The 556,371-nt window shown below is 50.6% G+C and overlaps 21 protein-coding genes and 1 long non-coding RNA gene across 47 annotated transcripts; 11 read left to right on the top strand and 11 right to left on the bottom strand.

Annotated features, from left to right (window-relative positions):
* The first annotated feature begins 4,261 nt into the window (after positions 1-4,261).
* LOC132330959 (cAMP-specific 3',5'-cyclic phosphodiesterase 4B-like) lies at positions 4,262-25,263 on the top strand. Its single transcript, XM_059853848.1, has 3 exons — positions 4,262-4,378; positions 23,956-24,064; positions 25,003-25,263. Exons 2-3 carry the CDS (start codon positions 24,023-24,025, stop codon positions 25,261-25,263), a joined length of 303 nt encoding a protein of 100 aa, XP_059709831.1. The 5' UTR covers positions 4,262-4,378; positions 23,956-24,022.
* A 98,509-nt stretch (positions 25,264-123,772) lies between these two features.
* Positions 123,773-180,818, top strand: PDE4B (phosphodiesterase 4B). 5 transcript variants are annotated; one of them, XM_059853593.1, is made up of 12 exons: positions 123,773-123,828; positions 126,253-126,302; positions 151,941-152,053; positions 167,781-167,874; positions 171,780-171,958; positions 172,339-172,437; positions 172,568-172,732; positions 172,974-173,073; positions 173,800-173,954; positions 174,047-174,169; positions 175,554-175,736; positions 178,794-180,818. In XM_059853593.1, the coding sequence occupies exons 1-12, from the start codon at positions 123,788-123,790 to the stop codon at positions 179,157-179,159; spliced, it is 1,668 nt and encodes a 555-aa protein (XP_059709576.1). In that variant the 5' UTR covers positions 123,773-123,787; the 3' UTR covers positions 179,160-180,818. The 5 variants fall into 5 exon arrangements, with proteins under 5 accessions (XP_059709576.1, XP_059709574.1, XP_059709575.1 ...); XM_059853591.1 differs by lacking the exon at positions 123,773-123,828 and adding an exon at positions 124,681-124,910; XM_059853592.1 differs by lacking the exons at positions 123,773-123,828; positions 126,253-126,302 and having other exon boundaries at positions 151,802-152,053.
* An 8,209-nt stretch (positions 180,819-189,027) lies between these two features.
* SGIP1 (SH3GL interacting endocytic adaptor 1) lies at positions 189,028-246,466 on the top strand. The gene is made up of 25 exons (XM_059853580.1): positions 189,028-189,430; positions 204,706-204,769; positions 207,815-207,839; positions 209,316-209,393; positions 210,322-210,378; positions 210,820-210,874; positions 211,685-211,860; positions 214,137-214,148; positions 214,633-214,644; positions 215,139-215,163; positions 215,499-215,550; positions 218,519-218,604; positions 220,548-220,640; positions 221,508-221,582; positions 223,344-223,790; positions 226,679-226,800; positions 227,521-227,647; positions 230,788-230,847; positions 236,301-236,412; positions 237,531-237,686; positions 238,562-238,694; positions 239,016-239,218; positions 239,970-240,034; positions 240,538-240,702; positions 241,247-246,466. The coding sequence occupies exons 1-25, from the start codon at positions 189,421-189,423 to the stop codon at positions 241,267-241,269; spliced, it is 2,433 nt and encodes an 810-aa protein (XP_059709563.1). The 5' UTR covers positions 189,028-189,420; the 3' UTR covers positions 241,270-246,466.
* A 992-nt stretch (positions 246,467-247,458) lies between these two features.
* DYNLT5 (dynein light chain Tctex-type family member 5) lies at positions 247,459-249,150 on the top strand. The gene is made up of 3 exons (XM_059853578.1): positions 247,459-247,565; positions 247,641-247,765; positions 248,228-249,150. The coding sequence occupies exons 1-3, from the start codon at positions 247,529-247,531 to the stop codon at positions 248,429-248,431; spliced, it is 366 nt and encodes a 121-aa protein (XP_059709561.1). The 5' UTR covers positions 247,459-247,528; the 3' UTR covers positions 248,432-249,150.
* Positions 249,151-249,168: 18 nt separating this feature from the next.
* Positions 249,169-250,984, bottom strand: INSL5 (insulin like 5). The gene is made up of 2 exons (XM_059853579.1): positions 250,822-250,984; positions 249,169-249,449 (listed from the first exon to the last, which is right to left on the bottom strand). The coding sequence occupies exons 1-2, from the start codon at positions 250,982-250,984 to the stop codon at positions 249,214-249,216; spliced, it is 399 nt and encodes a 132-aa protein (XP_059709562.1). The 3' UTR covers positions 249,169-249,213.
* Positions 250,985-252,557: 1,573 nt separating this feature from the next.
* On the bottom strand, positions 252,558-270,321 carry DNAI4 (dynein axonemal intermediate chain 4). The gene is made up of 18 exons (XM_059853489.1): positions 270,274-270,321; positions 267,714-267,831; positions 265,804-265,880; positions 264,284-264,366; positions 264,204-264,208; positions 264,004-264,134; positions 261,335-261,474; positions 260,451-260,606; positions 259,733-259,897; positions 259,005-259,201; positions 257,918-258,004; positions 256,898-257,049; positions 255,851-256,008; positions 255,585-255,706; positions 254,411-254,509; positions 253,808-254,034; positions 253,008-253,161; positions 252,558-252,701 (listed from the first exon to the last, which is right to left on the bottom strand). The coding sequence occupies exons 1-18, from the start codon at positions 270,294-270,296 to the stop codon at positions 252,657-252,659; spliced, it is 2,139 nt and encodes a 712-aa protein (XP_059709472.1). The 5' UTR covers positions 270,297-270,321; the 3' UTR covers positions 252,558-252,656.
* A 171-nt stretch (positions 270,322-270,492) lies between these two features.
* Positions 270,493-308,533, top strand: MIER1 (MIER1 transcriptional regulator). 2 transcript variants are annotated; one of them, XM_059853563.1, is made up of 14 exons: positions 270,493-270,790; positions 270,916-271,008; positions 284,416-284,440; positions 285,219-285,364; positions 289,989-290,156; positions 294,730-294,862; positions 296,423-296,487; positions 296,807-296,879; positions 298,497-298,648; positions 299,326-299,407; positions 301,048-301,142; positions 302,342-302,469; positions 304,424-304,560; positions 305,572-308,533. In XM_059853563.1, exons 4-14 carry the CDS (start codon positions 285,266-285,268, stop codon positions 305,895-305,897), a joined length of 1,458 nt encoding a protein of 485 aa, XP_059709546.1. In that variant the 5' UTR covers positions 270,493-270,790; positions 270,916-271,008; positions 284,416-284,440; positions 285,219-285,265; the 3' UTR covers positions 305,898-308,533. The 2 variants fall into 2 exon arrangements, with proteins under 2 accessions (XP_059709546.1, XP_059709545.1); XM_059853562.1 differs by lacking the exons at positions 270,493-270,790; positions 270,916-271,008 and adding an exon at positions 271,683-271,823.
* A 328-nt stretch (positions 308,534-308,861) lies between these two features.
* On the bottom strand, positions 308,862-319,171 carry SLC35D1 (solute carrier family 35 member D1). 2 transcript variants are annotated; one of them, XM_059853565.1, is made up of 12 exons: positions 318,328-319,161; positions 317,793-317,826; positions 317,635-317,721; positions 317,301-317,368; positions 316,162-316,233; positions 315,501-315,569; positions 315,125-315,227; positions 314,667-314,759; positions 312,566-312,633; positions 311,893-311,971; positions 311,654-311,736; positions 308,862-310,990 (listed from the first exon to the last, which is right to left on the bottom strand). In XM_059853565.1, exons 1-12 carry the CDS (start codon positions 318,918-318,920, stop codon positions 310,882-310,884), a joined length of 1,458 nt encoding a protein of 485 aa, XP_059709548.1. In that variant the 5' UTR covers positions 318,921-319,161; the 3' UTR covers positions 308,862-310,881. The 2 variants fall into 2 exon arrangements, with proteins under 2 accessions (XP_059709548.1, XP_059709549.1); XM_059853566.1 differs by lacking the exons at positions 308,862-310,990; positions 311,654-311,736; positions 311,893-311,971; positions 312,566-312,633 and adding an exon at positions 314,248-314,357 and having other exon boundaries at positions 318,328-319,171.
* A 191-nt stretch (positions 319,172-319,362) lies between these two features.
* Positions 319,363-338,726, top strand: IL23R (interleukin 23 receptor). Of its 6 annotated transcripts, XM_059853554.1 has the most exons (18): positions 319,363-322,162; positions 322,414-322,955; positions 323,060-323,258; positions 323,396-323,609; positions 324,602-324,679; positions 325,564-325,851; positions 325,941-326,064; positions 326,761-326,939; positions 327,414-327,559; positions 328,131-328,290; positions 328,837-328,919; positions 329,153-329,366; positions 331,111-331,308; positions 331,721-331,795; positions 333,371-333,421; positions 334,567-334,663; positions 335,126-335,216; positions 335,764-338,726. In XM_059853554.1, exons 5-18 carry the CDS (start codon positions 324,622-324,624, stop codon positions 336,352-336,354), a joined length of 2,355 nt encoding a protein of 784 aa, XP_059709537.1. In that variant the 5' UTR covers positions 319,363-322,162; positions 322,414-322,955; positions 323,060-323,258; positions 323,396-323,609; positions 324,602-324,621; the 3' UTR covers positions 336,355-338,726. The 6 variants fall into 6 exon arrangements, with proteins under 6 accessions (XP_059709537.1, XP_059709538.1, XP_059709536.1 ...); XM_059853555.1 differs by having other exon boundaries at positions 319,363-322,955; positions 323,141-323,258; XM_059853553.1 differs by having other exon boundaries at positions 319,363-322,955.
* IL12RB2 (interleukin 12 receptor subunit beta 2) lies at positions 336,866-358,594 on the top strand. Of its 3 annotated transcripts, XM_059853546.1 has the most exons (19): positions 336,866-337,005; positions 341,783-342,112; positions 342,320-342,354; positions 343,845-343,925; positions 345,052-345,117; positions 346,035-346,355; positions 346,734-346,848; positions 347,577-347,752; positions 347,960-348,099; positions 348,727-348,871; positions 350,455-350,534; positions 353,197-353,413; positions 353,937-354,137; positions 354,770-354,871; positions 354,949-355,104; positions 355,868-356,005; positions 356,310-356,397; positions 357,013-357,112; positions 357,374-358,594. In XM_059853546.1, the coding sequence occupies exons 5-19, from the start codon at positions 345,060-345,062 to the stop codon at positions 357,782-357,784; spliced, it is 2,448 nt and encodes an 815-aa protein (XP_059709529.1). In that variant the 5' UTR covers positions 336,866-337,005; positions 341,783-342,112; positions 342,320-342,354; positions 343,845-343,925; positions 345,052-345,059; the 3' UTR covers positions 357,785-358,594. The 3 variants fall into 3 exon arrangements, with proteins under 3 accessions (XP_059709529.1, XP_059709528.1, XP_059709530.1); XM_059853545.1 differs by lacking the exon at positions 342,320-342,354; XM_059853547.1 differs by lacking the exons at positions 342,320-342,354; positions 343,845-343,925 and having other exon boundaries at positions 336,867-337,005; positions 341,785-342,112.
* Positions 358,595-362,002: 3,408 nt separating this feature from the next.
* On the bottom strand, positions 362,003-377,630 carry SERBP1 (SERPINE1 mRNA binding protein 1). 4 transcript variants are annotated; one of them, XM_059853572.1, is made up of 10 exons: positions 377,149-377,630; positions 373,931-374,093; positions 372,690-372,827; positions 372,476-372,571; positions 371,829-371,903; positions 369,930-370,107; positions 366,775-366,822; positions 364,204-364,377; positions 363,239-363,277; positions 362,003-362,430 (listed from the first exon to the last, which is right to left on the bottom strand). In XM_059853572.1, the coding sequence occupies exons 1-10, from the start codon at positions 377,507-377,509 to the stop codon at positions 362,374-362,376; spliced, it is 1,329 nt and encodes a 442-aa protein (XP_059709555.1). In that variant the 5' UTR covers positions 377,510-377,630; the 3' UTR covers positions 362,003-362,373. The 4 variants fall into 4 exon arrangements, with proteins under 4 accessions (XP_059709555.1, XP_059709556.1, XP_059709558.1 ...); XM_059853573.1 differs by having other exon boundaries at positions 372,476-372,547; XM_059853575.1 differs by lacking the exon at positions 366,775-366,822 and having other exon boundaries at positions 377,149-377,628.
* Positions 377,631-392,361: 14,731 nt separating this feature from the next.
* GADD45A (growth arrest and DNA damage inducible alpha) lies at positions 392,362-394,265 on the top strand. Its single transcript, XM_059853544.1, has 4 exons — positions 392,362-392,521; positions 392,605-392,706; positions 392,793-393,006; positions 393,557-394,265. Exons 1-4 carry the CDS (start codon positions 392,478-392,480, stop codon positions 393,668-393,670), a joined length of 474 nt encoding a protein of 157 aa, XP_059709527.1. The 5' UTR covers positions 392,362-392,477; the 3' UTR covers positions 393,671-394,265.
* Positions 394,266-396,076: 1,811 nt separating this feature from the next.
* GNG12 (G protein subunit gamma 12) lies at positions 396,077-414,648 on the bottom strand. Of its 3 annotated transcripts, none has more exons than XM_059853541.1 (4): positions 414,534-414,648; positions 407,019-407,076; positions 398,261-398,460; positions 396,077-397,112 (listed from the first exon to the last, which is right to left on the bottom strand). In XM_059853541.1, the coding sequence occupies exons 1-4, from the start codon at positions 414,630-414,632 to the stop codon at positions 396,987-396,989; spliced, it is 483 nt and encodes a 160-aa protein (XP_059709524.1). In that variant the 5' UTR covers positions 414,633-414,648; the 3' UTR covers positions 396,077-396,986. The 3 variants fall into 3 exon arrangements, with proteins under 3 accessions (XP_059709524.1, XP_059709525.1, XP_059709526.1); XM_059853542.1 differs by having other exon boundaries at positions 398,261-398,377; positions 414,534-414,615; XM_059853543.1 differs by having other exon boundaries at positions 398,261-398,380; positions 414,534-414,606.
* Positions 414,649-423,777: 9,129 nt separating this feature from the next.
* Positions 423,778-424,969, bottom strand: DIRAS3 (DIRAS family GTPase 3). The gene is made up of 2 exons (XM_059853488.1): positions 424,823-424,969; positions 423,778-424,669 (listed from the first exon to the last, which is right to left on the bottom strand). Exon 2 carries the CDS (start codon positions 424,582-424,584, stop codon positions 423,988-423,990), a length of 597 nt encoding a protein of 198 aa, XP_059709471.1. The 5' UTR covers positions 424,585-424,669; positions 424,823-424,969; the 3' UTR covers positions 423,778-423,987.
* Positions 424,970-429,153: 4,184 nt separating this feature from the next.
* WLS (Wnt ligand secretion mediator) lies at positions 429,154-454,970 on the bottom strand. Its single transcript, XM_059853540.1, has 12 exons — positions 454,789-454,970; positions 443,391-443,663; positions 438,122-438,246; positions 437,515-437,676; positions 436,627-436,763; positions 436,114-436,282; positions 435,858-435,955; positions 435,291-435,354; positions 434,903-435,046; positions 433,534-433,617; positions 431,898-432,051; positions 429,154-431,281 (listed from the first exon to the last, which is right to left on the bottom strand). The coding sequence occupies exons 1-12, from the start codon at positions 454,892-454,894 to the stop codon at positions 431,172-431,174; spliced, it is 1,626 nt and encodes a 541-aa protein (XP_059709523.1). The 5' UTR covers positions 454,895-454,970; the 3' UTR covers positions 429,154-431,171.
* Positions 454,971-475,157: 20,187 nt separating this feature from the next.
* Positions 475,158-486,206, top strand: LOC132330836 (biotin-dependent 3-methylcrotonyl-coenzyme A carboxylase beta1 subunit-like). Its single transcript, XM_059853558.1, has 13 exons — positions 475,158-475,228; positions 476,211-476,817; positions 478,724-478,920; positions 479,799-479,977; positions 480,757-480,837; positions 481,012-481,190; positions 481,918-482,110; positions 483,137-483,228; positions 483,413-483,569; positions 484,067-484,189; positions 484,553-484,695; positions 485,031-485,112; positions 486,014-486,206. The coding sequence occupies exons 2-13, from the start codon at positions 476,222-476,224 to the stop codon at positions 486,095-486,097; spliced, it is 2,106 nt and encodes a 701-aa protein (XP_059709541.1). The 5' UTR covers positions 475,158-475,228; positions 476,211-476,221; the 3' UTR covers positions 486,098-486,206.
* A 7-nt stretch (positions 486,207-486,213) lies between these two features.
* RPE65 (retinoid isomerohydrolase RPE65) lies at positions 486,214-493,672 on the bottom strand. Its single transcript, XM_059853561.1, has 14 exons — positions 493,639-493,672; positions 492,753-492,835; positions 492,300-492,450; positions 491,927-492,034; positions 491,694-491,835; positions 490,956-491,103; positions 490,609-490,690; positions 490,280-490,412; positions 489,996-490,135; positions 488,993-489,122; positions 488,027-488,141; positions 487,828-487,922; positions 487,633-487,744; positions 486,214-487,131 (listed from the first exon to the last, which is right to left on the bottom strand). Exons 1-14 carry the CDS (start codon positions 493,647-493,649, stop codon positions 486,980-486,982), a joined length of 1,602 nt encoding a protein of 533 aa, XP_059709544.1. The 5' UTR covers positions 493,650-493,672; the 3' UTR covers positions 486,214-486,979.
* A 1,991-nt stretch (positions 493,673-495,663) lies between these two features.
* Positions 495,664-505,577, bottom strand: DEPDC1 (DEP domain containing 1). 4 transcript variants are annotated; one of them, XM_059853549.1, is made up of 12 exons: positions 505,509-505,577; positions 504,639-504,904; positions 503,939-504,083; positions 503,125-503,243; positions 502,589-502,719; positions 502,090-502,137; positions 501,274-501,414; positions 500,018-500,830; positions 499,321-499,493; positions 498,538-498,714; positions 498,150-498,335; positions 495,664-496,364 (listed from the first exon to the last, which is right to left on the bottom strand). In XM_059853549.1, exons 1-12 carry the CDS (start codon positions 505,566-505,568, stop codon positions 496,224-496,226), a joined length of 2,400 nt encoding a protein of 799 aa, XP_059709532.1. In that variant the 5' UTR covers positions 505,569-505,577; the 3' UTR covers positions 495,664-496,223. The 4 variants fall into 4 exon arrangements, with proteins under 4 accessions (XP_059709532.1, XP_059709534.1, XP_059709531.1 ...); XM_059853551.1 differs by lacking the exon at positions 500,018-500,830; XM_059853548.1 differs by lacking the exon at positions 505,509-505,577 and having other exon boundaries at positions 504,639-505,146.
* Positions 498,267-501,650, top strand: LOC132330847 (uncharacterized). Its single transcript, XR_009487449.1, has 2 exons — positions 498,267-498,385; positions 498,492-501,650. It is a non-coding gene; the product is annotated as an uncharacterized LOC132330847 (long non-coding RNA).
* A 630-nt stretch (positions 505,578-506,207) lies between the features above and the next one.
* Positions 506,208-515,317, bottom strand: LOC132330846 (cystathionine gamma-lyase-like). Its single transcript, XM_059853577.1, has 12 exons — positions 515,091-515,317; positions 513,412-513,493; positions 512,808-512,903; positions 511,813-511,922; positions 511,127-511,258; positions 510,104-510,161; positions 509,789-509,866; positions 509,025-509,177; positions 508,764-508,885; positions 508,211-508,263; positions 507,037-507,175; positions 506,208-506,784 (listed from the first exon to the last, which is right to left on the bottom strand). Exons 1-12 carry the CDS (start codon positions 515,250-515,252, stop codon positions 506,776-506,778), a joined length of 1,194 nt encoding a protein of 397 aa, XP_059709560.1. The 5' UTR covers positions 515,253-515,317; the 3' UTR covers positions 506,208-506,775.
* A 4,274-nt stretch (positions 515,318-519,591) lies between these two features.
* On the top strand, positions 519,592-538,559 carry ANKRD13C (ankyrin repeat domain 13C). The gene is made up of 13 exons (XM_059853564.1): positions 519,592-520,016; positions 524,059-524,100; positions 525,547-525,651; positions 526,599-526,684; positions 527,702-527,747; positions 528,442-528,508; positions 529,764-529,908; positions 530,613-530,744; positions 531,490-531,651; positions 532,331-532,410; positions 533,024-533,122; positions 533,703-533,803; positions 534,598-538,559. The coding sequence occupies exons 1-13, from the start codon at positions 519,710-519,712 to the stop codon at positions 534,726-534,728; spliced, it is 1,503 nt and encodes a 500-aa protein (XP_059709547.1). The 5' UTR covers positions 519,592-519,709; the 3' UTR covers positions 534,729-538,559.
* An 871-nt stretch (positions 538,560-539,430) lies between these two features.
* On the bottom strand, positions 539,431-555,463 carry SRSF11 (serine and arginine rich splicing factor 11). 5 transcript variants are annotated; one of them, XM_059853567.1, is made up of 13 exons: positions 555,399-555,463; positions 555,110-555,262; positions 550,753-550,886; positions 546,792-546,901; positions 545,520-545,612; positions 544,227-544,276; positions 543,807-543,934; positions 542,796-542,877; positions 542,405-542,536; positions 542,082-542,171; positions 541,452-541,547; positions 540,739-540,877; positions 539,431-540,638 (listed from the first exon to the last, which is right to left on the bottom strand). In XM_059853567.1, exons 2-13 carry the CDS (start codon positions 555,235-555,237, stop codon positions 540,441-540,443), a joined length of 1,380 nt encoding a protein of 459 aa, XP_059709550.1. In that variant the 5' UTR covers positions 555,238-555,262; positions 555,399-555,463; the 3' UTR covers positions 539,431-540,440. The 5 variants fall into 5 exon arrangements, with proteins under 5 accessions (XP_059709550.1, XP_059709551.1, XP_059709554.1 ...); XM_059853568.1 differs by having other exon boundaries at positions 539,431-540,635; XM_059853571.1 differs by lacking the exons at positions 555,110-555,262; positions 555,399-555,463 and having other exon boundaries at positions 547,198-550,886.
* Between the last annotated feature and the right edge of the window lie 908 nt (positions 555,464-556,371).

The following is a 556,371-nucleotide window of genomic DNA, read 5'->3' as shown; positions in this document are numbered from 1 at the left end:
TCTGCCCAGCTAATTAATTAATTCAAAGATCTCTTACAGTATCTGGGCTGTTTGTTTCCCTCCCCTGTTTCCATCCTGGCCTGTTCATCTCCCAACAATCCACAACCTCCCTCAGTTTTCCCTGAATCCCTTTTCCTGGCACCAAGATCTTTATGGAAGAAGAGAGAAGATGACAAAGACATTTGGGTTTGATGAGCTGAGGGCACAGAGGGGAAAAAATCCTGTGGGGAGTCCCTGGCTGGCTTTGCTTGGTGTGGGCAGTGCCAAGAATCTCCTGATCCTCCCTGAAAAGAGGGATTTTGGAGGAGGGAGGGCACCGAGTCCAGAGTAAACCCAGAAAATTGTGTAAAATACCCCAAAATGCTTTCAGTGGAGGTTCTGAGGCTGCCTTGGGGGTGCTGGAGGGCACAGGAACCAGGACCCCCTTCTGTTCATATCAACCATTCTCATTCCAAACTCATTTCCTGCTGCTCCCTTCCTGTTTTAATGGGAAATGTTTCCTTCGACAGGACCTCACTGAATCCATTTATCCTGCTCTGTTCCAGCTCTCCTGCCACATTTATTACCCAAGGATCTGAGTGCATTCAGCACAACCACAGACATCTGCCAGCTTATTTTTTTTCTCTCTCAGTCTCCTCAGGAGAAAAAATGAAATGAGTGCAACAGTTTTCCTATTTTAGGAAGTTGGACTTTTCCCCCAGCCTCTCTCCCACAAACATTGCTTTAGTTTTTTCTAGTAGAGAAAACAAATCTCCACAGGATCCACATCCTCAGGTTTGATCCTGAGACAGTTTTAGTTTCCAGAAACAAAGCTGGACCATCCCTTCACTGCCCAGCTCTAGGGAAAGGGTCAGAAATATCAGGAATACTCTTCCTCTCACAGGCAGCTTTTTGGCTGGAGGATTGGGAATGTGGGAATCTTGCATCACAATGGGACAGAAACGGTCACAAGTCACAGGGAAATGAGGAAAAGCATCACCTGGACTGGTGAGAGCTCTGTGTCAACAATGAAGCCCAAAAACCTTCCTGAGCTACTGCCCAAACTGGTCCTTATGCATCATCTCCGTGGTGTTGGCATTTAAAAAAACCCCATGGAATGGTTTGGATTGGGAGGGACATTAAACCCTTTTAATTCCAAACTCTGCCATGGCAGGGACATCTCCCACTGTCCCAGGTGCTCCAAGCCCCATCCAACCTGCTCTTGAACACTTCCAGGGATCCAGGTGCAGCCACAGCTGTGGCCATCCTGTGCCAGGGCCTGCCCACCCTCCCAGGGAAGAATTCCTAATTCCCAATATCCCATCCAGCCCTGCCCTCTGGAAGCCATTCCTTGTGTCCTGGCAGTGCAGAACTCTGGAACACTAGAGTTCACCCACAAATGTTCATCCCCTGCCTGGTTCTGGGATCTTGCCAGGGGAGGAACACGGAGAAAGGGATGTTCCCCTTCAGGGAGCAGCCTCAGCCTCGTAGTGCACTATCCTGGGAGCTCCTGTGTGGAAGGCAGCGGGATCCCAGCTAAAATGGGGAAGAGAGAGGAGGTGCCTCCCTCCCGGCTGCTCCTGCGGAGGGAGCTGTCCAGCTCCTGACTGCCCGCAGAATTCCTTCATGCCCCGTGTGCTGTCACAGAGATGCTCCTGGAGGTGCCTTTGGGCAGCTTCCCTGAGGACCCCGCCAGGAACGGGGAGGTTTGGTCCGGAAGAGAAGCTGAGTTAACCAAAAATCTCCAGGATTTCACAGAGTGACAGAAAGGTTTGGGTTGAAAAGGACCTTACAGATGACCTCAAACCGGATCTCGGAGCTGCTGCGTGTCTGAGAGCTCAGGCTGTGGGAAGGACAGAGGCAGTGAGTGCTGGTCACTGGGAAGTGACCTTTTCCCAAGGCTGCCAGGATCTCAGCTGGATTTATGGATCTGAAGTCCTTTGGGATGGTCAGAGCTTCTCAGCAGTGAAAAATTGGTGCCTGTGAGTGGCACTTGGTGACTGCAGCAGGGCAGGGAGTGCTGCAGCTCCCAGGACTCACTTTGGTGTGGATCAGGAGTGCTCAGGGCCGCTGGAATATCTCAGGAATGACTTCTTGGAGCTGGCTTGGCAGGCTCAGCAGAGGCGGATGCGAGGAACACGAGCCCACGGTGCGATGGCAGCAGGAGCTCCGAGGAGTGCCTTCATTTCATCCTCCTGCTCTCAGCACTCCCTCCCAGCAGCCAGGCTTCAGGAGGGTGGCAGGGAAGAGAGGAGGACCCCAGGAGCTGCTGCTGCCAGCTGCAGGCAGGAACAGCCCCGTCCTTCCCAGCTGGGTGAAGCACTGCTGCTGTTCCCAGCCTCTGGAATTGCATCCATGACTCTGAATCGCTGCCTGGATCAGGATTGCTGCTCTCTCCTGTTGCCAGGGAGCTGAAAAGCTTGGATGTGCTGCCTGCAGGCTGGGAATGACCAAGAGCAGGATTTGAATTTCCCTGGCCTTGTAGTCTGGAAGAGCAGAGTTTCTTTCAGCCATTTGGAAATTCTGTATCCTGCCCTAATTTCTGTTGTTCGGTGCTTACAGATAAGAGACAACTCCTAAATATTCCAAAGATTTGCCTGAGCCTAAACCACAGGGTTTGCACCGAGAATCCAAGGGAGGATTGCAGAAGTGACTTGTCTGTGGAGTTTCACAGAGTTGGACAAGTTTAACACCTTTGCACACCAAACTCTGGACCAGATTCCTTGATCTGTGTCCAAGGCAGCAGAGAGGGACAAAAATTCACCTTGGTTCTCCTCACTGCATCCCAAATTTTGTAAAAGGTATTGGCATGTTGTTGAAATTTGATTGATAATTACTTCTGTATTTTAAAAGAAATTCCTGTATGTTATAAAAATCTCTCCATTAATTATTAACTCTTAATTTTACTGAGCGGGACAGACAATCTTTTCTCCTCTGTAAGATTACGTGGCACAAAACTTTCATTCAATATTGTTCTTTTATTGCATAAAGAGTGGTTTATCAAGATCTGCTGTGGTCTGGCCTGTGGGCCTGTGGGATATTGGCCCATGGGATGGGACTTGAGCAGGAATCCCAACACAGCAGCCTTCTGTTCACTTTTCAGAGGCTGCAGTCATGAATCCGTGGAAAAAATCAAGGGGCTGTGTGTGATCCACAAATAACCAGTTTAACTCTTCATTTAAAAGGTTTTGTAATGAATAGATTTTATTTTTCCCTGCTGGACTCTGAGGTTTTGGGGAATTGGGGTGGGTTCTGTAAGCCTTTTAAATGCTGCTCCTCGGCTCTGAAGACCAGAAAATTCCTCTTTTACCACGTGAGCCAAGTCTTCATGTTATTACTTCAGAAACTTGGCCTTTGATGAGGACATCAAACACCCCAAGATCTCATGTTTAGGATCAAACAGAACAACCACAGAGAGAATTACCCTTTATCTGCTGGGTGTCTGGGGTGGTGTGACCAGGCAGCAGCTCCCACAGGTGTGACATGTGACATTGAATCTTCGAGGTGAGCAGCTCCTGTTTGCCAGGGCCTCACCTCCCTCGCAGGGAAGAATTCCTGCCCAAAATCCCAACCCCAGCCCGGCTGTGCCCGGGGTTTGTCCCTGCTGCTTCCCCCGGGTGTGGAGCGCCCTCTGCTCCGGGCAGCATTCCCTAGGGAGACTTCTCGAACCACCACCAGCTGCTTCCTCTCTCCTGCTCTGCCCCTGTGGATGCAATGACATCGATAAATTTGTGTTTGATTCCTCGGAATCCCAGACTGGTTTGGGTTGGGAGGGACCTCAGCGCTCCCCTCATCCCACCCCGCCATGGGCGAGCGATGCCACGCACTAGCCCAGGTCGCTCCCAGCTCCATCCAGGCTGGAATTTGGCCGGATTTGCTGCAGAGCCTCTCCAGGAGCTCGCCTTGGCCCAGACCCCGCCGGGGAGGACCCGGGGCCGGGGCTGCGGCGGGGGAGGGACGGACGGAGCGGGGCGGGACGGACGGAACCGGGAGGGGAGAGCGGAGCGAGCGCTGAGGGAACGGGAAGGAAGGAGCAGAGCGGAGAGGAGCAGGCGGGGAACGAGAGGCAAAGGAAGGGGCGGAAAGGCAAAGGAAGGGAAGGAGAGGCAAAGGAAGGGAAGGAGAGGGAAAGGAAGGCAAGGAGAGGAGCGGGGAGCGAAGAGAAGGCAGGCGAGGAGCCGAGCCGAGCCGCCGGCGCTCCCCGCGGGGCCGGCCCCGCTCGCTCCGCAGCGTTGGGGAAGCGCGGCCGCCGCTCCGCCGCCAGCGCCGGGGCCATGGAGCGCTGAGGGCGGAAACCTGAGGGGAGCGTGAGGGGATCCTGAGGAGAGCGTGAGGAGAAGCGGAGGAGAAGCGGAGGAGAACCTGCGGGGAGCCCCCGGAGCCGCCGCCGCCGCAGGAGGTAAGCGCTGCCCGCCCGTGGGGCCGCGGCCGCCGCCCGGGGCCGGGGCTGAGGCGGCCCCGGGCTGTGAGGGGACCCGGCCCGGCCCTGCCCAGCCCGGCCCTGCCGTGAGGGGGTCCCGGTGGGTCCCGCTCCGTGCCCGATGGAGCCCAGGCACCGAGTCGCCCGTGGGGTGTTTGCGTGGCCCCAGTTAAGTTTTGTCGTGGGGAATCACATGGCCTTAAGAGAAAAAAACCTCAAACAAACGAGGCTTGCGGTTTGCCAGAGAGCGAATGTACGTTTTAATTGGTTTGTTAAATTACTTTATTTCTGCGCCCTCTGCACCTTCTAGATATTCCATGTGTATGTTAATTTCCCTTCTATTTCTCCCTGTATTCTTTCCGCCTCGAATGTCTGTTGGAGTCGCTCATTTTCTGCTGGCCATGGTGCTCCCTAGAGCCGCATTCCCGGGATTTGCGCCTTCCCGGCGCCTTGGGCTGGGGCTGCCCTGCCGGGCTCCCCTTCCCAGCCCAGCCCAGCCCAAAGCCCGGGCAGCGCTCTGCAGCCGGGACCCTCGGCACTCCGGGTGGGATGAGCCCTCCCGATGCTCCTCTGCCGGAGACATTTCCTCTGCATCATTTCCCTGCCATGTGCTTTGAGTCAGTTTGTTTTTCCTGAGCCTCCTTTCCCCAGTTCGGAGCCTGGTGGGAGTTGCGAGTTCAGAGAGGATCTGGGAGTTGTTCCCTTGGTGTGGGTCCACAAAGAGGAGCTTTTTGCCCTCCTCAGGTGGAGGTTGGTGAGTTAAAAATCAATTCTGCTGAGGAACGAGGTATTTGCTGTGATCTCTGGGGCCGGGATGGAGCCACGAGGGCACCGAGTTGTTTTGTCTGATGCTCAGCATCTGTTGCTAAAGAAAACATCCCAAGAGATCCTCCACTGAAGAGAGAATTCCCGGTAGATCTCTCTTGTGTGAGACTCTTTCCAGCAGAATCCACGCAATGCCTTTTGGTTTTTTCCTCTGGACTCCTGGTGTCCATAAGAAGCAGCAGTGAACAAGCTGAATAATTGCATTTGCAGGTCATAAATCCAGTGGAACAGGGAACTTTTTTAGGCCACTATGAGAGAGATGCTCATTTGTGGTGTCCCTCATTATCAGCTCCAGAGAGGGAGCTGATGGTTAAAAAGGTTCTGAACAAATCTGTGATCTATAAATCATCTGGAATAAAAGCTTGTTAGCACAACAAGTGCTTTTCCCGGCATATTATTCATTGGAATTCTCGGTTTCTCTGGTCATCTCATCTATTTTAATGTTTAATGTGCCTGCTCAGGTGCTCCAGGTACACTGTATCCTACTTTATTCTCGTTTTTGGGCATTTTACATTCCAGGAAATAATTTTTAGTGCAATGCTTTAATGTGAAGCTGAAGTAAAGGACGGTATTGAGCCTTTTGGGCTGTTCTTTTCAAAAACATATTCAGGTTTTTTCTCCACCACTTCTGTATTTACTTCCCAGCTCTTCCCACGTCACATGGAAACCTCTCCTTATTCAGCATTCAAATCCTGATTTATCCATCAGGAAGCTTAACCCAGATTAGCTGAGTAATCGTCTCTGGGAACACAGGGCTCCTTTAAAGAGTCATTCCAACCAAATCCCTGGAATTTCCATATTTGAAATGGATAGCCACGGGTAGAGCTGGAAAATCCTGCCTAAAATGGCAGCTTTTAATTGGAGTGGTTTGTTTTGTCCAAAAATCCTTTCCTTGGAATGATCCCCGTGGAGCTGTCCTGGAGAAATGGGGGAAGTTTTAAACATTTGGGAAAAATAGTGACAAAACAGTGCTTGGGAACACCTTTATTCCTTTCAATTAAGTGCCTCTCTTTCCAATTTTCAGTCTTGGTATGGTTCCCTCAGCAAATAAAACTGGATAATTATGGCAGTGGGATAAACACAGCCTTGGCAGATGGAAAAAAAAAAAGACAAAAAAGAAAACATTGGGAAGGTGTAGGACAAATAATGAGGTGAAAAAATTCCCTTAAACTTGATGCCTGTTGCAAACAGGTGAGTGGATCTTTATGTGAAATATTGCTTTGAAGGAAAAGGATTTTAGCCTGATGCTATTACTCACACTGTGGGGTTTTTTTCCCCTTTTCCCTCAGTTTAGAGAATGAAAATAATTTGTCAGTTTCACTTTGGGCTCCTTGCTGCTGCAGTGTTTTGGTTTCAGGCGATGCAGGGGGAGGCTTGAGATGGGGTAGGTGAATTTCAGCTGAATTTCTTTAATTATGAAAACAGCTCTCAGCTTCAAGCTTGTTTTTACAAAAAACCCCAAACTGATACCATCCTGTTGTGCTAAAACATGCAGGGAAAGCCTGGCTGTGAACCCTTCATATCCCAAATAATTCAAGGATATATCCATTATTCAGGTTAAAATCTTAGAAAGAGATTGATGAATGGTACAGAGAAAGTAAATGAAGAATTTTTCTCTTGGTTATGCAGGGAAATTGCAAAATTCAAGCCTTTGAATTTAATTTTTAACTAAATTTTTCATTAGATGTCTAATTGGACCAAGGGTCCGTTTGCCAGAGTGTTCTTGGAGCACAAACCCTGGCAAAATAATTCCTGCCAATCACAGAAGTCTCCAGGAGTCTGAGAAACTTTGCAAAGGAAAAAAGACAATTTTAGAGAACAATAAAGAAAAGGTAAAATGGTTTATCCTTTGTATTTTAAACCAGGCTGAGAGATCAGAGGGAACTTCCTGGGAGAGCAGATTATTCCCTGTCTGCCTGCAGTGGAATTCCTGCACTTGCTGCTGCAGCATCTGGCACTGCTGGCAGTGATGAGAAAATAGATTAGAGGATGAGGCTGGGTTAAATCCGTGCTTATTCAGGTGCTTAAAAAATGTCATTTTGTGCACCCCGAGTTCGGCTTTTCCTCGTGTTTGGCCACTTAAGGATACACTTTGTTCATAAAGAACTCAGGGGAGGAAAATCCAGAAAATTCCCTTTTTTTTGGTCTTTCTTTCTCCCTTTTCTGTCTGTCCTTGTGGGGTTTTGTGTGTGGACTGTGGGATTTTTAACTTTCCTCCATCCATTTCTTTCCTGAATTTCTCTCCTCTCAGGAAGCAAAGAGGGTTGTGGATATTTTTACTGATGGGAATGAAGTGGAACCAAGGCACATCCAGGGCCTGGGAGAAATTAAGGACAATCTCGGTGGTGCTGAAAATACAGGTTGGGAATTGGGACAGTGTGGAGCAAAGATATTCCATAGAGTGAGGTATTTTATAGAGCAAAATTATAAAACTTCAGCCCTGAACACTGCAGATATGCTGAATTATGGTCTTTAAACTGTGGGGGCTGGAGCCAAGTGGGCAAAACCCCTTTGGATTGGAGATGAGCTGGAGTTCAGACCCAGTTTTCCATTAAAAGCTGCTGTGCTTCTGGGATTCCCTGGTGGGATTTTCCCCTCAGCTTTCCCTGTTGTTTACCCAAGGGATATCACAGCATTCCCATTGTCCTGTGGGCTGCAGGAGAAGTGAGGAGGTGCCAGTATTTCAGTGGATAAATGAGGTTAATTTCTGGTGACAGAAAAGCAGCAGAAGCCCCCAGGATCCATCGGGGGCACTGATGTCCCCTCATTTTTCATAGGGTCCTGGAAGGGGATTGATTTGTGGAAAAAACCTCCATAACTGGTAGATTTTTGTGCCCCCATGTCTCAGGGTGGAAAACGTCCCCAGCGGGTCTATGTTCTGTGGGAGAGCTGGGCTCTGCTCCCATGGATGCAGACTGAGAGGCATTTCTGAGGAATATTGGGAATATTCCTTTGCAGCCAGCTGTTGAGAACGTTCCACTGAGCTGGTAGAGAGTTAACTCAGCCTCGTTTGTCTCTAATTAATTTGCTGGGGGATAATACCCCACGTCTGACCTGATTTGGGCAGCAGATTTGGTGGGAGCAGCTGCTGATCCTGGCGCAGGCTTTGCTCCCGTGCAGGAGGTGTTGGTGAGCAGCTCAGGACCAGGGGACACAGTGAACACACAAAACTCTTCTCCAGGTGCTGCTCCCTTCCTCATCCCAGCCCTCCTGGCCTGCAGGATGTAGGACACAGAGTGTTGGCAATAAAAGGATTTTTTTTCACTGTTCAGGGCAGATCTTGTGGAGCGACGGGCAGAGCTCGCTGTGCTGCACGCGAAGGTGTGGGAAGAGAGAAGAGGGCAAAGGGAGGTCAGCTAAAATAAATCCAAGGAAACAATCCAGCCTTGGAGACTCCAGAGAGCCAGGGAAGCACAGCAGGGAGGGGACAGCCAATAAACTGATGCCAGGGGGGTTTATAAGCCAGAGGATTCCCCTGAGCTCTCCTAAATGCAGAGGGAATCTCTGCCTGCTGTAGGGACAACAAGCCCTGGGTGTTTTTGGCACAGGGAAGCTGAGTGGAGCTGCCAGGGGATTTGCTCCTCAGGATTCTTTTGGATGCTGTGCTTTTATGTCAGTGGTTCTGAACCTGGAAAGAAGAAGTTGACCCTTAGCTTGAGTAAATCAAGGTTTTTGATTTTGTTTCTGCCTGGGCTCCTCTGTGAGCTCAGGTGCCTCTGGCACATCCAAGGAATTGTCTTTCTTCTGGGAGCTAAGGCAAATAAAGGCACAGCCTGGAGCTTAGAAGGAATCTGAGACTTGGAGTTTTCTCACTGATGTGCAGGAATCGGCTTTGGTGTCTAAAATCTGAAATGTAAAGAAAAGAGGGGAGAAATTTCCCCTGATGGAGGAGAATCTTCTCTAACCTTGTTGTTGCTAAACAAAGCTCAGCTTCTGAGTCACTCCCATGGATCTGGGTTGAATATTTGCTGCCTGCAGGATGGGCACCAAGGGATAAATCCCTCTTGAGCTTTGAGGAAGGATTAGGACTGTGCTCAGATGGAAAAATAAATTCTTGCCATTGATTTTTGTCCCATTCACGCTTTTGTAATTCAGCAATAGCTCGAGGAAGGCACAGACAGGATCCCACTGGAATAAACAGCACAGAAAATCTGGGATTGCCAGAGCTCCTGGGAAATGTGGGGGATAAATCTGGAGAGGAGCTCCTTGCAGCAGGGACACTTGCAAGGGTGCTTATAAATAGTGGGAGCAGGGACTTGGGGAGGAGAGGAATCTGAAAGGAGGAATCCTCGGGAGTCACCGTTTCTGAAAGCAGCAGCTCAGATGAGAAGCAGAAAATGATCCAGCAGCACAAGAGCTCTTGAGGAGAGAATCAGTGTGAGCCATATGGAAACCTTCAGGGCCAGGCTGCTCTGGTTGATGGGATTCTGCTCCAGGAGCAGCAGATCCTCGGGATGCCCAGCGTGCTCAGGAATACTGATCAGGAACCTGCCAGGGCCTGTGGTGCCAGGGGTAAACCCACTCCTGCCTGGAAGGAAAAACATCCCATTTAATTGGAAAAGTGTCACTGGAACAGCACAGGATTCTCCATGTTCCAGTTGGGAATGGCTGCTGGGGGTTGTGGGGGCTGGAGCCCAGTGGGCAAAACCCCTTTGGATTGGAGATGAGCTGGAGTTCAGACCCAGTTTTCCATTAAAAGCTGCTGTGCTTCTGGGATTCCCTGGTGGGATTTTCCCCTCAGCTTTCCCTGTTGGTTACCCAAGGGATAGCACAGCATTCCCATTGTCCTGTGGGCTGCAGGAGAAGTGAGCTTGGGCAGGAGCAGAGCAGGATGTGGGATGTTCTTTGGAGAGCTTGGATTCCCAGCCCTGCTCCTTCCAGGGGTGCTGCTCTTCTGCTGGAAAACTCTATGTGGATCTCTTGGGATACCAGGAAGAGCAGGAAGTTTGTTCCAGGTGATCCTTGGAGAGAGGCTGCTCCAGGATCTCAGTGATGAGGGGTAGGGCAGGAAAAGCAGAGCAGGATGTGGGATGTTCTTTGGAGAGCTTGGATTCCCAGCACTGCTCCTTCCAGGGGTGCTGCTCTTCCCTCTGGGAAAAGCTCTGTGTGGAACTTTTGGGATCCTCAGAGAAAAACAGAGAGCTTGTCCCAGGTTGTCATCCCCTTTTCCAGGATCTCAGTGATGAGGGACAGGGCAGGAAGAGCAGAGCAGGGTGTGGGATGTTCTTGCAGAGCTTGGAATGTGGGATGTCACCTGGAGAGCTTGGATTCCCAGCACTGCTCCTACCAGAGGTGCTGCTCTTAGCCCTGGGAAATTCTGTGTGGAACTTTTGGGATCCTCAGAGGAAAGCAGGGAGCCTGTCCCAGCTGATCCTTGGAGAGAGGCCTCTCCAGGAGTGGGTTCCAGGGCAGGAGCAGCAGCTCTGGGGCTCCTGCATCCTGCTGATCCCAAGGATTCCATGGCAGGCTCTGGTCTGAGACAATTCCAAAAGAGGCTCCTCATGGCAAAAAACGTTCCCCCTGTGTTTATCTGTGACTTGGTGACTAAAGCAGCGCGGGTTTGCACACTGGAAATAGAATCAAATAATCATTTCCATGAGTTTTTAATGTATAAAGTATCTGCAGAGGGCTTCTTTCCCAGCTGGAATTCCAGGAGAAGTGTCTCCCTCTGCCTTAGCTGTTCCTGTTCATGGAGAATAATTGTTGGGATGGCCTTTCCCACTGGTTCCTCCCAGGCGGGACAAGGCAATATTCCTCAGCTGGCTTTGTGTGGCTTTTTCTTTGCCTTCTTTCTTTCCTCTGCATTCAGTTCTCAATTCTGCATTTCCTTTCTGGAATTCATCCCAAAATTCCAAGTCCAAGCCCCTTTCCCTGCACTTTCCTGAGCAATCCATGAAATCTCTGCCTCTACTTCCATTGTTTGAGGTGTTATTTGTGTGTGTCCAGTTCTGGGGGAGAACTGGGGCTGTGGTTTTCCCATTTTTCTTATTCCTGCAGGAGCCACGGGAACATTGTGGGGTTTTTCCCAGCTTGTGGGTCACTGATGAATCAATTCCATTAAAAATGGAAAGTTTTCCATGCCTTTTTCCCAGAAAAGCAAGAACAAGGCAGTGTTCAAATGAAGTCAGGCAGAAGAACTATAAAAATAAACATTTATTTCACCTCATTCTTCATTCCCTTCTGGAGCTGTATTCCCAGAAATCCAGTTAGTTTTTAAAAAGGGAAAAATAATCCAGTCACAGGCACTGAAAGGAAGTAGAAAAATATGTTTTTGTCATCTTTCCTTGTTTTTTAATCACCTGCTCTCAGCATAAAAATATTTAGTGCAAGACTCCTGTCATGTGAAATAATTGTAATTAATTCCTCAAGTCAGGGCTGTGTAGGAAAATTCAGGAAGAATTTCCTGAGCAAAGGATAAGGGATTTGTTTAGATTTGTGGAAAACCAGAGAAGCTTTATGATTAAAAAATAATGATTTAGCTCTGAGCAGACTCTTCCTGACTTTTAAGAAGCTTCGGTGAGTTTTCCTGGATGAAATATTGGATTTTTTCCATGACCTGAGGTGTTCTTGGTGTGGATTTTGCTGGAGAAATTGAGGCAGCATTTTTGGGGTTGTTTGTTCATAAAACAGGAGCAAGCAGGAGAAATCTCCCTAAATCCTCTTATGGAATGGCAGCCAATCCCCCGAAATTCCCTTTTCCCTTCCCATAATTCACTGTATGATCAAGTTGGAATATTCTTGGCTATTCCTGGCTGTTCCTTTTCCCATTTTACTCATCAGAGTTGTTGAATTATTCCTTTTTTTGGTCCATCCTGTGCTGTCTCATAGATCCAACACCAGTTTGGTGCTGGCCATTTGCTTCCCAGTACAGCAATTCTTCCATTTTTGGTTGGATAGACCAGATTTTCTTTAACTTTGCAGCAAACCAAAGCTATTTTGGTTTTTATTATTAATATTGTGCCCCTGGGAGTGAGCCTGGATTGATGCTGGGAACCCTGCAGCTGCTTTGGTTTGGATTTCAGATCCACACTGCCATTAATTTTTTTTTGGAATTGTGGTTGCACTGATGGGTTTTTAAAGGGTATCTGTAGGTGTGTAACAACTGCCCTTTAATCAGAGGGATGGAATTCATGGAAATTTGTCATTTGAGATGGAAAAAATTGAAGGCAGCACAAAAATATTCCCCCTGTGTTTATCTGTGACTTGGTGACTAAAGCAGCGCGGGTTTGCACACTGGAAATAGAATCAAACCATCATTTCCATGAGTTTTTAAAGCATGAAATATCTGGAGAGGGCTTCTTTCCCTGCTGGAATTCTGTGGGCTCAGATCCTCTCCCCTTCTCCTGCAGAGGAGGGGAAAGGAGTGTTCTCCATCTGGCTGGGGGCTTGAAATGATCCTGTGTTTTGATGGCTCTGCAGATGAGTTCAGTCCTGCATTCCACGCCTGAACCTGCGGGATTCAGTGGGGAGGAGAGCAGGAATGCTTCATTGCTGAGCCTCTCCAGCTGCAGGAAGTGCTGTTCTCACTGCACCCAGTGGTTCCCATGTTTTTGGGCTGGGATTTGAAGTGGCACTTTATTCTTTCAGCGAGCAGGAGACACATCCCTAAAAATAAACGGATCAAGTGATACTGGAATTTTCATTTATAAATTCTCTGGGGATCTGCCAAAACTTCCATCAGAGACCTGCAGTCATTTGGGAGGAGGCACAGGCTGTTCCCAAGCCGAGGGAATTTAGGTGGGAGGGATGTGGTGACAGGGAAGAAATTCCTTGCTGAGGGTAAAGAGGAGGTTTTCCAGAGAATCTTTGCCTCTGGATCCCTGGAAATGTCCCAGGCCAGAGTGGACACGGCTTGGAGCAGCCTGGGACAGTGGAAGGTGTCCCTGCCATGGCAGGGGTGGGATTTAAGGTCCTTCCCAAGCCAAACCAGTCTGGAATTCTGTGATTCTGTGGGGTCAGCCCTGTTGGATCCCTGTGGGAATGGAGCAGGAAAAACTCCCCTTCCCTGCTCCCCTTCCCTGCTCCCCTCCCAGCTCTCCAGGCTGAGGAAACGTTTCCATTTTCCCCATCCCATGAGGGAGGGAAAGAGGAAGGGGAAGGGGAGATCTCTGTTCTCCTGGGTAGAGATGTCCCTTCAGCTCTCCAGCTCCAAAGCTGATCCAGAGGAAAATAAAAGGGGCTCATTGTGCTCACTCCAACACCTTGAGATTGGCCTGGAGTTTGTTGCCTTCTCCTGCCTTTTCCAGCAGCAGAGGTTTCCTGTTCAGCCCTGAGGATGTGAATTCAGCCCCAATAAATCAGATTGCAGCTGCTCCTGTGCTCTGGCTCCCAGCTTGGCTTCCAGAGGGCTCATTCCCTCCGTGCTGGGGTGGATTATATTCCAAGCTGTTCCCTGCTCCACATTTGTTGCAGGAAAACAGCTGAGGGCCCAGATTTTCAGTTTTATTTTGGGCATCTTGTTTGTTTTGAGGAAAAAACCCATTTCCTTCTATTCTGAGTTTTCAAAGAGAAGAATATCAGCATTTCCTTATCTCAGTGGAAGCAGATTCATGAGGAGAGCACCTGAATATGGGAGCGAGCTGGGAATGAAAAACCTTTGGAAGGGAGAAGGGAGAAGGGAGAGGGGAAGCTCTCCTGGAGTGCCTGATCCTGGAGCAGCAGATTAGGGCTGAGTGTAATTAATAATGAGAAGAAATCCATGAAGTTGTTATAGTAACTGGGAAGTGAGGTTGGAATTTATGATCCGAGTGACTCAGCTCTGGGGGAAGGGATCTGGGAGCCCACGGAGGGAGAGCTGGAGCTTCCCTTTCCCTGCTCACCCTTCCCAGGAAACTCTGGAATGGCCATGGACAAGGATCCTCCAAACCCTGAGCAGGAAAACCAGCTCAGCCCATCCCTCTTGTCTCTCTGCATGTCTTGTGATCCTGGAAGAGTTGGGAAAACTCTCCTCAAATAATCCATGTAGCAATTAAATCCACATGGTTTTTTCCTCCAGGAGTACAAGAGTGCCCTTTAGCTTTCCAGCCATCTCGAAAAATGAGAGCTGTAAAACTCCTCTCCTGATGCTGCTTGGGGAATTCAGGGAGCTGGGTGGGAATTTCAGGATTTGGGAGTTGTGCATCCTCTTCATCTGCACTTTTTGTCAGAGGAAAACACATCCTAAGAATAGAATGGGAAAACCTGTGAAGTTGGGTTGTTCCTGTGACTTGGAGAATTTCAGCACTGGTTGCCCAAAAAAGAAAATATTTGGGTGTTGGAACACTGCTCTTTCCAAGTAGCCTCAAGTTTGGGTGGAAAAATCTCCTGGATTACCTTGAAATGGTTCTTTTATGCCTCAAGGCCTCAGCCTCCAAATCCCAGAATTCTGGACTTGTTTGGGTTGGAAGGGAAATTTTAAATCCTGAAACCCCCACTCTCCCAAACTGCTCCAAGCTGGCCTTGGGCACTGCCAGGGATCCAGGGGCAGCCCCAGCTTCTCTGGGAATTCCATCCCAGCCCCTCCCCACACTCCCAGCCAGGAATTCCTTCCCAATATCCCGGGGAATTCCATCCTCTGGCAGCTTCTTCCATTTTCAGTCACAGTCCTGCCCCAGAATTGGGATTTTCCTGGGGAGGCTGGATGGATCCAGGCTGGCATTCCTCTTGGAACACCCTGGCACATTCCTACATCCCAATATTTTGGAATTTCCAGCTTTTTAATTCCCTCTGCAACCTCAGCATGGAATAATTTGTCCAGGAGAGGCAGATTTTTTTATGGTGTCACATAAGGACCCTGACACGGAGCTGGTCCCTGGGAAATGAGAATTTCTTGGAGGAAGTGCTGGGATTTTGGGAGCAGGGGTTACTGAACAGGGTTAATTGCAGCCTTTGAAGTGATGGAATTGGATAAAAACTTCCCCAAATGTTCAGCAAGAGGCAGTGCCAGGATCACTCCTGGTAATTAAAGGGGTTTTTGATAGCTGGGAAAGAAATTACCAGGAGAAGTTGGGAGAAAATGCTGGAATTGCCATTTTCACCTCACTTCAGAGCTCTTCATTTGGGAGAAAATTGCAGAATGAGCTAAATCACTCTTTCATTTAAAAAAAAAAAAAAGCTGATCATTCTGCCTGGCATCAAAAATAATGCAAATATTTGCCCAAGAAGCAAAATATCAGATCCAGAAGGAAAGAAAACAACCACAGTCTAAGGAAACAGGAACATCTGCTTTGGCTCTGAGGAAAAAATCCTGGAGTAGGAAAGCTGAAATGTCCCTCTGAATCAGGCTGGTCCCCTTTCATCTCCTGTTATAAATTAGTGCTGTCCAAGATGCCACTTCAAATATCTGAAATCAAATATGGAAGTGGCTGGTGGAAAACATGGGAGCATTTCCAGAATGCCAAATGCTTTTTCTTGAACCTTAATTTCCTTTTTTTTATTGGATGAGCAGACAGAAATTTCAGTCTGGGAATTGCTAACATGGAAAAAACCCTGGGATAAATCAGATTTGGAGTTGAGCACGGTGCTGTCATGTCCTGTTTCATATTCCCAGTGCCAGGCTTTGCAGTTTTGGATGAACATTGTGGAAAATGCAATTTCTCTGCTCCAGAATCCTTTTCCTGGGAAGGAGAGGACACGGAGTACAGCAGCAGGAATTTCCTGTGGCACAAATCCTCATTTTCCCTTTCTGTTTGGGTTCTGCAGGTGCCTGTGGTGAGAAAAGCTGGATAATTGATTTGTTTGTTCTGATTGGCCATGGAAGGTGTTTTTCCTCAGGCCCTGGGACTGGTTTTAGCTGCTGTTCCATGCTTGTGTTTGGGAATCTGGGATGTGAGAAAAGCAGGATTATTTTGGACAGAAAATCTGGATGCTCCATCCTGGAGAGCCCAGATCCTCACCTCCCGTTTTCTGGGTGGGAATCCTGGAATGATTTGGGTTGGAAGAGACCTTAAAGCTCCTTTTTCCCAACTTACTCCAATCCCTTTCCTTACAAGTCTCAGCTTTCCCTTTTTTTCTCCAGGATTCTCCTAAAAAAAAGTGGATTTAAAAGCCTAAAAAAGTGGGGGTTTGGGGCAATTTTTGGCTCTGTAAAGGTGGAATTTTGGTTGAAGGACTTTGAGGTTTCAGCCTGGAATTCCGTGATGGAATTTTCTTGTTCTTGTGGTGTTCCCACAGGGGGTTGAGCTTGGAAAGCCCATAAAAAGGGGGTTTAAAAGCCTAAAAAAGTGAATTTTAGGTCAATTTTTGGCTCTGTAGATGTGAAATTTTGGGGTTGAGGTGTTTGGAGATTCAGCCAGGAATTCCTTCATGGAATTCTGGTGTTCTTGTGGATTTTCCAAGGGGCTTTGAGCTTGGAAAACCCTGAAAAAGTGGATTTAAAAGCCTAGAAATGAAGTTGCTGCTCTAATGGATTTAATCTTTCCCCACTATTCTTAGTGGTTTTTCCAATAGGAAAAGGGACAAGGTTTGGAATATTGTCTGTTTTCCAAGACTTCTGGAGGATGAGGTGCTCTCTTTGTAGGTTCAGTTCTGACCCCAAGGTTCTTGGGGTCATTGTGTGGCCTTGCTGTTTGGCTCTGAAATAAAATTCAAAAGAAAAAAGGGAAAATTTCCTTCTTTTCAGGCAGTTTAGCTTTTCCCAGAAAAACTCCTGGGGAAGGAGATCTGAGGATTTTAAAACCTTTTCTTTTGGAGAAAAGCTTCTAAAACTCAACCTGTGGGAGAGTTCAGGAAGAGAAGGAGTAAATGAGGGACAGGAGGCAAGGGCTGCTTTATTTCTGCAGTGTTTATCCCATAATAATCCCCATGGATCCACAGCATTCCCATTTTCTGGGAGGCCCAGCAAAGCTTAGGGATGACAATAAAAACACAGGAGGAACATCAAGTGGGATTTAGAAAAAATCAGCCTAAAAATCTGCAGGGTGGAAATCTGCCTGGTTGAATAATAATAATAATAATAATAATAATAATAATAATAATAATAATAATAATAATAATAATAATAATAATAATAATAATATAGTAATCAAAATTATATAATTGTGATAATAATAAAATAAATAAATTATAAAATAAATCATGATAATGATAAAAGTTGTAATAATGGTGATTGTGATAATAGTAATGATAATAATAATAATAATAGTTCTGGTCTCTGAGCTGCCCTGAGGAGTGGGAGGCTCTGCAAATAATTTGCTCAAGGAACAAGAAGGAGAGAAATTGCATCTTTTAATAGTCTGCCTCATTTTCCCCTTAATTAACTGGGAAGTCCTGATGTGGGGAGCACTTGATGTGAATCCTTTGGAGCTGTCAGAGCTGATTGTTAATTTCACTTCATTTTTGCACAATAGGAGATGAGCTTTTTAGAAAGAAAGATAAGATTAAAAATGCCTGACATAATCAGGAAAGTAGAAACTTTTTTCTGCTCAAGCTGTGAATATTTGTCTGGAAGTTTCCTATAAAAATGGGCTAGTGAGAATTCAAGAAAAAGAAATCCATGAAAACTTGGGAAAATGTCACCAAAAAATGGTGAAAATTTGAAAATTGTGTTTCATGGGAATTCCACAGAGCACCTCAGGCCTAAGGACAGCAACATATGGATTTTCTCTTTTAATTGGAACTGAAAGAAATGAAGAGAAATGACAACCTGGTTGTCCCCTCTGCAGGAAATCCAGGAATTCCTGGAATTTCTGGGACAGACTGACTGAGGCATTCCCAGCCTTAATGCTTGGACTGACTCCAGAGGAAGAGGAGTCCTTGCAATTTGCTGATATCCTGGGAAGGAGCCTCCTAATTAAAGCTAATTTATTATTATTATAATAATAAATTATTTAAAGATAAATTTTTGGCCATGCCCAGCTTGGTTGGAATTTTCTCAAGCCCCTACAAAGATCATCCTGCCTTTATAAGTTTTTATAGCAAGAAAATTGGTTGGATTTATTCCTGGAGAGAAATTTGTGAATTTATCCTGATGCCTGGTGGATTAAACCAACAAATTCGGGTTTTAAACTTAGCCTGGTAATTAGGACAAAGCTCAGGGCAGCCTTGGGAGAGGCCAGAGTGGGAAAATCCTTTCTCCAGAGCCTTGGGAGAAGCCAAATGAGAGGAATTCCTTCTCCAGAGCCTTGGAAGAGGCCAGAGTAGAGGAATCCCTTCTCTAGAACCTTGGGAGAGGCCAGAGTGGAGGAATCACTTCTCCAGAACCTTGGGAGAGGCCAGAGTGGAGGAATCACTTCTCCAGAACCTTGGGAGAGGCCAAAGTGGAGGAATCACCTCTCTAGAACCTTGGGAGAGGCCAGAGTGGAGGAATCCCTTCTCTAGAACCTTGGGAGAGGCCAAAGTGGAGGAATCACCTCTCTAGAACCTTGGGAGAGGCCAAAGTAGGAAAATCCCTTCTCCAGCTGGATGGTGCTGGTGGTCTCAGGTAGCAAAGCTGCTGAAGATGAGAATGGCAGTGATAGGAGAGGCTGTGGCAGCTCTAAGGGAAAATCCAGCCCATGGAATCCAGCAGAGGAGGGATGTGGAGCTGTTGGAAGGAATCCAGAGGCTGGGAATCCCAAACCTGCAGGTGAAGATGTGTTTTTGGGATTTCTGTAAATGGTGGGGTTCACACTGGATGAGCTGGCAGCTGTTCTTTAACCACCGGGTAGGAAAATCAGGCTCCATCCCATGCATCCATGGGATTGTATCCTCCATCTCCAGGATGGTGCCAGGGTGGAGCAGCTCTGCTGGGAGGAAAGGCTGGGAGAGCTGGGGTTGCTCACCTGGAGAGGAGAAGCTTTGGGGTGACCTCAGTGTGGCCTTGCAGGGCCTGAAGGAGCTGCAGGTGGAGAGGGACTTTGGACAGGGATGGAGGGACAGGACACAGGGAATGGCTGCCACAGGGTAGGGGCAGGTGGGATGTTGGGAAGGAATTCCTCCCTGGGAGGGTGGGGAGAGGCTGGGATGGAATTCCCAGAGCAGCTGGGGCTGCCCCTGGATCCCTGGCAGTGCCCAAGGCCGGGCTGGACCCTGGGGCTTGAAGCCACCTGGGAGAGAGGAAGGTGTCCCATGGCAGCAGTTAGAACTGAGCTTTAAGGTTCCTCCCAACCCAAACCATTCCTTGATTCCATGAAATCCCTCTTTTCTGAATCACTTTTCCCAAGTTCCAGCCATTAGTGCTAATAGATGCCCTTGCTTATGTTTTGCAGAGCTCTGTGAAATCTTCCCAGCCTTTGCTGGAAATGAGAACAGCTTGGGTTTTCTGAGGAGGAGGGAATTTCTCAGAGCTGCCAGAAGCTCTGCAGAGCACTTGAGCTGTTGCTGCTCACAAGAAATGGGGAAAGGTCACAGAAAAGAACAACATTTTCCTCAGCAAATAAGTAATAAAAAGGGGAAATTCTTAGAGATGTGTCCGAGGAGGGCTCGAGTAGCTAAGGGAGCTGGGAAGGATCTGGAGCCCCAGGAGAGGCTGAGGGAGCTGGGCAGGGGCTCAGCCTGGAGCAAAGGAGGCTCAGGGGGCCCTTGTGGCTCTGCACCCCTGCCAGGAGGGGTTTGGGGTCTGCTCCCAGGGAGCAGGGACAGGAGGAGAGGGAATGGCCCCACAGGAAATTCAGATCAGATACTGGAGAACAAATTTTGCCTGGAAGGGTGGAGAGGCATTGGGATTAATTGCCCAGGGAGGTGTTGGAGTGACTCCATCTGCAAGTGTTCCAGCTTTTCCTTCCTTTCTCATTGCCCAGAGAAGCTGTGGCTGCCCCTGGACCCTGGAAGTGTCCCAGGCCAGGCTGGAGCAGCCTGGGACAGTGGGAGATGTCTCTGCCCGTGATGGGGTGGAATGGGATGAATTTAAATCTCCCTTCCAACCCAAAGCACTCCATGATTTTCTGTGAAGCAGGAGCCCATCTGTTCCTCCTGGGAGAGCCAGAGCTGAGATTGTCACTTTTTTTTGGTGGCTGTCACCCTGTCTGAGTTGGTGCCTCTCCCTGTGAAGTGCTCATGGATTTGAAGGAGAATCCAGTTTGAATCCCAGCTCACGAATGATGTAATTCCCTGTGGGATCAGGTGATCTCCTTCATCCCTTTCCTTAGAAAAGCTTCTGCAGTAATTCACAATTCAGGTGCCTGGGGTTTATCTCTGAGCATTTTCAGGATCAGCATTTTGTTTGGAGGAAAAATCTGCTCTGGTGCTGTGGTGGAAGTGAGGAAGAAGCAGGTGTGGGACTGTGGGATGTGCTGTTGCTGGAATTTCACTGGGATTTGCTTTGGGTTTCACTCTGTGTTTGTGTCCTGCCTCCATGAAGAGTGGGAGGAGCTGGATTTGGAGGCTGAGAGGAGCTGGATAAACAGCTCTGCTTCCCAAAACTGCTGTTCATCCAGGGGGTGGGAAAACGGGATTGGGAGCCAGCCTTGGCTGTGTTTGTGGGACAGGGGGATCCTTTAGGGCTGAGGGGATCCATCTGCTTCTCACATCCCCCTGGAGCTCTAACCCTGCCCATGGAGAAGGCCAAAGGTGTGGGAGAGCACAGGATGGAACGTGGGTCTCATATTCCAAACCCTCCCAAAGTGGCATGTGGGGATGTGTAGTAGGGATTGCTGTAAGGAGTGGATTTCACACTGGATGAGCTGGGCAGCTCTTTTGTAACCAGTGTGTAGGAAAGTCAGGAAGAGCATCCATGGGATTTTATCCTCCCTGTCAGCTCCTTCTTGGGAACCCTTTAACTCATACCCTGGCTGGATCCCTCTGGAATTGCTGGAGTGTTTTCCCACCGGTTTTGAAACACATGGAACACAAAAATCTTCAGGTGGAAGCTTGGTGTAAAAAGAAAATTCATATTCCACGTGGGATATATTCCAGGAAAATGGATCAGACCCAACTGCAGCACCCATTCTTCTGCACAATTTATTAACAAATGCAAAGCTTTGCTGCTGTTCAGCATTCCCTGATCCCAGACCCAACTAATGTTCTAGGATACAGAGTTTTTTTTTGGAGGATTTGGGTACTGGAACTGTAATAAAAGTCTGCATCAATGAGAAAATGTTCATGAGGAAAGAATTCCCAGGAAGCCTCTTTGGAGTGTTTTGCTCTGGTTTATTCTCCCCTTAAATGTTCATCCCAGGTGTCAGATTTTTCTGGGAAGGCACAGGAAAGAATGAGTCAGATTTTAATGGGAATTTAGTCATGACTAGAGGAAGTGTTGGGTTTTCTTCAGGCCTCAGAACTGCAACTCCCACAGAGCAAAAGCTGGATTTTATCATTGCCCATATTCTGCTTAAATTACCTTTGACAAATCAAGAAATATTTATAAAGTTGTGGTCCATCCCTCCACATCCCATTTCCTGCTGTCCAGCCTGGTCCTGGAGTTCAGCAAAATTTGGGAAATATTCCTAAACTCTCTTTGCTTTGGATTTTTTCCCCAAAGAATGTGTGGATTGAGGTTTAGTGGAGAATATGGAGGTGGTGCTGGTTGGAATTGATGGCCCTAAAGGTCTTTTCTGGCCTTGATGATTCCATGATTCTCAGGGTTTGCTCTGCATATTTATTTAGGTGGGTGTTTCTTTATTTTGTCTTTCCTTGTGAAGTTCCACATTTTCAGGAAGCAGCTCCAGTTTGTGCTGGGATCCCAGTTCCTGCAGATCAGGGCAGTGACAAACACCCAAACTGAGCTTTATTAAGCCCAAATTGGAGTTAATTAAACACAGATCTGCTTCTTTCTGCTGCTGCCTTTTGGTTGTTCCGTGAATTTTGTCTACATGCAATGGAATTTGTATTTTTTCTGGCAGTGAGCAGTCATTCCATGTTATCCCTATCTGGGCATGTCATGGCCATATTTAACATTGATATCTGGGGATTTATCATTTAATCCTTTTAATAACAGGGCTTTTAAATTCTCCTCATTGTTGGAGATGGATAAAATCGTTCCACTTAATCTGGAATTGGGTTCTGCTGCTTGAGCACAACTTTTGTGCTGCTCAGAGGACAAAGGCTCTTGGAGGGAATTTTTCACAATGGATAAAAGGGACATTTGCAATAGTTTCCCTGGGAAGCAGAGGGTTCCCAGCATGGAGAGGTTCAGGAGCAGAGGGAGCTGGGTCTCCTGTCCAGCCAGGGCTGCAGCCAGGGAGGGCTGGAGCAGGAGATCCTGGGGGCCCCTTCCAAGCTGACATTCCGTAATTCCCAGAGTTCCCTCACTCCTGGATGTGCTGTGGATGAGGAGCCAGCTGACGTTTGTGGAGATGGGATTTTTCCACATTCTGGGTTTTTAACAATCCTTCCAGTTCTCTGGGGTATAACCCCAACCTGGGCCCTAACCTTGATCTTACCCCTAAACCCCAGTCCTAACCCTAAACCCAGCCTGGGGGTTCTGCAGGTCCTGTCCTTACAGTAACACCACACCTACCCCTAATCCTAACCTTGAACGCACTCTGGGGCTGTGCAGGTCCTGCCCTAACCTTAATCTTAACCCTAACTCTAATCCTAAACCCATCCTGAGGCTCTGCAGATCCTGTCCTAACTGTAATCCTAAACCCACCCTGGGGGCTGTGCAGGTCCCACCTTAACCATGAACACAAACCTACCCCTAATCCTAACCCTAAACCCACCCTGGGGGCTGTGCAGGTCCCACCTTAATCCTAATCCTCACCTCCATCCCAACCCCAGCAGAGAATGGGAACTGGAGTTGAATTCTTAGGGAATGATGATGCTGATGCTTAGGGTAATAATGAAATAAAAAATGCATCACCCTGGCAGGTGCTGAGCTGCTGAAACACTGAGGTATTTCCACATAAAAAGGTGGGATCCAGAGCAAATATTCCATAAATTCCAGCAGCATTCCCTGCTCCCACAACACACTGCCCAAAGACCACCAGAGCAAAAACCCTGGACAGAACTCCTCCAGACCTTTCCAGGGCTTGAGGTTTTTGTTTTTAATGTGCCCAGCAGGGTTTTCAGCAGACTGGAGATGGTTTTCCATGGAAATCAGCAGGGATTGAGGAGATGCAGCCTTGTGCTCAGGAAAAGTGCCCCTGGAGCCGTGCAGAACTTGGGATAAGAGTGGGAAACAGCTGCAGGGAGGCAGTGCTGGTGGGGGGTGGCACCTGGGGACACGGATCATGGGGACACAGTGGGGCTGCCTCAGGGATGCACTTGGTGAGCCTAAAATTCTCCAACCTTAAAAATTCCAGAATTTTGTCCAAATGGGCAGTCAGGAATAAACCAGCAGAATTTAGTGGCTTATTTGTTATCAAATCCAGTTTAGCATTAAAAAATGTGTAAACATTTACATACCAAAATTATATCTCTATTTCTATAATAACCCTAATTAGCATATAATTAATTAATATAATTAATACAGAATGTATAAATATAAGATTTATATATAGTTTTAATATAATTTGTTATATATTTATATACATACTAATAATATATAATTATAAAGTATATAATGTATTTATACACATAACTATATAGTATATTTTATATCTAATTATATTTAAATAACTCATTCTTATATATACATGAATATTTAAATACATAAGCAATGTATCATAGATAATTATATATTTATGTACATAATTATATATATTATATCTAATTATATCTAAATAACTCATACATATTCATAGATATTAATTTTAATATGTAACAGCAATATATTATTATATATAATTACTATATGTATATAATTATGTACATATATTTAAATTTAATTCTATAAATATATAATTAATAATCCCTGTGTTTATAAATTTAAAAATATAAAAATTTTTTTCTTTCAGGTTGCCCCTCTGAAGAAATTCTGTTTACCTGAAGTTTTTTATCCTGGGCTGCCCTTGAAACTTGATAATGAAGAAAAGCAGAAGTGTCATGACAGTGACTGCAGATGAGGTGAGCTCCTGTTGAAGGTTTATTTTTCCTTATTTTCCTTTTCCTTTTCCTTTTTTCCTTTTTTTTTTCCTTTTTTCCTTTTTTCCTTTTCCTTTTTTTTTTACATTGTGAAAATGAGATAAAAAGTTGATTTTGTCTTTTTGGTAAATGTAAACTGATTTGGCTTTGATTGCTGATGGGTAGTCTTGGAGGATTTTTAGATAGGAAGAAGAAAATGAAAGCTGCACATTAAAAATGGAACAACTCAAGCCCTGGAAAGGTTTGGAGTTGTTTTATCCAGGTCTTTTTGCTCTGGTGGTCTTTGGGCAGTGTGGTGTGGGCAGAGAGCAGGGAATGCTGCTGGGATTTATGGAATATTTGCTCTAGATCCCACCTTTTTATGTGTACATACCTCGTGGAAGAAATTCTCTGCAGAATTTAGTTCTGGGCCTGTGGAGTTCTCTTCTCCTGGGGTAGTTCTGGCTGGAGAATTGAGTTTTATCCATGTGGAGGAAATAATTTGTTTGTAGAATTTAGTTCTAGAGTTGTGGAGTTCTCTTCTCCTGGGATAGTTTTGGCTGGAGAATTGTATTTTATCCCTGTGGAGGAAATCCTTTGTAGAATTCACTTCTGGAGTTAGGGATAGTTCTGGCCGGAGAATTGAGTGTGGTTTACCCTCATGGAGGAAATAATTTGTTTGTAGAATTGAGTTCTGGAGTTGTGGGATAGTTCTGGTGGAGAACTGAGTGTGGTTTACCCTCATGGAGGAAATAAGTTCTGGTGGAGAATTGAGTGTGGTTTACCCTCAGGGAGGAAATAATTAGCAGAATTTAGTTCTGGACCTGTGGAGTTCTTTTCTCCTGGGATAGTTCTGGCTGAAGAATCGAATGTGTTTGACCCTTGTGGAGGAAATGCTCTATTTCCAGAGCTGAGGGATTTCAGAGGCCTCTCTGTTGCAGGGCTCCCTGGATTACCTGGAATGTGGGCTCAGCAAGTCCTACAGCACTTCCAGCCACGCCCTGGGCATTGACCTGTGGCGGGGCCGCCGCTGCTGCTCGGGCAACCTGCAGCTGCCCCCGCTGGCCCAGCGGCAGACGGAGCGGGCCAGGACCCCCGACAGGGACATCAGGACCCCCGACAGGGACATGGTGTGCAGGCCCACCACCCTGCCCCTGCTGCCACCTCCCAGCATCGCCATCACCACCTACCACGACTGGTAAGTCTCGTTTCATTCTGCCTTTAGTAATGAATTGATTCGTTTGTTCGTTTTCTGGTTCCAAATTGGCTTTTCCCCTTCTTTTGTATTATAAACACACATCGAATTATCTTGTGTATATTAATCTGATTCATCAGTCTCTATGAGTTGTTGTATCATGGATATAAGTTTATAAAACAAATTATTTTTATGTTTTTTTGAAATTCTACTTGGTTAAAAATCTCTGTTGAAGTTTCTGGTTCTGGTCTCAACCAGCGGATTTGTGTTCCTAACTTTGCACCCACACGAGTTCAGGATGGTGTTAAACTCTCCCACAAAGGGTTGAGGAAAAGGCTCTGACTCTCTGGATGTGTCCCAACCCTGTGTGAGGAAAAAGGCTTGGAAAAAGCCCATTGGGATCTAAAGTTAAGCTGGAGATAAATCCCCAAGAGAGCACCCGAGAGCTGATTACAAGGGGGTTGCTCCAAGGTGAATTCCAAAATTGGAACTGGGGTGAAGTGCCAAAACAAGGGAATCAATCCAGAGAGAGAGGAGAGTTTTCTTGTGCTGGAATTGGATTTTATGGCAAAATAAGGACGTAGAAATATTGAGGTGACATCAGTGTGACCTTCAATTCTGTGCTCTCAACTTCGGGTTTAAAACCAGTTTTAGGTTCTAGTTTATGAATGCTCCACTCTCAGCTCCATTTGCTGGTTCATGTTCCCCAGCTGGAGTCTGGGTTTGTGTTAAGCTCAGCACTCTCTGCATTTGAACAACTGGAGAGGATCCCATATGCTCAAGGTAAGTCCCAAGAAGGCATCAGAGAGCTGATTCCAAGGGGACTGCTCCGAGGTGAGATCCAAAACTGGAACTGGTGTCAAGTGCCAAAACAAGGGAGTTAATCCAGAGGGAGAGGAGGAAGGCAAAGCCTTGGGTGTTCCTGTGCTGGAACTGGATTTTATGGCAAGATAAAGATGTGTGTTGTGTTTTTAATGGGAATACTGAGGTTATATTAATTGCACCTTAAATCCTGTGCTCACACTTGGGTTTGGGGTTGGTTTTAGATTCTAAACTTTCCTCTCTTGGCTCCATTTGCTGGTTCGTGCTCCCATCATTATTCCAAGCTGGAATCTGTGTTTCTGTCAAGCTCAGCACTTTCCATTTGAACAGCTCTAGAGGACATCCCAAATCCATTTGTTAAAGTCCTTTGCAAAGAGTTTTCCTGCTGAAAATGGGATTTCTAAACTGCCCTGGAATAGCTGAGATAGAGGAATTGCAGGAGCTGTTGTCTAGGTTTTGTCATTAATTGCTGGGATAAATGCAACCAAACGAGTTCCCTAATTTCAGATGGGTTGGGAATTTTGGCAGTAAAAGGGTTGGCTCACCTTTGTGGGCACTGTGCGAATGTTCCCCTTTGTGGGGCAGGAATTTGCATTCCTGACAGCGGGTGGGCTCGGAAGGATGGATTCGCTCTGAGCTTGGAATGTGCCTCTGTCCATGGTTTGGGAGGAATTGCCAGGGGTTTGTCGTGGATTTATCGCTTGGAACACAAGAGGGCATCGCTGCTCCTCTCTCCCGGTCCAGCAGGATCCGTGCGTGTGGATTTTCCTGCAGCCCTGGCAGCCCTGCTCGGGTTGCTGCTGTTTCTGTAGTGCTGAAAATTCCCGGGTTTCCACAGGATCTGGGAGTTGCTGGTGTGACTGGGATGCAGCGCTGTCCCAGCTCCTCTTCCTGCGTCCTCCTCACCTCCCTGAGCACTTACATTGGCTGAGCCTATAAAAACTGGGTTTAAAATTCCCATTTTCTATTTCAGTTCTTATCCTCACCTCCCTGAGCACTTACATTGGCTGATCCTGTAAAAACTGTGTTCAGAATTCCCATTTTTTATTTCAGTCCTAATCCTCACCTCCCTATTCAGTTACATTGGCTGATCCTATAAAAACTTGGCTGAACATTCCCAGTTTTTATTGAAGTTTTAGGCATTGAGGGTTTCTGGACCTGGGGCTAGCACTGAGCTCTGCCCTATTCCAGGCAGTTTTTCCCTACAGAATTCCCAGTGACTCAGGGCCTGCCACCCTCTCAGGGTGTTAAGGTTGGAGAAGATCATGGATTTGGGATAGAAATCCAACAGAGCTGCAAGCTTATTAGTGATCCAAAACCCAAATTAATTGAAGATTTGAAGGAAAAAAAACAGTGGATAAAACATGGAAGATGTTTCTGGAGACAGCCAAAAAAATAAGGGAGGCTGATCCCGAAGCAGTAATTCCAAACCAGGTGTGATGTAAACATTTTCTGTTTGAAAGGAAGGGAATATTCCCACAAAGCAGCTTTTATGGATCCTGCAAGGCAGGAGGGACATGGGATAGGGATCTTCAGGGGACAGTCTGAGTGGAGAAATCTTCCAAGCTGCCTCTCCACAATTTTTGTTCCTATTTTCATCCAAGTTGTTCAAATGTTTCCCCAATCCTGCTCCATATTTTCTGACTCCAGCTTTGTGATAGGAAATCCAGGCAGGAGGGAAGAGTGAGGGTGTGAAGAATAAATTTGTAGCTACACTTGGAGCATCCAGAAGAGTTCTTTTCCCAGCTTTTTTGCTCCTTAGCATCTCCTGGGTTGGATTTGGCTGCTCATTCCCACTATTTCTTCACATTTCCCTCAGGTGTGTGGGGGATGTTTGGATATTTTGAAGGGTTTGCAGCAAATTTTGACGTTGAAACAAAAAAGGGATTTATGGTGAATCCCAAAGCATGAGGAAATCAAGGCTTTAAGAATTCCATGAGGAATTGATCTGGTTTAATATGAAATGTTGGAATGCACTTTTTTAGGAGTTGGAGAGGCTGGTAAATATTTAGGATATGGCAGTAAATACTTCATTAAAATATAGAATTGATGCCTTATTATCCCTCATTTATGGCCTTTTTCTTCTGGAATCATTTTGTTGTGGAGCCTGGAGATGAGAATCTGTAAGGAAAATATAAAGGGATTGATCCTGTTCCCCACATCCACCTGGAACGGGGATAAATCTGCTCAGTCTCTACTCCTGTAGTACTCCCGTTGTTCTCCAGATGGTGGTGGTGGGCAGCAAATTAAACACAGCGCTAAGAGCTCAACCAGCCCGAAATTCGGGATAACTTTGGGCACCGAGCGACTCCAAACCTTCCTCGGGAATCCTGCCTCCAGCCAGAGCCCGCCCGTCCTTCCTGGTAGGCTGCTGGGAATGAATGGGGGATTGATAAAGTGGGAATGAATTGAGATATGGATTAAACGGGAATGAATTGGGGATTGGTAAAATGGGAATGAATTGGGAATTGGTAAAGTGGGAATTAATTGAGATATGGATTAAACGGGAATTAATGGGGGATTGGTAAAATGGGAATGAATTGGGGATTGATAAAGTGGGAATGAATTGAGATATTGATTAAACGGGAATGAATTGGGGATTGGTAAAATGGGAATGAATTGGGGATTGGTAAAGTGGGAATGAATTGAGATATGGATTAAACGGGAATTAATGGGGGATTGGTAAAATGGGAATTAATGGGGAATTGATAAAGTGGGAATGAATTGAGATATTGATTAAACGGGAATTAATTGGGGATTGGTAAAATGGGAATGAATTGGGAATTGGTAAAATGGGGATTAACTGGGGATTGGTAAAATGGGAATTAAGTGGGGATTGGTAAAATGGGAATTAATGGGGGATTGACTAAATGGGAATTAACTGGGGATTGATTAAATGGGTATGAATTGAGATATTGATTAAATGGGAATTAATGGGGGATTGATAAAATGAGAATTAACTGGGGATTGATAAATGGGAATTAATTGAGATATGGATTAAATGGGAATTAACTGGGGGATTGATAAAATGGGAATGAAATGAGGGATTGATAAAACGGGAATTAATTGATGGATTGATAAAATGGGAATTAATTGAGATATTGATTAAATGGGAATTAACTGGGGATTGATAAAATGGGAGTTAATTGGGGGATTGATAAAATGAGAATGAATTGAGGGACAGATAAGTGGGGATTAATTGAGGGCTTGATAAGGAAAGTTGGGATGATAAAGGGGATGAGATTTGCATGGAGAGTTAAGGATAACAAAGCTGGAATCAGGCTGGGAAACCAAGCTGATGCTCCTTTCATATCCCATGGATGAAAGGAAATATTTGGGAGCTTTTAGGAACTGTAGGATGAATCCCAGAAATTCAGAAGGAGACAGTGTTTTAGAGAAATGTGGTTTTGAAGTTTTTAAAATTTTCTTTTGTTTTTTCAATGCTGTTTCTGACTTTGTGATAATACCCTGAGAAATTGGAGTTTTGTTTCTTAGATAATTTCAGATTCCAAGAGATGAGAACTGAAGGAATGTGCTGCAAGCTTGGAATAGGGAAAAAAAAATTAAAAAAAAAAAAAAAAAGCTTCCCATGTGGTGTGAAAAATAAAACACCTGAAGGAAAAAATACTTAAAACCAAGGTTTTAATTTTTATACTGATATTAAAATCACAGAATGGACATCACCTGGTTCAAAATGTGGATAATTTCCATAAATCCCATCAGTTTTTGTGCTAATGAGCAGGATCAATTATTCTGATTGAACATCCCTCCTGGATTTCAAAAGCCTGCTCTGCATTTCTGGGGGACGTGGCCTTACCTTGGGAAAGAAGCTCAGTGGTGTTCCTCAGAACATCCCATAATCTGCAGGGAAAGGAGGTTTTCATTATTCCTTGCTGTTCCTGGGAAATGGCTGTGGAAACTCAGAATTCCTGGGGTTTCCCAACAATATCAGAGATGTCTTAGAGAAATCTTGGAACAGCCATGAGGGATTTTCTGCTCTGGGCATGGAAATATTTCTGGGTCTGTTTAGGGCTTTTTCCTGGGAATGACCTTGGGATTTGGTGGGATCTTGGAGAACTGGGATCCCTCAAAACAGTGGGAAAAGCTGGGAATGTTGCTGGGAGATGAGAGGCCCTCATCATCCGCAGGAGGATCTTAAAAATTAGAGCTTAAATCCGTTTGGGATCCCCAAAGTGGGAAGCAGGGCCTTGCTTGGTGTGGGAAGAGGAAATTCCTTGGATTTCAGCCTCGTTGCCACCATCTGAACTCCTCAGAGACCTGGAGGAGGAAATGGCCATGGGGAATTCAGGGAACAACTTCCATAAAATCTGCTGTTCCCTCCTGGTGTGAGGGGCTGCCACAGGGAATATCCCACATCCCTGGTGGGGCTGGGATTATTCCCAAAGTTGTGAGGTGTTCCCATGGGGAATATCCCATCTCCTAGTGGGCTTGGGATGGGCTTATTCCCAATGTTCTGAGGGGTTCCCACAGGGAATATCCCACATTCCTGTTGGGGTTGGGATGGGGTTATTCCCAATATTTTGTAGTGTTCCCACAGGGAATATGTCCTTGGTCAGTCTGGGGTTATTCCCAATGATCTGAGGTGTTCCCACAGGGAATATCTCCTTGGTCTGGGGTAATTCCCAATGTTCTGAGGTGTTCCCACTGGGAATATCTCCTTGGTCAGTGTGGGGTTATTCCCAATGTTCTGAGGTGTTCCCACATGGAATATCTCCTTGGTCTGGGGTTATTCCCAATGTTCTGAGGTGTTCCCACATGGAATATCCCACATTCCTGGTGGGGTTGGCATGGGGTTATTCCCAATGTTCTGAGGCGTTCCCACATGGAATATCTCCTTGGTCTGGGGTTATTCCCAGTGTTCTGAGGTGTTCCCACATGGAATATCTCCTTGGTCAGTCTGGGGTTATTCCCAGTGTTCTGAGGTGTTCCCACATGGAATATCTCCTTGGTCAGTCTGGGGTTATTCCCAGTGTTCTGAGGGGTTCCCACGGAGAATATCTCCTTGGTCTGGGGTTATTCCCAGTGTTCTGAGGTGTTCCCACATGGAATATCTCCTTGCTCAGTCTGGGGTTATTCCCAGTGTTCTGAGGTGTTCCCACATGGAATATCTCCTTGGTCAGTCTGGGGTTATTCCCAGTGTTCTGAGGGGTTCCCACGGAGAATATCTCCTTGGTCTGGGGTTATTCCCAGTGTTCTGAGGTGTCCTCACTGGGAATATCCCACATTCCTGGTGGGGTTGGCATGGGGTTATTCCCATGTGGAATTGAGGCTCAGAGCCACAAACCCGAGCCGTGGCCATGTGTGGCACTCAGGGCTTTGAGGGGTCACATCTGACATCCCACCCCAAATCCTGGAGATCTTCTATCAAAACAAACCCCAAAATCCTTTCTATCAAAAAAAAAAAAAAAAAAAACACGTGGGCAGGCAAATATCCCAAGGTCTCTGCTGCTGTGTCATTGCAAATGCCAACCTATCCCAAAAAAAAACTGGGAAAAAAAGGTGATTTTGCTCTCTCTGACTTGAATCTGCTGTTATTTCTCAGCTAAAAATACCCAGAGAAGTGCTTTGTCTGCCTAAATTTAGATTTTGGCTGGTGCCATCAGTTTCTGGAGCTCTTGCAGCTTCACAAACCTGTATTTTTATGTTTTCTTGGAGGCCTCAATAAAAGAACTCTGATTAATATGAGGTGTAGTTACCCAGAGGAATTCTAAGATGGATTAATCATAGGTCAGGAATTGAAATTATGGTTATTTCAAAATCACTTGTTGTCCACAACTTTTATTTTGTTGTTGACACCTAATCTTTTAATTCCTTATTTATTGAATCCATTGAATTTTATCCCAAATACTCCACATCACATCCCCGTTCTGTGTGAATTGAAGGTGATCCCAATCATTTCATCAAGGATGAGCCTGTAAGTTCAGAGCTGCAGGGTTTTGCCTGGAGATGAAAGTGGTTGAAAACAGAAGCACACAAAAAAAAAGCTTTTAATGATTCAATTTTAATTATACACCTCAATCCTGAGTGCAAAAAGACAGCTTGGGATGTGTGTGGAAGGGGAAGAAATGAGTCACTGTTAATCAGCAGAAGACAACGAAGCTTCTGAAATATTTTCTTCAAACTTCACCCTCGCTAGCAGAGAAAATAAATGAAAATTATGGAAATAGAGTTGATGGAAAAGCTGAATCAGACACGAGGTTGACAGGATTTTCTGACTAATGATAACTCATCTCCAGGGAGGAGCAAACCCCGTTTGTTTTCACCTGCACAACCCGCTGGGGCTCAGCTGCTCCAGGACATCCATCCCTGGAGGGCCCTAGGCTGGGCTTTGGAGTGAGCTGAGCTTTACAGGCCCTCCCACCCCAAACCCTTCCATGGTTCCACCATCAGATTTATTTTCTTCAGGATTTGGTTCCTTCTGTTCCCTTGTTGATTGGTTTTGTTCCGTTTTTTGTTGCTTTTATTCAGAATTTTATTGATTTTGTTTAGGCTTTGATTATTTTTGTTCAGGATTTGATTGTTTTATTCAGTTTTTGATTGGTTTTATTCAGTTTTTGATTGGTTTAGTTCTGCTTTTGGTTGGTTTTGTTCTGTTTTTGTGGTTGGTTTTGTTCTGTTTTTGTGGTTGGTTTTGTTTCATTTTTGTGGTTGGTTTTGTTCCATTTTTTTGGTTGGTTTTGTTCAGAATTTGATTGGTTTTGTTTAGGTTTTGGTTGGTTTTCTTCAGCTTTTTAACTGAAAAAACCCCCTGGTTACTTCAGCTTTTTAACTGAAAATCTGGTGATTTTCATTCAGGTTTTGTTTGGTTTTGTCCAGGTTTTGTTCCGTTTAGTTCAGGTTTTGGTTATTTTCCTTCAGTCTTTGGTTAGTTTAGGTCAGTTTGGGTTATTTTCCTTCAGTCTTTGGTTGGTTTAGCTCAGTTTGGGTTATTTTCCTTCAGTCTTTGGTTGGTTTAGCTCAGTTTGGGTTATTTTCCTTCAGTCTTTGGTTAGTTTAGCTCAGTTTGGGTTATTTTCCTTCAGTCTTTGGTTGGTTTAGGTCAGTTTGTGTTATTTTCCTTCAGTCTTTGGTTGGTTTAGGTCAGTTTGGGTTATTTTCCTTCAGTCTTTGGTTGGTTTAGGTCAGTTTTTAGTTTGTAACACCTGAGGATGAGGTCAGTGGTGGACGTAGAGGTGGTGCTGGCTGAGGGTTGGACTTGCTGATCCTAAAGGTCTTTTCTAACCTTAATGATTCTGTGATTCCATGATTTTGTGGTTTCCCAAGCCAAACTCCCCAAAATCCACCTTTAAATCCCATTTTTAAACACTTGTGGCCCAAGTTGCTCCCTGAGTTTCTCAAATTCCTCTTGGTCCACCTGGCCCTGGGGGGGCTGTGCTGCCTTTGGGCCTTTCCTGATGTGTTTTCAGTACCTCCATCTGAAATATTCCCTGATTTCCCTTTTGTGGCAATTCCCTGCTGGAATATTTGGAGCAGAGGCCTGGAGAACGCTGGGAATGTCCCCGGGAGGAAGCAGAGGATTGGGAATGCAGGATTGTCCTGGGCTGTTGCCTCACCCCAGCTCCAGAGGCTTTTTACCCAGCACTGGAGACTTTCTATCCCTTAAAAAATCATGGAATTTTTGGTTTGCTTGGACAGGCCCCAGCCTCCCCCTCCCTGACCCTGTTTTTGTTGGCAGTGGCTCCGAGCTGCTCTCGAGGAGTTTTGGCTGTGGATTGATTCCTTTAATTAAGCCATAATGGACAAAGCTTCCTGGGAATTCTGACAGCAGAGCAAATCCTGCTCCTTCCCAGCTCCAAAACCCGAGGCACTGGCAAAGCTGGGAGCTGTTGAGCAGGGAATGTTGGGAGTTTTGTCTGGAATTCCTTAGGGAAAAGTAGCTGTAAAAACCTCACCTTATAAACCTGATTCTGGTTAATCCCAGGGAGCCGATGAGGGGGAGATGAGCTGAGACACAAAGAAATAAAATAACTGGAATGAAACTGGGATTATTTCTGTAAATCAGCTGAAAGTCTGGGAAAGCAGGAGGGAAATCCAAAACTTTGGGTTAATTTGGTGGAATTTTCTGTTCCTCAGCCATTGTGGGACCAATGGCAGAGAAATTTGTGGGCTGGTGAAGATGATTTCAGTCCTTATGTGGCAAGGAAGAGGAGGGTGCTCCAAAATTCCTTTTTTGTCCCTTTTTTGGGCAGTTTTCCATGGGAATCCATGGCAGGATGCAAAAATGGCCAGGCAAAGTGGGTGTCTGGATTAGATCCAGGGGATTATTTGGGAGTACCAGAAGTGACAGAGCAATATTTTGGAATTTTTTTTGTATTTGTCGTTGTATTAAAAAATCATGGAATAGTTTAGGTTGGAAAAGCTTCTGAGGTCATCACATCCATCCATGTCCCCAAGTGCCACATCCACACAGCTTTTAAATCCTGCCAGGAATTCCACCCCTGCCCTGGGCTGCAAAAGCCTTTCCAGGAAGGAATTTCCCCTGCTCCATCTCTGTATTAACACAAAGCCTTTTCTCATCAGGATATACAAAATTTTCAGATTTTTTCCATCAGCTTCTCCTTTCTCTGGAGTCACCCTGGAGGTCTCTGCCTGTGAGGAATAAATTGAATTTTTTGTGGTAATATATTACAAATACCTTCTGTAATCTATAGTTGTGAAATGAGGAAATAATCACAATTAATACAGATTGCTCTGACATATGGGATTACTCACTCTGGATATATAGAAGGCATTTCAGTGTTCTCTGGGAATAAATCAGGCACAATCCCAAGTTGCTAAGCAAATTCCCTTCTTACATCACACCCTGGTGGCTTATATAATTTGATAATAAAATCTAAATGATACAAATTTATAATGAATTTATAAATAACAATTTATTCCCAGTTACTAGGAGGGAACAGCAGAAATACCTGTAAGAAAAAAGGGCATCACAGCGTGGTGTGAAGTTGTATTTTTTGGCAGATAAATTGTGTTTTGTGGGGGATTTAATATGGAAAAAACTGATCCAAATCCAGTTTAGGACAAATGGGAAGGGAAAGGCACCAGGTTTGCTTTCTTCCCAAACCCTCCATGCGTGCTCTGAATGCAAATAATTTCCTGTGCCAGGAACACCTTGTAAAGCTCAGCTCAAACAAGGCAGGGCCTGCCTGACGTCGGGGATTGATTCAGGGTGAGCAGATGGGCACCAACCACCCCCAGTCCCAGGGAATATTTCCTAAAGATGGAATTGAGTTTTTGGGACTCATCTGGAAATTATTCTCGGTTTTCTTAGCCTTGTTGAGATTCTGGGTGTTTTAATACTGGAAAACTTATGGTTTAGTTCAGCTTTTGGTTGGTTTTGTTCAGTTTTTGGTTGGTTTCCCAATCAAAAATTCCCTTCCCAAAAATTCCAGGGCTCCCCAAATCTGTGGGACTGGAGATCCGGACTGGATAATTTCAAACTAGGTATAAAACAACCTTATCTCCCAACAGGAATCTAAATAACAGTGGATTGTTATTAATTTTTTTTTGCCTTTCAAACGTGGGGAATTTGTCATTTAAACCTGTAATTAGGGATGGACTCCTGCTTCTCATGCAGCAGGAAACTTTCAGGGAAGGAGAAGGAAAATCCTTAAACATGTAATTTCCAGTTTTCTGTTGTGGAGCCATCTTTTAGCAGCTCAGCCTGTGAGGCAGCAGATGCAAAGGCAGGTGGGTTTTGAGGGATTTTTTTCCTTAAAAATTGACCAGCTGAGCACCATGAAACCTTCTGCTTTTGGGCTGGAAAGATTTTCCTGGGATTTGTTCAGCCTTCTGTTAAAAGGAGATGATTGAGGGAGGGTTGAAGATTTTTTATTCTATAGAATTCCAGACTGGTTTGGCTTGGAAGGGATTTTAAGGATCTTCTCATCTCATGCCATGGGCAGGGACACCTTCCACTGTCCCAGGCTGCTCCAAGCCCTGTCCAGCCTGGCCTTGGGCACTGCCAGGGATCCAGGGACATCCCCTTTGTCTCTGGGAAGCATCAGCACCTCTTCACAGATTAAGGAATGGTGCTCCCCAAAATTTCTTTGCTGCTCCATTTTTGTCCTGTTAAACCCTGGCTTTGGTTTGGGTGTTCTGGAGATGTGGCTGATCCAGTGCAGCTCAGATTCCAGTGGGAAATTCCTGTTTTTCAGGTGAAAGCACCATTTTAATCCCCAGGGTTGGGTGGGATGGTTAAAATGCCAGTGGGGTGTTTAGGTGAAGCCTGGAAGCAGATTTGCTGCTTCTCTGAGGGAGCTAAAGTAAAACTGGGACTAGGATGGAGGGGAATTAACTAGGACTGGTCTAGCTCTGGAATTGTGGCAGTCGCCTGGGGTGGGCACAGGGCATCTCTTGGATGTGATGGAAGGGAAATAAGGGAAAATATGAACTCTATTTTGTATCATTTCCTCCCTTGTCAATCCCTTCCCTGCTCCTCTCCTTTCTTTTCCCTTTTTCTCCACTCCTGTTGTCTCCAGAGCTGCTCCATCCCTGCAGAGGTCCCACAAACAAAGGGGTTTGTACACAAAGGGTTCTTTGTGGGTTCCTTGTGGGTCCCCACCCACAAAGGGTTCTGTACCACAAACACATCCTTCCCTGCAGCTCCCTTGGACTTCCTGGGAATGTTTTCCAGCTTTTCACAGAGCTGCTCCCAGCTCCCCTGTCCCCATCCCTGCCTCCTTCCCCTCTCTTTCCCCACAGCTGCTGCTCTCACTCCAAGCCTCGCCTGTCATTCCTTATCCTGACATTTCAATCCACTTCCAGTTCCCCATTCAAGCCTCATTCCCTGGCTTCTCCTCTCCTGGCTGCTTCCCTCCTCCAGCTCCCAGCTCCTTGATGTTTTCCTTGTCTTGCTCCAGACATTTCTCTCTCTGATCCTTTTTCTTCGTCTCTGCCTGTCTCCATGGCCGGGGTTGCTGTGATTTATTCCTGGTGCTGCCTCATCCTGGCAGCTCCAGCTGCTGCCTCAGGGGCTGAGCTCAGGATCACATCCCTGTCACTCCTGTGACATTTCCACTGCAGATTTATTCCGTGCTCTGCTGCTGGCTCTGTAACCCAGTTATTTTCCAGTACAAATGACAATTCCCGTATTCTCTGCTCTCTCATTCTCTCTTTTTTTTTCTCTCTCCGGTCTCTGTGTAGGTTTGGTCCAAGAAAAAGTTGTTGTTTTATAGGGTTTTCTCTTGCCTTAGCTTGGTTTGCTTTTCCTCAAAATCTCATTCTCCCAGCCTTTCCCAAACCCAGACATTCCTCCTTTCCTTTTATTTCCTACTGGGAATGAGCTTTGGCTGATTTCCCTGCCTCCTCTTCAGGCTCGTGTTCATCTCTCCCAGAGCTAATGGGGCTGGTTGGCTCCTGGAATTTCTCTCCTGGAATTCCATCATGGATCCTTTCCCAACCCATTTGGCAGAAATCCACCCTAAGTGGGGACAGTGCTGTGAAATCCCATCATGTCCTGGCCCAATAATGGACTTTTTTTCCCATCAAATGTGGTCTAATTTTAGTCTAAAAGGGATTTTAAGGGGTTGAATCCTTCCCTTGTGCATCCTCAGCTTTTATAAATGTTTGGAATTGTCCATCTCTCCTGACCTTTCCAATCCTGGGCCTGGTTTAAGCCAAGGAAATGCTGCTGTGTGTGAGGAGCCTTCCAAGTAATTCCAGAACTAATGAAGGAGCAGCCCCTGTTGCTCCAGGAGCACATGGATATTCCATGGATTAAATAAAAATTACTGCACAGCAGTTAAAACACACAGGGGGATCTGTGATTTTTATTTTATAAGGGAAAAAAAATCTTAATTTTCAGATTGTTTGGAAGTTTAATAAAGATTTTATTTTTCCTGTTAAAGGGGGAATTCCATCAGCCAGGATTTCTGGAAAGGAGACTTTGTGCTTGATTAAAATATGTTTTCCCCTGGGTTTCCTTGCTTGGAAAAAAGAAGCCCAAGTAGCACCAGCAAAGCACAGTCCCTTGAAATAATTTCTCTAATTAATTTGCTGTGGGGTGGTGGAATCTTTTTGGGATGCCCTTGGGATGGATGGAACAGGGGCTGGAGTAAGAGAGGGGAATTCCTGACTGTTTTTATCTAGATGTGCTCTGAGGAAGAATTTTCCAATTGCTCTGCCCCTGGCTGAAAGTGCTGTGAGAAGTCACTAAAAGCTTTTCCTTTGCTGCTGGAGCATGTAGGACACTTCAGAATTCCTTTTTCCCTGGTGTTTTACTCCATCCTGGCTATCAGGACTAGGCAACAGGTAAATAATGGTGCTGCTGAGGAAGAAAGATGTGTTCTTGTTGCTTAGCAATTGCTCTCAGCACACTCAAGATCAGCTTTTGATGAGGAGTTGCGGGCTTGGAAATGTTGTTTCTCACCCTATCAGTTATTTTAATCAAATATATTGAAACTTCCAGCACTTCCAGACCCTTCAGCAAGTAGGGAAGCGGGGATGGAATCTCACCCAAATGCACTTAAACTTCTGAAAGTTTCCTTAATTGTCCTTTTTCTTCCAAGTGGTCTCATTTTCCTGCCAGGCACTTTCCTTCAATCATCTTTTCCGCCTCCTCAACAATTCCTTCATATTTCTGCTCCCTTTTCTGATGGCATTGTTATCTTGGGCTGCAGACAGTAATCTGTGGGGATGGACAGATAGTGCAGGGTGTTCCTGGGCTCTTCAGGGAATCTGGGTCAGTCCAGGATGGACAGATGGGAAACAGCCCTGGGAGAAGGGTTGGGAGTGATGGTGGGTGAGACTGGGCTGGATCTGCCCCTCCCAGGTAAGGCCCCACCTGCAGAGCTGCTCCAGCCCTGGGGCCACCATCAGCAGCACCTGGAGCTGCTGGAGAGAGCCCAGAGGAATCCATGGAGCTGCTGCAGGGCTGGAGCCCCTCTGGAGCCAGGCTGGGACACCTGGGGGTGCTCACCTGGAGAGGAGAAGGATCCAGGGAGAGCTCAGAGCCCCTGGCAGGGCCTGAAGGGGCTCCAGGAGAGCTGGAGAGGGACTGGGGACAAGGTCTGGAGGGACAGGACACAGGGAATGGCTGGAAGTGAAAGAAGGCAGATTTAGGTGGGATTTGATATTGGAAATGAATTCCTGGCTGGGATGGAATTCCTAGATTTGCTGTGGCTGCCCTGGATCCCTGGCAGTGTCCAAGGCCAGGCTGGACCCTGGGGTTTAGAGCAACCTGGGACAGTGGGAGGTGTCCCTGCCATGGCAGGGGTGGCACTGGGTGGGATTTAAATTCCCTTCCCACCCAAACCATTCCCAAATTCCATGACCTCCCCAGAAGTTCTGATGCTCTGGGTGCTCTCTATTCCCCGCAAACATGGGGAGTTCCTGCCAGGACTTTCAGATCCCAGCTTTCCTGCCAGTTAACTCCAGTGTCTTCTCACCTCTCCTTGGCTCATCCTGGAGTGAAGCAGCGTGTCTGGCCAGAATTCCAAGCTGTAAATCCCTGGAGAATTCGGAGATGTTGGCTGCAGGGTCCTGTGTGTGTGGAACACCAGGAGCTGGCAGCGTGAGGAGAGGGAGCTGGAACTCCGGGAGAGCTCTGCTGGGAATTTTGTCAGGGAAGTGTGGATCCATTGGCACCAGGAGCTGGAAGGTGCTGGAAACATCTCCTGTGCTCAGGATCAGCCTCCAAAGTGCTCCAGGCAAGGTGAGCTTGGAGAAGCTCTGGCATTCCGATGGGTGGCACTTTGTGTTCCCTCTCCTCCTGCCTCCCCAAGGGAATGGAGCCTTTCTTCCTCCCCCAGGCTCCTCTCCCTCATCAGCTCCATTCTCTGGGATTTCTCTGCCCTTCTCAGCACAGGACATGGGCCAGGCTCTGGGGCTGCTGGTTCATTACTGATTTATGGATGGCCAAATGATGGGAAGCACTTCCTTAATGGACACTTTGGAAAACAGTTTTATTGCTTTTGAAGCGGGATTTCCCTCTGCTCTCCCTGCCCTCTGAAAAGCTTTAGGGAAGGGCATGGAAATTTCTCCAACAGCAGCTGTATCCTCACAAACCCCCTCCAACATCCCATTAGAGTTAGAAAGTTCATTTTTATTTCTGTTTGGAATCCCATTTTTTATTTCTGTTTGGAGTTCCATTTTTTGTTGTTGTTGTTGTTGTTTCTGTTTGGAATTCCAGATTTATTTCTGTTGGGAATTCCAGCTCCAAAGCATCTGTGTGGATTTGATTCCCCCTTCAGCTCCCAGGCTCCCCTTGGTCTCTCCCTGCCTGTCAGTGGAGTAACAGATCCCAGCCTGCCACGTCAGAATTCCTAAATCATCCAATATTCCCCTTGTGCTGCTGCCTGAAGCTCTCAGGATCAAATCCCACTGCAGTTCCAGTGCCCTTAGCGAGGCTTGGGCAGATATTTTGGTTTATTTTGGTTTTAATAACTGGGACTAGGGCACAGGGCAGGCTGGGTGGGGTGTCTGGGAACTCCTCTCTAGGGAAGTTCTCTATGATAAGGCCTTGCTGGAAGATGAGGAAGGCACGCTGGTGTTCCTGGCAAGAGTTTTGGGATATTTGATGGAAAACCCACTGGGCAGGGATTTGCTGTAATTGATGCCTGCAGAGTGCTTTCCTTACGTGCTCTGCCTGAGTCCTCCTCCTTTAAAAACATTTCTTGTATTTGCATTTTTGGTCACCTTATTTTGACCAGTTTAAAAAGTCCCTCAGGGAGTTATTGTGCTCTTACACTCCTTGTCTGTAACTTCTGTACCTGAATGTTGCTTTTTATCCGTGGAAAAGTAGAACTTGCTTCCATGGTGTTTATACCCAGAGATAAAATTCCTGAGTTTTTTCTGTTTTAAATACATAGACTCTAAAAATTACTGGAATTGGCAGGGAGCTGCCAGCTCCCCCATCCTTTGATTTGGCAGAGGTTGGACCCTTTGGCTCTGCATCCCAGGACGATGGAGCCTTTCCGCGGAGCAGGAATTCCCGCCTGCTTTGTTCCTGCAGAACAGAATTCCTTTGTTTTTGTTCTCTTTTAGCCTTTATCGCCACTCTTAGCGCTCTCCCATCCCTCCCGTAGCCGGGGAGCAACATCGGGATGTTGGGCAGGTCCTTAAAATTTCCTGGGGATGCCCCTCGCTCCCCGCAGGGCAGGACAGAGTCCGACTGTCAGAATAACCCCGAGCCAATGAGCGCGGCTTGGGTGGAGCCAGCGCCGTGCGGGCAAAACTAATTCTCAATGAAAGCCCGGCCTGAGAGCGCCGGGCGGAGCGGGCGCGCAGGGTGCGCGGTGCCCGGAGCTGAGCCCTGAAATCCCCCCGCCGTTCGCTCCTGGAGGGCGGGATGCTGGAGCAGTGCGCGATTCCCTGAGCTGAGCCCTGAATTCCCGCCGCTGTTCGCTCCTAGAGGGCGGGATGCTGGAGCTGTGCGCGATTCCCTGAGCTGAGCCCTGAAATCCCGCCGCTGTTCGCTCCTGGAGGGCGGGATGCTGGAGCAGTGCGCGATTCCCTGAGCTGAGCCCTGAATTCCCGCCGCTGTTCGCTCCTGGAGGGCGGGATGCTGGAGCTGTGCGCGATTCCCTGAGCTGAGCCCTGAAATCCCGCCGCTGTTCGCTCCTGGAGGGCGGGATGCTGGAGCTGTGCGCGATTCCCTGAAATCCCGCCGCTATTCCCGCTCGGGGAGGGCGGGATGCTGGAGCAGAGGCTGATGAATTTTTCATGAGCGGCCACAACAACACCGGGAGCGTCTTCCCAGGAAAAGCCGGGGCTTAGTGGCAGCGCCGCCGGATCCTGCTGCCGCGGATGCTGCCCGGTGAGTGAGCGGGGGCAGCTCCGCGTTCCAGCCGGCGCTCGGGGGATGCGCGCCCGTGGCCATCCCTGAGCGCTCGCAGCTCGCCCGGCGCCGCAGCGATGACGGCCAGGGAGCCTTCCCGGGAACTCGCCACTCCCGAGGCCGAGGTTTACATCAGGACTTTCAAGGAGCAGATGCACCTGGAGCTGGAGCTGCCCAAGCTGCCCGGGAACAGACCCACGTCGCCAAAGATTTCTCCTCGCAGCTCGCCCAGGAACTCTCCCTGCTTTTTCAGAAAGTTGCTGGTGAATAAAAGCATCCGCCAGCGCCGTCGCTTCACGGTGGCACACACATGGTAAGCTTTGCCGGGTTTAAACTGGGTTTAAGCTGGGTCTAAAACCAGTGGAGCTGCGGTTTGAAGTGGGGAGAACGAGCGCGGGTTGTTCGTGGGTTCCGCCGGCGGTGAATGGAGCAGAAAAGCAGCCGGGGGATGTTCAGTGCGGGGCCTCGGCCCTTGCTCAGCCGCCGTTCTCCGGGAGGAATCCAACCCTTTATTCCGGGAACAAAGGCAGCAGCCGGCAACTTTGCCAGGCGCCGTGTGCTTGTGTGGGAGAGCCCGGGGCTTCACTGCAGAGCCCAGGAATTCATTTCGTGACCTGTGAATGTATTTCCTAGCCCATGAGTTCATTTCAGAACCGATGGAATTATTTCAGAGCTCATGAATTCATGACAGAGCCCAGAAATTCATCTCAGAGCCCATGAATTCATTTCAGAACCCCAGAATTCATCTCAAAGCCCATGAATTGATTTCAGAGCCCAGGAATTCGTGTCAGAGCCCATCTGTTCGTTTCAGGACCTGAGAATTCGTCTCAGGACCCATGAATTCATTTCAGAGCCCACCAATTCATTTCTGAGCCCATCAGTTCATCTCAGAGCCCACCAATTCATTTCAGGCCCCATGAATTGATTCCAGGACTCATTTCTGAGTCCATGGATTCATCTCAGGACCCATGAATTCGTGTCAGAGCACATTTCAGAGACCAGGAATTCATCTCAGAGCTCAGGAACTCATCTCAGAGCCTTCAGCACACGTTTTTTTCTTCACTCTCTCAGCTCAGGGTGATTGGAGCAGGGCACTCTCGGAGCTAAATCCTGGAAAATGCTTGGAGACAGTTTTTGCTGGCTACAAATCTCCCTCCTTTCCACCTTTTTTCCCATAGGAATCCTGGCTGGGAGGCTTCTTTTCCCTCCCCACGAATCTCTAACCCCAAACAGTCGATTTGGGTGCCATTACAGCTGATTGGGGCTGCCTCTGAGGGTCACTTATCCTGCTTAAACCATAAACAGCCATCAAAAGATGAAATAAAATCCAGGAAAATCCATGAGGATCTCACAGGTTCATTTCCTAAATTTCCTCTTGCAGGATCTGCCTTTTAAATCCCAAAACATGCACCAGTTGACTGTGGGAATTGAACCAGAAAACTTTGAGTAATGTGAATTTTTAAATCCTTCCTCACACAGCCATATATCCATTACTTTCCCACTCCTTTAGAATTCTGGAATCCTGCAGGTTTCCTGCTTTTTTTTTCATTTGTTTGATGGTTTTGGTTTGTTTTTTATTTAAATCCAAGCAGTAATAACAACATCAAGCTGGTTATGGGCTGTAGCAGCTCCAGAGTGTTCTTGGGGATTTTAATTGCTCAGAGTCTCTGGTGTTTGGGGTTATTCACATTAATTCCCTGGAACATCTGTCATGGAGCTCATCTGATCCCAGCAGCCTGTCCAGGGAAATGAGGGAAAGATGCTCCAACTGGGAATTAGGGGAGCAGGATGGGACCAGACTCAGCATCTGTGGTGTTCAGTGAAAAAATAATTCATATATTTCATTTGGAGATGGAACTTGGATCAACTCGTAAAGGAGGTGGGATCCCTCTAAATGGAAAAAAGGGAAGGTTTTCCACTCAATTTTTAGGTGCTTTGGAACTGTTTTAAGCTTGGATAAGAAAGAAATAAATGTAGAAATTAAGAAAATGACTCTGAAAAGGTTCCAAGAATGTTTGAGTGTGAGCACACCCTCAGCACAAGCCACACACCAAACCCAGCCGGAATTTAATTTAAATATTTAAATTAATTTTCAGTATTTCCCTGTGCTCCAGCATTTCCTTGGGGTGTCTGGAGGGTGTTCCATGTGTGCTGTGGGGTCCAGCTGAGCCCCTGGACGTGCTGGGAATTTTGGGATTGGGATGCAGGGCACGGAGCAGCCTCACCTGTGCCCAGGCAAATGCCACTTACGTAAGGTGCCCTCTGTGGGAGCTGGGAAGGAAGGGAAGGAATTGCCTTGGGAATAAGTGGGCAGTGCCAAGCCAGGGAGTCCATCCATGCTGGATTTTATGGAATCTGTAACTTCTCCAGCCTCCTAACCAGAGAACTTCCTCGCTCCGGGGGGGTAAATCAGCATTTTCCCCACGTTGATGCCATTGTTTGGGGAATCTTCTGCTCCTTTTCCTTGTTTCCAGCTTTCTGCCTTCCCTCATTCCTCTTTCCCTTTGGAATAATGGCCTTTTCCAGGCATTTTCCTGCTTTTCTGACAGTACGTGGCAATTCCCTCCTCCTGCTGGTGCTGATGGAGTCTGTGTCACCACAGGCTGCTCCTGTAAACAGACACATCTTACCCAGAAAAAAAAGGAAAGCAAATACTGAGTTTGGTTTGTTTGTTTTTTTTTTAATAAGGCCATGATTCAAGTGTTTCCATGATCCAAATGATTCTTTTCCTCAGGGAAAAGCTGTTCCCACTGGCCACAATCCACATGTCACCACAGTGACCTCCAGACCTGTGTCAGCCTCATCCCTGCCTGCTCCAAACCCTGGATCCCATCTCCAAATGCCTCATTCCCAAAAAAGAACTGCACAAAACCTCTGTAGCTTTGGGGCTTTCCTCCACCAGGATCCACCAGGCTCGTTCCTGACTTGCATCTGGCAGTTCTGCCTCCGAGATCCCAGAATTCCAAATGCTCCTTCTTCCTTTGATAATTCCCATTGGATCCCTTGGTGCATTTTGGGGGATTTTATGGGAAAAAGGCAGGCAGAAGCCATGGAAATTCTGGACATGGTGAGTTTCTTTTGGAGTGACTGGAGAGGGAGCAGCATCTCCTGGAGGTGGTCCTCAGCTCTTTCTCCTGCCAGCCAAATCCCAGCACATTCCCATTCCACAGCCCACAGTCTGCTCTCCCTCTCCCCATCCGTATCTTGAGGAATCCAAAGGAATCATTTTTAAAAATATCTTTGATTTTTACACCTCTTCCATCTTATTTTTGCCAAGCAAGAGCTTCAGATCATCCATTTTACCCCCACAGCAAGGTCTTTGCCAGCAATGGCTTGGAAGATCCCAAAATCCAGTGTATTCCAAGTGCACTCTGCAATTTATAACTTTGTTTTGATTCCTTTGTTTTGGTGGATTTAGCCTCAGAATTATAAATAGTTCCTCAAGGCCAGGTTGGACAGGCTTGGAGCAACCTGGGATAGTGGGAGCTGTCCCTGCCCATGGCAATGGGATGAGGTTTACAATCCCTATGAACCCAAACCATCCTGGAATTCTGTGAATATTTCTCCAACCAAAATAATTTATTCCATTTTGATTTATTCAGGCTCTGCTGAGCTTTTAAAGAAGGGATTTCTACAATATGATGTTGATTGTCTTTTCTTAATGAAGATTTTTGTGGATTTTTCCCAAATTAATTCACATTTAGCTTCATTAATTTAACAATTACCTGTTACCTCATGGATGAAGAAAATAGAGAACAGAAATTGAATCTCAGGAAATTTTGCTCTGCTTTTTCCCTTGGTTATCCCTGAGTGCAGCTAAAACACAGCCAGCAATTTGCTTTTCCAAAATATAATATCAAATAGAAATAATTTTATTTTAAGTCCATCCTTTTTTTTTTAAACATTCTCTGTTTTCATGGCACAACAATCTCCCATGGAGGAATTCAGGGAGTTAAATAAGATGGCACAATCCAGTTGAGATTTTTCCAAGCCTGGTGAGTAACAACGGAGCTCTTGAATTCCTGGAAGCTGCAAAATCCAATGGAGGCGGATGGAAATGATCAAAGATTGTGTTGGCTTTTGGTTTGTGATCATGGAGTGGTGCTTCAGAAAGATGGAATTTTGGAGAGTATTTACTTGGGATTGCTGAGGAGAACAGGAATTGATACGACTCATGAATTTCTCTGGTGGTTTGGTGGTGGTGGAGGAGCTCAGGTGCTCCTGGTGCTGGTGGAATTGGTAAGATCCTTGAATTTCTCCAGGGGTTTGGAGCTGGTGGAATTGATAAGATCCTTGAATTTCTCCAGGGGTTTGGTGCTGGTGGAATTGATAAGATCCATTAATTTCTCTGGAGGTTTGGTGCTGGTAGAGGAGCTCAGGTGTTCTTGCTGGCTCTCTGGAATTGAAAAGATCCATGAATTTCTCCAGGGGTTTGGTGCTGGTGGAATTGATAAGATCCATGAATTTCTCCAGGGGTTTGGTGCTGGTGGAGGAGCTCAGGTGCCCCTGGTGGCTCCCATTCATGGATAAGATCCATGAATTTCTCTGGAGGTTTGATGCTTTTGGAGGAGCTGAGGTGCTCCTGCTGGCTCCCTAGAATTGGTAAGATCCATGAATTTCTCCTGGGGTTTGGTGCTGGTGGAATTTATAAGATCCATGAATTTCTCCTGTGGTTTGGTGCTGGTGGAGGAGCTCAGGTGCCCCTGCTGGCTCCCATTCATGGATAAGATCCGTGAATTTCTCTGGAGGTTTGGTGCTGGTGGAGGAGCTCAGGTGCTCCTGCTGGCTCCCTAGAATTGATAAGATCCATGAATTTCTCCAGGGGTTTGATGCTGGTTAAATTGATCAGATCCATGAATTTCTCCAGGGGTTTGGTGCTGGTGGAGGAGCTCAGGTGCCCCTGCTGGCTCCCTGGAGTTGATCAGATCCATGAATTTCTCCTGTGGTTGGGTGCTGTTGGAGGAGCTCAGGTGCTCCTGGTGGCTCCCAGTGCCACCCCCTGCGTGTCCCACTCTGCTGAGGTGGCCCTGCCCAGCGCTGGCATTCCAGCATCCCAAACCCAAGCTCTCCTGGCCACCTTCTGCCAGGATTTGGCCTGGAGGAGCTGATTCCTGCTTTTGAAGCAGATCCAGTGTCTGTCACTCGTGCTGGGTGATCTCAGAGGTCTTTGCCACCCTCGGGGATTCCGGGATTTTTCGGGATGTGCTGCTGGAGCCGTTTCCACTGCGCTCCATATTTAGCAGGATGCATTCCCATATCCCAGTGTTGGAAACACCCTTGGCTGAGCTTTGATGAGCTGCTCTGCTTGTGTTTCTCACCCTCTGTTGTGATTTCGAGCTTCTTTTCCCGGTTTGGAAAAAAGCAGGATGATTCTCCTGCTTCCAGCAGTTCCTCTTCCAGGCTGGGGCTGGGATTGGATGCGCTGTGTTGCTCAATTCTCCACTGAAAGTTCCAGGAGAAACAAACTGAAGGGAGTAGGGAGAAGGATGGGGGGGAAACCAGAAGGTTCCTCACTTTTTGTCAGCTGAGTGTGTTCTCCCATCTGTCTCCATCTCCAAGGAGAATTCCTCAGCACTTGGAGGAGGGATTGCGAAGGACACGGAGGTGAGGAGGAGACACAAACAGGCCCACACAACAACCACAGAACCAGCTGTGCCATCCCTACATCTGCTCTCTCCAGGGAAATTGGCTCCCAGCCCTGGCTGAATCCATGGGAAACAGAAAGGAGCAACTTCCTTCATCCCCCGGCCACATATGGGGGAAAAGATGGTGTTAAATAGTGCCCAGCTGTTCAAAATTCCAGCAAAACACAACAGATCCTTGGATTAATAATTGGAGTTGGATGGATTCAGCCATGCCCTGGGAAGGGAAGAGAGGAAGGGAACAGATTCCTTATCAGAAAAACTGTTTCTGGAGTTTTAATATCTTTAAACAGGTCTGAATGCCTTTAAGTAAGTTTTTTAGTCTTTGCAGTGTCCAAACCTCTGAGGAATAAGCATTCCCAGAGGATCCCTGGTGGCTGAGGCCTGTCTGAAGAATCCTTGAGCTCAACTGAAGTGACATTTTCTGTGGCAAAAGCGTTTCTCCAGGAGGTTTTCCTGGTGGGTTTGGCTTTGTTGGAAGTGTTGATGTGTGGAACTTCCCTCGTGGCAGCATCCCCACGTTCAGGCTGTGTTTTTGGGATGTTCACTTCCCACGGCTGGGCTGTGGTTTTGGGATGTACACTTGGCTCCTCCCGAGCTCCTCTTGGCTGCCAGGACAGACTGTGGCAGACTCATTCCTGGTTTATCATCATTTAGGCACTGTGGGTTGGCTTCACTGCAGATCTTGAAATTCCTTGATCCTTTTTTGGGGTTTTTATTGGTTGTTTTTTAGCTTTTTTGGTTCTGAATAATCCCAATGCTTTTCTCAGATTGTCTGGCATCACCTCAGGGGTTCCACAGGCGTCAGGGGATCATGGAATCATAAAACCAAGAGGGTTTGGGATGAGAGGGACCTTAAAAATCATCCCATCCACCCCCTGCCATGGGCAGGGACACCTTCCACCACACCTGGGAGATGCTCCAGGGCATCTCCACCACTGCCCTGGGCAGCCTTTTCCCGTGGATCACAGCCCTTTCCATGGAAAATCACCCAGCTATCCCACCTAAACATCAAGTCTCCTCCTGTCCCTGTTCCCTGGAGCAGAGCCCGACCCCCCAGCTGTCCCCTCCTGTCAGGGAGCTGTGCAGAGGCAGAAGATCCCACCGAGCCTCCTTTTCTCACATTGTTTTTTTCCTAGGATTTTCTGTATATTCTTAAAATGTTTTGTACTGCAGCTCTGTTTCCAGAAGCTTTAATGAACCCTGCAGGTAAAAACTGCAGAATGATGGATGACTTCATTAGGTGGAAGTTGCCTTCCCTCCCAATAACAGAAAATTAGCTTTTCTGTGTTATTGGATCTGTTATTCCTGAGCTAACTGCACGAGCTGAGCCTGGAGTATTTCGGAGCCCATTCCACAAAAATGAGGTTTAGGGGAGCTCAGAATGTTCAAAGGCATCCAGTCCTTGTAGCTTCAAAGGTATTTTCAGATTTCTGTCCCTTAAAGCATCATGTAAGTCAAATGATGTGTTATTAATTAGAGTTGGTAATGCAGCAAACCTTGGGAACATGGACAACGCTCCCTGGGATTCCAGACTGGAATTCTGGGCTGTCTGTGCAGGGCCAGGGGTTGGACTGGATGATCCCTGTGGGTTCCTGTGGTGTCCCAGGATTTTATCCTGCTTGCATAAACAGTCCTCTTGCTTATCTAGGGATTCTTTTATTCTGTGGGGTTTTTTCTGAGGAAGGTGGAGAAAGAATGGAAAAGCATCAAATACGAAAAGTGGAATTTTGGGATGGGGTTGACAAGGGAGAAGGGCAAGTAAATCCAGGTCTGGTGCTGTTCATGCATCCTAAACTCTTGGGAAAGTAAGGAAAATTCATGGCACGAGAAACTCATCTTCCTCATCCTTCCTTATCTCCCAAACCTGGGAATTTATCCTGGAATTGCTGGTGGATATTGGAGTGCGGGACAGCATTATAAATTTGAGTTTCTCCTTAGTGTCTGACTGAGGGAGGCAAGTTTTGAAAGCAACTGGTAATTATAGAACTGGGATCACTATAAATTAATGATGGCAAGAGCTGAGTAGCCAGCTGTTTTCCAAAGCTTTCTCTTGTCCTTAGGGAATGTGTCCTTTTAAATCTGGCTTGTCAGACTGGCTCCCTTAACAGGCTGTTCTGTGAAGCTGCTGGAGGTCAGGGCTGGGACAGGAGCACAAATGGCCCTGGTGTCATCTCCCCCATGGACTGGGCTGCTTCCAGCTGCTGCTGGGCTCAGTGTTCCCCTTTTCCAGGAGTTTTCTGTTGGATTGAAGCCCCAGATCCATTTGTAAACAAACTCTTGGAGAGGTCACAGCCTGTTCATAAATTTTGACTTTGGGTTTGGTACCCTTGGATATCGATTTCATCTGGAGCCTCCTTCAGCTCCAGAGGAGGTGGATAAAAGCAGCAAATGGATTTCTGAGGCAGAGCCAGGGACAGCATTTATGGATTTGGTTTTCTTCTCAAAGACAACTGGGAACAAAGGAGGAATTATGTCCTCACCACAAAAAAACCCACAAAACCCTCAGACAAGTCCATTGCGTGTAAGTGATACTTGGCAGGCAAACATCCATGGATTGGGAGAGGAGTCCATGAGGAACAATCCTGCTGGCTCAGGAGATTCTGTTGGGCTGAGATCCAGGTGATCCCGTTGGGATATGGCAAAGAAGGAACAAGAGGGAGGAGGTGGGATGGAGAGGATGCCCATGGAATGAGAGCTGGGCTGATGAGCATCCCCCACTCTGTACAAACCCGATCTGGAAGGGTTTCCCTGGAGTCCAAGGTCTTGGCAAGCTCCAGTCTGGGATCCAGACTCAGCTGCTGCCATTTTTTTCCATCTTTTTCTTCCCTATAAACACAAGGTTCTCTTCTCCCGCCCTGCCCCCAACAACACCACCTTCCCCAATCGCCCAGACTTCAGCCTTTGGTTTTTCTAGCAGAGGCTGATGGAAATCTGTTCTGCTGCACTTCCAGGCTGCCTCCAGAAGGAAGGAGAGAAATCCTGAAGTGCTGAAATGTCAGCCTTTGCTATTTTTACAGCCTTTCCCAGGAAGCAGCTCCGGCTGTGCCGTCTGCATCCCAGTCGGGATCCACCGGAGCCGATTATCCCTGTTTGGCTTGGCCTTGTCAGTTGTTGTTCTGCAGGGAAAAAGCTGTGGTAGCAACTTGGAGATGCCTCAGTTGGTCAGCCCGGGGTGAGCGGAATGGGAATAACCCTCAGCTGTGCTTGGAATGCATCAGGAACTTTGGGGAGTAGCCTCCAACTTTGGGGAGTAGCTTTGCATTGGGATTTCCTGGGTTTGAATTCTGTGCATCACAGAATCCTGGGATGGTTTGGGTTGGGAGGGAGTTTAAGGCTCATTCCATGGGCAGGGACACCCCCCAGTATCCCAGGATGCTCATCCAGCCTATCCTTGAACAATTCCATGGAGAGCCCACACCACTGGGATTCCTTGGCAACAAGAGCCAGGTCTCCAAGGAAGGTTCAGGAAAAAAACATCAGGGCTCTGTGGGATGGAGATCCCTCCTGAGAGGTTGTTTTGTGGGGTTTGTTTCTATTGTTGGGAATTCACTTCTCCCCACTAACAGCCTTTGACAGGGAGCGCTCGGAGTCGCCTCCAGCTGGGCTTGAGGTGGGCTCAGATCAGCTAAAATTCATTCAGAGGACTTCATTCGACGTTAATCACAAAGCAAAACTTGAAAAATATTGTGAATTAAGCTCGTGGATCTATTGTGTAATAACAGATGGAAAGATGAGGAATTCTCCTCGTGGGCTGGGCTGACAATTGGATTTGTCAGAGAATTCCTGTTGATCCTGATCTGGATCACTCATCCCCATCACTTCTGTCACTGGACATCATTCACACTCCAATACCATTCACACTCACATTTCAGACCAGTCTTTATATTAATTTTGCTGTTAATTAACTTATTTTCTCCTGTTATTTAAATCTCAAAAGCTCAATTAAATGGAAAACCAGGATTTGCTTCAGTGCTGGGAGGTGGGAGAGGAACATCAGTGGTGGGACTTGGTCTTAGGGGTCTTTTCCACCATTTCTGGTTCTGGGATTTTAAGGAGCAGGAGATAATCAGGCACAATAATTGGAGTTGCTTCATTAGCAGTGTAAATAATGAGGATGGAAGCAAGCTCAGAAATACCTGGGGCTGATGTTTTAAATGCTCATTTAGAGTTTTGTGCATGGCACTGTGAGGGAAATATCCACAAATCTCAAAGAGGTGGAATTTATGAGTTAAAATTTACAAAACTTGACTGGACAGTCAAAACTGGTGTGAACTGGGGTAACTGGAGAGGTCAAGGTGGAGATTCAAATCTCAGGCATTTTGTTGCCCTTTTGATGGGTTTTGTATTTATTTAGTGCTTCCCACTGTGTTTTATCGTTAAAAATCTAATTTTCGAGTTGTCCAGGATAAATTGCTCTCCTAAACCAGCTCTTGGCTTATTTCTGATTTCTCTTAATGAAGGCAAAGAGAAAGAAACTCGAATTATTTCAATGCTTCAAAGCAAACATTCCCTGTGCTACCAACTCCCCGGGCTGCTTCATCCAGATGTGCCGCGGTGGGAGGCGGCTCCTTGGGGAAGCAGCGATTTGGGGACGAGTGGCAGCAGCCACTGTCACACCATTGTCACATCCCAGTTCCCTCTTTGGGAAGGGACGGGCCGGGGAGCAGTGACACAAACTGGGAATGGCATTGCCCGAGGCACATCAGCCCCTGTCGGCTGGATTTGATTTTGCAAAGATAACAAGCTGAGCGCCAATTTTGCTTTCACTTCCATTCATGGCTCAAGGAAAGGGAAGAGAAGAAACTGAAACAGATTATTAAATGGGCCTTTTAGCCCGGGATCACTGCAGGCAGAAGGCAGGATGCCTTAAGGAATATCTGGGAGAAAAATGCGGTGTTTAGAGAGAAAAATAGAATATTTAATGTGGTTTTGTTCAGTTCAAAACGACTGGGGGCTTGGGGAGAGCATGTGGCTAAATAGCTGATGAATAATTCAGGGTCACTAATTCAGGAACTCTGTCACACAGACTAAAATCCATCGGCTTTGGCTGTAAACAAAGAGAACAAACACCCAGCATTTATCTAAACAGCAAATTCAGGGGTTGAAGCCTGTGGACCTTTGAAGGGCACCAGCTCTTGGCTGAGAGAGGGACAATTTAATTGGCATGGATTTTTGTAGTAGTCAATATTAAAACCTCTCCCCAGAAGCTGTAATTCTAATTCCACAAGATTATATTCCTAAAGCTCCAGGATTCATGGGGAGGAAAGTTTGCATCCGAGCACAGTTGGGATTTCGGGAGCTCCATCTTCATCCCATAATTCCATGGAATGGTTCTGTTGATCCAAATATCTGAGGCATGTTTGATGCTGTCCCTCTGCCAGGCCTGATCTGGAGCTGAAAAACAAAGGGGAGGATGTTCCCTGGTGAGCTGGCAGCCTTAATTAACACGATTAACAAATACAATTACCACAGAGAAAGGTTAAAAAGAGATAGGAGAGATAAAAGCAAATCTCCAAGAGGGACTAGAGTGAATGCAGGGATATCAGTGTTCAATCCTGGGAGCAGCAGCACGGATCCAGATGCTTTTCCCAGCTCCAAGTGCCCCATTTTCATCCTGGGTCTCTTGATCTGCCTTGGCAGGACTTGAAATGCTGCATTTCAAAGGCAGAGGAAGAATTCCTGAGACTTGGAGAACAGAGGAGTGTAACTGTGTCACCTTTCCAGGCAGACACTTCTGAGGCCTGGGGATTTACAGGAATGCAGAAATCTCCAGAAAATGTTCCTTGTCCTCGGAAATAACCCTTTAGTTCCCATTCCAGTGGGATCCCAGGGTAGGGAATTTCCTGATGTTCCCATTTCCTGATGTTCCCATTGAAAAATAACCCTTTAGTTCCCATTCCAGTCTGATCCCACTGTAGGGAGTTATCTCATATTCCCATTTTGGAATCCTGTGGATTGTAAGAATTAAGTGGATGCTCCTGCTCCCAGGGAGAACTGTCCCAAAAATCCCAGTAATTTTACCTGAGACAAAAGAAAAGCAGTGATTACTTAGAATTTCAGAGCTGTCCCTTCAGTGGCCTTTTTTGAGGCAGACATCTCCTTCAAATCCCCTTTTCCTTGATATTTGCTGCTCCAGCGGTGGCTTTGGGGTGTAATTATATTGATTTGTTTATTTAGATGGGTTGGGGTTTTTTCCTGAGGATCTGCTGCTCCATAGGGCTTTCCTGAGGATCTGGGAGCTGGGCTGGGAGGATTTTGTGGTGCAGAATCGATCAGTGCAGCCCCAGGCACTGAATTAAATTGATGTGAGATCTGTGACTGCTTTTGTCACCAATAATTCCTGCCTTGAGCAGGATATTAAAGAGGACAAATGACTTCAAAACAAAGGCACCACCAACCACACATTTTTTATTTCGCTTCCTGAATGTTCAGTTAATTGTTGACAGAGATTTTTTGGGTAGATCGGGTTGGGGCTGTAAATTGAGCTTTTGTGGGTTTGTTTTGCATGCAGGGAAGATCCTGCCCGGTTTTGAAAAGGTCAGCACTGTTAATCATTTCAGGAAGGCAGGAAAATATGCAAGTAATGACTCAACTGAAAGGAATAACCAAGATTAAAAGCTTCTTAGTGCTTAATAAGTGTGATCTCGATTAATTCATGCTTTTGTGACAAAGGTTGGATTATCGAGCTGAAAAATATCTTTGTTTTGGGGGGGTGTTAGTTGGTTTTAGGTCTTATGGCTTGATCCTGCAATTAGAAAATTGGAGATCGATGAGAAGAAGGAATAACAGGTACCTGGTGTAGCCAGTCCTGGTCTGGACCTGTCCCAAATTTCCAGGAGATCGTTTGGGGATGGGAGAATTGTCCCAGGTCTCACAGGAACGAGATCCTGTTTTCATTCTCAGGCTGCTTTATTTGTCAGTGGTTTTAGTCATCCTTTCAGCACCACAAAGTGATTTTTGGAAATGATCCATCACATTTCCATAGAGCTGGGGATTTATGTTAAATAGGATGTATGGATATAATACAAATAGAGAATTGATCATCTTTGAAGGAATTCAGAGTTACTTGTTCTCGGTTTCCTTCCCCTCACCCCAAAATCTGGGATTCCTGGCTAAAGACTGAAGGATTTATCATCATAATATAAATTTATTGTAGTTTTTATTTTCTACCTTGTGTTTAAATGTATTTTTAATACACCATATGATCAGGATATTCATATTTAGTAGATACAGCAATCTAGAATATTGTTTTTAATAATCCACACTTCCATTCTGCATTTCATTCCATTATTCCTGGTAATACTTTACCACTCTAAGATGATTTTTTTCTTTTTTTTTTTTTTTTTTGTATTAATACCTGCAAACAAATGTTGACAACCAGCATAACTATTTTAGCTAAAAGAGGGCTGTCTTCTTATCTTAATCCTTCTACATTCTAATCCCGGGGGGGTTTATGCTGTTTTTTATTTCCTTTCAAACCCATCTCGTTTCTCACACACGTTTCAGGTGTGAGCAGTGAATTTCCGTGCTTGGAGTGTCCCTGTTGTGCTAATTTCTCCTGCTAAACAAGGGAATTTGGGATGCTGCAGACACATGATCCAAAGAATCCAATTTCATCCCAGGGTCCTGCTGCTCTTGCATCTCTCTAATGCATTTTCCTGTAGACAATTTGTTTAGTTGAGGATTTAATCAGCTGGAACATCTATTTTTGATCCTGCTTTTACCAGGCCTGGCCTCATAGGGAGTGGATGAATTTGCGCTCAAGCTGAGGTGAAAAATGTCACATTTCTAATCTTGCCTCTAGTTTTTAGAATTATGAGGTGCATCTTCATATTTTTCAATATTTTTAGGGCCCTGGCTTGAGCTTTTAAAGCATTTTCCCTCGTGTCACTGCTGTAATCCTTGGCTGAACTGGTTTGGATTGGTGGGACACGTGGGGGGCTCCTTGGATTTACGTTCCCTGCACCAGATTAATCTCCAGGTCATCAAGCTGAAGTCTCCTGAGGACAGAGCAGGAGGAATTTTCTGTGTGGATGTTTCTGGATTTCAGAGGCTCCACCAGCATCCCGGTGGTGGCTGCTGTCCCTGTCCCCTTGTCCCTCTGGAGTCCCAGCAGGGTGAGAGTGCCCAGGGGAAGGGGCAGAGCTGTCCCAGTGAGGCTTTAGGAGTTCAGCTTTCCTGTTTTTCTGTATTTGTGATCCTGCAGTTCTTTAGTGCAGAGCTCTGAACTCCTCAGTCAGTGGGAGCTGCTGCTGTCCCATTTGGGGCAGACACAGCAATTCCTCTCCAGGCCTGGCAGTCAGGGACTCCTCACTGCCTCAGGGCCCAGGGATGGAAACAAAAGTGACTTGGGGCAGCAGACTGGGGGTGAATGACTTCGTTACCTGAAGCTGTAATTGGAACATTAATATGAAAATGGGCCAAACTTACAAAAATATAAAAACCTGTGACCCATGGTCCATGTTGGGTGTAGCCCTGGATGGGCTTTGTCTGCCCAAGATGTACCTGAAGGCCCTGAGAAATGGAAACAAAAGTGATCTGGGGGTGCAGACTTGGGGTGAACAACTTCATTAGCTGAAGCTGTAATTGGCACATTGACCCCCAATATGCAAATGAGCCAAACTTATAAAAGTGTGAAAACCCCTGACCCATGGTCCATTTTGGGTGCAGCCCCTGGGGGGCTTTGTCTGCCCAAAAGGTACCCAAAGGCCCCTCAATAAACAGAACTGCTTTTTATTCCCTGAATTTTGGTCTGTGTTTCTAGGTAAGCCCTGCTGAGGCAGCTCCTGGTGTCCCCATGGCCTGGTGGCCCTGCTGTGCCCTGGCAGGGGACAGCAGCAGGGCTGGCAGTGGCTCTTGGCTCCCCTGGGATTTCACCAGAGATCCCTCGGTGCAGGGTTTGGGGTTTGGGGTTTGGGATGATCCAGGGCCTGGGGAGCTGTGGGCACTCTGGGTTGGTGGAAGAGCAGCTCCAGAGGGACAACGGGAGAGGAGACGGAGCAGGAAGGGAGGCTGGGGCAGAGGGAGGGAGCCACACCTTAAATAGGGGTGAACTTTAGGGGAAACGACTTTAAACTGCCAGGGGGCAGGGTTAGATTGGGGATATTGGGAAGAAACTGTCCCCTGGGAGGGTGGGGAGGCCCTGGGATGAATTTCCCTGGGATGAATTTCCCTGGGAAGAATTTCCCAGAGAAGCCATGGCTGGATCCCAGAGTGTCCAAGGCCAGGCTGGAGCACCCTGGGACGGTGGGAGGTGTCCCTGCCATGGCACGGGTGGCACTGGATGGGCTTTGAGGTCCTAACTTATCCCAGGTTGTGTTTGTAGGGTTTTTTTGGGTTTTCTTTTCCTGGCAAACCAATGTTCCAGGGCACCACGCTGTGTTTGAAGCAGGAACAGACACAATGCAGTAATTACACCCAAAAATGTTTAGGTTCATCTGCTGGTTTTAATTGGGTTTTGGTGCCTTAATAAGCCCCCCTGGGGATGATTCTGTGGAAAAGTGCAGTGTGATCACTTTATTTCTACATTCTCAAAATGTCTTTGTATGGAACTTGTGATTCCTGGCAGCGTGTTGGATTTTGGAGAGCTGGATTTTATGAGTTTGGGAAAACAATTTCCATTTTCCTTCAATTAATGCATTAAATTTTAATGGCTTAAAATATCCATAGGGTGTCCTGACAGAGTACAAGGAAAATTGTTCCAGTTTGGTTGTTGAAATAAGAATTGGAAATTTAGCCGCTCCAAATTTTGAGTTGTTTTGTGGTTGAGGGCAGTTGATCTCTGATAAAAACAAGGCTGAAACCCAGGAATTTCCAATATAAATCCCAATTCTTTGTTTTATTTACAGCACAAATTGGCCAAGGGTTCTTTTCTGTGCCTGTGGGTGAGTTCTGAGCTCAGCAGAGCACGAGGGGAACCTGCAGTTTCCAGGAAATGTTTCATTCTTAACTTCCTTTATTATGGATGTTCACAGTCATCCCATTAATTCTTTTAGGATTTCAGTAGTTTTTCCCTAGTGGAATCAATAATATTGCAGGTAGAAATTCTTTGTATCTGTGGGACTTTGGTGAATGGTGTGGTCAGGATTTATGGGCACTGAGTGTGTCTGCTTTGTTGTTTTCCTGTCAAAACCACGGAAAAAAGGGTTTGTGGAAGCTTTCTTTGGCCTAACCCAAATTCCCAGGCTCTGGTGGAAGTTATGATGGGGAAAAAAAGAGGGAAAAGATATGGAATTTGGAGATTTCTGCCTCCTCTTGGCTGCTGATCATACCCAGAGTAGGGAATTTCCTCTTCTTGGAGGAGTGACCGTCCCGTTGCTGGGATTTTGCAGTGCCCATCCCGTTTTCTGTGGGATTTTGGCACTCTGTGCAGACACCTGCCAGGTGGAGCTGCTCTGTGTCAGACCCCAGCTGGCAGCTGTGGGGGATTCTGGAAGCTGGTAGTCAGGAGAGATTGCTTTCCCCATTATTTCAGGCCGTTCATGGCTGATTTTGCCCTTTGAGGAGCATGACTGCTCGATGATTCACGGCTGCGTTCGCGGAGGCATTCCAGCAAGGAATCACAAGCACTCCGCTCCTCTTGCTGCTTGTTTACTGCAGCAAACATCCAGAACACAAATTGGAATTCATTAATCTGCCTGCATCTTCCCAATTAGAATTGTTCAATTAATTTTCGGGGGTTTTGAGCCAATTTCATGGGGATGATCTCCGTGTGCGGGTCGCGCTTCACCACCGGCCTTGTGCTGAGAGCTGAGCTGCTTTAATACTCAAATCTTGATTTTAGGCCAGCAGAGAGGATTGATATTTTTGCCTCCAGCACTAAAAAAGAATTGTTTTGTGCTTTGTAATCTGTTATAACAACAATTTGCTTCTTCTTGCAATACATCTTTTTATTTAGCTGGCTGAGCAATATTTTCATTTGTAACCTCTGTGTCCAGAATGGAAAATGTAGCATCAGAGCAGCCTAAGGAAACACCCTCAGAGCAAATAATTTGCATTTTCACAGGTTAATTTTAGGAGATGCTACAGAATTTTGCTGTGAAAAAAGTGTGGCAGACAGGAAGGAGCAAAGTAAGATTTTCACCAGAAAAGAAAAAGGCAGAAATAGCAAAACATCAGGGGAGATTTAAAAATTGGTGTTATTTACTCTCCAGACAGTTGCTTTCTCTCAGTTCCATGAAAATTGCAGGAGAAGGAAACTTCTTCCCATTTAGGGCCAGGAATAATTCCAAAATAATTCCAAAACTGCTGCAAGGATGTGGGCATTGGAAAAGCTTTGGAGGGAGGATGGAGAGGAGCTGAGCTCTGTTCCCTGGGCAGGCTGTGAGGTCCTGAGCCTCAGTCCTTTCCTGAGTGAGGCTGCAAAGTTTTGGATTAATGAGGAGCAGCTTTGGAGGGTGGGAAGAGATCAGAACATTCTGGAAATGTTCCTCACAGGGAGGAGCACCTCACCTCACAGGGGTGGTTTTCTGCTCCCAGCAGAGGGACTTTGGGAACTCCAGGGAACTTTAGTGGGGAAATGAAGGAATTCCTGGAGCAGGTTGGGTTGAAAAGGATCTCAGGATTGTCCAGTCCCCCCACCATGGCAGGGACACCTCCCACTGTCCCAGGTGCTCCAGCCCCAGTGTCCAGCCTGGCCTTGGGCACTGCCAGGGATCCAGGGGCAGCCCCAGCTGCTCTGGGAATTAATTCCATCCCCTCCCCACCCTCCCAGGACCAATTCCTTTCCAATATCCCATCTCAATCTGTCTTCTTTCACTTCCAGCCATTCCCTGGGTCCTGTCCCTCCATCCCTTGTCCCCAGTCCCCCTCCAGCTCTCCTGGAGCCCCTTCAGGCCCTGGAAAGCCGCCCCATAACAATGTAGTACAAATAGTAAAACAAGAGCTCTGAACATAAAAGACCATTTATCTTAAAAACCATTACTCATTTATCTATTTAAAGACCTTTTTTAAATGCAGGTGAGTACAAATCTCATTGTACTCCATAAATCCAGGGAAAAGGAGCCTCTGGCAGCAGTGCCAGGGTGTTCTGTCAGAACTCCACCTCCCACCTCTGCCTCTCTGGGCTTTGTTGGCCCACACAACTCCAAAGGAATAAAAGCTGCATCTGCTCTAAAAAAGAGCTGGAGAGGGTTCGAGTGCAGTGGGAAGGGAGGGTTGGAGCAGTCACATCCCCGCCTTGCCTGGAGGTTTTTTCTGTAAAAATCCATGGTTTTGGTGAATTTGTTGTGTCACAGATACCCTGCACAGGCTGATTAGTCACTGTAATTAAAGCTTGAACCTCCCAGGGAAGGCAGAAGTCCCCTTATTTCTGTGTGTGTTGTTTGAACTGTGGGTCAGGGAGGGAAGTAATTGCTGCCAAATTGCTGGCTGCAGTTCCCGAGGTCACAGATCCACTTTGCTCCCTCCTGCACTCCCGGGGTGTGAGGTGAAACGTGGCAGGAATGTCACCAAAAACAGCAGCAAAGGGGGATTCTGCCCCTCTGCCCCTCCCAGGTGAGGCCCCACCTGCAGAGCTGCCCCAGCCCCGGGGCCAACATCAGCAGCACCTGGAGCTGCTGGAGAGAGCCCAGAGGAATCCATGGAGCTGCTGCAGGGCTGGAGGCCCTCTGGAGCCAGGCTGGGACACCTGGGGGTGCTCACCTGGAGAGGAGAAGGATCCAGGGAGAGCTCAGAGCCCCTGGCAGGGCCTGAAGGGGCTCCAGGAGAGCTGGAGAGGGACTGGGGACAAGGATGGAGGGACAGGACCCAGGGAATGGCTGGAAGTGAAAGAAGGTAGATTGAGATGGGATATTGGGAAGGAATTGTTCCTGGGAGGGTGGGGAGGGGATGGAATTCCCAGAGCAGCTGTGGCTGCCCCTGGATCCCTGGCAGTGTCCCAGGCCAGGCTGGACACTGGGGCTGGAGCAGCCTGGGACAGTGGGACAGTGGGAGGTGTCCCTGCCATGGCATGAATGGGATTTAAAGTCCCTTCCAACCCAAACCATTCCAGGATTCTCTGGTCCTGCAGCATTCCCATCCTCACTGGGACTGTTCCCAGCAGATCACTGACTTCCATGAAGGCTCAGATCCTCCAGGTCTCTTCAGTGAACTCATTTTATTGATAGAATTTTCCCTGTTTTTTCCTGGAGCAGCAGCTCTGTCTCCCCTGCCTCCCTTCTCCAAGTATTGATGTCTGGATTGTTGGAAAAGCTGGATTCCATTATCCCTCCCTATGAGACCAAAGCCCTCTCTCCAGGTGGTGCTGCCACCTTGACATCCCACCAAAGAGGAAATTTCCCTAAAAGTCTTGTCCCCCTGAGTTATATCCATGTTTTTATGGAACAACAATGGAATTTTTTTAAAAATCCATCAGAGTTGTGTCAGGTCCAGCATTGGAGTGAGACTGGGTTTGCTTTATTCCAATTACTGAAATGAGTGATCTGTGAAATCCGGGAAATTCTTACTGTATTTCAGTTTTTTCCAATTGAATTGAGGAATTGGCAAATGGTGCAGCTCTGCCAGAGGGATTTTCACCTGGTTTCAGTGCTGGGAAATGGTTCCAGTTACTGCCTGTATCCCCTGGTTCTGTGTATCCAACTCTCTGATGCCAAAACCCAGCAGGGTTTTCTGGGCAGGATTTAATTTCGTGTTTCTTCCTTACTAAAGTATAAATCTTTGTGTTGTTAATCCAATTCTTTGGTCTCTGAATAGAATAAAAGCAGCCCTTTATGTTAGGCAGGACCTGGATCCAAGGTTAATTCGAGTTTTATGGATAATCCCTCATTCTGTTCTGGACACAATTGGATAGACCTTCCCAGAATTTGAACATCACATCCTTAATAAGGTTTTATTTTGTTTATAAAGCATTTTAGTGGCAGTGGATGAATGTTCCCACCTCAGGAGTGTACTCCTTGATTGCTTTATTTTTAATTTATTAGGACATCACTTTGTCTTTACTCTTAGGTTAAAAGCTCCTTTGCTTTTTGGGACACTCTGTCCCTTCACCCAGGAGTTCACTCAGTGATGTGAAGCCCTGGAATTCTCACTAAAAAACAGAAATCTGATTTTTATTTCTTCTGTTACGCAAACTACTGCCCATTTTCAGGGATTCAGACAAAGACAATTTCTTTTTGCTCTCAGCTTCCCTTCTTCAATCCCTCCAGATGTCATTTATGTTGTAGGATATTATGGAATCATGGAATGGGTTGGCTTGGGGTGGAGCTGGATGAGCTTTAGGGCCCCTCCCAGTCCAAACCAGTCTGGAATTCCATGGTCGTGATGAGATGACAAAATGAATGTAGGAATGGAATTAATTCCTTTCCTGGGAATTTCTGCGTTGCTCCACAGTGCTGTGCAATTCCCAGCACTGGGAATCCTTCCTGTGGGAATTTGGGAATCCTTCCTGTGGGGATTTGGGAATCCTTCCTGTTGGGATTTGGGAATCCTTTCTGCTGGGATTTGGGAATCCTTTCTGCTGGGATTTGGGAATTCTTTCTGCTGGGATTTGGGAATCCTTCCTGTGGGAATTTGGGAATCCCTCCTGCAGGAACGTGGGAATCCTTCCTGCAGGAATTTGGGAATCCTTCCTGCAGGAATTTGGGAATCCTTCCTGTTGGGATTTGGGAATCCTTCCTGCAGGAATTTGGGAATCCTTCCTGTTGGGATTTGGGAATCCTTCCTGCAGGAATTTGGGAATATTCCTGCTGAATTTGCAGGATGAATATTCCTGCTGGAATTCTGTGTGCTGCTGTGGGTGCAGATCCTTGTTTTTAAACCAATTCCTCCTTCCCAGGTTGGCAGGACCCTGTTGCACGTGGAGCAGAGTTCAGTGCCAACAAATCCAGAGCAAGAGGGAATGATTGGATAATTCCCTGGGTCAGCAGTAGTGGGAGCTGATTCAGGGCACTTTGGGAGATTGAATTAGGGTTTGAAGTGGATCCTTTATTGAGAGCCATTTCTGAGGGTCCCCTTCTCCATGGAGCAGTAATTCATAGGGAAAAATGCTCCTTTCCCCTGAACCCAGACACACCAAGTGGGATTTCTGTGCTGGTTTTAACAGGGAGCACTGGCAGTTTTGACCTTTAAATACACACTATTATTTTTTGTCTTTTTAAATCAAACAGGATTTTTTCTTTCCTGTGTTGGGCGTAACACTCGTTAAAGGAGGTGCCAGCACCCAGGGCCTGTTCAGCTGTAAATAAATAAGAAATAAATACAAATTTGGGGATGAATTACCCCAAAGAGGGTATTGAATGCAGGAAAAATATCCTTATTTTAGGGGAATGGAATAAAGAGCCTAATAAAGGAAATAAATGCCTACCACTAAAAGAATTCCTTTTAAAAAGCATTTCCATGGGTGGAAATTTCCGTCCTGTCCTGCAGTTGGATGTGTTTGAGTTTGACTTTGAGGTGACTTTGTGAAATGCTGGATGTTATTCCAGCCCTGGAAAGAGCAGGAGCTGCTTCTCTTTAATCATCAGGAATGAACAGATTTTACTTCAAGTCTGACAATAATCATTTCTGGCAGGCCTTTTCCATAGGATCCCCTGGTTGAAATTGCTCTCAGAGGTTTCTTCCAATCAAAACAATTCTCCTGGAATCTTAAAACCTCTTCCTGTAGGATTAAATGGAGGAATGTGGATGTTGCAGCAGTGTTGGGATGCTTTTCCAAGGAATTTTCCTTGCTTTTGTTTCACTGGAAGCTTTGCCTCCCCTCATTTCCTGAGAATGGTTCTGTCAGTGTCAGGACTTGGGAATTCAAGGAGATTTTACCAGAAATTGGGAGGTTTTAATTGAATTTAATTTAAGTGTTTAATTTAATCATGCCAAAGACTGAACGTCTTTGACTGCAGACACATCCCAGGCATCCAGCTGATGATTACAACCCAAATAAAAGGTGGAAAGGGCAAAAAAATGGCTGAAAACAGAAAGATTTGGGGTTTGGCCTTTTCAAATTTCTTTTTATTGGTTTGAGCTGTGTGGATGCTGTGGCAGGGAGTGGCCTGGAGTAGGTTCAGTCCCAAATCCTTGGCTGTCACTGCCAGTTCCCTGTGACATTTAATGTCTGTCACTTGCTCATCACTTTAAAAACGGTGGTGGAGGGGGAAAAACTGGGAAATAATGGGAAAGCAACGCTTGTGTCAAGAAAATGCTTGAAATCCTGCACTTTAATTATTGCCTTCTGCCGTGAAAGGCACAGGTGGGAGTCATTAACTCCAAAATAACCCCGAAAAAACAACACACCCCAAAGCAGCCTCTTTGAAAACAGATAATGGGGAAATTACAGGTGAATTCAGCAATGAGAAAAATGAGAAAATTGCATAATAAGGAGAAGATTGACAGCAGTAAAATTTTTCTAGGGAAGGACCAACAGGGAACAGAAAAGGGGGAATGTTTGGAAATTCCAGTGAAGATTTCAAAGTGCACACAAGGCCCAGGATACAAACAAATATTGTGAGGGAAAAGCCACTGGAAGGGCCCAAATGTGGAAATTCCTGCCAGGAAAAGGGTCTCTCATCCACACTCCAGAGCTGCCTTTGGGATATTAATCCAAGAAATATTTGGGAATTCTGATGGAGATTTTGAATTGCACACAAAGCTGGAGGTACAAGATAATATAGTGAGGGAAAAACCAGTGCAAAGGCCAACTGTGGAAATTCCTACCTGGAAAAGAGTCTCATATCTGGACTCCAGAGCTGGTTTTTGGGTCTTGGTCTCAGAAATGTTTTGGCAAAATGGAAAATGGAAAAGAGGGAGAATAGGATGGAGAGCAGGCTGGAATAACACCTGGCAGGAAAAAAGGTTCAAAGACCTCTCCTGGAGTTGCTGACTGTCCCTCCAGTCAGGAACATTGCTGGGATGGGAACTGGGACAAGTAACAGAATAATCAGGAGAGCTTGGAGCCAGCTCAGGAGCCTTTGGAAGGGCTGAGGAACTTCTTAATAATCAAAGCCATTAAAATATAATGAGAAGGTGGGGAGGGGGGAGGGCTCATCCTGGCTCATCCCCTTGTTTGCTGCTGTGTGGGGGAAAATTTCCCTTGGATTCTTCCCAGGATTTTAAAACACTGAGTGCCCCCTCCAAAACCTCCTGGATGTGGGGTGCAGGGAGGGGAAGGGAAATTTCCCTTGGATTCTTCCCAGAATATTAAAACAGTGACTGTCCCCTCCAAAAACTTCCCTGGATGTGAGATCCAGGGTGGGGAAGGGAAAATTCCCTTGGATTCTTCCTGGGATATTAGGGCAGTGACTTCCCTCTCCAAAAACCTCCTGGATGTGGGGTGCAGGGTGGGGAAGGGGGATTTCCCTTGGATTCTTCCCAGGATAATAAAGCACCAAGTGCCCCCTCCAAAACCCCCCTGGATGGGGAAGGGACATTCCCTTGGATCCTTCCCGGGGTGTTAAAGCACCGAGTGCCCCCTCCAATCCCTCTGGATGGGGAAGGGACATTCCCTTGGATCCTTCCCGGGGTGTTAAAGCACTGAGTGCCCCCTCCAATCCCTCTGGATGGGGAAGGGACATTCCCTCAGATCCTTCCCGGGGTGTTAAAGCACCGAGTGCCCCCTCCAATCCCCCTGGATGGGGAAGGGACATTCCCTTGGATCCTCCCGGGGTGTTAAAGCACCGAGTGCCCCCTCCAATCCCCCTGGATGGGGAAGGGACATTCCCTTGGATCCTCCCGGGGTGTTAAAGCACCGAGTGCCCCCTCCAATCCCCCTGGATGGGGAAGGGACATTCCCTTGGATCCTTCCCGGGGTGTTAAAGCACCGAGTGCCCCCTCCAATCCCCCTGGATGGGGAAAGGACAATTCCCTTGGATCCTTCCCGGGGTGTTAAAGCACGGAGTGCCCCCTCCAATTCCCCTGGATGGGGAAGGGACATTCCCTCGGATCCTTCCCGGGGTACTAAAGCACCGAGTGCCCTCTCCAATTCCCCTGGATGGGGAAGGGACATTCCTTTGGATCCTTCCCGGGGTGTTAAAGCACCGAGTGCCCCCTCCAATCCCCATGGATGGGGAAAGGAGAATTCCTTTGGATCCTTCCCGGGGTGTTAAAGCACCGAGTGCCCCCTCCAATCCCCCTGGATGGGGAAAGGAGAATTCCCTCGGATCCTTCCCGGGGTGTTAAAGCACCGAGTGCCCCCTCCAATCCCCCTGGATGGGGAAGGGACATTCCCTTGGATCCTTCCCGCGGTGTTAAAGCACCGAGTGCCCCCTCCAATCCCGCTGGATGTGGGCTGCAGGGATCCGTGCCCGGCTCAGCTGTTCCCGAGCGGGAGAGGCGCGGGATGCTTCCTGCGGCATTGTTGTAACCATGACTCCACGGACGTCATCCCGGGAAAATAGCGCCGGGAACATTTGTGGAACAAAGCTGAGGGTCCTGGCGGAGCGCTGCCATATGCACGCCGCTCATTTGCATATAGATTAACTGGCAGAAATTGAAATCGGAGCTGCTAACTGAGCCGCGGGGATAATTGCAGGATTCAGGAAGGTGATTCCAGGGGGATGTTGGCACGGGGCAGGGTCATCCCAGCGGTGCTTTGGCTCTGCTGATTCGGCAGCTTTGGTCCTGCCCTCTGGAATAATCCTGGTGGGAGCTGGGATGGAAAAGCAGCAGAGCCCTGGGAGTGCTGCTAAAATCGTTGTTATGGCTCTGTTGGACCTCGAGCGACCCTGTCAATAAAAACAGCGGGAAAAGGGAAAACAGAGAGGGATGAAGGAATGCCAGTGGAGAGGGAATGGCATGGAGGGAGGGGAAGGACCAAGGGGATGGAGGCTGGAGGAGGAGAGAGGAGGGATGGATGGATGGATGGATGGATGGATGGATGGATGGATGGATGGATGGATGGGTGGATGGATGGATGGATGGAGGGAGGGATGGATGGAGGGATGGATGGATGGAAGATGGATGGATGGAAGATGGATGGATGGAGGGATGGATGGAGGGATGGATGGAGGGATGGATGGATGGATGGATGGATGGATGGATGGATGGAGGGATGGATGGATGGAAGATGGATGGATGGAAGATGGATGGATGGATGATGGATGGATGGATGGATGGATGGATGGATGGATGGATGGATGGATGGATGGAGGGAGGCAAAGTGGGCCAGGAGTCAGCAGAGCTCGGACACCACAGCCTGACCTCCCTCCTCTTCCCCATCCCACCAAGATTCCATTCTGCTTCCAGCTTTTTGTGTCCAAAAGCTGGAAAGGGGGCAGGAGCACCAGGCTCTGGGCACAGGCACGATCCTCTCTGGATCCACATGGATCCTTTGCTCCTGGAAGTGTGGGGCTTCCCTGGGCCCTGCTGCCCTGCTGGAGGCACATTCCCTCTCCTTCCTGGCCACTGCTGCCATGGTTGGGATATTTCCCACCTGGAAGAGCCTAACAGGGTACAGGGATTGTACCTGAGGGCTTCTGTGTGCTGCTGCCTTAGGGTTTATCAAGCAAACACTTACCATTGAATTTTTGGGGTTTCTTTCTTCATGCCAAGGCCTCCCAGTTCTGCTCCAGTTTTCCCTAGAGCAGAATGAAAAAAAAAAAAAAAAAAAACAACAAAGGGATTATACAGGAATGTTCCCTTAGGAAATGCCCAGAAAGGAAATCCTTCCTCATCTGCAGTGGAGTTGTTTGCCAGGAGGTCAGAGCAGCAGGAAATCATTCCAAGGAAATTCCAAGGTGCCCTTCCATGCTGACAGGGTCTCCCTGGAAATTTGAAACCCACTTCCAAGGAACAGGTTTCCCCCCCCCCCACACCTTGAAAATTGAAATTTTCCCAATAATTCCCAGTTCTTTTTCCATGAAAACTGAAAATTTACTGACAATTAACAAAATAAATCAGCAGGAAGATTCATTATTATTTTGGATGTTTGACCTTTTAAAAAAGAGGTATCCATTTTTGTGGGTAAATATTGTTATCAGAGCTTTTTTGTGTATAAAATAAATGGTCAGGAAATAAACTGATATTAAACATTTTTATCTCTTGATGTAGTGAGAGGGAAATGAAGTTTTGAATAAGTTCCCAGATTTTTTTTGTGCAGCTCAGAGAAGTCCAGGGAAAATTTACTTCCGAGAATAAATTCAGCAGAAATCCTGGAGAAGTTAAGATTTCTTTTCATTCCTGTGGGTTTTTCCAGTCTAAAAACTGTGCATCACTTTCCAGTCAGGAATATTCCTGTGCTCAGGTGACTTTCCTGCTCTCTTTTAAGCCAAAGTGCATTTTTTCCCAGTAGAAAAATTCCAATAAATCCTAAAGTAGTTATCATCCGTTACCACGTTCCATGAGAGTGCTGCTGCTGGGATTCTCCGGGCTGGAAGGAGCATTTGGGAAGTTTTTCCCTTTTATTGAGGGCATCCAGATCATCTCCAATAGATCAAAGTTCCTCTTCTGGAGTGATGGGTCTGACTCATCTTCAGCTGAGTCATCCCAAATATTGAGCCATCCTTCAAAGGAAGGAAATCTTGGAAAACTTTTCACTCCTGGCAACCCCCACAAGAAAGGCTCGAGTCAATAAATCCAGCAGGGAAGAGGTGACATCAAAGGATTCCAAGTTTTCTTTGGCAAAACACATCCCAGTGTGAGAAGGAAGGTAAATCCCTGCCCAGCTCTGCCAAAATCCTGGGATTTTGGGGGCTGTGACCTTGGATCAAAGCTTCCTCTCGCCGTCATTTATCCACACTGGAATCATTGTTGGGTTTTCCAGAATTCCCTGGTGCTCTGCAAACCCCTGTGATGCCTTGTGCAGGCTGCCCTGGAGCAGAGGCTGGGCAGAGCTCCAGAATAAAGCAGGGATTGATTCCAAGGATCTCCTCCATGGATCCACCTTGGGCAGCACCAGAGCCCAGCCAGGGCTGCACCCAAGATGACCCAAAATGGCCCCAAAATGCACGGCCGGGCACGGGGTCTCTCCCTGGGATCAGCTCTGCTCCATTTGCACCTTGCAGTTCATTGTCCCAGCCCAGCTTTAGCCCAGGCACTCCCACCCTGCTTGTTTTTCTCTCTCCAGCCCACGGGGTTTGTGCTCCTGGGCTGGGATTTGGCTCATTTGTCCTTGGTGCCCAGCTGGAGCAGGAATTGTTTTGTCTCCCTGCTCTGTGCAGAGCTCACCATTCCTTGATGTGAACCCAGACCCACACTCTAAAGCAGAGTCTGAAAATAGAAAAGCCAAACCCTGCGGCATCACCTGAAGGTGGAGTTTGGAACAAGCCACAGCCACCCTGGCCTGGGACACTTCCAGAGATCCAGAGGAGTCCATGACTTCTTTGGTTGAAAAATCCCCAAATTCACAAAGAGCCCGTCCTAACTGCCAGCCTGGAAATCATTCCAGGCAGGAAGAGAGGATGGGTGGGATGAGCTCACCCAGAAACTTGGGAGCAAAGGAAGTGGCTGCTGCAGCAATTCCTGCTGGATGCATCCCGGGATTTGTACTGGGTGTCGTTGTCCAGAGAGATTCCTGCCAGCCCTGGGCCAGCCTGGAAGGAGGTGCTGGAGTGAGGAACGTCCTGGGTGCAGCTCAAACGTGGAATCTCGGAATGGGTTGGGTGGAGGGACCTGAAATCCCACCCAGTGCCACCCCTGCCATGGCAGGAACACCTCCCACTGTCCCAGGGTGTCCCAGTGTCCAGCCTGGCCTTGGGCACTGCCAGGGATCCAGGGGCAGCCACAGCTGCTCTGGGAATTCCATCCCAGCCAGGAATTCCTTCCCAATATCCCATCTCAATCTACCTTCTTTCACTTCCAGCCATTCCCTGGGTCCTGTCCTTCCAGGCCTTGTCCCCAGTCCCTCTCCAGCTCTCCTGGAGCCCCTTCAGGCCCTGCCAGGGGCTCTGAGCTCTCCCTGGATCCTTCTCCTCTCCAGGTGAGCACCCCCAGGTGTCCCAGCCTGGCTCCAGAGGGGCTCCAGCCCTGCAGCAGCTCCAGGGCCTCCTCTGGGCTCTCTCCAGCAGCTCCACATCCTCCTGATCCAATATTCCTGGTGTCTGCAGCTTTAAATCGGAGCTGGGTTGACTCAAATCCCTTCCCTGGGATGTGTGGAAGTGGGATTTGTACTACTCCATCTGCTACCTGAGGAGGAGGGCGAGAAACGCGCTCTAACGAGGAGAAACTGGGGAAGACAAACATATGGACTTGGGAATTGGATGGATTCCTTTTTAATGGTTCAGAGCTCTCCAAGTGGGGCTGAAAGCATTGTAATTCCCAGGAAAAAGGCACAGGGAGCAGCTCCTTAATTGGGCCTGAGCAAGACGATGTGAATGGAGAACAGGGAGTACTGAAATAGCTTCCTGGGGCAGGTTCTCTGTCAGGGAAGTGGGGTTTTGCAGTTCTGCCCTCCTAAATCAGCAGTTTAGGATAAAAACCCCGGAATTTATCAGCTGGATTTTTAAGTGGAGCTGGATTGTAGAAATTTGGGGGAAATGGAACAACTGGGGACTTCCAGCATGGTTACAAAACTCACACTGAGCTATTTTTATTCCATATCCAAGTGGAGAGAGGTGGAGTTACAGGGAGGGAGTTTGGAAACAGAACAGATCCATTGGGAATATTGATTTGCCACTTGTCGTTTTTCTCTGGTTTCCACCTTTCCTGGAAAAAATTCCCTTTGGATGGGAGGTCACACCCAGCAAGGTTGCATTCCCACCTCCTGATTCCTCTGCTTCCCACCTCAGATTTTCCAAGTTTTTCCTTCCCTTTTCTGGCTTCAGAAATTTCTGAGCTTCTTTAAAGCCTTTAAAGCAAAATTTCAATTAAATGCAAATAAAGCAGATTTATTTTAATTTAGATTTTCAAAATGCATGGAGTAGCCATTCCAAACCTAGGGAATACTGCAGTGTTGTTGCCACAGAATTCCAGTGGTGCTCTTTATCTGTTCATCCTCTTCCAGACTTCTGTTTTTAAGGATTCTGATCCATAGGCACTAAAAGAGCTAAAATTGGCTGGTTTGTTCTCTTAGGGGATTTAAACAACTTTGGAAAAGAGCTTTGCCATTAATTATTCAAGTAATAAATGTATTTGGGAAGCGTTCAAGGTTGGATGGGACTTGGAGCAACCTGGGATAGTGGGAGGTATCTCTGTCCATGGCAGGAGGTGGAATGGGATGGGATTTAAGCTCCTTTCCATCCCAAACCACTGCACAAAATACAGATTTTATCTTTCCACACTAAATGTGAAATCTGTGCTTTTATTGACTTGATATATTCAGCATTTTCCCCAAATTTCTTACATTTATGGGAAGGTTCCTAATTGCCAGCCATGGGATTGGATGGCTTCCTTGAGCTTCTTCCCAAAGAAGTCTGGGAAAATACAGGATAATAATTAGGTGCTATTTTCTTATATAAAGATATAAAAAAATACAAAGAAATATATAAATATGGATCTAAAATCCTGGAATGACAAACACATGCACAGCCAGGATGCAGCTGTTGGGGAAAAACATCCCTCAATCACGGGAACAATTGGGAAAACAAATCCTGTGCCATTTTTAGGCCATCTCCAGAGAAGGGCTCATCAAATCTGCATGAGTTCCATCCCAGAAGGGCTCCCAGCTCTCCCTGGGCCGTGTTTGCTCTGGAATGTTGTGTTCTGCACATCCAGCAGGGTTCAGGAGGGTCAGGCTCTGATGGATTGCACTTGGCAGCTCCATGGCCTCAGGGCTTCCCAGGGAGCTTCCTTGGAAGGCAGGTGAGCTGCTGGGAAAGAGGAATTAGCCTTTTGTGTCTCTGCTGCAGTTTTCCCCTGCAAGTTTCCCCTTTTTTTTAGCATTTTTATGGATTAGTTGGTGGTTTCAAACATCCATGGAAAAGGCAGAGCAGCTGGAGCCCTGTGGGGTCAGAGGTGTCCTTGGGGATTCCTCTCACATCTGGAGGTGGCCCCAGGGCTCCCATGGCTCATCCAGGTGTAGGACAGGATTTATTCCAATGGGATCCCACCAGAGAGAGCCAGGCTGGGAATTGTCACAGCTGCTGCTCCTGAGGGAATGGGAATGGTGCTGAGAGCTGCTGTCACCATCTCTGCCACCAGAGATTCCACTGGGATCAAAGCTCTGGGCTGGAGAGGAGAAGGCTCCAGGGAGAGCTCAGAGCCCCTTGCAGGGCCTGAAGGGGCTCCAGGAGAGCTGGAGAGGGACAAGGAATGACAGGACAAGGGGAATGGCTTCCCAGTGACAAAGGCTGGATGGGTGATTGGGAAGGAATTCCTATTCAGGAGGGAGGTGAGGCCCTGGCACAGAATTCCCAGATTTGCTGTGGCTGCCCCTGGATCCTGGCAGTGCCCAAGGCCAGGTTGGACACTGGGGCTGGAGCAGCCTGGGACAGTGGGAGGTGTCCCTGCCATGGGGAATGGGATGGGATTTCAGGTCCCACCCAACCCAAGCCATTCCCAGATTCCATGCTGCACAGCTGAAGCAGGGAGTGCCACATTCCCTCTTTTCTGGATTTTTTACCTGAAAACCGAACGTGAGCGTTCACAGCAGCCGAGGATGGATCCTGGAGTTCCAGAGCTGCTGCCTTTTCCTGGCAGGGTTTGTTGGGAGCTGCCACGGGATCAGCACTCCTGGAATGCTTTTTAATCTCCTCTAATCACATCCATCACCAACATAATGAATTCCCATCCTGCTCCTCTCCTGCTTCTCGTGGAAAACCATCAAAACTGCTCAAACACCCCTAATGCAGGATTTTCCTGAAGTAGTCCCGTCATTCTCTTTTGATCCAGCTGTTAATTGCTAATTTTGATGGCATTTGTTTTACCAGGAATTACCTTTTCCCAAAGTGTGGAACAGCTTTGGTGGGGAGTTCTCTTGGCATAAATTTAAACCCAGGGAAGGATTTCCCTGCACATGGAACTTTTCATGGTTGTGTTGGAAGTTTTCCACAATCGACTGGGGCTGGAATTTCATGTGAAGGCTGAACTTTGCATTCTCATTTGATTTCATGATTTTAGTTGAATGCTAATGAGCCTTTAATTATCATTTCTGGAAGTTAATGGCTGAGATGATGGGCTCGGGGCTGTTCCCTGTGGTGCTTCATGGGGGATATCCAGATTCCTGCACATCCTCGGGACGAGCAGGTTGGATGCAGCTCCAGACTGGGAACAAACCCTGCTTTCCCCACCTCTGGCTGTTGGAGGAGGAATGGAGGGGCACGTGCCAAACTTTCCTCTCCCTGACCAGGGACAGGATCCAGGGAATTTCCTGTACTAGGGAAAGTTTAGGTTGGATGTTGGGAAAAGGGAGAGGAGGGGCACTGAACAGATCCCCGGGGAATGGTCCCACTCCCAAGGGTGCCAGAGCTCCAGGAGCATTTGGAAAACAGGCACAGGGTGGGATTGTTGGGGGGACTGGATCAATGATGCCTGTGGGTCCTTCCAGCTCAGCACATTCCATGATTTTCTGGTTGTGACATTCCTTTGTCCCTGATGTTCTGCTCTGGCACCACCTCATTCCTGTCCCTCTCCACCCCTGCGTGGTTCTTCTGAACTGGGAAGCACAGGACTGATCCCAGTGCTGAGCAAACCCAGCTTCCATCCTCATCCTCACATTCCCTATGAAACTTCCCAAAAACGATTGAACTGGGTTAATCAACCCCAAATTCTGAATTCTTCTCCTCAAGACCCCGGAGCTCATTGTGCTGTCGCTGCTGCAGACCCACTCTGCCTTCCCCAAGTTGTTTTCTTGTTGCTTTTCTATGGAAAAAGAGGATTATTCTGGTTGCAATTTCCATGGAAACAATTACCATAAAGTATTGATCGCCCAGGATAGATTGGGAAGCATGAAAGGATAGAGGTTGTCTCCATGGAAACACGGACATTTCTTGCTTTTTATTCCTTAAGGAAAGAATTCTTATGGCTTTCCTTTAAACAAGTTTCTGGTCCAGTTGAAAATGATTGTGTAGTTTTAATTTAAATTCTTGGTGTAACGAGGAATCTGTTTTAATAGCATTCCTATATTGCAAAGAAAAGTCTGGAATAGCATTTTCCTTAAAAAAAATTAAAGGATTTGCATCATTTGTGCAGCATTTTTCACATTGAAAAGTAGCTGAGCCACATGGTTAATTGTCCATGAAAAACAGGTCAAAAATTGGCCTTTTCCTTCTGGGATTTTGGACTTTTTTTGGTAGGATTTTAGTGTTTTCTAGGATTTTAATGGCTTGGTAAAGGAATCACCAAGCTGGGACAGCTCTGGGTGGCATGGGGAGTTCCTCAGGTTGGATTTGGTCCAGGAGGAGCTGAAGTTGGTCTTGAATTCTTTCTGATTTCCTTTATTCCTCATCTGGGAACCTCCAAAGCTTCAGTTGCTGGGGATGTGTTGGACACTTCAGAAATTCCTCCAGAGAAATGATGGGAGAATGGATCCTTTGTTGTTTCAGGAGTGGTTTGGATGCTCAAACCTCAAATCCCAGAATCCCAGACTGGTTTGGGTTGGAGGGACCTTCAAGCCCATTTTGTTCCTCCCTGGATACTTTCTACTATCCTGGGACACTTCCAGGGATCCAGGAGAATCCACAACCTTTTTGGCTGAAAAATCCCCAAATTCCCAGCTGCCAGCCTGGAAATCACTCCAAGCTTTTCCCTGGATGGTTTGGGACCATTGGAGACCCCACAGGAGCCTTGCAATGGGTTTAGAAATCTGATGCAATAAATGGCCCAGGGGAAAACCCCTGGAACATCCAAATCCCTCTGGAGGAGTCTGGGTTTGGAACGGGATGGGCTTGAAGGTCCCTTCCAACATGGAATCCTGGAATCATGGAATGGTTTGGCTGGAAGGGACCTTCAAGCCCATCCAGCCCCACCCCTGCCATGGAATGGATTTTTCTATTTCTAGCTAAATACTCTTACAAGCTGATTTTTGCTTTTATGGCTTTCTGGCCGTTTTTCTACACCAGACTCCAGGGAGTTTTTCATCATTCCCCTTTTCAAACCAAAGGTTCAGAGCTGACCTCGCTTCCAGATCCTGCTCTGCATCATTCCTTATGTTTAGATCTTGATTATTCCCAGCAAATCCAATATTTTTCCTGCTCTGTCCCAAAACCCTTTGCTTTCTGTGCTCTCTCTTCCTGCTCTGGTTCCCTTCATCAGCATGAGAGCTGATAAATATTTAGTGTGATATAAATAAGTACCTCGATGCCACATTAAACATTCCATCAATTAAAATTCCTGCTAATTGAAGGCAAAACTTGTCAGTCTGAAGGAAAATAAGTCCATTAAGGCAGGAGAAATGGCATTTAAGAAGGAATGGGATTGTTTTGGCAGCTACAGAACAATTACAGCCTTTTCAGACTAGATATAATTATTTTCTACTCTTTTTAAGCTTTTTTCCATGCAAATTGAGGGTGAGATCTTGTTGGGGATTTGGGAATTTCAGAAACAGGAATATGCAAACTCCTCCTTTTCAGCAGGAAACAATCAGGCTGTGGAGACAAAAAGATTTTTTTTACTTTTTTTTTTTTTCATTCCAGGATATTTCCCCCATTTTTTAGTGGCACCAGGAATCTCTGTTTTTTGTAACTGGGATTCAGATTGTTTCTATTTGTACTTGGATTTATTGGGTTAATCCCTGGTTGGAATCACAGAACCCTGGAATGTTGTGGGTTGGGAAGGACCTTGAGGATGATCCCATGGGCAGTGACACCTTCCCTCCATCCCAGACTGCTCCAAGCCCCATCCATCCTCAAACAAAACCGGGAATACTCCGTGTGTAGTTTTGGAAATGAGGGGAAAATGGGAATTACTACATAGCAGATCTGCTGGAGCAAGAGGAAGGGGGAAGTGAGAGGATCCAGGAAAAGCTGAGGATGACGGAGCAGAGGAAAAGCAGGAGCTGGAGGATGCACGGGTGTGTGGGCTGGCAGAAAATGTGGATCAGCAGGAGACGGAGCAGTCTGGATGTCAGCAGGGCTGGGGGGATGACAAGGCAGGCATTTAAAGCTGAAACCTTGCTCTGGAAATGGGATTTGCTTCCCAAATTCCCAGTTTAGTCCAGAGTTGGCAGTTGCTGTGTGGCTGGGAGCAGAGTTTGTCCTGGAGATCTGCAGGGAAAATCAGGGTTTGTGGTGGAGAGCTGGAGTGAAGGACTTGGAGAGGCCAGGGAAAATCCTCACGAGACAAACATTCCCCTTTCCTGTCCTTTTGCCTGGAAAAACACAAACAAATGGATTGTGGGCAGGGCACAAAGGGTTTCCTGTGCTGGGATATGAGCTGGGTTTGGGCTGATGAGGTCAGCCTTGGAATTTGGGATGTTCCTGCTGCTCCTTGATGCTGAACCCACCGGCATGAGTTTGCTTCCTTCTGCTCCCAAAACAGGGCAGTGAGAGCTCAGCCTCTGCCCCAGAAAGGGAGGAGCACTGGGAAATCTCCAGCTGGGAATTCGTGCTTTGATGATGGACATTGCTCTGTGGAAGCAAGAGCTGGTCAGGAAGGAGCCTGTTCAAAACCATTCATTTATCCCTGATTTAGGCAGAGTTTTCTGCCCAATGTTTCCCAATTTTTATGTAATTCTTGGTGGCTTGGGAAGTTTTTTTTCTCAGACTCCCCTTTGGCATTTGGTGCAGTTGGAGATTTTTCCATCCTGGAATGGTTTGGATTGGGAAGGACCTTAAAGCTCATCCCATCCATGGGCAGGGACACCTTCTATAGACCAGGGATCCAGCCTGGCCCTGGGCACTGCCAGGGATCCAGGGGCAGCCCCAGCTGCTCTGGGAATTCCATCCCAGCCCCTCCCCACACTCCCAGCCAGGAATTTCATCCCAATCTCCCCTCCAGCCCTGCCCTCTGGCAGTGGGAGCCATTCCCTGTGTCCTGTCCCTCCATCCCTTGTCCCCAGTCCCTCTCCAGCTCTCCCGGAGCCCCATCAGGCTCTGGGAAGCTCCATAAATCTGGAATTCCTGGAGCAGTGCCCGTGGGACCATTGCTCCTGATGGAGGGGGCTCTTTTCCACCTGCTCCTCCCTCGGCATCTGTGGAAGCACAGGAACAAGTGGAGGTTTGGAGCTGCGTTGTCATTCCAGGGATCTCTCTGTGTTCCCAATCTCATTTTGGTGTTATCTGAATCAAATCAGGGACAGCAGCAGTGGCTTTGTCACTGCACCCAGCAAATCCCATTTTTATGAAGTCAAACCTTTGCTGTTTGTTCCGAGAGCTCTGAGGTGAATATTGCAATATCCAGAGGAACAACCCCTTTTCCCTTGGGAAGGGGACTGTGTCCCTTATCAGGCTCTGCAAATTCCAGCACTGGAGATGTCAGGTGGAAAAAACCCTTTTTTTGTTATTATTGAGGCCTTCGGTGACATCTTTAATCTCCAGCTGAAACTCTTCCATCTTTTATGGAAAGAAATGGTTCAATATCCCTGCAAGGTGCACAGTAAACCTCTGCCTTGCTTCCCCATCACTCCATCAGATCAATGAGCTGGAATTCCAGCCCTTTCCCAGCCCTGTGCTGCAGGAAGCCCATCTGGAATTTTGTATTTTAAATTCCACGCAGACTCTTTAATCTCCAGCTGTCCCAGCTGCTGCTTCCCTGGAAGCTGAGGGGTTATTTTTGTGTTAGTTTGGAAGGAATATTTGGAAATTTTTGGGATGCTTTCTGTCTGTGAATTCCAGAATCCCAGGATCACTGAGGCTGGAAAAGCCCTCCAAGACCATCGAGTCCCCTCACGGAATTCCAGAATGGTTTGGGTTGAAAGGGAATTTAATGCCATCCCATTCCACCCCTGCCCCACCTCCCACCATCCCAGGGTGCTCCATACCCTTTCCAGCCTGGCCTTGGGTACCCCAAACTCACAATTAACCCATCCTAGCAGCCAGCCTGGAAAACATCCCAACCACGGGAAGAAGCTGCCATTATTTCAAGGATCTTCCCAAAGGAAGGTTGCCATCCAGGAGACCTTTATTCCTCTGGGAGCTGATCCCCTCTTGGAGAAACACCAGGGAAAAAAAGCTCCTGCACCTCATCCCTGCTGTTATTTTCATTCCTTTGTGTTCTGTTTGCACAGAAGCTTCACAATCCCATTTGCTGCCTCCCACACGGAGCTGGTGCCTCCCAAATGCAGCAGGTTCCTGTGGAACCGGCAGCAAACACGCCCAGAATCCCAAAAAATAGTGAGGGATTTTGGTTTTGTGCTGTTATCTGAGTGACCAGGCAGGGCATCAGGATGTCTGTGGATTTTGGGATGGGATTTGCCTCTGGAAAAGGCTCTAAATTTATTTTAGTGGTTGGTTTTGGAATTGAGTATTTGTGCTTTCCCATAAAATGTAACATTTATTAAAAGTACGGAAGTGTTGTTTAATCCTGGTTTTACCTCCCACTTCCCAGTTCACATCCAATTATTTGGTTCTCAATTCCTTTGGAAAAGAACCTTGTGATGTAAGAGCAGGGTTTGGGTTTTGGGAGTTGTTTAGATGCTTTCCTTGTGTGTGGTTTCCATAATTTTATCTGGAATTTCATGATTTGGAATAATAAAATTAATATAAAATATTCATTTAATGCCGTGAAATTGTCACCAACAAAAAGTAGAAGAGGTTGTGGTTAATTCTTGGGTTTGACTGAAGATTTTTTTTAGATTTAACTGGAAATTCCTGCTCAAAGTGCAGCAACTCATCCCAAACGTTGGGAATTGACAGATTCCATGGGATCCTGGGAGTGGCTGGAGAAGCCAGATTTGTGAATCCCACAAAATGGGGGTGGGAATTGGAGGATCCCACAAACTCGGGGTGGAATCCAGAGGTTTTGGGTGGATGCAAAAACAGAACCTGAGGCAGGTGACCAACATTCCTGGGAAAGGGAAGCTGCAGATGGATGTGGATCAGTTTCTTGGGGTTGAGTTTCCTGGAATTCCATCCATTTTAGGAGCTGTTGCCAGGACTGTTTTGAATATTCATGGCACATTTTATGTGCGAAGAACAGCGTGTTATGGGTGATGTTATGGACATTGTAATTGTAAATTACAGCGTTTAGCTGGGTGAAATTCCTAATTAACTCCCTAACGAGCTGCCTGGGCAATTAGCAAAGCCAGGCCTTCAAAGGATGCAGGGAGAGCTGGATTTTATGGATATGGGGGGGGGAAATTTGGAATGAAATCTGGCAAAGTGGAATTGATGAACCAGTGTTCCATTGCTCCAGTGCTGACTGGGAGACAGGGATCCCATTCTGTGGGATTATTTTTGAGGAAAACAGGAGTTCTCCTAAAAATCCCAGCAGTTGCCTTTGGCCACATCTCCAACCATTCCTGATGGATCAGTCCCTAATTTTTAGTCTTGCTGGGGCAGATTTCCATGGATAGGCTTTAACCTGAAGGGTTAAATGGGATTTTGGGATGGAATTCCAGGCTGGGAGGGTGGGGAGGGGCCGGGATGGAATTCCCAGAGCAGCTGTGGCTGCCCCTGGATCCCTGGCAGTGCCCAAGGAAAGGTTGGAGCAATTTTGGACAGTGGGAAGTGTCCCTGGGGTGGGAATGGAGCTTTAGGGTCCTTCCAAGCCAGCCCCTCCCAAGGTTCCGTGATGTTCCCACAGGATTTAATTGGACTCAAGGGTAATTAGATTAATTAGCTTCCCTCAGATAGAAGGAGTTAAAAATGGGAGCAAATCAGCTGAAAACACAACAAATCCCTCATTTTGGTTTTTCACACAGGGAGGACAAAATTCCTCATGAAAATTGGGACTGAAATCCATTTTAAGGCGGATTTGTCCGACCAACTGAATTATTCATGGCAGCTGCAATGGCAGGGAGGGGCTGCAGGGAGATTAATTAATTAATTACCCCCCTCAGCCTCGTTAGGCCCACTGGAAGCCCCCTGGGTGGAATTCCTGTCGTGTCCAATTAGCAGCTCATTAATGCAGAGGTGACTCTTTCCTTGGGGACGGATCCCATCCCATTTGTTTGGTTCTGATTTTATTAATTGGGATCTGATTTTATTAACTGGAATCTGATTCTGACTTGTTTGATTCTGATTTTAGTGATTTGGTCCCATTTCCAGACAAAACAGTTTCCAGTTGCTCTTCAAATCCCAAAAAATTAAACATTCCCTGGCCTAAAAACTGGCTTTTCCCAGTTTTAGCTAAACACACCAATATTGGGGTTTTCTGGGTGGGCTCCTCATGTGGAAAACTTGGGAAAAAAAGTCAGGCTCAGGCCAAGTGTTTGTTCTCCTAAATTCAAGAATAATTTTGCAGCTGAGTCTGCTCCCCCCTGGGATTTCTCCTTGGAGTGGCAAAGCCTTGGAGGTTTCAGAGCTTCCCACTGGAGATTTTGGGGGAGTTGTTGGAAAAATCTGGATTTTTGTGTGGAATATGTGCGAGAATCATGAGACCATGGAATATCCTGAGCTGAAGGACGTGCAAGGATCATTGATCCAAGTTCTGCCCTACAGGACAATCCCAAAATCCCACCCTGGCATCCCTGAGAATGTTCTCCAATCTCAGGAGGTCTGGGAATGTGCCCATTCCCTGGGGAGCTGTTCCAGCTCCTTTGGGGATGAATTTTTCTGGATATTTCAAAGGGAGTGAACTCCAGTGGCTGATCTGAGCCAAACTGATCCTGGTTTTGTTCTCCCAGGACCCACGTTTCCCTTCCTTGCCTATCCATGGTTTCATCTGACTTCCAGATGAAGTCATCCCTGTCACAGCAGATCCTGTGGGAATTCCTGACATTCCAGCAGCTCAGCACCCCATCCTTCCCATTAAAAAAAAGAGAAAAAATCAGAATTTCAGTAGAGTTTTATATCTTCAAATGGTCATTCCAGGTTTGGCTCCTCTCAGTAGCTGGGATGGTTCCCAGGACACTTCTTTGGTGATGAAGAGATTAAAACTCTGTTTTAACAAGAAATTTAAGCTCATTTTTAACATCAAGCATAAAAATCTTTATCCATAAAAGATGGAAATTCCCTGCCCTGTGCTTCACCTCAGCTGCTTCAACTCAAAATGTCAGGATGCTTCCTTTGATTGAAAATTCCTCTATTTATGGCGGGAAAAAAAACCCTAAAATGCAATGTTTAATCCAAAAACGTGACGGGCAGAGGATAAATCTTCCTCATTTCCAAACATTTCTACAAGGAAAAGGAAATCCATCCAAATCCAAGGGAAGAATCTCCAGAGAACAAATAAAACTTCGGGGCTGTGGAAGAATTTCACTGCCAGGTTCTTTCTTGCTGTGTGGAACATGAGGCTGCGATTTTGTAACTCTTGTTTTTCATCTGGTTTTTAATTTGATAAATTTGTTTTTAATGTTTTATTTCCCCGAGCAGCCCAACAGTCAAATTTAACAGAAATGTTTGATGATCTGCTCAGTGCACAGCAAAAATACCCTGGAATTTAGGAAAGTATCCAAGGATCAAACCCAACAGTGGAGCTGGAGAATGACTCAAAATTACGGATTTAGAGAAGAAAGAATTCCATAATTTTTGGTATTTCTTCTTTGGAGACAACAGCAACTTCACAGTAGAATTTCAGAGTGAATTCTCTTTAATTTCAGGGTGGTTTTTTTTACATTCCAGAGTGATTTATTTTAAAGTTCAGGGTGATTTCTTTTACATTTCAGGGTGGATTCTTCCAAATTGATCTTTTCAGGTGATTTTAAAATAGAATTCCTTTGGCATCTCTTTAATTGCAATGCTACAGAGATTTTTCTCCAGGAAAACCACCAAGGAATCATCAGCACAAAGGATTGGCCAATGTATTTTCAATTAAACTCTCCAATTCCTTGATCTAATTCCATTATCCCAGAATGATTAGGGTTGGAAAAGAGCTCCAGGATCAAGTCCAACCTCCAGGGAATTAATCCATTTTCCTTCCTGATTTTTCAGCTTTGTCACCTGAAGGTTTTCTTGTTCATCCCCTCAAGTTTTTCTTTTGACCCTGGCTCAGAGCATCCCAAAATCCAAATATTCCAAATTATTTTGATTTCCAAAGGCCAAGCAATTCTTTTCCTCAGCACAAGTCCGTGGGTTTATTGTTTGGGTGGATACAAAGATTTCCTCCTCCAATAATCGAGATAAATGTGTTTTCCTTGGGTTCTATTCCTAATAAAACTGTTGGGATTTCACATCTCGGGGCTAAAAATAGCCAGGCCTTGGGTTTAATGACAGAGTTTTCTTTTCCTGAGGATTGTGTGTGCTGGAGGTTGGAAGGGTTTTGTTTCCAAGGAAACAAACGCTCTGCGCTCGCCGTGCATCGAGGGCTCCTGCAGGAAAATGCCACCACCATTCCCTGGAGAGGGCAGGGACAGAGGGGCAGCCCGGGGTGGGAGCCTGTGCCAGCAGTGCCAGTGTGCTCCAAAGGCAGGATACTCAGGGAACCCCTCAGATCCTGTCCCAGCTGAGATGGAGACAATACAAATGCACTCCATTTCCAGGAGGCTTCAAACTGATTTTATTCTGGCATGCATGCTTTTTATACATCCTTCCAAAACTCATCAGTTTCCACTTCACTCATTGGTCCTGAGACAAACAAAGTGCTCATTGCAGTAGTTGCAGGGTTCTCCTATTGATCCTTCTCTCTGTCTGGGTTTCTATGTCAACAACCTTGGCAGGAAATTCTTTCAGGGGTGAACATGGATCCTCTTACCAAACTCCTCTCTGGCTCTCAGGAGTCACAGTAAAACCTCTTCCACAAGGTCCCGTTTGCAGAGCCATCAGCTCCTTCCCCAGTGACCCAGAGCTGTTCCCCAGGGGCACAGTGGGAGCAGCAGCTTCCAGATTAATGTGCTTCATGAGTGGGAGTCTTGCTGTAATTCCCACAGGAGTTACTGGGACATCCTGGAAAAGACAAGTTTTGGTTGTAGGTAAAGGCAGAAGTGGTGTTTGGGGTCATCATCCATCCATCCATCCATCCATCCATCCATCCATCCATCCATCCATCCATCATCCATCCATCCATCCATCCATCATCCATCCATCCATCCATCCATCCATCCATCCATCCATCCATCCATCATCCATCCATCCATCATCCATCCATCCATCCATCATCCATCCATTCATCCATCATCCATCCATCATCCATCCATCCATCCATCCATCCATCCATCCATCCATCCATCCATCCATCATCCATCCATCATCCATCCATCCATCCATCCATCCATCCATCCATCCATCATCCATCCATTCATCCATCATCCATCCATCCATCCATCCATCCATCCATCCATCATCCATCCATTCATCCATCATCCATCCATCATCCATCCATCCATCCATCCATCCATCCATCATCCATCCATCCATCCATCCATCATCCATCCATCCATCCATCATCCATCCATCCATCATCCATCCATCCATCCATCCATCCATCCATCCATCATCCATCCATCCATCATCCATCCATCCATCCATCCATCCCTAGTTTTGGGAAATTGCAATGGAGAGTTAACAGTTTAGCTCAGGCTTTGTGCCCACCGTTGGGATGGGGGCATCACCTCTGGGACAGCACCTGGATTCCCATTTCCCTGGCAGGGTTTGGATGCAGCTGCTGTTGGAATTGCATGGAAGGGCTGCTGGCCCCATCCCAGTCAGCTCTGTGGGGTCACTTTGGGCTCCAGGACCCTTGGAAGATGTGGGGCTGCAGGAGCCACGTTTGCAGTGGGAATGACACCCCTGGGATGAATCCCAGCTCCATTTTCTCGTGGAATATTAAATTGTTGGGATTTGAAATATAGGGAACTCTCGGAGCTTTGGGCCTGGAAGCCAAAGCTTAGAATTAAACCCAGGATTTGATGTGAGACTTTGGGAAAGGCTCCCAAACTGAGGTGCTAGAAGGGAGAATGTGGATTTTTAGTTTAAAGCATGTTAAGTTAAAAAAAGGCAGTTTAGAGTTTTAGAGTTTAAGATATGAAAAAAATAAAAGTAGTTACAAAGGTAAACAAAGAGTTTGGAATGCAGCACTGTGGGTTTGTGTGTCATAACAAGGTTGGCTAAGAAAGCTCACACTGTAGCATGAGTCCATAAAACAAAATGTTTAAAGATTAAGTCAAAAACATAAATATCCTCATTAACAATATTTAATTAGTGAATGACTCCTTAAAAATATTATAACTAAATATTATTACTAAAAATCTTATAACCTCCTAAACCATACTATAAAAATAAAAACCAAACTCACTCTTCCTACCTATATAAAAATAGAAAAATAAACCACATCATCAAAAACAATTCCAAAATCCCATCTCAAATTACTTCAAAAAGTTCACCACAAATAAATTATCACAGTAAATGAGGAAGTCAGGGTGATTTTGCACTCTGGATAGATGGGATTTAGGGGAGGATAGATGGGATTTAGGGAAGAAATTCCTCCCTGAGAGGGTGGGGAGGCCCTGGGATGGAATTCCCAGAGTAGCTGTGGCTGCCCCTGGATCCCTGGAATTGTCCTGGACAGGGCTTGGAGCAGCCTGGGACAGTGGGAGGTGTCCCTGCCATGGCAGGGGTGGAGTGGGATCATCTTTGAGATCCCTCCCAACCCAAACCTTTCCAGGATTCCAGGATTTTGGGAATAGTTTGGGAATAGTTGATTTTATGTGTTGCAGGTGTGGGAAAAGGCAGAGCAGTGCTAAGGGGAAAGGCTTCCCAATGCCATCCCCATCCCCCTGAAATTAGGGAAATGGGAGCAATAAAAACAGTCTGAAAATCAGAGGAATGGGCAAACAACTTGGAAAGAGTCCAGATGGCAGAGTCCAAACTTTTTTGTGTGAAGGGAGAGATTTTTTTGGGAAAACTTTGGGAAGAGCCTCTCTTCTGCCTGTTCTCAGCTAAGGGTATTTAGAGGGTCAGGAATGTAAGTGATGAGGAATTACAGTTCAATATTACAGTTAAATTCAGACATTCCCCATGTGGGGCTGCGTGACGTGGAATGTTCTGGGAGTTGGGATGAAATCCCCCAAAGGACCTGACCCCCCTGAACGCTGCCCTGGGAGCAGCACTTCCTCCTGGTCCAAAGGGACTCCCCAAAGCCATTATGTTGTACTTTGGAAGTTTCCTGTTCAGCCTCCTTGGAGAGCAGGTGCACCCAGGGGGAATTGGAAGGAATATCCACTTTAACTCCCAGCTCAGCAGCTCCAAGGCTCTGTTTTTCCCTGCTGGGCTCTGCATAACAAAGCTCAGCTTAACTGTGTGCACTTAACTCTGGGAAACGTTCTGGCACATCCACCCTTCCCAAATTATTTAAAAATTACTGCTGTTGTCAATGTTCACAGTTTGCAGCGTGCCAAAATCTCCTGGCTTGGCTGAGTGCAGGGAGAAAGGAATATTAATGTGCTGCTGGGGGTTGCAATGGGAGTTGTTTTCCATGGAAAAATAACTGCTGTCTGTTAGAATCCAAAATGCAAAATACTCTCAAAGCTTTAAGCCTGTAAACCAAAGCTTTAAATTAAGCACAAGATTTAATCTGAAACATTGGGATAAACTTCTAAACTTAAGTATTAAAAACAAAAATGGAAATTTATAATTTAAAACAAAACCACATTAAACTAAATTTTTAAAATTTAAAATATAAAAAGTAAAATAGTTACAAAAATAAAAAACTAAAATACAATACTATAAGTTTATATATAATAGCATAATTAACTAAAAAACTTACACTATAACATAAGTCCATAAAACCAAATATTTAAAAATTAAGTCAAAAACATCAATATCTTTATTAACAGTATTTTATTAGTCAATAACTCCTTAAAAATATTATAACTAAAAGTCTAAAAACCTTCTAAACTATACTATAACAATAGGAACCAAACTCACCCTTCCTACCTATATAAAAAGTAAAAAAATAAACTAACATTTTAAAAAATTTTAAAAAAAATTAAAAAAGCAAAAAAAAAAAAAAATCCCATCTTAAATCCCTTCCGAAATTCCCCATAAATAAATGATCCCCCTGTCAAGGGGAGTTAATTTGGAATTGATATGGGAGCTTTAGTTTGTCAAGGCAATGATCCCAGGATTCCAGCCAGGTTTGGATGGGAGGGACCTCACAGTTGACATTCCATGGGCAGGGACACCTCCCACCAGCCCAGGAGGCTCCAACCTCATCCAGCCTCATCCAGCCTCATCCAACCTCATCCAATCTCATCCAGCCTCATCCAACCTCATCCAGCCTCATCCAGCCTCATCCAACCTCATCCAACCTTATCCAACCTCACCCAGCCTCATCCAACTCATCCAACCTCATCCAACCTTATCCAACCTCATCCAACTCATCCAACCTCATCCAACCTTATCCAACCTCATCCAACTCATCCAGCCTCATCCAACCTCATCCAACCTCATCCAACCTCATCCAGCCTCATCCAACCTCATCCAACCTCATCCAATCTCATCCAGCCTCATCCAGCCTCATCCAACCTCATCCAATCTCATCCAACCTCATCCAGCCTCATCCAACCTCATCCAGCCTCATCCAGCCTCATCCAGCCTCATCCAACCTCATCCAGCCTCATCCAGCCTCATCCAACCTCATCCAGCCTCATCCAACCTCATCCAGCCTCATCCAGCCTCATCCGACCTTATCCAACCTCATCCAACCTCATCCAGCCTCATCCAACCTCACCACCCAAAGGATCTGGGAAACTGAATCCCAAGCTTCATTGGTTTTCCAATATTTTCACTCCTTTAGTTGTCGGAAGGGGTTTGGGAAGCTGAAGATTCCCAACTTTTCAAGGTTTAGGAGCTGTTTTGGAGTGAAAATCCAGGGTTGGAGAGTTTGCTGAAGGGGGATGAAGAGCTTTGTCCTTAGGATTGCAGGTCTGTCTGTCCTGTGCTTTCCGCCTGTCCTGCCCCAAGATTCCTCGTGTTCCCGGCTTTTCTTTGGGTGGGACACCTGGAGATGGGACAGTGGTGACAGTGGCAGCCTTCAGGAGCTGCTGACGGCCATCTGCAAAGATCTGGGATCTTCTCCTCCTGTATTCACCTGGGAATTCACCGTGGCCATGGTGGGTGTGGAGCTTTCCGTGAGGAAACCTGTGGAAAACGGGATTAAACTTCCCTGGCTGGCCCAGGCCTTCCTCCCTGCCACAAACTCTGAGAAACGTTGTAAAACATTTCCATGCGGATGGGTTTGTGCTCCCAGGAGCTTGAGGGGTGCTGGGAATGAGCGTTAGGGGAGAGGAGAAAGGAGCAATCCGAGGAAAGTGCTGCTTTCCCTGGCTCCTGGCAGGAAATCACTCCTTAAGTGGCGCTCCCGAATTGTCAGCTGCTTGTTTTAACACAAAATGTGTAAAAATTCCAGCCCTGCTCCTCTCCAGGAGATGGGAAAGCTCTGGAGAGCTGCAGCTTCAGGGCTTGGAGACAGGGAGGAAAAAGCTGTGGGGGTTATAAGTCATAATATTATGACCTATTCCAGAGGCAGTGATTTTATTCCCGGATAAATCAGCGCAGTGGAGGAGGTGCAGGGAAACCAGGAAGGTTTGGGATGCTCAGGGCCTTCCCTCCCCCATCCTGCTCCTTGTTCCGTGGCTGGAGATCCAGATCTTTGTGTCAGGGTCTGGGTCCAAGTCCAGCCTTGGATGCTGCGGGCTGGAAATGCCACGGGGGGTTTCTTACTCATCCAGGAGCGTCCAGAGGCTCAGCTTCCCTCCTGGCCTGGAGGAGAGAAGAGAATTCCAGCACTGGCCATTCCTTTGGCTTCTCCAGAGGGGTTCCCTGGTGGAGAGGGACCTGGAGTCAGAGCTTGGAGAGCTCAGGAAGCCTCAGGATGCTGGATAGGAGAGATGGCTCATCCCGGATCATCAGCGTGCCCACAGAGGTCCTGATGCACAGGGAATTTGCAGCTGGAGCAAAGGAGGCTCGGGGGGCCCTTGTGGCTCTGCACAGCCCCTGCCAGGAGGGGACAGCCGGGGGGTCGGGCTGTGCTCCAGGGAACAGGGACAGGAGGAGAGGGAACGGCCTGGAGGAAGGGTCAGGGTGGACATCAGCGGGAATTTCTCCATGGGAAGAGTGGTCAGGCCTTGGAAAGGGCTGGACTCCCCATCCCAGAGGTGTCCAGGGAATTCCTGGAGGTGGCACTCAGTGCTCTGGGCTGGGGACAGGGCAGGGGTTGGGCACTGCTTGGACTGGATGGCCTTGAAGGCTTTTCCAGCCTCAGTGATTCCATGAATTCCAGCAGTTTTCCCCTGTTGTTTCACTTTGTTTCATCCAGGGAACAGCCAGCTCTGGTGCTTCCCTAACTGAGGGAATATCTGCATTCCAAAGGTGTGGAGCACCAAAGAAAGGTCATTTGAGGCCCAAAGTTTTTGGTGGTTTCTGCTCCTGGAATCACTTCCATGCTGGGAACCCACATCCCTGCAGCAGCTTCTCCTCAAACTGTGAAAGCTCCAGAGGCTGGAAGGAGCCAAAGTGGAACACAGAGCTCCAGCTCCCTGAAGGTGCAATAAAATGGGAGATCAGGATTTAATCCAGATGGGGACTTGGGAATCTGCTGGGAGCTGCTCATTCCCAGCCCGGGGTTCTCTGAGCTCCATCAGCGTGTGCTGGAAGGCTGTCAGCAGAGCTGGTGTTGATGGAAAATAGATCCAAACATTCATTAATTGCCAGCTCAGCGAGCCCCAGACCCCTCTGCACGGAGCAGCTGCCGCTGTTGAGTCATTCTGTTGGAAACTCTTCAGGAACTTTGCAGGGCTGAGAGGATTCTCCTTCTTTTTTTCCCTCTTTTCCTTCCCTCTGCTCCTGGTACAGCTTTTCCTGCCTCTGTCCTGCTCCCCCCACCCCAGTCTGGTGGCTCTGGCTCCCAGTTTGGCCCCTCTGGATGAAGGGTTTGCTTGGGAACTCCTCCTCTTCCACACTGGATTCCTGGGACAGAGCATTAGCTGCTGGAAAATGGGGTTTTGTTTATGGGAAGCTGGGAAGGGCAGTGTTGGTGGGAAGGATGGAGCTGAGGTGTCTGCCTGGGGAAGGTGAAAGCTCCTGGGGGCACTTTGGGGTTGGGTTTGTAGAGCACAGGGTGGGGTGGGTTCAGAGCAGTGCTCCAGAAATGGCAAATTCCCACTGGAAAATGACTTTTAGGAATCCCAGTTTTGGAAAACGTCGAGTGCTTGTGCCATTTCCTGAGAGTTTTTATCCAGAGCTCTGGAAACTGAGAGGAAATTTCTGGAATGAGTCCAGAGGAGGCCATGGAGCTGCTGCAGGGCTGGAGCCCCTCTGGAGCCAGGCTGGGAGAGCTGGGAGGGCTCACCTGGAGAGGAGAAGGATCCAGGGAGAGCTCAGAGCCCCTGGCAGGGCCGGAAGGGGCTCCAGGAGAGCTGGAGAGGGACTGGGGACAAGGGATGGAGGGACAGGATCCAGGGAATGGCTGGAAGTGAAAGAAGGTAGATTTAGGTGGATATTGGGAAGGAATTCCTGGCTGAGAGGGTGGGGAGGAGCTGGGATAGAATTCCCAGATTTGCTGGGGCTGCCCCTGGATCCCTGTCAGTGCCCAAGGCCAGGCTGGACACTGGGGCAGGAGCAGCCTGGGACAGGGGAGGTGCCCCTGGAAGGTGGCACTGGATGGGCATTTCAGTTCCCTTCCACCCAAACCATTCCAGGATTCCATGATTTAGCAGTGCAGCACCTGGCACACCAAATCTGCTGCAGGTTTCAAGCCACCCTGCTGTTGGTACAGCTCATTATTTGCCAGGTAGAATTCCCAAATATCTGAAGAAAAATAGCTGATCTGAAAATTGGGGTTTGTGAGCTAATTATTGTGAGTGGGTCTGTGTTTCAGGATCTGAAATAAGTGCATGGCTCAGGACTTCATGGAGAATGGTGTTTATTGTGAGGGTTGGTAAAATAATATTCCTGGAGCTCTTGGGCAGCCTGTTCAGGAAAAAGAAGGGAATTAGAATTGCAGATCAGGATTTCATCATCCTCAATCAGCGTGGCCAGCAAGGAGGGATGAATGGAAAGCTGCTCAGGAGCCCCAGCAATTGCAGCCTTCCCAAACCTATAAATGGCTTTGTGCTCCCCAGAGGGGCAGAAACCCCAGGAATTTCAATATCTGAGAAAGAGTCGATGCTGTGGAGAAAAACAGACAATAAAATGCCAGGAGCAGCGTGGGGGAAGCTCCTTTTGGGGTGGTTTTTGGTGATCAGCTGGGGTGGTTGTGTGTTATCCTGATTATTCCAGAATTAGCAGTGAGGGGGAAGAAAAATATCCCTGAAAACATATTTAGGATTTCTTTATCTGTGGCGAAACCCCATTATCTGGGGTGAAAACCCCAATATTACTTCAGTGTAGATCATTAATCTGGGAAGACAGAGCACAGAATAAACTTGTTTTTGTATTCTGTGCTTCTGGTTTGTCTCAAAATTCCCAAAATATCCGCTGGCGTTTTTCAGGCTGCTGTGAGGACAGGGAACATTCCTGAGCCTTCCCTGCTGCTGACTGAGGGAATGAAGGTGCCTGAGCACTGGGGGCCTGGAGAGTTTCAAGGCAGCAGGAGAGCAGGGGCTGCCTTATGTAACTTTGCTCAAAGATGTGGAAAAAAAACCCCATTCTGGGCTGGTTTTCCAGTTTCTGTGCGATTTTTCAGGAAATGTTTGAAGTTTCCCTGGAGGAGCATCAGTGTTGGGGCTGCCAGGATGGCCCAGTGGGAGGAGGCTCCTTGTTAGCACGGCTTGCAAAGGCTAATTAATAAATACATGGAATCTGGAGATCCAAATGAACAATTTGGGGATTTGGGAGTGGGAGGGAGGGAGGCCCCTGGGTTCTGATCCCAGCCCTGGGATTTTATTAATTTCTGTCCTGTTGATCCTGCAATTCCTGGCTTTTCACTCGGGATAATTACTGAACTGTCTAAGAAACTACAGGAGGAAAATCCCAGGGAATGATTATTCTGCTTCCCACCCAGCACCCTGTGATTACTGCCCTGCTCCCTGCAATTCCCCACGACAAATCTGGGATGCTGGGAAAGGCTGGGTTGTGAAGGGAGACGCCAGAAAAATGGGAATGGGGAGGGAAAAGGCACAAATTGTGTGGTGGGGTCGGAAAAACCAACAGCTCATGGAAGTGGCTGCTCCAGAATTAGCTGAGAATTCATTTTGGCTTTTTCCCCAAGAAGAATGAGGAGAACGTGGCAGATGTTCATTCCACGGGGTGGGGGTTTCCAGGCATGGAAGGTGGAGGGACAGGACACAGGGAATGGCCTCCCCCTGCCAGAGAGTGGAATTAGATGGGAGATTGGGAAGGAATTCCTGGCTGGGAGGGTGGGCAGGCCCTGCAATAGAATTCCCAGAGCAGCTGTGCTGCCCCTGGATCCCTGGCAGTGCCCAAGGCCAGGCTGGATGGGGTTGGAGCAGCCTGGGACAGTGGGAGGTGACCCTGCCCATGGGATGGGTGGGATTTAAGGTGCCTTCCAGCCAAAACATTCCATGATTCCATGGATTTAGGGTCCCTTCCATCCCAAACCATTCCATGATTCCATGATTTGGACCTGTGTATCTGTCTATTTACCTGCCCCCATGGATGCTGGGCACCTTTTTCATGGATAAGAGGCAGAATTCCATGGTTTACACAAAATTCTTCACTCCTGTGAATAAAATTCTTCACTCCTGGCTCCTGCCAAACCAAAGTGGAGATGGAGCAAAGCCAAGGAGAGGTGCAGACTTTTGGAATATTGATCATCCATGCTTCATCCTGATCTTTCCCTTACACCTTTGATTTGCCCCTATTTTTATAGATTTGTTAAATCTTTTTATCAATAACGTCAATAGAATAAAAATAAGGATTTATGTCTCATCTCCCAGTCAGAGGAGAGAACCACACAGTTTTCCCAGTCTGGAAAAGCTTTTCCTGAGCTTTGAGTGTGTCAGAGCAGCTGGGGAGTCTGAGTGGGGATGGAATGACACTGCCACTCTCCCCCTTCCCTGGATTTTTAAATTGGATTTGGCATCCTAATTGCTGAAACAGCTCCTCGTTCTGCCTTTCCAGCTCGGAGTTAACCGCAGGGAGGGGGGGCTTGGATGGTGGATCCTCTGAGATCCGTGGGGTGACCCCTGCTCTGTCCCCGGCTGTTCCCTCCTGCTGCTTTGGGAATAGGGAATGTTGTGGATCACTGATGGCTGATGAAATTTATCCATCGCCTATAGAAATCCCATTTATCCATCACCTGTAAAATCCCATTTATCCGTCACCTGTACCAATCCATCAGCTATAAAAATCCCCTTTATCCCCCTTTCCCGACACCTTCGACTCCAGCTGATGGATAAAATCCCTTCCCTTGGTTGTCAAGGTGAAACGTCGGGAGACTTCAGGGGGGGAAACAAACAAACAAAAAACCAAACGAACCCGGCGAAGGGAGAACGTTCCGGTGCCTGCTGCGCGTGCGGTGCCGCCGAACTTTGTCCTTCCCGAGGGGAGGAGGCGCCATCGGGTCCCCTTTGTCACCCCCGCAAGGTGCGGGTGGGGCAGAGCCCTGCCAGCATTCCCCATCCGGCGCGGTTTCCTTCCCATCCATCCCTCCATCCATCCCTCCATCCCTCCATCCTCGGCTCTCCCGGCCCTCCCTTTGTCCCCGGGTCCCCTCCCGGCTCCGGCGGGGGCGCGGGGGGGGCCGGAATTTCGGGAGCCGCTCCCGGGCGGATGCGGCCCCATCTCCCACCCACCCCTGACGTCTCGCTGCACCAGGGAGCCGCGTCGGGTTTGATGTGGAGCGGCGGGATTTAGATCTTGTAAATCTTGTAAAATTCCATTTTATGCAGAGAGAGAGGCACACACACGCACAGAAATCCGGCGGCGCCGCGCGGGGCGAGGCTGCGGCTGGCGCGGTCCCGCCGCCGGGCTCTTCCCGCAGGAGCAGCACCTGGATGGGGATGGACGGGGCTGGGAGGCACAGCCCCGCGCCCGGGTGACAGCAGGGACAGAGGAGTGACAGGAGCGCGGAGCACTCCCCTCTCCGCTCGCTGTGACCCCTGGCAGGGAGCCGGCAGCTTTCCTGCTGGGCGGGATGGACCATCCAGGCCTTTTGCCACCCGAGCCCGCTCCCTGCCGCCCGTAACCCCGCGGCTGGAGCTGCGTCCCTGCTGCAGCCCGCGCTCTCATCCCGGTGGATGCTCCGCGGGAGGGACCCGCCGGCGGGGCTTCTGCAGCGTCACAAAACTTTGCCTCGGCTCCGGAGGAAGGAGGGATGTGACCTGGAAAGGAGGAACAGCAAAAAGGGGATGTTGCTGCAGCTCGGAAAAGGTTTTTTCCCCCCCGCTGTCTCAGGATCGTTGGAAGGGATTTTACAAATGAGAGCAGGAAGCTGCAGTCAAAGGGGGGGGTGCCAGAAATAGATTTATTTTTTCTTTCTCCTGCTAGAAATGAAGAAATTTGGGAGTCCATAGAGGCTGTTCCACAGGCACCCCCACTTTTTGCTTGCCAAGGCATTTGCGTTCCTCTGGAAAGTGGCATCCACCTGCAAGGGGAGTTGCCATGTAATCCCAAAGAATAAAAACTCCTGGAAACATCTCCGTGCCACTGAGCCAACTCCAGAGGGACCCAAGTTGGGAATTGGCAGGACATGTCCTGACTCTTTTCGGATGATAGAGGAGAAGGATCAGCTGGGAAGATGTTAAATATTAATATTTTACCCAATCGCCGCCATTCGTGGATTTGGTGAGTATGCCATGGGTTTGTCCGGAGCACAGCACTTCTGGTGGGCACAAAAGCTTGGAAATCGGGATTTTTCCTGGCTGAGAAGCAGCTGCTGGATGGGAACATGGATAAGGGGGTTCTTGGAGCTGTGGGTTTGCTGAATATTTTCTTCTCTGATCTTCCCTGCTCAGAGTTTGATCTGAGGCACCCTTGCGACGCCTCCGAGTGGGGACTGTGGGGACAGGGTGGGGAAAGGATGGAAAATTTCCCATTGTCCTGGTTTATTTTCCTTCTCAGGTGTTTATGAACTTCAGTTTTCCTTTAAAAATTGATGAGTCCCTAAAACGTCCTTCGCTGGGGCGATTCCGTGGTGCCACCTCGGCACCTTCTCCCTGTTGCATTTTAATGAGCAGATGGAGCAGCTGCTGCCTCTGCTGGGCCAGGGCAGGGGGACAGGGAGAGCCCAGGGAGATCCCAGAGTCATTCCCAGTTTGGGGCTGGGACAACCCAAAAACCTCCAAAACCTCATTTCATGGGTAAAGATCCGCTGGTGGAGTTCAGGGCTGGAGTCTTTGGCTGGTGTGATCCATGTGGTCTTCCAGGGTGGGTAGTCTATGGAATCTGTGGGAATCTAGGGATAATTTTATATTCTGCTTCTTCAAATCCTGCATTCTGTGGTCTCACCTACACACAAATATTCTGGGTTGACACAGAATTTATTCTCTGTAATCTCATTATGGTTTTTAATCGTTTAACCGTGGCTCTGGGATCAACCTACAGGTCAATATTTGTATAGAGGAATTAAAATATCCCCTGATATATAAATATATAAATAAAATATAAGCAAATAAATAGAAATATCAAGGCTCTGAGCCTTGGAATGGTGCTGAGGAGGGTTGGCTTCTCCAAAGTACATCCTGCTCCTCTCGTGTGCAGTTCCAGGGATAAGAGAACAGGAAGGGGAAGGCTTGGAGAAGAGGAAGAATGCAGGGCCTGTATTAAAATGATGGAATCCTGGAATGGGTTGGGTTGGAGATCATGTCATTCCATCCTGGGACACCTTCCACCATCCCAGGCTGCTCCAAGCTGGCCTTGGACACTGCCAGGGATCCACAGCTGCTCTGGGAAATTCATTCCAGGGCCTCACAGGGAGGAATTCCTTCCCAGCATTTCTTCCTGACACCCAATCTAACCCAGCCTGTCTTGGGATTTTCCCATGGCTTCCCCTTGAGGTTTAGCCAGGGAAATTGTTGGTTTTGGTTTGCAAAGTTCCTCCTGAGAAGGAGCCCCAATAAGCCAAGAAAGAGAAATATTGGGTGGGAAGTGTTAATTGATTTGCCAGATTTACAAATGAAGGGAAGGGGAGAGATCCTGTGCATTAATTATGGACAAAATCAACACCCAGAGAGCCCAGGAAGGGATGGAAAAAAGCATTTCCTTGGGAGAAAGGAGAACCCATTTCTGTGGCTGCAGGAGAACAGAAATCATTTTAGCTCTAAGAGCTGAAACAAACCCTGAGCAGCCCCGAATCCCAGCAGGGGAGGTTGTCAGGGATGGGGCTGGGACAGATCAGAGCCGTGGGATCAGCCAGGGAAGTTCCAGGTGATGGAAACTGTGCAGCTCAAAGGGAGCCTTGGCAGGATTTATGGACAAAGGGATAAAGTTATCCCAAGAAAATTCACTTCACCTGTGCCCAGGTGAAAACAAAGCCAGTTCTTCACCCCATCCTGGCCTAGCTTGAGTCAGGCTGAGCCTTGCTAAACCAGACCTGTGTAAGCTCCTGGTTGCTGTTCAGAGCCCACAGGGGGTGAGACTCATTAATTCCTGGTGAAAATGTCTCCAGGGATTCCTTTCCTCTGGAATAAAATGCTTTGGGCTTCTTTGGTGCTTCTCCCTCCTCTGATCCATCATCCCAAAGGAAATTTTGTACTGGATCTTCACCCTGGCCTGGGGGAAGGAGTCCTGTCCCTGGCAGGGGTGGGATGAGATGAACTTTCAGTCTCCCAGACCTTTCCATGCTTCCATGGATGACCTTTAGCTTGTTCTCCCCAGTCCAGGAGAGGAGCTGCTGCCTTCCATCCCCTCGTGGGCAAGGTGGGGCCTCTGTCATTGCTGCTTTGGGCTGCAGAGGGGAGGGCTCTGCCCTGTGCTCAGGTGGGAATGGGGCTTGGAACTCATTTTGGGGAAATGGAAGCTGGGATTGCACCAGCAGAGCAGCTCCTGCTGGAGCAGTGTGGGAATTCCAAACTCAGCCCTGACACTGGGGCTGCAGAGGCTGAACTTGGGCAGGGGGGGGAGCAGAAACTCTGCCCTGAGGTGAAGTGGTGGGATCAAATCCCAGGATTTCTGACAGCTCAGGAATCTTGGAGAGGCCACAGCTCCCAGATAGCAGCTGGAGTGGCAGGGATGTCTTTGTGTTGGGATATAAACAGATTTATCAGTGCAGTGATAACCACGGGACCAGGAGTCACCCTGACCTTGGCTCCCTCTGCTCCCTGGTTCAGGCTGAGATGTGGCACTTGGATGTGAGGCTGGAGGGGCTTTCCATAACGTGGTACCATAATCATGGAATGACTGAGGTTGGAAAAGCCCCCTGAGACCACCGAGTCCCCCAGCACTGCCAAGGCCACCCGTGTGCCACATCCACAGGACTTTTAAATCCCTCCAGGGGTGGGGACTCCATCCCTGCTCTGGGCAGCTATGCCAGGGCTGGAAAGGAAAAAAAATTCCCAAATATCCAATCTAAACCTCCTCTGGGACAACTTGAAGCTGTCTCCTGTTGTTCTGTCACTGTTCCCTGGGAGCAGAGCCCGATTTCCCCCTCACTTCGTGGACAAATTTCACTTTGATTTTTATATTGACTTTCAAAATACCCAAGGTTTGCTCTGGGAATTAACACTCTCCAGATCTGTGGGTTAAACCTTCCAGTCACCTTATTTCCATGGATTTCAGCTGGATCTTAAACCATTTTGGTTCTCCTGACGGATTAATTCCACAGCCTCCTATAAATAGGCAGGATTTCCAGCAGAGCAATGATTTATATGCAGCAGGTAGATTTGAGAGACAGAACTCTGCAATCTGTAGGCACAATTTAGAAAAGGAGAGGCCAAATATTTCTCCTGCTCTCACAAGAGCCTGGAGGAAGCACAAAGAACTCGCTGTGTCTGCAGCAGAGACAATGCCTGCCTGGAAGGGAGCTGGGGAGCAAGTGATGGGATTTAATTGGCAGCCTTTGGCTGGGGGTGCTGGGTGTGGAGGGGCTCTGGGGGAGCAAGGGGCTGGTGTTTAATTATTGGTATTTAGTGACCTTTCCCTTCTCCTCAGGCTGGGTCTTTTCAAGTCCTTCCTGGCTGTGTTTTCCCGTTGCTTTAGAAAGGCAGGAGGTGAGAGTGAGAGGCTGCTCCTGACGTATTTGCATTTCCATATTTCCATGCAGTACCTTCACTTCCAGGGAAAGAATCTGGGTACCTTCACTGGGATGGGAAACTTTTCAGCTGAGTTCCTGGACACCTCTGCCTGCCTTGCACACAGAGCTGCTTTTCCAGGCTATTATTCCTCCTCCTCCCCCTCCTCCTGCTCCTGCTCCTGCTCCTTGCCTTGTCCAGGAGGCTCAGTCCGAGTCCCCCCTGGCTGCAGAGACCCCTCGGGGTGGAGGGGCTGCTCCCCAGCCTGATCTGGAGTCTCCAGTGAGCATCCCTTGGGAGAGGTGACAGCCAGGGAGGAGCAGGAAGCCCCAGGATGACTTTCCTGGGTTCGTGTGACTCCAGGAGGAATTGGAGCTGCTGGAACAACCCCAGAGGAGGCCCCGGGGCTGCTGCAGGGCTGGAGCCAGGCTGGGAGAGCTGGGGGTGCTCACCTGGAGAGGAGAAGGATCCAGGGAGAGCTCAGAGCCCCTGGCAGGGCCTGAAGGGGCTCCAGGAGAGCTGGAGAGGGACTGGGGACAAGGGAGGAGAGACAGGACACAGGGAATGGCTCCCACTGCCAGAGGGCAGGGATGGATTTGATATTGGGAATTGGGAATTGTTCCCTGGCAGGGTGGGCAGGCCCTGGCACAGGGTGCCCAGATTTGCTGTGGCTGCCCCTGGATCCCTGGCAGTGTCTCAGGCCAGGCTGGATGTTGGGGCTGGGAGCACCTGGGACAGTGGGAGGTGTCCCTGCCGTGGCAGGGGTGGCACTGGGATGATCCTTGAGGCCTTTTCCAGCCTGAACCATTCCAGGATCCTCTGAATATAAACTCATCTCTCAGCATTTCTAAGAAGTTCTGGGGCTTTTTCCACTCTCACATCTTAGCAGGCTTAGGAATGAGATTCCTGTTCTGAAAGCCTGATCAGGATTTCTTCCCTAACCCTCTTCTCCAGGGGCTAATAACTGGGATATGGATTTCTTTTAGCTCCAATTCCCTGGCAGATTAGCCAATCTCAGGCACTCTGTGAGCACCATGATGGAAAAGGGGTTTCTTTTCTTCTTTCCAGCAGAAAGAAGCAGAATTTTATAAGGGAAATTTGGGCTTCCTGCTGACCTGGAGTTTGTCACACACAAAGAATCCCAAAGTTCAGTGAATTGTTCTGTTTAAACACGGCCTGCACAGCTTGTGGTTTCCAGCTCTGCCATCCTGAGAGCAGCTCCCTGCCCCTGCTGGGCCAGGCCCCTGCAATTTATCCCCTTGGAAGGTGGGAATAATTGGAAGAGCCTTTCCAGGGGCTGGGCCACATTCCCAGGCACTGTGCTCGAGTTCTGCACAGGATAAATCCAGGTGCCCCCTGTGTCCAAGTTCCCTTCCCAACAGAGAGCAGGACATGTGGATGTTGGGAATTCCCTCTGCTCCCCAGGCCCAAAGCTCAGCCCAAGTTTAATCCCAAGAACTAAACAAAGGATTTTCTGGTGCTTTTCCCTGTCCTGACCTCCACAGGAGCCTCCTCAGGGCTTCTCTCCCTCCAAACTGCAGCCCCAAACCCATCATCATCGTCATCATCATCATCATCCTCATCATCATCATCATCACCCCTCTGCTGTTCCCACTGCCCTGGGAGTTCAGGGCTCTAGCAGAGGGATTGAGCTCTGGGAGCAGACAGGGAATGTCTTTTCTGCTCGTGCTGAGGGCAGCCACTACAGAAAGATTCTGGGGCTTAGAATGGTGGAATCATGGAATAATAGAATCAGGGAATCAATCACAGAATCCTGGAATCACAGACTGTCCTGAGCTGGGAGTGACCCAGAGGGTCGAGCCCAGCCTATATCACAGAACACCTTCATTCCATGCACTATGAAATGGTTTTTTTTAAGGAGGGTTGGAAAATCATTCCCTGAACCACGTGAGCTGCAGTGCAAAGAGCCATTCCATCCCCTTTGGAAGCACTCAAAGTGTCCTTCACAGCGTTTGCATTGCCTTGGTTCACTTTATCCCAGAATCCCAGCCTGGGGTGGGCTGGGAAGAGCCTTGAAAATCCTCTCGTCCCGGGAGCTGAGGCTGAGGCAGCTGGGCTGACCCTCGCTGCTCATTTTAATCGTGTTTTGATTGATTTAAAAACTCGATGAAGGGTGTGAAGAACGGCAAACAAACCGGCAAAAGGTTCGGGAGGGAGACAAACCCCTCGTTCCGCGGCTGCTGGAGGAGCTGCCAGGTTTTTCAGCCTTTCCTCGCCGAGTTCAGACGTGCGGGGCTGCTTTGAAGGCTCCGGCTGACGTCAATGGAGCGGCGGAATGGGAGCATCCGCACATCCCAGCCCTGCCCTGGCACCGCTCCAGCCCCGGGCTGCTCCCAAAAAACCTCCCCGGCGCCCAGGGAATCGCCTCGCTCCGGCACAATTAACAACAGCCCTGTTAGGGATGCGTTAAAGTGCTAACGCTGCTCCTTAATGCTGGAGTTTTCATTTTTTCCCGGGGAGAAAAAAGCAAATTTCCAAGCGGCAAAATTATTGCTTGGCTTAAAAAGGGGTTTACTAATCATTTTATAGGGTCTATTCATCATTTTATAGGGTCTGCTTCTCCCCAGCCCCAATTACTTGAGTGCTTTTGTTTCTTTTTTAATGTAAACTCTTATTTATAAGTCTCATTTATTTTACGTAACTCTAAATTCTAGGGCAGAAAATGCCTGCGAGCCTTTCAGAGCAGTTTCGCTTTTTTTAGCTTTTTGTTGGAAGGAAGAGCCTGGGAAAAACGTGTTAATTGTCTCAATGTGGGAATGCTGCAGAGGAGCTCCGCGGGAAGCAGCCCGTGACACCGAGCTGATGGATTCCTGCCGGGAGCCCTCATCCCACAGATCCCGGGGCTTTTCAGGGATTGTCCCAGCTCATCCAACCTTCCTGAGCGCAGGGCAGCATCTCCTCAGCCCCCACGGGGCAGGGGAGTGGGAAATGTTGGGAAAATTTGAATTAGTGGGGGAAGCATGGCTGGGATGAGGTCTCAGGACACGGCAGGGAAGGGGAAGATCGTGTCGGGATAAATCAAATTCTCTTCACTCTCTGCAGCCCTATGGAAAATTAAACCCCCAAGTTTATTCACCCTGGTGATGAGGGGAAAACCCTAGGATACAGAGGCTGGAGAGCAGGGAAGGGATCAGGAGAGCTCTGCAGACCCACTGGACGCCCCTGGTTGGGATGAAACCACCAGCAGGGATTCCAGAGTCCTGGAATGGTCTGGCTTGGCAGTGACCTTCCAGCTCATCCTGTGACAGGGACACCTCCCACAGCCCAGGGTGCTCCTGGTTCCCCCTGGGCCCCTCAGGGTCCCTTGGGAATGCTGAAGGGGCTCCCAGCCCTTCCAGAGGAGCATCCCTGAGCACCCACGGGTGGTTCCTCGGGAAGAGGCTGCTCCTGGCTAACCCTGGGCTCTCCTGCCAGGTGGGAAATGGAACCTTGCAGAGAGAAAACAAAACAACCCAGAGCCGGGAGGGCTTGGAAAGAGCAGGTGGGGCTGGGGCACGGCGGCTGCGCCGCGGGGTCATCCCAAATCCCATCCCGGGGTCATCCCAAATCCCATCCCGGGTTCATCCCAAATCCCATCCTGGGGTCATCCCAAATCCCATCCCGGGGTCATCCCAAATCCCATCCCGGGTTCATCCCAAATCCCATCCTGAGGTCATCCCAAATCCCATCCCAGATTTATCCCAAATCCCATCCCGGGGTCATCCCAAATCAGATCTCGGGTTCATCCCAAATCAGATCTCGGGTTCATCCCAAATCCCATCCCGGGGTCATACCAAATCCCATCCCGGGGTCATCCCAAATCCCATCCCGGGGTCATCCCAAATCCCATCCTGGGGTCATCCCAAATCCCATCCCGGGGTCATCCCAAATCCCATCCCGGGTTCATCCCAAATCCCATCCTGAGGTCATCCCAAATCCCATCCCAGATTTATCCCAAATCCCATCCCGGGGTCATCCCAAATCCCATCCCGGGGTCATCCCAAATCCCATCCCGGGGTCATCCCAAATCCCATCCCGGGGTCATCCCAAATCCCATCCCGGGGTCATCCCAAATCCCATCCCGGGGTCATCCCAAATCAGATCTCGGGTTCATCCCAAATCAGATCTCGGGTTCATCCCAAATCCCATCCCGGGGTCATCCCAAATCCCATCCCGGGTTCATCCCACATCCCATCCTGGGTTCATCCCACATCACATCCTGGGTTCATCCCAAATCACATCTCGGGTTCATCCCAAATCACATCCCAGGTTTATCCCAAATCAGATCCTGGGTTCATCCCAAATCAGATCCTGGGTTTATCCCAAAATCAGCCTCCAGGTTTATCCCAAATCAACTCCTGCGTTTATTCCTGAAATCAGCTCCCAGGTTTATCCTGAATCAGCTCCTGAGTTTATCCCAAAATCAGATCCCAGGTTTATCCCGAATCAGCTCCTGGGTTTATCCTGAAATCACTTCCTGGGTTTATCCTGAAATTGACTTTGCTTCTCCAGGACCTTTCCAGGCAGATTCCATCCTGAGCAGGGGGAGCTTGGCCTGGCTCTGGCATCGTCCCTGGGATTGCAGTGGGAAGTTGTAGGGAGTTTTTGCTGTGCTCCCTCAGGTGTTTGTATTTCCATGTTAATTCCAAATAAACTTGAACAATTCGGGTAAGGAGCAACAACAAGATTAACCTAATTCCGTGGTGGTTAGCACAGAATTAATGAAAATTCCCACTTCTCTGATGGAAGATTCCCACATTTCATTTTCTGGCTGTTTAGGTTTGCCTGGATTGGATATCAGCAGGAAATTTGGGGCTGTAATACAAGTGGGAAATGTGGAATTTGGGATTAGGGCAATTCCCTTCCAGGTCCCTTTGCTCCCCAGGGTCCTGCTGGATCACAGGGATTGGGGGATTCTAGGAAACGTCCCAGGCTGTGCTCCCACTCAGTGTGAGGGAACGAGGCTCTGTGTTCCCTGCAAGCTCCAGGATATTCCAGCCTGATGTTCATCCCTGTTTTCTGAGATGGAGGCCATAGGTGTAGGTTTGCTGGTGAAATGGGAGTGAGGTGAATTAATCCAAAGGGTTGGATTCCTTTGTAAAATATTGTTAGGAGTCATGGATGAAACATGATGGGTTGATGAGATAAACTCCTGGAATTATTGCATTATTTGATGATTTTTTGGGTAGGAATACAGAAAAAACAGATGACTGGGAAAAGCAAACATGGCTGGAAAAGATGCCCAGGTAGTGCTGGGGATTCTTGTTCCCACAGGACTAGACTTTACCCTGGATAGCTGCCAGAAAAGCAGATTTGCCCCACTGGAAGAACAGATTCCAAGGGGAATCTGGAGCTTCTGGATTCCAGGGGTTTGGGCCACGCTGGGAAGCCCCAGCAGGAGCCAAGCACGGCAGCTGGGATGGGTGGGATCCTTCTGGGAGGCAGGGAATGGGACAGGAGCTGCCTTTGACTGATGTGATATTTATGGCTTTTAGGAGAGCACAAAATGCAACTGGGAGCTCTCCTGAGGCTCCCATCAGGGGAGCTGGGGCTGGGGATGGGAGTGAGCAATCCATGAGGAGCATCCATGGGATCCCACCAGGACAGGAGCTCCAGGAGCTGGGATCACCCAGCCTGGAGGGATTCCAGTCTGCAGGGGGTTGAGGGGTGGGAAGGTTGGAGAAATGAGAAATAACCACTTGGTTTGCTGTGTGTAGGAGAAGGAGAGGGAGCTGGGAAGGGCTGGATGTGAGTAGCGGGAAAGGTGAAGTGAGGATGAAGCCACAAGTGCTGGGAATAATGAGAAATAAAGTGGAAGTCTGGGCAGGGCCGTGTGGAGCAGCAGCCTCGGTATCTAGGGCAGCACTGACGTCTTTCCTGGGAAGGCAGAGCAGCTCTCAGGAGCTCGGGGCTGGAAGCAGCAAACGAGGCAGATCCAGCACCAGGCAGGGCTGGGGGCACCTGCAGGAGCCCTCCCAGGTGAGGCCCCACCTGCAGAGCTGCCCCAGCCCTGGGGCCAACATCAGCAGCACCTGGAGCTGCTGGAGAGAGCCCAGAGGAATCCATGGAGCTGCTGCAGGGCTGGAGCCCCTCTGGAGCCAGGCTGGGACACCTGGGGGTGCTCACCTGGAGAGGAGAAGGATCCAGGGAGAGCTCAGAGCCCCTGGCAGGGCCTGGAGGGGCTCCAGGAGAGCTGGAGAGGGACTGGGGACAAGGGATGGAGGGACAGGACCCAGGGAATGGCTCCCACTGCCAGAGGGCAGGGATGGATGGGAGATTGGGAATTGGGAATTGTTCCCTGGCAGGGTGGGCAGGCCCTGGCACAGGTGCCCAGAGCAGCTGTGGTTGCCCCTGGATCCCCAAGGCCAGGCTGGACACTGGGGCTGGGAGCACCTGGGACAGTGGGAGGTGTCCCTGCCATGGCAGGGGTGGCACTGGGATGATTTTTAAGGTCCTTCCCAGCCCAAATCATTCCAGGATCCACAATGCAATTAAAATCCCTGTACCTGTGTAATTAGCTATTAGGTACCTGCATGTGTTCTCTGGCCTTCAGTGCCACACCAAGGTGTGTTTGCCACTCTCAGAGAATATCAGGATTCTTTGGGAATTGTAGGACAGATCCCCAGGTGGGGGAGACGGACAGAGTGACAGGGCTGGGAAAGGCCTTTCCCCATCTGACGTCACAACCTCATTTCCAAACAGGTTCTGCTCTTTCATCTCCTGGTGTTTATGCACATCTCAAAGTGCAGCTGCTGCCTTCACCTCCCAACACACTCTCTGCAGACAGCACTGGGAGCATCCCAAGTTTCCTTTTGGGATGTATAAAACCCCCTCTCCTTGTGCATTATCACAGAATCCCAAACTGGTTGGGTTGGAAGGGACCTTAAAAATCCCTCAGTTCTACCCCTGAAGGAGGGACACCCTGGGCAGGGACCCCTTCCACTGTCCCAGGCTGCTCCAAACCCATCCAGCCTGACCTTGGGCACTGCAGGGATCCAGGGGCAGCCACAGCTGCTCTGGGAATTCTGTGCCAGGGCCTCACACCCTCCCAGGGAACAATCCCTTCCCATTATCCCATCTCAATCTGCCCATTTTCAGCTTCCAGCCATTCCCTGGGTCCTGTTCCTCCAGGCCTTGTCCCCAGTCCCTCTCCAGCTCTCCTGGAGCCCCTTCAGGCCCTGCCAGGGCCTCTGAGCCCTCCCTGGATCCTTCTCCTCTCCAGGCTGGGCATTCCCAGCTCTCCCAGCCTCGACAGTCTCTTCCTGTTGGATTCCCTCTATCCCATCCCTGGACCTGTTCCCTTATTCCCTGATTCCAAGGCTGTTTTTCTCTCTCTCAATGCTTTTACTGCAGGAGGATCTCCTCTGCTGCCAGGACAGAAGTGTGGGATTGGGAATCATTCCCTGAAACCCCCTGGGGTCAGTTTAGGCCGTGCCAATCCTTGGGATGGCAGCAGAGCCCTCCAGGCCGGGCATGCCCCATTCCCTGAATTCCAGTGAAATACTCCCATTCCCCACAGGCAGTAAAGCATTGCCCAGTTCTCTTTGGATGGCAGGGCCACATCAGTGCTGCCCCAGAGCTGTGGCTCTGAGCAGCGAGCCCCTGCTGGCTGATTCTCCATGCAGCACACACAGGAGCAGGATATTCTGGGCTGCTTCCCGGGAACAGCCGTGACTCATCAGCTGCAGCAGCAGCCAGGAGATGAGGAGCTATTTATTACAGCTCTTCCAGGCTGTGAATTCTTCTGAGCAGCCAGTTCAGCTAGGAATTATGTAATTATTCCTCCTGGATGGTTTCTCTTATTGGTTTGTAATTACAAAATCTTCGCAGCACACTCCTGGATTTTCAAATGAAATCCTGGGAATGACTTAACGTGGGGAGAAGGGAGAGATTCGATCTTCCCGTGTTTATGTTTGTGTTGTTTGGCTTCAGCAGGGATGGCTCTGCACAACCTTCACCTCTTTTTTTTGGTGAAACTGTTTCGCTCCTCGTTTACTGGTTTGGAAGTTGATAAACAAATGTTTGGGATGAAATCATCTGGCCTTGGAAGCTGGCAGGAGGGGAATTCCATGTGGGAGTTCCCAGCCTGCTGGGTGGGAGCAGGGCTGGATCTGTAGCTGTTGGAGTTGTCCTCATGCCTCCCAAATGCTGGCTCATCCCAGAGAGGGATCCAGGGATTTGTAGGGAGGGAGAGCTGCCCTCCCCCAGCTCTCCTGGTTCCCATGAACCCGGCACTGCCCGTGCCTGCTCATCCCGGAAGGGAGAGGAGATTATTGGCAAACCCTTTTCCCTGAAACAGAGAGGAAAGTGGGTGTGAAACCCTCTCTGAGGCTCCAGGAACAGGAGCTGGGGCTGCTCCTGGTGCCACCCACAGCCCCTGGAGCTCTGGGGCAGCATTCCCAGCCCAGAGTGTCCCTTTCCAGCCCTGTGGGAAGCAGATCCTCTGCCGTGGTGCTCAGTGGAATCAGGACCAGGATCCTGCTCCGTGGCATGCAGGAGATGATGCAGGGATGACAGCAGGGAACTGGGGATCTGGCTCCTGACAGGCTCCACTCGTGCTTTGCTGAAGGGTTGGGTAAATATTTCTTAGTTTTAATCCCCAATAAAAGGGCTAAAAGCCACACCCTTGGATTTATAATCTCAGAACGGTGCTATAAACTCATCACAGCCTGAGTGTTCCAAAAGTCACATGGAGGGTGAGCTGGCAGAGCTCTTGGAGATCTCTAAATCACATTTCAGTGCCCAGTTATCCTAGGGAAGTCTATTATTTTTACACTGATCGTGGATAATTTGGCTCTAATCTTTATTCTGTGCTCTCTTTTGACTTTGCTGGTCAATTTTTAACACTCCCTTAGGAAGAGACATTTAAAGATGGTTTAGCAATGAGTTTGGAAGGAGAGATTAATTCAAAATCTGAAGGTGGTGATGGAATGGGTCTGTCTCAGGTGCATCACTCAAACTCTTATTGGCTCTTTCAAATCAGACTTTTTTTCCCCTCAAGATCATGTAGGATCATGGAGCGATTTAGGTTGGAAAAGCCCTCTCAGACCCTCGAGTCCAACCTTGCCCCATGTCCCCAAGTGCCACATCCACAGGGATTTTAAATCCCTCTAGGGATGAGGACACCAGCCTGCCCTGGGCAGCTGTGCCAGGGCTGGAACCTTTCCATGAAGAAATGTTCCCAATGTCCCAGGTGGGTAAGGAAGGAGCCGTCCTATTCCCGGTGATCTCAGAGTCCCTGCTCCTGGTTTTTGGGAACCATTCCCTCTGCCAGTCCCTTCTGCCAGCCGTGGGATCAGTGGCTCAGTGTCCCCTGCCCACCTGTGCCCAGCTCCAGGAAGCCCTAGAACATTCCTTGGCCTGGGCTGAGCCTCGGGCTGGGTGGGATTAGGGGATGGGCACGGGGCAGGCTGAGCCTGAAACCCGCAGGGGAAGGTCCTGAAGGCAGCGGGAGGAAGTGCAGGCAGGAATTTCTCGCAGCTCATTCCTGTGTGAGCTAAAGGAGAATTCCCAGCACATCAGCGCTTCCTGGCTCCCAGAGCCCCGGGGGACTGGGGCTGGTGACATCACAAGGATCGGGAATGATTTCAGGGCCAGGCTCAGCTGAGCCTTGCAGAGTGGGGCAGGGAAAGGCTGAGCACAGAGAACCTCGCTGAGGGACTCCCTTTGGTCTGGGACTGCTTTTGGGACCAAAATCTTCTTGTTCTCCTGAACAAACCTTTCCTGGTGGCCCCAAGTGAGGGGCAGACACAACTCCATGGTTCTGTGTGATCCCACCTCAGTCCTGGTGCTGGATAAATTCTCCAGTCCCCCCTTGGCAGGGCCAGGGGACACTGGAACCAGAGGGAGCAGCTGGATCCCAGCTCTTGGCACTCAGGGACACTCCCGAGGACAGAGATTTACTGGGGCACAGTGGCACTGAAGGAGAGGCTCTGTCCGTATCTCTCCATTTAAGTGCATAAAAAAACTCTGGAAAATCCAGAGAATAAATATTGGCTGAAGGAATTGAGGTGTGTGAGTGAAGGCTTGAAGTGGGGCTGTTTGAATGTCCCAGTTTCCCTCAGATCACAAAAGGCTCCGACATTTTTCATCCATAAAGACATTAAATTGTTTGGAGTGGAGGCTGGAAGAACAAGCTGACCCCCTTTTGCTTTGCTGCATCCAAATTGTGCAGTGTAAGAATTATTCCATTAAACTCTGCCCTCACTGCTGCTCTCCCAGACCAGTTTAACTCCAGGAATGAAAGCCCAGCTGATGACAGATGGAATATGATGGGTTTATTTCAGATTAAGAGTGTTAAAGAGTGGGTTCTGACAAGGCAAAAAAATACCAGGTTTTTCTGAGGAGACACAGGAAATTGTCAAAGCTCTAAGAAATTGTCACCTTGCATGAGATCTGACAGCAGCTGTGCAGGGAGGAATTGTGTGAGGCTGACAAAGGTCAGCTCTTCATCCAGGCTGGGAGGGGCTGCCAATGCAGGGGTCCACAGGCAGGGAGAACATTCCATGGAACCATCCTGTCCCCCCTGTGCCCTGGGCAGGGACACCTCCCACCTTCCCAGGCTGCTCCAGCCTGGCCCTGGGCACTGCCAGGATCCAGGGGCAGCCACAGCTGCTCTGGGCACCCTGTGCCAGGGCCTGCCCACCCTGCCAGGAAACAATTCCCAATTCCCAATCTCCCATCCAGCCCTGCCCTCTGGCAGTGGGAGCCATTCCCTGTGTCCTGTCTCTCCAGGCCTTGTCCCCAGTCCCTCTGCAGCTCTCCTGGAGCCCCTTCAGGCCCTGCCAGGGGCTCTGAGCTCTCCCTGGATCCTTCTCCTCTCCAGGTGAGCACCCCCAGCTCTCCCAGCCTTGCTCCAGCCCTGCAGCAGCTCCATGGATCTTTACAGAGTCAGAGATGGCGTTTCTGAGTACTGACCAGCCCCTCATGTCACCCTTCAATAAACTCTGGAGTTCCATCCTCCCTTCAGGAGAGCTGGAGTTTCTCAGGCTGGTGCTGCAGGGCTCCCAGCAGGACTGCCAGCCCAAATCCTGTCTCTCTCTGCTTCTCCCAGTTTGTAAATTTGCCTGTCCCCTATTTTTATACAATTTAATATCTTTCCCGTGGCTTCTTTTTCTCTCCTGTTATTAGAGAAGCAAAGGAAAAGCTCTCCTGGGTGTGAATGAGGAGCTGTGTAATGGGTTGCAATGGCTCCTTCCAAACCATTGTGCTCTGCCTTGTGAATATCTATTTAATCAGTGGTTTTCAAAGAGCTGGTTTGTGCTAAGTGATTTTTCTTTCTTTGACTGCAGCAAGAGTCTCATCCTCTTGTGAGGATGCAGCACAGGCAGTCCAGCAATTCTGGGCTTCAATGGCCCCATTGAGCTGGGAAGAGGTTCAGGAGCAGGGATCCATTGAGATGATTGTGGGGAAGGAGCTCTGCAGGAGGCTCTGCTGGGATGAAGCACCAGGGTTTATTTCCTCAGCCATTCCACTCCATCAGGAGCTGGGCTGTGTTTTCTACTCACAGATTTGCTGTGCTTTAGGAGTTAGGCCAGCTCTGGATGTCTTAGAGGCACCCAGCTTTCAGGTCTGGAGGGAGCTTTCTGTATCAGAGCTGCCCTCAGCACGTGTGCCTGAGGTGGCACTGCTGCCTCTCTGCCACCCCAGGACAGTCACAGGGGGACCAGAGCCACCATTGTGGCCGTGGTTACATTCTCAGGCTGTCTCAGTGGCTTTTTTCTTCCCCCTCATGGAGAAGGATTGGGGTTCATCATGCCTTTGCTCACTGCAGGTACAAATTTAGCCAGAACTTGGGTTTGTGAGTGCTGGGGTAACAGCGCTCAGAGAAGCACTGCTGGCTTTAGGTTCAATCCCAGAGAACACCCCTTGCAAGAGCACAGTACAGAGCCTTCGTGGGTGTGTTGTGAGCAGCAGTAAATCTCTCCCCTGAGCAGGAGGAGTCCTGCCCAGCTCCCCAGGCTGGCACACGCTGCTCCCCCTCCCTCCTGCACTGAGCCCTGCACAGCCCCCCTGCCCAAACACAGCAGCACCTTGGCACCAGGCACACCCCGCTGTTCTGGCCGAGTGCTCAGCACAGGAGGCTTTGACACCAGGGTTTTGTTGCCCTCTCCTTATCTTGTTTGCTCCTCACATGATCACCAGCAGGCCCTGGCTATCTGTGTGGCATTTGCTGTCCCCTGGGTCAGCTGCTCTGCGGGGTGACACCGGGATATTAATAGACAGTGTCACGCTGGACTCTGGCTGAGGGCTATCAGGACAATCCCCTTGTTTGCCTCTCACCCTGGCTCTGCATGCTGATGGTTCCCAGAGGCTGTCAGGGCTGGCACTGGCCAGCAGCCAGCCCCAGGAACATCCACACAGTGCCACAAACACCTCCTGACCTGGCAACCCAGGGCTGGCCCGAGAAGGACAAAAGGAGCTGGATTCCTGCTGGAGGCAGGGTCACCCAGAGCTGTGACATGGGGACACATCCAGGTGGGTTGGGAATATCTCCAGGGAGAAGCTCCTGACCTCCCTGGGCAGCTGTTCCAGGGCTCTGCCCTCCTGAATGCAAAGTTCTTCCCCATGTTCAGGTGCAATTTGTGTTTTAGTGTATGGCCATTGCTGCTTGTCCTGGGGCACCACTCAAAGGTCTGGCACCATCTATTCCAGCAGCTCTTCATCCTTTCAGGTGTTTTTTTCAGCTCCTCACTAATTTCAGTGTTTTAATCAGCTCCTCACCAGTTTCAGGTGTTCCCAGCAGCTCCTCACCAGTTTCAGGTGGTTTTTATCAGCTCCTCACTAAGTTCAGGTATTTTAATCAGCTCCTCACCAGTTTCAGGTGTTTTCACTAACTCCTCACTAATTTCAGGTTTATTTATCAGCTTCTCACTAATTTCAGGTGTTTTCACTAAAGCCTCACTAATTTCAGGTGTTTTAATCAGCTCCTCACTAATTTCAGGTGTTCCTAGCAGCTCCTTACCAGTTTCAGGTGTTTTTATCAGCTCCTCACTAATTTCAGGTGTTTTAATCAGCTCCTCACTAATTTCAGGTGTTCCCAGCATCTCCTCATCAGTTTCAGGTGGTTTTTATCAGCTCCTCACTAAGTTCAGGTATTTTAATCAGCTCCTCACCAGTTTCAGGTGTTTTCACTAACTCCTCACTAATTTCAGGTTTATTTATCAGCTCCTCACTAATTTCAGGTGTTTTCACTAAGTCCTCACTAATTTCAGGTGTTTTAATCAGCTCCTCACTAATTTCAGGTGTTCCCAGCAGCTCCTCACCAGTTTCAGGTGGTTTTTATCAGCTCCTCACTAAGTTCAGGTGTTTTAATCAGCTCCTCACCAGTTTCAGGTGTTTTCACTAAATCCTCACTAATTTCAGGTTTATTTATCAGCTCCTCGCTAATTTCAGGTGTTTTCACTAAAGCCTCACTAATTTCAGGTGTTTTAATCAGCTCCTCACTGATTTCAGGTGTTCCTAGCAGCTCCTTACCAGTTTCAGGTGTTTTATCAGCTCCTCAGTAATTTCAGATGTTTTCACTAAACCCTCAGTAATTTCAGGTGTTTTCACTAAATCCTCACTAAGTTCAGGTGTTTTTATCAGCTCCTCACTAATTCCAGGTGTTTTCTCTCCTGTGTTCCATCGGTGAACTCCAACATCTCTTCCCCACCATGGGAGTAACCCCTCAGTGCCTCCTCTCCACAGGTCTCACCATCCCAAATGTTTCCACAGAGTGAGTCAATATTTTTAAATGGATCCACTTTGGCCATCGATTGCCTCTGCCTACTCATTCTTCATTAGCTCAGGTCAAAGCCTTTATCAATACCTTTATCAATAGCCTGAAACACCCAGGATGGCTCAATGCTCATTAGCTCGGGAATGAAGCTGTAACTGCAATCAGATACAATGATTTTGTGCCAGGCCCACACATTTGTGCTTACTCACACTGCAAACTTCACCTTCTGTGTAATTAAGCATTAATTAATCGTAGCAAGTGCTCTGCTCGTATTTATCCCAAATTTCCAAGTGGCTGTGGCTGCTTTGTTGAGTTGTTTGATGATCCTGGACTCGATGACTTGTTTCAGATTTTAGCTCTGGGCTGATTTTGCTGAGTGCCCCCACATCTCTTCTTTCTTTTGAAAAGCTTTATGGTTTGGAGGAAGTGACTCCAAAACAGTGATTCCAGCAAGTGATTTTCAACATGAAACAGAGCTTCTAAGGGATCATTAATTAAGGAAGATCAAAATGAGCCCCGGAGCAGGTCTGGAGAGGATTTGCAGGTCTAGGGAACATTAACAGTGTTATTAAATGATATTTTGTGTGCCAGCAGCGCTCTATCTGTTTTCACATCAGGGAAATCATCCCAAGAGGGTTTGATTTGCTGCCTGACCCCACCATTTGGCACAAACCACATGAAATGTGCTGCAGGAGTTTTGCCCTGCCTGGATTTTTGGCCTCACGATCATTCCTTTAAAAGGTTTTGTTCTTGCTGCTCACCACCTCTGACTTCTCTCCACGTTGGAGAAGCTTTTCCTTCTGCTAAATCCAGTTTACTGTCCTGAGTGATTAAAGCTCATTGCAGACCATGTGATTTAACAGCAGAAAATGAAAATCTGGGGTTTGACCTGACCCTCTTTTCCCCCCTTTTGTTTTGCAGCTGCCTGAGGAGGAGGGGAGGCAGTGTGGGCAGGCAGAGCTGTCCCTGCCGCCTCCTGCTGAAGGGTCCCTTCCGCCTCACTGGCCTTGGGAAAAATGCAAATTTATGGAAATACTGTCTGGGCTGGCAGGCTTTGTATTCCCTGGCTCTGCCTGCGCGAGCTGGGCTGGGCATTTCACAGAATTGTGGAACCATGGAGTGGTTTGCATCAGAAGGGATCTTAAAGCTCATCTCGCTCCTGCCATGGCAGGGACACCTCCCACTGTCCCAGCCCCAGTGTCCAGCCTGGCCTTGGGCACTGCCAGGGATCCAGGGGCAGCCACAGCTGCCAGGGCCTGCCCACCCTCCCAGGGAACAATTCCATACCCCAAGTCCCTCTCCAGCTCTCCTGAAGCCCCTTTAGGCCCTTTAGGATCTCCCTGGAGCAATGTTTCATGAGTTACACTATTAATCCCACCAGGAATAACATCAAGTTGGTGTTTACCCCCATCACTCCCACAGGAAAGCTGTTCAGTGCTCTGGCTGCTCTCGAGGCACAGATTTCCCTCTGATTTCCAACCTCAGTTTATTCCTGTCCATTTAATCCCCTGTTGTTTTCACACCAGTGCTGTCCTTTGGTGATTTCCTTTGGTGGCCTTTGCCTCAGGCACTTGTGACACCCCTGTGTGGGAGCAACAGGTGCCATTCCCAGCCATGGCTGTGACCCACGTGCCAAACCCCTCAGACTGAGCAAACCCTTCGTGCCAAAGGGCCAGGACTTTCCGTCTCTCGGATTTTCTCCTCAAACAGCAGCAGGGGGCAGATGCTCGCCATTTGGATGACGCAGCCTTTGCACTGAGCTCCTGCTGGCCCTGAAATGATCAATGAGAGCTCTGAAAAGATTGCCCTTGGAATCACATCCGTGGGCTCTGACATCTTCTGTCACAGTGTCCTTTCCCGTGGATAGGAAAGATGGGGAGTGCAGGCATTTGAGAAATGTGAAGCAAGGAAAATTTTGCTGAAATGTACCCAGCTGGATTAATTATTGTTAAAGGCCGAGTCTCCAAAGGATTTAAAGATCTGAATACCATCTTAGGACATTTCACTGTCTTTTTACTGACAGGCTCCACGGATCCCAATTATGGAGATAAATCCAAAAACCAGGTCAAATAATTATTCCATGAATCAAGTGGAAAGGCTGGATGCATTTCTGAGCACAGCAGCTTTCCACGCACCCATTGCTTGAGTTTTGGATGCCATGGAAGGGCTGGGGGAATTGAAAAGATTAGTGCAGGAAATGTGTAAATCTTCCACCTCAAAGGCTGCCTGTTCAGCTCAGGTGAAATGGAAACTCTGTGGTGTCTGTAAGTTGTCACCACAGTTGTCACTTTGTTCCTGTCTCCTGTGTGGTTGACAGCAGATGAGAGGAGCTCTGTGAAGTGGGGCCGGACGGAATGAGGCAGCTCAGAGCTTCCCCCCTGCCTGGAAAGGCAGAAGTGGCTCTGGAGCCGTGCCAGGATCTCTGTTTAAGGGCAGGATGGAACAAAGCCTGGCTCTGGCCAGCAGCCTCCTGGTGCTCCCGCTCCGGGAATGCTTTCCTGTGTGCTGGAAGCACGGGGCATTTGTGCAGGGGACCCTGGAGACCCTGCTGAAGGCTTGGCTCTGGGAAGGGAGTGAAGTGCAGATTGCACTTTAGAGGGGTAGGAGATCCTTGAAGATGCATCAATAAAAGATGGAATATAGGACTGGAATTCCCCTTCTTTTGCCAGTAATGTCCCAGTGGGGGAAAGGCAGGGCTGGACCCCGTGTTCCCACTTGCTGGGTGGAATTATCCCCCCACACTGGTTCTGGGCAGGGATCAAGCTTGTCCAGAGGCAGAAGGGCTGGAGGGTGTCCTGGAGCCCCACCAGAAGACACCAGTGTCCCTGTCACATGAGCCAAGCCACCACAGGCAGCCTCCAACATCCGTGTGCTGTGGACTGGGAGAGACAGTCTGAGAAATGCTGCAGGGCTTGGCTGGAGCTGGGAAAGCTGGAAAAGCTGAAGTGACACTGAACAGAGCAGAGCAGCCCGGCCAGGCTGGGCTGAGCACTGTCTGTGCTGTGGGACATCAGCGTGTCACAGAGCAGGTGCTGCCAAAATCCCAGCTCTGCAGCACCGTGCTGTCCCTGTGCCACCGGCCACGAGCCACTCCAGCACTTCCCACAGGGAAAAGGGGCAGCTTTCCCTGGGGAGACTCTGCTGGGTTCTTCATGCAGCAGGAGCACAGCTGGTGCTGGTGAGCTGTGGGTGGGTGGAGGTGCTGGGCAGAAACAGCTGGAGGTGAGCAGAGCTCCCTGTGCTGCACAGGGAGCGGCACCACAGAATCCTGGGGTAGTCTGGACTGGGAGGGACCTTCAAGCTCATCGTGGGCATGGGCAGGGACACCTTCCACTGTCCCAGGGTGCTCCAAGCCTGGCCTTGGACACTGCCAGGGATCCAGGGGCAGCCACAGCTGCTCTGGGCACCTGTGCCACTCATACCTTGTTATACCTCAGCTGGGTAGGAAGGGAAGCAACTGTTCCATCAGTTGTTAGCTGGAATATTTTCAGGAGGAAAAAGCCCTTAGGAAATGGCATTGCTGCCCATGTTGGGAGTGATCACACTCACATCCATATGTCTTTCCAAGCTCTGGAAGTAAAAATAGAGGCAGGGTGTCTGCTTTGTTTGACTGTGCCTTGCATTTTCCAGAGATTAATGGCAGAGAACCATTGGAAGAGGATAAACTAGCCCAGGATGTACATTTGGAAAAGTAACAACTGGATTTTAGGACTCAGGATTCCTTCTCTGGGGGACTTAAAACGACCCCATGATGTTCACTTGTTACGAGATAATGTCGAGCTGCTTATCTGTAGTAAACATTAAAAGGATTAGGTTTTTTGGAACCCTTTGTGCTAAGAGAGAATCCAAACTCATTTTTACCTCCTGCTGTACTTTTCCAGCCATCTCCTGGTGGCTGCTCCAATCCAGCACGGTGCTGGATACAATCCCTGACATTTGCTGTGCAAACCAGGAGCCTCCTCAGGGTGCTGCTGGATGGGTTCTGAGAGCTGGGAGGGCTCTGGGGACTCATTTTTACCTCAGAGCTCTGCTGAAAGTGGGTTTGGGTTGCAAAGGAATCAGCAGCAGCTCTCGGGTCTGTTTTGGGCTCTGGGTGTGAGCAGGGCAGGGGCTCTGGTTATTCTGTCTCTGTTGTACCCACTGAGCAGGAGAACAGGAACAGAGAGTAAATTAAAGTCACAGAATGGTTTGGATTGAAAGGAATTTAAAGATCATCCAGTGCCACCCCCTGCCAAGGGCAGGGACACCTCCCACCAGCCCAGTTTGCTCCAAGGCCTGTCCGACCTGGCCTTGAACTTCTTTATTCAGAGATTACAAAGTCAAGTAAACACATGTTTTTGCTTTTGGATACATGCAGAGGCTTAATGATGTGTTTAGCAGCAGCTGACAGCTTCTGTTACAAACACTTCAGTCAGTGCTGCCGGGCTCCTGTGCCAGGCAGCTGTGACAGCACAGGGAGGGGCTGCTGCCTCTGTGTGGGGACACTGAGCTCTGGAGATTGTGGCATCACGGAACCACAGACCAGTTTAGCTTCTATGGCACCTTAAAAATCATCCCAGTGCCACCCCTGCCATGGCAGGGACACCTCCCACTGTCCCAGGCTGCTCCAAGCCCCAGTGTCCAACCTGTCCTTGGGCACTGCCAGGGATCCAGGGGCAGCCCCAGCTGCTCTGGGAATTCCATTCCAGGGCCTGCCCACCCTGCCAGCCAGGAATTCCCAATTCCCAATCTCCCATCCATCCCTGCCCTCTGGCAGTGGGAGCCATTCCCTGGGTCCTGTCCCTCCATCCTTGTCCCCAGTCCCTCTCCAGCTCTCCTGGAGCCCCTTCAGGCCCTGCCAGGGGCTCTGAGCTCTCCCTGGATCCTTCTCCTCTCCAGGTGAGCACCCCCAGCTCTCCCAGCCTTGCTCCAGAGGGGCTCCAGCCCTTGGAACAGTTCTGGGGCCTCCTGGACTCTCTCCAGAAGCTTCAGGTCCTCCTGATGTTGGAGCCCAGGGCTGGGGCAGCTCTGCAGGTGGGGCCTCACCTGGATAAAAAAGTCAGGAGCCACATGAGGGACAAACCCAGCAGAGGGATTTGTACTTTTAAGGGGTTCCTAAGAGTAGCAATGTTTTCCCTAAGTGTAAGAAGGTCAGGAGGGGAAGAAGGTCAGTAATGTCTGTGGAGATGTCACCCCAGGGAGCCCTGTGCCCCTGCCAGGGCTTTGCTCAGCTCCAAGGGTCCCATCCTGGGCCATGAAGTGCTGATGGTTTCAAGCACAGCCCTTTCCACATGGGAGATTATTTAGGAAAAGCAGCAAGCTGTTCAGATAATGGGGAACAGGTGCACAGCTTTAGAGAGCGGCCAGGCAGTGGAAGGAGCAGCATTTTATCTTGTTCCTGGTTTTAAGTGTCCTGAGGGATGTCTTGGTGAGACTCACGAATCTCAAAAAGGAGCTTTATAATTAACAAAGTCTGCCCAAACCTCTGGAAATATTTGATATCATGGAAGTGGTGCTGTAGTTAGGAGATGGGGAGTAACAGGAATGACTCTGGGAAGGCAAAGCAGATGGTGAACCTTCTTGGAGAGTCAGTGCTATCATCCTCGGGAAAAGTGTAAATTCCTAACATAAACAAAAATCTTCGAGCTTGCCTGGTCTGCTGGGCTGGAATGTGTTTGTGTTTCATACTCCAGAGCAAGCTGTGGGGCTGTGCAGCTCTCATGGAAACCACTTGACTGGCAATGACAACTCGAATGACTGAATTACATCCAAATCGTGGTGCATTCCTGTTTCTCACTCCTTTTGCCAAATTTTGCCACATCCCACCACTGGTGGGCAATGCTAATCCAGGGACATTGGTTCCTGAAGCTGGTGAAGGGTCTGGGGTGGAAATACGAGGAACAGCTGAGGGCACTGGGCTTGTTCCTCCTGGAGGAGGCTGAGGGGAGCCTCACCAGGGTCTGCGGCTCCTCCCAAGGGGCAGTGGAGGGACAGGCACCAATTTATTCTCTCTGTGACGAGGGACAGGATCCCAGGGAACGGCTGGAGCTGTGTCAGGGGAGGTTTAGCTTGGATTTTGGGCAAGGTTCTTCCCCCAGAGGGTGCTGGCACTGCCCAGATCCCCAGGGAATGGTCCCGGCCCCGAGGCTGCCAGAGCAGCTCCAGGAGCGTTTGGGCAGCGCTGCCAGGGATGCCCAGGGTGGGAATGTTGGGTGTCCGGGCAGGGCCAGCAGTTGGATCGATGGTCTCCGTGAGTCGCTTCCAGCTCGGGAAGTTCTCTGATCCTGTAGTTGTTACAGTAAGACTGCAGCATTTGAGCAGTTGGGGGTTGCTGTTATGAATTCTCTTTGTTTGCAGAGTGACTCACGAAGCCTCGCTGTGTTTTACAGTGATTTCTCCTGGCTCGCCGTTGTCTGCTCATTACCGCGGCTCAGGCACAGCTTTGCACAGGTCCGGGGCCGGTGCCCGCTCGCAGCTAACTCCTGCCACCTGCCGTCTCCTTCCTCTCGCTTCCCTGAGATGCTGGCTTCTTTCGGATGCAGAGGGATCGGGGAGTGGAGCTGCAGCTGCCCCGCGGCCCGTGGGGAGCGGTGCTGTGCGGCCGCTGCTCTCCGCTCTGCCCTCCCTGCTCCTCCATCCCCCGCGGAGCCGGCACGGGGAGTCTGGAGAGACATCCCGGGAAAGGCCACCTTCCTTCCCAGCTCTGCACTGCTGAGAGACAGCACTGCCTGGGCTAGGGTCCATCCCACTGCCATGGTGGAGTCACTCGGGAAAGATCTCCAAGATTATCAAATCCATCCATTCCCACCTCTGACCATGTCCCCAAGTGCCACATCTGCACGGCTTTAATCCCTCCAGGAATGGAGACTCCACCGCTGCCCTGGGCAGCTCTTCTGGTGCTGCTGTCACTTTTCCTCCTCTGGAGCCTGTTTGACTCTGGAAGGGCTCAATTTCCTGGAATCCCTTGGTGGGGAGTGTCCAGCACTGGGAAATGTTGGTAAATAGATCTGATAACATAGGTTGGAGTCAGGCAGGGAATGCTGGCAGCTCCCACATTGTCCTAGAGAGATCTCTCATGGAAACAGGGATTTCTGAAAGATTGATAGGGATTTAGATATCAAATTTCTGCCCCATATGTTTTGATGACACAATTTATATCACAAATGGGATGTCTCGCTGTGAGTGCTGTTACTTGGGAATAAACTAGAAAGGAAATTTTGGGGGTTTTTTTTGTGCTTTGTACTCTGCCATCCTTATTTTTAAGTGGGCAAATGCAGCTTTTTTTCCACTTGGACAAAGCCTGTGGGATGTGCAAACTGTGGAGAGGATCTCACAGTCTGTGCAGTGTTCTGAACACAGTGATGAAGTTTTTCCAGCAGAGCTCAGCAGTTAACTTCCAATAGAAAAAAATAGTGGGAAATGCAGCTCTGAGAAAGCAACTTTACAATCTCCTTGCAGTTCTTACCAATTCCAGCAAGTGTTTGTTTGGGGAATGCTTTTGGCACCAGGACACAGTTCCAGGTGGGTGTTGTGCAAACCAGGAGCAGCTGGTGACAAGCACAAGGTTAAACGGTTGCTCTGTGTATCTCAGGTCACATTTTCCTAACATTTGATCGTCTGAGGGGAATATTTTCCCATATTCCAGTTCTTGTACCTCTTAAAAAGCAGCGGCAGCAGAGTTATTCCTGGGTTTTGAGGATCTTGCTCTCAGGCTGTACCCTTGGGAGTGCCTGTTCACTCCTGGCAGAGGTAACTTCAGACTCTGGGATGGGTCACTTTTTGGGGAATTTTCTGTTAACTTCTGGCTGAGCACATGGGTGTCTGAGTGCTGGATCAAGGCCAAGGAAAAGGAGCCTGAGGAACACTGGTGTGGCTGCACATTGAACTTGAGGGAAGGAATAAAAGCACTTTTCAGCTGGACTAACCACATGATCCGTACAGCAGCATTCCAGGTGCTGGAGCAGGGAACACGGGAAGCAGGAGCTGGAGCAGTCATGGTGTTCCCAGCTGGGCATTGGCTGTGGATGCTTCTCACCAAGCAGCCTGAAATATGTCCAGCTCATCCCAGTGATGTAGGAATCTGGAAAACTTGCAGGATTCGGGCAAGTTCAGGCGTTATTACTTTATGTGCTCCTCCTGCTGCTGTTAAAGCTCTCTCTGCAGAGAGGAGGGAGAGCTGGGGTCTTCCCTGCCACTGTGCTCAGGGAATCTTCTAGATTGAGGAGTGGAGGGATGGAGAAAGGCACAGCAGGAACCACAGCCCGGTGTCCTGGTGGGACAGCATCTGGCATGGGATGAGGCACTGGAGCAAGAGACAAAACCTGACTTCCAAAGGCAAGGAAATTCCCCCTGAGCGTGGCCGTACCTCACTTGGCTTTCTGGGCCATGGTGACACATCTGGTGTTTCTGTCAGGCCCAAAGGAGGCCAACCTGCTCATTTTCAGCGTTTACGAGGGGTGTCACTTGCTGGAGTGGCCAGGGTGACTTCAGCCACGGGTTACAGCAGCCAAGCTATGAAACCACAAGAAAGCAGGTGTAAAATGGAAAAGGTGACAAAAAGTTTCGTGCTTTTTTTTTTTAGTTTTTAAACAGCCCTTCATTTTACAGCACAGCTGTTTAAAATTCACTGAACTGATACCTTGAATGGCTCAAAACATGGTTTGGGCATCCCACAGCTGCCAAGTGCCTGCAAATCTTGCAGGGTTTCAAAAGTTGGCTCCGGAGCAGATGTGTGCAGGGCTGGGCTGGAGAGTGTTGTCACACTTTGGTGCCTTTAGTCCCTGTTGTGCTTGTAAGACTTGGACTGTGGTTTGGCAGATTGAATGCCAGGGCTTGTGCAAAGGGCGTTGAGGGTGGAGTGGGGTGTTTAGAATAATGGAATCCTGGAATGGTTTGGGTTGGGAGGGAGCTTAAAGCCCATCCCATTCCAGCCCTGCCATGGGCAAGGACACCTTCCACTGTCCCAGGGTGCTCCAAGCCCTGTCCAACCTGGCCTTGGGCACTGCCAGGGATCCAGGGGCAGCCACAGCTGCTCTGGGCACCCTGTGCCAGGGCCTGCCAGGGATGGATTCTCCATCCCTGATCTATCCCTGCTCTCTTCAGCTGCTGTGTGCTCGTGCTGAGAGCTGTGCTGAGCTGCGAGACATCCGTGCTGAAGGAAGCATGAGCAGAGGCAGCCAGCTCAGGAGCCTCCAGGGAACATGTTTCTGGTCACAAAGGGTCCTCCTTTCACTCAGGAGAAATGGGCCGGTAAGTGGCTCCAGTGGTCACAGGCAGGTGACCTCGTGGGAGCCACGCTGAGGTGACGCAGTGGTAGAGAGCTGTGCTGAGGTGACACGGTGGGAGCCACACTGTGGTGGCACGGTGCGAGCCGTGCTGAGGTGACACGGTGGGAGCCACACTGAGGTGGCACGGTGGTAAAGAGCCGTGCTGAGGTGCCCTGCGAGCCCTCTTGTGGCAGAGTGTGACACGCGGTGTGTGCTCCGTTCGCAGCTTCGATGTGGAGAATGGCCCGTCGCCGGGGCGCAGCCCGCTGGACCCGCAGGCCAGCTCCTCGTCGGGACTCGTCCTGCACACGACGTTCCCGGGCCACAGCCAGCGCCGGGAGTCGTTCCTCTACAGATCCGACAGCGACTATGACCTCTCACCAAAGACCATGTCCAGGAACTCCTCCCTCCCGAGCGAACAGTAAGCACCAGTTCAGCTCCTGTTCTGCACTCTCCTAGAGCTTTCTGTGCTGCTCTAATCCTCGGAGCTCTGTTAAGACAAGTTTATGGGTGGTTCTGGCGCATTTCGTAGCTGGAATGCACAAAACAGGTGCTGATCCAACATCCTCTCCCATCCCATCCCTCAAATATTCCCATTTTCTCCAGAATTTAGCAGAAGAGCTTTCAAAGCCATATCCTGGAATAACAGAGAAGTTGTGCTATACTTTTATTTACACTATTGCTGTTCCCCATCCTGTTTCGGGGCTGTTCCCTAGAACCAAGGGGGAAATGAGACAGATGGCTGAGCTCGAGAGGATTGATATTCACAGTGTGTCTGGATTCCCAGCCCCTTATTTTGAAAGGCACATTTTGAAGTTTTGAAGTGGCCATTCAGCTGTAAAAAAAGTGCTCGTTAAACAAAGTTGAGCTGTTGCGAAAGTTTTGTCACGGAATGGAAATCTGAATATTAGCCAGATCCACGAGAATTCTGCGAGAAAATGTTCCTGCTGAGTTAAAACTGACTAAATATTTATTGAAGGATACACTCCAAATTATGCAAATAGTGTTTCGTGTAAATGGTGGGTCGTAACAATTCCCAGCAGTGTGCTGGGGTGGGGGAAATCCCATAATTTCCCCCAAATTTGTGGCTGTCTGCAGCTGAAGTGTCCATCCACTGTGGCCATCAAGGCTCTGTTAGCACTTGGGACAGAGTCTCCATGAGTGTGGAGACAATGTTAATTAAATTTAGGCTTAGTAGCCCTGATACCCGAGTGAGGATGAGGGGATGACCTCTGGCAGCACAGCAGGGAGAATTCCTCTTTGGAGGGGTCCAGCACTGGTGGAGAACTCTCCAGAGGGTCCTGTGGCAATCTGGAGCTGGCTCTGCTGCCCTTGCTCAGTACATCCTGTTATTAATCATGGGATTAAGAATAGAATTGACCAAAACCTTGCTCCTAACAATGCCTAAAGGGGCTCCGAGAGAGCTGGAGAGGTACTCGGGACAAGGGATGGAGGGACAGGACAAGGAGGAATGGATTTAAGCTGAAAGTGGGTAGATTTAGGTGGATATTGGGAAGGAATTCCTGGCTGGGAGGGTGGGAAGGCCCTGGCACAGGGTGCCCAGAGCAGCTGGGGCTGCCCCTGGATCCCTGGAAATGTCCAAGGCCAGGCTGGATGGAGTTTGGATCCACCTGGGGTCTTGGAAGATGTCCCTGCCCATGGCAGGGGTGGGACTGGATGGCCTTTAACTCCCTCCCAACCCAAACCTTTCAATGATTCTATACCCTGCCATCTCTCAGTTAGGTAAATCATATAGAATGTTCCATATAAACTCAAGTACCATAACTAATACCAAAAAAAAAAAAAAAAAAGAAAAAAAAAAAAAAAAAAAAAAAAGAAAAAAAATCCCTCTTATTGCCGGCAATGGTGTATTTTGCTCACAACTTCTGCTCAAACCTTCCATGATGAAAACAGCCGGACAAAGCCCGGCGTCTGAACAAGGTTAGAGACTGCGACAGAGATCAACAAAAGCCAGGAAATTCAAAGGTGACCTTTCCCCGCACCACTACGGTTGGTTTTTTTCCACCGCGGCGCAAGCATGAGCCTTAACTTTTGAATTTCCTGGCTTTTATTGCCTGGCGTTCCCAGTCCGAACGCTCGCTCCAGCTGGTTGTTTTGGATATACACGGTGACCTTTCCATTAGGAACAAGCTTTTATGTGGTGTTAACTAAATGCTGCGGGTACTTTCGTGAGGAAAACCCCCTCGGGAAAGCGCTCGTTCCCTGAGGTGAATTTCACTCTGCTTGAATGTAAATTTGTACAGAAATTTATACATTTTTCTCCATTTTTCCTTAGGCATGGCGACGACCTGATTGTCACACCTTTCGCCCAGGTGAGTTGGTGGCATATTGGCCTCTAAAATAGTTTGTGTAAAGCATTAAAGCAGAGAAGGTGACACCTGCGGTTTTGTCTCCCTCAGGTGCTGGCCAGCCTAAGAAGCGTGAGGAACAACTTCACGCTTCTCACCAATTTACACGGCACCTCCAACAAGTAAGCCTGGCTTTTTAAGCTCCTTCCGTACGCAGGAGGAGCCGGCGGGGCCCGAGCAGGGGCGGCGGGGGCCGGGCAGCGGCGGCCGCGGTGCCTCAGGCTCCGCCATGGCCTCACGGCTCGGCCGCGGTTTGCGCGGGACGCCAGGGGGCGCCGTCTGCCTCCCCTCATGGCGGCCCTGCCCTCGTCCCCTCGTGCTCTCGTTCCCTCACCGCCTCGTCCTTCATCCTCTCATGGTGTCCATCCCCTCATCCCTTCATTCCCTCACTCCTATTCCCTCACCGCCTCGTCCTCTCGTCCCCTCATCCCTTCATGGCGTCCATCCCCTCATGCTCTCATGCTCTCATCCCTTCATGGCGTCCATCCCCTCATGCTCTCATCCCTCCATTCCCTCACCCCTCATCCTCTCACTGCCTCGTCCTCTCATCCCCTCATCCGTTTCATCCTCTTGTCCCCTCATCCCCTCCTCCATTCATCTCCTCATGCCTTCATGCTCACATCCTCTCATCCCTTCATTCCCTCACCGCCTCATCCTCTCGTCCCCTCATCTCTTCATCCCCACATCCCCTCATCTCTTCATCCCTTCGTTCCCTTATCCCTTCATGCCCTTATCCCCCAACTAAGCCTCATTCCTTCATTCCCTCATCCCCTCATCACCTCATCCATTCAGTCTCTCCTCCCCTCATCCCTTCATCTCCTCATTCCCTAACCTCTCATCCCCTCATCCCTCAGGTCCTCCATGAGGAACAAGCATCGTGTTTCATTTTGTGCAATGTCCATTATGAATCGTGGGGACAGTTTGGGGCCCCACACCACAAAAAAACACATTGAGGGGTTGGTGAGTGAGAAGGAAATGGATCTGGGGAAGGGTCTGGAGCCCCAGGAGAGGCTGAGGAGCTGGGAAGGGGCTCAGCCTGGAGCAAAGGAGGCTCAGGGGGCCCTTGTGGCTCTGCACAGCTCCTGCCAGGAGGGGACAGCCGGGGGATAGGGCTGTGCTCCAGGGAACAGGGACAGGAGGAGAGGGAACAGCCCCAGGCTGGGCCAGGGCACGTTTATTTGAATACCAGGAAGAATTTCTTCACAGGAAGGGTTCCCCAGCCCTGGCACAGCTGCCCAGGGCAGGGGTGGAGTCCCCATCCCTGGAGGGATTTAAAATCCTGGGGGCACGGGTCAGTGGTGGCCTTGGCAGCGCTGAGTTGGATTTGATGATCTCAGAGGTCTTTGTCAACCTAAACAATTCCATGATCTTTGTCATGTGGCCACCTTGGCTATCCCAGGCATTCCATAATGGTCCTGCCCTGCATTTCCAGCGCTGCTTCACACAGCAGTAATAATCCCAGAATTGTCCCTTGGAAGGGATCCAGCAGAATCAAGTCCAACTCTTAGTTGGCCCATTGAGGGATCAACCCCCCAAAGCTGGTGTTATCAGCACCAGGCTCTACCCAATGCAGCTAATCTCACCTGAGCTGTTCATGGCCAAAGGGCAGATGTCAAGGGGGGCACCCCAAACCTGGGGCTCTGGGAACAACAAGGATTTCCCAGCAGCAGCATCCTGGAGCTCAGCTGCAAGAGGGCTGCCCAGAGAACTGAGCCCCACATCACTTCCTTTGACACTGATTGCTCTGAAGGAGGAAGGTGATGCACTCAGGAGGAGGATGTTGTTTTTCCTACCTGCTGAACAGGAGAAACCAAACAAACTCCTTTTTAGGCCTTTGTCCGGAACCAGCATTTCCCCTTGGCTATTTATACTGAGCCAGCCATCGTCATCCTCTGGCCTGCTGGGCCCCAGAGGGCTGTTCAGCCTCAAGCCATCATCACTCATTCCTGGTGAGGTCTGCTGTGCACCCACCCGTCCCACTGATCCCACCCTGCTCCGCTGGCTCCGGAAGGGAAGGATGAGGTGCAGGGATGTCCCCAGTGGGACACCATGGGCTCACTCCACTCCAGGTGTGAGTAGCATCACCTGGTGCCCACCACGAGCTCACCATCTTTATTTTACATAAAGCCCAGCATTTTATCCAGGCGTGAGGTTTTCCCTCCTGTGGATTCCTGTTGGCAAATTTTGATGGGAAGGAACCGCCACATTCCAAGGTGGAGGTTAATAAAAACCCAGATGGCTCAAATATTCCCTTTTTTTTAAGCTTTGCTTTTTTGGAAAGCTCGGGCATTTTGGCAGTTCCTAATGAGGAATGTGAAATTGGACAGGGCCGGAAGGAAGTGAGGGTGTAACCTGTAGGACACACAGGCATCTTACAGTGTCCTTTGGAAAGCATTCCCAGATTTGATTGAGGTATAAAGTTGTTTGCCTGGCCAAAGTAAAAGTCATTAAATTTTTAAACCATCCCATGCCAAACATCCCAGTCCATGGCAGAATGTGCTTCCAGGTGCCGTGGAGCTTCCTGCACAGTTTCCAAAGAGCTCTGCTGGGTTACAGCCATGCTGCCAGCTCATGATTTTATCATCTGTCTCATGATATGTGACATTTTACTTAAACTTCTGCTCTGGGGATCATGAGAATCTCAGCTTTCCTTTACCCCCTCTTCTCCTCTCCTCTCTTTTTTCCTCCTCCACCCCTCCTGGCCCAAGCAAGGAAAAAGAGGATGCTGTCCCACATATTTGCTGGAAAATATGAATGTTAAGGCCTGGAGGAAAAAAAAACAACTGGCAGTCATATTTTTTGGACTTTAACGTCAGGGTTCTTGAGGCAGTTTCCTGATTGGAAAAGAGGAGAGGATGATTAATGGCTTTGGAGTGCCGGAGTTTGGCAATTGCAGCCCGGGACGCGGTCGGGAAGCATCCGGAGCCTGCTCGGTGTGATGCCCTGCGGCGGGAGGGAAGGAGCGGGCAGCGGGAGCCGCTGGAGCGCGGCGGCGGCTGAGGAAGGACAGCGCTGTCAAATCTCCCATCTCCCATCCCTGCCTGCCCGGAAAACACGATGGGCACATGGATCTGAGGGTGGCGGGAGCGGTGCCGGCTCTGGAGCGGGGAATAGCGTTCGGAGCAGCGGCTGGTCCCTCCCCACCCCCCAAAGGCATGTCTGTGCAGCTCAGGGCTTGGAGATCCATGGGCTTGGATCCCTCCGCTCCGGGAGTGCTGCAGCCGCGGCGCGCTGTCCCTGTCGGGGAGTTTCTGTTTTTCAGAGATTTCGAGATTTGGCTTTTCAAAGGCTCAGCAGAGGCAGGTCGGGGCACATTTGCAGGGAATTGAGCGCCCAGCGTGTGTGCCCTGTGCTGAACCCTTCAGAGAGCCCGGGTGCTGCACATCCTGCCAGAACAGCCTTTGGATGCCAGGGAGGCTCCTGCCGGCGCGGGCTGTGGAGGGCTGGCAGCAGGGCTGGGATTGCGCTCCAGACCTCACCTGGGCAGCGAGGCCTTCCTGGAGCACTTCTGAGGAACCCCCCGGAGCTACAATTGCAGCACAGTTGAGCCGCTCTGCCTGCTTTGATTCCAGCTTCAAAGGAGAGCTGGCGAATAATGGATGTTGCAGTTCAGTGGCTGACTCCGAAATTTGGGGTTAGGAAGGAGGTTGACGAAGGGAGAGTGTGGGGAAATCTGGCTTCAGTTAAAATGGATCCAAAACTTCTTTAGGGAAGCAGAAGAAGCCCAAAGTTTCATTTTTGGTCAGCCTGAAGGACTGTAGTCAATCCAAACTGAAGTGTCTTGATTTTGGTGTCAACTCTTTTTAACTCCTTTAGAAAACAAGTCTCTGATGATGGTTTTAGCTTGAAAAATTGACAGTTTTGTTTGGCAAGACTTGTAGGGAACTGTGTTGACATTAGGAGACAATCTGCACCTTTCTCCAGTCAGACCCTGTTGGCTTGACTTGAACCAGTTTTTTTCAAATAGCTTTTGGCCCCTCCAAAATCCAGGAATTGCTGCTGAGATTGTTGCTCAGAGTCCAAGAAGTGTCCTTCAGCTGTTTGAGAGCTAAACAGTAGTACTGCAGCATCCTCTTCCTCGCTTCGGGAGCAATTCCAGTGTTAACTGGAGGGTTTAAAGACACATTTCTGACCTTTCCTGTGGCATTGCCTTGCAGCAGTTTGACATCACAGGGAAAAGCTTTATGGGAAAAGGCCTTGGCCATGGGGGAAGCCCAGAGCCTGGCCCTTGCTGCCTTCAGGCATGTTTTGAGCATGAAGTTGCAAAGGCAGCATGGGATGGTGGCACCTTTCTCCTCATTTCCAGCCCTTGGAGCAGGCAGGGAGCAGCCATCTCTGGCTTTTCATAACAGATCTGTCAACACTGCTCAACAAATCTTTGTGAAGTGCTTGGGGTTTTTTGGGAGAATAGAAAAGGATTTTTAACTGGGGGAGCTGGCAGGGTTTGGAAAGATAAAATCCCACCTCCTGACAGAGAATTCTTTTTCCCTCTTAGGAGATCTCCAGTCACGAGTCAGCCACCTGTTTCCAGAGTGAACCTGCAAGGTACGTGTGGGATTTGGGGATGGGCTGCCAGGCCAAGGGCACACAGCATTTATTGCCCAGTTCTGCTCACAGCTGCTCTCCTGCCCCCTCCCCGGTGCAGGTCTGGGTTCCTCCTGCCAAACTCACAGGAGAGAACTACCGGGCTCCAAATATTGTTATTTTAATCATTTGGTTTGGGGTTTCTGCTGGTGTATTAGCACAGGAGATGAACATGATTTTGGTTTGATAGTCATGGCCACAGTGGCTGCTGTTCTTGTGAGTCCCTGTGAGCACAGGCCTGGACAAGCCCCAGCCTACGAGCCTTGAACAGGCTCAGGCACAGCTGGGTCTTTTTTTTATTCTGTTTATTTCAGTTTGTCTCCATGTGATCTGTGTACTCAAACCCTTCCTTGGTGAGACTTCCTTGGCTCCCTGCTGGGAAAGGGGTGCCAGGGCAAGGTGGGGTGGGCAGCACCATGAGGGCTGCTCAGGCAGGGGGAAGGACGAGGATGAGCAGCAGAAGCTGATTACTTAGGACAGGTTTATTTGCTTTGACACCTGGGTTTAGCCAGGCTGAGGGTCTGTAGAACCCTGCTCAGGATCAGAGCTGGCCCTACTTGCACTAATTCAAAGGTTGCTCCAGAGAGAAGGAGATAAGATTTGGATCAGTGCCCATTTGTAAGGTTTAATCTCAGCCCTTCCAATAATTACATGCTTGGAGGGACTAATAAAGCTTAATTTTCACAGCATGTGAAGCCTGGATAACTATCATTTCCTTTCCTGCTGTGTGTTATTTATTCTCAGGGGACTCACAGAGTCCTGGACACTTCCAGGTTAGGTTCCTCCAAACTTGTTAATGGGAGATGGAAACCTCTGATTCAAAAACAAAACTGGACAACATAATCTTAAACTCCTTCCCTTTCTGTCACAGCCAGCAGGAATGCAACTCATCACCTGATCTAAGGCTGGGTCTAGCAAAGCTTTGAATTTGTGCCTGTATGGAAGAAAAAAAAAAATCCATGGAAAATTTCCTAGGCTTTCAATGGATCTGTTTATGTAAGTTAGACAATCTACTAGTGAGGAGAGAATGCCCTTCCAGGAATTTTTAGGTTCATTTTCTTAACACTTGCCGTGGAAAAAGTTGCTCTCAACTTTTTAACACTTTGGGGATATTTTTCTACACTATTTCCAACAAGAGCTGTAGGACACTTGGTACTTTTTAGCTGATCCAAGCTTCTAATGCTGGGAATATATGAAAATTCCTTCAGTAATGAAGTGTTTGACACACAGAACTGTAGAGCAAGTGTTGTGTTACCTTGTAAAGGTTGGATTTGTGGCCCCTCAAGTAAATAGGGTTTTAACCATGAATCTTAGCTGCTTTTAGGTGAAATCCTCAAGTAAAATTTTAAAAAGTAAGTTGGATCGTTGCAGCTTTGGTAAATTGTGACACTTTGTAGGTAAGAAGGAGATGCATTTTTGAGACTAATGGGAAATTGTGTGATTTCCTACATAAACCAGCCAATATTGGCATTATTGGCAGAAAATCCTGGGGTTCTTGGTTAAATTCAGGTCATCGCCTTCCTCTGCCTCTTCACAGCCACTGTCACACTGACTTCCTTTCCAGGCAGCAGAAAACAATCACAACCCTTGACTTTCTAAGGAAGTTTCCATTTAATTCGGCAAGAACAGAGATTTTTAAGGAACTTTTTTGGTGTTTGCACCTTTTTTTCCCCCTGTTGATGGCTTCTGCTTTGGAAATGATGAACTGAAGGAGAGGTTTTCCTATCAGAACCCTTCCAGTTCTGTGCCAGCGGCTGAGAGGATGCAGAGTGTTTTTCCTGAAGGCTTTGCAGAAGGAAGCAGTCGTGTTTTGATTGGGACCAGGCTGCTTCACATCTCTCCAGATAAAAGGCTGTATTTGAAATGGACTGGGTTTAGATTCACAAGATTTGTTGAGGCTTGGAATTTGATTTTAACCCTCCAGTGTCACCCGTTGATTCACGGCTTTACCACAACCCACTGACATCACTGTGAGCATCTTGTGGATGTCTCCTTTGATTTGTCATTTATGGGGTGATTTATATCCTGTTCTGAGAAATACAGAACTCAGGGCTTACAGCAAACAAGGCTGCATTAATAAAATTACCCTGGAGGGAGGCAAATTACATCCAGCATTTGCACTGCAAGGAATACACGCCAGCTGTTTACTCCAGCTGGAATATTCCAGGATTTTCCAAGCAACAACAGCCAAATCTGTTGCTGGTGTTGCATCACTGAGGACCCAGGCCCGTGGTGGAATAAATGAGCTGTGGTGAAACGAGGAAATTCTTTTTTGCTTTCATTTTCTTTAAGCAGAAAAACTTTTGGCCGAGTTTTTCCTGGGACAAAGGGCTTTGAAAGGCACTGCTGGTGTGACTGTGTATTTCAGAGCTTTCTTAACCTTGCAAGCACAGCCAGAGAAGGAAGGGCAATATGGATTGAACATCCTGTGTTTTGTCCTTGGTATCAGCTGAAGTAAATCTGGCAGATTTTTCCTGTTATTTTGTTATAGCTGCAGCTCACAGGAACGCACAAAATCACTTTTATGAATTAACTGAGAAACCATAACATGGAAATACAAAGCCATAGCAAAAGTCCATCAATCCTTAATGAGCTGGGCAGGATGATGGGAGTGCTGTGGGGTTCCTGTGGTGTGTGGCATCCTCAGCAGCTGTGCAGGGCCAGGGCTCAGCCAGCTCTGGGTTACAGGAACAATGAGAGACACGGTGTCCCTGAGGGCTCTTTCTCCTGAGGTTTCTTTCTCCTGTCCCCCTTTGTTTCCGCGGAGTGTGGCCTCTGCCACAGTTACTCTCAGTGACCTTTGTGCCACCTTGGGCTCAGGAATCGATCAGCACCTTCCCTTCTCCCTCCAGCTCTCCCCTCCCCTGGCCCCAGTGAAAGGTCTGCAGTTCCTACCCAGTGATTCAACCAATAACACCTTTAACCAGCAGCAAGTCTGGCTTTTCCTGCTTGGTTTTGTTCCTTCTTCCATGTTTATTCCCTGCAGTGACCCTTATTCCCTCTGAATTAAATCACCTTTCACAGTCCAAGCCTCTCATTCTTTCACAGATTTGGTACAAACTTTTCCCAACCTGTTTTGTTCCCACACCGTCAGTCCTGGGATGGGCAGTGTTTTCCCATTCCTGTTTGATCCACTGCCACATTTAATGTCACCAATGGTGACAGGAGCAAAGCACAGAGCTGTGGACCAAACAGCACCGAGTTTTTCCCTGACTGTGAGGGGTTTGCAAAGACTTCTCAGGATCCCCTTGGATACTCTCAGCACTCACTAATGACAGTTCTGCTCACAATTAATGGTAGGCAGTTGTCCTCACAATTAATGGCACAATATTGCTGATCTGCCACAGCCCCAGGCTTGGGGAGTGCTGCCCTTTGGGATATGTCACCTGCAGCATCTCAGGGCTCAGGGGATTAAAGCTTTGTTCAAATTCCTCTCTGGGGATGGGAGGGAAGGGTCGGTGTTTTTCTTCCTTGTGCCTTAGCGCTGCTTTCCTGTACCTCGGCACGTTTGTCTGCTCTTCTCACATGCCTTTACACGACCTCCAAACTCGTACTCTTTCATTTTTCCTGTGGGTGTAGGACGTTCACAGACTCGTGCACGAACCTTTGTGTAAAGCATAAACAAAGATTGGATACTGCTCCTGCTGCTGAGAGCCCCAAGATTTTGTAGGAGCTAGGGAGCCTTGTGCATGCAAGTGAGCTCTGGGTTGCAGATATCTCTGAATCCCCAGTAATTAGCATGGAGCTGCTGCACCATCCTCCTCTGCTTGGCCCGTGCAGAATGGCTCTAGGCACACACGGAGTGCTGGATTCACTTTGAAATTCTGTTTCTTTGCCGGGAGTTTGGCTGAAGATTTGACCTTTTGATTTGGAGAGCGACTGTAAAAGTCAAACGGCTGTGGTGCTTTGGGCTTTTACGGGAGTGCAGAGGAACCACGAGTTCCTGAGCAGCTGAGCCGCAGAGTCACTGGCTGCGTGCACAAATGGAGGCTTGTGAGCACCTACAGATATTATTTTTAAAGGATGCCGCGCAGGCACGATGCAGATCATTCAGAAACTAACCAAAACCGTGTGAGAAATCAGGTAGATAATGAGCTTAGTGACGCGCCTAAACGAGGGCTGGCTGGTGAGCGCTGAAGCCATTCTTGCCGCTCGTCAGGTTAAAAGAGCGTCTCAAGGTGAATTTCCGAGCGGGGCTGAGGCAGCTCCGGGCAGCACGGGGCCATCCCGAGGCTCTTGCCGGCTCTCCGGGGGGAGTTCATTCCTGCCGGGAGTCCGTTCCGCGTGTTGTGCCCGCCTGCCTCGAACACACCCCCCGAAAGTTGGACTCATGCATCTTAGTAAGTATTTCAGTTATGCTATTGACGTCAATGCAGTCATTAAATAGATTGCCGGCCCTCCCAGCAGCAAACCTGTGCCAAAGAGCTAGAGGCAGACACATTTTAAAAGAAGAACATCAGGTTTGCTTTTAGCATTTGGAGAGAATAAGGGAAAAGTTTCTTCTGAAGTCACCCTTTGCAATAAGGTGGTTTTTTTACTTCATTTTCTAAGGCTCATTTTGGGTGAGGATAATTGCTGTGTTTTATTGAACACACGTTTGTTGTGTTGCTGTGTGCATAAACAGCTCCAAACGAGACTAAAAAGTCATTTTTGTGCCCGGCTCTGGCTGACAAGTGACACTTGTTTCAGGTCCCCTGGCTAGATTTATTTGTGTATCAAGTGACAGGAGGCATTCGGGCAAACCTGCTTAGCCTTTGACTCCCGAAATTCTGCCAGGATTGATTTCATGACATCTATATAAGAAAATAGCCTTCATTTCTCCTCGGCAGGCTCTGAAGACACACAAGCTAATCATGACTCCATAGCAACGGATAAAAACTGTTTTCCCCTCCGCCCCACCTGTGGATGTCACATGAAGATGCTCCACGTGCTGCTGCCATCAGGAGCCTGTCACTCCCCGGGGCCAGCTGCCTCCTGCAGCCCCGGGTGTGCGGGACTCCCTGAGCATTCCCGCTGCCTGCTGCATTCCCGAGCCTGCCTGGGACAGCCATTCACCCCCTGGGAGATACCCAGGGCTGGAGGCAGCTCTGCTCCCTTTTCCCATCAGGAATGGCTCCGGACAGGCTCCCGAGGGGCTGGTGATGCCTTGGAGTGGAGACCTGAAACAGAGGCTAAAGAAAATGAAGAGAATAAAAGCAGGTATTTATTGAAGGCCTTCAACAGGCTCACCTTGGGCAGTCAAAAGTGTCTGAGGGCTACACCCACGCTGGGTGATGGTCACCAGTTTTTCACACTTTTATAAGTTTGGTCCATTTACATATGGGGGTTAATCCTCCACTTAAAGCTTCAGCTAATGAAGTCATTTACTCCCAGTCTGCTCCCCCCAGTTCACTGGTGTTTACAGTGAATCTCTCAGGGCCTGAGACAGTGAGATGTCCTCGAGTTTCAGGCCGAGAGAGGAATGGTTTTGTCTGAATAAAATGGGAGAACAGCAGCTGACAGGCTATGGAGCTTTAGAGTGCTACAGCAGCACAGGCTCTGAAAAATATTTTTTTTAAAAAAAGCTAAAAATATAAAACCCATAAAAGCTAAATCCTAAGGCATTAGTGGGAGCTGAGCCCCGAGGACACGCGTAGATGGCATCCTCAGGCAGTGAGGGAGCAGCTCTGCCTTGCCAGGAGGAGCAGGGCTGCTCTGACGGCAGCAGCGATGCGTTTTGGAGGGGTCACGGAGCCAAACCTCTGGGTTTTGGCCAGGTTGGCATTTCACTGATGAGCCCACACTCAGCTAGGTAGGACAAACCAAACGATCGACCCAGCCGGGTTATCAAAGGGCTTTATCTGATGGGTGCCTTCGTTCCAAGCGACCCGGGCAGCTGCAGCCCCGCGGTGGCGGGGAAGGGACCTCCGGGATGGCAGGTCCCGCTGTGTCCCTGGCTCGCTCTGCTCCTCGGGGCCAGGTCAGGTCCCGTTCCCAGCTCCCGTCCCGCTGCATTGCGCAAGGGCCCTGCGGAGACAATTGGGCTCTGCCATCGCTGATATCAGCGCTGATAAAATCTGTGTCTCCTTTGTTTGCTGCACACAACCATCAGGGCTGCTGGGGGAGGTTTTGACAGCGCACTCCTCTGCACCCTGAATCAGTTCCAGATGAGAATGAGAGCCGTGTCCTGGATCAGAGGGAAAAACAGCCCAAACCAAACAAAACCACCCAAACCAAACCTCTGGCAGGCCGAGTTATTTTTTTAGGTGGCAGGGCACAGTGTGTGCGTGCCTGGGGGATGAGCATTGTCCCGCTGGTTGAGTCCTTTCCGCTTCCATGTCACAGCGTTTCCAGGCACTGGGATTTGCAGTGGCCTCCCCAAAGCCCCCAGCAGCAGCTCGGCCCCACAGCTCTGGAGAAGTTTCTCAGTGCAGAGCATTCTGTCCTGGACACACCATGGGAGAAGCTGCATCCAGAATCCCTGTGGAGACATTCTCAGGGAAATGCACTGCTCAAATCCCACAGCCAGCCCCAAAGGCCAAACCTTGGTCCTCCTGCAGGACCTGATTCCCAGTGGAAGTTGCTTATTGTGTATAAAAATGTTTTGAACATTGTGTTCTGATTCTCAGCAGCCAGATCCTTTGGTGTGTAGTTGGGCAGGAATTCCCAAATATTTTTTTAATATTTATTAATCTTGGTGGGAGCAGGGGTTGGTTCCAGGTTGGAGGGGAACATAAAGAGGGGAAAGGGCTGTTCCTGCAGGACAGAATTGGAATTTGCTGTCCTCTGCAGGGACAGTCTGCTCACCGAAATTAACTCTACACTTACAAAATAACAATTACAAAGATTAAAACTTTCAGAACTTTAAAAATCAAGGTAGAATTAAAAGAGGAAGCAAAGGGTTGCTCTGGAACTTTTCCCTCTATTCCATACAGAATTGCATCCATTCTGATTCACGCTCGGCAGTTGCCAAAGAGTGACACTGAATAATGAACATATTGATCATTTCGATGTTCAAATCACCCAGAAATGTTCTGCTTTTATCACCAGTTTCATCTCCTGATGAACTAAAAATGATTTCTGTAGCCAAGCAAGGTGTGCTAATTAATGTAACCATCATTGTGCAAGCGGGGAGGAATGTTACACTAAGAGTTAATGAAACATTTCATTGTAATATTTGCTCCAAGAAGTGCCTGTAAATGACAGCCTTAAGGATGCTATAATTGCAGTACCTTTTTTGACAGAAAGGAAACAGCTGCTAATTATTTATGGTTATTAATCAAACCTGTCAGTTAATTCAAAGTTCATTCAGTTCACTGTAAGTATGTATGATTACCAACATTTAAATGTTTTAAGCAGTAGCCTTTAAAAACTATTTAAATACACCTCTCCCTGTGGGATATGTTCTCACATCCAAAGGCAGCATTGATTGGCTTTGCTGTGCATTGGAACACAGACTCATTTTAGGAATTCAGAATTAAAAAAAACCCTCCAAAATCCTGCAGGGTGTTGATTTGACAATTAATATCTTTTGATTTTGTAATCAGGACTGTGCCTCTGGAGGTGACAAACATAAGCCAGAAGCAGGATCTGACCCAAGGTTTGCTGGGATCCGAGATCCATTATTCAGTGCTAAGGAACTCCATGGTTAAATTGAATTTTGAAGGGACTGAGCATTTTAATGTAGATATTCCAGTATAAATATCCTGCTGTCAGAAATCTCCCTTTCCAGGAGCAAATTAATCATCTGTGCATGCTAAACTCCTCCACCACACCTTCACACTCTTCAAGAGCTTTCTGAAACAGACTTTTTCCCCAGACCTCAAAGGCTCCAGGTTCCAAGCACTTGGAGAGAGGCTCTGGCTGCAGCTTGCCAGGTCCCCTGGAGCATATTCCAGACACCCCAATGTTTCCATTCCAAGTGGGTCCAATCCAGTCAGACCTTTCGTGCCTCAAGCCTGTGTTTAGGGAGGTTTGTCAGGCTTAGCACTTCATACCAAAATGCTTCTGAAATGTCACATTTTACAAGCAATGTCTTTTTCTTTAAATACCACATATTAGGCTGACAAAAGCAGGAGTTGATCAGAGCAATCTTTGTGTTCTCTGAAAAAACCAGGGGAGAGTTCTGGGAAGTAGAAAAGCCAGCCTTTTTTCCTGTGCCTCTTCCCTCCCTCCCCACCTCATTCCCTGTACAGACTTTACAAGAAGTGACCCAAAATCGTGTCCCTGCTGTAGCTGACTCGAGAACAGGACGTTTGGATCCATGCTGGGAGCATTTGTGCTGGTCTGGGACAGCCCAAGAGGATGTGGGATAACGTCTGTTCTGTGGGGATTGTCACTGAGCACAGCGTGGGGCCGGTCCTGCTAAGAGAATTCCAAGAATAAACACACACAAGTGCAGGGTTTGTTGGAAATGGATTTTGCTGGCATTTGACAGCTGTGAAATGCTTTCCTCCCTCTTCTTCCCAAAGATCCTCTTGAAGAGGAGAACTCCAGGGAGAAGTTTCCAGTTGAACTGGAGTGTTTCTGGTTTAGACTTTAAGGGACAGGATCCCCAGCTGGCTCCTCCTCAAATGCTGCTGGGCCTCCACCTGAATTCCAGCTCTTTGGGCAGGGTATTTCCCAAAATTCCCGTTGCAGCTTCCTGGGTTTCAACTCTACTGCACAGAACTTTTCAACATTTCCACCCCCTTCCAGTGGGATCATCCTGTGCAGGTAAAAGCCAAAAAGCTGCTTCTCACTCTCTCTAGGTCAGGAAGGAGGGACCCAGGCAGGGATGCTGCTCACACCACATTTTCCAGCAGCAGCTGCTCCCTCTTTTGTGACACTTCCAAATGTGGCTCTGAGTGCTGCTAGAACAGCTCCTGGTGCACATTGCCTCGAGTGGGGAGTCACGTGCTGAAATCAGCCTGAAATCCACTGAAACTCTGGGAATTGTGCTGAATTTCCTGCACAGAATTCCTGACAGTGAGTGACTACACAGACACCTTGGCCATGGCTGACACCAGGTGCCTCTTATATTGCTGAATGTGAGAAATTCTGGAAAATGCCTCAGAGTATAAAACTTAGAGCAGGAAAAGTAAGCCCTGGAATAATCCCCAGCAGGCCGAGCCATAGCTGACCTTCAGTGGGGAACATTTCCATTTCCATGTCCATTCAATCTGATATTTGAACTGGAATTGTTAATAAGAGGTGCTTTTAGTGCTGACATTTTGATTTCTTTGAACTCAGGCTGAGGTGCTTAAATCAATGTATTTTGAGGGCTTTAATCAAATGGTTTTTGAGAGTGAAAGGCTGTTCTCAGCTCTGCTGGCTGCAGCCATTTGGGGAGTGGTTACACTTTCAAGTCTGCCTGTCATTACTGGGTCACGTTTGTCCCCATCTGCCCCTTCCAGGCATCTCTGTGGTGTAAAAAACCTGATTTGGGTCAGGACTGACCCCAGGTTTAAGGAATGTTGTCATACAGGACTCAGAATCCTCACATTTGGCTAAAGTAGATCTAGAAAATAATTTACAAATAAATTAATATCTAGTGTTCTATAATATCAAATTCTGATTATGGATAACCAGGGGATGAATCTGATGTTGTTTCCCTGGTAATTTGGGGAAAAATGTGGTGCCATGTCCCAAACACACCTTTTAAACAGCCAGGGCGTGCTGGCCTCAGCTCCCAGGTGGAGATGAGCACGTGCAGGGTTTAATATGGAACATTAAAAGCTGTCAAAACAAATGATGCTGCTCCGTAGGCTCCTGCCATCTCCCTCTTCCTCCCCACCCCGTTCCCCGTGGGACTCACTCCGTGATTTTCAGCACATTATTCCAAAAGTTCTACGTGCACTTGGGGAAACAGAAAGGCCAGTGAGTCACGAGCTGTGCAGGAGGGAGATGAATACCCAGGATTAGCACGGGGAAGTTTCAGCTCGGCTCTCAGCCACTGAGGAATTTGAGTTTGGGGCTTGAGGCTCTCCCCAAAATCAGAGCTGCGGTGTGGGGGTGGACAAAACCTGGGTGTTTCTGGGGAGCCACCACCCAGCTGACATGCAAAATATTCTGCATTTTTAAAAGCTGGAGGATTGTGGATTAGGAAATTGAGGTGTCCAAGCTCTGTGTGCTGGTGCTGCTCCCCCGGCTCGCGCCGTGTCCCACGCTGCAATCCCAGATCCGCCGATAGCGCTGACTCACGGCTTCACTTCGCAGCCCAACGGCTCCAAACAGGCCATTTTTTGCAACATTCTGCATTCTTGGGTGACTCTGCTCCCTGCAGATATCCCTGGATTTCAGCTGGGGGATGACAGTCCCAGGCATTTCGGTGAGAGGCAAACCAAGGGCGCGAAGTTCAGCTGAGGCGAATCGGCGGGGTTGACGTTTCCCCTTGGGTACATAAAATACCTGTTGGAGGAAAACAGATTAAAATTCCAAACTGAAGCAGGTTTTTAAGCTGCCATCCTAAAGGATAATGCTTTCAAGTAATTACATTTAGCCATGTAAAAAAACACCATTTTGTTATATTTTATAATTAATGTCATTGAAATGCTCATTCAAAATGTAAGGGGTGACTTTGTGTCCTGTCTTTCCGTGGCTCGAGCAAGGCATGGGGACACATAGGGTGCCATGTGTCATAAAGAATTTCCATGGATTATAGCTGGGATGCTTCCTGAAACCACATTCTTAACTTTCATATTGAGAAACATCAGGAAATTAAATTGAGAGGAATTAGAGGCAAATTTAGTGTTAAATTGTGACCTTTTAACCTTCCCAGGAGCCAAGGAACCTGATTTAAGCAGGTCTAACATTTTACCAGTGGCCTGTTCTACGTGGTTCAGGTGACATGGGCAGCCTTGCTCTGCCCCTTGTTTAACATTTCTGAATAATTTTCCTCATGAAGAGCTAAGGATTATTAATAACCTTTGTCTTTGCATCCAATGCCAGTGGCCAAGTGGAGCTTTTCAGGAAGATCCAGGATTGTGCTTTGAACTTCCAGGATTCATCCCTGAGGTTCCTCCTCCGTTTCCCACTCCAGCATTTATTTCACCACAAAGGACTTTCACTCTTGACGGACTCTTTAGACCAGAAGTTTTATTATCTCCAGGTTGAAACCTGATTTAATGGCTCCAGATGGGTCTGAGGTTGAAAGCAGCACCTGGATTTGGGGGCAGATCCAAGCGAGGACCTTTCTGCCCGTGGTTTGCCAAACTCTTGTGAAACGGTGACACAGAGCACAGTTAATCCTGTGCATCTCTCAGACTCTGGGGTTGTTTTTTCCTCTGGTTGAGCTCAGATCGTTGCTGTGTGGTCTGGCTGGGGAGTTCCTTCCGTGCCGTGGGCCTCTTGTGAAAGTCAGCTCGAGGTTTCAGAGGAGGAGGTTTTGGGGCACCTGCAGGGGTGCAGGAGGTGTTTGTGCACAGATGTGAGGATGGAGGAGTTGGGGACGGGGAGAGCCCTGGGGGCTGGCACAAGCAGAGCCCCTCTCCAGCACAGCCAGCTCCCGGTAGGAATCCTCGGGGCTGTGGCTGAGCCAGCTCCAGAACCGGAAGCCGTCCAGCCACAACAGCCCAGGATGGTGCCCCGCCTAATTAAGGCTGTTGAAAGGCAGGGCTAATTAGTTTAGGTGGAGCACCTCGTTAGCACAAGGATGTTGCTTCCAGGATCCAAGTTGGTTTCCCCGCACGTGTGAGCTCCCCAGAGCTCTCCCACATGTGGCAAATGAGATAATGCAGTGCCCAGGTAAATCCTAGGTGGGTACCGAGGTCGTTGCATCATCATATCCTGAGTTTTCCAGGGCTTTCTCACACTCCTGCACTCACGTGTGCTCGGGAAGAAAACACTTCTGCACACACAGTAAAATGTGCTTGCTGTGACCCAGCCTGGCCTCGTTTAGTTAGAGAGACAGAAACACAATGTGGGCACAGTGTGATTTGCAGGAAGCTGGGATTGGGGTTTGAAATCCTCAGGCTCAGCTCTAGGGCTGGGTGGAGACTTCCCTCCCATCCAAACCGATGGGCATCTCCATCCCAGCCTGCAGCTCCCTGGGCTCTTCTCACTGCTCTTTGAGGATTGTGGGGGGCAAAGCTGTGATGGGGCTTCACTTAATGTAAAAATCCATCATGACCTTGGAAATTCTGTCTTCAGCAATATGTTCAAAGTGTGTTACATTCCCTGCGAAATCATTCCCAGTGTTCTCCTTGCAGCTCCCTCCCTTGTGTGCACCGTGCACCTCCTGCACTCACTGTTAGACCCTGAGTAGGAGAATTCCTCTCTTGCTTCCTATTTCTCCTCCTGTCTTGTGATTAAGGCAAGAATCCCCCCCGGCAAGGAGGAATTGACGTGGTCAGTGAAAGGATAATGTGCCAAACCCTGCGATAAAGTTGGAACTGAGGAATCTTTCTTTCATTCATTCGACAGGCCAGGATTAGATTCTGCCTCTCTTGCCATTTCTGCTTCTCCCTCTCGGTGGACTGAGGAATTCCTACTATGCAGGCAAATCCCGTTCCCAGATTCCCCGGTGATAGCGCTGCTAAGTGACATCTGACAGGATGCTTCCTGCATTTTGTTACTTCCATTTGGCACCATAAAAGCACTGTCACTTACCCCTCTGATTTGTGGCACCTCGGCTGCATTGTTCCCTGCAGGGGGAAGGACCCTGGGAAACGGGATTGCCCTGTGGTAAAACCATCCCACCCTACAGGAGATGCTATCTCCTGAAATCCTTCCTCAGAATGTCTCCAGTTTTCCTTCCTCGTTAGCATTTCAGATTAAACCTTTAGGCTTATCTCCACATCAGAAATTACCTCTCTGGGAAGCTTCATCAACTTCTATCAGCCACCTTTAGGTGCTCTTGGTGTTCACGCCTCGTTTTTGCAGCTCGTTGTCATGAGAAAGGTGCAGTGGAGCTTGGCTTTGGGAACCTGGAGCTTTCATCTCTCCCTGCAGCATCTTCAAAGCTGAGCTTTGCAGGGCTGACGTACACTCGGACACATTAAAACACACAAAACGGATATAAAAGTGCTTTTGGGGTTTAATTCAGGAGCAAGACTTTTTATTAGCTGCTGCTTTCCAAGAGTTCCCCATGCTCTGTTGGAGATGTTAGTGTTGTTTATTGTGTGGGAATGATGATTCCTGGTGAAACATCTTCTGCAATGCCTGTCAAAGCTCAGGTCCTTCACTCCCAGCAACATTTGGGATCTTGGAAAGACAATACTTGAGTAGCCCCATCTCTGCCTTTTTCAGTCTGTTTTTAAGTCTCCCTGAAAAACTGCAGTGACTCCTCCATCAGTTCAGAGCTTCTGGTTTTGGATCCAGCTGCTGGGCTTATCCCAGTGCTTTTCCTGGCTCCTGTTGCCTCTTCCATGCCATCCTCCTCTGCCAGAAGCAGCACCCCCATCCTCTCCTGGAGGGGTGCTGCTGTTGGCCCTGCCCTGCTGCCCAGCCCAGGGCCCCTGGTTGATGGCACTGAAGGGCTGGCTCCGATGGGAAGCGCCATTCCCACCAGGCCTGCCCAAACCCAGCGGCTTCTCCAGCTCTGGAGATAAGGAACCTCAGTCACTGGCTGTGCACGAATTGCTGGGCAGTTCTGGCTCCTCTAACAGTCACTGGGCTGTCAGAGAGCTGCCAGCCCCTGCTGGTGGCCTCGGTGACCCGATTCTCATGACCTGGGTGGTGATCTACCACCCCGACCAGTGCTGGTGGGTGCAGTCAGGACTCTGCAGGTTCGTCCAGTTCTGCCCTAACCGGCTTCCTCTGGCTTGGCTCCTGCTCCAGGCTGACCTCTGGGGATGAGCTCCCCTGGAAATGCTTCATTTGCTCCCAAACATGGGGGCCCCCATGGCAGATATCCTGCTGCTCACCTGGGGTGGGTCACAGGAACTGGCATCAAACTGGGACTGGCCAGCACCAGGGCTCTGCACAAGCTCCTCTGTTTGCTGCCCAGGCCTTCCACTCCCACTTGCCCTCAAGACTGTCATTGTCATAAGATTAATTTCATCCCACTTCAGCCACCTAAAAATTATAGACCTGTCTTAAGTGATGGCTGCTTTTTGAAGAAAAGCTTGGGAGCAAACCATCCTGTTGTGCAGGAAGATCAGGAATTCCAGTGGAGGGCAACTCGGTGAAGCAAGGAGCTTCTCAGAGAGTCAAAATGCAAGAAAGGAGCAGGCAAAGAATGAGGAAGACTGGGAGCAAGGGAGGCATGGAAAACTTGGGGCATGTGTTGGGCTGACCAAAGGCTGATGGAGCTGTGGGTGGTGAGGGGACCCCAGTGGGGGTATGGAGCAGGGAAAGGAAATACAGAAAAAAGTGTTGATCCATGGGTGAAACAACCTAATGGTAATGGTACAGGAAAGACCAAAATAGTCAGCATTTTTTCTGTCTCAGTCTTCATCCCCCAGCCTGCTTGGGAAGATAAGGGATGGAGGACAACGAGGGAGCAGCCAGCTGGGGACAACCTAGAGGAGGTGGAGGTGTCCAGGCCCATATCATTGGACAAGGGTCAGGCTGGAAAAGCTGTGAGGTCAATGTGAGTTGCCCATGAAAATTGTGGTGCTTAGGAAGGTGACAGCAGGAAAAAGGTGCATCTTTGAGAAGGGTGGAGCAGATTAAGGGAACTGTGGACTGGTCAGACTCTTCTCATCAGTGAGAGGTCACTGAGGTTTTCCTCTGGAGTTCATTTCCAAACACACGAAAGACAAGAAAGAAGACTGGGAATGGTGGATGCAGACTTGCCAAAGCAAGTTGTGTTGGAAAGGCCCCACCTCCTCCTCCAAGGCCTGGAGGGTGGCCTGGCCCTGGGGACGTGGAGGGCCATGGGTGGGTGTGCAGGGAGCCCTTGGGCACCATTTCCCACAGCATTCCCACATGGCAGCTGCTGGCAGGGCTGGGAATATCTGGACACCAGGCTCCCAGGCTCGGGCTGGTGGCTGATGCCAGGGGGGCTGTGGGGTGTCCAACAATGCCCTGCAGCTGCTGGTGCTGGTGCTCAGCTGGGATGGTCCTGCTGTGGGTGGGAGGTGACCCTCTGGGGGTCCCTTCCTGTGCCTGGGGCAGAGAGGAGCAGTGGGCAGTGAGTGGCAGCACCTCCGGAGGGTGATTCAGCCCATCCCGGGGTACTGAGAATAGACCAGGATCACCCCTTGGAGCTCCCAGCCACTTTCCACTGGGGTGCGGGGAGCTTAGGTGATTAACTCTGGGCTGGCTAAAGATAGCCCAGCTGGGCCCCTGCGGCAGTGACAGTGACATTTCTGCAGGCTCAGGGTCCTGCTCGGGTTACCCCGCAGCTGGCCGGGCTCAGGGCTCAGGGCTGTTGACTCAGAAACATCACTGCTACTATGGCACTGAGGGACTGCCCGGGCCCTGCTGCTCTTCTGGCCCAGCCGAGTCACACTGCAGGAATTCCTCCCCTCCCTGGGAGCCTCTGCTTCCCAGCTGGGCCTTCTTCCTTCTTGGGATGCTGCAGCCCTTTGGTTTTGTGGCATTGCCTGCAGACAGGAGGTTTTCCCTTCTCCTTTTCATTCCCCGTGCTGACAGAAGCTTGGGCTTCTTCCTTCTTGCAACCATTTTTGTGGCATTCCTTGCAACCAGGAGGTTTTTCCTTCTCCTTTTCATTCCCTGTGCCTTCTCTTGGTGAGACATCTCCTCCTGCTTCCCAGAATCTTCCAGTTTGAACCTGGATGTGTCCTGGATGTTCTTGGCAAGTGCTGTTTAATCACTGCCATGACGTCTTCAGCAGCTCTGGAGCCGTTTTTCTTGGGGCTGAGTTTTCCCAGCAGCTGGAATGGTGTGTCCCAGAAAGGACCTGTCTTTAATTAGGGAACTTAGAATGCCAGGCTCCTCAGCAATTCAACCAAAAAGTTCCTTTTTCCTGATCTCTGTTGTTTGGAAAAGAGAAAAGAGAATAAAAATGTCCCCCAAAATCTTGGCTGTATTTTGCCAGGGGCTGTAGCTGATGTCAAGCACCCATCCCCAATTTCAGTCTCCCACATTATTCCTGGCAGGTCCAGCTCACTCATTTCCTGGCATTTTTCGCAATTAGCTGTGGAAAGCTTTCACTTCATTTTTTTTGTCCCTATCTTCCCCTCTCATCTCTGAACCCAGCCTGAATACAGGCCCCATTGTTCCTGGAGCTTTGGAGCCCCTGTTAGGATTTCATCCTCGTTCCCCCACAGCTGGATCTCCTCCAGTGCCACCTCCCCAGTGACCCCCTGCCAGTGGCTTTGCCAGTTCATCCCTTTGCCAGTTCCTCTCTCCGCAGGGATTTCACTTCCCAGGCCTTTCTGCCCCCATCTCATGTATTAACGCTGGCTAGCAGAGAAAAAAAATCTACATTTCCAAAGTACTTTTTTGTTGAAAGAATAACTGTGAGACAACTCTGTGCTCATTTGCATGCAGTGCCCGTGCCCGCTCTGGCTGCAGCGTTCCCAGCTCCTGCCGAGCTCGGGCACCCGCTGGCCTCACTCCACAGCCAACAAAGAGCCCTTCCTCTCCCTGCCACCTCCCCTGCACGCCAGAGGGAGGCTGCAGGTGTGAGAAACCTGAGAGGGGACAGCTCGAGTGACTGGTCGGACTGGAGTCCCAAAAATACGACGAGGGGAGAAGGGCAGGCTCGTCCATTTGTTGGGAAGTTGCTCAAGAGCGTCGTGGCTCCACCTGTTCCGTGGGCACTGGGGCTCTGAGCCTTTCTTAGCACATCTGCACTTATCTCTGCAAAAGATATAATTAGGGTGGCGAGGAGGGGCAGTGCAGCTGAAGGGCTCTGTGGTTCCCATGGATTTTGCTCACTGCTCATTCCAGCCCCGTGCTCCTGCGGGTCGGGAGCGTGAGTGTCCACAGGAGCTGCAGCAGGGAGCACGGTGGGATCTGGCAGAGAGTGGGGCTGGGTGGTGCTGCTGGATGCAGCTTTCCAGTCACACCTTTCCAATCACACCTGCTTTCCAATCACACCTTCCTCAGGTGCTCGTGTAGCTCTTGTGCTCAGAAAAAAAATCTGTTCCATAGATTCCTTGGATATTGGAAGGTGCATGAGGGATCTGATGCCTGAGGTTTTAGCTTTTCTATTTTTCACATTCTGTGCTGCTTTAGTGGGTGGGTCTGGGCTTCACATCAGGGCATGGTGAGCTCTGCACAGAGCAGGGAGACAAAACAATTCCTGCTCCAGCTGGGCACCAAGGACAAATGAGCCAAATCCCAGCCCAGGAGCACAAACCCCGTGGGCTGGAGAGAGAAAAACAAGCAGGGTGGGAGTGCCTGGGCTAAAGCTGGGCTGGGACAATGAACTGCAAGGTGCAAATGGAGCAGAGTTGATCCCAGGAGAGACCCCGGGAGTGCTCGTGCATTTTGGGGCCATTTTGGGTCATCTTGGGTGCAGCCCTGGCTGGGCTCTGGTGCTGCCCCAGGTGGGTCCATGGAGGAGATCCTTGGAATCAATCCCTGCTTCATTCTGGAGCTCTGTCCTGTCTCTGTTCTAGGGCAGCCTGCACAAGGCATCAGATCTATAAAAGAAACTTGTAATTACAGGATTTTTTCAGTGCTAGTAGTTTGGGATGTGGTGCTGTAAGATTTGGACATTTCATTGCAGATTTGAAGTGAATCCCAGGGGTTGTGCTCTGTGCCTTTGATTGTTTTCCATGTGAATTTCCAAATCTGTCCAACAGAAGGATTTCCACAGGAATCTTTTCTGGATCTGGTAGAACAATGCTTTAATTCAAGGAAATAGCTCTCAGAATCACTAACAGGATACATTAAACAAATAAATCACCGGGTGTCAGTTATTCCCTCGGCATTGTGAGGGATAAATATGTAAACATGTCCACACGATCCGTGAGCAACCACAGCTCCATTAGGGAAGGCAAAGGGTGAACAGCTCCCAGCCTGCACAGGGCCCTTTTCCATCAAGTTCTGGCACGTCCTTTGTTGATAAACCTGTTTTACTCAACATGCTCTGGGGTTTTAGAGTGATGCTAGGCACTGGGAGTAATTAACGTGGGGCAATGTTCCTGCTAATGAACCTCGTGTTGTGGGGGTGAAATAGCCATTTTCTGACACTGGTTAGTAATTAATGTGGGGTGATATTCCTGCTCATGAACCTTGTGCTGGGGAGGTGAAATAGCCATTTTCTTTTGGGGAATGGGAGGGATCTGTGGGACTTTTATCTGAGCCATGGCCATGTGAGTGCCTTGGTAAATCACTCCGAGCACCCTTCTCCTCCTTCTCCTTCTCCTTCTCCTTCTTCTCCTTCTCCTTCTCCTTCTCCTTCTCCTTCTCCTTCTCCTTCTCCTTCTCCTTCTCCTTCTCCTTCTCCTTCTCCTTCTCCTTCTCCTTCTCCTTCTCCTTCTTTCTCCTTCTCCTCCTCCTCCTCCTTCTCCTTCTCCTTCTCATTCTTTTTCTTCTGCATCTTGCTCATTTGCTCTTTCTCCTTCTACTCTTTCTCCTTCTCTCCCCATCTCTTTTCCATTTCCTTCTACCTTCCCCTTCTCCTCTCCCTCTTCTCTCTCCTCCCTTTTCCTGCCCTCTCCCCTGCCCCAGGAGTTAAGATCCCACAGTTCCCAGCTAAACCCAGGTGGGATCAGCTGCTGGATCAGTTGGGATGGACTCTCCCCCAGAGGGGCCCTGTCCCACCTTCCCCCCACACGAGCTCTTAGTCATGAGCAGCCCAGGAGTGAGGGATGCAAATGAGGCCTTCAGTGACATTAATGAGCTCTATCAGCTCCCAAATAATCATCTGCCATCCATATGATCTACTCCAGCATCTGCCTGCTCTCCCCAATCTTTTGTGTCATCTGCAGTAATGACAACAATTGGGATCATCTGTCATAAACAGAGAATAATTAAAAGTGGGCTGGTTTGAGGTCCTCTGATGAGTGCAAACTCTGGGCTTGTGCCCTATGGCTTCACCTGGGAATTAGGGACATTTTTAAAATTGTTTCCTTAATGTATCTTCCAGCTGGGGGTCTGGGACTGTGCTGTCAGACCTTTCCTGCAGCAGAGTTTTCATGCCCCAGGATAAACATTTCCACCTGGCCGTTCATGTCCACGAGGACTCCAAAATCCTCATGTCACCCAAGAGCCATGGAGGAGGAGCTCAGGTTCCCAAATCTGCTCCCTCTTCACCCAATTCCCTGTCACTCCTGGAGGGAAGGAACCATTTCCCCCATAACACTTGGATTTTCATCTTTGGGGGTTTATGAGTGATTGTCTGCTTTAGGTTTTGTGGAATTTTATCAGCTTGTCCAGCATTAGGGGAACATTTCACTGCCATGTTGTACACCCTGGATTTGGGAATAAATCCAGCATCAAAACTTTTCCCAGGCAAAAGGGAGCAACTGCTCTTACTTATTCTCCTTTTAGAGGAACAGATTTTATCCTGAGTCTAAATTGTTGAGGTAAGGTTTAGATAGAGTGATAATATTTTATTAAATCAGTTGGAATCACTGGAAAATTACTTTGGTGACCTCTAGTCTCAGTTGTTGTTGCTTCAAAAGCAGCTGGAGCTTGGGCTGGGAAGGACGGCCCCAAACACTGAAGAACTTTATAAATAGTCCCAATTTATTGTAGCCAGGATGAAATGAAGAGTAAATAACTTAGAAGAAGTCTTATGGCACTGTAAACATGTGGAACAGGATGGAGAGACTGAGTAAAGTTGGGAAAACTGCTGGAAGCTGCTTTTAACCTTCCATGTGAAAGTTCCTCTTGGAATTTTTGGCAGAGTCTATCTGAGTTTTTAGGGTTTGTTTAATTTTATGCTCCTCATTCCCAAGGTTTACAAGGAAAGTTGTGATCCAATAGAAGGAATTCTTCTTTTTCCTCACAGAGGTAGAAATGGAGGCTTTTACCAGTACAGCCAGCCCACAATTTGATCTCTAACAGTTGGGGAGAGCTGAGTGTGAAAGGACGTTGGCAAATATTGGTCTTCAACATTTCTTGTCCGCCAGATTGGACAATCTGTTCACAACTCAATCCCACTGGGAATATTCCTCCTGGGTTATGGAAAGCTGAGGTTTTTGGCAGCTGGAAAGGGAACTGCAACTGCTCCCCAAGTTTTTTAATTCACCTGGTTGGGATGTGGTGCTTTGGCCTTAAAACTCTTGTGGCTTTACGGCCTTTGCACGTCCCTCCAGAAGAAGTCCTAATGCTTTTATTTATCAGGACTGGGTTGACAAGAGAGAATCATGAGGGAATCAGGAGAGAGAAAATAAACCCCACTTGAAATTTTGGCATTTGGATCTCTTTTCAAAATGTTTCCTGGCTCAGTTCATCTCCTGCGTCAAAGCCACCAATCCCTCCTGCTGGCTGGGGACTCTGGCCACCCTCCTGCCTGGCTGTGGCACTTGGGGACATGATGGGGACACTTTGTGGGTGAAGAGAGGAACTCTGCAGCTGCAGATAATGTTGGCCTCGTGCTCAGATCCCTGCAGGCCCTGCGGAGCTGGAGCTCTGCTGGGAGAAGGATGGCACAGATGGGGTCTGGGGGGAGCCAAGGGTGAGAGTTTGTCCCATTGACCCCCTTCCCATCTGTGACATGGATGAAGTGTGTGCTTGTCCTTACACTGAACTACTCCCAGAAAAGAGGATGCTCCCCAAAACCTTTCACTTTCCAAGTATTCAAGAGTGAAAAAAGGCCTCAAGTCCACCTTGATGAGCAGCTCTCACTTTCCCCCTGTACTGGTGAGGCCACACCTCAAATCCTGGGGTCACTTTTGGGCCTCTCGTGACATAAAGGACATTGAGGGGCTGGAGGGGCAGGGAACAGAGCTGGGGAAGGGTCTGGAGCAGCTGAGGGAGCTGGGCAGGGGCTCAGCCTGGAGCAGAGGAGGCTCAGGGGGCCCTTGTGGCTCTGCACAGCTCCTGCCAGGAGGGGACAGCTGGGGGGGTCAGGCTCTGCTCCAGGGAACAGGGACAGGAGGAGAGGGAACGGCCTCAGGCTGGGCCAGGGGAGCTCAGGGTGGATATTGGGAATATTCCTTCCTGGAAAGGTTCTCCAGCCCTGGCACAGCTGCCCAGGAGTCCCCATCCCTGGAGGGGTTTAAAATTCCTGTGGATGTGGCACCTGGGGACGTGGGTCAGTGGTGGCCTTGGCAGTGCTGGGAATGGTTGGACTGGATGGTCTGAGAGGGATTTTCCAACCTAAACAATTGTGTGAGAAAAAGAGAGCACAGAAATGTCAGTAAGTGGGAAAAAGCCCCTTAAAAGGGGCTGCTAAGTCACCTCTGCAGGGAGAGATTCCGTGTGTTCCATCACCTTGCAGAGCTGGCAAAGGAACAGATGGCAAAACCTACCAAAGATGCAGTTTTTGCAGAATCCTGGCACTGGAAAGGTGCTGCATTTCAGGACGTTGGAGCATTCCCAGTGCCAGCGGAGAAGCACGAGGCGAGGGCTGCCTCTGTCCTCGGAGGGACTGGCAGCAGCTCAGGTCTTGTGTGGCAATGTCACCTCAGTCCCTGCTGGAGTGCCACCAGCCCCAGCCCTCCTGCGCAAACACTGGGTAGGATTCAAAAACTGAAACTCCTGTTGTTCCTCACTTCCCTGTTCTGTGTCAGCAATGATTTCACCCCAGCAAACATGAGCAAAGCACCGCTGTCATTTACGGGTTTGGCTTATGCAACCCCCAAATATAAACTGAAATGTGAGATGGTTGAAGATGCATCCTGAAGTGTTCCAGGAGCCCCGGTCCCGAAATGGCAGCAGTGTTTCCAAGGTGCCCATGTGCCTCAGCTGTACCAGGAAGGTGATGGAAGTCAGCCACTGGCCAGGCTTTGGGACAGTTTCTGGCAGGGGGAGTTGCTCTGCTGATGTCAGTGGGACGCTCACGTTGGGTTCAGGGAGAGAACTCATGGAGCATCTAAACGTGTGTTTACTGTTTGTGGGAGTCGCTGTAGCAACAGCAGATACCACTCAGGGAGAGGATCCCAGGGCACTTCATCCCTGTCCTCTGCTCTGGAGCCAGGCTGGGAGAGCTGGGGGTGGCCAGCCTGGAGAGGAGAAGGCACTTGAGAGCCCCTGCCAGGGCCTCAAGTGGCTCTGAGAGAGCTGGGGACAAGGGATGGGGAGACAGGACACAGGGAATGGCTTCCACTGCCAGAGAATGGAATTAGATGGGATATTGGGAAGGAGTTGTCCCATGTGAGACCCTGGAATGGATTTCCCATAGAAGCTGTGGCTGCCCCTGGATCCTTGGAAGTCTCCAAGGCCAGGTTGGACAGGGTTGGAGCACTCTAGGGTAGTGGAAGGTGTCCGTGCCCGTGGGTGGAACTGGATGGGATTTAAGTTCCCACCCAACTCAAACCATTCTCTGGTATCCATGAATATCAAATATGAAGAAAGCCAGAAAATATTTGTTATTTTAAGATCTTTCCCACACGAAGTTTTTAGATTGGTAGAAGAGCAACTCCTAATGGATTCTATATCTGGCTGTTATTCTGGGGTAGCTGTGGATCTTAAAATATTTCACGGGGGATTTGGAGGGTATATTTTAATTTCACATGCTGGTTTTAAAAGCAAATTTAGCCTTAGGAGTGGGACTGTAGCCTCTTCTTTCACCAATTTATTTGTAAATATCCCCAAGTTCATCAGAGGGAGTTTGTGCAGTTGCACACAGCCGGGGAGGGCTGGTTTGATAAGAGTTGGGGTTTCCGGGGTGATGGGCTCAGACTGCGTCACTCGGTGGCTTCAGGGACAGTTCTGAGTTTCTAAGAAGGGCTGAGCTGGGCCCTCTTCCTGCTGTGAGCCACGCCAGTGACTCTTCTTGGCTGGCCCGTGTGATTCCGTGAAATGAGCGGGAATGTGGTGCCGGTGACGTCCCTCCTGCCCCAGCAGAGGCAGCCAGTTCAGAAATTACTCCCTGGTGACCACGGAGGGCAGGCAGGAGGAGCTCGAGGGCACACACCCAGCAGGCATTGCCTCGCCAGGCTGCTTACTTGAGAAAATGAGTGAAAAATAAAAGATTGGGATGAGTCAAAAGCCAAAAACACCAAGAGGAGCTGCACAGGGATGCAGGTGCTGCATCTCGCTGGGTGCCCAGGCCAGAGGGAGTTGAGGGCAGGCTGGCCAATGTCAGGAAAAATGCAAATCCTGAAAGAAAAATGTGAATGGTGCTTTTTAAAATCCACTTCTGCTCTGGAACAGCAGCAGAACTCACCATTTTCCCCTTAAAGTGATCCTTAGCAAGAGCTGTTTGCTCTCACTTTGATGTGTCTTTGCCATTGAAATGACTGGAGGTGTCTTAGGTGGCCATTTTCAAAATACCCAGGTTTAAGTCGTGAACCCATTGGCCTCTCAGTGCAAAGGCTTAGGCAAGTGACAGTGTTCTGCATGAGTAATCCGTGGAGGGATCCCTGCTGCTCCCAGGATTCCTTCAGGAAACCTCCTGGGAATGAAGCAGGGAGGCAGAAACCGAGGGAAGGAGGGTCCTGATGCGCCCTGCTAAAAATTCCAGAGAACATTGCGAATGTGTAAAATAGTCACTCTTTATTTAGCTTGTCTTCTGAAACCCAAAAATAAATATAAAATACTTACAGCCAAACCCCCTGAGCCCACCTCGATATCCCTTATATGTAATAGCTTTGCTTGCTTTAGGGTTTTTTTCCCCCTTTTATTACATAAAACTCAGATTGCACAATAAAGGAATATCCTGAATATCAGCTGTAGGGAATGTGAGTCCTTCAATATCAAGAGCAGATTCCTGTTCTGGGTCCTGCCTTCTCTGATGGCTCTTCCTGAGGTGAAGTTTGGAAGTGAAGTGACAGTGGCAGCGGGTCCTGCAGACCTGGGCAAGGCTGGAAATCCCCCAAAAGGCTAAAATTAGGGTCTGGTGTCAGAGTCCCTGTGAACCTGTTCCTTCTCCTCCTCCAGGAATGCACACATGCCATCTCTGAGCTTCCTGAGGAGTCTCAGAGCAGGAGAACACAGGATTTGATTTAAACATGTGGGGTTTAGTTTGGCTGAGATGGGGTTTTACCTATTCTTAAACTTATTTTACCTGTGCTGGTTTTATCAATCCCAATGTTTTCTGCAGCAAGTCGTTTGAGCCCTTCTGGGTAAACTAATTTACAGTTAAAAATAGCTGAGAGGGAATGGGAGGAATTCCCTCAATGGGAATGGGAATTTCTCATGGGAGAAAGGGAAATACCCTGAGCTTTGTGTGATTTTGGCTATTTTCACCTGCTTTATGATTAGGCAGGAATGAGAGAACTTTGAATGTTTGGAACTCTGCAAGCACAGAAAAAACCCCATTGACGTCCAATGCCACAAAGATTTGGATTCACCAAACCTTTCAAACGTGTCTGTGCCAGGTTTATTGCTGAGTTATCTTTGGCAGGGTTTATTTTCAGTTTATTCTCAATCATTTAATGGAAGATCCCTCTCTAGTGCTGCTTTACTGATGTGGTGAATGACAGAGAGGATCTGTCCTTGAGGAGTGACACCAGCACGGGGTGCAGCTCCTTCCCCTGGGGACACTGGGACACCAGGGACACGAGGCAGGGAGGGCAGGGGGACAGGGCTGGAGCTCCAGCTCAGCTCCTGAGTGTGTCTGAGCAATCCTGCCCTGTGATGTCACTGGTACCTGCCGGTAGGAATGCTGAATCCATTAGCTCTGACAGATTTATGGGATGAGCATATGTTACCGGGATTATGAGAAGCAGTTACATACATGGGGAGATTTTATGATTCACTGTATCCGCTTGTGGAAACCTTAACTTTTACCCCAGAGCTGCTGGGAGCGCTGGGTCCTGCTGGCAGGGCAGGAGAGCTCGGGGAGCAGGGGCAGGGACGGTGGGTTTGGGGTGCAGGGCTTCCCGGGGAGCAGGGGGCTGATGGGGACAAAGCCAGCAAAGCTGGGGAGCCAGGAGGGACAGGGAGCAGGGCCAGGAGTGGGGAGCAGGGCCAGGAGTGGGGAATGGGACCAGGCAGAGCTGGGGAGCAGAGCTGGTGGGGAGTGGGACTTGGTGGGCTTAAGGAGCGGGGCTGGAGGGATTGGGGAGCAGAGCTGGTGCATGTGGGGAGCAGAACTGCTGGGGAGCAGAAGCAGGCAGAGTTGGGGAGCAGGGATGTTGGGAGCAGAACTCTTGGGGTTCAGGGCTGATGGGATGCAGGGCTAATGGAGAGCAGGGCTGTTGGGGAGGAGAACTCTTGGGGTTCAGGGCTGTTGGGGAGGAGAACTCTTGGGGTTCAAGGCTGTTGGGGAGGAGAACTCTTGGGGTTCAGGGCTGTTGGGGAGCAGAACTCTTGGGGTTCAGGGCTGTCCCGGAGCAGGCTCTGGGTGCTGCGGGGAGCGGGGCTGGCTCAGGAGCAGGAGCAGCATCCCGCGAGCGGCGGGGCAGGCCGATCCCCGCAGCAGCCGGGGCGGGGGGGCCGCGATGACGCTCCCCGAGCCACAGCCCTGCCCTGCCCTGCCCGGGGGGCGCTCGGTTCCCCCGAACGGCGGGGGCCGGGCCGGGGCGGGCCGGGGCGGGGGCCGGGGCCGGGGCCGGCGGCGGGCGGGGACTCGCTGGCGGCGGCCGGGGCAGCGCAGCGGCGGCCGCGTGATGAGGGAGCGGAGCGGCACCTCCGGCAGCGCTGGCGGCGGCTCGGGCGGCCCCGCCATGGAGAGGCGGCCGCAGCGCCAGCCCGACTACATGTCCGTGTGCCTCTTCGCAGAGGAACCCTACCAGAAGCTGGCCATGGAGACGCTGGAGGAGCTCGACTGGTGCCTGGATCAGCTAGAGACCATCCAAACCTACCGCTCCGTCAGCGAGATGGCATCCAACAAGGTGAGCCCACGTGCGGCACCGGCATGCGGAGCGGGGATGCGGGACGGGGATGCGGGACGGGGATGCGGAGAGGCGCAGGGCTCTGAGCCTGATCCCGACCCGTCCTCGCGTCTGTCCAGGACAGCAGCTCCGAGTTAGTTGCGGTGAAGGCGGTGCGCGTTCCCCGCGGAGATGCGTCCACGGAGAACTCGCGGTGGGTGGCGTGGGGAGCGACCCGGGATGGATCGGGGGGAGCGATCCGGGATGGATCCAGGGAGAACGATCCGGGATGGATCCAGGGAGAACGATCCGGGATGGATCGGGGAGAACGATCCGGGATGGATCCAGGGAGAACGATCCGGGATGGATCAGGGAGAACGATCCGGGACGGATCGGGGAGAACGATCCGGGATGTCGTGGAGAGAGATCCGGGTTAGTCCGGGGGGCGCGATCCGGGGTATCGTGGAGAGCCCTATCGCTGCCGCAGGCTCATTTCCGAAAATTGAAGAGGTTTCAATTAGCTCCGGTCCCTTGGAACCGATGTGAGCAGGAACACTCTGCAAACGCCCGCATTTAGCAAATCACCACGCCAGAAGTCAATTAACTCCATTGCTTAATAATAATAACGGCGAACTGTAAACATTGTGGGTCCGGTATTTTACGGCTGTTTTGCCTTTCGGTGACGTTTTAATTTGATTTTAATGCGCTGGGCTGGCACCGCTTGGCAGCGCATGGTGAGGGTGGGCAGGCAGGGACGGTGACAGGCAATCGGCTCCGGGGGCTGCTGCTCCGCGGAGCTTTCCTGGGAGCCAGAGGGAAGTTGTGAGTTTCTCTGCACAGAATAAGGGGCTGAAGTAAAGCAAGAAAAGTCCCTGGTGTTTAAAGTCAGGGAAGCAGGAGGAGAGCACATTACCACGAGTACCCTGACAGGCAGCAGAGAGCAAAACGCGAGTTCTGAGCAACTTTTGGGAGTTGGTGCTCCAGCCCGCCTGAGCCCAGCTCCGTTCCAGCATCTCCCCGGAGCCCGCCCGTTCCTCGCGGCTCTCCCCGCCCCGGGGCCCGCGGCTGCAGGGAGCCGGGCACAGCCCCGGGCACAGCCTGGCACCTCCCGGCCCGCGCCTGCCCCTTCCAGGGCTCCCAGACAGCGCTTCCAGCCCCGCCGTCCCCACTGGAGTTGTCATCCTCACAAATTCCCAACCCAGCGCCCCTCGCATCCACGTCCCTGCCCAGATGCGATGGTTTTAAACCCAGTTCTGCACCACCCCGATGTTGTTGGTTTGTTTTTTGTTTGTTTTTTTTTTCCTAATTGGAAATGACTGCAATCAGAAATGCTGAATCAGAAACTGAATTTATGGGAAAAAGTTGAGCAAAGAAATCCAGTGTCGTTTCAGCTTCCTCTTCTGGTAGTGATTACCACGATGTGCAGGGGCGAAGGAAGCAGTAAAAGTTTTATTATCCGAGCTTTCAAGAAAGAAATGTTATTTTATTCGTTTGAGTTTGTGTTGAGGGAACCCTGGATGAAAGTTGAGGAGGGTTCAAGCTGCACCTCCAGTGTGAACACGGCGCCCTTCAATTTGAGGTTACTTTTTTTTTTTTTTTTGCTGACTGACAAATCTGGCCTCGTGAAGGTGAAACTAAATTGCTTTTGTAGCACTTTAAAGTTGCGATTACTCGGGGTGCAGATGGCTTGCAGCTGGCTCGAGAAAAACTTCCTGAAACTTTGTTCTTTCATAACCCGTTTCTGAAATGTCTGCACTTTTTTGGTCAACTTCCAGTTTCACAGTTTTCAGCTGTGAAAGAGAAGCATAAAATGGCCTCACACCTCGCTTGCCTTTGCTGTGGAGCTGTAAATATTGTCACAAATCACGGCACGGTTCGGGTTGGAAACTTTGGTTTCTATGCCTGACGATTCGGGGGATTTGTGGCTTTTTTGGGGGTTTGGTGGCGGACAACGTGCGGAGTCTGGCAGTGCCGGGTCCCTCCTGCATCTTCGGGAGGAGGCTGCAGCCGCCCTTCCCCGCTCCGAGCATCCCGTCCCAGCGCCAGCTCCGCTCCGAGGCATCTCCATTTGTCACCGGTAAATAGCAAAGCCGGCAGATGTTTTGAAAACAGGATGCTTGGGCTGCGCATTATTAAAGAAAAAACGGAAAGAGAAACAGTCTAGGTAGGAAGAAAGCAAATCGGCTCGGCATGCTCCCAAGCGCAGCAGCAGAATAAACACTGACCTATCTTCCTGACCTCCGCTCTCGCCAGTTCCTGGCCCCGCGCCACCCCAGCCAAACTACGTCATTTGAGCCTGATAGTAGGCATGGCACAGCTGTTGCAAGTGTGACTCGAATTTCCTGTCTCCTTCCTGACAGACGTAGTTTAGAAAATCCAGAGTTGCAACAACAGCGCCGAGAGAGGCAGAGAGGGAGGCTCTCGGCATCCGTGCGCGCAGCGCGGGGGGATTCTCGGGAGCGCTGCGGCAAAAAAAAAGGAGGCAGCAGAGGGGGAAGAGCCATGCGGGACGGCAGCCGGGCTTTGAGCTGATGGGGTTCGGAAGGCAGCGCTCAAAACATGTGCGTATTCCTCGTTAAGCCGGGACTTAACGCCAGGAGGAGCGAGGGAATGAGCGGCTGAGCTTGCGGGGCTGTGCTGGCGGCAGGGAGCCCGGGCACCCTGCAGTGCCACCCGCAGGGATCCCGCGGAAAGCTGGCAAAGAGGGAACGCTGCTCCCTCTGATGCTGGCACCGATGCATTTCCAGCGCAGACCAGCCCGGGCTCTCTGCAGAACTAACCGTGCACAGTGCTCTTTTCTTTCTAGTTTAGAAGAAAAAAAAATAACCTGCAAAAATACCTGTTTGCAGCTGCCACGAAGGGAGTTTATTTTCCTAACCCTGAATTTCCTAACATCTTTTTCTGGGAGCTGATAGGGCCCCGCAGCTTTGCACTGACACAAAATAACCTGGAAGGAGCTCTGCAGGCACTCAGTGTTGCTTGAGAGACCCAACCACCCTTATTTACATTATTCCTACATATACACTCAATTTTTCCTGCATTTATCACCATGTCCAGCTTCCAGCTCAAGCAGCTGCTGTGTCAGAAGGGTTTGTGAGTCAGTGATGATAAAAAAGGGGCTATTTTCTGTCCTGGCATTAGGCAGCTGTCCTTAGCCTCACTTTGCTGCAGATGGGACCTGCTCTAGTCCCTAATTTGGGATCTGGGGCAGGATGTGCTCAGTGCATCCCCTGGATCATCAGAAGGAGCAGGTCTTTTTCCCAGCTGAAATGCTGGCCTTACCAGCTCCAGGTTTTTATGGGGCCATCACCTCATAAAATGGAGAGATGGAGAGCATGGATTGTTCCTGCAGAGCTGCTTGTCCGTGCAGGGTGCAGCCCAAACGGAGATACCTGCATGGACCTGAGCTGCACCTCTGCCTCTCCTTAATTAGACCAGGCTTTCTGCAGTCCATGGAGCCCAGAGAACAGAATTTCTGCTCTCTGGGGATATTCTAAGTTTAAATAGGCAGAGTGTGAGCGGTGTCCTCTCATGACTTTGCAAACTCCCTTGCCTCTACCCAAACTGTTACTTGGAAGACTCTTCCTTGCTAATCCCTAAACTCTCTTGCTGCAGCTCTTAAAGATGTTTCTGTTATTCCCAAGTGCTGGATAACTCAAGGCTTGTCCAGCTAGCGGCCCGGGACAGCAGCACAACTGCTCCATGTTCCTCTCTCGCTTGCGAGCCGCAAGATAAACACAACCGATCTCGTTTTGCTCGGATTTCAAAGGGCATTTCGGGCAGAAAAGCGGAGCAAGGCCGCAGCTCGCTTTCGGGAGAGGGTGGCTGAATAAACATCTGGCCCCGAATGTAAACTGCCGGGGCCGCGCTGGAGGTCGCGGCCGAGTGCCAGCGGTGGATGTGCCGGGCCGCACAGCGTCCCCTCCCTGCGGCCAGCCCGGCAGCCCCCAGCCCTGTCCCCTTCCTACGTGATGTTTCCCTTAAGTGGTGCCGAGCTGTTTAGTCTTCCCCTGGCTTTGCGCTGGAACTTCCTTTGTTTAATCGCCGCACAAAGAGAGGTTTGTTCGCTGCGGCAGCCGGCGGAACAAAGACACTTCCACGTCTCCTGTTTTTCCAAGGCGGGATGAATCACTGAGCCCCGCGCCGTGCCCGTATTCCCGGCGATCTGCGTCGGGGAAGCGGCGGTCGGAGCGGCCCGGCCGGGCTGGCGGGGTCGCGCTGGCCGCGCTCCCGCAGCGCCGCTCCCGCAGCGCCCCGCGCACTCCGCGCCGCTTTGACGTCGCTCTTTAACCCTTCCCTGGCCGGGCAGCCGCCGCTGCCGGGCAGGACCCCGCGCCGTCGGCATGCTGCAAGAGGTAGGAGCTGTTTCTGGCTGGGTTTGGGGTGTTCCCCCCAGCCGGGGGTGATCTCACGGGTTTTGTCCGTGTTGGGATGTCCTTGCGCTAGAGGACAGGGCGCCGCGTTCCTCCGGCGCTGCGGGAGCGGGGTTTGCAACGCAGGCACTCGGAGGGGTGAGCAGGAGCTGCCAGGGAAAGCTGCTGGATCAGGAGGGAACAGCGCTGGGTGCTGGCCCTGGCCCAGGCTGGAATCCCCTCGGGATTTGGGGAGCTGGGTCCCAGTCAGCTCCTGTGTGTCAGTCTCATCGCCAGCATAAATGGACTTTAGGGTGCCAGCATAAATGGACTTTAGGGTGGCTGTCTCTGCGTCCTCCTCCCGTGCTAATTGCCCTCTAAAGTAAATCATTCTGGGGGTGTCAAATATGCCCTAAAAGCAGGGTGGAATATTGGGGCCATACGTAATCAATAATGTGATATTTCGTCCTTGCCAGCCCTCTGGGCTGTCTGTCCAGGTATCTTGGTTAAATTGCCTCAGAGATTTAAAAATTGAAATATTGGAAAGCTGCAGCATTGGCTGTGGGATGTGTGGGGATTGGGAGACAGTGTCACCATCTGGGATACCCTCCTGGAGCAAAGGGATTTTGAGTGCTGGATGCTTTCCCATCTTTTGGGATGTTGTGGAAAATGTGTGGGGAAAGCCCATCCAAGGGGGATCCCTTGGCCACTGCTGGTGCACAGATCAAGGCGTTGGCAGTAGGATTTTGGTTCAAATCCTTCTCCCCAGGAGCCTTTGGGGAGCTGTCACCCATCCTCCCAGCCACAAGGGTGCCCAGGACCTTCCGGCGTGTCCTTTACCCAGTCCTGGTGTTCCTGGGAAGTGATGGGGTTTTATAAGTTCAGCATTCTCAGACTTTTACGTTATAACACGTCAGGGTGGGGCCTAAATAAATAATAGCTCAAAGGCAGGTTCAAAATGAATCACGAGCTGAGGGCAGCACTGCAGAGTGACTAAATGTGGGGAGCAGGGTCCCCTCTGGAGTGAAGGATGCTGGTGACATCCCAGAGGAGCAGCATCACTCGGGATGAAGGAGCTGGGAAGGATTTCAGGGCAGTGCTAATCCTCAGCCTGGTTTGGAGTGGTTTTGTGGACAGCCTGACTCCAAACTCCTCATTTTCTCCTCCGGTTGTGTTCCACGGGGCTGATCCAAACATTTGCATGGAGTGAAATGAATTGAAAGATGTTGAGTTATCAAAGGCAGGAGAAGTTGTGGCGATGGTTTGGGATGGAGATTCACCCTCAGAGCCTGAGAGGGAGAGATTCCCCCCATTAAAGCCTGGCTTAAAGCAAACAAACCAGAAGTGCCTCACCTTGCTGCTGGTTTAGCACAGCTGGGCCAACAGCAGCAAAAGGATTCTGAGGAGCATTTGCCTATCTCTGTGTGAGAAGGAGTTTTCATTTAATTTTATCTCCATTAATTAGTGCCTTCTGTATGGATCTGATGCTTGCATTAGGCTCATTTTCATTTTGGCAGGACCAGCTCCCACATTTTTGGGGGGATGCTGAGCTACACCAACTTCTTCCCTGGATTTTCAGTGCCCTCTTGCCAGGACTCCCTCTTTATCCCATGTTTTCTGAAGAAAACAAACTTCTGTTGATTCAAAGTTGCCAGATTTTTTTTTTTTTTTCCAACACAGGCATCTTGGAAAAGTCTTCTCAGGGCACAAAGTTATTTGAATTTTCCAAAGCCTGTTCTCCTACTCAGGTAAAACCCCAGCTGGATTTGCCTAAATGATGACTGCAGAGCTTGATTCAGATTTAAATTAAATTTAAATTGCTGCTTCGTACGATTAGCAAAATCCCATGTTTAATTGCATTGCTCTCTTGTTCAATGACAAATGCTTTGTTAGTTGTTCCTTTGGGGGTGTTTTCTCTGATTGAGGATATGATCCAGGTTATCCCACCCCAGATTCCCAGGGTCTCCTGGCTCCCAGAGGAGCAGGGCTGGCTCTGGGAGCCAGGGGAGGCTCTTTGGTTTGTGGCTCTCCTGACGCAGTCGCTCGGCTTCCTCTGGCACCCAGGCCCTGCTGTGGTTTGCAAGGGTGTGACTGACACAAGATTTGGGGCTGAGATCTGCAGCTCCTGCAGCACTCTCTGCTCTCGGGGCCACAGATGTTGTCAGGGCTTTCTTTGATCACCTTGGTGTCAGCAAACGAGCTGCTGGAGGTCTGTGCTGCTGCTTCTCGGCAGCTCCCCTTCCCCCTCAGTCTCCTTTTGCTCTCCACACATCCAACGTTGTTCCAGCTGGTAAAAGTCTAAAAACAACACTGCAGAGCCAGAGTTTGGGCCTGTTTCTGCTTTTGTTTACTCACCTCTCCCTAGAGGGAAGAATAAAAGCAGTGCTGGGATGAGAAATTGGTGTGGGCACTGATCGTGCAGCTCTGGGAAAGGTGGGACAGGTCTGGGGAATTATCCCTGCCTGGGATGTGCCTTCTGTGTGCTTCCTCCTCCCTGCAGAGCCATTTGTGCTATAAAATGCATCTTTCAGTGGGGGAGAGAGAGGAAATCCATACAAAACCCAACCAGATGAGCTGTACACTCCAGATGTAGCTGCCAAAAGAATTGGGGAGGAGAGATCTGTTCTGGATACTGGGAAAGCATTTTGGATAGAGCAGAAACCCAGCTGAGCTTACCCCAAAGGATCCCAGAGCTTCAGACTGGGCCAAACCTCCCTGCTGGGGTTCTTCCAGCCAAGGAGAGCAACAATCTGTCCTTTGTGCCATCCCACAGAGGGAAATAACTGTCCAAGGCCAGGCTGGACAGGGCCTGGAGCAGCTGGGATGGTGGAAGGGGTGGAAGGAAATGGTTTTCCAGGTCCCTTCCAACCCAAACCGGTGTGGGCTTCTCTGGAATCAAACTCTGCCAGTCCTGCTATTGCACATCCATCCAGACAAAGGGAAACCCAGCCCAAGTATTTGGGCAGTGGTGCTGGAATATTGAGACTGGGATCCCTGGGGAGTCGTGTTAGATACTCCAGGACTGGGATTCATGGATTGGGATCCAGGGCAGTGGTGCTGGACACTCCAGGGCTGGGATCCATGGATGGGATCCAGGGCAGTGCTGTTGGAATACTGAGACTGGGATGCAGGGCAGTGGTGTTGGACTCTCCAGGACTCAGATCCACAGGCAGAGGTGTTGGACTCTCCAGGACTGGATGCAGGGCAGTGGTGTTGGATGTTCCAGGACTGGATGCAGGGCAGTGGTGTTGGATGTTCCAGGACTGGATGCAGGGCAGTGGTGTTGGATGTTCCAGGACTGGATGCAGGGCAGTGGTGTTGGATGTTCCAGGACTGGGATCCAGGGCAGTGGTGTTGGACTCTCCAGGACTGGGATGCAGGGCAGTGGTGTTGGATGTTCCAGGACTGGGATGCAGGGCAGTGGTGTTGGACTCTCCAGGACTGGATGCAGGGCAGTGGTGTTGGACTCTCCAGGACTGGATGCAGGGCAGTGGTGTTGGATGTTCCAGGACTGGGATGCAGGGCAGTGGTGTTGGATGTTCCAGGACTGGATGCAGAGCAGTGGTGTTGGATGTTCCAGGACTGGGATCCAGGGCAGTGGTGTTGGACTCTCCAGGACTGGGATGCAGGGCAGTGGTGTTGGATGTTCCAGGACTGGGATGCAGGGCAGTGGTGTTGGATGTTCCAGGACTGGGATCCACGGGCAGTGGTGTTGGACTCTCCAGGACTGGATGCAGGGCAGTGGTGTTGGATGTTCCAGGACTGGGATGCAGGGCAGTGGTGTTGGATGTTCCAGGACTGGATGCAGAGCAGTGGTGTTGGACTCTCCAGGACTGGAATGCAGGGCAGTGGTGTTGGATGTTCCAGGACTGGATGCAGGGCAGTGGTGTTGGACTCTCCAGGACTGGATGCAGGGCAGTGGTGTTGGACTCTCCAGGACTGGGATGCAGGGCAGTGGTGTTGGATGTTCCAGGACTGGATGCAGGGCAGTGGTGTTGGACTCTCCAGGACTGGATCCAGGGCAGTGGTGTTGGACTCTCCAGGACTGGGATGCAGGGGCTCCGGGAGCAGGCAGGAGCAGATCCAGCCCCGCGGGGCACTCGGGGATTTCTCCAGGGGCCAGCCCCATCCCACACCTTGCCCACACATGACACACGGATTTTCAGGGAAGCACAGCGCTGCTTTCTCCGTGACCTGAGCCCTTCCCCGCGGCGGCCGAGGGGGATTTTCCTGCCTCAGCGCTGAGTAACACCCGGAGTTCTCGGGAATGGAGCAATCCAGTCTGGCTGCGGAGCGGCACAAACCCCCGGCGCTTTCCTCGGGCAGGCTCCTGCAGGGAGTTTTTCCTTTCCGGCATCGGGAGCAATTTGCATATTTCGAGTCTCATTTGGCTGGAAACGAGCTGGAAATGCCCCAGTGCTGCAAGCGCTCAGCTCCAGCTCCCAATTCATCACTTTTTTAAAGCCCCGTGTTGCGTAAATCCCGTCCCACCCAAGGGAGGTTCTGCCGCTCTCAGAAATGCTAAACTTCACGGGGGGGAAAATCTGAATATTGTTCTGTCTACATCAGATAGATGTTCTCGCTTTCATGAGCAGCCACATGCTGATTTATGGCAACCTGCTATTTATTTATCAACATTTACATTGTGGATTTCTAAATTATTCTAATAACATCAGGCCAACAAGTTGGTCATGATGTTGCTCCTTTAAAGTCTTCCTTTGAACATCTCTATAAATCAAGGCTGCTTTGATGTGAAATTGGAGATTTCATAAGCCTGTGTTTACTTTTGGGTTTCCAAAATCAGCTGAAGGGAAAACAAAAAAAACCCCAAAAAACAAATAGTACTTTGTATCTCATTAAAAAGAGTTTCTAGCGCATTAAACACGATATTGTTTTAGGAAATAAGAACCAGAAAGAGCTGCAAGAGAAATTTGATTTTTTAAATGACTGATAGTTGACTGCAACCATTCCACTTTTCTCCAGGCACTGAAATGTGGCTGAAAACTTTCTCCTTTTGTGCTGTTTAGTGTGAAACAGGCTCGTGTTTTTTGGTTTTGTTGGGTTTTTTTCTTGTTTAAGCATTAAATGCACCTCCCGTCATTCTCCATGGAGTACCTAGGAAGGAAAATCGATGGGAATTATGAAGTAACAAGGACAGCTGCAAATCTGTTTGCCACGGTCCTTTCTGTAAGTGATGTAACAGCAGGAAAACACAGATAAGCGGGGTTGCTGCTGCTCCAGACGCAGGAATTTTAACTCTTGGCTTCCAAACTTTCGAAGAAATGCTCTTCAATTCCAAAATCCAGCAGTTTGGTTTGGAGGAATGAGATGTCAGGAAGAAAGGGTTGAGTCAATAACAAATACTCCTTCGGCGGGGTGGCATTAATCCCATTTTTTTTTAACCTGGAGTGGAGTGTCGTGTCCCAGACAAAAGCATTCCACCCTCCCGGTCTGCCCCGCTGCCGATGGCCTGGGTGAGTAATTTCCCTCCTGTGTGTAAATCATTTCCGACGGGGCTCGGGCAGGTGAGGGGCGGCTCTTCCCGGCTCCCAGAGCCGCGGATCCCGGGAATCCCGGGAAAAGAGCCGCTCCACGCAGTCCCACCGAGGTCTGATTGCGCCTCTGGACCTGCACTAATTACCGCGGTAATTAGGCGGGGAGGATTCAGCCCGGCTGCCTCAGCGAAAGTAACCCCGGGCCCAGGAGCCCTTTTGTTCTGGGGATGTCTCGGGATGGAGCTCTGCGTCACCAGGGTGGGTCGGGAACAGAGTTTATAAACACTGGAGATCTGCTGCGAGATTCCTCCATCAAAGTGTGGGGCAGGATCCCTCTCTGCAGAGCCTCCCCTGCACCCGAGCTGCTCTTTTATCTCCACATCGCCCTCAGCTCCTGCCCATGGCTCCGGCTGCTTTGAGCCGCTTTGCATAAGGGCTCCTGGCCTCGGGGAGCCCCAGCTGGGCTAAATCGACTTCAAAGGATTTCCATCAGCAGCAGATCCCTGCTCCTGTCTTTATTCTTCTCCCTGTGCTGCACCAGGAGCTCCTCTCCAAACTCCAGAGGAACGGGAGCAGGAATTGCAGCAGGATCCATCCCTGGAGTCGCTGTGGGACTGGGAGGGCTCTGGGTGCTTTTTCAGGGCCCTCCCCATGAGAGGAACGGAGTTGTTCTTTCCATAAAGAGCCAGAAAAGTGGGAATTTCCACATTAAATCATCAGGGGGCTTTCCCATCGGGGTCATATCATGGAATCCCAGACTGGTTTGGGCTGGGAGGGATCTCAAAGCCCATGTCATCCCACCATCCCAGGCTGCTCCAAAGCCCAGTGTCCAGCCTGGCCCTGGGCACTGCCAGGGATCATGGGGCAGCCCCAGCTGCTCTGGGAATTCCATCCCAGGGCCTGCCCACCCTCCCAGCCAGGAATTCCCTCCCAATATCCCAATTTCTCAATCTACCCACTTTCACTTCCAGCCATTCCCTGTGTCCTGTCCCTCCAGGCCTTGTCCCCAGTCCCTCTCCAGCTCTCCTGGAGCCCCTTCAGGCCCTGCCAGGTCATGGTAGGGTCACCCTGAGCCCCCCAATATGGCTGGGCCCTTAAGTCTGTCAAATTCAGTCATAAATTAGGCCAAATCTTCTTCCTCTGCATAAAAATGGAGCACATCTGGTTAGGAAGGGGTGACAGGGCAGCTGCCAGGTGACTCCATGTCCTTGGTGCCAATGTCACCACCCTGCCAGGACCCCTCTCCCAGGATTTCTGTGTCTGGAACCAGAGCTCAGCAAAGGAATCAAGGTGGGGAGAAGCCCTGAGCAGGGAGGGTTTGCTGTGGGCAGCAGGAGGGAGCTGGGAGTGAACTTTGCCACTGGAAATCTGGGAAATTCCCACCTGCACGCAGGGCTGGGAGGGAGCTGGGGAGGAGCTGTGATTCCCTGGAGCAGAGGATGCATGGAATAGGGTCATTGCTGGTAATCCAAGAATGATTCGATTCTGGGAGACTTAATTTGGTGCAGATGAGTTCTGCAGTTGCTTCAGAGCAGGCAAAACAGGAAAGCTCCATGCCAGGGCTCTGGAGGCTTCCAGACCAGCTGGGAATGTTGGCTGTGCCTTTGGATATGGAAAATGACACCTGGGCTTCATCTTATTGGTGTTATCTGCACTCCTCCCATCAGTTAAAGGCGTTAATTGCATGGTCCTGTGGCCAGAGTTTGGGGTGGAGGGAAGGGAGCAACCGAGCATTTCCTGATTTTCTCTTCTTTAAGGGAAATCCCCCGGATTTGGGGTGAGCATCCCCTCCTCATCCCTACACTCCTAATTCCCATCTCTTGGTGAGTTTATCAGTGCTAACTTCCTTTGGAAAAGGCGCGGGGATGATTATTAATTAGGAAAATTAACGAGAACAGCAGCGCGGGCCCCGGGCCGCAGTGGGCAGTACCGTAATTACCGCGCGCTGCCGCGGTACCGTAATTGCAGGCGGCGCTCTCCAAGGCCCCCATCCCTGGGTTTGCTCCAGTTGGAATTTTCTCCTCGCTCCCTGCAATCTGTTTGTTTTCCCCGCGGCTGTCGCACGGATTTAAGGTCGGGATTGCTCCGGGGGGGTTGCACATGCCATAAGGCATTGATCCCTGCAGAGGCAGCCGCCTGCCTGCTCCCTGCAGAGCCATTCCCGGGAAGCAGCGCCGCTCCTGGCATCGAGGAAAAATCCCCAAAACCCGCCGCGAGCAGCCGAACACCCGGGGTGCCTCGGCGGTTTTGGAAGGGAGGTGTGTGATAAAGTCAATCCTGCTAGGTGCCAGCATCGTTGGGGTGATAAATCCCAATAAAGATGGCAAATCCTGTGGGAATTCCCAGAGCTCCGGGAAGCTCAGCTGGGTTTGACCCTCGCAGTCCTTGCAGCAGTGCTGCGGTTCTGCTGCCCGTGTTTATACGAGCTGCTGATGAAAGGGCTGGAGAAGTGAGGGAGATTGAGGCTGTGGGGGGCAGATTCCTGCTTCTAGACGGGACACCAGAATCCCGAGGAATTTTTCCCTGCCGCAGATGCCTCGGGTGACCTTGTGGCGGCCACTGAATTGCTCGGTGCCTCTGTGGGAAGGCGGTGGCCGCCCTTTGTGCTTTGTGAGGCCACTCGTGAGGTAAAGGATTTTTATCAGCTGTTTGTCCAGCGGCACTCGGGCTCGTTGACCTGAAAGGGGCCATTGTGAGGAAAGCCCCGAGATGAGAAGTGGTTTGTGTGGTCATCATCTGGATTTCCTGGTGCCGGTGGAGGCCTGGCTGCAGGGAAATGTTGCAGCACATGCGGGGCTGTCAGGCTGTGGGAGGGAGGGAGGGAGGGCTCACGTGTCCCTCCTGCTGCTGCTGCTGCTGCTGCTGCTGCTGCTGCTGCTGCTGCTGCTGCTGCTGCTGCTGCCCTGCACCGGCCTCACCGGGAGGAGAGATGGGGTCAGGGCTCCCAGCCCCGCTGCCCCTCCTGCTCCTTCCCGAGCCTTTTCGGGGCAGCTTCAGAAGGGTTTTGTCCCTCGTGCTTGGCAGGAGGTGGAGTGGGGACCCTGTGGGACAAAATCCAGGGCCCAGTGCTGTGGGATGTGTTCCTGGGCAGCCAGAACCCTTCAAATCCCAGTGCTTCCGTGGGATGCCAGCTTTCACATCCCCCCACTGTCCCTATCCCATGGGATGCCAACCTCCACATCCCAGTCATTCCGTGGGATGCCAGCCTTCACATCCCTCCACTGTCCCTATCCCATGGGATGCCAACCTTCACATCCCAGTGCTTCCGTGGGATGCCAGCCTTCACATCCCTCCACTGTCCCTATCCCATGGGATGCCAACCTCCACATCCCAATCCTTTCTATATCTCCTGGGATGCCGCCCTTCACATCCCATTTCTGTCCACATCCCTCATCCCTCTCCTTCCTCTATCCCATGGGACAGGATTTGAGCTGCTTGACTTACCTGGAACGTGAGGTCTCACTCTATGATGGTGAGAGTTGGATTGAATGGGATATTGGGAAGGAATTGTTCCCTGGCAGGGTGGGCAGGCCCTGGCACAGGGTGCCCAGAGCAGCTGGGGCTGCCCCTGGATCCCTGGCAGTACCCAAGGCCAGGCTGGAGCAGCCTGGGACAGTGGGAGGTGTCCCTGCCATGGCAGGGGTGGCACTGGAGGGGTTTTAAGGTGCTTTCCAACCCAAGCCATTCCAGATTCCCTGTTTCTGTGGCACTGGCAGGTTGCTGTGGGAGGGGACAGCAGGGACAGAGGTGGCATTGTCCCAGCAGGTCACACCCCACCTTTGGGCTGCACAGGTGAAAGGGAGGTGCCATCAGCTTCCCACCCCTGCCAATCGAATTTCAGGAGAGGAGCAGATGGGTCACAACTTCCTCTGCTCCACATGGCCAAAGGTTGAGCTGGAATCCCATCTGGACGTTCTGGAGCCGTGCCTTGCCCAGCCTGGGCTGTCAGAGGGAGCAGGACCAGGATTTTGGGCTGTGCCCACGCCTCACGTGTCCCTCAGCACGCGGGGCAGCCTCGTGCCACCACCCCGGGAGGGGCTGGGAAGGCAGCTGGAGACAGGAGAGGCTTTCACAGCAAAGATGGCCCTTTTATTTTGGGAATCCTGGCCTCTGGCATGTGCTGCATTCCCAGCACAATCACCAAGGACGTCCTGAGCAGCGGGAGAGCTGCACATCCCACTGATCCCGTGCTGGGAGCACGGCACAAGGGGATTTTCTTTGGGTTCCGTGTCAAGGACAGCTCCAGCTTCTTCCTGAAGGGATTGCTTGTGTGCCTGAAACAAAAACTGCAGAACTGATTAAATATTGAAATCTGGATTGTGAATCACAGAATGGCTGGGGTTGGGAAGGACCTTAAAGCTCATCTCGTTCCACCCCCTGCCTTGGGCAGGGACGTGACAGATGCTTTCTTTTAAGAATGAATGTATGAATTTATGAATTGCAGTTACAGATTTAAGGTGGTTATTTTTTATACCTCTAATTTGAAGGGTATTTCAGTTTGTAAGGGGACATTTTGCCGCGTTGCTGCATTCTGCCCTTTACCACAGAGGAGGAAAAACCCCATCACCCTGAAAATGTGAAAAACGCTTTTAAAAATCCAGCCGGGAATGTTTTGAAAGTCTCCGTAGGGAACAGGATTAAAGCAAAGCAGGAATGGAGAGGAGACTGCTGCTTGCTTTTTCCTTTATTTAAATATTCCCGGAGCTTCCTCCATTTTAATTTTCCCATAAAACATGGCTGTGTTAGCGGGGCTGGCTAAAGCAGCATCACCTCCCGGGCGCGGCTCAGCGGAGCCGGGCTCCTGCGGAGCGGGGACCCCCTCCAGGAGCTGAGCGAGCAGCCCCATCCCGAAGTGCCCAGCGCTTCCCGGCACGCGGCTGGCTCCGTGCGGATCCATCCCGCTCCTTGGTGCATTCCCGGATCCCAGCCCTCGCTGCCGGGCGGGCGCATCCACCCACGGGCAGCCCGGAGGATGCGCCGCCAGGCTCGGCTTAGGCTGGGATTAGCGGCTGCCGGTTCCTGCGGGATCTCTGCCTCGGATGAACGCTGAATTTTTGGCATTGGGAAAGGCTCCTCTGCCGTCGGAGCGGCGATTTCTCCGGGAGGATTTGTGCTGGCTTGCCAGGAGCTTTCCAAAATGCCTGAAGCCAATTATTTGTTATCTGTGTCTTGGGGTTACATTAAGGTGGGTTTAATTCCTGAAGGATTATTAATTACCGAATTATTAACGGCTGCTTTTTTTTTTTTTTTTTTTTTGGTGCTGTATTGCTCGGAGAAAGCCTCCGTGAGGAAAATATGCTTTAAAAATGCTGATTTCTGTGTGTTTTGGCTAATCATGTGTGTAGTGTGCATGCAGAGTCCGTGGATGTCATTTTTTGGGGGGAATTCGGTGTTGCAGGTTAAAATGATGCAGCAGTGAAAATGCTGGATTATAAAATCAGCAGAATCACAGCAAGAATATCTGAGGGAATCGTGCCTGAATCCCACATTTTGCTGTATGATCTTCAGATTTAGGGCATACTTCTCCTCTGGGTATGCAGCCTTTTAATACAAGATGGAGCAATTTTAGAAAATCCAGAACAAAGGAAGGTTTAGGGAAGGGGAATCTCAGCCTGAGATAAAAATCTGAGCTTTCAGAGAGGTTTATCTGAAACGTTCTCTCCTCGTTTGTGACAGTAGCAACTAATGAGCATCTTTAGAGGAAAATTAATTCCGTGGGCTGAAAAGAAAAACCCAGTCACGGTGCTGCCGAGCAGGGTGGAAATGAAACCATCTGCCGCCGACTCCATCCCAAATATCCCCGGAATTCTGCGTGTTGGGGGAGTCTCCCGCGCTCCCGCGGTGTGGATTCGGGAGAGGATTCCATAAAAATGCCATTTTCCTGTGCTCTCCCCCTCGCAGTTCAAGAGGATGCTGAACCGGGAGCTCACCCACCTGTCCGAGATGAGCCGCTCCGGCAACCAAGTGTCCGAGTACATTTCCAACACCTTCCTGGGTAAGGAACGCGTCCCCAGCTGGCTTTGGGGGCTGGGGAAGGGTTAAGGGCAGCCCGATTGCCCCCATTCACAGCTTCCCCCTTTGGGTTTTCACTTGCAAAGGGCTGCGGGAGGGGGAGAATGGTGTTTGGATAGGAGGAATTCCTCCCCGAGCCTCGGGATGTTTCTGGGGATGTTTTGGGAGGCTGCTGGTGGTGGCTGCCTTATGCAACGCCGGGTTTTTGTGGTGACCTTATGGAAAGGACAAAGTCACCCAGGGCCAGCTGCAGCCACTGCCTCGTTCAGCTGCCCCTTCCCCTCGGAGATGGGGTTCAGATTCAATCAGCCCCGAAATTTTATCCATTGCCTTGTGTAAATCTGCTCATTTTGCACCAGAAGGCAGAAAAAAGAGGGAGTATTTTACATTTCATTCATTCTGTAGGAGCTCACAGCTCCACGGACATGAATGACTCCTCTGTGTCAACGTTTGTTAGGACAAATGGGATTTTCTCAAGAAGCAGCTTCAGGCTTTGTGACCATTTGCTTCTGAAATGAAGAGTCTCATATTTATGGACATCCCTGAATCCAGCAGCTCCAAAGGCTGAGTGCTGTGGGTGCTGGGGACTCATGCCCCGAGGCTGGAGAGGCTGGAACGGCCAGAATGCCTTCCCTGTGTGACACACAATTATTCCCATTAAGGGTTTTAAAGTGATTCCAATATCCAGCTGCAGCTGCAACTGCTGCCTGCATTTAGGACACTCGACAGCATTAATAATCCATGGAAGTTTGGAGCTGCTTTGTGGGGATGCATTGATTTTATTGCTCAGCTGAACCCAGAGCATGAATTCCAGCAGGGAATAGGGCTGGACTGGGATGCACAAAGGGGCCAGTCCAGGGATTTGGCTGGTGGTCAGCTCTGCTCAGCAGCCATGTGAGTGTGGAGCAGGAATTGCCAATGTGGCAACCAAAAATAAACCCCACAAACGCTCAGGTTAATGGAGCCTGAATCCCAGCAGGGGCTGAGGAGCCAGAGTTGCTGCTGGGATTGTTTTGTTCACGGAATTCCAAACTGGTTTGGGTTGGAAGGGACCATAAGGATCATCCAGTGCCACCCCTGCCATGGCAGGGACACCTCCCACTGTTCCTGCTCCAAGCCCCAGTGTCCAGCCTGGCCTTGGGCACTGCAGGGATCCAGGGACAGCCACAGCTGCTCTGGGAATTCTATTCCAGCCCCTCCCCACCCTCCCAGGAACAATTCCTAATTCCCAATATCCCATCCAGCCGTGCCCTCTGGCACTGGGAGCCATTCCCTGTGTCCTGTCCCTCCATCCCTTGTCCCCAGTCCCTCTCCAGCTCTCCTGGAGCCCCTTCAGGCCCTGCCAGGGGCTCTGAGCTCTCCCTGGATCCTTCTCCTCTCCAGGTGAGCCCCCCCAGCTCTCCCAGCCTGGCTCCAGAGGGGCTCCAGCCCTGCAGCAGCTCCTGGGCTCTCTCCAGCAGCTCCAGGTGTGAATTCCTGCTATTCCCATGCTCAGGCAGCTCCGTGTCCCCTGGCAGGGCTGGGCAAGGCTCTGTCCATTCCCAGGCCTGGTGACAGTGACATCCCCGTGTGAGGCCACTCAGGGCCTGGCACTGCTGAGGGGAGCAGGCTCTCCAGATTGGGCCAGATTGCAGCCTGATTGCTCATCCTCAAAAAAAATGAGAGAAGCTTTTACCAGGATCAGCAGTTGTTTCAGGAAGTCGTGCTGGTATGGGTTTTATGAATTTGTTTTTTCCTTCCTAAAATGTAAATCAAATTAAATGAACGCCCAAAATAACAGGAGTCTGCAAGTGAGGAGGTTGAACAAACAAACAAGAAGAAATGTGTGGGTAGGACACTCACCTATCTCCAAAGGTGGGGATAATTCAGAGATATTAAACCCAGATCAAGTGACTTCATTCAGCTTTTTGATTTTATCAGGGCAAGGAGGGACAGGACACAGGGAAGGGCTTCCCACTGCCAGAGGGCAGGGATGGATGGGAGATTGGGCAGGAATTCCTCCCTGTGAAGGGGATGAGACCCTGGCACAGGGTGCCCAACACCCCTGGCAGTGCTCAGGCTGGTGGAGGTGTCCCTGCCCTGGCAGGGGTGGAACCAAATGATCCTTAAACTCCCTCCCATCCCAACTCATTCTGTAATTCCGTGATGAAATGGGCTGGGAAGGCTCCCAGAAGGAGCAGAGGGTCCAGCCCTGCATTCCCAGCAAGGACAGGGCTGGGGAGGTCAGAGAGGAGCAGCAGAGGTTCCACATCTGGGGAGGTCTGAGAGGAGCAGCAGAGGTTCCACATCTGGGGAGGACAGAGAGGAGCAGCAGAGGTTCCACATCTGGGGAGGTCAGAGAGGAGCAGCAGAGGTTCCACATCTGGGGAGGTCAGAGAGGAGCAGCAGAGGTTCCACATCTGGGGAGGACAGAGGGGAGCAGCAGAGGTTCCACATCTGGGGAGGACAGAGGGGAGCAGCAGAGGTTCCACATCTGGGGAGGACAGAGGGGAGCAGCAGAGGTTCCACATCTGGGGAGGACAGAGGGGAGCAGCAGAGGTTCCACATCTGGGGAGGACAGAGAGGAGCAGCAGAGGTTCCACATCTGGGGAGGTCAGAGGGGAGCAGCAGAGGTTCCACATCTGGGGAGGTCAGAGGGGAGCAGCAGAGGTTCCACATCTGGGGAGGACAGAGAGGAGCAGCAGAGGTTCCACATCTGGGGAGGTCAGAGGGGAGCAGCAGAGGTTCCACATCTGGGGAGGACAGAGGGGAGCAGCAGAGGTTCCACACCACGTCAGAGGGACCATCCCACTACCTGTGGGTCACAGCTCCTCCCGAGGGCCCAGCGGTGGCACTGATGTCACAAATCAGGGATTTCTGTTCCAGAATGGCCATTTGATGCTGCCTTAGTCACTGCTAAGAAGATTATGGGGAGGAAAGTCCTTCAGTGGTTCAGCAAAATCCAGGGAACACCCTGTGATGTCAGCCCGACTGTGCTGTGAATAATGACTCCTTTCCTAATTGCTGCTGCTGCTTGGGGTTTCACAGGAGTTTAATTAAGCCCAGGCAAAAGTAACTCCTGTCTGGAAGCCTCGTCCCTCTGGAGGTCCTCAGGGTGCTCAGAGGTTGGGGTAAAATCCATGAGAAATGGTTTGGGTGGAAGTCATGAGCCACTGGACCTGTGCTTTAATAAATCAGCTGTAAGGCAGTGAATGCCACGTGGTTTTAAGATTTATTTATTTGCTAAACATGTCTCCACAGCCAGGTTTGGGCCCTCTTCATGTGCACTAAAACTGTGGTTATCCCTGAGAATGGCAATGGGAATTTAGCCTGTGCTTTGGATGTTATTCCATACATATTTGTAAGGGAAAAATCTCTAATAAATCAGGGACACCCATGTGTTACTGGTTTTGAGAGCAGGGGGTATTGACCCTAAAAAGTGAAAATAGGGAAAATAGATGTGGTTTTACCTTATTCAGGAAAGAAATGTGTTCTTTGAATATATCTTTTATTTTTCTGCAAATAGGGAATAAAATTAATTGGGATTTATCTCCGAGGAGAACCTGGTGCCTTTCAGGCATGGAAAATCACATAATCATTTAGGCTGGAGATCCTGGGGTCCAACCATTCCCATTAATGGTGGACATTAATCCATGTCCCAAGTGCCACATCCATGCACAGAGACACATTCCTGCACATGTCCAGTGTCCCCAGACCACACAGTGGCTGCAAGAGAGCAACCAGAGCTTTTGTAACTGGGTTTTTTTTTAATTTTGAGTTTTGGATCCCAAAATGAGAAAACCCCCTGGGTTTGAAGTGGGGAGCAGAGGCAGCAGCTCGAGGGCTGATTCTGGGGGATGTGCTGGGAGCTCACATTGTGCTGACTCATTTCCCCCTGCTCTGTTCCAGACAAGCAGAACGATGTGGAGATTCCTTCTCCCACCCAGAAGGACAGGGAGAAGAAGAAAAAACAGCAGCTCATGACACAGATCAGTGGGGTGAAGAAACTAATGCACAGCTCCAGCTTGAACAACACCAGCATCTCACGGTTTGGGGTGAAGACAGAGAAGGAAGATCACCTGGCCAAGGTAGGGGAGATTGCTGCTCCTCTGGGAGAATCTGGAAGCTGGGAATGGATTGTTCCTTTCCTTGGAATTGGTATCCCTGAAGTGATGTGGCCATTAGAAATGCTGTAATTAATGGTAGTAGCCTCAAGAGCATATTTTATATTTAAAAATACGTGAAGATAGCCCTAAAATAAAAAGGAGAAAAGGTGATGGAGGCTGAGGAGAGCAGTTGTGAAACACAAAACCAGCCCTTCACAGTTACTCCGTGTTCATTAGCCTCACACCTTCAGCACTTGCATAATTACAATAACCATTACATTTGCATATTTGCGAACTTGTTGGGGAATGCAGAATTGCCTGGAAAACCATTCAAACCATTCTTTTTTTGGTGCTCTCCAAAGGAACTGGAAGACCTGAATAAGTGGGGCCTCAACATCTTCAACGTGGCCAGGTATTCCCACAACCGGCCGCTCACCTGCATCATGTACGCCATATTCCAGGTGGGTGCTCCTGCAGGGCAGGCTCCCCTGCTGCCTCCAGCCCTTTCCTCATGTCTCATTCCCCCCTGCTTCCCTGCCTGCTCCAGCCTCAGCTGGCACTCAGCTGGGTGTTTGTGCTCTGCTCCCTCAGGAGCGGGACCTGCTGAAAACCTTCAAGATCTCGTCGGACACGTTCGTGACGTACATGATGACCCTGGAGGACCACTACCACTCAGATGTGGCCTACCACAACAGCCTGCACGCTGCTGACGTGGCCCAGTCCACCCATGTGCTGCTCTCCACCCCTGCCCTGGATGTGAGTGCCCTGCTTGCCTTGGCTTTCAGCGTGGGGTGGGCTCTGCTGGCTCCTCCGAGCGCTCCCTTCGCCTCCATCCTTAGGAAATCTCAGCACGTGGGACCTCTGTGTCACCTTCACCTTTCTGCAGGGCCTTGTCCCAGAGAACCAATTGAAAGAGCACAATTTGTTCCCCTCAGTCGGCTTCCCCTGCTGCTGAGAGGTAAAGCCCCTCTGACAGGCTCCTGTTGCTCCATCCTAGGCTGTCTTCACGGACCTGGAGATCCTCGCTGCCATTTTTGCAGCTGCAATCCATGATGTGGATCACCCCGGGGTCTCCAATCAATTCCTGATTAACACAAGTGAGTTTTGTTCTGAATCTCTCAGAATTCCACCCCGAAAGCAATAGGAATGCTTTTTGCATGCCACAAATGACAACTCTCAGGCTGTGCTGCTCTCTCATGCAGAAGGAGGAGTGAGACATTTTGGAATCAAGCAGGAATTAAAATGCAATCCCTGACAAAGGGAGCCGTTGTAGCACAATTTGTAAAGTCAATATTTACTACTTGCTAGCACATAATAATTCTGCCAGCCCTGAGTGCAAACTTTACCATAAAGATAAGAGAAATAATCCTATTGCTATTGACAACCAGAAAGCCAAATAAATATTGGCCTTTGTGTCTTGTTCTGCCACAGGCTGAGCATGGATCTGGAGTCCAGAATATGGGGATTGTTGTGGTTTGGGAAGGGTTTTTGCAGGATTCTGTTGCCAGTGACTTGTAACTGAGTCAACTGAGCATTATTTTGTCACTGGGACTGAGCAAAGGCTGTGGAGTGCTGGGGCTGGCACTCATGGAGCTAAAAAGAATCCCAGAATCCTAAAATCATCCAGTATCCCATGGGCAGGGACACCTTCCCCCAGAGCAGCTGCTCCAAACCCCATCCAGCCTGGCCCTGAACCCTTCCAGGGATGGAAAAAGAAACTTCCCCCCACTAAAACCTCTCAGTGCCCAGAACAAGCTCCTGCTGGCTGTTGGAAACCCCACATTGCCCAGCCTGGAGTCCCACACTTGGCATTCCTTCCCCAGATTCCGAGCTGGCCCTGATGTACAACGACGAATCCGTGCTGGAGAACCACCACCTGGCCGTGGGCTTCAAACTGCTCCAGGAGGAGCACTGTGACATCTTCCAGAACCTGACCAAGAAGCAGCGCCAGACCCTCAGGAAGATGGTGATTGACATGGTATGGCCACTCCCTCCTCCTCTTCTGAACCAAAAACGTCGTTTTTTGTGGCTTCCCCTCCTGAAATCCTGTTTTTCCCCCATTCTGGAAAGGTGTTGGCCACTGATATGTCCAAGCACATGAGTCTGTTGGCTGATCTGAAGACTATGGTGGAAACGAAGAAGGTGACCAGTTCAGGAGTTCTCCTTCTGGACAACTACACGGACAGAATACAGGTGAGGCAGCCAAATTCCCTGGCTTTGGGGTGTTTGGGCCAGCATGAAGAGCCCACACTCCTGGTTTTGCTGTGGCTTTGTGATCAGTCACATAGAGAAGCTGGATTCTCAGCAGTCATTTCCTTCTAAGAGGAAGCACGAGGTGGTCCCACATTTTTTAGGTGTTATTTTTTAGGTGTTAACCTAGAATTAGGGGGTTTTTAACACTTGGAACTGCAAGCGTGGCACATTCTGAGGTCAGTTTTTGAGGGCTCCTAAATTTCCTTGCTGCTTTCTCTCATTTGTTTCTCCTGTTACAACACTGCAGGAATTTCATTCAGAACTTCCCATCTGAAGCACCTCAGAGTGGGCTGGAATCACTGCTGTACAGTCTGTTCCCTCAATAATTTAATCCTTGGTTTACAGAGGTGACCAGGAAGTGCTGGAACAGGGCTGTGGAGTGGGCAGGACAAGATACATCCTGCTCTGCTCTCCACTTTGATGACCAACTCCTTAAGAGCAGGCTCCTGGGAAAACTCTGTAAATTTTTTATTGCAAGCACTCTGGTGCTGCCTGATCCTTGTGGCCACTTAGTCAGGCCCGTTCTGTGCGTGTGTGGAAGGGATATTACTCATTCCATGAAGTGGGAGCGTTTCACCTCTTTCCCTCAGAGCATGGAAGTGGAGTTTGAATGGTGGGAAGCAGCTGGATCCCCAAACAAACCTGTGTGATGTCATTGACACTTCCACAGCTGCTCCAGGTGTGAGGCTGGGGCTGTGTGAGTGCCAGAGAGCACATCTGGCTTTGGGGTTGGGGCAGCTCAGCTCATCCATGGAGATGGAATCACAGAATTCCAGACTGGTTTAGGTTGGGAGTGACTTTAGATTCATTCCACCCCACCCAACACCCTCCACTGTCCCAGGTGCTCCCAGCCCCAGTGTCCAGCCTGGCTTTGGACATTCCAGGGATCCAGGGGCAGCCACAGCTGCTCTGGGCACCTGTGCCAGGGCCTGCCCACCCTGCCAGGAACCATTCCCAATTCCCAATCTCCCATCCATCCCTGCCCTCTGGCAGTGGGAGCCATTCCCTGGGTCCTCCATCCCTTGTCCCCAGTCCCTCTCCAGCTCTCCTGGAGCCCCTTCAGACCCTGCCAGGGGCTCTGAGCTCTCCCTGGATCCTTCTCCTCTCCAGATGAGCCCCCCCAGGTGTCCCAGCCTGGCTCCAGAGGGACTCCAGCCCTGCAGCAGCTCCAGGACTTTAACGTGCTGCCCTGCCATGTTTCTGATATTTTTATGGTCTGTTTCATAATCAGAGAATCTTCTGGTGCAGCGTTCTGCAGAGCCAGCCCGAAACCCTCCTGGTTTTGCAGCTGATTTTATGAGTTTCCTGGTGGCTGTAATTGCAGGTTCTGCGGAACATGGTGCATTGTGCAGACCTGAGTAATCCCACCAAGTCTCTGGAGCTCTACCGGCAGTGGACGGACAGGATCATGGAGGAGTTCTTCCAGCAGGGAGACAAGGAGAGGGAGAGAGGCATGGAAATCAGCCCCATGTGTGACAAGCACACGGCCTCCGTGGAAAAATCCCAGGTAAGTGGCCCTGAGCTGCAGCTTTCCCTGCCTGAGCTTGGCATTTCAGAGCAGAGACAGAGCTCAGCTGCTTCTGCAGCACAATTAGGAGAGGAGCCAGCAGCTCAGAGCGTGGCTTCTCATCCACCCTGACATCCAGCTGGGCCTGGGGCTCTCACAGGCTGGGGAGGCTCTTCCAGCTCCTCTCCATCCCCCTGGGCATCTCCTCATCCCCTGCTTGTGTCCCAGTTTCCAGAGGGAGTTGGGTCCTTCTGTTCCCCAGGCTGGAGAGGGCAGTTCTGCTCTGCCCTCCCTCACCAGCCTGTCCTGCCCTCACACCCTCCTCACCCCACTGATCTGCAGGACTGGGAGCTTCTCCCACCTGAGATCCCCCTCAGCACCCTGCAAAACTCTGGCTGTCACTCGTTATCCAGGACAATCCTGCACTGCACGTGTCCAGTTGAGTTAGAGGCTTCTGGAGCTGCCCCGTGCAGGGTGAATCCCAGAAATATTCATTTATGTCCCAGCAGAACTTAAAAGGAGCTGGATTTGCCTCTTTTTTTTGTGGGGGGGATGAACTGGCTCATCCCTAGTTCTGATTCATAAAATGGTTTCAAGGTCAGATTTTGTTCTGACCTGTGTAGCACAGGCCATAAAATTTCACCCGGATAATCTGGAATGAAACCAGGAATTTATGTTTGTCCAAACAGATTCCAGCCTTTATATAATGCTGTCTTGGTTGTTGTTTTTGAATGACTCCAGCAAGTCATCACTGAGGTTTTTCAGCTTGAATAAGTAACAAAATTGATGATAATTATTTCCAAATGTCCTCTTGGGCTCGGCCAAGTGCTTTCAAAATTATTCACTCAGCCGCGTGGTGATTTTGTTGGAAAAATCTGTCGGGTTTCTTAACCTAACAAGAAATGAATCCTTCAGCCAGGCTTGCCCATGTGCTCCACATGTGAGCTCCAGTTCATTCCTTGCTTCACATCTGCACTTCCCAGAGGCCTCAAAATGCCATTTTTGCTGTGCAAAAAAAGGAAGGAATTGCACAAAATGTCCATCATGAAATGGCAGAGGAGAAAGGGAGGTGGCGTGTCCGTGCTGGAGGTTTCCAAATGACATTTTTGCTGTGCAGAAAAGACAGGAATTGTACAAAATGGCCATCGTGGAATGGCAGAGGAGAAAAGGAAGCAGTGTGTCCGTGCTGGAGGGAAACAAGGAGTGGATTAGAAAATAATATGCAAATATTTCAAAGCTTGAGATGCCCTCTCAATATTTTAGGAACAGTGCTGAGCCACATGGCCAATTATTCCATGATTTGGGATGTTTTAAAGGAGCAGGGGCCTGAAACAACGATTTTAAACAAACAAGAATTTTAAAGAAACAAGGAGTGGATTAGAAAATAATATGCAAATATTTCAAAGCTTGAGATGCCCTCTCAATATTTTAGGAACAGTGCTGAGCCACATGGCCAATTATTCCATGATTTGGGATGTTTTAAAGGAGCAGGGGCCTGAAACAACGATTTTAAAGAAACAACAATTTTAAAGAAACAATGATTAACGAGTGCTGATTTTTACCCATCAGCGCCGTGGAGCCCTGGGACATTTTGGGTTCCAACCATCCCAAACCCTTTTTTTCCCAGTGCAGCAGGAACTTTTCATCACCTTTCTGCTGGAGCTGCCTCCCCAGCCCGTTCCAATTGGATGCTCACGGTGCTATTGACATCCTGTTGTGTCTGAGGGAGCCGGGAGCCATGTCCAAAGCAAACATCTGCTCCTTGAGCCCGGCTCCTGGGAGAGCCTTTTCCCGCTCCACACAAAGCCGTGGGGCGGGACGGGCTCTGCCAAGACGGAAGAATTCCAATCCCCTTTATGGCCGTTCCGCCGGCTCCATCCTGGACGCGGTTCCTCCCTGAGTCAGAGGAGCGCGGCGGGGCTGAGCTCAGCGGAAGGGCTCCACATCCCTCACTCTTTCCAGCCCTGGAACGTCACCCCACGGGGGCCAGGCAGCAGTCCTGGGATGAGCAGCCCCACTGGCTGCGCTCTTCCCGAGGAAATCTCTCGTGGGGCTGCTTGGGTAGGAAAATGGGAATGGTGAAAGTGCGGGGTCGTGGAACGGTTTGGGATAGGCACAGGCACCCCACAGGAAAATGCACCCAAAGTTGGAACTTCAGCCCATAAAGGCTGCTCCCTTTGGGAGCACTGGAGTATTCCCAGCTGTCAGTCATGTGGGAATCCTGGGATAAGGCCATGAATGCACCAGCCTTGTCCCCAGTCATCTGGGAATTCTGTCTGAGAGGAGCAGACTCAGTGCTGAGAGCCCCATCAAGTTCCAGCTCCATGGCAGGGACACCTTCCTCTGCCCCAGGGTGCTCCAAACCCATCCAGCCTGGCCTGGGACACTGCCAGGGATCTAGGGGCAGCCACAGCTGCTCTGGGAATTCTATTCAAGGTCTTCCACATCCTCACAGGGAGCAATTCCTTCCCAGTATCCATCTAGCCATTCCTCCATCCCTTGTCCCCAGTCCCTCTCCAGCTCTCCTGGAGCCCCTCCAGGCCCTGCCAGGGGCTCTGAGCTCTCCCTGGATCCTTCTCCTCTCCAGGTGAGCACCCCCAGGTGTCCCAGCCTGGCTCCAGAGGGGCTCCAGCCCTTCAGCAGCTCCGGAGCCTCCAGCAGGGCTCCACATCCTCCTGATGTTGGCCCAGGGCTGGGGCAGCTCTGCAGGTGGGGCCTCACCTGAGCAGGGCAGAGGAGCAGGATTCCCCCTCCCCTTTTTTGCTGCCCACACTGGGGGATCAGCCCAGGGCTCTGTCCCCTGAATTTCCTGCTGGCTCCTGCTTTTAGTGAAACCTCACCTGTGGTTTGATTTTGGACAAGACATCAGCCCAACCCAACACTGTGTGTGGGTGCAGCTCTGGGTGTCAGATAATTGTGTCTGCATTAAGCTGTGCTGGTTTGGGGACTGGCTCCTGGTATTTTGCTTGTAAAACCAATATAATATGAACTTTGCAGACCTCCACCTTTTGCAGGTTATTCCCTTGCCCTAAGTGTGTGTGCCCCTCTGTTTTCCAGGTGGGATTCATCGACTACATCGTCCATCCTCTCTGGGAGACGTGGGCTGACCTGGTGCAGCCCGATGCCCAGGACATCCTGGACACCCTGGAGGACAACAGGAACTGGTACCAGAGCATGATACCTCAGAGCCCATCCCCTCCCCTGGAGGAGCGGGGCCAGGACTGCCAGGGCCTGATGGAGAAGTTCCAGTTTGAACTGACGCTGGAGGAGGAGGATTCGGACGGGCCCGAGAAGGACGGCGAGAGCCTCGGCTACTTCAGCAATACAGAGACGCTCTGCGTGGCCCAGCCCGGGGAGGAGGAGCCCCAGAGGGAGGCCACCATCGAGATTGTGACAGAAGACACATCTCCTGTGGACACATAATGGCCTGGCCCCGCGGGAGTGGCTTTTAAACACTTGCGGAGCTTGCGAGCGGTCTCCGACAGCCTCTGCAGCCGGGGCTGAGCCTCTGCCACGGGGCTGGCAGATCCTCCAGCTACTTGAGATTGGAGTCAGGGTTACAGATGGGGTAGGGAGTGATTGCTCAGGAAATGCACGGGTGATTTGCGTTGTGGTTTGAGCCTCGTCAGCCGAGAGCACCGCGTTGTCCTGGAGCTGGCTTGGGTCGGGCCGAGGCGGCGCTGACACACAACTGAGAGATTTTATACTGTTAGTCTTGGAGTTTATACCAGTTAGACTGATAGAAACTACTGATCAATAACTCATATCCAACCTGTCCACCTGTCTGCAGACCTGTGTGCCTTCTTTGTAAACACTTTCATGTCTTTTCAAGAGTCCCTTAATTCAACACACGGAGCTTGGTAGTTCAAAAGCGACACAAGGTGTTTCGGAATTGACGGCTACTTTTTGGATTCTTCCTGTTACCAGAAGCAGTCTTCCTTTTTTTTCGTGGGCAATACCTGTCACTTTATTGCAGTTAATCACTTTGACAGACTAAACAGAAGGGGAAACCCTCTGCTTTGCATTACTGCACCTTCAGTGTGTTCTTAATCCCCTCCCGGTGACCCGTCGGGAGTCACTCGGTGCCGCCGCGCACCGTTCCCTCGCTGGCAACAGCGGGATTTTTTTTCCTCCCCGGGTTTGGGTTTGTGGTGAGCAGGACAGAGGGCAGTTTTTTTTCCCCTGGCACAGCTCAGTCCATCCCTGAGTAAGCGTGGGAAGGCAGTGTGTGACACACCTTTCCCCTCGGCAGCTCCCTGGAATTTGCACGCTCAGATATTTGTGTTTCTCTGGCCTCTCATCCACGTTCCCTAGGTTTAGGTCCACCATCCTCCTCCTCCTGCACTGCCTCGAGCTCTACCACCTCCATTACTGTTTATAACAGTGTATTTATTACCTACTGTACATACTGTAATGTTTTGTAAGTTATTAATTTATATGAATTAGCATCGCCTGTCGGCGGCGATGTTAATGGGGTAGAAAACTCGGAATAAGAGTTGCCTTTTTTTCTTGTAACCTTTTGTATTGCATAAAGTCCAAGAACCTGAACATAGCTGAAGAGACAGACACAACCCAGGAAGGGCATTCGGGTGGCAGCCGCCCGTGGGGAGGGGACACCGCATCCCAGGGCAGCGAATTTGGGAATTTGCCAGGAACGCAGAGAGGGGGAACCGAACGAAGAACTCCCCGCGCCCGGGCCGGCTTTTCAATGTCACAGTGTTCCAATTTCTGAACAACCCAATGTGAATCTCTATGACAAAACAAAAATGTGAACTGATGTAATAATTGTGCTGTGAAACTTCCTCTGACAAAGCTTGTCCGGCATCGTGAGCGGTGTCAATCTCAGTTTGTAAAATATGTTTCAAGCTTTTTGGTCCAACTCGTGACTAATTAGTTCATGACAATAGCACAGTTGTGCATGATCAATGGGTTTGTTTGTCTGTTGAACACTGCATTGTTCCAGGTGGTTATTTTATTGTTCCCCAAAGTTTCACACTATGTATGTTATAGTATTCTATATTGTGTTCAGACGCATTCTTAAGAGATTTTTATATGAAGTGAATAAATGAAAGCATGACCCAGCCTGCGGCTCTCTGGGGGGCTTTTGTCAACAAGACTGCGTGGGCCGTGTCACCACTCAGGGGACAGAAAATGGGACCCTCCAAACCCAGAACCCTCCTGGGGCTAAAATCCGGAGCCTTAGTTTGGCCAGAATCCAAATCCTCCCACACCCAAAATCCAAGATGTTTCACAGCTGAAATCCAGAATATTTCTTTGGCCAAAGCCCAGGACCCTCCTCTGGCCATACCCCAGAATCTCCCAGAGCTGAGACCCAGAACCCTCCTGGAGCCAAAACCCCAAACCCTCCCTCCAATGGCTGAAACCCAGAACCTCCCATGGCTCAATCCCAGAACCCTCCTACAGCCAAAACTCAGAACCTTTCTGTGGCCAAAATGCAAAATCCTCCCGTGGCTGAACCCAGAACCTCCAAGGTCCTAAACCCAGAACCCTTCCATGTCCCAAACCCAGAACCCTTCCATGTCCCAAACCCAGAACCCTTCCATGTCCCAAACCCAGAATCTCCATGGCCAGCCCCAGAGCCTCCATGGCCAGTGGCGCTGGCAGAGCCGTTCCCCAGGACGGGCACGGGAGCGTTCCCGGTGGCACGGCCGCTGTCCCTGGGCCGCCGGGACCTCGTCCTTCCTGCGGGGCCGGTGGCAGCGCAGGCGACAGGAAGGCAGCGCAGACAGGAAGCGCTGGCCGCGCTCGGCCCGGCCCGCGGGAGCTTTCATGTCCCGGCCTGACCCAAAACAAGCGACTTTCCAGTAAAAAACATCCTGTGCCAGGGCAGGAGAGCGGGGCCGCGGTGCCGCCCTCGCCGCGGGTGACACCGGCCGTGTCCCCTGGGGCTCCGCTGCCTTTCCCTGGATCCGCTGGCTCGGAGCGAAGTCACGGGAAAACAAGCGTGGATCTCATCCTGCATTCCCACCCAGCACCCGTGGGGCAGCCGCTGCCAGGCCACCTCCTGTCACATCCCTGCTGTCCCAGCAGAAGGGGCTACAGCCAGTGGATCCTGGGGGATTTTCCCAGGATTTGAACCTCTGAAACTCCTTGGTGAAAATTCCTTGGTAGAAACTCCTTGAAGGGCCAGTAGTGATTTGTCTTTCCCAGTGGATTCACAGAATCCCAGAATTGGTTTGTGTTGGAAAGACCTTGAATCCCACCCAGTGCCATCCCTGCCATGGCAGGGACACCTCCCACTGTCCCAGGCTGCTCCAGCCCCAGTGTCCAGCCTGGCCTTGGGCACTGCCAGGGATCCAGGAGCAGCCCCAGCTGCTCTGGGCACCTGTGCCAGGGCCTCACCACCCTGCCAGGGAACAATTCCCATTTCCCAATATCCCATCTAAGTCTCTCCTCTTTCAATTTAAACCATCCCCTCTTCACCCCAACTCATCCTTCCCACGTCCCTGGGCTGTGGCAGCCACGTCCTGCCCACGGCTCCCGGGGATGTGCAGGGATGGGAAAGGGATGGGAAAGGGATGGGAAAGGGATGGGAAAGGGATGGGAAAGGGATGACTGGGCTGGAAAAGCACCGGCACTTCTGGGGGGAAAGCACAGAGCCGGGAGAGAGCAGCAGCGCCGGGGCTGCAGGCAGAGCTGGGTCAGGGCAGGGGGTGCCAGGGTGGGTGCCCGGGGGGGGGGTGCTCTGTCCGTGCCCCCTCCCCCCAGTCCCTGCTCTCTTCATTCCCGTCCCTTCCTGACCTAGTTCTGCCAGCCTTCCTCGGGATCCAGGCAGCTCTGGGGCTGGAGGAGCCGCCTCTCCCGGCTCCCTCCCCGCAGCAGCCGCCGGGAGAATGTTCCAGCGGCTGCTGCACCGCAGAACCCCCCCCGACCCTTCTGCTTTCCCTCTGTTTTTAGGGGGAAATCCCAGTTCAGGGACATTGGCTGGCTCGGTGTCCTCCCTTCCTCAGGGGATGAGGATTCCAGTGGCTCCGTTCCACCACCCTCACATCCAGAGCTGGATTGGCACGGATTCCTTCGGCATGGGAAGGTGGAGCAGGGATGTGGCGCTTCCTCCTCGCTCCAGAGCGGAGCTGGTGGGGCTGCTCCCCCTCCCTGGTGGTCCCCAGGTCACTTCCAGGGGCTCCCAGCAGCTCCTGGTGTGTGCAGGGTGGAAGGTGAGGGACTCCAGCTTGGGGTCTACACCTTCCTGGGATAGGGATGCACAGGGATGCACACGGATCTGTCCCCTCCGTGCTGCCACCATTGACCACAGATGTCACCCAGAGCCCCTGAGTGACAGCTGGCCTTGTCCCCAAGGACATCCTTTCCCACTGAGGCCATGGAGCTGGGATTTCAGGGGGATTTCCACCAGCCCTAAACCCGCCCAGGGCACCAATCCCAGGGATGAGCAGTGGGAGCAGATCCAGCCCTTCCTGGGGCAGGGGGACAAGGGTCCCACAGAGCCCCTGCCACTGCCAGGAAACTTCTGACCTGAGGTCACCATTGCTCACAGAGACTGTGATGCAGAGAAATAAAATAATAAACCAGCCCTGCTGCTTTTTCCCAGCTCAGCCTGCTCTCCTGGGGGTGCAGCTGGAATTCCATGTCCTTTTCCCTCCCATTCCGTGGGAGTTGGGGATGAGCGTGGCTCACCAGTGATATGTGACAGGGCCAGAACCAGGGACAGGACAAAATGGCCTCAGGTGGCACCAGGGGAGGTTTGAGTTGGATATTTGGGAAAATCTCTTCATGGAAAGGCTGGTCAGGCATGGGAACAGCTGCCCAGGGCAGTGCTGGGTCCCCATTCCTGCAGGGCTTTAAAGTCCATGAGGATGTGGCACTTGGGGACATGGTCAGTGGTGGCCTCAGAGGGCTTTTCCCACCTCAGTGATTCCATATCTTTCTGTCCCTGGTGTCCCTCTGTTTGGGATGGAGCATTCCCAGGTCCTGATCCAGCCACGGGGATCTGCAGGGTGCCGGGAGCTCTTTGCCAGCCGAGGGGATTTGGGCACCACTGGGGCAGAGTTCACCTGCAACGGCAGCGGATGAGAAAGGAGAAGTGAAAACGTGAAGTTTCTCTGACAGTTGTGCAGTCAAAAACAGGAAGGAGCCGGGGGCAGGAGCACAAAGCCCAGATTTTATCGGGACTGGAGCGGGGCCGAGGGCTCCCGGCAGCAGCAGCAGCTCCCGGGGGGGAGGTGGCACTGCCAGCCTGGCACTGGGGACACTGTGGGGACACAGGGGTGGCCAGGAAGGACAGGCAGGTTGTGGCCCTGCTGATGGGGTTTAAGCTGGGTTTGGGTGTTTTATCTCTCCCAAATGTCCCTCTTGGGCTGACACGAGGAGCCCAAACCCAAGAATTCCCATTGCCAAGGTCTCCCTGTCCCCGAGCCCTGCTGCCCAGTTTCCCACTTTGTTGAGGACATTCCTGCCACCCTGGAGTGGCGCTGTCCCCTCCTCTGTCCCCGCACTGCTGGGGACACGGGGGACAGCGGGGCTCTGCCCGCCTGGGTGCGGGGTGGGCTCGGGGGGCGACGGCAGCACCAGGGGAGCACGAGGTGCCGGCACATCTGTCCGGCCCCGCACATCTGTCCAACCCCAGCCTGTCCCCGCACATCTGTCCGGCCCTGCACATCTGTCGGGCCCCGTCCGGCCCTGCGCAGCTGCACAGCTCCATCTGCCGAGCTCCCGGCGCCGCACAGGGAGCGCAGCTCCAGAGTGCCCCGGGAATGGGGAATGCCCGCTCTGGGGACACGGCGGGGACACGGCGGGGACACGCGGGGCTGGGACGGGCCCTGCAGGGCTCACACAGCGCGGGCGGCACAGCTGGAGCCGGGCACATCTGGAATCCCGCACAGCTGGAGGCAGACGCTCCAGGGCTGCCTCTGGCTCTGCTGCCCCAGGTGTTCCCCAGCACCGCCCCCGCCTCTGCCCCCTCCCCGTCCCGTTTCTTTTCTGTGAATTAGGCAATTTTAAGAATAATTCAATGTTCTTTATTAGCCATGGCCCAAGCAGACAGACCCAAAGGGGATCAGGACGATACCAAAGACACCTTGAATTTTAATTTAATGAAAGTCTCCACTGGAATTTCTGAAGCTCTGGATTATGTCAGGGCAGAATTTGTTTCTCTGCGTTTCTTTGCACAGCTGTGCAATTTTACTGGTGGATGAAGTCCTGCAGCACTGAGCCCCGGGCAGGCTCGGGGGCACGGGGGGTGGATCCACCCCCACCCTAAAGCACATTCCAGGCTGATGCTGCCGGGGGTCAGACCCAGAATGGGCTCAGTAACATTTCAGGTGAGGCACATGGTGTGAAATTGGGGTGCTGGCTGCAGCGCCCCAGGCCTGCATGAGGGCTTTGCTCCTTTTTTTGCTGCAAAAATGAAGATTAATCAATTATCAACATTCTGGAGCGTCCCGGGGGGGCCGCACCTGGTGCCCATCGGGGGAGGTGCTGATTACCCTGATCAGCCCCTGGTTATCAGGGCTGAGGGTGCGGCCGAGGGCCATCCGGGAAGAGCAGGAGCAGAGGGAGGTGGGATCCCTTGTGGGGTGCGCAGGGATGTTCCTTTGGGATTTTGGGGGCTGCTGGTGAGTGGGTGATCCTGGGCCTGGTTGTGGTGGGGATTGGAGAAGGAATCAGGCAGGTGCAGTGAGTGTCTCCGTGAGAAATTTCTTTTTCCCAGCGCTGTTCTCCAGCCCCATCCAGCTCTCCTCCTCTCCCTGCTGTGTCCCGGGCTGGGGGCTCAGTCCCACATCCCTCGTGTCCTTCTGGGAGCAGCTCCCAGGGTGGGAGTGGCTCCGTGGCTCTCTATGCCTGGGAAAACCGAGGGTTCCTGGAGCGGGAGGGAAGGGGATGAGCTGGGAGCGGCTGCAGCCCTGATCCCGAGCTGCTGGGGGCTGCCAGGGGCTGTTCCCATGGATTTCCCATCCCTGGGATGAGCTGGGGGCTGCCAGGGGCTGTTCCCATGGGTTCTCCAGCCCTGCTCCTGCCAGGATACTCTGGATGCTCATGAAATGCTTCGGTTGCCCCCAGCACGAGGTGGGGCTGCCCCAGGAGCGTTTGGGGTGCAGCCTCTCGGGGTTCAGCCTCCCAGGGGTGGCACCTGGGACACTTGGTGGTGCCATTGGGTTTTCAGGGCCTGGGGATGGATTGATCCCCTCTGTGCCCTCCTGAGCTCCCTGGAGGGCTGGGTTCAGCTGCTCCTGGGGGTTCTCCCCTCTCCCAGCCTCCTTCCCTGCTAGGGAGACCCTTTGAGGAAGGAATCCTGGAAATTGGCTCCAGGGAGAGCTCAGAGCCCCTGGCAGGGCCTGAAGGGGCTCCAGGAGAGCTGGAGAGGGACTGGGGACAAGGCATGGAGGGACAGGACACAGGGAATGGCTGTAAGCTGGAAAAGGGTCGATTTAGGTGGATATTGGGAAAGAATTTTGGCTGTGGGATGGTGAGGCCCTGGCACAGGGTGCCCAGAGCAGCTGTGGCTGCCCCTGGATCCCTGGCAGTGCCTGAGGCCAGGTTGGACACTGGAGCAGCCTGGGACAGCGGGAGGTGTCCGTGCCCGGTTTAACCCCGGTTTTGCAGGGCAGAGGCGAAGGCTGCACTCCCGGGAGCTCCATCCCGCAGCGCCGGGAGCAGCCCCGGGCCGAGCCCGGTCCCACCCGGGTTTAATCCCGGCCCGTCCCAAGGGGCGATGCCAACACCTCCTGGCTGCTCCTAATGCCAGGATTTGCCAGGGCCACGCCGTGCCCGAGGATTGGGGTTTTATTTAGCAAATCCCGCCGCTGATGCGGGGCCGGGCGGGCTCCTCGGGCGCCGCTGTCACATGGAGCCGCGGCTGACTCTGCCGGCAGATGAGTAATGCTCTCCGTGACTCATTTTCTGCCGCTTTTATTTGGTTTGGTGGTTTTTTTTGTTTTTTTTTTAATCTTCGGGCCCTTGACTTCATCTGTTGCTGGCAGATCCTCACTCCTCTCCTTCGGGAGCTGCTGGAGATTTCCAGGGCTTTTCATGGGAATTGTCCTTGAGGCAGCTCAGTGGGGCTGGGGGGTGTTTGGAAGTCGAATCCCAACATTTGGAAGTATCAGCTTTGCCTCGGGAGGAGGGGTTTGGTGGCAGCTGCCCTGCCCAGGGACACGGGAATGCTCCAGGCTCTCCCTGTGGCACCTGTTTTTTGGGAAGAGCCCGTTCCAGGAGCGGCTTTGTGGGATTAATTTTGGCCACAGGAAGGGGAGTTTTGGTCAGGCCCCGTGGCAGGAGGTGTTTGACAAGGCTGAGCTCTGCCATGGATCCAGGGAAAGCTGGAGCTGCCCGGGAGGAGCAGCAGCCAAAGCGTTCCCAGGTGTGAGGGGGAGGCTGCCCAAAGCCAGTGCTGAAATGGGGGAACCTGGTGAAAAGGATTTTTGTATCCACAGCCTGGCCTGGAAGGGATTTGCAGGGAAATCCAGGCTCTCCTTTTTGGCTTCAGGGATTTCAGCCCTCTGGAGCTGTGGGAAGGGGCACTGGCTCTGTCCTGGATGTGGCCCCACAGAATCCCCAGGTTTGGGTTCAGAAGGGCCTTAAAGCCCATCCCAGCCCTGCCATGGTGGGAACACCTTCCCTGGGATTGCTCCGGCCCTGGGCACTGCCAGGGATGGGAGCTCTGGGGCTCTGCAGCTGCTCCGTGGATATTTTGGGGGGATTTGTGTTATTTGGGTGTGTCCAGCAGGAATCTGGGCACGGAAGGTGCCCGTCCATCCCTGGGATGATGGCAGCCTCCCACGTGTGCCAGCCTGGCTCCTGGGGTGTATGAGGGCTGGGACAGTGGGACAGCCAAGGGGACAGTGGGACAACGTTCCAGGGGCTGTGCTCAGCCTGGGATTACCACCAGAATTCCCCAGGGCACTGGGCTCCTGTCCCTGAGCTGGCAGTGGGGCAGGCAGGTCACAGGAGCTCCTTGCAGGGATTACAGGAACCATCTGTTCCATAATCCCATCCCTGTGGCTGCTGCTGTGGCATTTCCCACCAGCTGGGGTGGGACAGAGCTGGGCTGGATACACAGCCCCTGCTGAGGAACTGTTCCCTCACTGATTTATCCAGACCCTGGCAGGTGCTTGGCTTTTAGATTAATTTTTTAAATGGGAGAGAAAAAAAGATTTGATTTTATTTTAAATTTTTTTTTACTATTTTTATGGGGCAAAAATTTGATTTTCATTAATGAAAAATAGCTTTTTTTTGTTCAATGGGAAGAATGATGTGGGCATTGCTCCCGAGCGGGGAGAAATCCTGACAAGCACGTGGGGCTGCCGGGGATGATCCTAAAGATGCTGATGCAGGGCGAGCGGCACAGGGGAATTTTTCCATCCCCGCTCGGCGGTCACGTTGAAAAGCCACACTGGAACGCGCGGGTTGTCCCCAGACCGCCGCTGCTGCGCCCTGCGGGGACAGGAGGGACAGCGGCGGCTCCTCCGTGGGCAGCGGGGCCCTGGTGGTGCCGATCCCGGTTTTTCTGGGCCCTGGTGGTGCCGCTCCCGGTTTTTCTGGGCCCTGGTGGTGCCGATCCCGTTTTGTTTTTGTTTTTTTTTTTTTTTTTTTTGCCGGGCGCTGGGAAGCGGCGGGGACCGAGCCCGGGCTGTCCCCGCTGTCCCGTCCAGCCCCGATGCTCTTCGGGATGAGGGGCTGGGGGGGGTTCGAGCACCTTTCCTGCCAGGAAGAAAAAAAATAACCGGATTTTCAGAGCTGGGTACAGCCGGGTTTGCCAAAATCCCGCATTTTCTTGGATAAACCAGGCGGGAACTCCATGATTTAGGCTGAGATCCCCCCCGGCCCCAGTGACAGGTTGGGAAGGGGTGAGGGAGCCCAGGGCGACCGGGGGCTGGGGGGTGGCACTGTGGGGGGACACGGGGCAGGGTGGCACTGTAGGGGACACAGAGCGGGGGTGGCATCGCGGGGACGCGGCCCGGCCCCAGCGCTCGCAGCCCCCCCCGCCGCCTCCCCGGCCTCTTTTGTTCCCCGCTCCGCTCTCCCTTCATGCGAGATTAATTCCCGGGCGCTGCTGGAAGCAGTCGGGGAGGAATTTCTCCCGCATCCTCCTTTCGGGCTAATTGCTGCCGCTGTGACGTCAGCGATGGATTTGTCCCCGGGATGGCAGCGGGAGCGGCTCCGGCGGGGCCCGGCGCTGCCCGGCTCGGTGCCGCTGCCTCCTCCGGCCGGGATCGACCCCTGCCCATCCCCGGCCCCGCACTCCTAATCTGACAGCGGCCGGGAATTAACCCGCGATAGGATTAAGGGAGGGGAAGTGCGTCACGAGGTGCGGACAGGGGTTCTGCTTTTGGGGAAAACGGAGCTGGGGAGGGTGGAAAAGGGGGGAAGGAAAAAAAAAAGAAAAAAAGAAAAATCTGGGAAATAGGTTGGAGCGTTCCCGGGGGGTGTGTCGGGAGCGAGCGCGCATGTGAGGAGTGCGGGGCGGGAGGCAGCGAGCCCGCCTCGTCCTCCCTTTCTGCGAGCATCCTCCGCGGTGCCATCCTGGAGGTGATACAGGCGCAGCAGCATCCATGGCCTGCCCCTAGCCGCGGCGTTCCCGCTCCTTCCTCCTCCTCCTCCTCCTCCCCGCCGCCCGGGAAGCGCCGGGGAGCGCTGCTGACCGGCGACCGCACTCTCCTGCGTTTTTCCAGGCTCCTCGGAAATTGAGGAATGCAATTCTGCCACCATGATGGAAGGTAGGTGATGAGCCGGGCGCGTTCTTCCGCGGCTCCGGAGGGGGGGAGGCACCGAGCCCGTGCCCGGGGGGCTCCGGCCTTTCCGAAACGCAATAATAACAAAAATAATGCGATCCGATCCTCCCCTCCCCCTAATCCCGGGCGCTCGGAGGCTCAGCCGGGCGGCAGGGCGGTGATATAATATCGAGCCCGTCAGGTTATTTGCAATTCCATCCCCAGCCCTGTGTAGGCAGCTCGGGCTGCGCGAATTCCCGGCTTTGCGGGGAGCTGCCGCTTCCTCCGGCCCGGACCCGGCTGGATTCGGATCCCCAAATCCCGATTTTATCCTGCTGGGCTGCCCAGGGGATGGAGCCGGGGGTGTGCGGCTGCAGGATGGGATTCGGTGGTGTTCTCTGGATGGATGAGCATCGTTTCTGTGGGAAGCCAGGGAATCGCAGCTCGAGATGATTTTTTTTTTTTTTTTCTTGCCGAGCCGTGGAGATGCAGGTCGGGGGAAGGAGGAGGAGATGCTGGATTGGGGTTTCTCGGCATAAAAAAGGGGATGAGGAGGAAATATGGGCTGTAGGCACAGGATGCTTCAGGGAGCTGTGTCTGATCCTGTGTGGGAAAAGCCTCTGGGCATGACAGGAATTTTATCCTCTGTCGTCTGTCTCGGCTGTATGTAAAGCTCTCCTCTATTATTTATAATTTTAATTCCTTCTGGAGCAGGATGCGGGCAAAGGATGTCTTGGATTTAATTGCATTTTAGCAGGATGGATACTCCAGGGCCAGCAAGAGCAAAATGTATTGAATTTTAGGGGATTTCTGGCCCGTTGGTGGCAGCAGCAAGGCCTGGCTTGGTGGAGCCACTTCCAACCCACGGAGCTCCCTGGAATGACAGGCAGAAATTGGGAAATTGCCTCCTGGAGTATCCCCGAAATCTGGGGCTGCCCCCTGCCCAAATTCCCCTGGAGGGGCCTCAGGATCCGTGGGATTTTTGTGGGTTTAGGATGTTTCCCTGGCCTCGGGAATTGGGGTGTTGTCACAGCCGTGTGTGGGCACATGGAGTGGCCTCTCCTGGGATGGTTCTGGAGGCTTTGGTGTGAGGGAAATGAGTTTTGTTGTCCTCTAGATCCCAGGAAAATCCTTCCCTGCTCTCCCTGGTGCTGCTGAGAGTCACAAGCAAAAGAGGTTTTAATTTTAGCCCATGACATCAAACCCATCCCACGACAGGAGCAGGTCATGGCAGGGAAAATGCCATTAAAAACCTGTCTGCTCCCAAAATTCCAATGCTTATGGATGAATCCATGTGCATAAACTGAAGCTGTCTTGCTGTAGGCCTTGGTTTGAGTTATTTATTCAGTTTTGAGGCTGCTTGGGGGAACTGATCTGGGGTTTTGAGGCTCTTTTGGGATTTTTGGTTTGAGGATTTTTTGGGTTTGGTTTTATTCCTTGAGGGTTTTGGCCTGGCAGGAGCTTTGGTCACTGCCCAGCCCCACGCTGGAGATGGATCCAGGGCTGGGGCATTGGGCTCTGGCAGAGGTGGAATCACCTTCCATGACCCAGTCATGAGTGGGGAAAACATTCAACTCTACTCATAAAAAGTGAATTATTAAACAGCTTGAAGCGTTCCTGAAGTGGTTGATGCAAACCTAGAACAGAAGTTGGAGAATTAGAACTAATTCCTGGGTTTTTTGAGTTTTGAAATAGTTGGAAAATGGTTGGATTTGTGGGAGAGTGGAACTTCAACCCAAGATGCCCCTGAAAGTCTGGCCCCTTGCAGGGGTGGTTTATTTAATATTAATACAATTAATTCAGTGGTTTTAACAAGCTTGGCTTAACAGGAGCTGAAACTTTTAAACCTGTGCAAAACCTGAGAGTTCCTCCCAGCGAGCATCTTAAAGGGGTTTAATTATCGTTGTAATTAATTATTTAAATCATTTCTCCTGCTGGAGTGGTGGACACTGGGCTGGCAGTGGAGGGCAGGAGCAGGACCTGAGGCCACCCATGGCCAGCAGGATGGACCTGGCTCGTGGATTCTCTCTGGATCCCTTTCCTTGGGGAAAAAAGAGGATTCACCTGGTAGGGAACAGTGCAGGATGAGCAGGTTTTGCTGGCTATGGACATTGGGCTCAATATATGGAATATTCTGTCATTCTTCTGGGAGATGGGAGAATAATCTTTCTTTTTCCTGGGTGTCTAAAAATTCCAATGATACCCAAAAAAAAAACCAAAAGAGGTTTTTTTCCCAGGCCCCAATCCTTGCTGGAGGACACTGAAGGTGTCACAGGTGTCTCCAGGAATGGAAATTCCTTCACCTCCATGGAGGGGCAGGAACATTCCATGGATTTGCCGTGCTTGGCTTCACTCAGCAGGGCTGGGATGGAGATCAAACCCCCTGGAGGTGTCTCATGTGTGGAAGGAGAGGGGTTTGGATGTTCCCTGGGATTGAGGAAGGAGCAGGGTTTGGCTGTTCCCTGGGATTGAGGAAGGAGCAGGGTTTGGCTGTTCCCTGGGATTGAGGAAGGAGCAGGGTTTGGCTGTTCCCTGGGATTGAGGAAGGAGCAGGGTTTGGCTGTTCCCTGGGATTGAGGAAGGAGCAGGGTTTGGCTGTTCCCTGGGATTGAGGAAGGAGCAGGGTTTGGCTGTTCCCTGGGATTGAGGAAGGAGCAGGGTTTGGCTGTTCCCTGGGATTGAGGAAGGAGCAGGGTTTGGCTGTTCCCTGGGATTGAGGAAGGAGCAGGGTTTGGCTGTTCCCTGGGATTGAGGAAGGAGCAGGGTTTGGCTGTTCTCTGGGATTGAGGAAGGAGCAGGGTTTGGCTGTTCCCTGGGATTGAGGAAGGAGCAGGGTTTGGCTGTTCCCTGGGATTGAGGAAGGAGCAGGGTTTGGATGTTCCCTGGGATTGAGGAAGGAGAGGGGTTTGGCTGTTCCCTGGGACTGAGGAAGGAGCAGGGTTTGGCTGTTCCCTGGGATTGAGGAAGGAGCAGGGTTTGGCTGTTCCCTGGGATTGAGGAAGGAGCAGGGTTTGGATGTTCCCTGGGATTGAGGAAGGAGCAGGGTTTGGCTGTTCCCTGGGACTGAGGAAGGAGCAGGGTTTGGATGTTCTCTGGGATTGAGGAAGGAGAGGGGTTTGGATGTTCCCTGGGATTGAGGAAGGAGCAGGGTTTGGCTGTTCCCTGGGATTGAGGAAGGCTCAGAAGTGCCCCAGAACATCCAGGTATGGAAGGGGTTTGACTCCTTTGGAAAGCTGTGCTACATCTCCAGGGCCTTGGGAGGCTCTGGGAAGTTTGGGAATGGCAGCTCAGGGAGGAGCTCGGATGCTGGGGAGACAGGAGGAGATGTGGCTCCTTTGGAGAAGCTCATCCCTGCTTTCCCTGGGGGGCTCCCTGTGCTCCTCCAGACCCCAAAATGGGGGAGAAACCTTCCCAGAGTGGGAATTTCTCGGAATCTCTTCACATTGGGGAGTTTGGTCACTCAGGGAATTTCCATGGGAATGTTCTGCCCTGCTGGGGACAGTGGAAGGTGCCCCAGCCCAAGGCAGGGGTGGGGTGAGATGGGATTTAAGGTCCCTCCCAGCCCAAACCAGTCTGGGATTCTCTGGTTGCATCCAAACTGGGAAAATCCTTCTGGAATCATCTTTTGGCCCTGGTGGTCTCCATTTTTGGATTGCTGGGCCCAGAGGCATCAATGGCACATCCCAGAAATCCTTTTTCTTGGTGGAAAATTGGCTTTATTTTATTTTCATGTGGTTGGGTTTCAGTGAATTCTGTTGGAATGCGCTCAGTGTTGTCTGCAGGACTCAGCACGGAAATTATCTGGGAAAATTTTGGGGGGGTTGGGTTTGAGGAGGGAAAACTGGGGGGTTTTGGATTTGGGGAGGGAAAATTTGGGGAGGTTTTGGATTTGAGGGGGCAAATTTGGGGTTTGGATTTGAGAAATTTCCAGCAAACCTGCTGGTGGCTCTCATAAATTCAGGCATGGTTGGAAAACCATCCCAGAAAATTCCCAGAGCACGGAGTCAGGGGTGGGATTTTCCAGAGTTTGGTCAGGAATCCACAGCTGAGCTCAGCTTCAAAGAGAACCAGGGCTCGGTGTAGGATATCTCCATCTTTGCCCTCTGAGATGGATTCTTCCAGACCTGCTGGAATTTTCTGCAGAACTGGGAAGGAAACCATTTTTTGAGGATGTAGGAGAAGATTTATTCCCTCTTTTCCCAGGAAATGCTGAGCCTGACCCAGGGGTTTGGCTGCTCTTGTATCCCAGGATGGGCTGGGGGTTGGGGACATCCCACCACGCTCAAGACCAAAGGTGTCCATGGAGAATTTTGGGATATTTTTGGGGGGCTGATCCAGGTGGGTTTGAGCTGTCAGGGAGGAATTTTGTGGGAATGAGGCCTTGGAAGTGAAAAGCTTGGAAGAGAAGTGGAGAAAAAGCTCTGGAGCTCTCGGGTTTGGGGTTCAAAACCAAAAAACCCTGAAACAACAACAACGGAGAGGAAGCAAAACCTGGGAAAAGAAATGTGGCAAAACCTAAAAAAACAAAAAGGCCAAACTCCTCCTTGGGGTGAGCCTGGTTTGAAATGTGCCCTTGGGCACCTGGAACTGGTGCCCAAACGCAGGAATTTGGGATTTGCTGCCAAGGCAGGAATTTCCTGTGTGATTCACCAGCCTCACTCTGTGCCAGGGATTGCAGGAAAGAAAATTCCAGGTGAGGTCAGGGCTGCTCACCTTGGAACCCCCCAGGGCGGGGTTTGATCCCTTAAAAACATGGATCTGGGGGAAATCCTGCCCCAGTGTTGATGCTGAGCCCCCAGAACTGTTGGAGGCGAAAAATGGGATTTATCCAGAGTTTGTGGCAGGAATCCCAATCCAGTGTTGGGATTGGAGAGGAGGAACGTGAAGGAAAATGGGATTTATGTAGGATTTGTTGAATCCCAACCCAATTTTGGGATTGGAGAGGAGGAACGTGAAGGAAAATGGGATTTATGTAGGATTTGTTGAATCCCAACCCAGTTTTGGGATTGGAGAGGAGGAATGTGAAGGACAATGGGATTTATGTAGGATTTGTTGAATCCCAACCCAATTTTGGGATTGGAGAGGAGGAACGTGAAGGGAAATGGGATTTATGTAGGATTTGTTGAATCCCAACCCAGTTTTGGGACTGGAGAGGAGGAACGTGAAGGAAAACGGGATTTATCCAGAATTTGTGTCTGGAATCCTGACCCAGTTTTGGGAGAGGAGGAACAAAAAGGAAAATGGGATTAATGATTAACGCAGAGTTTGCGGCAGGAATCCCAATCCAGTGTTGGGACTGGAGAGGAGGAACACAAAGGAAAGTGGGATTTATGCAGAGTTTGTGGCAGTATTGGGGTGGGAGAGGAGGAATAAGAAGGAAAAGCTGGGCAGGAGGGGAGTGCAGAGCTCCTCCCCCGAGCCGTGACCTGGAAGTGTTGGGAGGCTCCAGACCTGCCAGGAAGGATCCGTCTGCCTCGGCAGGGAGGGACTGCCAACCCTGCCTCTTGCCATATGTAGCTATAGATCCTCTTTCCCCATATAGATATAAATGTTCTCATATATATATATATATAAAAATATAAAATTTTCTCATATATATAAAAATATAAAATTTTCTCATATATATAAAAATATAAAATTTTCTCATATATATAAAAATATAAAATTTTCTCATATATATAAAAATATAAAATTTTCTCATATATATAAAAATATAAAATTTTCTCATATATATAAAAATATAAAATTTTCTCATATATATAAAAATATAAAATTTTCTCATATATATAAAAATATAAAATTTTCTCATATATATAAAAATATAAAATTTTCTCATATATATAAAAATATAAAATTTTCTCATATATATAAAAATATAAAATTTTCTCATATATATAAAAATATAAAATTTTCTCATATATATAAAAATATAAAATTTTCTCATATATATATATATATAAAATTTTCTCGTATATACATAAAATTTTCTCGTATATATATATACACATATATGTAAAACTCTCGTATATATATATAAAATTTTCTCATATATATATATATAAATTTTTCTCGTATATATATATACACATATATATAAAATTCTCGTATATATATATATAAATTTTCTCTTATATACACATATATATAAAATTTTCTCTCATATATAAATCTATGATTTTCTCATATATATAAATTTCACCTATATACATATGTAAGTTTTTCCCATATATTATATATTTGATTTTCCTATCTATCTACCTACCTATCTATCTGTAAGATATTCCCATATATATACATATATATATATATATATATAGGATATTCCCATATATACATATATATATTGGATTTTCCCATATACATATATATATATTGGATTTTCCCATATATATATATATATAGGATTTTCCCATATATATATATATATGATTTTCTCATATATATACATACATGATTTTCCCATATATATACATACATATATATATAGGATATTCCCATATATACATATATATATATAGAATATTCCCATATATTTACATACATATGTATTGGATTTTCATACATATATATACACACGTATAGGATTTCCCCCTCTCTCTATATATATATATATATATTTGATCTTCTCATATATATAATTATCCTCTATATATACCTTTATTTTCCCATTTTTTATATATATATATATATATATGAAAATAAATATTTTTTCCCCACTAGCAGTTTTTTAACTCCTTCCTTCAATCCCAGTGGTGCATGTGAATTTTAGATTTCTCCCCCCGGTTTGGGAGGACAATCCCAGCTGCCCTGGCGGGCCGTGCAGGTGGTTTTTGGGGAAGGAGTTTTTCCCAGAGCACAAGCAGGGCCCTGTTTGCTGTGCCAGCCATTGAGAGCCCGCCTTTGTCCGGGACAGGGACAGGGACAGGGCCACCCCAGAGCTGAGCCGCCTCTCCCTGGGCCCTCCCAGGGCTGCTCTGCCCTGCCGTGCCAGGGAGGGGCTGCCCCGGCTCCAGCTGCTGGGCTTTGCTGCTGGAACCCTCCAAAAACTGACTCACTTTGCATTTTTACATTCGCTTGAGCTGCTGGGATTTAATTTTATTTCTCCCCCCCTTTTAATTTTATTCCCCCCCCTTTTAATTTTATTCCCTCCCCTTTTAATTTTATTTCCCCCCCCCTTTTAATTTTATCCCCCCCTTTTAATTTTATCCCCCCCGTTTTAATTTTATCCCCCCCGTTTTAATTTTATCCCCCCCCGTTTTAATTTTATCCCCCCCGTTTTAATTTTATCCCCCCCCTTTTAATTTTATTCCCCCCCCTTTTAATTTTATTCCCCCCCTTTTAATTTTATTCCCCCCCTTTTAATTTTATTTCCCCCCTTTTAATTTTATTTCCCCCCCTTTTAATTTTATTTCCCCCCCTTTTAATTTTATTTTCCCCCCCTTTTAATTTTATTTTCCCCCCCTTTTAATTTTATTTTCCCCCCCTTTTAATTTTATTTTCCCCCCCTTTTAATTTTATTTTCCCCCCCTTTTAATTTTATTTTCCCCCCCTTTTAATTTTATTTTCCCCCCCTTTTAATTTTATTTTCCCCCCCTTTTAATTTTATTTTCCCCCCCTTTTAATTTTATTTTCCCCCCCTTTTAATTTTATTTTCCCCCCCTTTTAAATTTTAGTTTCCCCCCCTTTAAAAATTTTAGTTTCCCCCCCTTTAAAAATTTTAGTTTCCCCCCCTTTAAAATTACATTATATTATATTATTTCCCCCTCCTTTAATGTTATATTATATTATTTCCCCCTCCTTTAATATTATATTATATTATATTATATTTCCCCCTCCTTTAATATTATATTATATTATATTATATTTCCCCCTCCTTTAATATTATATTATATTATATTTCCCCCTCCTTTAATATTATATTATTTCCCCCCCCTTTAATATTATATTATATTATTTCCCCCCCCTTTAATATTATATTATATTATTTCCCCCCTTTAATATTATATTATATTATTTCCCCCCCCTTTAATATTATATTATTTCCCCCCCCTTTAATATTATATTATTCCCCCCGCCTTTTAATTCTTCAATTTTAGTGTTTTCCTTTTAAATGTTTACATTTTTTCCCCTTGAATTCCTGGAGCCAGAGGCTTGGGGCTGTCCTGTGGGAATTCCCCTCCCCTGCTCAGGAGGTTTTGCTGTGGGATTGGGAAGGGGCAATTCCCCAGCACATCCCAGTTTCCTCTGGATTGGTGCTGGCAATGAGGAGTTTGTTTAAAAGCAGATTTTAAATCCTGAATTATCTGGGAAAAACATTCCTTACCCACCCCAGCGTTGGAAAAACACTTCTGGGATTGGGACTTTGAAATTTGGGGTTCAATTCTGATTTTTTTTCTTTGGTGTCATTTGTGTTTAGGGTTTTGGGGGTTTTTTTGGGGCTTTTTTTTTGTTTGTTTTTGGTGATGTACTGAGGAAAAAAATCGTAAAATTCTCCACCTACAGGAATTGAAAAGCTCAAGCTGGGATTAATTTGTGGCAAATTTCAGGAATTTTGGGATAATTGGAGCAGGAAGGATGAGATTTCCCAGCTTGCCCTTGTTCCAGGTGCACCAAGGATTTCAAGCAGCCCCACAAATAAATTAAATAAATACTGAACTAATATAGAATGTTGGCTTTATGGAACCCATTAAAGGTGTGCCCTGCCATTAGAGTTGATAGTAATCATTAATTAATAATAATCATGAAATCCTGGAGTGGTTTGGGTTGGAAACACCTTCCAGCTCATCCCATTCCAGCCAGGGCAGGGACAATTCCCAAAATCCCAGGTGATTCCCAGCCCTCTCCAGCCTGGCCTTGGACAATTAAACAGCCCCAAATTAATTAATGCATAATAATTAATAGAATTGCTATAACATGTGATATAAAATACTGTAAAATACAATATATAAAATACAAACCAGGTAATCTACACTACTATAAAATATAATACTATAAAATATAATACTATAAAATATAATACTATAAAATATAATACTATAAAATATAATACTATAAAATATAATACTATAAAATATAATACTATAAAATATAATACTATAAAATATAATACTATAAAATATAATACTATAAAATATAATACTATAAAATATAATACTATAAAATATAATACTATAAAATACAAACCAGGTAATCTATACTATTATAAAATACTATAAAATACAATGTATAAGATATCATATAGTATATATATATAAAATATAGAATAATATATAATAATAATAGATAAGTTACTTATGTGTGGGGTGAAGGGAAGGTCACTGGGAGCTCTGCCACCTCCCTTTATCCCCCAAACCCTGGAATTCCCTGAAAATCCCCCCCTGGGAGTGATTTTGGGGGCACATCTGGCACAGCTGTGTCCAGGCTGAGCTGCCTGGCAGTCCTTAAACCCAGGCTCAGGTTTAGGCTGGATTTTAGCACCCAGGAGGGTTTTTCCTCCTTTCAGCAGGGCCCACAAAGGAGGGAGACATCAGGACAGGAATATTGGGAATTATAGCTGGGGAAAAAAAATAATAGCTGGAAAATATTGAGTGGGAAATTAAATATTAACTGGGAAATGAATATTGAATAGAAAACAAATAATGAGTGGGAAAGAAATAATGAGTGGGAAAGAAATAATGAGTGGGAAAGAAATAATGAGTGGGAAATATTAACTGTGATGCAAATATTGAGTGAGAGATATTAACTGGGGAAAAAATTAGCTGGGAGAAAATATTAACTGGGAAAAAACATATTTACTGGGAAATAGTGAGTGGGAAACAAATATTGAGTGGGAAATAACTGGGAAAGAGAATATTGAGTAGGAAATAAATGAGTGGGAAATATTAACTGGGAAACAAATATTAACTGTCATGCAAATATTGAGTGAGAAATATTAACTGGGGGAAAAAATTAGCTGGGAGAAAAATATTAACTGGGAAAAAATATGGAGTGGGAAATAATAACTGGGAAACAATAATTTCTGAGTGGGGGAAAATATATTAACTGGGAAAAATACATTAACTAAGAAATATTGACTGGGAAAGAAATAATGAGTGGGAAATATTAACTGGGAAACAAATATTAACTGTGATGCAAATATTGAGTGAGAGATTAGCTGGGAGAAAAATAATAACTGGGAAATAATAACTGGGAAACAATAACTACTGACTGGGAAAAAAATATATTAACTGGGAAAAAGATATTATCTGGGAAATATTGAGTGGGAAACCAATATTGAGTGGGAACTGTTAACAGGGAAACAATAACAGTGAAATGAATCCCTGGCCCTCAGTCCAGAATCAGGGCTGGGAGGTTCCTGCTCCCCCAGCAGGTCTGGGGGATTTGCCTCCTGCTGCTGCTGAATTCCCAGGGATTGGGTTTAGGGAGAGCTTTTCTCCCAGTCCTGAGCTCTGCTCTGGGCTCAGGCCTGGCCCTTTATTCCCTTTTTAACTGGAATACCAGTGATTCCCGTGGTCTGGGGGCAATTCCCACACCCTGGGGATGTTCTGCAGCTGGGATCTTGTCCCTGGGTGGTTTGGGCTGAGCTCTGCCTGCAGAGGGATCGAGCCCAGCTCAGGATTTTCTGTCTGGCTGTATTTAATGCCAGGGAGGTTTGGGCTGGGTTTTGGGGAAGATTTCCTCATGGGAAGGGTTTTCCAGCCCTGGCACAGCACTGAGTGCCCATCCTGGGGGGGTTTAAATCCCTGTGGATGTGGCACTTGGGGACAGGGCACAGGGGTGGCCTTGGCAGTGCTGGGGACACTCAGGTTTGACCTTGGAGGGCTTTTCCAGCCTAAAAATGCCATGATCCCAAAGCAGCCCCTGCTCCCCCAGGGGGCCTGGAGCAGGTCCCACCCCAGGGCTCTGGAGTTCCCTGCCCTGGGAGCTCTGACTCCAGTTCTGGAACATTTGGGCAGGTCTGGGAAGGTCCTGGGAGCCCAAATCCCAGGGGCTGCAGTGGGAGAGGAGCTGGGGATTTGGGGTGTGCCAAGGACCAAAAGTGCCCAATTTTGTACCAAAATCTCCCTGTGGTGTCCAGGCTGCTGCTGTGGGGGCTCTTTGGGGTGAGCTGCAGAGCCCCAGAGCTGGGATGTGGCTTTAGGGCAGGCTGGGCTGTAAGGCACACAGGACTCAGGATTTTCAGGCAGAAAAATCTCATTCTTTATTCCTAAAACTTCTACAGTTTTTGAAGCCTTTGTGTTTGCCTGGAACTGGCTGTGATTTTTGTGCTGCTTGTCCTTTTGGTTACAAGGTGCTCGTGTGTGCATGTGCAAGACTTTTTTTAAATAGATGTTTGCATTACGGGCTACAGCAATTGTTTATTATTATTATTATTATTTGTTATGACAGGTGTAACTTATTTTTCTTGGCAAGGATAGGTTGTTGTGTAAACTCATTCTTTAGATTCTTTCTCATGGGAATTAACCAACTGCACTGAGCAGGCCTCAGCTACAATTTTATATTTTTCTATCACAATATTTTTATTTGTATGTAGCATTAACCTGCCTTAGAATTGAATTTACTGGGTGGCTTTTCCCTCTGGGAATACCTGAGGATTTCAGGAGTTTGTTTTGCTGTGCTGAGCACGGGCAAGGTTGTTCTCTCCTTGGATTCCCAGATTTCTGGGCTCTCCCAAGGAATTTGGGAGGAATTTGAGTGTGCTGGGCAAAGCAAAGGAAAACTCACACAATAAATTAAATTTTAAGACAGGGTGATGTTACCTACAAATAATTACATTATTCATAGGCACAATTTACTTACATTTATTGAGATATATACTTATTTTATTTATATATATCTATAAATAAATATTTATATCTATTTATAATATATTTTTATATCTTTATCTATTTATTATTTATTTACATTACATTGAATGCCTGCAAAATATTATAAAAGGCCTTATAAAATTATGAACATATAAAAGTTAATTCCCATAAGAAAGAATCTAAAGAATGAGAGTCAGTTTACATAACAACCTAATCTTGCCAAGAAAAATAAGTTACACCTGTCATAACAAAAGATCCAGCCCATAAGAATCCACAAAAATGATGTGAACATCTACAAAAAAAGCCTTGCACATTCACACACAAGCACCTTCTAACCAACAGGATAAATAGCAAAAAATAAAAATTACCAGCCAATTCAAGTCACACACAAAATCTTTAAAAACAATATAGATGTCATCTTTATGAATAAAAATCAGCTTTTCCTGCATGGAAAAATGATTTGAGGCTTCTCAAATCCAGCTCTGAAAAACCCCCACACCCAAAACGAGGAGAAATCCATCCTAAAGGTGATTATTTCATTTTCCTCCTCTTCCTCCTTCTTTCCCTGTTCCTGAGTCTGCCATAGATAAATTTTATCTCCGTGCACAGATGCAGTAGAATTCATTTCAAGCAATTCTTTCCTACTTTAATCATCACAAAGAGCATCCACTCTCTGCCTTTCCTCTTGGAGAAGAGTTTTCCCTATGAGCTCCATGCTCCCAAGTGAATAATTTTCCCTCCAGGGACCTCCCTCAATATTTAAAACTTAAATTTAAATTTAAAAAATCAATATCTGGGGGTCCAGAGGCAACCTGGGGCTGGAGGGTGAAGGGCTGGCTTTGGGGCAGTGGGGTTGGTTTGCTCCTAGAACTCAGCTTTTGGTGCAGAAAATGATGGTGGTCCTTTTAAAGAATGCAGCAGAGAAAATGTCAGAGTTTTAAATAGCAAATTTGATTGTTTCCCAGGTGGAATTCTTATGGACAGCAGGAAAAAAGGGGTGTAGAGGTGGATGATGCTGGGCTTGGAGAGGTTTCTGTGGCTGAGGTGAGATCAGCCAGCAGCAGGGCTGGCTCAGCCTGGGTCTGCCCTGGCAGCCCTGGGACCTCCAGCCCAGAGAATTCCCTGTGGAATTCCTGTGCCTCAGGGCTGGGAGCTTCAGGGATGAGGTCTGATCACTCTTTGTAAGGCTGAGTCTTGCCAGGACAGGTCTTGGGGAGCTTCAGCCCTGAAAGCACCTGGCAGGGGACAGGAGGAGCAGATCCCAACCCCAGCTCAGCCCCTGCTCCTCCAGATGGGGAATTTTCCTGCTCCAGGGACAGGAGGAGCAGATCCCAACCCCAGCTCAGCCCCTGCTCCTCTGGATAGGGAATTTTCCTGTGCCAGGGACAGGAGGAGCAGATCCCAACCTCAGCTCAGCCCCTGCTCCTCTGGATAGGGAATTTTCCTGTGCCAGGGACAGGAGGAGCAGATCCCAACCCCAGCTCAGCCCCTGCTCCTCTGGATAGGGAATTTTCCTGTTCCAGGGAAAGAAGGAGCAGATCCCAACCTCAGCTCAGCTCCTGCTCCTCTGGATGGGGAATTTTCCTGTTCCAGGGAAAGAAGGAGCAGATCCCAACCTCAGCTCAGCTCCTGCTCCTCTGGATGGGGAATTTTCCTGTGTCAGGGACAGGAGGATCAGATCCCAACCCCAGCTCAGCCCCTGCTCCTCCACATCGGGAATTTTCCTGCTCCAGGGACTCAGGAGCTGCTGGGAAATGCCACCCTGGGATTGTCCCCTGAGCTGTGTCACTCACTGGGGTGGGCAGGGGGGTTTTGGGGTTTGCTCTCAGCCCCCCTCTCCAAAGGCAGAGCTCCTTTTCCTTCCCCTTTCCCAAATGTCCCTGTTTTCCCCTCTCCTGGAGGCAGCAGCCCTCCAAGCAGATGGAGATCTTACACAACCCAGCTGCTGAGCACGTTCCTGCCACTTTTGGGGTTCTGCTCCAGGGGACACCAAAGAGCAGCTCAGCCCTGGGGCTCTCAGCCCCCCTGGCTCTGCTTGGGGTTAGGGGAGCAGGATTCTCCAGGGGGAGACAAATGGGAATATTCCTCTGTTAAAGGACTCACCTGAGCCTTGGTGGGGATGGGGAAAGGATGGATTTGGGAAAGCAAGGCCAGGAACAGGGCAGGATGAGCCTGTGGGGCTCAGCTGGTTTTATGGGAATCATGGATCCCACAGGCTGGAAAACCTGGGATGGGGTAAGATGTCCCTGCCCGTGGGGAGCAGGGTGAGCTCTAAAATCCCCTGCAGCCCAAACCATCCTGGAATTCTGCAAAAAGAGGGAAAAGCTTGGAGGAACCTGCTGTGCTTCTGCTCTCCAAGGGCTGTGGTGAGGCTGCTGCTCCTGGGGCTCTGGAATTCCAGGATTTCCCAGCTGGCTCTGGAATCCTTGGTGCCAGGCATTGAGCAGATAAAAACCAGGGCTGAGCACAACCAAACTCGGGTTTAAGCTGGGTTTTAGCACTCAGGAAGGCTTTTCCTCCTTTCAGCAGTGCCCACAAACAGCATGGGAAAGGAGGGAATCATGAGGACAGAAATATTGGGAATAATAGTTGGGAAATATTGAGTGGAAAACAAATATTAACTGGGAAATATTAACTGTGAAAACAATATTGACTGGGAAACAAATATTGAGTGAGAAATACTAACTGGGAAATACTGAGTGGGAAACAAAAACAGGGAAATACTAACTGGGAAATACATATTAGTTGGGAAATAATAACTGTAAAACAAATATTGAGTGGGAAATATTAGCTAGGAAATCTTGACTGTGAAACAATTAACTGTGAAAAAATATTACATGTGAAGAAGAATATTAACTGGGAAATAAATATTAACTGGGAAGTTGTAACTGTGAAACAAATATGAACTGAAAAATATTAACTGGGAAAAAATAACTGTGAAATTAATATTAAGTGGGGGAAAAAACCTTGAAATATTGAGTGGGAAATAATAACTGTGAAAAAATATGGAGTGGGAAATAATAACTGTGAAATATGGAGTGGGTAATAACTGTGAAACAGATATTGAGTGGGAAATAATAACTGTCATAAATATTAACTGGGAAATAACTGTGAGATAACTATTGAGTGTGGAATATTAACTGTGAGATAACTATTGAGTGTGGAATATTAACTGTGAGATAACTATTGAGTGTGGAATATTAACTGTGAGATAACTATTGAGTGTGGAATATTAAGTGGGCAATAACTCAGTCCCACGCAGTGGGAGGGAGTTAATTAGTGTTAAATGAACAAATAAATGGCAGAAAGGAATGTCCCCACAACCCCCTGGCAGCCCCTCAGTTCTGAGACTCCCTGATCCCCTGGCTGGTCCCTTTTCTCCCCTCATTTATGGGCTGCAGCCAGGGGGGTCTGAGGAGCCCTGAGGATTTCCTGGGGTGCATGGATCATTCCTTTTCCCTGTTCCTCCCCCAGGACTGAAGAAGCGCACCAGGAAGGCCTTTGGCATACGCAGGAAAGAGAAGGACACTGACTCCACGTGAGTTACCGGGGCTCGGGAGGCTTTCGTGGGCTTGCAGCAGGAATTTGGGCCATCCAGGGCCCTTGTTGGCACCCTTGGATGCAGTTTTATCAGCAGACACATTCCAGCTGTTCCCTGCACGTGCAGCAAATCTGGGATTTCCTGGGAGCTCTCAGTGTGTGGGGGGAAAAGGAGGACTCAGAGTTGGAGCAGATTCCTCTCTGCCCTTTAGAGCTGGTTAGAGGTGCAGATTAGATTTACACAGATGTTTGTGCAGGGCTTGATGGCTGGGGAAGGTGCAGCACAGGGATTTTGCTTCCCAGAAAACATCTGGATTCTTCCCACAGCTGGTGGGGGATGCTGTGTGTGGGGGATGAGCCTGGGCTGGAGCCCCAGGAGAGGCTGAGGGAGCTGGGAAGGGGCTCAGCCTGGAGCAAAGGAGGCTCAGGGGGCCCTTGTGGCTCTGCACAGCTCCTGCCAGGAGGGGACAGCTGATGGAGAGTCAGGGAACAGGGACAGGAGGAGAGGGAATGACCTCAGGCTGGGCCAGGGGAGCTCAGGGGGGAGATTTGTTAATATTCCTTCCTGGAAAGGCTGCCCAGCCCTGGCACAGCTGCCCAGGAGTCCCCATTCCTGCAGGGATTTAAAATCCCTGTGAATGTGGCACTGGGGACATGAGGTGGCCTTGACAGTGCTGGGAATGGTTGGGTTTGATGATCTCAGAGGGGTTTTCCAAACCCAACAATTCCATGATTCTCAGCCACCCCTGCTGTGGCTTTGGGGTGAATGTGCCCAAGTGTTGTGGCCAAGGAGTCTCTGCCAGCAGGTCCTGGGGACAGCAGGGGACAGGCAGCAGGGAGTGCCTGGGGACAGCAGGGGACAGGCAGCAGGGAGTCCTCTCCTGCAGCTCTGCTTGGGTGTTTTGTGTGCGTCCGAGGTTTTTCCTTTTATTCCACTTGGATTTGTTCCCCTGAGCTGTTTTATGTTCTGCTGGGAGCTGCTTGGAGGTTTCCCATGCCGAGGGACACAGGTCTGGCCAGGTGGCCCTGGTGGCACTGGCACCTCTGCTGGGCTTTTCCTGCTGCAAAGAACAGGGAAACACGGAGCACATCCCCAAAGGGAGGTGCCATCCTGCTGTCCCCATCCACCCACCGAGCTGTGGGACAGCCGGGAGCTCCGGCTGGGAGTGAGTTCTTCCATCCTTTATCCTGACGGGTGGGATTGAGGCTCCTTTGCATCTCCTCCCCTTGGAAAACGGCTGGAGCCGGGGCTGGGCGCTGCCTTGTCCAGCGCTGGGATTCGCTCAGCTCCATCCCGATCCCGGCGCTCCCTCCATTCCCATCCCAGTCCCGCGGCTCCCTCCATCCCGTCCCGATCCCGCTGTTCCCGGCGGGCTGGGGAGCTGCGGCAGGCCCGGGAGGGATCCCCGGCTGCTGCGGAGGTCGCGGAGAGGCCTGCCCGGAGGACGCTGCAATTAGCAGCAGCAGTGATTAGCACGGCGGGGTCACGGCGCGGGCACGGCCCCAGGGGCTTTGGGCGCTCTCCAAATCCCCGCCGGCAGCGGGGATGGAACCGGGAGAGAAGGGAGGGATGGAACCGGGAGAGAAGGGCAGGGATGGAACCGGGAGAGAAGGGCAGGGATGGAACCGGGAGAGAAGGGCAGGGATGGAACCGGGAGAGAAGGGCAGGGATGGAACCGGGAGAGAAGGGAGAGAAGGGCAGGGATGGAACCGGGAGAGAAGGGAGAGAAGGGCAGGGATGGAACCGGGAGAGAAGGGAGAGAAGGGCAGGGATGGAACCGGGAGAGAAGGGCGAGAAGGGCAGGGATGGAACCGGGAGAGAAGGGCAGGGATGGAACCGGGAGAGAAGGGCAGGGATGGAACCGGGAGAGAAGGGCAGGGATGGAACCGGGAGAGAAGGGCAGGGATGGAACCGGGAGAGAAGGGCAGGGATGGAACCGGGAGAGAAGGGCAGGGATGGAACCGGGAGAGAAGGGAGAGAAGGGCAGGGATGGAGAAGGAGTGAAGGGAAGGGATGGGACCGGGAGAGGGGGGAGAGAAGAGGCGCAGGGATGGAGCGGGAGAGGAGAGGCAGGATAAAGGGGATGGAGCGGGAAGAGGCAGGGATGGTGGCATCTGCCACACCCTGCGGCCACCCCTGGCCACCACCCCCCCAGGACACCGCGCTGGGGTCCCTGGAGCTGCTGATGGGACTGGAATGGTTCTGCTGGAGCTGCTGGGAGGGTGTTCCCAGCAATTCCAGCCGGGATTGGAGCAGGAGGTGACACCCCCTGTGCTGGGGATCACGCAGTGCGGGTGGGAACCATAACAGCAGAAGGGGTTTTTGCCACTTCCAAAGGATTTCAGGGACTCTTGTGCAAAGAGATGGAGCTTAAATAGGAGAGATGGGACACAGCTTGGGTTGATTGGCGAGCTTTCCGGGCTGGCGTTATTCCCTGGGAAAGAAGGAGCTCCCAGCAGGGTTCCCTGGTGCCCGAGCCAGGTGGGAGCCGGTGGCACTTCCCTGGCGGTGCGGGGAACCCGGGATGTGCGGGAGGCGGAGGAGCCCGTCTGCATCCCGTGGACATTTGCATTCCCTAAATCCCGGCATGCCCTGCAGAGCTGCCGTGACCCAGCCCCGATCCCAAATCCCATCGGCAGCCGGGGATCAGGGTGCCTGGGGAGCCTCAGCAGAGCAGTGACTGTCCTTCTGCAGAATGAAAGCCTGGAGATCCCTCCAGTGGGATTCCTGTCCTCTGCAAGGGATGGACATGGGGCAGGGATGTGGCTGTGGGATGGTGCAGGGGACTGTCCAGCTGGGACAGTGCCAGCTCCAGCACTTTATTTCCTGATAAATCTAAAATTGATCAGCTGATAACATGAGGGAAAAAAGTCTGTGACCTTGCATGGGTTCCACAAGGAGCAGGTAACTCAGGTGTGCTGATAATGTCATAACTCCAGGTTTTGCTGCCACGAACTCATTTTAAAATTTAAAAATTAATTCCCGCGAGTTAATTGGGTGTGGTCTGGGCACTAACACAGCTCCTTTTTCTGTTCTTTCCAGAGGGTCACCAGACAGGGATGGCATTGTGAGTATTGCCCAGTGTCACCTCCCCTTCCACCACCATCAGCATTTGTGAGCAGCTTTCTGTTTAATATAGAAAATAAATGTGAAAAAAGGCAAATTCCAGGTTTCCTATAAAAACACCAACAGAGGGAGGCCTGAGGAGCACAGGGGCAGAGGGAGCAGGTGTCCTGCTAAAGCCCCGCTCCTCATCCTCATTTCCACTCCTGCTAATTGGCTTGGGCCAGATTTACTGCCTGAGGAGTTCATTGCCAGAGCAGCTGTCTCCAACCTCTATTTTTATTTTCTATATTAACCTGAAAACAAGGACATGCTTGTGGTTTGTTGGTTTGGTTTTCTTTCTTTTAATTATTGCTGCTTTTATTCCTGGTGTTAGACTGAAATGTCCCTGCTAGAGCTGGGCAGGAGATGGGCCCTGTCTCCTTTGGTGTTTGATATAAAAATTATTCTGGGTTCAGACTGGACTTTATTTCTTCAGCAAATCCAGATTTTAGAATTTCACCTCAAAATAAAGATGAGTTCCTTGTGAGGCTCAGCAGGGAGGGCAGTGCTGGGGTATCTTTAAAAAGATAAAAATTTGAGGGGGGCCAAGCTGCTCCTTGCAAGAAATCATTTTAGTTTTCCCCCCAATCTGTCCCAAAATCCTTGGCTTTGGGCACTCTCTGTGTTTTTAAGCTGCTTGTTAGGAAATAGAGATGAAAGTAAAGGTAGTGCCTTCAGCAGGGCTCTATTCAGCAGAGATAAATTAATAAAGAGTAGGTTTAGGTGGGATAAATTAAATTAACAAATAGCAGGTTTAGGTGGGATAAATTAAATTAACAAATAGCAGGTTTAGGTGGGATAAATTAACAAAGAGCAGGTTTAGGTTGGACATGAGGAGGAATTTGTCCACAAAAGGGTGTTCAGGGAGGTTTGGAGTCCCCATCCCTGGAGGTGTCCACACCTGCACGTGGCACTTGGTGACAAGGTGGGGATGGGCACAGCTTGGCCTGGATGATCCTGGAGGGTTTTTCCAACCTGAATTCTGTGAATATTCAGGGAACACCCCTAGGCTGTTCCCTCTTCCAGCAGAAATCCTATGGGCAGCTTTTCCTCGCCAGGTGTGGCCAAAGGGACCTCAGGTGTCCTCTCCAAGGATGCAGAAATGCAATTTTTGGGGAACAAAACGAAGCTCCTGGAGGTGTTTGAGGCAGAGGGATTGGTGATGGAGACATTTAATATAATTTTTCATCCTCCAGACCCTTTTCCACGTAATTTTTGCAGCCACTGGAGTGGCCAGGAGGCAAATCCTGACTGCTGAATAGAGCCCACAGGAAAATCCACCTTCAGTCCTGGTGGAGCCACAGCTGAGCCTTTCTTTCCTGGCAAATCCGTGTTCCCTGGTTCCTAAAACTCAGTTTTGTGCACTCAAAAAGAAAACCCAAAAAACCAGGCAAGGACAGATGTTTTAACCCTTTTTCTGCCACCCCCACCCTTGCAGCAGCCCAGCCCTCATCCCAATGATCCAACTTCCAATAGCAAACCCGAGGGCACGCGGGAAGGAGGAAATAAAAACGGGGTAAGGAAAACTGAGCTGGCCACAGCTCCCACAGGGCTGTGGAAAACAGGGAGCCACCCTTGGCTTGGAATCCAGAGTGCAGGAAAATCCCTTTAGGGTCAGCCAGGCCCATGGAAATAGGGTTCAATACAAATGGATGGGAGAAAAGCAGGAATCCCCTGGAACAGCACCCAGAATTCCCACGGGACAGAACCCAGGGAAGGTTTTCCCCCCTCAGCTGAGCTTCCAAGGGAGCTGCTCCACCCAGAGGTGTGGAGGTGAGGGGCTGCACCCAGCCCTGGACCAGGGAGTGCATCCTGCCAGCCCCTTGGAGGGAGCTGGGATGGGAATGGTCCTTCTGGAAGCTCAAGGGAGCTGGGTTGTCCCACTTAGGTGCCTGGAATGGTGGTGGCCATGGGACTTTGGATGGGTTTGGGTGCCCAGAGCCAGCCAGGAAAGGGTTCCAGAGGTGAGGGATGCCTGGAGCCTCTTCCAAACTCAAATTTGGGAATTCCCTCGATGCCAAGCAGCAGTTCCAGTGTGTGTTGGTGTTTCATGGCATGGACTCATCCCACTGCTCCATCACAACACCTGGCATGTGGGATAAGGGGATCTGAATCCTTCTTGGGATTCCCCTTTCTTGGGGAAGGGGTTTTATCTCCCAGGAAATGTTTCCTGAGAATTTTCCCTGCTTGACTGGTGTTGGGAGCTCCCTAAGGGCTGGAAGATCCCAGCACAGGGAGAAAGAGCCCTTTCCTCACTTTTCCCTAAGGAATGTTGGATGTCCACCTAAGGAATATTCAAACTCCCCCTCCTTCCATCTCTCTGGGATGGGAGAACCCCCGAGATGGGGAATGATGTTGGGTTTCTGGGATAACAGCAGCAGCTGCTATGGGATGTGCTGTGTTCCTGCTTCCTCCATTTGAATTGTGGGAATTTCCCTTTCCAGAAGAAAACCAACGGAGCCCCAAATGGATTTTATGCAGAGATCGACTGGGACAGATATGTAAGTGTCCCCTGGAGCTTCCCTGCCCCCAGCTGCATCCCATGGGAACCCCAGGCTCTTCCCACACTCATTTTGGGCTCTTTGGGTGAAATCAGCTCTGTCCAGACCCCAATTCCATACCTGCAGGTCAGCCAGAATTCCCAGGAATGAGGTGGCTCGGGAGAGCTCTGTCCTGGCCCATGGGATGTTGCAGTTTATCCAGAAAAACTTTAAATTCTAAACAAGGATTAAAACTTCTCCTTCAGAAAAAAAATTGTGGAATTTGAGGTGCCCTTTTCTCTGTGGGGCCCCGGGGGGGGGTTGGGTTGTGCAGGACATCCTTTCCCACAGGAGGGAAGAGCTGCTCCAGCTTTCCAGGATTTCACATTCCTCATTTTCCTGTTTTGGTTTTTTTTTTTTTTTTTTTTTTTTTTTTTGTTTTTTGTTTTGTTCCCTATCCAGAACTCCCCTGAGCTGGATGAGGAGGGATACAGCATCCGACCTGAGGAACCAGGATATATCCTTTGGTTTTGGCTTTGCCTCTTGGGTTACAGCCTGTAACAGGAGCTGGGGCTCGCAGGCAGGCCTCTGGCTCTTTTTATTTCACTGCTATTATTTATTATTCATTATAATTATTTATTTCCACCTTTTGATTTTCATTTGGAGCTGCCTCTCCACAGATAAAGCTGAATCACCTGAGGCATTTGAATTGTCTTTGATTCACTGCTGTGAGATGAGGAGTGCGGGAACATCCCATGGGATGCTCCATGGAGACCAAAATGTCCGTGATTATCCCCAAGAAAAGGAGGATCAGGGAGGAGCTTCTGGCTCTTGACAAGGAGGGTGGAGCCAGCTGGGGTCAGGCTCTGCTCCCAGGGAACAGGGACAGGAGGGGGGGAGCGGCCTTGAATTCCAGGTGAAGTTTAAGTTGGATATTGAGAACATTTCTCCATGGAAAAGGCTGGTCAGGCATTGGCACAGCTGCTCAGGGCAGTTGTGGAGTCCCCATCCCTGGAGGGATTTAAAATCCATGTGGATGTGGCACTTGGGGACACGGGGCAGCACTGGGGGATGGCTGGACCCGATTGTCTCATTACCTGAACAATTCCATGAAATCCAGACATGGATTCATAAATCCAACCCTGGGCTGGGTTTATCCCTGGGAGCAGCAGCTCCTCATGCTTTGGCTGCACAGGGATGCAGCAGTGACAGACCCAGCACAGGATTTCCTCCCCCATTTTGGGGTCAGCATTTTGGGACCACCAGATTCCCGCTCTCCAGCAAGCCTGGACCACAGAGGGAAGAAAATTCCTTAACTGAGCTGTACCTACCAAAGGAAAGCACTTCTACTCCTCCAGCGAGTCGGAGGAGGAGGAGGAGGCGCACAAGAAATTCAACATCAAGATCAAACCCCTGCAGGCCAAGGACGTCCTGCGCAGCGCCGCCACCGTGGACGAGCTCAAGGCCTCCATCGGCAACATTGCACTTTCTCCATCCCCCGTGGTGAGTCCCCCCACTCTTTCCTTCCCCCACTTTTGCCCCCAGCCCCCAGGGCACTGGTGTGTCACAGTGCAGCTGGTTTGTAGCTGCCAGATAAATTTGGTGATGTTGGTGCCTTGTGCAGGCTGCCCTGGAGCAGAGGCTGGGCAGAGTTCCAGAATAAAGCAGGGATTGATTCCAAGGATCTCCTCCATGGATCCACCTTGGGCAGCACCAGAGCCCAGCCAGGGCTGCACCCAAGATGATCCAAAATGGTCCCAAAATGCACGGCCGGGCACGGGGTCTCTCCCTGGGATCAGCTCTGCTCCATTTGCACCTTGGGGTTAGTTGTCCAGCCAAGAGTTTATTATGGCAGTCCCTTTTATAGGGGATTCAAAATTCCCATGGATAGCTGATGGGTTGGGCTCTCTGCACCACCCAGGCCCTAAGCCAGGGGTGTGTTTGCATTTAGGATCAGATGGGGTTGGCTGCAGGTCCCCTGTGTAGGTTTGAACCCAACCTATCCTTGCCTTGTCTGGGGATTTGTTTCACTTCTAAGCTGGTGAGGTCTGATATGACCAAATGCATCTGGCAGCTGCAAACCAGCTGCACTGTGGCAGTGGTGGTGCACAGGGACCATCCCAGACTCGGTGGGAGCTGATGTCCCCCTTGGCTTTGGTGTCCTTATTTTGGGGTCTGGACTGCAGGTGTTGCTCAGATGTATTGAAATGAGGTTTCCAGTCAAAAATGTCTCAAAAATTCCCTTTCCTGCTCATAAAAGAGATTAGGATGTATAATTCCCTGATTCCCCCCCCCCATCCATCCATCATCTTATCCTCATTTTTCAATGAGGAAAAAGGGGAATTTTCAATCATCATCATTCAGGGTCTTGCCCTGACTCCCAAGCCAAGGGAAGCATCTGTGGGGTTTTCTATGGGATTTTAGAGGGGTGTTTCCCACCCTGGAGGTGAATCCAGGTTCCCAGAAGGAAAGGTCATTTTTCCTTAGTCCATCCTGGCATAAAAGACCATCCCCCTCTGCTTTTCCTGAGGCTTCTTAAGATTCCTGTTGGCTCATCCCAATCTGTTCAGCCCCATGAAAAGATTGGATTCTGGGCTTTCAGGAGGTGTTAGTGTGGGCTGAAGTGACTTCCCAGACAAAGCTTTCCATGATTTATAAATAACCTGGATCTGAAGTGTGAATGGCTCTCCAAGCCCAAGTGAAACAAAATCCATGAGCTTTGTTTCTGCTTCCCAACCAGGGAGTTCCTGTTTGGCATTCCAGGATTGGAAATGGCAGTTGGATGTTTTGGGAAGCACAAAAAAAGGGGGAAAAACCCAACCTCAAAATGAGCAATTTAATATTGATGATAATAATAATAATATTAGGAAAACCAAATTCTTGCAGAATGTGCATTTTACCAAATATGATTTTTGTCCTCTCTTTCCTGTGGTGTTTTTCCTGCCGAGGTTGGGGGGCTTGGGGAGGGATGAGGAGGATCCCAGTGTGGGGTGGGCTGAGGGATTTGGGTGCTGGGCTGGAGGGGATCCCTGGGGCTGGGTTGGAGCCTCCCATGGAATGTGCTCAGGGAAAGCCCCTGAGGCTGGGCAGGAGGATCCCAAAGCCAGCCAAGGGAGCAGATGGGCTGGGCAGTGGAGCTGGGTCCTGGCACGGGCCAGGAAAGCACCAGAGCCCTGGGCAGGAGCTGCCTGCAGGAACCTGGCATCCACAGGAATTCCAGGAATCACTGCCAAGTCCCTGCCCTCATCCTGGGCTTGTCTTCTCTCCCCAACCAGCCACAAAGCCCTGCTCTGGAACTGCATCCCTGCTCAGAGGGAGATCATAAATCCCATGGATTGGGCTGGGAGGGACCTAAAATCCCATCCCATCCCATGGCAGGGACACCTTCCCCTATCCCAGGCTGCTCCAGCCTGGCCTTGGGCACTGCCAGGGATCCAGGGGCAGCCCCAGCTGCTCTGGGCACCCTGTGCCAGTGCTGTGTCTGTAATCACAATCATTCCCTGCCCTCTGGACTGGGAGTTCTGGTGCCTTACCTGGGAATGGCCAGCAGAGCCTGTCATGACAAAACAATGGAGTTCTTCCCCTAAAATGGCTCAGACACAACTTTTCCATTTCCAAATCTCCCTCTCCCCCCAGTCTCCCACGTGAGGGGTGAAGCTGGAGCACTCCTGTCCCTCTGCTTTGTCTTTAACGTGACACAAATCTTTGATTCCTCTTTATAAAAAAATCCCTCACCTTCTCATTCCTTCTCTTTTTTTTCTCTCTCTGCCTTCTTTTAGAGGAAAAGTCCGGTAAGAAATGCAATTTTTATCTCCTGGAATATTTTAACCCAGCTTTGCTGTGCTCTTGTCCTGTCTCTAGAGCTGAAATGCCAAAAGCAAATAACAAATCCTGCCCTTCTAAAATGAAGTTTAATTTCCTTTATTGCTGACTAAGAGCGTTTTAAAATAGAATGTGTGAAAATAGAGCTGGGCTTGGCTCTGAGAGTGCTTTGGGGTGTAAGAATTTGGGCCAGGTGTGTAAGGGCTCGGTTTTACCTGGATTGGGGCACATCCAAAGGGAGGAAAAGGCAGGAAACCCATCTGTGGTGCCACTGGGGTTTCTCCAAGAGAACTCAGCCTCCAGGGGGGAAATCCCCCCATTTCCCAGGCTTTGGGTTCCCCTGGGGGGCTGTCCCAGGGTGACCCACGAGGTGTGGTGGCAGCTGGGGACCTGAGGTGCTGACGTGTCACTCTCTGACCAGGTGTCTCTTCTCTCCCCTCTCGCTGACCGCAGCGGCGCAGCCCGGTAAGAACCCGCTCCTGGGATGGGGTCACGGGGGTCCTGCCCATGCTGGGCTCTGGGGGGGCACAGGGCATGGGGACAGCTGCCAGGGGTGTCACACAGCCCCTTGTGTCACCCCAGTGATAGCACAGAGGGCCCTCAGTGATGGGAACCCCTGGAGATCCTGCTCTGGTTCTGGGATGTCCCCACTCCCGTGGCTGGGAGGGTTTGGCTTTTGCCCCGTGAGCCACTGGCACAGCTGCCCATGGCAGTGCAGAGTGCCCATTCCCAGAGGGATTTACAGCCCCTGTGGATGTGGCACTGGGCACAGCAGAGCTGCCAGCGGTGGCTTTGTGCGGCTCAGGAATTTTCTGCAGGGTTTTCTGCTCCCTGGAGTTCAGGAAATGTCCCCTCAGAAGCTCCTGCCATCTCTGATAGGCTGCTTTGCTCCTGGGGTGACAACTGCCACACACCTGTGTCCCCATGCATCCCACTTATCCCTGTGTTTCTCCTTCCAGGGGACGATTAAAAGGAATTTATCCAGTAAGTATCTCCTGGAGTCTGTGAAACCAGCCCTCATCACACCTGCTGGGGGGGTTTGGGGAGTGGGGGTGGGAAAAGGAGTGAGTTAAATTTGGTTTAAAATGATACTGGCAGAGCTGGTGGCTCCTAAAAGTTTTCCCTGGAGAAGATGTGGGGGACATCTGTAGCAATGCAGTTCCCTGATTTAGCTCTGTACAGAAATAAATCAGAATTAAAAGCAGATTTTTCCTGCCAGGATCCCTGCACAGCAGGGTGGGTGGGACAGCAGGGGGGCTGGGGGCCAGGGGGATGCTCTGCAGTGGGAATGCCTCTCATCCATGTCTGTCCTGTCCCAGGTGAGGAGATCACGCGGCCCCGGCGCTCCACGCCCACGCCAGACCCCGCCAGGTCAGTCAGAGATCATCCTGGCTGGGACCATCCCCGGCTCAGGCTCCTCATCCCACCGTGGCTGTGGGACATTCCCACTTGCACTCTGTGGATGGGAGGCTGGAGGGGTCAGATGGGATTTTGGGAAGGAATTGTTGCCTGGGAGGGGGAGGAATGGAATTCCCAGATTTGCTCTGGCTGCCTCAGGATCCCTGGCAGTGCCCAAGGCCAGGCTGGACATTGAGGCTGGAGGAGCCTGGGACAGTGGGAAGTGTCCCTGCCATGGCAGGGGTGGCACTGGGTGGGATTTAAGGTCTTTCTAGCCAAAACCATTCCAGGATTTTGGCAGGACTAAGGGGCTGGTGGTGGTTGGGATTCTCAGTGTCCATTCCTGCTCTCCAAGGACATTCCTTGCTGGAAGCCACCTTGAGCCTGATCCATAGGGAGCTGGCCAAGCTTTGGGGGGGATTTATTGATTTAGGACAGCAAACGTGCAAGTTTTTATGGAATAAAGCCAAATCTCCTTGGGATTGTGCCCTGTGCAGCTCCAGGGGTCGACTCAAGGTGTCTTGGAGCAGGGCATGGCCCATACCTCAAGTATTTATATTTTTAAATCCTTTTCCATGAAGTTCTGACTAACCCCAAAGCAACTCAGTGTCCCAGCAGCTGCTGTGGCACCACGAGATTGGCACTGTGGTGCTGCTCCTTTTGCTTTTTCCCACCTGGAACCCCGTGTTTGGCCAGCTCCTCTTTGGTCTGGGGTAAAAAAGTCCTCAAAAATATTTGTGTTTGCCTCAAAGATGGGGTCAGAACCCAAACCTTCCCCTCATGGCTGCCCTGTGCTCCTCACACCCCACAAACCCAAACCTGCCCCTCATGGCTGCTCTGTGCTCCTCACACCCCCAAACCCAAACCTGCCCCTCATGGCTGCTCTGTGCTCCTCTCTCCACAAACCCAAACCTGCCCCTCATGGCTGCCCTGTGCTCCTCTCACCCCACACACCCAAACCTGCCCCTCATGGCTGCTCTGTGCTCCTCACACCCCACACACCCAAACCTGCCCCTCATGGCTGCCCTCTGCTCCTCTCTCCCCCCAAACCCAAACCTGCCCCTCATGGCTGCTCTGTGCTCCTCTCTCCCCACACACCCAAACCTGCCCCTCACGGCTGCCCTGTGCTCCTCACACCCCAAACCCAAACCTGCCCCTCATGGCTGCCCTGTGCTCCTCTCAGCCCACAAACCCAAACCTGCCCCTCATGGCTGCCCTGTGCTCCTCTCAGCCCACACACCCAAACCTGCCCCTCATGGCTGCCCTGTGCTCCTCACACCCCAAACACAAACCTGCCCCTCATGGCTGCCCTGTGCTCCTCTCACCCCACAAACCCAAACCTGCCCCTCATGGCTGCTCTTTGCTCCTCTCACCTCACAAACTCAAACCTGCCCCTCATGGCCGCTCTGTGCTCCTCTCACCCCCAAACCCAAACCTGCCCCTCATGGCTGCCCTGTGCTCCTCTCTCCACAAACCCAAACCTGCCCCTCATGGCTGCTCTGTGCTCCTCACACCCCCAAATCCAAACCTGCCCCTCATGGCTGCTCTGTGCTCCTCACACCCCACACACCCAAACCTGCCCCTCATGGCTGCTCTGTGCTCCTCTCTCCACAAACCCAAACCTGCCCCTCATGGCTGCCCTGTGCTCCTCTCTCCACAAACCCAAACCTGCCCCTCATGGCTGCCCTGTGCTCCTCTCTCCCCACAAACCCAAACCTGCCCCTCATGGCTGCTCTGTGCTCCTCTCCCCACACACCCAAACCTGCCCCTCATGGCTGCCCTGTGCTCCTCTCACCCCACACACCCAAACCTGCCCCTCATGGCTGCCCTGTGCTCCTCTCTCCCCACACACCCAAACCTGCCCCTTATGGCCGCTCTGTGCTCCTCTCTCCCCACAAACCCAAACCTGCCCCTCATGGCTGCCCTGTGCTCCTCACACCCCCAAACCCAAACCTGCCCCTCATGGCTGCTCTGTGTTCCTCTCTCCCCACAAACCCAAACCTGCCCCTCATGGCTGCCCTGTGCTCCTCTCACCTCACAAACCCAAACCTGCCCCTAATGGCCGCTCTGTGCTCCTCACACCCCCAAACCCAAACTTGCACCTCATGGCTGCCCTGTGCTCCTCTCTCCCCCCCCCAAACCCAAACCTGCCCCTCATGGCTGCCCTGTGCTCCTCACACCCCACACACCCAAACCTGCCCCTCATGGCTGCCCTGTGCTCCTCTCACCCCCAAACCCAAACCTGCCCCTCATGGCTGCCCTGTGCTCCTCTCACCCCCAAACCCAAACCTGCCCCTCATGGCTGCCCTGTGCTCTCTCTCCACAAACCCAAACCTGCCCCTCATGGCTGCCCTGTGCTCCTCTCTCCCCACACACCCAAACCTGCCCCTCATGGCTGCCCTGTGCTCCTCACACCCCTAAACCCAAACCTGCCCCTCATGGCTGCTCTGTGCTCCTCACACCCCACACACCCAAACCTGCCCCTCATGGCTGCTCTGTGCTCCTCTCTCCACACACCCAAACCTGCCCCTCATGGCTGCCCTGTGCTCCTCTCTCCCCCCAAACCCAAACCTGCCCCTCATGGCTGCCCTGTGCTCCTCACACCCCAAACCCAATCCTGCCCCTCATGGCTGCTCTGTGCTCCTCACACCCTACACCCCACAAACTTGCCCCTCATGGCTGCCCTGTGCTCCTCTCTCCCCCCAAACCCAAACCTGCCCCTCATGGCTGCCCTGTGCTCCTCTCTCCCCACAAACCCAAACCTGCCCCTCATGGCTCCCCTGTGCTCCTCACACCCCAAACCCAAACCTGCCCCTCATGGCTGCCCTGTGCTCCTCACACCCCAAACCCAAACCTGCCCCTCATGGCTGCCCTGTGCTCCTCACACCCCACACACCCAAACCTGCCCCTCATGGCTGCTCTGTGCTCTCTCTCCCCACAGCAAGAAGGCCGGGGAGGATCCGGCGGCGCTGGCCCCGCTCTTCGGGCCCCCGCTGGAGTCGGCCTTCGAGGAGCACAAGCTGGATGGTGAGTCTGGGACATGGCGGGGGAGTTTGGGGCTGGGGTGAAGGACTTTGGGACATGGTGAGTGACTTTGGGGCCTGGGGCAAGGAGTTTGGGGCCATGGTGAGTGAGTTTGGTGATCTGGTGAGTTTGGGGCCCGGGGCAGGGGAGTTTGGGGCCATGGTGGGTGAGTTTGGTGACAGGGCAAGGGAGTTTGGGGCTGGGGTGAGGGCATTTGAGACATGGCAAGTGACTTTGGGGCCATGGCTGGTGAATTTGGGGACCTGGTGAGTTTGGGGCTGGGACAGGTGAGTTTGGGGACCTGGTGGGTGAGTTTGGGAACCCAGTGATTTGGGGCCAGGGTGAAGGAGTTTGGGGACCTGGTGAGCTTCAGCCTGGGGTGGGTGAGTTTGGTGGCAGGGCAAGGGAATTTGGGGACAGGATGAGTGAGCTTGGGGACTTGGTGAGTGAGTTTGGGGACAGGGTGAGTTTGGGGCTGGGGTGAGGGAGTTTGGGGCCGTGGTGGGTGAATTTGGGAACCTAGTGAGTGAATTTAGTGACAGGGCAACTTTGGGGCCTTGGCAACTTTGAGGGCCGTGGTGGCTTTGGGCCATGGTGGGTGAGTCTGGGGACCTGGTGAGTGACTTTGGGGCCATGGTGGCTTTGAGGCCACGGTGGGTGAATCTGGGACCTGGTGAGTGACTTTGGGGCCATGGTGGCTTTGGGGCCACGGTGGGTGAATCTGGGACCTGGTGAGTGACTTTGGGGCCACGGTGGCATCTCCTGGCAGGGATATGGGAAGGTTCTCCAGCCCTGGCAGGGGTGGAGTCCCCGTTCCTGGAGGGATTTCAGAGCTGTGTGGATGTGGCACTTGGGGACAAGGTCAGAGGTGGAACTGGCAGTTCCATGGGCTCTGAGAGCTTTTCCAAGCAGGACAATTCCCAGATTTCCAGGTTCCCAGCCCTCCTGCTGGAGGAGGGAGGAGCCCAGGCAGGGGTTGAAGGACGGGTGACGATGTTCAGGGTTAATTCAGGCTGGTGGAAACACAGCAAGTGCTTAAGTCAATTAGTTAATTATGAGGTCTGGGAGAGATCCTGACAGGGAACAGCTCAAGAATATCAAAACTCAGCATTTTCCAGTCAAACCTTCCCCCTGGAGCAGGGGGGTTTAACTCCATCCAGGATTCTGGAGGCACCTGTTGGACGAGCCTTGTGCCCCTCCATGCCTAGGAAACACCATCCCAAAATGTCATTTTTCCCTTCTTTAACACAGATGCTTTGCTTCCTTCCAAAGCTGGTTTTCCCAGCTTTCCCAAAGCACAGGAATCTTGCAAGACTTGTTTTCCCTAAAACCAACCCCATCCATGCCCCAAAACCAACCCCATCCATGCCCTGGAGTGGGCTCTTCCCAGAGATCTCCTCCTCCTCCTCCTCCTCCTTCTCCTAGAGGGGCACTGCACTCATAGCCTCGTTATGTCCTGTCATTAACGCCTCCAGTTAATTCTTTTAATCAAAGCAACATTTGGAAGCAGTTCTCTGCACAAAAACTCCAAGAAATCTAAATTATATACAAAAATATTCCCCCCCTCTTTATTCTCTGGGAATGCAATTATCTTTTCATTTTACTACCTGATGGGGTTTTTTTGTTTGCATATCCTAAAATTCCAGACCACTTTGGCCATCAATACGATGTTTTCCTTCCCATAATAAGCCTCCAAATCCATCCCTGGCATTGTTTTGTTTGTCAAGCAGCATAAGTGTCAAACTAATTGCACGTCCTGCTTCAAAATCAGACAGGATTTTAATTATCCACCGTTACAGAACCCCCTGTCCTTAATTAATGAGGTTTCTCTCACTGTCTGGGCCCTCTTTTCCCAGAGCCTCAGTGTCTTATCCGTGTGTTTGGGTGATGGGAAGAAAATATTTGGATTTTTCATTGCTTTCAAATGTTTATTTTTGATTTTTCAGCTGCTCTGGACCAGCCTGAGATATGGGGGTCAGTCCAGCCCATCAACACAAACGTAGAGTCCCCAAAACTTCCAAGGCCTTTTCCAACTGGAAGTAAGTGACCATGGAAATAAATTAATATATCCAGAAACCAGGTCAAAGATGTGAGCTGTCCTCACCCAGGCTGTGCAGTTCCTCAATATTTTAAATTAAAGGGGTTTTTATCCCTTTGTTTGGCTTGGGTGACAGCACTGTGGGGTGGAGAAGGGAGTGGGATTGATAAGGGGTGGAGGGATGGGGTGGATCCTGATCCTGCACGTTCATGCTGAGGTTACTTGGCTGGAAAAGTCGGCAGCACCGGTTTTTCCAGGATAACATCAGGGAGAGCAGCACAGCCCCAATCCCGGATTTTTATTGCAGCTTTCCCTCTGCCCCGGGCAGCTGCGGAACCATTTCCTCTGCAGAAATGCCCCTGTAAAGCACAGCTGGTTAATTAGCCGCTGTTAATTAGCCCCAGCATTCCCGATCCCGGATCCACATCCTGCATCCACGTGGGATGGGCCCGGGAGAAAGGCGGAGGCAGCTCCGTGCCTCAGAGGATCCAGGTTTAATTAAAATGCTAATTTAGGGGGTTGAAACAGGAGCGCAGGCTGAGATGCAAAAAAAAAGGCGAAAATTCCATCAAACCCGACCGAAATGGCTTCCCACTGCCAGAGGGCAGGGAGAGGGATGGGTATTGGGAAGAATTCCTGGGATATTGGGAAGAATTCCTCCTTGTGAGGGTGGGGAAGGATGGGATGGAATTCCCAGAGCAGCTGCGGCTGCCCCTGGATCCCTGGCAGTGCCCAAGGCCAGCCTGGACACGGGGGCTGGGAGCTCATCCCTGCCTTGTCCCCTTTTCCCAGCGATCCCGTCTGACATCCCACGGGCTGTCCCTGCTGCTCTCCAGCTGAACTTTCCTCTCTCTGTGCTCTCTTTCAGCCCCTCCGCCACTCCCCCCGAAGAACATCCCGGCCACGCCGCCGCGCACCGGCTCCCCCCTGCCCCCGGCCATCGGTAACGGCTCCGGGGGTGGCATCGGGGGGATGGGGACAGCCCCGGCTCTGGGGTGGCCCCGGGGGTGACACATCCCCTCCCCAGTTCTGGGGGGAAACCAGGGGGGACAGGTCCCCGTCCCCGTGGCTGCGTTTTGGGCATGGATTTGGTCCCTGTGCATCCTCTGCCCTTGGAATTCAGAGAATTCCGGGCTGGGCTGGGTTGAGAGGAATTTCTGTCCTATCCAGTTGCCACCTGCCACTGTCCCAGGCTGCTCCCAGCCCCAGTGTCTGGCCTGGCCCTGGGCACTGCCAGGGATCCAGGGGTAGCCCCAGCCCTGAGGTGTCTCAGTGGATGCTGCAGTAGAAGCAGCAAAAAGATGTTTTTGCCTCCCAAGTTGGTCTCACCCTGGTGAAATTAATGTTCTTTACATCATCCCTGCCTTTGGATCAGTTGCTCTGGGAATGCAGTGCAGGATTAGCCTCAAAATCCTGCAGAAAGCTGGGATATATTCCTAATTCCAGAGCCCTGCTCCTGCCTGGAGCAGCCCTGCATGGCCTGTGCTGAGGAAACCAGAGGTGTGCAGGGTCTGCCTGTGGCAGGAGCTGCTCCTGCATTCCCTGCCCTCAAATCCCTGCTGAGAGGTGGGAAAAGCCCCCCTGATCCTGCAGCCCGGGGCAGGGAAGGAAACTGGTGCTGGGAATGAGGGACTGCCCCAGGGCAGGGATGGAAAAGTGTTGGGTGCAGCCAGAGGACATCAGGTGCTTCCAAGCATATAATTCATGGTGCTGGCTGGTGGAAAAGCAGGGTCTGAGCAGGGAAGGCTGCATGGGGCCAGCCAGAGCCCCTCGGGGTGAAACCCCTGCACCACAAGGAGCCCCCTGCTCTGTCCATCCCCATCTCATCTGTGCTCCCAAATCCCAATTTTCCAGGCTGGCAGGGTGTCCATGTCCATCCATCCATCCATTTCCAGCAGCAAATGCCTGATCATTTGCTGGGCTGTGCCTTGTGTATTTGTGAAGCAAGTGGCTGAGGTCTGGTTTTGTCTGGTTCAGCAAATCCCTATTTTATCCCCCCCACCCTAAAGGTAGACTCCCAAAATAGAGGAGCAGGGATAGGGTGATGCTGCCACGAGGAGCCCAGAGGGCATTTAGTGTCAGGCTCCCCCTTCCCTGGATGTGAAATGCTTGGCTGATGGATCTGTGGTGGTTCTGGAGTCAGGTGGGAATGTTGCTGTGTGGTGGCTCAGGGACCAGAGCCCTGGAATCCCTTTCTGTGCCCTGAAATCCCAAGCTGTTTCTGCTTGTGGCTGGATGCATTCCCTGTGGCTGGAATACACTCCCCGTGTGCATCCTGTGCTGCATGCCCAGACTCCAGCAGTGTCCAACCAGCATGTCTGAATATATGTATTTATACCTGAGTGTTTATAAATATATATATGGGGCGTGCCAGAGCGCTGAGTGCACACCTTTGGTACCTGCTGATAAATCAGAGTTGCTGATAAGGACGTGGTGTGGTTTAGAGGACAAAAAAGGCTGTGAATTTGGGATTCTCGGCTGTGAGTGCTGGCTCGTGGTGCATGCTCCCTCCTCCAGCCTTTTGGATCCTGCGGGATTCACTCCATGTCACACCTGGCTGTGGTGGAAACGTTCTTGCCCATGAATTATATAATATGGATGAGAAAAGGTGATTTTAGAGCCTCTCCCGTAGAAGTAGAGCCCGTAGAGAGTAGCACAGCCCTCTCTTAACGCCCGGTGTAAAATAAACCTCCTCTGACCACAGGAGGGGACCAGGCAGCAGCAGAGCCCAAACGGGACAAACTCCCGTCCATCAATGACTTGGACAGCATTTTTGGCCCCGTGCCGTCCCCCAAATCTGCTGCTGCCACCGCAGAAGACAAGTGGGTCAATTTTTCCGATCAATCCCCGGAAAACGCGCCTCCGGAGTTGTCGCCCCGGGAAAAAGCGCCGTCCCCGGCGGCGGCCGCGGGCAGCCCGGCCAGCGCTCCGGCCGAGCCTCCCCGCCCGCTGCCCTCGCCGCTGCAGCTGGAAGACGCTCCCAAGAAGCTTCCCGAGCAGCCCCACCTTAAGGATGATTCCACCGAGCCGGTCGCCTCTCCCAAAGATTTTGGGCCGGGTCAGAGAGGCACCCCGCCGCCCCCTCCGCCGCCCACCTACCGCGCGGTGGTGTCGTCCCCCGGACCGGGCGCCAGCACGGGAAGCACCAGCGGTACGTGCAGTGAGCTCGGGTGTGCTGCCGTGTGGCCCTGGTGACCCTCCCGCCTGGCTGTGTCCCTCCGGCCGTGCCCTGCTGCCAGCCTGTGTCCTGCGCCTCCCGTGTCCTTCCTTCCCTGTGCGGCTGGGAGCCTTTCCCGAAGGTCCCCGGAGCCCTTCCCGCCCCAAATTGAGCACGGGGTTGTTGTGGTTGTTGTTGTTGTTGTTGTTGCTGCGGTTGTGTCCTCCCTGGGGCTGGAATGGTTCAGGTAAATGGTCAGAGCGAGCCTCAGATCAGGGTTGGGGTGTTTGTTTTAATCACGTCCTCTCATCCCGGTAATTCCCGGGTGGGAATGGTGCTCGGCTCTTCCTGGCTCGGGTGTGGATGGGGAGATGTGTTCCGGGGTGAACCTCTCCCCCGGGAGAAGCTGCTGGCTCTACCTGCCTTCACCTGCTAAATTATAAATGTTCATTAAGGCAAACGAGCAGGGGAAGCTCGGTTTACTCGCACTCCTCGCTTGAGGAGCTGCAGCCTGAGCCTGTTCTTTCAGGGCCTGAGCCCAGTTCAGCCCTGTGCTCCCACCCTGCATCCACCAAAGGTAATTTTGGGGGGAATCAGAGCCTTGAGGAACCTGCACTGGTGGTGGGGTGGGTGTGCAGCCCCCCCAGCTCCGTGTCTGACCCCTGCCACCTTCCTGGTGGGAGCTCAAGGTTTGTGTCACTGCCCGGGGGATTTGTCACCTCCAGGAGGGTGCCCTGAGTGTGGCTGGTGCTGTAGCTGTGGCTTTGCTTCAGTGCTGGTGGCTTTTCTGTGCTGGCTCGGGGGGTGGGCAGGGGTCTCTGTGGGGGCTGTGGTGTCCAGCAGGAGCTGGAACTTCTCCAGGAGCTTCCAGGAGCAGAACACACCAGGATCCATCCTGCACTGCTCTCCAGCCTGCTCCCAGCTGAGCACAGGATGGAGACGTGCCAGGGCTCCCCCCTTGGGGGTGGATGGATGGAGAAGCCTGTCCCAGAAGATCCACAGTCCTGCTCCAGGAATTGCCTCCTGTCTCAGTCTGGGCAGCAAGCTGGGAAATGAAAGTGTGGACACAGCCACACAAAAATGGTGCAAATCCTCCGGAAGCTGCAGCAGGGTGTGCAGCACAGATCCAGAGCCTGTCCCACCCTCCCACCTTTCCAAGGCTGGTTTTTGGGTGCTGTGGAGCAGAGTCACCCCAGGATCTGCCTGCAGAGCCCATGGGTGTCACCAAGGCTCTGTGCAGGGTCACGGTGGAAGGGCTGGGCTGGAAGGGATCTCAAAGCCCCTCTTGTTCCAACCCCTTCTACCACCCCACGCTGCTCCAAGGCCAGCATTCCAGCAGATTTCTGATTCCATGCTGGTTTCCACATGCTGTCTGTTTCTGGTGTAGGAAATATCCATTCCCTGGATGGAAGCCACCATCTGGCTGGCATTTGGCTACCTGGTGGCCACAGAACCCTCCCTGACACTCAGTCCTGCAAGGCTTTTTTCCCTCAATATTTCCTATTTTCTCTGGCTTTTTCTTGGGATAAGGAAGGAAAAATTCAAACTTTGGTTCCCAAATTAGGTTTTGAAATAAAAGTGGCTTGAATTCTGGAGTTGTGCAGAGGAATGACTGGAATTTACTCCCTTTAAGCCAGGCCCTCTCTTGTCTGAGCCTGCTTTCCTTTACCTCTTCTTGTTTCTATAAATCCACCTTTGATCTTTGCTTAATCTGAACTATCACCCAAAGAACTCAGGAAATTATTTTCTTGTAAGTGGGAAAATTATTAAGTTATCATCTCATCAGTCTGAGCCATGAGCTGCTGAGATCCATGGAAGCTGGTGACAAACCCTGGCTCAGCTATCCTGGCAATGAGCTCTGAGCTCCCTCCTGTTCCTGCTGCCCTTCGTGTCCTGGGGCCCCCTCTGCCCTCTCTGCCCAGCTCCAGGTCTTGCTGGGCTTGTCCTGGAAGGAATTCCTGTGTGTGGAGCAAAGAAGGCTCCTGGATCTCCCAGGCGGCACATGTTGGAATTCCCATTTGGCCACAGAAATCTCCCTCTGCAGCAGGGTGTGTGTGAGTCCTGAGCTCAGCTCCCTTCTTCAGGAGTCTCTTCCAGAGGGTTGTGAGCTGTGCTGTGCTCCCAGTAAATCCCAAACCTTCCTCTTCCACCCTTCCCCTTCTTTGCTGGGCCAAAGCTTTGCCCTCTGATGAGGATCTATTGTATTTGCGGGGTGCCCCGTGGCAGGGAGCAATGATGAATCTGACTCCATGTTCTCAGAAGGCTAATTTATTATTTTATGATACTATATTATATTACAGAATACTATACTAATGAATACAGAAAGGATAGCTACAGAAGGTTAAAAAGATAACAATGAAACTTGTGACTCTCTCCAGAGTCTTGACTCATCTTGACCCTAATTGGCCAATAAGTCAAAACAATTCACATGAAACCAACGAAACAAGCACCAGTTGGATAAACAATCTCCAAACACATTTCACATGCGAGCACAACACAGGAGAATCAATGAGATAAGAATTTGTTTTCCTTTTTCTCTGAGGCTTCTCAGCTTCCCAGGAGAAATTCTGTGTGAAGGGATTTTTCAGAAACTATGACTGTGACAAGGATCCCTAATTCCCAGCTGTGCCAGCCCTGGAGCAGTGTTTCATCCACCATCCCCTCCCTCCTGCCCGTGTTTTTTGGGAAAGCTGTACGACTCCTCCGATGTCAATTTTGCAGAGAGAACCGGGCACTGAGCAGCCCCTGCCAGGAATCCACGGCCATCATTGCTCCTGGACTGTTCCCTGCACAGCAGCTGGGCTGTGCCCCCTCCACCGGCAGCTCCTGGGGCTCTGGGGTGGGCAGAGCCCGCGGGCACTCACGGCTCCCGTTCGTTGCAGGTTCCTCGTCCCCGGCCCGTCCCGGCACGCCGCTGGCCACGTGTGGCACCCCCCCGCCGCCGCCGCCCCGGCCCCCGTCCCGGCCCAAGCTGCCCCCGGGCAAACCCCCCGTCAGCGACGTGGTACGTGGGGAGGGGCTGGGGGCACGGCACGGCTGTGCCAGGGGTGGCGGGTGGCATTCCCAGTCCGGAACGGGACAGCGGAGCGGGGAGAGCCAGCCGCGGCCACCGGGGTGGGCTGGGCTTCTCCAGGATTTGTGGGTTCCCCGTGGGAAGGGCTGTGCCACCTCTGCTCTGGCAGCCTGGTGATGCCAGCCACGGTGCTCAGTCAGGGCTAGGGCAGAGAATGGGCTGGGGTGGGAATGTGCCCCGGGAAGGGTCTGGGGGCAGAGCAGAGCAGTTCCAGCCTTCCCAGGAGCGGTGTCAGCTCACAGCTGTCCTGTGTGCCACCCCAGGCTGCTCCAGGTAAGGCGTGAGGGCTTTGGGGTTGATGATGAGGGTACAAAATGACCCCAAAGGATCCCTAAGGGCCTGGAGAGCTGGCACCTGGTGGGCACTGCTCCCTGCCCAATGCCCAGCCCATTCCATCCATCCTACGGCCCCTGGAGCTCCCACTCTCAGTGTGGAATCTCCACACCCACCCTCACAGTGGTGGGGGTAATCTATTTTCCCAGCTCCAAGCTAAAATGCCATTGGTACTAAAACAACTCAACTCATTCCAGTTTTTCCTCTGGGGCACGGGCAGAGCAGTCAGGAGGGGTCCAGGCAGAATTTTATTTGTTTGATGCAAATGTTTCTGTGTGGATTTTCTTTAACTTTGTGCTGTTTTATGTTTTTCTCCAGTCCAGGCCTTTTAGCCCTCCTATCCACTCCTCCAGCCCTCCTCCGATAGCACCTTTAGCCCGTGCTGAAAGTACTTCTTCCATTTCTTCCACCAATTCCCTGAGTGCAGCCACCACTCCCACCGTTGGTAAACACACGTAGCACTGCTGTTCTTTCACCTTTCCTAATCCTCCAATAATTCCTGAGGCCTTTTCATTCGTAAGGTCGTTTCTTGGGGTCAGATTCGTTAGTTTCCATCAGGGTTTGAAATGTTAAAAGGGATTTGAGGGGGGTGATGGATCAGGAGGGTGGTGCCGTGAGGGAAGTTGTTCCAAATGTTGTGGGAAATGGATGTTTGGTGAAAGTCAGGGGGATTGTAACAGAAAATGTGGTTCTGGGCTGTAAATTGGGGTAAAATAAGCTTTTTTTTGCAGGGGATACTTGTGCCTGGAGGGGAGTGGGGCTGGAAGCCAGACCTTGGGATTCAGAGATATTAATTCTCTTGGAATGTCTTAAATTCACGTTTACCCTTAAAGCAGTAACAGAAAAGGGGTCTTGGAAAAGAAAGTGGCTCTTCCCAGCCACGTGGCACGTCCTAGGGCAGAACCAAACGCTGCAGTTTCCATCCTGGGAAAAGTGGGGTTTGCCAAAACCCCGGGGCTGAGAGGAGGAATGGGAATCGAGTCTGGCTGGCAGCTCCCAGCTCCAGGCGCTGGGTCCCCCCACGCCTCCCCCTCCATCCCCTCTGTCCCCTCCTGTCCCCTCTGTCCCTGCTGCCGGCGCTCCCCCTCCTCCTCCTCCCCCCTGGCTGCCAGCCCCTCGCTTCCTGCGGCTCCATCTTCTCCAGGATCACCTCCCTCTTTTGTCTTTTCTTCCCAACCCTCTGGAAAACCCGGCCTGGCGGGAGTTCCCGTGCGCTCGGCCACCGCGCTGGCTGCAGCGTTTGTCACCGCTGTCACCGTGGGGAGAGGTGGCACTGCCACCGCCCCCCCTGCGGTGGCCGGAATGTGCCGGTGACGGCGCTGTCCCCGCGGTGCCGGTGGCACCGAGCCCTCCCCGTGGCTTTGCTGGAGTCTCGACTGCGTCTCCGTCCTGTTGTCACCTCACTCTCAGGTGTTGTAGGTGCTCGTGCCTGTTCTGGCTGTCGGTCACTGTCACAGCACCGGGCTGGAAAAAATGTCACCAGGACAGCGAGCCCTGAGCGTCCCCTGTGCCACTGGCAGTGGCCTTAGCAGTGCCTGAGGGCATGGTGGCCACGGGGACACGGCGTTAGGGGAGGGGACAGCCAGGCTGAGGACAGGGACAGTGCCAGGGGCTGTAGGAGGCTGGGAAGGGCGATGGGAGCGAGCTGAGCTCTGCCACCCCAGCTCTTTCAGGTTCTCTGTTTGGAATTTTTTTTTCTCTCATATTTTTGGGATTAAAAGCTGCTGTTTGATGATTTAGGGACCTTCCTGTGCTGAGCAGAGGTGATGAGGTTGCTGGGCTGGAGGGAGAAGCTGGGGTTCCACACCCTCCATGGAGATTTCCTTGGAGCAGAGCCAAAATCGGGGCTCTAGAGTCACCCCTGGCCAGGGAACTCCAAAGGGGGCAGCCAGGAGGAGCATCCCAGATTTTGTAGGTGTTGCTCTCCCATCTCCATGCATAGATTATGCTGAATGGGAAGGGACCCACAGGGATCATTGATCCAACTCCTGTCCTGCACAGACACCCAACATTCCCACCCTGGGCATCCCTGGCAGTGCTGTCCAAACGCTCCTGGAGCTCTGGCAGCCTCGGGGCTGTGCCCATTGCCTGGGGAGCCTGGGCAGTGCCAGCACCCTCTGGATGAGGAACCTTTTCTGCTGGCATCCAGCCTAAACCTTGGGAAAAGCTGGATGGGGCACAGGCAGAGACAGACAGGGTTTGGGGGTCTGCACTGGGAAAGCATCTCCTTGTCCCCACCAAGGTGAGGGCAGGCACTGGTGCTGGGTGAGCATCCAGGGAAACCCACAGCAGAGGAGGAACAAATTTCAATTCCCAAAAGAGGAAAAGCTGGGCTGGGAGGTGTGCAGGGATGGGCAGGTCTGGGATCAGGGACCGCTGCAGGTCCCGGGGGGCTAGGACACCCCAATCCAGCTGGGGCTGGAGTCTGGCTCCACCACATTCCCCGTCCCCCGTGCCCTGTGGCAAAGTCCCACGGAGTTTGTCCGGGAGCAGGGGCAGGGCTGTTCCATCCCCGTGTCCTCCGTGCTGTTCTGGTGTGCTTTCCTCGTTGGCTGCATGTCAGTCTGGACAATTCCTGGCACAGCAAGGAGCTCTTTTGCTCCCGTGTCGGTGCCCCTCCGTCATTTCTGTCTCTGCGTTGATACAAGTGCGCTGCTTGGTTTCACTTGGGATCCGTGTTTTCATTCTTTTTGTGCTCTTTTTTTTCTTTTCTTTTTTTCTTTCTTTCTTTGTTTCCTTTGCGTTTCTTCTGCTTGTGTTATCAGAGGATGATGCTTTTATTGACAAACTGCCCGCGTTTGAAGGGCGCAGTGAAACGCCGGCAGGTACTGTACTAGCAGGGAGCTTGCCGAGAATTCCGCCTTCGGAGCGGCACCCACCGCTCGCAGCACCTTGCATGACAGTTTCTCAGTGACTCAAAGGACTTGGAGGTGGAAGGTTGGCACCTCCCGAATTCCGAAAGGTTCATTTAGCAGCTCCAAAAGCTGTTTGCCCCATCCCCCCCCCCCCCGTCCCGCCCTCACATCCCGAGTTATTCCAGCGTGGTGCCTTTGGAGGCGGCGGGAGCGCAGGGAGCTGCCTGTGATGGGAAGGGAAGGCTCCAGCTAGGATCCGCTGCTCTGTGTGCGTGTGTCCGGTTCTCTGCAAGTGTCGTGTCCTGAGATGCGAGAGCAAACAGCCACGTGTCACTGTCCCTGAGTGTCACTGCGGGGTGGCATGTGGAGCAGCATCCCGCCGGGAATGCTGAGGAGCGCCGGCCCCGCTCCGCGCAGGCAGAACCCGGAGCGCATGAGCCGACAAACCTCTTCTACCGCGGCCAAAAAATATCGAGAGCACCCCTGCAAACCGCTCACCCAGCGGGCAGAACGACTCTTCCATCTGGGCTTCCATAGCTTTGCTTCCCGCTTTCTGTCCCCCGAGCCGGCGGCCGGGTGTCACGCCCCTGTCCCTGCACGTGTGACCGCCCTGCAGCGCCTCGCCCCCTCCCCGTAGCGACATTAATGACCTGCTCTGTGACTCACACTGTGTCCTTCTCTCTCCCTCTCCTTAACCTTTCCCATCCCGCTTCAACTCCTGGCCATACAGAGAATGAACAGCCTTCCCTCGTTTGGTTTGACAGAGGAAAGTTTTATTTGACTTTCGAAGGTAAGTAGTGCAAAGCACACCCGGTAACCACTCGCTCCCCTCGCTCTCTCGCTCCCGGGGTTCCCTTCCGAGGCTCCATCCAATCCAGCTTTCCGGGCTCCATCCAATCCAGCTTTCCGTGCGGAATGCTATGGCTACTTAGATGACATCGCCAGTCCGACCGGAATCGGTTTGATTTGATTTGGTTTGTGCCATTTGTCCCGCTCATCTCTTTTTTTTTTTTTGTTTTTTTGCCTCGATGATTTCATTTTCAAAAAAAAAAAAAAATCCGACCCAAGCAAACCAAAAGCCCAAAGGAACATTCCGAATATTCCCAGACGGAGGTGAAAACCAGGGAGCGGAGCCGCTTGCACTGCCGAGGAACCTGACCCTGCCAGCCAGGGCTTCTCTCCGCGCTCCCCGCTGGCTCCCGGAGCTGGGTGTGGGGAATTCAAACCCCGGGGAGCCGCGTCCGCCGCCTCCTCCGCTGCTCCCGTCCCGCTTTTCGGCAGGAAGGGCTCCGGGAATGCGCTGGACTGCCAGCACCGCCCCGAGCTGCGCCAGGTTCTGCTGCTGGGGTGCTCGGCTGGAGGTGCTGGAGGTTTTGGGGTCCCTCGTGGATGAGAGGCGTTGGGGAGGATGCAGGGAGGGGAAAACCTCGGTTTGGGGCCGATGGCACCTTCTCCGAGCAGTGTCACATCCCAGAGAGGACAATCCCCCAGGCTCTGGGGGCAGCTTCATCCCGCAGGCACGGAGCCAACATTTTCCTTTTAACTGCCGAAGGAGAAGCAGGGGTTTGCCTGCAGCGGGGAGGGATTCCCGCAAATCCCAAGGAAGCACCTGGGAGCTGCTGCGATGCCTGCAGGCAGAGCTGGGGGATGGTTCCATGTGGGATTCCCAAAGTGTCCCCTCCTGCAAAGGAGGGGCCTGGGGTGGCACTGCCTGTCTGGGGAGTGGCCCAGGATGGCACTGCCTGGCTGGGGAGCACAGGGGTGGCCCAGGATGGCACTGCCTGTCTGGGGAGTGGCCCAGGATGGCAGTGCCTGGCTGGGGACAAAAGGAGTGGCCCAGGATGGCAGTGCGTGGCGTGGGCTGCTTGGGATCATGGAGCAAACCCATCCTGGTGACAGTGATGGCTGAGCAGCAGTAGTAGGCAGGGATCAAGGTGGTGACCAGGGGGTTTAGGTCCTTCCTTTCCTCCTTTTTCCAACGTCCCCACTCTGACAGTTCCCGCTTTGATGTCCCTGCTCCGAGGGCATCTCCCAGCTTAGACCCAGGAGGGGTCATGCAGGAGCTGTTTCCTCCTGGTGTTTGGGGCAGTTTTGGTGTTTGCAGCCAAAATCCCCGTTTGGGTTCCCTTTCTCAGGGGCTTGTTGGGAGCTCTGAGAAGAGTTGAGGACAGCAGGGACAGCGTTATCCCTCAGCAGGAATATTCCAGCTCCACATTCCCCCTGCCCTGTGCTTCCTCCCTGCCCCCACCCAGTCCAGCATCAGCACTGCACATTTGGGGCTTTTCCTGTGCCTCGAATCTTAACCTTGGACTGGAATTCTTGGGCTTGGTTCTGGTGGTGTGAACGGTCTGGAGCTGGGGTGGGATTATCCCAGGAATGCAGGAGTGTGGCACTGCCCCAGGATCATCCCACAGCCCAGCAAGGAGTTGTCTCACTTCCACACACTGGATTTCCTCATTGAGCTCTAAATATTGAAGTCCAACTTGAAAATTAAAAAAATATAAATTTCATGTGCAGGGAAGTGAGAAGGGATCTGCTGAGTTTGGTGTCTGGAACTCAGGGCATGGAATGCCAGAAGGGAAATTATGGTTTCTTTCTGGATTTGGGTTTGTTTGTTTGTTTGTTTGTTTTTGGTTTGGTGTGTTTTGGGGTTTTTTTGTGGCAAGATCCATGTGCTTGATGAATATGGGGAAATTTGTCCCTGTGTGGAAGGAGATGTGGTGATGCTCTCATGTTCTGGGATCCCTGGCTACTCCACAGCTGCATTTTCCACCTCTTTTGTAGGGAAAAATAAGGCAAATTGAGCTGGTCTGCTGCTTATGGCTGGATCCAAAGCCCCATGAAGTGGATTTATTTTTTTTTCTCTGTTACTATCAGGTCATTTGTGCAAATGAAATGTTTATAAAAATGACTTTTGAAGCAGGAGCTGAAAAGGCAGGTTTGGGGTGGAGCTGTGCCACACCAACTGGATTTCTCTCAGGTTTCTGGACAATAATTGCAATGCTTATAATAGTTTATACTTTTCTGCTTTAGTGAAAACATGAGCGTAAAAATTAATTTATTCCCTGAAGCCATGAAGGGAAGGATTTATGGATTCATGAGGGAACCAAGAACCCCAATTCCACCCACATGACCTCCAGACCATTAAAAATGAGGATGTTTTGTTCTTGTTGCTGCTCAGATGGACTCACATTCCCACATCCCAGCTGAGCCTGGGGATCCAGGAGATCTCCCTGTTTATTTCTGATTTTTCATCCTGGAGAATCAAAGACGCAGATGCAGAGGGACAGAGGGAAAAGGAGAGATGAAAAATGAGGAGAAGAGTGTGGTGCTGTGGCAGACCCCTGGCCCACATTCCATGGCCTGGTGTGGGTTCCAGGCCAAGCCCAGCTGGAATTTGTGCATTTGGGGAGTGGAGATTTCCTTCTCCAAGGAATGATGATTCCGTTGCCAAGCCCTTTCTTGTGCCTTCCCTAGGAGCCAAGCCTGAGGCTCCTCTGCTGGTTGGCACCTCTTCCATAGCCAGACTTTGTGGGTGTTTTTGGATCCCATCTGGTGAGGGCACACCTCGAGTGCTGTGCCCAGTTCTGGGCCCTCAGTTTGGGAAGGACAGTGAGACACTTGAGAGTGTCCAGAGGGGGCAGTGAGGCTGGAGAGGGGCTGGGAACACAAACCCTGAGAGGAGCCCCTGAGGGAGCTGGGGGTGCTCAGCCTGGAGAAAAGGAGACTCAGGGCTGCCCTCATCACTCTCACAGCTCCTGAAAGGTGCCTGTGCTCAGCTGGGGCTGGGCTCTGTCTCCAGCAGCACTGACACAACCAGAGCACACAGCCTCCAGCTGCACCAAGGCAAATACAGGTTGGATAGCAGGGAAAAGTTTTTTCCAGAAAGGGGGATAAAGTTCTGGAATGGCTGCCCGGGGAGGTGCTGGAGTCCCCATCCCTGGGTGTGTTTAACAAAGCCTGGATGTGGCACTGGGTGCCAGGCTTGAGTTGGGGTGTTGGGGCTGGGTTGGACTCAATGGTCTTGGATGTCTCTTCCAACCTGGTGATTCTGGGAATTCTGTGATTCTGGGAATTCTGTGATTTTGTGAATTCTGTGAATTTCCAGGTGGATGCAGTGGGAATGTCCCACTGCCAGGGTATCAGCTGTGTTTGATGCTCTGAGCTGTTGTTGCTCTGGGTGGGCAGTAAGGATTTGCTCCCGGTGGTGTCTTTGGGAAGGATTTTTAGAAAATGTTGTCCTGCACGTCCCCTCAGTCCTGGGGTTTTGGGATGTGGTGTCCTGTGGTTTTGGGGACCATGCCCTCATCTGGAACTGTGTCTGTTCTTCAGTGGGAATTCCACCAGGGAATCCCTGATGGATATCCTGGGCTGTGGCCTCAGGAGCAGGAGGCTCTGGGCTCATTAGGATAATGAATGTGTGTGTGGCCGTGGGTCTGGTGTGTGTGGGTGAGGTGTTCCAGGAACAGCAGGATCCACTCCCTGAGCACCCCCATCCCGGCCTGCAGCTGCAATCCCTGATTCCCCCGAGCCTCCCCGGGGTGGCACCGAGAGGGACACGTGTGGCTCCATCAGTGTTTTACACTTTAAGGCTGCATTAGGCACTGGAAGGGAAAATCCCTCATCTGTGCCTCCAGGAAAGAGCACTTAGGATTTATCCATTAACGTGCGGGTGCCTCGGGGAGGAGTGAGGATTCCTCCTTGCTGGTGGAAACCATCATTTCTCCCATTAACGTACCCAAACTCAGAGTGTCATTGAAGTGACAGAAGTGCATCTCCCAGGAGATGTTGCAAATCCCAATTTCCTGCTCCCAAACCCCTGTTTGTTCCCAGGGGCAGCAGCAGAGAAAGAAGGGAAGGGATCATTTCTGAGGATGGGCCAAGCAGAAGAGCTCACCAGGAATGTAACACCTTTTGCTCAGCTTTGCTTCCCCCTTATCCTCTGCCTGTGGAAGTGCTGCCCTTCTCTGGGCTGGAGTTGGAATTCCTGTGGCTTTGGAATTCCTACAGCTTTGGTTGGAGCTGGCAGGTGCTTGTATGCTCCTAGCAAAGCCCGGGCTGGATCTGTCCCCACTTCCACCTGCCTGGCAGGGATGGTGATGGACTGAGGGGGTCCCTGGATAAGCTGCTCCTCTGGAGTCCTTTGCTGTTCCTTTTCAGCAGATCTGGGGCAAAATAATCCTCATGCTTCACCCAGTGTACAGGATGTGGTACTTTAAAAAGGTTCCACTCCAGGGCAGGGAGTGACCTCTCCAGGATTTTTTTGGCTGTCGGTGGGAACGACACCTTGGACATCTGGGCTGATCTTTGGATACTTTCCATGGGGAAGAGGTGTGGGCTTGGCTGTGCCAACCCCTTGGTGGCGGGCACAGGACTTGTGGTCCCTCAGAGGGTTTCCAGCACACCTGGAGCTCCTGAGGAGCACTTGCAGTGATGATTTCATCCTCAAATGTCTTTTGGAAGCAACGATTCCTGGCCAGCAAAGGGAAACCTGTGTGTGATCCTGCAGGGCTGAGTTATTTTAGAGCCTGGCAAGTGTCCAAGGATGCACAGCAACACCAAGGCGAGCTTTTCCTCTTTTCCAAATCACGGAATCCTAGAATGATTTGCTTTGGAAAGAACCTCAAATCTCAGCTCCTTCCAGCTTGTTCCAACTTCCACTATCCCAGGTGGCTCCTGTCCAAGCTGGCCTTGGACACTTCCAGGGATCCAGGGGCAGCCACAGCTTCTCTGGGCAAGCTGTGCCAGTGCCTCTGTTTTTCCAGGTTTCTGATGATTTGCAGATTTCCTGTTGGGCACTGAGGGTTTCATGGAGCAAGTGGGGTGTGCAGGATGCTCCAGGCATCCACAGGGCAGGAAAGGAGAGCAGAGCAGAGTGTGCCAGGGATTGTGGGAGCCCCCTCAGCTCGGGGGGGACATCAGGGAGACACTGCCAACACCCCGATCCCCGGGGTGACACAATGAACCCGCCCAGCCCCTTGTTGCGGGCCCCAAAAGCGACTGCAAAAACTGTCATGCAAAGCCTGCCGCGTGGCAGCCCCGCATGCTGCTCCCGCCTGGCCTCCTCCATCCTTTTCTTTGCTTGCTTTTGGCAGCGGGGCGGGGGCAGAGATCATTTCCCAAACGTTTCGAAAGCCTCATCAGAAGCCTGGGGGGTTTTGGTGATTCTTTGCCCATGGAGTCAGGCTGGGGGCACGGCGAGGTGCCCGGCAGGTGCCAAGGGGGCTGTTTGCTCTGTTGCAGGCTCGTCACGGGGCCCCAGCCCCCTGACCATGGGGGCACAGGACACCCTGCCCGTGGCCGCCGCCTTCACCGAAACCGTCAACGCGTACTTCAAAGGGGCTGACCCCAACAAGTAGGTGCCGACCCCCGGGGTGTCCCTGCCGTGGGGACAGTGGGGGGCGATGAGGGGTTTGTCAGGGATGAGGAGGGAGGCTGAGGATTCCTCTGGCTCTGGCCCAGGGGGTTTTCCAGATGCTTTCTGTCCCAGCTGGGTAGTCAGAAACTGATGTCTTGTGCAGGCTGCCCTGGAGCAGAGGCTGGACAGAGCTACAGAATAAAGCAGGATTTATTCCAAGGATCTCCTCCATGAACCCACCTTGGGCAGCACCAGAGCCCAGCCAGGGCTGCACCCAAGATGACCCAAAATGGCCCCAAAATGCACGGCCGGGCACGGGGTCTCTCCCTGGGATCAGCTCTGCTCCATTTGCACCTTGCAGTTCGTTGTCCCAGCCCAGCTTTAGCCCAGGCACTCCCACCCTGCTTGTTTTTCTCTCTCCAGCCCACGGGGTTTGTGCTCCTGGGCTGAGATTTGGGTCATTTGTCCTTGGTGCCCAGCTGGAGCAGGAATTGTTTTGTCTCCCTGCTCTGCGCAGAACTCACCATTCCTTGATGTAAAGCCCAGACCCACCCACTAAAGCAGCACAGAGTGTGAAAATAGAAAAGCTAAAACCTGCGGCATCAGGACAGGAGGTGATGTGGCCTGGGTGTCCAGGGGCAGGGCACTGCTGTGGTGCCCCGTTTCAAAATGTTCCTGCTGTGGGAAAGGGAGGTGAGGACTTTGTGTGAGGAATCTCAGAGAGCAGCACAGGAAGGGTGGCAGGGGGGCTGCAGCCTTCCCCTCCCGTGCCTGGCCAACACAGGATGGCATTCCAACAGAAACTTGGAGGGGTTTCCCACGTATGTTTTAAGACCCTCTAATAGATAAAACCCAAAAGGGACGACCAAAGACAAATTAATTTCACTGAAATACTGAATAACAGCAAAAATAAGAAGCTTCAAACAGGGTTTATTTAAGCAGATCCCTGTCAGCCTTTGTGCTGTTTCTGTTCTCTGTGAGATCCCCAGAGGTTCAGATGGTGTAGGATGGGGAAGGGGGGACTGTCCCCACACCATCCATGGTGCCAGCCCTCCCTCGCTGCTGCATTTTGAGCCCCCTTTGCTCCCCCTGGCTCTCTGTGCTGGGCGCTGCAGGTGCATCGTGAAGATCACGGGGGAGATGGTGCTGTCCTTCCCGGCGGGCATCACCCGACACTTTGCCAACAACCCCGCCCCAGCCGTGCTCACCTTCCGCGTGCTCAACTTCAACAGGCTGGAGCACGTCCTGCCAAACCCCCAGCTCCTCTGCTGGTAAGTCCTTCCCCGGCAGCATCCCAGGGGAGGGAGGGATTCCGGGAAAACGGGGTGTTTGCAAAAACACATGGCCTGAAGTATCTTCCTTGGGAGCACGTGCTGATGGTGGGAGGGAAACTCTCAAACCCTTAAATACCTGATGAAATCCCAGAAGGGTTTGGGTTGATAGAACATCAGGATTATCCTCATATCAGGATTACCCCATGGCAGGGACACCTCCCACTGTCCCAGGTGCTCCCAGTCCCAATGTCCAGCCTGGCCCTGGACACTGCCAGGATTCAGGGACAGCCACAGCTGCTCTGGGCACCTGTGCCAGGGCCTGCCCACCCTGCCAGGGAACAATTCCCAATTCCCAATCTCCCATCCAGCCCTGCCCTCTGGCAGTGGAAGCCATTCCCTGGGTCCTGTCCCTCAGGCCTTGTCCCCAGTCCCTCTCCAGCTCTCCTGGAGCCCCTCCAGGCCCTGCCAGGGGCTCTGAGCTCTCCCTGGATCCTTCTCCTCTCCAGGTGAGCACCCCCAGGTGTCCCAGCCTGGCTCCAGAGGGGCTCCTGCCCTGCAGCAGCTCCATTGATTCCTCTGGGCTCTCTCCAGCAGCTCCAGGTGCTGCTGATGTTGGCCCTAGGGCTGGGGCAGCTCTGCAGGTGGGGCCTCACCTGGGAGGGGCAGAGGGGCAGAATCCCCCTTTTCCTGCTGCCCACACTGGGGCATCAGCCCAAGACTTGGGGGATGCAGATGGATCAGGACAAGCCAGAGCTGGGCGGGAGGGAGCCAGTGTTCCTCTGGAGGTGGGATTGAGTTCAATCCTGTGCTGTGTAGAACAGCCCCCTACTGCTCAGGCAGGTTATCCAAAGGGCTCCTTCTCCTCTGTGCAGTGACAACGTGCAGAGTGACTCCAACTCCAAGGAGTTCTGGGTCAACATGCCAAATCTGATGACTCACCTAAAGAAGGTATCGGAACAGAAACCTCAAGCCACCTATTACAATGTGGATATGCTCAAATACCAGGTAGGGTTTTTTTTGTGAGATAAAATTGTGAAAAAAAAAAAAAAAAAAAAAACCAAAATAGAAGTGTGCTGATTATGGCTGTAAAAAAATGGTAAATGTAAAAGATGGTGTTTCCCTAGTGCAGAGTGGAGCTAATGTGAGGTGGGGGCTTGTTGTCCCACTGTTCCTTCTGTGTGGCACTGGGTTGTCTGGCTTTAAGCCCAGTACTAAATTCAGGGGGAATTCAAGGTCTTGCCTCCAAGTGCGATGTCCGCGTCTGTAAAACGGGATTTCTCCCTTCAGCCCTACGGAAACTAAATGTTTTTTCTGTCATTTTGGAAGGTGTCTGCCCAGGGTATTCAGTCTACTCCATTAAACCTTGCAGTGAGCTGGCGGTGTGACCCTGCAAGCACTGACCTGCGCATCGACTACAAATACAATACAGAGGCAATGACCACGCCTGTAGCTCTAAACAACGTCCAGTTCCTCGTCCCCGTCGACGGAGGAGTAACCAAACTTCAAGCTGTGCTTCCTCCTGCTGTCTGGTAGGGATTGCTCATCCTGTCCCTGCCTAGAATCCCCCTCCTGCTGCAGGAGGGTCCGTGGGTGGGAGCTGGGCACACGCTGAGGACCCAAACCTGCCCTCCTCTTGTAGGAGGAAATGTTTAACCCCACTCCGATTCCCTCTCTCCTGCCATTCCCACAGGAAAATGGTCAGAGATGAAGGGACATGTGCAGGCAGCAGAGCATCAGCCCTTATTTTGTGTTTTGGCTGCTTTACCCAGGGTTTAGAGGGATGCACAGGCAGGCCCTGGCACAGAGTGCCCAGAGCAGCTGGGGCTGCCCCTGGATCCCTGGCAGTGCCCAAGGCCAGGCTGGACACTGGGGCTGGAGCAGCCTGGGACAGTGGGAGGTGTCCCTGCCATGGCAGGGATGGCACTCACTGAGTTTTAAGGTCCCTTCCAACCCAAGCAGTCTGAGATTCATGGAAGGACGTGTGGCTGTTGCTGCTGTAGGCGCTGGCACATTTCCATGTCTCTTCTCACCTGCAATCCTCATAACAATCATACAAATCTTTTGTTTGGAAAAGACTTCTAAGACTATCAAGTCCAACCATGACTTGAACTTTCACTTGCTGTGAAACCCAAATCCAAGCTCACAGAATTGCTGCTCAAGAGAGCAGCACTAAAGTAGCTCCCCCCCACCTCCCCACACCCCCAGGCTTTAGCAAAATTCAAATTATTTCTTGGCAGTTTCTTGATTCCTACAGAAATGCTCTTCTCCATGTGTTTGCAGGAATGCTGAACAGCAAAGGATATTGTGGAAGATCCCTGATATCTCCCAGAAGTCAGAAAATGGAGGTAATCCTGCAAATAAGCATGTCACTATCTCAGAATCCTTCAGGCAGGCACGGACCCGCTGACGGCCCCGGCCCACAAGCCCAGACACTCGGGTTCCTGCTGGGGCTTGCTGGGGACAAAGCTATTTAATTTTGGAGCTCAAAAAGCAGGGCTATGTGCCACCAGCGCTGCTTTGCCAACCCCCTTGGCATCCCGAGGGGCATTCACACACCGGGCTGGGATGTGGTGGGGTGCCAAGTCCTCAGCTCCCCTCTGCTCCGAGGCTGAGGCCCCACTGGGAGGACTGCTGTCTCCCACAGGAGGTTTTCCACGTGGAAAGCTGTTCCTAGCGCTGGGACGTGTGAAAAGCCGAATCCTGCTGGGCGGATGAGGGGGTTTGGCTCTGCCCGCCCGGGGATGCTGCGGGGCCGGTCCCGGCGCGGCTCCGGTGGCGCTTTGGCCGTGCCGGGATGCTCCGAGTGCCCCTCGGTGCTCACCGGCTCTCTCTGCCCTTCCAACCGCAGGTGTGGGCTCGCTGCTGGCGCGGTTCCAGCTGTCGGAGGGGCCGAGCTCGCCGGCCCCGCTGGCCGTGCAGTTCACCAGCGAGGGCAGCACCTTGTCCAGCTGCGACATCGAGCTGGTGGGCGCCGGCTACCGCTTCTCCCTCATCAAGAAGAGGTTTGCAGCAGGTGAGTGCCTCACCGGCGGCTCCGGTGTCCCCGCAGGTCCCCTCGGGCCGTGCCGGGATGCCGGGAGTGCTGGTGCTGTGTGTCTGCACACTGCGGCTCGGGCAGGGGGGGACAGAGGGACAGCCTGCGTGAAATAAATCCTGCTGCCACCTGCCAGCCTTGGGTTTCATGGCTCATGCCTGCTCCTGCATGAAAGGCAAGGGCTGGCATCTCCAGGAAGAGCTATTGCCCCGTTGCTGCAGAGAATAACAAGGACTTTTTCTCATTGCTGCAGAAAATAACGAGGATTTTTCCTCATTGCTGCAGAAAATAAGGAGGATTTTTCCTCATTGCTGCAGAAAATAACGAGGATTTTTCCTCATTGCTGCAGAAAATAACGAGGATTTTTCCTCATTGCTGCAGAAAATAACGAGGATTTTTCCTCATGGTTGCAGAGAATAAGGAGGATTTTCCCGTGGGCAGGAGGGGCTGGTGGAGGTGGGCAAAAACTCCTGGGACTCAGGGCTGCTCCCTCCCCCCAGCTGATTTCTGATCCCGTTTCTAGGTAAATATTTGGCGGATAACTGATGGAAGCTTATGCAAGTCCATGGAAAATACTATGGAAAATACCCAAGGACTGCTGTGTGTGGAACGGGTTTTAATTACAGTTTAAGGAAAATGAACTAAATCCTGCACTCGGGACATTTCTGTTGGAAGTGTCGACAACTTTCAGCATTTTTTTTCCTTGGAAAACACCGTCTTGACCAGTCCTCCAGTATTTACTTCTAGATGTAACATTGTTAATGGTTTTAAAATGTAATTATTGTATTTGTAAATTGTACTCATTCCAGTAAGGCTGTATTTTGGCAGTTAGACACTTGAGTTTTAGCATTTTACCATTCATGAAATGGATGTAATTTAAACTGTGGTATATAAATCTAATAGTAGTACTGTTGAATGGCACAATGCTTACAGAGGTAGATTGCATTTTGTCAATATATACAATTTAAATACGATACTGGTAGCTGTTATGAAGGGGGTGCCTCATCAAAAGAGAGTTCAGTAGGGCCCACAGGCTGATTTAATTTTCCTTCAGTCCTTAGTACGTCTCACAGCAATCAACAAAAACCTTCAGGTTGAGCTGGTTTAACTCCAGAAAAATATTCTTGGAAAGGTGGAGGTTCCTAGGACAGTCTCCCAGGAAGGAAATCTCACTTCTGCAAGGAGTACTGACTCCAAATTTCCAGCCCTGTGTTCTCTTACAGCTGCAGATTCCCTGTTGGAATCCCAGCAGCTCTTCCCTGCCCCGTGCCCAGATATTTTGCAGGGATACAGATGAGGAAAGAAGCAGCAAAGAGGCTGGGTGGTCCCTCTGAGCTCCCAGCACTGGCACAAAATGTCACTGCTGGCCTCAAGGATGTGTTTTCCCAGCTGCCTCCGGACGTTTGGTTGTGTTTTTATGTTGCTTTGCTGGCTTTTTTCTGCCTTTGCCCCCCATTTTTGAAAGCTCTACGGGTTTAGAAAATGCTTTACAGGATTGCAGCCACACCTGCTTCTCTATTTTAGCACTCAGGCAGGGAAATGTGTATGGAAAAACACTGGGAAAGAATTCCCCAGGGAGCAGGAGCAGCATGGGGGCTGTTGATAGCAGCCAGGGCAGGAGCCCAGCTCGCCAGCACTGGGAGTAGCTGTCTTATAGAGATGGGAAAACACATGGAAGTGCTAAACTGGAGAATGGGGGACAAAATATTATCCCTCTGTGTTTTCCCTGTCCCACTGAGTGCTGCTGATTGCCGTGGATCTCATCCCACTCCTGGCAGCACGGTGAGAGAGTTGGTGGCATTCATGTGCTGCAGCTGCTGAGCTGGGCTTGTGAAACAAGAAAATTTGGCAATTTTTGAAAGAAAAATGAAGGAATCTTTGTGAGATTAAACACAGATGCACAGAAGAGCATCCATGAATGGCGTGCTGGGACTTTGGGAATGTGTAAGGTGACAAAAATGCTGATTTTCCAGGTGTTGCCAGGATTAGAGTGGTGAATTTACATTGGAAAACAGCCTGGGCATTTTGGGAAGTGCTTGCTCAGAGAGCAGTTTGATGAAGGAAAACAGAGATCTGTGCCCATCTTGAGAGAAAAGAAGGAAATGTGGGGATATTTCAGGTGTGAGGTGGCTCCTAGGCTGAGATCTGGGGGGTGAGCTGTGCGTGAGGTGACAGAAGGCAGCAGCACGAAAGGAAAAGCACAATTTGCTCCTGCAGCTTCCCACATCCTCACAGCTTTTGGGAGTGCACTCCCCAGTGTTCCACTCCATGAATGATTTTCCCCCTGAACTGGAAATTTGTATAAAGTGTGCAGCTCACCCCTTTCTGATAGAAATATAGGGGTAAACCCTAAGAATCAGGTTTATGGTATGTACAATTGCTCCAAACCCATCCTTCCAAAAGAGATCTATGGCATAGACCTGAAAAAAATGGATTTATAATGTAAATAATACCAGAACATAGAGATTTTACTTTATATTTCATTTGAAAGACAAGGTGTTTACATAAGCATTGGGTTTTTGCGTGCTTTTTAAACAGAAAAACCCATAACCCAAAGCTCCCAAGCTCATCCTGTTTGAGCTGGTGAACAAAACAGAGGTCACTTTTTGGGGACGCAGCCCTCACAGCCTGGAGAGAGAGATGGGGACAGCCTGGGACATTTTGTCCTATTTCTGGGACATGTGGGATGTGCCAGCACTCCCAGCCCCACAGGGACACAGTCCCAGCTCCGGGCATTGGCAGCTGACACCAACCCTGTGACACTGGGACCAAAAGCAGCAATTTGGGACAGGTTTTTCCACCCTGCTCTCGCCAGTTTTTGGCACAGGGTTTTCTCAGAGTGCCCCGGGGTTTGTTGGGAGTTTGGTGAGAGCACCTGGCTCCAGAGAGGGACCTGTGGTGCTCAGGGCATTTAAGCTCTGCCAGCTTCACCTTGGCTTTTAGGAAGGAAAATCTGTGTATTTGCAGGGATTTCATCTGATTGGGGTTGCCTGGCCCCTCACAGAGAGCAGGGAGGTGAAATGGCACTGATTTTGTTCCATACAGACCCCAGACTGGTTTGGGTGGAAAGGGATCTTAAAAATCATCCTGTTCCACCCCTGCCATGGCAGGGACACCTCCCACTGCCCCAGGCTGCTCCAGCCTGGCCCTGGACACTACCAGGATCCAGGGACAGCCACAGCTGCTCTGGGAATTCCATCCCAAGGCCTCCCCACCCTCACAGGAATAATCCCACTCAATCTCCCATCCAGCCCTGCCCTCTGGCAGTGGGAGCCATTCCCTGGGTCCTGTCCCTCCATCCTTGTCCCCAGTCCCTCTCCAGCTCTCCTGGAGCCCCTTCAGGCCCTGCCAGGGGCTCTGAGCTCTCCCTGGATCCTTCTCCTCTCCAGGTGAGCACCCCCAGCTCTCCCAGCCCGGCTCCAGCCCTGGAGCATTCCCAGACTGAAGCACCACAGCTCTGTTTCCCAGCAGGGCTTTTCCTGAGTCAGGCTGAGGCTGGAGAGGGGGCTCAGCCCTCTGGCACCCCCAAGCTCAGCAGCACCAGGATCAATTTGGGTGAGCAGAAGGATAAATAAAGGAGGCATTCAATCACAAATATGTGAATGCATGCACAGAAAGGCTTTAGCTGCATTCCTTCCATGGCCATTCCCCTTTAGACTCTGTCCTCAGCAGCCTCTCCCAAAGGAATTTTCCCCTGGGAATTGGCAGCCCACACCTGCAGAGTCAAGGTCCCACTGGCAGAGCAGGAGAGTTTTTCCCCATGGACACCTTCAGACTTGGAATCTTGCATGGTAGGAGCAGGAAGTCTTTGCCACCTTTCTGTTGTTTGTTGCAAACAGTCACAGTTCTCAGCCAGCTCCCGGTGCTCCTCACAGGAGACCTTTCAGAGCAGTTTCCTGCTTTAACAATATTTCTTAAGAACTCTGAAATCTCTCAATAGTAGGAAAAAACACCAAACACTGAGCTTTTCACTTGGTGTCTGCATTTGTTCTTAAATATCACTGCCCTGTTTACATCTTCTTGCTTTTGTTGTCATTTGGTATTCCAGTGAAATTAATTTGTCTTCGCTCCGCTCTTTCAGGGTTTATCTGTAATTTTTTAAAACATAAGTGGGAAAAACCTGCAAGTTTCTGCTGGAATGCCCTCCCTTTTTAGCCAGGCAGAGCAGGGATGGGAAGAAAAGGTACAGAACCCCTGCCACCCTTCCTGGGCTGCTCTCTGGGATTCCTCCAGCAGGAGCATCCTAAAAAAAGAGTCACCACCTCTTCTCCCAGCAGAAGCATTTTTCAATGGCTGGAGTGCACTGAAAAGGTGACAGATTTTTAATTTACCTAAGAGAGAGTCAAACGTTTTTTCCCCTACCCTTTTGTGGTTTTTATGTGAAAACATCTTGGTTAAAACCCCTAATTTTGAAGCTAGTCATGACCAAAATACGCAATGCCATGCTGTTGTACTTTCCAGGTTAGAAATTTCTGTCTCAAAGATTTCATTTCACAGCCAGAATTCTTCTGTTCCTCTTTTCCTCACGATTTCCCAAGGAAATGAATCCGTGTAGAGCCAGGGAGGTTTTATGATAATCAGGATTATTCCAGTCAGGATTTTAATTCTTCTTTCACTGCAAGGCCAGGAAAAGATTTGCAGGAATACGCCCCGCTCCTGCCTGCCTTCCCTTGTCCCTTTAGGAGGGATGATGCTGCTGGCAGTGGTTCTTGGAACCAGGAATTGTTGGTGTGATGCTCTTCAAAGGCCTGGGGACAAGCAGGATGTGGTGGAACACACCAGATCCCAGCGAGGCTTTAGGGATGCCTGGTTCTTCCATTAGAAATTCAGGTTTTCTGGGACAGCAGGAATTGCTGTGGGTGTTGGGCTCCTCATCCATGCAGGAAGGGGTTTTTCACTCCCAAACGCTGTAAGGTTGATGAAATCCCCTGGGTGCTGGGATGACATAAAACAAACGGAGATGTGGTGTGGTCTGAGCCAGGATTTGAGTTGGGATGTGCCAGGAAGCTCCCAGGGCTGGTGGGAGGAGAGCCCAGGATGTGAGACAACCCCACTGTGACACCCCAGCAGTGAATCAGATATCCCCAGGTATCACCCTGGACCACTTAATGAACTCCCTTGTGTAAAAAATGTTTATAAATATTTGTGGATGAAGATACACAAGTCTATTTTTAAGATTTAAGTTAAATAAGTTAATGAATGGCTGGCCTTTTCTGCCTGAACGTGCAATGAGATATATTATACCCTTACTCTACGATGGCCTAGGTACTGCTTAGTCTGTGATGAAAACTTTGCTGCTTTCCTACTGTTCTCAGAGAAAAAGAAAAACAAACAACCTATAAAAGACGTACAGGTTTGTTGCACAGGGACTACTGCAGCGAAGCTTTGTATTTGACCACTGGTAATATGAATGTGTTGTAATTGACTTGTTGAAGATAATCATGAAACAACATATTTTAAATGTTACTTGCCTTATAGATTAGAGTACGACTATGTGGATATCATTTTTGTAAATACTGTTTTTTATAAATGTCTTTCCTCCATCCTCCCCGTCACCAATTTCACCGACTCTCAAATATGCAATTATTTACCATGCAGAGCGTTGTGACAAAGAAATCCCCACGTCAGAACAAAGTTTATTCATTCTATACATAAGAACCACATGAAATACCCAACTGAGTTGCAATTTAAATGTGATTATTATTATTTTTTTCCTTGAAAATAAACAAAAAAACGTAAAACATTTCTTTTCCTGAGCCAGTTTTGCTTCCATGTGCAGGAGCACCCAGAGGAGCGGGCAGAGGGATTGAAGGTCAGCCCAAAAAAGGGTCCCTGTCCCAAAAACCATCATTGCTGCTGGAGTTATGCGGTGTCCCAGCATGGGGACAGGGAGAGGGTGGCATGTGGGGACACATGAGAATCCACAGGGACCGTGGGGACGGATGGAGTTTGAGGGAATGGGGCTGTGGGGACATGAGGGACGTGGGGCTTGGGGGACTTGTGGAGGCCATGGGGACACTTCAGAGCTGTGGGGACATAGGGATGTGAGGTTGGGGGACCTGTGGAGGCTATGGGAACATTTAAGGGCTGTGGGAACACAGGAGTCTGTGAGGATCAACAGGGATCACAGGATTCTGTGTGAGCTGTGGGGACCCTTGGGTGCCATAGGGACATTTCAGGGGGCTGTGGGGGCCATGGGGACCTGAGGAGGTCACAGGGACCCTCAGGAGCCTTGAGAACATAAAGGAGCTGTGGGGACATGTGGGGGCATTTGGAGGCCATGGGGCCACGTGGAATCTTTAGGTTTATGTGGGAGCTGTAGGGACATGTGGAAGTTATGGGACCATGCAGGGACCTGTGGAAGCCGTGGGGACACGGAGGGACCTGGGGAAGCTGTAGAGATATGTGGGTGTCATGGGAACCTCCGGGGACTGTAAAGGAACTCAGAGACCTGTGGAAAACAGGGGGACATGCGGGAGTCATGGGAACCTGTGGCGACTGTAGGAATATGTGGAAGCCACGGGCACACACATGGAGCTGTGGGGACCCGCGGGAGCCATGGGCACCTGTGAGGGCTGTGGGGACACACAGGGACCGCTGGAAGCTGTGGGGAGCCGGGGGAGCCGCAGGAACTCACAGCCCTGAGGGCGGGAATGGCGGGGCCGGGAACGTGGAGGGACAAGGCGGGGAAAGCGGAATACGGAGGGATTGGGGGCCGGGAATGTGGGCACGTGGAGGCGGGGAACGGGAAGGCGGCGGGCGGGCCCCGCTCCCGGCGCCGCCTCCCCTCACGCAGCTGCGGGCAATGGAGGGCGGTGAATCCCCCGGCGAGCCCAGCTCGGGTGGGTGTCGATTGCCCCTCTAAAACCATCCGGCGCTGCGATTTTTCCTTCCTAAACTCGGGCTTTGCCTCGCAGGGCCTGCCAGGCGCTTCCCGGTGGCGGCGGTGGAGGAGATCCTGAGGGATGTGCTGGGCAGCGCCCTGAGGGAGCGGCGCTACGAGCCGGGGCCGTGCCGGGAGGCGGCCAAGGACATCGCCGAGGTGGGACGGGGACGGGACACTCGTCCTCGTGCCTCCATTTGGGATGTCCCAAATATCCCCCAAAATGCCGATAAGGTGTAAGATAAAGGCTGGAGGCGGTGTGGAGATGCCCCCAGGGGTTGCTCAGAGGAGAGTGCAGACATATACGAGTTAATTAATGGACTTACAGGCTGGTTTGGGTGGGGAGGGACATTAAAGCTCATTCAGCCTCAGGGACACCTCCCAGGTGCTCCAGCCCCAATGACCAGCCTGGCTTTGGGCACTGCCAGGGATCCAGGGGCAGCCCCAGCTGCTCTGGGAGTTCTATTCCAGGGCCTGCCCACCCTCCCAGGGAACAATTCCTAATTCCCAAAATCCCCTCCATCCCTGCCTTCTGGCAGTTCAATACCATTCCCCCTTGCCCCGCTGTAAATCCACTGCAGTTTTTGAAGCCGTGTGGAGTGAATCTGTTTTTCTCCACAGGTCGTTAAGGCGCGGGTCAAAGCGCTGGTGGTGCCCAGGTACAAGATCGTGGTGGTGGCACACGTTGGGCAGCTGGGTGGGCAGAGCCTGCAGATCAGCAGCAGGTGCCTCTGGGATCCCGAGAGCGACACGTTTTCCTCCTACGTGTTCAAGAACACCTCGCTGTTTGCTGTGGCAAATGTCTACGGTGTGTATTTTGAATAGGGAGGTAGTGGAGTTTTTAGTATTAAGAAATTAATATTCAGGAGAAATTAATATTCAGCCTAACCCTTCCTGGCTCTGTTGTCGAAAATATCTGTGAAGGACCAAGGTATTCTCACCTGCTTTGAAATGTGAGCCTTTGGGTGAGTGGAGTAAGGGTCTTTCCCAGAGTTTTCTCTGGGAAGTGGCTTTCCATGGCACAGTTTTGCAGCTGATTGCTGCTTTCACAACTTGCTCTGTAGGGGAAATACTTTCAGAATATTGCCTATAAGTAATGTTTTCCCTGTTCTCCTCCAGGAAACATTACTGGAAGTATTTGGATTAGGGAATAAACCATGGGTTTTGCCTGCCCACTTTTGGGGCTGGTACTGATGGTCCTAAGTCTCTCCTGGTGCAGCCATTCCCCACTGAGGTGGGGTCTGGCTCACCTTGCTCTGAATCTGAAACCAGACTTTTTGCTACCCCCATTTCCCAGCTGAAACCTGCTGTTAGGTTTTCCTGAGTCAGAGAACAAACCTATCACAAGCTGCTTATTTTATTATATTTTAGGTGCAATGCTGAAACCAGAACAGTAGTTAGTTGGGAAGTAATACTTCATGTACTCATTACTAAAAGTTTAACCGACTGTAAACACTGTGAAGTGCAGACCACCTGAAGCCACTTGCTGGTGTGCACTGTGACATTTAACACCCAAAAGCTACAATTAAAGAACACAACTGAAAGGGCTGTGGTTTATGTCATGATTATTTTAATCCCTGGAAGCTGTGACACCGAGCTGCTGCGTTTCAGCACAGTGAGCTGATCTCTGTCCTGCTGCAGCCCTCGTTGCAGCAGTATGTGGCGAGCAGCTTGGCTGCCTCACGCTTGCTGAGCACAGGAACTTGGCTGGTGTTTTGCAAGTCTTGCTCAGGTTTGACGTCCTGGGCTTCTTCTCTGTGGATCCCCAGCCTCGGCTCTGGGTGTGGTGAGAGGTCAGCGTCACCTTCGTCCTCGAGTGGGAAATGCTGGGGGTTTTCACTCTCTGTCGCAGGAAAATGAGAAGTTAAAAGTCGTGGAAAGATGGGTAATTTATGCTTTTTATCTTTACTAGAAAGACCAAGCTGCAGTCAGGGAGCTGAGTGTTGCCCTCTGATAAGAGCACCACATCATGAACTCCTCGCTGTGAGGAGCAGTCCGTGATCAACGTGGTAAAACTGAGGAGTTCAGGGATTTATACTGAAGGCTCCTGTGGTGCCTTGAGTCTTACGCTGATACATTTGCTTCTCCAGGAAAAACTGATTTGATGTGTCGGAGGCTCTTGACCAGCACGTTGGGGGGTTCCTGAATTGCAGGTGTTGCATTAAGGCATCAGCTACCCCAGAGTTGTGGGTGTTCCCACAGAAATTACAATCCAGCTGCAGCTGAAGCACCTCAGTACAGCTGGGCCTTGTGCAGTCTGTAAAGGTGTAGTAGTTCTCAATTTTTGAAAGCTACGTTCTTCAACAGATTTTGGGGAGGGTTGTCCATGCTACCACTTTTGTATTTGTTTAAAGCTGCTGCTAGAAGAGAATTTTCCAAAACTGCAGATGTAGGAAGTGCAGAAAGCCTCTGTTGCTGTCACCTGCCTCTGTTATTTTCTTGTTCCCTATTAATTTTGATCAGAGTACAGATTTCTAGCTGTGCGTGTAACAGTTGAATTTTCTGACTATCAATTCAAACTTTTCTGAGTATCAAGAAATGTGCTAGTAAGTATAAATATACACAAAAGCATGTGAAGGTGCTTAAATTGCAGAGCAGATATTCAACATGCTTTCATTACAAAGTTTTATAAAGTTTCTGGTTTCTAGTGGGGAAAGTGAAGACCACAGCAAGACACTTGCGCTGCCTTCACTGAAACTTGTCACAGAAATGAGATGGCAGGTTTTCAGTGACAGCCTTGCCTTGGATCCTGTTCGTCAGGTGAGCTTGGAAAATCTTGGTCTGAAATATTTTTCTTTAGCAAAACAGCCCATGTGAATGTGCTAAAATTGCAGAGCAGATATTCAACATGGTTTAATTACAAAGTTTTATAAAGTTTCTGGTTTCTGGTGGGGAGAGTGAACACCATAGCAAGACACTTGCACTGCCTTCAGTGAAACTCATCACTGAAATGAGATGGCAGAGAGACTTTCAGTGACAGCCTTGCCTTGAATCCTGTTCCTCAGGTGAGCTTGGAAAATCTTGGTCTGAAATATTTTCCTTTAGCAAAACAGCCCAGGAAGCTGAGCCAGGCAAGCTACAAGGAGAGAGAACAGCACACAGCCCGTGCTGGGGGGCTGGAGCTGCAGGGCCTGAGGGGAGCAGGGCATGTGGTGCCTCCCAGTCCCTGGGATCCCCTGGGATCCCGTTGGATGGGGTGCCGTGGCTGTACTCACCCCGCAGGTCGCGGTGCCTCCTCCAGCGCGAGCCGCCGCAGGTGAACACCACGGCTCTGATGAAGTCTCTCCCGCAGAGCCTCACCTTGTTCCCTTCCCCTTTCCCTTCCTGTGCCAGGAGCAGGAGAACGAGGCAGCCCAGTGCCAGCAGCGTGCCCCTCATGCTGCCAACGTGCTGCTTCCCAGCTGGGCGTGGGCAGGGCAGGAGGGATGAAGTGGGGAATTCTGCCGGAGCTTTCCCATTTATACTGACGGTCTGTCCACTCCACTGGGTAACAGCTCGCTCTGAGGGTGGCAATGTTTGCTAAAAACAAATAAACTGCTTGTTTCTGGTCATGTTTGAAGTGCTTTGGGATCTCAGTCACGTATGGAAGATTTCTGTACGTAGCTGCTTTACTGGGAACAGAGGTGTAACAGTTTATGGGGTATGGCTTAGGTGGATGCAGTTAATGTGTGTTCTGCCAGAACAAAAGGGTGTTTGTGGTGGGATTTGTCCTCAGTGGGTTTGGTGTCTGTGTTCCCCACACAGCTTGATGCCCAGTCCTAATTGGGGTCTTTTTGTGTTGGTGATCCCAAAGAAAAATGGAATGAACTCCTCCCCATGATGTCTGCATCGTGCACCTCTTCATTCCCCACCTTGGTCACTGCTAACTGTGGGTGCTTGTGGGGAAACCCTGCCAGTGCCAAGCACTGCTGAGAAAATCCACTCCAGAGGGGTTTGTGCCATGTATTGCTATCCCAGCCAGGATTCCCAGTGTGCCAAGAGACAGGACATGGTCCTGCAGCACATGGAGCTGAGTCTCTGCTCTGGGAGCAGAGTTTGGTTCTGAGTTATTGGTTCCTGATGTTGGCTTCAGTGTATTTACGTTTCTATAAAAAATCCTTGCAATAAAATGCCTCTAGGAGGAAATTTCTGAGTTATATGGTCGGAAATTCCATGTTTAAGAACAAAATACATGACGAACTTCGGAGATCTTGAGCCCTTCCTAGCACCACGAGGATTTTCCAGCACCATAAAGTTACAGGTAATTGATTTTCACTGTGTGCAGGGTGGGTTATGATGTGTTACAGAAAGCTTGTTTTTTAGCAGTAAGCAAACAGTCACGGGCATGAATGGAAAATGCAGGGTGTATTTTGGTCGGATTTATAATAATGATTAACAAATGATTCACCTTAATGAGCATCTTTCCTTGGAACACACCAAGATGAATTTTATATCGGGGGGAAGTTTGCATGTCCCCTCTCAGGTGTGCAGGGCACAGAAGGAAGTGGATGTTAATGCAGCACAAATGATCCTTAATTCAGTGATGTGTTTGAGTGCTGGGTGTTTATTGTCAGGATAATGAGAGAGGCTGCATGTTCTGCATCTATAAAATACACGTTTCCATACGTAATGTGCTTGGCAGCAGGGCTACACCTTGTGCATAATCACTCCTCTGGAGATGCTCCCTGTTTCCTGTGGGCAGGAAGTGTCTGGAAATCCTCCAGCTGGGTATTTTTTTCTGCTTCTTCTGCTCTGCCCCCCAAAAAAGCCACCCTAGGCAGCCAAACACTGCCTGCTTTCAACCCAAGGAGGAAAGAAAAGCAGAAAGGGATAAAGGCCCAAGGAGAAAAGATTGCAGAGACCTTTCCATGATTAGGATTCCAGAGAATGCCACCCATGTGTGAGCACTGATGGTGCAATGAGGGGACTTCCAGGAGGAAATCGAGGCCATATGAAAGAAGTTTCTAAGCAGTGTGGCTTCAAAGGGAAACTTTATTGATTGAAAAACATAACCAGTTGATGTTTATACTACAGCAAGTGTTTCCTGAAGGACAAGGGATATCAGCTACTGTCAAAGAGCTCCAGCAGGAGCAATGATGTCACACAAGGAGCCAACCTGGAAAACGAGAGGAAAAAGAGCTGATCCTTCTGTGGTATTCTGTTAATGCTGGAAAATAGCACTTTTTGGCAGGCCAGGTTGGGTTGCATTTGTGCTGTCCTATTTGGCAGCATGCAAACACTTAAGATATCTTGTTTATAAAGGAAATTAATTCCCAGTGGTGTGGCAGCAGAAGAGCAGGAACCACCAGCTTTAACCCTGTGCTGGAATTGTGATCCCACCTATTGCAATATTGCCTTGGTGGGTTTTTCCCAGGATTGCCTGGCTGGGGAAGGAGCCCAGGCCCTGAGAGCACAGCCATACCTGGTCGGTGCTGGGGACAGCCAGGCTGTGCAGCTGCCACACCCCCACCTGGCCACAGCTGTCCCCCAGGAGCAGGCACTCGGCGTTCCTGGCAAACAGCAGGGAGCTGAGGTTCCCTTCAGGGCTGGCAGCACAGGAGAGCACGGGGTCGAAGCTGCAACCCAAGAGTTAATGGGCACCATGCATTCATCAGCTGAAAGGCTGCACAGCTCACTTGCTGTGTTCTAGGTTATCTCAGGAACTGGGAAGTGAGGCAGTGCTTGGTTTGGGCTCTGCCTCCAGAAAAATCCCAGCTGCTGTTAACTAAGATACCCTGCTTGCCCAAAACCTGTCCTAACCTGGGGAGTGGTGGTTAATATCTTTATTAGATTAATAATTCACAGGATTATTAATCCTGTGAATTTGAATAGCAGTGCCCAGTGGTAGGGCTCTGGATCCACCAGGGCTTCACACTGTCAGACCCAAGGCAGCTGGACAAGGTCACAGGTAACTGAGTCACCTCAACTTCAGACCATCCAATCTTTACCAAAGTAGCTCAGTTTTGTTATTTCTCCTTCTAACTCTGCCACAATTTCTGCAGAGAAAGGGCAGTTTTACACTTTATCAGCTGCAGGAGGCATCCAGCTCCTTCTCAGCCCAAATCTCTGGTAACCACCACCTGCTTTTACACAACAAATATTTCAAAATGCAGTGGTTTGAGCAAGCAAAGCTTGCTGTAATGATCTGATAAAAACACCGATGAGGTAACAATGTGTGACAATTAAGTTTCAGACTCTTCCTTGAGAAGAGTCGTTACTCACATGCTGACACTCAGATCCCAAATCTCCACCCTCTTCTCATTCACTGCCGCGAAGAGGAGGGCTGATTGTGGAGCCCACTGGATGTCATGAACAAAAGCTGTGACAGAAGTGAAGGTTAAAAGGGGGGTGTGGGAATCCCTGTGCCACAAAAGGATGCTCCAGTCTGCAGAGCAGCTGAGGAACATGTTTGTGCTGGTGGGATTCCAGGCAACTTTGTACACAGGGCCCTGTTTGGAGAGAAAGAAAACGCAACTTGGTGTTTCTGCAGAGCTACAGAATCTATTCTAGAGCTACCCAGCCTTCCTCCCACAGGTAAGACTATTTAACTCTACAGGACAATCAGATTTCTGATTGCTGTCTTAACATAAAGCCAGAGCTAAAGCTTTAAAACAGCTTATAGTACCAATTTTAATAGATTACTTGAAAAACTCCTGACAGCACAGAAAGTAATGCTGTGAGACTGTGATGCTTTGTGCTATGGGAATTCATTCCTAATAGAAGAGAAGAAGTTTAGGGTTCTTTTGTTGCAGATGTTCACTAAATATAAGCAAAGATTACATTTTTTGTGTAGTTCCTGCTGTACTTGTTTACAGTGTCACTCACCTCATGGCCTCTGTATGTGCCCAGAATCTGCTCCTTGCCTGAGCAAGAGCAGCAGTAAATGTGTCCCTCTTCTGTTCCAGCAAGAAAAATATCAGCATCCTGAAAGAAAGGGAAAAGTGGCCTACGTTGGATGAATTTATCACTCCTGCAGAAATCATCCAGGGCTGGAGGAGTTCAGAGCCAAGGAGGAGCTCCTGTGAGTGGTGGGCAAAGTGGAACCACAGCGTTGCACATTTGCTGGGTGTGTTCTCCACCTGACTCCTCAAAATCTTGGATTTCCAGCAATCCCTGTGGAAAATGCATGAATTCTTCGAGTGCTCTGTGGAGGAAGGACTTAGATGGATGAAGAGAAGCTCAGCTGAGTCCTGGATGTGGGAGGTGTTGGACAAATTCTTCCAGCCTTGGCCATCACACGAGGGGAACTGCCCCGAGGCCTGCCCAAGGAAATGTGAGTAACGTGGCTGGGAGTGATGCCTGAAGTTTGAGCTTATTTACCCATAAATCCATTTCCCACTATTTACCCTATAAATCCATTTCCCTCAATTCTGTACTGCATTAGTATTTAACTCTGAGCTCCATATCAATGTCAGCAAGGTCTCCTCAGAGCTCAGGCACACAGAGCAATCCTTCTCCAGCCCAGAGCCAGGGACACTGCTGCAGCTCCAGCCCCAAAAGTGCAAAAAACAGAGAATGGAGAGGAGCAGCCTGGGAGGGTGGGACTGCAGAACCTGGAGCTGGGTTGGACAATGAACCACAACATGGACCAAAAAAGTGTGGTACATTTCCATAGTGGGGTTAAAAAAGTAGGGACATAAAAGTGTGAGAACTTGTGACTTGTGGTCCACCTTGGGTAGAGCCCTGGCCAGGCTCTTGTACTACCCAAGGTGCATCCTTCAAAGGCCTTTTAATAAATCCCTACTTTGTTCCTTTAACACTGCCTGGCCTCTGTTCCAGGCAGCCTCTCTGGGCATCAGGAGGACAGGGCTTGTTTTACCATTTCACCCATTTGGGATAAACCTTAGTAGCTAGAAAGCATTTTATTTCAAAATTAATATGCTTTGAATAGCAGTGCCCAGTCCCTGGCTAGCTCCCATTAAAGCAGCTCCAGCTGAGCATCCCACTTCTGGAGTTTTCCTGGCTAATGCTTCAGCCAGGATGGGCTTTCTGAGCCTACCTCTGGATGGAAGTCGAAGCACATTCCAGCTGCCTGCTGTGATATGGGACCTTCACTTTTCCTTTCTCTCTCACCTGGTAATTTCTTCTTCTCACTTTCTGTTCGCTTGATTTGCATCACGTCTGTGCAGAGAGCAGGAGGTTTTGTCAAACAGCAGAGAGGAACCTGAGCTGCTCTGGGATGCCCAGCAGCTCTGAGATGTTTTGTGGGATGACTGGTGTAAAGAATGCCAGCTGGAGGCAGAGAGAGCAGTTTCAGGGGCTCACCAGAGCAATCCAGCCTTTGCTGAATGAACCACTGGGTCACTCGCCCATCTCCCGAGATGCACATCAGTCTCTCTTCTTTGTCACCTGCTGCTGCATCTCTGTCCTGTTCCACCCACCTCAGCTGCCACACAGGACCTTTGTGTTTATTTAGGGATGCACTGGGACAAAAAAGATACACAGGGTAAATCATAGATGAGCAAAGACAAGACAACATGTTTGAAAAATAATTAGGCTTCACTTTGTAATGAGTGTTAAGTCTTAGAAATGTTTTGCTTTTCTTTTTAAAATATGGTCTGAACGCTGGTTGTTTTCTCCAGGAGAATGTTTCCTTATTAAATATGTTTGATAATTAGTTTCAGGGCACTGTTTATGTGCTTGTGCCATGAAATCAGTCTGCACCTTGTAGGAGAGACCTGGGGAGCTGCCCTTAGGGCAGGTGCTTCCCTCATCACCCACCCATCCCCTCTCTCATTGTCTCCTTAATTCCTGCTCACCCCTCACTTTTGCTGATGTTCTCTCCAGTTTTGACAAGAGGGATCAGAGAGAAAGCACCAAAAGCTACCCCTGGTGTGCCATAAGGATTTATTACCCAGGGCTGGAATGTCCCAGTTAGGACACAGAATATGAATCATAAATTCATGAATTTATAATGTATGGGGTAAAGAGTTCCAGCTCCTTAGAGGGTGAGGAACTGGCACTCCCTGTTGCCCTCTGCAAGGCCTGCTGGCTCAGGGGGAGGAGGTTTGAGGCCAGGCTGACCTGCTCCTCACTTTTGCTGATGTTCTCTCCAGTTTTGACAAGAGGGATCAGAGAAAAGCACCAAAAGCTACCCCTGGTGTGCCATAAGGATTTATTACCCCTGGTGTGCCATAAGGATTTATTACCCAGGGCTGGAATGTCCCAGCTAGGACACGGAATATGAATTATCTATTCATGAATGTATAACTGGTGGGGTGAAGAGCTGCAGCTCCTTAGAGGGTGAGGGACTGGCAGTCCCTGTTGCCCTGTGCAAGGCCTGCTGGCTCAGGGAGGAGGTGCATCCCTGACCTGCTGTCCAGCAGCGCGGTGTCCTGGCGGCTGCGCACGTCGTAGATGGCCACACGGCCACTGGCTGTCCCCACCGCCAGCAGGTGGGGCCGGGCCAGGGAGAAATCCACAGCGGTGACGCCGTGCTCGCAGCGGAAAATGCGCTCGGGCCACTGCAGGGGAGAGCACAGCAACCCTCTGAGCTGGGCTAGCACTCACCTCGCTTGTCCTAGCACTCAGTGGCTGCTGGGAAACTGCAGGCATGGCACCCACAGGGACCAGAAATTCTGACTGGCACCATGTATTTCTGACTGGCACCATGTATTTCTTGCTACGATTGATAAAATGAGGAAAAAGATAAAGACTGGGCAGAAATACGACACTGGAAAATAAGTTAGGTGAGCCTACTCCAAACCAAATACATAAAAATATCTATGGTGACAGCAGGGAATCATGAGTATTTGGTATGGCAAGGCTACTCCAAACCAATTACATAAAAATATCTATGGTGGCAGCAGGGAATTATGAGTATTTGGTATGGCAAGGCTACTCCAAACCAATTACATAAAAATATCTATGGTGGCAGCAGGGAATCATGAGTATTTGGTATGGCAAGGCTACTCCAAACCAATTACATAAAAATATCTAAGGTGACAGCAGAATCATGAGAGTATTTGGTGTGGCAAAGATGCATCAAAGATTTGACCCTGTCTGGTCTAAACTAGTCTAATAGAATTTTGGCCAAGAGAAGTTTGTAGTAGAAATCAAACTGAAATGTTGTGATTTATGGCAATCAGAATTTTTTGACTTTGGGACACTTTGTAAGTGAGATTTCCAAATCTTTTTTTTAATAGGTGGTTTTAAAATGATCTCTTTTCAGATGGATCTGCAGAGGTGTAAATGTTACATCTACGACATTTCCTCTTTTACTGACAGTGTTGTGAGAAGCTAGAGTAAATAATTGTAGCTAAAAGGGAAATAAAGCAGAAATTGTCCAGAGAAAAGCAGACTGCAGGACAAGCAAACAAAAGGGCTTGTTACCATGGGGTTCTTCAGTGACCAGCAGCAAGCCAGGCCTTTCTTCTGATCCCGAGACAGAAACTGCCTGTAACCAACTGCTAAGAGATCCTGCAAGCACAGAGCAACAGCAGAGCCTCAGTTCCACCTGGAGCTCAGCAGGACATCTCCAAAGGCACCTGTGTGCCCGGGCCAAGGCTGGGATAACAAAGCTTCTCTCCCATGCAGGAGATGCACTGTTCTGTAATCATATTTTAATGTGCATTATTTAATGGAGTACTTCTAGTTTTCCCTCTCAGGGTTAGCTGTAAGAGGAGTTTCAGAGAGCACCTCAAACTCCTGGCTTTTGCTTTTTGCTTTCCACAGTCCAGTGAATTCCCTTCATTCCTTTCCACAGGCAGAAGTAAAAACCAGCAGCCTTTGGCCTTCAGCTCCAGGAATTTTTCTTTTCTTGCACTCAACAAGTACTTTGTGAAACTGACATTTTAAAAGCAGCTGATTGTTTGCCCTGTATTCTAAGACTGAAGTCTTTAAATGTGTCTAACTTTTTAATATCTGAGATTTGGTGCACTAAAAGCATGAAATGGTCTTTATTTTCTCTCTTTTTTTTCCCCTTACTGGGTTTCTGCTTCTCATCCTCAGCCACTTTTTACCCCTCTTCCATTCATTATTTTTGTTTAATGAGTGAGTTCTGGTGGGAAAACAGAGCTTTACATGACCATACTTAGGAAGCTTTGCCTTCTGTGCTGTCATTGTCCTCCTTAAATTTGGAGGAATTCTGCTGTTTTGGGAGGTTCCTGTTAGAGACAAAGACGTGGTGTCTAAACTACCACCAAAACCTCATAAATGATAACAAAGTTCAGCAGCAGGGGTTAAATTTCAATTTTAGAACAGACCAAGTCTATGAACATTGCTGCTCAGGGTAAACTAAGCAATGAATGAAATTCTGGGCCAATTAAAGCTGTGATGTGTAGGGAAAGCCTAGAGATGAAAGCAGTGAGAGTGAGGGACTGGATCCAGCTTTGAGATGCAGCCCAGGACCAGGAGTTATGGCCAGCCCCAGCTGCTTGTCCCCTTTTGGGACCAGCTCAGGAAGGGTTTGTGGACTCACAGGGTTTGCTTTGTTCCAAGCCATGCTGCTCACGCTGTGCCCCCTGGTTAAATCACACCTGTATGACCACAGCAGCTCCAGCCTGGGGCCTGCCCCCTCTGCTGGGCTCTCAGCTGGCTCTGCTGCTTCCTCTTCCTCCTCATCATCCTCATCCTCTTCATCTTCTTCCACCTCGGTGTCTGAGGTAACAACAGGTTCTAAAATAAAATGCACAGATGCAGAATCTGAGTGGAAACATTTCACTTCCCTAATTATAGTGTATAATTATATATAGATATATATATCTCTATATATAATTATAGTATATAATTATATATAGATATATATATATCTATATAATTATATATAGATATAAAACCTATGTAATATAACCTATATTATCAAATATAACTTATGTTATTATATATAACCCACATTGTAGAACCTATATTATTATATATAATCTACATTATTATAGGTTATATCTCACTCTGATTATTCACACCAGAATAAAAATTTGCCATTTCAGCAAATATTTTGCAGGAGAGAAGAGAAGATTTGAGGAATTAAGACGTCCTAACTTGTAAAACTGTGACAAAAATTGGCTGGGGACAGAGCAGACAGCTGGACTGGGCTGAAGTGAGCCAGGTGTGCTGCAGGTGGGTTTAGCTACCCAGGCAAAAGTGAGGAATTTCTGTGGACAATAAGGAATTTCTGGCTGGAAAGAGGGTACTGAGCAAGGAACAAACCTATGAGCACAGGAATCTGCCGATAGACTGCGAGCTTGGGCTGGAAAATGTTCTCCATGAGAATCCTCTCCATGACAACTAAATCCTGCTGCAGCTTTGCTGAAGTTAGGATTGCTCCTGAGTGGCATTCCTGCTCCTCAGGGCTGCTGGCAGGAGCAGCACTCTCTGCAAGGGTGATGGAAGAAGCTGAGTTACAGAATCCTGGGGTATTCCAAGCTGGAATGGATCCACAAGGATCGTGGAGGCCAACAGGCCCATACTGCCTGATAAGAGATAAATGGGATAGAAATGCTTTGAACATGATAAAACTTCACACAGAAAGATCAAGGGATAAGAATTTTCCTCCACCTGCAAAAAGGAGAGAATTAAAAAACATACTTTCACTGTGAATTTTTTTCCCTATAATTTTCTTATAATTTTATCATCTTATCATTTTTTCTCATTATAATTTCCTTATCTTTTTCAGCTACTTCTGGAATTTCTCACAAACGGTGTTTTGTTTCTACTTTTCAAAGTGAGTACCAGCAAACCTTGTCCCTGAGTATTTATCTTTAATTAAGATGATTTCTGATGGCAGAGAAGTGCAGCCCTGCCCAAGATTCTTCAGCAAACTCTCCTGCAGGTTCTGGGCAGCGTTTTCCAGGAAGTTTTTCCCACAGATCCCAGGGATGTGCCTGGTTTAGGAGGGTGAGGACAGGGCAGAAATGGGAAATGTTACCTGTGGCAGAAGGGACAGCCCCAGCCTCACCCTGCTCTTCAGCTGTGGGAGATTTGCTGCTTTTCCCTGCTGGGCTTTCGGGTTCTTCTGCCTCTGCAGGTTCTGTTCCTGAGGCATCCAGTGCATTGCCCAGATCCCAGGGAGTCACCATCATCCCTGGGAATGAATTCCCTGTCACACAGGGCTCTTCTTTTGTACATTATTGCAGGGAGCTTCCTACACCCCACCTGCTGGGCTGGGCTTTGGAACCACCTCTGCTTCCAAAGCTGTTGATATTTGAACTGATATTTTTCATTTAATATTTTAATTTCATCTTTTAATTGCCGTATTTTACAAATTTACAGAAAAGGTTGCCTGTGCTTAATAAGAATCATTAAAGCAGATAAAATAACCTCAAAGCTCCTCCTGTTGTGGGACTGGTGCAGCTCCATCAGGGTTTTTGGGGAGTGGCTCCCCTCGAGCAGGGCCAGCTCCCACCAAAACTTGCCTGGATGTGCTCAGGGGCTGGAATGAGCCCTGCTGATGCTCCAGGCACACAAAAAAGTGGCAAATAGCTTTTCAAAACAGATTATTATCTACCTTTGGGGTTGATTCCCTCATTTTACATACACTAACACAAAGGAAAAGTGTTTGGAGCAGCATGCCCTGTAATTTCTTTCGCCTCTTACACACGACAATAACATTCTCTGGGAGTTAACAACAATTTTATTGCAATGGATTCATTGTTCCAGCACTAAATTCAAGATTTAGGAGGGGCAGAAAAGGCCACCACAACCCACAGTGTCCTGCTTGAACTTAAAAGCTCTGAAAGTGGAAATGGAGGGAACCTCTGCTCAGAGATGGAAGTAAAAAAAGCCTTTTGCCAGTGCCCTGGCCAGGTTTACCTTTCTCTGCCACGGTGATGCTCTCACATTGCACCTCCTTGGTCTTGGCAGCTCCAGAGATGGTCTGCACGATTTTTTCTTCAAAGTACTCACTGCCAATTTTAGCCTCACAAATCTCTGCATAAATCTTATTCCTCTCCCTGGGAAACAAAGAAAACACTGCCTGGTGAGTCCCTGGGAAATCCTGCCTGGAATTCTCCGTGTCTGTGACAAGGAGCTGATCAGGAGAGGCTTCTCCACTCCTTCCATGTCCTGCTTCTTGGATTGCTGGATGAAATTTCAGCCTTTGTGTTACTCAGCAGCTCGTTCTGACCTTTGTGATGCTGCTCTAAAACAGGAATGGCCTGTGGAGAACAGAGGCCAGAAAAAGCAAAATTCCCTCTTCCTGCTGCCCCCGAGCTTTGGGGAATTCAGAGCTCAGTGCTCTCACACCTGGCAGGGAAAGGCAGGAGGCGAAAAGGAAACTTCTCCTTTTCTGCTCCAGCATTCCCACCAAAGCTCTGGGAGCCCAGGGAGGACCAGGGGGAGCTGCCTGCTACCTTTAACTCTTCTTAATTAATGAATAATTAGAAGCTGCCCGCAAGAATCAATGCAGCAGTTTGGAATGTCTGACTGCTTTCATAAAAACCAAATTCTCACCCTGGATTTTCCTACCACCCTCCTCCACCCCTGGATTTTCCTCAGCTGCCACGGTTTTTCAGTGGAAGGGAGGAAGAATTTCACCCAGAACAGGGAGCTGTAAGAATTGGAGGTTTTGCACTCAGAAACGGGTGCCAGCTGTGAAATCACATTTATTTTCTTGTGAAAATTAAAGAAGTTTCCTAAAGGATAACAGGAGATAAAGAACATCAAGTAAAGATTGGGGCTGGGTGCATCTTGGCACTCAGCCAAGAGCACACTTAGTTTTGGAGATCTCTTTTAAATATTTTTTCCCTTACATTAGCTTGTTGTATATTCATAAATAATCATGTAGAGGAAACTTTTTATTTAAAATATTAATATTCTAAGAATTGTTTAGCATGGTTCCTCTTCAGTTCTACTTTTACACAGCATCTGTAGTTTTTGGTTGTGATTTTAGGTTTTTAATTATAATATTTCTATTATTTATTTATTTCTTCAAATATTTTTATTTATTTATTTTATTATTTTATTTAGTTTAGGCCCTGGCCCACGCTGTCTTTAGCCAGTGAGTGCTGATGGTTGGTATATTTGTAGGAGCTGTCTTCTTTATGTGTTTAGGTATTTTAACACAAGTATGCTTATATCAGCTATTTCACTACTCTAAGCTTAATTAACATAAAATAAAAATAAAAAACAAACTATAAAAATAAAAGCCATAAATACTATATATTTATAGCAATATCTATAATATATAGCAATATATATAAATATGAGAAATTTAGAAGTATATAAAATATACGTAGCAATACATAAAAATACAATATATATCTAAAATATATATTATATGTATTATATATAGCAATATAATATAATATATATAAAATATATATCACTGTATATAAATAAAAACTATATCTTTAAGCAAAGTTTTTAACACTACATGTGTAAAATCTATTTTAATATTGGCAATATATATTCAAATATATAATATATATAATATATATAAAAACTATGTATTTATAGCAAAGTTCTTCAAACACTACATGTATAAAATCTATTTTAATATTAGCAACATATATATAAATATAATGCATATATAATATATATAGCAATATATATATAAATAAAAATTATATATTTATAGCAAAGTTCTTTTAACACTCCATCTATAAAATCTGGTTTAATATTAGCAATATATATACAAATATAATATATATATAAATATATATATAAATGAAACCAATATATTTATAGCACAGTTCTTTTAACACTACATGTATAAAATCTATTGTAATATTAGCAATATATATACAAATATAACATATAAATTATATATATTATATATGAATAAAACTATCTATAGCAAAGTTCTTTTAACACTACATGTATAAAATCTCTTTTAATGTTTATATATATATATTATATATAGCAACATATATATAAATAAAAACTATATATTTATAGCAAAGTTCTTTTAACACGACATATATCAAATCTATTTTAATATTTAAATTTATAAATATATATGAATATATGAATTATATATATATGAATATATATGAATATATATGAATATATATGAATATATATATGAATATATATGTATATATATGAATATATATATGAAAATATATATAAATATATATTATATTATATATATGAAAATATATATAATATATTATATTATATATATTAAAATTATAATATATTATTTATAATATATATTTATATATTAATATGAATATGAATATATATTATATACATTTATATATAATATATATTATATTATATATATAAAAATATATAATATATTATATTATATATATAAAATTTATAATATATTATTTATAATATATATATTTTATATAATATATTTATATATAAATATGAATATATATATATATATATATATATATATATATATATATATATATATATATATATATATATATATATATATATATAAAAATATATATATATGAATATAAATAAACCGGATCTATTGATAGCAAAGTAGTTTCAGTATTTGCAGCACTCTTGTGACTCACAGCACCCTGGGAGCCTCCAGTGCCTCGGTGGAGAGCAGGGCAGGGGGCAGGTGCAGCATCCAGAGCGTGTCTGTCTCAGCCAGCAGCACCTCCACCCTCTGCTCCAGCTCTGCCTCGGTCAGGGCTGCCTCCTCCTCCTCCTCCTGCTGCTGCCCTGCTGGGGAGCACAGACAGCACCTCTGAGCTCCAGATCGTGGCACCATTCCTGCTGGGAATCCCACAAATCCCAGAACACAGCATTTTCCATGAGCAGTGGCTAATTATCGGGTGTGCTCTTTACCAGACAAGCTCAGAGCTGGGTCTTCTGGAGGCTCTGTCTCATCTGAGCCAGGCTTGGCTGGTGGTGTGCTGCTTCCATGTGTCCTTCAGGGATGGGAAACAAGCAGAAATTCTCTCAAAAAAACTAAAAAAGTGCTCATTTTTTGGACGTACTTTCAAGTAATTATAAGTATTTTAATTATTGGCATTTCATATTTCTATTTAAATGTTATCAGTACCTATATTTAATTATTAGTATTTGAATTATTAGTATTTCTATTTAAATATTATTAGTATCTATATTTAATTATTAGTATTTCAATTATTAGTATTTCTATTTAAATATTATTAGAATTATTAGTATTTGAATTATTAGTATTTCTATTTAAATATTATTAGTATCTATATTTAATTATTAGTATTTGAATTATTAGTATTTCTATTTAAATATTATTATAATTATTAGTATTTGAATTATTAATATTTCTATTTAAATATTACCAGTATCTATATTTAATTATTAGTATTTCAATTTTTAGTATTTAAATATCAGTATTATCAGTATCTATATTTAATTATTAGTATTTCAATTTTTAGTATTTAAATATCAATATTATTACTATCCATATTTAATTATTAGTATTTGAATTATTAGTATTTCTATTTAAATATTATCAGTATTTATATTTAATTATTAGTATTTCCATTTAAATCTATTTCTATTAGTATCTATAATTATTAGTATTTAAATTATTAGTATTTCTATTTAATTATTAGTATCTATATTTAATTATTAGTATTTCAATTTTTAGTATTTAAATACAAATATTATTAGTATCCATATTTAATTATTAGTATTTCTATTTAAATATTGTTAGTACCTACATTTAATTATTAGTATTTCTATTTAAATATTATTAGTATCTGTATTTTAATTATAATTTTTAGGTAATTTTTTATTGTATATTTGCTCCTGATTGGTATCCCAAGCCCTGGCATTGTCCTTTGGAACAGCCAGCCTGGGAAACATGGCAGAAAAAGCAATCTTCATCTCAGAAATCAGTGGTTACAATTGTAATTATAAATTGTGAATAATTACAATTATTCCTTCATTTTGGTCATGCTGTGGCCCAGGATTTGTCATTTAAAACAGCAATAATTATTTCTCTTCTTTGCATGACCTAACTGAGTTTGTCAGCCCAAAGACTTTTTTTTTTTTTTCCCTCTGTGCTGGATGTTTGGAAATGAAAGTGTAGTGAAAGACAATTTAGGAGCTTTAACTCCAAATTTTTTGTTTATGAGCATTTTGGAGTTGGATGCCCATAAGCACACAGAGGTAACTTGCTTAAATATTATTAAAGCAGAGAATTTTTATTATGTCAAATGCATTTTGATCATTGAGCGGATATTTTTAATATTTTAATTTCTATATTTTATAATTTTGCATAAAAGTTGTCTGCACTAAAACAGATAAAATATTTTAAAATACATACTTTACTTTTTAAAAAATACTTATAACGCTTTATTTTTTTAAAATAAAACTTTTCTTGCCTGGCAGCATTTGGGTCTGGATGGAAGAGGGGTTGGGGTGTCACATTCTTCCCTTCCTCATCAAAAACCTGGAGAAAAATGGAAATAATCAGGATCATTCATTTCCCTGTGCTATAGGGAGGGCACAGGAAGGGGTTTGCATTCCTGCTTTCCTGCAGGACCAGCCCCAGTGTTTTGGGATTCTTTGGGAAAAGCCAGACTCCTGTCAGTGCCCCAGCCAGCCCTGCTCCTCCTGTGCCTTCCCCAGCTCAGTCATTCCATACCCCCCTCCAGGGTGAGTTATTGATCCAGCCACTCAATTAACAGAGCAGTAATTAATCAGGTGAGACTCACACATCTTTGGAATGGCAGGGGTTGGAATATTTGAGTGCAGGAAGGTCGCTGAGGGGCTGGAAGGATCCCCAGGTTGCCTTTGGGGAATATTCTGGATTTTGGGTGAAGACAGGAGCTGCTAACCTCAGGTTAGAGATGTTAATTCTGGTCAGTGGGGCTGGCCCGGCCCTGCAGGTGTCCAAGGCCAGCCTGGTATGGTGGGAGCTGCCTGCCCTTGGGAATGGCATGGGCTTGGAGGGGCAGCCCAGCCATGCCAGGCCCTCCCACCTTTCCCAACCCAACCATTCCAAGGTCCGTGGTTCTTCCTACAGGTGGATTTGGGGCTCTTCCCACTTTTCCCAAGGGTGCCAACCATTCTAGGGTTTCTCCTTCATCCTCCTTCCTGCAGGAGGATTTTGGGCTTTTCCCACCTTTCCCAAATGTACCCAACCATGCCAGGCCCTCCCACTTTCCCAACCCAACCATTCCAGGCCTTCCCACAGGTGGGTTTGGGTTCTTCCCACCTTTCCCAACCCAGCCATTCCAGGGCTTTTTGGTTCTTCCCACGGGTGCATTTTGGGCTTTTCCCACTTTTCCCAGGGGTTCCCAACCAAACCATTCCAGGGCTCCATGGTTTTTTCTGCAGGCAGATTTTGGCTTTTCCCACTTTTCCCGAATGTGCCAAATCCAACCATTCCAGGGCCTTTTAGTTCTTCCCTCAAGTGGATTTGAGGCTCTTCCTACTTTTCCCAACCCAACCATTCCAGGGTTTCTAGATCCTTCCCTCAGGTGGATTTGGGCCTCTTCCCAGTTTTCCCAACCCAACTGTTCCAGGATTTCTGAGATCCTTCCTGCAAGTGGATTTGGGGTTCTTCCCACCTTTCCCAGTCCAACCATTCCCGGGCCCTTTGGTTCTTCCTATAGACAGATTTTGGGCTTTTCCCACTTTTCCCAAGAGTGCCCAACCCAAGCATTCCAGGGTTTCTGTGATCCTTCCCACAGGTGCATTTGGGACTCTTCCCACTTTTCCCAACCAAACCATTCCAGGGTTTCTGAGATCCTTCCTGCACATGGATTTGGGGCTCTTCCCACCTTTCCCAACACAACCATTCCAGGGCTCCATGATTCTTCCCACAGGTGGATTTGGGGCTTTTCCCAAGGGTTCCCAACCCAACCATTCCAGGGCTCCATGATTCTTCCCACAGGTGGATTTTGGGCTTTTCCCAAGGGTGTCCAACCCAACCATTCCAGGCCTTCCCACCTTTCCCAACCCAACCATTCCAGGGCTCTCTGGTTCTTCCCACAGATGGATTTGGGGCTCTTCCCACCTTTCCCACGGGTGTCCAACCCAACCATTCCAGGGCTTTTTGGTTCTTCCCACCTTTCCCAACCCAACCATTCCAGGGCTTTTTGGTTCTTCCCATAGGTGGGTTTGGGTTCTTCCCACCTTTCCCAACCCAACCATTCCAGGGCTTTTTGGTTCTTCCTGCAGGTGGGTTTGGGCTTTTCCCACCTTTCCCAACCCAGCCATTCCAGTTCCTCCCCCAGATGGATTCTGGGCTCTCCCAGGTGCCCCTGGCCCACCTCACCTGCAGGGCTCCCTGGCTGCCCACGTGGGCCCCGCTCCGGGGGGCTTTTCCCAGGGAAGCCAAGGAAGCCGTGGAAGTTCTGCGGGAGCTCGGGGCTCTGCTGCCTCCTGGCCATGCCCTGCAAACACCACGTGGAAATATTGGTAAATATCCAATGATTAACAGGTCTTCTAAATTATTGAAACCATTTCTAAGAAAATAATTTTACCATTTCTTCTATAATACAACTTCTTTTTAATAATTATATTGTAATTACCAATTATTTTAAAGGATTTGAACAATTTTTAACCATTTAAAATAAAGCATTCTTATAATTTATTATATATTACCTAATATTTTAAAGGATGTAAACCATTTATAAGAAAGGATTTTTACCATTTCTTCTATAATACAACTTCATTTTAATACTTATATTATAATTACGAATTATTTTAAAGAATTTTAACAATTTTTAACCACTTATAAGAAAGGATTTTTACCATTTCCTAAATATTATGATAGATTATATATTACCTAAGATTTTAAAGGATGTAAACCATTTATAAGAAAGGATTTTTTCCCATTTCCTAAATATGATAATAGATTATATATTACATAAGATTTTAAAGGTTGTAAACCATTTATAAGAAACTATTTTTACAATTTTTTTAATATTAAATATTATATATAACCTAATACATTATATATTATACAATTATTTTAAAGGATGTAAATCATTTATAAAAAAGGATTTTTACAATTTTTACAATTTCCTAAATGTTATAATTGATTATATATTATGTAAGATTTTGAAGGATGTAAACCAATTACAAGAAAGGATTTTTACCATTTCTTCTACAATACAACTTCTTTTTAAGAATTATATTATAATTACCAATTATTTTAAAGGATTTTAGAAATTTTTAGAAATTTAAAGGATTCTTATAATTGATTATATATTACCTAATATTATAAAGGATGTAAACCATTTATAAAAAAGAATTTTTACCATTTCTTATCCATTATAATACATTACATGTTACCTAATATTTTAAAGGATGTAAACCATTTATAAGAAAGGATTTTTACCATTTCTTGTATAATAAAACTTATTTTTAATAATTACTTATAATTGCCAATTATTTTAAAATATTTGAACAATTTTGAACCATTTATAATAAAGGATGTTTATAATTGATTATATATTACCAATTATTTTCAGGGATTCCAACCTCTTACAATAAAGGATTTTTACCATTTCTTATATATTATAATTGATTATATATCACCAAATATTTTAAAGGATGTAAACTATTTATAAGAAAGGTTTTTTACCATTTCTTATATAACTTATTATATATTACCAATTATTTTAAAGAATTTTAGCCATTTATAATAAAGAATTCTTATAATTGATCATATATTATCAATTATTTTAAGGGATTGTATCCTCTAATAGGAAAAGATTTTTACCATTTCTTATAGAATATTAATTATTATTTATTTCTAATTATTTTAAAGGATTTCAACTATTTATTGCCATTTATAAGAAAGGATTCTTCCTATTTTTAATGTATTATAAGTTACTATAAAATACCAATTATTTTAAAGGATTTTAACCATTTAGAAGAAAGTATTCTTATAATTAATTATATATTTCCAATTATTTTAAGGGATGTAAACCACTTCATAATCAATATAATAACATAATAAATAAAATATTTGTAACAATTTATTTATCTTAAACTGTTACATATTATGACATATTATAGAATGTAATTTGTCATGTATTATTATTTTTTATGTATTACCAATTATTTAAGGAATGTAAACAGTTCATAATACAAGATTGTGGGATTTCAGCCACTTATTGATTGTAATTTATTATATATTATAAATTATTATATATTGATAATTATTTCAAAGGATTTTAAGCATTTATAAGAAAGGAATGCAGCCATTTATTAGAATTTATTGTGTATAATAATTACATATTACCAATTCTTGTAAAGGATTTCGACCATTTATAAATAGAGCTTTTGACTATTTATTTGTTATAATTTCTTATGCCTCATAATTTATCATAGAATGTAATTAATTACAGAATATAATTTATCATATACTACAATATAATTTATTCTATACTACAGTTCATGATCTATTATACATTAATTGAAATATGTAAACCGTTGATAATAAAGGCTTTTTACCATTTATTTATTATGACTTTTTATAGAATATAATGTATTACATATTATAATTCATTAAATGCTACCCTTTGTTTTAAGGGATGTAAACCATTTATAATTAATATTTTTGGACACTTATGTACTTTATTAAATATGATTTAATATTACAGTATATAATTTATTATGTATTACAATTTACGTATTACTAAGTATTTTAAGGGATGTAATCCATTTATACTAAAGGAACTTTTTCCATTCAATAATATAATTACTGATGTGTTATCATTGGTTCTGTACTATAGTTTATCATCTATTCCCAGGCATTTTTAGGGCTTTAAAGCTTTTTAATTCAAAAAACATTGAAGCTTTAGGCCGGACCCGCTCTCACTCACCGCGGAGGCCGCGGCCCCTGCATGGCGTCGCGCCGTTACCGTGACAACGCCGCCCAAGACGCGGCGCGGCGATTGGCCGCCAGCAAGGGCGCCGCCGATTGGTCGGCGCGCGGCGCGCGGGCCGCGCTGTGCTCGCGGCCGCAGCCCCGGGCCGTTCCCGGCCCCGGTTCGCGTCCCGCCCCCTCCCCGTGTCGCCGAACCGGCGCTGCCCGCGCCCGCCGCGACACCGCCCCGCCGGCCGTTCGGCCCTCCCGCGGGGCTGCAGCGCCTCGCTCGCGGGGGAGTCACCCCTGAGTCAGCAAAGTCTCGCCCGCCGGTTCTTTCGGCACCGCCCGCGGGGACCGTGTGAGGGTCGGGGATGCGGCTCCTCGGCGGAGGCGCCGGGCGCGCGTGAGCCGCGCGGCTCTGCAGGGCACGGCCGAGGCCGCGGTGTCCTCGCTGTGACACGGCCGCGATGCCCGACGGGCGCGCCGGGCGCTGCCCCGTGCCGGCCCGGGGACAGCGCTGAGCCGGGCAGGTGAGGCACCGGGGCTGCAGGGAGGACACGGTGAATGACCGCCGGGTCCGGATCTTTGTTCCGTTTATTCGGGGTGGTGTTTCGGGTGTTGTGTGTAACCTGGAGCTGTTATTGTGTCCCCCAAGAGCCTCACGCCCAGCAAGAGCCCCCGTTCCCCGAGGACCCCCCGTTCGCCTCACGGCCGATGAGACACCCCCCGCGCCTCTGCGGCTCCCCGCGTGAGTACGGCGGCCGCGGCTGGGGGGGACCGGGGCGATGATGCGGAGGCGGCGGCGGGCGGGGCCGGGGGCACGGGGCACTGGGGGCCGTGAGGGGCCGCGGCAAGCAGGAGCCTCGGCACCGACCACCGGCCGGGGCGGGGCCCGGGCATTGAATGAGAGCGGAGGAGGCGTGGCCTGCGCGTGATTGCCAGGTGAGGGGCGCGGCCTGTTTATTGAGTGACACGTGAGGGGGCGTGGCTTGTACCGAATGACATATATGGGCAAGAGGGGCCGCGGCGGCCGCGCCTTGGCGGGGTGGGGGCGTGGCCTTGCGTTTTGAGTGACAGGCGGGGCCTGTGGGATCGTCACAGACGAGAGGGCGTGGCCTGTGCGTTGAGTGGCAGGCGGTGGGGAGCGGTTTGCGCTTTGATTGACGAATAAGGAGGTGGCCTTAGACTCTGAGTGACAGATGGGGTCTTGCCTGTGCGTTGCGTGACACACGAGGGCGTGGCCAATCACCAAGTGACAGGAAGGGGGCGTCTCCTCCGCGCTGACTGACAGATTGAACTAGCGCTATATGACATACGGGTGGGCGTGTCCTCCCGTTGACAGACAGGCGCGGCGGGCGTGGCCTCCCCTGACTGACAGCCGCCGCACGCGCCCTGCCCGCTTCCCGCGGTGCGCGGTGACGTCGTGCGTAACGTGGCCACGCCCCTCCCGCCCCGCCGCCGCTCCCGGTCCCGTCCCCGCTGCTCCCGCCGCTCCCACCGGGACCCGGCGGCGCTTCCCGGCGATGTGACCCTCTCCCAGGAATACCAGCGATCATGGCTGAGGTGAGAGCGGCGGGGGCCTGCCCGGGAACTTGTTGCGCGGCGCCGCAAGTTTGTTGCGGGGACCGGAGGCCCGCGGGCACCGGCGGTCCCGCCCACTCCCCTCAGGGAGCCGCCCGCTCCCGTTCGGGGCCGTCCCGGGGGCTGAAGGCCCCTGAGGGGAGCGGGCGGGACCGAGCGCGGCGCCTCCCGGTTTTTGTAGGACCGTATATGCTAAACCATCGCTTTATTTCCTTTAAATACCTTTTTTGTAATCGTTAAAACAAAGGGGAATTGCTCAAAAGATAGCCCGGGAGAGCTTTCCGGTGGGATTCCCAGGATTTGCGGGGAGTGGGGGGGTTTTTTGGGGATAATGGGAGTTGTGTTGTGGGATGTAATGCGATAATGATAGGGAAGTAATGGGGAAATGGGAAAAAAGCCTCTTTATCGCAGGGTTGGGTTGGTGGGGGTTGGATTTGCCCGTCCCAATAGGATCCGCTCTTTCCCTTTTAGGAGGGGAATGGGGACTGATGAATGGATGTTCCATGAAGTTTTCCTCGAATTCTGCCCCGATCCCAATCTCGGGGCTGTTTGCTGCTCCAGCAGTGTTGACAAATGCCTTGGAAATGAAAATTTGAAAAGTATGCTTTGGAAAAGTAAAATTTGTGGGACAGGTGTTGCTCCCAGGGCAAGCTGGAAGTGTCAAGATTAGATTTTACAGATGGAACTTCTCCCCTTGAAATTCCTGAATATATGGGGTTTTCCCCTTAAATTGCTTCTTTTTTCCTTCCAAACCAAACCTTTAATGAAGCAGTCTTCCTGTTGTTGGGACAACACGTCCTGAGCTAATCTTAGAAGTTCTAAGAACCTGCCTGGGTGGTTTTGTATCTCCAGAGGGAATCACCAGTCTGATCCCAAAAACTGTGGGTTTTAAACCCACTTCTACAAAGCTGGGGAGACAGTGGTGCCTCTGCTGTGGGCATTGCAGTATTGGGGATGTTTGGCTGGAGTTTTTGTCCATTTTTTCGTGAATTAACCCCAATATCCTGTGGCAGTCCCTCTGTGTCCTGTGGGGCTGAGCTGGGGTCACTTCCTACTCGCTGTCACGTCCTCCCGTGGAGTCACAGCAGTGCCGGCCCCAGGGCAGGGAGGTCCCGCCGGGATGCGGGGCTGGCCACCTTTGGCTTTTCCCCTTTGGATGTTGTTCCTGTGGCTGAGGCCTCTGTTGGTCTCGGTACTGCACTCGGGGGTTTCATCTTGGCCTTTTTGGAGGTGAATTTCTTGTTCTGTTTGAGGTGCAGGGGCAGGGGCAGCGTTTGATCTGCCTGTGGATGAGTTCTGGAGCTGCAGCACCTCGAGTTCCTCCCCAGGCAACTGTTGCATGAGCATGGGGAAACAGTAATAATTTTAAAAAATTGATACTCGAGTGATTTAAGGCCCTGGATACAGTCTCCAGCTCAGTTTGTGTCCCTGCCCCTGGCAAAGAGCTGGAACTGGGTGGTCTCTAGGGTTCCTTCCAGCCCAAACCACTCCAGGATTTCATTAATTTAGGAAATCCACAGGGAGCAGAGTGGGAATTCTCCTTAGTATGGCATTTCCTCGTAGCTCTGGTGTCAGCCACTGACCTGGAGGGACTGCAGATCACCAAAGTGTGGATGGGAAGGTGGCAGACTGATGGTTCTTGTCCTCTTTGCCATCTTTTGTGCCAGTGGCAAACCTCGTGCTGGCTGTTCTGAGGGTGCACAGGAGCTCATCCTGCCCTCAGGAGTGATCCTAGAACCTTGTGTGGGATGTTCTGAGGGTGCACAGGAGCTCATCCTGCCCTCAGGAGCAATCCCAGAACCTCGTGCTGGCTGTTCTGAGGGTGCACAGGAGCTCATCCTGCCCTCAGGAGTGATCCTAGAACCTTGTGTGGGATGTTCTGAGGGTGCACAGGAGCTCATCCTGCCCTCAGGAGCAATCCCAGAACCTTGTGTTGCAGAGGATCAGAGACAGGCACAGCCCTCCAAGCCCAGTGTGACTGGAACTTGTTGGGTTGTACAGGAAAGCTCTTCAGAAAGCAGGGCTGGAGGCCAGAAAGTGAAACTAAATTCACCAAAAGTGCTACTTCACTTTTGCTGAAGTGATTTGAATATAGGACAGACAAAGGGGAAAAAAATTTTGAATATATATTAAATTTGGGATTAATAACCTGTGTTAGGGATCTTTTTGCTTTTACATGATTCCTCGTACTCCAACATGTCAGAAGTTTGTTCCAGGCATAAAGTGGAAAGAAAATATCTCTAATTTAAGATCAGCTGAAGCTTTGTGACTGTTACAGTATCCTGCATTAAGCTGCTTACAGGGTGGTTTTGGTGGAGGGAATGCTGATACACACAGATTTTCTCCAAAATAAGTATTTTAATGCCTCCTGAGAAGAAAAGGTTGGGGCTGAAAAGCTTGATTAGCAGCTGAAAGAGAATGGCTTTTGTTAATTCAGCCTGTATAGTGTTGGAGTGAAATGTAAGTGAGAGAATGAGATCTTCTGATCCCAAAACTGGAAGAGCTGGGGTCAGACTTTTATGTTGAACAGAGGCAGCTCAGTACCTGCTGTAATTTCCAGAAGTGCCCAGTTCCTGCTGTTCCTTCTGTTTCATGAAGGGATGCACCAGTCAGCTTGGTACAGGATATCACTTGCCAGGATACTGAGCATGCAAAACTAAAGAGAGCCAGGTTTTTTGGGGGTTTTTTGTTGTTCTTCAGTGAATTAGGAGTGGGAAAAAGGGTGGGCATGTGTGGTCAGAGGTGAGGTGGGAGCACTGAGGACTAAATATCCCTGATTTTTGGTTGGCATAGCTTGGAATTACCTGCAGGCTGGTTTAGTTCTGGGTTGAGGGGGTCTGACAGGTCCTGAAAGGGGAGGTCCTGCTCCTCCTGCTGCTTTTGTGTCATGTCCCTGAGCTTCCTTGGGTTGATCCATCTTGCTGAGAACCTCAAAGCTTCCTGCAGAGCAAGCAGGGAGAGATCCCACAGGAGCTGGAATGGGTGGGACAGCAGGACCAGCCCTGGGACCAGCAGGTCCCCAGGAGGCTCAGGGGGCCCTTGTGGCTCTGCACAGCTCCTGCCAGGAGGGGACAGCCGGGGGGTTGGGCTCTGCTCCAGGGAACAGGGACAGGAGGAGAGGGAACAGCCCCAGGCTGGGCCAGGGGAGCTCAGGGTGGATATTGGGAATATTCCTTCCTGGAAAGGCTGCCCAGCCCTGGCACAGCTGCCCAGGGCAGGGGTGGAGTCCCCATCACTGCAGGGATTCAAAACCCCTGTGGATGTGGCACTTGGGGACATGGGCAGTGGTGGCCTTGGGAGTGGTTGGAATGGATGGTCTTGGAGATGTTTTCCAACCCAAAGGATTCCATGGTTCCCTTCCCCGTGACTGATGCTGGAACATAATTCCTGTTTCTCCCAAACCTCCAGCAGGCAGCTGAGCAGCTCCTTGTGGTTCTCACCCAGAACCTCTGAGGTTCCTCAATTTTCTGACTTGCTGAAATAAGAATTAAAGTTTTGCTTCTGCAGAGTGAATTTCTGAGGGGTTAAAAGCCTGGACTGGCATTTTATGGTGTTGGGAAAGTATGGAAAGGAGCAGGAACTGTCTTGGAGCAGGAGCTCTCCTCTGGTGTCAGTGGACAGTTAAATGTCTTTACCTAATTTCTTTGAGTGCACTTTAATGTTTTTAAATTTCTGAAAGTTTAGTTGTTTTCAACCAAAAAATCAGTTTATTGACATGGTGTGCTTTAAGAAGTCATCTATAAACTCCTATTGTCTGGAAAAATTTCCCTTTTCCTCAATGTTCTGCTTCTTTCAGCTGAAGAATTTTAAACTTTGGGAATGTCACTGAATTCTGTTTTCATATTTTGACCATTACTTTCTGATTTCTGTTTTGGAACAGCTTCAGGACGGAATGCTGAAGGAATACGTGACCTGATAACTGTTCTTAGTAACCTTTTCACTTTCTCAGTGGTTTTATTGAACTAAGGTGTAGTAGGAAGCAGCAGTAAAGTTCACACAGTCACTGATGTGTTTGCTGATTGAGCTGTTTGAACAGTCAGGGTTTTTGAGGAGCTCCTGGATACAGAACAAGGTCAAAATAGATTAAATCCAGGTTTCCTACAGATCTAAATCACCATTAAAGTCAGGGATTGACAGCAACCATGTTTTTCCTGGCTTGATCTTAGCTGTAACTAACTGGGGGCTTTTGTGTCATTTTGAGCAGTGTTTGTAGAATACTGCACTGAGGTACCAGGCAACCTAAAGGAGAGCTGGGAATTCTGGATTTCTCCTTCCTTGGTGAGAGAATAAACCCTGAAGTGGTTGGTTTTATTCACTGCTTGGATTCCCTCCTTGGAATTGCAGAGATACAGTGGCACTCTGCCTTTCTAATCTTAAAAAGAGGGTGCCCCTTGAGTTCTTTTGTCATAGTAGGAGAGTTTTGAGGATATTTTTACATGTGATAAAACACTGATGTTTGTGGGCTTCCAGTCAGGACTTCAAGTCCTTCCTGACGCAGCAGAGGGATTTAGGCAGACACTGGAATTGTTGTGGAGTTGTTTCTTTTTGAGCCTTTTCCTGGCCAGAAGCCCCAGGCTGCATTAATATTTCCCTCCTAATCCATTCACGTCACAAATTGTCCATAGGAATGTTTCCCTGTGCTGCCTGGCATATGACTGGGGCTGGTTGCTTCTGGAATTCTATAGCAGGATCCTATCACTCCATAAAATCCCAGTTTTCTTAGCACAATATTTTAGATTATTACAGGAAGTTAAGGAAGTTGCTGGAGAGAAAATGAACAGGAGATGGGAAAGTGTGGAACTGTGTCCTTCAGGTAGGGCAGGTGGAATTCTGATTGCCTGTGGTGTGGTGCTCCAGAATTCTCTTGGAATGGGGAGTTCTCCTGGGGAAGGTGGAGGGAGCTTCTTTTCCTGTCCCCCCAGCAGCTTCCTCAGCCAGGAGCAGCAGCACTTCCCTGAGGGCCCAATCCCTTGGGAAATCCCTGCCTGGTGCTTCTGGAGTGGCACCTTGGACAGAAGCCATTGTCAGCACCCCGGAGTCCCTGTCCCTTGCTGTGCCTTGGCACCCCAGGAACTGCAGGATGTGCAGAGCTCCGAGCTCCCCTGGGAGGGATTTCAGGCTGGGATGGACCTGAGTCCTTCTCTGCAGTGATCCAGGGGGGATCAGCTGCTGTCCTGGCACTCTGATGTCACTGTCACCTGTCTGTCCTGGCCTGTCCCTGCTGGACATCTCAGAGCTCCTGCCAGGGCCTGAAGGGGCTCCAGGAGAGCTGGAGAGGGACTGGGACAAGGCCTGGAGGGACAGGACACAGGGAACAGCTGGAAGCTGAAAGAGGGAAGGTTTAGGTGGAAATTGGGAAGGAATTCCTGGCTGGGAGGGTGGGCAGGCCCTGGCACAGGGTGCCCAGAGCAGCTGTGGCTGCCCCTGGATCCCTGGCAGTGCCCAGGGCCAGGCTGGAGCAGCCTGGGACAGTGGGAGGTGTCCCTGCCATGGCAGGTGGGATTTAAGGTCTCCTCTCCATGCTGAACACCCACAGCTCTCTCAGGAATCTCAGAACTCAGCATTGTGGGATGATTTGGGGTGGAAGGCAGCTCAGGAGGTCTCTGGTGTGACCTTCTCTGCTCTCAGGTCTCCCAGGCTTGCTCAGGGCTGTCTCCAGCCTGGTCTTGCAAACTTCCAAAGAAAAACATTGGGAAAAAGTCCTCTGGGTACAGGGGTCAAGTCTCAGAAGGGAATGGCCAAGGCAGCGTTGCTGAGGTAGAAGCTGCAAGGCTTTGGTGTTCACATTTGGGATCTGTGAGTTCAAACACTGCTCTTGATCCTTGTCTTCTGGAAGGACAGGAATGTTCTCATGGAGCCACCAAAGTAAAGAAGTAAAAATCCATGGATGTAAAGGCTTCCATTTGAGGGATGTCACTGCAGTTTGGGCTGTGCAGGTATTCACATGCAGGGCTGGAAAAGAGAACCAGAAGTGGTTTTTTTTTCCTTGCTTCAATGTTGCTATTTTCTCCCCAAGATAAAAATGTGGCTTTTTTTTTTTTGGGGGCTGGCTGGGACTGTTGCCTTCCTCTTATGGAGAGGGACACATTCCCTCTGGAATAAATGGTGTTATTCCCTATTTTGCCCAGTTCTTTTCTCCAGGCCCAATTCACAGAAGAGTTTATTAACTTTGGGATATTTTGCTGTTGCAGAGTTCAAGACCTGAACAAATTGATGGGCTTGTCAGGAATATTGCTGTCAATATAAAGAGAATTTAATTCTAGTTTTTAACTGTTTTATGTAACATTTCAGGAGCTATTAAAGATAACTGAGTCAATTTGGACAGGATGTGTATTTGTTTTGTAGACACTGCAGATTATTCTGCAAATTTTAAGATGTTTCATTATTCATCAGTTCTGTTAAACAGTGTGAAAGGTGTCAGCAAAGACAAGAGTTTTGTGGGTAGGAGTGAAACTGTGCAGTGTCTGTCCCTTCTGTTCAGGTGGTTTTGCTGTAGGGGAAAGAGAGAAAGCTCAGTGCATCCCACTTGGAGTATCCCTGTCCCCTGCCAGTGTGCAGCCCTGGGAATTGCCTGGAATAAACTGGGCAAGGCTGCTGCCTCCTGAACTAATGAACTGTCACTGTGCCAGCCCAGGGGGCTGTGTCACTGCCATCCCAAAGTCCAGGCAGATGTTTTAGGGGAATGCTGGGGATGTTCCCTTGTCTGACACATCTCTGCTACCTTCGCCTCTTGGCAGTCACAGGTGGCTGAGGGACACTGGCCAGCTTCAGTCCATCTAACCCATATCCATCTATCCATATCCATGCCTGGGGAATGGACTGGGTGGGATCTGTCCATCTATCCCATATCCAGGGAATGGATTGGATGGGATCTGTCCATCTATCCCATATCCAGGGAATGGACTGGATGGGATCTGTCCCATCTATCCCATATCCAGGGAATGGATTGGATGGGATCTGTCCATCTATCCCATATCCAGGGAATGGACTGGATGGGATCTGTCCATCTATTCCATATCCACACCCTGGGGAATGGATTGGATGGGATCTGTCCCATCTATCCCATATCCACACCCTGAGGAATGGACTGGATGGGGTCTGTCCATCTATTCCATATCCAGGGAATGGATTGGATGGGATCTGTCCATCTATTCCATATCCAGGGAATGGATTGGATGGGATCTGTCCCATCTATCCCATATCCACACCCTGGGGAATGGATTGGATGGGATCGGTCCCATCTGTCCCATATCCAGGGAATGGATTGGATGGGATCTGTCCCATCTCTCCCATATCCACACCCTGAGGAATGGATTGGATGGGATCTGTCCCATTGGATGGGATCTGTCCATCTATTCCATATCCAGGGAATGGATTGGATGGGATCTGTCCCATCTATCCCATATCCACACCCTGGGGAATGGATTGGATGGGATCGGTCCCATCTGTCCCATATCCAGGGAATGGATTGGATGGGATCTGTCCCATCTCTCCCATATCCACACCCTGAGGAATGGATTGGATGGGATCTGTCCCATTGGATGGGATCTGTCCATCTATTCCATATCCAGGGAATGGATTGGATGGGATCTGTCCATCTATCCCATATCCAGGGAATGGATTGGATGGGATCTGTCCCATCTATCCCATATCCAGGGAATGGATTGGATGGGATCTGTCCCATCTATCCCATATCCAGGGAATGGACTGGATGGGATCTGTCCATCTCTCCCATATCCAGGGAATGGATTGGATGGGATCTGTCCCATCTATTCCATATCCACACCCTGGGGAATGGATTGGATGGGATCTGTCCCATCTGTCCCATATCCAGGGAATGGATTGGATGGGATCTGTCCCATTGGATGGGATCTGTCCCATCTGTCCCATATCCAGGGAATGGATTGGATGGGATCTGTCCCATCTCTCCCATATCCACACCCTGAGGAATGTGTTGGATGGGATCTATCCCATCCACCCCGTATCCTGTTGGATACATGCTGGGAATACCCTGGATGTGATCTGGCTGGTTGTTGCTGCCAGTGTCCCTAACCTTGGGAAGTCCTGTCTTTCCTGAGATCCCTGAAAATACCCCTGGAATCACACAGTGGCATTCAGCAGTGCTGGGGGTTTGGGGCTCAGTGTCTGTCCTTTCTCTCTTTGCCTGAGGTTTGTTTCCTGCAGCCCTCAGAGCTGGGGTCCCTTCCAGCTGCTCTGGAGCATTAACAGCTCTGCTCCTCGGAGTATCCATGCAGCAGGAGTCCTTGCTCACTGGAGTTTTTGCTCAGTGTCCATGAGTTAGGAGTTCTGGGTGATTTTCATTCCTTTGAGCTCACAGCAGGCCATTCACTGTTACCTTTGCTGATGGTGCAATTCCAGAACAATTGCAGTGTGCATTGCCTGTGGATTGTCACTATCCCTGATTTTCTTGGATTTTTCTCTCCTGGGCCTTGGATCCCATTATCCTTTGATAGGTGGCAGCTCGTTGTTCCCACGAGTGCCCTTGAGGCAAAAAGTGCTCTGTGCTTCCCTGGGAATGGCTGGGCAGAAAATGAAGATCCACTGAAGAACAGGGGTGGCCTTTTCCCAGGAATTCCTGTCCCATGGCAGTGCCATCCTTAGGAGTGTGGATCTGCCATGTGACCCTTAGCCAGTGCCAGGAATTTGTCATCACTAAATGCCCCCAAAGCTGTCTGTTGTCCCCTGGCCAGAGGCACCATCCCTTGGAGGCAGGGAATGGGACTGACCAAGCCTTGCAGGCCTTGTCTTGGAGCAGCTCTTCAACCAGAGGCTGCTCCCTCACCCTCTGTGCTGGCCCTGGAGGGTTTTCCAGCTCTCCTTTCCACGTCTCCAGCCCCAAACTGGTGTTTGCAGCACAGCTGGCACCCGCAGAGGCCAGGACAGAGTCAGGGAGAGGCTGGAAAAGTGGTGCCAGTCACCTTGGGGGCTGGGCTGGCACAGCTGGCACTGGAGTGGTGCCAGAGGTCAGGGCTGCTTTTGGCTGCAGCTGGGCATTAATAAAGATGAGCTGGAGTGTGACGCTGCTCAGGGCTGGAAATAGAAGCAGGAAGTGATTGACAGCTCATCCCAGACTGGAAAGCCAGGAAATGCAGACAGGAGAGTCCACAGGCAGGGCAGATGTCACTGGCAAAGCCTGGGAGGAGGGGCAGAGAGCCAGAGGCTGCTTTTGGGGCTGAGTTTGGGAGTCATGGCTCCCTGAACTCCCCTTATCCCTGTTTGTGTCCTGGTTTTCCTTCTGCATGAGGCCTTTCCCCAGACCTTCCCTTCCCAGATTGGAGCTGAGGTGGGCCAGCCCCTTGGGCATGGAGCAGCCAGAATTCCCCATGGATTATCACCAAACCAAGGCTGCCACTACTGATTGATCAACCCATAACCTGCTTTGCAGCTGAGACCTCCTCAAAACTCCTCTGTTACAGCCACAATTGTCCAGGGAAGCAGGGAATGTTTTGGAAAGAGGTTTTTCTGGCAAACTGGATGATAATTTGTGTAAGGCTCCCAATAATAACACATTTTAGTGGCTTTTCCTTCATTCCATGAAGGAATGGAATGAAGGAAAAGTCACTAAATGAAGGAAAAGCCACTCCATTCCATTTCCTCATTGTGGTTTGGGATTCCTTTAAAAAGTGTGTCCCTGAATTGAAGGAGAACAGGGAATTTGTGCTCAGCTTCCAAGGGGAATAATTTCTCTTGGACTGGGACTCACTGGCAGTGGAATCTGGGATATCCCTGGGTTGTGGAAAGGGGGATTTATACCTCTAGTTAAATCACAGCTAAAGCTTTAATAATTTTAATTTGAGAGGAGTTCTAAGATGGTATTTGCAGAATTGATTGTTTGCTAAGGAAAATATTTTATCCCTCAGAATAAATTCTCCTCAAGCCTTTGAGTCCAGCTCTGGTCCTTGGAGGGCAGAGTCATTGCTGGAATAATTTTTCACCCTGGAATTAAAGTTGGAAAAGAGTTTTTAAGATCATGGAGTCCATCCCATCAGTCCATTGTCCCCAAGTGCCACCTGCAGCTGCTTTGGGACACCTCCAGGGGTGCTGATTCCAGCCCTTTCCTGGGCAGCTGCTCCAGGGGTCAGAGCCATGAGGAAAAGGGGAGGCTCTCCATGGCTTCCTCCTGGCCTGGGAAGATTGAATTTGTTTGGTTTCCTGTGGGAAATGAATTTGTAGAGAAATGTTCAAGTCTGACAGAAGGCTCACATAATGTGTGTTTGTATGTAAATCTTGAGATAAGAAATGTTGATGTAGAAATGGAATAGGGTAGATATTGTTGAGAGAGAAATGGAATTATAAACAAGTCTTAAAGGGTGCTTTTGTAAAAAAGCTGAGCTATTTTGGAGAAATAGAATTATAAAGATGGATTGTAGTAAGATTTACGAGGGGTCATTTCAGATGATTGGTTTTAAGGTATTTTTAATATAGTGTGATGAAAGTTGATAGGTTAAGAATTGTTTATAGTGTATTGTAACTCAGAAATAGTTGGGTCACACTTCAAGATTTCTCTACAAATTCATTTCCCACAGTTTGCAACCAATGATTGCTGCAATAAACACATTAAGACTTCATTAATTTGTATTAATGATCATGTATTGCATTCTATTAGTTATGCAGGTTCATCAGACAAACAAAACACCAAATAAAGACCAGTCCTTGCTGCTGATCCTGATATTCAGCTCCAGATCAGGAGTACTGGACTCTGGAATTTGTTAAGATAATCTTTGCAAATAAAGACTTTTTTGGGTGTAGTGAATAGCTAAACTTCCCCTGGTGTTGTGCAACGATCTGCAAAAACGTTTGTGGTGTTTCCCATTAATGTGAATTTCTCTGGGAATCCTGAGGGGCTCCAGGAGAGCTGGAGAGGGACTGGGGACAAGGGGACGCAGGGAGTGGCTCCCCACTGCCAGAGGCAGGGATGGATGGGCTGCTGGCAGGGAATGAAGTGCTTATATTCTGCATTTTCCTTATTCTGGACTCTTTTTGAGTTCATTTATACACTGGAGACTCCCACAAAAGGGAGGCAGACGTGTGAGGGAAATCATTCCCTAAGAAGGTCTCTTTCTTCCCACTTTGAGGAGCTTTTGATATAAAGGAGCTTCAAATCAGGATTTTTTCAGTTTTAGCTTTTGATATAAGGAACTTCAAATCAGACAGGATTTTTTCAGTTTTAGCTTTTGACATAAGGAACTTCAAATCAGGATTTTTTCAGTTTTAACTTTTGATATAAGGAACTTCAAATCAGACAGGATTTTTTCAGTTTTAACTTTTGACATAAGGAACTTCAAATCAGACAGGATATTTTCAGTTTTAGCTTTTGATATAAGGAACTTCAAATCAGACATGATTTTTTTCAGTTTTAACTTTTCATATAAAGGAACTTCAAATCAGACAGAGTTTTTTCAGTTTTAGCTTTTGACATAAGGAACGTCAAATCAGGATTTTTTCAGTTTTAACTTTTGATATAAGGAACTTCAAATCAGACAGGATTTTTTCAGTTTTAGCTTTTGATATAAGGAACTTCAAATCAGAATTTTTTCAGTTTTAACCTTTGATATAAAGGAACTTCAAATCAGACAGAATTTTTTCAGTTTTAGCTTTTGCTTTGCTGCATCACTAGGCTGAGTTGAGAAGGAGGCAAGGAGAAGGAAAACCCTTCAGAAAATCCAAGTTTTCCCTTGAGGACAGCATTATACGTTAATTAATATAACAAAATCCATGGTGCCAAACAATATCTGAGTTTGCAGGAGGTGGCAGGAGCACCATGGGGAAAATGCAGTTTTCCTGCCTTGGAAATCAGCATTTCATTACTGTGTGCCTGAAAAGAGTGGGAGCATTTGCTTGAATTATCCAAACAAATGAGCTTTGAATGGCTGACATGCAAATTTCCCCCCAGGAGGTTCAAGATTGGCACAGGGAAAGGATTTTATGGGAGAATTTGTTTGTGGAGGTTATAAAGACAAGGTTAGCAAATTTTGGGCCACAGAGGGGCTCTGGTACCTGGATTATTAAGGAATAATTTTCTTTCTCTTTCTCAAAAATAAAATTTTTGGTGGTGTTTTTGGTTTTTTCCTCACAGCTGGGTTGGAGATTAAGATTAAATTGATTTTTCCTTCATTCCATGAGGAATTCTTATTATGATTTGGGATTCCTTTAAAAAGTGTGTCCCTGAATTGAAGGGGAATAGGGAATTTGTGCTCAGCTTCCTCTTAAATAATTCCTTAATAATTCCCCTTAAACTGAGACTCATTGGCAGTGGAATCTGGGATATCCCTGGGTTGTGGAAAAGGGGATTTATACCTGGAGTTTGATCACTGCTGAAGTTAAAGTATTACTTACCTTGGTAAATAATCTTATTTATAAATTTATTTATTTACTAATAAATTTATTTATAAATCCATGAATTTATTTATAATATTTAGAAATTTATTTATACATTTAATTGTTTATAAATATATTTTTCTGCAGTGAGTTGTTCTGTATCAGCTAAATAATTTGATTTATACAGGTTCAACATAGCAAAAATAATTTCCTTTCTTTTCTTTTTTTTTTTTAGCCTTCTGTTGAGTCTTCAAGCCCAGGTAAATATTTTTAATAATTTCCAAGGGTTTGGGCATCCTATGAGTGGAAAAAACTTTCCAGGAGTTCCTTCAGCTGGATTGTTGTTGCCTCTTGAGGTTTTATTTCTTTCAGAGAAATAATTAAGTGCTTCATAATTAAATCTTAGACTTGCTCCTCCCTGTCACACCCTCAGTGTGGGGGCAGGGTTTGGAAAATGGAATTTACATTGTCCAGGGAAAAAAGGGAGAAAATACGAGCAGGGCTGTGATTAAAAATCAGGAGAAAAGGGGGAAAATATGAACAGGGCTGGCATTAAGGGGGAGTTTTGTGAGGTTTTTTTTTTTTTGTTTTACTTGCTGAGGTTTTGTTTGTGAGGTTTCACTTGTGAGTTTTTACTTGTGAGTGTTTTGTTTTTACCTGTGAGTTTTTATTTGTGAGTCAGTTTTTATTTCCGAGTTAATTTTTGAGTTTTTATTTGTTGACTTTTTATTTGATTCTATTAGTGAGTTTTTAATTGTGAGGTTTTGGCTCTCTGTAGAGCTCGATGGAGGCAGGTTTGTGATTATAAATAATCACAAATAGAATTTTCCAGACATGCTGTGCAGGAAGAGATTCTGGTCCTTCCTGCCAGGATCTCCCCACAAGGGGAATTTCCCTGGGCAGCCGGGCAGAGACAGGGGAGCCAGAACTGAAATCTTTGCTCCCAACTGTGCCTCGAGCCTCCCCTAAAGAAGCAGCTGAAGCCCAGCAGTGTTGCAGGCTGCTGGGGTGAAGCTGCTGCTGGGAATGTTCCCCCAGGAGGGTCAGCAGCCTCGGATGACCATGAGTTCGACCCCTCGGCTGACATGCTGGTGCACGACTTCGACGATGAGCGCACACTAGAGGAGGAGGAGATGATGGAAGGGGAAACAAACTTCAGATCTGAAATCGAGGATCTTAACAGGGTAGGTGGCCTCCAGGGATCCTGGCTGGGTCTGGAAAGACAGCAGTCTGCTAGGGAAGGCAGGAGCCTCCCCTGAAATGCAAAATGTGACCCCCACCTCTGAATTGCGATGAATTTTAAATTAAGGGGCCCTCAGACAAAAATATGGGAGCAGGAATAGCAGTTCTTCACTAGGGAAGAAAAGTGAAAGGATAAAATAAACAATGCAGTGCACTGGAACAGCACTGCCAGAGTCAGAACTCACCTGACACCCTGGGGGTCAGGGTGCTGGCAGCAGTCCCACTGGAATTGTGGCTCAGCCCTCCTGCAGTGCCAGGGGTGGTTCTGCTGGAGCAGGGATCCTGTAGCAGTCCCATTCCCATTGGAATTGTGGCTCAGCCCTCCTGCAGTGCCAGGGGTGGCTCTGCTGGAGCAGGGGTCCTGTAGCAGTCCCATTCCCACTGGAATTGTGGCTCAGCCCTCCTGCAGTGCCAGGGGTGGTTCTGCTGGAGCAGGGGTCCTGTAGCAGTCCCATTTCCACTGGAATTGTGGCTGCAGTGCCAGGGGTGGCTCTGCTGGAGCAGGGGTCCTGTAGCAGTCCCATTCCCATTGGAATTGTGGCTCAGCCCTCCTGCAGTGCCAGGGCTGGCTCTGCTGGAGCAGGGATCCTTTAGCAGTCCCATTCCCACTGGAATTGTGGCTCAGCCCTCCTGCAGTGCCAGGGCTGGTTCTGCTGGAGCAGGGGTCCTGTAGCAGTCCCATTCCCATTGGAATTGTGGCTGCAGTGCCAGGGCTGGCTCTGCTGGAGCAGGGATCCTGGAGAAGGGTGCAGTCTGCCTCTGAAGCTCCAGGGGAAGAGGCAGCTGCTGCTCCTCTGGGACACCCAGTGGAGAAGCCGTGCTGGTGTTCCACAATCTCCAGATTCTATCCGGGTAGGAATGCTTGGCTCCTCCCCCTGGGCTCACATCTCCCAGTGGGATGCTGCAGTTCTTATCAGCCATGCAGGGACATTCCATGGCTGTTATCAGCAGGTGTGTCCCCAGGGAAGGATTGGGTGTGTAAGGGATAAGGAAAACTGCCCTCTTAATAGAAGACAACTGCCCTACAGATGGTGATAGAACACATCCTGCCTTGCAGTCTGGAACAGATCCCAAACCACACCCACAAAACGTGCAGGAATTTAAAAAAAAAACATTAATAAATAAATAATAAAGAGGGGGGAAAGGCTGAATAAATTTACCACGAATTGGTGGGGGGGGAAAGGGTACATAAATATTTATAATGTGCTTGGTTAGTGGCTTTTTGCATCTATAGGATGTGAATTTTAGAACTAACATAAGTTAAAATATCATCTGACTAAACTTGTGTATTCCAGCTGCACCTGAGTAGTGCTTGTAGATTCTTATTTTAAAAGAAAACCCCTCATAATTCACATTTCCTGTGCATTTTGATACAGATATCTGTCAACTAGTGGAGCCCTTAGGAATATCCTCATTTAAAGGAAGATGCAGAGGAAATGATGTCCAAACCCTGTTTAAGCATGAATGATTATGCCAATAGCACTTTAAATTAATTTAGTGCATTTAATCAATATTTCCAGTGTAAATGCTAATTTCTTTCTGGTTCTGCTGTCACTTCTGTATTGTCTTCAATTATTTCTCAGGCAGGAATAATATTCTTAAATTACCAAGTGGCTTCATTATAAATGCAAAGTAATTTAGATCCTGTCTGTGGCCTTGCTGGCCTGCAGAACAGATCATTAATGATTCACAGATGAATATTTGATGTACAAATCCTATTTAGCTTAAGTGATTCTGCCAATAGGACTTGAAATTAATTTACTCCATTTAATCTATATTTCCAGTAGTAATTATCTTTTTTTTTAATCTGCTAATTTCCAGGTTGATACTAAATGGAAAACATAAAGATAAATAAATCATTGGTGAATGTAAATGTGCTTCATGTAGGTTAAGTGAGGAGTGGAGCTCCACATGTCTCTCATGTGGGGTTTAAATTGAAAATTGGCTTTTTTCCCTTCATATTTCATGTGACTCTCTCACCACATTGCAACCCTTCAGTTTATCCCCTCATATCCAGTGGTTACCCCTAGCTGTGGGTAAATAATAAATAAATATATTTACTTTTTTCACCTTTTCCATTTTGCAATATCCTGAAGCGATGAAGAAATCCCAGTTTTTGTTTTCTCTTGGAGAGTTGCTGGTCCCTGGAGCTTTGGAATTGCAGTGTACTATTTGAAGTTAAGAGGCTTAACCTGAGAAAAACATTATAAATGCAAACTCCCCTTGCTGGGTAACACAGGGTCAGTGATATCCCTGTTCCATAATTCCCAAAAACCTACAAATTCCAGTCCAATTTTTCATTTTTAATTCTCAGCTCTATGGGATAGGAGTGCTTAAAGACAGCATATTCCTTTCCAAAATGTCCTGGAGAACATTTGCATGATTCCAGGATGATTTTTCTGCTGGCTCTGCTGCCAGGTTTAATTAAGAGCAGAGGCCTTTCCTGTTTGTCTGTGTCAGTAAAATATTAATTCCCCATCAAGTGACACTGTGGGGACCAAAAACCATTTAATTCCATGGGTTTGGTGTGTCTGGGTGTAAAGCTTAACCAAAGAACAGGGGAATAAGATGAAGAACGGCTTAGTTCTTTGAAATAAAATAAAATTAAATAATAAAATCAGAGATAAGAAGTGCTGATAACCCCTGTCACTCTTGTTTTCACAGAGCACAACCAACCCCACTTTTGTCACTGGGATCATTGGGATGTTTCCAGAAATTAGATCAGTGCAGGCCCTTAGGATAGGAAGTCTAAGGTCAGCCAATAACTAAAAATATCTGATTATCAGCCAACATGTGCATTAGATACTAGGAAAAAACTATTTAGAGCAAGCACACAACTCCAAATAATAAACAAAGGATTTGATGCTTGGAGATAGAATTTTTCAATGATCCCTGAGAATTTATGCTCTGAAAAATCTCACTTAGGGAGAGAGGCTGGACACTGAGGATTCAAAGTGATAAAGGAATTAATTAGCAGAGCCAGCAACTTTTACTAATACTAATTATTAATAAAAATTAATTAAAAGTATTTATTAATAGTGGGTATTAGTAATTTTTATTATTAAAGGTGAGAGTTTGGGAGCCTTTGTTGTACTTGATTTAATTTGAGAACTGACAGTACAAATTGAAATGTCTCCTCAGAGTGGATCAGCTTTTTCATGATTTTTAACTAATTTTTTTTAAGGTTTTAACAGATTTGTTCCCAGCTGGGGATGGGTTTTCATCCAAGCAGCTTCAAAAAAAGAGAAATTAAAATTCCTGCTGTCCTTCCCTGGGTGTCAGGGATCCCTCACCCCATCCAAACTCTCAGAGAAATGAGAGGTCAGGGATGCTGAGAGGAGCATTTTGGGTGGAGTTTTATATTCCAGAATTGTGGAACTCTGTGCCATTGTCCCTGGAGAACAACTTCCCCTAAAAGGTGGAATTCCATGTTCAGCCAGGTGTGGTGATTGAGCTGAATTCTGGGAGTCACTCAGGAATTGCTGCTGACACACATCTCACCCCTTTTCCCACCAATTTGTACTAAAAACCACAATCCCAGCTGGTTTTGGGCAGTGCAGGGAATACCAATAAATATTCCATTATTTCCAATAAATATTCCAATATTCCTCTGGGTGCTCAAGGTGTTTGATAAAACCAAACCCTTTTAATGAGCTTGATGGCCCTTTGGAGATCCTTTTGGGGTGGGAGGTCTGCTGCAAATAAATCAAGGACTGGGAAATAAATTATCCAGCAGAAAAAAACCCTCACATTTTCCTTAGGAGCCCAAACTTCCAATTTTGCCAGTCCATCCTTTTGGGATGGCCATTCCTGGTGTGGGTGCCCTGATCCCTGTGCTTTGATGAGATCCTTGATGCTGCAGAGCAATTCCTGTGGAATATCAACATGCCCATTCAGGAGATCCTGTTGTGGTGGGAGTTCTGCTGGAAATAAGTCAAGGATTGGGAAATAAATTCTCCCACACAGAAACTCCACATTTTCCTTAGGAGCCCACACTTCCTATTTTATCAATCCATCCCTTTTGGGATGGCCACTCTTGGTGTGGGTGCCCTGCTCCCTGTGCTTTGGTGAGAGCCATGATGCTGTAGAGCATCAAGGAAATATCCCAGTGGAAATATCCCAGAAATATCCACAAAAATCCCACATTTTTCTCAGGAGTCTAAACTTCCAATTTTGGCAGTCCATCCCTTTTGGAATGACTGTTCTTGGTGTGGGTGCCCTGATGCCTGTGCTTTGGTGAGATCCTTGATGCTGCAGAGCAATTCCTGTGGAATATCCCTGTTAATTCCCAGGGTTTTGTCCAGGAAAGCAACATGCCCATCCAGGAGATCCTGTTGGGGTGGGAGGTTTGCTGGAAATAAATCAAGGATTAGGAAATAAATGATCCCACACAGAAACCCCACATTTTCCTTAGGAGCCCAAAGTTCCAGTGGATGTTGCCAGTCCACAGTGACTGTTCTTGGTGTGGGTGCCCTGCTCCCTGTGCTTTGGTGAGAAGCATGATGCCAGGGAGCAGTTCCTGTGGGATGTCCCAGTTAATTCCCAGTTTGTGTTGGGGTTTCCCAGGAGAGTGACATGCCCATCCAGGAGCTGCTGAGCCGCTACGGCTACGATGGCACCGTGCCCCTGCAGGAGGAGGAGGAGGAGGAGGAGGAAGAAGAGGAGGAGGAGGAGGGAGAAGATGATGATGATGTCGATAACGATGACAACAGCGGCTGCAGTGGGGAAAACAAGGTAAATGTGTGCTCATTTGCATATGTTAATTTGTGATTTGCATACCTGTGCTGCTCAGTGTCTCAGGTCGTGGCAGAGCTAATTTGTAATAGAGTTGATCTCACAAACCTTGCTTTACTAATAAGGTTTACTCTTAATTACCCATCTGAATTTCCCTTAATTGCTCTTAATTCCATCTCTCTCATCCCAAACAGAAGCAATTGAAAATCCCTGGATGCAGCATCATGTGAGGGATGGGAATTGTCCTTCAGAACCTCAGCACAGACATTTTAAATGCCTGCAGACACCTTTAGGGATACAGCTGAACTTACTTGGAGTAGAAAAGATCATTATTGAAACTGCAAAGTGTGGAGCTGGATTAAATGTGGTCTGGGTCTTGGAAATCCTGCAAGTTTTCCAGCTTGAGCCTTTTAAATTGTGTTTCTCCAGCCTGGTTGTACTAGAATTAACTGAACCTAATGCTTCAAGTACCTTTGCCAAATGTTTAGTTTTGAGCTTAGCATTTTCAAACTCCTTTTCTGTGTTCTCTTCAACTATTCTTCTGATTTTAAAAAAGATTTTTCTACTTGGAGTGTATAGTCCTGTCATGGGCACAGCTGCTGCATCCTGAATGCCATTAAGATACCCCTTGGAACTGTCAGGGACACAAAAGCTGAGGCCTTAGAGGAGGTTTCATTTCCTAAGGTGGCTTTAAAAGAGATCCATTCTGGGCTTTTGGTACCTTCACCTGTTTGAGAATCCCTGGAATGGCACCCAGGGATGAGCAATGGTGCATCTGAGTCAGGAACTGAAGTTCCTGGGATTTCCAAGCTGTCTTGACAGGTGCTGGAGAAGATTGTTCTTTGTGGGGGTTGAACAGTTCAAAAGGAAGATCCAGAGTGAGACTGGATCAGGAAAGGTTCAGGGGAGGGGGAGAAACTTATGTAACATGAAGGCTGCAGGGAGAATTCTTTCAGGGGAAATTCTCTCAGGAGAATTTCCTCATGGAAAGGGTGGTCAGGCTTTGCAAGGGGCTGGAGTGTCCTGGAGTGTCCAGAGAACCCCTGGATGTGACACACGGTGCTCTGGGCTGGTGACAAGTTGGGGATGGGTCCCACTTGGGCTGGGTGATCCTGGAGGGCTTCTCCAACCTCAGGAATCCTGTGCAGAATCAAACTAAGGCCCAGATGTTCATTTGGTTGAGCTTGGTGCTGCTCCTGAAGTGTCACTTCCTGCTGTGCCCTCACTGCTCAGTCCCCTCCCGGCACAAATGCCATCCTGGCTGTCCTCAGGGCTCTCAGCAGCTGACTGCAGGCCCTGCCTCTGCTGTCCCTGTGTCCCCAACAGGGGCCACCCATGCAGGGCACCACTCCATAGGGACACTGCAGGGCTGGCACAGCTCACACCAGTTCAGCCCTGCACTGGGAACAAGGACCCCCCAGTCCCATCCCAGTTCACACCAGTTCAGCCCTGCACTGGGAGCAAGGACCCCCCAGTCCCATCCCAGTTCACACCAGTTCAGCCCTGCACTGGGAGCAAGGACCCCCCAGTCCCATCCCAGTTCACACCAGTTCAGCCCTGCACTGGGAACAAGGACCCCCCAGTCCCATCCCAGTTCACACCAGTTCAGCCCTGCACTGGGAGCAAGGACCCCCCAGTCCCATCCCAGTTCACACCAGTTCAGCCCTGCACTGGGAGCAAGGACCCCCCAGTCCCATCCCAGTTCACACCAATTCAGCCCTGCACTGGGAGCAAGGACCCCCCAGTCCCATCCCAGTTCACACCAGTTCAGCCCTGCACTGGGAACAAGGACCCCCCAGTCCCATCCCAGTTCACACCAGTTCAGCCCTGCACTGGGAACAAGGACCCCCCAGTCCCATCCCAGTTCACACCAGTTCAGCCCTGCCCTGGGAACAAGGACCCCCCAATCCCATCCCAGTTCACACCAGTTCAGCCCTGCACTGGGAGCAAGGACCCCCCAGTCCCATCCCAGTTCACACCAGTTCAGCCCTGCACTGGGAGCAAGGACCCCCCAATCCCATCCCAGTTCACACCAGTTCAGCCCTGCACTGGGAACAAGGACCCCCCAATCCCATCCCAGTTCACACCAGTTCAGCCCTGTACTGGGAACAAGGACCCCCCAGTCCCATCCCAGTTCACACCAGTTCAGCCCTGCACTGGGAGCAAGGACCCCCCCAATCCCAGCCCAGTTCACACCAGTTCAGCCCTGCACTGGGAGCAAGGACCCCCCAGTCCAATCCCAGTTCACACCAGTTCAGCCCTGCACTGGGAACAAGGACCCCCCAGTCCCATCCCAGTTCACACCAGTTCAGCCCTGCACTGGGAACAAGGACCCCCCAGTCCCATCCCAGTTCACACCAGTTCAGCCCTGCACTGGGAACAAGGACCCCCCAGTCCCATCCCAGTTCACACCAGTTCAGCCCTGCACTGGGAACAAGGACCCCCTGAATCCCATCCCAGTTCACACCAGTTCAGCCCTGCACTGGGAGCAAGGACCCCCCAATCCCAGCCCAGTTCACACCAGTTCAGCCCTGCACTGGGAACAAGGACCCCCCAATCCCAGCCCAGTTCACACCAGTTCAGCCCTGCACTGGGAACAAGGACCCCCCAATTCCAGCCCAGTTCACACCAGTTCAGCCCTGCACTGGGAGCAAGGACCCCCCAGTCCCATCCCAGTTCACACCAGTTCAGCCCTGCACTGGGAACAAGGACCTCCCAATCCCAGCCCAGTTCACACCAGTTCAGCCCTGCACTGGGAACAAGGACCTCCCAATCCCAGCCCAGTTCACACCAGTTCAGCCCTGCACTGGGAGCAAGGACCCCCCAATCCCAGCCCAGTTCACACCAGTTCAGCCCATCCCAGCCCAGCCCTGGGAGCAGGCACCCCCAGTCCCATCCCAGTTCAGCCCATCCCATCCCAGTTCACAGCAGTTCAGCCCACCCCAGCCCTGGGAGCAGGCACCCCCAGTCCCATCCCAGTTCAGCCCATCCCGTCCCAGTTCACAGCAGTTCAGCCCAGCCCAGCCCTGGGAGCAGCCCCCCCAGTGGTTCCTGGTGGGTTTTCAGGCCCTGGGCCGTGCAGGCTCTGAGCTCAGGGTGCTGCAGGCTGTGGGGGTGGAGCTGTGGGATCAGGAGCTCTCCTGCTCCAGCTCTCTCAGCCCATTTCACTCCCTGCTCTCCCTGGTTGCTATTTTTAATCTGCTCTGAGCTGCACATGTGACAGGGCTCTGCTGGCTGCTGGAGCTGCACAGCCCTGTGTGCTGGGCCTGATGCTCCACACAGCCCCTGGGTGTCCAGCAGGGAACACCAAATGTACAGACAGCAGCCTTGGGAGCACAGAAAATCCATTTTAAAAAAATATTTATCATTTTCATTTTCTCTACTTGTAACGATTCCTGTAGTTGTGATGGCTTGTGTACAAATAAAGGAATTTATTCTGATTTTTGGCTCAATGTTCTGAGCCAACCCTGCTGTTCCTGTGGGGTTGAACCACTCAATTCACATGGATTTTTGTGGCAGGTGCCATTTCCATCTAAATCCCTCCCCTTTTATTGAAAATTCATGAGAAAGATTTTGAAGACCAAAGTAAAATTTCATTGAAATGAAATTTGATAAAAACCACAAGGATTGAAAAAAGCAAAGAAGCAAAGATTCAGATTTCCTTTGGGTCCATATTCCTGATTTGTTACAGTCTGGCATTGATCTACTTAAAAACAACCTCAGAGTATGTTTACACATTCAGATGTTACTAATGAAGGAATAAAAAGATTTATTCTAATTAAGGAATTTATTCCTATTTTTGGTCTTGGCTCAATGGTCTGAGCCAGCCCTGCTGTTCCTGTGGGGTTGAACCACTCAATTCACATGGATTTTTATGGCAGATTCATTTCCATCTAATTCCATCCCCTTTTTATTGAAAATTTCTAAGAAATGATTTTAAAGACCAAAGTAAAATTTTCAAATGAAATGAAATTCAATAAAACCCATGAGGATTAAAAAAAGCAAAGATTCAGATTGCCTTTGGGTCCATATTTCTGATTTGTTACAGTCTGGCTGTTCTATTGATCTGCTTAAAAACAACCTCAGAGTATGTTCACAATGAAAATGTTACTAATAAAGGGATTTATTCTAATTAAGGAATTTATTCCTATTTTTGGTCTTGGCTCAATGTTCTGAGCCAGCCCTGCTGTTCCTGTGGGGTTGAACCACTCAGTTCACATGGATTTTTATGGCAGGTTCATTTCCATCTAAATCCCTCCCCTTTTTATTGAAAATTTCTAAGAAAGGGCTTTGGGTGCCAAAGTAAAATTTCATTGAAATGAAATTCAATAAAAACCATGTGAATTAAAAAAAGCAAATATTTAAGTTTTATCTACTTAAAAAACAAACTCAGAATGTGTTCACACATTAAAATTTACATTTGTGGTTGCTCAGCCTGGACAAGCCACAAAGAAAAGAGATTTGGGGTTAATCTATTGATAAAATATTGCCAAAACCAGATTTTTCACTGCCAGGGAAAAGTGAGGTGCTGCTGATTTTTTCCCTGATTGGTTTTGATTTGCTTTTGTGGCAGGAGGAGACCATCAAGGACTCCTCAGGGCAGGAAGATGAGACCCAGTCCTCCAATGATGACCCAGCCCCATCTGTGGCTTCTCAAGACCCCCAGGAGATCATTCGCCCTCGGCGCTGTAAATATTTTGATACCAGTAAGTCCAGTTTAATCAGCCCCCAAATCCCAATATTCTGTGCCAGAAATGCATTTTGAGCCCCAAAAATATTGAGTTTTCCTCTTCATGGCACTGCTGCGGATGAGAATCATGCTCAAAGCAAAGAAGGAAAGTCCTGGTTTCAGCTGAGGGCTAAAGCTGCTCTGCTGGCTCTGTGGAAGGGCAGGAGATAACCTCTGATTTTACAAGAAAGGAGGAGATTTGGGGGTAATTAACAAAATTAAAAATTTAAAAAATAAAAATTGAAAATTGAAATTTTACAGGTTAAAATTAATTGGTGTGCTCTGGTTATTTGCCAAAGCCTGGGCTCTGTCCTCATCCAGAGCAGCTCAGAGTCCATCTGAAGGGAAGAATTAACTAAAATTTCCCACAAATAAAGCACAGATTTCCTCAGAAACAGAAAAGCAATAAAATCTGGGAAAGACCAAGAATTGTTAACCCTGAAATAGTGGAAGGGGGAGGTCACAAAGAAGAAAATTTGCTTCAAGAGTTCCAGTTTTGATTCTGTTGCCAGCACTGAGCTGATCATTTTCATTCTAATTTTGTTTACAAATGGATTTTGCATCCCCTGAGCTCTGATTTCCCTGGAATCTCCCCTGATGGGATCTGACCCTTTTGGGCTGCTTGGGACAGCAGATATTTTATCTTTTTTTCAATAAAAGTGGCTGTTGCAATTTGAATTCCTTCTGTGTTTGAACAAATAAAAGGTTTCTCATCATACCTTACACTTGATAATTATTAGTTAGAAATGCAATTATTAATTTGTGGTTTATTTAAATGCAAAATTGCCAAGGAACCTTTAAATTTAAATGAACAATTGCCAAGTGTGTAGCTGTGCAGAGGATTGCAAATATCTTCAATAAATTCCTATTTTCAAGCACAGAATTAACTTAATTCAAGTGTATTGCATTAGGTTTGGGGCTTTGCACAGCTTTCAGCTGTCTATAAAATGTCATTTAATGTATAGATAATTTTAATGCTGCTGTATCACACCCTGTACAGAAACCAGCACCTTGGGAAAGGCAGCTGGCCTGTGCCATAAAGAGCTTAACGTTCCTGCCAGTCCTGATCCCAGATAATCTCCTGGAAGTGCTGCTGGGCAGCCCAGGCTCCTAAATCCCAGGAGGAAACACTCCCAGATTTCTCTCACCTTCTGCTGAGATCTGCCTGAAATTCCCTGGAAAAGAGCAGCAGCAACTAAGCCAGGAGCTGATGGAAAAGGGCTTGAAACACACAGAAATATTCCCACAAATTCAGAATAAATTTGGATGGGGATCCTTTGAAGCCAAGGGAAAAGAAATGTGAATTAAGTGACAAAATTTAGGGATGTTTTTATTTATGTCTTAATTTCTCAGAGCCTGGCTTGTATCTTAATCCAAATGTGGGTGGGTCATTTTTTAATCTTGTCACTGCTGAGCCATGAGTGTTGTCCCCAAAAGTGTCCCTGAGATAAGGAGGGAGGGAGGGAGCAGGGCTGGGGCTGCTGGGCTCTGCCAGCCCTGCTCCTCTGGGCTCAAATGTCTGCAAAATTCCTTGCAGATAGTGAAATAGAGGAGGAATCTGAAGAAGATGAAGATTATATTCCCTCAGAAGACTGGAAAAAGGTAAATATTCAGCCCACATTTCATGAATAATTAATTGATCTGTTACTGGGTAACTCTGAGCTCTGTGGAACACCTAAATCCTCTGCAGTTTTCCCCCATAAATAGGAGAGTTTTGGTAATGAGAAGTCTTTAAATCCTCCCCAAACAGTCCAAAATCCATTTCCATATCGTTGTCTTCACTTTTGAACCTGTTAATTGTCTTTTAAGATTTTAAACAATGAAAGTTTCAAGAGAGGAGGGAAAAAAACACGTGGTCATGCTCCTGTTTGCTAACAAAAAATCTTAGGGTGGCTTCACTTCTTCTTTTTCTTCCAATCAGGAAATCATGGTGGGCTCTATGTTCCAAGCTGAAATTCCAGCTGGCACCTGCAAATACAGAGAGAATGAAAAAGGTGAGATTTGACCATTTATTGCTGCTTGGGATCAGTGTCTGATTAGGAGAAAGAAAAGACTGGATTGATGTCATGTGCAGTAATAAATGAGTGATAATTGGAGGCACCATCATCAAATTAGAGCTCATCCTGTGCTTCAGCAGAGCTGGAGGAAGAGGAAAAGAAGGATTTTATTCTTGGCCTGGTGCCTCTTGAACCCTTGGATTGTGATTTAGTGATCCACACAAGCTGCAGCCTCTTCACTTATGGATTTCTTTTATGTGAAATCAAACAGCCAATGGAGAAATTGTACTGCTGGAACTGGATTATCACATTAAAAAGGGCAAAATGGTACCAGCAGCTTTGCTTTTCACATTTTGTACCTCTTCAATCAGGAAGAAGAAGTTCTGCCCTTGTGGATTTTTTTCCCAGCAATTTTTCCCCTCATCCCAAGCAGAGGCTTTGGCTGGATGCTGTCAGAAAGGCAGATCCAGTTTAAACCCAGCTGGGAGCAGAAAAAGGAAATTTTCCTGCTCATTCAGCCCATTCCTAAGGATTTGCTCACACTGCAGGTCACTGAGAATGGATTTCTTTGTAGCTTTGTAGAATTTAGTTTTTAAATGACCACCACAGAGCCTGGAGCCCTCCTAGAGCCCAGTTTGTGCTCAGTTATTTCGTTGCCCAGGGAGGTGGTGCATTCCCCTGGATCCCTGGGAGCTCCCAGGCCAGGCTGGACAGGGCTTGGAGCACCCTGGCACAGTGGAGCTCCCTCCTCCCAGGGGAATCCATGGAACTGGATGGTTTTGAAGGTCCCTTCAACCCAAACCATTCCAGGATTCTCTGAGGGTTCCTAGAACTCTTTGTTTTCTTGAATGAGCAGCCAAACATCAGCTGAGTGAGAACCTCTGGAGCAAAAACCCAGAACACTCCTGGGAGCTGTTCCCAAAGTGGGTCCTGGGTGAAGTGAAGCTGCTTTCTTTGCAAGCCATTCAATGATTTCTTTTCCACCTTCGGGGGTTTATTTGTATTTATTTCTATGATAAATTACTTTTTCCAAGTAGAGATTGATCTCTGAACCCCCTGAGCTCCCCCCACACCTCCCTCCCTGTGCTGGCTGTGCTTTCCCAAGCATTCCTCTTGCAATCAGTGCTCAGATTCCTTCCTTGCTGCTCTTCCTCGGGTCGTTGGAGCCCACAGACAAGGTCTGGATATTTTCCTACTTTAATAGCCAGAATTTCACTTTATTTTGCTGCAGTCCAAAGCTTGGCTCTTTCAAAATAAAACTCTTCCAAAATAATCAGGGGATATCTCACCTGGCCCACCTTTCTCCATTAAATTCAGTTTACTGTGGCTTCCCTGCTCTCAAACTCCTTTGAAAGCTCTGGAAAAGGTGGAGATTAAAATTCTGGAGTTGCAGGATGAGTTCTATAATCCAGACCCCAGATCATGCCAGGATTTGAAGGCAAAGTCCAAACCCAAGTCATTTGGATCTCTGCATCCATGAGGTTTTACTGATTTCCAGATGAATGGTGCTCCCATGATCCCCCAAGGTCCATCAGAGACAATAATTACCTTCCTAATGATTTCATTTAATTCTAATGATTTCATTTTCTTGTGCTCTCCCTGGGGTTTATCCAGTGTATGAAAATGATGACCAGCTGCTCTGGAATCCTGACTTTTTACCAGAGGACAAAGTCATAGAATTCCTCAACGAAGCCTCGAGGCGCACGGGAGAGGAGAAGGGCCTGGATGCAATTCCTGAGGGCTCCCACATTAAGGACAATGAGCAGGTACAAAAAAATAACCACAATATGCAGTTCATTTTCTAGAATTAATCATCTTTTTATTTCATTTTTCTCCCAAGAGGTAAAATCTGGTTTGGAGCAGTCTCATTGCTCCCTGTGGAAATCGAAATTTGATGAGGATTTTCCCTCTCAGAGAATATTAAACTGTTAACTTGGGCCTAATGTTGCTTTATGTAAAATAAATATATCATAGAAAAGAAATAAAATCTTATTTATATATCTGAATTAATTCTCTCAGGTGCAGAATTTTTCAATGATGAAATTCTCTGTGACTGCACACTTGATATTTCTTCATACCCAAAAAAACCCCCTACACATCAATTTAAAAAATGTGTGTAGTGGATGAAAAAGCTCTGAAAAAACCCTCCATCAATTTTACAAATGTGTGTAGTGGATGAAAAAGCTCTGAAAAACCCCTCCATCAATTTTACAAATGTGTGTAGTGGATGAAGAAGTTGCAGTGCTCTGCTTGGGCATTTTCTTGGTTCTGTGAACAGAGATGTGGAAATGCAAACACAGTAAATACAGCTTGGATGACACTGTGTGGATTCCAGGGTTGATTTTTAATCTCAGGCGGTGTCAGGGGTTTCTGGGCGTGCTGCTGTGGCCCAGCAGGGTCTGGGTGGTGCTGCAGTGCTCCGTGGGCATTCTCCTCCCTGCAGGCCCTCTACGAGCTGGTGAAGTGCAATTTTGACACAGAGGAGTCCTTGAGGAGGCTGAGGTTTAACGTCAAAGCAGCCAGAGGTGAGTTTGCATTCCTCAATCCCACTTCTTTCCCTCCCAGCTTTGCTGCCAGCAGGCTCAGGAGGTTGGTTGTGCCTTCACTGAAATGGGCCTCAGTGAATCTCAGATTGTTCTCAGGGAGAATGGAATTAGCAGATGTGGAAATTCCCATCCTGGCCGTATTTGGTACAAATGTCTGGGATTTCAGCCCCAACTTCAAATTGAAAATTACTTCTTGACAGCTCACCTGGGCACTTTTTAGGTATTTTATTGGGCTCTTCTAGACTTTGCAGTCATCAAAGTGAATGCAACAAACATGAGACATGAATTAATTCTACATAAAGGAACAAATAAACCTTTTATTTTACAAAAATAGCATTACAAATCCTGCTGTGTAAAATGAATTAATTCTAAATAAAGGAGAAAATTAATTTTTTTTACAGAGTGTAGCATTAAAAACCCTGCTACATAAAATAAATTAATTTTAAATAAAGGAATAAATTCATTTTTTATTTTACAGAGTGTAGCATTAAAAACCCTGATACGTAAAATGAAATAATCCTAAATAAAGAGCAAATAAACCCTTTATTTTACAAAGTATAACATTACAAACCCTGCTGCATAAAATGAGTTAATTCTAAATAAAGGAGGAAATAACACCTTTATTTTACAAAGTATAACATTGCAAACCCTGATACAAAAAATGAAATAATTCTAAATAAAGGAGAAATTTTTTTTTTTTATTTTATAGAGTATAGCATTAAAAATCCTGATATATAAAATGAAATAATTTGAAATAAAGGAGTAAATTAACTTTTATTTTACAAAATATAATATTTAAAACCCTGATACATAAAATGAGTTAATTCTAAATAAAGGAGAAAATTAATTTTTATTTTAAAGAGTGTAGCATTAAAACCCTGATACATAAAATAAACTAATTTTAAATAAAGGAGAAGATTAATTTTTTATTTTACAGAGTGTAGCATTTAAAACACTAATACATAAAATTAAATAATCCTAAATAAAGGAGCAAATAAACCTTTTCTTTTACAAAGTATAACATGACAAACCCTGCTGCATAAAATGAGTTAATTCTAAATAAAGGAGGAAATTAATTTTTTATTTTACAGAGTGTAGGATTAAAAACTCTGTTATGTAAAATAAAATTGTCTTAAATAAAGGAGCAAATTAACTTTTATTTTACAAAATATAATATTTAAAACCCTGATAAAATGAAAGAATCCTAAGTAAAGGAACAAGTTTTATCTTATAGCTGAAATGAATGAATTCTCAGTAAAGGATGAACTAAACCTTTGGTTTTACAGAGCATACCATGAGAGCCCTGGGCACAGCACAGGACAGCCAGGATCCAAGAAATGAGATTGTTTTGCTCTCCCACCATTTGATTTACTGTGACCTGAGGCCAGATCAGATTTTATTTATAGAGTCCCTGCAAACCTGCTCCTCCCATTTCCCAGTCTTGTTCTTCAGAGGGAAAATTCCCATTTTTATACCAAAAAGTGAAATTCCTGGGGTGGTTTCTATTCAATCAGCAGCTGGAGAAAGGACCCAGATCTTTTCTGTCACTTCAGTTGCCTTTTAGTGGCTTTTTAAATTAACTGTTTTCTTTATTGCTTTTATTTTTGCTTTTCCTGTAGAAGAATTATCTGTTTGGACAGAAGAGGAATGCAGGAACTTTGAGCAAGGGCTGAAAGTCTATGGCAAGGATTTCCATGTGATTCAGGCAAATAAGGTAAAGTTTAAGTGCAATTCTCACTTTTTACATTTTAAAACAAAGTAATTATGAATAAATTTTGTCCTTCATAAAAAAATGGACAAAATTATTTTATTTTTGCTGTTGAATCACAGAATCCTGGAATGGTTTGGGTTGGAAGGGACCTTAAAGATCCCATGGGCAGGGACACTTCCACTATCCCAGCTTGCTCCAACCTGGCCTTGGACCCTTCCAGGGATGGATCCAGGCAGGAATTTTTTCCTCCCCAATTTTTTCCCAATATTTACATCCAGATTGGTTTCTCAAAGCCCAGAATTTGTAACCGGAAGTGCAGAAATCCTGCAAAAATCCTGTGGAAAGAGCTGCTTCCCTGGAGCCTGACTGCCCACCCTTGGAATCCTTCCTTCCGCCACTTCCTTCCGCCACTTCCTTCTGCCCCTTCCTTCCTTCCTTCCTTCCTTCCTTCCTTCCTTCCTTCCTTCCACCACTTCCTTCCTTCCTTCCTTCCTTCCTTCTGCCACTTCCTTCCTTCCTTCCTTCCGCCACTTCCTTCCGCCACTTCCTTCCTTCCGCCACTTCCTTCCTTCCGCCACTTCCTTCCTTCCGCCACTTCCTTCCTTCCGCCACTTCCTTCCTTCCGCCACTTCCTTCCTTCCGCCACTTCCTTCCGCCACTTCCTTCCGCCACTTCCTTCCGCCACTTCCTTCCTTCCGCCACTTCCTTCCGCCACTTCCTTCCTTCCGCCACTTCCTTCCGCCACTTCCTTCCTTCCTTCCTTCCTTCCTTCCGCCACTTCCTTCCTTCCGCCACTTCCTTCCTTCCTTCTGCCACTTCCTTCCGCCACTTCCTTCCTTCCGCCACTTCCTTCCTTCCTTCTGCCACTTCCTTCCTTCCTTCCTTCCTTCCTTCCTTCCTTCCTTCCTTCCTTCCTTCCTTCCTTCCTTCCTTCCTTCCTTCCTTCCTTCCGCCACTTCCTTCCGCCACTTCCTTCCGCCACTTCCTTCCGCCCCTTCCTTCCTTCCTTCCTTCCTTCCTTCCTTCCTTCCTTCCTCACTTCCCTTCCTTCCTCACTTCCTTCCCTTCCCTCTCAATTTTGACCTTTCACACCAAGCATTTCCCCTTTTCCAAGCAGCTTTGAGCTGGGATTTGCCCCTTTTGCTCGAACTGTGGATGTTTTTGGAGCAAGGGCTGACCAGGCTCTCTGCTCTGTGCCGCAGGTGCGGACGCGCTCCGTGGGCGAGTGTGTGGCTTTCTACTACATGTGGAAAAAGTCGGAACGTTACGATTTCTTCGCTCAGCAGACCCGCTTTGGGAAGAAAAAATACAACCTGCACCCTGGGGTCACGTAAGATGTGCCTGATTTCATCATTTTGGGGTTCAAGCTTTGTTTTGTCTTGCTCTCAGCTGAAAATTCAGGGATTCAGAGCCTAATCTGCAGCAGGAAAACAGCCAAAGTGTACAAAAAATGTCATCAGTGTGTATAAGTCATGTGTCAAATACATTTATTTGGGGTAAGGCCAGCACTTTGCACTGAGGAGCAATTTGAATTTGAGTTCTGGTAGGATTTCGTTGGTTTACTTTTTAAATGCTAATAAGATTTTTTAAAAATGCTTGTTTTAATTAAATACATTTTCTACAAAAGCAAGAATCCCAAGTTCCAGGTGGAATTTGGGGTGCATTATTTGTTCATCATTCTGGCCAGCACAACACCAAATCCCAGGGGATTTTGGGCTCTCCAAAGCTCCTTTTCCCATTCCCATCCTCGCTGAGGAAAGAGGGAATGTGTGAGCAGAGCTGCACTCCCAGCTTGTTCTGCTGCCCTTCATTCCAAAGCTCTGATCTGCCTGTCCCACTCTTTCCACTGCCTCCTGCCAAGCTTTTTTACTATTATTTTCATTCCTCGTTTCTTCCTGGCTCCTCTCTTGATCCTTCTTTGGAATATTATTGTTTCTCCAAACATTTCAGGGCTCTGGGACACCCAGAGTTGCCATCAGGGACTTTGTGGGTGTTACAGAGTTTCTTACCTGGCAAGGACTGCCTGGCTCCCCCTTTCTTTCCATCTCTTGGTGGGTTTTTCCCCTCTATTTTCCATTTTCCCTCCTATTTTCCATTTTTCCCCAAATGAGACATTTTTGGGTCTCTTCCTGCTGTTGGGTGCAGCAGCAGTGTCATTAAGGGCTGGACTTGTCTGTTCTTGAATGATTTTGCAGATAAATTCAGGGAATTCAGAGTGGAATTCCAGGATAATTACATGTCAGGAGAAGTTTCTGGAGTTACTCCAGCCCTCCCACCACATCCAAGGGTTTCATCCACCAGCTCCCTTTGTTTCCATCTTCATCCTGCCCTGAACTGGAGCTCTGGAATAAATGGCACAGATGGGAATGTCTTGGACTCTGGAGTTTTTCACTTGGATCCCTTGGGGGTTTTGTGCACCAGTGGGATTTTTATTTACTGGAATGGTTTGGTATTGGTGGCTCAGCAAATTCCAAGGGTTTAGTGCCTGGAGGGATCACCTTGGAAGCACATAAAGGGTTTGGAGTCATGGAATGGTTTGGGATGGGAGGGAACTCAAAGCCAGTCCAGTGAGCAGGGATGGGGGACAGAGGACACTGCCAGGCTGCTCCAGCCCCAGTGTCCAGCCTGGCCTTGGGCACTGCCAGGGATCCAGGGGCAGCCCCAGCTGCTCTGGAATTCCATCCCAGGGAGGAATTCCTTCCCAAAATCCCATCCATCCCTGCCCTCTGCCACTGGAAAGCCTTTCCACACCTGCAGTGTGTGCAGGAGCATCTCCAGCCCTGTCCCAGCTCGTCTGTGTGTCTGTCTGTCCCACAGGGGTTCCATGGATGTGTCCCAGCTGTGTGTCTGTCTGTCCCACAGGGGTTCCATGGATCCTGTCCCAGATGTGTCTGTCTGTCTGTCCCGCGGGAATTACATGGATGTGTCCCAGCTGTGTGTGTCTGTCTGTCCCGCAGGGATTACATGGATGTGTCCCAGCTGTGTGTGTCTGTCTGTCCCGCAGGGATTACATGGATGTGTCCCAGCTGTGTCTGTCTGTCTGTCCCGCAGGGATTACATGGATGTGTCCCAGCTGTGTGTGTGTCTGTCCCGCAGGGGTCCCATGGATGTGTCCCAGCTGTGTCTGTCTGTCTGTCCCGCAGGGATTACATGGATGTGTCCCAGCTGTGTGTCTGTCTGTCTGTCCCGCAGGGGTCCCATGGATGTGTCCCAGCTGTGTGTCTGTCTGTCCCGCAGGGGTCCCATGGATGTATCCCAGCTGTGTCTGTCTGTCTGTCCCCCAGGGATTACATGGACCGCCTCCTGGACGAGAGCGAGAGCGCCGCCTCCAGCCGGGCCCCGTCTCCGCCGCCCACGGCCTCCAACAGCAGCACCAGCCAGTCCGAGAGGGAGGAGTGCGCCTCCAGCGGCGCCCCGAACGGTGAGAGGGCCCGGCTGCCCCTGGCACACCCATCCCGGGCTGCTCTGGCTCGGGAGAGCCCGTCCCTGCCCTGCCAGGGACACTCCACCATCCCGAGAGCCCATCCCTGCCCTGCCAGGGACACTCCACCATCCCGAGAGCCCATCCCTGCCCTGCCAGGGACACTCCACCATCCTGAGAGCCCATCCCTGCCCTGCCAGGGACACTGCCACTATCCTGGGCATTGCAGGGATGCAGCAGCCACAGCTTCTCTGGGAATTCCATCCCAGCCCCGCCCCACCCTCACAGGCTGCTCCTCTTCCTCTCTCCCGATGTCCTTTTACCAGTGTGATGCCATTCCCTGTGTCCTGTCCCTCCGTGCCTTGTCCCAAGTCACTCTGCCAGAGCCCCTTTAGGCCCTGGAAATGGCTCGGAGCTCTCCCAAAGCCTCCTCTTCTCCAGGTGGGCAGAGACAAGCAGCCTATTTCAAGTTAAAACTGGTTTTTAAAAACCCCTCCATGTGTGCATGTAACAGGGGCCTTGTCTGGAAGATCAATCCCCTGGAATTTCCTGGGAGCTGAGCTTTGTGAGTTCCTGTGTGCCCTGTGCCACGCATGGGTGGAGCTCCAGTGCTGTGGGGAGTCCTGGGCAGGGCACCGAGGCCCTGGGGAGCTCCTGCTGCTCCTCAGGAGCTCTTCCTGAGGGCTGGGAATGGGAGAGGAGCCAGGGAGGAGAGCCAGGCTGAGGGAGGAGCTGGGGACTCACTCAGAGCCTGGAAATCACCTGGAAGGTGCCCAGAGTGCCCAGGTGAGCAGAGCCCACCCGCAGCCCCTGCATCCCAGGGTTCCAGGACATTCTCTGTTCCTCTTAAGCACTTCCATGGACTCCCTGTGCCTTTTGTATGCACATCAATCACACAGTGAGGAGAAGGAGAAAACCATTGGACTTTTAATGAATTTGAGTTCAAACTGTGCTTTCCTGAGGCAGCCCAGGCTGTTGTGCTGCTGCTGATGGGGTTTCTCTCCCACCCAGGTGTCTCTGCCAACGGCCCAGGGGAGGTGCCAGGGAAGGAGGAGGCAAAGCTGGAGGGGCTGCACGTCAATGGACCCTGCAGTGGGAAGAAAACCCCTCACACAGAGCTGGATACAAACGGCTACGAACCCGAAAACCTCTCCAGTGAGCCCAAACTGGCTCACTCAGCCTCAAGGAACGAGCCTGAGCTGGAAGAAAAGAGTGAGAGACCTCTGAAAAGAAGGAGAATTAACAGCAATGGGAAGGAGAGCCCGGGTGCTTCAGAGTTCTTCCAGGAAACCAACTCCCACGGGAAGCTGGAGGAGCTGGAAACTCTGGAAGACTGAGTGCTGGGAGCTGATTTTATTCCTTGGAGTAAATTCTGGGTGTCTAAAATTTTCAGGGTTGATGGGTTACCTTCCAAAGTCCAGTTCCATAAACAATCTGAGATTTTTTTTTTGTTTCCTGAGACCTTCTAGTCGGCTCTAAAGATCCGATGATTTGGTTTTCTTCAGTGCTGAAAAGCAGCAGGAGAATATTGAATTTCTCAGAGCTGGCAGCTGCAGTTCTGGGATAAAAGGCTCTTAAATATTTAAGGAACAAAGCAGTGAGTTGCTGCAAAAATATTCCCAGCCTAACACATTAAAGAATGTGTTAATACAGCATTTAATGTATAAAACAGCATTTAATCAGTGTACAAGTGAACAAAGCATTTGGGGCTTTGCAGGAAGTTAAAATAAAACAGGAAAAGCCAAGACAGAGCAGGCACAGAGACTTCCACTCCTGCTGGAGAGAGGAAAATGTCATCCCATCATTAAGGAACCCTCATGAATCCTGAAAGTTATGAGCACAACTATTTTTATATATAGAAGTTTTAAAAGGTAAATAAATAAACCAGGTCAGGTTTGTCTATGTAAAATTGTTGACATCAATGATGTCTTTCCATATTCTTTATCTGGGCTAAAGAAATACATTCTGTATTTTTCCAGATTTCTTTGTAGCCTTTGAAAGATTTTTACAGTACTTATGTCTTGATTGAGCTGTCCTTTCTTAAAACAAAAGCTTGTATAATTTTCTTACCTTGTACAGTTGGTAAACTTTTATGAGAGAGTTGATACCCTGAGTCTAATGTCAGCTTCCTTTTATTTTGCTGAAGTCTTTTCTAAAAAAAAAAACCAACAAAAAAAACCCCCAAACCAAACCAAAACAAACCAAACCAATGGAGTTAAAAATTAATCACCAACGTGTTAATTTTCTTCCCAGAAACTGGTAAATAATTACATAAGAATGGTTAGGAGGCATTTGATTTTGGAAGCGTGGTTTTTTTCTTGTTTTATGGCAAATAATGATGTTTCAGTTTTTGTTAAGCATGCTGCTTGCATTGCACACATTTCCTTGCTTTCTTTCTCCCTTGGTTTGGAACTAGAGGAATCTCAGAGCAGCCAAATTCCCGAGTTTACTGAGCCTTCTGCAGGTTCAGCTGCTCCATCATCCCCTGCTTTGTTCCCAGCCTGTGCCCTGCCAGGTTCCAGGGAGCACAGCAGGGCTGCAGTGAGGCTGGACTGGCTGGAATTCCTGAGCAGCACGGGGAGCACCCGATGATCTCAAAGGTCTTTTCCAGCCTAGGGAATCCTGGCATTCTGTGCTGGTGCACAGGGACACGCTCACCTGGAGAAGGGAGAGCAGGAATTTCACATTGAGCTGGGGAGAGCTAATTGCAGTGTGAAAAAACCAAAAATTCCTCATGAATGAATGGGAATGGGGTGATGCTCACCCTGCCAGCAGCACCACTGAAAAGTTGTGGGTGTAGGATTTACATCCAGCAGTCAGGAACGTTTGAAATCCCAATTCACTTTGGTTTTGTTTGGTTGTTTTCTTCAGCCCAGCTCCACTCCTGCTCTGTTCAAACCGGGATAATTGTTCAGTTGTACCATTGCTGACCTCGTGTCCTCCTCCTCCTCCTCCTCACAGGTGTGCTGTTCAGCCTTCACTGATTATTTTCTCTGCAGGGTTATGCTCTTTATGGTTCCAGTTGAACTGAATGGTTTGAAATGGATCTTTCAACCCAAACCCCGGTGCTGAGGGCTTGGGCTGATTTGGTTTCTTCTCCACTGAACTTCCCTTGGACTTTGTGATCAGGAATGAGCCAAGCCTCGGGATGAGGATGGGCTGTGGATGCAGGAACCCCGGGGAATGATCAGCTCTGCCTGCCAGCCCTGCTCCTGGACAGCCTCTGAGTGAGGTTCATTAATCAAGGCCTGTGCTAATTAAGGAATGCAGTGATTAATGCCTGAGGCAGAGGTTGCTGTTAACTCTCCCCTCTGGTCATGAGCAGAACCTCAAGGACGGTTCCACACAAGCAGAATCCTGGTTTCAGTTTTATTTTGATGCTCTTTGTTTTCGGTTGCAAGTTGGAAATACTTCCCAACAATCCATAGGAAAGTTTCCAAATGAATTGTCTCAGGCTCGTGTGTGAAATCCAGCACTGTGTATATTTTCAGGAACATTGCTTTGTTTTTTTATCTTTCCTTATTTTTTTTTTTTTGGTGATACTTAGAAGAGACCTGACATTCCATAATCCACTATGTAATGCTCAGCTAGACTTTAAGAATATTTAATTCTAATTTACCTTTTGTTTATGCTGGTGTTTTATACAATACTTTGTTCATGTTCCAAACTGCAGCCACTGTAACTCGATAAGTCATTGCACTACTAAAGCTATTGAAAATCCTGGAAGTTGCTAACTTTGCTTTCATTTTCCAAGCCTTCTGTACAGTTGGAAATCCAGTCCAACAGGAAATCCTTGGGCTTCCCAAAGGGTTCAATGTGCTGTAAATTCCCCCCCCCCACACACACAAACTCTACAGATTAGTTGGATACATTTTTTCCACACAGTATTTTGCACTGTCAGTAATTCCCTCCTCTTACTCCCCTTCCCCGTCTGCAATTCTGGAAAAGCTTATTAAAATATTTTTAAACTTACTGTCTGCATCCAAAATTCCTGACTTTCCTTGCTCCAGAGGGGTGGAATATTCCCTCTCAGAGGATGGGAGAGCAGTGACTCTGTCACTCCCCACTGAAACCCATGGAAACAAAACCCATTTTCCTGCATCACCTTCCAGCTGTTCCCTTCATTCCCCATGATGGTTCCAGATCCCCTCTCAAGGAATATTCAAAGCTGGAAACCCAGAATTGCCCCCCTCACCCTGCTGGGACTGGGGGCTGTGGAGAGCCCCCTAAATCCCTGATTTATCCAGCCCAGCATTCCCACCCTCTCCAGCCAGGGAAGAGAGGGGTGAGGCAGCAGCAGCTTTGGTTCATTGGTTTATTGGAAGCAAATACAAAAATACAGAGGCACATAAATCCTTTCTGCTCTCATTCCTCACATCCACAGCCTGCCAGACATTCAGGTTTTCATCACTAAAATGCTCATTCTGTAAATAGATTCTCCATAGAAAACATTTGTTTTTTAGTCAATTAATAGCATAGAAAATACTGTTAGAGGAATTCTTGGCTTTCCCAGTGTTCAGGATCCAGCAGGATCCCAGCATGGACAAAATAAGCTTTAAAAATGCTTCTCTGTTAGGACTGCAAATCTAACCAGTAGATTCAAAAACAAACAGAAAATCATAAAAACCCCTCTGGCAGAATCACCCTGCTGGCTGTGACCTCAGCACGGCGCAGTCAGAGCACACGGGGGAGAAAAAAGGGATTTGGGAATTGGGATTTGGGAATGCTGCAGCAAGGGGCAGGAGCTGGGGGGAGGAGCCCCAGCAGCACCTGGGCACTGGGAACCAGTCCAGAACCAGGACAGAACCAGTACTGGGACCAGCAACCCCATCTGGGCTGGGACTGGAGGCTTCTCCACGCCAGGAAGGGTTTGTGACCCTCCCTCCCCAGACAAAGCCGAGGTTTTAGTGGAATTTTGGGAGACAAAATTATCAGGGATTTTTTTTTGACTGTGCTCAGAGGGGGAATGTGCTGAGGGGCTGCTCCAGGACACCCAACTGCCCTGCAGTGACCACAAAACCCCACAAAAAAAGAGGAATTGTGGCTCTGGAATTGCTCCAGGAGCAGGGATGTTGGAGCAGGCAGCAGCTGACTCGCTCCAGACCTTCCCCAGCACACCAGGCTGGAGCTGCCCCCTCACAGAAAATCTCCTTCCCATCCAAAAACTTCAGTAAACGCCAACAAATGCAGCTTTGCCCAACAGCAGTTCCAGTTTAGGCAAGTATCTCCTAGAAAACCCCACCGTCAGTGTCTAGAGAAGCTGTGAGGGTACACAAATCTCTAAATACATTATTTTACTAAAAGTTTTTTAACCAAGCTTTAAAACAATTCTTTTAAAACCAAAAGACAACCTGGAAAGAGGTGCTGGGTAAGACAACCTTTAAAAATCACAGAACACTGCCCAGTGTTCCACAATTCCCATTCTTTTAGTGGGTCACAAAGCCAGGGTGATTCATTCCATGGAAAACAGGAATTATGGAGCCCCCTGTACTCGCCAAAAAAGATTTAAGTCCTTGTGCCTCTTCCAGGGGTGGGAGCTGCAGCCCCTGCAGATTCCCTGGATGTGCTGTGCCAGGTGGGACAACCTTGGCTCTCCTGTGATCCCAGCAGCTTCTCCCTGGTGATCTTCCCAGTAAGGCAGCAGCTTTCCCAAAGCCAAGGCTGGATCCAAGGGAGGCTGCAGAGCTCAGCAGGGCAGGAAAACCCTTCCTGCTGGGAATGTCACCGAGCCTCGGAAAGCCAGAGGTGGATGCAGGGCTCTGATAGAGCCAGGAGGGCAAACCCAGCTTGGACAGTGGGTTAATGGACCAAACAGAGAGAACATCAACAGAAAACAGCTAAAATTCAGTCCAGAGAGCAGTGAACATCCATCCAGGAGGTCCTGGCCCAGCCCAGGAGCAGCTCCCAGGGCATTGCCTGTTCCAGAGGGAGCAGGCTGGGCACGGAGCCAGCCCCAGCCTCCCACCCCGCTGGGATCAGCAGATCCAGGGATCCCAGGGAGCAGACCCAGCCAGGAACACCCTGGCACACCCCGAGGGCAGAGCTGCCAGCCCTGCCCTGCCCTGCCCTGCCCTGCCCGTGCCCATCTCCGCTGCCAACCCCGCCTTGATTAGAAACCCGTTAATTCCTCCCGTTAATCAGGCTTAATTAGGCTCATCCTTCCCCGTGCAGGCTGGGTGGGTGTTCCCAAGGATTTGTGAAGGCAGCAATCTCAGCTGTGCAAATCAAGAGCATCCCCGGGGCTCCCTCCCCGGGCCCTCCCCGGTCCTGCCCGCATCAGGCGAGCAGGAGAGGTCGGATCCCAAAGCAGCCCCGCCCTGCTCACACCGAGCTCTTCCCTCTCAGATCCATCTTGCTGCCAGCATCCGACTCCTTGCTCATCTGCTCCTCGGTGAAGGTGATGTAGGAGTACACCAGGCTTCCAGCAATACTGCAAGAGATTCAGGGAGCACGTGGGGAACAGCTCCTGGAAACACAGAGCTCCCAAACGCCCCGCCAGGGAAAGGCAGAGCCACGGCACGAGGATCTGCTCCAGCAGAATTCCCAGCTTTCCTCCCAAACCCAGGGGCTTCGTTTCATTCCAGATCTGCTACACCCCAAAGGGATCCTGCTGAAGGACAGGAGAGACTCCCACAACAAAGCCCAGAAAGGAGATATCTTCCAATATTATATTTTCCAATAATAAGGCGAATCCCCAAATAGTAATAAGAATAATAAGAAGAATAAGAAGAATAAGAAGAATAAGAAGAATAAGAAGAAATGATCCCCAAATTCTTGAAATTGAAATAATCCCCCAAAAAATAATAATGCAAATTGAACAATCCTCAAAATTCTTCTTTTGCTGCCTTAATTCCATAACTCTGCTTGGTAAGTCAGGGAAAACTCCATTTTCCTGCTAAAATACTCCTGTGGGTTCTCCTGGCTTTAAAACAAACCAAGTTTGGGAACATCCCACAAAATTTGAGCACAAAGCACAAAAACCCAAATCCATGGTTTTTTTTGGGGGGGGGGGGGGAATCCATTAAATCTGTCAAATGGTCTCAGTTTCACCCCAGTTTTCACTTACAAGTCATAAATGAACCTCTGCTCTTACCTGATATTTAGACCAATGAAGTTCATCCATGTAAAAATATAATCTCCTCCAAAAAACATCCCAATATAGGTTATTAAAATATTCTGCAAAGGAACAAGATGGGAGGAACAAACAGCCTGAGACACGGGAACTGTATGGGAAAGGGAATTTATGGGGAAGGGAACACAGGGGGTGGAACACGAGGGGTTAATGCAATTCCCAAGGGATAAGTGAGGGGCTTTTCAGGGAATGCAACTCACCTTAATGCAGCCAACTATTGTAGTTGTAAGAGCAGAGTTGTACTGAGTGCAAAGAACTGTGGAATACATCAGAATAAACCTGTGGAGAAGAGCCAACATCAGGGACACCACCTTGGGAACCCCCTCATCAGGGACACCACCTTGGGAACCCCCTCATCATGGACACCACCTTGGGAACCCCCTCATCAGGAACAACACCTTGGGAACCCCCTCATCAGGGACACCACCTTGGGAACCCCCCCATCAGGAACAACACCTTGGGAACCCCCTCATCAGGGACACCACCTTGGGAACTCCCCCATCATGGACACCACCTTGGGAACCCCCTCATCAGGAACAACACCTTGGGAACCCCTTCATCCCACCACCCTGGCCTGGGAAGGGGTCCCTGCCCTTCAGGGAATGAGGGCAGCCTAAGGTGGCTCCCAACCCAAAGCACTCCAGGATTCCAGGGTCCATTCCCATCCTTATTTTCCCCCTTTTCCAGCTAAACCTGCACTGGAGGAGGGTGGGAGATAATCCCCACCCACCAGAGCTCTCAGGAATGGTCTCCCTAGCAGGGCTGAGGATTTATGATGGTTTTTAAATAACACCAGTTACTCAGGCACCACAATTCCCAGTTTCTGGGATGGAGGTGCCTCCCCTGCTCCCAGCCCAGCAGCCCAGTCCTTACCCCATCACACAGGACAGCGTGAACTGCACGAGGAAGAAGGTGTCTGCCCAGCCCTGGTACTCCACTGCCTGCAGGAACAGCACCTTCAGAGCCTTGGCAAGCACACAATTCCCAGCAGGACAAGGAACAACCCCCCAGCACCAGCTGCCACCTCACAGCAGGGAAAACCAACCCCATTCCAAGCCTGGAATGACACCCAGGGCTGGGGATCCCCCCTGGCAGCACCTCCAGCCTCAGCACTCAGCTCATTCCTTCTGGAAAAGGCAGGGAATGAGTGTCACAGGCCAGAGGGCTCAGGAGAGGCATCTCCCAGCTGGCTGCTCCCCAGAATTGGATCATTTTGGCTTGCACTCCCTGCAAACCACAACACTCATCCCAAGGGAGCTGTGACCTGGAGATGCTGCTGAGAGTGGCTCGAGGCAGCCTGGATTTCAGGGAAGGGCTTTTCCCTGGGCTTTGGGGAGCACCTGGAGGGCTGGATCCAGGGCCACAGAGAGTCCAGAGGGGCCACCAAGGTCCTGCAGGGACAGGAGCATCCCTGAGGAGAGCTCAGGGGTCTCACCCAGGAGCCAGGCTCTGCCAGAGGTGCCCAGGGACAGCACCCTGGAGCCAGGGGCACACAGGGACACACAGGGAGGTCCCTCTGGATGGCTGCAGGCACCTGGAGAGGGGCAAAGCTTGCCCAGGGAAGTGGGGGAGCCTCCACCCTTGGAGACACCCAAAATCCAGGTGGAATCCTCACCTGCTCCAGAGGGACCAAGGAGCCTCAGCCACAGGACAAGAGCTGCTTCCCTCAGCCCCTCCCAGCTGGGCAGGGAATGCCAGGGCACCCAGGGCTCCTGCCAGGCACCTGGGAGTGCCCTTCTCCCAGGGACACCCAATTCCAGCCCTGGGGGGCCCCTCCTGCAGCTCCTGCACCCCCTTTTCCCCAGGAATTCTGCACAGGGCAGGATGTGTTACCTGGGCTGCCTGCAGAGCAACCACAGGAATTCCCAGAGCCAGAGGCACGGGAGAGGCCCCCAGTCCCCCCCAGTCCCCCCCAGCCCTTCCCAGGGGGTTCCTGGAGCTGGAGTTTCCTGGCAGCAGCCCCGGCACACAGCACATCTTTGTGCAGCCCAGAAAGGAGTTTATTCAGGGCAAAAGCAAATTTAAAAAAAGCCATTTCTCTCTCTGGGCTGAACAGAGGCTGCTCACAGCCACGTTTTCCTGCCCAGGCCCAGCTCCTGCTCCTAAATGAGCACTTTTATCCCAAATGCAGCCCTGGCAGAGGGCGGGGCTGAGCCACCTTCAGCCCCTCCTGCCATCCCTGCTAAGCCCAGCTCATTAATCCCGGGCTCTGAGCTCCTAACGAGGACAGAGCCACCAGGCTGGGGCACAGAGGGGCTGGCAGGGTCCCCCAGGGTGGGCGACACCTCCAGCCTCTGGGGGAGAGAATTTATCTGAATTCCCTGCACATGGAGGGGGTCTCCAAAAAACAGGCAGGGAAAAGGAACTTGCTGCTCAGGAGAGCCAGCTGCACATCAGTGAGTGCAACAACAACAAAAACAAATAACAGTAATAGTAATAATAATAATGCAATATCAGTAATAATTAATAATTTCATCTATACAGGGCCACAGGTAAATAATTATAATCATAGTAACAAGGAATATTTTCATCTATACAGAACCATAGCTAAACTGTTATTATTACTACTGTTATTATTTTATTTATTAGTATTGTTAGCATTATTAGCATCTCCAAGATCACAGGCACCACAAGCAAAGTGAACCCACACAGCAACTCCACAAAACTGCCCCAGCGAGAGGGGAAGGACAGGAAAAAAAAAGGTTGAAGAAACTCATTGATTCTAAAATTACTCAGCTTCTTTCAATAATATTTGGGTTTTCTTCTTGCTCTCCACTTCCCCATTCCTCAGGCATTACAAAAATCCCTGAATGGAGCAACTCTGTGGCTTTGAGTCCAACGTCAAAGCTGTGGCTCCTTCCTGCTGAGGTGGTTTTGGGGCACCCCCCTTCCCCAGCCCCCCTGGGACAGGGTGCCACAGAACCCCTGGACTTTGGGATGGATTTTGGGATGGATTTTGGGATGGCTGTCCTACCTTCTGTGCATCTCCAGTGACGTAGGCAATGGCCAGGGTGGGCAGGATCATGAACAGTGCATTGTAGTAGAGCAGGCCGTACTTCCCCAGCTCCTGGAAAGGGGGAAGGAACACCCAGGGGCTGGAGTGGGAACAGAAACTCCTGCCCACAGGAGCTGAATCCAGGCGAGGGTGGGAATTCTGATATCCCAGTGTCCAGCCTGGCCTTGGGCACTGCAGGGATCCAAGGGCAGCCACAGCTGCTCTGGGAATTCCACCCCAGCCCCTTCCTCCCCATCTCCCACCATCCCTGCCCTCTGGAGCCATTCCCTGTGTCCTGTCCCTCCATCCCTTGTCCCCAGTCCCTCTCCAGCTCTGGACAGATTTTGGGAATGGGATGGCTGAGCCTCCCCCCTCTGCCCTCACAGAAACCAAGGCCAAACTCCCAAGATCCCAAAGGAAGCCAGAGCTCATCCCACCTTGGAATCCAGCTTCTGTTTCACGTAGGCACCGTTTGCAGCTGTTAAGGCATCGTTGATGAGGATAAAAATGTATCCCTCCAGGTCGAATGCCAAGTCAGCACTGGGAAGGGGAAAAGCAGGAGTTAAAGCTCTGCCTGTGCAGGGACAGCGCCTGGAAGGTTCCTTCCACCTTCTGTGGAGCCAGCAAGTTGTCAGGAAAAGTTCATCATGGGAGGAGGGGGTGGGATTTGGGTCAGGAGAACATTCTTTCCTACTGGAGAGCACGTCTGGCAGGCAGGGGGGAAGGCAGTGCTGAATCCCTCTGTTCCTGGGCACACCAGGGACCTCCACTGCCACTGCATCCACCTGGGAGAGGGGAACGGGGACAGCTCACCTGGCAGCCACAAATGCACCAAAGATCATGGCAAATACTGTCATCTGAATGCTCCAGGAAAACTTCTTCCTGGAAAACAGAGGCAGCAGGACATGGCACCAGCCACTGCTCAGTCCTTGGGAACACTCTGAGCAGGGAGAAGCTTTTCTTCCTGAGGAAAGGGGGGAAACCCCAACCCCAACCCAACCCAACCCCAACCCAACTGACCCCTGCAGGAGCTGTGAGGGAAGACATTTCAGACAATTATCTCTGTGATTCTGTTAGAAGATAAAGAACTCAGCCTGGAGGAGCTGCAGCTCTGCCTGGGGCAGGGCAGGAAGGGCTCAGCCGGGCCCGGAGCAGCTCCAGCCCTGCCAAGGGGCTGTGGGCATTCCGGGAGGGCTTTGGGGTCCCTGCAGGAGCTGGGGCTGGCACAGCACCCCGCACCCCAAAGGGGAGCCAGAGCAGCACATCCCTCTCTGCCAGCTCCCGCGGGAAGGGATCCGGCAGCTCCTGCACCGCCCCTTCCTCCCACCCTGCTCCCGACCCCTCCTGACCCCAAACCTGGCCCCAAACCCGGCCCCAAACCCGGCCCCAAACCCGGCCCTAAACCCGGCCCCAAACCCGGCCCCAAACCCGGCCCGGCCGAGCCCGGAGCCGCCCCGGGGCTGGCAGCACTCACTTGAGCAGGAATCCCTCGGCAAACATCGTGAACGGGATGGAAAACCTCCGCAGCACCGTGAACATGGGCAGGCTGCGGGGAAGGGCAGCGGTGAGAGGCTGTGCCCCTTCCCGAGTCCCAAACGGAGAGGGGACATGGGATATGGGATGGGAGCAGGGGTATGGGATGGGAGCAGGGACATGGGATGGGAGCAGGGGTATGGGATGGGAGCAGGGGTATGGGATGGGAGCAGGGGTATGGGATGGGAGCAGGGGTATGGGATCAGGACAGGGGTATGGGATCAGAGCAGGGGTATGGGATCAGGACAGGGGTATGGGATCAGAGCAGGGATATGGGATCTGAGCAGGGGTATGGGATCAGGACAGGGGTATGGGATCAGGACAGGGGTATGGGATCAGGACAGGGGTATGGGATCAGGACAGGGGTATGGGATCAGAGCAGGGGTATGGGATCAGGACAGGGGTATGGGATCAGGACAGGGGTATGGGATCAGAGCAGGGGTATGGGATCAGAGCAGGGGTATGGGATCAGAGCAGGGATATGGGATCAGAGCAGGGATATGGGATCAGAGCAGGGATATGGGATCAGAGCAGGGGTATGGGATCAGAGCAGGGGTATGGGATCAGAGCAGGGGTATGGGATCAGAGCAGGGGTATGGGATCAAAAATAGGGATATGGGATAGGAGCAGGGATATGGGATCAGGACAGGGGTATGGGATCTGAGCAGGGGTATGGGATCTGAGCAGGGATATGGGATCTGAGCAGGGATATGGGATCTGAGCAGGGGTATGGGATTGGCCCCTGCCCTTAGTGGGGAATTCCCTTATGGGAATGGCACTGCTCCCACACCCCCTTAGATCTGAGCCTGCCGGGAATGGGGGACCCCAGGGACATCCCCAGACCTCACCCCGTGGTTAAGGGCCAGCCCCGTGTCCCTCCCTGCCCGCGGGGAGCATTTGGGAACACGCACGTGGCACATCCCGGCGTGGGCAGGGAAGGGAGGAAGGAAGGGAAGTGCAGGGCCCCGAGCGGCTCCGGCCCCATCACCCACAGCCCCGGGGCCCGGCAGGGCTCCCTGGCAACCCTGGAAAGCCCCGAGGAACGGTGAAACCCTCCCCGAGCGGGAAACCCATCCCTACTTCAGTTTCTTTGTGCTGAACAGTCCTGTGATCTGGTTCCCGAAGTACAGGAGAGGTAGAGGAAATGTCTGGAAAGGAGAGGGATAAGGCTGTGGGAGCGAGCCGGGAGCTCCCCGAGCAGCCTCGGGGGATAAAAATAGAATGGAATTATTCCCACCCGCCATGGAAACCTTCACACTCATACACACTCACACTCATACACACACACTCACACACGTGTCCCGGAGCTCCAGGAGCCCCAGAATGGGCACGGGCATCCCAAAGAGCCCCTGGTGGGAAAGGGAGAGGATCTGGGTGCCGGGGAGGGGATTCGGGTGCTGGGGAGGGGTCTCACCCGCCGGGGGATGTGTCTGTCCAGGTCAGGGAACTTGACCACCCGCAGCACCTTCCCCGCCCAGAGCACGGCCACCGTGGCCACCATCTGCAAGAGAGCAGGGGTCACCCACGGTCCCCCAAACACGGGGAGCGGGGACACAGCGGGGTCCCACTCACCTGGCCCAGCCCCACGCACAGCGAGGACGGGAACCTGCGGGAGGAGAGCACAGATCAGGGGGGACCCACGCAAACCCACGGGGACACCGGGGGACACCCAGGGTCGGGGAGGGGACAGGTCGGGGCGGGGGGCGGCAGCCCCAAAGCGGGGGGTGCCAAGGGCAGGGAAGGAGCCGGGGCAGGGGGGGTGACACAGGGGGGGACCCAAGCGCAGGGACCGGAGTGAATGGCGGGGTCCCGATCCCCATCCCACGGGGGGGCCCACGCCGATCCCGGGGGGATTCCCGATCCCAGGGTGGGGGGGTGTCCCGATCCCGGGGGGGGTATCGCGATCCCAGGGGGGTGTCCCGATCCCGGGGGGGGTATCGCGATCCCAGGGGGGTGTCCCGATCCAGGGGGGGTGCCCCGATCCAGGCTGGGGGGGTCCCAATCCCGGGGTGGGGGGGGGGGGAGGGGGTTCTGATCTGGGGGGGATTCCCGATCCCAGGGGGGTACCCTGACGGCGGGGGGGTCCCGGATCGCGGCGCGGCCGTACCCGTAGGTGGTGAGGACGCTCTTGTTGACGACGACGATGAGGAAGGAGCTGAGGCCGTAGAAGGCGGCGGCCAGCAGGCGCAGCCAGAGCGGCGGGGCCGCCATGCCCCGCTCCGCATCGCCGGGCGCGGGGGCTCCGGCGGGGGCTCCCCCCTCGGCCGCCCCCTCGGGCCCCCCCCCGGCAGCGGCCGCGGGGCGTCTGCGCGGGGCCGACATGGCTGGGGCGGAGCGGGAACGGCGGGAGCGCGCAGCCGCGGGGAGGGACCGGCAGAGACCGGGAGGGACCGGGAGGGACCGGGGAGGGGCCGGGGACACGGGGCAGGGAGGGCACAGGGATGGGGACACGGCACGGGGGGTGGGACAGGGACGGGAACAGGGATGGGGACATGGCACGGGGGACGGGGATGGGGATAGGGATGGGGAGATGGGGACATGGCACAGGGAGGGACAGGGATGGGGACATGGCACAGGGGATAGGTACAGGGATGGGGAGATGGGGACATGGCACAGGGGTGGGACAGGGATGGGGATATAGCACAGGGGATGGCGACAGGGATGGGGACATGGCACAGGGAGGGACAGGGACGGGGACATGGCATGAGGGACAGGAATGGGGGATATGGCACAGGGATGGGGAAAGCACACAGGGAAGGGATAGGGATGGGGACATGGTACAGAGGTGAGGACAGGGATGGGGACATGGCACGGGGGTGGCACAGGGATGGGGGACAGTTATGTAGGGACATTGCACAGCTTGTAATTATGGGGGGACATGGCACAGAGGGTTGGGATGGGGACAGTGACGGGGTGGGATGGTGGCACAGGGGCTGGGATGGGGGCATTGGTAGGGGGAGGATGTGATGGGGGCTGGGATGGGGGCATAGAACGGGGGGTTTGGGACAGGGGGATACTGCCAGGGGAGGGCATGGCACGGGGACGGGCTGGGGACACTGCGGGGAGGGGTGGACAGGGCTCGGGGATGGGTTGGGGGCATTGCTGGGGGTGGGAGGGGCTGGTGCGGGGGCACAGCAAGGGGGGCATCCCACGGGGGTTAGGGGTGGGCAGCACTGATGAGAGGAACCCCCCGGGTCTGGCGTGGGGGGCATGAGCAGGGGAAGGGGGTGAGGTCACACATGGGGTGGCACTGCTCGGGGACACCGCAGGGACAAAGGCGTGTCCCCTGAGTGGGCAGGGGGACAGGGCCCCCTCCTCCCCTCCCCACGGCAGAGCGGGGGTCAGAGCCGTGCTGGCTCCGCTGTCCCTGGCACGGCGGCCCCGGGGGCCCTGCACCCTGCCGGCTGCTGCCCTCGGGTGACCCCGCACGCAGGATTTTGGCACCGGCCCTTCCCTTTCAGAGATGAAATCTTCCCCTCCGGGCTATGCTCTGCCAAGTGGAAAAATCCCAAAACAAGGCGGCTTGGAGCACAAAAACGCCTCCGCCCTACGGGACGCAGGGAACAGACTGACAAAGGGGACAGGGGTGACACGCACACCTCGGTGTCCCCGCCGGAATCCGCTCCCTCAGCCCCATCCCAGCCGGGCACAGCTCCATCCCCACAGTGTCCCGGGGCCCCCGAGGGGACAGGACACGGGTGGAGGGACAAAGCTGCAGCCACGGGAGAGCTGGCCCGGTGGTGTGGGGGGAATGGGGCGGGCACGGGGATGAAGGATCAGCCCAGCTTGGAAACAGCTGCAATTCCATAAAACCTTGGCTCGTTTAGGTTGGAAAAGCCCTCGAAGACCATCCAGTCCAACCGTTCCAGCACTGCCAAGGCCACCCCTATCCCACGTGCATCCACACGGCTTCTGAACCCCTCCAGGGCTGATTTGGGGATCACTCCCGGAGTGAGGAGGGAAGGCAGCAGCGGGACATTCACTGCCCTTGGCCACGGCGGTGTTTACAGCCCCTTTTGGGAAGGGTTATTCCCAATTTTCTCGCTGCCAGGACCTGCCTGGGCACAGCCAGGGCCTGCAGGCTCCGGAGGGAAGTGGGGCACGGTGGCCCCGCGGGCGGAGCTGCCTCTCGCCCCGGCACGCTGGGCTGGCCCCGGCGCTCTCCCGTCTCGGGGAAAAGCCAACCCTGCCCGAACTTTCCTCACCCCGACTGGTTCACGTCCCTGCTGCTGCCCGGCTCCCAGGGAAGGAGCGGGAGCTGTTCCCTGGCACCGCTCACAGGAAGGACAAACTGACTTCAAAGTCCGGGAGCAACCTCCCCGTATCTCGGGTGCCCTTTTACCCCAGCCAAAAATCACAGCCAAACCCCCTTTGACATTGGCATCACCTTCCTTGTTCCTGCAGCGAGCCCGGAGCTTGGACCTGGGAACATTGACTGCTCCAGAGCGGAGGGGAACCTAATCCTGCCCGGAGCGCAGTGCCAGCGGGGCTGACGCCAGCAGCGCTCATTCCTGTCCCTCCGGCAGGTCCCTGTCCCCCGGGAACCCCCACCGGGGGGACAGGGAAGCCCCCGCGGGGACAGTGTCCTCAGCCCCGGCTCAGATGCCACCGCGGCAGCTTTAAGATCAAATACCCGGTGTCCCCTCTCAGCTGCCAGCAGGGCAAAAAGGATTCGAGCCTGTGCCTGTGCCCCATCTGTGTCCCCCGTGCCGGGCACGGCTCTGGGGGTGACAAAGAGCTCTGTCCCGACCTTTCCTTCCTCTGCCCGAGCGTGCCCACCAAGGATAACAAATGTTCCATCAATCCATTAATAACGTTTTCATCTCCCTGCCAACCCGCGGGGGCTGTGGGCACGGCCCAGGCAGGGCACGGGGCACGGCGAGGGGGCAGGAGGTGGTGGCAGCAGCGGTGACAGTGGCAGCGGCAGGGCAGGGGAAGTGCCGGGCTGATGCCATCGCCGGCGCGGGGGCGCTGGGAAAGCACGGCACAGCCCCGGGGAGCAGGGCCGGGCTCGGGGAGCGGCGCCCCCAAAACCTGGGGGGGCTGAGCCCAGTCCTGTGCCAAGGCTCTGTCCCAAGGCACCGTCCCGGCGGTGCTGGGAGGGGCTGGGGGCCGTGCCAGCCTCGGGAGGGACCCTCTGCAGGGCACCAGAATGCTGAAAGGTGTTTCCACCTCTGGACAGAGGATCACACACTCCTGGAATGGTTTGGGCTGGAGGGGAGCACAAACCTCACCTTGTTCCACCCTCCACTGTCCCAGGCTGCTCCAGCCCGGTCCAGCCTGGCCCTGGATCCAGGGGCAGCCACAGCTGCTCTGGGCCTCCCCAGCCTCACAGGGAGGAGTTTCTTCCTAAACCCAGCCTAACCCTGCCTCAGTTTCCATCAGGCTCCAAGGAACACCTGAGCAAAGCACAGAGAGCCCCAAACACGAGGGGGTTGGAAAGCCGGGGCAGTGGAGCTGCCTCGGAGGAAGGCGACAGCAGCTGAGATTCCTGAGCAGGGGAAGGAGGAATCTGCGGGGAAGAGCCGGGTGTGAGCCGGCCCCGCTGCCCAGGGAGCTCTGAGCAGCAGCCCCGGTGCTCAGGAGGAGATAAGGACCAGACAGTCAAAGGGCAGCGGGAGATGGGGCTGGGAAATGCAGGAACCCGCAGCTCCCGGGAGCTCTGACACCTGTCCCGGCAGAGCTCCACATCCCACCGCGCTGTGCCGCTCCAGATGTGCCACCTGGGGCCAGATGTGCTTGTCCTCCCCCAGACGAGACGAGCTGGCTCCAGATGTGCACGCTGGCCGTGCGGCCCCAGCTGTGTGCCCCGGGCACCGAACACTCCCAGGACATCCCAAGGCTGAAATTCCCACTAAAACTGAACCCCCCGGTCCTGCTCGGGTGTGTGTCACCGCACAAACCAGCCCTTCCTACCGCCACACAGGCACATGGCACACACAGTACACATTCTATACATTACACAACCACACCACCCCGCGAGGTGCCGGCAGCTCCCGCTCTCCCTTCCACAAAAAATCCCCCTGGATCAACCAAGACCCGGAGCAGCCGGGTTTGCTGGCAGCGGGAGGCTCTGCCTTCCCCCGGGGCGGTGAATTCTGTTCCCCGACATTTCCTCCCTCGAGGCAGAGGCGGGAGCGGTGCGGGGTTTCCTGTGGTTGCAGTGTCTAATGAGGTTAACACTGTTTTTGAGGTTTAACTCTTGAAGAGGCGCGAGGAAGGAAGCGCCGGGCTCTGCCGAGCCGGGCTCTGGGAGCGACGGAGGGAGCCGGGGGCTGCAGAGCCCCGGAGCATCCCTGGAGCATCCCTGGGATCTCCCGGGTCTGGGAATGCCCTGCCTGCGACAGATGGGGACAGCACGAGCGCCGAGGGGGTGACAGAGGGTGTCACCGAGGGGTGACACTCAGTGCTGGTGAAAACAGCCCCGTTCCTCAGGGGGTTTTCATTGCATGCCTCTGGGATCGGCAGGAAAAGTTCTTTCCCTGACAGCGCCCAGGACCCTGCTGTGCTCCCAAGGAGACCAAAACACCCCCTGGGGATGGGCTCAGCCCCACCAGGCTGAGCCCAAATCCTGCCAGGACGCCGAGGTGCCCCTTCCCCGGGGCTGGGCTCCAGGGGCTGCTGGGCTTTCCCAAGGACTGACTCAGACCGGGAGGGAAACTCGGCTGCTCGCTGTAGGACAGCCCCGCACTGCTGCTGCAGCTCCCGGTGCCACATGCCCTGAGGACTGCCAAGGTAAGGATTGCCTGCTTTGCCCAGCTCCCAGCCCCTGAATTTAACCCCAAAATGTCCCAGCTGCTCCTCACCCGCTGCTCCTGCGTTTATCCCTCCGGGCACAGCCCCTGGGGAAGGTTCCGTGGGATTTGGGTTGGCACCGTGGAGCAGCTTCTCCCTTCTCTGCTGAATTCCCATTTCTTCAGCCCTAATGCACCAGGAGGCTTCACCAGAGCCCAGCTCAAAGCCCAGCATCTCCAAACGGCCTCGTCCCTTTGGCTTTGGAGTCTGCAAGCGCCTCTAAACTGGAATAAAAACACAAAGGTGATTCCAGAGGAGGCAGAGCTGGGCAGATTTAGAGTTCCCAGCTCTTCTCACAGGACCCCCAACTGCATTTTTTCGTTTGCCCTGGTTTGCAGAAGGCTCCTGGGCACTTGGAAACTGACAGCTTCTCTTTGTAGGTCAGGTAATAGGGAGGCACTTGAGGTTTGACTCACCCACGATGAATGCTTGATCAGCCCTAAAACCAAACCAGGTCACCTCACCCCGCACGAGAAGCACCAGAGCACTCACTGCTGCTGCTGCTGGCCTGGTTTGGGCTGAAAAACAGCATTTTGAAGCTTTTACTGAGGGCTCTGGCCTCCCTCCAGGGGAATTTGCCGTTCCTGACAGCAGGTATTGCATGGGGAAGGGAAATGAGGGAGTGGGGGCTCGGCTGGGTGCTCAGCCCCAGGCAGGAGAGTGGGGGTGGCAGGGCTGGGTCAGGGTCTGCTCTGTGACCCCAGAGGGGCCTGGGGGGACCCTGGAGCCACCCCAGCTCCAGGGGGATACTTCCAGGAGGATGCTTCTCTTGGAAAGGAGCAACTTCCCCCGGGAGCTGCATCTCCCTGTTCCTCACCAGTCTGTGCTGTGGGTGCTGGTTCCACCCCACATCCAAGCCCCACGAGGCTGGCCAGGCTGGGGTTGCTTTTCCTGGCTTGTGGAAATTCTCCCAAAGAGGCTGTGGAGAGAGGCAAAGGGAGCAGGGGAAAATATGAGCAACCCTCAAATTTTGGGGCTGTCTCAAAGGTTCACTGCTGGGAAGAGCCTGGCTCAGCCTGGGCAGGACCTGTGCAAAGGATGTTACAGAAACAGGGAGTTTCTACCTCATAAAACCATGTCTGAGCCTCCCCAGGGATGGAGACTGCAGGACAAAAGCTCTCAGGGCAGCAGCCCCACTCTGGCCACCTTTAAAGAGCTTTTATTTTTATGTTTAGCTGGAATTTCCTGATTTCCTGACCCCGTTGCCTCCTGTCCTGTCCCACGCCAGGAGGAGTTTGGTTCCCTCACCTTTCCTCCCCCCAGATCTCCATCCCCAAGGATCTGCCCCCCCTTGAGCCCCTCCTCTCCAGGCTGAGCAGCTCCCCCAGCCTTTCCACACTTCCCGGGTGCTCCTGACCCTCGGGGGGCTCATTCCAGAGCACCCCCATCTCTGCTGTGCCCGTGGCAGCCCAGCCCTGCAGGCAGCACTCTGGGGGGCTCCGGGCAGAGGGGCAGCACCCCCTGCCCCCGGTCCCACCTTCTCCGAGGCAGGGCTGCTCAGATCTCCCTGCCACGATCCCACATTGCCTTCCCCCCCCCTCCTGCTGCTCCCAGCAGGATTCGCTCCATGGTTTTTTACCCCTCAGGCGATGCCGCAGCCCAGCCCATGGCGGGAGCCGGCCAGGCTTTGGTGCTGCCCGTCCTGCTCTGCTGCCTGTGCCCAGGTGAGTGACGGCCACAGGGCCACCAGGATGGCACCCGAGCAATGCCCTGGACCCGCTGGGGATTTGGGGCGGGAACAGGACAATTCCAGAGTGGTGGCGTTGAGAGGAGCATTACAGGGGGGGTTCCGTGCCCTGAAGCTCCTTCTCCTTCCCTCTCCCCTCCTTGGAGCGGGGACAATCCCAGGCTCCAGGACCATTCCCAGGCTCGCAGGTCCCCGCAGCCCCTATGCCGAGCTCTGCCCCTGTCCCTGCAGCCCCGGAGCACAGCCCTGCCCTTTCCAGGAAGGGCAGATGGAGCAGATAGCGCCCGAGAGCCGGCGCTGCTGCAGAGCTTCATCTGATAGGGAAGGGCAGCGCCCCCGCCGCCCTAATCTTGGGGATCAGAGCTCTCCGAGCGCAGGTTATTTCCCTGCACTCATTTAACATTAGAGCAGACCTGAAATGGGTGAAACTGGCGGAACGGGCCGTTTCTGATCTGCCGGGATGAGTCAGCGGGGCCAGGGCGCTGCTGCAGGGGTGGGGGCTCATCCCAGCCCCGGCCTGCTTCGGGCTGGGAGGGACCTCGGAGCAGGGACAGAGTGCTCCCAATCCTATCCAGCCTGGCTTTGGGATCCAGGGGCAGCCACAGCTCCTCTGGACACTCCATGCCAGGACCTGCCCACCCTCAGGGGGACAATTTCTCCCCGGCATCACTCGTGCCCCCAGTTTACCTGCATTCCATGGGGGTAAGGGTGAGCAGGGCGGGCTGTAATCCCCTGACTGCGGGCTCCAGCCTTGCTGCTGCGGCACTTCAGGGAGCAGAGCCGCTCCCTGCCGAGCCGTGCAGCTCCTGCTCCCCCGGGCTAGCCCCGGGATAGCCCCGGAGCCCACCCGCTTTGGCGCAGGTGCTGCGAACTTCGAGTGCAAGGGGCGCGTCTGGATCGAGCCCGCGCCCGTGGTGCGGCTGGGCTCCGACATCTCCATCGGCTGCCAGTCCTGGCTGGGCTGCCCCTCGCCGCAGCTCCTCATCCTCCTCAACTACAGCCGGGCCGAGGGCACCCCGCTGGCCCTGCCCGGCGGCGCCGTGCGCCTCCGCCTGCGCCGCTTCCAGATGCCCTTCGCCACCGTCACCTGCTTCTCCCGCTGCGCCCAGAGGGACCGCCTGGTGTGCGGCACCGAGCTCCGGGCGGGCTGTGAGTGCCCCCGAGCCCGTGGCGAGCCCCGCGGAGCCGGGCTGGCTCCTGCCGGGGTGGCCGTGCCCTCACCCGGCCTCGCCCCGCAGACCCTCCGGACCCCCCGGGGAACCTGAGCTGCGCCATCGCCGAGGGCTCGGAGCGCCTGGAGTGCGGCTGGGAGCCGGGACGGCTCACGCACTTGCCCACCCGGCACAGCCTCCACCTGCGCAGGTGAGGCCTCGGGAGGGGGGGCAGCGGCGCTGCCGTGCCCCAGTTCCACTTCCTACAGCTCACGTTTTGTCACCTCCTGCCCCAGAGCCGCACGCTCCGCCGCGGGCTGCGCTCTGCAGCACGGAGCCCGGCAGCGCCCCGCTCACATCCCACCGTGCCCGGCCACGGGGGAGCCGCAGCTTCCAGCTGCCGGGGCTCCCTCCGGGATAAAGAGAGGCTGAGCCCAGCCCTGCCCAAAGCCCAAAGCCCAAAGCCCAGCTGGAAGCTGAAGCGGAGGTGCTGGCTGCTGCAGAGTGTGCCACAGCCCCACCCTGGGATGCTCCCTGCCGCCAAGGTCCCCACGGCACCAGCTGGCGTGTCACACACGTTAGGCTTTCAGTTCTCCTGACTCAATTTTAAGGACAATAAATCCCATCATATGGAAGATTTGTGAGGAGAAGGGACAAAGCTCCTGCCTAAATTTGGGATGAAACTGAAGCATGCAGCCAGAAAGGAAGGAAGGAGTTCTCTTCCCTCTGTGAAACTAAGAATCCCCAGCAGCAGTGTCAGGGAAGGGAGTGACTTCCCAGCTTGCTATAGGGGTGACAAATTCAGGTTTGGGGATGTGAAGCTGTGACACCTCAGGAGCCGGGGTGGCTGTGCCAGCAGGGGGGTGGTGCTGGAAGGGGCACTAACGGGGCTGCCTTCTGCTTCCAGGGTGGTGGCACAGGATGAGGAGGATGAGGACGATGAGGAAGAAAAGACCTTCCCTGCAGACTCACCTGTGTTGCTGAGAGAGCTGCACAATGGCAGCCAGTACTCGGTGTGGGTGCAGGCCAGCAACGCCCTGGGCACTGCCCGCTCGGCCCCTCAGCACCTCAGCCTGCAGGAGCTCGGTATGGCCACCTGTCAGTCTGTCCATCTGTGTCTCCATCTATCATCCATCCATCCTTCTGTCCACCCATCCATCATCAATCCTTCCATCCATCCATTATCCCTCCACATCCATCCATCCATCTGTCCACCCATGTCTCCATCTATCATCCATCCATTCATCCTTCCCTCTGTCCATCTGTCTGTCCATGTCTCCATCTATCATCCATCCATTCATCCATCCATCTGTCCCTCATCCATCCTTCCATTTGTCCATCCATCCCTCCTTTGTCCCTCCACATCCATCCATCCATCCATCCATCCATCCATCTATCTATCCATCCATTTGTCCACCCCTCCCTCCCTCCCTCTGTCCCCCCATGAGCAGCATGGCCTGCTGGGGCTGTGCACAGCCACCCTGCCCTGCAGTGTCCCTTTGGGGACACCCCTGAGCACAGGGACAGTCCCCACCCCACCGTTCCCTCCTGTTCCCACAGTGGTGCCTGCTCTGCCCGTGGCCATCGGCGCCGAGACCACGGACACGTCCCCTGCCAGCACCACCACGCGCTGGAGGAGCCGGACCCGGCTGAGGGACGTGCACTGCCAGGAGAGGCACAGGGCCACGGGCACCCCCACGTGGCACGTGAGACCCCCAAACCCCCAGACCCCCCCTCAGCTGCCCCGGGGAAGAGCTGACAGTCCCGCTCCTGCTGGAGACCCCGCAGGCAATGGGAATATTTGGGGACATCCCAGACTCACCCCTTTGTTCTGGCGCTGTTCAAACGGCCACAGGCAGGACCCACTCTGGGGACAGCAGATGGCCTCGTGGGCAGGGTTAGCTCAGCTTTCGGAGCAAAAAGATGGAATTCCAAACGTTTCCAAACGTTCCGCTCGGCGAGGACAAGGCACAAAATTCTGGGGGATGCTCAGAGCGCACCCCAGACAAACCCACCCTGGGGCAGGGATGGAAACTCCCCGAGTGCTGCCAGGGCTGAGCCTGGACCCCCGCTGCCACAGGAGCCCCAAAATCTCCGTGGTGACACAGTCCCAGCGCGGCCGGGAGCTCTGGCTGTGCCCCGCAGGGTGGCACCGGAGGGGACCGGGCGGGTCCTGCCCATCCCGCGGGAGGGCCGTGACCTCCCCCGTGCCCGTGCCCGGCGGTGGCGGCGGGACCCGCTGGGTGCCGCTGCCCCAGCGCTCTGCTTCCCTCGCAGGTGGAGCTGTGCGACAAGGTGACACAGGAGGGTCCCCGCTGGCAGCACGAGCTGCAGAGCGACACCGAGTTCGTGTTCCAGGCCAGGTGTCGGCTCGGGACCGCCCACAGCCCCTGGAGCGCCTGGAGCCCCCCCTTCCTGTACCGCACCCCCGAGGCAGGTGGGCTCAGCGCCGGTGACACCCGCGTGTGGCATTTGTCAGCCCTGGCACAGCTGTCCCCCCCCGGAGGGGGTTCAAAGCCTTGTAGATGTGGCACTTGGGGACACGGGGCAGTGGCGGCCTTGGCAGCGCTGGGGATGGTTGTGCTGGATGTTCTCAGAGGGTTTTTCCGGCCGAACAGATTCCACGGTCCTTACTGCCTCGCTTGCTGCCCTGGGTGGAAAAATCACATCAGCCAAGGTGTCGCGACAAATCGCGGTCACCCTGAGCCAGCTCGGCCCATCCGTGCCAGCTGCTGGCCTCGGCATGAGCCTGGCACGGCCATCCCTGGCACTGCCCTCCGTGCCAGCGGGGATCGGGGGGCTCTCACCCCAAAAAGCAGCGCCCGCCGCTGCTCTCCATCCGCGCCCGCTCCTCTGCCGGCCGGTCGGGAGGGGCTCCCCGGGGGGCTGCGGGTGTGCGGGAGCCCCGGGTACCCTCCGGTGTGTCACGGTGTCACCCCCAGTGTCCCCCCCGGTGTGTCACGGTGTCCCCGCTCCTCCGCAGCCCCCGCCGCCGCTCCCGCCGTGTGGCGGCGCCTGGGCCGGGCCCTGCCCAACGGCAGCCACGAGGTGACGGTCTTGATCAAGGTAAGGAGCTCGGGCAGCCTCCGCGAGGTTTGGGCTCCGCCGCTCCTCCCCGAGCAGCCGCCGGTCCGCCCTCCCCGCGGAGCCCTTTGCCCGCAGGGAGGGCAGGAAAAGGCCAGCTCGGCTGGGAGCCAAATCCCCCATCCCTGTAAAAGGTGTCACCAACCGGGGCACAGCTGTCCCGGCCGGGTGTCGGGGTCAGACCCCCCCGATCCCGGCCGCTCTCGCCCCCGCAGCCGCTGGCAGCCCGGGATGCCCGCGGGAGGATCCTGGGCTACGCCGTGAGCGCCGAGAGCGCGGCGGGAGCGCGGCCGCTGTGCCTCACCTCCGGCACCGAGTGCACGGTGCTGGTGCCGCCCGGAGCCCGCAGCCTCCTCGTCACCGCCCGCAACTCCAAAGGGGCCTCCAGCCCGGCCAGCATCCCCCTAACCCGGGCGGCAGCTCAGGAAGGTAGGGGGGCACGGCAGGGACCGGATCCTGCCCGGATTGCAGGGAAACGCTGGATTGGGCACGGGGAGAGCCCTGGCACAGCTCTGCCCGCTCCACCGAGGGGGCACAGAGTCCTCCAGACAGTCCAGACAGGTCCCCTGGAGATGCTCCCCTGCTGGATGTGGAATCATGGAATTCCGGAGTGGTTTGGGTTGAGAGAGACGTTAAAGCCCAGCTCATTTCATTGTCCCATGGCAGGGACACCTCCCACTGTGCCAGGTGCTCCAGCCCCAGTGTCCAGCCTGGCCTTGGGCACTGCCAGGGATCCAGGGGCAGCCCCAACTGCTCTGGGAATTCCATCCCAGCCCCTGCCCACCCTGCCAGGGAACATTTCCTAATTCCCAGTCTCCCATCCAGCCCTGCCCTCTCTCCATGTGAAGCCATTCCCTGTGTCCTGTCCCTCCAGGCCTTGTCCCCAGTCCCTCCCCAGCTCTCCTGGAGCCCCTTTAGGCTCTGGAATCTCAGCCCTTCACCTCCTAAGGCTGCAGCAACAAACTCATTTCTGAATTTGCCCTGCCCGTGCTGGCTGGCAAAGCAAAGGGTGCCCGGCTGCTCCTCTGCTCCAGAACAGCTCCTGGAGCCTCTGCCAACCCCCACTGGGAGCTGGGTCCTTGCAAACTGAAAAAGAAAGGGAAAAAAAAAAATCCTTTTCTGCCAACCTCCACTGGGAGCTGGGTCCTTGCAAACTGAAAAAGAAGGGGGGAAAAAAATTCTTTTAAATCCTTTTAGGACCACCTTATGGTCCCTGTGCCCTGGGCTGTGGTTTCCCCCACAACCATGCTTTGCCAGTTCTGGAAAACGTCTCTGAATGAGCAATGGGAGGGGAAAGTCCCATTCAGGCTGAGGACAAACACATGACTAAAAAGAAACTGAAGAGAAATAAGGTGGAAAACCCTCCCTAAGCTCTGACGCTTATCAGAACCCTGCACGTTTCTGGTAAGCAGGAACAGCTGAAGCATTTCAGAGCCAATGGTGGGGGTTTGGGATTCACAAGCACAGAGCTCCACATCTGGCTGGGGAGGAGCACAGCTGGCAGGAGGGCCACGGGCACCTGGGCTGTTCCAGCCACAGCATGGGCACAGCCCCAGGGCAGGGACTGTCCCCCAGGAAAGACAGTGAGGGGCAGGAGTGTGTCCAGGGCAGGGAACAGAGCTGGGAAGGGGCTGGAGAATCCCTGAGGGAGCTGGGAAGGGGCTCAGCCTGGACAAAAGGAGGCTCAGGGGGCCCTTGTGGCTCTGCACAGCTCCTGCCAGGAGGGGACAGCCGGGGGGTCAGGCTCTGCTCCAGGGAACAGGGACAGGAGGAGAGGGAACAGCCTCAGGGTGGATATTTGGAAAAATTCTTCCTGGAAAGGTTCCCCAGCCCTGGCACAGCTGCCCAGGGCAGGGGTGGAGTCCCCATCCCTGGAGGGATTCAAAAGCCACATGGATGTAGAACTTGGGGACACAGGGCAGTGGTGGCCTTGATCTTTAAGGTCTTTTCCAACCTAAATAATGATATGAAGTACAGATCAATACATAAAGATAGATTTAAATATATATATAGTGTGTGTTTAAATACAAACCCACCATATTCCATAATTCCCTGTTCACCCTTCAGCTTTCAAACCCTTCCAGGAAAGCCACATTTGTGCTGGGCTGGGCTGACCCTTCCCAGTCTCCAAGGACGAGTTTGGGGTGACAGCCCTTGCCCTCTTTCTCCACAGAGTTCCCAGCCCCGGAGGCCGTGGAGGTGCAGCCTGAGCAGCAGAGCAGGGTCCTGGTCCAGTGGCAGCGCCCCCAGCCCAGCCAGAGCCCCCTGCTCTGGTTCATACTGGAGTGGCTCTCCAGCCCCCAGCACGGCCAGCAGGAGCAGTACGGCTGGGAGAGAATCCCACACCACCAAACACACACCTACATCCCAGGTAGGACAGCCCGGGAACCCCTCTTCTGCTGGGCACAGCTCCTCGGGACCTTATCCATCCAAATCTGACTATCAATCCCAATCGGGTTATCAATCCCAATCGGGTTATCAAGGCAGCTTCATTTGAGTTTGAGCCCCTGCCCACTTGTTTTTAGGGGGAGTGGGGCCATGAAGAGCCCTTAGGGAAGGAGGGGGAGGGAAGCAGTTGGAGATTGGAGGGCAGACAGTTGGATTTGGGTCCCTCGGTGAAGACCACAGGGGAAGGAGAGGATGAAGATGAGTTATAAATGAGCTGTCGGGCCAGGAACGACACCAGACCCACAAGGGCCGACCCAGCTGCTCCCTAAGCAGCCCCTGGCCAAGCCCAGCAGACAAAATCCCATTCTGAAGGCAAACCTGTGCTTTGCCGGCAGGGGCGGCGGCTCCCCCGCGCGTGTGGCTGTACGCGGTGTATCCCGGCGGGATCAGCGCTCCCCGCTCCAGCCCAGGTGAGCCTGCCTGAGGGGAAACTGCTGCTCCTCCCCTTGGGGGATTCCTCGCGTTAGGAACAGGGCGAACCCTCCCACCGAGCAGGGCAGGAAAGGATAAAATGCATTTAACCGATGTATTGGTGTCAAACCCCTCTCCAGCTGGTGTTTGCTGCCCTGCACAGACCTAGAACAGCCAAGAACCTCATTTCCCTCCAGCAGAGGCACCTGGGGAGTCGTTGTCCCTTTCCGTGGCAGAAAAGTGAGGCTGCACACACAGAATTCCCAATAGGAAGTCGCAGATAACCCAAAATCCAGCAAAGAGCTTCTCCAGGGAGCAGCTGGGCAGAGCCAGCCTGCCCTTCCTACCTGGATGGGAGTCCCAGAGCCTTGGGAGGGACATCTGCAGCTGGGCCAGGCTGCCCCAGTGCTGGGAAGGGTCTGGGGAAGGAAAACCTCATTTCCATGGCTGGGGGTGGCCTTGGGTGCCCTCCAGAGCTGGGCAGGGCCTCAGGAGGGTGAGAACCCCAGAGCAGGGTCTGAGCCCCAGAGCTGCCCCAGCACAGCCCAGCTGGGGCTGAGGGACAGGGCTGGGCTTAAATAGAGCCCGCCCTGGGCAGGGGGGTGGGGGTGGAGGGGCCAGCTGGGGCTGGGCAGGGCCATCAAGGGCTGTCAGAGCCAGGAGTACCTGCAGGTGACACCTGAGGGGACACCCGAGGGTGTCCTCAGCTCCTGGCTCTGGTGCCACCTCAGATGGGTCCTCTGCAGCAGCTCAGGGACCTCTCCTGGGCCACAGAAGCCCCTGGAGAAGGGCAGCTGTTCCCAAGGAATGCAAGCAGACATCCCTGGCTGGGTGTCCCGAGATGGCCCTGGCTGCTGGGTGCTGTCCTGGGGCAGGGCCCTCCTCTGTGGCACCAAATCAGGGACAAGGGATCCCGAGGGAATTGCTGAATTGGCCAGGATCAAAGGGAATTGCTGAATTGGCCAGGATCAAAGCTGGCTGCTTATTTCAGCAGAAGGAGGCTTCTTGCCATGGCAGGGTGTCCAGTGCTGATCTTCCCTCACTGCATGGAAAAAATCAGGAAATTCATTCCCAAGGGGTGCAGGCACTTTGGGAATCACAGAATCCCAGACTGGGTTGGGTTGGGAGGGACTCAAAGCCCACCCAGTGCCCCCCCTGCCATGGCAAGGACACCTCCCACTGTCCCAGGCTGCTCCAGCCCCAGTGTCCAGCCTGGCCTGGGACACTCCAGGGATCCACAACTTCTCTGGAAAAGCTGTTAAACAACCTGGGAGTGCTTGTGAAAAATGATGGAGCTCCCCAGGGAGAATAAATCCTTGTTGTGGGTGCTGAGGGGAGGGAGGGGTGTGCAGGGAAGAGGTTCTGTAGGTGGGGACAGGAGCTGACAATGCCTCATTTAACTGTGGGGACACTGTGGAGAGCCCAGGCAGAGCTGGAGTTGCTCATCCCTTCAGGGAGCTGTTGTCCTCGTTAGACCATTACTTATTCTTCTCAAAAGACAGAACCAAGGCAGGTTCTGTGTCACCCAGAGCCCTCTGAAGGAACCACAGACGTTTTTCCCCTCTCTGTTCCAGCCCCTGCAGAGGAGCCGCTCCTGGGCAGCACCTACAGCCAGATGTCCCAGGGTAAGGAGGGCAGCTCTGCCTTGCTAAGCCAGGCTTTCTCCTGGCCACCAGCGGGAGGTTTAACCCAGGCAGCTCCTGGCAGTGGGAATTGAGAGCTCCCAGATGCTTTGGGGGGGTCAGAGCCTTCCAGAATCTCTGCTGCTCACAGTGACTCTGAGATGGGTTAGACAGTCTCTTTTCCCAGCCCAGTGGTTGAAGGAGTCAGAGCTCTTCAGCTCTCAGTCTCAAGGTTGTTCATTGTTTCCTGTCTATAAATTCTTTCTCTGGCCAGCCGAGGTCGTTCAGCAGGACAGACAGAGGCACTGCCTGCCCCAGGGCAGTGTTATCTTTTATACTAAAAACCACCTGTACAATATTTGCAATAACTTCCCAACACCCATCACCTGTGTTGGACAGTGAGCTGCTACTCCAAACCAATCCCAAAGTGCCACCAGTACAGCAGAAGGTGGAGGCCAAGAAGAAGAAGGAGAAAGGCTGGACACACTCAGGTCCCTCCATCTTGCCCCCTGAACCCCCATTCTAAAACCTCAAAAATCTCTTTTTTCACTCCATGGCAAACTCACTATCATTCTACTTAAACTCCTTTGACTTGTAATCCTTCATATAAAAGTCAGGAATTGTTTTTTCCAAGGGCTGAATCGAAGGCACAGGGGCCTTGGGCTCTGGGCTGAGGTCTCTGAGCTCCCTGGGCAGGGGCTGGAGCCCTCCAGGGCAGCCAGAGGGATTTCCTGGGTTCCGACAAGAGCCCATAAAGGAGATTTTCCCCACGTGCAGGGAAGGATGAGCAGCGCCCACAGAGTGCAAGCTTTGGGTTCTGCTTTCCAACGAGGCTAAAATGCAATGCCCAATCCAAGAGGGAGGCGCCAAAGCCAGGAAAACACCAAATTAACCTGTGCAGGAGGCTGATTCCATCCTGCAGCTGGAACCAGGGACGTGTTCCAGCATTTCCCACCCGTCTGGGGATGCTGTGCTTGCACATCCTCTGGTAAAGGTCACGATCTGTTTCAGCTCTTAAACCAAAAGCAAAACCAGCCCGGGCTGAGGAATTCACGTCAGCATTTCTGGCAGCTGGGGCAGGAAATGGTGAGTGAGTGAGTGAGAGCAGCACCGAGGCCATGACCTCCTCCCTCTCCATCCTCCTGCAGATGATGACATCCCAGTGCTCCTGGGGCTGAGCCTCAGCCTGGTCGGATTATCCATTCTGTTTGCAGTTGTGATGTTTAAAAAGTCAGTCAGGAAAAGGTATTCCTTTCTCCTCCATATCCTCTTTCCTTATTCCCAATTCATTACTTTTTACTCTGGTTTTTTTACTCTTTTTGTTTTATTTTTTCCTTTTTTTTTTCTTTTTTCTTTTTTCTTTTTTTTTTTTTTTTTTTTGTGTTTGTGTGTATATAGAAGAAATATAAAATTTCTTCTGGGATGTTTTAAAATCAACTACAGAGTCCTTTTCACCTCAGCCTGAGGGCGATATCACACATTTATCAGGCTGTCTATGAAAGGAATTTTGGTGCTCTACCAGAAGATAGAGAACAAAAAAAGTCAAATAAACATGAAATTGGTGAAATTTAAGAATGGGGATCCCAGAGTTTCCAAGGCTATGTGTTCTCCATGTCTCCTTCCCACCCAGACAGTTTCAACCTGCATGAGGAATATCTGAATAACAACTGGAGTGACATTTGGGGTTTGTTTTTCCCTTTTGTGAAGGGTTAAGGCCACCCTTGTGTCCCTCTTGCCAGCCTGGATGTCTGAGGACTTTCCCCACATGGAGAACAGCACCGTGGTGAAGTCACTCCAGGTGAGGGCACAGTTATCCCTGGCTCTGCTTCCCCTCAGAGTAAAGCTGGGCTTTGCAGAATTATCCAGGTTGGAAAATCCCTCTGAGACCATCGAGTCCCCCCACCCCCAGCCCTGCCAAGGCCACCACTGACCCGTGTCCCCAAGTGCCGCATCCACAGGGATTTTAAATCCCTCCAGGTCTTTTCCACAAAGAAATTTTCCCTTAAAGTCCAACCCAACTCTCCCCTGGCAGCACTTGAGGCCATCTCCTCTGGGAACATGCCCTGGGAGAGGGCAGCTGGTGTGAGGAGCAGGGCTGGGGAGAGGTTTCAGTTCTGAGGTACTGGGAGCTGCTCAGGAATCATTCCCAGGGCTGTGGGAGCCCGGATTAGCTGAGATTCAGCTTTAAACCTGAATTCCACATTTTCTGTTTTCCGTGGGCACGGCTGGGCGGGGAGGGACCTTACAGCTCACCCCACTCCCTCCCCTGGGCCAGGCTGCCCCAAGCCCTAGTGAGAGCTCTCCTGTTGGCAAATCCTGCCAGTGTGGTGCTCTTGTTTTCCCAGGACAAGGCTGATTTCCCCAGTGCCATCCTCCAGGAGCCCTTCCTGGCCGACCCCGCCGTCACCGACGTCCAGGAGGTGCCGGCGCAGGAGCGGCCCCAGAGCCCGGGCACCGCGGCCAGGGCAGGGGTGGCCGAGCCCAGGGAGGTGCCAAGGAGCCTGGTGGCCCCCAGGACGGCTGTCCCGGGGCTGCTGGGTGCCTACAAACCCCAGCTCTCCGGCGGGAACACTTTGGGCTACGTGGCCGCTGGGATCTGCCCGGCGCAGCCGCCCGCGGCCAGCCCGCAGCCAGAGCCGGGAATCTTCTCCCAGGACTACAGCAGCCCCGTCCCCCAGCTGTGGGGGCTGCACGGGGGCACACCCCAGCTCTGCCTGCTGGACAAGATCAACCTGGTGCTCAACAGCAGCCTGGAGTTCCCGGGGCAGGCGGGGCACGGATCCGTCCCGGAGCAGCGCTGGGAGCCGCCCGGAGACGGCCCCGAGCAGATGCTGGTCCCGGAGGAGCTGCTGTCCTGCCTGAGAGCCACCAACAGGGAGCCTGCCTCCCGCAGAGCATGGCAGGGCTGCTCGGACAGCAGCTGGGACTGGGGATAAAGCCTGGAGCAGGGACCAAGGCGGGGTCAGCACCGGGATCGCCAAAGGGAGAGCCAGAGCCAAGCTCCCCGCTGGAATTTTGCCCTCTTACTCCACTGCAGGTTCTTGTGGCTGCCTGGGAATCTTGGGCCAGCAAATCCCAATTTTAGCCTTACCTGGCACTGGCAGAAGCAAAAAAACCCATAAAGCTTGGATTCCTGGGATGCCAAGCAGGAGATTCCTGCAGGGTGAAATATCTTCAATTACTGCTCAGCATCGTCCTCTTGTTAAGGGTTTGGAGCACTTCATTCCCAAGGGTTTGGAGCACTTCATTCCCAAAAGTTTGGAGCACTTCATTCCCAAGGGTTTGGATCATTTCATTCTCAAATGTTTGGAGCAATTCGTTCTCAAATGTTTGGAGCATTTTCTTCCTGAAAGTTTGGAGCACATCATTCCCAAATGTTTGGAGCACTTCATTCCTGGAGCTAATTGCAGCTAAAATGGATAAAAAAATCCCTCAGACATCCTGGCAGAGATGTGGGAAATATTTTGGGATTGCTCCTGATGAGCAGACACCGCAGCAAGGAGGATTTATGTGTCACAGTGGTACCAAGAATATGGAATATTTCCTGTATTTCTCTTTCCTCCCATTCCCAATAAAAACCCACTCAGGTAAGAACACACCTCCAGCTCCTGCCAGGCTGATTTAAAACCCCTCTGATCTGGTCACTGGCCAAACCCTTCCCTTTGGGTGAGGGATTTATCACCTCTCAGCACCTTGTCACCCCTCAGCCTGGCTGTGGGAAGGGCAGTGTGGCACAGGAAAATGGGATTTATCCAGCACATGAGCATGGATTTGGATCTTTGGTGAAACACAGCAGCCTCCTTCCCTCAGCAGCCCTGAAACCATCTCCAGTGTGCTGGGACTTACAAAATATTCCCAAATATTTTTTTCCCCAATTGTTCCTAGGCACTGCGAGCATTTCTCCATGAGCTGTTGCACAAATGGATTAATTTTGTTGTTTGTCCTCAACAGTCCCAAACCCCCTGGTGTGTGCCATGCTCACTCCCTCCTGCCCCAGGAATCCATCACTGTGTCCAGAGGAGCAGTGATCTGGCAAGGAGGGGAGGATTCTTCCTCAGAAGCAGCAAACCAACACAGAAATGGGAGTGTGGCATGGCAGTGAGCCAAAACTGAATTAGAGAGTGCAGCCTGAGCAGGAAGGAAGTTGTACAAGAACACCACAGGACTCTGAGCAGCCCGAGAGTGAGGAGGGGAAGGGTTTTTTTCAGAGTCCACATCCTGAAACCTGTACTGCTCTTTCACCTGGGCTGCCAAACCTCGGGGGGGAATGCTCCCCCAGCCAGCAAACAGGGCTGCTCCTGCACTCCAGGAGCTGCTGGGTGCATTTCCAGCCCCGGGAACCCTGCAAATCCCCGTGGGCAGAGCAGCACAGCTCCTGTTCTCCCAGCAGCAGGGCAGGGATGGAGCATTCCCAGCTCCCAGGGTGGACACCAGAGAGCCACCAGTGCCACCCTCCCCCTGATCCCCGGGAGATACAGGGAATATTTCTGCTAATAAAGGGAATATTTCTGCAACAGGAAATATTTCACAGGTGCCCAGAGCAGCTGGGGCTGCCCCTGGATCCCTGGCAGTGCCCAAGGCCAGGCTGGAGCAGCCTGGGACAGTGGGAGGTGTCCCTGCCATGGCAGGGGTGGCACTGGGTGGGATTTAAGGATCCCCAAACCATTCTGGGACTCTGTGATCCCAAACACCATCCCAGGCTGCTCCAAACCCCATCCAACCTGGCCTGGAGCACCTCCAGGGATGGGGCACCCCATGAATCCCATCTCAGAGTCACTCCCAGCTGATTTAACTTCTCAGGGTGCCCTCCTTCCCTCAAATACTGCAAACCCCCTCATTTTTGGTATCAGGATTTTCTATCCCCTGTTTTAAGCTTGGTTTTACCATTGGCAGTCAGATCCAGTGTCAGAGATTCCCACTTGTTGATCAGCTCAGGAATGAATTCCATGATTTTCATGACCCACAGAGATGCACCACGGCGCTGTCTCATCACCACCACAGTTCTAACAACAACAACAAAAAAAAGTCATTTTAATATAAAGGGAAGGAGGGAACAAATTTAAAGGAAGAAGAAATTGGGTGCAGGCAGCTCAGGGGGGTTGGAGAGCAGAGAGAGCCACCCACTGCTGCTCTGAACTCCAGACCTTCAGAGCAGGGGGTGTCTGTGTCTACCAGGGGGAGCTCAAGGGGCAAGGAGAGGCAGAGACTCCCCTGGGGGACTTGTTCACCTCCCCAGAAAGTCAGCCTGGAAATTATTTAACCTGGAAAGAGACTACAGAAGCAATAAATGAATTTGACACATAACAAATGGTGTATTAAACGTGCATCTGAGCTGCAGGTCTAAACCCTTTGTGCCATTGCCATGCAGGAGGACGTGGAATTCACTCTGCTTGAGGCTGGCAGCACAGAGAGCTGGGTTTAGGCTCAGCTTAGTCACCAACTGATGGCATGACCTTCAATTGCTCCTTATCTACAGATTCTGGGTTACTGCAGCTGGTAAAGCCTCAGGAGCAAAGGCCAAAAGCCCCTTAAACCCCTTGGGAAGAGCAGCAGGAGATGCCAGAAATGTGCTCTGAGTAACCTCGTGCTGCTGGGTTTACTCTGGGTTTGCACCTGCCCACCCTGCCAGGGCTTGGCTGTCAGTAAATTGTGGAGAGATTGGGTGGCAGATAAAGGCACTGCAGGGGCTAAAATTGGATTTCAGGCAGGGAGGTTTCACAGAGCTCAGTAACACCCAGGCCTTGGGGGATTTCTGAGCACACAGAGCAGAGATCAAAGCCCAGATTGTGACCAAGGCTCTGCAAAGCTGCAGAGAAGCGCCTGGCTCAGCAGAACCCTTCTGAAAACCTGGCAGGGCAAAACCAGCAGCAAAACTGGGGATAATCCTTAAAAATGATGGGATTTGGGGGAGCCTCTCCCATCCCTGAGCCTTTGTGGGGTTTGGGGAGGAGGGGGAGCAGTCCTGCCCAGGGCTGAGCTCAGTGGCACAGGCTGAAACCAGGCTGGTGATTCAGAGCAGAGGATGTGAGAGGTGAGGCTGTGGCTGGGTCTCACCAGGCTCCCCATCAGTGCCAGCCCCCAGTGGCACCTTCCCAGGGCACATCCCATGAGAATGGCACTGGGAGAACTGTGGGAGCAGGGCTGGGATGGAGGAGCAGGGCAGGGATGGAGGAGCAGGGATGGGATGGAGGAGCAGGGATGGGGTGGAGGAGCAGAGCTGGGATGGAGGAGCAGGGCTGGGATGGAGGAGCAGGGCTGGGATGGAGGAGCAGAGCTGGGATGGAGGAGCAGGGCTGGGATGGAGGAGCAGGGCTGGGATGGAGGAGCAGGGCTGGGATGGAGGAGCAGGGCTGGGATGGAGGGGCAGGGCTGGGATGGAGGAGCAGGGCTGGGATGGAGGAGCAGGGCTGGGATGGAGGAGCAGGGCTGGGATGGAGGAACAGGGCTGGGATGGAGGAGCAGAGCTGCCCACGGTGAATACAAACTGAATTACAGAAGGGAATGGATTAACAGGGGAGACCCTGTGGCTGCTGCTCCCCAAACCAGCCAAGCCTTCCCTCAGCAGAGAGCAGTGAATCCTGCCCCAAGCACAGAGGAAAGCCCGCGGGCTGAGCCTCTGGAGGATACAGCTGTGGATGTGTGTGGTGCACATCCGATCTCCCAAACTCTGCCGTGGGCCCTCCCTCGGCTGGGCTGGCAGCTGGGGGAAGGTGAGCAATGGGATTTTCCAGACTGGGTGACTCATTCCATCCTGCTGGGGACAGCCGAGTCACAAAGGGATGGCAAACACCGAGCCACTGCTGAGGGGACCCCAAAGCAGCCACCTGCAGGGACGGACGGCTCCTCCTGCTGCTGCAGCTGGGGCAGCTCTGCCCGGCCACAGCTCCACGGCCAGGCTCCAAGGAAGCACAGATGGACACCAGCAGGAGCTGCTGGAGCTGCTGCAGGGCTGGAGCCCCTCTGGAGCCAGGCTGGGACACCTGGGGGTGCTCTCCTGGAGAGGAGAAGGATCCAGGGAGAGCTCAGAGCCCCTGGCAGGGCCTGAAGGGGCTCCAGGAGAGCTGGAGAGGGACTGGGGACAAGGATGGAGGGACAGGACCCAGGAATGGCTGGAAGTGAAAGAAGGCAGGGCTGGATGGGAGAGTGGGAATTGGGAATTGTTCCTGGCAGGGTGGGCAGGGGTTGGATGGAATTGCCAGAGCAGCTGTGGCAGCCCCTGGATCCCTGGCAGTGCCCAAGGCCAGGCTGGAACAGCCTGGGACAGTGGGAGGTGTGGCTGGGCTTTGAGGTCCTTTCCATCCCAAACCATTCCGGAATTCGGGATTCTGTCCCTCCCTCCCCTCCCCTGCTCTCCCGCGCATCCCGGGCTGTGCTCGCTGCCCGCGGCGCTGCTGCGGCTCCGCTTCCCCCGAGCGCCCGGAGGCCACACCGGGAGCCCCTGGCAGTGTCCCCACCCTCGGTGTCCCCAGCTCCGGACTCGACAGGCTGGAGCTGGCGGGGCTTTCCCAGCGCCACCCCCGGGGGACAGCGGGGACTCCGGACTGCCCCGGCAGCTCTGCCTGTCCTGAGCCGGGAGCGCCGGGACACCCCGAGCGCGGGGACCGCGGGGTCTGCCCCGCGCCCTGTCCCTGCCACCCGCTCCTCCCTGCTCTGCCTGAGCTCTGAGCTCAGCAGCAGTCAAGGAAGGAGGAATCGTGGGGAAAAGCAGAGTTGGGCGCTTGAAATTGTGGGAGAGGGGAAAGCAGGAATGGAAAAAGGAGGAAAAAGATAAAAACGATTAAAAAGATAAAAAGGATTAAAAATATAGATTAAAAAGATTTTAAAAATTTAAAAGATAGATAAAAAGATTAAAAAGATAAAAATAAAGGGAAAAATATAAAAAATATGATAAAGAAAAAAGGTGATAAAAAGATAAGATGAAAAAGATAAAGATAAAAAGATAAAAAAGATAGAAAGAAAGGGAAAAATATAAAAAATATGATAAGGAAAAAAGATTATAAAAAGATAAGATGAAAAAGATAAATATAAAAAGATAAGAGATAAAAAATATAAAAATTTTTTAAAAGATAGAAAATATTTTAAAAAAGATTAAAAGGATAAAAAAGATAAAAAAGATAAAGATAAAAAGGGAAAAAGGGAAAACGGGTAAAAAAGGAAAGGAAAAAGGACAAAGAAAAAGGAGAAAAAGAAAAAGAAGAAAGAAAAAGTAATAGAAAAAGAAAGAAGAAAAATGAAAACAAGACAAAGGCAAATAAAAAATATGAAAGAAGAAAAGAGAAAGGGGGAAAGACAAAAGAAAAGCGGGAAGAGAATATATAAAGGAAAGAAAAGAAAATTTACAAAAAAACCCAAAACTTTTTTTAGAGGAGAAGAAAAAGGAAATAAGAAAAACAACAGAAGTAAAAAGGAAGCAACTGGTGGACTGGTGATTTCCTCCTGCCTGTCACTAGAATACAACCCCGATCTCCTGAGCCATCCATCAGCATCTGCCCTCAAACCACCCCGGCCCCGCTCCGGCCGCGAACATCCCCGGAGAGCGGCGGGGCCGGGCGGGAGCGCATGGACCGGCAGCAGGGACGGGGCTGCATCGCACGGAACCCCCCGCGCTGCCCCGCGGAGCTGCAGCCGAGCTGGGAGGGCTCTGGAAAACGGGAATTGTCACGGGAACTGATGAAGACAGAGGGGAAACAAGAGGTAAAAAGGAACTTTTGATATTGGGAATTTTGTGGGGTATTAACTCCCCCAGCCCCACCCCCTAGCAAATTAATGATAATTATTGGCAGCTCTGGAAAGGAGCCCAAATGTTGCTCCTGGTTTTTGGGGGGAGAAAAGGAGCTGGAGGCTCAAAGGCAAAATTTGGCACTCCTGGAGGCTGCAAATGTTGTGTCCCCTCGTTTCTAGAGCTGCCCTGACATACCCGTGCTGAGGCGTCCGAGGTAAGAAAAGCTGATCACAATCAGGCAGAAAAACTGAATTTATGTCATTGATGGCCTGAAAAGAGAAGGAACAACAATAGCAAGATATTCATTCATTTAAAACGCTGTTAAATGTGGCAGTGGGTTGTGGGAGTGCTGAAAAAATGAGAGAAAGCAAAAATCATCTGACAGAGAAACTAAAATGAGAGTGGATGTGCCTCTGGACGAGCCCCTCGCTCTGAGCAAAAATTCTATTTATTATCTCCTCTTCCTCTCCCCTCCCTCCTCTTCCTTTTTCCCCTTCTTTTCTTTTCCCTTCCTTTCCCGTCCCGAGCATCCCCCGGGCCGGGCGGGGCACAGGCGGAGCTCGGAGCAGCCGCGGGGCTCGGGGTGAGTGACCCCGGCCGGGACACCGGGGGGTGCCGGGGGAGCCCAAAGGGGCTCGGGGTGAGTGACCGGGACACCGGGGGGTGCCGGGGGAGCCCCCCGAGCCTCCCGGGGCTGGGCATCCCCCGGTGCCGAGGGGCGAGTCCCGGCCGCGGGCAGCGAGGAAAGGCGACACCCCGAGGGATGCTGCTGCTGCTGCCCCGGGGTTTTCATTGCCCTGGGATTCTCCTGCCCCGGGATTTTCATTGCCTGGGATTCTCCTGCCCCGGGATTTTCATTGCCCTGGGATTCTCCTGCCTCGGGATTTTCATTGCCCTGGGATGCTCCTGCTCTGGGATTTTCATTGCCCTGGGATGCTGCTGTTCTGGGATTTTCATGCTTTGGGATGCTGCTGTTCTGGGATGTTCAGTGTTTTGGGATGCTCCTGCCCTGGGATGCTTCTAACTCAGGATTTTCTCTGCTGTGAGATGCTCTTGTCCCCGGATTTTCTTTGCCCTGGGATGTTCCTTACCTGAGATTTTCTTTGCCCTGGGATGTTCCTTACCTGAGATTTTCTTTGCCCTGGGATGTTCCTTACCTGAGATTATATTTGCCCTGGGATGTTCCTTACCTGAGATTTTCTTTGCCCTGGGGTGCTTCTGTCCCGGGAATTTCCTGCCCGGGATCCGTGTTTTCCCGGCGATGCTGCTGCCCAGGAGTTGTCACTGTCCCCGATGTTCCCTTGCAGGCTGGCACGGAGCAGCCCCAGGAGAGCAGTGCCCAAGGCCCATCCTGAGCAGCGCTGTCCCCTCCTGGCATCCCCTGGGCTCTGATTCCATCCCCCACTCCTGGCAGCTTTGGGAACAGCCCCAGGCTCGGGTGGGACAGCCCCGAGGTTTGGGGTGACCTGGGGTGCCACTGTCCTCACAGAGCTTCCCCCAAAGCTCAGCCAGGGTCAGCAACTGGGCATGTGTGAGATTCAGGGCACAAATTTGGGGTTATTCTGCCTGAAATGACTGAGATGTTCCTCTTTCCTCTGCTGCCCAGTTTGTTGTTCCTGCCAGTTCTTGGAAAGCAGAGCAGAGTTTTTTTTAGGGAGAAGTGGGGTTGAAAGCCAGCTCTGAGCTGTGCTGCTTTCATTTCAGAGCTGCAGGGACAGCCAGAGTCCCTGGGGCACATCCTCGGCGTGCCAGAGAGGGTGGCCTGGCCCTGGTGAGATTTTGGGGGTAAGAGCACAAACAGGCCCAGGCTGGTACCCACAGACACCCCCTGTGTATTTCAGTACCCTCCAACCAGCCAGGCTGATTTCCCTCCCTGCTCAGCCACCTGGGGGGGGTTTCCATTAATTTCCCCCTATTAATTCCCCTGAATTTCCCAATAATTTCCCCCTATTAATTCCCCCGAATTTCCCAATAATTTCCCCCTATTAATTCCCCTGAATTTCCCATTAATTTCCCCCTATTAATTCCCCTGAATTTCCCAATGATTTTCCCCCTATTAATTCCCCCGAATTTCCCAATAATTTCCCCCTATTAATTCCCCTGAATTTCCCATTAATTTCCCCCTATTAATTCCCCTGAATTTCCCATTAATTTCCCCCTATTAATTCCCCTGAATTTCCCAATAATTTCCCCCTATTAATTCCCCTGAATTTCCCAATAATTTCCCCCTATTAATTCCCCTGAATTTCCCAATGATTTTCCCCTATTAATTCCCTGAATTTCCCATTAATTTCCCTTTTTCTCAGTCCTGAGCTGGAGCTGCTCCTCAGCAGTTTCTCATCCTTTACTCCCATCACAGCTCACATTCTCTGACCAAAAGCTCTGAAATGAGGCTGAATTTTGAGGCTGGATTTTAGGCTGGATTTTTAGGCTGGATTTTTAGGCTGGATTTTGAGGTTGGATTTTGAGGCTGGATTTTGCCCATTTTCTCGGGTATTTCGGGCACTTTGCTGTCAGCAGCAGCTGTTTGCAGGCTGTTGACACAGCCCCCAGGCTTAGTGGAAGGCAGAGCATTTCCCTGAAGAAGCTGCTGAGATTGCTCATCCTGGCACTTACGAATCACCTACAGAAGGCACCACACGAGGAGGAGCTCCTGGCTGAGCTGAGGCACTGCTGCAAGGCTCAACACCACAGCCTCTGGATTCAAACAAAACCAGGGAATGCTCATTAGAAAGGTCTCAAAAAATGAGCATTTGGGATTTTCTGAACAAATCTTTTTTCTACTTTACTACTTTCTACTTTACAATAAAGTAGAAAGTACCAAGGCAGAAAAAATGTAGAAAGCCACGAAGATCTGTACATAATATCCCCAGTTTTTTGGAGCTGGTAACAGGAATTCCTCTCTCTCCAGGCACCAAAATGCCATTTCCACGGATCGTGCCCTCAGCACTTTGGCTGGTGCTGCACCTCACAGCAGGTAAGAGAGGCTTCTTCCTTCCCAGCAATTGTCTCTCAGATGAAGCACTCAGCCTAGTTAGGGTGGGGTTTTTCCAGCTTCTGCCCCAAGTGCCAGTGAATATTTTCCTTTCTGGGGTGAATAAGTGATGCAGGGAGTTTGTTTGGTTTTCAGTTCGAGGTAGAACTGTTGGGTTTGTGAGAAAAGGCCCCGGGACAGGCAGAGCTCGTGAACAGGAAAAAATGGATTCACAGAATCCCAGAATTTGGGTTTGGGGTGGAAGGACCTTAAAGCCCACCCAGTGCCACCCGAGCCGTGGCAGGGACACCTCCCACTGTCCCAGGTGCTCCCAGCCCCAGTGTCCAGCCTGGCCTTGGGCACTGCCAGGGATCCAGGGGCAGCCACAGCTGCTCTGGCAATTCCATCCCAACCCCTGCCCACCCTGCCAGGGAACAATTCCCAATTCCCAATCTCCCATCCAGCCCTGCCCTCTGGCAGTGGGAGACATTCCCTGTGTCCTGTCCCTCCATCCTTGTCCCCAGTCCCTCTCCAGCTCTCCTGGAGCCCCTTCAGGCCCTGCCAGGGGCTCTGAGCTCTCCCTGGATCCTTCTCCTCTCCAGGTGAGCACCCCCAGGTGTCCCAGCCTGGCTCCAGAGGGGCTCCAGCCCTGCAGCAGCTCTGGGTCCTCCCTGCACCTCCTGCCCCAGCTCTGCTGACCCAGGCACTTTTCCAACCCCAACAAAAGGAGGGTTCTGGCAGTTTTTACCTGGGGCTGTCTGGGTTTTTGGGGACTGGGAGCAAGCCGGGGCTGCTGATCCCAGACAGGTCCCACCAGTTCCTGTGCAGAGCCTGGAATTTCTCCAGCAAACATCTGGGGAGGCTCCTGCTGTCCCCAGGGGAGGGGTTCCTGCTGAGGCTGTTTTGCTCTTCCCTTGCAGGACCCTGCAGGAGGGGGGCAGTGAGTGCCAGCAGAGCCACCCGTGGCACCACAGAGGTCTGTGACAAGGGGACGATGAGAGCCAGCCCCTGCTGTGCCATCCCTGGTGGCACCAACGTCACCCTGTCCTGCCAGCTGGCAGCCCCACAGGGCCGGTGCTGGACAGGGATTTTCTTCAACAGCTCCGAGCAAATCCGAGCCCAGGGGGACTCAGTGAGCAACACCTTCCTGGTCACTGCCCTCGGCAGGCACTCCTTCACCTGCAAGCTCATCTGTGGAGACAGGACAAGACTCATCTGTGGAATCGACATCCAGTGTGGGAGTAAGGAAAATCCCTTCTTAATCACTGCCAAAGTTCTTAATTGCTTCTTACAGCTCCCCTGTGGGAGAGGGAAGCCCGTGAGGCACTGCCAGGGGGTGGCTTTGTCCAGGACTGCTGCTGGCTCTTCCCACTGGGAATATTCCTGGCTGGAACTGGGCAGCTCTGTTATTCCTGAAGGGAGAGAGGCTCAACAAATCTGCCTGCCCGGAGCAAACACCGCCCTCACTGCCCTGCATCCCCTCAAATGTCTCCTACCCACGTCTTGGGGGAAGAGCCACTGGAGCCAGGCTGGCTGGAGCTCTGGGCAGCCTGCTCAGGTTGGACTGAAGGACCCTGGAAGGTCATGGATGTTAGCACTGACAGGAATTTCTGCTTCAGATCCTCCAGATGAGCCCAGGAACGTGTCCTGTATCCAGAAGGGGACACGGGGACATCCCACCTGCACCTGGCACAAGGGCAGGCTCACCTACCTCCACACTGCCTATGGCATAGAGTAAGTGCTGGGCTGTAAATACAATTAATGCCTAATTATCCCCTGCAGCAGCTTCCTCGTCATGCCCTGCAGCCCCCTCAGGGTTCAGTGAAGAGGTTGTGCCCTTTGGAGAGGGAACCCTGTCCCCACAGCCCAGGGCTCACCCTGTCCCCATGTCCTGGGGGAACTCCCTGAGCCAGGACACCCCACAGCCCAGGGCTCACCCTGTCCCCATGTCCTGGGGTGACTCCCTGAGCCAGGACACCCCACAGCCCAGGGCTCACCCTGTCCCCATGTCCTGGGGTGACTCCCTGAGCCAGGACACCCCACAGCCCAGGGCTCACCCTGTCCCCATGTCCTGGGGGGACTCCCTGAGCCAGGACACCCCACAGCCCAGGGCTCACCCTGTCCCCATGTCCTGGGGTGACTCCCTGAGCCAGGACACCCCACAGCCCAGGGCTCACCCTGTCCCCATGTCCTGGGGGGACTCCCTGAGCCAGGACACCCCACAGCCCAGGGCTCACCCTGTCCCCATGTCCTGGGGGGACTCCCTGAGCCAGGACACCCCACAGCCCAGGGCTCACCCTGTCCCCATGTCCTGGGGGGACTCCCTGAGCCAGGACACCCCACAGCCCAGGGCTCACCCTGTCCCCATGTCCTGGGGGGACTCCCTGAGCCAGGACACCCCACAGCCCAGGGCTCACCTTCCTTGCTCAGAAAATCCAACCAATCCTTTGCTCCTGCTGCAGGCTCTCCAACGGGACCCATGCCTTTTCCTTTCCAGAGGAAACTCCCAGTCAGGTGTTTGGCTCCGGGGCTCTGAGCAAGCTGGATTTTGACTCCAATTACACCGTGGTGGTTTCTGCCTCCAATCAATTAGGAAATGCCTCTTCCCAGCCACTCACCTTCATGCTGATAGACATAGGTAAGGCACCACTGCCCTCTCTCAGTCAGCCCCAGACCTTGGGGGAGACCTGAAAACAGTCAGGACCTCCTGGAAAAACATTAAACATTAAAGCTCTTGGGAAAATCCCCCATCCAGCCGAAAGCAATAATCCTATTTTTCACCTAACCCCCTTCTGGGCTGTGCTGCCCCCTCTGAGCCCTGTTTGTTTCTCTGTTTTGGTGCCAGTGAAGCCACACCCTCCTGACTTTTGGGTGGAATTTGATGATTCCTCAGCCACCAGCTGCTCCATTGTGTGGCCCCACGAGGCACAGGCACGGCACTGCAGGCTGAGGTACCGTCCCCTCGGCAGGCACAGCTGGAGCACGGTAATCCTGCTGGGATTCAGGGGCTGCTGCAGCTGCTGGGCAGGAAAGAGCTCTGGGGAGAGCTCAGAGCCCTGCCAGGGCCTGAAGGGGCTCCAGGAGAGCTGGAGAGGGACTGGGGACAAGGATGGAGGGACAGGACACAGGGAATGGCTGGAAGTTTAAAGAAGGTAGATTCAGATGGGATATTGGGAAGGAATTGTTCCCTGGGAAGGGGCTGGGATGGAATTCCCAGGGCAGCTGTGGCAGTGCCCAAGGACAGGCTGGAGCAGCCTGGGACAGTGGGAGGTGTCCCTGCCATGGCAGGGGTGGCACTGGGTGGGATTTAAATTCCCTCCCAACCCAAACATTCCATGATTCCACGAAGTTTTACTGTAAGTGGCAAAAAGGACATTTTGCTGGGAGCTGAGCACAGCACCCAGAGAGAGATTTTGCGATGAGGGATTTTTCAGATGAAGCCCTGCAGGCCTGATGATTTCCTTGCATCATTCTTGGAGTTTCTGAGGCTGCCTCCACTCAGGGTTTCTCTGCTGTTTTAAATCTGTGTCTGAATTTGTAACTCAGCCTCTCGCTGCCTGGAGCCCTTGTTTCCTTGGGAGTTTAATACCAATTTCTCCATCCCCACTGAAGGTCGAGAGCTTCAGCAGGGAGAAATACCATCTGCAGGGGCTGGAGCCCGACACAGCCCACGAGTTCCAGGTGAGCTGCAGGCTGCTGCCCGGCCGGGGGCTCTGGAGTGACTGGAGCAGCAGCCAGGGCAGCACCCCAGCAGCAGGTAAAGAACTGCCCTGCCCTGAGCCAGCTCTGGGCTCTGCACCCACAGCAGACTCCAGCTCTGGAGCCCAAACTGCTGCTGGGCTCTTCTGGGCAAACTCCACATCCAGACCCCGAGCCAAGAGGGAGAAGTTTCTGTAAGAAAATTGTGTCTTTAATGAGCAAAGGGTAAAGCTGTTCCAAACCAGGAATTTCCAGAGCTCCCTGAGAAGAGCTGAAGGATTTGGGGGTTGGAATGAGATGATTACCCAGTAATTCTGTGATTCTCTGCTCTCCTGCTTGGCTTTGGCTGCTCTTTTTTGTGAATTACTTGGGCCGGTGCTGTTCTGACTCACCCATTTCCCCTTTCCCCCGTGACAGCAGCAAGCAGTTTCTGTAAGAGGCATTGATTGATTTGGGAGGTGTGAACTTTTCCCTGCCTCCCCCACCTTCCTCTCAACAGTTTTCTCCCCTTTTCGTTGCACCCTGAGTTTGTGGCTGTCACCCCCACCCTGCCCGTGGGGTTTTTAGCTGATCTTTGTGCCCTCAGAGCAAGGGGAGGCTGCAGACAAGCAGCTCTGGGTGCATCCTCACCGCTCTGTGCTGCAGGAGCTGAACCTCTCCACACGTTGTCTCCTTGCAAACCCAAAATTAAACCTTTCCAAGGAGAAATTCCTGTTCCTGCTCCTTTATGTGTGAACTGCCAAAAACCTCCTTCATGTGGCTCACAGGCTTTCAAACCCGGGCTGGAGGGCAGCAGATGCAATCCCATATTGGGATTTTTCTGCTCGGAGCTCGCAGTCAATGCTCCGGTTTTATTTCTGCTCCTGCTTTTTGTTTCTGTTCCAGTCACTCTCTGCAGTCACTCCAGGACAAGCTGCTCCCAACACGCTGACCTGGAGGGGTTTGTGCCTGTGCTACAGCCCTGGGTGTTCATCAGCTGCCCCCTGCTCCAGCTGTTAATGATTGGTGTTTGAATTGATGAGTTGGTGCTCTCAGGGTCCTCGAGGAGCAGAGCTCTGTCATCCCCTGTCACCTCAGCTTTCCTTACATATTTATCTCTGGTGCTGGATGTTGGGAGCCAGATCTTCCCTTTGGTGTCATTTTGGGAGGGTTCTTCAAAATATCAAGAGTTTCCAATCAGAACTGTGGAAGGAACCAGGAGTTTAAGCTGCCTCAGAGAAGCTGTTAAAGGCATTTATTGGAGAGGAAAATCCCACACATCCCCCACACGCCCTCATCCGAGGCTGCCTGTTGTTCTAGGATTGATGGAGCCAAGCCCAAGGACCTTCAGGAGCCTCAGATTTATGCAAAGACAGGAGCTAATGCTGTGCTTTGATGTGTGGCTTCCCTTGGGAGCCATCCTGATTACTGAGGTCAGGACAAAGCCACCAGCACATCCAAACTCCTCTCCCTGGGTTTATGGCTTGTTCTCCTCCTGATCCCACCCCAAAGCAGCCAAACAACAGCAAACCTGGGTTATCACACCCTGCAGCATTTCAGGGGCATTTAAAAGATTACATTTGAATTTTTTCAGGGGTTCTACCTCGTTTGTTGGCTGCAAACCCCAGCCACTGCCACTGCTCTGCTTTTCCTTGTCTGCAGTGCCAACAGGGACCCTGGATGTCTGGTACCGGCAGCAGGAGCTGGACTCAGGGCACCAGAACCTCTCCCTTTTCTGGAAGGTGAGTGCAGTGAAACCCCACAGCCTGGCTGGAACAGACAGGTGTCTGCTAAGGAGGGCAGGAGCCTCCCCTGAAATGGAAAATGGAAACCCCCTCCCTCCAGAACTGTTATAATTTGGAAATTAAGGGGCTCTCGGGCAAAGATATGGGAGTGGGAATAACAGGTCCTTATTAGGGGAAAAAAAAATCAAATTAAAATGGAGCAATACAAAACAAACCCCTGGCAGAGTCAGAGTAGGAGCTGAGCCCCTGTGTGTCAGGGGTGGTGGCACAGTCCCATCCCAGGGGGGCTCAGGGTGGTGGCACAGTCCCATCCCAGGGGGGCTCAGGGTGGTGGCACAGTCCCATCCCAGGGGGGCTCAGGGTGGTGGCACAGCCCCATCCCAGGGGGGCTCAGGGTGGTGGCACAGCCCCATCCCAGGGGGGCTCAGCCCTCCTGCAGTGCCAGCTGTGGTTCTGCTGGAGCAGGGATCCTGCACAAGGGGGGAGTTTTCCTCTGCAGCTCCAGGGCTGCTGGAGATGGGCCTGCTCTCCCTCTGGGAATGCAGGGCAGCAGAAAGCTGCTCCTCTGGGAATGCAGTGGGCAAAGGCTGCTGGGCTGTTCCCAGGGCAGATTGGATCCAGGTAGGAATGCTTGGCTCCTCCCCTGGGTGGAGCATCTCCCCATGGGATGGTGGAATTTGATCAGCCCTGCAGGGACACTCAGTGGCCATGGACAGAGGATAATTAATAATTAATGGCCCATTAACAGAAGATAATTAATAATTAATGGCCCATGAACAGAAGAGATCTCCTGGAGGGAGGACTGGGTGTGGGAGAGATAAAGAAAACTGCCCCATGAACAGAGGATAACTGCCCCAGCTCTGACAGATGGGGATGGAACACACAAACCCAGCCACACCTTGTAACTCAGGATAGCCCAGCAGAGGCAGCAAAACCCAGGCAGGTGAGAGGGGAAATGAAACCAGAGCCACCTGAGAGGAGAAATGATGAGTTTTAGGATGGCAGGGAAGGACTGAACCCTGGCAGAGGACAAAGGTTTCAGCAGTTCCCAGGGACAGGGACACAGACCAAGGGTCCCCTCCCTATTCCTCCTCTTACCCATCAGCATTTTTCTGCCTGCAATTTCATGGAATGCCAGAATTATTTGGATTAGGAGGGATCCTGAATGTCATCCTGTTCCATGGCAGGGACACCTCCCACTGTCCCAGGCTGCTCCAGCCCCAGTGTCCAGCCCAGCCTTGGGCACTGCCAGGGATCCAGGGGCAGCCCCAGCTGCCCTGGGAAATCCATCCCAGCCCCTCCCCACCCTCTCAGGAACAATTCCCAATCTCCCATCCATCCCTGCCCTCTGGCAGTGGGAAGCCATTCCCTGGGTCCTGCCCCCCATCCCTTTATCCCAAGCCCCTCTCCAGATTCCCCAGCTGACAGCATTTTTGGGATCTGCTGGGCAGAGCTGGGGGCTGGGACCCCACAGGGAATATTCCACACAGAATTTGGTTTAAAACCCACCAGAGCTGGGTGAATATATTTTTTTTTCACTGTGTTTCCCCCCACACCACACTGCAAGCGAAAGCAGAAATTCTCATGTAACTCTGTGACCCCAGAGTTTGTGGCTTCAGCTTGCAGACCTTTATCTTGCAGCACTTTCTTTATCAGGAGTGACTTCCTGCAGCACCATTCATAAAATGGGGTAATAACCTGCCTTTAGAGGTTTCACAGCAGCTCCAAGCCCGGCTGACACTCAGGACCACTTCCTACCGAGGGTGTGCCCTTCTTCTCACACAAACACCCAGAAAAGGGTTGAAAATTTAATTTCAGCAATTTTCCAGTGCTGCCTCAGTCCTGAGCTGCCGCCAAAGCACTTCAAACATTTGGTTTGTGCTTTGTGCTTTGTTTCGTTATGACAAACATCAGCCAAACAAATGAATTAATGTCACAGAAACATCAGGAAACTGAAACTGAGAGTACAACTGCAGGCACCCAGAGGGGAGCTAAAACCAGGGTGTGGTGTTCCACAGACTGTCAGAGGTGTGTGTTCTGAGTGGTTCAATTTAAATAATTCTTTATGGTGACCAAGGTTTTCCTCCCAAGCAAAACCGGCTCATTTTAACAAATCCAGCTGAGCAGTTGATCACCTTTTTTTCCCTCCCTCGTAAAAAGTGTGGCTTTCAGTGGAAAAAAAAAAAAAAAAAAAAAAAAAAGTGTGAATTCAGCCTCAGGACGGGAAGGGTTTCAGTGTCCCCAGCTGTGCTGCTGCTGGGGCAGTCAGCATCTCACAGCAAAACTGGAACTGGGTGGGAAAAATAAATCCTGGAATGGTTTGTGTTGGGAGGGAACTTAAATCCCACCCAGTGCCACCCCTCCCGTGGCAGGGACACCTCCCACTGTCCCAGGCTGCTCCAGCCCCAGTGTCCAGCCTGGCCTTGGGCACTGCCAGGGATCCAGGGGCAGCCCCAGCTGCTCTGGGCATCCTGTGCCAGGGCCTGCCCACCCTGCCAGGAACAATTCCTGCCCAGGGTCCCATCCATCCCGGCCCTGTGTCCATGTAAAGCCATTCCCTGTGTCCTGTCCCTCCAGCCCCCAGCCCCAGTCCCCCCCCCAGCACTCCCAGCTGGCAGCACCTTGTTCACAGCCGGTGACAGACGCTCTTTCCCCGCAGGCTCTGAGCAGGTCGGAGGCAGGAGGGAGAATCCTGGGCTACACCGTGACCTTGGAGTCCCTGGAGCAGGGGAAGCTCCCGGCACAATCCCACCGCACCACCCAGACCAGCTTCTCCAGGGTCACCCCCAGGGCGGGCCACAGGGTGACGGTGACCGCGCACAGCCCGCGGGGCAGCTCCGCCCCCGCGGCCGTCCTGACGCACCTGGGCAGCCCAGGTGAGGCTCCCGCGGCTCGGCATCGCCGGCAGCACCGCTCTGCTGGGCCACACCCCTGCAGGGGTTGCGGTGCCTCCGCCTTGTGCTCGCCTGGGTGAACTTCAGGGATGTGCAGATCCGCTTTTCGCTGCGGTTCCTGCGGGGAGCAGCCCCTGCTCTCCCAGCCAGAGGGGCTGCAGCCCTTGGGGTGTCCCCGTTCCTCCTCTGGAATCACTGCAGCAGCTCCACATCCCAGTGCTTCCGTCGGGGCCGGGTGTTGGGGTGTGCCCTGCCAGCACCTGCCTGGCTTGGGATGGCACAGCTGGGCCGAGCTGTGGGTGTCCCATCCATGAGAAAAGCCAGGAATGTCACTGTTCCTGCCAGCAAACCCTCACCCTGCCATCATCACCTCCTCTTCCACTGTAATTCATTTTATCCTTCCCACGGTGCCAAAGTGGATGAGACCCAGCAAACCCCACATCCCTGGTTTGACTGAGGCTGCAAGAACCTTGCGCTGACAGCGGGTTTTGTTCTCCCCTGCAAGATCTGCCCCCTCCCCAGCGGGTCTGTGCCGTGGGCCTGGGGAACAGCAGCATCCTGGTGAGCTGGAGCCCCCCTGCTGGAGCCACCCTGCCCGTCGGGGGGTACCTGGTGGAGTGGGCAGAGCCCTGGAGGGAGCCACGCCTGCAGCCCCGGCACAGCTGGGTCAAGCTGCCCCCGTCCCACCTGTCCACTGTGATAGCAGGTAATGTCACCTGTCCACTGTGATAGCAGGTAATGTCACCTGTCCACTGTGATAGCAGGTAATGCCACACCGGGCTGGCATGGCACCAGCTTGGTTGGAAAATATTCTTAGTAATGAGTCAGGTGGGAATTTGGGCTCCAAGGCCAGGCTGGACAGGGCTCGGAGCAGCTGAGATGGTGGGAGGTGTCCCTGCCATGACAGGGGTGGCACTGGATGGGCATTGAGGTCCCTCCCAATGCAAACCAGTCTGGGATTCTGTATTTCTGTATATTTCTAAATATTTTCTATATATTTCTATAATTTTTACTAAAATCACTTCCAGGGATCCAGGGGCAGCCACAGCTTCTCTGGGCATCCTGTGCCAGGGCCTGCCCACCCTCCCAGGAAAAAATTCCTTCCCAATATCCCATGTATCCCTTTCCTCTGGCAGTGGGAAACCATTAATTTTCAGTTTAAAGCCCAGTAAGGCTCTGCCAGGCTCAGAAGATCAGAGAAAATTTCTTTCCCTTCTTTATGAAAGATCTATCAATAATCACAAGATTTATCTCAGATGTAAGCAGCTGCTGCAATATTTCTGCCCTGACTGCACATCCTTGAAGCAGCAGCTCTGCAGCTGTGACTTCTCCCCCCAGAGCACATCAGAGATAACATCTGCTATCAGATCCACGTGTCTGCACTTTATCAGGACAGAGCTGGGCAGGCAGCATCAGTCAGGGGAAACTCCACAGCCCAAGGTAAACCCCAGGAATGTTGCCCAGGTGTTTGTAAGGTGTTTTAAGCTCGGCTCTAACACCAGTGCTGTGCCTTGCAGCCCCATCAGCTGGACCCCAGATGTTCACAACCCCCTGGGCCAGCGGTGTCCTGGTTTCCTGGGAGGAGATCCCAGCCCCCCAGCAGAGAGGCTGCATCACTGGGTACCACATCTACCTGCACAGGAAGGATGGGCAGGGCCAGCCCGAGGTCCATGGTGGGTGTCTGGGGCTGGAAATGCTTCCCCTGCTCCCCTGTCATTGCTGAGGGTCTCCTGAGGGATCACTCTAAGTCACTTTCAGCATGAAACTATCAGATTTATCCCTGCTTCTCTCTGCTCCTCCTACTCTTTTTCCTCCTCTTCTTATTCCTCTTTATCTTTTTCTTCCTTACTTTCCTCATCTCTTCTTCTCCTTTTATTTTTCTCCCTCCTCCTCTTATTCTTCTTCTTATTCTTCTTTCTTCGTCTTCTTCTTCCTATTCCTCCTCTCATTCCTCTTCCTCTTCTTTTTTTCTCTTACTCATCTTCCTTTTCTTTTTTCTTATTCCTCTTCATCCTCTTCTTCTTCCTTTTCCTTTTTCCTCTTATTCTTCTTCCTTGTCTTTTTCCCTCTTCTTCTTCTTCTTCCTATTCCTCCTCTTATTCATCTTCCTCTTTTTTCTCTTACTCATCTTCCTTTTCTTTTTCCTTAACCCCCTTCCTCCTCCTCTTTTTCCTTCTCTTTTCCCCTCTTCTTCTTCCTATTCCTCCTATTCATCTTCCTCTTTTTTTCCTCTTGCTCATCTTCCTTTTCTTTTTCCCTAATCCTCTTCCACCTCCTCTTCTTCTTCTTCCTCATCCTTTTTCCTCTTATTCTTCTTCCTTTTTTTTTTCCTTATTCCTCCTCCTCCCTTTCCTACCTTCGCTCAGAGCCTCGTTCCAGCTGCAGGCAGTAAATCCCGAGCCAGGCTCTCCACTTCCATCCCTGTTTTCCCCCCAGCCGTTCCCGCCGGGAAGGCTCCTCGCTCCCTGCACCTCCCTCACCTGGAGCCCGGCGAGCACCACGAGCTCTGGATGACAGCGGCGACCGCGGCCGGGGAGGGGCCCCGGGGCAACAGCGACAGCGTCTGCCTGGAGAGTAAGGACAGATGCCAGGGCGCTCCTTGCCCTTGGATCCCCTCTCCCGCTCTCTGGGAATGCTTTTCCTGCTCCTCCGCAGCCACTGGAGCTCTCCAAGCGTGCTGAAGATCTCTTGGTGCTGAAGATTTGCAGTTTTCAGCTGGGTTTGAGATGTGGAATCTCTTTCTTTGCCTTCAAGCTCCCAGTGCTGTGCTGAGGTGTTTCCTCTGTGGTGAAGGGTGGTTTATCCACGGAGCACAGAAATATTTGGGGTTTTTTTCCTCTTTTTGATGGAGCTGAATGGTGGCTGCTCTGCATTCCAGGTGCTGGGGGCTGGGTGACTCTGGCGCTCGTCTGCAGCTTCTTCATCCTCTCAGCCTGCCTTTGTTCTGTGCCTCCAGCAAGGAGAGTGTGAGTGGATCCATCAGCTGTACCCCAGTAAAACCGGGGTTTTACCAGTAGGGATTAAATCCCTCAAAGGTTTGGGTTGAAAGAGATCTTAAATCCCACCCAGTGCCACCCCTGCTATGGCAGGGACACCTCTCACTGTCCCAGGCTGCTCCAGCCTGGCCTTGGGCACTGCCAGGGATCCAGGGTAGCCACAGCTGCTCTGGGCACCTGTGCCAGTGCATTTTAAAAATCTTTACTCCTATCTAATCTAAATCAACCATCTTTTAGTTTAAAACCATTTTCCCTTGTCCTACAGGATGATCATGCCCTTTCATGAGCATGGAACAGTGAGGATTGTTCAAAATGAAGGTTTCAGAGTACATGAATGCTAATAAAAACAGGCTCTGAGCTTAAAATACCCCTGTAGCCCATAGGTACTGTGAATTTTCAACCAGATCTTGAAACCAAACTGAAGGGGAGCAATCCCTGAGAATTATCCCCACCCAGCCAAGAGCTCTGCAGGTGCCTCTGAGGGTGGATCCATGATCACACCTGGGTTAATTCCACACCCGAGGAGCAAAAGGGTGCTGCAGGTCTCACCATTCACGTTTCTAATTGCATTTAATCCCCCTGCAGGTTCCAGGGGCTCCTCTCCCTCCTCCTGCCGCAGTGGCAGAGCAAAGCCATTCCCGACCCTGCCAACGCCACGTGGGCCAAGAGCTTAGCGGCTGCCAAGGTAAATTAGAGGGGTTTTCCTTCTAATCCCACAACCTTCATTAAAAAAAGCAATTGGAGCAATGCGAGCCAGTAATCTCCTGAAGCAGCAAATCCAGCAATCTCCAGCAGCAGATAATCTCCGCTGGAGGAGACTGGAGGATGTGCTGGGCGAATTAAAGTCCAGAAGAAGGCCGAGCTCTCCCGTTTCCAGCGGGATGAGCGGCTGTGGGGAGCGAGTCCGGGAGATCCGTGCCGGGATTCACTCCGTGTCCCCCCGCAGGCGGAGCTGAGCGCTCCCTCCAGCCCCTTCCTGCCTGGCGCCTTCGAGGAGCCCGAAACGAGCCCGGTGGAGGAAAGCCCGGCTCACCCCGAGCCCCCCAAGGCCGGGGACAAGCCGGTGGTGGGCAGCGCTGGCAGCAGGGGGCACGGCGACTGGGCAGCGGAGAGCTCGGCGGAGGAGCAGCAGCTCCCGGAGCTGTACCAGAGGCTGGTGGTGGAGGCGATGGAGCCCCCGGAGCCCGTGGCCGAGTACATCTCCAACCCCGGCACCCTGGCCCCGGAGCCCGCCCCCGAGCCCGAGCCCAGCCCGCTCTCCGTCTTCCCAACGGCGTTCCTGCCTCCCGCCCTCTGCTGCCAAGGGAATCTGACTCTGGATCGAGTGAAACTCAGCGGCAGCTCCTTCCCGAGGTAGGCAGGGGGCGATGTGAGCCAGGCAAGATTTTTGGCACTTTACAGAGTATTTCGATGGGAGTCCGGCAGGAATTTTGGCACTTTACCAAGCATTTCGGTGTGTTTTGATGTGAGCTCAGCCTGGATCAGGCACTTTACAGAGTATTTTGGTGTTCCAATGTGAGCTCAGCCTGGATTTTGGCACTTTACAGAGTATTTCAGCATGTTTTGATGTAAGCCCAGCCTGGATTTTAGCATTTATGAAATATTTCAGTCTTTCAGCAAAGCCAGTCCAGTCCCTCACATGTGACACCTCCGAGTGACAAAATCTTTCCCCAGTCACACCTCACCTTAGGACATGGCTGCTCCTCTGCAGAGGCACAGCTGGGGATGCCAGAGCTGGATTTTGGGGATTTTGGGAGCCCTTCCTGCAGCCTGGGCTGCCTCAAGCCCTGTCCCACTGCCCAGCCCAGGATCAGAGCTGGAAATCACCATTTCCACCAGAAAGAGCAAGGAGCTGCAAAAGGGAAGGATGGAACAGCTCAGCACCTCTTGTTCCCCCCCTGGCACCAAGTCAGAGTCCTCAGTGTCACCAGATCCAAGGGGGACAAAGCACCAGAGCCAGGGCCCCTTCCTTGCCTCAGTTCAGGGCAGGAAAATTCCTCACCAGAACTAGAAGCAGCAGGCAGCATCTGTACTCAGTCAAATGGATTGTCAAGAGGAATTTAAGTGATTTATTGGAGTGTTCTAATTACAGGCTGCAAGGGTGTTACACATTTAATGACTTTGTTTACCAGATGTGTGTATATAAATAAAATGTTGGAAATCTGAACTTGGCTTCCTGTTGTTTTCTCTGGTCAAGCTCCAGCTTTACACAGCACAAATAAAAATTAAAAATAAAGCTGAAACGTTGCAATTAGAGATGGAGCAGTCCAGGTATGAACTTACCTGGAGCATCCTCTGCATCCCCAAGCAGGGACAGATTTGGGTATTGCCAAATACCAGCTCAGCCACTGCACTTTGGGCTTCTGAGCTCTGGTCCCACCTGTGTCACCTGGCTGGGTGACATCAAAGGAAAACATCTCCCTCAGAACTGGGTCAGACATCCAAAAAACCAGAACCTGCTGCCTGCTCTCCACACCCTGCCTGGGAACCACCCTGGTAAGAGGATTCTGCCTGAGCACCACAACTCAGCCCCTCCAGTCAGCTCTGCAAACCTAACTGAGCTAGAAAGGCAAATCAGATGCCAAAAAAGGGTTTTTATCATAAAGCACTATTTTGCCATTCATCTTTTTCTGCATGCTGATTTTCTACCTCAGCACAAGGACAAGAGAACATTGGAAATAATTTTCTCCTCACTCCGCAGATCTCCAAATTTATCAAAATATGGGATTCACCTCCAGCCTCACTCCAAGACACAAGGACCAGAGTTCTGTAACTTCAGCCTGGAAGTCTCCAGGGCTGTCCCTGAGCATCCAGGAGGTCTTTTCCCCCTCAGGACAGCCTTTCCAGCAGGGATACCAGGTTTGGCTGTCCTGGGGACACCCCAGTGGAACCTGGCTGAGGCAGAGCAGCCCAGAGTGCCCAAGGCAGGAGGCTGGCCCTTGGAATGACTTTGGGAAAGCAGCAGGCTGGCACAGCTGGAAGAGGCACAGCTGGCTGTCAGTGCTGGGTTTATTAAACCAGAGCTCTGTCTGTGCAAAGCCATCCCTGCAGGCACAGTTACAGGCAGGGGTGGGCTCAGCTCCTCCAACTGCTGCCTCCACACATTCCCACTGATTCCTGACATTCCAGCAGAATCCATGTCCTTTCCCACACAGCTAACTCTTGGAACAGATCAATCAATGCCCCCTGCTCCCTCCCACCATTCCAGCTCTGAGATCATCTCCCCTGCTCAAACCTTGCCCTTGCTTATTCCAAAACCAATCTGCTCCACGCCTCAAACTTCCTCTGCTCTCTCTTCCAAAGGACCAGAATTTAAAAGTTGCAGTCCCCTAGATCTGGTGTGACAGCAGGAGCAAGCAAGAGGACAGAAAATGTTACTAAAAGTAAGTTCATTAATCATTAATAACCTACCTGGGAGATGCTTTTCCAAGGCAAAATCCATCCTGGGAATGGGAATGGAAGCTGGACTTCCTGGGACAGACCCTAGATGAGCCACTGGGAACCTCAGTGGTTCCATTTCCATGTGGTTTGCAGGACATTGTTTTTAAAAGAGCATGAAAATAAACCTTTATTTCAGTTAACACCCACCAGTATTAAAGATAAATGTTCACAGTTTTAGTTCTTGACACAAATGGACTGAAAGAGGTGAATTTACATCTGGCAGAACAGCAGAAGGATCAATTTTAAGTTACAAGCTGTGCTGAAAATCACTCTGGGTGCCATTTGGGAATGCTCTAGAGCAGGAAAAGGGAAAATCCAGCCAGCAAAATCACCTGGGTGGCAACTGGAACAGCAGTTTGGATCAAGGAAGAGCTGTGTTCCAGGGAAAGCTTTGCTCCATGTGTTTGGGTGTTATCCAGGCTGTCCCCAAGGCTGGAAGTGCAGCACATCCCACCAGACAATGGCAGAGGAACAAGGAACAGCTCTGCTCCTACAACAGCCCCACACTGAGAGCAGTCAGGAGAGGAGAACCAAGGGATTTTCCCACCCTCTGATGGAAAATCTGCCACCTCCTCCTGCCTGGGGCTGGAAATCCAGGTGAGGGAACTGATCCATGGTACTCACAGTGGGTCACAACAGGAGCTCTCGTGGAAAACAGCTCAGGAAAAGCAAAGGCAGCTGCTAACACCCCAGCTGAGCAGGCTGGTATTCCACATTCCAAGGTCTCCAACACTTCCTGCCTGTCCTTCCTGCACAGTTTTTACAAAAATAGGGTGTTACCTTTAGTTCTCTACCTACCTACAAAACTACCAACATGCTCTAAGCTGCCCTAAGAGGAAAACATGAAATAAGAGATTTGTTCTTATTCTAACAGATGCTGATAAAACCCCTACAAAATCCTCTATTAGCCATTCACTCAACTCTTTTTGTGTATTGAAGGGATACACAGGGAAGAAATTGAACCTATGGTGGATTTTGGAGGGGAGGAGGAGTTTCTCACAATCATTCTCTAGAAATAAACATTCCTTGGTGATGTCCTAAGCAAATCCTGAGCACTGCACTGAGCCAGAGCTGCATTTGGATGGAGAGGTGAAGTGTTGAGGTTTTGGGGAGGATTTTTGGTGTCCCAGGCACAGATAACCATTGTCCCAGTCCAAAGCCCTGAGCCAGCCCAGCTCCTTCCTGGGCACACCTGGAGCAGTGCTGAGAATGCCTCAGGTACTGCTGCACCTGGCTGGCAATCCCACATCCCACCTGGGATCCACCTGGGCTTCCAGAGCCACAGCTGCCACCTTCCCCCACTCCCAGATCCAACAACTCCCCCAGTCTCAAGGAATCCCAGCTCCAAGGACAGGAATTGCCCCAAACTCCTGGAATCCCAGCTCCAAGGACAGGAATTCCCTCTATTTCAGCGTATCCCAGCTCCAAGGACAGGAATTGCCCCAAACTCCTGGAATCCCAGCTCCAAGGACAGGAATTCCCTCTATTTCAGGGTATCCCAGCTCCAAGGACAGGAGTTACCCCATTCTCATGGAATCCCAGCTCCAAGGACAGGAATTCCCCCAATCTCAGGGTATCCTCTCAAAAAGAAAAAGCAAAGGTAATTAAAAAACTCTTTTTTTTTTTTTGCCAAAAAAGCATCTTGTTCTGTTGAAAGGAAGGGAGAGGAAATAAAGGTCCAGAGGGGGAGTGCAAGGTGGGATACAGGAATTTTAAAAACCTGGTTTTCAGACCAGTTACCCATTGCTGGATCCATACACAGGTATTGAATCATAAACCAATGTGCTTTGACTCTTGATTTCAAGTATCTGCTTTCAATTTTCTAGAAAGATTTTGTGTAAACAAACTACCCAACAGAGATGAAAAAATGACTGGTTTTCCATGTTGGAAGTGAAGCATCAAAACTTTAGTACTCCAGGAGTTGGTTCCACACAGCACTAACAGTCTGCCAAATTAATATTCCACAGATTCCATGGGCTGAGAAAAATCTGCCAAAGAGGAATTAAGGAAACTGAAGTAGTGTGCAATAATTAAAACCTCGTTTGGAGTTTGGTGGTGGGGGGGAAGAGGGAAAGTTTAAAATCCTGACTTTAAATTAAAAAAAAAAAAAAAAGAACACAAATGAAGGGAAAGCTTTGAACTGGTACACACTGTTCACACCTATATTTCAAGTTTGGAAACGCATATTTTCAAGCAGCAATACAAAAAAGTATCCATGAAGAATGCATAATCTCTGAAAAAATTATGAAAACATCCCTGCTACCATTACATTTCTAAATACAAAACTTGACTACCATATTGTTGCTTCTGTGTAGCGAGAGAAGTTCATTTTCAAAACAGATAAAATTCAGTCTTTAGGTGTGAATGGTATGAATGACAGTCTCTTTTTTTTTTTTTTGTTTTGTTTTGTTTTTTTCAATTTCTTAGTTGTTTTAGGATCCTTAAGCATGCAAGCCTCGGAGAGGAAGGCCCGACCAGGGCAGGGTTGGCTTTATGACATCCAGTTTAGGACAGAGCTGGGAAAGCCTCTGGGTCATCTACGTCAGGAGCAGAAGCACTTGACTGAAAGAGAAACATCACACAGTTACTGCCTGGGGCAGAGGTGGCAGCACTTTGGGGCTGGAGAAATCACTACAAAAACAACCCTTTCTTTATTTATTCCAAAAATTACAAAGCCTCTTACACTGTTTTTTTTTTTATCTGGAGAGGAATTGTAGGCAAATTGATGTTTGCACATCATTACTGCATAATTCTCTTTTTAAACAGATCTCAGAATGGTCTGGGTTGGAAGGGACCCCAAAGACCATGGAATTCCAACCTCCTGCCATGGACTGATCTTTCCCTGTGGACCAATCCTTACTGAGGGACACAACTGAAAAGGCCCTTTCTGGAGCACAAATTAAGTTTTCCAAGTTTAATTTTTCCCACTCAGAAACCAGACGTTGTTTAAAGTAATTTTTGTGCCAAATTTTCAGCCCTAAAACTTCATGCATTAGCCAAGGATCTCCTCAGTAGTTTTCTGAAAGGCTCTGCACCACATCTAAAAACCAGAGGAGAAATTAAGCATTTCATACTCTTCACTTGGTCTTTGGAGAAGAATGGGAAGAGCCAAGATAGTGGAACTTCCTGTCATGGTATTAATTTATCAAGAAATATATTTAAAATGAGAGCTGCATCAACACCTGAAGCTGCAGTCTCTGCCTTGTCTAAGACTCCACAGGCCACAAACCAGAATTAAAATGTAACAGCAGGGCTTAAGCTACAGGCTCAGCATCTCCAGTTGCTCAGCACACAGGAGGAGGAACAGCCAGAAAAAGGAGGGAAGTTTTGGTCCCTGATCCCAGGGAATGCTCATGCAGAGCTCACCCACCTGGTTGGGCGTGTGGATCACATCAAACTCCTTGACCAACTGCAAGGAAACAAAAGCAACACAAAGTCAGGTGCAGCAAAGTTTGGAATTACTTTATGGCAGCATTCTTGAAGAGTATTAGTGAAACAACTCAAACCAAACCACCACTGTTTAATTTCAACTCCTTAAAATATTGTGATACTCTTGTCAGGAGAGAGATTCCCAACTAATAAACTAAAATTTGTGAAGTCTGTGTCTGCCAGAAGGGACAAAACCAAGCAAATCTGTGTGAAGAAAACCACAGCACACAGACTGAGCCCATTTTCCAACCAGTAACAATTTGAGTGATGCCTTTAAGGCAAGTAAGTGATCCATAATAAATCAAATCTTCATTGTAGCTACACTGCAGTGCTTCACCTTCACATACTGTCTCCCAAAACACAATCAGTACTTTTTCAGGGTATTCCCCTGGTGCCTTAGCACCAAAGAAGGGAAAAACACTACTGGAGGTTAGAGAAAAACCAGTAAGAACCCTGTTTCCAGCTGGAAAATCCAAATTCCTCAGGTTCAAGATGTGACATGCAGCTGTACAACCAGTCCTTCACCCCCAGCAGGTCACAATGCACACAGAGTGTCCTGGCTGTGGCTGAAAATAACCAGCACTTGTGGTCCTGCTCTGGCACCACCTCAGGCAGCTCATGGTACATTCAGATCTGTCCACACTGGAAAGTCATTCTTCAGGTTTAGACACAAACACAGGCACTCTTTAAAAACCCACCCTCCTTTTTTTTTGTGTTTGGTGACAGCACTGCTCAAACATTCCTCCTTTTGTCCTAACAAGCCGGTTTTAAAGTCAGCTTTGCACAGAAGGGTTTTCACTTGGGTTTAAAACACTGTCTGCTGGCAGAGCATCTCCCCCGGGAAGAAGGAAGATGCCAGCAGGCTGGGGAGCGAGGGGCGGTGTCCCGGGGGTGGGTGGTGCTCACCTTGTCGGTCCTGCCCCCACGGCTGGCCCTGCCCCCGCGGCCCCGGCCGCCCCTGCCCCCTCTGCCGCCGCGCCCGGGGCGGCCCAGGTCTCCAAAGTTGATCTCCAGCTGGGATGTGATGTCGTTGGCGGGCTTGCGGAAGTGGTGATCCATGACCGAGTCCTCAGCGTGAGCCTGCAACCGGCACATCTCCATCAGCCAGGGAACAGCACCAAAATCCCCTCCTGAGCACTGTGCACTGCAGCTGGGCTCTGGCCAGCACAGCCCCTGCTCACACAACCCCGTCACCCACTCCTGCTTTTCCCTCGGGAAACTTGGAATTTCTTAGCAACCAAATATTTTGCCTTTCCAAGATAATTAATGAGCTCACACCATCACCGAGGTTGGAAAAGTCCTCCAGGACTGAGTCCAACCTGTGCCCAATCCCCTCCTTGTCACCAGCCCACATCCAGTCCTTCCCTGGACACCCCCAGGGATGGGCACTCCAAACCTCTCTGGACAGCTCCTTCCACTGCCTGACCTCCCTTTCCATGGAGAAATCCTTCCCAAAATTCCATCAGGGCAACGTGTCCTTATCCCAAACCAGACTGACTATTACCGAGCCAGTACAGAATCTCATGTTGGAGCAACTCCCATTCTGTGTCCTGGTCCCACCAATTCCTTCCATCCTTCTTCCACTCTTGGTCACCCATCCTGATTTTTCTCCCTGAGGATTTACACTTTATTGGTTTTAGCCCTCGATAAATACTGAGAATCCCTCACTGCTCTGCATTCACAGTAACAGCAAAAGAGGCACAAAAAGCTCAAACACAAGGAGCTGAAGGAGTTAAAACACAACCAGTCTCACCAGTGACCCTGGAAAATGTGGATCTGAGCACCTTTGCCAGGATATTCCCTCACTGGTTTGTTCCCAGTGCACTTGGTGGAAACCTGAGCCTGGAGGAGCAAGGGATGCTCCCAGGAGTTACCAACAGCAGCAACCTTGGAAAATTTCAGTTACACACTGAACCCCACCAGGTGTTTCTAAAGCAGTTATTTCTCCTATTTTACACAAATAGTTTTTTCCATGTACAAGCCAGTTTTTGGCATCCAGGATAACACAAAGAATGTAAAAGCCTGCCTATCACAGCTCAACCAAGGTGTTTTGGAAACATCCAACAACAATATCCAACACTTTCCTCCCTCTAAGCCCCCAACTCCTGGCACAGCACTCATCAATTTCCTGGTTTTCCTACACAAATGCCACATGCAGGCTCAAGCTTCCCAATTCCAATTAACTTTTCTGCTGCAGTTACACAATATTTGGACTTTCAAAGGCAACACATTGTGCAATTAAGCCTTGTGATCTTTAATTACCATTTGAGGAGCCTTCACAAGGCTGCCAGGGCATGGAGAGGTCTGGAGCCAAAGCTGCTGCCAGGGATTCCATGGGTCCTTCCCAATATCCCATCTATCCCTGCCACTCCCTCTTGTCCTCTCCCTCCATCCCAATTTGATCCAAAATACCCATTCTTTGCTGCTTTATTTCCAACACATTCCACTGGGATGTACCCCACAGAACAGCTGGTCCCTTCTTCACTCCTGGTTTCATTTTTCCTTCCCCTGGAAATTTCTTTGCCAAACTTAGGAAGTTTGTCTCAACAAAGAAAAGTATTCCACACCTCAGCCTGACATGGCACTACTCAAACCAAACACCAACCCTGTAAAACACTACAGCACCTTAGAGATGCTTCAAATTCCTTTCTTACTATTTAATTTTTTATCTCTGCAGGGTACTGAGATGCTATTTCCAACTACTGGTAGCCATGTGGTAATTCCCTTTCCTGGGATTACTAGAGTGGTGGGATCAGGGATTTGTGCAGTGTTTCTGTGCATTTCCATCCCCTATGCTGTTTTTATTTAAAAACAAATCACTACAGTTTACCAAAAAAGATTTTGATTTTGGTATAACCACTGAACCAACAAATTGCAAACTCCCTATGTAACCTGATGACTCCTTATCCAAAGTAATTAAAGGTCATTTAGAACTCCAACAAAAGACTTGGCACATTCTCCTCAGCCTCTTCTGTCACTGGGGTGATAAGTCAGACATACTGAACAAGTTGCTTATCCTGAAAAACCCTGGGAAACATTAAATTTCCATGTATTGGTGACTCAACAGTGCTCTGATTTAATAACTGATCACTTCCCAAAGGCAGTGCTGCCCTTAAGAGTCTTGGAGAAGACTGTCAAAATTTAAGAACAAACTACCAAGAGAGCCAAAGCAGACAGTGAGAGATGGAAAAAAAGCAGCTACAAAAAAAAAAAAAAAAAAAAAAAAAAAAAAAAAAAAAAGAGAGACTCACAATAGAAGCTCTTATGGTAAGGTTTGAAACCTGCAGGATGAGGAGCAAGGGGACTAAAACCATGCTGGGTGCTGGATGGTGCACAGTGAGACAACAGGCATGGACAGAAAAGCTCCATGTTCAGTAAAATTCTCTCTTTTGGTGAGTTTTTAATATCCAAACGTTCCCTGCTGAAGGGGCTGATGCTCACACCAGGTATCACCAGTGACAGAGAAAGGATCAGTACCTCATTTGAATCCAGCAGACTCCCCTGCATTTCTGTCATCGCCTTTGTCTGGTGACAGTTGTGTGTCCACGCCAAAGTGACAAAAGGAACAAAGGGAGAAAACAAAAGGAAGAAATGAGACTCAACTACATACAGGAACAACAGGTAATCAGGTCACAGGAGCTGCTGGTACAGATGGCACTGAGCACAGGGAGCAGCCCAGGGAGGAGGGAGCAGCTGTGCAAGCAGCCAGAGACAGCACAGGATGGACGTGCCAAGTGTGAAGACAAGAGAAAGCTCAGATGGACACCAAAAAACAGCTCAGGTGGACACCAAAACAAAGCTCAGGTGGATGGACACCAAACAAAAAGCTCAGGTGGATGGACAGCAGAAAGTTGCCCAGGAGCTGCTGGGAGCTGTGGCAGAGACCACCCACACATGCAGGCTGGTCTCCAGCATGGCCACAGTCAGGCACAGAGATGGGAAGAGCTGGGATGTTTGAATCACTGTTCATGGAAATCCTCCTGCAGAGCCTTCAAGAGTCATTGCTCCCAACTTTGAGGAGATGAATCATTCTTTTCCAAAATACATTTCCTAATCTCCCAGTGCAACCTCCTCTAAGGAAGGATTGGATTAGTGAGGAGGTTTGCAGAGACACAGCAGGGACAGTGTTCAGTACTACTGGGTATCAGTTTTTCCAGGAGTCCTGGATTCCATTTTTGGGATGAATTTTAGGATCTGCCCACAATATAACTCGTTCCTGTTTTTCTGTAGGAACTGAAGACTCAAGGCACTAAAGCAGCTGCAGAGAAAAAGAGGAACTCTGCTCTATGGCATAACCCTGTGTCCTGGGAAGAGGCTCCTTGGAGCAGGGCTGCTGATGGCCCTGGATGTCAGATTAAAGCAGCAAGAACCTGAGACAGAACTGAGTCCATTCTATCAGTACCTACACAGTAAAGGGGAACAGGAGGACAGACCTCAGGCAGGGCTGAGCATTTCAGCCCTCAGCCAGGAGGACAAGCAGGAGGAAAAGGACAGCTCCTCCCCAAGACTGAGCAGCATCAGATCCTCTCTTTGTCCCTTCTCCCAGACTTCTGGAGCATCTCCGAAGAGTTCCCAAGCTACAGGAATGCAGGTGCTCATCACAACACCTCAGATTTCTCAGAGATCTACTGGGGCACACAGGGTTTTTCAGCCATAAGAGTAGAGAAGATTTGGGGCTAAAACCAAAATTTACCTATAAACCAAATCACTTCCATACATCACCTCCTTCTTACCAAGAAGAATCAGAGAAACCTTAATTACTTGACTCCTAAGTACATCCAAGAGGACAAAGAGAGGAAACAGCAGGTGATTGGTGGTTTTTTAAAATACGTGGCCTTCTAAAGCTGCTCACAAAGGAGCTGCAGTGGAAGCTTTCCTAACGCCTGTATTATAGAGCTATTCTCCTATAATCCTGAGAGCAAATCCCCACACTGCTTCCCATGGGATCAGGGAACAATGAAGAAGGGAGATGGGGAGACACATCTGCTGGATGGACAATAAAGCAGGCTAAAGGCAGCTCCATTTGAAGGCAGATTTGTTAATACCTCACTTTCATGCTTACGCAGCAAGAGGCTGTTACCTTCTTATGTGATGGTGCTAAAAATATCCAACTTGTTTATTTGAGAAGTTCACCTCTTAAACAGAACAATCTACTAATTATGTCAGGTCTTCCATGGCAGTAATTTGATTATTCACAGTTTTTGTTCAGAGTTTTTGTTATTGTGTTTTGCTTGGTTGTTTTGTTAGGGATTTTGTTTGTTTTTTGAGTTAACTGATTTAGTTTGCAAATGGAAAACACAGTCTGGATCTTCCTAGCCTCTAAATTTCTCACAAGTAGCATCACCTTTACTATCATACATGCTCATACATTAAAAAAAGTGCCCTCAGATGAGTAAATGTCAAATAAATCTCAATCAGAGAGACTGAGGGAATTTGAAGAACTACAGGCTTAGTAAATCTTGGTAAAGTACATAAATACTTCTGTTTAATACATTCTTTCAGCACACAGCAACATGAAATGTAACTCAAATTCCCTTTTCTACCCAAGCCAGAGAAAGCAGCATTTAATGAACACTTCAGTGAACAGCTCAGAGGAGACCCAGCCATGCAATCACTCCAAGAACCAAACTGCCCCACAGAGCAAGGAAACAGCCTGATCTGCCACCAAGTCACTGGGAGCTCAACCAGAGCAGAAATGGAACTTTCACTGGAACACTGAGCAGTGCCCCCACCCTGTACTACATCCCAGCTCCCAGGATAAAAATTGGCAAGGTGTGAAAAAGCAGGAATACATTTTAGGAGAGCAAACAGAGTATTACACACTATGCAGCAGTCACTTCAAAGGACTCAGCACCATCAGTATACAAAGTTGCTGCCACCAATCTCTTAAGTGAGCTACTTAACATATTACAGAGTGCTAAAAACAAAGATTAGAACTAAAGATTAGCACAGCCCTGCATTACAAAACAAGAGCTCTCAGCACTTCCCTCCCTGGTGCATCTCCCCTTTGCCACTCTTGGAACAGAATAATGAACATTATGCAATGCCTGAAATGAGAAACTACAAATTTAAAACAATTCTACAGCAGCTAAGCTGAGTGTCACTGGAGCACATAAATCATTCCAAGTGCCTTCCCAAGAGCTTGTCTGTGTCACAGCACTGAGTGAGGAGACACCCACACCACAAATTTCAGATGCACAGTTGGGTTTAAGGTCTCTGAGGCATGACCAGGCTTCCTTCAAGCTGACATCACTTAGCAAGCACCATGAACCTGTGTGCTGCAGAGCAGATGCTAAATAACACAAGCTGCCTTTTTTAGAAAGCAAACTTGACAACATTCCCCCAAAACTCTCACCAAGAGGCAATTCTTACAAAGCTAAGGCACAGCTCAGCTCATGAACCCAAGCACAGTCAGAATGGCCACTTGTGCTACTGCAGACCTTCAATGCTGCTAAAATAATGTTGCTCAAATGAACAAGAATGAAATTCAAATTTAAAAAAATGCTGTTCCCACTTCCTAAACTTCCAACAGCAGGTCAGCATCTCCCAGAATGGAGCTTCCACTCTAAAAAATGCTCACCAACAGAAAACCTTCACAAGGTGGAGGCTCAGAGTATGGAAAGGCACTTTACCTCCTCACTCTTTGACTTGTGGAGCACAAATCCTTTTTTCCACTGCCCATCAGCTCCCTCGTTTGGTTTGCGGATGTTGAACTCGACTTTTGCACGATCCTTGCTTTGAATGGCTTTCCACTCATCCAGGGTCATCTCCTTGGGGCCTTCTTCCTTAACTTCTTCAACCTCATTCTCTCTGTGGTCAATTCATGCAGAGCATGGTCACAACTAAGGATTTACACTCTGGATACAATCCCAAAATCATTTGCTGGCTGGTACCAGGTTCCAAACTGAACTTTGTCAAGGATTTAGCAGTTAAGGGGTGAAAATATGAACAGTCATTTCCACCTCAGGAAAATTCATCTCCTTTAGAGGGAGTGCCAAAAAAATTACACCCAGCCACCACTGAGCACAGCAAAATGTTAAAATTAAAACTGACCCATGCCATCAAATCTCCACATCACTGTCAGTTTTATTTCCAAATCTGAAAGCCCAACTTCTGGCATGACTTGTTTGGAGCTCCTTCCCCCCTTCTGGAAATACATCTCTCATAAACATTCAAGTCAAGGCAGTGAGAACTCGTTCTCCCCATAGTTTTCAAGCTTTTTAGTATTTTAAAAACCAGAATTTAAGCAGCTTTGGATAATTTGCTTCCTTTGTTGAATCAAAGACAAATATTCAAACAAGTTTTACTTCCAGCTAATTTGAAAAAGTAACTGCACACACATTATTTGTGAGATACAGCACATCTCCCTTGTGCCAAAGGCTATTTTTAAGTAAAACACACAACCACTGTGCTCAATAACAGATCATATTCCAGCTACTGGAAGCCTCTGGTCATTGTTTAGTGTGTTTATGCAACTGAATTTCTGATTTATAGGAAACCAGTGCTGTGTATGTGCAGCAAAAAGATCATGAAAGCCTCAATTTCAAAGGTCTTCATTTGGCAGCCATTAATTTTGAACAAAAATGCCAAAGATTTTATGTCAAAATAACTGTATTTCAACTTTTTCTCACTGTGTAGGAGAGAATGATTTTTGACATGGGATGTAATCAGAATTTGTTTTGTTCAAGCCAAAGTTTGTTTTACTGCAGTAAAACATCCTACAGTTCTGCTGAAACACAGAGCAAAGACCCACATAAAACCAATTAAAAAGTTACCCATGTGGAGATGCTTTTCTGTAGAGAGAAACTTTTCAGTAAGGCAACCAAGCCATGCCAAACACCTTAGGAATCATTAGGAACAAGTACTTCAAAATTCTGTTTGCCATTTTTTGAGTCCTCTACAAAGCCCACTCCTCATTAAATACAACATTAATCACACTAGGCTACGATAAAAATTTATATTGTATTTTTACACCAACTCAGTATCAGTAAGGCTCCTTCTGCTTCTCTGGTTACTCTTTCAGCCATCCAGTGCCTGGCTCCTCCTGTAACAGTGTCCAAGTGGGATGGGAAGAGACCCAGGTAACTTTGAAAACTGCCTGGAGAACGAAAGATACAACTTTTCTCCTACAGCTCAGTCACACAGTCTCCAAGGCTGCTCTGGAAAATTAAGTTTAAAAAGTTGCCTTCCATCGGCATTTCTGTCCCATTTGCTTGGTGCTGCTACCCAGTCTGAGCACAGGCGCTTTTGGGTTGGGAATTTGGAGGTGCAATCCCAAAACCCAAAGTGTATTAGAAATGATTATTGATCAATAAATAAATCTGAAAGAGCCTGCAGGACACCAAGGAATGGTTTAAAGGCAACAATTTCCAGACACGAGCTTTTTAAGGAGAGTCATTCAGCAGTACTGTGGATGATCTACTAATAATCTGAGTTTGGCCAAACAGATGTGGGAATAAATAGCAGAGGTTAAAGGGAATGGAACAGCACCTCTGAAGCAACCCAGGAGCACAGAGAGGAGTGCTACTCACTTGTTTTCAGAATCAGCAGGCGGATGCTCCTCTCCCTCTGGCGTTTCCTCAGTTACAGCTGACTGATCCAATTCACTGCAATTACATAATGGTGGGAGTTGGGGCTTTTTTACAACTTCATCCCTCTTTAAGGCTATGTAAGATTAACAATAAAGATCTACTGTGGATTTACTGTTTCAGTAAGGATTGGTGCTCTCTGTGCCTTTTAAACTCTATGCTTTTCACTTAACTAATGGTTTTCCCCAATGCTTCCTACTACCCCCCTCCTGAAAGGCTCCCACTGTCCCTTCCCACACAAAATGGATTTGGGCATTAAAAATAGACCTCAATGGGACAGCTGAATTTTTGTAATACAAAATGCATGCTTATCCTGATCAAAATTTACTAAAAGTAGAACAGTTTCATTTTAACCAAGAATTGTTACCAAACCAGCACAAGACCTCCCAAACTTCCCCAAAACTCTGGTTGAATAGTGAAGCTATTCTTGTGCTACAAGAAATCGCTGGGGTTTTAAACTCTGATCTCCATGGTTTTTGCCACGCTTCTGCAAAGGCAAAAACGCAGCTAAATCTGGGTGTTCTGCAAGCCATAATTAGGGCTGATTAACATAGTGCTAATGGCTTTCTGAGCAGTGACAGGATACTAACGTTAGTTCGTCTTTGACGGTTCCCCAGTTGTGTGATCCGCTGCCACCGCGCTTGTCCTCGTGCTTTAGGCCGCTGAAATGTGAATGTGAAACAGAACTAACAAAACTGAGTTAACATTATAGTGTCCAGACACAGAAATTCAAAAGATCAATTTTAAACGAGGGGCAGGGTGGTAAAGGAGAGCCCCGAGGGACAGGAAAAGGCAAAGACTCACGATCTATCGCTGCCACTGTGTCTGTCAAATTCCCGTTTGCCACGAGAGTCAAAGCCATCTCCTCGGCCCATCCCGCGCCCGCGGCCGCGGCCCCGGCCCAGGCCTCCACGTCCACGCATGGGTCGGTCCAGGATGGGTCTGCCATGGAACAGCCACAGGTCAGGGATCCACTCCAAAAACACACAGCATTTCATGCTCTTGTCCCTCTTTGAGGATTTTATTTACTTGGTTTTGCTTTGATAATTACTGTTTGTAAGCTGGGTCAAGTGATGTGCCTCCAAAAATGCACATCGTGCTTCATGGCTCTCTTCATCCCTGAGAATTTTATTTACTTGTTTTTCCTTTGATAAGGAAGGAGCTGGAATCAGGCTCTAATTTCAGAAAAGTCACTCCCTCATCCCTGGAAGTGTCCCAGGCCAGGCTGGAAGGGCGTGGAGTGACCTGGGATAGTGGAAGGGGTCCCTGCCCATGGTATGGGCTGGAACCAGATCACCTTTAAGGTCCCTTCCAACCCAAACCATTCTGTGGTTCCATGATTTTAGAATCTGGAAACAAATACTCAGGACTGTTGTTAGTTTGTGTCTCCTGGCATTAATTCCAAAATTTAATCTTTGTATTCTGTTACATAATTAACTGATGCTAAAACTTCAACTAAACTTGCTTTTATCCAACTTACTTTTAAAAGGATTTTAACTTTGGCAACTGAAACATTAATATTTGAACATTACTCAAATTCTGGCTGCCTCACAACACTCAAGACAGTTTAAATTTCATCTAAGATGAAATGGCTTCACCACTTCCAGGTCTAAGATGGCTTCACCACTTCCAGGTCTAAATCCGTTGCAGCCAGGGTGCAAACACCTACATGGACAAACTTTTGCTGCCTTTAATTCAGCTGTGCAAATTAAAGCCACAGCTGTAACAGCAAACAAATCTCATCCTGCAGGAAAGAGCTATGTTTGGGCTCCCTTCCTGAGCTATCTGCTATAGATGCAGAGAAATACGGTGAATATCTTGATTTAAACCATAATTCAGTTGCACCTATGAACCTGCTCACGCACATCACTCCCAGCCTGTAACTTAGGTTTGCAAGCAAAACTATGGAAAAGTGAAGTGTTATCGCTTGCATGACAGGAATTCAATCTTGATTCAATCAGCTTTTTTACCTGAGCAGCAGAAGGCAGGACAGCCTTGCCTGTCAAAGCTAGGAAAGCTGTTTCTCAGCAAGACAAAACTCTTACTTATCCACGGAGAACTCTCCTCCCTCGCCCTTCTCCTCGGCGGGTTTCTCGAAGCGGCGCTCGCGGGGAGGTCGTCGCTCGGGTCTCCTGTCGATGGGTTTGCCTTCGCCCTGCTGCTGCTGCTGCTGCTGCTGATCAGGCCTCCTGCCAATCCTCCTTATCCCTGAAACATCAGGCCAGACACATCAACGGAATGTGCAGTGCTCCAGGACAGATACCAACCCACCCGGCAAACAAGCAGGAAGAAAAGTTTTATTGCTGCATAAACTGAGCAGCCCCACTTCCACCTGACTCTTCTTAGTCCCTTTTTTACCCAGCATTTCAAATTTGGTTTGACTGAGAACCAAGTAATCCCCCCTGCTGAAATGACAGGGTCAACTTTCAAGCAAAAACCAAGGTAAGCAAGATTTTATTACTAATTTTTTCAATGAAAGGTGCTTTTCAGGTAAAACAACTGGGTTTCATTTGAAGAACACCCTAATGAAGTGAGCATCACCTCACTGGCCCTAAGACAGTCAATCCTGTGCTCCCTAGGACAGTCACTCCTGTGCTGTTCTAACAGCTGGACCCCATGATCTTGGTGTCTTCCAACCTAAATGATCCTCTGATTCTGTTCTTGGAAACTCTTCTGAGCAGCAGTGCCACCACCTGTACTGAGAGGTGTCACCTGCAGGTGCTGGTCAGTGACTAACTGGGCTCCTCACCCACATGGATCCTCCCGGTCCAACATTCCCTGACAAAGATTCTCCTTCTGGTGCACTTCTCAAAATAGCCTAAGAATCCAGTGCCACTGAGCTGCCCAGCCTTCTTCCTCCCTGCCTAGGCCTCCTGAAAGGGTTTTTATTGCAAATAAAAACCTCCCGTGGGCATTCTCTTCTCTACCAAGCCCTCTCAAAGATCTAACACAGTTTTCTTTTCCACTCATGTGAAAGGCCTTGTTTACTCTTCTTTAAAAGATGAGGACAAACACAATTCTTACACCATTTTCTTGTCAAAACACTGGCTCCAAAATTAACAAATCACCTTTTAAATTCAAAGCTGATTTTTAATTATTTTTTAAAGAACCGGGTTCCTGCCTAGCAAGCAATGTCAAATTTGGGTGGGGCTACAGAAGTTGCAGTTGTAATGATATCCAAGCCAACACACCCAGATGAACAATGTCTCCCTCACCTTCCAAGCTGTGTTTAACATGAAGTTTGCATGGCACACAGAGCACCCGAAGCATTCCCGACTCCCTGAGGAAACAAGGGGTTAAACCCAGCAGCCTGCACTGGGAGAAGGGCTCTCCAGTGGGGACAGGCATTCCCTGTGAGCAGGAGAAGCAGGGAGAGGAGCAGGCATGCTGCAGAACTGGAATGGAACAGCCATGGCTTTTGAATTTCGAGTTCAACGCCCTGCACTCAGAAAAACCTGGTTCCTGCTGAAGCCTTACCCAAAATACGAGTTATTTCTCAGCATCACCAAGCTTTGAACTGCTAATTCAGCAGGCAAATCACTTGCAGTCTTATGGAGTAGTGGAATAGCTTAAAATACATTCACACAGGAAACAAGCCCTGGCATCGAGCACCTTTATGATGCCAAAACTGCAAAAACAGCCACACACAAAAATAGACATTTTCAAACTGGAAATTGACTTTGTGTACCACACTGCTACAACAGCAGCCTCGACTTTCTCTGTTTCACTACCACAACAAACCACGAAAATAGTTATTTTTCACGCTGCTCTTTGAAAACAAGCTGTGAAAATCAGAAGGCGAAGAGGGGCTGCCCAAAGCCCTCCTGTGGTGCCAAAGACTCTGCCGTGTCCCTCGTGGGGCAATCCTGCACCTCACTAAGGCTTCCAGAGGACACTGGTTTGGTGAACTGGGACTCCCGACAAACCACTGCATCCCTCACACAGAAAACACCCCTAACGTTACTGAGCACGAGATCCTCAAGCAAAGAGTATTTCTAACATTGCTCCTAAATTTGTCTTCTCACAAGGTGCTTTCGAATAACATTTGCAACACCCACTTTCCAAAACAAATAACATACTAAAATTATTTCTTTCTTTAACAGCGTAAACCAGTGGAGAATCAGAACCACTTTGTAACATAAATGCAGAAGCATTAAGATGCTCTCACGTAGCACCGCGCTCTGTGAAAAGCTCGTTGAAATTGCAGTTAACCTGTTATTCCCTTGCTCCCACGTCATCTGCTGTCACCACACTCTGATGGGTTTTTTTCCAAGGATTCCTTTGAACCCGAGCTGTGACCCACCTGCCGAGCGCTGAAGTTTGGGCGCGGTGGAGCTGCTGCCCGCACGGGACGGACGCCATGTGCCCACATCCCTCCCTATCCATGTGGGGCCCGGCCTCCTAATTCCCAAAGCATGTTCTTCAGTCTGTTTGTGCTTTAATTTCTTTTCTCCCAAGTTTTTCATGTAAGATGTCGTGAAAATTTAGAGAAACTAAGAATTCATGCAAGCGATTATTTAAATATATAAGAAAACAAGAAGATGGCTATCAACGCTGTTCCCATAGAAAATGACCCAAACGGACCTTGGAAAGCCCAGGAACTTCCAGATATCCTCTAAAATACATCGGAGCCCCTGAAACACGAGTCAAGTTCAGGACACAAGGCTGGACGGGGCTTGGAGCACCCTGGCCCAGTGGAAGGTGTCCCTGTCCATGGCAGGGGGTGAAAGAGAAGGGCCTTTCCAACCCGAACCACTGCAAGACTCCACGTGCCGGTTTAGATGGGATATCGGAAAGAAATTGTTCCCTGGGAGGGTGGGGAGGCCCTGAGCAGCTGTGGCTTCCCCTGAATCCCTGGAAGCGTCCAAGGCCAGGCTGGACGCGGCTTGGAGCAGCCTGGGTCAGAGGAAGGTGCCCTGTAGCCGGGATGGAACGGGATGGCCTTTCACATCCCTTCCAACACGAGCCACTCCACGATTCCCTTCGCTGCTGGCTTTTCCCATTTCGCGCTACTCCTCTCCCTCCCGCCGGCACCGAAGCGGCTCCGGCCGCCCCGCACGCCCGACTCCATTTTGCGCGGGCCGAGCCGCGGGACACGTGGGGCCGGGCGAACCCGGCGCCGCCGCCGCCGGCCCCGCGGGCGCCCCGGGCGGGCTCCCCGGGCGGGCTCCGCCATGCGCGGCCCCACGTGCGGCTCGGCCCTGCCGGGCCCCCTCTGTGCGGCCCCGGCCGACCCTCCCCGCCGACCCCCCGGCCCGCTCACCCTCCTTCCGCAGTGGCGCTCCGGGCTGGCCCCCGCCATCCTCCCGACGGTCCCCGCCGGCGAAGGGCGGCAGCGGGTTCTTGCGCTCCTTCTGCGACTCCCTGCGCAGCTGCTTGGCCGCGCTGCCCGCGCCGCCGCCCGCCTGGCCTGCTCCGCCGGCCCCGCCCGAGGAGCCGCTCTGGGCGCCCGCCGGGCCACGGGCCCCGCCGCCCGCTTGGCTCCCGCCGCCGCCGCCGCCGCTCTCCTTCCTCCGGCTCTCCGCCGCGCGCAGCACCTCGAAGGGGTCGGACTCGTCATCGAAGAGCTGATCGAAGCGGTTGGTGACGACGCACCCGAAGCCCTCCTGCAGGTGTCCGGGCATGATGGGCCCCCGTCGGCGGGATCCTGCGCGGATGCTACCGGGCCCCCCGCGCCCTGCTCGCTGCCGCACAAGATGGCGGGCCTTGAGGAGACGCGCTTCTCTTCCGGCGCGGCCACATCCGGGCACCCCCACGGGGCGGGCGCTGCAGCGCCGCCAGCGGCTGCGCCTCGAACTGCGCGCGCATTGTGTGAGGCGGGCGCGGGGTTTCCCGCCGTGGGCTCTACCATCGCCGACAGCGGGGGGAAATGGGTCGACGGGGGAGGCGGGGGGGGGACGCGGGGCGGGGCGGAGCCCCGCACCGCGCCCCCCCCGCCTCCCCCGTCGACCCCCGCTCTTCGCCCCCCGATGGTACCTCCCGCGTGTGGGCTCCCTCAGAAATAAAATCTAAATAAAGCGGAATTAAGAAATTTGGCGTTATTAACTGATAAAAGTTGATTTCCAGGCCTTGATCTGAAAGTTATGACAAGATTTCCCGCTTTCGTGGGCATTTCTGGTCGTCTAATTAGCGGACAGGGGTAGCAGGTAGTGTGAAGTGACGGTGGTAGATGTTGGCGGTATTAATACATATTAACATATTATTAATATAGCAATATACAGTATAAATAAATACCGTATAACAATACCTTCTACATATAACAATATGTTATGTCTAGTATATTATAATATCTATGGTAATGTATAATATGTAATAACAATGCATCATGCATAATACATAACATGCAATGCACATTTAATGTTAATATTAACATAATAAATGATGTTTATTAATAGTAAGATATTGATGTAATTATACATCAGCATACCGCTATTACAATATTGATATATTATAATATATATATACTAATATCTGATTATAACCAAAAGGCATTATATCAAGAGATAGATATAAAACATAATATATATAAAAAACATAATAAACAGGCACAGATTTGACATGTCCTTCAAAACAGGATTTGATTGCTTGCAGCTTATGTCTCTAAGTCATCAGAACATTTTGGCACCTGACATAAAATAAACTTTGTGCCTCACCAAGGATGTTATTTCCAATATTTGCTTTGCCTGCTCCAAGAAGCTTGAAATAATTGCTTTAAAAATTAATTTAATTGCATTTGTTCAGTTCTTGAATGTGTATTGCTCATAAATTCAAGACTCGACACCAACTGGTTTGGAAAACTCCAAAGTTTAGTTTCTTAAAATTGGCGTTTGGAAAATGCCAAAGCTTGGGGTTTTTAGTTTAGTTTCTTCAAATAAATGAAAAAAATTTTCGTTTCATGGATTGTTCTTCATTCTATATTGTATATTATATTTCCCTGCAGTCTCACAGCTCCCCATGCTCACTTTTGGGGAGGTTTTTGAGGAAACCCTTCCTACGGTGACTCTGAGGGGGACTGCAGCAGCTCCCCCCTGCCTGGGATATGAATAATCACCATAAATTACACCCTAAGGACGGAGCACGTTCTTTCAGAGCCTTTTAAGGATGAATCAGAGGGCACCAAGCAGCACCTCATGCAAAGGACATTCCCAGGAAAAGCCTGGGTGCCCCGTCACACCGCGGCACCACCGGCACGTTTTAGGGACAAAACAACAATTCCCGCTCGGATCCCTGACGTGCTCATGCCAGATGGCACCGGCAGCTTTATGGGAGGGGATTTGCTCAGGAAATGGGCTCCGAGGGCTGGGATTTGCAGCTCCAAGGGGAGGCAGAGCATCTGCCTTTTGTTGCTTTCCAAGGGGCTCTGCAGTCCGGCTCCCCTGTGCTGCTGACGTTCGCTCAGCACCCCACAATTTTCCAATGGTAAAAGGTTTGGATTAAACACACGCCAAACACGGGACACAGGGAATGGCTTCCCACTGCCAGGTGGGATATCGGGGAGGAATTCCTTACTTTTCAGGGAGGTGAGGCCCTGGCACAGGGTGCCCAGAGCAGCTGTGGCTGCCCCTGGATCCCTGGAATGTCCAAGGTTGGAGCAGCCTGGGACAGTGGAAGGTGTCCCTGCCCATGGCAGGGGGTAGAACCAGGCAGTCTGTAAGGTCCTTCCAGCCCAAACCATTCCATTCTCTGATGAAAACAGACTGGAAGTATTTAATACACAGAGGGAGAGTGATCACCACGTGAGCACAACCAGCAGAGGTGTGCATTCCATGCAGCAGGAAGCAGGAATTGCAGCCTGCAGGAAGCTCCAGCTCCACTCTGGAGTGGAACACGCTGTGCTTGCACGCTGCTGCTTGCATGAAAACAGCCCCTCAATCAGCCACATGGGTCAAAAGTCCAAAAGGCAACATTTTCCATGAGTATAATTCACAGTTTTCACACACTTCCAGCCTCAAGACAACATTGTCATTCCTAACATTAAAAAAGGTGTTTAAAACATTTAAACTAAAAGGAATCCTTTACAAGGGAAGATCCTAGTGCTGCACCCACACAAGAGTCATTGCTCATGTGAAGGACCAGGGCAGGACAGAAGTCACCTGTGTTTAGGCCTGATTTGAAAATCAGCTCATTAACTGGCACCTTGAAATGGATGAGTTTTCCCCTGCAGACAGGCAGAGCCTTCAGGAATCCCAGCCCACACTGGATCAGGACACAGATCCCACTGCAGCCAGCCAAGGGAAGGATGGGTGGCAAGGTCTGCACTCAGACAGTGAGGGAGTGATTAAAAACCACCCAGAGATCCTCCAGGAGCTGCCACCAAAGGCTGGTCTGGCTTCCTCCTGCACGCCAGACATGTGTGTTCCCCTCTCCCAGCGAGCAAACTGGCGTTCCCAGTGGCCAGAGGAGCAGATTCCCAGGGCTATTTCTGGCTGGGACAGGCAGGGCTGTCCCACCTAAGGAGCTGCTCCCGAGCTGCTGCCCAAAAGAGGCCCGGAGAGCCTTGGGACACTCCACGCTCCTCTGCTATTCCCAAGCTTTGCCAGCAGCTGTCAGCTGCCTGCTTAATAAGCAGGAATAGGAAATGCAGCAAGTTCACAGTAGGGGGAAAAGTGTCCAGCCGGGTCCTTGACCCATTCCAAATCCATGGTTTTCCTAATTTTGGACTTTATGAATCTGGTTTGTGGGGTTTTCAGTTATTTCATTGTCACCATAGGCTGACCTAATAATTTCTGGACAAGGAAAATGTTGCTTGGAGGTTTTTTTGTCAGGAATCTTCCCTTAGGTTGGACCCGATGATCTTGGATGTCTTTTCTGACTTTAATGGTTCTGTGATTCTGGGCCACGGGAAATACAGGGATTGCTTCCAAATAAAGTCAACTATGGCCATGACTTCTGAGTGTGAAAAAATTCACATACATCACAGAGAAATGTGGCAGCTTCTCAGCTTGCATCCACACACGGATCCCTTCCGAGAAGAGCTCCCAGAATTAACCAGCACTGCCCAGCTGGACAGCAGGAACAAGCAGGAGAAGGCAGAGCTCACGAGGAGATCCACGATCTGCAACGCACATCTTTATCCTCCCACATATTCTGCTCATTTCAGCACATCACGGGTTCTTCTTTTTTTTTTTTTTAATATGGCAGAAAACGCAGCAGTTTCATTACGAGGAGGGCTGCAAACATGTGAATAACAGCAGAATTTCTGCCCTGAGTACGTGCAGTGAAAAACGCCCTCCCACAGCATTGCTCTGTGCTTTAAAATGTGCACAGACAAGCGAAGCAAATCATGCAGACACAGAACTTGGCTTGTAAATTAAGGCAGACTAATTGAGCTCTGCCTGAACTTTCTTCCCCCGAATCCTAAACAACCTGCCGAGCAAGTGTTCTTCCTTGGAGCAGTCAAGGTAAGAGGTATTTTTAGTTTGGAAAAGCAGCACTGGAGCCGTACAAAGCAGAAGGTCGGGTACACCAAACACTCCTTCTGTCGCTGCTATTTCTGTGAGCTGGGCTGATTCCTGTGAGCTGTGCTCCAGCCACCCCTTCCCTGGCTCCCAAAGCTGTGGAATGCTGCTGCCAGGAGGGGCTGGGGGATGGAATCATGGAACCACAGCAAGGGTTGGGTTGGAAAGACCTAAAAGCTCATTCCATTCCACCCCCTGCCGTGGGCAAGGACACCTTCCACGAGACCACAATGCTCCAACCTGGCCTTGAACGCTTCCAGGGATGGGCACACGGGAGCCTCCTTGGCTGCAGTGGTCAAACACCTCCTTTGGAAGCCGCCCTGGAGGAGAGAGGCTTTGCCTTCCTAATCTGAAAATATGGAGAAGAGGAGAAAATTATGTTTCCCCTCCCAGGAAGCTCAAGAGAGCTCTGGCACATGGGGATCATAGTGCTATGGGACCGAGGGGAGTCTCCAAACCCAGCACCCATCATTGCTGGGCTCTGCTCCTGCTGGGCACCAAGCCCTCCTGCCCGAGCCCCTCTGGCTGCCACCCCCAGCACCCCCAGCAGCTCTTCCCAGGGTCATTACTGGGGGAAATCAGGGGGAAAATTATGAGATATCTCCATGAAACCAAGGGCCGAGAGCAGCAGTGCCGAGAGGACTGGGACGTGCCCAGCTGGAACCTGCTGGGCAGGCTGGTGGCTGTCTGAGCAGAATCTGCTCCTTCCTGCCAGCTCCAGCTGCCTCTGGAGCTCACCCTTCAACAACCCCATTTAGCCTGTTCGTAAATCTAAAAAAAAATAAAGATTGACTGAAAACTACCGTGCATTAAGTAAGTGACTCCACCGCTGAGCGCTGCTGTGCCAAACACACTAAAACTCCAATACAAGCTAGAGTCCAAAGCAACAAAATAGTATGCCACTATCAATACTGCCAATACATTTTTCTCCATTCCTCTAGCAGCAAAACACAAGCCTCAGTTTGCCTTCACCTAAAGAAGAGCACAGTACACCTAAAACTGACTGCCCAGAGCTAAAAGCACAATCCTACCATCTGCCATAGACTGATCCAAAATGCACTAAAAAAAGCTAAGGCTCCAAATCATCTACAATATCCTAATTACATCATTGTGTAGAAAAAGAAAAAACAACAGCAAAAGCATTTAAGAAAAAACACTCGGGTAGCACCAGCCGCTGTGCCGCTGCCCCAGCTCGGTGCCCGCTGCCACCTCCCACGCTGGCACTGCCACACGGCCACGGGAATGGCTGGAGCAGGGCCCACTCTGCCTGGCAGAAGCCAAGCTGCGATGCTTTTCCCCCCGTGCCACTTTATTTCAGGCTGGCTGTGCTGGTGTCGCAGCCTGTGGGCGGCGGGAAGGGGAACGCGTTAAACCGCGGAGCGTGGGGGGCCCGGGCCGGTGTTCTGTGTGCGTGGGGAGCTGTGCTTCCCCCACTCCTGCCCCTCCTCGGCAGCTCAGCCTCCTGCTGACCCCCAGCCACAGCCACCGGCCTTGGTGCTGCGGGAATCGGGTCCCTGAGAGGGGTACGGGGGTGCCGGCGCCCACCGGGACTCTCTGGCTCGTGGGATGTGCACAGGAGCTCCAGGACCCGCAAGAGCCATCTTGCAGCGGGCTGACTCACTGCCCTGTGTCCTGAACAGCCAGCCAGCCCAAATCCGGGCTGCCACTGTCCCTGCGGCACTGAAAACCCCCGGGCCACAAGTGTCAACGTGCCCCACGGTGGCACTGCCACCGAGACCATCCAGGAGACCCTCACCCAGTCACGGTCCCCTGGGGAAAGGATGGAGGGCATGGAGCTGCGCTCAGCCCTGCTCCGAGCGCTGCCAGCCCCGAGCCCAGCTCGTTCTCTGCCTGCTGCAAACCAGCCCGTCCTGTTCGTGCAGCCGGCTCGGAGCGGCACGGCCGCGGGGCGTGGAGCAAGGCCAGGGAGCTGGGCAGGGCTGCTGAGCCGGCAGCTCCGCCGGAGCCGCGGCCATCGCTGCCAGCTGGGCGGCCCTGAGTCACCCACATCAACCTGCCTGGCGTGGGGCTGCCGAGGGACACTACCCCCTTCATCATCATCATCATCCTCAGCCTGCCTGCTCACCTTCATCGCCCTCAGCCTGCCTGCTCACCCTTTTAACCCCATAAATAATCGCTCAAAATCTGCAATGCGGACTTTTCTGTCCAATTCCAAAATACTACTTGAATTAATGGAGAAGAAGCTGAAGAAGAACAACTAGCTATTGTTCTAGAACTTCTATCTCGCTCCATATATATTGTTCTGTTTTAAAGCTTTAAACTATTAAGTCTTCTGCTTAGTGATATCACACACTTCTAATCAAACTACACACTCGTAATCCCAGTGTTATCAATTAATTTTGGAAGTTTTTTTCACAGCCTCAGGTCAAATATGGTAATTTTTTTTGTGGGTCTGTGCCCTTCAGCGCAGAAAGTTTAAAATTTTCAGCATCTAGGATTCCAACAACCATCCTCATCCTTCCTGCTCACCCTCACCATCCTCGCCCTGCCCCTCCAGCAGCTGCGTGGAGCACAGAGTTCATCTGCCACACAAATAAAAAAGGTTCTTTAGTTTTATGGAGCACAACGCAGGGCAGGAATGAGTGTAGGTTTATTTTGGGGCACGGCCAAGGCGGGGCTGAGTTAAGGAAGACACAGTTTCCCACCTGGCAGCTGCAGGAGAGTGAGGAGCAGGAGCTTGGCCGAGCTCTCTGCTGCACCAGCAGAACCTCGAACCTCGTGGCACCAGGATAACCCTCCTGCAGCAGGGATCAATGCCACCCATGCCAGGCCCCCTGCCACCCAAAGCCCCTCACACGAGGGACCTGTCCCAAACACGATCCAGCCCCGGTGCTTGGCTTTTCTTGTCCCTGCAGCTGCATTTGGCGCAGAACTGACCTGAGCCAAACCCTCCGTGCCAGCTGGGAGCACCCAGCCACTGCTGTTTGCACAAGGGGCAGGGCCCCCAGCTCTCCTCACCCAGCCCCATCCTCCTGCCTGTTTGGGCTCTGGCAGGAGCCAGCCCTGCAGGACCCTGCAGAACCCAGGAGATCCCCTTGAGGGGTGTGCAGCACACGGACTGACCCTGCCATCAGCTCCCCGCGCTCTGCTCAGCATCCCTTCTCCCTGCTGGGCTTCACTGGGGCAGGCTTGGTGGGATCCGGGACCTCGGTGGGATTCTGGGCAGAGCAGGAGCAGCAGGTCCGGTGCAGAAACCCCTGGGGCGAGGGGGTGACACCGCCTCCGCCACCAGCGCGGGGGTGACACCGCCTCCGCCACCAGCACCAGGCTTGGGCCGTGAGCCGGCGCTGTTCCTGCCGGTGCCAGTAGTCACGGACCAGGCTGGCATTCCCAGGCTGGCATTCCCAGGCTCTGAGCAGGGCACCGGCTGAGCCCACGTGCGGCTCCCGGAGCGCTCGGACCACGCGTGCCCGGCCGGAGCTGGCCCGGGTAAGGACACGCAGGGGCGGGCGGATCAAAGGCGCCGAAAGGAGGTCACGGAGCTGCCTCTGCTGCTGCTGCTGGCCGAGGCACCCCCTCATTAGGCTGATTACAGGCACCCAGCTCTGCTAACGAGCGGCGTGGCCCGCCCGGCCCGCACGTCCCGAACAAGCCCCGGGGCTGCTGTGGCACGTTCGGCTCGGCTCGGCTCGGGTGGCAGCTGGGGCGGTGTCCCCAGTGCTCCAGCCCGTCCCAGTGCCCCGCCCTGCGCAGGGCACCCCAAATCCTGTCGGTGCAGCGCACCCCGGCAGGCTCTCTGTGCATCCTTGGAGGGCAGCGCGGGGTCGGGGCGCTGAGGAACGGGAATACTGAGGAGCAGAGAGCACCCAGAGCACCCTCTACCATGGAATTTACGGGGGGATCAACGGGCTGGACCTCGGGGCACAGGACAGGAGGCTCCTCACAGGCTGAGCGCCCGGGGGCTGGCTCTGCAGCACACGCAAGGCACCGGCCCCAAAACGCCTGAGGAGGAGCTGCAGAGGCTCGGGATGTGTTTGGGAGAGCTCCTGCCCAGGAAGTGAACCTTTACCCGGATCCCACGCACCCCGCCTGGCCCCTGGGCTGCAGGCACAGCAGACACACGGAGGATGCTCAGCCTGCAGCCCAGGACCTGCAGCAGGACCCCCAGCCCCTCCCCGTGCTCAGGATTCAACCTTGGGGGCTTCAGCCTCAGCCTTGCGTGGCTCTTGGAGCGCTCCAGGGCTGTGTCCCCGCGGCTGCTGCCTTGGATAAGGACACAAACGAGAGGGAGCTGCAGGGCTGACAGCTCTGATAAGGCACCGCAGGGAGGGCAGTCCCCGGGCTGGGAGCATGATGGCATCGTCCCCAGGCTGGTGGCATTGCAGGCATCCCATCCTCCCAGGGCACAAGTTCGTGGTCAAGGTCACTGGATCACAGAATGGTTTGGGCTGGAAGGGACCTTAAAGACCATCTCGTTCCGACTAATCCTAATTCCAATTGGAAAATTATGCATATTGGGGGGGGGGGGGGGGGGAAGTGTATTTTCTCTAGAAAAATAAATCAGCCTTTTTGCAGGTTCATATTAAAGGATTGGCCTGAGAGGTGCTGCTTCAGAAAGTGGAGGCAGGTCCTCATCCCCCCGTGGCAGATGGAAAGCAGTGTCCCCACATCCCGGTGACACGGGAGCCCCCAGCCCTGCTGCTGCCCCACGGGACATTGCTGCTCCATGAGGCCAGGCGGGAAGCAGCTCCCTGCAGGTGCCCTGGGGCACGTGCTGCTGCATTTTTCTGCTTGTTTCATCACCTCTAATTCCTCCTAAAGAGCTTCTGGGCTTGGGGCACAAACCCCACATTCCCCCAGGGCTCCTCCACTCTCTGCACCTGCCGGTCCCCGTCCTGTCCCCCGCTCTCTGGACAGGTTTGGTGTGGAGGTGCCATCAGGATGGGATGTCCTGAGCCCCATCCCACCCTGCTCCTGCCTCCATCCTCTCCATGGGATGGTTTCTCACCCTTTCTCCTCTGGTTTTGCAGCCCAAGTGGCTCCCTGGGATGCTGGTGTCCCCCAGCCTGCAGCCCCACAGTGGAGCAGGGGGGGTCAGCACAAACAGACGCCAGCCCCACTGCTCCCACCAGGCTCTCCACGTCAGGATCCCGTGACTAAGGCTGGACTCACCGTTCTGTTTTTCCTTACTGCAAAATTACATTTCAATTAATAAAACAAACGCGTTTTTCCCGCCGCGCGAGCCGCGACGGCCGCGGAGCCCCCGGGTGCTGCCCCCGCTGCGGCCGCCAGAGGGCGCCGGAGAGACGGCGGCAGCGTCCCCGGTATGTCCCTGTCCCTGTCCTGTCCCTGTCCTTATCCCTGTCCTGTCCCTGTCTGTGTCCCTGTCCTGTCCGTGTCCGTGTCCCCGCCGTGTTGGTGTCCCTCCCTGTCCTGTCCCTGTCCGTGTCCCTGTCCGTGTCCCTGTCCTGTCCCTGTCCCTGTCCGTGTCCCTGTCCTGTCCCTGTCTGTGTCCCTGTCCTGTCCGTGTCCGTGTCCTCGCCGTGTTGGTGTCCCTGTCCGTGTCCCTGCCCCTGTCCCTGTCCGTGACCCTGTCCTGTCCCTGTCCCGGTCCATGTCCGCGTCCCTGTCCTGTCCCTGTCCCCTTCTGTTTTCGTGTCCCTGGCCCAGTTCCTGTCCCTGTCCTGTCCCTGTCCCCATCCCAGTCCCTGGCCCAGTCCTGTCCCTGTCCATCTCCCAGCAGGGACTGAAACCGGGCAGGATTCTCCAAGCCCCAATGTCCAGCCTGGCCTTGGGCACTGCCAGGGATCCAGGGGCAGCCACAGCTGCTCTGGGAATTCCATCCCAGCCCCTCCCCACCCTGCCAGGGAACAGTTCCCAGTGCCCAATCTCCCATCCAGCCCTGCCCTCTGGCAGTGGGAGCCATTCCCTGTGTCCTGTCCCTCCATCCTTGTCCCCAGTCCCTCTCCAGCTCTCCTGGAGCCCCTTCAGGCCCTGCCAGGGGCTCTGAGCTCTCCCTGGATCCTTCTCCTCTCCAGGTGAGCACCCCCAGGTGTCCCAGCCTGGCTCCAGAGGGGCTCCAGCCCTGCAGCAGCTCCATAATCTTCTCTGGAATTTTTCCAGCAGCTCCAGGTGCTGCTGACGTTGGACCCCAGGGCTGGAGGCAGCTCTGAAATAGGGTGTCATAAGCATTATATACATTTTATATTATATATTTTAATTTATGTTTTTAAATCTGCTCTCAAACGCCTTAGTTTCATTTTTTTTACTGCCATAACCATCAAACCCTGGGCTTCACTCCACGCTCCTTCCTCTTTGCTTTCCAAACACTCTTCCCACTTCACGCATTTATAGGAGACAAAATGAACCCAGATTAATGATTGAACGTCCCCCTGAGCTCTCTTCTGCCCACAGGAGCAGCACTGAAGGTCGCTGTCACTGCAGGCTGAGCCAGCCCCGCTCCCTGGTTCCATGTGCATGGCTGGGGGCTGGTTTGAGCCCTCCAGCCCTCCCTCTGCTCACAGCGGAGCTCTCCTGCACTCCCGGGGAAAGCCAAGGGAAAACCTGGGAAAGAGGGGAGTTCCCCGCGGGAGGCAGCACGGGGCTGCTGCTGCCCCCAGCACGGCACAGGGAGGTGATTCCTTGTGCTGTAGGACAGTGCTCCCCATGGAAGTGCCCCTCGTGTGCTGCTTTACGGCCCCACGCTGGCAGGGAATGAACAAAGTTTGTTTTTATTTCAGTGCAGCTCTCTTGTCCCCATTCCGGACTTTGCCCGGCCGGGTGATTCCCACCGGGGCTGCCACGTGTGCCCGGCATGTCCAGGAGGGAAAAACGCCCGTGCCTGCAGGGAGAAGGGATGGAGGAGTGCGTGCAGGGCAGGGGAACGTCCCTGCCAGGAGTAGCACAGCCTTCTGCTGCCCTGCGAGCCGAGCTGGGACTTGCTGGGGAGCACCTCACAAACGATATTCCAGCAGGAAATATCCTTCAGCAGAAGGAAAATATATTTCAGGTGTTTACCCAGGGTGGTGGGACATGGGTGATCCATGAAATCACAGAATCCTGGAGTGGTTTGGGCTAGAAGGAGCCTTAGACCTCACCCAGTCCCACTCCCTTGGGGAGCAGGCAGGGACACCTTCAGCCTGCTCCCGTCCGAGCCAGCTTTGAGCACTTCCAGGAACGGAGCAGCCACAGCTGCGAGGGTCTCACCACCCTCACAGCCAAGAATTTCCTCCTAATCTCTAATCTCCATCTCCCCTCCTTCACTTTAAGGCCATCAAAGCACTCCCAGGCTCCCATTCGTGCTCCCTGTTTGCAGAGCTCCTGCTGCCAGCCCAGAGTGCCGCAGCCGGGGCGACCCGGCTCCCTCCCAGCGATGTTCCAGCACCACGGAGGGCTGCAGGAATGTGCTGAGTGCAGGCAAACCGGCGGGGATAAACACATCCCAGATCCCCCTGCCCTCCCACCTTTGGGGGAGCCAACCCCCAGGCAGGAGCCTGCAGAGGAGCTTGTGCCAGGCAGGAGGGAATGCCTGTGCCAGGGAAGTGCCCGCCCTGCTCCGTGCCAGGGAAGTGCCCGCCCTGCTCCGTTCCAGCCCTGCTCCGTGCCAGGGAAGTGCCCGCCCTGCTCCGTGCCGCCGAGCCGGGCTCTGGCTGCACTGCCGTGCCCTGGGCGTTGGGAAAGCTGCTGGCACCGTGCCCAGCTCCGGAGCCAAAGCCAGGAGGGCCCAGACTTCCCTGGGGCTGCCAGAGCCAAACCCTGCCAGCAGCAGGGGTGGCTGCAGCTGAACCCCGCTTCTGGCTCCACCAGGGATGGGGGGACTCCAAGGAAAACGGGGGAGATGTCTTCTGCTCTTGTGCTGCCAGTGCTGGAGGGCACTGATGGTGCCAGGGCAGCCGGGTCCTGGGCCAACCCCGGGCAATGCCCGGCTCCTGCCCTGCTCCACGGGGAGGCAAAGCCGAAGTTCCCGGGTGCCAGAGCCCGGGGGAGCTGCTCCTGCACGGCTCCGGGCGGGATGCCCCTCTCGGGGAAGGGGGATGTGCCCGGACGCTGCAGGAGCTGGGCACGGGGGCAGGTCGGTGACACCGGACTGGTGGCACCCGGGACAGGCGGCTGCCGGAGCAGAGGCCGCCCCTGGAATGTGCAAGCTGGCGTTTGCTCTGCTCGCTGCCCGCGGGATGCAGCAGATCCAGAGGGGCTGGGAACGCTCGGTGGCCCTGGCACAGCAGCCTGGGGTGTCCCAGCAGAGGGACACAGCGGGATTTTCCACCGCAGCGGGATGGCCGAGGGGCCAGCGGGGCGGGACAAAGGTCCCAGGTGGGACGGGCCAGGCAGGGAAACAAGGGAGAGGATCAGGGACCCCCAACAAGGACAGCGGGAGCCCAGGGAGAGGGAGCAGCAGCTCCTGGCACTGCTCCAGGGCCGGGACCACCCCGAGGCAGCCCCGGGAAGGGCCCTGGCCGGCTGCCGGTGGCTCCGGCGGGGATGGGGCTTTGTCACCTCTCACTGACACTGTTTGATGGTTGGTCTCATTCCCAAAAACTGAAATTAAACAACTCGGTGCTCTTACGTGCAGGAAGCACCTCTGCAGCTGGCCCAGACGTCCTCCCCCATCGAGGGCTCCAGCGGGCATCTCCCACATCCCTGGGGTTAACCCGTTGCTCCCCAAGCTGCCTCCGACCTCGAGCAGCCCGGCCCCGCAGCCCAGAGAACATTTGGGGTGAGGATCTGCCGGGGAAGGGGAGAGCTGAGCCCCTGGGCAGAGCCCGAGCCCCCTCTGAGCCCGACACAGCTCCTGCCCCCCGACTCTGCGATGCCAGACACGGAGGGGAGGGCAGGCCCAGCCTAGAGAATGATGAAAGTCAGGATTAAAGGGCAGGGGGGGAGCAAAGCACCCGGCCGCTTTTGGCAGGCGATGAAAGGAAGGTTTAGCAGCAGCTGCCAGCTGGGAGCTGATGGAGGGACAACTGCGGGTCCGGCCCCAGCCAGGGCTGCCCAGGCCGGCAGCCACCGCACATCCCCGCACGGCCACCCCGGTCCCCGCAGCAGGACCGAGGCACCCGGCCACCCCGCTGCTCCCCGGGAAAAGGGACAGCCGGGGAAAATCCGCGTCCCTTCTGCTCCCCGGGAACAGGGAGAGCCGGGGAACCGCGGGCCAGCGCGGTGTCAGAGCCCTGCTGCCGGCCCCGGGAGCTGCCGCCGCCCGGGAGGGACAGAAGAGGCTGCAGCTGCTTCCCAGCTGCCCCCATCCGAGACAGATTTAGCTCAGGGCAGGCACAGATGGGGCTGCGGGGCCGGAGCCACAGGCGGAGCCCTCGAGCCCGCAGTTGCTAATAGAGATACAGCAAATTAAGCGAACTTAATTCGGAGGGTCACCGCACAATGCCCCCACCTGTTTTGCTGCGCTCCGGCCATCTGCCACCCCTCCACCTGATGCAAAAAGGGCTTTTCTCCCTTTCCCCCGACGCCGTGGGCTCCGTTGAGCCGTGTCGGGTCTCACCAGGCTGCGGCAGGGCTGGGTGGGGGGACAGAACAAACCCCCGGGAGTTCCCTCCTGGAGCCAGCACAGCCGGGGGCACAGAAATCGCCCTCTTTATTCTGCTGCAGAAACGCTTTGATATGCCCCTGAGGTGTTCCGGATTGGACAGGACATGGAGCAACCTGGGGTGCTGGGAGGTGTCCCTCCCCACGGCAGGGGGTGGCACAAAACCATCCCTGGGGTCCCTTCCGACCCAAACCATTCCAGGATTCTGTGATATCCCATTTCCCACACGGCCAGCTCAGGGGTTCTGCAGGAGGTGCACGGAGCTCATCACTCTGCTGTGGAAAGCAGCTCCTGGTGCTCAGGAGCTGCAGGAAAACTCTGACACAAGCCAAACTTCAAAGCACATGCTGCCAAAATCTCCGTGAGGGACCACCAAGGGTCCTGACTGTGGCCAGTGGGAATGTGCCAGCCCACAGCCAGGTTGGGAAAGAGCTCTGGCTGTGGGAGGATGGAGGGGTCTGGGTGCATCAGCTGAGAAAGCTTTGACACAGCAGCCATCAGGAGGAGTCCTGCCCGAAGGTCTCAGGGCTGACACGGGACATCTGGAATGGGAGCAGCTTCCGAAGGAGCACCGAGTTCTTGGAAAGCTGCAAAGGGAGAGATCACAGATCCCAAACTGATTTGGGGTGGGAAAGACCTTAAAGATCACCCAGTGCCATCCCTGCCATGGCAGGGACACCTTCCACTGCCCCAGGCTGCTCCAAGCCCTGTCCAGCCTGGCCTGGGATGCTGCAGGGATGGGGCAGCCACGACATTGCCAGTGGTAAAGTCTGGCCCCTGTGTCTGAAGGCTAGTGAGGCTGAGTCTGAGCGCAGGGGAGCTCCCTGCAAGGAGCAGGGCAAGAGTGCAATCCCTGTGGGGGCAAGAAAGGCAGAGAACAACATCCATCTAAGGGGGGATTCTGCCCCTCTGCCCCTCCCAGGTGAGGCCCCACCTGCAGAGCTGCCCCAGCCCTGGGGCCAACATCAGCAGCACCTGGAGCTGCTGGAGAGAGCCCAGAGGAATCCATGGAGCTGCTGCAGGGCTGGAGCCCCTCTGGAGCCAGGCTGGGACACCTGGGGGTGCTCACCTGGAGAGGAGAAGGATCCAGGGAGAGCTCAGAGCCCCTGGCAGGGCCTGAAGGGGCTCCAGGAGAGCTGCAGAGGGACTAGGGACAAGGATGGAGGGACAGGACACAGGGAATGGCTCCCACTGCCAGAGGGCAGGGCTGGATGGGAGATTGGGAATTGGGAATTGTTCCCTGGCAGGGTGGGGAGGGGCTGGGATGGAATTCCCAGATTTGCTGTGGCTGCCCCTGGATCCCTGCAGTGCCCAAGGCCAGGCTGGAGGGGCTGGGAGCACGCTGCTCCATGGCAGGCTCTCTGTCCCGGCTCCAGTCCCGGTCCGGGTTCCCGTCCCGAACAGGGCCAGGCCCAGCCGGACTTGGCAACTTTAAGGGCGTGGTCTCATTTGCATGAACCAATGGGAGCGGGATATGCAAACGAGGGCGGCGCGGGTTGGCCGGGGCGGGCGGGGCAGCGCGCTCGGGGCGCCTTTGTCCGGCACGGGCGGCGGGGCCGGAGCGGCCGCAGCGGCCGGAGCGCGGTGTCGGCCCGAGCCCGAGCCCGAGCCCTGCGCGGCCCTGGCCCCGTGATGACTCTGGAGGAGCTGCCCGGGGAGCGCCGCGCCGCCGGGAGGTGAGGCCGGGGGGGCGGCGGGAGCCGGGCGGGGAGCGGCGCGGGGTGGCCGGTGACGGCCGGTGCGGCGTGTCCCGGCGCAGGATGGAGCAGGCGGGGGACGCGCTCGAGGAGGTGCTGAGCAAGGCGCTGAGCCAGCGGAGCCTCACCCTCGGCGTCTACGAGGCGGCCAAGCTGCTGAACGTGTGAGTGCCCCCCCCCCCCCCCCCCGTCCCCGTGTCCCCCGGTGCCCGCTGCCCGGTGCGCCCGCGGTGACGGCGGTGCCCCGCAGGGACCCCGATAACGTGGTGCTGTGCCTGCTGGCGGCCGAGGAGGAGGAGGCGGGGGACGCGGCGCTGCAGATCCACTTCACGCTGCTGCGGGCCTTCTGCTGCGAGAACGACATCAACATCCTGCGCGTCAGCAACCCGGCGCGCCTGGCCGAGCTGCTGCTGCCCGCCGCGGGCCCCGACCCGCCCGCCGACCTGCACTGCGTGCTCGTCACGGTGAGCCCCGGCCGCCAGCGCGGGGGACACCCGCGGCTCCCCGGGGCCGCCCCGGACCCCCCCGAACCGCCGCGCCCGGGGCTCGAACCCGCGGCCTCAGCGGGCCGAACCCGGGGGTCCCGCGGTGCCTCCCCCGCCCCGGACACACCGGCTGCCTTCGCCCCTCGTTTGCTCTGTTTTCCCCATCTTCTTCCTTTGTTTCTCGCCTCTTTCTCCCGTTCTGTCTTTTCTTTCCTTAGTTATCCGCTCTCCCCCCTTCCCTCTTTATTTTTCCCCCACTCCCTTTTTCTTTCACTCTTTCCCCGTTTTCTCTCCCTTCCCCCGCTTTTATCTCTCCCTCCTTTTTTTTTTTTCCCCCCTTCCCTACTCTGCCCCAGAGTCCAAAGCTAAACTCCTCACATGCTCCCAGGCCTGACTTGTTTGTTTGCCTCGCCAGCAATTTAAGATGATTCACACTCCTGCTCTTTCTGCCGTGCTCCCCCCACCCCCCCGCGCCGCTCTCGGGTTGTTTTTGCTGCCGTGCCGGAGCTTTTTGCCGTCCCCTTTCCAGAACCCGCAGGCGTCGCAGTGGAAGGACCCAGCGCTGAGTCAGCTGATGTGTTTCTGCCGGGAGAGCCGGTACCTGGACCAGTGGGTGCCGGTGATCAACCTCCCGGAGCGGTGACCCCGGCTGTGCCGCCGCTGACTCTCGCTCAGGAAGGAACTCCCTGCCCCGGCTCCGGGAGGGGAGGGAAAATAAAACCCGACAGCAGCAACAACAACAAAAAATAGATATAAAATAATAAAGCTAAAACCGATGTCATTTGGGGGGGTTTGGCTGGAGCTGAGCGATGCCGAGTGTGGGAGCTGAGGAAAACAGGGATGAGCCCAGCCCGACGCCCTCCCGAGAACTCCCCTCACTCCTTCTGTCCTTAAGTGCCACTTAAAGTTCCTGCTTTAAACACCTTAACGAGCAAACGAGGTTAATCGAGGCCTTTTGCCAGCAATGTTGTTGTATTTTTGGGATGTAATTCTCACGTTTTTATGCTAAGATATATAATAATAATAAGTTATTTTCTGATATCGATGGAAAAATTATTTATACTTGGAGGTTTGAGAACCGAAACACCCTCGAGCAGTTGGTCTGCAACCACGAATCTTCTCCCAGTTGGCTGCAAAAGCAGCGCCATTAATATAATTGTTTGAAATTCGAGTGTTTTTTGGGGTTATGGTGTTCTTGTTTTGTGTTTTCTTTTTTTGAAATAAAGTGTAAAATCCAACCTTTGGCCCAGGCTTTAATTTCCTCGCTCCACCAGTGCAGACACAAGGGCTGAGCAGCAGCTGCTTCCTCCTCCTGGCCATGGGCAAGGTCCTGTTGTGCAGCTCCAGTGTGGGTTCATTCCCGGCCCCTCCCAAGCAATTAAAGGCTGAAGCAGCCCATGTGCTGCAGGAAATGTTGGGAATGCTATTTATTTATTTATTTATTTAGTTTGAACGCTGCCACAACAGGAGCTAATAAAATAAAATTTTAAAAAAGGGCTTTGCTGCTGAGGTTTTTGTGCTCCTGCAGCTCCTCCGTGGCAGGTGGGAATCCTGATTCCCTGGGGGAGGAAAACCTGGCCTGGGGTTTGTTTGCACCCCCAGCTCGGGGCTGGCAGCTCTCAGTTCCTCTTCAATGACACAGCCAGGCTGGCGCAGGTGGCATTTCTCCGTGTGGCAGGACAATGCCACCCCTGCTGCTGGCACTGCCTGGGGACAGCAGTGACACACGCTGTCCCTGCCGAGGGCACCCAGCCCGGGCACGGGGTCACTGTGTCCCCAGCCCGGGCAGGATCCGTGCCAGCCTGGCCAGGAGGGGAGGCTGGACCTGTTCTCCCACTCCTGGGATGCTCCAGCACGAGGCCACCCTGTCCCTGTCCCCGTGTCCAGCCCAGGTGCCACCCACAGCACCAGCAGATTTATTTCTCCAAGCTCAGACTGAATCCAAACCCCTCTGGTTTCTCCCAGTGTCACCCCCAGCCCTGTCCCCACACCACAAAGTGGAGGGGTCCTGGGGGCACCTGGCCCAGCACCCAAATTCTCATTTTTCTCCCCAAATCAGCCAGCTTGGCCAAGGACAAGAGGGGCAGCCCAGTCATGCACCACGGTGGGGTCTCACCATGGGTTTTTCCCAGCACCTCTGGATGCAATGCTTTCATTTCTTTTTAAAAAAATCTGCATGGGCAAAGTCTGCATTTCCCCAGATTTTACAGTCTCTGTTCATTCTGGGGGCTTTGATGGCAAAAAGCAAAGTGCAAACGTAACCACTCCAGATTTCAGTGGATGTTGCATTTTAAAAATGGCAACTTTACCAAGAACACCTGGATTAAACGCTGTCAGATTTGGGCAGCTGTGCTGGATCCCCAGGCAGGATCCCACATCTGGATCAGCACCCTGCCACGAGCTTCACTGCAGGGCAGACCCCAAAACATCCCTGCAGCCCCACCAGGGATCTCAAACCAAACAAAAAAATTCCAATTTCTTCCCAGATTCCCGAGGAAACCACCTCCAGGAGCACGGGGCTCCTTCCCTGCCCACAGCCCCCCTGCAGCTGGGCACAGCTGGATTTCCTTCAGCCCTGCAGCCCCACGCTGAGCAATTAACAGAGCTCATTAATTCTGACCAGGGCTGTGACAGACAGACACAGACACGGTGAAGAGGAATTAGTGCAGAGCCACTTTGTTGGTTTTTTTCAACTGCCTCTAGAAAAATACTCTGATTACAAAAATAATTGGCAGGCAAGCAGTGGGTAAGCAGCAGGTTTCTCTGTCAGGCTGATTTTTGGAGCTCTGCCAAAGAGATTTGTCAAAGTTGAATTTTTTTATTCTATATCAAAAGTGGGTCTATAATTTCATATAGAAATGACAAATATGCAACATAAGTGAGAAGTGGTTCATGAATTCTGCAAATACCCTCCCAGAATTGCAGGGTTCTGGCAGATGACTTCAGCTGCCTGCACAGAAGGACATTTGCAGCCAGCTGAAACCAGGATTATTTTTGAACCCTTCAAATCTTGCTGTTAATATGTGAAGTTTATATATCTACACACACACACAGAGAAAGACTTTTTTATTATGTGTATATATAAAATATATACTAGATGGAAAGGCCCTCAATTATAGATGCATAACCACAAGCTGGAGCTAATTTGGCATTTTTCCTGTTTAAAAATGGATTTTTTTTATAAAAAAGAGTCAAGTTCTGACTCCCTGCTCAGAACCCAGCTGGGACTGGGAGCGAGGGCAGCGTTCCTCCAGCTCTGCCAGGGCACTTCCAGCCTCTCCTTCTTTCCTCATTTCTTTGAGGCTGTGTTTTATACTAACACAGGTGTTCTATTCGAGAAGAAAATGCAGCAGAATCCAAGCTGGAAGTTCTGCTTTTCCATCTCACAGAAAGCAGGGAAAGCATCTCTGATTCCCATCTCTATCCTTTAAAAGCCCTGGGATGAGAGGCCAGCAGGAGGAAGGCTGAGGCAGAGCTCCCAGGAGCTCCCCAGCAGCTGCTACAATCATTTTGCAAGGTAGATTTTGCTAGAAAATGCACTTTAAGTGTGCCTGTGCACAAACAGCTGCTGCCAGCACAGGCACAACCTCCTCCCTCCCCCCCCCCCAAAAAAAAAATCCATAATTTTATAAAATGTAAACCCAGTGATTCCATCAGGTCTCTACAGCTTTGCTTTATCTGCAAAGCTCAGGCAACTTTGGTCGTGCTGGAGTTGGCAAACGCCACCAGGACCCCCCGTGCAGAGACCCTGGAGCCCATTCCCTTGGCCAGGACAGACAGGGACCGAGTCAGAAAGCTCCTAACAGGGACAGGGATCAGCAGGAATGCCTTGGGGAGCTCAGGGAATGCTCTGGGCAGGCTCAGGGAGTGCCCACGGGCTGCAGGTACCTGGGGGAGTGGTGGTGCTTGGCCCGGCCCAGCTGGGCTGCAGGGGCTGGGCAGGAGGAGCTGCCCCTGCCCTATAACAAAATGCAGGTTTTCTTGTCCTTGAAGGGGTTCTCAGAGGCTGGGATTCCCATCAGCAGGGGATCCTTCTTGGCGTGCTCCTCACAGTACAGCATCAGGTCAGCCGAGGCCTTGGACACCTGCAGGGCACAGGGAATCAGCACAGAGGGGTTTGGCAGGGAAATGGCACCAAAATGGGGCTCAGGGCACAGGGAATCAGCACAGAGGGGTTTGGCAGGGAAATGGCACCAAAATGGGGCTCAGGGCACAGGGAATCAGCACAGAGGGGTTTGGCAGGGAAATGGCACCAAAATGGGGCTGAGGGAATCAGCACAGAGGGGTTTGGCAGGGAAATGGCACCAAAATGGGGCTCAGGGAATCAGCCCAGAGGGGTTTGGCAGGGAAATGGCACCAAAATGGGGCTCAGGGAATCAGCACAGAGGGGTTTGGCAGGGAAATGGCACCAAAATGGGGCTCAGGGCTGGGAGGAGCCACGTGGGGTGGGAGAGGTGCTGGGCATGGACTCGCTCTGCAGGGCTCTGCCTGCTGGTTTGATCCCCAGGGAAGGAGGGAAAGGATGGAGCCTGGGGCTCCCTGGGGCTGCTGTGACAGCAGGGAAGGCTCCACCTGACTGAAAACAAACAGGAGGGGCTTCCCAGCAGCACCACCAGAAACCAGCCATTTCCTAACTACAATACATTCTGAGTGCTTCTCCACCTACCAACTTTTACCACACCACACCATGAACACCTTAAAGCCAATCAGCTGAAATTGCCCCTCCTGAGTCCATCTTTCACAATTCTATTTCTCCAAAGAACCTAGTCTTATTTACAAAAGCACCCTTCAGAACTTGTTTCTAGCTCCATTTCTCTCTCAACAGTACCTGTCCTATTCCATTTCTAAATCAACATTTCTTATCTCAAGATTTACACACAAATCCACACTGTGTGAACCTTCTGTCAGACTTTAAGAATTCTCTACAAATCCATTTCCCACAGGGCTTCAAAATCATTCCAGGGGGGTTTTCACTTCTCCTGGAGGGACAGGACAAGGGGGAACAGCTTCCCACTGCCAGATGGGATATTGGGTGGGATATTATCCACAAGAAATGGATTTATTTATTATTATTTATTATAATTTAATTGGATTCGTTGAGCTTTGAGAGGGGCAAACTCTGAGCTGTGGGTGCACAAAGACACAAAACACACACAGACACTCTGCTGTGTCCCTGTCCCACAGCCAGGAGGGGAAAACCACGGAGGAGGAGGAGGAATCCCTCTGTGCTCACCTTTATCCTCTCTATGGAGGCCTCTATCCTGAGCTGCTGCACGGTCCTGCGGGCCTGGGCGATGTTGTTGCTCGTGGTGGCTGTTTTGCCTGACATGTTCAGAGAGGCAGGGAAGCTCTGCTTGGAAACACAGGGGGTTGTTATTCCAGCAGGCAGCACAGCACCCTGAGCTGCTCTTGCACACAGGCATCCACTACACACTGCAAAAAGGGATTTTTAAACATGATTGGTGCTGCATCCAACAGGACCAGTCGGCCAAAAAACAACTCTGGAGGTAAAACACCCTCCAGAGAAAGGCATGGAGCTGCTGTGCTGTCAGATTGTGCCCTTTTCTGAGCCAGAGATGGGGCAGCTGAGAGGTGTTTGAAAAACTTTAATTCCATTTTCAGTCTCATCAGAGGGGTGAGCCAACACAGATGTTAGAATTCACACCACCACAACCAGAAGCTGATTTACATGTTTGAGAATTCTCTACAAATTCATTTCCCGCACTGTGCAGGTTTCTGAGGCTGTGGCACAGCTTGGGCCACTGGATCCCCCCTGTGCAGCTTCCCCTGGGGATCCAGGGACCCCAGAGGGCTCTGGAAAGCCACAAGGTCCCTGGGAGCAGCCCCAGGGGAGGGGACAAGCTCCTGAGCCCAGCAGAGTGAAAGAAGGAGTGAGCCAGGATGGAACCACAGGATATTGGTTCCAACCCATCCAGTCCAACCATGCCCAGCAGTGCCAAGGCCAGCCCTGCCCTGTGTCCCCAAGTGCCACATCCACAGGGATTTAAATCCCTCCAGGGATGGGGACTCAGCTGTGCCAGGGCTGGAGACCCTTTCTGGGGAGAAATACCATCCCTGGCACAGGCTGACCCCAGCACCCCTGGCTGGTTCTCTACCTTAGTCCTGAGTGTCCCAGACCAGGCTGGACACTGGGACAGTGGGAGGTGTCCCTGCCATGGCAGGGGTGGCACTGGGTGGGCTTTGAGTTCTCTGCCAACCAAACCAGTCAGGGATTCCAAATTATTCAGGTCTGCAGGAATGCCAGGAGTTCAGCCCAGCCCTGCCCATGTCCCTGTCCTGTATCCCAGCAGGCTCCAGCAGGGCTCTGCTGGCTTTGCCCAGCTCCAGGAGATCAGGGGAGCTGTGTGGGACCCCTCCTGTGTGTGTGACCCCCACCGTGTGTGACCCCCACTGTGTGTGACCCTTCCTCTGTGTGACCCTCCGTGTGTGACCTCTCCTCTGTTTTTGACCCCCCCTGTGTGTGACCCCCCCTCTGTGTGTGACCCCCCCTGTGTGTGACCCCCCCTCTGTGTGACCTCTCCTCTGTGTGTGACCCTTCCTGTGTGTGACCCCTCCGTGTGTGTGACCCCTCCTCTGTGTGACCTCTCCTCTGTGTGTGACCCCTCCTGTGTGTGACCCCCACTGTGTGTGACCCCTCCTCTGTGTGACCCCCCCTGTGTGTGACCCCCCATGTGTGACCCCTCCTGTGTGTGACCCCTCCTGTGTGACCCCCCGTGTGTGACCCTCCCCGTGTGTGACCCCCCCCGTGTGTGACCCCTCCTCTATGTGACCCCCCCCGTGTGTGACCCCTCCCTGTGTGTGACCCCCCCTGTGTGTGACCCCCCCGTGTGTGACCCCTCCTGTTGTGACCCCTCCTGTGTGTGTGACCCCTCCTGTGTGTGTGACCCCCCCTGTGTGTGACCCCCCCCGTGTGTGTGACCCCCCCCGTGTGACCCTCCCCGTTTGACCCCCCTGTGTGACCCTCCCCGTGTGTGACCCCCCCCGTGTGTGTCCCCTCCCCGTGTGTGACCCCCCAGCCCTGCGTGGCCCCAGGCAGCTCGGTGCCCTTTCCAGCAGCCCCTGCAGGCTCAGGTTTCTCTCAGCCAGCCTGGCAGCCCGGCTGCTCTCCAGTGCCAGCCCAGCCGGCTGGGAGCAGCGTTTTCCTGCTCCCGGGCCCTGTTTGCAGGGGACATTCCTTGGAAAAGCTTAGGGCAGAGCAATTCCCAAGAGGCAGGAAGGGCTGGGGGAGGGACATTCACTCCGATCGGGTGCCACTAACAACTCATTTCCTGCAGATCCAGGAGTGCTCCCAGCCCCAATCCCCCCTGGCCTCGGCCACTGCCAGGGATCCAGGGTCTGGGAATTCCATCCCAGCCCCTCCCCAGGAACAATTCCCAGTTCCCAGTCTCCCACCCAGCCCTGCCCTCTGGCAGTGGGAGCCATTCCCTGTGCCCTGTCCCTCCATGCCTTGTCCCCAGTCCCTCTGCAGCTCTCCTGGAGCCCCTTTAATGAAAAATGAATTTTCCCAGCAGGAAACTCCAAGAGGCACTGCTGGAGCTGCTGGCTTCAACAGGGCTCTGCCCATGGAGCCCCAAGCCCCTCGGTGGGATAACAGGGAGCTGTTTCACAGGGACACAAAGCTCAGACCCACCACAAACACAGCCCCAAGTCCCACTCCAGCCCCTGCAGTCTTCCCTCACACTATTCCAAACCTGCAGTGTGAAAAACCCAACACACAGCAATTTATTTTTATCCAGCAACAAACGCAGCTCTGAGAGGACAGTTCAGGAGCTGCTGATTCCTCTAATTTTAGTACTTTTTTTTTTTTTTAAGGTTAAAAAAGTTGCAAAATTAAAAGATTAACCATTATCCTCTCATTTCACTGGGGAAAGGCCACACTCAGCCCTCCCTCCCCCAGCCCCAAAACCCCTTTTGTCACTGGAGCTGTTGGATTCTCTGGATCCATTCCCACCCTACATGGATTGACCTCCTTAGGAAACTTCCAGTGCTTATTTTCCCAGCTGCTTTGCTTTGTTAATAAATGAGATGTTTGGAAAAAACAAACCAAAACAAAACAAGCCAAACCGTAAGATTTGAAAATTAAATTGCTGCGTTTGCCCATCTCCAAACAAACACAAGCTTTAACAGCCCTCCTAAGATTACTAAATCTCTTCTGCAGGGAGATTTACAGCAACTAGGTCAGCTCCCAATAAATCTGTTTTCCTTCCCAGCTCCTGGCAATGGATCCGAGCTGCTGCAGCCCTGGGATTTCTCCCAGGGCACCCTGGACTTCCCAGAACTCCCCAGATTTAAACTGGAGGTGCCAGAATTCTGCAGAAAGTGGAGGCTCAGAGCCTGGGCAGGGTTTGCTGGGCTAGGAGGATCTGCCACGACAAGAAGTTGCTCCCTGAAGAAAGGAGCCCTCAGTTGGAGAGGGCACGGCTCTGATTTCTAGGAAATGATCCCTGGTGCTCAGCAGGCAGCCCTGAGAGCCTCCCCCATCCCAACCCTTCCCCTGGGATCTCTGGTGCCCCAGCACTCCCAGTCCCAGCTCCTCCTTCTGTGCTAAATGCACCGAAAATGAATTTTCCACAAGTTTTTCTGTTCACCACCTAAACCAAAACGTGGCTGGTGATCCAGGCCAGGCTGGACACTGGGGCTGGGAGCACCTGGGACAGTGGGAGGTGTCCCTGTCCTGGCAGGGGTGGAATGGATGGCATTTCATGTCCTTTCCAGCCCAAAGCATTGCAGGATTTTCTGCTGTGACCTCACACTGCTCCAGGCAGGAGGGGGCTCCCAGTAGGGACACTGGTGACAACCTCGGTCCCCTGGGTGTGACACGGCTGAGCAGGACCCAGGCTGGTGGTGACAGAGATTCCCAAAGCCCAGAGCAGCTGCAGGCACGGCTGCAACTCTCCCTTGGGTCTGACTCAGAGCCTAAAAGGAGACAAAAGATCAGACCCAGGACAGCCTCCCCTGGCCACCACCCTGCCATGGCAGGGCCACCTCCTGCTGTCCCAGGCCCTCCAAACCCATCCAGCCTGGCCTTGGGCACTGCCAGGGATCCAGGGGCAGCCCCAGCTGCTCTGGGCACCCTGTGCCAGGCCTGCCCACCCTCCCAGGGGAAATAATTCTCATTTACCCACTGAAAACTGCACAGGGGGATTCCCACCAGCCGCTCTCTGCCAGGGAAAGACAAAACCACAGGAAACTTCCAGTGCACTTCCTGCAGCCACACACCTGCACTTTTTCCTTTCTGGAAACACCTGCAGACAGGTGGAGCTGCCCCTCTTGCAGAGAAAAGCCCTGTTTTTCCAGGCCTTGCCCCATTTCTTTCCCCAGGCTTTAGGTAATGAGGTTGCCACGCAGCAGATCCCCAGATCCGCCTGGGCTGGCTGCCAAAGCCCAGCTCCAGTGGGATAATTAAACTCTGGACTGTCTTATTTACTCTCTCAGATCCAGGACTTGTGAGGCACCTGCTGAGTGAAAGGTAATTAAATCAGGCCTGCTAAAGCAGGGCTAGGGATCTGCTGGAAAGCCCAGCAGCTCTGCCTGGAACACAGCTCCCAGTTTGCTCCAGTTATGCCAAGCCAGCTCCTACTGGAGCAGCAAAACCTGGCTGGCAGCAGGAGAAAGCCTCAAAGGTGTCTTGTCACTGCTTCTTTGAAACAAAGCAGATTTTGAGGTGAATAACTCAAAACTTGGATCAACAGAGCAGGTTGGGCAAAACACAAACCAACACCAGTGACAATGACAGCACCTCCAAGTGTAACACCCTGCCAGCCCTGGTTTGTTCCCCAGCCCTGGTTTTCCAGCCCCTGGTTTGTTCTCCAGGGCTGCCAGCAGGGATCTAAAGTTACAGCTGACCTGCAAATGCAGGCTCCAAAGGGCTCTCCCTTTCCAGAGCCACTGGAGCCCTGCTGGGGAGGGTGGAAAGGAGGATGGATGTGCCAAACTCGCCAAGGAAAGGGCAGGAAAAGGACATGGGGTGTTCCCAATGTCCCACTGACCCTGCTCCCCTGGTGTGGGTGCCCTGCACACCCTGCAGGCCCATGGGGTGGGAGGGAGCCCCAGGAGTCTCTGCTGCTGCTGCTGCTGCTGGGAATCCATGCTGGAGCAGCTCCAGCCCGGAAATGTTTGGATGCTGCTGCCTGATAAACCAGAAACAATCTCCACCCTGGGAATGATCCCACTTCTCTTAAATACACAGGAATAGGGGGAAAAGAGGGAAACAAGCAGCTGGACAAGCTCAGAGCTGCTGCTCCCATCTCATTCCCAGCCCTGAGCTGGAGTTAAAGGTTCCAGTAATTCCAGCACGAGTGCTGCAGGTTTCCACCGACACCATTCCCAGTCCTGCAAATTCCCTGCTGTTTGCTGGGAGACTTTGAAGCTGGGTCTGGTTTGTCACCACCACTGACACAGGCTCTGGTTGCTGCTCCACAGCCCTGCCTGCAGAACCATTCTGCTCCCTCCTTCCTCCCTGGCATGCTTTCATCCCACTGCCTTCAGCTGGCACCCTGCAAACAATTTGAGAATAACACCAGCAAACCCCAAATCCCAACTCCAGCTGCCTCCTCTGAGCAACTCACACCCCCCAGAGCTCACAGGAATAAAAAGAATAAAGTTTTGCTTCTGCAAATGCAGGGATTTGTCGGGCAGGAAGGTGTTGGGAGGAGGAAGAGGAAGAGGGGATGCAGGGAGTGGCACCAAGCTGAGGGAGATCCTTATGGAGAACAGGGAGAAGGAGCCCCAAAGGCCCCTGGAGGGGTGGCACGAGCAGGGGGTGATGCCAGAGGCTGGGCTGGCCCTTGTCACCCACTCCAGGAGCAGGGCAGGTGTGGGGTGAGGCTCCCAAGGTCTCGGGGTGCCCTGCACGTGCTGCGCTCCCGGGAGCTCTGCGGGGCCCGCGGCTGGTCAGGACTTGAGCACTGGGGGTTGGTTTTCCTACAGGGCACCCTTGGGAGCTCAGGGTTTGTCATGACTTGCAGAACCTGAAAATGCTCCCAGTCCGAGCCAGGAGGCCACTGCTGGAACTGAAGGCGGGGCAGGAATAAACACCTCAGCTCTGAGCAGGCGTTGGAGCACAACTGGCCACAGCAAGAGCTGAAACAATCCCACAGGAGCAGCACAAACTCCCTGGAACTGTGACATTGCCCAGCTCTGATCTCTGATGCTTTAGGCCTCCAATGTCAGAATCTGCTGGAGGAACCTCAGTGTGCCTGGCTCTATTCCAGCCCAAGGCTGCAGAGGATTTGGAGGTGCAGTGAGAGCTGAGTGTCCCCCTGATCCTGCACATCCCAGAGCACAGCAGCACCTGGAACAAGGAGACCCAGGAAGGGTGGGAGAGGCACAGAGCCCCTGACAGCAGCAGCAGGAGGGGGAAAGGAGCATCCAAGGGGTGCCCCTGCCCACCTGAAACCCGAATGGCCCTCAGGGCTGCTGCTTCTCCCCAGCAAGGAGGTGCCTTGCCCTGGCAGGCACAAGGATCTTGGAAAGGACTTGGGAAGCCTGGATGGTTATTCAGGAAATAAAAGAGTGGAAGGGCTGGCGTGGAGGGAAGCACCCTGAGCTGTGTGCCTGCAGCACCTCTGGGAAGGCTGGGCTGCCATCCCACCCCAAAGCAAACCCTGCAGCCTCAGGAGCTGCTGGCACCTTCACTGGGAGCACTGGGAGCACTGGGAGCAGGCAGGCACGTCCCACTGCTCCTGCTGGGGGAAGGAGGGAAGGAAGGGAGGAGGAATTCCAGCCCAACAGCCCATCCTGGCTGAGCAGAGCTGCTCCCTGCCCCGGCCATGCTGCCAGCCTGGTTCTTGCTTCCAGCAGCCCAGGGAAAGCCCAGGGCTCTGCCGGCCCAGAGCGGGGCCGTGCTGACACCCAGTGGAAGCTCCGGGGCTGGAACCTTTTCCTTCTGCCAGAGAGAAAGGAAAATGGACCTGGGCAGCAGGAAATCAGGAAAGTGAGGGTGAAGTAAAGCAGGGATTCGAGATGCTTTTGGGTCCGTTCTCTGTTGATGGTGCTTTTGTCCCATCCCTAGAAGGGTCCAAGGCCAGCATGGAGCACCTGGGACAGTGGGAGGTGGCCCTGCCCATGGCAGGGTGGCACTGGATGGGCTTTGAGGTCCCTCCCAACCCAAATTCTGGAATTTCACGATCCTTATTCCCCCACACAGCGAGCAGAGAGACAAGTGGTGCAATATCCCACAGATTTCTGGGAGCACTCCTGCCCTTTGCAGACTGAACACAACATCCAGAGTGCAAACTTCCCAGGAAAAATGGCAACAGGGGTCACCCATGACCTCCCTGCTCCCATCACGGGGAAGGAGAAGGATTTTTCCACACCTAGCCCAAACCAAGCTGTGAGTAACAGCTCCCTGGCTGAGCAGGTAAGAAGGGCTGGATTATTAAGCAGGTCTGGATTTTTAAGCAGGACTCAGGTGAGACTTACAGGCACAAATATTTAAGATGCACTAGAAAAGGTTTAGGTTTGGTGAAAGAAAGCAAGATCCTCCCCAGACAAGATCCTCCCCCAGGGATCACCCTCTGGAAAAGGAAAGCTGGAGCATCTGGCAGCTGCAGGATTTGCAGTGGTTTTGGGGAGGATGGGGCTGCTCTGGGGGGCACCACAGCTGAAGGGGTTGGTGGAGCTCAGAGCTCAGATTTCAAACCCAATTTTGCAGCAGAAAAGGTCCAGCAAGGCCCAGCTCTGCTGCTCCTCTCCGGGAGGAGGTGCAGCAGCCAGGGCTGGATGAGAATTGGGAATTCTGGCAGATCCACCTGGTTTGCACAGGGTGCCTGTCAGTGCAAACACAGAATAAAAGCCCCTTAAAGCACAGAACATCCATTGGTGATGTTTCCTCCTTCAGAGAATTTACACTTGAGAGTAGTGAGAGGTTCTACTCCTGAGATGTTTTTTAAAAATTATAAATAAAACTGCCAGTGTCTTAATTGGGGATTAAAATCCTTAATGATGTGAAATGAAAGGAAACAGACAACTCCCAAGATCTTCAATTGGACTTGGTGTTCTGGGTGTTTAATTAAGGCTGTGCTCCTCCACAACCTCCCCTTCCTAAGTCATTCCAGCACCATCCTGCTGATCAAGCTGGGCTGCAGCTCCCTTTGATTTTCAAAGGCAGCCCCCACTGTGGGATTCTGTCAAACCCAATGCACATTTTGGGAGAGGAGCAGTGGAAAAACCTGCTTTTGCTTTCCTCTGCATTTCTCCCGACTTCACTTCTTACACCTTTAGCACACACAAAAAGCGACTTTTAGATCAAGGCTACTTTGAAAAACATCTGAGCAGTGTTATTTTAGAGACACTGGAAAAGGCACTGAACTGCAGGGCAGCCTCTCCACAGAAGGTCCCTGTTCCTCCCCACAGGGAAAGAGGGGAAAACTCCAAAGGGACATTTGCAAAGAGACCTTTCAGCTGCATGAAAATCAGGCTGCAAAGCAGGAGAGGGCTGTGCTGCCAGCTCCAGCCTGGCCCCAGGTTCTGTGACCTTCAGCAGATTCTTTGTCTGGCACTGATAAAGCCTGGGATGCCCTGGGGAGAGCCCCACGGGGCTCAGCTCCAGGAACTGGGAAGGTGGGAAGGATTTCACCTCCTCCTTGGCTGCAGGAATTTATCCAGGTGCCTGTTTTTAAGGATGGGGGGGAATATAGAATGATTTGCATTTTTTGATGGTCAAACAAAACATGTGTAGCACAGCAAAGACAGAAATGATGAAGATTTGCAGGCTGGTCCTTCCTAATCAGGGGAATAAACAAGGAAAAACTTAATTTGTGTGGGAAAAGCAGGTTTTTCTGCCCCCTGAATTCAACCCAAAAGCAGTCAGGCAGTTAAAATAATGAGGTGAAAAGTGTCAGCAATCCTGCCAAGGACTTTATATTTGTTCTGCTCCAGAATAAAATTAAATCACCAGGGTTTGGGACCTGTCATGCTGCTTTGTATTTTGCACGAAATAAAAGAACCAGAGTGGACTGGAAACTCACCTACATAGGCAGACTTGCTCCCTGTCCAGCTTGCCTTGATTTTATCGGTGTAATGATCCTGAAACAAGAATAAAATCAAAATTACAAGGATTTCACAGTGCAAGAAAGCCAAAGCTGGGGGGGGGGGGGGGGGTTGGCACTTGTGGCTCAATGCTAATCACAAAAACATTATTTTGAGATTGGAAAATCCACCTCAAACTTGGAGCAGCCTGGGATAGTGGAAGATGTCCCTGTCCAAGGCAGGGGTGGGACTGGATGGGATTTAAGGTCCCTTCCAACCATTCCAGGATTACTTTGACCCTGGAGACTCAGAGCTGTCAGCCTGCAGGGATGTGTCCTCCCAGCTGGGGGTGAATCAGTGCCTAAACAAGAGCTCACATTCCCTGTGGAGGCCTTGCACACCCTGAGAGAAACCTGGAATTCTATCAGCCCTCATTTCCTTCAGCCCCTGGCAGGGCTCTGAGCCCTCCCTGCAGCCTTCTCCTGTCCAGGTGAGCACCCCCAGCCCCCCGAGGGTGATGGCAGCCATCAGGTGATGGGAACTGAGAGAGAGCTGGAGCAGGGAGGGGATTTACAAGTAAAATCACCTTTCCCTTCACTCTGCTGGCTGTGCTGCTGCACAATGCCTGCAGTCACACACAGCTGTGTGCCAGGTTCCAGCACCTCCCAGTCACACAGGGGCTGGCAATTCCCGTGGGACCCTCTCCTGGGATGCCCAGTGTGGAACTGGGACCAGAGGCACTTCCTGAGCTGGCACAGCCAGGGCACAGCCAGGGCACGGCCGGATCCAGGGCTGCCACTGGATTTCAGCCTTTGGGATGAATCCAGCCTGCACTGCCAGGGGCTGCTGCAGCCCTGGCACCGAGCCCTGGGGCTGCTCCAGCCAGGGAGCCACCACAGCCAGCCCCTGCCCTCATTCCCAGGGAAGGAGGAGGGAAAAACCCACCTGAAATTCCCTGAGCTGGGAGGCAGCTGTGGTAATTTACTTTGGGGAATTTTGGGAGGAATTTGACATGGGACTTTTCAATTGTTTTTGATGATGTGGTTTGTTTTTCTTATTTTCTACATAAGCAGGAAGGGTGAATTTGGCTCATATCATTACAACGTGGTTTAGAAGGTCTCAAGACCCTTCGTAATAAGACTTTTTAAGGAGTTATTGACTAATAAAGTGCTGTCAACAAGGATATTTATGTTTTTGACTCAATCTTTAAATATTTCATTTTATGGACTCACGCTACAGTGTAAACTCTTTTGGCCAATCATGTTATGACACACAAACCCACAGTACTGCATTCTAAAGTGTTTGTTTACTTCTGTAATTACTTTTATTTTTTCTATCTCCTAAACCCTAAAACTCTAAACTTTCTTTTATTTAGCTTAACATGTCCCTGCTTTAAACTAGGAATCCACATTCTCACTTCTGGCACCTCAGTTTGGGAGCCTTTCCCAAGGTCTCAGATCAAATCCTGGGTTTAATTCTAAGCTTTGGCTTCCAGGCCCAAAGCTCTGAGAGTTCCCTGCATTTCAGATTCCAGCAGGCAGCACGGGCAGTATTCCCATTATAATCACACCCCACTTCCCGTGCTGGAAACGGGATCACACTTTTAACAAGTGCTGGTCAAATCACTGTGTGGAGGAGGAAAATAAATTGTGTTAAGGACAGTCTGCCTTGCCACAGTCCTTGTCCCTGTGCCAGGCTTGTCCTGTCCACATCCAGCAAGGAAACCAAAATAAATAAATGTGACACGTAACCTCCTCCACGGACGTGTGACTGCTGCACAAAATCAAAGCTGGAATGGAAAAGCAGCTCCTCTGCTTATCTGTGCAACATCCCAACCTGCTCACCCCCCCTGGAAACTGTCAGGGAAAAATAAGAAGAACTTTAAAATTGGCTTGTGCATCCTGAGGGGGATGCAAACACAGCCACAACAACCAGGGAGCACCCAGAATGGTTTGGGTTGGGAGAGACCTTCAGGGATCAGCCAGCCCAAGCCCATCTAAGGGCTACTACAAGGAATGCTGGATCCCCTGGGAGTGCTGGATCCCCTGGGAGTGCTGGATCCCCAGAGCCACGTGTCTCCCCAGGGGCTGGATGGACTCCCACCACACCCCACCTCCCGTGGGTACCCCCACTGCTCCCTCCACCTTCCTGCTTCTACCTCCCTCCCTAAAATCCCACGGGGAATCCCAGCACACCCCTGAGGAATTCTGTCACGGCCTCTGCTCTTAACGATTTTGAGAACTTTAAAACTGGCTTGTGCATCCTGAGGGGGATGCAAACCCAGCCACAACAACCAGGGAGCACCCAGAATGGTTTGGGCTGGGAGAGACCTTCAGGGATCAGCCAGCCCAAGCCCATCTCTAATTCACCTGAGCAGTGATTCCAGCTCCTGGGGCTGCCTTCCAGCCCAGAGCCACGCTGCTACTCCTGCCTAATCAAAGCTCCTATCAAACCACTCATAAACCCCACAAAGCCAGCATTGCTGGCATAGTTTGAGGCTGGAGTAATGCACCCCCTGCAAAAGCCTCCACTCTGAGGCCAGGCCCTGCTCGGGAAGGAATAAATCAGGGAAGGGCACGTGGGCTGAGGAAATTCCACAGCTGGATGGCTCCCAGTCCCTCTGGCCAAGGCTGGCAGCACCAGCCAGCTCCTCCTGCTCTGCAGGAGTTCCAGTTCCAGCTGGAGCATCCCTGCTTTGCAGGAGGAATCCCTTGCAAGTTCTACAGCAACATGAACCAGACTGAGCTGGGAAAAGGATGGTCCCTGTCCCATAGAAGTCAGGGACTTTCTGCTTATCCCAGCTCCAAGGTTAGACCAAAAATCCTGACCTTGGGAGGGGGACTGAAGCTACAAATTTATCCCTAATATCTCATCCAAACCTGCCCTATTTTTCCCTTTCTATGGTAACCACCAGTCCCTGATGTTTCCCTGGTTCAGGCAGCAAGGACTGGGCCCCAGGGCATCCCCCTGGCACTCTGCTGGAAACTGGGAGGGAGAATTTTCTCTGCTCAGCTTACAGCACCAGGAAGCCTCCCAGTTATGGGCTCTGGGGGTGGCTGGGCACAAGGAAAACCTCCTGGAATCACGGCTCAGGTGAATTAGCTCCTTTAGATGGGAGCACCAGACAAAACCTCCCCAATGAGTTCCCAGTGGCTCTGCACAGGGAATGGCTCTGGAGAGCAAAGGGGTGATGGCACAGAGCAGCTGGATCAAGACAGCAGGCTGGGAATGCAGGCTGGGAATGCAGGCTGGGAATGCAGGCTGCTCCCTTCCCAGCAGGACTGAGATGGGCTTTTCCACCTCCAAACACCCGAGAGCCAGGCTGGAGAACAGCCCCTGCACAGAGCAGGGCTCCTCAGAGCAGGGCAGGAAGGACTGGATCACACATCCACACCAAAACGTGCCAAAACCTCACCTGTCCCTGCACAGCAGGACTGCAAAGCCAGGGGGAAGGGATGGGAAGAGAAAGGGGGCAAACAAAGGGGGAGCAAGGCTGGCCCAGCCTGAGCTGAGCCCAGTGTTTAAACAAGGAGCTGATCCCAGCGGCCTCAGCTGCTGCAGCACAAATAACCCTCACAACACACTTTCTTCCCTTTCCCTCCTCCCCCTGGAACTCCAGCACATGCCAAGACGCTGATACGGACACAGGAAGCTGAATATAAACACATTGCCTGTTTTACCAAATATTCAAAGGAACACAACTAAAAATACTCAGCTGCTGGTGTCCAGGAACATCCCAAAGCTGTGATCCAGCCCCAGCCACGCTGCCTGGGGCTCCCAGGGAGCTGGGATTTGGGGCACACTGAACCCCAGGCCCCAGCTTTCAGAGAATCCCAAATGGTTGGGGCTGGAAGGGACCTTAAAGATCTTGTTCTGTTCCCCTGCTGTGGCAGGGACACCTCCCACTGTTCCAGGTGCTCCAGCCCCAGTGTCCAGCCTGGCCTTGGACACTGCCAGGGATCCAGGGGCAGCTACAGCTGCTCTGGACACCTGTGCCAGGGCCTGCCCACCCTGCCAGGAACAATTCCCAATTCCCAATATCCCATCCAGCCCTGCCCTCTGGCAGTGGCAGCCATTCCCTGTGTCCTGTCCCTCCATCCCTGTCCAAAGTCCCTCTCCACCTGCAGCTCCTTCAGGCCCTGCAAGGCCACACTGAGGTCACCCCAAAGCTTCTCCTCTCCAGGTGAGGAACCCCAGCCCTCCCAGCCTTTCCTCCCAGCAGAGCTGCTCCACCCCTGGCACCATCCTGGTGCCTCCTCTGGATTCCCTCCAACAGCTCCTGGTCCTTCTTCTCCTGGGGGCCCCAGAGCTGGAGGCAGCTCTGCAGGGGTGTCACCAGAAGATCCAGGAGTGGATCCTCTCCTTACCAGGGACACCTGGCTGGAAGGGGCTCAGCAGCTCCCCAGTAAGGAGTGCTGGATCTCCTGGGAATGCTGGATCCCCCAGAGCACATGTCTCTCCCGGAGCTGGATGGATCCCCATCATATCCCACCTCCCATGGGTTACCCCACTGCTTCCTCCACCTTCCTGCTTCTTCCTCCCTCCCTAAAATCCCATGGAGAATCCCAGCACACCCCAGTCACCCTGAGCACTTCCGTCACGGCCTCTGCTCTTTCTCATCAATCCTTGCAAAACACGGAATGGAAACTTTCTGCTTTTTTTTTTTTTCAACTTTCTTTCTTTTTTTCATGTCCCCAGTGCACCAGTGCAGTCTCACCCTTCCAAACTCCCCCAGGTGATTCCTGAGAGCAGAAATTATGTTGGGACCAAGAGCTCCCAACACTGAGTGCAGGGGGAGCTCTGAGGTTTGGAAAAAGGAGCCCCAACTGTGCAATAGTGCAAAATTCACCAAACAGCTGCACAACTCCAGCAGAGCAGCAATCCCAAGAGTCACCACGCATCTGCAGCTCCCATTTCCCAAGAAAAACTGAGTCCATGATGACTTTCAGGAACTGGGGCTGTTCCATCCCAATTAATGGGGTTTCACTCCAACTCCAGCCCTGCTCAGGGGTATTTCTGTGCCAGGACTTGGGATACAGCAGCCTTCCCCCGTTCCCAGCGTTTGTGTAAGCACAGATGGAGTTGCAGCAACTGAATCCTCCCAGGAATCCGGCTCTGTGGCCGGGCCAGGGCCGTGCTCTGCTTCCCTTGATAACTGCAAACCTTTGGAAAGGCTCCCTCCGCCCCCTGCAGCGATCTCTGCTCCGGCAAAGGGGACAAAGGCAAAGGCTGAGCCTTTATGGGGCTGCAGCACCGCGGATCTGCTTTCACAACACAGCACGGCCACAGAGGGACACTGGGCTCTGGGGAGCTGTGGCCAGGGAAGGAGCACCGTCCCACCCCACCGAGTCTGGGGTGTCCAGCACCTCCCAGCAGCTCTTGCAGGGATGGTGGAGCCACAGGAAAAGGAGGGAGAGGGGTTTTTTAAACAGGCAGGGAGAGACAGGACACAGGGAATGGCTCCCACTGCCAGAGGGCAGGGCTGGATGGGATATTGGGAATGAGGAATTGTTCCCTGGCAGGGTGGGCAGGCCCTGGGATGGAATTCCCAGAGCAGCTGGGGCTGCCCCTGGATCCCTGGCAGTGCCCAAGGCCAGGCTGGACAGGGTTGGAACACCCTGGGACAGAGGGAGGTGTCCCTGCCATGGCAGGGGTGGCACTGGGTGGGGTTTGAGGTCCCTTCCAACCCCAACCATTTGGGATTCCATAATTCTACTGTGTCACCACAGGCCCTGCTACAGAGAACTCCACGTGAATCTGGTTCAAATATTTTGAGTCTTTTTAGCAACAGAACCTAAAAGCTTAAGAACTTTCAGTACCTAAAAAGTTATCACATTATATTTGAAATCAAAAATATCTAAAACCTGCACCACCACTCAATAATTTGATTTAATTAAAGCAAGACATGAGAGATCAGTTGTTCTGCTGCCTGGGAGCCCAAGAAACTCTTTCAGGGCAAGAGGAGAACTTCATCTTTCAAGGAAAAATCCCCCACCAGCTGGGTGATTATGGAATGAGCTCAGCCTCAGCATCAGAGCATCATTGCTCCTCTCTGGAATTGATTGCTCCTTGATTAGAGAGATCCCAAATGCTGTGGTGCACCCCAGCCAGGATGGAATATGGGATTGAGGAGTCATTAACTCCACACTAATCCCTCAAGCTCATTTAGTGGCACCGAGCAGCACAAAATCCTGCCACTGTCCACTACTCACCCTTCACTCCCAGAACTGTGCCAATTCAGAATTTCTGAACCAATTCACACCCAGACAAACACACACAAGTAAAAGTGTCCCTGATCCTGGCGGTTCCAAGCCAATTATAACCCCGGATAATTGCCTGGGAATTCCATTTTGCCACTTTCCAATTGCCACACCAATTAAGTCATAGAGTCATGGAATATCCTGAGCTGGAAAGGACCCACGAGGATCATCAAGTCCAGCTCCTGGCCCTGCACAGGACAACCCCAAAATGTCACCCTGTGCCTTGCTGAGCTCTGGGGCAGCCTCGGGGAGCTCTGGCATTCCCTGGGGAGCTGGGCAGTGCCCACCACCCCCTGCAGGAAGAACCCTTCCCAAAATCCAACCTAAACCCCTCCTGACACAGCTCCAGCTCCCTCCTAAAAACACAATATACACTCAAAACCCTCTTTCCCCCCCACTCCCAACAAAGTAAAGAATTCAAGCTTGCAACAGAGAATCTCAATTTTTAAGTTACTACAGGAACTAAAAGCTCCCAGGAGTTGGGCTCGATGATCCGTGTGGGCCCCTTCCAGCTCAGGATGTTCTGCAATTCCATGATTCCGAGCAAACCTATTACTGCAACAGGGTGTGTAATCTCAGTATCAACACGAAACCTCCTGGAATAATGACGCTTCCCACTAATTAACCTCCTTCCCACACTCAGCCCACAGCTCCCCGCACGTGGGAAACTCCACAGCTCCCCGCACGTGGGAAACTTCCTCCGCCGGGCAGAGCTCCGTGATTCCAAGGAACACGCGTGGCCTGACGCCTGGGAATGCTAAAATTGGGAACATTTAAAGGATTTAGCTGAAAGCTGGGGTGGCCCCCGTGGAGCTGGAGCTGCCAGCTCTGGGTGTCCATCGGTGCCACGGGGATGGTATGGAGGGAAGGAGAAGGAAAGGAAGAAAAAATTGCCTATTTGACGATTACTTTTGCCTAATTAAGCACATCATTTTTTACACAATTAAGCAGATTTTCCCTCATTCCCGTGCCACTTGTTGAACCACATCACACCCGCGCGCCGCCTCCCGCCGGGAATCCCCCTCAGCACAACAAAAAATCGGTTAAAAAACCCACAAAAAAACTCCGGAGCAACCCCAAAAGCCGCCAGGCACGGCTCGGGCCCGGCCGGCCCCGCCAGGCCCGGCAGCCGCAGGGGCCGGGCTGGCGCTTCCCGCCGCCCCCGCGGCGCCGAGAGGGCTGTCCCGGGCGGCGGAGCCCGCTGTTCCCGGTGGGAACCCCCCTGTCCCGGGACCCCGGGATCCCGGTACTCACCGAGCGCCGCTCCCGGTGTCTCCACGGGCGACCGGAGCGGGAGCGGAGGCCACGCCCGCCGAGCGGAGCCCCGCCCCGATTCCCATCGGTCCCGCCCATCCCCGCGTGGCCCCGCCCCGCCCCGAACGGGGATGGGCGGGGTCAGGAGAATGGTGGGCGTGGCCACGCCGTTCTCCCAAATCCATGCAGAATTCCACAGTCAAATCCGGTTTGTTTGGGAAGGGGCTGAGTGAGAAAAGCGAGCGCCCGAGGGATCGGAGCACACGCGGGGCTTCTGGGGGTGATGGCCGTAGAGAATGCGGCGGGATGAAGGGGTGGGAGCATGGATATCCTGGGAATTTTGGGAGTCAGGTGTTGTGGCGGTCGCCAGGGAGGGGCAGGTGCGGTATTTGCAAAGGCTTGTCTGCTGCCCGAACGAGCCCGGCGTGCCTGTGCTTGTGGGGCTTTGATCCTGGGATCACCTGGGAATTCATTTGTCTCCAGAGGCAGGGGAGGGTGTGGATTGAAATTTGAATACGAGCTCCTGCCTGGGAGCTGCAGGAGGGAGAAGGGCTGGAAAATGAGCGTGGGGAGGCCCTGGGGAGATTCTCCGGGGAAAATGTGGCTGCCCCTGGGTCCCTGGAAGTGTCCAAGGCCAGGCTGGACAGGGCTTGGAGCAGCCTGAGATAGTGGAAGGATTCCCTGCCATGGAATGGGCTGGGCTTCAAGGTCCCTCCCAGTTTGGGATTCTACAAAATTCCAGGAAAACTGGGGAAGATGCTGCGCTCATCCCCATCCCCACCTCTGCCCAGAGTGTGTCCCCACGGAGCATCCCTGCCCTGAGAGCACCAGGAAAACCTCTCTCTCCTCGCCCTTTCCCACGGTTCTGCCCGATGCCAGCACAGGCGGGTTGTTGCTGTCCCTGGCACTGCCAGGCTGCCCCGGCTCCAGCCTGTCTCCAGAGCAGCTTTTATGGGAGAGGAGATGGGATCACCAGTCTGCCCGGCTCCTCTCGATTGCCATTCCAGCTGGGAAGGCAGGGATGCACAGGAGGACCTTGTCCTGCCGTATGCCCCAGTGGAAAAAACCCAAACAAAACCTCCAGGAAGACTGGAAGAAGAGAAGGAATTCCTCGTTCGATTCCTGGTTAAAAACACGGGAATCCGGTTTTCCCGAGTGTGGCCAGCAGCCAGGGAAGCGTTGCCCTCTCGTGGGCTAAAGCAGCAGCTTCCCACCATTCCGTCCTAACCGAGAGCTTAATTAGCCAGCGTTAATTAACTGCCTGTGGGCTCACAGTGCAGCACTCCCGGGCGAGCAGCCCCTGACCCGAGCAGGAGCTCGTCGGAGTTCCCTGGAGCTTGTCACGGATTCCCGGGAGCTTTGCTGGGGCTCCTGTCCCATTCTGGCCAGTTTGCCACGGGGCACACACTGGGAGGGCACCCTGGCCATGAGCTGGGCACACACCGCTTGCACTGGGGCTTGTACTCTGCATACTGGGAACACTGGGACGTGCAGTGGACACGCTGGGAGGGCACACTGCTTTGAACTTCGTATTTCCTCTATTAAACATTTATTTTCCTTTCCACCAGGGGCGGGATAAAGGCTCAGCAAGAGGGAATCTCTTGTTTTTCCTTTTTTTTTGCTCCCTCCCAGACACTCACCCAGTGGATGTCTCACCTTTGTCTGAAGGCAGGACTGAGCTCTTCAGATCCTGGTGATACAAGCACGGGTTTCCCTTTCTGCTACAAGCACAAATATTTATGTAAATGTTTATTATTGGTATTGGTGTGTGGTAGTAGCCTAGAACAGAGCACTCACTCTTAAATATTGGGAAGGAATTGTTCCCTATGAGGCCCTGGCACAGAATTCCCAGAGCAGCTGTTGCTGCTCCTGGATCCCTGGAATGTCCAAGGCCAGGCTGGACAGGGCTGGGAGCAGCCTGGGACAGTGGAAGGTGTCCCTGCCATACAAGGGTGGCACTGGATGGGCTTTGAGATCCCTCCCAACCCAATGCAGTCTGAGGTGAGATACTAGGAGGGGCTTGGAGCAGTATCCAGGGTGGAATCCTGTCCCCACCACCATTTATCTCTGTGAACTCTCGTTATTTCCTGCACAACGAGGTTCAGAGTTCAGCCAAGGGCTGTCTGCAGTGCTCAGCCTGGGAGGCTTTGCAGCAGCTCTGCTCTCAGGGTGCACTTTGGCCAGAGAAAGCAAAGCCAGATTTCTTCTGCCTCTTTGACAGTGCTGCTCCTTCCCACCTTGGATGCTCTGTATCCCCTTCCAGGGAGGTGGGGGATTCACTGAATGAACTGGGGGGGCTTTCCTAGATGGATCATGGAAATCTGATGCTGGAGAAGATGAGCCACACTGCTCCTGGCCCCAAAGATCCTGGCAGGAGCAGGCAGAGCAGAAAAGCTCAATTCTTGGACAAAATCATCAAGATTATACCATGTTCCCCCTCAAAACCCCCTCAAAATCAGTGCTTTTTCCCCAGGATCTCTGCAGAACAGGAATTTTGACTCGGTTTTCCCAGGATCTTTGCAGAATGGGAATTTTGGTTTGGTGGCTTCACTGAGCTTGTGTTTAACAAGAAATGCAGAGAAAAATGATCCTGAAATTATCTGGGAGCAGGTGGGGGCTCACTTCTGGCTAAAGGCTGGTGTGGGGTGGGGGTTGTTGTCCTGCCTTTCAGGAAGAGGGTGCTCCCAGCAACCCTGGGATTATCCCTGGGCATGGAGTCCAGAGTGGAATGACAGAAAGGGACTTCACAAACACAGAAGACAGCTGCGCACAGCCAGCAGCCAAGGAAGGCTTTCTCTGGAGCAGCAGAGTAATTGAATTCCGCGTGGGAGCAGCGGAGGTGCAGGAGACGGCGCAATGTGATCTCCAGGGCAGCCATCCCTCATCGCTGCTCTCTGCAGGGCCACAGCCTGTCCCTGTGTGCCTGGCCAGGAGCAGCTCCTGCTCTCCCATCTCCATCCCTGCAACATCAACAGCTGCCATTCTCTCCCTCCCTCCATTGCCATTGAGAAGGAACAGGAGCCCAGGCTCCCCTGGCTTTTCCCAGCCTTGTCTCAAAGAACCAGCCCCCAGGAACATGGTCTGAACCCCCCCAATGCTTATTTTCCCTTACTATTTATCATGTGTTCCTTCCACAAAGGAATCCCTTAAATCCCCATCCCAGGACTGCTGGACCCAGCCTTCCCTGGAAAAGGCTGTCCAAAAGGAGCACGTGTGATAAATGGTCCCGTGTTGGGTGTCCACGCTGGACACCCGTAGGAAGAGCCTTGCTAAGGCTGTTTGGAGCAATCATTAATGCAACAAAAATTATTAAACACCAAATGTCCTTGTGTTCCACATAGCAAACACCAGCCACCCTTCAGCATCCTCTTTCTTGGACATAAAGACTTATTTTTCCACTAAAAATTAACAAAATGAATCAATGTCTGGAATTCCGCCTGTGGGAATGAGTAATTTCTTACAGTTCATACAAATATTTCCCATTTTTCGGCCATATTCTGGCTCATCTTTCCAGATAATCACAAAACCAGCCACTCTCCCCTAGTCCCAGCTTGGCCAGCTGGTAAAGCATCTGATAGCAGAAATGGCTAAAACAATCTGAGCATGAACATTCCCTTATTTATTAATTTTCTTCCCTATTTTGGGGCTTCATGTTGTTGAAATGACACATCAGAACCGCCCAGGGACAGACCTGTGTGCTGCAGCTCAGGTGTGTTCTTCCTTGGGGGCACAAGGAGTACATCCCATTGTTCCCTCGCCTCCACATCAATCCCAGCAGGTCCATATGGACCCATACAGGGCTGGACGTGGGTGCAGGCTGGGATCTGCTCCATCCCTGCTCGAGGGATGCTCCAAGCAGTCAGGAGGATGTGGGCAGCAGGCTGTGGGCAGCCGGCGCTGGCAGAAGAAGCCTTTTCCTCACTCCCAATCCAGATGAGGCCTTGGTCTTGATCCAAGGACTCCATGTGATGGATGGGTTTTTCCCTCCAAGGAGGGATTTTCACTGCCTGGGTGTGAGCTGCTCATCCTTCACCCACGGGCAGCCAGAGGCAGATAATGGGATGCAGGGGTTGGAGGAAAACATGTAGGAACAAAGGAACACCATAACGTAGGAGAGAAGAGTTTTCAAATCTCCATCCTTAGGTATTTTTAGTCTGAAAGGCACAAACGCATCACTGAGCTATGAAAGGAAAGCTCCCTGCTGGTCTCCATGTCAGGGGCTTCGGAGCAGTGCTCTGTCTGCTTTGAAGGAGGTACCTGTGGGCTCCTATATCCAGGTGGAGGAAAACCACGTCCCTTTAGCTGGAGGAGACATAACTGGAAGGGACACCTTCCCCTATCCCAGGCTGCTCCAAGTCCCGTCCAACCTGGCCCATCACTTCCAGGGATCCAGAGATAGACACAGCTTCTCTGGGCAACCTGTGGCAGCATCTCACCACCCTGACAGGAAAGAATTCCCTTCCCAATAACCAATCTCAACCTGCTCTTCTTCAGCTTAAGTCCAATCCCCCTTGTGAAAAGCCCCTCTCACAGCAGATCAGCTGCATTTGTCCTGTGCTCAAGGACAGAGCAAGTTCTCAACACAGACTGCCAAGAAGAGATGGGCTCTGGTTGGACCCCACGCCCCCCTTCCCACCTGGACAGGAGCTGAGAGCAATGGGAGGAGCAGTTGGGATGGTTGGTTGGAAGACTCTGGATCTGTGCTAATCCAGGAAAACACAATCATTCCTTTCCCTCTAATGTTCAGACTTGCTGGAAGTGTGAAGAGGACAAAGAGCAGCAGATGGGACGGAGGCAGCCACCCAAGCCAGACCCAGTTCCAGTGCCCAGCTGTGCCAGCAAGGTTCGGCTCCACCACCACTGGACTGTGAACACGGCAATGCCAGGCTCCCCTCCTCCTTCTGCTCCTCCATCCTTTTTGCATTATTAAATCTACTCCCATCTAACAGGATTTTATGTCATGTTTTTTCCCCAAAGTGGGAAAAAAGGAAACAATTAGGGGTGACAGGTCTAGCCTGGCACGAAGCAACACCATTAAGCAGGAGGCTGCTACCCTGCCGTTGGTCTGGAGCCTCTTTAGCATTTTCATTAGCTCTCCGAAGCTTTTGATGTCCCTTATTTACAACACAGACACTGCAGAGGAGGCAGGCGATGATTAAGACGAGCTTTTACTCTTCTGGAGTGCGCCGGTACCTCGTGGCTACGGATCCTGCATATAAAGCAATATTGCTTATTATTCCGAGCTGTTTGTTCCATTAATCATGAGCCTGCTTTGCTCTGGGAAGAGGAATTGGAATACAGCAATATTCTGTCTGCTTGTTTTTAAAATACATGTGTGGGTGGACACTCCAGCTACTGCTCACATTTTTCTCTCGCAAGAAGAGCTGTTCGTGATTCTCCTCCCCAGTGTTTTCTCCTGACACTGATTTTGTTCGTCGAACTCGGGAGGGGAACTGCCTCAAGCCTGTCAACGAGTGTTGTATGGAAATAAGGAGTACTGACTGAGAAATGCTTGAAATTCAGCATCCCAGAGAGGAAAAGGATTTCGTCATGGAAAGGGTGGACATTAGAATGGGCTGCCCAGGGAGGTGGTGGGGTCCCCATCCAAGGAAGATGACACTCAGTGCTCTGGGCTGGGTGACAAGGGGGGGATTGGGCACAGATTGGACTTCATGATCTTGGAGGGCTTTTGCAACCTCAGTGTTTCCACGATTCTGTGGTTCAGTTCAAAGTCACTCACTGCCCTCACAGTCCCAGCCTTCACCAGGCACCCAGGCAGCAGTGGGTCTGGGGACTCCTTCAGGATATCCCAAAGGGAATTTTCAGAGTGTTCAACTCGTGATCCCAAGAAAACACCATGGAGGCATTAAAAGCAACTCAACAAGTTGTGTCAGCATCTTCAGTGACCTTGTCTCACCACATCTGACCTCACGAAGAGCCTTCCAGAAAACCAGAGTTCTGGGGTAGAACAAAATTAAGAAGAGAATAAAACAACCAACTTAAGAATTATTAGTGAGTTCCCATCCAGCTCTCCAGGCACAGACAATGTGTCAGGGCATGTCTCCAAGCTGAAAGGTTTACAGGATACATAAACAGCTCCATAAAACAAACGATGTCACCAGCTCCTGGAAAATCACTGCTGGAAACAGCAGGTAAGGCCAGAGGAGCTCCATCAGACAGCAGAGCTGCTTCTTCATTGCTGACAGATGGCTTCACCTGAATGTCCTTCATCAACAAATCAACTGAAAAACTGTATGTCTGTTACTTTTCTAACCTGCACTTACTCAGTCCTTCCAATCCAATATATACCCTCACTCCAAAACACAGCATTCACTCCAATGAAATTAATTTCCCTTCCTATAAGAACGATAGATTGCACACACACAGGTTAGTTCAGTTCATATGGAAACAGCCAATTATGTAATTTATTTATTAATACAGTTTTAATTTACAGTACAATTGAGCTGCACACACTCAAGACATAGATTATTTACAGAGCAAGAAAGGCAGGCACAGCAGGTGTCCCTTGTTTCCCAGCTGGTTTGGGTTTTTAAACTGGGACACCCCCAGGAGCACCCCAGCATCTCCACTGCCACACAGTCTTGGTCTCATGGCAACCAAGGGAAGCTTTGAATCATGGAATTGTTTAGGTTGGAAAAGTCCACTAAGAAGATCCAGCTGAATCATTCCCCCAGCACTGCCAAGGCCACCCCTGACCCATGTCCCCAAGTGCCACATCCATGTGGCTTTTAAATCCCTCCAGGGATGGGGACTCCACCCCTGCCCTCCCTGGGCAGTCCCAAGGCCTGACCCCCCTTTCCATGGGGAAATTCCTGCTGCTGTCCAACCTGACCTGCCCTGGCCCAGCCTGAGGCTGTGCCCTCTCCTCCTGTCCCTGTTCTCTGGAGCAGAGCCCAACCCCCTGGCTGTCCCCTCCTGTCAGGAGCTGTGCAGAGCCACAAGGGCCCCCTGAGCCTCCTTTTGTCCAGGCTGAGCCCCTTCCCAGCTCCCTCAGGGATTCTCCTGGGTGCAGGAATGCCTGAGCCTGTTCCAATGGATTGTTGCTGTGACAGATCCCAGCCCTCAGAGACCTCCACAGCCCGCACAGGGAACACACAGCAGCGCTAATGACACATTCCAGAACATCCTGGCTCTGTGAGTAATTGCAGATCCTTTGCACAGGCATCTCCATGAAGGCAGTGGGAGTTGGAGAGACATTATTAAGTCTCCTGACATTTTAAAAAGGCTTAGACAGAAAACTTCTTTGAGGGGTTGCAGTGGAACTGAAATAGTTTTTGTAATAACAACCAAACAACCCACGAGGAGCTTTGTGTAACTGCTTGGACATGAGAGAACAGAGAGAGAAAATCCATGCACAGAGAGGAGAAAGGAAGAGTTCTGTCCAAGCAAAGACATCAGGGCTGCTCCCACAGCCCCCTGGCCACCCCAGGAGAGGTCCCACACAGGGGACGACACCAGCCAGCACCACAGGTCCAGCACTGGGAGCTTGGGTGTCCCTTCTCCAATAGGGAAAATCAGGAGCAGAGCCTCTGAACTGATTATGGCAAGTGAGCGTTACCTTTTGGGCAGCTCCAAACCCTCCTGCAGAAGATGGGTTTCTGAAATCATAAGTCATATGTTCATCTGCTGAATCAAATGGTGTGAGGGCTCCAGATGAAAGTGGGACAATCTCCCCATGGAGCCATCTGACTCCATGAGGGTGTAGGGACAGCCTAAGGAGACTGGAAAAGTGGCTCAGGGGCAGCCCAGGGGCAAGGGAGCACCAGCTGCCAAGAGTTGTTAAAAATCTCATATATTCACATGGATACAAATGTCATGGGATTGTTTATTAGCCTGCAACATGAACAAAGGTGTCTGGGAGAAAAGGCCCTTCTATAGCACCTTCCATTGAAACCCAGACTGGTTTGGGTTGGGAGGGCCCTCAAAGCCCATCCCATTCCATCCCTGACAAGGGACTCCTTCCACTGCCAGGGAACAATTTCTTCCCAATATCTCATCCATCCCTGCCCTCTGGCCATGGGAAGCCCTTGTTGTGGCTCTCCAGACCCCCATGTTTCTCACAGGATCCCCTCAGGTCATTCTCGACACGAATACTTTCACAGAAAGAGCCTGAAAGCCTCCAGCACCTCCTGTTCCATGTCATGTTCACCTTCAGCAATGAAATCACTTGACTAGAAAAGTGCTATAAAAAGTAGCAATTCCTCTCCTCCCGTGTCTCATGTGTCAAGACCACGTTGCTGTGTAAAAATCAAACCTACGGTGTAACACTGAGGGCTTACAGTCTTCTGCTTGGGCTGAAACACACTCAAAATAGGAGACAGAATCATGGAATTATTTAGCTTTGAAAAGCCCTCGAAGACCATGGAGTTTGACTGCTCCCCAGCACTGACCCACATCCCCAAGTGCCACATCCACATAGTTTTAAATCCCTCCAGTCCCTTCATTCACATGAAGTATCTGCCTAAAGTTCTCATCAGAGAGGGGTTTGCTTCCAGGCGTAGCTGCTCCTTCCCCAGACAGTGTTGTCTAAACTGACTCGTTCCAGGTCTCAACTAAACCCTGGGTATCTTGGATGGAGGGGGGAAAATAGATATCTGATAGAATTCCAGGAAGGCTGGGAAAAGGAACTTCAGGCAGCAAAACCAGGGTGATGGCTAGATGATAACCACCTTCTACATCAATGGGATGTAGAAGGTGGTTATCACTCAGAACCTCCCAGTTACCTTCACCAGGAGGCAGCTCTTGCTCAAGGACACCAAGGATCACTCCTGAACTGGGAGTGAGAGCATGTGGAAAATCCTGCCTCAGTGAACAGAGGAAGTTGGGAATGAAAAAGTAAAGCGGGAATAAAAGCCGGATTCTATACAGCTGTAATCACTCCCAGAACTGCACAAGTCTCAGGAATTGCACAGCACACAGGAAAACTTCACTTCTGCCAGGCAAAAACTGCAGCTTGGGTGGGCAAGCCAGCCTGTCAATCAAAAATTTAGGCATGCAGAGCCACACACATGTTCATTTTTAGAGCGAATGCCTCACTTTGTTAGAGATTTGCTCTGGTCAATAGATTCCTGAAAACAATTTAACTCTACACATTATAGATTATTTCCTCTGAGTTAACAGGCTGGAGATATTTAAAAACTGGCATGAATAGAGAGGTTTGTTCTGAGAGACATTTTTTTCCTCCAGAAAACTTGTTACATTAAAAACTTCTAGTCGTAGGTAATTGCTAACATGGAACATTTATTGGTTTAAAAAAATAAACATGCAGAAGCCATCCTCCTTAAAAACAACACATACAATTACCCAGCGGGGATTTTAGAGGAAAGCAACAACCCTGCGAGGCGTGGATTCCTCCAAAATCTCCAGCAGAAATGTATTTTCTGTAGGAGTCCATGCTCCAGCTGTGCCGTGCAGCAAGTCCAGCCAAAGGCAATCACATTACAGAGCATTTGCCTTGCAGTTTATCTTTCTTTTTCTGCTGTTTGGATTTCTTTCCATCCACCTGGAGACTGATAGTTCTCCTCTGCTCCAGATTCAAGAGCTCCTGGAAGAGCTCCTGCACGTTGTAGTTCATTTTGGCTGACGTCTCCATGAAGGCACACTTCCACTTGCTGGCCAGCGCCTGCCCCTCGCTGGCATCCAGCTCCCTCTGCGTGTCGTCACTTTTGTTCCCCACCAACATTATTGGGATTTTCTGGATGTCGCCTTTGATCTGACAGATCTCATCGAAGATGGGGTGAAGATCTTCCATGGATTGCCTGCTGGTGACGGAGTACACCAAGATGAAGGCATGCCCTTTGGATATGGAGAGCCGCTGCATGGCAGGGAACTGATGGCTGCCCGTGGTGTCCGTGATCTGCAGGGTGCAGATGCTCTTGTCACAGCTGATCACCTGCCGGTACGTATCCTCGATGGTGGGGATGTAGGTTTCCCTGAAAGTGCCCCTTACAAAGCGCAGGACCAGGGAGCTTTTGCCGACCCCCGCTGCTCCGAACACCACCACCCTGTAATCATTGCTCTGCTCAGGCATGTTCGCTGCGCCGAGACGTGAGGGGAGGTTTTCACACAAAAAGCCCGAGTTCCACCAAGTTTACACACCCCTATGCAGAGGAGGGCTGCGGAGAGGGAGGGGGAAAGGGTGCGTTATTGAAATCAGCAATTAATAAATCACTCCCATCCTTTTGCCGTGAAATAAACCACTGTTCCTCCCTACCCCAGCCATGCAGCCCATGCACGTTTAACGCTACGAGACGAGAATAAGAATTCACCTGCAGCCATCAGCTCCACCGAGCAGCGAAATGGGGCTGAAACCGCCTGGCAGCCGCGGGGAAGAGGTATTCCGGCTCCAGGGAAGCCGGGCTCCAGCCCCGGGAAAGCCGCGCTCAGCCCCCGGGAAGGCGTGTTCCAGCCCCCGGCAAGCGGCACCACCCTCGCCCGGAGCGCCGCCGCCGCCGCCGCGGCAGGGGAGGGGAGGCTCCGCGACTTCGTAAATCCAGCCTTCCACTCAACCGCCCCGTGAAAATAAATAAATAATCAACACGACCGCCTGAACTAAAGCCGCTGCCGCCGAGCTCTGCTGCTCCATCCCTCCCTCCGCGCACAAAGGCGAGTCTCGCCCTCCCTCAGCCCCCCGCACCGCAGACCCCCAGGAATTGCCGGGCTCTGCCGTCTTCCATCCACCCTGCGCATCTCCTAGTTTAAATTTAGGGCTGATTTCATTTAAAAACTTCAAACCCGGGTCAGGTTTTCGCCCCCATTGGCATTAAGCGGGGCAGGGATGCCCTGAGCAGCTTCTCAGCCCTCCCCGGGTAAGCCACCGAGCCCTGGGGCCGCGGCCAGCAAGGTCCACTCAGGACCTTCTCCGTGTAATCCCTTCAACTCGGCATATTCTGTGATTCCACTGTTGGGTTTGTATCCCTCACACCGTCGGAAGAAATAAGAGTAATTGTGTGTCACAATCACAAGCAGTGTTTCTCCTCTTTTATTAGGAATTTCCCCCAACGCAGTCTCTCCACACGCCCTCATGCGGGGACACCGGAGCTTGCACCACCCCGTGCCTCACAGGGGCAGGCGGCCGTGTGTTCCCGCTGTTCCACCCCGGCGTGGCCGGGGAGGAGAACTCCCCCCGGCTCTTCTTGGTCGCCGCCCCGGGCTCAGCTCTGCCCTCACGATCCCTTCCCGCCTGCGGGGTCCCTGGACTCGGCTCTGCCCTCACGGCCCGGTCCCGCCTGCGGGCTCCCACCCCAGGCTCGGCTCTGCCCTCACGGCCCCTTCCCGCCCATGGGGTCCCGCCCCGGGCTCGTCTCTGCCTTCACGGCCCCTTCCCGCCCATGGGTTCCCCGGGCCCGGCTCTGCCCTCACGGCCCCTTCCTGCCCATGGGGTCCCGCCCCGGGCTCGGCTCTGCCCTCACGGCCCCTTCCTGCCCACGGGTTCCCCGGGCCCGGCTCTGCCCTCACGGCCCCTTCCCGCCCATGGGTTCCCCGGGCCCGGCTCTGCCCTCACGGCCCCTTCCCGCCCACGGGTTCCACGGGCCCGGCTCTGCCCTCACGGCCCCTTCCCGCCCCTTCCCGCCCGCGCGTTCCCGCCCGGGCACCGCCTGCCCTCACGCCCCAAAATGGCCGTCGGCCTCTGAGGGGATCGGTGCGAAATCAAAGCATTTAATGAAGTGTTTCAGTTTGTGGGTCACCTACGTTGCAAAATGTGGGATATGTAAAATTACCTTAAGAAAGAATTTTTTTTGGTGTTTGATCTTTGTATACTTGCAAGCCTAATCGACAAAAAGTGAGATTGAATCTGTGAAACAGCGGCCAACAAGCTCTAAGTGATGCCCGTGTATTAAAAAAACAAATGAATTGTTGGTAGAATTGTTAAGGTTAGGGCTGGACACGTTTCTCTGCTCTCAGACCTGGGGGAGTTGAACAGGGCTTGGGAAGAAGGATGAACCATTGATAGTGGGCACAGGGAATGCAGGATTTATGGACCACAAGGACATCTGGCAGAACTCCCAAGATGAGGAAGAAATTCATAAAAACAACTCAGTAACTGTGCTGAAATCAGCACTTGTGGAGGAACACTTCCCAGTCCTTCTCCAAGCTCATTCTTCCCAAACCATTTGTGGTTTTCCGGGTTATCATTTCTTATTTCTCTGATCCTTGTTGCATTCCTAACGCTGTGGTATTCTCCTATTTTAAATCCACTTCTATCAGCCTTGTAATGCTTCTATCCTAGACCAACAAAAACTGTCTCTTTAGATCTATTTCATACTGCTGTGGAGTTTTTTTGTCTAACACAAAAAACTCAGAGGAGTTTCAATCTTGACATGAGGCCGAAATACCTGGGATAGAACTTGGACCAAATCCATCCCCATGCAAGGGGAACTAAACCTGAGACCTTAAAAAAGGAACGGCCTCTCTAAAACCACGTGCCCATATCTACTGAGATGCTTTGAAAGTTCTTGTCTGAATTAATAATGATAATAATGAAAATAGGAGAATAAAGCAGAATTGTGAAAGTCCAGTAATCAACATTAGTGGGGGTCAGGGATCACCCCTCACCTTCCTTTTGCTCTAGAAAATTCCTGTTCATCTTCCATCTGCTTTTACGGTTCCTGTCTCTCCAGGCAGGATGACTTGCCTGTGGCAATGCTCAGCCTGCAAGCCATTCACTTTGCCTGAATCCCATCATTATTGGGGATTTTCCCAGCAGATTTACAAACCGTCATTTCTGGTGTTTATGGGGTATTTCTAAACCTTCATTTCTGGTGTTTATGAGGTATTTATTAGCCACACTGAAATGCTGGCTAGGAATGAGTAGCAAATTCGTTCTCTGTGCTAGCCGCTTTTGCTCAGTTATCCCATTTTCAGATATTTTCCAAGCTTTCCGATGGTTCTTTCTAAGAGGTGTTTTATTTAAACCTCCAGATCTGAAGCCTGAAGCTGGGATTGATTTCCTATAATAGGCTGTGACAAGGGAAGAACTCTAAGAGCTCTTGCACAGTGTGGTGTCAGGTGCTAAGTGGGAAGCAGACCCGTGACACGTCCATGTGCCCACCGCAGATCAAAACCTTCCAGAAATAAATCTGTTGCTGCTCATTGCTTATTTTATCCCAAAAATTGCTCTGACGCTGTCCCGTCATCGAGAGCAGGTGACTGTCATTAAAACCAGAACTGGAGCTCCCCTCCTGCAGCTCCATCTCCTGCCGTTCTGTCCCCAGCAGTGCACCCCGTCCTTCACTGCCATCCTAACAAAATCCCAGAAAAAGCTTTGGGCTGCAGCGTTTGGGGTGGGACAGGGGACGCCTTTCAGTGTCCCACAACATATGAATTGTTTGGGGTGCTGGAAGTGGGTTTGAACCCCGGCGGCTGCCTCTGCCCAGCCAGTGCTGACAGTCTCAGGTGGCTTTTCGCAGCCCTGCCTGTTCTCATTGTGTCCCTGCGCAGCGACCGGACACACCAAACTCCAGGACAGCCCGGACCCCGAGCAGCACCGTGCGGGCAGCTGTGGCTCCCTGACATCCCCAGATTCCCACATTCCATTGCCGAAGGATCGCTGCTGTGCGCTCAGTCCAGCCGGAGCCGGGTTCTGGTGGCAGCAGGTGGCAGCAGAGCCCTGCCAGGGCAGGATGCGCCCGGGAAAGGAGCAAGTGCGAGGGGACGGCGGTGCTACAGCCACTGAAATCTCGTTTATTCGCTCTTTTGACACTCTGTAGGTCCCAAAGAGCTGCACTGCCTGTGGCCTGGCTGGAGCCAGCACAGGCTGCAGCGGGAACAGAGCCACGGGCTCTGCCTAAAGCTCACACCCGGGCCCTCTCTCAGGTGCTGTTTTATCAGGGCAGCCCCTCCTGCAAGGGGACTTCAGGCTCTTGATAGTGAACTTCGTCTGTTTTCATCAAATTTTCCACTACTCCATGAGTGCAAGTCAAAGAATTATGGCATTATTTAGGTTGGAAAAGCCCTCTCAGACCACTGAGTCCAGTCATTCCCCCAGCACTGCCAAGGCCACCACTGCCCTGTGTCCCCAAGTGCCACATCCACATGCCTTTCAAATCTCTCCAGGAACAGGAACTCCACCCCTGCCTTCAGCAGCTGTGCCAAAGCTGGACAACTCTTTCCATGAAAAAATTTTCCCAAATTCCCAGATTAAACCTCCCCTAGCATGACCTGAGTCTGTTTCCTGTTGATCCTGTCACTTGTTCCCTGGGAGAGGACACCAACACTTTTTAAAATTTTATTTTCCCTGGATTATAGACAGCAAGGCAACATGGGGAGAGCAGGCTCCAAGCAGTGGGCAGCAGCGCCTTGAAATATGGCAGCAGATGGAGGGTGCTGCCCAAATCAACACTGCAGTGGGGTGATGGCCAACACACAAAGGTCACAGCACAGCTGTGACATCTCCAGGCTGGCAAGCAGAGATAGGAAGGAAAACCCTGCAGGGTTGTTCAGCCTGGAGAAGAAAAGGCTTCAGGGAGACCTTAAGAGCCCCTTCCATAATGAAAGGGGCTCCAGGACAGCTGGAGAGGGACTTTGGATGAGGGTCTGGAAGGACAGGACAAGGGAGAATGGCTTCCCACTGCCAGAGGAGATTGGAGATGAGGAGAAATTCCAATGACAAATCCACAATATTGTATATTTTATTTAAATTAACAAAACTACATGTTTCCCAGTTTGCTTAAAGCATTCTGTAAAAACTGAACTCAACCTAAACAAAAAAAAAAAAAAGGATATATTTTAATAAGACCCAGGGACTATTTCCGAGACATATGAGTTGGGCAGAGGAATGAAGAAATAAAAAACCCACACACGCACACACACACGCGCCCCATAAACAAACTGTTGGTGTTTGACACAGAATTTGGTTTGAAAGCTTCAGCTCCCCGTTTGTGGGGAGCCTTTACAAAACACAATGCTATAGTCTAAGCTGGAAAAGAACCCACGGACACAGCTATGGGAGCAACATAAATATCACGTAAGAACCCAAGGGAAAAGGGATGGCAAAGTTGCAAAGTCGAGTGTTCAGCTGGGAACATTCCAGGGTTGCAGGGATGTGTGTCGATTTATTCACTTCTAATGGAGTAGCTACTACAGTAGGAACGCTGCTTGGACCTGCTTGGCCTCCAGGGGCAGGGGAAGCTGGGCATCCCGGGGAGGGCAAACACAACAAACAGAATTGCTTTAAGAAAATCCAGTAGGAGCTGCAGTGAATACACAGGGAGCAGGCCTTTGGCAGAGGGGTCTGCCCGGTGTGACACGTCCCCAAATGATGGTGCCCAGCAATCAAACCCATGCAAGGTGAGCTTGTGGTGCCACCCTCTCTTTTTTCATAGTATTGAGCTTTAATAAATGGATGAGGGTAAATGAATAAATTCTGTAGTGGGGATTGTTATGGTACCTGGGCTGACAGGAATGAGTTTCCCCTCTCTGCCTCCCCTATAACGCTTCAGCAACACACAGCAGCAGCAGATTCTTATCTTGTAGGGCCAGAACTGGGAGGGTGAGTTACATGTTACCAGCAGTTAACACAGACGTTTGCTCCTGCCCGCTCACGGGGCTCTCTGGGCGCTCATGGAAGATGTGCCCTGAGCAGTGCAGACCCTTCCCCACCGTCCACTTCTCTGAACTGGGCCCAGCAGGGCTCAGCTCAAGCCTCCACCCCGGATCAGTTCCCACTCCCCTCTCCTTGCCAAAGGCCTCCCAGCACGGGGCTGAGCGAGGTGCCTGTGTCTGCTCTGGGAAAGCAAAGATCCACATTAGTGCGTGACCAGCGGATCTTTTCAAGTCCTTAATCCCTGGAAGAATCCAGCTCTGCTCCGGCCGAGCAGCGCACAGAGCGAGACTGCCCAGCTCCCAGGGATGCACTGTAACAAAAGGGGAAGGTGGAGGAAGCCACAAAAGCACGGGAAGCCAAAGGGACTGAGAACAGGGAGGGGCTGGCTGTGGGATCAGCCAGCTGGGAACTTGGGTCAGGAGTGCTCTGTTCTCCTGCAACTCAGCTCAGCATCCAGGCTGGCCATTCTCTATATCCAGCAAACAGCTGCAAAACCTGCTGAGAAAGCAGTCCCTGCTTCTACTAAAGCTTTACTAACAGCCTGCTCCTCTCCCAGCTGTGCTTCATCCAGGGTGGCTGCAGGGCTGCCCTAAAGACTCAGACAAGGGTCAGTACAGCCACAGTGGTGGAATTAAATGCTTTTACAACAAGGCTCCCCCCGCAACCAACACCTTGTGTAAGTTGCACGCAGGAGCAAACCCAGAGTATTGAGCACATGCTCCTGCCTAAGCTCCCTGCAGCAGCTTTATGCACCAGCACTCCCAGCAAACTCAAGCCAGCCCCACGGCAGCTCTGCCCCGGCCCCACATCTGCACCTGTGACTTTGCAACCTCAGTGCCCTTCCAGCAGGGTTTTACGTGCCCGAGTGTAACACAATATACACAGCCCTCCCCCCAGGAATAACTACACCATAGTAAAGAGTTACAAATGTTCTGCTCGCTGTCGCTGCTCTGTGAATGCACCAGGGACGGGGTGCTCGAGGAGCGGATGCGGCCAGAGGGGTCTCCAGCCAGAGGGACTCGTGTGTCCTCTGCTCCCCACCCCAGGCCGGTCCCTGCTGAGGCACCTCCGTGTCACTCCTGAGCCTCCTTCCGAGCCAGCTTGTACACCTCCGTGGGCCCGTCCACGTGGGTGATGGTGGTGGTGAGCTGCAGCTCTTCCCCGCTGTTCACCCCCAGGTCACCTGAGAAACAAAGGTGTTCCATCAGTGCGGTCTCACAATAAAATGTGGGACTATTCCAAAGGAAAAGATCCACTTTATTCCCTCCAACCGTTCATCTGCCTAAGCCACGGACCAGCGACTTTCCTATAAATTATTTTATTTACAGTTATTTAAATAGAAGCACGAGAAACACATGGAGGGGCTGTAGCACGTCCAGAGAAGGGAATGGAGCTCCGGAAGGGGCTGGAGCCCCAGGAGTGGCTGAGGGAGCTGGGAAGGGGGCTCAGCCTGGAGAAAAGGAGGCTCAGGCAGAACCATCTGGCTTTCCTCAACTCCCTGACAGGAGGGTCTATTTTCTCCACTCCTCATCCCTCCATCTGAGCTACACAGTTCCATCTGGGCAATGCTAAAAGGCACAAAAATCAACCCGAAGGCTCCAGCCAGCCTTGGCTAAAAGTCAAACCTGTCTAACCCAGCCATTAATTCAAATGCCTGCTTGGAAACCCAAACCATCATTTGCAAAACTTTTCAAGGCGCTGAGTGTGCACTTGGACCAAAACAAAAGGCACAGAAGGCACCCCCTACTTTGTACCTCTCTGTCCCCTTGAGAGCCCTCAGGTCACCTGGGGACACTTACCATTGGACTGGTCTTCGCCGTAGTTCTTGTGGGATGGCGCGTACAGGAACATGAGGGCGAACACGTAGAGATTCCACATCCCGTAGATGCCGGTGAAGAAGGCGCTGTTCACCTGGATCGTGATGTCCCCCCACTTCCAGTGGCCTTCTGTCACCTGTCCAGGGAAAACAGACATGGACAGGCCATGAGGAAGAGGAAATTCCGTAAAGACACAGCCTTGGAGTACATCAGTGAGAGCAGCATCAATTCGACAGGACGGAGGAAATGGAGTGTAACAGGTTCAGTGAGGCAGAAGTCAGGCTGGGATTCTCCTCTTCAGACTCGGTCTGCAGGGACAAAATGCTCCTGACAAAGTGATTCCCTCAGGACTTCTTCAGCTCTGATGTCTCATTTACTGTGACCGAACCGCTGCGCTCTGCGATACCCCTGCCACAAGCATGTGCTCAGCACAGATTGACGCACAAAGGGCACTACCTGGGGACACCACTGACATCCCTAAACATCCACCTGCTAAAAATAGACCTTTTATAGCAGGAAACCAGCGTGAATAATGGGGGAATTGATGTGCTGAGCACGGCTGGCTGAGGAGGGGCCAGGCTGACAGCACCAACCTGCCACACGCTGAGGGCTGTCAACATCCATGAAAATATCATCAATATTAATATTCCTTGAAGATACACAGACTGCTCAGGCTGCGATGTTGCTTTCTGTTAAAGAACAACATAAAGGCCAAGAAGAAAACTACAGTAGCTTAAAAAGAGATCCATGGAGATGCTCTGAGGGCTGGAGCCCCTCTGCCATGGTGCCAGGCTGGGAGAGCTGGGGGTGCTCACCTGGAGAGGCAAAAGATGCAGGGAGAGCTCAGAGCCCTTCCAGGGCCTAAAAGGGCTCCAGGAGAGCTGGAGAGGGACTGGGGACAAAGCATGGAGTGACAGGACACAGAGAATGGCTTCCCACTGCCAGAGGGCAGGGATGGATGTGATGTTGAAAGGAATTGTTCCCTGGGAGGGTGGGCAGGCCCTGGCACAGGGTGCCCAGAGCAGCTGGGGCTGCCCCTGGATCCCTGGGAGTGCCCAAGGCCAGGCTGGATGGGACAAGGAGCAGCCTGGGACAGTGGGAGGTGCCCCTGCCCATGGGATGGGCTTCAAGGTCCCTTCCAGCCCAAGCCAGTCTGTGACTCCATGATTCAAGCAGTGATAAAAACTCATTCGTACAGAGGTGACATGGGAGCTCAGGACAAACAGGTACAGCTACTGCTGGGCACAGCAGGCTGCAGTCGGCCCAGGGAAGGTTGGATGCTGTCACGTCTCCGTGGGCACACAAAGCCACCCGAGTGTTTCAGCATGAACAGAACATTTTCCTCTCGCTGAGTTCTCAGAAATGACTAAAGCCTGTTGGCCAATTCCTGCACGGCACGGCCCCAATGCTCCCCGGGAGCCAAGGGCCTCTGTGCCGGCTCCAGCCTCAGCAACTGCATGGCAGAGCTTCAAACAAACCAAAACAACTTCTTCAAAAGCAGCTTGTTATCAAACGTGCTCAGAACAGGTCAGTCCTGTCTGACCAGCGACGAGCGGCGTCGGGAGCGGCTGAGAAGCGGCGGCTGAGGCTCTCCCGGGAGCCCAGAGCCACCCCTCACCTGGCTCACGATGAAGAAGATGACGGTCATGGCTGCACAGGCCAGGGTGATGAGCATCAGGAACTTGAACCTAAAAATCAGCCCCTGTTTAGAGAGAAATGTCACTGGTCACATTAACAGAATCCACAAAACCCATTTTTGGTTTTAGGATAGACAAGACACGAGGATAAAAAATAAAAAATAAAACAAGGGTCCAACCCACGAAACCCCAAAGCAAAACAACCTCCACCCACTCCTGTGCCGTGCTCAGCACAGCCCATATCCTCCGCTCCCCACACGTCTGCGCTGCTGCCGGAAGCTCCGCGCGGGGTGGGCACGTCTGGACAGCGCTGCCTTTCCATGACATTTGCCCGCTGACTGATTGAGCAGCAGTTAATTAAGTGGAAGAGGTGGCACGCAGGGCTGCAGGGGGGACGGCCCGACAGCTCACTACTCTTGTAAAACAAACACGAGGTGGGGTCGGTGCCCCAGCGTGGGCTCAGGGTCTCACCACACTCATCCTCACCCCCAGCCTGGCTGGGAGGGAGCTGCAGCAATTCCGATGTCTGGAAAACCTGGCTGGCTAGCACAGAGTGGAGATTCCGAGACAAACTCCTTGGCTGGCAATCCCACTGCCCACCGCCCCTGCTTTCACTGGTTCTACATTTTTACTTACAAATTCTTTTGGTTTTGGGTGAGTGCGTGGGTTTTTTTAACCTGGTTCTGGAATTGAGGTGGAAATGTCAGTGTCTGCGTAATTACCCTGCCACACCACGACAACAAAGGACTATTAACTTAACTCTTCCACACCAGATCCCTGCTCCCCAAATGTTTGGATGTGGAGTGTGGCAGCAGCAGCTCTCCACCACAAGCTGAACCCCTGTGCCTCCTGCCAGAGGGAAAAATGCTCAGTATCTGCTTCAAATTCTTTCAAGTCTGGTTTTCTGAATTTTTAATGTGCATTCCTGATGAGTGATAACGACTTGTTTAAAGAAGAAGTGACCATAATTTAACAGAATTAGTTTAGGGATAAATATTTGCACCCCTGCAAGTTAAGCAGAGAGTGAGCGCCTCAGGTTTAGCAGCAGGCAAATCAGGTAGGACAGAAAAAGATACAAAATCATGGACTAAAAATGGGAATGATGTGGGGAATGTGTTGTGCTTTGACCCTCCAGCAACTTTGTAAGGAAATGACGACCCCAAAATCCAAATTTATACCATGAAATACCAGATGGTCTTAGCAAGACCTCCCAATTAACACAAAATTAATATTGGAGGAGAAGAAATTGAAGTTTGAGGAGATTATGGATAAAGGGGGTCTCAGAACAGACTCTGAGGTCCAAAATGTCTTTTAAAAACAAGGAATCTGTGCCCCACAGAGGACCCTTACCTCGTAGTGAAGGCGACGAGCCTTGCTCATGGCAGGGAGGCTCGACTGCTTCCCACTGATGTTTCTGAACACTTGGAAGACCATGAAACACAGGAAGAGAAAGTAGAGGCACAGGCAGATCCCTGCAACTATAATAAAGGCCATCTGTGCAGAGGAAGTTAAGGCAAAATGGTACAAACTAACAGGAAATCCTAGAAAACATTACCCAGGGAAAATGGTATGAACTAACAGGAAATCCTAGAAAACATTACCCATATTCAGCTCCCCAGTGATCTCCTGCAGTGCCTGGCCAGCCCCTGCCCCCCCAAAACCAGAGAGTTTTCCCACACCTCCCAGGGACCTGGCAGGAGGGAGCACCTCCCTCTCCCACAAACCAGGGGAAGGATACAGCCAGCTCCGTGCCCACCTCGGTGGTCCAGATGCTGTAGAAGGGGTTCTTGAGCTGCACTCCCCTGCAGAGAGGAGAGAAAACACCCACCTGTCAGAGGGCCCCTTGTCCACTCTGCAGCCTGGGAATCACAGAATCAGGGAACATCCTGAGCTGGAAGGACCCACAGGAATCACTCATCCAGATCCTGCCCTGCACAGACACCCCAACAATCCCACCCTGTGGCTGAGAGCATTGTCCTAGTGCTCCTGGAGCTCTGGCAGCCTCGGGGCTGTGCCCATTCCCTGGGGATCTGTGCAGTGCCCAGCACCCTCTGGGGATGAACCTTTTCCCAAGGTTCTGCAGGGGAAAAGCCAGCTGTGCTGCTTTGCCATGCGGGTGAGGAGAAGGTGAGCTGGGAAGTGTTTTCATGGCCAGCACACTTGGGAGCACTCCAGGAGCCTCCCCTGGCTCTGGGAGATAGGGCTGTGCACCCAGCCATTGGGACCCAGTTGGTCCCTGCTGCAGGAGGTGGCCAGGAGCCCCTGCTCTGGGATGGCCGGGCCTGGGCAGTGCAGCTGCACCCACCTCTCACACATGTCGAAGATGAAGAGGCAGAAGGAGCCCACAGCAATGGGTCCAACCTGCTTCCAGTAGCCCGAGAGCCGATTCCGCTCGTTCTGGTCCTGGTCACCAGGTGGGGAGGAGGAGAAAAAGGAAAACCAAGTTAGCCTGAAATCCCCTCAGCTGGTGCAAGTCCTCACAGCATCATTTCCAACCATCAGCTGCCAGGATATCCTGGAAGCGGGGCTGGAAACCACCTTCCCACGGGTGTGGTACCCACCATCATGTGCTCCCCGCAGAAGATGATCCAGAATGAGAGCAGCATGGCATAGAAGATGCCCTGTCGAATGTCTCCAAAGAGCAGCATCCAAGTCCAGTCAAATCCGATGGAAAACCACTCCACAGGGATGTTAATGAACGTCATGGAAATTCCCAGAGCAAAGATGACCCTGGAGAGGCACAAACACCACCTCTGTCCAGTGTGTGAGGGAAGGACAGAGCCCTAAAAGCCAAAGCTGTGTGTGTAGAGCAACAGAAGGAAATCCAGCACTTTTTGGGAAGTGTCACCTCCTGCCACCAAACCCCCTAGGACTGAGCTCCTCAGAGCAGCTCCTTTTTCTCCAGAGGTTTAACAGGAAAGAAAAGAGAAGCTGTGGAGGTCTCCAGCTCCCAGTGTGCCTGGGTGGAGGGAGGGGATGGAGAAGAGACAATTCCTACCTCCCAACCACGGGCTCTGCCTGCGAGCAATGACCACCTCAGTGGGTCCCCTAGGCCACCACTGGCCCCTACTCACTTCTCCAGCAGGACGGGGGCACGTGTCATCAGCGTGATCCTTCTCCAGTACCACACCATGATGATGAGAATGCTGGGAGTCAGGAAGGTCTTCATGGCAAACCACACCTTGGTGAAGCCTCCGTTTTGATGGATGCCCTGAGGAAAAGCAGGGTACAGGGTTTGACATCATCACCCTGTGCTTCTCCTCATGGAGTGTCAGGAGAGGCACACACATGGAAGTGCATCCCAACAATGGTTTGGCCAATGATGGACACAGAACGGGGGCCCACTGAGCCCCCAGGTGACCTGGGCAGGTTCCAGAAGGTCTGAGAACAAATGCCAGCAGACACAGCTTCCATGGTGAGGAGAGAGGGAATTCTGACACAGCATGGAAAAAGCTGGCAGAATGACTCCCAGACAAATAACGAGAGCCTCATGGAGCCAAGTCACCCCTGGTGGGAAGAGCATTGGCTCATTAACGTGTTTCTGCAGCCACGCGTCCTCCCACCGCTGTCTGCAGCCACCGCAGCCGTGGTGGGAGGGCTCCAGCTGGGAAAAGCATCCCTGCTCACCCAGCCTGGAGGGCAGGCAGAGCAAGGATCACTGACAGCCTTCCCACACATGCCCACAGCCAACTCCAGGCAGACCAGGCCCCCTCTGAACCCTCCTGTTCTCCTTAGCTCCTGTCCGTAAGAAGGACTCTGCATTGCAGGCAGGCTGTGGTGGGAAGCAGAGGACGCAGGGAGCTTGGAGCCTTGGGAAGAGGAGGAGGCCTAGGGAGGGCTCCTGAGAAGAGCAGGGCATTCCCAGGGAGGAGGACAGTCCCCCTGGAGGCAGAGGAGCTGGGGCAGGAGCTGCAGCAGCCCAGGCACAGATGCTGGGTGGCAGAGGAGGGCAGGACGCTCACCACGAGGCGGATGTCCTTGATCTCGCCGATGCCCACGTTGATGCCCTTCCTGTCGTTGACGGGCAGGCGGATGTTGATGAGGTAGTACTTGTGTGCCACGCTGCCAATCTCCATGAAGGGCAGGAAGTCGCAGTCGTAGTGACGGCCCTCGGACTCCACTGTCTGCAAAGGGCAGGAGCAGAACCACGGCCCTCAGCCCCGGGACCAGCGCACCACAGAGCCCTCCAGCTGGGAGCACGGGGAGCACCCAGAGCCTGTGTGTGACACAGTGCCTGAGGGACACCTCTCCTCATGTTTTGGATTGTTTGGGATCACTGAGCAGGTAAGGTTTGACCTCAGACAGGTTCACATTTCAGGCTTTAATGGGAGCCTTCCAAGATGAACCCAGTACAGCTCCCTAGCAGGAGATGGGAGCCAGGTGGGGATTGGCCTTGTCTCCCAGATAAAAAACGACCAGACTAAGAGAAAACTGCTTCAGGTCGTGTCAGGGGAGGTTTAGGTTGGATATTGGGGAAAATTTTTTCATGGAAAGGGCAATTCTGTGGTTCTGTGATTGGAAGAGGAAACTCCCACTCACCCGCACCACCAGCGTCATTCAAATCCTTACTTTTGGAGAGCCAAAGGTGCACTTCAGCTTCCTGATCTCTATGGCATGTGCTATTTCCTCCCAGTCATCGAACATGTCATCACGATAGGCCAGCGACACATCCAGGGTGATCTCTGCGTTTTCCTCTGCAACAGCAAGGAGACAGGAGGCTCAGAAGGTTCCCAGAGTAATTAAAAAACACGACACAAAGTTCCTCTATGAAGATAATTAACAAACTGAAGCTGCACTACGATGGCCTAGCTGGGAAAAAACTCAGAACCAGCCACACACAACAGCACTGATGTTTTCTATGTGCCTTGTTTAGCTACAGTTGTTCTACAGAAGGGTTTTGATGCTCTCCCTTCCTCACTTACAGAACATTGCAGAGGCCTCCCCTGCTCCTCCACACCTGCCCTGACTTGTTCCTGCCTCTGCAGATGGCCCAGCTCTCACGCCAGCAACACACACCGAGCTCCTGGCCTGGCAAGGTCACCCATCCCTGTGGCACCAGCAGCTCATCCCCTCCTGGACGTGGGCTCAGTGACAGTCTGGGATACAGCTGCTGGGAAAGGTGCTCCTGGCAGGACACTGCCAGGGGGCCCTTGCTGCCAGGAGGGAGTGAGGCTGGATCAGGCTCGTTCAGGCTGGAACAGGCTCACTGAGGAGCCATAAATGAGCGAGTTCGTGCACTGGAGCAGCAGCTGAGGCTGCCAAGGAGCATCAACAAGTTTAAAAACTTGAGGCAAGTCTGTACCAGCTCCACCAGCTGGAAAATCTTCCTGTTTACCAGGCACAGATTCCAGGGAAGGCTCTGAACGAGGAACATGCTCCAAAATGAGCATGTGCATGTTACAGCCCAACCTCCTTTTGGAGGGCACCAAACCCTTAACAGCCACAGGTGCTGGAAAAGCTCCAGAACCACTGAGCTTGGAAAAGCACTGGGAGATGGCTCCAGAACCACTGAGCTTGGAAAAGCACTGGGAGATGGCTCCAGAAGCACTGAGCTTGGAGAAGTGTTGGGAGATGGCTCCAGAGCCATCCACCTTGGAGAAATGTTGGGAGATGGCTCCAGAACCATTCACTGTGGAGAAGCACTGGGAGACTGCTCCAGAACCATCTTTTCAGCTATATTTTTGTTGGGAATATGTGGTAGCACACTCATCCCACCGGATGGGAAGGGGCGTGGATGGGATCTGTGGCTGGAATTTCTATTTTTACACCCTTTGGAGGTGGCTGGGTTGTGCATCTGATGTGGACACTTCAGGATTTTTCTGAGCATTTTCTGGTGCACGTGATTGGTACCATGCAGATCCACATGCAGTCCTTTTCCAGAGCTGCCAGGAGTTGGGTTTCCATGAAACACGAATTTGCCATCTCAGATCCGCTCTTTAGGAGACCAGCAAAACAGATAAATGGGAACATAAGGTTGAACTTGGCCCGGCTAAAAAGAACCATGAACTCCATTTCAGAAGCCATAAAACCAACTGGAATGCTTGGGATTAAATCCAAGAAAAACAGCTTTCAGTATTTCATCTTTGCAGTCCAAATGTTGCTGCTGCCATGGAGTATGAAAACCAGAAGGCAGAAGATGAACTGCTGCGTGCCTTTCCAGGCCAATGGATTAGAGGCTCCCTCTGGAATTCCATCAGTCTCTCTGCTGGGGTGACACCTCCCCTTGGAAATGAGTTTTGTGCAAAGGCCCTTCAGGGCTGTCAACATAAAATACAGATATATCCATATACCAATATATTTCAGCACAGCAGACTGATGGCAGAGCTGTGTTAGTGGTTGGACTCCATCTTAGAGGTCTTTTCCAACCTAAATGATTCCATGAGAATCCTACGCCAGCCTTCCATCAGCAACTCCCATTGTGCCTGAGGAACAAATGAGGACAGTGACAGAGAACCAAATCTGAAGGAGATTCGTGCCTTATTCCCATTAATCAGATGGTGAATAGACAATTTTCTGGGGAGGGGAGGGTGTCCTTTTCCTGCACAGCATTAAACTGAGAGGGAGCACGATCAGATTTAGATGGGATAAATCCTTCCCTGTGAGGGTGGGCAGGCCCTGGCACAGGGTGCCCAGAGCAGCTGGGGCTGCCCCTGGAGCCCTGGCAGTGCCCAAGGCCAGGCTGGAGCAGCCTGGGACAGTGGAAGGTGGCCATGGCCATGGCAGGGGTGGCACTGGATGAGCTTTGAGGTCCTTCCACAATGAGGACAAGACAACACAAAAGAGGACAAGACATGCTCCTGGAGATTTCCCAGCCCTGAGCTCTGTGACCCTCCCAGTGAGGGACTCCCTACTCATGCTCCAAACACCACCAGTGTCATTTTTCCCACTGGCATTTTACTGCCCAGGAGCTTTTCCATGAATCACTTTATAGGACAATACTTGCCCAGGATATCTTCACTCACATTACAATGGCCTAAAAATAGTGGAGTTTTTTCAGGGGGGGGCTCTGTGCCAGCTGCACACTAACACAGTTGGCTGGGGAGAAGCCTATGGCAGGCAAGCAGAAATGCTGGAATTATTTCCATTACACTTCCATGCTTCACCAGCTCCCTAAAATTACAAAACCTACCAAAAAGCCTAAGGCTGGATGGATTAGAAAAGGAGGCTGCAGCACTCTGCCCTCTTGCTGTACACAGTTGCTTTCCAGCTGCAAAGAAACTCCATCTCCTTCCTCTGGCCCCCTCCTTTCTCAGTTCTGGAAGGGGTTTTAATAATTGAGTGCACAATGCATCAAGAAGGGAAAGGGACAGCACAGAAATAGCCTCTTCCTCAGAGGAACAGCCTGATTCTCTCCCAGCTTTCTGGGAAGGACAAACACAGGCAAGCAGCTCAGCTTCTAAACATCTGCATTACAAAAAATCTGTTTCAAAACCACTGGAAGTCCAGAGGGAGTTCCCAAGGTGCAGGTGATTAGGGCTGGTTGCTCCTGTGAAAGGTGAGATGCCACAAGGTGTTCCAGGAGCCTCAGCCCCCACCAGGCCCCTCACCTTACCAGGGCCGCCCTTCCCCTCTGTCCCAGAAAAACCCTTTCTGGCTGGATGAGGAGAGCTGACAGGTCCTGGAAGAGGAGAGCTGACACAGGACTGACTCCAGTTCTCTGTGGATGAGGAGTCAGCCATGAGTCACCAACATTTCCCAACAGGCACAGCCCAGCTGCCCCTGCCCCAGGAGGGTTTTGGCACCCAGCACCCTGAAAAAACCAAATGCAGGTTTACTCTGTGCCTTGGCCTTGCTTAGGAATTGCAGGGGAAGAGGACAACCAAGGGCCTTGGAGGAAAAAAGGAAAAAAGCAGGAGACAGTTTGAAGTGGCTCAGAAAACCTCCCTGGTAAAGGCCAAGGGGAACTGGCAGAGCCCAGGACCCAGCACAGCACCTTCAGACCCTGCAGTGGAGCTACAGGAGCAGGAGAGCAGGATGTGCCCCAGGCAGCAGCTTCTTCAGGAGGATAAATCCTGTGCAGCTCCCAGCAGTGCTGCTTTCCTGGATGATCTGAGGCGGCTCCAAGACAGTTTTCAGGACAGTGACCAGAGGGTTTAGCAGCTGTGGTGCCTTCCAGGAGTGGCCCTGGTTTGGCACCAGCCCCTGCTGGCATCAGCCACAGCAAGAGGAGGCCTGGAGGGCTCAGAGCCCCAGAGAGAAGAAACTTGAATTGTTGCTTTAAAGGAAGAGCTGAGGTTATTTCACATCCTTATTGCTGTCCCTTTCGAGGAACTGATCCCAACCACCTGATCAATGGGGCCCTTTCATTTAACAGCAGGGGACAGACACCCACATGCAATTAATTCAGCTTCACAAGTCTGCTGTTTATTTCTTCAAGAGCTGGTACAGCACAATCTAGCAAGCAAGAAATGTGTTGCTAGTTTCTGAGATTCTACACTTAATTTACACCTGCCTTCAGCTTGGTACAAAGTATTGGACAATCCCCAAACCTCCTTTTTATTACCCAGGGAGTGGCCCTAGATGAACAGTTCTGCTTTGAGATCTCAAAAAAAGCCCCCCACCTGTGCAGGACTCGGTCACTGAAGGGCACAAAGCCCAAGCAAGGCTCTGCTCTTGCAGCAGAAATGCTGCCAGAGGCTGGGTTAGCATTCCAGCAGCCTGCTCCAAGGGCTCAGCCAGCTCCTGACTCCAGCACGGTGGTTCAACTCGAAAATCCTTGGAATAAAGAGCTTTTTCCCTAATGCAATCATCTGTCCAAGTGGAAGGAGGTGAGGCCTTAATAAAGGCACAAAGCTGCTCTCTCTGTATTTCAGAGATAATTACAGGGATAAGAACACAGGTGAAAGCTTTCTACAATCTCATTTCTAGCTTATCTTAATGATAATGTGTTAAATCATCCCTGCTCCATCTCTGCAAGTGCTCAAGGTGAAACAGGGCTTGGAGCAGCCTGGGATAGTGGAAGGTGCCCCTGCCCATGGCAGGGGGTGGAACTGGAGCTCTGAGGTCCTTCCCAACCCAAACCAGTCTGGGATTCTGGGATAAATAGCTGGAGGAACAGTTCCACGCTGAGCAGGAAGGGGTCAAGGACACAAAGATGGCTAAAAAAGCTCCTAACCCAAACTAACTCCCTGACCCCACAGATCCCTGAGCATGGAGCTGGCCCCACAGCCAGGCTGGAGCCAGGGCAGGAGCTCCACACAGCCCAGCCCAGCCCAACCAGTCTGGAAAGCAAATTGTTTATTCACTGTACCTTATAGTTAGAGAGGGATTTTCCCCAAACACTTTAAAACATGCAAACACATGGACAACTTCCCTTCCAGGGAGGGCCAGAGCAGTCCTGCCCTTGCTGCTCTCAACATAATTTTGCAGGTTTTAGTGCAGGATTATTTCTGAGTTTGGGGGGAGTTGTGTGTTTTGTGTCGGGGAGGGTGTTATATATTTATTTAGTATTTATATAATAGCTTCAAACTGAGAAAAGGGGAATTAAAGTTAGATATTGGGAAGGAATTCCTGGCTGTGAGGGTGGGGAAGCCCTGGCAGAGGGTGCCCAGAGAAGGTGTGGCTGCCCTGGATCCCTGGAAATGCCCAAGGCTGGGTTGGAGCAGCCTGGGATAGTGGAAGGTGTCTGTGCCCATGGCAGGGGTGGCACAGGATGGGCTTTGAGGTCCCTCCCACCCCAAACCATTCCAGGATCACCAATTCCCAGATTCAGGAAGTGCTCCAGCACCACCTCACTGCGTGGCACCAACACAACTCACGGCACGAGGTAAAAACCCCATCAGGGGAGGCACTCTGGGCAATGAGAGCCAGGCAGCAGCTCCCTCTGGTAATCACTTACTGAGGTCGTTGTCCATCTTGAAGGCGATGTCCAGCTGCATGATGAAGAGCATGAACTGGAACCAGGGGCTCATCTCCTTGCTGGGCAGCGGGATGTGCACGGCGAACACGATGTCGTTGGCCTCGATCTGCCGGCTCACGGCCTCGTCGAAGTCCTTCAGCTTCTTGCAGTGGTTGGGTCCCCAGGGCATCAGCCACTTGGTTTTGTGGTGGTTCTTCCTCACGTCAATGCACTTCACTGACATGTAGGGAACAGCTGTCGTGGGGCTGGGGGCTGGCAATGCAAGAGAACCACACTTGTAGCATCTGCAGACATCTGATACAGCGGCTTCCCCACCGAAACTCGCAGCTCCCCGCTCGACTCTTTGAAGGCAATTTAAAACAAATGCACCCAGTGCTGCTCCTTCACAGCTCTTTGATCTCACAGTCAAGTAATTAAGTTTATTACATCCACAGATGTATTACTGACTTTGTAGTGGGATCAAATTAGGATTAATTGAAGAGCTGGGATCTGCCGGTTCAGTCTCAGATACCTCGGTCACACAAAATCAGCCTGATTTACTGAAATCTTTTCCTTTCCCTGTGCTCACTCAAGCAAATCCACACAGAAAGCATGTGCCCAAAGAAACCTGGATGGATAAACTAATCCCAAACCTCGTGGTCCTGCAGGGCAGGGCAGGATTTACCACAGGGATTTGCACTATGCAAGGCCACACATCTCCTCAGGCAGGAAGATTTTCCTCCAGGGCAGTGAGTGGCATGGGAAGTGAGACTCTGCAGGTGATTTTCATGTTGTCACCATCCTCATTCTGATCATTCAGGACTTCCCTTCCAGATCACAGCCTCCCCCAAAAACTCCAGCAGCAATAACACCACCATACAAGCTCAATATTCCAAGGAGGAAAACAACCCCAGAGTGAGCTTCACCTCCCAGCCCGGACTCCTGGCTGCCCCCAGCCCCGCACTGCTACACCCAGATGATTCAGCCCTGGCTCCCTTGTAATTTGGGCACAGCAGGATCATCCCAGCAGCTCTGGAGCCATTTGGGATGGCAGCCAGGAGCCCTGTGGAGCACCTTGCCCAGCGTGCCACCTCGGCACAGGGTGACATCCCCACGGCTTCCCACGGGCAGGGAGCGGTGACTCAACGCCAGGCGGGAGGAAGTTACTCAAAAGCCAAATGTTTATGAACTGCATTTTTTCCATTTTTTCACAGCACTGAGTTTCTTCCAGTTCCAAAGGCACAGGGATGCCGGGATAAGGGTGGGCTCCAGGGGAGTGGTGTGAGCAGGTGGGTTAATGGTTGGACTCGCTGACCTTAGAGGGCTTTTCCCAGTGAAAGGATTCAGGAGTACTCCCAGATGGATCCCAGCTCCTGGGATGCATTGTTGCACTGCTGCATCCCGAACCCTTGCAGCACTCAGGAATCACACAACACTCAGACTCATTAAACACTCATTAAAGCAACCCCAAAACCAAAGAAGTTACTGATATCAGAATCAGGACATATCCTGAACTGGAAGGAACACACAAGAATTATTGATCCAGCCCCTGGCCCAGCTCAGACACCCCAAATCCCACCCTGGGCATCCCTGGCAGAGCTGTCCAAACCCTCCTGGAGCTGCTCTGGCAGCCTCGGGGCTGTGCCCATTCCCTGGGGATCTGGGCAGTGCCAGCACCCTCTGGGGGAAAACCTTTCACAATATCCACCCTAAATACTTCATCAAGAAACAGCAAAGTAGAATAAAACAAAGAACTCAACAAACACACACAAATGAAGCTGCAAGTCCAGGGTTACAGAACTCTCTTGACGTGCCCATAGTGCATAAAACACTGCAATAAATGTTGATTCCTCTGCCGTGCCTCGATGCAGAGCCCAGTAACCACAGCTAGAGCTGCAGCTGGAAGGGAATATCAGGAATATTGCTGTGAAGTAAGCCAGGCATTTCAGCCGAGCTCTCTGAGCTCTTTAACTCTGACACATTCTGGGTGATTTTGAAGGCATTTCTGAATTAAGAGACAGCGTTCCCTCTACAGAGAAGCCGAACGTTTCTTGCTTTGATGCAACTCATTATAGCCATAAATACATGTTTTCATCACTGCCTGATTATGATTTTAAACACTTGGCACGCTCTCTGCAGCCTCCCCTCTGCCAAAGTTACAGCTTTGAGGAGCATGAGACAATTACTATACATATTCCTCGTCGGGAATCGCGCACCAAACAAACGCCGGCACTTGGCTTCCATTACTGATCTGGCTCCTGGCCCGTTAAATCCAAGTGAGCGTTGAACCAAGTGGAAAAAAAAAAGCTTTGTGGAGCTGCAGCCAACTCAGCCAAGAGCATTACAAAGTGCTATGCAAAACAAAGCTCTCACCCAGGGATTTGGGCTGTGCTACGGTGCCAAGGGCTGCCCCAGCCCCTCTGCCCCCAGCCCGGGGGGTGCAGCAGCCAGGATCCCAGGATCTCTGTCAGCCTGTAAATAATTGAGTAATTGAACAGCTCTGTGTGCACAGCACAGTGCATTGGCCTCGTGCTGCTCGCTGCCATGAGAGCTGCAGGAATGCAGGTACCACTTGGAGTAGGAGGGCAGCAGAGCTTCCAGAGGAAGGCTGGGCAGGAGCCAGGGGAGCGCAGCTCTCTGGGAGCCCGCTCAGCCAGGAGCCCCCAGGAGGGAGTCCTGGCCCCAGGGGCTGGCAGCAGCCATGGGGCAGAGACCCCTCGTGCCAGGGGCCTGGAGACCAGCAGTGCCAAGTGCCAAAAGCCATGGGCAGGAGGTGCTGGAGCTGCTGGCGCTGCCACAGGATCACAGACTGAAAGAGACCTTAAAGTTTGTCTCATTCCAAACCTCTGCCATGGCAGGGACGCCCTCCACTGTCCCAGGCTGCTCCGAGCCCCAATGTCCAGCCTGGCCTGGGACACTACCAGGGATCCAGGGGCAGCCACAGCTGCTCTGTGCCAGGGCCTCCCCACCCTCCTTGGGAACAATTCCTTCCCAATACCCATTTGTCTAAATTTCCCCTAGATTTCTGCCTCTGCATCTCCTCCAGCTGGGCCTCCAAAGGTGCCCAGCTCACAGCATAAATCCCAAGCCCATCCCAAACTACAGGGGCAGAGCAGATCCTGCTGCTCCCTGCAATGGTTTTAGTCAGCAAATACTTGGAAAGCTGAACACCTTCACCAGTGTGGCCACCACTGCCCAGGGAGGGCTTCCCATGGACTGCCAGCGCCACCTCAGCTGACTGAAACAACTCCTGCACAGAATTTCATCCTTTCCATTCAGCCAGGAGGTCAGGGCAGGGTACTCAGGGCCTGATCCCACCAGGACAGCAGAAAACAAGGTCCAAGGAGCTTCCCTCAGGAGCTAGTCCCCAAACAAAGAAAACCACACTGCTTCTCTGGTTTTAGACTTAAATCTGGGTAAAAAAAAATTACTGAGACAAGTGAGCTCAATTTTTTAGCATTTTTTGGGGGGGATATTACATACACCTAGGTTTGGGAAAGAGCCACCATCACTCAGTATTTTAATTTCAATAAACTAAGCAGATCTTCAAAAAGTTCCTGTGATGGAGCCTCAAACACCTCCTTCCTCCTGCCCTCAAGTTCCAGGATTTCCACTCCCTCTCAGCTCCCCAGCAGCCCTCACCTTGGGAATCACATCCTGCACCTTCTCATCCCAGCGCCTCCAGCACTCCCATTAACCACCGACCCTTGCTCCAGCACCATAAACAAGCCCTTTGGAAACTCTCAATTGCATTGTGTCCACACTGATTAAAGGCTGAATCCCCCTGACCTCGGGGGGATTTAACTTCTCCCGGCACCGGGAGCATTCTGCTTTTCTACTCAATTACCCCCTTCGGAGCCAGCCAGCACTTCCCAGCGAGCACACACAAAGGGCTTCTGCTTCATTACCCTAAGCGACTGCAGGGTAGGAATAAACAAGCTAATTTATCATGGACAGACCCGGCTTTTCCAACTGGAACAGCCACAACCTGGATAACACCATACACACACTCAAGATTATAAATACATTTTTACTACAGCATGATTTTTTCTGCCTCCCTCTTTCCTGACCTCGATGGCAGCAGTTTAATAAATTTGAGTGACACAGAGACTTTTAATTACTACTTCCTTGATAGTTCTTATTTCACACAGCTTTCTGGAACACTGAAGCAGCTTTTATATGCAGAATAATTGTATATTTAAATAACCCCACTGCCTACTGGAAGCCCACTCCCCTTGGGAAAGGTTTTTCTTTCTTGTGTTTGACTTCAGGCTTCATCCAGACCAAAATCCTTTAAAGCCCCGGGGCACCAATTCCGTCCTGATTTACAGTGGGAGTTTCCAGGTATCCTGTTGCAGCTGAACACCCATATTTCTGTTGTTTCAGAGGCATTTTATCAGTACTACAGGTTTCTCTGGGGTTTTTTTTCCAGACCACAAAAATAAACCTGTCCAAACCATCAAACCCAAGTTTGCTGGATCAGAACAGAAACTTTGTGGCTGCCCCTTGATCCCTGGAACAGGGACAGGCTTGGAGCAGCCTGAGACAATGGAGGGTGTCCCTGCCACGGCAGGGATGGGATAAAAATGGGATTCAAGGTCCAACCAACCCAAACCATCCTGGGATTCTGTGACTCTACAATCCAGTCACATATGGCTGGACACTCTCATGTCCCAGGGGTTGTGTTTTTCCTCAAGGTTTATTCTCCAGTGCTACTTTTGCAGCTTTGTTACCAGCAAAGCCTCTTCAGAGCAGCACAAACTGAAGGTTTTCCCCAACCAATCAGTTCCCAAGGAGCTGCAGGAGCATCCATGCCCTTAGAACTGAGGGAACAGGGGATTCCCAGCTCCCTGATAAGCAGCCAAAGGGCTCCTGGGGAACAGAGATAAGGAATTATTCCCTCAGCCCCAGGCAAGTGACAAAGCAGGGAAATCTCATGAGGCACAACTTGCTGGGAGGATTGAATGAATGATCTCCATGATTCACATCCATATTCAACAGCAGCAACGAATACAAATGAGGTGAGCATGAGTAGAGCTCCCTAAATGCAGAAATGGATATTCAAACACATTTAAAAGAAGAAAGAGGGAAAAAAAAAAAAAGAAAAAGAGGTAAGACTGATTTACAAATTGCCACAGAGAGCCTGATCTTCTTCCAAGTCAGTTTTCCAGTGGGATGAGATGCATTTCCTGCAACTCCCAGCCAAGGTATGAAATCCTGCACACAGATCCCAAGGAGCAGGAAGAGCTGTTGTTATCCAGCAGTTTTTCTCCTGAGCCTGACACTCCCCAAGATAAGATACCTTGGAAACTGCCCGTGCTCAGATATGTGAGGAATTTCATCTCCATGTGAATGGCCCAGGCCAGGCCCTTCCCCACTGGACACCTTGAGCCTTCAAAGGCTTTCCCAGGCTATCAGGGACTTCAAAGGCCACAAGTGTTATTTACCAAGGAAAAGGCTTCCTGTGTGGAGGTTTTCCCTCTCAAAGGGCAGGGAGGCAGCAGGAGCACTGCTGGGGAAGCCCTCAGTCACATTTAAACCAGCAGAGGGGGATCAGCAGGAGGACTGACCTTGCCACCTGAGCTCTCCCAGGTTTGGGTTTGGAAGTGGTACAGCTGTGAAAAGAGAAAAACCCAGCACCTCCGAGGATCCCCAGCTCCTCAGGGCCCAGCACTGCCATTCCTGCCTGGGAACTCTCCATTTCTGGCACTTTTGCCCATTCAGCTACAGTTACAGCTCCTCAAAAGAAGAATTGAGCAGACCTAACTAAACAGACATGACCTTCCGTGTCTGCTTTCTCCTGGGCTCCCAGTGCCTCTGCCAAGGCTGCAGCACTGCAGGAATGTGTCTATACACAGGATCCATTGGCATTCATGGCCATGGAGCACCGACCAGCTCCTGGAGAGGCCCTGCATGAAAGGAAGTCAGGCACACAAAAATGTTCTTTATCCCCAGCCTGAAACACTCTTTCCTATCCATACCTTGGAAATCCGAGTGCTTTCCTTGTCAAAAGATCAGCTCAGCCCGAGGAAGGTAATGAAATACCAGGAAAGAAAATGAAATCCTGGAAACTGGGGGCTCAGGAGCCAAATCAGACATTTAGATAATGAGCTGGGATTGTGGAGAGCTGCTCAGCCATGGCCACACATGACTCATTATCTCTCCGGGCCAGACACACAAGGAAGTTTGAGCTCCTCCAGTCACAACAATTCTGTTTTTCCAGCCTAAGCCAGGGAAGGGAGCAGTGAACCTGCACCTCCTTAATCCATCCCCTCAGCCCAGAGGACTCATGTGCTAAATAAATCCCTCCACTTTTCCAATCAGTTAAATTTGTACAGTGTACGGGTGGGCACTGGACTTGCAGCACCTCCCTGGGTGTGAGCCTGCTCTGGGTTTGCCTGGCCACAGAGAGTTCTGCATCCCCTGTGCTTGTTTGAACCAAGGATCTGTGATTTGGGATAAGGCATCCTTGGGATCATGGAAGTTCGAGCTGGAAGGGACCTTTAAAGCAACTCATATTAAAAAAACCATTGAAAATTCCCTTTCAAAAAGTTTTTGAAGCTGGGCTGCTGCTGCACAGAGATCTGGGTTTTTTTTTTTTTCTTTTGATATATATATAAAATAACTTTATATATGTATAAATACCAGGATGAAAAGGCAACTAGGAAGGGACACCAACAGCTTCCCACAGAGAAAGATAATTTGTAATCAGAAGTTTTGCTTTCCAAACAACCAAGAGGCATCAAACCCACATAAATCCAGGCAGATTGTGCACACAGAACTTCCACCCTGGCAGCTGCCAGGAGGACACTGGTGGGTCCCAGCTCAGCTTTGGCCTGGAGCAGTTGTGGTGACCTCCACTGGAACATCCCAGCCAAAATTCCCAGCAGCAGCACAGCCAGGTGGAAGCTGCAGCTGGTCCAGCTGTGGAATCATGGAATTGTTTACATTGGAAAAGCCCTTTTAGGCCAGGAACTGAACTGCTCCCAGCATTGCCAAGGCCACCACTGCCCCATGTCCCCAAGTGCCACATCCAGAGGGATGTTAAACCCCTCCAGTGATAGGGACTCTACCTCTGCCCCGGGCAGCTGTGCCAGGGCTGGACAAACCTTTCCAGGAAGGAATATTCCCAATATCCACCCTGAGCTCCCCTGGCCCAGCCTGAGGCTGTTCCCTCTCCTCCTGTCCCTGTTCCCTGGAGCAGAGCCCGACCCCCCGGCTGTCCCCTCCTGGCAGGGGTGCAGGGCCACAAGGGCCCCCTGAGCCTCCTTTGCTCCAGGCTGAGCCCCTGCCCAGCTCCCTCAGCCTCTCCTGGTTCTCCAGACCCTTCCCTGCCCTGGACATGCTCCAGCCCCTCGGGGTCTCTCTCATCCTGACCCCCAACACTGCCCCAGCACTGGAGGTTCAAGGTTTGTCCTCATGCCTTGTCCAGGGCTGTCACAAGCCTGGTGGCATCCCAGGACAGCCACACTGGATCCAGGGAAGGCAGAGCAAGCAGGGGCTTCTGGAAATGCCAGCATGCCTGTAAATTATCATCAGTCCCATTCCCCACAAATGGAAACAGAAACCATTCCTGGTGATCCCATTCTCCTGTAATCCACATGTGCCATCATTTACAGCAGGATAGTGGAGACAAGGCTGCATTAGGATTAATTTTGTGGATCATGTTCTATCTCCCACTGCTGCATCCCAACTGAACACATCACACACAGCCCAGAAGCGTGACCTTTAAACAAGATGTTTTCCACGAAGGGAGCAGACACCAGGAATCCTGTGGGGTTTCAAGTAGTGACAGCCCCACTTTCTGGAGCCAACAACTCATTACCAAAGCACAGCAAAGAAACAGCCCAATAAAATTCTCTTTTGGGGTGTTTGCTTCCTTTTAAGCTTTGCAAAGCTCCCTCCACTCATGGGGACTCCACCATTGCCCTGGAGAGCCTGCAGCAGGGCTGGACAGCTTGTTCCATGAAGAATTTTTCCCAAATATCCAACCTAAAGCTCCTCTGGCACAGCTTGAGGCTGTTTCTCCTCATCCTGTCCCTTGTTCCCTGGGAGCAGAGCCTGACCCCCACCTGGCTGCACACTCCTGTCAGGTAGTTGTTGGCACAGGAGCTTCCTCCTGCCACAGGAATTTCTCCCATCCGTGTGCATCTTTTTCTTTGCCAAGAGACAGCTCTGAGCAAATCCCACCTGAGAGCTGATAAGGTTCCTGCTGCTAAATAAAAGAGCTCTTGGAAACAAGGAAGCTGCATTAAAACCCTGGCATCACACAGTGACTGCCCAAAACCGAGCAGGGAACCAGCAGTGGCAGAAACCCCCCGGTGTGAGGAAAACCAGCTTTGTGGTGGTTGTATCAGGTACCAACGTGCTGCATTTGGGTATTTTGGACTGGCACGAGGGATCTGTTAAAATAGAGCACTTAGTCATTGTTTTGAAACATGACCTAAGTGCCTGCGAGGGGAAAGGCTGGCTGGGCTGAGCAGCCCTGTCCCACTCGTGTACGTATTTTGGGTTGTCTAGACCTGGGCACACCAAAATAACCGGATTTTGGTGTCTGTTGGGTGCACTGCATCAAACTAGAGTGGGGCCACTCTGTCAGTGCCACCTCTGCTCCCAGCCCACCTGGTGGCACCCCTGGGAGCAGCTGTGGGGTGGCACTGGCAGCTCTCCTGGCACAGCTCTGATCCCTTCGGAACGGCGGCCACCCACCCGCTGCTCAGCACGAGGAGTCTCCTCGTGGGAAACACCACACGCCTGGGAACCACTAAAGGGGTCGGGCCGGACCCTGGATCGGAGTTTCCAGAGATACAGGGAGCCCAGAACAGGGCAGGTTCTTGGGAAGAGCTGCTCAGCCTCCCAGGCCGTGTGTCACCCTGCCAGATGTTGGGGACCACAACTAGGTTACACATGGAACCTGGTGTATCACAAGCACCAGATATCCCTGGATTTGCAGCTCGCAGGAGGGCTGGCTGGGAGCTTACTGGCTCAGGAATGAGCCTCTGAACTCCTTAAATGCATCAGAAGGGGTAAAGGCTGCAGAGGAAAGAACAGTTTGGATGACTGATTAGAGCAGTTTGATCCGAGGGAAGATCAAAGTGGGGACTTAGAGGAATTAAAGAACTTTGGGGGCAGCACCCCCTAGGACCTGACCACAGACACAAGATGCATTTACTCCAGCAGGATGGAGTGACTGAGCTTGTGCAGGAATTCCAGCAGGATGCAGAGACTGAGCTCCATTGTGCAGGGCATTGAACTCAGCCCCAAATCCCTGGCCCTGCTGGCCCCAGTCCATCCAACCTGTCCATGCAGCTTCCCGCCCCACCTGGGAGACCAATCCAGGATGGGAGGGCACAAGGTAGATGCTCAGAAGCAGCAGCAGCCAATAAAGCAGGGCATAAACCAGCTGGAAAACTGAACTAACATAATTTAAATTCTTTAATTGCTGAATCCCTTCAAAACTGAGCAGAAACATTTGTCTTTTCCCTGTAAAGCCAACCATAAACATCTGTTTGTCACATCTCTCCCTGGATGACAGCACAAACAAGGTTTTCTGAACCACACCAGCCTTTGGAAAAAGCAACTATTTCAATTTAGCAGCAAGAAACTGCTAGAAAAACCCTTTCAAGATGAAGTCTGGCTTCTCTGCACAGCACAGGCCAAGACATTTTATCTCAGGAATCAGCAGTGGGTTCAGTAACCTGCTCTTGAACCAGCTCTTAAAGAGAAAAAAAAAAAAGGGAAGGAAAAAACTAATTCTGACAAACTTCATGTGATTTCAGACCTGCATAGAGCAGGAAAAATGAGTTTTACTCAGTATGTGCCAGAGACTCCCTTGTGACGGAGGTAAGGAAGAAAGAGAATGAGGGTAACTGAAGTTTTCCAAAATGTTTAGTAGAATTTTATGGTTATTAGAGGCTGACAATTCAAGGCCACGAAGGCAAATCACTGATGGGCACCAGGAGCACAGAGTCTGCTTCCTGAGGAACGGCCGGCGCTACTCCCTCGATCCCTCTCAAACAGAGAACAGCCCGACTTTATTCTCCCAACCAAGAGCAACAAAGTTTCGTAGTGAAATTGACCCCGATTCTTCCTGCAAACCCGCAGAGCTCCGCAGGGATCCTGCCCGGGAGGAAGGGCTGGGCCCGGGGGAGCCGGCCTTACCCCGGGCAGCGGGGGATGCCCCGCAGGGCCGGACAGCCCTTCCCGGACACAAAGGCAACATTCCCACCCTGGAAATGGCCAAAGCAGCCACATCCATGCGCCCATCATTCCAAGGAGCCGGCGCAGAACTCAGCTGCTTTCTAGTAAAAAAAAAAAAAAAAAAAAAAAAAAAAATTTAAAAAACTCCCAGGACTGCCCCAAACTCGCTCTCCTCCATCTTCCTCCTTTCATCCCCCAGGGAAAACTCTTCTCGCCGCAGGGCTGTGTCTCAGTTACTGCCTTTGGGAATGCTCATGGATAAACAAACACAATCTGGGCTTTAGAGTGCCCGGTGCGGAGCTGGGGAGCCGGGGACGGAGATGAAATCCCTCCCTGGGCAGCCACGAGGGTCTTCCACGGGCACGAACAAACCCAGGCCGAGCCCACGCGGGTTTGAGCTTCTGGGAGGGGGTCGGGAATGGGGGAAGCTCCTGCAGCAGGAGCGGGAGGTGGAACGGAGGGGGCTCCTCTTGGAAGAGGATCGGGAGGTGGAAGGGAGGGGACCCGTCCTGACAGAGGTCGGGAGCTGGGAGGGAGGGGAGGGGATGGGACCCCTCCTGGAACGGGATCGGGAGGGAGTGGGGGGGGATCCCCCGTAGAAACGAGCCCGGACAAAGCGCAAGTCCCAAAAAAAACCCAGAGCCGGGATCCCCCCTCCCACCAGTCGTTCCCCTTTTTCTTTCCTTTTTTTTTTTTTTTCCCTAGATTTTTTATTAATATTTTTTTGTTCTCATTCTGGCAAGGGGGGGGAGGTTTCCTCCCGCGGCCGATTCGGAGGCCGAGGCACGGGGAGGTGCAGCGCCAAGAAGGGAGGAAAAATCCTTTTAAAAAAACAAATTATTATTATTTTCTAAGCCAACTTTGAAACGCGAGGCTCCCTGCGCGTTCCGTCGCCATACTGAAGCTTTCCCACTTCCCTCTTTCTTTAAGTCCAGGCTGAAACCAGGCCAAAAAAAAAAAAAAAAAAAAAAAAAAAAAAAAGAGAGAGAAAGCAACACAAAAACTTTTCCTTGGCCGGCTCCCCCCGCAGCAGCCGCGGGACGGGCACAAAGGGCCCGGAGCCGGGATCGCTCGGCTACAAAAGCTGATAATGAGATCATGGGAGCGAGTCAGCGATACTGTAACCAGCACTAAACAAGCGGGCAGCGGCGGGAGGAGGAGGAGGAGGAGGAGGAAGGCAGCGGCCCCCGGCACTCACCGATGAGCCCTCCCACCAGGAAGGCGATGACTTGGAGCACGAGCAGGATGCCCCCGACGATGCAGAGCTTGCGGGTGCTCATGTTCTCGATGATGGCCCCGGCCATGCTGGCGGGGCTGTGCGGGCCGGGGCGCTGCGGACGGAGCGGGGGCCGCGGGCAGCGGGCGGCGGGCGGGCCCCGCTCGCCGCCCCAGCCGTGATTGTGCCGCTCCCGCCGCCCGCGGCCGCTTTAACCGGGCGGCCACACGTGACCGCCGCCCCTCCCTCCCCGCGCCCCGCCCGGGCCGCCACAGCGCCGGCAGCGGGGATGGGAGCGGCGCTGGGATCGGGAACGGGAACGGCACCGGCACCGGCACCGGCACCGGCACCGCCGTGCGCTCACCGCAGCCCGGCCCGCCCCGGCCATGGACACCTTCCACTGTCCCAGGCTGCTCCAGCCTGGCCTTGGGCACTGCCAGGGATCCAGGGGCAGCCCCAGCTGCTCTGGGCACCCTGTGCCAGGGCCTGCCCACCCTCACAGCCAGGAATTCCTTCCCAATATCCACCTAAATCTACCTTCTTTCAGCTTCCAGCCATTCCCTGTGTCCTGTCCCTCCATCCCTTGTCCCCAGTCCCTCTCCAGCTCTCCTGGAGCCCCTTCAGGCCCTGCCAGGGGCTCTGAGCTCTCCCTGGAACCTTCTCTTCTCCAGCCTGAACTCACCATCACGTTTTCCCCACTGCTCTCCCATCCCCATGGCTCTGGGCAATGCTCTGTCCTTTCCCCAGCCCTACTTTGATTCACCCCAGTTGCTCACACTGAGCAGTTTTCCCAGTTCTGCTCCCACCATCCATCCCCATTTCCCAGAGGAGGATGCTGTGTACCCATCCCACCCTCTGGAAGCTGCTGGACTCCTGCTCTGAGCTCTGTGTGCTCACAGAGTCCTTTGCATGGCCCAGAACCAGCTCATCACCCCCTGCCATCACCTTTAGCAGCAGGACAAGGGGAAATGGATTTAAACTAAAAGGGAAGAGATTTAGATCAGATATTAGGCAGACTTCTACAGTGAGGGTGAGGAGTCCCTGGCACAGGGTGCCCAGAGCAGCTGTGGCTGCCCCTGGATCCCTGGAATGTCCAAGGCCAGGCTGGACACTGGGGTTTAGAGCAGCCTGGGACAGTGGGGGTGTCCCTGCCATGGCAGGGGTGGCACCGGGGGAGCTTTAAGATCCCTCCCAATCCAAACCAGTCTGGGATTCTATCTCTGGTTTTTGGTTACTGGATACCATGAGGATCTGTGTTCTGCTCCCTTTTGCACATGGAGCGACGGATGAAGAACATCATCCTGTATGACTGAAACTAGGCAGGGAGTTGCCAAAAACACTTGAGAACAAATAAACCATGAAAGGAGACAACTGATAACAAAATTACGGACAGGAACAAAATGAAAGACAGGTCAAAGATGTACAAGCACAAACCAATAATGAACTAAAGCAAAAAGTATCAGGAAAAGAAGTTGGGAAGTGTGGAAGAATGGCTGGATGAACAGAGCCATAGATCCCTGGAAATGTTGTACAAGCAAACCCCATGTCAGCTTAGCATAAGCATGCCATGATAGGGAGATTGCAAAGTAGGCTGCATCTTGCTGACAAGGACGAAAGGGCAAGGACAGCGACAAAAATCAGGGAGAAATGTGGTTTTGCAATATAAAAATAGGGAAGTAAAAGTGACGAGAACGAGGAGGAAGCCTGTGTTAGAAACCGCAAGGCAGGAAGAGTGTGTAAATGTAACCTTTTGCTTTAAACCAATGAACTAACAATGAGAATGCAGAATTACTGGGACAATATAAATGTACTGTTGTACTCGAAATAAATCAAAGCTTGCTTTACCAATATTGATTGATTGCATGTCTTCCCTAGCCATCCACAGGGAAGGACTCCAACACTCCTTGACCATTCAGTGTAAGAGCACTGTCTGTACTCGGAGTTTTGTTGGTAGAAGTTTAGGAATAATATAACTTGGGATAATATAGGCTGGGATATGGGCACCAGGAACAACTTTATCTATTTTGTCACTGCAGGACAGTTCATTCATTAAGAATATTGTGAGTTTTACCTTTTTGTAGTTTAGTCTTAGAACTGGAATATGAAAGTAAAGCTGACTTCATTGTTAAAAATAGCTCCTAATGGACGGGTCCTTGTAGCCATTATGATCCCACTCGGATCAGTCACATGGATTTGCTTCCAAAAATCAAAGCCTCTTAGTGACTTTTTGCCAGCACAATTAAAGACTTCAAATACCAAATACTTCATACTGAAATTAAAAAAAGAAAAAAATCCCACATAGAACAATTGCTATTAAAAATGCTTCTTTTGAAATATCTAATAATAATTTTTTGGATGTCTGTCTGACACAGTGTTGATTCTGAGTGATGATTTTTGCTCTTTTCTCTTTTGGGAATGGAACAAGCCTTGGAATTGTGTTTGTTTCCTCAGTCTGTAAGCACTGCTGAAGAGCAGAGTCAGACAAGTCCCAGCCACTCTTTGAGGTCCTGCTTATCTAAATGCAGGGACCTGTGTGACCAAGCAGAATCCTGGAATGGTTTGGGTTGGAAGGGACCTTAAATCCCTCCCAGTGCCACCCCTGCCATGGCAGGGACACCTTCCACTGTCCCAGGGTGCTCCAAGCCCTGTCCAGCCTGGCCTTGGACATTCCAGGGGTCCAGGGCACCCACAGCTGCTCTGGGCAGCATCTTTGGAGCCACGAGTGTCACAAAATCCAACCTGCCTTTCACGACTCTACAAAAGTTACACGGTGCAATCTTCTGTTAAATGTCCCTTTTGTTTCAAGCCATTTATTCCTGGGACAAGGATCTCAGAGGTAGAGCTCAAATCGTGCCATCAGGAAAAAACTCTGGATTGAAAAAAGTAAAAGAACTAAACCACAGGAAACAATTCTTCACATTAATAAGGCACTTTCCATTTCCATGACCTTCCTACACCTTTAATACTGCAAAGTTTGGAGAAATTAATGACATGTGACTTTTGACATGTGTCCAAAGGGCATATGGAGCACATTCCACAGTGACCACACACAGACTGGCACCAGAGAGGAGCCAGCTGTGCTTTCCAGCTGTTCACAAATCAAAATTCCTGTCTCTGAAAGGATCTGGATCAATCATCTGGGAACTCATCTATTTGCCACTTCTGACATGATTTTCTCCTGCCTGCTTTAGGCTGTTTGGAAAGCTGAGCCTTTACAAGAGTTGTGCCAGGGTCAGCCCCAGGCAGGAGGAGGAGCTTTCCACAGAGAACTCGGCAGGGTTGGGCCTAAAGCCCAGATTTTCAAAAGGATTTTGCTGCCTAAAGGTGCAGTAAGGGCTCAGCAGGGTTTCCACACACTCCTAAGTTTTGGGGCTGTGAGCTCTGTTCTCAGGGTGGGTGTTGGTGTTACTTGATGCAGGTTCTTGTTTGTTTTGTGCACCTAAAACATTACAAAGATCCTCCAGTGGGCAGTTTAAAGATAATTAAAAGGGTTCAAAAGCCCTGCTTACTTCTCAGTATGGACTGCTTTGAAAGGCAAATTCTTAGTTCTGTTCTCCTGCAAATACTGATAACATGGAACATTTTCTCACTGAACATGAAAAGAGTGTCATTTCCAGCACACAGATAGTGGGGGACATTTTCTGTTTGGAAAATGGACAAACCTTTTCCGTGGTTTGGAAAGATACTCAAATGTAGCACACATCAAAACAAGCATGGAGGGCTGAGATTGGTGAGCAGACAGAGATTTACACCTGGTAATGACCACAGCAGCTGGGAGTAGGGAGAAAATCCCCAGGTCTGCAGTGTTCCAGCTGAAGCAGCCCTGCTCCAGAGTGTAAATACTTGGAGAGGTTTCCAAGGCAAACATTCATCACTGATTAGGAGGCAGGAAAGCTGAATTTTGCCACTGTTCCTACATCTGGGAACTCAGATCTAGACATAATATTTCACAGAATCCAAGATTAATTGAGGCTGGGAAACACCTCCAAGAGCACTGAGTCCAAGCTGTGACCACCAGAGCAGCACTGGGTGGGTGACACTGCCCAGCTTAGGGACAGAGCCACTGTCTGCACTCCCTCAGCAAGGAACTGGGCAAGAAAACCACAATTCTTGGGTTCCTGGAGTCATTTTCATCTGACAAACATGGAGAGAACAGTCCAGACAACTCTTTTGATGGCTCTGGGTGAAGCTTTGATGGAATCACAGCATGGTTTAGGCTGGAAAATCTCTGAGACCATCGAGTCCAGCTGTTCCCCCAGAACTGCCCCATGTCCCCAAATGCCACATCCACAAACAGAGAATCAAGGCTTCCCTCAGTCTGTAAGACAGAGCTGAGCTGTTGATTTGACAGAGCACATTTCAGCCTGTCAGACTGACAGTGCAGACTTGTGAGATCCTGAAGGAGGGGGCCAACAACAGCACATTAAAATAATTTATTGAGGACTGTTTGAACTGGATTTTTCAGTGTTATTTATAGTCTTCATAATTACCATGTGGTTAAAAGGCTCAAGCCCTCCAAAGCTGGGGAAGTCTTTGATTTGGTTCTGCCAAGATGTCTTTTTCAATCATCAGTAAACAGGCAGAGTTCCTGCCATGGGATATCTGACAAGTCTGGGGAGGATTCATCATTACTCTATCACTGAATTCCCAAGTTCTTCCATCCAAACCTCTTCCATAACATAATGATCATCTGGCAGTAGGAGCAGCTCTGCTCGAATCCTTGTTTGATTGAGCAATCATCTGGAGGCCCATAAGTTTTGTCTCATCAAAACCACTCCTAGCACTCCCCCCTCCACCTATCAGTGCCTCTCACCTCCACAAAATCCATTTATAAAAAGCCAGGTCTCCCAGCAGGCCCCACAGGCAGGAACATGGGAAATCAGGATGGCTTCAGGCATCTCTCCAGGCTGGAAACTGCCTTTCCCTGCAGCGTGACATCCTCAAAAGCAAGCAATGAAACTTGTACTGCTAACAGATATGGGCATGTTAATATTTAAAATGATGTCCAGCATCCTGTCTTAGCACAGCAAAAGTAAAATCTGAATTGCACAAACATTTACAGCAAAATCTTCATGGTTCCATCACTCCTATCCATGTTCAGAATACAAAGACTGAATTCCATTTATATTAATGGCAGAGATTTAATCAAATTCCTGTGCTGTCTTCAGATGAAAAGCTGACCAATATGAACCTCATTTTATTCTTCTGTTATGTTAAATAATGTGCATTTAGTAGGTGGCTATTTTGGCTTTGGGAAGAAATGATCTGCAGTTTTCAATGTCTGCACTGTGTGTACACGCAGAGTTATCAGTTCATGCAATCTCAAACTTTGGAGGTCTGAAGAAATTAGAAATTTCAAGTTCAACCAAAGCAACAAGTGCCCAAAGTGCCACCTAAACCCAAACATGAAGCATGGATTAGGTTTTAGGATCTCCTAGAAAGAGAACTCTCTTTTGGAACAGACACAAAGGGCTACAGCCAAAACTATCCCGTAATAGTTACGAGCTGTAATTTGACATTTTAGATGCACATTCCTCTTGCCAAGCAATATCATATTTTGGCTCTTGAAGGAGAAAATAAAGAGAAGGATCTGTCCAGGATGAGTAATTTAGTACAATGTAATCAAGGCAAGCTGCCCCACAGACTGGGGACTCAATTAAAATTAGCAAGTCAGGTCCTCTTAAATAAAAGTGTGTGCATTAAACAGGAAAGAATTTAGAAAGAAAAATGGTTTTCTTATTAGACATTTTCCATCTGAGCCCAAGTGTGGGCTTGTACTCCAAGAGCAGCTGGTTGGAGGTGGGGTGGCTGAAGCAGTTACTGAGCTGTGTTCCTTGGAGCTTTCCATCCCTGGAGACACATCCCAGTCAGGGAACCTCCTGTTCCCCCAGCCAGCACAGTCCCTGAATTCACAGATTTCAGACTGGCCAGGAGGCACAGGCACATCCCAAACCTCGAGAGGGAATCCTGGCAGCAGCAGAGTGCAGCTGGCACAGAAGAATCCACCTGTACTCAGGAGCTCCCAGCTCCCTGTCCCTGGGCAGGGAAGTGCCTTGGAAGTGGAGCAGTAAATTGCTGTCCCTGTGACTGTTCCAGCAGCATTGAGCTGGGACACAAACACGGAGTGCTGAGCATTTGAGGATCCTGCCATCCTCGTTTTACCGAGGCTGAGGGCTCCAGTCCCAGGCAGGGATTTCTGCTCTTACCCAGCAATCTGGGTGGTTGGTGAGCCCTCAGCCTCGCTGCTCCCTCTGCATTCAACTCTCAGCTCCCTATTCAGGGTCTTTTCCAACCTGAAAATTCCATGGGTTTTGTGCAGACCCACCCACAGCAACTGTAAGGTCATAGTCCCATGTGGGTATTCAGCAGAGCTCAGGCTCTGTGAGCTCTCCGCTCTAACTGCAGAGGGAAACGACCCAGATAATTTTTATTATTGGCTTCTCTCACATTCTGGGTCTTGAAAATTTGAATAATTTCCTTAGTTTGCTGTCAGCATTTCTTTAAAGGCAAAGCACTCAGGATAAGCACATGTTGCAAACCCTGACATGGATTATTTGTATTATTTAAGTGCTCACTCAACTTTCTCAGGACACAGACCTGCAAATCTATTTGTTAAACAGGACATTATTTTTAGTAATTCTTATGGTATATTAAAAATGCACCAATATAAGCAAAAGAAGATAAATGAAACAATATATTTAAATACTTAAATTCACTTGTACCACAATTGAGTATTTCCCAAATTATACCACTGTAGTTTTTTTTACAATAAATCCAATTTCAGCTGGAAAAGACTGATTTGCTGATATTGTGTGCTGCTGTTATTTCAAATTCTTGTCCAAGTGTTTTTACCAGTTCAAGCAATGGAAAACAATGAGCTGAAAGGGTAAGAAAAGCAAACTCTATTTCTTAACTCCAGCACTGCTCATGGTTTAAGGAAATGAATGAATTTCTAGAGAGAACTCTGCTCTCACAACAGCCACAAATTGTGCCCATCTCATGTCAAGGATTATATTTTCATATCTTTTCAGGGGATGTGATTCTGTAATAGCAATAAATCCTGGCTAAAGGAATAATGCAGAGTGTGGCACAGTCCAGCCACCTTTCCTGTGCAGGCAGAAGAGAAACCCAGAATCACTGTCCTGGAATGCACTGAAACCTCTCAGCAGAGGTCCTGAAATATTCATGAACATTAAGGAAACAGCAAACTTCTGGGGAGTGTGCTATTTAGCTGGAACTTGCTATGTGCTGCCATGCTCTGAGCTCTAAAATTACCAAGGGAAGGCTTTTTGCAGAAAGTAAATGAAGTAACAGAGACTTGGGAATTTTATCTTCTGGCTGCCACAGACCACACAATGCTGAATAATTCAGCTCCTCAATTACTCATCCTAACTGGGAAGATTCTGATGTGTTTGCTGGTGTAGATCAGTGGGGAGCTCAGAATTTCAAGATGAGATTTACTAAGTGTGTAAATTCTTCGTAAATAGTACAGGAAACACCAAACTGCCTTTTACCAGCTGAATTTACATTAAGTGAATGACTAAATTTCCATTCACCAGCTGATTTACATGAACTTCCCAAACTGCTCCTGTGTTTTTGTTCCTTTTGGAAAGTTCAGAGGCAAACACTTTTTGATTGTGGGGGGGGAAGAAGGAAAAAGAAGAATAAGAAACTTTAGGTGCAGGTAGGGACACACCACAGTGCAGAAGCTTCTGTCACCACTTCCCATCCTTTCCCTGCCTGGATGTGGATCTGTGGATTGGATTCTGGGGATTTGGATCTCTGGATTGGGCTCTGGAGCTCTGTGACTCTGGTGGGGCAAGTCAAGAACTTCCCCAGCGTGAATTAGTCATATTGAAGGGGTTTAGGAGCATGGAAACAACAACTTCACATGAAATGCTGGGAATAAGAGACCTCTGATGAAATGTTTATGTGTTTCACAAAGACATAAATATTTGGAGAATAGCAAAGGACATGGCTTGGCCTGGGCAGGCTGGAAGCATTTACCTGATTAGCTGGCAGCAGTTGCAAAGACTTTTCCTTGGCAGCAGCCCCAGCTCTCCCCAGCCCTGGGCACAGGAGTGGTCCCTGCTCCGTGCTTGTGAAGCTGCTTGTGGTGCTGCACAGGGGAACCAAGGCACGCTGCAGGGAGAGAGAGAGGGAAAAAGGGATGGGGGAAAAATTGTTTCCAGGTGGAGCCTCAGACTGTGTTGCATTCCCAGGCTGGGTTGCTTCAGGCAGAACTCAGCACTTTGTCCTGTCTGCACATAGCACAGACTGAGCAGCAATCTGGCTGGGAGAGCCTTTTTTGTGTTGGAAAGGGGATGTGGATCTTTGCTTTTCCAGCTGGATCGATTTCCCATCCGGTTCATCAAGAGGCTGTGTGAATTCTTGTGCAAGTGGGGGGAATGGGATGAGGGATCCATCCCTGTCAGAAATACACAGGGGGTGCTGGCTCTTGGTGATTTTAGTGTTTCTGGCCTGATTCACAGCACAGCTACACCAGTCAGGCAGCTTTGCTTCTTCCCTGTGTACTCAGATAAAATCCAGGAGAAACTGCAGAAGGACAGGAGCACAACCTGTTCTGAGGCAGCAGGAAGCGTTTTCCAGAGCAGGACTATTTCTGGCAACACTCTCCCAGCTATTGATCACAAGTCTGATGTTGTGAATAACACTCTGATCTGGAGTCTGTCTGCAACTGCTATTTTTGTAGGTGTAGGGACTTCTTTTGGATGCAGATATTTTGAAAAACAGCCAAGCTTCCCACACTGTGCTTAATAAAATTATTTGAATATACAATAATATCAAGTTGCAGCATCGTGTGGGATCATTTCTGAGAGCTTGTCACTGCCTCAGAAGGTTTGGCTGATTAGAACATTTAATGAGAGGTGTTTGGCATAGGGCTGGGACAACATCATTAAAGTCCCTTCCAGCCCAAAGCATTCCAGGATTCTATAATTCCATTAATTCAGGATGTGGGGATTTGTTTACATTTCAAAGTATATAATTCCAAAATTATACCTCATTGCTATTTTGCCATTCTGCACCTTTGTTTTCAATCTCTCTTTGATTTGCAAGGCCAGTTCAAGACCACTTCAGCCCCAGCCTGTGCAGAACAAGCATTTACCACAGAGCCCCTCGTGCCAGGATAGCACAATGTTGGGAACAAGCAGTTGGAAGTGATAAAGGTGCTGTATCTTGAGCCAGTGCTGCCACTGAAAAATGTCTCACAAAACAACCTGGGAGGAGGGAGGTAAAAAAAATCAGATGGGGGTGAGCTGAATGACATGGGGGAAGGGATTTTTAAATCAGCATTCCCACTGGAAAAATATTTTTCTTATGCATTTCTGCTGTATCTGTCGTGTCCTCAGGCTCACAAAATTTGGCTGGGAAGAGCTGAAAAGGCCTATTTGTACTCAGTATTTTTCATGCTTCTGTGATTCTCTGGGCTTATGTATCTTGTACAGGCATATGTAAAAATCTCGTATTTTAGTTATTTTTTCTTTTCTTATATTCCTACCAGTGAGGACTTGCTGGACACTAAGCAGGCATTGTTTAAACATTTCCCCTGCAGCTCCACTGGGATGCTCCAATCTGTCTTGCTAAAGAGAAAAAAGAGATTAATCATTCTTGTTTTGTGTTTTTTATTCTGAAGGCTTGATTCTGACAGTGAAAGCAATTTGTGGGCCTCAGCTGTGATGCAGACACTTTCCTCCTGTTGTTTGAGTCATACCCACCTTATTTTATCCAAGTTTTTCGAAATAACTCTCTGAAAGGTCAATCTTAGTTTAGTAATTGGGATTTGGGGGGGTTTGGTTGGAACACTCTAGTTCCAAATCATTAACCTGGACATGTTATTCAAGGAAGGAAAAATCCCTCCCCCCTTTTCTCTGGATGCCAGAGTGAAGGTGACACTGTCTGCTCACCTGTTTGCCTCTCTGGAGAGGTAAGCAATGAGCAGAACGTGCCTGAATTCCTTCTGCACAGGGGAGCTGAGCTGGGGGGAATAATTGACTGCAGATACAGACTGACAATAAATTAGCACACCCCCAAGAGTCTGGAAGGAACAGAGGAGGAGCAGTGAGTCATTCCTGAGTCATAGAGCCTCCCTGGATTTATCCTGGGATGAGGTACTGCACGCACCACTCCTTGATCTGGTCTGCCTCGAAAGGACAACCCTGAAAATAATTGTGGAAAAATAAATGCTAGCAGCAATCATTCCTTGGCAGCAGCTGGCTTTATTATGTTTTGTAAGAGCCTCCCTGTATCAGGGCAGTGTTTTGATAAGAAATGGTGGAAAAGATGCAGAGCAGGTTGGTTTGGCTGCTCAGGCAGGCTGCAGTCAGGGGCTGTCCCATCAGCCCTCTCAGCCCTTGGCAGGAGCTGTGGGGGCTCTTTGGGGAAGGTTTTGGGGATCAGTCAGAAATCCCTGCTTTGTTCAACAGGCAACACTTACTGTGCTTTTTTCCCACTCCTCTTTTCCTTAAAGGTTGTGCCAGCTTGGAGCTTTTTCCCTGCTCAGCACTGTTTGATGCCTGAGGGCCCAGGGATGTCCCAGCCTGGTGTGCTCAGCTCCCCTTCCTGAGGGCAGAGGGATGGAGGAGACCTCTGGCACAAACAAAGTGTCCTCAATCAAAACCAGCTGGTTTGCATGGGTGGGAGCCACCCCTGGGGAATACCAATTGTACCAGGAGCTTTCCCAGCCCAGCAAATCTCTCACAGAAGGGATTTGTGCCCATCCTGAATTCCTTGTTCCAGGAGCAGAGGTATGTGGGAAGCCCTGCAGACTCCTGTGCTCCAGTGTGCTCCAGTGTGGCTCTGTCTCCACTCTGATATTCCACGGATTGCATTCATTAGAGTTTTTGGTGAGCTGATAAAATTCCCTGACTGGCAAAGAGCTCTCAGCTGTGCCAGATAAAAATTGTGTTTTCTGCTTGGTTTGCAGCTGGAGGGGCCCAAGCAGAGCCAGCACATGATCAACTCCAGGAATGCAGGGAGGAGGAGGAACAGCTCCTCCCCCAGCAAGGATCTATCAGATCAGGTTGCTCCATCTCTGAACCTCCCACCTTGTTCCAAATTTGAACAGGCAACAGGTTAATTAAAATTGAACAGGCTTTCAAACTGAGGGAGGGATCAGCAAGTTAAAACAACCCCAGAACCTCAGCTGGGGGTGCAAATCGACGGAGAGCTCCGATTTCTCCTTGTCTAACAGAGCTCTTTGGGCTTATTTAGATCTCTTTCCTTGTGAAAGTTTTATGAATCTTGAGTGCATTTAATGGACTATCTTGGCAGGGGTCTGTCTTAGTGACAGTTCTATTTTAAAGATGATGACTGTCCACTGTAAAAATTCATTTTCCTTCATCCTCTTGACTGAGAGAGGTATTGATAAGACCCAGAAGATGAAGCCTCCAGAACTAAGTATCATAAGCTTTTAAAATGTTTGTAAATAAATAAATTTCCCTATTCCTATTACTTTTGCACACACCAAGCATGGTAAAAACCGACAGATTTGTGTTAAAGATTAGTACTGAGTTTAAGATTTAATGACCAAACTGTGGTGGACACTGTGCTGAACCATTCAGTGTCACCAGTGGCTAATATAACTGGAGAAAAAAGCCAAATGCATTGGAAATGTCATTGCACAAGAAGGAGCCTTTATATCTGTGACTTTTCTATCAGGTGGAGTCCTGGTTCATCAGCAATTCTTACTTCCTGCTGCATGAGTAGCAGGTCTCATGGAATGGTTTGGGTTGGGAAAGACCTTAAAGTTCATCCTGTGCCACTCTTGCACAGGATGGCAGGGACACCTCCCACTCCCAGGCTGCTCCAAGCCCTGTCCAACCTGGTCTTGGGCACTGCCAGGGATCCAGGGGCAGCCACAGCTGCTCTGGGCACTCTGTGCCAGGCTCTCAGTAAGAAAACAATCTAAAGAAACCAGAATTCCCCGTGAAAATCTCCTTAAGATCAGGAAAAGAGCAAGACAATGGGCTGTCAGAGAATTCCCCCAGCCCTGGTTTCTGTGATGCTGAGGCCCGACATTCCAAAGTATCTCCCTTCTCATTTTACCTCGGGGAATTTGATAACTCCAACAAATCACCCAAATGCTGCAAGAGAGAGGTACACTGAACTTGGATTTCTCCTGTGCCCAACCTGGCAGAGGGAGCAGCACCTGAGCGACCCTCCGGGGCCAACCCATGTCCTGGAATGCCGGGAGCTGCCAGCCCTGCTCTCCTCTGGCAATGTCCCAGCCCCAGCCGCGCCCGGCAAAGAAAGAGCAGGCAGGAATTCGCAGCATTCCCGCTCGGATTAATGCCGGCGGTCCCGCTGCGCCTCAATGGGCTGGGCTGGGATTCGGAGCTCTGCTGGGGAGGGAGTGCTGCTGATTCCTCTGAGCTGCTGGGGAGATGTGACACAGAGAGCAAAGAAGGGTGGGGGTGCAGAGCCCCTGATGCCTCAGGGTTTGGCTTTTCTATTTTCACATTCTGTGCTGCTTTAGTGTGTGGGTCTGAGCTTCACATCAGGGCATGGTGAGCTCTGCACAGGGCAGGGAGACAAAACAATTCCTGCTCCAGCTGGGCACCAAGGACAAATGAGCCAAATCTCAGCCCAGGAGCACAAACCCCGTGGGCTGGAGAGAGAAAAACAAGCAGGGTGGGAGTGCCTGGGCTAAAGCTGGGCTGGGACAATGAACTGCAAGGTGCAAATGGAGCAGAGCTGATCCCAGGAGAGACCCCGTGCCCGGCCGTGCATTTTGGGGCCATTTTGGGTCATCTTGGGTGCAGCCCTGGCTGGGCTCTGGTGCTGCCCAAGGTGGATCCATGGAGGAGATCCTTGGAATCAATCCCTGCTTTATTCTGGAACTCTGCCCAGCCTCTGCTCCAGGGCAGCCTGCACGAGGCATCACTCCTTCTCCCAGGTAGACTATGGAGGAACAGGGAAATTCCAGGCTTTGTGGCTGCTCCAACCCCTCAGCAGCTGCCCCAAACCCTCCTCCCCAGCTCCCTCCTTTCCAGGCTGGACAGTAATTAAATATCAAATTATAGCACTCTTTTTAAAATGAGAGCAAATGTAGGAGAGGTGGGAAAGTTCTGGAGGTGTTAAACTTCTCAGAAACTCATCCCAGATGTGGAGAGTCACTCAGGAATCTGATTAACCAGGTACCTTGGTACTGTGTGTAAATGTGCATGGAAATTCTAACTCTAATTATTCCAGGCCAGGTTGGGCTTCCAGCCTGGTTTATGGAAGGGGTCCTTGCCATTGGAACTGGATGAGCTTTAAGGTCCTTTCCAACCCAAACCATCCCAGGATTCTACTCCATGATTCTGTGAAGATTTTAATTCTGAAATCTAGTGGTGACTCTGAGAATATTTACATAATGCATCCATAAGTATAAATGCAATAAACAGAGCAAACAGCTACTGGCATCTGGATTATTTGACCAATTATAAATATGAAGCACAATTCTGAATTTTGCACTGAAAAATTTCACAGAAGACACATTTTGATCATACTGTAGCAAGGAAATAAATGAAAATTAATAATTTTAAACACTGTTATGATTGAAATTTATGTACAGACACTGTGTAATCTCCTGCAACCTTTCCTCTTTTTTAACATATTGGTATTTGTAGATTCAGATTAAATAGATTTAATAATAGATTAAATAAATTTAGATTAAATAGATTTAGATTTACATTAAATAATATTTTTCACTATTTCTTTTACCTTTATGTTTCTCCTGACTTCTGGAGAATCAAAAAGCTGCTGCAGTTCTGCAAGAAGAATTCCTGATGCAACAGCCATTCCTGCAGTTCATAATTCCTCTGGCATTAATGAAGCTGTTAATTACACCACTGCTCTTCTGCTGAGACCAAAAGATAACAGTCAGAGACCTAAAAATGAAAATTTTGGTTATATCTTCAAAGTTTAAAATGTTACAGCTGGAAATGTCTTGGAGGTTTTTGTGGAAAAGTTTCCTCTGCTAACTGCTAATCCCGCCATGGTTTCTGGAATTTCTGCAGCATCATCTCTGTGAATATTCCAGAGTTCCCTGTTTGCCTGGGTGATCAGGACTGGATTTACTGGGGGGCAAAGAGAGTTGCACATCCAAAGCACCAGAAGCTCTCAGTGACTCCTGCCAGCAGGAGAACTGTTTCTCCATCCCTTGTTCCCATCCTATGGGTATGTTCTGCCTTATTCATAGAAATTCCTCACCCAGCACCTACACCAGCTCAAGGTAATCAAGTGATGGGCCAGGCCTGGGACCAGTGAATTTCCACATCCAGTTCCTGCTTTCACAGTCCTGACTTTACTGGATTAAAGTCACTTGCCAGTACACTGACATTTCCTTCCATTTCTTTACAATTTTCCAGAACAGCTCCTTAGAAATTCTGCTGTGCTTCCAGATTGAAAGCCTGTGTTCATTTTTTTTTACTTCATTTCTAACAATACCAGCTAAAAATGTCTCCATCAGAATGGAGAACCCATTGTTAGGGGGTTTTGTCACCTGAAATGATTCAACTGTGGCCATCAAGGCTGAATGCTGGAAAAAGTCAAACAAACTGGGGGAAATTTGAAGGCCTCTTTTATGCACCAACAAGGCTGAGAGCTGCAATAGGTGAGCCCAGCTCAAAAAGATTTTGAATCAAAGGAATTTTCTGGTGCCTTAGGGGTTCCAAGGAGGCTTTTTCCTTGAGAATCCCACCCTCCCTCTCCAGCCCAGCCGAAGGGCTCCCTGCTGAGCAAATGTTTCTCACACACAGCTCAATTAAACCAAGACTACCAGGGGGAAGATGATCCAAGTGCCCTGGAGAGGAGAGGTAACCCACGGGGGGCTGGAAAAACCAAACCCTCCCACCAAGCCTTTAAAATGTACCTTAACTCCTCACAGCATGCTCTAACTCTGATTTTAATTTTCCCTCTTTTTCTGCCATCATTAATTCTTCAATGGTTCATACCACAGACATAATTTTTAGTGCACCAAACTTAGCAAAATATGTTACCAATAACTGAAATTATTATTAACATATCAAGGGAGTATGTGCAAAGCAAGGGTAAAACAATTCCAGTTGGAAGAGGTATCAGAATTTTCACAAAAATCTAAGTATTCATTTTTAATCATGCTTCCATTTGAGCTGTAAATATTCACGTAGAGGTTACCAGCAGGAGTAAAATAAGCTATTTGATGTGTAAATCCATGGGTTCTTAGAGACTGGGGGGTTGCAGCCCTGATGTTTGCCAGAGTTTGGGATGCTGAAGTGATTTTTTGGAACCCCATTTCTGTTCTGTCACTGCAAAATGTGAATTCACATGGTACCAATTACTGGATCTTGGACAAAACAAGTAGCAGTGAGAAGAAACCCCTGTGGTTTTTATGAGAATAGTAAGTAGAAGTCAAGAAAACATTTCATGCCAAGTGGATCAGGAAAACAGGAACTGGAGGAGGATTTTCTGGTATCACTGCAGCATCTTGTCTGTGATTTTCTATGTATTGTTCCTCAGTTTTATTGCTGAAACTTTGCACCATAACTCAAGGTAGAGATATTTTACAAATCATGGCAAATTTCATGGAGTTCAAAGCTCAGAAATGAGGTTTTTGTTTTCAAAAATGTGCTCCATGATTTCAAAACTATCCAGCTTTGCTGAGGACTTTGCTGACACAGAGTGGGGCTGCTGGCTAACGGGGTGCCCCAGCACCCACAAGGAGGGTCAGACTCTTCAAACAGACTTATTTATCCACCAGGATTTTTGGGAAAGTGGAGAACAGGGAACAGAAAACGACTTGCAGGGCTTTTTCCCCTGATTTTGGTACTCTGTCGCTCTGGCCTCTTTCTGTGGTGAGCAAATCACAGTAAATGGTATTTTTATCCTTTTATATATTACATGCTTGCAAAAATTGCTGACAGAAACTGCCAACAGGCTGCTCTAATCACTATAATGCTGCTTCACTGCAAAAAAAAAAGCCTTTTTGCTTTAACCCAGACCATCTGCTTTGGGGGCTTTTAATGATGCAACTATGCTGGCATTTACAGAATGAAAACCTTTCTGCTGTGACCTCAGAGAGGGGGATCAGCTCTGAGGGGATGGGAAGGAAGAAGGGGGGATGTGAAAATTGGTCTGAAGGAGTCAAGCAATGCATGAGGAAGGTGTGGAGCTGCAGATTTGGAACACATCTAACCTCAATTCTTCTTTCAAGTAACGTTTTCCTGGAAGCAAACATGTCACATCCCCCCAAAGGTGCTGTGAGTAACAGCAGCTCCTACAGCATCGATAGGATATTTACTGAGTGATTCATCCCCTTCCCCCAGTGTTTATCTGCCTGCCCTGACCACATCCAGTCACCAATTACTAGCTGGGAATGGCCTTACAAACCCATGGGCAAGGCACTCCAAACGCTCAGGCACAGCCTGAGGCTTTGGTGTCAGCGCTCGGTGCCAGGGGTTTGCACAGGGGAATAAATCCATCAGCACTTTCCTGGAGTTTGCAACTGAATCTGCATCTCCTCTCACCCACAAAGAGCTTTTGGATTACCTCAGAACACTCTTGGTTAGGCCTTTGAAGTAGGAAACAGCAGATCTTCACACAGTTGTTACATTTCAAACTGTACAAGAGCAGCTGCTCAGAGGTTTCACATACCTGGGCAGCTAAAACCAACAGGTTTTGGCCCATGAAAGTTATTTTTCTTCTGATTTGGGTATCATTTCCAGTTTCCTGCATCCTCAGAATAAAATTCTGTTCTTTACAGTTCTTACCAGTGCAATTTAGGACAGACTGGCCCTGCAACAGGGAATTGTACACCCTATTAATTATGTACACGCTGTTTGTTAAGTACACGTTATTAATTATGCCTTAATCAGAAGATAATTCTGTTCCTCCAAGATAATTCTTCTCTTTTTGCAGGAGTAGGCAAAGCAGAAACTCACATTTCTCAGTGATGGAAGCAAGAGGACACATTGTTTGTCTTCTCCAAATCAGCTGTGGTTCCACAATTGGAATTATTATGGGATTATTCTCGGGATGGTCAACTCTTTGTGGCAGCAGGCTGAGAAGCAGGGAAGGCTAAACTGGAGTCAAAAATACTGTGATACTGGTAAATGATGTGGAAAATAATTGTGGCTAAGGGTTTGGTGCTAATACATAATTTTTTAGAGGTGTTGTAATACAGCTGCTGTCTCATACAGCTGTGATGAACAAATAGTTCACAAAACTTCCATGACTCAATGGGTCACCCTCATCTTTTGGCACAGCTTGGGAAGACATCCCTGGATCTCTGTCTGGGGATTCATAAAACCTCAAACCACCCAAAATAAGAAGCTGAGTAGTGTGGGAGCATCTGATAAAACTCTCAGTGGGAATGGCATTTATTTACTGAGGGTCAGGCTCCCACCTTCTCCTGTATCTTCCAACTACTTCATTTAACTCCTTATGTTCTTGGGGATCTTGCAGCAATTAAAATAAATTTCTTAGTATTTCATATCAAATCCAGACTCTCCCTCTGCACACCTGCCCAGGCTCAGCTCTTCCTTTGGGGTAGATGCAAACAAATGAGATTCTCACACACATCAAGATAGAATTACTTTCGTATCAAATTTGTTTTGAGTCAAATCTATTTTAGAATTATGTAAGTCCTGAAAAACGCTGCAGGACTGTCCAAGTCTGTTAGCACTTCTAAGTAAACAAAAAACCCCTGCTTTAATTTAGCCCAATTTCCAGGCCACCATGGTCAGAACGCAGCTAAAAGCTCTTTGGGCACTAAAAAACAAAATCTAAATATGAAACAGAAGCTCCACAAGGAGGAGGGCTCTGTGGGAACCCTCCTGCCTTTGGTCTGACAATCCAAAAAGTGTGTTCTGGTTTCCCCCAGCATCCGGTGCACTCCAGCAAAGTTTCTAAGTTTAAGCTTCACTCAAAGCTTCAGTGTTCCTTAAATGGCACAGCTCAGCTTGGCTGGCAGAGCTACAGCTCATGGTAAAGGAAGCCACCACCACATGAACGTTTTCCCTAAATGCTGCTCTATATATTCCCAATGCCCAGCTCAGGAGTCGCTAAAATAAGCTCCTAAAATAACAACTTCAAACACTACCCAAGGCTGCAGCCTCTCACAGGGGCTGGGTTTTCCTACCTCAGGGTGCCTTAAACAAAAGATGCTCCCTGCCATGACAGGAGAGGAAGGCTGAGCCCAGCTGGAGGACTAACATAAGTCAATTAGGATCTGTTGGCTCTTAATTAGAGGATTTGTTATTTATCCCAGGCTGCCTCCCAGTACAAACTGGTGGCTGACGCCTTCTCTCTGGGATAAACAGGCACTCAGAAATGTGGGGGCTCTTTCTTTCTCCTTTAAGCTGAAAGGAAACAGCATTTAACTTTCATGAGTATGAAATTAAATTACTCTTCTAAGCCTGAGTGAAAACCCCTTCTGGTACATACAGCAAGTTCTGTCTATGACCACTGATTCTGTCTAGTGGAAAACGTGTAAAATAATAAAGAATCAGTGAATCATTTAGGCTGGAAAAGAGCTTTGAGGTCAACAAGCCCAACTGTTAAACCAGCACTGCTAAAGCCACCACAATATAAGCCAAGAAACTAACAGCATATGGTATTTATAGAAAATCTGCACATTAAAATCACATATAATGAAATTGCTATGCAACACCAGTGATTCAGAGATAATGTCTCTTATGGAAGCCTACCAATTATGGAAAATGAAATAAGCATGAAAATATAATTGGACAAGAGTCACTGATACATTCACAGAACAGAGAACTCAAAAATCTTATGAATCCAGGGAAATGATATGTGGGTCAAATTTAAAAGGAGCCCAGAAACACCAGGGAGCCCAAATCTCACTTCAAACACATATCCAACTGTTTGCATCTGCAATTCCTCCTCCAGAAAGCCGAGCACCACCACCAACTCTCTGAAATCCAGACTTCTTCAAATGTATTCTGCTTTACGTGGATTTCTGTCACCACTCCTTCCTTCCCCATTATCACCTGCACCACAGAGAGCACAAAAATTCACATGATATCCCACAGGAAATGCAAAAGATCTCTGTAAAGCTGCACAGTGACTCTGTCTCCTCTTCAGCTCTTCACAAGTTTCTCAAAGTGTTGGGAGAAAAGAGCTCTGGCTACACCAGGGAAGGAGGGAAGAACTGAAGTGAGCAACAGCCATCCCCAAAAATACCCCAAAGCAGCCTGAACGGTGCAGCAGCTGCTGAATTAATGCATGGGCTCCATCAGGAACCTTTTGCAGCTGTATCAGTCCCCATAACATGTCTGCATCAGTGGTTTTGTTAAATGTCATTGTTCAGTCCGGAGGAGGCTGCTGCAGGGCTGGAGCCAGGCTGGGACACCTGGGGGTGCTCACCTGGAGAGGAGAAGGATCCAGGGAGAGCTCAGAGCCCCTGGCAGGGCCTGAAGGGGCTCCAGGAGAGCTGCAGAGGGACTGGGGACAAGGATGGAGGGACAGGACCCAGGGAATGGCTCCCACTGCCAGAGGGCAGGGCTGGATGGGAGATTGGGAATTGGGAGTTGTTCCCTGCAGGGTGGGCAGGCCCTGGCAGTGCTGACTCTGCTCGCCTTGAGTGCTACCTTTGATCTGGCAGAGCATCTCTGCCCACTGCTCCCAGGGCTCTCCCTGGTCCAGCACAGACTTCTCCCTGTCACAGGGTTTGGGACAGCCACAGGGACTCAGGCACATCCCCTGGACCGCTGAAGCCACCCAGGGCAGCAGCACCTTCTCCCACAGCTCCCCTGAATTGAGCTTCTTGCTACAAGGGAGCACAGCACTGAAAAGTGTTCTGTCTGCTATAACTGTAAAAGGACAGCAAATATTATTTTAAATTATTATATCTCAGGAAATTTTAATTATTGCCCTCAAGATTTTTTAATAACATATATAACGTATTTACCTATGAATTCCAGCCCATGCTGGATACTTTCACTCACGAACATATTAGTCATCCCTTAATTATTGCTACCCAGCCTTATTAATATGTATAATACAGATAAAGAGCTCCCTGGCAGAGATGCATTTTAATGAAGGCACTGAAAGGCAACACACACAGTAATTTCTAGAATGTTGTGCCATGGTTGACAATAGCAAGCCAAAGCAGCCCAGAGATGGGATGAGGTGTGGAAAGAGAAAAATCAAATTCGTTTCAATATTCTAATGATAAACTGAATTTCAGAGAGGACACCGGGGGCACAGGGCACACAAGGAAGAGGACACCCAGAGCTCAGGACACTCGGGGCATGGGACGGCAGGGACAAAGGATGCCCCGGGCATAGGACACTGGGGGCACAGGACACCAGGGACAGAGGACACACATGGCACGGGACACAGGATACCGAGGGCGCAGCACACCGGGGGCGGGCCGCTCTGCGGAGCCGCCTCGAGAGACGGGCGGGGACCGAGCCGGGTAAGGAAGGGGCGGTGGCGGCAGGGTCGGCCGGGCCCTGGCGGGCACGGGGCGGGCGGGGAGTGGGGCCGGTGGGGGCCGGGGAGCACCGGCCGAGAGGCCGCGGCCCCGCGCTCCCTACCCGGCCCGGGCGGCCCCGGTCCCGGCCCCGCCGCGCTCCGCAGGCCCGGCTGGGCCCACCCCGCCCGGCCCGGAGCGGGGCTGTCCCCTCGCGGCTGCCGTGGCACGGCAGGGACCGGGGCTGTTACCTCACGGTCCCCTCGGGTACAGGGGTGTCCCCTCACGGCCCCCACAGGAACCGGAGTGTCCCCTCACGGTCCCCGCGGGTACAAGTGTGTCTCCTCACGGCCTCCGCAGGAACAGGGGTGTCCCCTCACGGCCTCTGCAGGAACCGGGGTGTCCCCTCACGGCCCCCACAGGAACCGGGGTGTCCCCTCACGGGCCCCGCAGGAACAGAGGTGTCCCCTCACGACCGACTGGAGTCAAAGTGGCTCCTCACGACCCCCGTATCAAAGCGGGAACCAGTGGTGTCCCCTCACGACCCCTGCGGGAAGACAGGAGTCGGGAGTATCGCCTCTCCAGCCCCAGTGCAGGGCTGGAGTCAGGGCGTCCCCTCATGTCCCCTGCGGGAACAGGGGAGTCCCCTCACGGCAGAATGGAGTCAGGGCGTCCCTTCATGTCACCTACGGGAACAGGGGTGTTCCCTCACGGCAGAATGGAGTCAGGGCGTCCCCTCATGTCACCTACGGGAACAGGGGTGTCCCCTCACGGCAGAATGGAGTCAGGGCGTCCCTTCATGTCACCTACGGGAACAGGGGTGTCCCCTCACGGCCCCTGCGGCAGGGCAGGCACCGGGGGTGTCCCCTCACGGCACAATGGAGTCAGGGCGTCCCCTCATGACCCGCGCCCGAGGCCAAGGGGCCGCGCTGCCACCCAGCCGAGGGAACCTGCTCTTTAATTCCTGTCACTCGTTGTCCCTCAGCTCTCGGGGCGATGTGGAGCCCGGTCGCGCTGTGCGCCCTGGGCCGGCGGCGCCCCGGGCCCTCCGTGCCGCTGCAGCCCCTGACCCGCCTGCTCCAGAGGGAATATCGGGAGAAAGCCCTGACCCGCCTGCTCCAGAGGGAATATCGGGAGAAAGCCCCGACCCGCCTGCTCCAGAGGGAATATCGGGAGAAAGCCCCGACCCGCCTGCTCCAGAGGGAATATCGGGAGAAAGCCCCGACCCGCCTGCTCCAGAGGGAATATCGGGAGAAAGCCCCGACCCGCCTGCTCCAGAGGGAATATCGGGAGAAAGCCCCGACCCACCTGCTCCAGAGGGAATATCGGGAGAAAGCCCTGACCCGCCTGCTCCAGAGGGAATATCGGGAGAAAGCCCCGACCCACCTGCTCCAGAGGGAATATCGGGAGCTGCCGCTGCCGGGGCAGGGCTGGGGAAGGACACAGCACCTGCCTCCCCACCGGTTTTTAAGCAATAAACCCAAATCCAGGCACCATCCCAAAACATTCCCAGTTCTAGACGGACGTGTCCCTGCCATGTACCGACATGTGTTCCAAGAGAATTTAAGGAACAGCGAGGCTGTGATTAAAAGGTAATAAAGTGGTTTTGTGGGGTTTTTAGAGCGTTGCTATTTGTGACATAGTGTAAGAGTCACTTAAGGGCACTTTGGGGACTTTAAGCATGGGACAATATTTGCCCCATGGAGCAATGTAGCTGCCCAATCCCTGGAAGTGTCCAAGGCCAGGTTGGATGGGGCTTGGAGCAGCCTGGTGTCCCTGGATGAGCTCTGAGGTCCCTTCCAACACAAACCAGTCTGTGCAATGTTGACTGAAATACCCAAATTCGAGGTGCAAACTATTTAAAACAGTGCCATGTGTTGTTTTGCATATATTGCCAAGAAATACTTTTTACAGACCTACGTAACATTTGTTTCGTGTTGCATTTTGAATACAAAGACGTAAATGGTGACTCACACACTCCTGACAGAGTAGGGGATGGTGCTGCTGTCCATCATCATCTACAGATAAAATAACAAAATGTGTTTTATGTGTTTGTCCCGAAAGATCAGATGGCAAAATTGCAAAGGCCTTTGTTCAGGGGAGTGATCCACGAGCTGGAAGCAGAGCTTTGGAAAACACACTGTGCCCTCCTGTGGTGGCATTGAGGACATGAGTAAAATCCTGTTCCTCCAAAGTTTTTCCAGCCTCCGTGCAGGGAGCCACGCTCAGATCACAGAGTCACACCCAAAGTGCTGTGTGAGTCTTTGTGTCAAACAACATTTACAGTTAAAGGTGATGCATCTAGGGAAAAATGTGTTTGAAATAAAGGAAGAACTTGGTTTATTTAAGACCAAAGTTGAGATACCACATTTGTTTATTGTTTATTCAGCTTTTTACCTGTACGTGGTACGGCCCTGACAATACCTTTGGGTAATCACTTCCTCCCTGTGACACTGCAGTGTTCCCTGCTTTTAGTATATCTTCCAGATTTAGTATTGTATTCCCAGTTACTGATTTTTGTCAGATAAACTTGTTGCAGGACCTGACAGAGGAAGCTTTTGGCTGGATTATTCCAGCCAAGCACGTGGAACATGGAGGTTCATGCTGCATTAGGACAGGCACATTATGAAAGCCTCATTACTATATATTATATAATTGGCTTTATTTAGCAATTTTTTGGATAACAAAAGCGAAATGTTGGCTTTAAATAATAGACCTTTGCTTTTTACTACACCGTGGAAAAACAATAATCTGAAAATGTGAATTTATCTTTTTTTTCACACCATTTGTGTGAAAACTGTGCAATATATTTAAGCTCAATCTGCTAAAGGGTAACTTGTAAGGAAAATGGTTTGTGTCAGGAGGGCCCTCAAAGCCCACCCAGTGCCACCCCTGCCATGGCAGGGACACCTCCCACTGTCCCAGGTGCTCCAGCCCCAGTGTCCAGCCTGGCCTTGGGCACTGCCAGGGATCCAGGGCAGCCCCACCTACTCTGGGAATTCCATCCCAGCCCCTCCCCACCCTCCCAGGAACAATCCCAATTCCCAATCTCCCATCCAGCCCTGCCCTCTAGCAGTTGGAGCCATTCCCTGGGTCCTGTCCCTCAGGCCTTGTCCCCAGTCCCTCTCCAGCTCTCCTGGAGCCCCTTCAGGCCCTGCCAGGGGCTCTGAGCTCTCCCTGGATCCTTCTCCTCTCCAGGTGAGCACCCCCAGGTGTCCCAGCCTGGCTCCAGCCCTGCAGCAGCTCCAGGACCTCCTCTGGACAGGGCAGGATGAGCTTCTCATCCACCAACACCCCAAATCCTCCCAGTCTTCTCTCCATCCCTTCTCCCACAGCCCGTGTTTGTCCTTGGGATTTTCCTGGCCCAGGGCAGGACCTACACTGGGCCGTGTTGAGCTCCTGAGGCTCCTCCAGCCCCACCTCTCCCCCTGTCCCTGTCCCTCTGGAAGCCATCCCTCCCCTCCAGCTTTGTTCCAAACTTTGAGTTTTTTCCATCAGGTACTCGGAGCTGCTGGAGAGGGTGAAGGAAGGAGGGGGAGAAGACGCCATCCTGCGGCACACGCAGCGCAACAAGAAGGTGTTCGTGCGGGAGCGCCTGCGGCTGCTGCTGGACGATGCGGATTTCCTGGAGCTGTCCCCGCTGGCAGGGCTGCACATGCCCTACGGGAATGTCCCTGCGGCCGGCTGCCTCACGGGTAATGGGAGGTTGGGGCTCTGGGAGAGGGAAACGGGGGGGAAAGGATGCATGGAATAAAGGTTATGGGGTATTTTAGTGTCTGAAGTGCTTTCCTAGGAAGAGTGATCGCTGGTTTTATCCAGTTCTTATTCTCAACAGGGAAGAGTCAGCCACTGCTGTTTTACAATAATGGGAGAAACCTTTGAAAGAACAGTTTTTAATTTCTTCTAGATTTAGTAATTCTACTTACCACTTACTAATTTTTGTCTCATAGAAATGTAGGGTGATGTGTCAAATCAGCTGTTGCCTCTTAAAAGAGAGAGGACAAAGTTGCTGTGAGAGACAGGAGCTGTGACATACATTTTGAAGTGCTTTTCAAATCACAGACAATTGCATTTTCTATGCAGACATTGTCTCTCTAAACTGAAACAACTCTTCAAAATGAAAATTCATTGAAATTCAATGAAATTCAATTTCATTCAATATCAGCAAGATTGCATTTAGAAGAGTGGTTCCAGTTTAAAAAGTAACTAGAAGAACGGTATGAAAACCCTTTGTTTCGTCACAGATTGTTAAATTTTTCAGTTTTATAGGGGTAATTTTAAATTGCCTTCCCTTTTATCTCAAGGGTTGGGAGTTACAGTGTATTTTTTTCTGTTACATTGTCACCAGAAGTAAGTAAATTTATTTAAGGTTCTTCTGTCATTTTGATTAATTTTTTTAATACTCTCTTCATTCCAGAGAAAACTGTAGATGTCTTCCCTGTGTGGTATTTTCAAGTTAACTTGGAGCTTCTTGGTGTAGCATTACTGCGAAAAACTCCTGAAAAGGTTTGCCCCCCTTGCTTTGCCTGTTGCTTTAGAGAGTCCTGATAAATATCTGTGGTACTGCTCACAGGAATTGGCAGAATCTGTGGGATCTGGTGTGTCTTCATTGCAAGTGATGCCACTGTGAAAGGAGGAACCATTTACCCCATTGGAGTGAAAAAGCAATTGAGAGCCCAGGAGATTGCCATGGAGAACAGGCTGCTGTCTGTGCACCTGGTGGACAGTGGGGGAGCCTTCCTACCCCTGCAGGTACTGCTGGCACTCTGCAGAGCAGAAAATATCAGTATTTATTTCACCACCTGGGCTAGTCCTGCACCTCCCACCTGATCAGAGGTTAGAAACTCCAGTGAGTGTGCTGAACTGCTTTTGTGTCTGATAAAGGAGTACATAGTGGGAGGTGTCAATTTTCACTCCAGAATCTCTAAAGTGTTCTGTATTTTATTGTCCTCTTTGTGCCAGTGGTGCACTAAGCTCTGTGGCCTTTAAAAGTGGAGTTTTTGCAATTCTGACTGCAAAATAAGAATTTGAACAGGTTCAAAGAGATCATCCTGTCATAGAGACTGTAGTTGTTCTCTCTCCAACTGAGGGCAAGCACACAGGAGAATTTACCTGGAATTTTAAAGTTAATTAAAATTATTAAATTGTAAAAGTTACCTGGAAGTTTACCTGGAATTGTATCCAAAACTAAGTAAAAAAGGAAACTGATGAAGGCATTTCACAGATGAAGTAGAACTGCCCTTCCCTTCCCACATTTACAGTCAGTTTGTGTAGAATAAATTGATTTCAGAAAAAATCATGAAACTTAACCTGTGCTTTCAAAACAAATAGGTATTTTTGGGGTATTTGACCACATATAAAAGAATAAAATACCATAATGAATTCTGTACATGAAAGGCTCAGGAGTGATTATTAATGGGGACCTTGTCCAGTGGCAGTTTTGGTGTGTTTGGGAATGAATGGAGTGAAGAGGAAGCATCAGCTTTTGTAGTTACCATTAAAAATCCCTTTTTCTTTTCCCTGCCCCTCAGTCAGAGCTGTTTCCTGACAAGCTGCATGGTGGCAGGGTTTTCTACAACGAGGCAATCATGTCTGCCATGGGAATCCCTCAGGTACAGTGGCATGGGGAGTGCAAGGGGGTGTAGGAAATGTGTAAATGGGTAGTAAATTTTCTGGTTTGTTTCCCAAGCTGTTATTTAGCACTTTCTGCATTTCTGAAACAACTTTGGGCTTGGTTTTGCCTTTCCTGTCCCCTCTCCAGCACTGCTGTGTCTGTGTCCCCTCAGGTGGCTGTGGTGTGTGGCTCCTGTGTGGCTGGAGGTGCCTACGTGCCCACCATGGCCGAGGAATCCGTGATCATTGATAAAATTGGGACACTGTTCCTTGCTGGGCCACCCCTGGTGAAAGCTGCCACAGGAGAAGATGTCTCTCCTGAGGAGCTTGGAGGAGCCAGGCTTCACTCACAGTATGTGGAGTAGTCTCAAAAGCAGGGAATTCAGCACTCTCAGCCTGAAAGGAACGTGGCATTGGCATTTCAGAGCAGGGCTAAGAGTGGAACCTGTGGTTACACTGGCTTGCCTTCTCGGGTTCAGGGGTTTGGGTTAAATCAGCCAAATGGAAGTAAAATGAAGTTATTGATGGGGTGAGGCAGGGACTGGACAGGTTGGATTTGGATCTCTATTGTTCCACATACTTCTTGAACAACTTCAGGCAAGTAATCTCCTCTATGCCTCACAGGGAGCAGCTACAGAAGAGGGATGCTATCTCCTCTTTTCCAAGTGTTTTCCAGAATACACATATTTGACCCAATTATGCTATGTGGAATACATTCCTGTCCTTATATCTTGGCTGCAACCACTTAGTTTGAAATAATTCGTGAAATTTGCTTTCCTCTTTTCCTTTTTTGGTATTGTCTGCAACAACAGCATCACAAAAAATAAATCCCAAGGTCTTTCTTTAATCCAGATAAACACAAAAGTCATGGGGAAGATCAGCTCCTTACTGTGAATTTAATTTGAGATTGGACTGCCCAGAAATTCCACTGAGTGCCTGCTTTCAGCTCATTCATACAGAAACAAATGACAGTATTTCCACAGGGCATTTGGAGAGTCTCAGCTTTTTTCCTAGAGTTTGGGTTTTCTCTCGGGATTCAGAACTCATTAATTCAGTGCTAATTAATGTCTCTCTCCTAGAGTCAGTGGCTGCAGTGACCATTTTGCACCCTCAGAAGAGGAGGCCTATGAGTGCATCCGTAACGTTGTCTGTACCTTAAACTGTGAGCCAGTGCCAGAGCAGGACAGGGAGCCTGACAGTCCCTTGTACAGCCCTGAGGAGCTCCTGGGCCTGGCACCACTGGGTTACAGCTGCACTCTTCCTGTCAAACTGGTAAGGAAACAGGGATTTCATTCCTGCATCCTTGGCTCTGCTCTGTCCCACATCTCCAGATGTTATTCTGAATTATTACCTCATCTGTTGCCAGCCTGTCTTAAGCCTGAAACAAAGCAGGAGGGAAACAGTTCTGTGGGATTATAGAAAATATTTAAATTTATTATTAAAATATTTATAATAAATAATTTATATTTATTATAGAAAATATTTAAATGTTTATTATAAAAATATTTAAATATCTGAAATCCTGCTGGAGATAAAATAATCCCAGTTTGTGCCAATGCTGCCCAGCTGATTCCGTGCACTGTTGGGATGATTTCTTTATGTCTTGCACTGGGTTGGCTGCCTTGAGAACATACACCCCTTTAATATCTGTGTTTCCCTTCCCCTGCCCTTTTGTTTCTTCCCCCCAAGCATTCAAATAATGTAAAAGAAATGGTGAAATTACTGACTGAAAAAACAACACAGCTCAAATCAAACTTGTTTGAGGTTGGGACGTACACTAAAGCTTAAGCAGAGACATGCAGAGCTGCCCAGGCTGTTTCCATTGTGTTCTACATGAGATTTTGTCTCCATAGATGTGAATGCAGTGCCTTTTCCAGTGGTAGATCCCTGCATGTGAGGGAATTGACTGTAGAAAGCTTTGAAGGCAGCTTTTAGCTGTGTTGGAGAAAAGCATGAGCCATATGAACCAATCATTTCTGATGCACAAAATCTGAAACTGCACACGCTGGGGTTTGGTTTTTGCTATTTTACATTTTTATGCACAGGAACAGCTCTGCTTTGTAAAACTAAAATAATTTTGGAGTTGACCTTTGTCTTAAAATACACAGTTGGTAATTAAACTAAACACCAATTGGATGGTTTGTGCATATTGAGCATTTAGCAAGTCACCCAAAGACCCTCTGTGCTCATCTTGCATAAGTCAGGTCTGTTACTGTTTGAACAGGGCATTTTTAGCAGAACTCTCCTATTTTCACCTCAAATTCTCTAGTCAAGTCAAGTCTGTGTATTCCTTTGCAGATCCTGAGCCGGCTGCTGGATGGAAGCAGATTCCAGGAATTCAAGGCTACTTATGGGACAACGTTAGTGACAGGATTTGGCCATGTGGAAGGGTATGGCTGGGAGCATTCCCCATCCAAATGGATGCACGTGCATTTCTCGAGAGCTTTTGTGGCCTCAGCAGGTTCCACACCACTCCAGTCATTCCTAGGGCTCAAAAGGGAGAATCATGGAATTACTGAGGTTGGAAAGGACCTCTCAGATCATGGAGTCCAACTGTCCATGTTTGTTCTGTAGGCACTTGGTGGGGATAGTGGCCAGCAATGGGGACCTGGCTCACGATGCTGCTCTCAAGGGCAGTCACTTTGTCCAGCTCTGTGGCCAGAGGGGAATTCCCATCCTCTTCCTCCAAAACACTGCTCCACAGCCAGCAGGGCCTGCAAGCATCTCACAGGTATGGCATGTTTGCTTCAATGCATTTCAAACAACTCTTAGTTCTTGTTGGGTCTAAAGTCACATTTTCAGAATTATTAGCTGTTAGGAAAACAGTTGATGAAGCTTTGTAATGACTTTGCTAACGGGGAAGGATTTAAGAATTTTCTCACTTGAATTTTAAGCAGGCCTGGATGCTGATATAAAATGATACTGTTCAGTTAGCAAGGCAGGCTGGAAAGTCTGGGATTTGCTTTTTGACATTGAAATACAGCTTATTGATTCCTCTGCTAACTCTGCACTCCAGAAAATTGGCTATTTCTCTTTTGAAAGTGAAGGCATTAAAGCCCAGTAGGATTTGTCCTGGGCTAAGGGAAGTAAAACCTCCATTAGATCCCAGATGTGTTTCTGCAGAATGGCAAATAAATAAATAAATAATTTAGAAATGCAAGTTTGTTGGGGGTGGAAAGAATCTAGAATAAAGTCTTAAAGGACCTAAAATTTCGATTTTTATTCCAGGCAGAAGCTCATTCCAACAGGCTGAAGGCCCAGGCCTCCATGATGGCTGCAGTTGCCTGTGCTGCTGTTCCCAAAATAACCATTGTCATTGGAGGCTGTTTTGGGAGTGACAGCTACGTCATGGTATGGGTGGCACCAGCCCAGGGCTTGGGGACACACCTGTCACACTGCTCAAGTGTCACTGCTTCTCTAAAACACAGCTGGGGAACTGAGCTCTGAACTCATATTTAAGTAAGAAATGCAACAATGCATGCGATTGCTGAGAAGCAAACATGGAAGAATTAAACATGGAAGTGCTTGGAATTCAAAATGAAGTATTACAATAGAAATATTGAAGGCAGTGGGGAGGTGGTGGTTCCTAGCACAGGGTGTCTCTCCTCATACAAATCCACCTGTCCTACCTTGCCCTTGGTTGTTTCATCCCACAGACACTTTTTATGATTCATCTCAGTGGGTTTGTTCTGTTCTTTGGTTTTTTCATTGTAGTGTGGGAGATCATTCAGTCCAAACTTTCTGTTCCTGTGGCCCAATGCAAGAGTTGGTCTTGTGGATTCTCAACATTTCCCCACAGTTCCACCAGCTGGGGACTGGACAGGAGAGGAACTGGAGCTAAAACAGCTGAAGGCAAAGTAAGGACACTCAATATCAACCTGACAGGGATTTCATTGTTAAATTACCTACTTTTGTTCATCTTACAGAGCAACACATCCTGACTAATGAAACAAACATGGATCTACTGCAAAAATATTTTAAATTTCCATGTAGTTCAATGTCTTTCTGTTAGGGTCTTCCCATTACTGCAGAATGGTCAGCTGGTTATTTGCTGATTTCTGACTAATTTTAACAGCAGTGCTGCCCATTCTCTTCAGGTGGATGGATTTTCCTGTTTCATCTGTAACTTCTTTTTGCTGCTCTCCTGTTTTTATTGTGCTTTTAAGCCTGTTCAATTCTCTGCCCTCTCCAGGCTAGAGGAAGAAAGCAGTGCCTTTTACTCCTCTGCCAGGCTCTGGGATGATGGGATCATTCTACCTCAAGACACCAGGAAGGTGGGTTTTCCTATTTGGACATTTTGTTCTCCAGTCTCACAGTGGGTGAACATGACTCACTCAGGGTTGGCAATGTGCTGATTCCAGACCTGGGGCTCCCACTTCTCACTCCATGGAATTTCTTTCTGTAATTCTCATCCTGTCTCTTCCCCATTAGTTTATCCAAAAAGTTGCTCTTGAATTCTGGTTACTGGACTGCAGCATTTCCTCACTGAGCCTCTCCTTTGACTTTACCATAATTTGAATCTGCATCTGAACCCCTTTTTTCCATATAATTACCCATGTCTTCACTCTTTGGAGTTCAGGCTCCTCAGAATTCCTTTTGTTTCCAAAACATTCTTTTACCCTAGGATGTTGCTTTTCACAATTTTCTCTTCCTGCTTTAAATTTGCTATGTGCATTTGGGATGCTCCCCTGCCTTTTTATTGATTTGAAATTGGCAGACATCCCTCCCTTCATTAGGTTCTTTCTGAAAGCTGCTGCCTTTGTTCTTTTCTTTTTCCTTGTTAGATTGTTTATTAGCAATAAAAATCCTCTCTTCACTTCTGAAGTTTGTTTACTTGAAAATCTCAATCTGTCCTGGTTTCAGCTGGGCTTAAATCACAACACAACCCTTCTAAATATGGTGCATATTTATGGAACGATGTGGATGATAAATGTTTTCATGGTGTTTATGGGAACTTTGATAATGGGAGAGCACCAAGAAGTTTTTTAAGTCCTAGAGCCCTGAAATTCCCACTTTATGAGCTACACATGAAAATAAGAGAGAGTTGAACTGTTCATTTTACCTTGTTCAGTGTTTCACAAAAGGAACAAATAAGTGCAGAACTAATGAGTTGTACTGGTTGGGGTTTTTTTTGTTTGGGGCTCATTGTTTATATTGTTTTTTGTTTTTAATTAGGTGATTGCCCAGTGCTTGGAGATCATGGAACAGAAGAAGTACCAGGCTGTGTCTCCCCGTCCCCATCCCATCATCAGGATGTAACGGCAGCCCCCTCAAACCAGAACCCTCTACCAGAACTCTGAGTGTAAAGACTTTCTAATTCTTTGATACCATTAATAAAAGTGTTGAACAATTGAAGAAAAAACAAGAATCCCAGATTTTAAATCTGCTGGCAGGAAGTTTTTATTCTCAACAATAACCTCTTTTAACATCAGCTGAAAGTTTATTTTGGGAGAAGGAAGGATTAAGCTGAACATCTGTAGCACTCTAAGGAAGAAAGTCAGCCCAAGGGGTAACAATTGCTTGATTTTTTTTCATGTCCATGTTTTAATGTGAAATCCAGAAATCAAGGAACTGCACTTGGACAAAAGAAAGGGAAAGGAGCAAACACACAAGGGAAGGTGTGCAGTTTGCAGCTTGGGTGAAGAACAAAACTCTGCCTGCCACCCTCTTGGGATTCCCAAAGCAGCTGTGGAAAACTCCTCTGTGATTCCTCTGAGGATACTGCAGCAATGACCAGGATGATGATTAAATCCAAAATCCCTCAGTATAGGCTAAAAATTCTCAACCATGTAACAGAGCACAGCCAGTTGTACACAATGTTACCACATGTAAAAGTGTTGAGGTTACTTTCTGCTCTTTCAGCTTCTTTCACTCTGCTGCAGCTACAAAGTTTAATTTTGCATAAACAGAACCTCTCCACCACCCCCAACTTGCGGTTTAACTGGAAATGATACCGAAGGCTGCATTTAAAAAATACCTGATTAACCATTTTGAAGAATCATTGACAAGACTGAACTGCTTGATCTGAGTTAAGCAGCCCCCCAAATGCAAAGGGCTGTGGAAGGAGTTTGGGTCACCTGTAAACGGAGACTGCACCTTTTGGAGCTGGAAGAAGTCCGGGCCAGGTGTTGCTGTTTGTGCTCACGCTCTCTTGAAGAGCCCATGGAATGTCACGGGAATGTTCACCTCCACCTCGGCCCTGGCCACCTCGCTCATGTCTTTGGCGCTGAGGATGAGGAGGTAGGCTGGCTTGGGCCCTGCCCCCGGGCTGATCACGATGCTCAGCACCACCCCTGCAAGGTAAGAACACGGTGGGTGTGGCCCAGGTGGGTGTGGGCTGTGTCTGACCCCGGCTGGGCAAGGCGAGAGCAGCCCTGGCACTCGGGGCACCAGAAATCCCGGGAGTGTCATCGATGCTGAGGGACACGGGCAGGGACACAGAACAGGCTGCCCAGGGAAGCTGTGGCTGCCCCAGCCCTGCAAGTGTCCAAGGCCAGGTTCAAGGCTTGGAGCAACCTGAGACAGTGGAAGGTGTCCATGCCCAAGGCAGGGGGTGGAACAGGATGAGATTTAAGGTCCCTCCCAACCCAAAAATATTATTATTTTAGTTTTGGTTTTCCTGTGTTTCCTCAGAAATTTCCCTCCAGTGTTAGCACCTGTCCCATCTCATCCAGGAGCTGCCTGCAGGCTCTGCCCGGCCCAACTGCTGCACAGCCCTGCAGCCAGCCCTTCCCAGTTCCAATCCCAATCCTAGTCCCAATCCCAATCCCAGTGCTGCCACCCCCCAGCATTACCATCATCTTCCTCCAGCGCATCCGGGTGGGAAACAAAGATCGGCTCCGACGGGTACGCATCCGGCTCCTGCCACACCCAGGTCTCCTTGGTTTTCACGTTCAGCTTGCAAAGCTAAAGGTGGGGACAACCACAGAGCTCAGAAATACTCCTTTTTGTCCCCAAATTAAAGGCATCCCCCGTTGGCTGATAGTTACCCTGTCTGGGACAAAGTGGTTCAGCCCCAGCCCGTAGGTGTACGTGTACGGCTTCCCTCCGTACTTCCTGTAGTTGATCTGGGGGAATTCAAAGGCTACAAGGAAAAGCAAAGGGGTGTAAATGCTGAGGGTTAGTGGGACACAGTGTGCAGGCAGCACGTGGCTGCTGTGACCTGGGGGAGCTGGGCTGTCATCGTACCATGACGCGGCCCTGAGAAAATCACCTCTGGCTCCAGCCAGATGGTCTCATCACTGCGCAGGGTCGCTGTGGCTGTCGTGTAGGGCAGGGTGACCAGGTTCTTCCCTGTGTCAGCCTGTGACAAAGAGAAATAAATACCCAAGAGACTGGAGAAGAGTTTTGGTTTATTTGCACAGAACTGTAGCAAACAGCACTGAGCAGGGAAGGCAGAGACATGTGGCAGAGCCTCAGGAGTGGCAGGAGGCGACTGCTGCCGTGTGCTTGGCAGTGCTGCAGGAACTGTCCTGTTCCTCAGCCTAACCACAGCTTCCCTCCCTGCTGGAGGCATTCAGAGGTTTCATTAAGCACTGCCACGTGGGCTTGCACTTCTTACTTGATCCACAGCCCAGTGAGCTCCGTGAGAGGCTCTGCTGACCGGTCCCCAGCAGCCCTCGGCCCACCCACCAGCCACCACGAGCAGGGTCATGGAAAGGAACCCAGCAGCTGCCAGCCAGAGAGCTCTGTCTGTGCCAGGCTGGCTGCTCCAGGGACCTCACACCGAGGGCTGGAGGATTTAACCACACATGCTTGGGCTGTGCCTGCTCCCTTCTGTGCTATGAGCAGATCTGGTATTAACTGCTGCCCCACAGGCTCTGCCATGAACAGTAACACATGGAATCATCAAAGAGTTTGGGTTGGAAGGGACCTTAAAGCTCAGCTCATTTTCCTCACCATGAGCAGGGACACCTTCCACTAGACCAGTTACTCAGAGCTCCATCCAGCCCAGCCTTGGACACTTCCAGGGGATGGGGCAGCCACAACATCTCTTGGCAACCACATAAATAAACTAGAAAAACATTGATCAGCTAAAGAAAATACAAAGTTTCTCTGAAAGCCCATACTTAAACTTTGCTCTCTTAATGAAAAGGTTGAATTTGAAGTAAGTGGGGCAGGAGGCCTGGCAGGGAGAGGAGCAGCCTCCAGTACCTTGTCGATGCTCAGGGGCAGGACGTATCTGCGGGCCTCGGGCTGCGGCGCCTTCTCCGCCTGCCGCTTCACCTCGTCCCAGTTGGCCCGGAGGTTGGCCAGGTACAGGTAGTTGTAGACAAACTCAAACCTGCACCAAACAGCACCACAGAGAGAGACACAGCTGGGCTTTGCAAGTGTGGGGGAAGTGTAGGTGGTTTTTGCCTAAAATTAACAGAAGCATAGAATGATTTGGGTTGGGAGGGGCCTTAATGTTTATCTTGTCCCAGCCTCTGCCATGAGCAGGAGCACCTTCCACTATCCCAGGGTGCTCCAAGCTCCATCCAGCCTGGTCTTGGTCACTGCCAGGGATGGGGCAGAACAGAGTGCCAGAAGCCCCAGTCCAGCTCCTCAGCAGAGCTGAGCTGTGTGTGCACCACAGCCCCTGTCAGGAAAACCCAGCAACTGCTGGTGTTCAGCACAGGCACAGGAAGGGGCTTGGAGCAACTTGGGGTAGTGGAAAGTGTCCCTGCTCATGGGAGGGGGTGGAACAAGATAAGTTTTATGGTCCCTTCCAACTCAAAGCAGTCTGGAATTCTGTGATTCTGTGCTAGGATCAGCTCAGCTCAGGGTGTCCTGGGTATGCAGCCAACACAGGGTTGAGCTTCATCATTTCAGTGCCACATTTCTGTGTTTACATGAAGAGCAGCGTTCAAGCCTCACACACGCCCTGCTCATTGCAGCCCCAGGAGCCAGAATAGCATCAACCCTTCACCAGTCACTAACATTTCTTAAAGATAAAAGTAAATAACAGATAAAAATATTTTTTTCCTGGAAAATGAGAGTCAATCAGGCTCCCTGCAGCTCTGGAGAGCTCAGTGCTGTATAGTCTACATGTCACCACGTGTTGGATGTTAAATGGGTTGGTGGAAGTGCCAGAGGTCCCAGCAGGGACGTGCCAGGGCAGGGAGGGGTGTGTGTGGTGCAAGGGGCAGTTGTGGTGCCCAGGGACCCTTGGCCTCACCCCTTCCAGGTGCACAGGTCCACGATCAGGAACCCGTTGTCCTCGTAGGTGTTGATGTGGTGGAAGAGGTTGAAGGCCGAGGTGCGGAACTTGAGGTTGAGGAGCCTGCCTTTCTTCTTCTCTGCCACGTGAAGCCACACCTGGAAACCACACAGCAGCTGGGCTTAGGCTCAGGGAAAGGAAGGTGAAGCCAAGGGACCTCCCAAGCCAGGTCTGGCTGCCCAGTCCAGCCCAGTTTGGGATGACTTACTTACCCCCATGGTCTTACCCCCATGCTTACTTACCCCCATGGTCTCGTTGGACTCAAAGCAGTCCATGTAGTTGGCTCCCCACAGGCTCCAGGAGGAGAGGAACTTGAGGAGGTTGATTTTCACTGGTGTCTCCACAAACACAATGTAGTTTGGGGTCAGCCCAAAGCTGTTGGGAAAGGCAGGGAGCACATCAGGCTCACTGGGGTCAGTTTGGACAAAAACCGTGGAGTTGCTTATCTTAAACACATGGATCATCACTCAGAATGACCATGATTTTGGTTAATCACCTAATTTTAATTGCTGATTACATGTGAAAACTAGTCCCTGGTTCCAGCTGACCTGCTGACCCCTTGGAATGTTACCTGTGGACATAGGAGGGCTTAAACCTGTCACTGCAGGGGAACTGCACCACCACCTCGGACTTGTTCATGGGGTCTTCCTTGTCTGGAATGCGACAGGTGAGAGGTTATGAAGGTCTCACCCACACTTGGTCTGCACTTACAGCCTCTACCCAGCAAATTCCTGCCTTTAACACAAAACTCATCATTTAGAAGCCACCTGGAAGTGACTTAAATAAAACATTAAAAGACAAAAAAAAAAAAAGGAGCTTAGAAAAAGCTTAACTCGATAACAAAGTTCATTTAAAGGACAAAGAAATTATTCATAAGGGAAAAGTTTCCCAGCTGGCTCCGAGGTGGGATTGACTGACCTGCCTGCAGAGGAGGAATCCGGATGATGTTGTAGGCCAGGGCAAAGTTTTTCCCAAAGCAATTGCCAATGTTGTAAACAGTGCCATCATTCTCAATGTGGGGATGAGCTGTTGCCCCATTGACAGACACGTATTTACAGAGATCCACCTGGAGAACAGCAGGGACAGAGTCAGGAGTGAGGTGGGAAGGCACAAGCTCTGCAGGGTGTTGTGAGTCAATACATCCTTGCTCTGCATGTGGGAAGTTTCTCGCCAAGTCTGCAACTGGGCTCTGATTTGCAAACTCCAACCACAACTTGAAGATGCTCCAGGGGCTGGAGCCCCTCTGCCATGGGAGAGCTGGGAGTGTTCAGTCTGGAGAGGAGAAGGTTCAGGGGGGACCCCTCCAGTGCCTAAAGGGGCTCCAGGAGAGCTGGAGAGGGACTGGGACAAGGGATGGAGGGACAGGAGGGCAGAGTTAGGTGGGATATTGGGAAGAATATCTGTGAAGGTGGTGAGGCCCTGGCACAGGGTGCCCAGAGCAGCTGGGGCTGCCCCTGGATCCCTGGCAGTGCCCAAGGCCAGGCTGGACACTGAGACTTGGAGCCACCTGGGACACTGGAAAGTGTCCCTGCCCGTGGCAGGGGTGGCACTGGATGGGCTTTAAGATCCCTCCCAACCCAACCCATTCTCTGACTCCATGATTTTCATTTAAATTTTCCTTCTCCACACCTCTGTCCTCCCAGGACAAAGACCCACCTGCTTGATGGTCTCCAGGGTGTCTGGGTTGATCCTGGTGATGAAGTTGGTCTCAGTACAGGCGTAGTAATCCTCACCCACAGGGTAGACATTCACCAGGGCGTTATCCGTCACCTCCACACCTTTGAAGTAGGAGAAAAACCTGAGCAGAGAAAACCAACAGGCAGTCAGGGGCTCCTGGGAAGCAGAAACTCTGTAGGACATGCCAGCAATGTGTGCACCACCCGAGGTACCTGGAGAAGATGTTCTTGCAGGGGTCTGGGTAGGCGTAGGTGCCAAACTCCGTAATCACGATCCTCTTCTCCGTCATGGCTCGCACGTAGGCGTCAGTCCGGACAAACCTGGGGGCCAGGAGGGGAAACTGTTACACCTGACAGCAGGCTGTGCAGTAAATACAAACATTCCTTTGATGGACCTCGGGAGAGCTCTGGCACAACCTCACGTTGCATCTGGAGCTGAGATTAGTGATGTCACTGCTCAAGCAATTCCAATAACCACATGGACTCAAAATAATCAGGATCTCCCACAGGCACAGCCTGTTCCCAGCATTTCAGGCAAGCAAATGCTTCCTTATTTATTCCTTTAGCTTGGAAAAGTGGCACGTACCTTCGGTGGTAGGTGACGTGCCCCTCCTTGAAGTCGAACTTGTGGAGCAGTGCCTGGCCATCAAAGAGGTGGTAGAAGGGCTCTGAGCCCACCTCAAACAAGCCAGGACCACATCTCAGGAGGCTTCCTCGCAGCCAGGTGGGAATCCTGCCTGTGGGAGACCCAGCATTGGGATGGGCACAGCAAATCAGACCAAGCAAGAAAATCAAAACTTCATTCTCTAATTAAACTTAGTGTTTAAACACACATGAGCTCTTCAAGGTCTGATTTGTTCACACCTGCTGTGGACCAAGACATTCAGTTTTGTCTAAAGAGCTCCCCACCCAATCTGACCTTTCTCTACCCCAAGTCACCAGCCCTGTGAGCTCCTTCACATCCAGCCTTGTAAAGCCCTGAAAGCCCCTGAGCTGTGGGAGCCAAGGAGAGCAGGAGGAGATGAGGCCCCAGACCAACCTGTGACGTGGGCAGTCACTGGAGAGGACAGCTCCTCCACTGTCTCAAAGAGCTTCTTGTAGCCTCCAGCAGGATGCTCCACCCTGGAAGGGCACAGCTGGGTGAGCCCAGAGCAGGGCCACAGCTGGGAGCCTCCTCCCAGGGAGGGAGGGATCTGTCTGCACTGAATGATCCATGACTTGCACAGAACTTAAGGGAGGAAGGAGAAGCACCTTTCCATGGGGAAAGGCTCTGAGGCTCCAAACAGCTGCTGAGAACTGTCCTGAGCGTGAGGAGGGGCAGGGACACCGAGGGGACAGCCCGTACTGCAGCCCAGCAAACCAGGACACCCACATCACCAGAAAGCAAAATCCAGCTTGTATCTCCCAGCTCTTGGAAAAGTCTTTTTTTTTTTCCCCTCTTTTTTTTTTTTTTTTTTTTTTTTTTTGAAACAAAGAATTATTTGTTGGGTTCCAATTTTATCTGCTGCACAGCCCATGAAAACACACCAGGTACAGGCTGGTGAACTCTGCCCAGAGCAGCTGTGGCTGCCCCTGGATCCCTGGCAGTGCCCAAGGCCAGGTTGGACAGGGCTTAGAGCACCTGGAACAGTGGAAGGTTGCTCTGCCCATGGCAGGGGTGGCACTGGATGGGCTTTAAGGTCCTTCCAACCCAAACCATTCCAGGATTCCATTATTCTACTCCAAATTGTGGTCGATCCTCTGGAACCGGTGAGGTTGAGGTGAGTCTGTTCCCCCAGACCAGGACCACACCTTGGCATGGGATGTGAGATGGAGACATGGAGACCTGCCCACTTCTCCTCCCCTCCAAACCCTGCTGCCCCCTGCCCCAGCCAATGTGCCACAGGGGATGTGCTCCCACAGAGAGGAGCCTCAGGAATACTCACTGGCTGTACATCCTCCCTGATGAAGGGCCCGAGCCTCCAGAACCAAGCAGGGAGCCAGAGCTGTGCTGGGTATTTATGGGGTGCTGAGCCCATCCCAAAACAGCCCCCACCAATGAGAGCACCCCGGGAACAGAGCCGGCTTTCAGCACCAAAATCCTCCCCGGGCTTTGGGAGCTTTTGTCCTGCTGTTCACACAAAAAGGGGCTTTCACTGTTTTTCTGAGACCTAAATTCTTCCCAAGCAGAAGTGATTACAAAGAAAAAAAGCCCAGGGAGGAGCAGGACAGGGCGCTGGAGCCGTGCCGGGAGCTGGCGGTGGCACCCGGCTCTGCAGGGACCATCCCAGCTCCTCCAGAGCCTCCCCAGGAGTGGGGTGACACCAGAGACACCAAGAGAGGAGAAAATACCAGAGGCAAACATCAAGGAATCTCCTGAGCTGGGAGGACCCAAGGGTCATTGATCCCATCCCTGGCAGCACTGGCCAAAGGCTCCTGGAGCTGCCCTGGCAGCCTCAGGGCCATTCCCGTTCCCTGGGGAGCCTGGGCAGTGCCAGCACCCTCTGGATGAGAAACCTTTCCCAAAATCCAACCTAAACCTCCCCTGACCCAGCTCCAGCCAGTCCCTGGGTCCTGTCCCTTTTACAGGGAGCAGAGATTGGAGCTGTCCCTCAGGCCCCTGAGGTCTCCCTCAGTCTCCTCCGGACTCAGCATTAGGAACTACCTCTAGTAAGAGTGGTTTATTTTTGAATTCATTTATGAAAACGTTTATGAAAACAACAGTGCTGTAAAGAGCAATTTCAAAGATTAACAAGATGCCAGTTTCCTGCTGTCCCCTCACAGGCAGAGGATGAAGGTGTTTTATCACCACATACACTCAGGTGCTGCTCCCACACAGATGGAAACAGCTCCAGGGACCCAAGCTGGGCTGAAGGGACAGAAGGAGACATTAAACAGCCCCTGCTCCATTTGCTGCCACAGCCAGCACGTGAGGGTTGGCTCTGTCTCTGGTGGTGTTTCATTGCTCCCTCTTTCAAGGCAGCATTTCCACTTGGACAAGGGCTCATTTGAGGCTTCTCAAGGAAAAACCAGGATACTGCACTGAGATCTTGATTGAGGCCTCCCCTTAACCCTTTCCATTGAAGAACCATAATTATAATTTCTCTATTTATTCCCATTTTGGCTAAGTTCTGCCAAAACATTAAAAGGGAACATTAAATAACCTGGATCAAGAACTGGGAGTAATGAGGGCAGGCCTTTGAAAGCCAAATCCTGGAAATGTGAGCTTCTCACCTAATAAGTTACTTAACTGGAACACTACATAAACAAAGCATTTATGCAACATGGAATGGGGTAGGAAGCACTGGAAGCAAGTTCAGGCAGGTGCTGAGTGCTGGAGGAGGCTGGTTACAGATATTCCAGGGGAGGAACAGCCACCCCCTGCCCTGAAAGCAGAAAGTTACCCTCAGGACTTTAAGGCATCATTAATACAGAGTAAAATGAAGCTCATTTGGGTTGCTCATTTACAAAATCTTTCCAAAAAAAGGAGGAAAATGGTGGTTTTTTGGGAGAGAACTGACAGGCTCAGGATCACAGATGTACCAAGGAATTCCTGGTTCTGAGGGTGGGCAGGCCCTGGCACAGGTGCCCAGAGCAGCTGGGGCTGCCCCTGGATCCCTGGCAGTGCCCAAGGCCAGGCTGGAGCAGCTGGGACAGTGGGAGGTGTCCCTGCCATGGCAGGGGTGGCACTGGAGGGGATTTAAGGCCCCTCCCAACCTAAACCAGTCTGGGATCTCAGAGCCACACAGTAGATTAATTACTATTAATTATACTTTCCTAAAAATATTCCTGCAGATTTCAATTCCTGTGGGAGAACCTTTATCTCAGCATAATTAATAAGCAAGTCCCTAACTCTGGGAAAAACAGGGAAAATTAGTGTATTCTGTTCTCACTTCATGGATCATCCATCAGTCCTGTTTTGAGCACCACACCAACAGATCCAAAAAGAGTTTTCCATGAAAATGCAGAAATACACTTCAAGTCTTTTAATAGAAATAAATATCAAAAAGCTGATGAGGGTTTTACAGATGATATGAACAGAAGCATTTATGGAGTGAGATAATCATTTATTTATGGTGAACTGGCTCTCCTGGTCCTGAACTCATAGAAGCTCCTTTGTTTAAAGACAAACATTTTGAGACTAGAAAAGGCACTTAGTCACAACACACACACACATGTAAAAACTACAATAAATGGCACAAATTCCTGACAGACATTTCAAGGTTATAACAAGAGGCAGGTCATTAGCTTCCCATTTAAAAAAAAATATAAATTTTTGGTTAACAACAGCTTTATGTGTATTTTTACATTGTCCTACTCTAATATATTGTAATAATTTGTAAACAGATAAATATTTTTCTTTTGGAAGTTATTCCAAAGTATCTGCACCAAAAAAAGTTATTTTGGCACCTTCCAGCACAGTGTCCATGTAAACGTTTCCTCCTTCCAGCCAGCACCAAACTCCTGCAGCAATTCCTCTGGTGAATCCCTCAGACTTCCAGCAGGGAGAGGTGGCTCAGGAGTGGTGAGATCAGTACCTGAGGCTGCGGAATTTGGGTTTCCTGAGGCTCAGCATGGGCTGCTTGAGGGTGGGTTTGTTCTCCAGGAGCTGCGCTTCCGACTCCGTCCTTGGGAACCTGCTCCCGTAGATCTGGGGATATTCCTTCTGGAACTGCAGCACACACAGGCACCCAGGGTGAGAAAATCCCAAAGAAAATCCCACAACAACCCCAGCTGTGCCACAGCACACTCCGTGCCTGCTGTGCCTGCAGAGCTGCCTTCCAGCAATTCCCTGGATAAACTTCTAGCAGGAAGCCAAGATTCAGCCTGTTTTGGAAGGGTTCTCCCAGGAAAGCTTACCAATGACTCCATGGAAATGAAACACCTGGAATCAGAGCAGTGATTTGGACACTGTGCCTGTTTCCCCTGCGAGGCCTCAGGAAGGGATGGAAAACTGTAAATACATCTGGACATGAGCCAAACCTTCCCACTGATGGATTCAAACCACCTTTCTGGCTTCTGGTGTTGACACAATTGGGACCTTACCCTCTAGAAAGTGCCATGAATTTGGCTTTTCCCAAGAATTCCCAACATTTCCCACCAAGCAGAATGTGTCCAGCAGGCCAGGGCAGTGCCCATCCCTGTGCTGGCACTGCTGAGGCACCTCCAGTCCTGGGACTATTTTTGGGCCCCTATCTCCTTCCCCCCTTTCCCCTCTGCTGTGAATCATTTCTTACTCCTCACTTACTCCAAGCCTTCATCAACTATAATTTGCCATTCTTCTTTAGATTCAGAAGTTTTGATGAACCAAGCCAGACTCACTTTTAGAGGCACAGAAAGTTCCCACAACACACATGAAGTCAGAGCTGCAGGAGGGGCACCAAAGCCAAGTGTGGCTGTCCTGAAAAGCTGCTTGTTCAAAGGGGAGTCACAAGACTTGCTTAGGAGATTCCAGGACAAGAACAAAAGTATTCCATTGGGCAGAAAGACTTGCCAAAAGAAAGAAAAACCCTCCAGGATTAAATCCTGCCAGAACTGCTGTGTTTTAGCTTTACTATTAGGCAAGTTGTTGGTAGGCCAGAGAAGTGCAAGATAATCTTGAGCACTGTAAATGTTACAAAACACAAAGCCAAGGACACCAAAAGAATGTTTCAGGATTCTCAACAGAGAGAGTTGGGTCTCTTAAAGCCAAAAATCATAGCTTTTAACCCCTATTGAATTTAACCCCACCTCTGGCATGTTAATGGTGACTTGGGTGGCCAGTGCAGCACAGGAATCCAGGCTGCAATTCCACAGGAATCACTGAATGGAGAGCAGGAGCTCCAGCAGCAGAATCATTTATCCAATAGTTTTACAGCATTGTTTGAACACCACTGCTGCCAGTCAAAGGCTGGATTATGATGGAGTGGTTTGGGTTGGAAGGGACCTTAAATCCCACCGGGTGCCACCCCTGCCATGGCAGGGACACCTCCCACTGTGCCAGGCTGCTCCAGCCCCAGTGTCCAACCTGGCCTTGGGCACTGCCAGGGATCCAGGGGCAGCCCCAGCTGCTCTGGGCACCTGTGCCAGGGCCTGCCCACCCTGCCAGGGAATTCCTCCCTGATATCCCATCTAAATCTACTCATTTTCAGCTTAAAGCCATTCCCTCCCCCCACCCAGGCCTTGTCCCCAGTCCCTCTCCAGCTCTCCTGGAGCCCCTTCAGGCCCTGCCAGGGGCTCTGAGCTCTCCCTGGATCCTTCTCCTCTCCAGGTGAGCACCCCCAGCTCTCCCAGCCTGGCTCCAGAGGATGCAGCATTAAAAACCATCTTTAAAATCCCAAGCACAGCAAATGTTTGTGCTCAACTGCTCTTGAGCACAAACATTTCTCAGCACATTCTGCTCCTCCCCTGCTCCATGTTCTGGTGCCTGAGCCCTTCCCTCACAAAAGCACTGCACAAACAGATGAAATAATCTCACCTGTTTCAACTTTTTCTTTTTCTCCTTCACAGAGAGATTTTTATCCTTGATGATGTTCTCCAGGAGCTCTGCCACTGCAGCTTGTGAGGTGGAGACCTTTTGTTCTTCAAACTCTTCAGGAGTGATTTGTTTGCAGTAGGAATACGTTGGCAAGATGGCACAAATTTCTTCTTTTTCTTGTTTACACTGGAAGGAAAAAGGCTCTGCATGCACTCAACTGATTCTGTACTGTTGGAGTAAGTACCTAATAAACACCCACACCCACTCAAAGCTGCAAAACATTATAATTCCTCTCCATACATTCAAAAGGTCTTGGGTTTATTCACATTTTCCCAACTTCAGAAAAAGCAATGAACAAATGAATCTGAACTGCTCTCATGGCACCAACCTGAGCCTTCTTCATGTACTCGAGGTGATCCTGCACAGCAACCTGCAGGTAGGCTGGGACCTGGAATATTTCCTGCTGATGGTCCATCAGGAAGGACAGCAGGCGTGTGGAAAGCAGCTCATCCAGGTCCTCCTCCTCTGCACAGCGCAGGACACAGCGGGAAAACGTCTGGATCAGCTGGAAAAGTTCAGCACAGCTGCAGTGGAGAAAGCTGGGGGATTTATTTTCTCCTCTCCACTCCACAGTGCCTCAAATCTCCCAGTACCAACTTCCAAGTAGGGTCACACAAGGAGGAAGAGTCATTATTGTTCCCTCAGCTGAATTAATTTCTTAGGGATTGAACAGAACTTTCAATTAAAAACACATATGGTAAAAGGTGGTAGCAGAAAAAGGCTTAACCTATAGAAAACTGAACATACTCACAGGACTGTAGAATAGGTTCCTGGAATGGCTTGGGTTGGAGCAGGGACACCTCCCACTGTCCCAGGTGCTCCAGCCTGGCCTTGGGCACTGCCAGGGATCCAGGGCCTGCCCACCCTCTGAATAAAGAATTTCTTCCTACTGCTAATCTAAACCTGAATCTTCAATTGGCCATCTGGAGACAAGTGAGGTGATTAAAACCTGCAGAGCCACCCTAATGCACACCAGGATTAAACTGGAATGAGATGGGCTTTAAGGTCCCTCCCAACCCAAACCAGTCTGGGATTCTAAATAGCAGCAGGGTGAGAAATCAGGCTGAGCAATCATCTGCATTCCTCTAAGCAGAGCTTTTCCTGCCCTTACCAAGGACCTGGTGCCCATGGCATCGTGCAGCCGTGGCATGTCAACGTTGCCACTGATCCTGGCCATCATCCTCAGCAGCAGCTGCAGCTTCCTGCGCCTCGGCGGGGGCAGCAGCAGACAGCAGATCTGCAGGGCCTCCACTGCAATTCTCTCCAGGTGAGGCTGCAGGAGATCTACAAGTTAACCGCAAAGACAGCTGGCATTAAGATCTGAACCAGCTTCCAGCATGTTTCTACCTCAGTATCACAGATTTCTTATTTTTCAGAGTGATTATTTATGTTTCAGAGAAATCAGCTGTAACACAGAAGAGAGCGTACACTCCTTGTGGTCATCTTCAACTTCCTTCATTATGGTGCAATAAGGACCACAATACAATTAAGGAATGACCCTAATTATTCCCAGAAAATACAGAACAGAAAAAGCCATCTCCAGCAGGCAGGTGTGTGCAGATTCCCTGTCCCCATCACTTACCTGAGCAGCAAGGCCAATCACTGACACATCGAGCTCACACTCCAGAGTTACTACACACAGTTAGCAGAGCTACAGCAGCTTAAACAATTTAGCCAGCAGATTTCCTTTAAAAACCCCACAAATCCATGCTCTGTGCCTATCCTAGCAAGAGTGGCAGAGGTGAGGGAAGCAGGGATTAGTGAGGCCACACAACAAGGCAGTACAGCATGCTGCAGAGAGCCCTTACTTGTGCCAGCCAACACACAAGGGGAGGGGGGGACAGAGCGTTCTGACAGCTCTGTGCTGCTCCTGCAGAGTCTCTTTTGGATGCTGATGGCCACAGAGGGGCTGGCAGTGCCCTGCCCCCGGGGCTGAGGCTGCACTGTGATCTCAGCACTGGGTCTGTTGATGGCACTGCAGCTCCTGGAGCTCCTCCTGCCCAGCAGGCTCGGGGAGCGGCGCGGTGCCCGGGGCCCGGGGCTGCCATCCCACAGCTGCTCAGCCCAGGGACACGGGCCAGGCACTCTGCTGAGGCCCTGGCTCTGGGCTGGGCCACCCCAGCCCAGCTCCACCACTGAGGTCACTCTGTGCTCCTCCAGCAGCTCCCCACTCCTCGTGGTGGTGCTCACACCTCCTCCCCTGAGGGGGGCACGTCCTCCTTTATCACACACACTTGAAGCAGCAGTTCCAATTCTTTCCAAGGAGTAACACCTTGTCCTAAATGCTCCAGGTGGCTCTTGGGCATTCCTGGCTCCTGCAAGATTCTGGCAGCTCCCTCCTATCAGGCTCCCAGCTCTGCCTTGCTGACGTGGCAGTTTGTGCTGCTGCCATTTCTGTCCGTGCTGGTTTTGGGCTCTCAGCTCCTCTGAGGAAAACCTCCTGGAAGTTTCTCCTTTCTCCTTCTTGTCAGACTCTCTGAGGAGCAGGCTTAGGAGAAGACACTCAGTGGACTTGAAAGAGTTCAAGTGAGGAGGTTTTGAAGGCTGAGGGTCACATTTCTCCTCTTGGACAGAATGTTTTCCACTGCCCAGATCAGGAATTTGGATGTAGCCACACAAAACTATCAGGAAATGAGAGAGATGTTAAAGGTGCAAGTGGTGTGAAAATTAACCAGTTCAGAGGGCTGCTAACTGGGCAGACAAAGTCAAGATATTAATTAAGAAGGCTTTAGTTCAGTCTCAAAGCAATTTAACAAGGCCATTGCAACCAACATGCAAGAACAAAGACAGGTAACACTAAAATAGTGAGGAGCAGGCAGAACAAGCACATCTTTTGAAGCTTTTGTTATTAAATATTTAGAATGTGAGCTGAAACAGCAATTTAAATGGGAAATCATGAGGCAGAAGTACATTTTAATTAACACTAATACAGGATGGAGCAGTGATGATCCTCCTCACACTGGAGCTCCCACAGGCATCAGGAGGCCAAGCTCTGCTTTCAATCACACATTTGTCCCCCAGCTGAACTCAGAGCTTCCCTGACTGTTTCTAAATTCATACATACCTAAGATGTTAACAAAGAGCTCATAGTATTCAAAAGTAAGCAAGGGCTCAGGAAGACTGAGAAAATAATCAGCAACTGTTCTGAACACGTCCCGCTCAAAGCCACTGTAGGTGGCTTGGCTCATGTCCTTGTTCCTGGGCCCTGAAAAGAGGGGAAGAAAGGAAATTGACACCAAAAATCCACAGTCCCACTAGAAAAGAAATTTCTGAAGATCAGCCTAAATTGTTGTTTCACAAGCAAAGAATGCTATCAGCAATCCACAAATATTGTATTTGGCACAATCTGTAAGCAAAAGCAGTGTAAGAGATTCCAGGCAGCCACTGAAGAATTGTGCTCAGTTCTGTTCCACACCAAGAAAATAAATAAAGAAAAATTAACCTATGGTCTTCATAGGTTCCTCAGCAAAATAATCACCCACCCTCAGTTTGTGCCTTCTTTTCCAAAGCACAGTGATCCCACTTCTCCCACAGGGAGTTCAAGCTCCTGGAGCAAAAGGAAGCTCAGCACATGGATAAAGAACTCATTAGCTCTGGTCTCATTTGAGAGGCACTCATCTAATTAATTTAGAGTTGATTGTTTACAAAGCAAAGAAAATGGATCTCCCCAGTTTAATATGAAGTGTAGAAAATATTTTGGTCCAGCTAAAAGCCAGGGACTGGAAGAGCCAAGTCCCTTTCACTCCTGAAAAACTGCATTAGAGGAAACCACCCACAGGTTTCTGAACTGAAACATCACAGCTGATTTCACACACACAAACATTTCCCTTTCAACTCTCAAAAGAGGTTTCTGGAACTCCACAGCTCTTCAGTGACTTACAGTAGGCCAAGCACTTCATGGCTGACAGCACCCAGTGAGGGAGGTCTTCTGAAATCCAAACAGATGAAAGCATCATTTAGACACGAGCCCAAATAATTAACAACTAATAATGGCTCACACGTATTAAATAATGCCTAAAGCACCAAATATCAAACTCCAAACTGATTGTAATTCTGCTCCACATGTAATTTTGAGAGGATAAAGGGGAATAATTTCAAGCTGAAGGTGGGCAGGGTTAGATGGGATCTTGGGAAGGAATTTTTGGCTGGTTTGGGATTCCCAGAGCAGCTGGGGCTGCCCCTGGATCCCTGGCAGTGCCCAAGACCCAGCTGGAGCAGCCTGGGATAGGGGAAGGTGTCTCTGCCATGGGATGGGATTGATTTAAGGTCCCTGAGCTGTGCTGTGTTTGGGGAAAAAGTGTAAACAACAGACTGTGAAACAGATGAATTACTATTTAGAAATAAAGATTTTAAAGCAAATCTAGGGAAGTAAATGTCACCTGCTTTGTCCTGCAGGATCACCACCCCGTGTTTGCTGGTGTTGCTCATGTTGTACATGACAAACTCAGGGATGATCTGGGCTGGCTGCAGAACCTCCTCCAGTGAGGGCAGTCCCAAAATGGTTTGCAAACTGGGGAGGAAGAGAGCAGAGATTTACAAGGGAGGAAGGAAAACAAGTTCTTTCCATATCTATTCCAAAACTCTGGGTGAGCTAAAGTGCTGTTTGATAACTTCTCACTTCCAGGAGGACAACTGGGGACACTTTTCCCTGGGACAAACAGCAAAAATCAGCAAGGAAGAGCACCTGAGGTGTTTAAAATATATTTCAGCACCAGATCAGAAATTCCTTAAATGCAGCAATCCAAAGTTTATAAACAGATTAGAAAACCTGTGTAAACAACATGGAAAAATTCAACTCTTCAAAAACTCAAATTCTATTTAAAACACAGTTTTAACAATTAAAAACAAATGGTGAGAGCTTGCTTGGGCCATTTCACACTGAAGGAGAAGGTGCTGTGTGCAATTCCTCACTCACTGTATCCGGATGATGTTTCTCCATGTTTCTTGCACATATTCCTGGCTTATTTCCCTCCTTTGCAGTGTGCCTTCCTTCTTTTCTTCTGGTACATCAGCTTTGGGTCTTGCTAAGTTTTCCTGAAAATCAGTGGTTTATACTGTAAGACAAATGAGCCTCTTGAGGCAATTAAAAATTAGAGAAAATTGGAATTAGAAGTCTAACAGGGCATTCTGTGGAGCATTAAATTCCACAGGAGCCAGGGGGTAACCTGCAGCCTCAGCACTGAAATGGGAGCACACAACTAAAAAGAAATGGGAAAAAACCCTGACCAATCCAAAACCAGCCATTTAAAAGGTAAAAGGATCTCAAATCCAGATGTATTAATATGTGAATTACCCTCCTTTAGGACTGGAGCCTAAATTCAGAATTTATGCACACCAATCTCAGCTGAATCAAGGGCCACACAAACACTCCATCTTCTCCAAAAAGATGTCCAGTTAAATGATTTGTGCCTTTTATTTGTTCCCCAACAATAAATTAAATTTCAACAAGGCCATACTGTGCAGATCATTTCTAGGACTTCACCTTCCAGCCCTCCCAATACTTTAAAATCCCTTAGCAGTGGTAATTCTGCACTGAGACAAAACAAAGAAAACCCAAAACAAAATAAAACCCCCTCTCATATAAATTTATTTCTTAACATTTCTCAATTCCCTAAGTCTAAACTATTCTTTCTTAAGGGAAGATGCCACAACAGAGCAGTGTCACTAAATTGTAAAGACTAAAAAGAATGCAAGCCAACTGCACTGCTGTGAGGAACAGAAGTTATTACCACAGACTGCAGGAACTCCTGTTTTTTCAAGCCCCTTTTGGATGAGCTGGGCAGTTTAAAAAGTTTTCCTTTGTCTCCAGAGAAGTTTTCCAAGTTCTCCCTTGGTGGGCTTGGTAGAGGTTTGACTGGAGAGGTTGGAGGAAATCTGTAATGAACGAGAGGGATGTTAAATACATTCAGAATTAATCTGTAATCAGATAAATTACTTGACAAAACAAAACCTCTGACTCCATACCAGTGTGACTCTGTTAGATTCACTAAAAAAATAATTTTTTTTTTATTTTATCATATAATAAATTAGCTTAGGCTGTTTTTCTTGATGGCAAAGTCAAGCTGAAGATGTTGGCACGGCCTGAGCCCAGAACGTGAGAAGTGAGGGCCATTAATACCTTTAATTTCAGAGCTGCTTGGCTCTGTTTCCCACTCGGGCTTTGTGTAAAAGGCCCAAGAGAAGCAAACCCAGCAGGCAGCTCCTACAAAACACCCTGGCTTCACTCCAAAGCACTGGAGTGCAGTTTGTATTCCAGCAAAGACCTCGGATGGACAAAAGCATGGACACACATAGGAGAGAAGCAAAACACTCAGAGCAGCAAAATTATGCTGATAATTAACTCTTTACTCAGGATGTTTAACGCAAAGCAAGCATTTTTAATTAAAACTCTCAACCTGCGAGAGAAGGGGATAATTCTAACCTCAGTACCTGTACAGGGCACCGTTGTCCTCCAGATTTTCAGCGCCCCAGCGGCCCTTGATGTCCTCGATGACGTGGTTTTTGAGGAATTTCCGCAGGAGCTGCACCGTCTGCTGCCGGGTGACGTCGGGCCCGAAGCTGCTGTTGCTGCGGAGCACCTGGTGCAGCCAGTCCGCCGCCTCGGCGGCCGTGAAGCAGCTGCCGTGCGAGCGGAGCCGCTGCCGGTGCCGCCGCAGGGGCATCCCGGCCCGGAAGCACCGCGTCACCTCGTTCCACTGCGGGGACACGGAGCGGCACGGCCAACTGCACCCGCGTGTCGCGACACCCAACACGTCGCGACAGCAGGGCGTCAACATTACCGTGACAGAGGGCGGGGCGGGGGAGGTCTCAAGGTACCCCCATGGCGCGAGAGTAGGGGGATACCAGGGCACCCAATGTCGCGACAGAGCGCAGGGGGTTGCCGGGGCACCACGTATCGTGGTGCGGAGTGTCCCTGCGCGGCCAATGTCGCGACAGCGCGCGGGGCGTCCCAGGGCTCCCCCGTGTGGCGACCCCGGGCACCCGCACACCGAGAAAACGGACCCGGGGCAGGAGGGCGCCGGGCACCCACGTGTCGCGACAGCGAGCAGGGGGTGTCCCTGAGCCCCGTCACGACAGCAGGTAGGGGGTCCCACGGCACCCAGGTGTCGCGGCAGCGGGCACGGCGCATCCCCAAGCGCCCCTCTGTCGCGACTGCAGGCCCCAGGGGCAGAGCCACCACCCGTCCCGCGGCGCTCGCACGGATGCCACGGGCGCCCCGCTCCCCGCGCAGCAGCCGCGCCCCCGGCTCCCGCACGGCCCGCCCGGCCCGGTGCCGCGGCAGCCCCGCTCGGTGCTCACCAGCCTCGTGGCGCGGTACGGCCCCGGCCCCGGCCCCGGCCCCGGCCCCGGCCCGGCCATGGCGGCCCCTCAGCCGGGGAGCGCAGCGCCCCCTGCCGGCCCCGCCGCGCGCGCAACGGCCGCCGCCGCCGCCCCGCCGTTCGAATCCGCCGGCGGCCGCTGATTGGTCAGGACGGGCGCACGCGGCGGGTGACGTCACTCGGCGGGCCGGGCTGAGGGGACGCTGAGGCGGCGGGTTCGAATCCCGCCCCGAGCTCCCTCACGGGCGTTAATTACCCAACTGTGATTAACAGGAATTACAGAAATTCAGAATCTCAGTTCCTTACTTAATAGTCATTAACGTGCTGGGACAGCTGGCCCCGCCTCATATCAGAGCTGCTCCTGAGGTGTAGGGGGTGGCACTGGGTGGGCTTTGAGGTCCCTTCCAACCCAACCCAGTCTGGGAGGCTGTGGAATGAGGGGGGCTGGGTGGGAACACCTTCACTTTGGTTTTGTCAGGATTTAATCTCTCTGAGCAATGAAGGCTATTCTGGGTGTGGGCAGTGCAGAATTGTCCTGCCTCAGCTCCAGCCCCTCCTCAGCTCCATCCCCCCTCTCCCCTCAGCTCCATTCCCCTCCTGCCTTCCCACAGGAAAATTCCAACGGCTCCAGGGTCACTCCATCCCAATTTTGAACACAAGCAGCACGTGCACAGGGGAATATAAGCAAGGAAAGGAAAAGTCTGTTTTAATTAAAATTATTCAAATCATTCCCACAGCACATGGGTTTTTCTTAAAAGAGACAAAGACTCCACTTTAGAAAGTTATTATTTACCAGGTGTTGGATTTCACTCCATCTTCAATAAAACATCAAGAGAAGAAAAAGCTCTTAGGCAAATTTCTAACTTAATTAAAATAAATCTGAGGTCAATCAAGTTTTTGAGCTGAGCTGAGCTGATGGGTGAGAAAAGAATGCCCTGAGAGCAGCAAGAGGAAGCAGCCCCTGAGCCCCAAACCCTGCAGGAGCAGGAGGAGCCCTGAGCTCTGCTGGGAGAACTGGGATCACATTCCCAGGGTGCCCACGGCTGCTCCCACAGCTCCTGGCTCCAGGGAGAGCCCAGGCTGTGCCCAGCACACCCTGCACAGGCAGGGAGAGCAGCCCAACAGCAGCAGGGAGAGTCCCAGGAACCCAGGCTGGAATTCCCAAAGGCAAAGCAAGAGTGGTTTGGTTTTCCGTGTCCTCGTCCACAGCCATGTCCAGTTCCAAGGTCCTGTTTGACCCTCAAGGTTTATGCAAACTGCAGGAAGGAAAGGGAGGGATCAGTGTGCTCTGCCCCTCTATCAACCACACATTTTTATTTCCTTTTCATAAATTAAAGTCACATTTCAGCCTTTGATTCTCCTGAATCCATGGGGAACTGTGCCTGAGCAGGGCTGCAAACAGGGAAACTTTCCCTCCCCAGCCCAGAATCCATCAGGGAGCAGCTGAGGGCTCAGCCCCTGGGAAAGGCTGGGTGGGGATGATTTTTGGAGGGGAGCTCCCCACTCACCGCAGCCTCCAGGGCCTGGTCCAGGTCTGCCAGCAAATCCTCCTCATCCTCCAGCCCCACCGAGAGGCGGATCAAGGTGTCTGTGATTCCCAGAGTTTTCCTTTCCTCCTCAGGCACTGAGGCGTGGGTCATGATGGCCCTGCAGGGACAAAAATGAGCCTTTATCCCAAGAATTTGGGACTTTTACTGGTAAAACCAGCCTGGCTGGTTCCCTGCCAGCACCCCTGAAATGCAGCAGGATCTGACACCTCCTCTGTGCCACCTGTGTGACCCCACAGATGCAGAGAGCCCCTGGCAGCAGTTCCTGGAAATGGTGGGAATGCTGACAAGCCAGGGAATTGCATCTCCAGCTCGTATTTCCAAGACACCAATGATTTACAAGAAATGGATACTTAAAAATCTAGGCCTGACAAAGGAGAAAATCCTACTCCTCTTCCTTCCAGAGCTGCTCTTTTATCCTACAGAAGCTCTGGAAGCTCTGCACGTGGGGAATGTGCAACCTCCAGTACAAAATCTCCTGGTTTCATTTCTGGTTTCCCAGATCCCTTCTCAAACTGCCCCAAAGGACTCTGGAGGGTTTATTCTCTCCAGCTACAGAGGACACAGGCAAGAAGGGATTTCCCCAGGTGCTCAGTCCCTGGCACCAGCTCCTTTCAGCTGCTGGAGGAGTTCAGCATTTGCTGTGAAATCAGTAAGTGAAATGATTTAACATTTAAATCCAGTCATTAATTCCCCTGGACCTTTTCAAAAAGCTGTTGGCTTTGAGTGAAATAATGCAGTTCCATGGAGATGCTGTTTTGAGCAGGTTAAAGGGCCCCAGGAGGCCCTGCCAGGGACCAGAGGCAGCTGGGTGCACACAGTGACCGTGCCCCTTGTGTGAGCAGGGAGCAGGGCACTCCTCCATCCAAGCTGCTCCTCATCCCAACACTCTGCAGCTTCTGGGATTGTCTTCATGGACACCAACTGTGCCTCAGCCCTCCAGGTGAAATTCCTCCATCTCTGCCCTCCCACAGGATTCCCTCCCTCTGGAATCTCCCCTGGCTTTGTGCTGCACAACAGTCCCTGAGTTTTGCTAAAGGCAAAACAACAAAACAGCTCTGGGGGTGGGAAATTGTGGGAATTTTGTGGTGCTCTGCAGCTTTCTGAGGCTCTGAGGATGGGAGGATGAACTTACGGATGCTCTGCCAGGCTCTCGAAGCCACCCAGACTCTCAGCCAAGGAAAACACCTACAGCAGAAAGGGAAAGGAGATGTTATAGGAGTGGGCTCAGGACAAACACCCCCTGGGCACAGGCACAGTGCACACCTGGCCAAACACCAGCACAGGCTGGGCCAAGGACCCAGCCAAGCATTCCCAGAGCCAGGGGCTCCCTCTCTGCCCCACGAGCCAGGGCCTCCCTCAGTGCCCTTCCCTGCTGAGGGCACTTTGCAATATTCCAGCAGAGCTGCACCAGCCCCAGCTGCCCAGCCCTGCACAAAGCCCTTTGCCAGCAGCAGCTCCTGGGCTGAGCTGGACACGCCTCACCCTGGGAGCAAACAAACAAACACTCCCAAGGGGATGAGGGGTCCCTTTGTTCCCTCTCATTAACCCCATGGACAAATTATCCCTGATTTATAGTGGGATTTATGGGACACACCCAAAGGATTGGCAAGAAAAGCTACTCCACCCTCCCTTCAGCAGGGCAATTTCAGCTCCCTCTGAGGATGATTTTATTGCCTTTGTTTTACCTTCAAATTACTGAGAAAGGCAGAGGCATTTTTGATGTTCCCTTTGATGTAGAAGGTGACCATCCCAGGACAGCCCGTGCACTGCTTCTTCATCACCTCATACTGGGGGTGGGAAGGCAGCCCTGGAATGGAGAGTTGGGAGAATTCCCAGTGAATTCCAGTGCAGAGCTGGGGCAGCTCAGACTCACCCAACCCCAGTCACAGGGCACCACAGCTCCCAAATCCCTGCCCTGGGATGCTCCCAAATCCCTGCCCACACACCTGGGTAAATGACCTTCTCCACCCGGGGATGGGATTCCAGGAACTTGGCCACAGCCAGGCCGTTCTTGAAGTGCAGCTTCATCCGGATGTGCAGAGTCTTGAGCCCCCGGTTGCAGAGGAAGCAGTCAAAGGGGGAGGGGACAGCTCCCAGGGCTGTGGGAATGGCAACAGAATTCCAGAGAATTCCAGAGAATTCCATAGAATCCCACAGCAACACTGGCGTTCTGCATTCAGCAAAGCCAAACACATCCTCACCTCCAGCATTTCTGAGGTTGGAAAAAGTGGGAAGACACCCAAGGCAATCTCTGTTCCTCATCTCCCACACTGGGCAGCCAATTAATGAGCCCAATTAACAGGCTCAGGCCTCAAGGATTACATTCATTGGGCACAGTGCACCCTCACTGCTGAGGGCAGAACCCTGCACAGGAATTTATTCCTGACAATGAAGAGGCCAGAAAATTGCTGCAATCATCCGAGGTAAGAAAATTCTGCACTGGGCCCACCCTGATGGGTGAGGGAGTTTCAAACCCCCCAAGCTGCAGGTGGCACCTCAGGGGTTGCAGGATGGGCCCCAGTGCTCTCCTGAACTGTTTGGGAAGGGGACATCAACATCTCTCATTTTATGGGACTATTTTATTGAGCTTTCCCAGCTCTGGTAATTTACATTCCAGGCAGATTTCCCACTTGTGTGCATGCCCACCCTCCCCAGCAGGAGCTGTGGATGTGAACAGGATTCCTGTCAGGAATTCCCTGTCTGGACTTACAGTTCTGCAGGAATTTCAGCCTCTCATAGAGATCATCCCTGTTTACAGAGACCAGGCCCATGAGGACATCACTGTGCCCTACAAATGACAGGGGACAAGAATGGGATCAGCCACTCCAGGGTCCTGCCACAAGCCCCAGGTGTAAATAAAACCCCTGGGACACCTCCCACCATCCCAGGCTGCTCCAAGCCCCAGTGTCATCCTGGCCTTGGGCACTGCCAGGGATCCAGGGGCCTCCCCACCCTCCCAGCCAGGAATTCCTTCCCAATCTCCCTCCATCCCTGCCCTAAGGATGTGCTTAACTCTCCCACTCACCATTCATGTATTTGGTTGCAGAAGACGTACAAATATCAGCTCCCAGGGACAAGGGACGCTGAAAGGAAAGGAAAAGAGGATCAAAATTCAAGTTTGGCTGCACTCAGGTTCATTCCCAGCCATTCCAAAGGGCTCTGAGCTCACACAGGGTAAACAAGGGGAGGAACAAACACAAAAACCTGAGCAATAGAATTGCTTTGCTTTCCAGCTGTTGCAGATCCTGCCCTGGAGGAGCTAAGAACATGAGCAAAGGAGGTTCCTTTGGCAGCTCTCTCCCCTCAGCTCCCAGCTCTCTGCCCAGGAGCCTCCTGAGGTGAGACAAACCAGGACGTAGATGGGCAAGAGGTGCTGAGCAGTGCCAGGTTTTTAATCAATCACTAATTAAGGCACTTTGCACATGGTATCAACACATTCTGAAGAGTGGGGGGCATCACTGTTAAAACTTAACAAAGCAGGCAGATGCAAAGACTGCTGCTGCCACATTAAATGCAGACTCCCACCCAGGGAATGTGGAGATGCCCAGCCAGAACCATCACGGAAAAGGTCATTTACACTCAATACTGATGGACAGATCACTGTGAAATTCTCCTTTTCCTAGCCCAGTGTGGTACCTCACCTACTGCTCCCACCAATTAATCATTAGCACTGGCTTTCCCTCCACACCGGGCTGCTCCAGACACATTAACCAGCACCCTGTGTTCTTCCACACAACCCTTTCTGGAGGAAATTGGGAATTCTGAAGTGAACAACACATTGCAGGGCAAATCCCCAAGCCTCTGGCATGTCCCAGGCCAACTGCAGAGCTGCTTGAGCTAAACATTAACACTTTCTGCAGAGTTCTCTTAATTCAGCAAGATCACCCTGATCAGTACCCTGAACAAAACCAGGCACTTTGCACTCTGCAAAAAGGGTGACTTTAAACCTACAACACCAGGGCTTAGCTTGGTCTCCTAGGAAATAGATCTGATGTCATCCCTTTCCCATCCCTTTCCCAATCCACCTGCCCTGGGGCAGGTGACACACCTGGAAGTAGGCAGACATGAAGCTGTTGTCCACGGCCAGCAGCACCCCCGGATGCCTGTGCACAATGTCTGCACAGGCTTTGATGTCCAGCACCTTCAGCGTGGGGTTCGTGGGGGTCTCGAGCCAAACCAGCTGCACAAACCCAAAAAAACTCCAGGTCAGAGAGTTCCCAGTGCTGGGCTGAGTCCCAGGGGCTCTGGGTGCTCAGTGCTGGCAGCTGCCCGAGGGTTTGTGCAGTGGGGACAGGCAGTGGCCCTGCCAGAGCCAGGGGAGGCTCCAGCTGCTTCCTCCAAGCTCAGGGAGCTTTCCCTCCAGCTGGGCTTGTGCCATCCCAGCGCATCCCAGCTGGAGAGGGCCTCACCCAGGCAGGACAGAGCCTTTCCCAAAGCCTTTCCCAGCACAGCTCCCTTCCCCTGGGGCAGGGGATCACCCAGCAGGGCCACGGAGCCCCCCAGGCTCCAAGCTCAGTGTTCCCTCTGCTCTTCCTCACCTTTGCCCTGCTCCCTCCTCTCTCTCCAGGGCTCTCTGCCTTTCTTAGGATGCTTTCCATGAGGCAGCACAGGGGGAAAAGGGTGGATCCAGCTGTGCCCCAAGCTGCCCCCTCAGCTCAACACACCCCCAAACCCAACAGGAGCAAGGATAAAACCATTTAACGTCCCCTTAAAATCCATTTCCCTCTCCCCTACCTTGGTCTCTGGTGTAATTGCAGCTTCCAGGCATTTTGGCTTTGTGCAGTCAACAAAAATTACTTTCAAATTATTTTCTGAGGCTACTTTCTGGAAGTATCTGTTTGAGCCTTAAAAAAACCAAAAGATCACAAAACGAAACAACCTCCTTAACTTTCATTGCCTGCTCTCCAGCCTCCTGCATCACGCAGGGACAGTCAGGAGGGCACAGCTTGGTGCTGCACACCATCAATGGCACATTTCTATTTTCTTTATTTACAAAGTTTAAAGATGGTTGCAGTTTAAATGATCATGAAATAGTAATAATTTGAATATGGGATCAGAGTTATTTGAGAAGTACTTGAAATCAGTGTGGGGTTTATGATCAGGAAATTAAACACAGAAGAAGAACCAAGGGCAAGACTCCAGCTACTGGTTCCCATCACTCCATTAAAAATGATTCCTTCCTGTCTTTGAAGCCTTTCCCTGGGAAGATTAAAAGAATCCAGCAGCAACAGGTGATCAATGGATGTGCAGCACTCACTGCCAGGAAACACTGCCTGGATTAAAAATTCATTGACTGGGGCCTTTTGCCAAGGTGATCCCCAGGGACTCAGTTTTCCATCTGAGCAGGAAGGAATGGAACATGGAGGTGGATTCTGTGAGCTGGGGAACACCTGAGTGATGTTTGGGAGGTTCTCTTGTGAGAAACCCTTTCTTTATAACAAACCAATGCAGAGGAGGAGCAATGAAATTCAGCCCTGCAGAAACCAGCCCAGGCTGAGGATTCAAGGAGCAGGGAAAAGTTCCCAGGAACTGGAGTGAGCTCACCCTGCTCAGAGAAGGACTCTGGCAGAGCTGGGTGTGCTCTGCCACGGGGGAGTTCTGAGGAGGAGGGGATTGATCAAAACAGGCTTCAAAGAACAGTGAGGTCCTACATGGGAAATTCAGAGTTCCTGAGAGCCACAGACAGGTTTGGTCCCCTGCACAAAGAAGCCACTGGGTGCTGTACCCACCTCCATACACATCATCCATGGAGATAATTGTGTCCCCTGTCTTCAGTAGGTGACAGATGTTCAAAAGAGCTGCTAAGCCAGAGGAATAAGCCAAGCCTGAGGAGAAAGGATCATCAGTGTTTGATGTGACACAAGTCAGACTTGCCTTGGCCCTCCTCCCTTTGCCTCTGAAAAGAACCTGTTCTGTCACTGCCTCACTGGGAACATAGAGCCAGTGAAAGCAGGAGATGGATGTGCCCAGCATAGAACCAGGACAGACACTGGGACACACTGGGACAGACTGGGAATGAACTGGGACAGGCTGGGAACAGACTGGGACCAGGAGCTGCCTGCCCCCACTGCCTCCAGGGCTCCTGCACAAGGATGGATCCAGCTCAGCCCAGGCATCAGCCCCAGTGAGGAAGCAGGAGACAAACCCAGGCATGGAGCTGGACTTTGCTGAACCAGAAGAGTTGGGCTCTTCCCCACCTTGGAGCTGCTCCTGCCCACGGCCAACAGCCAGAGCCGTGGTCACAGAATCATGGAATGGTTTGGGATGGAGGGACCCCAAAGCCCACCCAGTGCCACCCCTGCCCCAGACTGCTCCAACCCATGAGATGCTCACTGTATTTGGCTCCATCAAGGGCGGCCACAGCCTTTTCCAAGCAATCCCGAGTGGGGTTCCCAGACCGGATGTATTCATAACCCTGGGGTAGGAATTAAAAACAAAGATCAGAGAGAGCACTGGGAAAGTCTGGGATAACAGCAGTTCTAGGTTCCTTAAAGAGCCCTGGCTGAGGGCATCCAGCTCCTCCCAGAGCAGCAGGAGGGTGTCCTGGCACAACATGCAGCTGGGCATCCCTGCCACAGAAAGGGGCTGGGATGCACTGGGGCAAGGAGCCACATTCTCCTGCTTCTCCCCAGACATCCATCTGTGGCCACTGTGGGAGAAAGGGCTTGGGCTGCACAGTCCAACCACCCTCAGAATGCCAGGCTGGGTCAGGCTGGAAGGGACCATGAGGGTGCCCTGCTCCTGCTCCATGCTCAGCAGGGCCATCCCAGAGCACAGGACATGGGATCGTGTCCAGACAATTCTGGGTATCTCCAGTGAGGGAGACTCCTCAGCCTCTCTGGAGGGAATTCTCAGGAAAAATGTGTGTCCACCTCCAATCACACCCACAGGGCACTGGAAAACCCCTCATCAGTTCTTGACAACCCACACGTTTCCTTGTGCCACAGCTTTTATGCAAATTCTGGGGAAATTCAATGAGGAAAATACCACTCATGCGTGCACAGATGCAGTTGTTAACAAGAGAACCTGCTGAGCACCCTGGGATTTGCCTGCTTTTAGGATTTCTCTTTAATGTCAACTTCCTCATAGTCAGGAATCCTGCAGATCGCTCTGGTAGAGCTCCCGGCAAGAGCATGGATCCTGTCATCAGGATGTGGATACAGCAGCGTGACTCCTTCTGAGGGCCTCCTCAGCACAGCTGGGATTCTGTGTGGAATGAGGAATCACAAGGCAAATTCCTCCTGCCCGACCAGCACAACGCGAGTTTGGAGCAGGTGCTCATTTAGGAGTGGCAGCTTTGTGCCACATCCCGTCAAAGCTTTCCAGCAATTTCTACAGGACATCCACAAAATCCTTAGGAAATATTCCCTCGGTTTGGATGGAAGACTGAAGGAGGCTCTTACACGAAGTATGTGTAGTGGAACGGATTCTGCCCGGGCCCTGGGGCGGGTGCAGGGCCGGGAGAGCCGCCCATATTTCCGGCTCTGGGCAGCCCCTGGAGCAGCATTCCTGCCAGCCCGAGGGCACGGGGTGCTCCCTGCTCCCCTTCCCCCGCCTTTCACACGGGAATCACCCGAACCTCATCCCAGCCTCATCCCAACCGCCCCGGATCGCCGCCCGCTGCGGGAACACCGAGCCCCAGGCGGGCTCAGGCTGGAAGGGAGCACAGCGGCTCCTCCGCTCCCATCGCCGCTCAGCAGGGCCGTCCCGGAGCACAGGGCACGGCACCGCGGGCAGGCGGCTCCGCAATGGCCCCGTGAGGAGACTCCGCCGCCTCCCCGGGCGAGAGCCCCGCTCCCGGCCCAGCGAGATGCTCGCGTTTGCCCAGCAGCTGCCACAGGGGGAAACATCCGCGCCGGGAGCTCCCTGCCCTGCCCAGGACCTGCCGCCTCCCGTTCCCCCGGCCGGTACACGCCGGATGCTCGTGGCCTCCCGGACACGTGTGCCCAAGCCCGGAAGGTGGCTCGGTGTCCCTATGGGTGACTCAGCGCCCCGGTGGCGGCCGCACTCACCGCGTGGTCGCCGGGCGCCCGCTGCTTGAAGGTGGTGGAGAGCGAGATGGGCGGCACCACGGCCCCGGAGCGCCACTGCTCGGGCTCCTGGCCGGCGTGGATGGCATCGGTGGCGAAGTGCTTGAAGGGCGGCAGAAACCCCTGCGTCCCCTTGCCTTCCATGGCCGCGTCTCTGTGGGACCGGCCCTCAGCGCTCCGGGGGCTCGGCGGGGCGGGGTCTCCTCATTGGCTGCGGCGTCGGCGAGGCGGGGGCATCGCGCCCTCCCATTGGCTGCCGGCGGGGCGGGGCCCGCCCTGCCCAGGCAGTGCCCACCCGCTGGGGGGCGCCGAGCGCTGCGCGCTGAGGGGCCGCTCCGGGGAGCCTTCCCGGGATCCAGGGGCGCCTTTCCCGGGAGGAACCGGGAAAAATCCGGCAGCACCGGAATGATCCACGGGGAAGCAGTGTGCTGACTGCCCGGCAGCGCTGCCTGCAGTACCTCAGCACTGGGAATAACCCCAGCTCACGGGCTGGGGGGACCTGCTGGAGCAGCGCTGGGGGAAGGACCTGGGGGTGCTGAGGGACAACGAGCTGTCCCTGGCCAGCGGTGCCCAGTGGGATCCTGAGGGACACAGAGCTGTCCCTGACCAGCGGTGCCCACTTGGATCCTGAGGGACACAGAGCTGTCCCTGGCCAGCGGTGCCCAGTGGGATCCTGAGGGACACAGAGCTGTCCCTGGCCAGCGGTGCCCAGTGGGATCCTGAGGGACACAGAGCTGTCCCTGGCCAGCGGTGCCCAGTGGGATCCTGAGGGACACAGAGCTGTCCCTGGCCAGCGGTGCCCAGTGGGATCCTGAGGGACACAGAGCTGTCCCTGACCAGCGGTGCCCACTTGGATCCTGAGGGACACAGAGCTGTCCCTGGCCAGCGGTGCCCACTTGGATCCTGAGGGACACAGAGCTGTCCCTGGCCAGCGGTGCCCAGTGGGATCCTGAGGGACACAGAGCTGTCCCTGGCCAGCGGTGCCCAGTGGGATCCTGAGGGACACAGAGCTATCCCTGGCCAGCGGTGCCCAGTGGGATCCTGAGGGACACAGAGCTGTCCCTGGCCAGCGGTGCCCAGTGGGATCCTGAGGGACACAGAGCTGTCCCTGGCCAGCGGTGCCCAGTGGGATCCTGAGGGACACAGAGCTGTCCCTGGCCAGCGGTGCCCAGTGGGATCCTGAGGGACACAGAGCTGTCCCTGACCAGCGGTGCCCACTTGGATCCTGAGGGACACAGAGCTGTCCCTGGCCAGCGGTGCCCAGTGGGATCCTGAGGGACACAGAGCTGTCCCTGGCCAGCGGTGCCCAGTGGGATCCTGAGGGACACAGAGCTGTCCCTGGCCAGCGGTGCCCAGTGGGATCCTGAGGGACACAGAGCTGTCCCTGACCAGCGGTGCCCAGTGGGATCCTGGGGTGCTTTGGGAAGAGCATTCCCAGCAGGTCAGGGGGGATCCTGCCCCTGTGCCCAGCCCTGGAGGCTCCTCTGGGTGCTGTGTCCAGCTCTGTCCCTCAGCACAGCAGGAACAGGAGCTCCTGGAGCTGAGCAAGGGCCTGGAGCATCTCGGTGCCCGGGAAAGGCTGAGGGAGCTGGGGCTGCTCAGCCTGGAGAGGAGCCCAGCTGAGAGGGACCTCAGCCCTGGCTGTCCTTGTGTGTCCCTGGCTGTCCCTGGGTCTGTCCCTGTGTGCAGGGAGGTCAGAGCAGGCCCAGGCTCTGCTCCAGACCCAGCGATGGCACCAGAGCCACGGGCAGGGACAGAGCCCAGCAACTGCCCCGGCACAGGAGGCAGAGCTTCTGCCCTGGGCAGTGCCCAGCCCTGAGCAGATTGTGCACAGAGGCTGTGGACTCTCCTCTCTGGGGATATTCCAGAACCACTGGGACACAATCCTGCGCTCTGGGATGTCCCTGCTGGAGCAGGGAGGTGGCTGCAGAGGAGTCCCTGTGATCCCTTCAGCCTCACCCATCCTGGGATTCTGTGATTAAAAATTAATTCACTGGGTCTCCCTGCCAAGGTTATCCTACGTGGACTGACGTCCATGGAACAGCACTTTGACATCTGAGGACAAAGGACACACGTGCTGAAGGCCACTGATGAATGATTTATATATTAGATTTTGTAAGGAAACATTTTCTTTACAACAAAAATATGAATAAAATCTGAGCAAAGCTGGATCTAAGAAGAGCAAACCTCTGTATGTGTGCAGGACCACACCCCAGCCTCACATACAAGCAGAAACCTGGGATTTAGGAGGGAGGAATTCCATCCCCTGTTGATAAATCTGCTTGCTGTAGGAAAGTTCTGTTGATAGGCAGACAAAAAAACCCATTCTCAAGAATTTGTAAGTGTAAAGTAATCCCACAGTTGGGATTCCCTACAAACACCAGTTTTCCCAGAGCCCTTCCCGTGAGTAATGCCTTGGTTCCATTTCTGGGCTGAATAAGGGAGTCCATAATAAGCTGGTAAACAGTGACTTCATGCCTCTAGTAATTAAAAATGCAGCGTGAGGCTTCCAACATCAGCTAAAACCTGAGCCAATCCCTCCATTCCACAAGACCAGCCGTGCTCTCTGTGTGTTTCCAGCACTGGAGAACAGGAGACATCAGAACAGCTCACAGTGCCAGCCTCTCACATTCTGCCTGCAAATGGGTTTGACCTTCCTCAAAAAACAAGGAGAGACAGAAAAATCTCATTGGAAAGACCACTGGAGTATAGAGCAAAAGCAAATTGTTGTTTTGTTGGATTTTTTTCCCCTAGAATTTCTTCAAATTCTGTTTTAGGACTGTAAAAAGCTGTGTGGGAAGCAGCTGGGGACAGCAGGCACAGGAATTCCTAAATCTGCCTAGAATTCTTCTTGGTCATTTGGGATGAGGGAGGTGATGTGAACTGGGGAAAGACAAGGCCACCAGGAAGGAAATTCTGTTATCACAGCAGGTCTGGTCTCCCTTTCAACTTGGGGGTTGCTTTCCCTGGGAGAATTATTAAAAAATCCAATTCACCAGTAATTTGGGACATCATCATTTTTACAATTACTCATCCCATATTGGAAGCAGAAACTTGCAGAACTGGCCCAGGAGTGGGACGTGCAGTGGGAAATTGGGAAGCTCCAACCCAGACAGGTCCTTTCCGAGCTGACACTGCACCTACAAGGGTTCGCACCACCACAGGGGCACTGTCCCGTTTTCCCCTTTGAGGAACACTTGTCCAGCTCCCATCATTTCCCAAAGAATTTTCTATGGAGGGTGGAAGAGCACTGGAACAGCTGCTTAGAGAGTCATGGAGTCTCCCTGTCCTGGTGCCTCGGGATGTGCCTGTTGGAATCGACCCCATCCCTCGGGATGTGTCCTTTGGGATGGATCTCATCCCTCAGGGTGTGCCCGTTGGGATGCATCCCGTCCCTCAGGATGTGTCCTTTGGGATGGATCCCGTCCCTCAGGGTGTGCCCGTTGGGATGGATCCCGTCCCTCGGGATGTGTCCTTTGGGATGGATACCGTCCCTCAGGGTGTGCACGTTGGGATGGATCCCGTCCCTCGGGATGTGTCCTTTTGGATGGATCCCGTCCCTCAGGGTGTGCCCGTTGGGATGCATCCCGTCCCTCAGGATGTGTCCTTTGGGATGGATCCTGTCCCTCAGGGTGTGTCCGTTGGGATGGATCCCGTCCCTCAGGGTGTGCACGTTGGGATGGATCCCGTCCCTCAGGGTGTGCACGTTGGGATGGATCCCGTCCCTCAGGGTGTGCCCGTTGGGATGGATCCCGTCCCTCAGGGTGTGCCCGTTGGGATGCATCCCGTCCCTCAGGATGTGTCCTTTGGGATGGATCCCGTCCCTCAGGGTGTGCCCGTTGGGATGGATCCCGTCCCTCAGGGTGTGCACGTTGGGATGGATCCTGTCCCTCGGGATGTGTCCTTTTGGATGGATCCCGTCCCTCAGGGTGTGCCTGTTGGGATGGATCCCGTCCCTCAGGGTGTGCCTGTTGGGATGGATCCCGTCCCTCAGGGTGTGCCCGTTGGGATGGATCCCGTCCCTCAGGATGTGTCCTTTGGGATGGATCCCGTCCCTCAGGATGTGCCCGTTGGGATGGATCCCCGATGCCGCTCCTCAGGATGTGTTTGTTGGAATCCACTCCCGAACCCGCTCCTGAAGATGCGGTTGTGGGGATCGATTCCCGATCCCGTCCCTCAGGATGCGGTTGTTGGGATCGATCCTTGATCCCTCCCCTCAGGCCATGCCCGTTGGGATCGATCTCCGATCCCTCCCCTCGGAATGCAGTTGCTGGGATCGATCTCCGATCCCTCCTCCCCTCAGGATGCAGTTGTTGGGATCGATTCCCGATCCCTCCCCTCAGAACGCGGTTGCTGGGACGGATCCCCGACACCGCCCCTCAGGCCGTGCCCGCTGGGCGGATCCCGCCCCGCCCCTCCCGGTCACTCCGCGGCTCCTCCCGCGCGCTCTCTCGGTGCGGCGCAGTCTCGCGAGAGCGGCGGCCGAAGATGGCGGCGCGGAGCCGAGGCCCGTGAGGCGCGGGCGGAGCTGCGGCCGCTCCGGGGGCTCCGGGCGGGACCGGCCCCGTGGGCTCCGAGCGCTGCGGGCGCTCCCGCCGGCCATGACCGGCGAGAAGCTCCGCTCGCTGCGCAGGGACCACAAGCCCAGCAAGGAGGACGGGGACCTGCTGGCGGCCGGCGAGGACGAGGCGGCCGCGGCGCCCGGGGGCGCCTTCACGGGCGGGAAGGGCGGGCGGGCCGGGGGGCACCGCGGGCCCGGCGCTCACCGGCACCGCCCGCCGGCCCGGGCCGCCCCCGCCGGGCCCGAGCGCGGCCCCTTCCCCGTGCACGAGTGCGTGTTCAAGGGGGACGTGCGGCGGCTCTCGGCGCTCATCCGCACGCAGGGCATCGCCCAGAAGGACAGTCACGGTGAGCGGGACACACCGGGGGATCCGGGGCTCAGGGCCGCCGGTCCCGGTGGGGCGGGAGATGCGGATGCTGGACCGGGAAATAGGGAATTCGTTGGGAGTTTTGCAGGGGAGTTTCATAAGGGTGTGTGAATCCCCTTTAGGAAGGATTGTGGACAAGGGATGGAGTGACTGGACAAGGAGGATGGCTGCCACTGACAGGAGGCAGGGATGGATGGGATACTGGGAAGGAATTGTTCCCTGGGAAGCTGGAGAGGCCCTGGCACAAGGTGCCCAGAGCAGCTGTGGCTGCCCCTCGATCCCTGGAATGTCCAAGATCTGGTTGGACAGGGCTTGGAGCATCCTGGAAAGGTGAAAGGTGTCCCTGCCATGGCAGGGATGGGCTTTAAAGTCCATTCCAACCCAAACCATTCCATAATTCCATGCTTTTCATAATATGAATGAGCACTGTGAGCTCCAGTACCAGCACTGTACTGGCAGAGCTGCTTCTGACTGGGTATTGCTCTGTGTCCAAGACCCCACTGCATTTAAAAGATTCATTCTTTTTTAGGATGTCTGAGCTGTCACCTGTGTGCTTGGGGGGATGCTGAGCTGTTCCTTTGGCTGTTGGCAGAGCAGTTTTTGATATTTCCCCAGGCTACAAAAATGAGTCCTTTTCCCCCTGTTTCTTTTTAAATGCTGTGGCTCTGGATTTTGAGAGAGTTGTTCTCGGCTGCTCCTCTGCAAATGCTCTGTCCACAGCAGTGTCAGTGGCAGAGATGGAATCTGATCCTTGTGCTGCTCTGAAATTTGTAAATGTTGCATGTCTTGCCAGGACATTTCAAAACGTTTTAATTTGGGGGATATTTTATACTGTTAACGAATAAATCAGCCTGGGGGATCAGCTTGACCTTCATGGTTGGTTTTAATCTCTATTTTTAATAGCCGTTTCACGAGTAACAGGATCCATTTCTGCTGGAGAACTCCCAGTTCCACGTGTGTGGTGTCTGAGAAGTTGTGATAAAGGGGATGCTTGTGTTGTGTTTCTGATAAGGAGATGGGCTCTGCTTAATTGTGGTCTGTAAATTCAAAAGGAGCACGAAGGTGAAGGATCTCTGGGGCTGGCACGGTGGCAGGAAGGATGGAATTGGGAATTCCAGCTGTGTCTGTGGTGGCACTGGGCACTGGAAGGCAGCTGAGGGCTGCAGAGTAACACAGGGCTCAGCTCCCAGCCTGCATGGGCAGGAGTGTTCCCTACAACTGGCACAGTGCTTTCCCAAGGGCAGAGCTCCAAATCCAGCTACAGATGTGTTTATCCTGCCACCTTCATTCCAGCAAATCCTGCTAGAATGAAAGCAGCAGACTTGGGGAGGATTTTTCCCACTCTCTCTATTCCTGCTGCTGCTTCTCCCTGTTCCTCCTCCAGTTCCCCTTCAAGGAACTCAGCAGCAGCTCCAAGTCTTTCCTTGAAGGCACTTCCTGGTCCCTCTTTGCTGTGCTGTCACTCTCAGTGTGTATCACACACATTGATTCCATGCTTTTTTGATCCATATATAAATCTCTAATTAATATCTCCCTGCTTTCCCAGCTCTGTTCAGAGTTGGGACACTTTGGGGATCTCTGACTCATCATCTTCCTCCAAGTTTTTACTTGAACTATTAAAAAAAAAATAAACCACAACAAACCTCTTGATGGTTTGACATTCCAAAGGCCTGAGTAACATTTCCCTGTTATTGTTTTCTTCCTGCCTGTTTCCATCTGTCACTTGTTTACACACACTGGAACTGGGAATTATTTGGGGGACACTCCAGCTGATGATTTGCTCAGAAATAAGCCAGAGGAATCCTGGGATGTGCTAAGGATTGGACAGAGGGGAGAGAGAACTTATTGTTAATGATCCAGGCCTGTTTTAGTGTTGGTTCAGTGCAGGAAAGCCAGATCCTGTGGAATAAGAGACTCCTGCTGTTCTGCTAAAAGCAATTGAGTGTTAATTGAGTGCCTACCCAGCTTCCTAAATTAACCTCCAAATCACTGCCCAGAGGAAGGCCAGTGTCATTATTCCCAAACAATGAGTTCCTGGGAGAAGCCTGTAGCTACACCTAGTAGATGACTTATAGTTTTATTATGACATGCATTTACGAGCTTAAATCCTGAACAGACAAATCCTCTTGCTGGAAAACAGCCCTGGCTCCCTGTAGGTGTGCAGGTACCTCAGCAGAGGTGAAAGGCCACACGTGTGTGGGGACAGGTGCTGTGTTTGAGGTGAGGTTTTAGGCCAGCAGGCCTTGTTTGCCTGCCTGGATGGGCACAGGCAGGATTCCAGGAGCTGCTGGAGCACTGATTTCTTGGGAAAAGGGGCTGTGGCAGTGCTGGGAACTGAGGAGGCCTCAGATGCTGGGGTCAGTTCTGAGGCCCTCATTCCAGCAGACCCTGAGGGGCTGGAGCATGTCCAGGGCAGGGAACAGAGCTGGGAAGGGTCTGGAGCCCCAGGAGAGGCTGAGGGAGCTGGGAAGGGGCTCAGCCTGGAGCAAAGGAGGCTCAGGGGGCCCTTTTGGCTCTGCACAGCTCCTGCCAGGAGGGGACAGCCAGGGGAGAGTCAGGGAACAGGGACAGGAGGAGAGGAAATGGCCCCAGGTTCTGTCAGGAGAGAATTGGGCTGGACATCAGCAGGAATTTCTCCATGGAAAGGCACTGGAACTGCTGCCCCGGGAGGTTTGGAGTGCCCATCCCTGGAGGTGTCCAAGGAAGGGCTGGATGTGGCACCATGCTGGTGACAAGGTGGGAATTGGGCAAAACTTGGACTCAGTGGTCCTGCAGGGCTTTTCCACCCTCACCATTCCTGTGACTCCCTGGTTTTACGACAGTGTTTCCCCTTTTGTCACGTAATTTGCATTTCCTGGGCACACAGTGTGGCTCCCTCTCAAAGGGGCTCCTCAGGAAGGTTTTTTCCATCCCCTACCAGAGCCTGGCAGCATCCAGGATTCCCAGTGCTGCGCTGGCTCCCAGATGTTGGAGCAGCTATTAATAGCAGCAGGAGCTGAGCTGGGTTAGTGTCTAATGAGCTGGGCTGTGGCTGCCTGGGATGCTGGCAGTGTCCTGCAAGGATGAGATGCAGGACACATTGAACAGCCCTGTCAGCCCCTCTTGGGCAGGCAGGGCCTAGTTCCCATCTGCATCCGAATTCCCCTGATGCTGCAGGGTGCTGGCATTCACGTGGCAGCCTCTCCAGATGTGCAGCACATCCTCTGCACCGAGCAGGTTCTTCCTGCTGACAAAATGGGAGTTAGAGAATAACTCTCAACCGAGTGTGTGTGTTAGAACTGCAGAAGAAATTTGTTTTCCAGCATTTTTTTTCTCTTGACTGCTCTAAGATGTTTAAATGTGCAAAATACAGTTAAATGGAAGAACTTCACATCTTTAAGCTCCCTAAGTAAAGTGTGTCATGAGCCTGGTAGCAGCATTAATCCAGGAAAAACAGCTCTGGGTGCCTCACAGTGAATATTTAACAACACAAATACCACCTGTGTCATGAGCATTGCCAGGAAAATGAGGACAGGTTTGAGAGGCTGCTGATCATCTCCAAAGCTTTCTTTGGAAACAGCCAAAAGGCAGCTTTGTAGTGAAGGTGCTGTTCCTTCTCAATATGCCCAGTACTGTAGTTGTAAAAAATGAGTACTCAATCTTTGAAATATTAATAAAACAGGCTGTTAAATTTTTAATCAGTATCATATCTGTGAGTAGCTTTTAACCCAGATATGTCAGGCTGGGAAGGGATCAGACCCTTCAGCCCATGGGGAGCAGCAGGGTTGTGTCTTTCTCAGAGACACCTCTGGACCTCTTTGCCTGGAGTGAGTTCCCAGATATCATTAAAAACCCTCTCTTGGCCCATGAAATGTGTCTCAATGTATTTATTTTGACAATTATAATCCAAGCAAATGTCTCTTCTCTGGTGGGTGTTGTTGTGTTCCTGGGTTAGAGCAGGAACTGGAGTTTCCTAGGGAAGGGATTGCAGTGGATTCTGGTCACTTTCATCTCATCTCTTTTATTTCTGTGGTTTCTTTTAGGAAACACTCCTTTACATCTTGCTGTGATGTTGGGACATAAAGGTGGGTAGAACCATTTGTTTTGTTACCTTTCAAGTGATGCTGAAGATTTGGGGGCAAGAGGAAAAAAGTTTTTTTTTTTTTTTTTTTTTTTTTTTTCACTTTCCTGAATGTGATCATGTGTTTCAAGCTAGTGAAGTTTTCTGGAAAGAAGATGCCACATGGATTTGGAGAAGAAGAGTGGGAAAAGAAATCTGAGCTTTATTCCCAATATCCCACCTAACCCTGCTCTCTGGCAGTGGGAAGCCATTCCCCCTTTCCTGTCTCCTCTTGTCCCCAGTCCCTCTCCAGCTCCCCTGGAGCCCTTCAGCCCCTGCCAGGGGCTCTTAGCTCTTCCTGGGTCCTTCTCCTCTGCAGATGGACACCCCAGCTCTCCCAGCCTGTTTATTGAACTGGAAATAGAATCTGGCTGGTGATTCCAAGCTGATTTGCCTGCTCCCTGCAGAGTGATGTTCTTGTCCTGGGCGCTGTTTAAGGAGCCATAAAAATCCCTCGGTGTCTTGGCTGGGTTAGTCAGGGCCTTTGTTTATCCCACAGGAGGCAGTTCCTTCAGCAGGGAGGGATCTCTTCCTCCCCAGCCACTCAGCCTGCCACTGACTCACAGCTGCTGCATCTGGAATGACCAGTGCAGTTTCCTGTGGCACCCGTGGTAGGAAAATAACCCAGGAAGTTCCTGTCTTGGTGATGAGACAGCTGGGCCCTGCTGCATCACCTCCAGATGGCTCAGGGTGGCTTTAGTGACATGTGCTGAGGTTTCCCTGTGCTTGGGAACTGAAGAACCATTTCCAAGGAGCACATGGGAGCACTGAAACCCTCCTTGCTTCCTTCAGTTTTCCATCATCATGTCCACCTGTGGATGGGGAATGCAGCTGTTGGTTCCACACCTGCTCTGAGGCTTTCCTGGAACAGAGGTGCCTGTTTGCCCTCTTTAAATCCCAGATTCCCCGGGATGTTCTGGTACACAGGGATGTGTTGGTGCCTCAGCCTCCTCTGCCTCCCCTGTACCTGATGGAAGTTGCCCCAGATCCGTGTCCCCATGATCCATTCACCCCTTGGAGAGGGATGAAGGCCCTGAGCTCTCTCTCTGCTTTGTGTGTGCACCAGAGAGAGCTGATGTCATACATTAAATATAAATATCCTTGTTCCATAGTGGTGTGTGTATCTGACATGCAGAAATATTATAAAAAGCAAACTCCACATAGCAGGAGGGCCAAGTCTCCTCAGTGTTACATAATTGGCGGCTGATCACCAATTATTTTTAGTGGTAATATTGAACAGGGAAGTGCTGGAAGTACTTGCATAAATGGTTTTGTTTGAGTGAGTCAGAACCCAGATATGTGTTTTGATAATCTGTGTAATATCTCTGATATTAATTGCTTTGGTAGAGTTTTATTCTGACTGCTCATGCTGCATCCTTTACTGTAAATAAGTGTGGATATTTTGTTCCAGAATGTGCCCACCTGCTTTTAGCCCATAATGCTCCAGTAAAGGTGAAAAACGCTCAGGGATGGAGCCCTCTGGCCGAAGCCATCAGCTATGGAGACAGACAGATGAGTAAGCACCTCTTCATTCATCCCAGTTTGCCAGTTAATCCCAAATTGGGCCTCATTCAGAACAGGAAAGCAGCGCTCTCAAGCTGGGTTATTTTCCCACAGCCCTCTTTCAGCTCTCTGAAGGGTTTCTCTTAATCAGCTGAACATTTTATATCTGAACATGATCAGGCACATCCATTTCCTTGATAAGAAATTGCACTGGGTTACATAAGCAAACTGTTAACTCTGCTCAGACTGAGGGCATTGGGAAAGCTCTGCACGAGCATATTCTGGGTTTGGAATGGCAGTGACAGGATCCAAATGGATCTGGGCTGGGTGGGATCATCTCCTTGGCCTGCTCCCTGTGGTCACTGGTTGGTTTATGTATCAGTTGCCAGTGGGATGTGGCTTTTAGGCTGCATCTCAACAGGCCAGTGGGAAAATATAATTTATATAGTATGTATTCAAGTATTATTTATTCACCTCAGATGTGGAGTAGCAAAAGGAAATTATTCTGCTGCTACTCACTGGTGAATGTTACTAGTGTTTGGTATTACCATGTGTGGTGGTGCATTCCTGAAGCAGAAAACTCACTATATATTACACATATAAATGTATTATTAATATATTAGTGCACTAGTTTATCATCTACCAACAACATTCTCTTGTCAGCTCCTCACTACTGAGTTTCTCAGTGGAGTAGATGTTACTCAGTATATCTCTATTGACATATTTACTAATACCTGTGTGCAAACCTCTTGACATGATTCTGTAGTTAATTTTACAAACAATTATTGAGGCTTTTCTTCCTGGGGTGATCCGAGCAGGTTAATGTGCAGTTCCTGTAACTGGGATTGATTCCTCTGGTCTGATGAAATGTTCCATTGCATTGTTGGGTTTAAGACCTCAAGTAAGACACTCATCTGTAATTACCAAACAGCCAGAGTTCATGGATTAATTCCTGTGTAGTTTCAGCACTCCTGAGGAAGCTCAAGCAGCAGTCCAGGGAAAGTGTTGAAGAGAAGCGACCTCGGTTATTAAAAGCCCTGAAAGAGGTGAGTTGTGCTGACAAAACCAGATGGGTGGAAAGCAGTGACTTGTGCTCTGGGTATGGACACTCTGGAAAACTGCCAGGAAGTTTTTTCCACGTTTTTCCCAATCTTCTGCTCTTAAAAGCAATCTTGGCTCTCTTTTAAGGGGTCACAGAATTATATTTATTTTAAGGTAATACTTCCTTTCAACTTCTAGAAATTCAAGTGAAAGGTTTGTGTGAGGCAGACCTGCTCATCATCATTGCAATCTCAGAGTTAAAGAATCTCTATTTCATTAGATTTTTAAGGCTTTCTTTAATCTTGTGTCAATGAATAATTCCCTGGTCTGTTCAGTCCCCAAATGACTCTTGCCCAGTGATGGAGGAGATTTTTGGTTTCATTCTCCATCAGCATCCAGCAGCCAGTTCCCCTTGGGCACAGTGAAATATTGCTCAGTTTGGGGACCACAATTTGTAGAAGCCCAGTTATTTATCAGAAGTTAATTCAAGTGTCCCTGTGAAAGCTGAGCTGTGTTGTGATCCCTGAGCACCTCGTGGTGGGGTTGGCTCTGGCTCACACGTGCTCTGGAGGCACAGGAGGTCTGACCCAGTGACTTCAGCACATTTCCATGAGGCCAGTAGCAATTGGTCTTTGCAACACTCCTGCCTGAAACTTGACTCATTAATTATTGTATAATTAATTCTAATTCCATGGGATTGGATGGGATCAATCAAAGCAAGCAGAGAGCTCCATAGGTGTTTTTTAAACACATGCTTCCAATAAATCTTTTGCAATCCAGGGCTTGATAGTTGACCTAGTATTAAGAAATGATTAAAAATGTGAGTTCAAATGAGTTACATCATTTTGTCATTATTGATTCTACTGCAGCTAAGGCTTCAGTGATGTTTAAGTTCAGTACAAATTCAAGTACAACATTAGAGAAAGTTTTCTTTGCCAAACACGACTTCTGCCTGTCTTCCAGCAAATTTTACAGTTATTTAGCCTGAGAAGCTTGTTAACACATTCTTCTTTTCTTCTCAGCTAGGTGACTTCTATCTAGAGCTTCACTGGGATTTTCAAAGTTGGGGTGAGTGCTTCCATGTCCCTTCCCCAGGGAGATAATGCAATCAGCCTGCAGCACACTTGTTCTCCTCTGCTTTGTGCTGGAACAGTCTCAGTGCTGAGGAGAGGACACACAACTTCTTCCACATTTATTTTTGCTTATTCACTTTTGGAGCTGAATTCTCTTATCCAGTGACTCTCTAAGAGGGGAAGTAGCTCTTTGCTTGAAGAGCCTGGGCCATGGCAGGGGGTGGGATGGGATGATCCTTAAGGTCCCCCCCAACCCAAACCACTCTGGGATTCCATGACTTTGTGTTTCATTAATTTAGTAATTAATATTAATACCTTGGACCATTTTTATGCTTGTGGCTGTTCTGCTTTAATTGGAGCCAGGCTTTCCCTGGTGCATTACATAAATCCCAGAATTCAAACTATGAACAGCCACAGTTATTAGGATTTATAAATGTGTGATTTATAAACCTGTGATGGAAATACAAATTCTGTCTGACACTGGAAGCAGGGTGTGCAATTAACAATCACAAAAAAATCAATTTTATCAAATAGAAATGCCTCTGATGTTGTGTTTGATTGAGATGATGATGGAAAATGCTGTATTTTCATTAAAACACACCCAGAACCAAACTGATGGAATGTTTTTAATAGGAATACTTTGCAGAGGGGTCTCAGTGCCCTGATTGCCTTTTGTCTCCCTCCTTTAGTGCCTTTACTTTCCCGAATTCTGCCTTCTGATGCATGTAAAATACACAAACAAGGTATAAATATCAGGTGAGTGCTGCTTTTGTACCCAAATACTTCAGTGCCAGGGAAGAGCTGGATCCCAGTGAGCCTGAATCCCTGAGGAGCCTGGGCTCATCCATGACACAGCACTGAGCCTTGGAATTTCAGCCTCTCTGATTATCTCTTTTGAGCTGAATATAACTTAAATATAGAGCAAGAGCAGTTCAGCTGGATAAGGCTTTATCTGCCAGATGTGCCAGTGAGAAACAGGGATTGGGTGTTTATGACACAATTGCAAATAAATTCCAGTATTTCCTGGAGAAGTGTTGCTGCTCCAGTCTCTGCTTAAAAAAACAAACAACCAAAAAGTGATCTAATTTCTCTCTTTAAGGTGTTTGATGTGACAATTTCACAAACTCAGTAGGGGGTTTCAGGAGTCTCTCCAAGCTCAGCTCTTTTTAGTTTGGAACCAAATGTATTTTCTGGCATTTTCTTTAGGGGCTAAAATTTAAAACAAAGAGGCAAGAATATAATCCTGGAGGTTCAATCTGTAGAAATTTTTGTTGTATTAAAGGGGCAGCTTGGGTCTGTAAAGTGAATTTTTAGGTGAAATTTGAGTCTGGGGCTGTTGCTTTCCTTCTCATTTCTGAATGCTCTGCCTGTATGAGGCTTGAACTGAGGGGAAATAGTTAAATAGAGGTTTTTCCTTGGAATCAGAGGCAAATCTATGAGGAGTTTTAATCCCTCACCACTTAGAGTTGAAGTCACCCAGTTCAGGTTCTTTATCCACCTTTCTATGGGCAGTAAATGCTCTGGCAATACTGGATATGAATTGCTACAGAGATCCATGGTCTGAGCTCCATCTTCTTCCAGTTATTCAGGTCTGCAGGAGCATTTCCTTGCTGTTGGTGAGGGAGAAAAACAGAAATAGCAATGAAAGTAAATAAAAATTGAAAAATTAGTTTATTTCTGAGTCCTCTTCAGATTTTGGGTCATGTCCCAATGTTGTTACTCAAGTCAGGACCCTGCTGAGGAGTTGTTTCTCTGTGTGTAGCACTGAATAGATTGTCTCCCCCTCCCCTCCTCATACTGGCAGTATTAAACACAATTTTCTGAAGGAAACTTCACCTTTATAACAACTTTTTGCCAATTTCTGCATCCAGGCCTCACTTATGAAATCCTATGAAAACTCAGCCCTTTATGTGTTTGTTTACCATTAAAAAAATTCACTTTCCTGCTTGAAAGCTGAATTTCCTCCTGCGTTTATGGGTCATTTTTGTGAAATTTGGGGTTGTTTTCACAGGCTGGACACAACTCTGATAGACTTTACTGACATGAAGTGCCAACGAGGGGATTTAAGCTTCATTTTTAACGGTGACGCCGCACCCTCCGAATCTTTTGTAGTTTTAGACAATGAGCAAAAAGTTTACCAGCGAATACACCACGAGGTAAAGCTCTGGGAAGGGGGTGGGACACATCCCAGGCTTTTTTGGGAATGTATCAAACAAAATTTGCCTCAGAAACACCCAAAGAACTGCAAACCAAAGAATTTTTTCCTCAGTTGTTCCAGTTTGAGTTGTGAAGGTGACATCGAATGTTGTGAGGGAAACCAGCTTTGAGTCCAGATTTCTGGTTGAGGAGAAGCTGGAATGGGAAGAGACTGGAAAAATGTGGTTTAGATTATGATGTGCTGCTTTTAATCTTTCCACTGGGCTGAACTTAGGTGTCCTCAGGTGGGTTTTCAGACCTGTTCCCACTGCTTTGCATCCTTTAGGCACTCCATGGCCAGTTCAGCTGATAACAACGTGAGGGTCTGACTCGCTGGACCCCCTGTAATTAGTCAAGTCTTTAATTACAACTTTATCCCCCAATCACTTAAGCAGATGGATTATTGCCTGTGGAAAGGGTGTGGCTGCTGAGCTGCTGCATAAATCCCATTGGGATGCTTTATTCACATTAATATTCAAGATTAAACTATTTGGAAACCATTTGGCCAGAGGTTTTATAAAACCGCTTGAAAATGCAGGAAATGCTGCTTCTGGGAAAAGATCCAAAGGACAAGGCTTATGGATCTGTGTTCATTGGTGTATCTTTAGAGGAAGCAATCCTTGTTTGCTGCGTTCTGCTGAGTATTTGGGAATTTTTCTTCCAGGAATCTGAGATGGAGACAGAAGAGGAGGTTGACATTTTGATGAGCAGTGATATTTACTCTGCCACCTTATCCACCAAATCCATCACGTTCACACGGGCCCAGACGGGGTGGCTCTTCAGGGAGGACAAAACTGTGAGTGTGGGGGAGCTCAGAGCCTGCTGCTGGGCAGGAGGGAGGAGGGAAAGGCACTGCAAGAAACACTGGAGCAGATTTCCTGGAGAAACTCTGGCTGCCCCTGGATCCCTGGAAGGGCTCAAGGCCAGGCTGGAGAGGGCTTGGAGCAGCCTGGGATGGTGGAAGGTGTCCCTGCCCATGGCAGGGAACTGGACTGGGGCAGGCTTTGAGGTCCCTTCTGGCCCCAGGATTCTGAAAGGATAAGGTGTGCAGGACAAAGGAAAAATCCCTGTCCCTGTATCCCCAGTTAGCACAGGTTCATTCCACGTGGAATCTCTCTGCTGGGCTGCCTTCAGCAGGAAGAATGGGGAAGAAGGATTCTGTAGCTCTTGGGCAGGGGAGGACAGATGGTGCTGGGAATGGTTTTGTTCCAGGAGGCTCTGATCTCTGCAGGTTGATTCCAGGGAGTGCAGGAAGGATTCTGTGTGTTCCTGCTGGAGAAAGGCAGGGATGGGAGTGCTCTGGGAAGGGATTTCACTCAAATTCTTCAACAGCCTCTGTCTTAAAGCTTCCCTCCATAAGAAGTACCTGTTCCTGCTGGATTTTTGGGATTGCCCAGTGCCAGCCCATGTGGGGGGCTGGGGGAATTCCAGCTCAATCCCCAAGTTCCCTTATTCCACTATTTGATACGCGAGAATCAAAATGTTTTTATTTTATCTTCTGTGAGTCATTAATGTCCCGATTCCTGATTCCTTTCGTGCAGGAAAGAGTAGGAAACTTCCTGGCAGATTTCTACTTGGTGAATGGACTTGTGCTGGAATCCAGGAAAAGAAGGGAACATCTCAGTGAGGAGGACATCCTTCGGAATAAAGCGATCATGGAGAGCCTGAGCAAAGGGGGAAACCTCATGGAGCAGAATTTTGAGGTATAGCTGGTTAACTTTGCCCAGGATGTGGGAGAATAATCTTGCACACCACTCCTCGTGGTGCAAAATACATAGATAATGTTTTTATTTTCTTTTGATTGGCATAATCTAAAAATCACAAACATGACCCACAAGTATAATTTTGGTGATGCATTAATGAATTAGCCTGATTAGTGCACACAGGGAGGGATTTCTGTGGTTATATTGGGTATTCAGCCTTAATTTGTCTCTTAGAAGAGATGAGGGGTTTGGCTGTGGCAAATCAACTGCAGATTCTTTTAGACCCAATGTTGATTGTTGGGAATGAAAGGGAAGCCAGAAAGGCAATCGTGCTCCTTTGAGCTTCATTAAAATGGGAGGAAGCCTGTGATTAGCACCAGGAAATCAAGAGCTCTTCAGAACGAGCCAGGTTTCAGCTGGGAACACACACAGAGCTTTTAAAGTGATTAATTTATTTCTGTGTGAGCTGGAGCTGCTGCCTTGGCACTCAGAGCCCTGAATTAACTCATTATGGTGGAGCAGCACAGCCCAGTCTTATGGAAAGGGCCCGTGGGGGCTGAGAGCAGGGGCTGGCCTGAGCAGGGCAGGCTGTGGCTGTGGCTGGAGCTGAGGGGCAGCTCCAGGTGGGAATGCCAGGATGAGGGAAGGAGCTCTGAGCTGAGCTGTGCTTGTCCCACAGCCCGTGCGCCGGCAGTCGCTGACGCCGCCGTCCCCCAACACCATCTCCTGGGAGGAGTACATCTCTGCAGAGAGTGGCAAGTGAGTGCTGCTGGGCCTGCCAGGGGTTCCAGGGACACCTCTGCATCCCTGCCCTGGGCCTGGGGGGTCTGGGGGGATTTTGGGCTCTGCACCTGGTGGGTGCTACTCGTGTGTGGTTTTGTGGGGAGGGAGGAGCGCTGGGTTTGGTGTCTCGGTGTTTGTTCTCCAGAGGGCTGGGAAGTGATCCTTGTGTGTGGGAGCAGTGTCAGTGCCTCAGCTTCAGGCAGGGAATCCTGGAATGCTTTGGGCTGGAAGGGACCTTAAAGCCCATCCAGTTCCGCCCCCTGCCATGGGGGTAATAAACACTTCCTGTAGTGTTAACACTTCCTGGGTAGTGGTTAATAAACACTTCCTGGAGGGTTTATTAACACTGTGTTCATGAGGAATTATTTTATTGGAGTAGTTTTCCTGGTTTTGTCTTGTCTCCTGGTTTAGCATAACTCAGCGTAATCTAAATTAAGAGGTTTTTTGTCCTTATTCTGCACAGCTTTACAATAAAGCAAACTCTTTGAAAGTAGGGATTCCTCCCTGATGTTTTCCGACCCAAGTCTGTTTTCCTTCCTCTAAACCCAGGATTTTCCTGGGAAGCACTGACTTTGCCTCTCCCTCACAGAGCTCCTCACCTGGGCAGGGAGCTGGTCTGCAAGGAGAGCAAGAAAACCTTCAAAGCCACGATAGCAATGAGCCAGGAATTCCCCTTGGGAATCGAATCGTGAGTCGAAGCTCCTGGCCACAGGAGTCATTCCTGTTGGGAATGTTTTAACGTGTTCATGAGCTGCAGAGCCCTCCAGATCCCCAGGAATGGGAGCTGGGAGTGCAGTCAGGCTGTTGAGCAAGGAATCCCGTAAACTGGGAATCTGGGAGCTGCTGGGGCTGGGGAAGAGCCAAGCCCTTACCTGGCTTGATAAGAGCAGAGTTTTGGGCAGGGTTATCAGCAACTGGTGTCTGATCCCACAGAATTCTGAAATGGTTTTCCCTGTAATAAATTTTAGCAAAAAATTATGTCCCCTAAACCAGTGCAAAGCCAGGTCAGTTCCACTTGTCCATGGAGAAGGGGGATGGTACCTCATCCCTCATCTCCTGTGGAACATGGGGACAAGGAATTGCTATCCTGGTGTTGGTTTGTTGTCGTTCTGGAGGCGGGGTGACCCTGAAGCCCTGGGATGGAGAAGGGGGATGAAGTCATTGTCACCCTCTGTGTCCCCTGGGCCTTTTGGATGATGTTTTCCTGTTCAGAGGGACAGGGTGTTTGTGGCAGAAGGATCTGTCACGGGCTCTGCTCTCCTTTGCAGGTTGTTGAATGTCTTAGAAGTCATTGCACCCTTCAAGCACTTTAACAAACTTAGAGAATTTGTTCAAATGAAGCTTCCACCAGGCTTTCCTGTCAAATTAGGTAAGAGCACACAGCAACTCCTGGGGCTTTATTTATCCAGAATTTTAGGTTGCAAAAGCCCTCTGAGTCCAACCATTCCCCAGCACTGCCAGGGCCACCACTACCCCATGTCCCCCAGTGCCACATCCACACAGCTTTGAAATCCCTTCAGGCATGGGGATGCTGGAAAACCCTTTCCAAGAGAAATTTTCCCATATATCCAGTCCATATCGAAACAAGTGCCTTTATTCTTGCAATATGTTCAGAAGGTCTTTTGTGGAGTTTTGGGGAAGAGCCCTCACCTGGGAATGTGTTGCTGGTGAGTTGAGGAGCACAGAAGTGCTGGGGCCTTGCTCCAAGGGCAGTGGGATGTGTTGGATTATTCCTGCATTAGGGGAGGATCTCAGGTGTGGAGTGTTTGGTAACATTCCTGTGTTTCCTTTTCTTCAAGGATTACTGGTGATAGATGGATTTTAAGTGAAAAATATTAAACTGTTGCATTTGTAACAGATGGAAATGTCTAAGATCAGCTTATTCATGGGCTAGATGATCCCAGAAGCAGTAGCCCCTTTCCTAAGGGATACAGGGTTTCTGGAATTGCAGGGAGCTGTGTGAGCAGGTAGGCTGTGCTCTGCCTCTGCCATATTTGCACGGCGCTCCAGAGCAGTTTGGGTTGGGAATGACCTCAAATTCCAGCTCCTGCTCCCATTCCCATGGGCAGGGACACCTCCCACTATCCCAGGCTGCTCCCAGCCTTGCAGGGGTGGGGATTGGTGCCACTCCTGGCTGTCCCTGACCGTGCCCTGTCCCCGCAGACATCCCGGTGTTCCCCACCATCACGGCCACTGTGACGTTCCAGGAGTTCCGCTACGACGAGTTCGATGACTCCATCTTCACCATTCCCGACGACTACAAGGAGGATCCCAGCCGCTTCCCCGACCTCTGAGGGGGCTGGGAGCTCCTGGGAACATCCAGCCCGGCATCCCAGGGCCAGGGAATGGCTGCACCCACGGCCGGGCAGAGCCGTGGGGCACAGCAAGGGATGAACTCGTGAGCCCGCAGCGAAGGGAAGGAGCTGGTGCTGCACTGGGCATCCAGCCCCTCCAGCTCCACTTCCCAGAGCCTCCTGCTGCCATCCCCTTTGGCACAGCCACTCCTGGCTCGGGAGCTGCCGCCCCCAGCTGGGAGGAGCTGCTGGTTTTTAAATTTTTTACACTTGTGGTGATCCACGAGGCACTGCTGGACCTTGGCACCGAGCTGGGCCCGGGGCTGGGGCGAGGTGAGCCCCCCTGTCCTTCCCGTGCTCCCTGTTCCCTGAGCTCCCAGCTCAGCCACGGAATGTTGGAAGGTATCCTGAGGGAATGCCTTGGCTGTAGATGAATGAACCAAATGGGCACCACTGGCACTTGGATTTCCTCCTGCACCCAGGCAGAGCCAGCTGTGCTCTGCAGGGAGCGAGGCACCTCGGGAGCGCTGGCCCAGCCTGGTGCTGTCCCTGCCTGATCCCTTCATTCCCCCTTCCCTCCTGCTCTCTGCTCCCTGCCTGGCTCCCTGGGCTGGTGGGGAGCACTCCAGGGCTGCCTGGCCAGGAATGTCACTTGTTGTTAATCCTTTGTTTGAGCCTGCTTGGGAGAGGTGTCCCAGAAAGGCCGAGCACCACCAGGTCAGGTTGTGGGAACTGGGAGGAGCTCAGGCATTGCCCCTTCCCGCAGGAGGGAGGAGCTCTCCCTGCACTCGGGGCCCTCGTGGTGCTCACGGGCAGCTTTCTCTGGGGTGTTCCACATTCATTTCCTGCCTCTTCGTGTTTAAATCACAGAGAATCCCAGACTGGTTTGGGGTGGGGGGACCTTAAAGCTCATCTTGTCCAGCCCCTCTTCATGGATGGTTCAGTACTCCAGCTCCTCGAGCTTATTCCCATTCCCAGTTGTTCCAGTCTCCTCATCTAACAATAATTCACCGTTTTGGGGTTTGTTAGGCAAGACTTGTGCAGAAGGCTGATGGTGCTATTTGTTTGTATGAAGAAAATTAGATTCAAGTGCTGTGGTGTCATTGTACAAAAATGTAAATATTTTCCAAATTATATTCTTTGTGCACTGTAGGTAAAACTTTTTCTGGAATTCCATAGAGTTAAGGATCAAAGTTTATAATGAAGAGGATCATTGATGCTCAGTGGAGGGAACAGCTGTGCTGAGCACGAGGGACAAGGGAGGGGCTCAGCACAGGGCAAGGTGTCAGGCACACCTGAGAGCAGGGAATTCCAAACTGCTGGAATCTCTGATCTGTCCCAAAGAGGCTGCTCTGGGGAGGGACGTGCAGGAGGCCCAGGGAAGCACTGTCAGCAAAGTCCAGGAGCACTGGAGTGGGAGGGTGGGGTTGGTCCTTTCCCAGCACCTCTGTGGGCCTGGGGAACAGGGAAGCACTGGGACAGGGGAGCAGTGCAGCTTTGTTGTGAATTCAAACTCAAATCCAAAATGAAACTTTAGGGAAAGCAAGCAAAGGGAAATGACTCCTGCAGTGCCGTGTCAGGGCAGGTGTGGAGCATCCTCTGGGAATGATGGAACTTGTTCTCCCAAGTCATGATGAATTCCTGACGTGTTTCACACCTCTGGGATGAACTGACACCGTCTGTGCTGCTCCTGGGAGCCAGGTGGGATCCTCTGGGACAGACTGGGGATGTCCGTGGGGCTGAGCTGGAGCTTGGATCGGTGCCTGTGGGGCAGCACTGGGCTCTTCCCCTCCCAGGGGTCCCCTGTCCCCTCCAGGGGACCCCTCAGGATGTTTTGTGTAGCTGCAGGACCTGTGCCAGGTGCCTTACAGGGCACCCCATTCCTTGGGAATTCCAGTGGTGAGAGGTTCCTCCCCGAGGTGAATGGCAGAACTCCCTTTGCTCTCCATGGGTTTGTGTTCCTTTGCATTTTTGGTCATCCCAAATTCTTCCCTGGCTCCGTGGAAGTGCTGCTGGGGCTGTGGGGCCTGGGCAGTGCAGCCACTGCTGGATCCCAGGGTGGATCCTGGCCTTGGAACTGGAAAACAAAAAGGGTTTTGGGTGGCCTCCTGTGGGATTGAGGCTCCTGTGGCTCTGTCCCCTCTGGACCAGCCCCTGGTGGCTCTGGGGTGTGTGCCCAAAGCCCAGGGCAGGTCCTGGAAGTGTTTCCTGTGCTTCCTGTGGCCTCTGGCTGCAGACCTGGGGGATTTTCACCCCTCAGGACACGGCTGCTCCCTGGGACACTTCCAGGGGCTGCAGGAAGGGTTGCAGGAAGCTGCTCCTAAGGCTTGTTCTGCCTTGGAATGTGGGCACAGCTTTGGGGCTGTCCTTGTTCTGGGTTATCCCAGGGAATCCGGGCTGCTCCTGCTCTCCCTGTGCAGCTGAGGGATGGGAATTCCCTGGATTGCTCCCCAGCTCCCAGAGCAGCCCCTGGGCTCCTGGAGTTGCTCTCAGTACTTTCCCTCCTCCTGGGATGTGTTTCCTGTCTGAACATTCCAGGTGAGGAGTTCTCACACGTAGGGACACCTGGGCATTCCCGATGGATGCACTGCAGGAATTCTCAGTCACAGGGACACTGGGCTGAGCCTGTGGATCCCAAGGGGCTGCCCATGTTGAGATCCGTGTTTATATCCATGTTTTCTCCACTAAAGCCTGTTTTTGTCACTGGGTTGTGTTGCATGGACACAGGGAATGTTTGTGGGCCCGGATGTGTCTCCAGGGTGTTCCCAGCCCCAGCCCGGGGCACAGGGTCCCTCCCCTGTCCCGTGGCTCTGGGAACTTCCAGCATTGATCCAGCAGAGCCTCACCTCTGCTTTTCCTGTTTTCCTGGAGGCCAGGCCAGGTGTTCCAGGAGGGTTTGGTCCCTGGGAGTGAGCACAGATCCACGGATCGTGTGTGCAGCAGCTCCAGCTCATCCCTGTGGCCTGGGAATGTCGGGGGAGCAGGAGCAGCCCTGGATGCCCCAGCTGGGGTCGGTGTCCAGGGCAGGAGGAGAAGGGACCTGGACCAGGCTCGTGGGAATCACATCCTGCTGCTCCTGCCCAGGCTGGGACTCCCCTCCCACCACTTCTTTTTTTCCTGAGGGTTTTTATGGCTCTTAAAAGACAACCAGGAATTTTGCTCAACCCAACTCCGACCTCACTGCGGAAGGATCCCGCGGGTTGCTTCTGAACCAAACTGTTCCTCTGGTCTTCCAAGCTCCTGCTCTGTCCCGTGGCAAAGGGAACACCCTGGATTTCCTCTCCGGAGCTGCTGTCCAGCCACTGCACTCCCAGCACAGCAGTTCCCCGTTCCTGCGTTGAGTCCGTTTGTCCCTCCCGGATGTGTTTGTGCTGGAATCCCCCTGGGTTCCGTTGATATTCCCAGCAGCCCTCTGTTATTTTCTGTCTCTGCTCCTGAGTTGTAATTCCCGCCAGGAGAACTGCGTTATTTAATCCGGATTAACCAATTCCTGTAATGCTGCAGTTTCACTTTTCTTTTCCTGACAGTTTGTAACTCCCATGGAAAACGAGTCACCTCTCTTGGTTTTCCCGTCGTCCGCTCCCTGGTTTCCCCTTCCTTTCACTCATAGTCACTTTGGGTTGTATCATTTGTTAGAATAAAGACCAAACTATGCTGTTGGATTTGGAAACTGCTCCACCTGTGCAATCCAGGCTTCCCTCTCCTGTCCCGCCGGGCCTCGGCTGCGCTGTGGGAGCGGGACCGGAGGGGAGGGAACGAGCTCCTGCTGCTGCGTTCTGCAAGGGCATTTTCTTGGTCATTTTTTAAATAAAATCCTGCATTTTCATTACAGCCTCTTCTCGGCCCTCTCTGAATCCCAGGTTTTACAGGGAAAGGATGCAGCAGTTCCCAGCCTTACCAGGAGCTGAGGGAGCAGGTTGGGAGCAGCTGCCCAGGAGGGAGGTGGGAAAAGGAGCCTGAAATTCACTGGACTCTGTTCAGTCCTTCCAGAGATTTCACCTCCTCCATCCAGGAACGGCCTGGCCTCCCCTGGATCACAGGCTGGGCCCTTGTGGGGGAATGGAGAGCAAAGCCTGGATGGCCATAGAGGCTTTGGCCTTGCAGGATGGTGGGGGCTTGGAGGGGATTTTTGGTTTGGTATTTTGGCTTTGAGGGAGACTTGGGGGTTTTGGGTTCTTCTGGGTTTTTGGTGTTTTTGAGGGAGGGCTGGGGGCTTTTTTGGGGGGGGAAGGAGGGGTTTGGAGGGATAGGTTTGGGGTTAGTAAGTTTTTTAACTTGGCCTTGCTCTCCTGCCCCCAGCATCAGCCACGGAGCTCAGAGAGGGATCAGGGCCTCCCTCTGTAGGTACAGAGCTGCTGATGGAAATCTGTTTCTCAAGGGGCAGGAAAACTTCCCAGAAGGGCTCCAGCCACTGCCAGTTAAAGATTTTTTATAACTGCAGTTGTGGCCCTGAGGTTGCTCCAAGTGGTCCCTGCCAGGCAGGGTTTCCCCAGAGCTTCTCTTGCTTTTCATCCACCAGCACGCCCAGGTCCTCAGCAGTCCCCTAAAGCTCCACATTCCCATTTTAACCCATTTCCCCCCAAAAGTAAAATAATTCCTTCCTCACTGTAATGGAGATGGAAAAGTTCCCTGTAAGGAATCAGCTAAAGTTTGGTGCACCCAGCAGTGGAAATAAAACCCAGGAGTTTTCTAGGAAGAGGAGTTGAAGTTTCAGGGTTTTATTATCAAAGTTTTGTAAAACATTTTCCGAAACTGTACATCGACATGGCACAGACTGTCGGCTACTTTTGTCTCTTTACCTGCACAAAAGTAAAAGCTCTGGAGCTGCTGGAACTAAGGAACAGCTTTGGGTAACTACTCTGCAAATACCATGGGATCACCGAGTGCGGGAGGGAGGGAACGGCCGGGACAGGAACACAAATTTATCCGCTTGAACAACTTGAGATCAAGTAAAAAGTACATTATCAATGGACTTGCTTTAAAAACAGACCAAGGTCATTTTAAAATGCACTCCCTGCTGCAGAGGGTGAGCTCCTGAGCCCCAGCCTGGGTGAGGCTGCTCCCCCAACCCTCCCTCACTGGGCACGGCCAGGATTCCCCTTCCCGAGGTCAGACCATCCCAGCTCGCCCTGGGTGGAGCTGAACGGACACAGAGGAGAGAGAGCCCTCAGGAAGGTCAGGGCACAGAACCCTGGGCAAAGCCAACCAAAACCCACCGGAAACCAAACCCAACCAAGCCCAGCACATGGCTTAAAACCAGAACTAAAGCCAAGAGCACAAAGAGCTGGTGCGATCCAAGGCCGACTCCGGAGTGTCCGGAGGCCCCTGGCAGCCCCTCAGTGGCTGCAGGACAGGAGAGCTGTGCCACATTCCCAGGGCATTCCCACAGGACAGGGGGGCTGTGCCACACTCCCCACACTCCTGGGACATTGCCACACTGCTGGGCCCTGCTGGCTCAGCCTGGGACACTCCGGAGGGAGGGAAGCAGGGAGGGAGGGAGGGAGGGAGGGGTGGCCAAACCCGTGCTGCGGGAGGGACGTGCGGCCTGGCCCGGCCCCAGCTGGGCCCCGGGGCAGGGGATCCCTGTCTCAAGCTTTGGGTGTGAGTTAGTATCGGGATGGACAGACCATGGAGAGCTCGGAGCTGGATACATCTAGGTTGAGGATTAACAAGTACAGCATAAAGGATCACACTGGAGGGGCTGTGGGCGGCTCAGTCGCTCATGTCCATGTCCTCCTCGTGGTGGTCGTCCCCGTTCACCTTGGATTCCCTGCCCGGATCCCCGCTGCCCTTCTCGGCTCCGGGCTCCTTCCCTTTGGGAGAGGGAGCATCCGCCACCTTCTTCTCCTCCTTCTTCTCCTTCTCGCTGTCGTAGCCCTGTTCCTCCTCGTCGTAGTCCCTTGTGACCTGCTTTGCCAGGGAAAGGGACATGTTAGCACCTCCCTGTGGGCCGGGGCGGGGGGGATGTGGGGCAGGGCTGGGAGCAGCTCCGGGGCTTTTTGGAACATACTTTCACATCCTTGTCGCTCTCGGATTTCCGGTCTCGATCCTTCTCCTTGTCTTTGCTCTTCTTTTTCTTGCTCGTTGACCTCTCCCTCTCGTCTCTGCTCCTCTCCTTGTCTTTATCCTTCTTCTTTTCCTTTTTATGCCTATGAGGATCAGCAGGAAGAGGATGAGGCCCATCCCCATCGCCCCATTCCATGGCTGGAACTGTGTCCAGAGCGTTACCCACAGCAAACCCAAAGGAAAATGGCAGAGGGCAAGTAGGGAACAGGCTCTGCTTCCAGGGAATACCCAAAATCCCAGCTTAGCTCTGGCTCAAGGACAACACCACAAATCGAACCATGGAATCTCCTGAGCTGAAGGGCCCCACAGGGATCATGGAGTCCAAATCCTGGGCACCAAGAACAGCGGTGCTCCAGTGTTTTACAGAGGAGCACCTTGAGCTCCCCATCCTGGGACAGGGTCACAGAACACCCAGGCCACCCAAAATCAGCTGATTCCCACTGTGCAGAGCCAAAGGGATTGGGAATTGTGGCACGTCCTGCTCCTACCACCCCTGGAACCCCTGACCCTTGGAGCTCCCAGCCAACCCCAGAGCAGCTCCACAAAACCAGCAAAGACTCCCCCCCACCACCAGAATCCCTGGGAGCCTCCCTGGAGGTCACAATTTGGGAATTTCCCTCCCAGACCCCATTCTTCCCAGCCAAGTGTTTCCCTGACCTTCTGGGCGACGGGGACCGGGACATTTTCCGTTTGGGAGACCTGGGCTTTTTCGGGGACCGTGTCCCGCTCCGGCTCCGCCGGCGCCGCCGTTCTCTGCAGGGAGACACAGGAGCTTTGGAAACCTCTGCTTGTTTTTTTAAAGCTGCAAATGCATCCCTAATCCAACCCTAGCCCTGCTCACAGGGTACTAAGGAGCTGTTAAAAATGCAAGCTAAATTTGGAAGTTTTTTTGAAAGAAAGAAACACTTTTTGCATGGATTTATTCCCTAAATCAGGAAGAGCTTGGCAGTGACCCTGGAACATCAAACTCTGACACAAAGCAAGGAAAACTGTTCTAAACACAAAGAATTTATCTCAAACACTGCAGGAAAATGCAAGTATCTTACAGACACAGGTGGTAGAGGTGCTGTTGTGCCTGTACCAGATACATCCTCATTGGAATCACAATCCAATGGGATCCAGGCATAGTTTGGGTTGGAAGGAACCTCAAAGCCCAGCTCTCTCCATGGGCAGGGGCACCTTCCACAGACCAGCTGCTCTATCACAAGAACATTTGTTTCTATCTAATACTGAAGTGCACCAAAATCCTGCTGGGCACAGAGAGCAAGGAAAATCCCATTTCTGTACCTGCTTGTGCTTCTGGATCTTCTGGTTGTGCTGTAGCTTTTGGGGGGAGTTTTAGAACGTTTCTTTTCTTTCTCTTCCTTCTTTTTATCCCTTTTAGTAGAAAAGAGATTAAGTCACTTTCAAACAGCACTTCCTAATCTGCTGTACAGGGAAAGAGATGCAGAGCTGGAGGGGCAGGGGTGGCTCCCCAGGCTGAGCCCCTCCATGTCCTCTCTGAACTGAGGGCCCAGAGCTGTGGGGACACAGCCCTGTGGGGACCCAGCAGAGCCAGCACAGGGGACAATCCCTGCCCTGCTCAGGACTGGACTCCCTGGAGTCATTACCTGGTTTTGGATGTGCTCCGAGACCTCCTGCTCCTCTCTCTGGAATGAGATCTCCTTCTCCTCGGACTTTTGGATCGCCTCCTGCTTCTGGATTTGGAATGGGACCTTCTCCTTGACCTGCTCCTGGAGCGTCTGCCAGGGACACACCAACATGGAGTCACAGGAAGGACATCCTGGGACTGCTCCCAGCCCAGCTGCTCAGGGCCTGGAAACCCCCAAAGCCAACCAAAGCCTCCATCCACAGTCCAGCCCGGCCCGCACAGGAGCTCTGCACACTGAAATGGCAATAAAGCTTTGGAGCCCCAAATCAAACCCAAGGCTCTCCCCAAGAATGATTTTTGCAGGAATTGTTCCAGCTGTGGGAGGTGTTTCTAAGGAATTGCTCAGTCACCTGTGTCTGGATGAGGAAGGTGTCCTCCTCCTCCTCGAGCGCGACCTCGACCTCGAATGTCTTCGTTTTTCATCTTTTTTGTCTGAAAAAGTACAATAAAAGCAACGTTTTGTTTTAATATTCAAAAAGATTTTCTAAAGGAAAGGACCCAGAGCTTCAAGTAATTGATATAAATCAAGCTGATCTTGCCATTTGACATGAAGGCTCATCTGTAATTTTCTTCACAAGAAGACAAAGAGAACTGACAGAGAACGGGGACATGTTTGTGACACAAAATAAGTTTTATGCAAAACTGGAGAAGTCAAAATTCAGAAAAAATCTTAAGTTAGTGAAAAGCTGATGGCTGCAGGGCAATGGAAAATCCTGTGAAAATCCCAGAATCTGCCATTTCCTGAGGGGCTGGAGAACCTGTCAAATGATTGTTTTGAATTTCCCACAAAAAAGCCTCAAGCTAAGCAAGAACAGGAGCTCTGTTCTTTCCTAGAAATTATCAGGAGGCTGCAGAACTGATGAATATTCTGTGTTTTCAGTGTTCAAGTTTTTGCTTCTCAGATTTGGTGGCTCTGACAATTGTGAGAGAGCTGCTGGAGCTTGTTCTAAAATCAAACCTGCTGAAAGAAGCTCCAAAAAAGAGAATTATTTACGAACCTGCCCACATTAGGAATGAAGATAAAGGAAAGCATCCCTGAGAAACATCAGCAGGGTGCCAAGTGGTGAGGCCAAAAAATCCATGTTCTCTTGGAATTTGAGAGAGCAGCAAGAACTTCCCTTAGGGAAGCCTGGGTGTTTTACAGCCCTCAAATCAGTGAATTTTGGGAAAAATCAATGGATTAACTCCAGCCCATTTCTGCAGGAAATGGAGCATGCACTGCAGGATGATTAAAAGCCTAATAAGTGAATTCCCCACAGACCACAGGCATGGAGGCAGGGCTCTGCAGAGCATCAGTTTTGATCAGGGGCTGTGTCCAAGCCCCATGCTGGCTGGGATGGCTCATTCCAGGCTGGAATTACCTGGCTCTATAGCAGCAGAAATTAAGGACTGTGCTTCTCGGACTCTCTTCATGGCCTCTTCTATTTCTTTACTGGAGGTATCTGATTTCAGACTGGGGGACACGAGACCTGCAGCCACATGGTTCAACCTGGGCAACACAGAATTCCAAAATTCAGGACTCGGGAACCCAAGGGATACAGGTGTGCACTGTCAGAGTCAGCCAGTTCACAGGGCCAGGGAATCCTGGAATGGTTTTGGTTTGGGGACATCAAACCCATCTCATCCCACCCCCTGCCATGGGCAGGGAACCTTCCCTAGCCCAGGGTGCTCCAAGGCCCTTCCAGCTCCAGCAGGACAGGGACTGGGCACTGAATCCCCATGGAATTCCCATGGAATCCCCCAGCAGTGCAGTACAAGGGTTTGGGAACACTGGTGCTTACTTTGGATCCACTGTGCTCATCAGTTTTAGGAGCTGATCTGCTGCAAGAGACTGTGAGGGAAAAACAAAGTTAGAACCAGGCTGGGAGACGTGAGAGCTCCAGAGAACCTTCCTTGGAATGTCCCCTGGAAGTTCTCCCAGCTGGAAAACCAGAGCAGAACACCCCCAGCAGAGAGGAAAGGCCACACTGGGCTGCTGTGCCTGGGGCTGCTGGAGGGTGTGAGCACCCCACACTGGGGCTCTGGGGATTTCTTTTCCACAGCAGCCAAAGCCAGCCCTGCCTGGGCAGGATCAGGGATAAAACCACAAAAGGATAAAAATACCAACAGAGAAAAATACTGCTGGGGTGTGTTGTATCCATCCTTATGCACCAGTAACTTTTTGTGCACAGCTTATTTCTGTCACTGCAAGGGAACAGAGCCCTCTCTAAGCTGTCTGTCCACTGAAGACCTCATTGACAACTTAAAAACATCTCAATATTCCATGAAAAATGTATTTTACAGCTCTTAGGATAACCCAGGTATCACGATCAGTCACTTCCTGCACCAATGGGGTATTAAGAAAAAATGTTTCATCCTCACTCATTTTTTTTATAATGAACTCCAACTTTAAATTTTGAAATGTTTGTTACAATCTGATGGTTTAATGTACAAAAATCGTCCATCACCCCAAATTTACATTTTTCTAATTTGCCTTTAATTTTTTTTTTTCATTTGTTATTTAATTTTCACCATCATTTGCTTGTTCTTCCACATGGGAATACATAAAAAATTCAAGTGATGGCAGTAGCAATGCATTAAATTATTGCTGCTTCTTGTTGCTGTAAAAGAGTATTTTGTTCTTACCTCTTAAATATTTTATCTATTTAGATATGACCAATATATTTATATTGCTATATTTTTATTGATATAAATATACTCAATATTCTAGTACCTAGTACTTAAAAGCCTTTTTTGTTTGGCTGTCACAACCCAATGAAGTCTCCTCACATTTCTGACACCTACAAAATTAAAAAGTCAAACTACTTTTTACTTGAAGAACAAGGCAGGTTCCTGGCCTGATCATGACATACTTGAAATATTTCATTGCTATGCCCAAATTATTCCTTCCAACATTTAATTTGATATTGGCCCCTTCCAACATTTAATTTGATGTTCAAGCAGGTATTTTTCATTCCAAGCAGAAACCAATCCCTGGAGTTCCCAGGCAGTGGCTGGGAAGTGATACAAATGAAAGCCACTCTCAGAGCAGGAAAGAGGGGGGCAGTAAAGGAGATTTTGGAATGAGGACGTACCTGGGAGTTCAGGTTTGCTCCAGGAAGCCCAAGAGCAGCAAGGGCAGGGTCGAGAGCAGGAGCTCCTAAAGCAGCTAAAGGGACAGCACCAATCTGTGGCAGAAACAGCAGTTAGGGCACAGGCAGTGACAAAAATCAGTCAGGGACATCACTGGGCAGGGGAAATAAAGGTGAAGGAGTAAAGCATTCCAGCAAATTGAAGGGATAGTTGGAAATGAAGTTATTTTTCAGTGCTAAAATGGAAATTCATTCCAAGTTTTTGAGGCTATTGCCCCATTTCTAATTCATTTTAGGGTTGAGATGGCCATGGTTTATGCTGAAAGGCAATTTAACAATACTGCATCCCAGCAAATGTCTCCAATTTGGTTAGAAAGCTACTGGGAGAGCAGAAGGCTCCCTAAAGCAGCTCACTGTGGGCCATTTCAAATGAGATGACTGAGACAGACACCCAAGCCCAACACTCACTGCCAAGAGGTGCTGAACTGTGCAGCTTCTCCCCTAAAATGGATGTGTTGAACACATCCCACCAGAGGGGCTGGGAGCAGCTTGGGCTCAGAGACACAGCTGCAGTTCAGGGGCTCAACAGCCATTTCCAGGATGCACACAAACAGTTTTTTTAGTGAATGAAGTATTTTGGGTTGTATCTGGTTCTCCCAACCCCTTCCCTGGGTTTCAAAGGTTAAATTTAGGCTCTTCCTTCCTGAGCAGCTCCATGGCCAGGGGCTCCTTCAGCTAAGCAGGAGCTGGGGAGGGTTTGAGAGGTGCAGAATTAATGAGGCTTTATTATGATTAATTTGCCTCCTGCACTTTGATTCTGTGCCCTGTTAAGAGCTGAGCTGTGACTCCAGCTTCTCTCACAATGTGCAATTCTCACTGTTCCTCTTCCACATCAATTCCTGTGGGTTCACACAACCAGGCTCCAATTTTCCCCTCAGCTGGAGGATTAATGAAGGGAATCTCACAGTGTGGCAGCTCCTTGGACTCGAGGAATTTAAAATCTGTGAGACCTCTACTGCTTGTCACATCTGTAAAGTACAGCGGGTGAGAGGGGTGGGAGGCACAAAAAGGGCCCTGAGAAACCAGGAAATAGGGAAATAAGGATATTCCATCTAACAACTTGTCACTGTCGTGCCCTAATTCACATCAGAGCTGTCCCAGTCCAGCAGGGTCGATTAACCACTCTAGGAATTGGAATCAACACATCAGTCCTGAAAGAAAGAGCAGGAATGAAGTGGGAATGCAGCAGAAGACACCCAGGGTTACCCAGCCTACCTGAGAGAGAGGGTTGGGAGTGGGCAGCAGGCCACCCCCGGGCAGCAGCCCTGCCACGGCATTAGCTGGTGCCAAGAGAGACAAAGCCTTAGTCTCATCAGGAATGACTCCTGCAGGGAAACAGCCTGGCATTAGAGTGCATCCCAGCCCAGAGGCACCAAATACACAAATACACCCAGCAAAGTCTCCCTGATACACCACCTGAGTTTGTTGAAAGTACTTATGTTGGCTAAAATACAAAGCTTGATGGCTATTAATATTTAGCATTAACTTTTTTTGTCAGAATGCAACTTCAATGGGTGACAATTTGACTGTTCCTTTTTCTCTACAAAAGGTTAAGTTTCTAGAGCAAAAAAATAGCACAATACACACTACTTTGTTGTTAACACTGCCAAGGTTTCATCACCTGTACTCGATTTTTAAGTCATGAACCAAACGTAAGCAAGCACAGTCGGTTCTCCAGGGGTGAGAGTGCTCTCAACTTTCAAAAGCTGTTTTATGAACAACGACTCGTGTCGGCTGCTTCACTACAAAGCACACAGAAAAATCAAGATACACAAGACAAAAAAAGTTGGATTTAGGGGTTAATAATATGGTACAGTTCACTATGTTTTCTTTTACACCTACCATACAAATTTTGGCAAACTTAAAGAGAAGGGATGGGTGTTTTGGGTAGGGCTTTTGCTGACGTGTCACATGGAATGCGGTCCCTGCGGCTCTCCGGGAATGCTGGGGGTGTGTCTGTGGCTGGGATACACACAGGGATGCTGGCACATTCCTTACCTGTGCAGTAAAATGCTTTTGTTCCAATATGTGCCAGCTTAGAGCACCGACAGTGCTGCTGCCACCTGCCGTGGCACAGGGGACTCGTGGCCCAAAGTCTTGCAGCCAGCTAAGCCCAGGGGTTATTGCACTGCCTGCTCTGCACACGGAGTGCTCAGGGCCCTACTAGCAAACACTTGTGGAGGGAGTTTTACTCTATCCAACAGCAAAAGCCCTATACAGATGGATTAATTTGTTAATGTGCCCAAGCCCCCAAAATGAGAGTTCAATAAAACAATTTTACTATATAGTTGCAAATACCAGTAGTGTTTCTGTAATACATATTAAGAAACTGCATCTCATCATAAAACATACAATATATACAGGGCACTTAAGAGAAACTGGATAAGCTGCAGAAGAAAACTGTTGGGTGGTATTTTCAGCAGGGCCTGGTATATAGTTCAGGCTGAACCAGGGAAAAGAACTGTAAAACACAACAACAAAAAAGAAAAACCACTGTTAAATAAAGGTAATGGTTCCTCCCACCTATACTGAGAAGTGCCGATAATCTACACAAATGTACAATACACAGCACTGATATCTGGCTCGTGGCACTGAGCTGGCAGCACTTTAGATACCCAAAGTTATGGAGGGACAGGGAAAAAGGTCATGGAGGCAAAGGGCAGGAATGCATAAATATATCAACATACCTACAGAGAGATTACGGGGTCATTTGGCATGCAAAATTATGTCTCAAGAGGATATTTATCAATTACAGCTAAACATTTCAAATTAGTGCAACTACAACATTTCTGGCATCTAAATACAAATCCTCAGACTTAGCTCGAGACACCTCACAGAAGATCTGCATCCATTAAAAAAAATTCATGCATCTGATCCTCTAATTGTTTCTTTTAAAAGTATTTAAATAAACTACAATTTTAAAAAAGCAATGAGGCCCCTCACCAGTTAATTTTCATGCTTCAAGAGCTTTTTTTACTGCTGCTTTGTTAGAACCATGAAATACTGCATGAATGTGTAGAAATGAAAGAAAAAGAAACAGACAAAAGAAACAAACATTAACCAAAGAACCTAAACACCCCCCCCAGCCATCTTTAACCTTAAGAGTTCCTTCCAAATCCAGGAATTAGCCCAGAGAAAATGACAAATACTAAACCTTACCGTAGCCTTTGTGTATAGTTCTATAACACAAAGCAACAGCCAACACCAAAGTGTCTGTGTGAGCTAAAACTTGGGACAGGGGGGGAATTATTGCACTAAACAGATAATAAACATTGCTTTAGTGACAGGCAATAATCACACAGGTTCATTAGCACAGCAGAAATCAGAGAGAGGAGGGCCCCACTCAGCACAGGCCTGGCTTTAAGCACATCAGCAGTGGCACTGTGGGCTATGGAAATGCTGCTCCTGGTTGAACTGGGACCCTGGCAGGCTGAATTTTGGGGCAAAACTGTACTCCAGCACAGGGACTGAAGTGTGGGATTATCAACCCAGGGGCAATACCTTATTGGCTGAACATCTCTCTTGTGATGTGCCAAGGCCATTAAATTCTGAACTGTCAGACAACACAAGGTACAGCCCAGGAGTGACTCCTTAACAGGCCCAGGAAAATATTCTACTTTAATAATTGGAGTTTCTGAAGCCCGGCTGCTGGGCAGGTTTCTCTGTGTGCCAGGTTTATCCACAGTGGACAAAGTGAGACTGACAAAGAGAAAAGTGGGTTTATCCTTGTAGGAAGAGTTAAACACTGGCATTATTCCCATGGGCCTTGGAGAATATTCCAGCACAGTGTCACTGGACTGGTGCTGTGTTTAACACCCACACAGGGACAAGAAGCCTCTCAGCTCTGCTGTTCTCCAGCAGTGGCAGCAGGAGCAGTAACTCCACTGCAGAAGGGGTTCTGTGCCCTCAGGAAGCAGCAGGGCTCAGTCAGAGGCCACACTGCACATTCCTACACTCCAGGAATTAGGCTGGACATCTTTGAAGTTTAAGTTTCATATCTTTTAAGCTTAAGGAATACAAAGATAAGACAAGACAGCTCCCCAGGCCTCAAGAGACAGCTCCAGCATGACAGATTAAGATTACAGGTGTGACCCCAGGCCATGTACCCAACTTAGCACTGTAGTATGACTTAATCTGCAAGATTTTATTCAATTCAACCTTTCCCAGAAGTAAATCAAGAAATGTACAAGTACAATGGAAATCAGTTACTTCTAAAGCAAGTCTAGAAGAGTTTAATAAGACTTCTGTAAGAAGAGGTGTCTTCTCAGCACTTTGCTTTTAAGGTAAGTTCCAAAAACCCTGCTCATTGCCTTTCAAATTACTGTAACACCCTAAAATGTAAAAATAAAAAGAAGAAGAGAAAATGTAGTTAACAAGTGGTTACACCAGGAAAACACTTGGGGACTTGAGTGCTTGCTGGCCTTTAGTTAATGGCTAGAATCCCCTGTAGCTGCAGAGGACCCACTGTTTTTCAGTCATCTGGAAGGGCTTTGCATTTGCCTTCTCCACTACAAAAATCACACACACAAATAACAGAGAGAAGAGTTTATTATTTAGTGAAATTCTATTAAATATATCAAGGATGAACAAGAAAACTTGGAATTAAAAACTAGGACCAGTGCCCATGTGGCACCTCTTGGAAGTTGTCACTTTTGAATTAAAGAGTAATTATTCAAACCCTTGGTATACTGGACTCCACAAGGAGAGTGAGGGCCTTTTTTGGGGGATGTTCCCAAATAAATGCAGTGGCAGCATAGCCCAAAGGAGTGTTAATTCCTCTCCCATGCATTCTCAGGGAGGGAGAAACCGTTCTCATGAAGAGAGTGAAAGTGGCAAACAATTATTAAGGTAAAATTTCCTTAAAATATGGACCTGTTTGCATTACAATCTGCTTGTCAAAATGTCTCATTGAGACTGACACGAGCAAAATTGGCACAGAATTCTGCCTAAAACGTTCTTATTCTACACTTCAAGACACACAAAACTTTCCACTTAGAATTGGTGTCACTATGGAAACAAACTGACCAAATGCAGGGGCCAAAGGCAATATACCAAGGGTTTCAGAATGGCAATCTCTGACGTGTTTGACATAGGACTACTGTTAAATTCTGAGCACTAGACAGGAACCAACCACCACCCAAGGGTGGCCCCATAGAACATCAAACAAGTTACAAACCTTCAGCATAGGGAACGACTATGAGGGCTCTGTCAACGAACACAGTGTTTGTCAGGTGCTGGGCCACCACGGCCGAGTCGGGGTCGTGGAACTTTACAAAGCACACGCGCGACGACACCGGCAAGGGGGAGTCACTGCAAGAGACAGAGCCAGCACTCAGGGACAGCAGGGAACAACCAACCAAGCCCAAAGCCACACCAGCTGTTATACCCCTCACTTGGAGCTGCACCTGAGCTCTGTCATAGCTTGGAGCTGCACGTGAGCTCTGCTGCGCACAATAAATCCGTGAGCGACACCTAAATGCAAATTCCGCCCTGGCTGGGAAGAAAACTTGCCTGAAAAAAGAGAAAAGTGACCAATTCTGTCTCAGATAGACCCTGAGGTTTCACACTCGCTGCTTTAGGCCCCAGATGGCTGATTAAGGTGAATTGTGAAATGAAGAGGGTGATGATTAAAGGATCCTTGTGACTCGGGACAAGGGCGTGTAGGGGCAGGGTGTGGGGTGAAGGCTTTGACCTGACAGAGGGCAGGGAGGGATGGGAGACTGGGAAGGAATTCCTGGCTGGGAGGCTGGGCAGGCCCTGGAATAGAATGCCCAGAGCAGCTGTGGCTGCCCCTGGATCCCTGCAGTGTCCAAGGCCAGGCTGGAGCAGCCTGGGACAGTGGGAGGTGTCCCTGCCCATGGCAGGGGTGGCACTGGATGAGCTCTAAGGTCGCTCCCAACCCAAATCAGTCTGGGATTCTGTTTCATTCATAACCCAATTCCATCCCAGCTTCTAGACTAAACTTCACCGTGCTCCCACATCCTAAGAAATGCCCAGGGCTGAGCTCCTGCCTGTCTTCAGCAGGGACAGCACAAGGAAATGTAAGGAGCTCAGGCAGGAATGAAAAGCTGAGCACACTAAAACAGACCTCCCTCCAAGGTAGGCCTGTGCCTGCTCCTGCTCAGAACAAGTGTCTGTCAAACTACAGACCCAAAACTGAGAAGTTTTGAGCCACTTCGAAGAAAAAAACAACCCAAAAAGATCTACTTCCTATAACAGGAAAGAATGGTAGAACTACAGCTGTAACTTCCCTAAAACCAAACCAAACTGAAAAACCAGGTGCAGTCAATCCAGGCAAGGTCCAGGACGGGTTTTAAGAGCCCCCCAGTCCTGGAAGTGAGGCAGATTTTGCTGTAATTGGATGCACAAAGTGAAAGACAGGGAGGAAAATTCTTCTGCAGACAGAACTGAGGGACAGAGTTAAAGGTGCCTCCAGAAGGCCCAGGCAGGGAGTGGAAGCAGCAGCAAATCCTAAACTCCTTGTTACTACGCCAGGCCAGAGGTCCAGATCAGCCTGGGGAGCTCTGAAAACATCACTGATCCTGACAAAAAGCTGCTTTTCCTACCTGGATTCCCAGCCCAACTCCAAAACATCCGACTTCAAAGGCATCCCAGCTCCAGAGCAGTTTGATCTGGGCTGCTGAGGCTGATCAAGCCTTTCAGCACTGGGGGTTGTCAGAATTCAGGGAACAGCTCCGACACCAGCAGACAGATCCAGGGTCTATTTTGGGCACTGCAAATGCCAAAAGCTCCCTCACCTTCAGCCCCACTGGGCCCAACACACACAACTGCCCCCAGTGTCTGCCAGACCACACTTCAATAACCTTACATTTCACCTGCTGTGGAAAACTAGATCGGAGCCAGCACACTGCAGCTTCTGAAACATTAAAATTAGAAACAGCCACTTGCTCCCACAGCTTGCAGACTGAATAAATTGGGAAATAACTGCAGTGATAAATGAGAAAAAAAAAATTGAATCTGTTGGCTCTTTTGTGCCCAGAAATCCACAGCAGCTTGCCAAAAAGGTGCCTTTTCTAGCTCATAAGTAATAATTAATAATCAGAAATAACAAGAAATAAAAAAAAATTCTAACATAAACCCAAAGAAGCATTAGTAGAGGTGTTTAACAAAATCACAGTAAAATGGTAAAGGAAAGTAAACCAAGGGTTGATGGAGTTCCTAATCTAAATTGTATAAAAATCACACAATTCATTATGGAGATGCAGCCCAGTATTTGGAGGCATTTTTAAAATGCCAGATAACAAAGGAATGTGAACCAGAGCAGATCCTATTGACTCTTCAGCAGATCCTGTTTACAGCCAGGAGTGCCTCTGGGAATGCTTTGGGGTAGCTGAGCTTCCTTCCAAAATAATGAACCTAAAATAACAACTGAAAATGTGTTAGGCAACGCTTCTGCAGCCTGACATTTAATTTACATCTGTGTATTGCACTTTTAAAAATGGTATTTCCACTCACTCTCAAATCCAAGCTGGGTGAAATTCAGCAAGAACTGGATGTTCTCAACAGCTCCCAAAAAAAGCCACCATCCATCATTATTCTAATTCCCCCAAGGCTGAAGCACTCAGGAATTGTCTCTCAGCCACTGGAATGCTGGGACACACAAGGATTTCATGGGGCTGCAATACAGGAAACTCAGAAATCCACTCCCTCCACTTCCCAGTCTGGATGCAGTTTTATGGAATATAATAAAGATGAGAACCAGGCAAAGGAGTCGGGGAAAAGCAGGAGGAAGAGGGGGAGGAAAACTGGAAGATGTGCCAAAGCTGGTTGTGCATTAAAGATGCAGCTGAGGTGCATAATAAATGGGAAACAGGGGACTAAATAAACTGGGAAAAGGGGTGGATGAGGAGAGTAGGAAAAACAGGAACTGAGAGAAGCTCAGGAAGTTACACGTGATCTGGAAGTGCAGGAGAATAAGGAAGTCCTACAGCAGAGTCAGAGTGACACAGATCAAACAAAGAGGTGGAGCAAAGGAAATGGGATTGGCTCCTCAAATACTACAGGCAAGGGAGAATCCCAGCAGGATCCCAAAAGGAATCCACATTATGGGGAGAATTCACAGATTATGATTTATAACCCACATCCCTCCAAGAATGGATGGGAACCTCGGGAAGGGAGAAGTCAGGAGCTGGAATGTGAGGGAGAAGAGGCAGAAAAAGAATGTGGCACTATTAGAAAATGTCCCTTTCTTTGGGGGGAATTGGGGGGCCTGAAGTGCAGAGCAGATTCCCATCAAGGCAGGGAAAAGCTCCTGGGGGTCAGCTCCTCACGCAAGGGAAAGGACACCAAGGCACTGCAGCAACCCCTGAAGAGATGAGTTAATGTGAATCTAAAGCTACAAAGTTTCAGAGACACAAATCACCTCCAACAACCGCCCTGAAAAACGAGGCAAAGTGCTCAAACACAGAGCAGGCCAGGAAAGGACTGCACCTGCCACAGGTGAGCTCCTGCCATGACAGGAATCCCAGCTGGGAACAAGGAAACTCCCTCTGGAAATGTCTTTGGTTTCTGTTAACAGGGATGGAAGCCTCAATGTTCTGCTACACTTTTTCCCCCTAAAATAAAAAACCCAAGTAATTTTGGGTGTTACAAATAATTGATTGTTTGATTAATCTTTAATGTGGCAGAAAGGATTTAATTTAATTTATATGATGGATATGTAAAACACCAACATATAATGACACCAGGCTCTGTAAATCAAACTGAAACCATCAGCACTGCTAACACCCAGGTTTTATATTGCATCAGAAAGGATTCTGAAAGCACCATTTATGTTCATTAGAACTTAATTGCAAGTGAAGACATAAAAACTGTCTTTTTATTTTTTTTGTTTGTTGCTATTTGCAAATTGCAGGGATACCTGAAACTTTCAGTTATACACACACTTGAAAGGTGCATTATTTGCTTTAATTTGCACAGAATTCCTTGCAAGATGTGCAACTGACAAATGTGTATTTGTCTGTCAGCGGTTTCCTTTCTGCTCAGTACAGATTTGTTTGTAAGGAACACAAATACCAGAAGTGTATTTTTTGTACATTAGGGGTAAGCTGCTCTTCTAGCAAAAATTTCTTTGCAACAAACGCATTTATCTACATCTAGAAGTTTTGGGGCTGTGACGGTGACGCAGAGAGCAAAGGCTCAGCGGGCACAACCCCGGACAAACAACTCCTGGAGACAAACGTGGATTTCACCGGAGCCGCACGTGTCGCTCCACGCCCCGCACTAATCCCCGCAGTCCCGTGACCGAGCCGAGCCGAGCCGAGCCGAGCCGAGCCGTGCGGGGCACACCGGCTCCGGGGGTGCGCAGCGAGAGCCGCCCCCGCAGCCCCCGGGCGCAGCGCGGCGCCGCGGCCGGGCGGGATCCCCGGGAGCGGGGGCGGCCCGGGCCGGGAGCCGCCGGGGGGGCGGGCGGGAGGCGGCGCCGGGCCGCGGGCAGGGCGCGGAGAGGGGGGTGGGGGAAGGGGGGAGGGACGGAGGGGGAGGCGGCGAGGCCGGGCCGGGCCCGCACTCACTCGGGGGGGAAGAGGCGCAGCTCCTCGATCTTGCCCAGGAAGCCGAAGAGGGTCCGCATCTGCTCCGAGCTGGCGCTGGGCGAGACGTTGGTGACCTGGATCACGTCGGTGCCGCTGCTGGAGGCCATCGCGCCGCCGCCCGCTCCGCCGGTGCTGCAGCAGACACACAGCGGGGGCGGGGAGCGGGTGAGCCGCGGGCGAGGCGCTGCAGTTCGCCGCCCCCGGCCCGGTTCGCTCCCCCCGGCCCCGCCGCCCCCGGCCCGGCCCGGCCCCGCGCGCGCCGCCTCACCAGCCTGCCCGGGCCGCAGTATCCCACGGTGCACCGCGCCGCGCCTGCGCGCGCGCCCACGGCGCGCGGCCCCGCGCATGCGCCGCGCCGCCCGACGCGCACGGAGCGAGGGACGCCCGCGCGCGGGGGCGGCGCGTGCGCGGAGGGGGCGCGCTCAGACCCCCCCCCCCCCCCCAATCCCCTCACAGCCCCGCTCCGGGCCCGCGCGCGGGAAAGCTGAGGGGGCTCTGAGGGACCGGTGTTGCCTCCTCGTCATTTCACAGAGCAAACTCTCACAAAATACACTGTCCCAATGATGCCCAGGATTCTGGCTTTTCTATTTTTCTATATTTGTCATCCTGCATTTCTTTAGTGTTTAATTCCAAACTCCATATACAATGCTAGTTCACATTTTGGTCACATACAACAATTCCTCCTCTCCAGGCCTGAGAATCAAGGCCTCCTCACTGTCTCAGGGCCCAGAAATGTAAATAAAAGTTTTGAGGAAAGCAAACTTGGGGTAAATAACTTCATTACCTGAAGCTGTAATTGGAACATTAACCCTGAATATGCAAACAGACCGAAGTTATAAAAGTGTGAAAACTTGTGACCCATCATCCATTTCTGAGTGTAGTCCCTGGTGGGCTTTGTCTGCCTGAAATGTACCTGAAGGCCTTTCAAGAAATATACCTGCTGGCCTTTCAATAAATATACCTGCTTTTTACTCCCTTACCTCTGTCTCTGTTTTCAGGTAGTCCCAAAAAAGGCATCACAAGCAGTATAACGTTGGGGTGGAATTTCTCACTAGAGAGGGGAAAAAAATGTATTTGCAGTTTACGTAGTACAAATCATGCTATTTCCTGATGAGTTTGTTGCTTTATGTTAATGTTTCCCCATAAATGTTCCTGAATGTAAATAAAACAAGCCTTATTTATTAATCCAGCTGAAATTCTACCACATCTGATCATAAAGTAGGAGATGCTCACTGTCCTCC

This window comes from Haemorhous mexicanus, chromosome 9 (genome assembly GCF_027477595.1).
Source record: "Haemorhous mexicanus isolate bHaeMex1 chromosome 9, bHaeMex1.pri, whole genome shotgun sequence".
Taxonomy (NCBI): Eukaryota; Metazoa; Chordata; class Aves; order Passeriformes; family Fringillidae; genus Haemorhous; species Haemorhous mexicanus.
The sequence above is the reverse complement of the archived record's forward strand: the minus strand, read 5'-3'. Positions and strand labels throughout refer to the sequence as shown.

What these genes read in the sequence shown, in the direction of transcription:
- DNAI4 (XM_059853489.1), bottom strand. Translation starts at nt 270,296, where the DNA reads ATGCAGGGGCCGCGGCCTCCGCG. An exon ending in GCAGCCAGGGAGCCCTGCAG is followed by an intron (nt 265,881 to 267,713) that starts GTGAGGTGGGCC and finishes ATTTTTCTCCAG; the next exon opens with GTTTTTGATGAGGAAGGGAA. An exon ending in GGCTGTCCCTTCTGCCACAG is followed by an intron (nt 259,898 to 260,450) that starts GTAACATTTCCC and finishes TCACCCTTGCAG; the next exon opens with AGAGTGCTGCTCCTGCCAGC.
- MIER1 (XM_059853562.1), top strand. An exon ending in ACATTAAGGACAATGAGCAG is followed by an intron (nt 298,649 to 299,325) that starts GTACAAAAAAAT and finishes TCCTCCCTGCAG; the next exon opens with GCCCTCTACGAGCTGGTGAA. An exon ending in TAACGTCAAAGCAGCCAGAG is followed by an intron (nt 299,408 to 301,047) that starts GTGAGTTTGCAT and finishes CTTTTCCTGTAG; the next exon opens with AAGAATTATCTGTTTGGACA.
- SERBP1 (XM_059853572.1), bottom strand. Translation starts at nt 377,509, where the DNA reads ATGCCCGGACACCTGCAGGAGGGCTTCGGGTGCGTCGTCACCAACCGC. An exon ending in CCTGCTGATTCTGAAAACAA is followed by an intron (nt 370,108 to 371,828) that starts GTGAGTAGCACT and finishes AATTGACCACAG; the next exon opens with AGAGAATGAGGTTGAAGAAG. An exon ending in TGATCCACACGCCCAACCAG is followed by an intron (nt 362,431 to 363,238) that starts GTGGGTGAGCTC and finishes TTTCTCTTTCAG; the next exon opens with TCAAGTGCTTCTGCTCCTGA.
- GNG12 (XM_059853541.1), bottom strand. Translation starts at nt 414,632, where the DNA reads ATGGGCGGGACCGATGGGAATCGGGGCGGGGCTCCGCTCGGCGGGCGT. An exon ending in GACACCGGGAGCGGCGCTCG is followed by an intron (nt 407,077 to 414,533) that starts GTGAGTACCGGG and finishes TTCTTGTTTCAG; the next exon opens with GATCATTACACCGATAAAAT. An exon ending in GAGCAAGTCTGCCTATGTAG is followed by an intron (nt 398,461 to 407,018) that starts GTGAGTTTCCAG and finishes CCCTTTTTGCAG; the next exon opens with TGTGTAGTGGATGCCTGTGT.
- IL23R (XM_059853552.1), top strand. Translation starts at nt 324,583, where the DNA reads ATGGTTTTTTACCCCTCAGGCGATGCCGCAGCCCAGCCCATGGCGGGA. An exon ending in CACAGCCTCCACCTGCGCAG is followed by an intron (nt 326,065 to 326,760) that starts GTGAGGCCTCGG and finishes TTCTGCTTCCAG; the next exon opens with GGTGGTGGCACAGGATGAGG. An exon ending in AACACACACCTACATCCCAG is followed by an intron (nt 331,309 to 331,720) that starts GTAGGACAGCCC and finishes CTTTGCCGGCAG; the next exon opens with GGGCGGCGGCTCCCCCGCGC.
- LOC132330846 (XM_059853577.1), bottom strand. Translation starts at nt 515,252, where the DNA reads ATGGAAGGCAAGGGGACGCAGGGGTTTCTGCCGCCCTTCAAGCACTTC. An exon ending in CCTTGATGGAGCCAAATACA is followed by an intron (nt 512,904 to 513,411) that starts GTGAGCATCTCA and finishes CTTTCTCCTCAG; the next exon opens with GCTTGGCTTATTCCTCTGGC. An exon ending in GAGAGCCTGGCAGAGCATCC is followed by an intron (nt 507,176 to 508,210) that starts GTAAGTTCATCC and finishes TTGTCCCTGCAG; the next exon opens with GGCCATCATGACCCACGCCT.
- DYNLT5 (XM_059853578.1), top strand. Translation starts at nt 247,529, where the DNA reads ATGGAGGGCGGTGAATCCCCCGGCGAGCCCAGCTCGG. An exon ending in CCCCGGCGAGCCCAGCTCGG is followed by an intron (nt 247,566 to 247,640) that starts GTGGGTGTCGAT and finishes TTTGCCTCGCAG; the next exon opens with GGCCTGCCAGGCGCTTCCCG. An exon ending in CGGCCAAGGACATCGCCGAG is followed by an intron (nt 247,766 to 248,227) that starts GTGGGACGGGGA and finishes TTTTCTCCACAG; the next exon opens with GTCGTTAAGGCGCGGGTCAA.
- LOC132330836 (XM_059853558.1), top strand. Translation starts at nt 476,222, where the DNA reads ATGTGGAGCCCGGTCGCGCTGTGCGCCCTGGGCCGGCGGCGCCCCGGG. An exon ending in CTAAAACAGCTGAAGGCAAA is followed by an intron (nt 484,696 to 485,030) that starts GTAAGGACACTC and finishes TGCCCTCTCCAG; the next exon opens with GCTAGAGGAAGAAAGCAGTG. An exon ending in TACCTCAAGACACCAGGAAG is followed by an intron (nt 485,113 to 486,013) that starts GTGGGTTTTCCT and finishes GTTTTTAATTAG; the next exon opens with GTGATTGCCCAGTGCTTGGA.
- INSL5 (XM_059853579.1), bottom strand. Translation starts at nt 250,984, where the DNA reads ATGAGGGGCACGCTGCTGGCACTGGGCTGCCTCGTTCTCCTGCTCCTG. An exon ending in GAGGCACCGCGACCTGCGGG is followed by an intron (nt 249,450 to 250,821) that starts GTGAGTACAGCC and finishes TTCCTGCGACAG; the next exon opens with AGAGTGAAAACCCCCAGCAT.
- PDE4B (XM_059853591.1), top strand. Translation starts at nt 124,696, where the DNA reads ATGCCCTGCGGCGGGAGGGAAGGAGCGGGCAGCGGGAGCCGCTGGAGC. An exon ending in TCCCTCCCCACCCCCCAAAG is followed by an intron (nt 124,911 to 126,252) that starts GCATGTCTGTGC and finishes TTTCCCTCTTAG; the next exon opens with GAGATCTCCAGTCACGAGTC. An exon ending in CATTTCCAACACCTTCCTGG is followed by an intron (nt 167,875 to 171,779) that starts GTAAGGAACGCG and finishes GCTCTGTTCCAG; the next exon opens with ACAAGCAGAACGATGTGGAG.
- RPE65 (XM_059853561.1), bottom strand. An exon ending in AGTGACTGCCCACGTCACAG is followed by an intron (nt 492,451 to 492,752) that starts GTTGGTCTGGGG and finishes GGTCTCCCACAG; the next exon opens with GCAGGATTCCCACCTGGCTG. An exon ending in TGCGCTGGAGGAAGATGATG is followed by an intron (nt 487,132 to 487,632) that starts GTAATGCTGGGG and finishes CTTACCTTGCAG; the next exon opens with GGGTGGTGCTGAGCATCGTG.
- DEPDC1 (XM_059853548.1), bottom strand. Translation starts at nt 504,985, where the DNA reads ATGTTGACGCCCTGCTGTCGCGACGTGTTGGGTGTCGCGACACGCGGG. An exon ending in AGGAGTTCCTGCAGTCTGTG is followed by an intron (nt 503,244 to 503,938) that starts GTAATAACTTCT and finishes ACTGATTTTCAG; the next exon opens with GAAAACTTAGCAAGACCCAA. An exon ending in GATCCTGCAGGACAAAGCAG is followed by an intron (nt 502,138 to 502,588) that starts GTGACATTTACT and finishes TTTGGATTTCAG; the next exon opens with AAGACCTCCCTCACTGGGTG.
- ANKRD13C (XM_059853564.1), top strand. Translation starts at nt 519,710, where the DNA reads ATGACCGGCGAGAAGCTCCGCTCGCTGCGCAGGGACCACAAGCCCAGC. An exon ending in TCTTCAGGGAGGACAAAACT is followed by an intron (nt 530,745 to 531,489) that starts GTGAGTGTGGGG and finishes CCTTTCGTGCAG; the next exon opens with GAAAGAGTAGGAAACTTCCT. An exon ending in ATCTCTGCAGAGAGTGGCAA is followed by an intron (nt 532,411 to 533,023) that starts GTGAGTGCTGCT and finishes TCTCCCTCACAG; the next exon opens with AGCTCCTCACCTGGGCAGGG.
- SGIP1 (XM_059853580.1), top strand. An exon ending in AAGGAGGAAATAAAAACGGG is followed by an intron (nt 209,394 to 210,321) that starts GTAAGGAAAACT and finishes TTCCCTTTCCAG; the next exon opens with AAGAAAACCAACGGAGCCCC. An exon ending in GTTTTATTTGACTTTCGAAG is followed by an intron (nt 230,848 to 236,300) that starts GTAAGTAGTGCA and finishes GCTCTGTTGCAG; the next exon opens with GCTCGTCACGGGGCCCCAGC.
- DIRAS3 (XM_059853488.1), bottom strand. Translation starts at nt 424,584, where the DNA reads ATGCCTGAGCAGAGCAATGATTACAGGGTGGTGGTGTTCGGAGCAGCG.
- SRSF11 (XM_059853567.1), bottom strand. Translation starts at nt 555,237, where the DNA reads ATGGCCTCCAGCAGCGGCACCGACGTGATCCAGGTCACCAACGTCTCG. An exon ending in AGTCGTTCCCTATGCTGAAG is followed by an intron (nt 546,902 to 550,752) that starts GTTTGTAACTTG and finishes GTTTCCCTGCAG; the next exon opens with GAGTCATTCCTGATGAGACT. An exon ending in CGGTCCCCGTCGCCCAGAAG is followed by an intron (nt 540,878 to 541,451) that starts GTCAGGGAAACA and finishes TGATCCTCATAG; the next exon opens with GCATAAAAAGGAAAAGAAGA.
- SLC35D1 (XM_059853565.1), bottom strand. Translation starts at nt 318,920, where the DNA reads ATGTCCCCGTCCCTGTCCCTCCCTGTGCCATGTCCCCATCCCTGTCGC. An exon ending in AGCGTCCTCACCACCTACGG is followed by an intron (nt 317,827 to 318,327) that starts GTACGGCCGCGC and finishes CTCCTCCCGCAG; the next exon opens with GTTCCCGTCCTCGCTGTGCG. An exon ending in GCCGAGGGATTCCTGCTCAA is followed by an intron (nt 315,570 to 316,161) that starts GTGAGTGCTGCC and finishes TCTGTTTTCCAG; the next exon opens with GAAGAAGTTTTCCTGGAGCA.
- IL12RB2 (XM_059853545.1), top strand. Translation starts at nt 345,060, where the DNA reads ATGCCATTTCCACGGATCGTGCCCTCAGCACTTTGGCTGGTGCTGCAC. An exon ending in GGTGCTGCACCTCACAGCAG is followed by an intron (nt 345,118 to 346,034) that starts GTAAGAGAGGCT and finishes CTTCCCTTGCAG; the next exon opens with GACCCTGCAGGAGGGGGGCA. An exon ending in ACCTCTCCCTTTTCTGGAAG is followed by an intron (nt 350,535 to 353,196) that starts GTGAGTGCAGTG and finishes CTTTCCCCGCAG; the next exon opens with GCTCTGAGCAGGTCGGAGGC.
- GADD45A (XM_059853544.1), top strand. Translation starts at nt 392,478, where the DNA reads ATGACTCTGGAGGAGCTGCCCGGGGAGCGCCGCGCCGCCGGGAG. An exon ending in GAGCGCCGCGCCGCCGGGAG is followed by an intron (nt 392,522 to 392,604) that starts GTGAGGCCGGGG and finishes GTCCCGGCGCAG; the next exon opens with GATGGAGCAGGCGGGGGACG. An exon ending in TGCACTGCGTGCTCGTCACG is followed by an intron (nt 393,007 to 393,556) that starts GTGAGCCCCGGC and finishes TCCCCTTTCCAG; the next exon opens with AACCCGCAGGCGTCGCAGTG.
- LOC132330959 (XM_059853848.1), top strand. Translation starts at nt 24,023, where the DNA reads ATGAAGAAAAGCAGAAGTGTCATGACAGTGACTGCAGATGAG. An exon ending in TGACAGTGACTGCAGATGAG is followed by an intron (nt 24,065 to 25,002) that starts GTGAGCTCCTGT and finishes TCTCTGTTGCAG; the next exon opens with GGCTCCCTGGATTACCTGGA.
- WLS (XM_059853540.1), bottom strand. Translation starts at nt 454,894, where the DNA reads ATGGCCGGGGCCATCATCGAGAACATGAGCACCCGCAAGCTCTGCATC. An exon ending in TCTGCGGGGAGCACATGATG is followed by an intron (nt 435,956 to 436,113) that starts GTGGGTACCACA and finishes CCTGGTGACCAG; the next exon opens with GACCAGAACGAGCGGAATCG. An exon ending in TCTTCTTCATCGTGAGCCAG is followed by an intron (nt 432,052 to 433,533) that starts GTGAGGGGTGGC and finishes TTCCCTGGACAG; the next exon opens with GTGACAGAAGGCCACTGGAA.